The sequence below is a fragment of the Narcine bancroftii genome, chromosome 2, assembly GCF_036971445.1.
Source record: "Narcine bancroftii isolate sNarBan1 chromosome 2, sNarBan1.hap1, whole genome shotgun sequence".
Lineage (NCBI taxonomy): Eukaryota > Metazoa > Chordata > Chondrichthyes > Torpediniformes > Narcinidae > Narcine > Narcine bancroftii.
The window spans coordinates 189,153,154-189,729,869 of NC_091470.1; the positions used below are offsets into that span (position 1 = coordinate 189,153,154).

Below are 576,716 nucleotides of genomic sequence, written 5' to 3' on the forward strand. Positions count from 1 at the left end.
TGGGGGGGGGGGTCCCGCTGGCGGCTAGAGACTGGGAACCAGGTATCGGAGCCGGGATTCGAGAGGGCACCAAGGGCAAGTAGGGCTCCCAATGGGGCCTCAGGCGCTGAAGGGATTTCTGATCACGTCAGAGGTTGGGATCTGGAGCCTCGGGAGACCGACGGATTGAACGGGAGTCCGTACGGCTGCGGAGGCCGCGGGAGCGCTTGAGGCGAATCCACGGATACTCGGTGTCTCTGAAGGGACTCTCTCTGCCTTCTCTTTCTCCTATTGTTGGGGGCACCGGGCAATGCTCACGGCCACTCTTTGTCCACCTCACAGCAGGTAAATGTTGACGTTTATGTATTATTATGTGACAATAAAAAGAACCCTGAACTTTGAATAAATGCTCAAAGTGTCCGCGACAACCAAGCAGAGAAGTTGAAGGGATTGTCACTCACCAAAATCTTCAACCTCGCCCCGCAATCTGTGATCCTCGTCAAATGATCCAGGGTGAAACTTCGGATCCAGACTGAAAGGAGATTTGGTCGATAGCATTTTGCAAGGTCAGACCAGATAGACAACATGCTCTTGAATAACAAAACAGTCCAGGGGTAAGGGTTGGGTGCAAGTCAGTGGGATGAGGCAAAATGGTAGTTCGGCACAGACTAGAAGGGCAGAAGGACCTTTTACTGAGCTGTAGTGTTCTATATCTCTTCGTACCCCTCTCTTTCATGTACCTGTCCAAATATTTATTCAATGTGAAATTTTAGCCTGCATTCATCTCTTCAGCTGGCAGCTCGTTCCACACTCCCACCACACTCTGCGTGAAGAATTCCCCCCAAGGCTCCCCCTAAATGTTTCATCCTTAACCCATGTCCTCTAGATCTTAGTTCTCTAGACAATGTGTCCAACACTATCTCCTTTCAGTTCTGTGTCCCACTCCCACACTCACATGTCTGACCATGGCCTCATGCACTGTCCCACCAATACCGCCTGCAAATTGAGGGAGCGGCATCTGATTTACTTTCTGGGAGCTCTCCAGCCAGACAGATTTAGCGTCGACGTCTCCGGTTTCTGCTAACCTGCTCTCCACTTCCCCCCTCCTTCCTCCCCCTTCCCCTTTCCAGTCTCCTCCCTCCCTTCACCCACCCCTCCTCCCCTTGCTCACAGCAGTCCCCTCCCTCCCTTCTCCATCAATTTGCAACTGCACTCCCCCCCCCACTCTTTTGTTCAGACTCCTGCCGACATTTTGTCCACACCTTGATGAAAGGCTAAAGCCCAAAACATCGGTTCTGTATCTTTACTTCTGCTGTATAAAGGACACTGCTTGACCTGTGTTCCTCTAGTTCTTACCTCACCTCACCTCAGTGGAAAAATCCTGCTCGCATTTACTCTGTCTGTGCCCTTCATAATTTTAAATACCTCCATCAAATCTCTCCTCATTCTTCTTCGCTCTGGGGAATAAAGCCGTAACCTGTTTAACCTTTCCCCGTAACTCAGTTCCTTAAGTCCTGGCACACCAATCACATCCATGCTTCCCTCTGTCCAACTCACTAAATATCTTTTGAACCTTGTAATTGTGCCCGATTTTACAGTTTCCTTTGGTAGCTAGTTCTAGTTATGGACCATTGCCTGGGTGAAGAAGTGCCCCCTCACTCTCCCACCCCCTCAATGTGAAGAGCTTCATTTTGGGAAGAATAATCAAAATAGGACATTTGCAGTGAAGGGGAGGGCGTTGAGGAATGTGAAGGAATAGAGAGATCTTGGAATAACAGTTCAGCGTTCCTTGAAGGTAGATTCCCATGTACCTTCTTTTGGAATGCTGGCCTTTATAAATCAGCATAGAATATAGGAGCTGGGAGGTGATGTTGAGACTATTCAAGGCCTTGGTGAGACCAAGTTTGGAATATTGTATGCAGTGCTGGTCCTCAAATTATAGGAAAGATATCAATAAGGTAGAGAGGGTGCAGAGAAGATTGACTAAGATGTTGCCTGGATTGCAGTATTTAGAATACGGAGAAAGATTAATTAGACTGGGTTTTTATTCATTGGAGCATAGAAGGTTGAGGGGGGATTTGATAGAGGATATGAGGGGGTTGGAGGGTTATGGACAGGGAGCGGGTAGGTGGAACTAGTGGAGTTTCACGTAAATCAGTGCGGACTAGAAGAGCCGATATGGCCTGTTTTTGTACTGTAATTGTTATATGGTTACATGGTTATATCTCTTTCCTTAAACCTCGTCCCTTCTCCTTCTAGAATCATCTACCCTGGGGAAAGAAACGGGAACATTCACTTATCCATAATAATTTTGGGCGGCACGGTTGCCGCCACTCCTTTACAGTGGCAGCGATCGGGACCAGGGTTCGGATCCTACATTGTCTGTTAGGAGTGTGTACGATCTCCCCGTGCCTGCGTGGGTTTTCGCTGGGGGCTCCGGTCTCCTTCAAAATGTACTGGGGGGTGTAGGTTAATGGGGTGTAAATTGGGCGGCATGGACTCGTGGGCAGAAATGGCCTGTAACCGTGTTGTATGTCTAAATTTTAAATTTTATGAAGTACAAACCTGTATGTGATCACCCCTCAGCCACCTACTCGCTCCTGGGATAAAAGACCCAGCCTATCCAATCTTTTCCTCTAACTGATTGGGCAGAGTTTAAGTGGAAACTATCTTCATAAATCCACTCAATTCAATCAAGATGGGCAGCATGGTTAAATGTAACGGTTAGCGCAGGGGTGTCGAACTCAAATTCACAGAGGGCCAAAATTAAAAACTTGGACTAAGTCGTGGGCCAAACTAAATATTTATTGAAAATTTTCAACAACATCTGCGTCTTTTCTCTTCTTTCAACATATGTAATGTTAAACTTTTTCTTATTAAAATAAATGTTTAATAATAGTTTTGGTTAAACTCTTTCCAGAAGAAGCATTAACAAACGAGAAATAAAATATAAAATAAAGTTTGCTGTAAACCAGACTTCTTTTCATCTCCTCCACCTTCTGGAGCTTTTGCTTCTCGTTCAGATCCTTATACCTGTCCTGGTGTTTCGTTTCATAGTGTCGTCGTATGTTATATTCTTTAACTACAGACACGCTGGCTCTACACACAAGACAAGCAGGTTTGTTTTTTTTAAAATGATGAACATATAGTCTCCCTCCCACCTGTCTTGAAAGGTCCTGTTTTCTGTCTTTCGTTTGGCCATTTTTCGTAAGGGGTTTATTACATGTGAGTTTGGCGACAGGTCGCAGATGCTAATAAAAGTAAAGAGAGGAGGTGGGGGCGATTAGCGGGCTGACGGGCCGGCACCAATGCATTTGCAAAGCATTCTGGGATTTGTAGTATTAGGCTGTGCATGCGTTATACTGGTGCGGCGGCCAGCAGGCCAGCTCTAATACATATTTGATATGATCTTTCAGGCCAAATATAATTATATCATGGGCCAAATTTGGCCTGCGGGCCTGAGTTTGACATGTGTGGGTTAGCACAATGCTGTTACAGCACCAGCGACCCAGGTTCGAATCTGCCGCTGTCCGTAAGGAGTTTGTACATTCTCCCTGTGACCTGCATTGGGGATTGCTTCAGTTTCCTCCTACCCTCCGAAACTCATACAGGGGGATTGTAGGTTAATCAGTGGGTGTGTGAAAAAATATGCTTAACAAGGGGTTAATGAATTAGGTGAGAAAATACAGTTGTCACCTTGGAATATGGTGGGAACCTAATTGCCTTCTGACATGACCTTGTCTATGCTGTAGTGAGAGAGTAACTAGAACCACAAGAATGCAAATATGCCTTGAGGAAGGACACCCTGATATTTCCCAGCCATCTGCAGACACCACAGGGGAACGTGTTGTGCAAAAACAGGGAACATCTGCCCAAAAGGTGTATAAAAGTGCAATAAACAGTCTGTATGCTTTGAGTGTGGCACAGTGTAGAGAATGAGTTGCTGAATTCTTTCTTGGTACCTCCCACTAGTCTTGCCAAGGCTGAACACTGTTGTATACTTAATTGGTTCTGCTGTTTGTTTTATCACAGTGAGTGCTGGCTTTCACACATATAACCATATATAAAAATCACAGCACAGAAACAGGCCATCTCGGCCCCTCTACTCCACACCAATTCAAGTGATCTGCTCTAGTCCCACTTACCCGCTCCCTGCCCATAACCCTCCAGTCCCCTTACATCCACATGCCTATCCAACCTTCTCAAATGACAAAATTGACCCTGCTGCAACTACCTCTTCCGGAAGATCATTCCACTCAGCCACCACTCTCTGAGTGAAGAAGCATCCTCTCATGTTACTCCTAAGGTTTTTCCCCCTAACCCTTAACTTATATCCCCTCATTCCAATCTCACCTTCCCTCAAGGGGAAGAGCATATTCACATCTACTCTATCTATCTCCCTCATAATTTTAAACACCTCTATCAAATACCCCCCTCAACCTTCTATGTTCCAACGAATAAAGTCCCAGTCTACTCAGTCATTCTCCGTATTCCCTGCAATCCAGGCAACATTTTAGTCAATCTTCTCTGCACCCTCTCTACTTTATTGATATCCTTCCTATAATTTGGGGACCAGAACTGCACGCAGTATTTCAAACTTGGCCTCACCGATGCCTTGAACAGTCTCAACATCACCTCCCAGCTCCTATATTCTATGCTATGATTTATAAAGCCCAGTGTACCAAAAGCCTTCTTCACCAATGTATGCACGTGAGATTCCACTTTCATAGAATGATGAACCATTAGTCCAAGATCTCTCTGTTCCTCTGCGTTCCTCAATGCCATCCCCTTCACTGCATACGTCCTGTTTTGATCATTCTTTCCAAAATGAAGTACCTCACACTTATCAATATTAAATTCCATCTGCCATCTTTCAGTCCACTCTTCCAAGCAGTCCAAATCCTTCTGCAATCCCCGAAAACCATCCTCACTCTCCACAACTCCCCCTATTGTCGTATCTTCCGCATATTTACCAACCCAGTTTACCACCTCATCATCCAAATCATTCAGGTAAATGACAAACAACAATGGACCCAACACCGATCCCTGAGGCACTCCACTCGTCACTGGTCTCCATCCTGACTGACAGTTCTCCACCATGACTCTCTGGCATCTACCCTCTAGCCACCGTTGAACCCATCTGACTCTCTCCACATTAATCCCCAGTGCCTGAACTTTCCTCACCAACCTTCCATGTGGAACCTTACCGAAGGCCTTACTGAAATCCATATGGACTACATGGACCAAGTTTAATGTCCAAAATAGAGAGAAGGGAAGTGAATGGATATGGGAGGGGGAGTTGAGTCATTGCACCGTCAGTAACTAAACATTAAATTATCGCCGAAGACCTTCCATGGAGCCAGCACGTCGAAACAACCGTGGAGAAGGCGCCCCGACACCTCCACTTTCTAAGAGGTCCAAGGGAGATGCCATCAAACCCAGCCAGGACCCTTATGGGTTCTGACCCCCTTACTCCTTGGCTCGGATGCCTGCCTGCATTTTTTCCACACCTTGATGAAAAGGTTCAAGCCCAAAACGTCAGTGATGAATTTTTACCTTTGCTCTACACTGTTTGACCTGCTGAGTTTCTCCAGCTTTGTGTTTTTACTTAAACCCTGGTGTCTGCATATTTTCACGCCCCCCCCCCCCCCACCCCACAGTCCATTGTGGACACGAGAGAAACACACTCTGCACTGGAGCCTTAGTTGTGTGGGCAACAGGGGACTGATTCGACATCCTCCTACCTGTTTCCCCGGGTCTGTATGTCAGTTTGTCGGTTTCAATAAAGATGAAGAAAGGTTTTGGACGAAGGTGCAGATGGACCAGTCTCCGTCTGGGAAACAGTTCAGGAATCTCGGCCGCAAGCATGATGTGTGATGTCTGCCTGGCTAACTTGCACTCGTCCACCATTTCCGGAAGGATCTGTGATGGTGGAGATCCCAGGGTTTTAACAATAGAGTGAAAAATCACAGGCATCGCCATCTTGGGCCCAGACCCCACCTTTCACAGGATTTCAAAACAAAACGCTGTCGTGCCACGGAGAAGCGCTGTGTTTCCATTTCACCCCCTCTCCCCAGTCCATACAAGCAGGCGTCACTGTTATGTCACGTATGAAACATTTTTATGTATTATTACATGACAGTAAAGGGAACATTGAGAAGCATAGATTTTTTTACATATAAAAAAATGTTATTTTTCCAGTCATTTTTCACACTTTCCTTCCATTGTGGCCATTCACGTAGAACAACCTGTGTACAGATATCGCTGCATGTTTAGACTAAGTACCTGATATGTGGCACTTACGTAGGCTGGGCCAGGGTCAATGACGCCCGTCACATTGTACTCATTAGGCCCATTGTTGTGGACCATCTGTCGTTCAGTTTAGACTGAATAATGTCGCTCATTTCCGTTCCACTCTTTCTAAACGGACTGCATTCTGGGAATTTGGGAATAATTTCCTGGAACGCAGCGGCTGCGTAAAACAACATAATAGATAAAGTGGACAAAAAGCACCTTTTTCCCTAGAGCAGGAAGTCTGAACAAAGTGAAGGGAGGAAAGTTTAGGGGAGACATCCAGTGGGTCTGTTTTTAACATAGACAATAGTGGGTGCCTGTGATGTATGGACAAGGGATGGAGGTGGAGACTGGAACATGAGGGTCATTTAAGAGACTCAAGGCCTTTTTACACCGTGCCGACGTCCTGTACGATGGAGCCTTCCAGCACCGGTATTCTGTGTGATGGAGCCTCCCATCGCCAGCGTCCTATACAATGGAGCCTCCCAGTGCCAGCATCCTGTACGATGGAGCCTCCCAGCATCGGCATCCTGCATGATGGAGCCTCCCAGTGCCGGCGTCCTTTATGATCCAGCCTCCCAGCACCAGCGTTCTGCACGATGGAGGCTCCCAGCGCTGGCATCCTGTGTGATCCATTTTAGACAGAAGCTTTTGCAAAACGCTTCACCTTTGATACTACCTACCTCAGTAGCATCCAACATGGGATGAAAATGAACCCTCTTCCTGTATTTATACAGGTCAGTGAAGTGGTTAAGGGGCAGTTAATTCCTGTGCTTTAATGGCTGTGTAAAAGGAGCTTTAGAAAGATACATGGATGAAAGAAAAATAGAGGGTTATGAGGTAGGAAAGGTTCAATACTTTTTTGGTAGGAGTATATGGGTCAGCACAACATTGAGAGCCGAAGGGCCTGTACTGTGCTGCTGTGTTGTATGTTCTATGAACCTTGAACTGCTGGCGTTCAGATTTAATAATCTGGCAGGGTTATAAACGAAGAGCAAAGCAAAATGAGTTCTCGGCCTCGGGACCACTAACCTGGACCTGGAGGGTTTGTGTGAAGTGGTTGGTGTTGTTCAGCTGCAGCGTGTACCTCTCTGAGCACAGCACCATGCTCAGCTGATCGAGAAAGTAAATGGAGGCCTGAACCTCGCTCTGTGCCTTGAAAACCTGGACTGTGACCGATTCCTTCACGCCCACACGGATCACTTTCGGAGCGGTGATCAAATACCTGAAGGTGTGCAGAGAGAGAGACCATTACTTCCTGCATTCCTACCTTTCCTCAGGAGGTTAGGGAGGGGCAAGTCTATTGGCCCCCATATCAGCAGCCTTTAACAGGAACACCCTTGTGGCTAAAGATCCGCTCACCTGCATGCGGCAGCAGCGCCTCCAAGGCGCCCATGCCAACCCTCCTCCAGGATGGATAATCGGCTGAGCGCGGTGAGCGACACTCCTGAATGTGCGACCGAACTCCCCATTGCCCGACAGCCCCCTGACTGCCCCACTACCTGACAGACCCCCCCGCCCTGCTGCCTGACGGTCCCCCCGCCCTGCTAGCTGACAGCCTCCCGCCACCCCCTACCTGTCAGACCCTGCCCCACTGAGGAGGGGAGATCAGCAAGGACCGTCAGGGCAGGGACAACTGGGGGGGACAGGGGTGGACGGTGGGGCAGGGGCAGCCAGTGGGGGACATCGGGAGGCAGCTGGTGCAGGTTGTCACAGCCCGGTTGGCTCCTCCTGCATCGGGGCCGCTCTCTGCGCCTCAAAACGTGGCATACCAATTGTGGTCTTCTCTACCCATAATCCCCCACACAGCTGGAACTGTTGTGGGAAACACAGAGTGGTTCCACCTGCGTGGGGGATTATGGGTAGGGAAGACGGCCATTGGTATGCTGCATATTTATGACGGATGGCGATGCGGCACCAGTCGCCCCACCTCCATCAGATCCGGAGGCACTACGAGGTGGACCAGGCAACACTGCAGCAGCCTTTTAGGGCCGCCACCTGAAAGGTGATTCTGCAGGTTAAGACCCACTCCTGCCACTGCCCTCAAGGTGGAAGGTCCACCTGAAAGGTCCTTTTGAGAGCATCCTGTCTGGCTGCATCACTCTGTGGGGCAATAGCTGCAAAGCATCGGACCGGACCTCAATATAATGGCTCATCCAAGTGACCAAGGAGATTACTGGGGGCTCCCTTCCCTCTATTGACAACCTTCACTGGGAACGTGGCTTAAATAGGGCTCTATGAATTATTGAGGACCCTTCTCCATCCAGCAACACAGGATCTTTGACCCACTACCATCAGGAAGGAGGTAGAGGAGCATTAAAATCAGGCTGGGAAATCACTTCTTCCCGCAGGCTGTGAGATTAATGAGGAGTATCCTCTAACTAAGTACATCCCCAAAATATTTATATCAATTGATTTGGCTTATGCGATCTTTACACACTTTGTATTGTGTGTGTGTGTGTGTGTGTGTGTGTGTGTGTGTGTGTGTGTGTGTGTGTGTGTGTGTGTGTGTGTGTGTGTGTATGTGAGTATATGTTGAGTGACTGTGTGGTGTGTGTGGGTGTGTGTATGTGTGTGGGAGTATGTGTGTGTGAGTGTGTGTCTGGGTGTATGTGTGTGTGTTTGTGTGTGTGTGTGTGTGTGCACATGTGAGAGTATGTGTATGCGAGTGTGTTAAGTGACTCTGTGTGGGTGTGTGTGTCTGAGTGTGTGTGCGTCTGGGTGTGTGTGTGTCTGAGTGTGTGTGTGCGTCTGGGTGTGTGTGTGCGTCTGGGTGTGTGTGTGTGTGTGTGTGTGTGTGTGTGCACGCGCGAGTGTGTGTCTGGATGTGTGATTATGTGTGTGTGTGTGTGTCTGGGTGTGTGTCTGGGTGTGTGATTTTGTGTGTGTGTGTGTGTGTGTGTGTATGTATGTGAGTATATGTTGAGTGACTGTGTGGTGTGTGTGGGTGTGTGTATGTGTGTGGGAGTATGTGTGTGTGAGTGTGTGTCTGGGTGTATGTGTGTGTGTTTGTGTGTGTGTGTGTGTGCGCACATGTGAGAGTATGTGTATGCGAGTGTGTTAAGTGACTCTGTGTGGGTGTGTGTGTCTGAGTGTGTGTGCGTCTGGGTGTGTGTGTGTCTGAGTGTGTGTGTGTGTGTGTGTGTGTGCGCGCACGAGTGTGTGTCTGGGTGTGTGATTATGTGTGTGTGTGTGTGTGTGTGTGTGTGTGTGTGTGTGTCTGGGTGTGTTTTAGACATATAGCACAGTAACAGGTCCTTCTGCCCAGGTGCCATTTCTGCCCAATTACATACAATTGACCTACAACCCCTGGTACGTTTTGAATGGTGGGAGGAAATCAGACACTGAAAGCCTTACTGATCATGCCGGACGTTTGGATCTGGAGCTTGGGCTGCCGAAGAATCGAACAGGAGTCTGGACGGCTGCAGAGGATGCGGGATCCCTGGAGGTGAATCCACGAACATGCCCAATGTCTCTGAAAGGACTCGCTTTTGCTTCTCTTTCCCTTACAGTAGTAAGGGGTGTCGGGTGACACTAACGACGACTCTTTGACTGCCTTACGACAGGCAGAAAGCAATTTTGTGTAATAGGTACTTGAGAATAAAGGAACCTTTTAATCTTATTACTTAAATGGCAAGCAATTGTCGTCAAATTAATTGTCATCTGATTGTACAATACAACCCGATGAAACAGTGTCCTCAGTGCAATACGTGCAGACACACAACTAGACATAACATATGTGCAGACAAACAGTACATACACAGCGTGCAGCTGTGCAGAAGGACCTGGGAGGGCTTGTGCATGAATCGCAGAAGGTTGGTTTGTGAGTGCAGCAGGTTGTCAGGAAGGGAAACAGAACGTTGGCCATCATTGCCGGAGGGATTGAATTTAGGAGTGAGGGGGTTCTGCTGCATCTGTACAAGGTCCTGGCGAGGCCGCTTCTGGAGAACTGTGTGCGGTTCTGGTCTCCTGACTTGAGGAAGAATGTCCTGGATTTGTAGGTGGTGCGGAGGAGGGTCACCAGGTTGATTCCAGGAGTTGGCCTATGAGGAGAGATTGGATCATCTGGGACTGGAATTCAGAAGAATGAGAGAGGATCTTATAGAAACTATAAAATTATGAAAGGTACAGATAAGATAGAGGGAGGCAAGTTTTTTCCATTGGTGGCGGGGAGACCAGAACTACACGCTTCAATATTCAGGGTAGTAGATTTAGGACAGAGATGTTGTTCCGCTGTTTAAGAAAGGGTCCAAATGTAAGCCTGGAAATTATAGACCTGTGAGTTTGACGTCTGTGGTGGGTAAGTTGATGGAAAGTGTTCTGAGGGATGGCATTTACAAACATTTGGAAGAACAGGGATTGATAGGTAGTAGTCAGCATGGTTTTGTCAGGGGTAGATCATGCTTAACAAACCTTATAGAGTTTTTCGAGGGGGTTACAAAAAAGATTGATGAAGGGAAGGCTGTGAATGTTGTCTATTTAGACTTTAGTAAAGCTTTTGACAAAGTTCCCCACAGGAGGTTAGGAAAAAAGGTGGAGGCATTAGGTATAAATAAGGAGGTAGTGAAATGGATTCAGCAATGGTTGGATGGGAGGTGTCAGAGAGTAGTGGTAGAAAATTGTTTGTCAAATTGGAGGCCGGTGACTAGTGGAGTTCCTCAGGGATCGGTCCTGGGTCCACTATTGTTTGTTATATATATTAACGATCTGGAAGAAGGGGTGGTAAATTGGATAAGTAAGTTTGCAGATGATACAAAGATTGGTGGTATTGTGGACAGTGAGGAAGATTACCGTAGCTTAAAAAGAGATATAGGAAAGCAAGAGGAGTGGGCTGAGAAATGGCTGATGGAATTTAATACGGATAAGTGTGAAGTGTTGCATTTTGGAAAGGCAAATCTAAATAGGTCATATACATTGAATGGTAGACAATTGAGGAGTGCAGAGCAACAAAGGGATTTAGGAGTTATGGTAAATAGCACCCTCAAAGTTGATACTCAGGTAGATAGAATGGTGAGAAGGCATTTGGAATGTTGGCCTTCATAAATTGGAGTATTGAATTCAAGAGTTGGGATGTTATGATGAAATTCTACAAAGCATTGGTGAAGCCAAATTTGGAATACTGTGTGCAGTTTTGGTCATGGAATTATAGGAAGGATATAAACAAAATAGAGAGAGTGCGTAGAAGGTTCAAGAGAATGTTGACAGAATGTCAAGATTTGAGTTACAGAGAAAGGTTGAGCAGCCTGGGGCTTTTTTCTCTGGAGCGTAGAAGATTGAGGGGGTATTTGATGGAGGTGTTCAAGATTTTAAAAGGGACAGAGAGAGTCAACGTGGATAGGCTTTTTCAATTAAGAAAGGGGGAGATTCAAACTAGAGGACATGGTTTGAGATTGAAGGGGGAAAATTATAAGGGGAATGAGGGGAAATTTCTTCACACAAAGGGTGGTTGGGATGTGGAATAAACTTCCGGCGGAGGTGGTTGAAGCAAGGACGTTATTTACATTTAAGGAAAGACTGGATAATTACATGGAGGGGAGAGGATTGGAGGGGTGCTGGTCAGTGGGACTAGGAGGGTGGGGACTTGTTCCGGCATGGACTAGTAGGGCCAAACTGGCCTGTTCTGTGCTGTATATGGTTATATAGTTATATGGTTATATGTGGGATTTGCTGCCCTTTGAAGCAGCGGAGGCGACATCAGTAAATATATTTAGGACAAGTTTGGACAGATTTCTACACCATAAGGGAATTAAGGGATATGGGGAAAAGGCAGGTTGGTGAAGATGAGCCATGATCTCATTGGATGGCAGAGTAGGCTCGACGGGCCAAATGGCCGGCTCCTGCTCCTGTTTCTTATGTTCTTCTGACTCTTGAAAATTATTTATCTCTGACGTCTCCCCTAAACTGTTCTCCTCTCACCTTAAATGGATGTCCTCAGGTATTGCCTCCCTGGGTTAAAGTGTCCACCCTATCCAAGCCTCTCGGAATCTGAATTCTCTGCATCTGTGACTCCACTGTTGGTGCGGATACTTCTTGAGGGTCTTAAACCGGAATGTCTGCAGACGCTGGGATGGTAGGTGAAGCACTGGGGAAACTCAGCAGGTCGGCCAGTGACCACAGGAAGCCAATATATCTTGAGGAAGTGCTCAGGTCCGAGATGTTGGTTACCCTTTACTTCCTGTGGGCATTGCACGACCTTCTGGGTTTCTCCAGCATGTCTGCACCTTGCGCTACTTCCCCAGGGTCTACTTCTCCACCAATCTCTGGGTTAGTCATTTCAGATTCCAGTTGGGTGTGCGGAGGGGAGAAAAGGAAATCCCCCCCCATTCCTACCCCCCCCCCCAGGATCCCCTCTGAAGCTCCATGCTCCTCGTGTAGTGGTTAGTGTAGCACCAACAATCGGGACCTGACCAGAGTTCGAATCCCATGCTGTCTGTAAGGAGTTTGCACATTCTCCCCGTGCCTGAGTGGGTTTTCCCCGGGGGCTCCAGTTTCCCCCCACCATTCAAAATGCACTAGGGGTGTAGGTTAATGGGATATAAATTGGGCGGCTCTGACTCATGGGCCAAAATGGCCTGTTACTGGGCTGTGCGTCTAAATTTAAATTCCCGCAGAGGTTGGGGATACTCACGAAGACTTCTGTTCGCTGACAGACACCCAGAGAGAGGCGAGGAGCAAACCTGCCAGGACACCTAGTACAGAAGGAGCAGCCATTGTCACTGCCAGGGTTGGACAACGTGAATCCCCAACTCGCCGTGTTTCCTCATCAGTGTCGAGAGTTACGTTACTCATTAATCCTGGTCTGCTTGCAACATTTCAGGGCAGTGCTATTAACTATTCTGTTCCCGGGAATTCCTGCTACCAGGCCCATCTTCCCCTCTCCTCGCCTCTCCACCTTCCGCAGGGACTGCTCCCTCCGTCACTCCTCCCTCCCCACTAATCGTTCCCTTGGGACCTACCCCTGCAACCCAGATGCCTCCGGATCTGATGGAGGTGGGGCAACTGGTGCCACAGCGCCACCCATCATAAAATGCGGCATAGCAATGGTCGTCTTCCCTACCCATAATCCCCCACGTAGGTAGAACCATTCTGTGTTTCCCACACCTCCTCTCTCACCATCGTTCGGAGGCCCCGCACAGTCCTTCTAAATGAAGCAACGCTTCCCTTGTGAATCTACAGGGGTTGTCTACTGCAACCAGTTCTCTCGCTGTGGTCTATCAGGGGACTGAGAGATCAACAGTTGAGCACCTCAGCTCTGTCCGCCTCAATAGCGGGGATCACCCATGGCCACTCATTTCAATTTCCCCATCCCATTCCCTTGCTGACATGTCTGTCCACGGACTCGTGCACTGCCAGACTGAGACCACACACAGCACCTCATTTTCCATATGGACACCCTCCAACTAGATGGCTTTTCTGGTTTCTGTTAACCCCCCACACCCCACCCCTCGTCTTTTTCTCTGTCTCCTTTCCTCTAGTTCTGACATTCTCCTGCTCTCTCTCTTTCCCTCTATCACAGAGCCAAAACACTCCCCACTCCCCTATCAATTCTCGCCTTTCCTCTCTCCCATTAATACCTTTTGTGTGTTGGTCTGGACTCCTCTCCCTCTTGTTTCTCCCCCTTCCTTTCTCCAGCCTTTAACACAAGGCCCGTTCATGCCAGACCTCCATCTGGGGGGCATTTGTTAAGTGTGGAGGGAAAACATAAAATTATTTTTAATGGAGCAACCCTCCAGCGTCGCATTCATGTCGAGCACCACTTCGTAGCATTCTCCAGAGCCGATGGGCGAGGCCACTGTTGGCGTGGAGCTGCCCATCATAAATACGCGGCAGAGCAATGGCAGCCTTTCCTACTGTCACAGCCCGCACTGGCCACCCTCTGCCCCAATGGGCCTCGCTGCCCGTCCCTGCCCTGACAGTTCCTGCTGGCCCCTCCCCCTGCCCTTAGAGGGTCATGGAGGGAGAAGAGTGAATGGGTGGGAGAGAGAGGGGAGATGGGTCACGGACTGAAGGAATCATCATGATACCATCAGCCCACCCCCAGTCATCCGCTTGTAGCAGCCGTACATTCATGCTGGGTGTCAGAGCGCAGCACTCCACCGATGATCATTCCCTGAGGGGGATTGCAGTCGGTGCCTTGCAGCCGGTCACGGTGCATTCATGGAGGTAAATCTCCACCTTTACACTGTTATGTGCCCAGAGGACTCCAAAACCCAGCACCAATAGAAACTCACCAAGACAAATGGTTACTTAAACAAAAATCGTTTTTAATTTTCTTTAAATATAATTTTAACTTATTACTATTAACTTAACTTAGCTCCCTTCTAAATCCAAGTGCATGTGTATGTAATGTGTGTATAATTCAGAAAGGTTCTTTGATTCACAGTCCAATCTCACTTCTCACTCCTCCAAGTTCATCGGCATCAGACAATTCTTATTCTGTGCAGAGAATATAACATTTATGAATTTTCACCAAGCTCTGGTGTTTTAAAGTAATTGGTTACCACTCAGCAAGTTTCGCATTGGTTTCAGAGAGAGATTTGTTGCTCGTTGGACACACACAAGCTGATTCCCTCGGATCAGCCACTTCAGTGTCTTGCTGAAGAAACATGTCCCCTTGTGGGCTTTCCAAATGATAACCTCTTCTTCCAGGTCATCACATCATTCCTCTTGTTTCCCTTATTTCAGATGAAACACTCTAGCCAGCCATTTCCTTGTGTATGGACCACAAGGGTTTTCAACAGGTTGAACTCAGAACTCACAACACATCTTCAAAATGGGGTTCAAACAAGCTTCCAAAACCATCTCTCTCTCTCTCTCTACCTTCTTAGAACACCAAACTGTATCCAGGCAGATTGCAACACCGGACCCAAACTTCTGAGCCCATTCATCTGTTGCTTTCAAAACAGTAATCCATTCACACCTTCTTTTGAAATTCTTTAGCAAAGCTGTCTCCTTGTTTTATTGTCTTTTCAAAGGCTCTCAGTGCCTGCATGACTGGCTTCAGCCAAGCTCTTGCATTTTAAATGAGATCCGTTTTGTGAAGTGTTTGGGTGAAGCAACCTACACGCTAAACTCCCCACAATCTATCACCTTTAACAAAAATGTATCTATATACAATACAAAATATTATATATCCATCACAACACTTTGGCTTTTTCACTGCATGAAAGGGCTGTGCCAGAGTATATAGAAATGTTTTTGGGAGATAAATTGGGAAAAATTTGTTAGAGTAGGTCACATGCAAACACTTTAAAATAGTATTTGAAATACTGGAGACATAGTGGCTTCTCACACCTTTTTGCAAGACTTTGAAGAGTGCTCAAGAGACATCACTAATGGATTCTTGTTTACCCAAAAGCAACAGATGAAAGAACAGGATTAAAGGAGAATTTGCTGTTGTAAGAGGATCATGTGGTTTTGTAAGCAGAGTCAAACAGGCTTTCTCTCAGTCTGTGTGTGTGTGTGTGTGTGTGTGTGTGTGTGTGTGTGTGTGTGTGTGTGTGTATGTGAGTGAAGCAGAGATTACTTGACAGTGTCAGCCAGCAGAAGTTGCTAGGACTGGAACAGGACAAGCTAGCAAGCTTTTGTATGAAGGCCTGGTCAAAGCCCATGTGGTTCATGCCAGAGGAGAGGACTGGTTGTCTAATGTTTCACTTGGAATACGTGAAACAGAAAGGAACTCTGTGGTGACCTGAAAGAAAGAGGTTATCATCTGGGGAACCCTGAGGGGGAAAGTTTCGTCAGCAAGACACTGAGGTGACTGATGGAAGTACATCAGTTGTGGATGTCCTGGAACAACAAATCTCTTTCTAAGCCAACAAGAATCTTCCTAAGCAGTAACCATTTACCTTTTGAGCACCAAAGCCTGGTGAACTTTATAAATGTTCAATTCTGTGCACAGTATAAGAATTGCAGGCAACCAGTGAACTTGGAGGAATGAGAAGTGAGATTGGACTGTGAACCAAAGAACTTTTCTGAACTTACACACACACACATATGCACGCAGATGTGCTTAGAATTAGAAGGGGGTTAAATTAGTTAGGTTAAATAAGTAAATAGTGTTAAATTAAAGTGTGATTCTGTTTTCATGTTTAAAGATAATTAAAAGCAACTTTTGTTGAAGAAACCTTGGTGAATATCTATTGCTGCTGGGTTTATGGGTCCTCTGGGCTCGTAACAGGGCCTACAGACAATTGCCTTAAAGGGCTCAGGCCCAAAATGTTATATCTTTACTCCCATGGATGCTGAAAGTCTTGCTGAGTTCCTCTGGTGTCTTATTACAATCAAAGGGGCAGTTTTACACAGAAACTCAAATTATCCTGAGAATAAAGGAGCATACTTACCTCCTGTGTGTCCTGATGTGGTCGTTTACACAGGGGCATTTTCACACAGCCTTCCTGTGTTGTGGAGTTTGTCCAAGGGGGAATGTCTCCGTGGTCAACCTACGCTGCAGCTGCTCCGTAAAAATGTGTAGGGGTTCAAGTGGAACAATTACGGGAATGGAATTTGCGTAATAACCTCCGCCCTGACATTTTTACACTGCTACCAGAACAGAACTTCTCCCTGAAATTTCACTGCTGTTCAGTGGCTGTTCAACCAGTGCCTATAGTGTCTGCAGACTTTCGTGTTTCATTCCCACTTCCCTGCCGCCAAGGCAGGAGGGCATTTGGCCCATCATACCGATGCCAATTTCCTCTCATTTCCCTGAAACCAATACACCCCTGCATCAAGATAGGAAAGAGTGCAGAGGAAATTTACTAGGATGTTGCCCGGACTTGAGGAATTAAGTTATGGGGAAAAGTTAAACAGGTCAGGACTTTATTCCCTGGAGCGTAGAAGAATGAAGGGAGATTTGAAAGAGGTATTTAAAATTATGAGTGGGACAGACAGAGTAAATGTAGATAGGATTTTTCCACTGAGGGTAGGTGAGATACAAACACAGGAGCACTTGAATGACCAAGGAACAGTTGGCTGGAGGCCACGTGCTGCCAAATGGGATTAGAGCCCATCAAGCCTGCCCTGATCCATTTTCCCCACTCAGCCCCACTGCCCAGCCTTCTCCCCATTACCTTTGATTCCCTGGCTCATCAAGATCCTGACAATCTCTGCCTTAAATGCACTCTACGACCTGGCCTTCACGACCGCCCGTGGCAACAGATTCCACCAATTCACCGCCCTCTGGCTGAAAAAATCCGTTCATACCTTAGCACTCACATCTCGCATTCGAGGCAGCATGATGGGTTACCGCAATGTTGTTACAGCGCCGACGATCAGGAGCGGGGTTCGGATCCCACGCTGTCTGTAAGGAGTTTGTATGTTCTCCCCGTGTCTGCATGGATTTTCCCCGGGGGGGGGGCTCAAGTTTCATCCCACTGTTCAAAGGTTTAAAGAGGTGCAAATTGGGTGGAACGGACTCGTGGGCCAAAACGGTCTGTTACGTCCGTGCCCTCTTGTCTGACACTCTCTCACTGTGAGGAACAACCTTTCTACCTGCTCTGTCTGCACCTTTCAACATTCGAAATGTATCACCGAGAATCCCCCAATTCTCCTAAATTCTAATGAGTACAGATCAAACTCTCCTCTCCTTGCCAGAATCACCCTCCTGAACCCTCTCCAACTCCAGAACACCTTTCCTTCAATGAGGAGCCTGAAACTGCTCCTTTCCCACCCCCACCCCACCCCCAACCCCTCCCCCACCACAGTTTTATTCCAGCCTCTATCTGATGGTCAACATTCATAACCTTTCTCCTCTGCCCTCCCACCCACATCCACCTCTGACCTCTAATGTCTGGCCCCATGCTCCTCCCCCGCCCCTTCCTCCCTCCTCTCCTCCTCCCACCCCCCTACCCTTTTTAATTCAGGTGCCTGCCTGCCTTGTGCCCACCCCCTGATGAAGGCCCCAGGCCCAAAATGTCAGCAAAAAGGTCCTTGCTTCCCAGGATCTGCTGAGTTTCTCAAGTGAATAACATGGCCTCGTGAACATTTGTAAGAACCACATCGAGGTACTGGAGGAACTCAGCTGGTCTTTTCAGTGTCCATAAGAGACAAAGGTATATTGGCGACATTTTGGGCCTGAGCCCTTCTTCAAGGTATAAGCAGAATGAGCCTGAGGCAGGATATATCAGAATTCAAAAACTGGGGGAAGGAATCCAGACTAACTAAAGGTGTTAATTGGATGTGATCAGGGACTATGTAAGAATTTATCATGTTTCTGCAAAAGGAGAGATACAGATAGGAGAAGGTGGAGTGGGGCGGGAAGAAGTGGGGAGGGGGGACTTTAATGAAAGCCAGAGAAGTCGATGTAAATGCCATCTGGTTGGAGGGAACTACAATTTGTGGGCGGTCTCAGCCTGGCAGAGACCGTGGACAGATGTGTCAGCCAGGGGAGTGGAGCGGGGCCACTGAGAGATCCACGCTATTGCAGTGGACAGAGCCGAGGTCTGCACCCAGTCTCTCTGACGCAGCAGGTGACCCCTGCAGGTTCACAATGTTGCTTCACTTGGAAGGAACTGTTTGAAGCCCCAAACGGTGGTGAGGGAGGAGGTGCGGGTGCAAGTGGAGCTTCTCTTGCAGGGGTAGTTTTCAAGGGGACACTTGGTGGAGAGGGGGTGAACGGGGGAGCAGTACCTGAAGAAGTCGGAGAGAGGCAATGTGTCTAGTGGTGGGACCTAGTGGCAGAAATCATGATTGGATTTCCCGCCAATCACAGCATCTGCAAACTGAATGTTATTCTCTGGAGACCTGTCTGGCTAACGAGATGACCACGATGGACCCCACATGGCGTGCTAACTGTTTAACCTTGCTCACTGAGTCGCTGGTTTCGATCAGGGGGCTACCAGCCCCCATCATCTTGACAATATTTCACAGGAACGCAGTCCAGGGTGTCCTGTCCCGCTGCAGCATTGTGTGGAGAAGGAGAAGAGAGGATGGGGCAGGGGGAGGAGTACAGGCTAGCGAGTAAGAGGTCGTCACCTCCCCCCCGCCTTTTGATCCGCCTGCCTGCATTTCACTCACACCCGAAACCTTGGTCACCTTTTGCTCCCCCTGGACGCTGCGTGATCTGTTGAGTTTCTCCAGCACGTTTGTGCCCTATGTTTGACCCTTGTACTGCCCTTCTTTCCTGCATGATCAAAATGGTTCCCCCCCCTACTCCCCCACACACACACCCCCTCAGGTGCTCTGGATTCACCCCACATCCCAAAGAGGTGCGGGTCACTCAATTAAATCCCCTTCATGCTGTGGGAAAATGCTGGAATCTGGGGAGGGGTTGGGTGGAATAAAATGAGCAAACCCTAGAGCATTACAACACAGAAACAGGCCCTTCAGCCCATTTAGTTTGTGCCTAGCCCCAATGACCTACACCCAGACCATTTCCTTCCATACCCTTCCCATCCTGTCCAAAATGTCCTTAAATGTTCAAATTGAGCCCGCATTCACCACTTCAGCTGGCAGCTCGTTCCACACCACTGCCACTCTCCGTGTGAAGTTCCCCCTAAACCTTTCCCCTTTCACCCTTAACCCCACCTGCATTTGGTGCATATCCCTCTAACCCAGCCATTCCCAACCTTTCTTTCTGGCTGGGGACTCTAGCCAAAGTTTCTGGGCCCCCTTCCCTGTGAAGCCATCAAGTCTTGGTTTCTTCCGTACCTACTGATCCCTGGAATGTGTTGTGGCTCCTGTGGAGAACGGCTGCTCTCAACCCACCGATCCATGGATCCATCCACATTCTTCTCAAATGTTCCAGTGGCACCTGCCTCACCCACCTCCTCCTCCAGACCCTCACCACCCCTCTGTGTTAAAAAGGGTTACTCCTCAGGTTCCTGTAACATCACTCCCCCCACCCCCCTCACCTTGAACCCATGTCCTATGGTTGGCAATTGAATTTTGCAGGTGGAGGAGACTGATAAATTGGCTGAATGGTGCCCCATTCAATGTCACCAAAACTAAGGAGTTGATTGTTGACTTCAGGAAGGGAAAGCCAGAGGTTTATGATCAAGTGATCATTAGGGGGAATCAGAGGTGAAGAGGAAGAGCAAATTTAAGTTCTTGGGAGTCACTAGCTTGGAAGATCTTTCCTGAACCCAACACACCAATGGCATCGTGAGGAAAACATGTCAGTCACTCGACTTCCTCGGGAGTTTGCGGAGGTTCAGTACGATACTAGAAACCCTGGCAAATTTCTACAGAGGTGTGGTGCAAAGTGTGCTGACCATCTGCGTCATAGCCTGGTGTGGGGACACCAATACCCCTGAGCATACAGCCTTCCAAAAGATAGTGGACATAGCTCCAGGTCATCACAGGCAGAACCCTCCCCACCGTCATGAACATCTATGGGGAACACTGCCATCGGAGAGCAGCAATCATCAAGGATCCACACCACCCAGTGCACGCTCTGTTCTCGCTGCTGCCATCAGGTGAGAGGTATCAGTGCCACAAGACTCGCACCACCAGGTTCAGGAACAGCTGCTGCCCCTCCACCATTAGACTCCTCAACGAAAAATTCAATTAGAGACTTATTTATGGACTCTGACTTGTGTACTTTATTGATTTTCTTTTTGTTCTCTCTGCATTGCAATCAATTTGTTTACACCGTGTACAGTTTATTTTTTGCACTACCAATTAGTGATTATTCTGTCATGCCCGCAGGAAAAAGGAATCTCAGGGCTGTATGTAATGTCATGTATGGACATGGCGTGAAATCCAAAACTGGTTACCGATTCCCCTACTCTGGGCAAAAGACTCTGTGTTCATTTGAACAGTTCCTTTCATGACTTTGTAAAGCATAGAATTGTGATGAACTCTTCAATTCCGATCTTCCTGACCCCACAGAAGGTATGAACCCAGCTCAGACTGCCATACTCCCCACCTCAGAAAACTCTGCCCAGATTTTTCACTGCCTTAGAAAAGCAGGCAACAAGTTAAAACACTTGTCTCAGTCCGGCCACACTCTCTTCACCCAGGAAGGTGCCACACTCCCTGAGAAAGACTGAAGAGGGCAAGGCTATTGGCCACCATCATGTCAACCTTCTACAGAATGTCCTGGCCAGCTGCACCACCATGTGATACGGTTGCTACAGGGAAATGGATCGGAGGTCAATCCACAGGATCATAAGAATGGTGGAGAGGATCTCTGGAGTCTCCTTTGCCCCCCCCCCCCCACCATTGACGTGATTGACCGGGATCATTGTCTGAAGAGGGCGCGCAAAATCATTGAGGACCCCTTCCACCCCACGCATGCGGTATCCTTCAGCTCCTCCCGTTGGGGGAAGAGATACAGGAGTATCAGGGCCAGCACCACCAGGCAGAGGAACAGCTTCTTACCGCGGGCAGTGAGAATGTTGAACGACCAAAGGAACTGCTCACACTGACCATCCGAGACTCTCACATTCACAAAGTAATATTTATTTGTCTATATGAATACTTGTCCTACATGTGTATTGTTTGTCGGTATGTGTGTTATGTCTGGCTGTATGTCCACGTGTTTTGCACCGAGGACCGGAGTACACAGTTTCGTTGGGTTGTACACAATGAGATGACAATAAACTTGACTTCATCCCTCTCTTGTCAAGAAGGAGATCCCATGAGGGGTTTAGACCATGCTCTCCCTGATTCTTTCCTGCTGTTATCAGACTCCTGAGTGAAACCCACGCGAGTTTCACCGGATCTCTCTCTCTCTCTCTCTCTCTGCAACTCATAACCCAGCTCTACTGTGCTGTGTCCAGGTGGCCGAGCAAGACTGCTCAAAGACATTCTCACCATACCTCAGCATGCAAGAGGAAACATGGCCCTGAATTGTGGCAGGGAGGGGTGAGGAAATGGACCGGCTGCAGAGAGACTTGCACAGATGAGGAGACTGGACAGATGAACTACAAAGTGTTGGAAAGTGCATGGTCGAAAAATTTATCCATAGGATGTTAGATGTTACTCAACCTCCTGGTTGGGCCAAAGTTGAATTGGCTTGTATTTCTGTAACACAAGTTCATCAATTTATACTTAAGAGGAATTGTTGTTTGTTACAAGGATACAATATGCCAGTTTTAAAACATTTATTAGCGATTTGGACTAAAAGGAATTTTGTTATAGGCTCTAGGGGTAAGATTATGGCCCAAACCTTGTTATATCAAAATTAAGTTAATCCTTTTTCGATGAACAATCCGTATTTAAAGATTTGGAATTCTAAGGGTATAAAGATGATGGATGATTGTTTTGAAGATGGACAGTTTCTTTCTTTTACTAGATTTATGGAAAAATTTGGGATTCCATTGAATTATTTATTTGTATATTATCAAGTGCGAGCTTTGGTGACAGATCATTTTGGAAGAGAAATTAACTAAGTTTGAGCTTTTGATTTCAGATACATTAAAAAAAAGGGATTTATTTCAGATATCTATGCTCTGCTACAAGATAAGATGAATAAACCAGATTTGTAAATCCAAAATTAAATGGGAAGATTTATCTTTTGATATGTCTCAGGAAGAATGGGAGGTTTTGTGTCAAGCAAATGTGACTAAATTACCAATGTAAGATAGAGTCTGGTTAATTATAATTTTCTACATCAGTTATACTTGACTCCCAAGAAGTTAAAAAGATATGGTTTTAGTGATTCAGATTTATGTTTTTAGATGTGGAGTTCATACTGGAACATTTGTTTGGTCTTGTGATAAAGTTCAACCATTTTGGAAAAAAATTTTAAAAAGTTTGGAAGTATTATTAAAGATTAAATTACCATTGAATCCATTAATTTTTTCTGTTGCAGTATACTTTACCTTTAGTTACTGGTTTAGGATTGGACAAGTTTCAGATGGCGTTTGTTTGTTTGGCATTTGCAGTAGCGCGGAAATGTATTGCGATTACTTGGAAAGATAATGTGGAATTAAATATAGCCCGCTGGCATAATGAGTTAAAACCTTGTATTTATACAGAGAAAATCACATATAATTTGCATGATAATTATTCTTTTTTTGTTCGGATGTGGTCATCTTATTTGAAATTTATAGGTTTGGAAATAACTTACTTTTTTATTGTAAGTTTGACACATCACACAGCATATGTAATTAACTGATATATGGTTTTTTTGCTCCCCTAGAGGGGTCTGTTGTTGGTGGGGGGGGGAGGGTTTGTTTGTTTCTATTTATGTTTTGTTTGTTTATTTAAATATATATATATATATATATATATATATATATAATACATATGTGTGTGTGTGTGTGTGTGTGTGTGTGTGTGTGTGTGTATTTTAAAATTATAAATAAAGTTTTCAAAAAAAAAGAAAGTGCATGGTCGTGCATTTTGGTGGGAAAAAAATAAATGGGCAGACGATTATTGGGACAGGGAGCAAATTCAAAATTTGGAGGTGCAAAGGGATTTGGGGGTCCTCAAGCAGGGTACCCGAAAGGTGGACCTCCAGGTTAAGTCGGTGGTGAAGAAGGCGAATGCAGTGTCGGCATCGAAATCTAGAGGGGCATCTCACAAGAGCAGGGATGGGAATGATGAGGCTTTATAAGGCACTGGTGAGGCCTCACTTGGGGTACAGGGTCGGTTTTGGGCTCCTTATTTCAGGAAACATTAGAGAGTATTCAGAGAAGACTCAGAGAGTGATTCCTGGAATGAAGGGATTAGCATATGAGGAATGTTCGACAGGTCTTGGACTGTTCTTGTTGGAGTTCAGAAGAATGGGGGGGGCCTCATTGAAACATTTAGAATGTTGAAAGGCCTGGACAGAGAGAATGCAGCAAAGTTAATCCCCACGGTGGGGAAGTCTAGGCCAAGACGGCACAACTTCGGGATTGATGGGCACCCGTTTAAAACAGAGATGGGGAAGAATTACTTTAGCAGGGCTGGGTGGGAGAATGGGTCAGCTCGTGATGGAAGGGCAGGCTAGACACAATGTTCCAAATGGCCCATGGCCGACTTCTCCCACATCCTCTTGGTCTTATGGAATTTATTTTTGGAGAGTCCCCAGGGACGTGCTTGCTCCCAACTCCCATTTTGAAGCTAGCGAGGGGAATGCAGTCCCCCCCCCCCCCCCCCACCCCACTGCCGCAGACTGGAGTTCAAATGGATGAGGGGAAGGAGATTCATTGGAACCTACTGAATATTGGAAGGGCTGGACAGAGTGGCCATGGAGAAGGTGTCTCCAGCGGGGAGAGAGTCCAGGCACAACCTCAGGAGTGGGGTGTATCTGAGGAGGCCAGGTCACTGGGTAGAGTGGAGGTTGATGGGCTCTTGATGAGTGAGGGTGTCAGATGTCTCGGGGAGAAGGGGGTTGAAAGGAAAAATACGTCATCCCTGACGGGAATAGGGGTGCAGACGGTGGGCTGAATGGCCTTATGCTGCAGCTACAAACCTGGGGCACGGATCTGGAACACAGAACATGGGATGTGACCCAAGAACACAGACCTGGAACACAAAACACAGGGCGTGACCTAGGGACATGGACCTGGAACACAGAACACAGGATGTGACCCAGAGACACAGTCATGGAACACAGAACAAGGGACATGATCCAAGAACACAGACCTGGAACACTGAACATGGGACGTGACCAAGGGACTCGGACCTTGAACACTAAACATGGGGTGTGACCCAGGGATGTGGACCTGTAACACAAAACATGGGGCGTGACCAAGGGACTCGGACCTAGAACACAGAACACAGGACATGACCCAGGGACACGGACCTAGAACACAGAACACAGGATGTGACCCAGGGACACAGAACTGGAACACAGAACACGGGACGTGTCCCAATAACACAAACCTGGAACACTGAACACGGGACATGATGCCGGGACATGGATCTAGAACAAAGAACACGGCATGTTACTCATTTACACAGATCTGAGACACAGAGCACAGGACATGATCAGAGGACATAGATATGGTACACAGAACATGGGTCAGGGACACAGACCTGGAACACAGAACATGGGACGAGACCTGGGGGCACAGATCTGGAACAAAGAACACATGATGCCACCCAGGGACATGGTCCTGGAACACAGAACATGGGACACGATGCAGGAACACAAACCTGGAAAACAGACATGGGATGTGACCCAAGAACATGGACCTGGAACATTGAACAAGGGACGTGACCCAGGGACATGGACCTGGAACATGATTGGAGGACACAGATATGGTACGCAGAACATGGGTCATGGACCAGGAACACAGACCTGGAACACAGAACATGGGATGTTACATGGGGACATGGATCTCGAACACAGAACATGGGAATGCCATGTTAAAGATGGCTGCCTAGCATTGTGGGACCGGTGTGGTGGTGGGACAAGTGCAGCTGGGAGAATTAATGTGGCGATGGGACCAATGTAATGGGACCGGTGTGGTGTTGGGATCAATGTGGCAGTGGGACTGGTGTGGTGGGGGGGAACGGTGTGGCGGGAGGACTGGAGTGTGGGAGGAACGGTATGGTGGTGGGAGCGGTGTGGCAGTAGGACCGTGTGGCGGGGAGACCGGTGTGGCGGGAGGACCAGTGCAGTGGTGGGACCGGTGTGGTGGTGGACTGGTGTGGTGGGGGGACCAGTGTGATGGGACTGGTGTGGCAGGGGGACTGGTGTGGTAGTGGGACTGGTGTGGCGAAGGAGACTAGTGTGATGGGGGACCGGTGTGGTGGGGGAGACCAGTGTGGTGGGGGGACTAGTGTGATGGGAGGACTGGTGTAGTGGTGGGACCAATTTGATGGGGTAACTAGTGTGATGGGGGGAACCGGTGTGGTGAAGGGACCTGTATGGCAGTGAGAATCATGAACACATTAGCCTGAGCCTGGGTTCAGGGGTCATGTTTGGCATTTATTGGGTGAACATGGTCCGCCTGCTGTCCAGTCAGCCGGCCTTTCCTAAGGAGAGCTGTGCAGGGGGATGGGGAAGGGAGGGGGTGAAGGGGAGGTGGAAGGGGAGCATGAGGGTGAGGTGCAGGTGGAGTATGTGGGAGGAGGGGAAGGGGAGGCAAGGGAATGGGAAAGGGAGGAGGAGAAGGAAGTGTGGGAGGAGGTTGAGGGGGTGGAGGTGAGTGTACCAAGAATTGGAGGATGGAGGGGAGAGGCAGGGAGAGGGTGGGAGGGTCAGAGAAGAGCTGAGAGGACAGGAAGGAGAGGAAGGAGGGGCAAGGGAGTGGGATTAGCAGGACGAGGGAAGGGGGTAGAGGAGAAGGAAGGAGGTCGGGGAGGGGTAAGGGGGAAGGGTAGAAGGCAGGGGAGGAGCAGGGGAGAGGGAAGGGGAGTAGGAGTATGGAGAGAGCATGGGAGATGGGTATTTGCCCTTCATGGAGGTTGTTGGTCCACCAGTCAGCGAGGATGGAGGTCATTTACCTGAGGCAGGAGTCAGAGACCAGGCGTTAACTCACGGGTTGGGACACACCCTTCCCCACACCACCTCTCCTGACTCCCATAGGCCTCCTCTCCTCCCCCTCACTCCCCTCGCCCCCACACCACCTCTCCCGACTCCCATAGGCCTCCTCTCCTCCCCCTCACTCCCCTCGCCCCCACACCACCTTCCCTCCTCATATCCTCCACATTGCCATTATCCTCCCTCACCTTCCCCATTGGCCCCCTCTCCCTTCCCCATTGGCCCCCCAACCTTTCCCCCTCACACACACTACCCTCCCCCTCCCCTCTTGGCCCCCCTCTTCAACCCTCAATCCCCCTTCCATTCCCCCTCAGCTTGGCCATCCCCCTTTGACCATCTCAGCCTCTACCCTCCCCTCTCAGCTCCCTTCCCCTCCTCCCTCAGCCCCAATTCCTCTCCCCCATCCAACCTTCCCATCCCCCCTTACCCCCATCATCATCATCCTCTCTCACCCCACCCCAGCCCTCTTCCCCACCCCTCCTTGGGTCCCTTCCTTCCCCCTTTGCCTCTCCTCCACTCCCCCAGGCTCCTTCCACTCCCCCCTCAGCCAACCTCCCTCCCCCCCTCGGCCTCACTCTCCCCCTCCCCTCCCCACTCTGCATCCCATGTTCTGGCCATGACACCCCTCACTGACCAGTGATGTCCCAACAGAGAAATGAACATTCCCCCCCACCCACCCACTCACTCCACCCTCCATACTGCCTCCAAGAGCGTCCCATAGAGTCATGGGGACAGGCCCTTTGGCCCTCCCTGTCCTTGCTGGAGTGCAGGCGTCTCTTTACCCGCCGTGTCCATTTGGTCATGGCTGCTCCTCTTGTGGTGATGCCCCGGTTCCGCCGTCCATACCCCGTCGGTTTGGATCACCGTACGCTTGGCCACACAGAGCCCTGGTACAGGGACACGCAGCAAGGTGAGTTCAGGGAAGAGCAATGGGACACACATTCAGGCCCTTCGGCCCTTCTAGTCTACGCCAAACTATCATTCCGCAACCCCACGAGGCCGCTGCCACCATCTTGGACACAGACCTCCGTGGTTGCAGGATTTTCCATACAAACACTGTCTAACGTGTATATGGAGCTGTTGCCATGAAGATCAGATGGTTAAATCCTTTGGAGCAGCGTTGTCTCCTCTCCCCACTCTACTGTGTCTGTACCAGCAGCACAACTCCATTTATAAACCCATTTGGTCTCCCTGTATCAGATATATCCCCTCCCCACCCCCACTCACCTTCTTAATGAAAATAACTTTATTTTTGTCTCATTCCCAGATCTGAAGAGCTAACTCTTTCTCCCTTCTGTGTTTGTGTGCATGGGAGAGAGGCTGATTTTTATCTCTGGATCCTGAGACAGAGTATATAGATATGTTTTTGGGAGATAAATTGGGGAAGGTTTGTTGGAGTAGGTCACATACAAACACTTTAAAACAGATCTTATTTGAAATACTAGAGCTCTGCTAATGCTAGCCATAGTGGCTTCTCTCAGCTTTTGCAAGACCTTTGAAGAGTGCTCAAGGGACTTCACTAATGGATTGTTGTTTACCAAAGGCAACAGATGAAAGAGCTTGCTGGAGCCATATATTGTATGGAGGAGAGCTTGCTGTTGTAAGAGGATCATGTGGTTTTGCAAGCAGAGATTGTCAAACAGGCTTTCTCTCTGAGAGAGAGAGAAGCAGAGATCACTTGTACAGTGTTACAACCAGCAGAAGTAGTTGGGACTGGAACAGGACAAGCTGACAAGCCCATTTGGAAGACAGCCTGGTCAAAGCCCTTGTGGTTCATGCTAGAGGAGAGGACTGGCTGTCTAATGTTTCACTTGGAATAAGTGAAACAAAAAGCAACTCTGTGATGACCTGAAAGAAAGAGGTTATCATCTGGAGAACCCTAAGGGGTCAAGTAAGTTTCATCAGCAAGACACTAGAGTGGCTGGTAGAAGTACATCAGTTGTGGATGTCCTGGAACAACAAACCTCTCTCTGAAAACCGACAAGAACTTTCCTGAGCAGTAACCATTTACCTTTCGAGTACCAAAGCCTGGGGAACTTTATAAATGTTCAATTCTGTGCACAGTATAAGAATTGCCTGCAACCAGTGAACTTGGAGGAATGAGAAGTGAGAATGGACTGTGAACCAACGAACTTTTCTGAACTTACACACACATTACACGCACGTGTGCTTAGAATTAGAAGGGGGTTAAGTTAGGTTAGTTAAGTCAATAGTGATAAATTAAAGTGTAATTCTGTTTTCATGTTTAAAGATAATTAAAAGCAACTTTTGTTAAGGTAACCAGAATATCTATTGCTGCTGAGTTCTGGGTTCCTCTGGCCTTGAAACAAAACAAACTCAATTCCCTGGATTTCCCCAAGTGCGGACACTGGGGTGACAGGGAGTCGGAGTCTGCTGTGATTGTCGTAAAAACACAGAGATGCTGGAGAAACTCAGTGTCCACGGAAGGTGAAGGTCTATCACCGAGGCTTTGGGCCCAAGCCTTTCTTCAAGTTGTGAGTAAAGGAGCAGGTGGGCATCTGAATTAAATGGCTGGGGAGAAGGGAAGATGGGGCAGGCGTCCAGACCAACAGGCGAAAGGTGTGGACGCTGTGAGACCGCAGAGTTCCTCTGGCATTCACTGAGTGTTTTTACTACAATCACAGCATCTGAAAACTTTAGAGTTTCTCCCCGTTTAATTCTCACCCTTCCTTTCCTACCCCCCCCCCCCCCCCCCATCCAATTCCAAATAACATCTCTTGTCTGTTGGTTTGTAATTTCAAACACAAAAGTCTGCAGGCACTGTGATTGAAGTAGAAACACAATGCTGGAGAAATTCATACAGCAAAGGTAAAGATGCATAACCAATGTTTCAGGCTTGAGCCCTTCCTCAAAGTATGATCAAATCTTTAATTCAGATGTCTGCTTTTTTTAAAACTCATACCTTGAGAAAGGGTTCAGGCCAAAAACATCGGTAATATGGCTTTACCTGCTGAGTTCCTCCAGCGTTTCTGTGGTTAAATCGGAGAGGATCCGGTTACCCCACAATTAAACCGAGATTACTCACCGTCTTCCTTGGACATACTAAGTGCCTGGATCTCCCAGAATTTGGGAGGTCGGTCAACAGAGGCCAACCTGAAAGTCAGATGGTGGATTATTAAACAGTGAACGGACGCCTGAATTAGTCCACAGCCCCTCAAACCTATCCCGCACGGCACCAAGGCACATGGCAGGATTTGCCAAGTGGTTTCCTCAAAGGAAAATCTTGCTTGACAAACCTCTTGGATTCCTTGAGGAAGCAACAAGCAGGCTGGATTAAAGGAGATGGAGTGGGCACTTAGCAAGAGCCCATGGTATATCACAGGAAACCTACTCGCATGGGGAGACCATTGGCTGATTGGCAGGAAGCAGAGAGTCAGAATGCAGCAATCATTTTCTGGTTGGCTGCCAGCCGGGAGTGGTGCCCCACAGTGGTTGGAGGAATTGGGGTCGTTTCTTTTTAGACGGTATGTTAATGATTTGGATTATGAAATGAATGACTTTGCGGCTAGATTTGCAGATGACACGAAGTTGGGGGGGGTGCGGTGGTGGAGGAGCAGAGTAGTGTTGAGGAGATAGGGAGGTTGCAGAAGGATGTAGACATATGAGGAGGGCAGGCAGAGAAGAGGCAAATGAAATATATGGTCAAAGAGAGTACAGTCGTGGAATCTGGTTGAAGAAATAAACGGGCAGACTATTTTCTAAACAGGGAGAAAATTGAAAATATACCCTTCGTTTGGGGCACCTGAAGGTGAACTTGCCTGAAGGTGGGTGGTGAAGAAGGCGAATGCAATGCTTGCATTTATTTCAAGGGGAATAGAATATAAGAGCAGGGATGCGATGTTATACAGCACCGATGAGACCTCACGTGGAGTATTGTCAGCAGTTTTGGGCTCCTTGTTTAAGAAAGGAGGTGCTGACATCGGAGAGGGTTCAGAGGAGATTTATGAGGATGATTCTGGGAAGGAAAGGATCATCATATGAGGAGCGTTTGACGGCTCTTGCCCTGGACACGTTGGAATTGAGGAGAATGGGGGGGGGGGGATCTCACTGAAACATTATGAGTGTTGAAGGGTGTGGACAGAGTAGATGTGGAAAGGTTGTTTCCCCACGGTGGGAGAGTCCGGGACAAGAGGGCGCAACTTCAGGATCGAAGGGCGTCCACTTAGGACAGAGATGAAGAGGAATTTCTTCAGCCAGAGGGTGGTGAATCTGTGGAATTTGTTGCCACGGGTGGTTGTGGGCCAAAATGGCCTGTTACCAGCTGTAGGTTCAAATTTTAAATTCAATTAAATTAAATTTGTGGGTAGCCTTGGTTTTGTAGTGTATGAGACTGACGACGGACATATCAATGTGGGAATGGGGTGCAGGTCGGTGGATGGTCCACATAATTGCAGCGGGCGGAGCCGAGGTGCTCAATGGAGGCTACATCCAACCTCCCCGATGTAGAGGAGACCACAACGGGAGCACCGAGTGCAGTATGTGATTCTCCCACAGATTCGCTCGGAAGGGCTGCTTGGGCCCCCGAATGGTGGGGAGGGAGGAGGTGTGGGTGTAAGTGGAGCATATCCTGTGGTCACGGGGGTAGGCACCAAGGGGGTGAGTGGACGAGGGAGTCATGGAGGGAGCAGACCCTGTGGAAAAAGGAGAGGGGAATATGTATCTAGTGGTGGGATCACCTTCTGGCGATGCCCAATATACGATAAAACCACGGAAATTAGGCTGAAAATGGGGACCCCACTTATTTGAAGGTTGGCTTGTATGCCAGAATAATAGAGGTGGGCAAGATTATGAGAGGCAAAGGTAAGGTGGCCGGCCAGCTCTGTTTCCCAGGGAGGGAGTAACAAACCCCAGAGGACCTCCATACAAATTGAAGGGAGGAAGGTTTAGGGGAGATTCAGCGGCACGAAAAAGTGTTGGGGTGGAGGCAGGTACATTTGAAGGACCCGTAGACAGCCACGTGGATGCAAGAAAAATAAAGGCTTGTGAGGTGGTGATTGTGTGGAGTTGGTTTACAAAGGGCAGAATAACACGTGGGCAAAAGGGCCTGTACTTTGCTGGAATGTTCAGTGTTTTTTCTCAATTTTAGGAATAGACCATTCCGAGCCGCCACTGCCCAAATTCACCAATTAACCTGACAACCCGGTATGATTTTGGAGGGTGGGAGGAAACTGGAGCCCCCGTAGGAAACCCACGCAGACACGGGGAGAACGTACGAACTCCTTATATGCAGCATGGGATTCGAACCCGGGCCGCTGGTGCAGTGATAGTGTTGCACTACCCACTGCACAAACCAGTAATGATCAATAATAGAGGACGTGTGCTGAAAATGAGGAGAGGAACATTTAGGGGCGCTGTCAGGGTAACTTTTTTTACACTGAGTATAGTGGGTGGGTGGGGTGGTGGGCATCTAAAAGATTCTTAGACAGGGTCATGGATGCAAGTAAAATAGGGGGTTATGGGTGTGAGGGAGGGAAGGGTTAGATTTGGATTGTTGAGGATTAGGTTTACACAAGTCGGAACAACATTGTGGGCTGAAGGGCCTGAACTGTGCTGCAGTGTTCTGAGTTTGCCCTTCATCTGAACCCCTTGACTCTCTGCACTCTCTGCGAGGCAGGAGGATGGAACAAGGCTCTTGTACCTGAAGGTTTTTATCCTTCGAGTCACATCCAACATCCATACTGAGCTGCCTTTGAACGTGGGCTCCACCAGGCCAGCTAGACACAGGAGAGAGAACAGAGAGACATTTACACGAAGGTAGCCAAGGTTTCTCCATCCCTGCTCCCGACTCACACCACTATAAGATTCAAGATTCCTTTATTGTCATGTAATGGTACAGAAAATTGTTTTCTGTCTGCCATAAGGCAAAGAGTCACCTTGAGTTATGCCCCTTACATTAAGAGAGAAAGAGAAGCAAAAGGGAGTCCCTTCACAGTCACTGACTGTCCGTGGATTCACCTCCCACACTCCCGCAGACTCTGCAGCTGTATGGGCTCCTGTTCGATCTGTCAGCCGCCCGGGCTCCTCCCACACGTTCAGGAAGCCCTTCGTCACCTGAGGCCCCTTCGGGAGCCCTCCTTGCCCTCTCGAATCCCGGCTCTGATATCTGATTCCCATGAGATGGAGCCTGAAGCAGGTTTCATGGCCACACGTTGCCTGCAGCCTGCGTGGGTCCCTCAGCCACTGAGCCCCTCGCTTGTCTGCCACCCTGATCACCGTCCTTTAAGGTCATCTCCTTCTCATTGGGGTGTGTGGGTCCCTGTTTCAGTGCTGGTTCGCTGCTCACCCCCAAGTCTGCAACCTCTCGTAGTGCACTGCCCAGCACAGATGCCTCCATCTTGGACACAGATCTCCGCGGCTGCAGGGTTTTACTAACAAACATTGCCAGTCCTTGATCGGGCCGTTTAAAGCCTATAAGGAGCCATCGGCATAAGGACCAGGGTGCTTTAATCCTTCGGTGCAGTGCTGGGCCTCCCCTTCCCGCTCTCCCGCATCCATGGCAGCCCTGCCATCACGGCAGCTCCGGCAGAGCTGCTATTCTTTTAAAAGACCTCCTGCCGAAGGAACTCATCATCACCCACCTGCCTGTTCCCCCGTCATCCTTAATTCTGGCTCATCTAATGAGGCAGCCTCGATTGATACCAGGGATGCCAGGACTTGCACATGATAAGTGTGATGAAATCTGTAGATGTGATCTATTTGGATTTCAGTAAGGCTTTCGATAAGGTTAGCCAGAATCAGACACACACAAGGTAAAGACTGTACAACAGGCTTTAATCCACAAAGACTTCCACAGAGCCAGGCTGGCTGTAGCTGCAGTAACTCTGAGTGAGGCCTCGGGAGGCCAGTGCAGGCTTATATCCCAGAGGGTGATTGACACCCGACCAGGTGGGGCTTGATCCATTCAGGCCGACTAATTGACAGCCGACCAGGTGTTGTCCTGTCCCCTTACACTCATGCAGGTACAGAGATTTTACCCTGCAGTGTGTCAGTGGTGTACCATCACATAAGGTTGGTGAGGAAGGTTCAGTCACTCGGGATAGATGTTGAGGTAGTCAGATGGGTTCAGCAGTGGGTAGAAGATAGGCACCAGAGAGTCGTAGTGGACAACTGTCTGTCAGGATGGAGGCCGGTGACGAGCAGAGGGCCTCAGGGATTGTTGTTGGGTCCTTTGTTGTTCATCATTTACATTAATGATTTGGATGATGGGGTGGTAAATTGGGTGAGTAAATATGAGGATGATACCAAAATAGGGGGAGATGTGGATAGTGAGGAGAGTTTTCATGGACTACAGAAGGATTTGGACTGTTTGGAAAAGTGGGCTGCAAGTTGGCAGATGGAGTTTAATGTAGATAAGTGTAAAGAGCTTCCTTTGGGAAGAATAACCAAAATAGACATATGGAGTGAAGAGGAGGGCATTGAGGAATGCAGAGGAACAGAGATCTTGGACTAATGGTTCATCGTTCTTTGAAAGTGGATTCTCATGTAGACAGGGTGGTGAAGAAGGCTTTTGGTATGCTGGCCTTTATAAATCAGCATAGAATATAGGAGCTGGGAGGTGATGTTGAGACTGTTCAAGGCATTGGTGAGGCCAGGTTTGGAGTATTGTGTGCAGTTCTGGTCTCCAAATTATAACAAGGATATCAATAAGGTGGAGAGGGTGCAGAGAAGATTTACTAAAATGTTGCTTGGATTGTAATATCTTGAATACGGAGAAAGATTGAGTAGACTAGGTCTTTATTCATTGGAGTGTAGAAGGTTGAGGGGGGGATTTGATAGACGTATTTAAAATTATGAAGGGAATAGACAGAGTAGATGTGAATAGGCTCTTCCCCTTGAGGGTAGGGGAGATTGGAATGAGGGGTCATAAGTTAAGGGTTAGGGGGAAAAACTTTAGGAGTAATATAAGAGGATGCTTCTCCACTCAGAGAGTGGTGGCTGAGTGGAATGACCTTCCGGAAGAGGTAGTTGCAGCAGGGTCAATTCTGTAATTTAAGAGAAGATTGGATGAGTGCATGGATGTGAGGGTGTTGGAGGGTTATGGGCAGGGAGCAGGTAGGTGACTAGAGGAGATCACTTAAATCGGCGTGGACTCCAAGGGCCAAGATGTTCTGTTTCCATACTGTCATTGTTATATGGTTATATAAGAAAGACTGGATCGACGAGGCTTAAACTCATTGGAATTTTGAGGATGAGGGGGGATCTTATAGAAATGTATAAATTTCTTAAGGGATTGGACAGGCTGGATGCAGGAAGGTTGTTCCCAATGTTGGGGAAAACCTGAACCAGGGGTCACAGTTTATGGATAAGGGGGAAGTCTTTGAGGCCGGAGATAAGGAAGATGTTTTTCTCTCAGGGAGTGGTAAACCTGTGAAATTCTCTGCCACAGGAAGTGGATGAAGCAGGATCATTATCTATATTTAAGAGAGAGTTAGATTTGGCCCTTGTGGCTAAGGGGATTGGGGGGCATGGGGAGAAGGCAGGTACCGGGTACAGAGTAGATGATCAGCCATGATCAAAATGAATGGCAGGGTAGGCTTGATGGGCCAAATGGTCAACTCCTGCACCTGTTTCTATGAGAATTCCACTCTCTGGGAGAAAAAAATCCTCATCATCTCTGTTCAAAATCTTCTCTCCCCCTCCCCCCCAAAAAAAAGTTGAGGCTGCATCCCCGAATTCTCGTCTCACCTGCCAATGGAAACAACTTTCCAGTTCCTATCCTATCCACAATTTTAAGGTTTCCTCCTCCACACAATCCCCTGTCATTCTCCTGAATTCCGGTGAGCGGAGGAGGTGTGATCAGCTGCAGCCAGAAGGAACTGAAGTGGGAAAGAAGGGAACAAGGGTCCTGGGAATGAGCTGGACTCAACGCTTCCCCTTGCCAATTTGACCTCCGCTCTACTCCAAGAGGGTAGGACTGAACCCGGACTGGAGAGAGGGTGTGATGCTGGTGCGCTGTTCCAGAGAACCGGAGAATGATGCGGTACAGAAACAGGCTCTTCGGCCCATCTCGTCGCTGCTGAATTGTTTCTAGTTCACTGACCTGCCCCCGGACCATATCTCTCCATGCCCCTTCCATCCGTGTAAATGGAAATCTTCCCTTAAATGTCAAAATCGAACTGGCATGCACCACTTCAGCTGGCAACTCGTTCAAGATTCAAGAATTCTCTATTGTCATGTAATAAAAACCATGTGATATTACACCAAATTGCTTTTATCTGCTGTAAGGGGGATAAATTTGCCATCGGCAGAAATTCCCTGAAGCGCCCCTGACAGTCAGAGAAAGAGATTCTCCCCCACAGTCATCGAGTGTCTGTGGATTTGCCTCCAGTGCTCCCGCAGCCTCCGCAGCCGCACAGATTCCTGTTCGATCCGTCAGCTGGCCAAGCTCTTCTGCTGTGATTATGGGAAACCATTGATTGGCTGCTGCCAGCTGAACACGCCTCCTGAAACCAATCCTACCCATAGCCCCTGCATGCTCCCCTTCCCCTTTGCTTCGATCAGTCAATTAGGTTGTTCCAGTCTTTAGTTAATAAAAGCCTGATAGTTTCACATCAGTCTTTTGTGATTAATGATGGCTCATCAATGATAAAGAAACTTGAGTTCCTTTGTATTTTTATCATCAACTCACAACCTCGTGGGACACATCTAATCCGACATGATCAGGAACCCTTCAGTGCCCGTGGCACCCGACCGCCTTGATGTGTTTCTCCAAGCATCACAAGCTGGCCCTTCCTCTTTGCTCCCCACCCACGGCCCACCCCCACCCTGACTGAGAACTAACTGCCCAGCCCAGCTCTAACGAAGGTTCCCAGCTCCGAAACGATCAACGGCTTAACCTCCCCATGGATGCCCCTTTGCCCCTGTGATGCCCCTGTGAAAAAACACAGAAATGCTGGACAAAACTCCTGACTTCATGTCCAATGCACTTCTCCAGTGTCCATTATCCCTCCTCCCCATTTTCCCCTCTCTCTGTCTCTGTCTGTCTGAGTCTCTCTTCCACCCCACCCCCCCCCCCCCCTGGCCTTTCCCCCTCTTTCCCTCTCTCCTTTCTCTCTTTCTCTCTCTCCTCTCTCTCTCTTTCCTCTTTCTCTCCCCCCCCCCTCTCTCTCTGTGGTGATATGTAATTACACCACTAGGTCACCAGGGGTCATCCCGGTGACCTTGTCTATAAACCAGTCCAGAGCTACAATCTAGCCTTCTAGGTTCATCTTGCAGAGAGACAAGACCTCTTAATGTACACATTAGTTTATTAAAGCTGTCTTATACTCGCACTGCTGGTGTGGTTATTGTCAGTACACTTTCCTCTCTCTTTCCCCTCTCTTCTCTCTCCTCTCTCTCTCTCTCTGTCTCTCTCTGTCTCTCTCTCTGCCCTTTTCCCCAGCTCTGCATTTACAGAGTCACCCTCCTCCCCCTCGCAATTAAAAAAATATTAAAATGTGGACATACACCACGGTACCCGTGCCGCCCAATTGTGCCCAATTTATCTACAGTCCCCTGTACATTTTGAAGGGAAGGAGGAAACCCGTGCTGGCCCTGTAATAGCATCATGCTGACTTCTAAGCTAACCCTGCTACCCAGAGTTCTGCGATGCAAAGAGTTCACACAACATTACCATCATGTCGCCGTGGTCCCACGTCCTTCTGTGTGATAGTCACCACCGCAGATCTACGGTCTGTGAAACAGAGACATGAGATGTTACCACGTGGTACCATCCTCACACCAGCCCCATCCTTGTTTGTACCCGATGTACCAGTCCACTTGGCACACTTGTTGGTCTAAAATCCAGGGAGCTGGAGTCATGGGACGGATGGAGTGAGATGGCCCCAGTGACACAGCTTCAATCCTGACCCCCGGTGCTGTCTGTGTGGAGTTTGCATGTTAGGGGGAAAAGTTGGATTACATGGCCCTCATTGTTGTGCATATCAATAAATTTATTCAAAAAACTAAACCTTCTCTATCTCATAACCCTCTGAGTCTATAGTTCTAACCTCCACCACCACCCCTGGCAATGCATTCCAGGCACTCATAACTCTCTGTGTAATAAACGTACCCCCAACCTCTCCCTTAAGCTTTCCTGCCTTCATTTTCTACAGATGTCCTCTGGCGTTTGCTGGCCATCCACCTTATCTATGGCTCTCAGAATCTTGTCGACCTCTCATCCTTTTTCACTCCAAAGAGGAAATTCCGAGCTCTGCTAACCTGGCCTCATAAGTCACACTGGTGTTACTAGGGTGGTGCGGACTACACTGGGTGACACCATCAGAGAGGGTGACATCAAAATGACCATGTACAAATTTTTATGCAGTGTTTCAGCAGAAATGTATTATTTTTAATAAAAATATCCCTGTCATTCATTATAGCAACAAAAACATTTTTCTTAAATCCAGCTTACGTGTATCAATGCACCTATGAGGCTAAAACTCGATGCTCATTTACGTTTTGAACCTTCTAATGGGCCCCAATCAGAGCCATTGTTATTCCCCGATGACAACGACGCTTCAAATCACGTGGTTCCATCTGCCCATGAAAACCAGCACGTGCTGTTGTTTTTGTTGCTCCCCGTGTTTTTGCAGTTGCTGCTTTTGTCAAGTTTTCTGGTTTTTTTGTGGGAATTAGTATTTGTGAACTGATAGCAAGAACTTTTTTTGAGAACGAAGCAGTAATTAAAGGAAAAGAAGGAGAAAAATCAAACAAGGTTCCGCTCAGTTACTGTAAATCAACGTAGAAAGCACTTATGTTGTTGTGGAAAGGTAACTTGTCAAGAGTTTCTATGCAAAAGCTGACGTGTGGTATTCAGTTACCACACTTTCAGAATTGTTAATGTAATTGGATAAAAATTTTGGTAATATTTGGGGAGAATTATTATCAGCACCAGATAATCCCATTTTCTTTGAATAATCCTAATCTGAAAGATTGGGAATCAAAAGGTGTGATACTAGTGGAGAATTGTTTTGAAGCAGGTCTATTTCTTTCTTTTAATAGATTTAGAGAGAAGTTCAGTATATTACCAAACACTTTATTTGTCTATTATCAAGTACAAAATTTATTGTTAGAAAGTTTTGGTAGAGAGTTAGTATTGCCTAGTCAGACGAAATTTGAGAAATTAATTGTTGATAAGGGGTAAAAGGGATTTGTTTCGGAAATGTATATGTTACTACAGGAAAAGATGATGAAGGTTGATGTATATAAAACGAAAGATAAATGAGAGAAGGACCTTGTGATGAATCTCTGCTAAGTTGTCCGTCTTCCCTTCGGTGAGCCTTGCTGTACTAACATTGGCTGTGCATTATCTCGACTGTTAACGACACTCCCCTTGGATATAACAGTATATGCACCCATTGTCTTTCATTATTGTACCATTAGTTTCTGCTAATAAAAGCCATGATTATTGTTTGACCATATCGTCTTTCTCTACTTCATCAACTGGCACTTCACACCTATCTATTTCGTGTATCTGTGGGGGAGTGGTCTAATATGTGTGTTGACAGTTTTATGAAATTAATTCATAAATTCATATAGTTTGGTTAATTACAATTTTTTGCATCAGTTGTATTTACCCCTGAAAAGGTGACAAAATATGGATTATTAAGTTATTGCGAGATTTATTCAAGATAGATCTATATATTGATCCATGGGTATGTGTAACTAGAAAATGTATAGCTGTCACTTGGAAAAACAATGTTGAACTGAGTATACAAAGATGGCGCAATGAAATTTAATTATGTATTTATTTGGAAAAGATAACTTGCAATTTGCAGAATAATTATCCTTTTTTTGTTAAAATGTGGAGTTTGTATTTGGAGTGTATGGGTTTGGATGTTTAAGTAATTTTTTTTGGGAAAAAATATGTAAAAAGATGGCACACCACACAGCAACCTGTTAAAACCCGATATAAGTGTGTTTTTTTCAAAAAAAGCTCTGGGGGTGGTGAGTTGTTGGGGGTGGGTTAGGTGAGAGGGGGAGGAGGGAGGTTAGTAGGAATTTTTTTAGATGAGTATATTGTATATGTTTATTTTGTAAAATTCTTAAATAAAATTTTCTTTAAAAATCATGTTGTTAATATTCATATAATCTAAGAAATATGACATTTAAACAACTTACAACTATATTTATCACATATTATTTTATATTTTTACAACTCTATGGAGGGGGGGTGGTGATAAGACATGTTTTTCAATCTAGGTAGCATCTTGGTGCACCCTCTGCACCCTCTCCACAGCTTCCACATCCTTCCTGTCATGAGTGTGACCTAACCAGAGATTTACAGAGCTGCAACATGACCTCATGTCTCCTGAATTCAATCCCTTGACTAATGAAGCCCAGCATCCCACAGGCCTTCTTAACTATCTTATCAACCTGCACATGCCCTTGAGAGATGTAGGGATCTGGACCCCAGGGTCCTCCTGTTCTTCCACACTGTTAAGTATCCGACCATTAACCATGTACTCAGCCTTCAGGTTTGACCTTGCAAAATGCATTGTTTCACCTCTCTGTGGTCCCATGTCCTTCTGTGCGAGATTCCCCACCACTGGTCCACCGTCTGTGTATTAGTTACCATGTGGTCTAATTTTCAGCTCTGCCCCATCGTTGTTTGAATCTGTTATCCCAATCCACTCAGGTCTTGCTCACTTGTCAGGCCAGCAAGTGAGTGGGGGGTTCAACCTTGACTCCCAGTGCTGACCATGTGGAGTTTGCATGTGAAGGGGAAATCAGAAGGGGAATGGGTTTGCATGGAACTGTCATTCTGAATGGTGTGATAGAGTATATAGAATATATAGATATGTTTTTGGGAGATAAATTGGGAAAAGTTTGTTAGAGTAGGTTACATACAAACACTTTAAAACAGATCTTATTTGAAATGCTAGACATCGTGGCTTCTCACACCATTTTGCAAGAGCTTTGAAGAGTGCTCAAGAGGCTTCACTAATGGATTGTTCTTTATCAAAAGCAATAGATGAAAGAGCTTGTTGAGCTGCTATTGTCTGCAGGAGAGTTTTGCTGTTGTAAGAGGGTCATGTGGTTTTGCAAGCAGAGTGTGGGGGGAGAGAGAGAGAGAGAGAGAGAGAGAGAGAGAGAGAGAGAGAGAGAGAAGCAGAGATCACATGACAGTGTCAGCCAGCAGAGATTGCTGGAACTGAAACAGGACAAGTTGACAAGCTTTTGGAAAACAGCCTGGTCGAAGCCCTTGTAGTTCATGCAAGAGGAGAGGACTGGCTGTCTAATGTTTCACTTGGGATCAGAGAAACAAAAAGGAACTCTGTGGTGACCTGAAAGAAAGAGGTTATCATCTGGAGAACCCTGAAGGGGGCAAGTTTTGTCAGTATAAAAATTGCCTGCAACCAGTGAACTTGGAGGAATGAGAAGTGAGATTGCACTGTGAACCAAAGAACTTTTCTAAACTTAGACACACATTACATACACGTGCACTTAGAATTAGAAGGGAGTTGTTAGGTTAAGTTGTTAACTTATCTATACAAGTTAAAGTGTGATTTTGTTTTCATGTTTAAAGATAATTAAAAGTAACTTTTGTTTAAGTAAACATTTGTCTTGGTGAATATCTATTGCTACTGGGTTTATGGGTTCTCTGGGCTCGTAACACTGTGAAAGACCTTGGTTGGACCCCATGTGGAATGCAGTGTTCCGTTCTGGTCACCTCCCTGCAGGAAGGATGTGCATGCTTTAGAGAGGGGGCAGAGGAGATTCACAAGGATGTTTCCCTGACTGGAGAGCATGCCTGATGAGGGAAGGTTGAGTGAACTTGGTCTTTTCTCCTTGGAGTGATGGAGGTGACCTAATAGAGGTGAGCAAGATGATGAGAGGCATCGATCATGAGGATGGCCCGGAGCTGAAATGGTTAACATAAGGGGGCTGTAGTTTTAAGGTGCTTGGGAGTAATGGAGGGGATGTAAGAGGTAAGTTCTTCACAAAGAGAGGGGCGTGGTAACGGTTGGAGGCAGGAACAATGGAATCTATTAAGAAACTATTACTTAGGTATGTGGAGTTGAGAAAAATGGAGGGTCATGCAAGAGGGAAAATTCTACACAGTCATAGAATAGGTTATGTTTGGCAAAACACTGTGTACCAAAGGATCTGTGCCCAAGGTGGCAGAGCCTGCACTGGGCATCAAACCAGCAGGGTTGCGGACTCCGGGGAGCAGCACACCGGCGCAGGGCACCAGAAATGGGGAGAATGACCCCACCTCCTCTCTATTAAGTCCCCTCTCATCCTTGGCCACTCCAAGAGGGAAAATCCCTGGCTCTGTTGACCGTGCTTCATCATTCGTGGACTCCAAATCCGCGGGCGGCCAGAAGCTTTCTCCCTGGGGCTGAAATGGTGACCATAGTGGGCAGTGGTGGTGGTTGGGGGGGGGGAACCCGTGGGTGGCGGTGGTGTTTGGAAGCAAGAACAGGGAGGGGATGTAAGAGGTAGGTTTTCCACACAGAGAGTGGTGGGTGCATGGCTGCCGGTAACGGTTGGAGGCAGGTAAAATTGGATCTGTTCAGAGACCATTAAATATGTTCATGAAGCTGAGGAAAATGAAGTCAAACACGAAAGTCTTTAGACACGTGGTTGAAGTAAAGACACAAAACTGGAGAAACTCAGTAGATCAGTGTCGTTTATGTAGTAAAGATAAAAATACATCACCAACGTTTCAGGCTTGAGCCTTTCATTAAAGTATGGACCACTCCCCCCTACTCTTTTGTTCATCCTGTTCTTCTCCCTCCCTTCCCTCTCTACTCACCCAACCATCCATCCTCCCCTTCATTGCTCCCCTCCCTCCCTCCTCCAGCCTTTGCAATCGCACCTCCCACATGCTCCTTCCCCCCACTCTTATGTTCATCCATCCAAGACCGCCCATAAACTGGAGGAACTGACACCTGATTTCCCATCTGGGCCCTCTCCCTTAACGCCGACTTCTCCCGGTTTCTGCTGACCTGCTCTCCTCTTCCCACTTTGCTTCCCCCTTTTCAGTCCTCCCTCCCTGCCTTCACCCAGCCGACCCTCCCCCCCCCCCCACCCCGATCACCCCCCGTTTCTCCACCCAACATGCACTCCGACAGTAAATTTGAACTGTGACCCACAGAGTTCTCGTTCCCCAAGCCACGGTCAGGTTCTCCCAAGCCTTCCTCTCCCTTCTTTTGTTCGACCAACCTGCGCAGAGACTTACCGCTTCCCCAAGAAGATTCTCTCTTCCATGTCGACTGGCTGACTGGAGAAAAGGAATGAGCAGTAATGAGCCACGTGGAGGCACAAGAGACTGCAGAGGCTGGACCCTGCAGCCAAACCTCCCGTACCACTGGGGAAACCCCCCCAAGACCTCCCCCACACCCCACAATGGTTGAACTCCTCCAGAATGTTTTTGCATTAATTAGTAACTTGCATCAAACCTATTACCTTGGCAATCTTCTTTAGAACTATTACTTACTAAGGAACATTCAAGTAAATTTATTTTGGAGATGGGTAATAAAATGCCTAAAATTGAATGTTCATAAATCGAGAGTGAAATGGGAATGAGATTTGAATAGAAAGATAGGTGAAGGTGTTGGGAGAAACTTGTGTAAAGACAGTATGACTGTACGATTATGGGCTGGTGCAATATAATTTTTTTGCATCAACTGTACTTAAACTCTTCAGAAATTGGAAAAAATTTCAACTTTGGATTTGGGTTTTAGGGGTGGTCAGGAAATAGGTACTTTTTTTTCCATTTGACTTGGACTTAAGGTTAAAAAATTTTTGGTGACAAATTAAATCATTTTTAGAGCAGGTGTTAAGAGTGATTTTACCTTTTGATCCATTGCGATTTTCATTAGGGGACATAAAACCCTTTGGGTTGAGATTATCAAATTGAATTTTTACGTTTGGGTTCGGCTGTTTCTAAAAATGTTTAGCTTTACATGGAAATCTGATTTGGTTTTAGGTATGAAACGATATGGCATAATGAAATGAAAGCTTGTATTCCTTTAGAAAAGTTAACGTATAACTTGAGAGATATATATTTTTTCTTTGTTAAAATGTGGAGCCTATATTTAAAAACTATTGGTGTTAAAATTTGACCTCTCGGTGCTCTTCAGTGGATATCTCTGCGTCCACAGCTAAAAAAGTTTGAATATGATTGATTTTATTGATGATCCTTTTCTTTGTAGGTGGGTAGGGGAGGAGGGAGGGTATTAGTGGTTGAGGGAGTTTATTTACTCATGTGATGCTTGTATCAATACATTATAATCAATGTTATGTGATTTTAAAATTTTAAATAAAATATTTTTTTAAACTATTGTTGATTTTTAATTGAAGGCTTCCGTCACCACCTCCAAAATTAGTGGTTTTGCTGCTGGCATTGCAGTAAAGGCAGCTCAGGAGTGTGGGGAGCAGAGGGCGGAGACATGGTGCTGCTTCGCAGTGTCCTACTGCCCGGTCCTGACATTGACGGCTCAGAACAGGCTTTCGATGGGCTGTTAGAGGAGGTGGTGGGGCTTCTTTTTAACGTCCTACATTCACGGGGGTCTGGGCCTAAGATGGCACAGCCTGCACTGAGCAGCAAACCAGCAGGGGACGTGGACTCCAGGAGCAGCGGACTGCGCAGGGCACCAGAAATGGGGAGAATGACCCCTCCTTCTCTCTATTAACTCCCCTCTCATCCTTTGCTGCTCCAAGGGGGAAAAGCCCCAGCTCTGTCAACCGTGCTTCATCATTCGTGGACTCCAATCTCGTGGGCGGCCAGAAGCTTTCTCCCTGGGGCTGAAACGACAACCATGGCAGGCAGTGGGTGGGGGGGGGGGGGGGCGGGGGTGCGCAGGAAAATGTTGTTTGGGAGCAAGAACAGGAAGGATATGTAAGAGGTAGGTTCTCCACACAGAGAGGGGAGGGTGCAAGGCTGCTGGTAACGGTTGGAGGCAGGTAAAATCGGATCTGTTCAGAGACCATTAAATATGTTCATGGAACTGAGAAAAATGAAGTAAATCAAGAAAGTCTTTAGACACCGTGGTTGAAGTAAAGACATAAAACTGGAGAAATTCAGTAGGTCAGTGTCGTTTATGTAGTAAAGGTAAAAATACGTCACCAACGTTTTGAGCTTGAGCCCTTCATTAATGTATGGACCCCCCACTCTTTTGTTCGTCCAATTCTCCTCCCTCCCCTCTCTACTCACTCAACCATCCTCCTCCCCTTCATCGCTGCTGTCCCCTTCCTTCCTCCTCCAGCCTTTGCAAAAGCCCCTCCTTCCCCCTCCCACCAAGAATGCCCGTAAATTGGAGGAACTGACACCTGATTTCCCATCTGGGTCCTCTCCGGCCCGGTGGTCTTAACGCTGACTTCTCCCGGTTTCTGCTGACCTGCTCTACTCTTCCCACTTCATTTCCCCCTTTTCAGTCCTCCCTCCCTGCCTTCACCAAGCGGACTCTCCCCCCACTCCGATCACCCCTCTTCTCCCCCCAGCATGCACTCCAACAGCAAATTTGAACTTTGACCCACGGAGTCCTCATTAACCCAAGCCATGGTCAGGATCTCCCAAGCCTTCCTCTCCCTTCTTTTCTCCGACTGTCCTGCGCAGGGACTTACCGCTTCCCCAAGAAGATTCTCTCGTCCATGTCGACTGGCTGACTGGAGGACAGGAATAAGCAGTAATGAGTCACACAGAGGCACAAGAGACTGCAGAGGCCGGACCCTGCAGCCAAACCTCCTGTACCACTGGGGAAACCCCCCCCCCCAAGACCTCCCCCACACCCCACAATAGTTGAACCCCTCCAGAAATTTTTTTGCATTAATTAGTAACTTGCATCAAACCTATTACCTTGGCAATCTTCTTTAGAACTATTACTTACTAAGGAACATTTATTTTGGAGATGGATAATAAAATGCCTAAAATCGGAATTTCATAAATCGAGAGTGAAATGGGAATGAGATTTGAATAGAAAGATAGGTGAAGGTGTTGGGAGAAACTTGTGTAAAGACAGTATGACTGTACGATTCTGGGCTGGTGCAATATATATTTTTTGCATCAACTACTTAAACTCCTCAGAAAATGGAAAAAAATTCAACTTTAGATTTGGGTTTTAGGGGTGGTCAGAAAATAGGTACTTTTTTTTCCATTTGACTTGGACTTAAGGTTAAAAAATTTTTGATGACAAATTAAATCGTTTTTAGAGCAGGTGTTAAGAGTGATTTTACCTTTTGATCCATTGCGATTTTCATTAGGGGATATTAAGCCTTTGGGTTGTGATTGACTATGTATCAAATTGAATTTTTACGTTTGGGTTTGGCTGTTTCTAACAAAATGTTTTAGCTATTACATGGAAATCTGATTCGGTTTTTGGTATGAAAAGATGGCATAATGAAATGAAAGCCCATGCTGCCCAAATACCCTGATTAAGCTACAACCTCCCAGCCCCGTACGTTTTGGAGGGTGGGAGGAAACTAAAGCACCACACAGGTCACAGGGTGAATGTACCAACTCTTTACAGATGATGATAGATTCGAACCCATGTCGCTGATACTGTAATGGCAATTGGTAGAAGTGTCATCCACACTTGATTACTGTGGTCTGAGGCGTTAACAAATTTTGGATGGGGGAAATTCACGACCTGTCGACTGTCGGTGCATCAACCCTGTGACTTACCGACTGGCTCGTGGAACGGTGCCATGAGATTGGAGAGGAAGGTCAGTCCAGAGCCCTTGAACACATCCGCTGCATTCTGCTCACCTCCAGATGACGAACCAATTGTGGTCGAATACAGATCTTCAAACACCTGATCCACACAACAAAAGAAGAACAGAAGCTTATTATCGCCAATCCAGATGGAGTAATATGTGAGTTTTGGACCGTGCAAGTGGTCAGAGGGTAGTGGCCTCTCTCTACCGGGGAGAAAACAACCTGTAGAAAGACACATTTGACAGAACAAAATTTGCGATCCATTTGTGAACATTCTTTGCCAATAAAATTTTATGATCTGTACTCGCCAGTGCCTATAATTTGCTGGGAGATTTGGAATGTCACCAAAGACTCTCGAAAATTTCCAGAGGCGTACCGTGGGGAGCGATCTGACTGGTTGCATCACTGTCTGGTGCGTAGGACAGGACAGGAATGCACAGGACAGGAAGAGGCCACAGAGGGCTGTAAATTCAGCCAGAGCCATCAGGGTCATCAATCTTCACCCCAATGAGGACATCTACAAGAGGTGGTGTCTCAAGAAAGCAGTCTCTATCCTCAAGGTCACACCACTCAGGCCACTCCCACTTCTCACTGCTACTAGCGGGAAGGAGGTTACAGGAGCCTGAAGATAAACACCCAGCGGCACAAAAAGAGCTTCTTCCCCTCCACCATCAGATTTCTGAATGGACAATGAATCACAGACACTGCCTCACTCTTATTTTCCACTAATTATTTATTTTTTTAAACAATATAATCTAAAGCATTTTTAGCAGCTGTAACTCACAACAGATTTCGTGGCAGTCAACCCAATTCTGAAAATTCAAGATTCCTTGATTGTCACAGGCATAAATACACAAAATTTGTGAATACTTAATGTCCCCAAAAACAAGGAGCTGATTGTTGACATCGGGAAGGGAAAACCACCACATCACATACACTTCCAGAATCATTTTCAACACCAGTAATTACCAACAAAGAGATAGAAGTCCATTGAAACCTTCATCATACAGACTTATTCATTTGCCATTACTCAAAATGGTTGAAGATTTTTTTAAATGGATGATTTTACTTATAACATTAGTAGGAAGGGTTAACTGTATTAAGATGAATATATTCCCAAGTATATAATATATTTTTCAAACTTTACCTATATTGTTACCACAAATGTTTTTTCAAGAATTAAACATGTAAGGAAATTTCCTTTGGAAGGGTAAAATGTCAAGAGTTTCTATAGAAAGGTGGGGAGACCTAGAGCTTCCAAACTTTAAGAATTATTACCACGTGGCTTAAATGAGATTCCTTACTTCTTTTTTTTTGATGGAGCAGAAAAACCAGCATATAATTGGATAAAATAGGAGAGAGATTATCAAAGGAATTTATATACAAATGGGATTCAAAATTAATAACTAATGTGGGGGAACAAAAAACCATTGTTGAAACATTTGATGACTGTTTGGAATAAGATAAATGATGAAATTAGAACAAAAGGCTAGTAGTTCACCAGGCTTTCATTTCAAACTATCTTCCACTTTCTTCAAAGGACAGTTGATTTTTAAATATTTGGTTTAGTAAAGATAATAAAAATGGGGAAGATTGTTGTGAACAAGGCCAATTGATGCCATTTAAACAATGAAGGAATAAGTACAGAATAAATAACAATACTCTTTTTTTTGTTATTTTCAACTGAGAGGATATTTGAAGGAAATGTTAGGTCCAGCAATGTGTTACCTACTTGTAGTAAGGTGGAAACTTCTATTAAGAGAGGAAGTACTAAGAAATTTAGTTCTGCAATGTATCTTTTAAATCCAGGAAGAGATTGGAGCTGGATTTGAATATTACAATTAATAAGTAAAAATGGTTGGATCTGTCAAGACTGTATGACAAATACTACTAATGTAAGGTAGAGATTAGTTCAAAATATTTTTTTTACATCAGCTCTATCTTGCACCACAAAAATTCAATAGAATGAAATCAGATTTATCAGATCAATGTTGTACATGTAGTGAAGAGCCAGGAACTTTCTTGCTGGTCACGTCCCAAGGTAAAAGTTACAGGCACTGTATTCCCACAAAATCCAGATTTATTCCTATTGGGGAAAATAGAGGGAACAAAACCGAAGATGAAACTATCAATATCCCAAATGAAATTTCCTAAAATAGCAAGGAAGTGTATTACCGTAACTTGGAAATTGGATTCACATTTGGGTGTGGAAAGATGGGATGCAGAAATTAAAAGCTGTACCCCCCTTGGAGAAAATTACATACAATTTGAGGAATAAATATGGTATAGTTTTGCAAATTTGGAGCCCCTATATGCAAATTTTAGGTATAAATACGTAGAAATGTTCTTCCAGCCTCTTAAGACCTGTGTCAACCTTCTTCCTTAAATTGATCATACAAACTTTGTAGCAGTCCCATGTGTTTGGGGAGGGATTGGCCGAGCAATTCGAGATGCTATCTTGCTTATTTTCTAATACTGTATATATTTCTTTCTTTTATACATATACATGTATATATTTTGGGGGGTGAGGAGTTGGGAGAGGGAGGGAAGGGGATGGGTTATAACCATCATGTAATTGTGACAGGGTACATAGATACGTTTTTGAGAGATAAATTGGGAAAGAGTAGGTCAGATACAAATGCTTTAAAACAGATCTTATTTGAAATATTGGAGCTCTCTAATGCCAGATGTATCAGCTCCACAACTTTTGCAAGAGCTTTGGAGAGTACTCAAGAGACTTCACTAATGGATTGTTGTTTACAAAGGGCAACAGATGAAAGATCTTGTTGGAACCACAGATTGTCTGGAGATATTCTAAGGGGGTCATGTGATTTTTCAAGCAGAGAGAGTCAAATGGGCTTTCTCTCAGTGAGTGAGTGAGAGAGAGAGAGAGGGAGATCACTTCTACAGTGTTACAGTCAGTAACAGTAGCTGGGACACAAAGAGGACAAGCTGGCAAGGTTGTGGAAAGCCCCAATTGGAAGACAGCCTAGTCAAAGCCTTTGTAGTTCATGCAAGAGGAGAGGCCTGACTGTCTAATATTTCACTTGGAATAGGTGAAACTAAAAGGAACTCTGAGGTGACCTGAAAGAAATAATTTATCGACTGGAGAACCCTGATGGGGCAAGTTTCATCAGCAAGGCACTAAAGTGACTAATTAAAAAGGAAACTGTTGTGGGTGTCCATCGTGCAACAAATTTCTCTCTGAAAACTGACAAGAACCTTCCAGAGCGGTAACCATTTACCTTTCAAGCACCAAAGCCTGGTGAACTTTATAAATGATAAATTCTGTGCACAGTATAAGAATTGCTGGAGCCGCAGATTGTCTGGAAGAGAACTTGTTGGTCTAGGAGGATCATGTGGTTTTGCAAGAAGAGAGAGTCAACAGGCTTTCTCTCACAGAGAGAGAGAGAGAGAGAGAGAGAGAGAGATCATTTCTACAGTGTTACAGCCAGCACACCGCAGCTGGGACTGGAAAAGGACAAGCTGGCAAGCTTGTGAAAAGCCTCATTTGGAAGACGGCCTTGTCAAAGCCCTTGTGGTTCATGCAAGAGGAGAGGACTGGGTGTCTAGCATTTCAGTTGGAATAAGTGAAACACAAAGGAACTCTGTGGTGACCTGAAAGAAAGAGGTTATCATCTGGAGAACTCTGAAGGGGAAAGTTTCGTCAGCAAAACACTGGAGTGGTTGATGGAAGTAAGTGTACAACAAATTTCTCTCTGAAAACTGACAAGAACCTTCCTGAGCGATATTCATTTACCTTTCAAGCACCAAAGCCTGGTGAACTTTATAAATGTTCAATTCTGTGCACAGTATAAGAATTGCTGCAACCAGTGAACTTAGAGGAATGAGAAGTGAGATTGGACTGTGAACCAAAGAACTTTTCTGAACTTACACACACATTATAAGGGGGTTAAGTTAGATTAGTTAAGTCAAAGTGTGATTCTGTTTTCATGCTTAAAGATAATTAAAAGCAATGTTTGTTTAAGTAAACATTTGTCTTGGTGAATATCAATTGCTGCTGGGTTTATGGGTCCTCTGGGCTTGTAACATAATGAATGAAATTCTCTTCAATTTAAACATTTATTGTTTTTAAAAATGGTTTATTAATTTCATGCAAAGAATTTTTTTAATAAAATATTCAAAGAAAAAAGGAAGGGGAAGCCAGAGGTCACTGGGGGATCCAGTGATCACTGGGGGATCAGAGATGGAGAGGGTGAGCACATTTAAGTTTTTGGGAGTCACCGTCTCAGAGGATCTTTCCTGAACCCATCTCACTAATGACATCGTGAAGAATGCACGTCAGTGCCTCGACTTCCTTAGGAGTTTGTGAAGGTTCAATATGACATCAGAAACCCTGGCAAATTTCTACAGATGTGTGGTGGAAAGTGTGCTGACTGGCTGAATCACGGTCTGGTATAGGGACACCAATAACCCTGAGCGTAAAGCCCTCCAAAAGGTAGTGGACACAGCCCAGGACATGACAGGCTAAACCCACCCCACTATTGAGTACATCTATAGGGAACACTGTCATCGGAGAGCAGCAGCGATCATCAAAGATCCACACCACCCAGCACATGCTCTGTTCTCACTGCAGCCATCAGGAAAGAGGTCTAGGGGCCACAAGGCTCAACCCACCAGGTTCAGGAACAGCTGCTACCCCTCCACCATCAGACTCCTCAATGACAATCTCAATCAGGGGCTTGTTTAAGGGCTCTGACTTTGCACATGATTTATTACTGAATATTTATTTTCTGTATTGCAGAGAGAGTTTGTTTACATTTCTTTCTTTGTTTATATTTCTTTCGTTTGATATGCATATATATTCTTTAGTATATTTTTTTGGCATCTATATATAAGTAACTGGGAGTGAGGTGGGAACACAGAATTGGGAACACAGAAGTGGGAACAGAAGTGGGAACACAGAAGTGGGAACACAGGTGAGAACACGGAGGCGGGAACATGGAGGCAAAAACACAGAGGCGGGAACACAGCAGTGGAAACATGGAGGCGGGAACACGGAGGCGGGAACACAGAAGTGGGAACAGATATGGAAACACGGAGGCGGGAACACGGAGGCGGGAACACGGAGGCGGGAACACGGAGGCGGGAACACGGAGGCGGGAACACGGAGGCGGGAACACGGATGGGAATATGGAGATGGAAACAGGGAGGCAGGAACACGGTGGCAGGAACACGTAGGCAGGAACACAGAAACAGGAATATGAAGGTGGGAACAGGGAGGCAGGAACATGGTGGTGGGAACACAGTGGTAGGAACACGGTGGCGGGAACATGGAGACGGGAACACAGAGGTGGGAACTCGGATGAAAAAACATGGAGGCTGGAACCCGGGGGTGGGAACCCAAAGGCTGAAACATGAAGCAGGAACACAGAGATGGGAACACGTGGTGGGACGTGGAGGTGGGAACATGGAGGCAGGAACACGGAGACGGGAATGGATGTGGGAACAGAGGCAGAAGTTGATGGTGGAGGAAGATGGTGTGAACACAAAGGCAGATACCTACCCTCCTCGGGGTGATGGAGTTGTGGTCGCACACTGCCCGTAGCCGTGCGTCCGTGGCCTGAACGAAGATCTGGGCAGAGGAGTAGGAGGTCACCTTCAGATGGAATGGTGTGTCTCTGTCCAGGTGGAAGGTAGGCTTCACCTGGAACTAGGAATCAGAACAAAAATGTCAGCCCATCACACACTTCATGTGTCTATGAATAGAATATAAGAGCAGGGATGTGATGTTGAGGATTTATCAGGCACTAGTGAGACTTCATGTGGAGGGTTGTGAGCAGTTTTGGATGTGCTGACGTTGGAGAGGGTTCAGAGGAGGTTCACAAGGATAATTCCAGGAAGGAAAGGAGACTTGACTGCTCTTGGCCTGGACTCAATGGGATTTAGGAAAATGAGGGGGTATCTCATTGAAAGGCGTGGACAGAGTAGATGTAGAAAGATTGTTTCCCACAGTGGGAGAGTCCGGGACAAGAGGGCACAACTTCAGGATTGAAGGGCGTCTGCTCAGAACAGAGATGCAGAGGAATTTCTGCAGCCATAGGGTGGTGAATCGGTGGAATTTGTTGCCTCCACAACCGCCTGGGTCTTTGGGTGTATTTAAGGCAGAGATTGATAGATTCTTGATTAGCCAGGGCATCAAAGGTTATGGGGAGAATGCCAGGCAGTGGGGCTGAGTGGGGAAAATGGATCAACTCATGATTGAATGTCTTGATGTCCTACATTTTATGGTCTTATGGTGTATTAACCTATACTTTTTGGCCACTTGGTCCATCAAGGTCAATCTGTCCCATTCCATTATTGTTGCCTTCTCTTTCTTATCTGATTCCAGCCTTTGGCCTGACCTTCCATTCACCCAGTCCACCCCATGGGATTCACCTTCACCTCCCCTCCTGACCCCTTGTCTTCCCTCTCACCCGTCTCCCCTGTGACTGGCACCTGACAATCAACTGCCTCTGTCTGCCACCCCACTCCTCCCAGAGTTTCCCTTTTCTATGACTCTCTGGCTCTGTTGGTTGATGGTGAAAGAGTGTGATGAAACTGATAGTAGCATGGAGGCAGGAAACATCCAGCCATGAGAGCAGTAGGCCATTCTGTCCCTCACCTCCCTCCCTTCCCGGAACACTGTAAACATGGATGCTGTTCCCCTCCAGCGACTGACTGACAGCCCACATGAGCGAGGTGGTGCAGTGACCCACCTGGATGTTGCAAAGATTCTCCACCCTCAGTCTCACGGAGTCGGCGATAACTTCTTTCGAGTCCAGAACGTAGTAGGCGACCAGGTGGAAGGTGGGAACCATGGCGCGGGTGAGGTGGACTTCAAACGAGGTGTAGGGCCTCCTGACTCTGCCAGCGTTCAACATCTGGTTGTTGCCAAGCACCTGTACAGGGAGAGTCCAGGGTCATTACAGATTAAAATAGGACCCAGGCCCAGGGTCATTACAGATTAAAAGAGGACCCAGGCCCAGAGTCATTACAGATTAAAATGGGGCCCAGCCACAGGGTCATTACAGATTAAAATGGGGCCCAGGCCCATGGTCATTACAGATTAAAACAGGGCCCAAGTCCAGGGACATTACTGATTAAAGTGGGTCCAGGCGCATGGTCATTACAGATTAAAGCACGTTCAAGGGAGCTCAAGTCTCGGGTCATTACAGATTAAAGTAGGTTCCAGGTGCAGGGTCATTAAGATTAAAACAGGGTTCAGTAACCATTAATCATCCCAAAATATTGATATGTGTTTATCTTAAATTATTTATTTATGTTTCTATTTCAAGTTCTAGTTCCAAGTGTGGGCGGCGTGGTTAGCATGACACTATTTCAAATCTGTTGCTGCCTGTAAGGATTTTATACTTCCTGCCCTGTGACCTGCTAAGGTTTCCTCCCTCCCTATGGGATTTGGGTGACTGAACATAAACAACCAGACGAAACAGCGTCTCTCCAGACCACGGTGCACACACAACACAGAGGGCAGAATAATCACATAAATATTTGAGCTTCAAGAAATGGATCGGAGGTCAATCTACAGAAGCTTAAAATCGGCAGAGAGCATCACTTGGATATCCCTTTCCCCTGCCCCCATCGACAGAATCGTTGTCTGAAGAGGGCGTGCAAAATCACTGAGGGCCCATTACACCTCCACACAGAGCATCTGTCAGCTGCTCCCATTGGGGAAATACAGGAGGATCAGAGCCAGCACCTCCAGGCTGAGGTACAGCTTCTTCCCACTAGAATGACCAAAGGATCTGCTCACACTAATTCTCCAAGACTCTCATATTCACAAAACAATATTTATTTGTAGACTTGAATACTTGTCCTGCCCGTGTATTACATCTGGTTGTGTGTCCACGTGTTTTTGCACCGAGGATCGGAGAACGCTATTTTGTCGGGTTGTACTTGTACGATCAGACACTGATAAACTTGATGTGAGTATGTGTATGTGGACCCTGGACTGGAGGAACATTGTTTCGTCTTCTTGTATACAGCATGTCCAATCAGATGATTTTTAAAAACTTGTACATGACTTGCTTCCAAAGTCCTACTTCCCCTCTCTCGGTGCTTTCTCCACCAACCACCTCCCCCCTCCAACACCCCCACCATCCAACGGCCCACCCGAGCACCAAAGGACTTCGGCAAGCATTTGCAAACCGACCATGTAGTAGAAGTTGCGGACGCCGTCGCTCTCGAGCAGCCCCAGAGCTGTCAGGCTCACAGTGATGACGTCTCCGGGATACAGGAGCACCTGGGGCACACTGATGTGGAGGGACCTCCCGCTGTCGGACCGGAGCCTCGTCAGCTCCGCTCGCCGCTTTTCAATCCCGGTCGACTCATTCCCAGCGGTGGCCTGGAAAAGGGGGGAGAGAGAAGGTGAGCGCTGAAGGAATTGGCGAGCTTTACCTCCACAGGGTCCATCACCCCAGGGAGCAGTGCCTCACTCAAGATAGTAGAAACCTCAAAACCTTGCAGCACAATCCAGGCCCTTCGATCCACAACAACTTTGTGCCGAGCATGTCTTTACCGTAAGAATTACTAGGCTTTCCCATAGCCCTAAGCTCCATGCACCTCTCCAAAAGCCCCTAATATATCCACCTCCACTATTGTTGCCAGCAGCCTGTTCCATGCACCCACCACTCTCTGACATCTCCTCTGCACCTATGTCCCAGCACCTTAAACCCGTGTCCTCTTGCAGCCACCATTTCAGCCCTGGGAAAATGACTATCCACACGATCCACGCCTTTCATCATCCTAAACACCTCTAGCAGGTCACCTCTCGGCCCTTAAATTCAATTCCATGACAAATGAAGGGCAAGGCATCAAACACCTTCTTAACCACAGAACATTGAAGGAAAGCACGAAAATGGTTGAGATAAAATGCCGAGATCGCAGGGTTACTTAACTTACAGGAACTGTGCCAATTGGACTGAAAGAGAGCGGAGAAAATTTGCGAGGACGTGGACTAAAAATTGAAGCGAAACCTCAGCAGGTCAAACGGCGAACTTTATGGAGCAAAGGTAAAGACGCACAACCCGACGTTTCAGGCTTGAGCCCTTCATCGAGGTACGGAAAAATGGCGGCAGTACATCTTGACCCCAGAACGTTTGAAAAGATATAAGCTGAGTGTTTTGGATTTGTGTTTTCGATGCAATGATCAAAAAGGTACGTTCTTGTGATAAAGTAAGGGGTTTTTGGTCTAGGGTAAGAGACTGTTTACAAAATATTTTTAAAATAAAGTTTTCTTTAGATCTAAAAATCTTTTTAGTTGCTGATGTTAGTGAAATGGGTTTGTTATATAAATCAGATAAATTTCAAATGGCGTTTTTGACATTAGCTCCAGCAGTGGCGAGGAAATGTATAGCTAGTCCTTGGAAAGATCTTAATTTACCAAGATGGCATTTGGAAATAAGATCGTGTATTCCAATGGAGAAGATAACATAATTTAAGGGATAAATATCATGCATTTAAAAGGATTTGGAGCCCATACTTGGATTATTTTAATTTGAAAGTTTAAGGTCAGTTCTAAGTGCCGCTGGGTCCCCTTATCATATAAGTGAATGAATGGCGTGTGGCATTCTTTTTCTATACTTTTTGTGGGTGGGTAGGAGCTTTAGAGGTTGGATAGAGGGAGGGGGTAGTTCGAGTTTTGGGGTTTTTTGGGTACGATTTTCTGCAGTTCCTTTTTAGTCTATACTTCTGTAACCATGTTTAAATTTTGATATATTGTTATATTTCTCTTATGTAACTGTGGTTATTGCTTTTCTCTTACAAATAAAATATTCATAAAAAAAGGGAAAATGGTGACAGGCGTCCAGGCCAAAGGAGTGGCAAGGGAATGGGGGGAGGAGCGTGGTGCAACCTGCAGGTCTTTATAGGTGGATCAGGGAGGGAGGGCACATCAGCAGGGGAAGGGGGGAATGGTTTTATGAATGGGGAGGGAAAGGGGTGGAGAACAAGACGAGGGGGAAGGGAAGGGAGAGAGAACAGGCAGTGGGCCAGCAGAAACCGGAGAAGTCGGTGTTAATGCCATCCGTCGAGCATTGTTACCCACTCGCGGTGGGACCCGTACACGCAGACCTGGGGATGGGGTGCAGAGTTGAAGCAGTCTGCCGTTGGGAGGTCCCTGTCATGGGTGCGGACGGAGTGAAGGTGGTCAGCAACGCGATCTCCCATTCCGCGCCCAGTCTCTCCAGCGTAGGGAAGGCCACCATAGGGGCAGTGGAGACCTCCCTCCGGACGCGTGAGCAAAGTGTTACTTCACTTGGAAGGCCTGTTTGGGGCCCTGACTGGTGGTGAGATCGGAGGTGTGGGTGCAATATGGTACTTGTTGTGGCCCCAGATGAAGGTGCCAGGAATCGGGGATGGGGGGCGGTGTGATGAGTGGTCAATTAATTGGGCGGCACTGAAGCATGGGCCAGAAGGGCCTTTGACCGTGCTGCACCATTAATTTATTTTTAATGTCCACACATAGGCCCTTCCAGCCCATGCCTCCTCCCACCAAAAGACCTCAATAAACCTTCAACTTTCTTGGAGGGTGGGAGGAAACGGGAGTGCCAGTGACATCACGGGCACCAGACTCCATTCCCATGGAGGATGCCTTCATGAGGCATTGTCTTAAGAAAGCAGCCTCTTTCCTCAAAGACCCCCCACCACCCAGGCCAGGCTCTTCACTCTGCTACCATCGGGGAAGAGGTCCAGGAGCCTGAAGTCGAGCACTCAGTGGCACAAGGACGGCTTCTTCCCCGCCGCCATCAGATTCCCTAACGGACGATGAACCCCAGACATGGCCTCACTTTGTCTTTTTGAACTAATATATTTGTTTTTAATTTAATTAACAGCACTGTGATGCTGTCACAAAGCAGTGAATTTCGTGGCAGGTTCTTAAATTTTCGTTAAAATTTCTTAAAAGTTTTGAATTTTTAAAACATTTGATTTAGACATGTTAACGGGTGAAGGCCGCGCTGCCCACTCTACACTTGGTATGTTTCGAACGGTGGGAGGAAACCGGAGCCCCTGGGGAAAACCCACGCAGACACGGAAAGAATGTACGGACTCCTTACGGACAGCGCGGGATTCGATCCCATGGTCTCTGGTGCTGTGATAGCCTTGTGTTCAAAGCATCGCCGTGCAGAGGGATCGGGGGCCCACCAGTCCAGAGATCCTTGAAAGTAGCCAGGCCAGATGATAAGAAGGGTGCTGATCGCGTGGACAGCTAGAGGCTTTTTTCCCGGGGCTGAAATGGCTGACACGAAGCGGGGGGGGGGGGGTGTGATGTTAAGGTGCTCGGGAGTAAATACGGGGGGGAGGGATGTTAGAGGCAAGTTCTTCACACAGAGAGGGGGTGAGTGCATGGAATGCGCTGCTGGCCACGGTGGTGGAGGCAGGGACAATAGGATTTGGTAAGGGACAATTTTAGATAGTTGCTTGGAACTGAGGAATATTTCAGGTTATGCAGTGGTGAAATTCAGAATCAGAATTTACTGGGATGACTGGACCGGGCCAGTTGGCTTAGCGCCAGCGATCAGGACCAGGTGTTCAAATCCCGCGCTGTCTGTAAGGAGTTTGCATGGTTTAGCCGTGTCTGTGTGGGCTGCGGTTTCCTCCCACCGTTCAAAACGTACCATTAGGCTCATTAGGTGTAATTGGGCGGTGCTGGGCTAGTGGGCTGAATGGCCTGTTACTGTGCTGTAGGACTACATTTTTCTTTAAATGTAAATAACGACATCGATGGAATTCTCCTGCGAAGCTGAAAACTGCCAGCTGCAAAAAGGTTGCTCAACAGCCTCAACCTTCTCTTGGTTTTCAGTTTATAAAATATCACGGTCCCCGAAATGCCCCGTAATCCCGATGAGATTTCCGTACTCGAGGCGGTCCAAAGCACCCCATCTCTGAGAACGGAGGTGACAGCGCATTTAACGGCTGCAGCCTGCGGAGGTGGCCACCAGCATCTCTGCCCCATTCAGCCTGGGGCCCCGGCTGGTGGTAACTTACGGTGATGTTGATGGCCTGTGCCTTTCGGGGTACAATGAACGACAAGCTCATCTCACCAAGCTTGTCGGTAAGGCCTTCGATGGAGTCTTCGACGATCTGGTCCTCGAGAATGGTTATATGGACACGCACTGGAACATTGATCGCCAGGGAACCATTGGGATAGGTCACCGATATCTGAAAAGATCACGGTCCTTGTTACTCACCACCTTAAGGATCACAGAATTGCCATGAGCCTGGAGGGCATAGTACTGTAAAGGATAGCACAGGCCCTTCAGCCCTCAATGTTGTGCCAACCCATATATACCCACCAGGAATAAACAATACCCTTCCAACCTTATAACCCTCTATTTTTATTTCATCTTTATGCCTGCCTAAGAGTCTCTTAAATGCCCCTGTTGTTGCCACATCCATCTCCATCCCTGGCAAGGCACTATATCAGTTATTAACTATCTTGGACGATCTTTCCGAGAAACAACACATTAATATCATTGTGAAGAATGCCCACCAGCGGCTCAACTTCCTCAGGAGCTTGCGGAGGTTTGGTACGACAACTGAAACCCTGGTAAAATTTCTACAGAGGTGCAGTGGGAACTGTGCTGACAGACTGGACGGGGACACCAATATCCCTATGCGTAAAGCCCTCCAAAAGGTAGTGGACACAGCCCAAGACTCCCAGCCATTGAGTACATCTACGGGAAATGCTGTTGCCGGAGGGCAGCAATGATCATCGAGGACCCTCCCCACCCAGCACACGCTCTGTTCTCGCTGCTGCCGTCAGGAAAGAGGTATCGGTGCCACGAGACTCGCACCCATCAGGTTCAGGAACAGCTGCTCCCCCCTCCAACAGACTCCTCAATGATAAGCTCAATCAGGGACTCATTTAAAGACTCTGACCTGTGCACTTTATTGATTTTTGTTTAATCTCTGCATTGCACAGTCTGTTTGCATACATTTCTTTATTTGTTGACATGCGTTTGTTGAGTCGGGTTTAATTTTGCACTGCCAATCAGTGGTAATTCTGCCTCATCCACAGGAAAAGGAATCTTAGGGTTGTATGTGATAGCATGTCTGTACTCTGACAATTAATCTGGAATCTGGACCTTCGCTTCCTGTGGACATTGATCATCTCCAGCAGTTTTTATTCATAGTCCACTCAATGTTTGTCTCTGGTAACTTGTCTGGTTAGCGAGTGACCACGAGGGGAGTTTTCCATTGCACGGCCCTGTGGTGTGTCATCTGGTTAACCTTGACACCATGTCTCTGGTTTAGTCAACCTCCATAAGCTCATGAACTCAGAGTGTATCTGATACAGGCCTTGGGAAAGCATTTTACAGGATACAAGTGGGCTCTCAATGAAGGATCATCAATAACGTTTGATTGGATATAGTATTTAAATCCATTTGTTGGACTTTTTGGTCACTTTTTATCATGATGGATTGGAGGGGCAGACTCAATGATCCTACATCTGATGGCTTTCCTGGCCCATTGCGAAGGCAGCATGCCCAGAGTTTGGCAACAAAGCGACACCCCCCCCCCCCCCACCCCACCTGACAAGGCCACAGATTATTGAGGAGACTTTTCAATACCCGATATTTCTTAATTTTCTCTCATCAATGCCAGGAATGCGGACAGAGAAACGCACAGCAATGCCTGTGCTTGCGTACATATGTGCGCAAACACACATAAATGCATACATACACGCCCTCGCACATGCACACACACATGTGTACACCCCCCCCTCCCCCCCACACACACACACACACATACATGCTTGATGAACATATCTGTACCGGGACATAAAATTGAACTCCTGGTGTGAAGAAGCGTTTCATTGATGTGAAACTGATGCGATAGTGGGAGAGTCGAAATGGTAAGTTGTCCAGAACCTTCCTTTCGCTGCGTTCTGCACAAAAAAAACAAGGGAACTCCATGATGAGGCATCCTCATTCAGTCGCTGACACTCTTGGGCACGGGACGTCGTGTTCGGCAAGATGCTGAGAAGGTGATGGCGAGCTTCGAGTAAAACAGTGAGACGTGATTTGGGAGGGGGTAGCTCTCTGACCGGAGAGGGGAGGGAGGGCGGAGCTGGAGGAAGGGAAACAGTGGAAATTGGAGGGGGATATTAATGCCGACTGGTTGGACAACGGCCAGACGGAGTGTAACTATAAAAGTCTCTTTAGGGAGTCACTTTTTGCACAAATGTTACTCTGGATATTGACAATCTACCCGATGTATTTACTGTCTCTTTGACTTCGTTCAATTAGTTTACTGATCTACTGCATACGGTGCCCCCGTTGTGGCCTTCTCTGTATCGGAGAGACTGGGCGCAGACTGGGAGAGCACCTCCACTGCGACCACATCAGAGGCGGGGACCATTTCAACGGGCGCCACCCTCCCGCGCTGGCACGTCTGTCCGTGGCCTTGCGCGCCGTCCCGCCAAGACGCCCGTAAATCGGAGGAGAGGGACTTGATTTTCCACCGGGCATTAGATCGGCTTTGGCGGTTCCTGCCAGCCCGCTCCCTGTCCCCCCCCCCCCCCCATCCAGCTCTCTACCCCCTTCTCTCTCTATTCACAGACCCATCCCCCCACCACCCTCTTCCTGCTGTGCCCTCCCTCCCTCGTCCACCTGTTACCTCCTGCCTGTGGGACCGCACTCCTCCCCCACCATTTTGTTCGGGCGCCTGCCGACATTTGGTCCGGACCTTGACGAAGGGCTCAAGCCCGAAACATTGGCTATCTATATAAAGAACGCAGTTTGACCTGCTGAGTTTCCCAGCGTTCACTTTTTACCTCAACCACAGTCGGTGTTTCACTAGTTGGACCGTTACAGCTTTTCCTCACAATGGCCTGTTCGGCTGCAGCAGGTACGGAATGTCAGTGCCTGTGGACATTGTACACTGTGTATGACAATAATCTCATCACCGTCAGTGAGATGAGCGGAACTCCACTTTTCGGGTTCTGGGCCCTTCATCAGGGGGTGGGCAGAAACGGTCGGCACCTTAATAGAAAAGTGCGAGAGGGGAAGAGGAAGTGGGTGGTGGTGGTGGAGAAAGGGGCAGGGGGAAGGAGCACAGGCCATTAGGTAAGACGCTGACGGGGGTGTGGGTAGCTCTCTGAATAGAGGAAGAAGGAGCTGGATGAGAGAGTGGGATGGAAAGAGAGAGAGGGAGTGAGAGAGAGAGATCCTTATGAGGGTCAAGAGGACACAGGGGCTGGGAACGGGAACGGCATTGGCCTCTCAGTGCGAGAGGAAGGAGGTGCAAATTTCAAGTGTGGTCGCCAGAGTTAAGTCGGCGACTGAGGGGCCCATACAGGTCGCTCACGAGAACCAGGTATCAGAGCTAGGATTCAAGAGGTGGGGGAGGGGCCTCGAGTGCCGAAGGGCTACCTGGTCGTGGCGGAGGCTGGATCCTGGATCTCCGGCTTACAACAGGAAAACGTTGACGCATACTACATTTTATTAGGCGACAATGAATGAGACCTTTTGTCATATACAGAACTACGACTCACACACTGTCAAAACACCATGCTGGAGAAACTCAGCAGGTCCTTGACGTAGTGAAGGTAAAGATACAGAACCAATGTTTTGGGCTTGATCCCTTCATCGAGCTGTGGGAAAATGTGGGCAGGTGCCCGAACAAAAGAGTTGTGGTTGCAAAGGCAAGAGGGAGGGAGGGAGGGAGGGAGGGACAGCAGCGAGCGAGGGAGGAGGGAGGGCTGGGTGAGTTGAGAGGGAAGAGAGCTGACGGGGGGGGGGGGGGGGGGGGGCGGCTTCTGCCAACCTGCTCTCCCTCTCCAGCTCTCCTTCTCCCCTGTCACATTTGTGGCCCGAAATGTGAAGTTAATAAAACATTAAACACAAGTTATATCAGGTAAAGTTCTCAGTGGCTTTATTCTCCCGTTTCCTTTGTTCTCCTGCTTGTGCTCTTATCTCTCTCATACCACGTGACTGCCGGTACATCTCATACATATTCATTATCATGACATCCCTCCTTTAATCAGAAATAAACTTTACCTTCACTTACCAATGTCCCTCGAAACCTACAAACATCGTAACTAATGGTAATACTATAACTCAACTACATAAAATTTACTTCCTACAGCACTCATACATGCACTTTATGATATAAGATTAAATACTGTCCCAAAGTTCTTATTAAAACTATGGCACAAAGTCTTCGTATCGTTTGGGCACTTTCCGGTTTCGTTTCGGCCTGCCTGCGATATTGTCGTCGCTTCTCGGTTGTTCACTCTCAGCATCGGAAATACTGCTCGCCACGGCTTCGGGTGTTTCTGGCGCTCTAGTCACTTCATCAGGAGTGCTGGTAACTGCCTCTGGAACATTATCAGGTCTCTCAGTTTCAGCATCTTGTATTGGCCTTTCAACCTCTTCGCTCGATGTATCTCTGGACTAGTACCTTTTTACACCTGATACATTTCTCTTATACAGGACTCCAGTCGGAGACTTGACTGTCACCATACTGCCACTTCTGGATACGACAGTATAGGGTTGATGGTAATAAGGTGTGTCTAGCTTACCACCAGTTTCATGCCTCACTAGAACATTATCTCCTGGAATGATGTCTGAGTACTTGGCTCCATGTTTCGAATCTGTGTACAGCTTTGCTGCACCTTTCTTTTCAGCATCGTGGTCCCTCATCTCCTGGTCGTCTCGGATTTCCTTTATTTCTGGCATTTTTGTGCGGATTTTTCTCCCAAAAAATGCTTCTGCAGGACTTTTTCCAGTGGTTGCCTGAGGTGTTGCTCGATAGACAGCCACATAAGATAGCAATGCTTCTCGCCAATTTTGTCCTTCTGCGTGTGCAATCCTCAATCATTTTTCAATGGACTGATTTTGTCTCTCTACTTCTCCGTTGGCTTGCGGCCATTTCGGAGTTACTTTATGATGGTGGATACCTGTGGTCCTCATGTATTCCGCAAATGTCTCTGAAATGAATTGTGGACCATTGTCAGAGTATAATGTAACAGATAATCCATATCTTGCGAATATCTCTGCTAATGCTTGTATTGTTTTTTCAGTGGTTGTGGACTTCAACACCACGTACTCATAGTATCTTCTGTAGTAATCTATCACTACCATAATTGATTCACCCGTCGGTAATTGATTCACCCGTCGGTAAAGGTCCAAGAAAATCAACAGCTACGTCGATCCATGGTCCTGTCGGAAGTTGCGTACTCCGGATCGGTTCTGGCGGATTACTCCTACTTGTGATTTGACATCCGTGACAAGTTTTAACAAATTTCTCGGCGTCATTATCACAACCTGGCCACCATACCTTGGTCCTGAGGTTTTGCTTGGTACCAACAATACCTAGGTGTCCTTCATGCGCTAAGGATACGATCTTCGTCTCAATCTTTGCGGTATCACCAATCTGCAACCTCTTAATACACACTGTCCGATGCAACAAAGTTCGTCACTAATGGGAATGTAAGCCTTGTGAGTACACTTGTCCCATTGTCCACTCTGTATGCATTCTCTTACTTCCATGAGTTCTGGATCACGTTCGGATTCTCTCTCGACTTCCTTCGTAGTCACAGCTTTCGGTGTCGCCTGAATAGCTACGAAGCATACAAAGCTCTCTCTTTCAGTTCCCAATTCTGACTTGGATTGTGGACCTCCATCCTTCACCAATCTGGACAGCGGATCTGCAATGTTTGCTTTCCCTGCAATGTGGATTACTTTATATTTGTAGGGTTGTAGTCTGAGTACCCATCTCTCTATTCTGGCAGATGGTTTGGATCTAGGTGCATAGATCACCTCTAATGGCTTATGATCTCTGATGAGTTCAAATTCAATGCCGTATAAATATGCATGGAACCTCTCACAGGCCCATACAAGTCCGAGTGCTTCTTTCTCTGTCTGAGAGTATCTTCTTTCCACATCTGATAACGATCTGCTGGCATAGGCAATGATTCTTGGTCCTCCATCATGTATCTGGACCAACACGGCTCCTAAACCAACCGGGCTGGCATCCGCTATGACTTTGGTTGATGCCGCCGGATCGTAATATCCAAGAGTTTTTGCATCTGTCAGGCTTTGCTTCAGCGCTGTGAACGCTTTCTTCTGCTCAGATCCAAAATGAAAAGGTACACCTTTCCTGGTTAGTTTCCTTAGTGGTTCTGCCACTGTAGCGAAATTAGGAATGAACTTTGCACAAAAATTGACTAATCCTAGGAAACTCCTCCCCTCTGTTGCGTTCTGAGGTGCACGTGCCTCTGCAATAGCTTTCTCCTTGGCCTCTGCAGGGTTTAGTCCTTCCCGTGTAAGTCTGTGTCCCATGAAGTCCATTTCTGACACACCGAACTGGCACTTGTTTCCATTCACGGTAAGGCCTGCCTCCTGTAGTCTAGAAAGTACACACCTCAACCGTTTGTCATGCTCTTCCTTCATTGGTGCATGGACTATGATGTCGTCAGAAATGTTGGCAACTCCAGGAATGCCTTGAATCACTTGATGGATTTCATACTGGTAGATCTCCGAAGCTGCATTAATTCCAAATGATAGTCTCTTGTAACGATGCAATCCACAGTGAGTCACAAATGTTGTCACTTCTCGGGAACCTGGATCCAGCTCTAATTGATGATAGCCCCATTTCAGATCAATTTTTGAGAATATCTTGCTGGTAGTTAGTTCTTGAAGTATTTCCTCCACTGTTGGTATAGGGTGTCGTTCTCTAATTATAGCTTCATTGGCCATTCTCATGTCAACACATAGTCTTATGTCTCACCTTTGGTTTGGGCACAATCACTACGGGACTGACCCATTGTGTCGAATGTTCCACCGGTTCAATAATGTCTTGTTCGATCAATTCTTTAATTTTGGCTTCGACTTTCCCACGAAGTCCAAACGGAGTTCTGTGCACTGGTTGCGCCTTGGGTTTGACCGTTTCATCTACCGCTAGCTTCAATTGTCGACCTTTCAGCTTTCCTACTCCTTGGAAGACTGCGGGGAATTCTTGCTTCATATCCTCGTATGACTGAATTGAATTGACACAAGCTCCAATATGAAGTATTGCCAGGTCTTGCGCTGTGCTTCTACTCAACAATGGTTCTCCCCTCTCTTCTATAACCATAAACTCTGCTTCGGTGTACTTATCTCCAGCTTCAACAGTTGCAGTAAAACATCCAATGGTCTGCAATGGCTTGGTTGCTGTGTATGGATACAGTTTCTTGGAACACTTCTTTGAGGTACAGATGATCTTTTTCCTTTTCAACTTCTCCCATAAATGTCGATCAATCACATTACTATCACTGCCTGAGTCTACAATGGAACCTGAACTGTCATTCCACCATGATCACTGGGACCTTCTCATGACGTACTTCATTCAATGCAAATTGGTAACAACTCTGTTCCTTCTGGGTATCATCATCGTCACCGTCTATCTGGCGAATGGTATATTTCTTTCCAGGATACTTTCCTTTCCCCCAGGCTTTGCCTTTGGAAGTTGTACTCTTCCTCTTCTGGTCTGCATTGGACTTGCTTTTGCACTTCTTTGCAAAGTGGTCCTTACCTCCACACTTTCTGCAAACTTTGCCTTTGGCCGGGCAATATGGGTCTTTTCCAAAGTGACCTTGGTTTCCACATCGATAACACTCCACGTCCTGTGTCAGCGTATATCTTGGCTGATTATGGCGATGTGAGAGCCTCTTAATTTGCTGGCTTGGTATGAAATTGCCCTTCAACAGCCTCTAATGCAGCAGCAATGGTTAAAGCATCGGTGAGTTCCAACTCACTCCCTCTTTCCAGTAGACGTCTTCTGAGTTTATCTGATCTGCAGTGCTGTATGACTTGATCCAATAATTGGTTGTCCCAAATCAGCTGGCATGTAACTGCATCCAACAGCTAGCTGGCGTAGTCTCGTCATGTACTGAGCAATTGTCTGGCCATCTTCTTGTCTCGTTCTCCGAAACAAATGGCGTTGAAATGTAGCATTCGGTGTCACTACATAGTGTGCATTTAATGCATCTACCGCTTTCTGGTACTCATCCTTTCTTCCAGTATTCAAAAGTGTCTTAAATGTTTCCCGAACTGAGGGTCCAGTCGTGAAAAGAAGTAACGCCCTTCTCTGCGCTTTTTGTTCAATTGTACCGGTATCTAGAAATAGGCCACGACTGTTGGCGTAGGATTCAAATTCTTCCAGCCATGCCTTCCACTTCACACTTACAGTGCTTGCATCACCAGTCGGGTCAAAATGAGCAATTCTACTATGTGTTAGAAAGTCATCGTTTGCACCAGCCATGAGGAAATATTCCAGCCCCAAAAGTACTGAGTCACAGAGAAAATTCTTATCACCTTGAAGTTGTCTGTAATCCTCTGTAATCTTGTTTAGTCTTTAATTTTCTTCAAGCTTCTTTCATCCTCGTCCCCAATGTCACATTTGTGGCCCGAAATGTGAAGTTAATAAAACATTAAACACAAGTTATATCAGGTAAACTTCTCAGTGGCTTTATTCTCCCGTTTCCTTTGTTCTCCTGCTTGTGTTCTTATCTCTCTCTCATACCACGTGACTTCCGGTATATCTCATACATATTCATTATCATGGCATCCCCCATTCCCCCTCCCTTCTCTTTCCTCCTCCCCTCACTTGCTGCATTACCTACCCTCCCTCCTCCACCTCCTGCCTTTGCGATCACTCCTCCCCCTCCCCTTTACTCTTTTGTTCGGACACCTGCCGGCATCTTGTCCGCACCCTGATGAGGGGCTCAAGACCGAAACGTCGTTGATGTGTTTTTACTTCAACCACATAGTCTGCGGAGATCTTACAACACACACATTCATTGAAATTCTAACTTGCTCCAGCCAATAGTATAAATTAAAGAGTTAATGAATGTAAAGTATCAAAAATAAATACTCGTAATTACAGTAATGCAAGAAATAAAGTGGGCTTCAACACTTGGGCCCACACCTCCTTCCTCAGCTCCAGTCAGGGCCCCAAACATTCTTTCCGAGTGAAGCGACTCTTCGTGGGTGAATCTGTGGGGCCGTCTACCTCACCCGGTCCTCTCGCTGTGGTCCCCTCGACATCAGAGAGACTGGGAGACCACTTCGCTGTCTGCCGCAATAGCGTGGAGATCCCAATTCCCTGTCCCATTCCTGACCATGGTCGTACGTCCTGCCGGGCCAAGGCCAGTTGCACGAACAACGCCTAATTTTCAACCAGACAGCACTAAATTTGACTTCCATTTTCCGTGAAATCCCTTCCCTGTGTCCATCTTTCTCCCTTTCCCTTTATCTCCCTTCCTCCACCCCCCCCCCCCCCACACCCTCCCCTCTCCCTCCCCTCTCCGGTCAGAAAGCTACCCCGCCCTCTACCATTTCCCAGCTTTTTATCTCTGCCCTCTCACCAATGACCTTGTCTCCTGCTCCTTCCTCCCTCCTCCCCTGCCCTTCCTCCCTCCTCCCCTGCCCTTCCCCCTCCTCCCCTGCCCTTCCCCCTCCTCCCCTGCCCTTCCCCCTCCTCCCCTGCCCCTTTGCCTCCCTCCCTCCCTCCCCTCCTCTCCTCCCCTGCCCTTCTTCCCTCCCTCCCCTCCTCCCCTTCCTCCACCTCTCCTCCCCTGCCCATTCCTCCTTCCTCTCCTCCCCTTCCTCTCTCCCCTGCCCCTTCCTCCCTTCTCTTCCCCATCCCCTTCATTCCTCCTCTCCACTGCTCCCCTGCCCCTTCCTCCCTCTGCTCCCCTCCTCTCCTGCCCCTCCTTACTCTCCGCTCCCCACCTTTTCATCCAGACTGTTTCTGCTTATCCCCTGATGAAGGGCCCAGTCCCAAATATTGCTTCTCCCTTATTTTCCGATGCTGAGTTTCTCCCGTAACAGGCACCTCTGGGCCCACGAGTCCGGGCCACCCAAATCCACCCATGGGCCTACAATCCCGGTCCGTTTTTGGAAGGTGGGACGAAACTGGAGCACCAGGAGGAAACGCCACGCAGACACGAGGAGGGTGCCTAACAGAGAGCCATAGATTCGAACCCGGGGTTGCCGGCGCTATGCCAGGGTCGCGCCCAACGCCACGTCCACTGGTCTTGCATTGGGCCCCTGCCCACGTGGCGATTGCCAAGGGCCGCAGGGATAGGAGGAGGGAGGCACTTACCTCCGTCCGAGACCTCAGCTTCGATGTAAAAAGTGCTGCCGATGAAGCTGTCCAATTTTCCGGCTTCCTTTAAGTTTTGTAGAAGCCCATTGCTTTGTAAAACCACACGCTCGCTCCCATTCCGCACCTGAGTGGAAATCGGATCTTCGTCAACGTCTGGGCAACTCTTCAAGCCAATAGTTCAAATTCAAGGTCGTTTATTGTCAAACAATGATAGGAAGTCCAGTATAGTACATACGTAAGCCAGTTTAATTGGCATTTAATATGACATCGGTATTCTAGGATATATCTGGACTGTACCATTCTACACCTGCACACGAGCTATGAGACACACGTGTCGTGCGCGGGAAGCCGTTGCGTTTGTTACACCTGGTTACCACTGATACGTCCCATTCTCCGATCAGGATTTCTGAAACCCAGATTCAAGATTCATTTTATTGTCATAAGTAATAAAACCATGTCCTATTACATGAAATTCTTTTTTACCTGCTATGAGACGGACAGATTCGCCAACGGCAGGAATTGCCTGAAGCTCCTTTTACGGTCAGAGAGAGAGAGAAGCAAAAGGGAGTCCCCGAGTGTCCGTGTTTCCGCAGCCCGCTTCAGCCACTGGCAACCCGAGCTCCAGATCCCAACCTCCGACACGGGTTGAGGACGCTTCGGTGCCCTCAATACCCTGGTTCCCATACCTTGTAGCACACCATCCCCCCCTCCCCAACAACCAGTTCGAGCCAGTCTCCAGCAGCCCGGAGCCCGGCGTGAGTCTCCCCGACAGTGGTCTCCAGCAGCCCGCAGCGTCCTTTCTTCGAGCCGCCAGCAGCCCCGCCGCTGGCGCTGGTCTCTCAGCCGCAGAGCCCCCCCCCCGGTCATTGGTCCACCGCCGTTTCCTCCATTTTTCCCTCTCAGATAGGGGGGGGGGGTAATTTTCCAGTCCTCTGGTACCCTTCTCCGGTCCTCCGTTTCCCTGGAGTCTGCAGCCCCTCGAGGCTGCTGCGGTTAATAGGCGCTGCTATCTTGGCTCTATTATAATCTAATGTGGTCAGACATTGCCCAAACGGATGATTATGAGGTGCGTGACTGTACTGTAAATATATATAAAATTAATTTACAGGCTTCTGGGATTGTTCAACAGTCTCACCATCTGCGGGAGAAGTTTTAGTTTATTTATCATCCGATTGTACAAGCACAACCCAATGAAACAGCGTTCTCCAGTCCTCCGTGTAAAAACAAGCGGACACCCAACCAGATATAACACACATACTGTTATATATAGAGAATTTAGGTTAAAATGGCTTAAGTTAAAATGTGATGATTAATCATAAAAAGGGAAGCCAGAATGGACAGGGAGCTTACTAGCAGCCAAGGACAAAAGGTTCAGCTGGATATGTTTTTTTAAAAACATATCTTTTCATGGTCATAGTGAGAGACATGCAGGAGACAAAAGATTGATAAGGAGGGTGAGAAACAGAATTTAGTGTATGTAGAGTTCGCAGCGTACGTAACGAACGTGATAATTAAAAATGCAGTTATACTTAGAATGCTTTTGCAATACTAACCAATTAAAACAGTATTAATAAGAAGGGGAAGGGCAAACAATAAGGGTATAAAAATCAATGCACTGTATGTATCGGGGCTTAACTGGTGAGAAGCCAGTTGAGTCCAACTCTGCAGACTTGTAAATAAAGCTTGTCGTGTCATCAGTTTTAAAGAGACTCATGTGTGAGAAGTTTTATTTCTGACAAATGGGGGCTCGTCCGGGATCTACACTCCGGCCGTGAGGGGAGGCGAGAAGAGGGACATTGGAGGCGGTGCACCCCGCTGAGTTCAGCGGCTCCTAGTCCCTTGCTCGTCGCTTCGGGCGGCTTGAGCGAGTGGTATCCGGACAAGGTGACACGACAAGACGGAGAGGAGAAGGGTGACGGTTCAATCCCCGGGAAGACACCGGTAAGTGACGACTTACGATTGTGGTGTGGGGATTGGGTAACAGGTGTAATGGGATACACCTGTTTGGATAAAAAAACCTAACGTAATAGATCAGGTATAGAGCTTTTGTCGTGGCGTGAGGACTCTGTCGTGGGACTCTAGGATAGACCCCAGGGAAACCTTGGCGGTAACCGAAGGAGGGACAGCACCTCCGACGAAGTGCCGAGAAGAGAGGGGTCAACCCCAGGGAAACCTCAGCGGTAACCGAAGGAGGGACAGTACCTCCGACGAGGCGTCTGAGAAGAAGGGAGTAGGGTCCAGAACGAGAGGGTCCTCAGCAACGATAAACAGATCTAGGTGGGAAAATGGGAGGATCAAAATCTAAGGGCTCGTCTGAAAATTCAGGACAATTCCTGGGAGTTCCCCTTGACAGCCCTTTGGGGAGAATGTTTGAAAATTGGGATAGTAAAAGATATCGAGACAAAAACAAGAAAAAGATGGTCCAATATTGTCTCCTTTGGTCGAAACAACCTATTAAAGGTTCCTCGGTCTGGTGGCCGAAATTTGGATCTGATGAGGATTGGGTTAGACAAGCATTAAACATATATGTAAATTCGAGACCAAAGGTGAATCAAGAAGAGTCAGCATATGCATTTTGTTGGGTTCCCTGGCCAGGATCCTTAACAAAATGTTTTAAATTGAGGGTAGCGGGAGAAAAGAAGTGGGAACCTCTGGACAACCTTCCCCCTCCTTATATTCCCCCGGTGCCTACTGCGCCCGAGGAAAGCTCATTACCGGAGGGGAAAGGTGATGAATCTGATTGCCCCGAAAGTGGCCGGGAAAAAAAGGATGAATTAAGGGAGTCGGACCCTAAACTTCCACCGGTAAACCGACCCTGGACAAGATCCCAGACTGGTCCAGGACCATCAAAGTTTTCAATAAGCCTAAATCCCCTGAGGGAAGTTCCTATGGGAGGACCGGGAGGGGGAACGGGATATGTGAATGTTCCCCTAACTAGTACAGAGGTGCGGGGATTTAAGAAAGAAATGAAAAAGTTATTGGAAGATCCTATAGGACTGGCTGAACAGCTCGACCAATTCCTGGGACCAAACACATATACGTGGGAAGAGATGCAGGCAATAATGGGAACATTATTCTCACCCCAGGAGAGGCAGATGATTCGACGGGCTGCCCTCCTCATGTGGGAATATGAACAACCTGGGGACCCCAGACCCCATGAACAAAAATATCCCTTAAAAGAACCCAGGTGGGACAAACGAACACCCGAGGGATTGGAAAGTATGAGACAATATAGAGAGTGGACAATTAAAGGGATATGGGAGGCTGTGCCAAAGGGTCACAATTTTACCAAGGCATTTGGGAACCACCAGGGGAAAGACGAGTCCCCTACTGATTTTTTGGAGAGGGTGAGAAAGAATGTCCAACAGTATGCTGGCGTGGACCCTAGTACACCAATGGGTGAACAGCTTATTCGAATTGAATTTGTTTCCAAATCATGGCAGGACATTAGAAAGAAACTAGAAAAGGAGGAGGACTGGAGCGAAAAACCCTTAAGCGACCTGTTAAAAAAGGCGCAAAAAGTATATGTGCAGAGAGAAGAAGATCAAAAGAGGGCGACAAAGGTTATGGTACAGACTATCCGACAGATGAATGCCAAATCCAGAGGGGAAAGGAAACAAAACCTTCCTCTAAACAATCCAAGATATCCAAGAGAGGGAAGACCCCGGAGGTTCGTTAAGTGCTATTACTGCAATGAGGAAGGACACTTTAAGAGGGAATGCCCCCGATACAAGAGGGAATTGCGTGCCCTCGAACTTATGGAAGAAGATTAGGGGGGTCAGGGGTTCCAAATGTTAGGGACCAAGTATAAGAGGGAACCCCTGGTAAAACTAAAAATTGGTCCCAAGGGAGAAGAGGTGGTGTTTATGGTGGACACAGGAGCGGAACGAAGTAGTGTAATAACTGTGCCAATCGGAACTGAGCCTGTAAAAAGTAATTTGACAATTTCTGGGATAGAAGGGGCTCCCAGAATGGTATCAATAATTCCCCAAGTAACAGTGAAACTGGAAGAAAGAGAAGGGGTACAAGACCTCTTGTTGTTACCGTCGGCTGGATTTAACCTCCTAGGAAGGGACTTACAGGCTCTCCTAGGTTTGGGTGCTCTCCCTGTGGACGGAGAAGTGCGAGTCCACCTGTGTGCTTTAAAGGAAGAGGATGAACGGCAGATTGACGAGAGAGTCTGGTATAAGGAGGGAAATCGAGGAGGTCTGGACATCCCACCTTTACATGTCACATTAATACCAGGTCATCAGCCGGTAAGGAAACGTCAGTATCCTATTTCTTTGGAAGGGAGAAAAGGGCTACAGCCGGTAATTGAGACTCTAATATGAGACGGACTATTAGAAGAATGCATGTCACCTTATAACACCCCTATACTCCCAGTGAAAAAGTCAGATGGATCCTATCGCCTAGTTCAGGATCTAAGAAGTTTGAATGCTATTGTTCAGACCCGCCACCCAGTGGTGCCTAATCCCTATACTATTATGAGTCGGATTCCCCCAGACCATGAGTGGTTTAGTGTTATCGACTTGAAGGATGCCTTCTGGACGTGTCCATTAGAAGAGGAAAGTAGAGATATGTTTGCGTTTGAATGGGAAAATCCATGGACAGGTAGACGGAGACAGCTTCGGTGGACTGTATTGCCCCAAGGTTTCACTGAATCTCCGAACCTGTTTGGACAAATGCTAGAACAAATCCTGGTGGACTATCCACAATCTGATGATTCCCAACTAATGCAGTATGTGGACGATTTACTATTATCAGGACCCAAGGAACAAGAAATGAGGGGAGATACAATTAGACTCTTGAATTATCTGGGGAAAAAGGGTCTACGGGTGTCCAGGAACAAGTTACAGTTCGTTGAGAGAACTGTGGTATATCTGGGACACCAGATAAGTAAAGGACAGAAACGGATTACCCCTGAACGGATTGCGGGAATCACTAGAATGCCGTTACCCCGTAATAAGAAGGAAATAAGACAATTCCTGGGACTCTTAGGTTACTGTAGGTTATGGATAGAGGACTACTCAGCTTTGGTGAAGTTTATGTATGAAAAGCTGACAAATGAAAATGAATATCCATTGAAATGGACCCAGGAGGAGGAGGGATGGTTTGAGGACTTGAAGCATCGCCTGACACGAGCCCCAGTACTCACTCTGCCCTCTTTAAAACAGCCCTTCCAGCTATTTGTCACTCATAACCAAGGAACAGCTGTGGGAGTTTTAACACAGGAAAAAGGCGGTCAGCGACACCCAGTGGCTTTCCTTTCCAAAATGATGGACCCAGTGTCTCGCGGATGGCCGACATGTATCCAGGGAGTAGCGGCTGCTGCTCTGTTGGTAGAGGAAGCACGTAAACTTACTTTTGGAGGAAAGATGACTGTGTACACCTCCCATTCTGTGAGTGTTTTATTAACACAAACTGCCCATCGATGGCTGACTGATTCTCGCATATTAAAGTATGAAACCATTTTAATGGTCGGAGAAGATCTATAGTTTGCAAAGATTAATAGCTGCAACCCAGCACAATTTTTATACGGCAGTGAAACAGAGAGAGAGGTGGAGCACGACTGTGTCGAGTTGACGGATCTTCAGACCAAGACCCGAGAAGACCTTTGCGATACTCCGCTGGGAGAAGGATATGAATTCTACATTGACGGCTCCGCCAGATGTGTTGACGGAATGAGAAGAAGTGGGTATGCTATAATAGAAGGAAATACTTGGAAAGTAGTAGAATCCACGAGACTACCCGGAAGCTGGTCAGCACAGTCCTGTGAACTATATGCTTTGCAGAGAGCCCTCAGAATACTGGCAAAGAAAATTGGAACGATTTACACTGATTCCAAATACGCATACGGGGTAGTGCATACCTTTGGTAAGATCTGGAAGGAGCGTGGTCTAATTACATCAAGAGGAAAGGAATTGGCACACGAACAGATGATTACTCTGACTTTAGAAGCCTTGACATTACCCCAGGAAATAGCAGTGGTCTACATACCAGGCCATCAGAGGGGAGATACCCCGACAGCAATTGGAAACAGACTGGCTGATGAAGAAGCCAAAAGGGCAGCCATGCAACAAGAAGTCCGTTTGCTGACCTTAATCCCAATAAGACAAGGCATAAAGAAGGCTCCCATTTTCACTGCTAAGGAAGAAAAGGACATGGCTCAGCTGGGCGCAAGCCAGCTGCCTGATGGAACATGGAAGACACCAGATGGAAGAATGGTTCTAAATAAAGAAATAACTCGCAATATTTTAAAACACCTGCATCATCAGAGCCACTGGGGCACCCAAGCCTTATGTGACACAGTGCTTCGAGAATATGTGTGTAAGGGAATCTACACCTTGGCCCAACAGGAGGTGCAGAATTGTCACCTATGCACAAAAATTAATAAGAAGGTAATGAGGACAGGGACCATGGGAGGTCAACCATTAGCCATACGCCCTTTTCAACGTATCCAGATCGACTTCACAGAGTTACCTCAAGTCCAAAGATGGAAGTATCTGTTGGTGATAATAGATCACTTTACCCGATGGGTGGAAGCCTTCCCAACAGTAAATGCTACAGCCTCTACAGTAGCTCGCCTCCTCCTAGAGCAGATAATCCCCAGATATGGTATAATGGATTCTATAGACTCAGACAGGGGTCCACATTTTTCTTCAAAAATCCAACAATTGATTTGTAATGCATTACAGGTCTCTTGGAAATTGCATACCCCTTGGCATCCACAAAGCTCAGGGAGGGTTGAATGTATGAATGGAACCCTAAAAATGCAATTGACAAAATTAATGGTGGAAACTAAAATGCCTTGGATAAAGTGTCTGCCCCTGGCTTTATTGAGAATTCGTACTGCCCCACGAAAAGATGTAGGGTTGTCCCCTTATGAAATGATGTTTGGGCTTCTCTTCTGGAGTACAGTTGAGGGGTGTCCCACCTTGGGGGAAGGGGATATATTTGTTAGGAACTATTTACAGGCACTGTCACGCTCTCTTACAGATTTACGAAAGAGAGGACTATTGGCACAAACACCGCCTCTAGACTTTTCTTTACACAAAGTGGAACCAGGAGACTGAATTCTCATCAAGACCTGGAAAACTGAAAAACTCCAGCCCCAGTGGGAAGGTCCATACCAAGTTCTCTTAACTACAGAGGCTGCAGCACGAACAAGAGAGAAGGGGTGGACGCACGCATCCAGATTTAAGGGACCTGTAGAGGCGCCTCAGGACCCTGATACGAACTCAGATTGGACTTGTGTTCCTGGAGAAAAACCTCTTACTTTACGATTTCGCAGAAAGACTTGATTCACAATGTTATTGCTATGTTCTTTGATTTTTCTTAGTTTGCCTATGTCTTTATCAGGTGTGAAATGTAAGAAATGCAGAGACACAGTGGTCCTGTTTCAGGACCACATTTGGGGAAGAAAGGAGGGTAATTTTATTTCCCATACCTCAGTTCCTGAGAAATGCTGGGCAGAAAATACCACCCAACATCCATATACCCCTTGTGTGGAAAAAGAAGGAAATAATATGGGTCATTATATACAGATTCCTAATACCACTCCTTTCCCTCTTAACGGTTGGAAGGATGACTCAGGCTCACCATGCCCTGATGGACTCTGGTTTTGCATACACCAGCGTACTGTTCCAATGAAAAGTTCCACTCTACACTCGAAAGTGCCTGCCCCTTTAAGACAGCCGGACTTAGTTCGAGTCCATCCAAATAACCATGAAAGTTTCGGTCATGCAGTTGGGGGAGATAACCTTTTTGTAGATCTTGCAACTAAAATTGCAGGAACTTTTAATGTAACAAATTGTTGGGTCTGCAGGGGACCACGGATGTCAGAGCAATAGCCTTGGTGGGGGGAGTCCCTCAATTCATTGACCATGATTTCCCGAATATGGACAACTAACCGAACGAGATCAAGAGAAACTTGGTCTCTCTCTAACGTCCCCTCTGGTTTTTATTGTCTCTCACGAACCGGCAAATACCCAGTAGGAAAAAGTCCCTGCAAGGCTGTATGGATTCGCATTTCGCCTGGTATTTTCACTTGGTTTCCTAAACCCCTGACTTGGTTCTTATCCACTGTTTTTAAAACTAATTGCCTACCCCTGTCTAATAGCAGTATTCAGTTTTGGAATTGTACCAGTTCCACCATCACAGGACCATACCAATCAAACCCCGTTCTTTAAAGAGTTTGGGAAAGCGGGTATGGAGTATCCCCAAATGGATTATTCTGGGTATGTGGTAATAAAGCTTATACTCGTCTCCCCTTACAGTGGAGTGGAACTTGTTTCCTAGGAATAATCCGCCCAGAATTTTTCCTCCTACCCCACGATCACGGTCATAAATTAGGAGTGAAGGTTTTTGATACATTACACCGTCAGCCCCGCTCTAGCACGGTACATTTGGGACAATGGGGAGATGATTGGCCTCCAGAACGCATAATTCAATATTATGGTCCCGCTACATGGGCTCAAGATGGATCCTGGGGTTATTGTACTCCTATTTATATGTTGAATCGCATTATTCGCTTACAAGCAGTCCTTGAAATTGTTACAAATCAAACAGCTCTAGCCCTGCAATTACTTGCATCCCAGCAAGGTCAAATGCGCTCTGCTATATATCAGAACCGTCTGGCCCTAGACTATCTCCTAGCCACGGAAGGAGGTGTATGTGGAAAGCTTAATTTAACTAACTGCTGCTTACAGATTGATGATAATGGCCAAGCCATTCGAAAAATCGCTGATAATATTCGTACTTTGTCCCATGTACCTGTTCAAACCTGGCATCCTTTTGCAAAATTAAATTGGATGGACAAATGGTTTGGAGGAACCTGGTGGCGTACCTTATTGTGGGTCATCGGAGGTATTTTATTCCTCCTACTTATTTTGCCCTGTATTATTCCCTGTCTACGCAGCCTGGTGATTTCCATGGTCCAACAGGCTATGCAACCAGGGGGACTGGGAGACCCCGTTAGAATTTTACTTCAGCACGAGATTAATTTATCATGAAATGTTTCTCTTCCCCGAGTTAAAATCCCCATTCATATATATATAATACACACATTTTAAAGAGAGAAAGGGGTGGATTGTTATATATAGAGAATTTAGGTTAAAATGGCTTAAGTTAAAATGTGATGATTAATCATAAAAAGGGAAGCCAGAATGGACAGGGAGCTTACTAGCAGCCAAGGACAAAAGGTTCAGCTGGATATGTTTTTTTAAAAACATATCTTTTCATGGTCATAGTGAGAGACATGCAGGAGACAAAAGATTGATAAGGAGGGTGAGAAACAGAATTTAGTGTATGTAGAGTTCGCAGCGTACGTAACGAACGTGATAATTAAAAATGCAGTTATACTTAGAATGCTTTTGCAATACTAACCAATTAAAACAGTATTAATAAGAAGGGGAAGGGCAAACAATAAGGGTATAAAAATCAATGCACTGTATGTATCGGGGCTTAACTGGTGAGAAGCCAGTTGAGTCCAACTCTGCAGACTTGTAAATAAAGCTTGTCGTGTCATCAGTTTTAAAGAGACTCATGTGTGAGAAGTTTTATTTCTGACACATACTGACAAACAGTACACGTGCTGGTCAAGTATGTACAAATAAATCAATATTGTTTAATAAAGAGTAGAGTTGCGGAGGGTGAGTGTGAGCAGTTCCTTTGGTCGTTCTCCCTGTCCACGGGGAAGAAGCTGTTCCTCACCCTGGTGGCGCTGGCTCTGATCCTCCTGTATCTCTTCCCCGAAGGGAGAAGGTGTGCACAGGGTGGAAGGGGTCCTTAATTAATCTGAATACCCTCTTCAGGCAATCATCTCTGTAGACCTCATTGATGGAGGGGAGGGAGATGCCGTTGATCCTCTCTGCCACTCTTCAGGTCCTGTCGATTGACCTCCGATCCATTTCTCTGCAGCAACCATACCCGCAGCCGGCCAGGATGCTCTCGATAGAGGCTCCTGCAGGAGGTTGACATGACCGCTGCCGGTGGCCTTGCCCACCTCGGTCTTCTGGGGAAGGGCAGTCGCGCCTTCCTGGCCAGTGAGGAGATGTTGAATGTCCACGATGGGTCACTCGTTAAGTGAACACCAAGGAACCTGGTGCTTTCTCCACGACCAGGCTATTAATGTGCAGTGGAGGGTGGTCACTCCTGGTCCTCCTGAAGGATCAAGATGTCTGTAACTGGATCCTAATCTTCCTGTGCAACCCAACGAAGATGATTTAACCCAATCTCCTCCAGGATCACACTCAGTCCCCAGCTTTACTGCCTCTACATTCACTAGATTCAAAATACTTTTATTGTCATATAGTCAACCTTCAGCTTAAATTGCCCGGTGCCCCTTACAGTCAGAGACAGAGAAGCAAAAGAGAGTCGTTCCCCACACCCCCCCCCCCCCCCACCACAGAGTCGCTGAGTGTCCGTGGATTCGCTCCTTCGGGTGCCGAAGGACACACAGGGTCCATTCCAAACTATAGGCAACTGGCTCCAGATCCAAACCTTTGGCACAATCAGCAAGCCACCCCCCCCCCCCCCCCCACCGGCGCCCTCTCCCATCCCAGCTCCCATACGCGAACCCCTTCAGCCAGTCTCGGGCCAAGTCTCCAGCAGCCCACAGCCGAGTCCCTCGACCGCCGTCGCCAGCATTCTCGCAGCCAGCGTGGGTTCCTCGTCTCATGTCACCCTGGGTCCTCCAGCTGCTGGGCCCCCTCCCTGATCCGTGGTCACCGCCCCGAAGGTCATCCTTCCCAACCAGAATAGGGAGTGGAAGGGGGGTGGGAGTGGTCTACCCATTTTCTGGTCTCCTTGTGCCAGCCTTCACCTTGCCCCGAGTTTATAATCCCTTGTGGCCACATATGCACCATCTTAGGGCCCAGACCCGCGGTCACAGGATCTTAAAATGAACCATGGTCGTGCCCTTTAACATGGCACAGTTGGCGTAGAAGTTAGCGCTACGTCTTTACAGCGCCAGCGATCGGGATCAGGGTTCGGATTCCGCGCTGTCTCTACGGAGTTCTCCCCGTGTCTGCGTGAGTTTCCCCCGCCCCCTTATCTGTGGATAAGGGAGCGTGAGTTTCCCCCGCCCCCTTATCTGTGGATAAGGGAATAGAATCCATGGGGTGTGGGAGTGCAGTTGAATGGCTGATTGTCAAGAGTGCCGAAAGCTTTGTTTTCTGTGCCATCCAGGCAAGTCAGCTGATACTTCATACAGCAGATCACGGTTCAAGATTCTTTTATTGTCATGTAATAGTACAGAACATGTACTATTACATGAAATTGCCTCTGCCTGAGGCAGAGTCGCCATTAGCGTTGCCCCTTACAGTATGAGAGAAAGAGAAGCAAAGGAGAGTCCCACTGACCGTCTGTGGATTTGCCTCCAGCGCTCCCGCAGCCTCCGCAGCTGCTTGGACTCACGCTCGATCTGTCAGCCGCCCAACCTCCAGGTCCCAGCCTCCGATGCAATGAGGAAGACCTTCGGCACTGGAGGCCCCTTCGAGGGTGGCCCTACTCCCCCTCAGCTCCCTCTCGAATCCCAGCTCCGATACCTGCTTCCTGTAAGCCAGTCTCGATGGGCCAACAGCCTGCACGGGTCCTTCCGCCACTGGGCCCCTCGCTGATCCGCCGCCGCAGTCACCATCCCGCAGAGCTGCTACCTCCTCACGGTTTCCAGTGGCCCTGCGCCACCCCACCCACCCCAGAGTCTGCAACCCCTCACGATCCACGGCCGTGCACAGGCGCACAGACCTCCGCGACTGCAGAAAATTTCTTAAAAGCACTGTCACCTCCTTGAACAAGACCATCGGCAGTAGGACCGGGCGGCGGATCAGCACCGCATCTCCACGCCGCTCTCCCCGAGGTCCGCACTAGCTACAGCACTGCTGTTTACATGGGAAAGAACAAAAGTCGCACGTCGCACAACGCAAAGAAGTGCGGGAAGACAGCGAGAGACATCGAATAGGGTGGCCCCTTTACAAGCCCGACTACAGTGGGGAAGAAGTCGTCTCTGACCCTGGAGGTTCAGAGAAGGAGAGATGAGGCATGTTCAAGACGATGAGAGGCACTGATTGTGAGAGGATGGCCTCAGGGTCTCCCCCCGGGGTTAATGCGATGGGGGCACAGTTTTAAGGTGCTTTGGAATAAGGATGGGGGGAATGTTCTTCACAGAGAGAGGATGGGAACACATTGCCAGCCACGTGATGGAGGTACAATAGGGCCTGTTAAGAGACTATTAAGTCGGTGCATAGAATTGAATTTTTTTTTTAATGGTAGACATACAACGCGGTAATGGGCTATTTCGGCCCATGAGCCCGTGCCGCCCAATTACACCCCATGAACCTCCCCTCCCCCCAGGGAAAACCCGCGCAGCCACGGGGAGAATGTGCAAACTCCTGACAGACAGCGCCGGATTCAAAAGCTTGACGTCATAGCAGTGGTGCCAACCGGGCAAAACCGAACGAGCTAAAAATGGAGGCTGAGGCAACGGGGCAATGCTGGGCAATTGTTCGAGTGGGTTGCAGAACGATGGAGGCTGAAGGGCCTGCAGTGCGCTAGAGATTTCTACGTCCGATACAGGAATTTAAGAAACAGAAGTAGGAGTTGGCCATTCGGCCTGTCCATTCAATGAGATCGCTGATGATGGGCTCATCTCCACCGACCTGTCTTTTCCCCATATCCCTTAACTCCCCCACAGTGTAAAAATCTGTCCAACCTTGTCTTAAATATATTTACTGAGGTCGGCTCCACTGTTTTATCGGGCAGCTAATTCCACAGATTCCCCGCCCTCTGGGAAAAGCAGTTCCTCCTCATTGCCATCCTGGATCTACTACCCTGGACCTTGAGGCGATATCCCCTAGTTCTGGTCTTGCCCACCAATGGAAACGACTTACCGACCTCTATCTTATCTGTGTCTTTCATAATTTTATCCATTTCTATAAGATCCCCTCTCATTCTTCTGAATCCCAGCAAGTTCTATTTGGCTGACTGGAGGGGACCGAGGCGGGAGGTGGTGGGACAATAAGGCAGGGTTGGTTGTGAGTGCGTGGTGGCCAACCTTCACTGGGTGGTCTGACAGGGCCATCTTCCTGAGTTTGGTCCTGTCTATGGCAGTGGTTATTCTGTGCTGGGTGGTGGGGGGGAATCTGTCTCAGGGAGGGGAGGGTCTTACACACCTGTAGATGTTGATCCAGCCGTGGTAACGGCACTTTGTGCCCAGAGACCAGGGAAATGCCAAACCTCACAGTCACGTTCAGAATGCTGTGAACGTTGTTCCTGGAAGATAAAGAAATGGAATGGAAGGTGAACACTCAACTCAACACTACCGATCACCAATTCCTCCCCCCGCCCCTTCCTCCCCTGTCCCTTCCTCCCTTCTCTCCTCCCCCTGCCTCCTTGGTCTACAAATCATGTACATAAGACTGCATGGCTTAATGCCGATGGGACAAGTTCAAGTTTATTGTCCAATTGTACAAGTACAACCTGACGAAACAGCATTCTCTGATCCTCGCTGCAAAATACACAGACACACAACCAGACATAACACATGTACAGACCCAACAGAACACGGCAGGTCAAGTATACGAACATAAAAATGTATAAATATTGTTTCATGAATATGAGTCTCGGAGGTTCCTTTGGTCATTCATCTCACTGTCTGTGGGATGAAGTTGTTCCTCAGCCTGGAGGTGCTGGCTCTGATACTCCTGCATCTCTTCACTGACGGGAGCAGCTAGAAGACGCCATGTGCAGGGTGGAAGGGGCCCTCCACAATTTTATGCACCCTCTTTAGACAACGATCCTGGTAGACAACGTTGATGGGGAAGGGGGGGGGGGGGGAGAGGGAGACTCCAGTGATCGTCTCTGTCACTCTTCTGGTCCTGTGGATTGGTCTCTGATCCATTTCTCTGCAGCAAACGTACCCCGCTGTGATGCGTCCAGCCAGGATGCTCTAGATAGAGGCTCCTGTAGAAGGTTGAGAAGATGGTGGCTGGTGGCCTCACGCATTTCGGTCTTCTTGGGAAGGGCAGTCACTGTTGCGCCTTCCTAACAAGTGAAGAGATGTGCGTGCCCGTGACAGGTCACTCGATCAACGCGCTCCGAGACTCAGAAAGTGACTGTTTTGAGATCATGTTGGAGAATTTAAACCCATGTTCGGAGAGCTTCATGATCCTCTAAGGAGGTGACAGGCCAATGTATGAAATAAAAGAACTGGCTGAAATAAAGTCCTCAGGACAGTAAATGGGACCATCAATAACTTCAAAGACTAGGAGTTCTCAGGGTCGGCGCCAAGGTGGGGGCATCTGCAGGCATTGCCCACCAAATGAGGTACTATGCCCCCCACACAATCACAGCCATCCCTGGCTGTCAGACCCGCCCTACTCCATCCCGTGCCTGTAGCGTCTAGATGGACGCACGCTCGCCACTCTCCACCTGCCCCACTCTGTGACTCAGTGTAACACCCCACCTTGCACTCTGTGACCCACTGTAACACCCCACCCTGCACACTGTGACCCACTGTAACACCCCACCCTGCACTCTGTGACCCACTGTAACACCCCACCCTGCACTCTGTGACCCACTGTAACACCCCACCCTGCACTCTGTGACCCACTGTAACACCCCACCCTGCACTATGTGACCCACTGTAACACCCCACCCTGCACTCTGTGACTGCAACACCGCACCCTGCACTCTGTGATTCACTATAACACTGCTCGTTACACTCTGTGTCTCACTGTAACACCCCACCCTACACTCTGTGACCCACTGTAACACCCCACCCTGCACTCTGTGACCCACTGTAACACCCCACCCTGCACTCTGTGACCCACTGTAACACCCCACCCTGCACTCTGTGACCCACTGTAACACCCCACCCTGCACTCTGTGACCCACTGTAACACCCCACCCTGCACTCTGTGATTCACTATAACACTGCTCGTTACACTCTGCGTCTCACTGTAACACCCCACCTTGCACACTGTGACCCACTGTAACACCCCACCCTGCACTCTGTGACCCACTGTAACACCCCACCCTGCACTCAGTGACCCACTGTAACACCCCACCCTGCACTCTGTGACCCACTGTAACACCCCACCCTGCACTCTGTGACCCACTGTAACACCCCACCCTGCACTCAGTGACCCACTGTAACACCCCACCCTGCACTCTGTGACCCACTGTAACACCCCACCCTGCACTCAGTGACCCACTGTAACACCCCACCCTGCACTCAGTGACCCACTGTAACACCCCACCCTGCACTCTGTGATCCACTGTAACACCCCACCCTGCACTCTGTGACCCACTGTAACACCCCACCCTGCACTCTGTGACCCACTGTAACACCCCACCCTGCACTCTGTGACCCACTGTAACACCCCACCCTACACTCTGTGACCCACTGTAACACCCCACCCTGCACTCTGTGACCCACTGTAACTCCCCACCCTGCACTCAGTGACCCACTGTAACACCCCACCCTACACTCTGTGACCCACTGTAACACCCCACCCTACACTCTGTGACCCACTGTAACACCCCACCCTGCACTCATTGACCCACTGTAACACCCCACCCTACACTCTGTGACCCACTGTAATATCCCACCCTGCACTCAGTGACCCACTGTAACACCCCACCCTGCACTCTGATCCGTTGTAACACCCCACCCTGCACTCTGTGACCCACTGTAACACCCCACCCTGCACTCTGTGACCCATTGTAACACCCCACCCTGCACTCTGTGACCCACTGTAACACCCCACCCTGCACTCTGTGACCCACTGTAACACCCCACCCTGCACTCTGTGACCTATTGTAACACCCCACCCTACACTCTAAGACTCTGTTCATATTCGTTAACATGTATATTTGTCCTGTGTGTGTACCACTTGTGTTTGTATGTGTGTTATGTCTGGCTGTTTTGCTCCGATGACCAGAAGGGTGTTTTTTAGGGTTGTACAATCAGTCAACAAATAAATTGCACTTGATCTTGAATGAACTCGACGACAGGGTCTTTGGGGATGGGTACTGGTATGTTCGAGTTGCAAGGATAGGCTAGCTGTGTTCTCCCTGGAGTGTAGGGGGCTGAGAGGGTGGCCTAGGGCAGGAGTATCAAACCATGAGGGGTTCAGTGAACAGTCGTAATATCCCAAGAGCAAAGTATCATGCCATCTTGTTCCAAGTTAAGCACATCAACAGGAGTTTATACACTCCTGTAGATGTTGATCCAGCAGGCCCGGCAGGGTCTACATTTTTACATTTAAATTATTATGTTTTTTAATTAAATTTAAATTTTAAATTTAGACATACAGCACGATATCAGACCATTCTGGCCCATGAGCCCGTGCCACCCAGTTAACACCCTCGATATATTTCGAGGAAACCTGAGGACCCGGGGAACACCCACACAGACACGGGGTCAACATGCAAACTCCTTACAGACAGTGCGGGGTTCGAACCCCAGCCCTGGTCGCTGGTGTAAATGTGCCGCCCCTACCACCATAAAGATATACAACTGGCAGAGCTCTTCGTTGCGGTATGAGTGAGAAACAGGCAGGGCTCTGGATGGAGAGGTAGGGGGAGGAGGGGGGAAGGGGCAGGGGAGGAGCACAGGTCAACAGGCAAAAGGTAAGGATATGGATAGAACAGTAGAGAGCAGAAAGGCAACAACTGATTGGGGAAGAAGATGGCTCTGTGAGTGCAGAGGTGGAGGAGAGGAGAGAGGGATTGGGAAAAGGAGTTAGAGAGAGAGAGACAGTGCAAGAGAGAGCGAGTGCACTGATGAAAAGGAAGCAGAGGGATTGGGAAAGAGAGTGCGAATTGGGGGAAAGGAAGAAAGGGATTGGGAAAGAGAGAGAAAGAGAACTGGAGGTCGGGAGGGATTGGGAAAGAGAGAGTGAGAGAAAGAGAAATGGAGGAAGGAAGACAGAAGGATTGGGAAAGGGAGAGAGAGAGATCTGAAAGAAGGAAGAGAAGGATTGGGAAATAGAGAACTGAAGAGAGGGATTGGGAAAGAGAGAGTGAGAGAGAATTGGAGAAAAGGGGGATTGGAAAAGGGAGAGAGAACTGGAGGAAGGAAGAGAGGGATTTGTAAAGACAGAGAGAATGAGGAAAGGAAAGCAGAGGGATTGGGAAAGGGAGAGGCAGAGCGAGCTGGAGACATGAAGACAGGATAGGGGAAGGGAAGAGATGGGGGGTGGTGATAATAAAACAGGAATGCTATTGCTTTCTGGTTGACGGGTATGCAGACCAAAGACGAGATGTTGTCCCTCCAAAGTGTGGAGACTTTGAGCAGAAGGGCCTGCTTCTGAGCTCCGAGGAGGTGGTAAATGGGACCGAGGGAAGCTGGACGGTCACCAGGGATACGGTGGGGGGACGATGAAGGGGCCTGTTGCTGGGTGATGGGGCTTGGCCACCTAGCCGAATTGTGTCAAGTTCATGGCACAAAGCCAAGCCCTGACCCTCAGCCCCTCAAAAGGCAAGACGTTCTGAAGGTGTCAACTCACGCCACTTGGATTGTGAAGGAAAAGGTGCTGCTGTTGACAACGTAGTAGCAATGGTCTGGGATGATCTGCAGATAAAACCTTGGGGACTCTGGGGAGAAATAAAAATGAAATAAAATGGTATCTGAAGCAATAATGGGATTTTTAAAAATAGTGCAGACCCAGGGGAGCGGCGAGCAGAGACACAGCACTGCTCCTCAGGGTCCTACTGCCTGGTCCTGATGCCAGTAGCTTTGTAAAGCCTTTAAATGACCTATTAAAGGAGCTGTCAGTGTTTGATGTTAAATCCTGTAACCACCCAAGATGGTGGTGCCTACGCTGGCCAGCGGGGTAGCAGACTCCGAGGGAGCAGTAGACCAGCATGGGAAGAATACTTCCCCCACCACCATTGAGAAGGTTGAGAGGGCCCTGAGGACGGTGGCGGAACAGTGAGGGGCCCTGTGGCTGAAAGGCCCACACAGGCAGCTCGCGATCATGGGAGGCGACTGGCTTGTGGGATCCGGGATTTGAGAGGAGGCCGAGGGAAAGAGAAGGGTGCCTGAAGGGGGCCTTGGGTGGCTGAAGGCTTCTCAGATCCGGAGTTTTGGGTTGGACAAGAGTCCGCGCAGCTGCAGAGGCTGCAGGAGGGCTGGAGGATGCGGGGGTGGGGGGGGTGGCTACTGGAGGTGGATGAGATGGCATTGATCATGTAGGCGGCCAGGGCCTTTCTCCAGGAGCTGAAGTGGCCCATGCAGAGGTGGAGGGGGACTTGGGTGTAAGTACAGGGCAATTCTCCACACACAGAGAGTGGTGGGTGCCAACGACGGCGATGGAGGCAGGTACAATGGGATCAGTCACAAGATAAGGGAACACTAGACCCATCGACTCTGTTCCGCGACTCTACTATGCTTACCCCTAGTTCCAACTTCCAGCCTTTTCCCCTTATCCCTTGATACCCTTACTAATTAGATACTTATCAATTTCCTGATTAAATTCCCCCAATGATCTGGCTGCCACCACTGTGTGTGGCAGTGACCCTCTGACTAAAGAAGTTCTTCCTCACCTCCACTTTGAATTTTAAGACTGTGACCCCCCACCTCGTCCTTGATTCACCCACTAAGGGAAACATCTGCTCTGTCAAAACCTTTCAAAATTCCAAATGTCTCCATGAGATCTCCTCATTCTTCTCTCGTCAAGAGAATAGGTGCACGGAACAGAGGGAGGTGGTGGGTTATTCAGTGGGGAATGATGAGGCACTGGTTAGAACAAGTTATTAGGTCTTCACAAGGGCCAAGAGATTGAATTACATTTTGTTAACAGCACGTTAGAAGTCGATTCCAGCCATTTAAACCCGTGCCGCCCATTTAATCCCAAATTAACCTAAAACCATGTGCTATAGATTTTCTGTGTTCGAAGATTTTGAAGATTTTGCTTGCTGAACACTTTTGGGTGTATTTTATGGATTTTGGGCTGCTAATCACGGAAATCGCCTTAAATTTTTTAAGGGGAAACTGGAATCTGTCAGCGCTGCCCGACACTGACACGAGAGGCATGAGATGCTGAGTACAAACGCAAATCAGCGGCAAAGTGTTCTGAGGTCGGATGGACTAACGCAATGTGTCAGTGTCATCATGTGATTAAACATTCAATAAACGTTAAGTTAACTTCTTACGTGATCAAGCAAATCTAAAATGATCTTTGTGTTCAGCTTGTTGATCTTAATCCCCAATTTTATTTTCAGGAAGCAAATCTCTTCTCCAGTGTTTTCAGCAGTGGAAAACACGTGGCCAATGGACTCTACAGGTGCAATAAAACCGTCTGCTGGAGGAAGTGAGCATCAGTGGGAGAAAAAGGATGTTCCCTGCCATCCCCTTCATCGGGAGCAAGAGTGCAAGCAGCATGCAGTGCAGAGTGTGACGGACACTGGCAAGACACGAAAATCTGTGGGCACCGTGGTTGAAGTAGAAACTCAGCAGTGTCCTTTGTGTGGCAAAGGTAAAGATACATCACCGACATTTCGGGCTTGAGCCCTTCATCAAGTTATGGAAAAATGTCCAAATAAAAGAGTGCCGGGTGGGGGGGCGGGGGTGGGTGGTCGCAGAGGGAGGGAGGGATCAGCAGCGATCAAGGGGAGGAGGGACGGCTGGGTGGGTAGAGAGGGAAGAGAGGGAGGAGAGCTGTACGAACAAAAGATTTGGGAGGGCGGTGTCCATACTTTGTTTGACGAGCCGAGCTTCTGCAGCTCTGTGTTTTCACTCGTTTGGACTACAGACCCTGGTGGTCTTGTGGTGTGATGGACCTCGACTGCCTTTTGACTGAGGGCCGGACTGATTTACTGCTGGGGATTTGACAGCTGGGCTACCACTAGAGGACCGTGACAGCAGTCAAAGGGCGGGAACCGGGCGCTGGAGCGAGCCTGCGGCCGCTGACCTCCAGGCCAATGGGAAGAGCTGAAGGCAGCGCTGGGCTGCTTAAAAAAGCGCAGCCCGCTCGTTGTGAGAGAAGTTAGTCGGCAGAGTGTACGGGATTGTCCAGTGCCTCTCCTGCGCGGGATTGACCAGTGCCTCTCCTGTGCGGGATTGACCAGTGCCTCTCCTGTGCCAGACTTGTGAACCCCGAGGAGGGCTGTGGAGGGTCACCGGACAAGGTGTCCGAAGAAGGACTCGCGTGTCAGAAGGGCACTTGCGGACCCTAAAGTAGGCTTTGGAGCCTGAACCTCATATAGTGACCAGGAGGTCATTGTGGAAGTTCCAAGATAAAGGAAGGGGGGTGGTAGCACCATTCAAGCCCCAGCCAGTCCTGTGTTCCCCTGTGACGGACTTGACATGACTGACGTGGGGGGTTTTGGTCTTTATTTTGGGGTCATTTCAGCCTGGACTGTAACAGTCTGGGTTTTTTCCCACATATGTGCTGTTGTTGATACAGATTTGCCATGAGGGCTGGTGTTCAGGTGTTAGGTTTATCGAGTTAATTCTATTTTTTGCTAGTTTGGTTGATGAATTTTGTGTTAAACCTAACTCATTCATTTGTGTGCCTCCAAATTGAGTGTAACAGTGTAACACAATGGCGCAGGAGTATGGTAATAACAAGATCAGGTCTCGCCAGTACTCGACAGAGGGCACATGTGAAGATCAGGGCTGGGTCTTTAGGGAAAGAGTGGGTCACATTCCCATGGTGAGAGAATTGTGGGTGAGAGGGCACTTCGATTCTCTTCCTCCGCCCTCCTCTGCTCTCTCTAGTTCATCACTCAGAGCGCCTTTGATTTTTGCAGACAGTAGAAAGTGGGGGGGGTGGAGGAGCAGGGTAGGGGAGGGTGCCGAAGGGCATAGTCAGATGAGGAGGGTAGGCAGAGAAGAGGCAAGTGATCGGAGAGTGGACTCTGGCAGAAATAAACAGGCAGATTATTTTATATATGGGAGGGAAATTGAAAATACCCAGATGCAAAGTGTCCTGGTGCAGGACGGCCTGAAGGTTGAGTCAGTGGTGAAGAAGATGAATGCGATTGGCGTTTGTTTCAAGAGGAATAGAATATAAGAGCAGGGATGTGATGTTGAGGCTTGATAAGGCACAGGGGAGGAGCATTGTGAGCAGTTTTGAGCTTGTCATTCAGTGAGGGTTCAGCGGAGGTTCACAATAATGAATCTGGGAATGAAAGGTGTGGTTATAAACCACTGTGCACTGTTCTTTGGTCACTGGCTCTGTGGTCCATTATGTGCGGCTGGGCCCGCCTTCCCTTGGTGACTCCGCTCCCTGGAATCCCCTAGTAAAGGCGATTACGCCAAGTCCCTCCTTCAGTACGAATCCAGGGATCAGGCCAGAACGGGAGCACGGTCCAGGTCTTGTGTCGTCCAGCAACTCCATACTTTTGATATCATTGATAGTGAATCAGCAAGGTTTATCATACGGGCTGGTTCTTGGCCTGGACTCGTTGGAATTTAGGGGAATGGGGGTGGGGGGATCTCATTGGAACATTTTGAACATTGAAAGCCCCGGGCAGAGTCGGCATGGAAAGATTGCTCCGCTGGGACAAGAGGGCACAACAGGATTGAAGGGTGTCCGCCCAGAACGGAGATGCGGAAGAATTTCTTCAGCCGGAGGGTGGTGAATCGGTGGAAGTTGTTGCCACGGGTGGTTGTGGAGGCCGGTTGTTGGGTGTATTTAAGGCAGAGATTGGTAGGTTCTCCATTAACCAGGGCGTCAAAACTTATAGGGAGAAAACCGGGCAGTGGGGCTGAGTGGGGATGTGGATCAGCTCCAGATTAAATGGTGGAGAAGACCCAATGGGCTGAATAGCCTCTTCCTGCTTCTGTGTCTTAAAGCAAATTCAGTCTCACGAAAGCCACAAAGGTATCCTGCTCCCTTTGAAAGGAATGAAAAAAATAGCTGATGTATTTTTGCTCCCAATGCCACCCTCCTGCCATCTCCCCGTGACCTTTGACTGATTAACCTCTGCATGAGGCCTTTGTACCCCGCGGGCCTGAGCACTCACCGTACCGCTGGATCTGAAACTTCTTCATGCCGTAGTAATCGAAGTTTTCACTGGCTCTTGCCCGGATTTGGTACATGTCGTCCCTGTGCATCAGGAAATATAAACAGATGTTAAACCGCCCATTCTCCCCAATCTGGCAAAGGAGGATTCGAGCTGAACCACTGAGTTGGAGACAGTCAGTATTTAACTTTTTATTTTTACCATTGATCTACAACCTCCTGATACATTTTGAAGGGTGTGAGAAAACTGTAGCAACCAAGGAAAACCCATGCGGACACGGGGCGGGGGGGGGGGGAGAGAGAACGTGCAAACTCCTTACAGACAGCATGGGATTCGAACCTGAGTTGTTGGCACTGTAACAGTGCCGTGCTGTCCATGGTTCCCATGTTCAAATGTTGAGGCGCTGCACCTGACAGGTGCACAGGGAGATCCCACTGAACAGCGTGGTCGGGTGGGGGAGATCTGGGGAACCCAGTGTCAGATCGACCCTTCAATCTGCCCAGAACGCATCGACCAACATCGATTCCAATGTGTTCTCTCCACCCTCCACCCCTGCCGCCCACCACGTCGCAGCTTGGGATGGGTACGGTGTCAGCACAGCCCAGCCCCGCCTTCCCCTCCCCTCCGTTGACTGTCTTTTCCTTCCTCTGGACACCACGCGGCCTGTGGCAGTTCTCCACCCCCCTCGGCACGCTGCACTCTCGGAGGCCAACCCGCTTCGCGGAGGCTTCCCACGCACAGGTCATCAGTGATGACCCCAATGCCGCAATGTGAGCAACGCTTCGGGCCTTACAGGTGGGAACAGAGGAAAGCCAATGCTTCAGGAAGGACCCCCAGGGCTGCAGAGGGGAGTATAAGGACTACCTTATCCATAATCTCATAATCTTCTGGACCTCTCATCCTTCTACGCTCCAAAGTCCCAGCTCTGCTAACCTTGTCTCATAATTTCTCATCCAGGCAAAAACCTGCTCCCTCTCCACATCCTTCCTTTAATGAGGTGACCAGAACTGAACACAATACTCCACGTGAGGTCTCACCAGAGTTTTGTAGATTTGCCACCTGGACCTCAAAAACTGAATCAACTGAATCAATCCCCAGACTAAAGAAACCCAGCCCATCGGAGCCCTTCTAGATCTAAATCCCCGATGTGGCAGATGCAACGACAGGGAAGCAACCTTGGAAAGTATGTTCTGGTCTTGTTGGGCTCTTAAACTTTACTGGAGGGAGATTTTTTATGTTTTGTCAATAATATTACGTGTTAATCTTGAATATAATCCTTTGATCTAACGGTTGATTAATTTTAGTGATTCTTTCTTAATATCATCTAACTCTCCAAGCCAGTGGTTCCCAACCTTTTTCTTTCCACTCACATCCCACTGTAAGTCATCCCTATGCCATCAGTGCTCTGTGATCAGTAAGGGATGCTTAAAGTGGGAAGAAAAAGTTTGAACGTTTTAATTGTCCCTCAAAGGGAAATGGGCCAACGACAATTTTTCTCAAGTAAAATATTTCAATAACAATTGGGTCTAGAGCAGCGATTCTCAACCTTCCCTTCCCATCCAAATCGCGCCTTAAGCAACCCATTACTAATCACAGAGCACCTATGACATAGGATTGACAAAGTGGATGTTAGTGGAAAGAAAAAGGTTGAGAACCACTGGTTTTGATATTAATGAAAAAAAACACTGAAACTAAAACTCATCTACCCCTGCTTCCCTCCCTCAAATCGAGGCTACAAGAGATATACAAAGATGGATCAGGTTGTGACCTCCAGAAGACGGATGGATCTGCTCTAAAGCACCCTAAAATTGCCAGTCTGACAGTATTTTATAAATGGGCCCCAAACTTTTTCAACCTGGAAAACGATATTATCCCCAATTTTCTCTGCTTAGATATGATGTTACATCATGTTGTGACAGAATATAGATATGTTTATTAGTGATAAATTGGGGCAGGTTTTTAGTGTAGGTCACATATAAACACTTTAAAACAGGTCTCATTTAAAATACTGGAGCTCTGCCAATGCTAGACATGTTGGGGCCAACAGTCTTTGCAGAAGCTTTGGCGAGTGCCCAAGAGACTTCACTAATGATTGTTGTTTACAAAAAGGCAACAGATGAAAGAGCTTGTCAGAGCCGCAGATTGCCTGGAGTGGAACTTGCTGTTCTAGGAGGGTCATTTGGTTTTGCAAGCAGAGAGAGTCGAACAGGCTTTCTCTCAGAGAGAGAGAGATCAGTTCTACAGTGTTACAGTCAGCAATAGCATCTGGGACTGGAACAGGACAAGCTGGCAAGCTTGTGGAAAAGCCCCATTTGGAAGACGGGTTGTGAGTGTTTAGTTCAGCCTGGTCAAATCCCTTGTGGTTCATGCAAGAGGAGAGGGACTGGCTGTCTAATATTTCACTTGGAATAGGTAAAACAAAAAGGCACTCTGTGGTGACCTGAAAGAAAGAGGTTATCATCTGGAGAATCCTGAGGGGGCAAGTTTCTTCAGCAAAACACTGAAGTGGCTGATTAAAAAAAAGAATCAGTTGTGGGTGTCAGCATACAATGAATCTCTCTCTCAAAAAAAGACAAGAACATTCCAGAGCGGTAATCATTTATCCTTTAAGCACCAAAGCTTGGTGAACTTGATAAATGTTCAATTCTGTGCACAGTATAAGAATTGCCTGCAACCAGTGAACTTGGAGGAGTGAGAAGTGAGATTGGACTTTGAACCAGAGAACTTTTCTGAACTTACACACACATATTACGTACACGTGCACTTAGAATTAGAAAGGGGTTAGTGAAGTCAATAGTGATAAGTTAAAGTGTAATTCTATTTTCATGTTTAAAGATAATTAAAAGCAACTTTTGTTTAAGTAGCCATTTGTCTTGGTGAATATATATTGCTGCTGGGTTTTGGGGTCCTCTGGGCTTGTAACACATGTCATGTCTTGCCTTAATCTGGAAAAGATCAGGTGTAGACAGCACTGATTTTCATCAAATTTATGGTCTATTTTCAATAAATCTCTCTGTCTTGGCAGCACTGGTGCTGGTGTGCACCTGCAGGGAGTGAGGGGGGCTGACGGGGGTTCTAGCTGAAATCCTGCAACTGTCCGTGCCCAAGATGGCAGTATTTATTAATCGGCAGTGGCCACGAGGGGTTGCGAAGGGCTGGAGCAGGGGCACTAGAGGACGGGAAGATCGCGCACCGTCGGAGAGAGGTAAGCAGAAGAGACGACCCATGGGGACAGTGGCCATGGTGGCAGACTGGTAAAGGCAGGGGGGGGGGGGGCTCTGTGGCTGAGGGACCAGCGTATGCAGTGGGACTGCTGGCAGCTCGAGGCGGGGATCCTGCGGAAGCTGCGGGGCTGCCAGAGACCGCCATCGGGGAGACTCGCACCGGGCTGTGGGCTACTGGAGATGGGCTTGAAACTGGCTGGAATGGTGTAACAGGTACTGGAACCCAGATGCCAGGGGTCCCTGACCATGTCAGAGGTTCGGATCTGGAGCCAATGTTGGACTGGACTGCAGGAGCTGCAGAAGGGCAGGAGGTGAATCTACGGACACTAGGTGACTCTGCGGGGGAGGGGGACTGCCTTGCTTCTCTCTCTCTGACTGTAAAAGGCACTTCAGGCAATTCCTGCTGGTAGCAAATCTGTCCACCTTGCAGCAGGTAAAAGGGAATTTCATGTAATAGGACCCTGTTTTATTACTGTGACCATGAATTGAATCTTTAAACTCTTAATTTTATGTCTTGAGGAACAGAGGGAATAATGGTTCATCGTTCTTTGAAAGTGGTTTCTCATGTAGATAGGGTGGTGAAGAAGGTACGCTGGCCTTTATAAATCATAGCATAGAATATAGAAGCTGGGAGGTGATGTAGAGACTGTTTAAGGCATTGGTGAGGCCAAGTTTGGAGTATTGTGTGCAGTTCTGGTCTCCATATTATAACAAGGATATCAATAAGGTAGAGAGGGTGCAGAGAAGGTTTACAAAAATGTAGCATGGATTGCAGTATCTAGAATACAGAGAAAGATTGAGCAGACTGGGTCTTTATTCATTAGAGCGTAGAAAGTTGAGGGGGGGTTTGATAAAGGTATTTAAAATTATGAGGGGGATAGATAGAGGAGATGTGAATAGGCCCTTTCCCTTGAGGGTAGGAGAGATTGGAATGAGAGGTCATGAGTTAAGGGTTAGGGGGAAAAAGTTTAGAATTAACATGAGAAGATGCTTCTTCACTCAGAGAGTGGTGGCTAAGTGGAATGACCTTCTGGAAGAAGTGGTTGCAACAGGGTCAATTTTGTCATTTAAGATGAGGTTGGGTGAGTACATGGATGTGAGGGGGTTGGAGGGTTATGGGCAAAGGAGTGGGTAGGTGAAACTAGTGGGGTTTCACGTAAATCGATGTGGACTAGAAGGGCCAAATGGCCTGTTTCCATACTGTAAATTGTTATATGGTTATTTAGTAGGGGGGTTAGAGTTCTTTTTCTGACAAAATTGTATAGGGAAGGGATATATCGCAATTGTTTTATTTTTCAAATGTCCTTATATTCCTCATATTTGGTGACCTTGTGTCCTCTACGTGATGTGTGCTGGCTATATAAAACTCAATGAAAAGAGTGAAAGAGACCATAGGCCTTCTAAGCTGTCCTGTCATCCAGCAGAGAGATGGAGATTTGGAGAGCTGAGAGATTTGGAGGCCATGTTCCATCCCTCTGATCTTCCACACTGTGTCCTACCATGAACCAAGAGGTCGTCAGATAGAGTCTTACAATTCCACTCCAATGTTGATCTCCCCAGTGTGAATCGAGTGGTATTCATTTTGTCTCAAAGTGGACAAGACAGTGCCCTTTGAATCCTGGGAAAAGATGAGAGAATGCTTGGAGTCCGTCGACAACAGATCACTTCTAAGCATTGAAAGGGTCAACGTTCAAACAAGATGAATCGTGAGAGCTAATAGGTCACCGCGATCTGTGTCAAGACTATTGCCTGGCCGTTGGCTCTCTGGGACAGCAGGTAGTGCCACTGTCTGCTGGCGCAGGAGGGCGGCGCTGGTGCGAGGTGATGACGTGTCGGGCCATAGCCCTACAGGGAGATAACAGAAGTAAGGTGGGAAGGGGTGGGCAGGGACCTTGAGGGTCAGGGAACCAGGGAGGGGTGAAGGGTGCTGAACAAGGGAAGCTGACTGGCAGGTGTCAGTTAAAAAAGGATGGAGAGGAGATCATTGTGTGAGTGGGAGATGCCAGTACGATGAGTATTGTGGGAGTGGGGAGTCAGTACAGTGGGCATTGTTGGAGTAGGGGTATCAATATGGTGGGCATTGTGGGAGTGGGAGGTCAGTACGGTGGGCATTGTGGGAATGGGGGAATCAATACGGTGGACATTGTGAGAGTGGGGGGGGTCAGTATGGTGGGCATTGTGGGAGTGGGGGGGTCAGTATGATGAGTATTGTGGGAGTGGGGGTTCAGTAGAGTGGGCATTGTGGGAGTGGGGGATCAATACGGTAGGCATTGTGGGAGTGGGGAGATCAATATGGTAGACATTGTGAGTGGGGCGTCAACACAGTGGGCATTGTGGGTGGGGGAGAGCAGTACGGTGGGCATTTTGGGGGGGGCAGTACGATGAGCATTGTGGGAGGGGGGAATCAATACGGTGGACATTGTGAGAGTGGGAGGTCAGTACAATGGGCATTGAGGGAATGGGGAAGTCAGTACGGTGGGAATTGTGGGAGTGGAGGGTCAGTACAGTGGACATTGTGGGAGTGGTGGGTCAGTATGATGGGCGTTGTGGGAGTGGAGTTCAGTAAAATGGGCATTGTGGGAGTGGGGGAGGTCAGTATGGTGGGCATTGTGGGAGTGGGGGTTTAGTACTGGGCAATTTGGGACATCACCCCATCTCCATCTTCACTTCCTGCTGGTACAGATCAGCAGAATGGAATCTTACATCCCTTTGGCCCATCCATCCCATACTGACCACCCTGTCCCACCACCTCCATGCAATTGACCCCGAGCCCATCCTGTCCATGTCTCCGTCCAGCCCACTAATCCTGCTGGTTTGGAGGAGACTCATGGTCAGTGAGTCGGTAAGCAACTCGACCTCTGAGACCCTGGCAGAAATATTACTAAATAATATTTCTTTTGTCTCAAATAATAACGAGGAAAACTCAGTGGCTCAGCCTTACCAACAGCTCAACTGCAACCTTGGTGCTTTTGGGTCTCATTTCTTGATCGAGGGTGAAGATTTGGTAACCGACTGGGAAAAAAAAAGAACAGAAGCACCTCATAAATCCGTTTCAGACGCACTCAAAGTGATGTTTGGTCCTGAGGAGGTGTTACGGGTTCTGGGGAACCAGGTTGGGTCGGAGGAGCCGCGGCCGGGGGCCCGAATCTGCCATGATCACATTGAATGGTGGACCGGGTTCAACGGGCTGAATAGCCGACTCCCGCCCTGGCCTCAGATGTCCTCATCAGGGTCGGGAGGTGGCCATTCGCCCCCTCTACTTTGCCCTGCCATTCAACGTGATCTGGTCTTGGCGATTACGGGAGCTTTCTGGGCCCCAGCTGGCACCACTTGTTTTGCATTCTCTGGGGACACTATCTGCAAGGGGGATCTGGTCTGTTCTGAATGCAGCTGAGTCGGAACAAGGGCTGCACATCAAGCTCTGTGAATTCATGCTCCTGTTACAGGTCATTTATTAGGTACCCTTTTCCCTCTGCCAGTTCCCCACAGTTAGAACCTGGAAATCAGAACACATAGAACACAGTGCAGACCATTCGGCCCACAGTGCTGTGCCAAGCCTTTCACAAGCTCTTCCCATTTCCCTCTGTCTCCTGTCACAGAAATCCCCATCTTCCTCCTATCTCCTTTCCTCCATCTCTAGCTCTCTCTCTCTTTCTTCCCTTTTCCCTCTCCTTTCACAAAAATCCCCTTCTCCCCATCTCCATTCCTCTCTCTCTCTCTCTCTTTCTCTCTCTCTCCCCATTTCCCTCCATCTCCTGTCACAGAGCCCAAACCAATTTTACATTTAAATGTAGACGTACAGCAGAGTAACAGGGGTTTCAGCCCGCGAGTCCGCGCCACCCAATTTACACCCAATCAATCCACAAACCCATATGTTTTGAACGGTGGGAGGGAACCAGAACCCCCTGAGGAAACACTTGCAGATACAGGGAGAACATGCAAACTCCTTGCAGACAGTGCAGGAATTGAACCCCCGTCGCTGGCAAATGTAACAGCATCTCGCTGACCGCTGTGCGAACCGAGCAGCCCTCCTTGCCTTATATATCTTATAGCCTTTGGTGTGTTGGCCTGGACTCCTCCCTCTCCTGTTCTTCCCCCTTCCTCTCGCCAGCCTTTAATACCAATGCCTGTCTTTTCCTGCTTGTACCTTGAAGAATGGCCCAAAACATCAGTTATGCAGGTAGACCCCAACTTACGATGTTTCGCAGTCACTGTGGTCAGAATCTGTACTTTCGATTTCAAATTCTGATGTTTCCCCACACTTCTGATATGCGTTGCAGTGATGGTCTCCCCGGCTGCCTACACATCTGAGCACCCAGCCTGCCTGCGAGCCCAATGTCCAGCCTCTCCGTGCATCTGATGCCCAGCCTGCCCACCCGCCCAAGCTCCCGATGCCTCGGGCAGTTCCTTTAGTATCTCCATCATTCTCACCATCTAACAATTAATTTTAGTCCAATGTTTCACCGTTTGTACAAAAAGTAAATGACGAAAACCCCGGTGGAGTTTAGCATTGTTTGGACTTGTGATGATTTTGACTTATGATGTGAGTCCCGGAAGCGAACCCCATCTAAAGTTGGGGTCTCTCTGTATACTTTCACCTCCTGTGGATGCTGTGAGACCTGCTGAGTTCTTCCAGCATCTCTGTGCTTTTACTACAATCTCCACCTCTGCAGACTTTCCTGTTTCACTCCAATAACCTAACTGTCTAGAATTTTGCCACTGCATAACCCTCCATTTCCTTCGGTTCCACCTACTTGTCTAATGGTCTCCTGAAAGATCCTGTTGGACCTGCCTCCAGTGCCATTACTGCGCAGTGCATGCGCCCCCATCTCTCTGTGTGAACTTCCCCTCTCACACCCTCCCCTTCCTCCCAAGCACCTTAAGACGATGCTCTCTCCTGTTAGCCAAAGGATTTTCTTCAAACATCGCACAAGCCCCATGATCCAATCTCCACAATCCTCCAGGGAGACAATCCCTGAGATTCACGGCATCTGGGGTTTAAAGATCCACATCAGGTTTAAATAATCACTCCCTAATCCTGTAACTGTGACCCCACATTCTAGTAAAAAGCACAACGCTGGAGAAACTCCGCACGTCTAACAGTGATCTTTATATGGCAAAGATAAAGATACAGACCAAGGCTTTGGGCTTGAGCCCGTCATCAAAATGTAAGCAGAAGCCTGAACAAAATGGTGGGGGGAAGGGCATGGTCCCACAGGCAGGATCAATATTAAATTTTTTTTACTTAATTTCAGTAAGGTTTTCGATAAGGTTCCACATGGAAGGTTGATGAGGAAGGTTCAGGCACTGGGGATTAATGTTGAGATTGTCAGAAGGGTTCAGCGGTGGCTGGAAGATAGACAGCAGAGAGTCATGGTGGACAGCTGTCTGCCAGGATGGAGGCCAGTGACGAGCGGTGTGCCTCAGGGATTGGTGTTGGGTTGTTCGTCATTTGCATTAATGATTTGGATGATGGGGTGGTCAATTGGGTGAGTAAATATGCGGACAATACAAAAATAGGGGGAGTTGTGGATAGTGAGGAGGGTTTTCAGGGACTGCAGAAGGATTTGGACTGTTTGGAAAAGTGGACTGAAAGGTGGCAGATGGAGTTTAATGTAGTGTGAGAGCTTCATTTTGGGAAGAATAATCAAAACAGGACATATGCAGTGAAGGGGAGGGCGTTGAGATATGTGAAGGAACAGAGGGATCTTGGAATAATGGTTCATCATTCTTTGAAAGTGGATTCTCATGTAGACAGGGTGGTGAAGAAGGCTTTTGGTATGCTGGCCTTTATAAATCATAGCATAGAATATAGGAGCTGGGAGGTGATGTTGAAACTGTTTGAGGCTTTGGTGAGGCCAAATTTGGAATATTGTGTGCAGTTCTGGTCTCCAAATTATTGCAAGGGTATCAATAAGGTAGAGAGGGTGCAGAGAAGGTTTACAAAAATGTTGCCTGGATTGCAGTATCTAGAATATGGAGAAAGATTGAGTAGACTGGGTCTTTATTCATTGGAGCGTAGAAGGTTGAGGGGGGATTTGATAAAGGTATTTAAAATTATGAGGGGGATAGATAGAGGAGATGTGAATAGGCCTGTCCCCTTGAGGGTAGGAGAGATTAGAATGAGAGGTCATGAGTTAAGGGTTAGGGGGAAAATGTTTACAATTAACATGCGAGGATGCTTCTTCACTCAGAGAGTGGTAGCTGAGTGGAATGACCTTCCAGAAGAGGTGCTTGCAGCAGGGTCAATTCTGTCATTTAAGAGTAAGTTGGATGAGTGCATGGATGTGAGGGGATTGGAGGGTTATGGACAGAGAGCGGGTAGGTGGGACTAAAGGAAATCATTTAAATTGGTGCGGATTAGAGGGGCCAAGATAGCCTGTTTCCATACTGTAATTGTTATATGGTTATATATATTTAGACATACAGGCAATTTCGACCCACAGGTCCAATTTACACCCCATTAACCAATACCCCAGTACATTTTGAACGGTGGGAAGAAACCGGAGCGTCCCCTCCCTGGAGGAAATCCACGCAGACGCAGGGAGAACGTGCAGGCAGTGTGGGATTCGAACCCCGGTCCCGATCGCTGGCACTGTAAAGGCTTTGCGCTAATTGTGCCATCGTGGCAGACCAGCAAACAGGGGGTAGGGGTGATGGCTCTGTGAATGAAGAGGGAAGGAGAGAAAACTTGGACAGGTACATGGGTGGGTGGGGGATGAAGGGACCAGGCAGAATAGTAGTTCTGTGCAGACCAGAGGGGCTGAAAGATGTTCTGTGGTTCGACAAAACCATTGCAATGAGAATCAACTGCAGTTTTACCCTTAAAAATTGACAAGATAACAAAATTCTCGGTGTTTACCAGTCTCATCCGGAGTATAAATGGACTTATCCGTCATGATGTAGATGAAGATGGGTGGGGGTATCAGGCGGATTGAAGACCTCTTGGTCATGTAGAACGGGCTTACGATCTTGGCGACTACGGTCACAAAATACTCCCTACGGAGAGAGTCCAGGTAGGGCGTCTTTCTGTGAGGGGCCTGCCGGATGCAAAGGTGCAAGGTTTACGACCCAGGCGGCCTGCTTAGAAGAGGCATCGGGGCCATGTCACCTGCCAGCGAACAAGAGGCCCCAAGGGCCCAATCAGGGAGGTGACACCAAGCCCTGTGTGACACAACAGATGGCACGGCTGACCACCCCCCCCTCCCCGGTTCAATTCCAACCTCCACCACCATCCATGCAGGGAGTTGGAACACTCTCCGGCTGAACACGTGGGATTCTAATTTCAAATCAAAATTATATATTATCTGACCGCACACATCCAATGAAATGCCGATTCTCTGGATCACGGCGGACACACGATACACAGGACAGAAAGATCACAGAGATAATCAAAATAAATATACATAAATACTCAGGATGATTTACTTGGTTACAGGACACCGTAAGAAGATAGACCCCAGCCTGGCCATCCTGATTTTAATGTTCCTGTATCAACTTCCAGATGGAAGAGGGTCAAAGAATCTGTGTGATGGATGGAAAGGGTCCTCTAAAATTCCTTGAGCCCTATTTGCACAATGTTCATGGTAAATGTCGTCAATCGAGGAGAGGGAGACCCCACTGATCTTCTTGGCTGTTTTGATGACCCTCTGTATTGACTTCCGGTCCAATGCTTTGCAGCCACTGTCCCGCACAGTGATGCAGCCGGACAAGGTGCCCTCAGTTGTGCTCCTGTAAAAAGTGGTCAAGACAGGGGCCGGTGGGCTTGAACACCTCAAGAAGTGCTCCGGTTGCATCTGGGGCAAAGGGGACAGGGTGGATGAGCAGGGAATAGAGGAGGTCCGGGTGAATCAATAGTGGTGGAGGGGAAGCCATGTTTGTGAAAGAAGGCAGACATTTCAGAAGCTCTGGACTGGAAGACCCTCATGCGATGGAGACAGAGAAACTGAGAGAAGGGGATGGAATCCTTGCAGGGGATGGGGTGTGAGGAGGTGTAGTTCAGGTATTTGTGGGAGTTGGAGGGTTTGTAGCATACACCGGTGGAGAGGTGGTCTCCCGAGATGGAGACGGAGTGATCCAGGAAGGGGAGAGTGTTGTCAGAAGTGGACCAGGTGAGTTTGAGGTCAGGGTGGAAGTTGGCTGCAAGGTGAATGAAGTTGACCGGCTTAGCGTGGGTGCATGAAGCAGCCCCGATGAGGTTGTCGATTTACCGGAGGAAGAGTTGGGGGGGTCTTCCCTGTGTTGGCTTGCAGCATGGATTGCTCCACAAAGCCCACAAACAGGCAGGCAGAGCTGGGACCCATGCGAGGACCCAAGGCTCCTCCGTTAATTGGAGGAAGTGGGATGAGTTGAAGGAGAAGTTATTTAGAGTGAGGACAAGTTCTGCCAGGTGGTGGAGGGTGACTGGTCGGGTCTTTGGTCCAGGATCAGACCTTCTGTGTGGAGGATGAAGGTATAAAGGGATTGGACATCCATCATGAAGATGAGGTGGTCTGCTTCAGGGAATCTGAAGTCATTGAGGAGATGGAGGGGATGTGAGGTGTTGCAGAGGTAGATGGGGAGGGATTGGACCAGGGGAAAAAGGATAGAGTCAAGGTAAGATGAACCTAGTCTGGTGGGACAGGAGCAAACAATGGGTCTTCCCAGATGTGTATCTTGGGTAGAGGGTAGAAATGAGCAGTGCGGGAATGGGAGAGAATGAGGTTGGTGCCCATGGCGGGGAGGTGACCAGAGGTGATGAGGTTGGAGATGGTGGGTTGATGTTTGGTGGTGGGGTGCTGAGGGAGGGGTCAATAAGAGGAGGTGTTTGAGAGCTGTTGACTGGCCTCGGAAAGGTAGAGGTCAGTGTGCCAGACCACAATCCCATCCCCCCCCTGTCTGCCCATTTATTTCTTCAACCTTCTCCAGTCCATAATGCAAACATATGTACAGACATAACACGCATGTAGATAAACAATGCAGATTCACTGTATTTACATACATGTCTTATGTGCATATATTAAAAATAAATATTCATACATTGTTGGGTCACATGGCGTTACCTTAGTCAATTCTGTCATTCAGCATTCACCTTGCCCGTGGGAAGAAGCTGTTCCTCAGCCTCGTGGTGCCGGCTCTGATCCTCCTGTATCTCTCCCCTGATGGGAGCAGCTGGAAGATGTGGCGTGCGGGGTGAAAGGGGTCCTCAATGATTTTGTGGGCTCTCTTTAAACTCAGAAAATTCCTCCCAGCCACACCCACTGCCTCCCCCCCATTCCCCCCTTACCACGCTTGACTAAATTGTCTGCTGTAAGTTCCTCCTGGTGCAGGTGAATTGGAAAGAGCTGGGCGGGTGTTGTGGGGGCTAGAGGGAGACCTCAGTGACGTTGAGAACAGGGCTGAACTGGAAATCGGGTTAAAGTGAGGGGATGGGAGCAGGGTGGGGGAAAGATTTAACAGGATCCTGAAGAACAACAGGCAGAAGTAGGTGGGCATATTGAATGGGCTGCCAGAGGAGGTGGTTGAAGGAAAAACACGATCTGGAGAAACTCAGCAGGTCAAAATTATCCTTTATGTAAGCAAAGATGAAGATACATCACCGATGTTTTGGGCTTCATCAAGGTCTGGAAAAATGTTGGCAGGTGTCTGATCAAAGAGTGAGAAGGGGGTTGGAGGTATGATTGCAAAGGCAGGAGGTGATAGGTGGAGAAGAGAGGGATGGGACAGTAGTGATTGAGGGGAGGAGGGATGGCTGGGTGGATAGGTGATGGTTGAGTCAGGTGCCATTGAAATACTCAATAAAATATTGGATGGATATATGGATGTACATCCAAAGGAGATTGAGGAGAGCCAGGTCTTGACCACATTTGACAGGAGCACAACTGAGAGGGATCTGTCCGGCTGCATTCGTGTGTCAGATGGTCACTGCAAAGCTTTGGTCTGGACATCAATACAGAGGGTCATCAAAATGGCCAAGAAGATCTCTGTGGGGCTCCCTTTCCTCTGTTGATGACATTCGCTGGGAGTTCAGAGGTCCTTCTCCATCCAGCGCGCAGGATCTTTGACCCGCAACCATCAGGAAGGAGGGACAGGAGCATCAAAATCAGGACGGCCAGGCTAGGGAATAGTGTCTTCTCGCCAGCTGTGAGATTGATGAGTGGCGTCCTGTAACCATGAAAAATCATCCCAAAATACTTAGATGATATATTCTTGATGGGGCATCATGTTTAGCACAACGGGGTTCGAATCCAGCACTGTCTGTAAGGAGTTTGGACATTCTCCCCATGCCTACATGGATTCCCTTCCAGGGGCTTCAGTTCCCCCCCCCCCACCAACCCTTCAATCATGTACAGCTTTTGTAGGTTAATTGGGTGGCGCGGGCTCATAGGCCAGAAGGGCCTGTTACTGGGCTGTGCGTCTGAATGTATTTGTTTTAGTAATATGCGATGACTGTGCAGTCTGGACTGGGTGTGCGCGTGGACACCGTGGTCCAGAGAAACGCTGCTTCATCTGGATGGACCTAATGATAATAAACTTGAAACTTTGGACAGGCCAGGCATGGGGAGGTTCGGAACAAATGTGGGCTAGTGGGACTCGCGTCTACGGGCAAAAGTGTCAGCTGTGGCGAGGGTAAAGAGCCTCGGACTCCTGGGTGTCAACATCTTCAAAGACCTATCCTATTTCATTTGTATCAATACATACATATAATTCTTCATTATCAATGTAAAAAAAATCATACAAAATGATATATAATTTTTTTTATTTTTACCCTCCCCCAAAATAATTTATTTATCATTTACTATTCACATATTCCTAACATATTATTCTATCCTGTACATATTAATTGGGAGGAGTGTGTTATGGATAATGTGGACAGACTCTTACTGATAGTTATAGTTTCTAAATCATATAAAAATTTTCAGGTTGATTCCTTAAATTATAAGTAATCGTTTCCAGTGGTATTGTGACAGATTATGTTGTATTTTATATTGTATATAAATATGTTTTAAAGGAGATCAATTCTGGCTGGTTTTTTTTTAGTGTCGGTCACATATAAACATTTCAGAACAGATCTCATTTAAAATGATCTCTGCTCAAGTCAGACAGGGTGGCTTCTGGGGGGCTTTGCAAAAGCTTTGGGGAGTGCCCAAGGGACTTCACTAATGGATTGTTATCTTGGAAAGCAACAGATGAAAGAACTCAGGGGGTTAGGTCTGGAGCCACAGGCCATCTGAGGGCAGTTGGCTGTTCTAAGAGGGTTGTGTGGTTTTGTAAGCAGAGAGAGTCAAACAGGCTTTCCTCAGAGAGAGAGAGAGAAAGAATTGAGTTCTACAGTGCTAAAGTTCAGCAGCAGCAGCTGGGACTGGAACAGGATAGGCTGGCAAGCTTGTGGAAAAACCCCATTTTGAAGACGGGTTGTGAGCTCTTAGTTCAGCCTGGTCAAAGTCCTTGTGGTCCATACAAGAGGAGAGGACTGGATACCTAATGTTTCACTTTAAATAAGTGAAACAAAAAGGAACTCTGTGATGACCTGAAAGAAAGAGGTTATCATCTGGAGAACCCTGATGGGGCAAGTTTGTTCTGCAAAACACTGCAGTGTTAGTTGTGGGTGTCCCATGAGCAACAAATCTCTCTCTTAAAACAATGAAGAACCTTCCTGATTCCTCCCATCCAATCCTCTCAAGAAGGCAACCATTTACCTTTCAAGCACCAAAGCCTGATGAACTTCATAAATGTTAAATTCTGTACCACAGTATAAGAATTGGCTGATACAGGTGAACTTGGAGGAATGAGAAGTGAGATTGGACCGTGAATCAAATAACTTTTCTAAACTTACACGAGCATTACACACACGTTCGCTTAGAATTGGAAGGGGGGTTAAGTTAGGTTAAGTAAGTCAATAGTAATAAGTTAAAGTTTGATTCTATTTTCATGTTTAAAGATGATTAAAAGTAACTTTTGTTGAAGTAAACATTTATCTTGGTGAATATCTCTTGCTGCTGGGTTTTGGGGTCCTCTGGGCTCATAACATGCCTTTTTGCCTGCATGTGTAAGCGCCACAGATGAACAGCGGCAACAAGTGGCCATGCAGTCGCCATTTTGAAACCTGGATGCACTGATGAAGAAACTGTCAAAGCTGACCTGTTCTTCTCTGCTTTACTCCTCCGCAAATTTGAATTTTTAAAAGTTCTACCTGAGAGCCCCAGTCCCCGAGCAGGCAGGATTTTCAGACTTTTGCTGTACTTATGGAGCCCGGACTGATGGCAACTTTTCCTCCCGTCGTGCCCAATACTGCTGTCACAAAATGACAAGGTTCGTGCCGCCCATTCATGACAATAAACCTGATTCGGATTTGGGACCCCATCCATTCAGTACTCCTCCACAACTAGGTATGGAGCTGGGGTAGATGTTCTGCAATCTGTGGAAGGCTTTCAGGGATTATAAAGGACGAAGCTTGGCTGGTTGTCCATCCATGTTCCAATCCACCGAGGGGGCTAACTCAGAATCAGGATTTATTGTCACGAACGAGTCATGAAATTTGGGGTTTTGCGGCAGTGTCATAGAGCAAACATTCATATTATAACCATCTTATGACAATACAGTAAGAAAATAAAATAATAGTGCCCGAAAAGTCTTTGGTTCATTGATTATTCAGGAATCTGATGGCAGCGGGGAATAAGCTGTCCTTGTACCACTGGGCATTCATCTTTAGGCTCCTGGATCTTTTTCCCCGATGGTAGCGGAGTGAAAGAGGGCATGGCCTGGGTGATGGGAGTCTTTGAGGAGAAAGGCTGCTTTTTTTAAGACACCGCCTCTTGTCGACATCCTTGCTGGAGTGAAGTTTGGTGCCTGCAATGTCACAGACCGAGTTAACGACCCTCTGGACCAGTGGTTCTCAACCTTCCTCTTTCCATTTACGTTCCACTTTAAATTTTCCCTGTGCCATCGGTGCTCTGTGATTAGTAAGGGATTGCTTAAGGTGGGATGTGGGTGGGAAGAATAAGTTTGAAAACCACTGGTTTAATAATCCCTCATTGACTGTTTCAGAGCTCCAAAGGAAATGGGCCAATGACCATTGTTCTCAAGGAAAATATTTCAGTAAAAATGGGGTCTAGAGCAGTGATTTTCAACTTCCCTTCCCACCCACATCCCACCTTAAGCAAGCCCTTACTAATCACAGAGCACTGATGACATAGGGATTACTTAAGGTGGGATGTGAGTGGAAAGAAAAAGGTTGAGAACCACAGCCTGGAGTTTATTCTTGTCTTGGGACTTGGTGGCTCCATACCAGGCAGTGATGCAACCAGCCAGAATGCTCTCCATGGTCCACCTGTAGAAGGTTTCGAGAGTCTTCAGTGGCATACTGAATCTCCTCGAGCACCCCACAATGTATAGCCGTTGGCGAGCCTTCTTTGTGATTGTATCAGTGTGGAGGTCCCAAGACAGGTCCTTGGAGATGTTGAATCCCCCAGGAATTTGAAGTTCTTGAGCCTCTCCACTACTGAGCCCTCGATGAGGCCTGGGCCATGTTCCCCGGACTTCCTCCTTACTGTTGCTGACGTTGTCATGGCGCCACTCAACGAACTGATCTATCCCCCTCCTCTAAGCCTCATTGCCATTTGTGATCCTGCCGACAACTGTGGTGTCATCGGCAAACCTGTAGATGGCATGGGAATTGGGCTTGGCCACACAGTCATGGGTGTATAACGAGTAGAGCAGTGGGGTAAGCACATTTCCTTGGGGTGGGCCTGTGTTGATAAGCAGTGAGGAGGAGACATTGTTTCCAATTCGTACTGACAAGTATTCTGGACAGTCGGATTACCTGCATGTGAACAATTTGAGTGAAGTTGTTCCTCTGGCCCAGTTCCACTATGCTCTGCCGAGGTAAGATCAGCATGTTCCGTGTTTGCATCTCAAATTGGATTGTGGCAGAGACCTCGGAAAGGGTCTCACAGACTTGCAGGGTGAGTGTCAGATCCAGGCCAACATAAGCAACACTTGGCACAGTGACGAGAAACCTACGGTAGCAAAACATCACCTCAGGGGAGAGGGGGTGGGGGGGTGGTGAGAGATACCAGCGCCACCTCCTCCCAGCTCAAACGCCACCCCCTCCCCACCACACACCCCTCCAATCCTCTCAAGAAGGCAGCCAACTTCTCCGCGGACCCCCGACAGGACCACTACATCCAGGCAGAAGGAGTAAGGTGAGGGGAGGAAAGTCTAGGGGAGGCGAGGGCGCAGGGGAGATTTACCAGGATGATGTCTGGATTGGAGAATGTGACCAATGGGGCAAGGTTAGCAGGACTGGGGCTTTTCTCGTGCACTGAAGAAGGGTGGGAGGTTTAAAGGGGTCTTAATAGTGTTTGCATAGATAGGAGAAAAGCCAGTATTTTTTTCCCAGGGTGGCAGTGACAACTACTGGAGGCAGTAGGGTTAGTGTGGTGTTCGTGTAATGGTTAGTGTAACAGTTAGTGTAATGCTTGGTGTAGCGGTTAGTGTAGCAGTTAGTGTAGAGATAGTGTAACAGTTAGTATAATGGTTAGTATAGAGATTAGTGTAATGGTTGGTGTTGTGGTTAGTGCAGTGGTTAGTGTAGAGATTAGTGTAATGATTGGTGTAGCAGTTAATGTAGAGATTAGTGTAATGGTGTAGACATTCTTGTAATGGTAATGTAACAGTTTGTGTAGTGGTTAGTGTAGAGATTAGTGTAATGGTTGGTGTAGACATTAGTGTAATGGTAGTGTAATGGTTTGTGTAGAAGTTAATGTAGAGATTAGTGTAATGGTTAGTGTAACAGATGATGTAATGGTTAGGGCCGCAGGGTTAGCGTAGCAGATAGTGTGGTGCTGTTACAATTTCAGAGAGCTGGTGCTGTCGCTGAGGAGCTTGACGTTCTCCCCGGGTCTACGTTTTCTCCCTGTGATCTCCAGTTTCCACCAACTGTTCAAAATGTACCGGAGGTGTAGTTTAAATCTTCGTCTGCGAAGCCAAGCCAAAGAAAGAGAAGAAATTTGGCAGAACAGGCTCGTGCACCGAAAGAGCCTGTTACCATGCTGTTATGTTTTAATTTTTATTTTAATCTGTTTAAAGTGAAGGGAGCAAAGTTTAGAGGAGACGTCAGGGGTAAAATTTCTACACAGAGAGTGGTGGGTACCTGGAATTCATTGCCAGGGGTGGTGGTGAAGGCTGGAACATGAGGGGCATTGAAAAGGAACATGGATGCAAGAAAAATCGAAGGTTATGGGTGGGAGGGAGGGGAGGGTTAGTCTATGGAGCAGGTTTGTATAGGTCAGCACCACATCGTGGGCCAAAGGATGTTCTATGTACCAGTACCTCGAGGTTCAAGAACTGTTTCTTTCAAACAGTTATCAGGCTCTTGAACTGTCCCTTGTCCCACAGATCAGGATGTGCTCCAACACCACAAAAGGTTTATACCATTACAAGTCATGTTTTCTTGCACTATGAATATTTATTTTCGATCTGACCTCTTTATCGTCTCTTTTAACTCAATTAAACTTTTTATTCTGAATTTGAGATACAACGCAGTAACAGGCCTTTCTGGTCCACAAGCCCAAGCCTTTGAACACAGAAAACAGGCCCTTCAGCCCTTCTAGTCTGCACCAGGTCTCACTGGCCTGCGCCTGTCCGCAGCCCTCCATCCTCGTCCCTGTCCAAATATTTTCTTAAATGCTAAAACTGAGCCCGCGTTTGCTACCTCAACTCACTCCCACCGCTCCCTGTGTGAAGACGTTCCACCCTAAACCTTTCCCCTTTCACCCCCAACCCACGCCCTCTGATTTTGTATCTTGCCGACCCTCAGGGGGAAAACCCGACCTACCTTGATCATTTCAAACACCTCGATCAAATCTCGCCTTATTCTTCTACGGTCCAGGGAAGATAGTCCTAACCTGCCCCTGCAACTCAGTCCCTTGGAGTCCTGGCCACTTCCCTGTGAATGATGCCACCCCAATGAACCTGCAAACCCCATAGGTTTTTTGAAGGGTGGATGGAAAGCAGAGGCGACCCATGCAGGTCGCGGGTGAGAGGGCACAAACTCCTGATTGGAACTAGAGTCGCTGGCGCTTGTGACAGCGTTATGCAACCTACTGAAGTTTGTCATTTACTGTAATAGGGGTTTTTTTTTACAAATTTGGCAGCAGCAGGTACATACACAAGTTGCACAATGTGTACGTCAACAAGCACCATTCTCTGAGCTCCCAGCTCCAGGATTTTAAAGGCACAAAAATGCTGGAGGAACTCAGCAGGTCACAAATTGTCCAGAAGGAGATATTTGACTGGCGTTTCAGCCCTGAGCCCTTCAAGGCACGAGCATAAAGCAGACGGGCGCTCAAATGAAATGGTGGGGGGGAGGGGAGGTGGATATGGGTGAGAGGGCAGAAGAGAGCTGAGGGGAGCTGACAGAAAGGAGGAGGGAGAGGGGCCTAATGGAATCCGGAGAAGTTGGAGAGTGCATCCCACCAGCTAACGCATTTCAGCACCTCCAACGCGACCCCCACCACCAGACACGTTTTCTCCTGTAGGGACCGCTCCCTCCATGACTCCCATGCCCTCCTTGACCCCTTCCCCTGGCCACCCTCAAGTACCTCGCCATCGCCCACTGCCCTCCCACTTCACCCGTGCACCCGCAGGGGGTGGGGGGCATCTACTGTAGCCGCTGCCCCCGCTGTGGCCTCCTCGCTGGGGCTCGCTCCGCTGAGCACCTTCACTCTGCCCACACCAGGAACAGGGCATCTCCCCCAGTGGCTGACTGCTTCAAATCTGTGCCCCACAGGGGGGTCATTGGGTGCATTTAAGCCAGAGATGTACAGGTTCTTGATGGGACAGGGCATCAACGTGATGGGAAGAAGGGGCTGTGGAATGTTAAATGGTGGGCCAGACTCGATGGGCTGAATGGCCGATTTCTTCTCTTGTATCTTATAGGCACTTTCAACATCCTATGAGCCCCTCTCCATTCAAGTATGGAGGTGCAGGGAGAAACTTCATTCTGCAAGCATTCTGGCTGGTCAGCACATTCAGGGTACAGTGTGGCTGGGGACAGGGTCTAGGTTTGTTCCTGGTTTAATGTCAGAGTGAGCATACAGATCAGGGCACGAGCCAATGGGACATGTCCCACAGCTCAGCTCCCCCATCCCACGGGCAAAACAACCCAGAACGGGACAAGCCTGTGGTCCAAAGCCCCAGCCCCCCACCCGCCGCCGGGGTACTTACCATTCTTTCTGCTCTGTGACCTGCAGAAGGCAACAGGCGAGGATAAGCACCACCAGACCCATATTTGAACGAGCACCCTCCGTGAACGGCAAGGTGAGGGCAAATGTTGGAAGGGTTAGGGTTAGTTATTAATCTCCGCACTGGTCTGATGTCCCAACGTTTCCTGTTTGTTTAACCCCTCGGAAACCAACTCGCCGGGAGGGGAGGGAGTCGTTGCTTCACCACCCAATCAATAACGCTGCACTACCACTCTGCTGGCCGCACTCCTACCAGCCTCCTGCAGGTAGGCAACCTGGGAGGCTGACCCCACCTACCAGCTGTCCAAACATCGCCCCATATAAAGACTTGAATCGGCCCCTTCGGGGACAGTCAGACACATGGAGCCAGCATGTTACTGAGACTGGTATGTACAAGTTTACACTAATTAAAGCCTGTAATACAGTCTGTGGACTTTGCGTCAGAAATATTCACGCTGCAGTGCACTCAAGTGGCGAGAGGGGAGAGTCTCAAGTTCCTTAGAGTCCACTTAACTGGTGACCTATCATGGACACACATCTCCTCACTGGTCAGGAAGGCGCAACAGCGACTGCACTTCCTGAGAAGACTGAGGTCACCGGCCACCATCATGTCAACCTTCTACAGGAGCTCTAGGTAGAGCGTCCTGGCCGGCTGCATCACCGTGTGGGGATGGTTGTTGCAGCGAAATGGACCGGACGTCAATCCACAGGACCATAAGAGCGGCAGAGAGTCCTCCTCTCCCCACCCACCATCATCGATGTGATCAATTGGGATCTTTGTCTGAAGTGGGCACAAAAGTCATTGAGGGCCCCTTCCGCCCTGCACACACATCATCTTCCAGCTGCTGCTGTCAGGGAAGAGATACAGGAGTATCAGAGCCAGCACCTCCAGGCTGAGGAACACGTGCAGTGAGAACGCTGAACGACCAAAGGAACTGCTCGCACTAACCCCCTGATATTTATTTATTCCACCAGCATTGTCTCCATCCTCAACATTCATTGGAGCGACTTCATCTCCAACATCGAAGTACTCGAGATGGCAGAGGCCGACAACGTCGAATCCACGCTGCTGAAGATCCAACTGCGCTGGGTAGGTCACGTCTCCAGAATGGAGGACCATCGCCTTCCCAAGATTGTGTTCTATGGCGAGCTTTCCACTGGCCACCGAGACAGAGGTGCACCAAAGAAGAGGTACAAGGACTGCCTAAAGAAATCTCTTGGTGCCTGCCACATTGACCACCGCCAGTGGGCTGATCTCGCCTCAAACCATGCATCTTGGCGCCTCACAGTTCGGCGGGCAGCAACCTCCTTTGAAGAAGACTGCAGAGCCCACCTCACTGACAAAAGACAAAGGAGGAAAAACCCAACACCCAACCCCATCCAACCAATTTTCCCCTGTAACCGCTGCAACTGTGTCTGCCTGTCCCGCATCGGACTTGTCAGCTACAAACGAGCCTGCAGCTGATGTGGACATTACCCCTCCATAAATCTTCGTCCGCGAAGCCAAGCCAAAGAAGAGAGTATATATGAATACTCCTCCTGCATGTGTGTCCAGATGTGCATTACGTAACTGATGCTTCAAGACCCTCTTTTAAACAGCAGCCCCTGGGTCACCCTCCTGGGACCCCGGTGAAACGACTGGGGCAAAGGTGTTGGAAGCCATCTTTTAAATTGCCGGTGGGGGGGGAATCCCATCCCCACAATGACACGTCACGCACTCACCAGAAGTACTGCTGGATGCTGGCTGCCCATGACGCGCGCACGCAAGTGCTGGCGTCACCGGAATAAGCAGATTGTCCATTTTCCTGTTCAAACTGCCTGTGGACGCGACCTGGGTACGTTTCACTGGGCTCCCCGACTGCCTCAGGGACCCGGTTGGGTTCCAATAGGGTTGACCAGGTCGGTCCCTTTCTAACTGGGGTGCTAACTGGTTAACCCCATTTTACGCGGCAGTTTGAAAGGCTTTCGATGAAGGGGCTCAGGTCCAAAACGTTGGTTCTGTATCTGCTTATATAAAGGACACTGTTGGGCCTGCTGAGATTCCCCAGCGTTGAGTTTTTACTTGAACCACGGTGTCTGCAGACTTTCGTGTTTTACTTCTGCACGTGTGTTATGTCTGGTTGTGTGTCTGCGTGTTTTTCTTCCCCCGAGGCCGGAGAGCGCTGTTCCGTCGTGTTGACTGGGCTCGACAAAGCTGAAGCACATTTATCACGTTGCCAAGTCTGTCAATGACAACACTTCAAAGGGCATTGGGACAGGTAATGGGGGTGCATTCTTCTCCGTAGCTATCGGGCTGCTGACAGCGCTCAGACGGGGTGAAACACGAACGTCTGCAGGCACTGGGGACAGCAGTAAAAGCACACAGACACCAGGGGAACTCGGCAGGTCTCGCAGCAAAGGTATACCACAGACGTCTCTGGTCTGTCCGGCGCTTTCCCCGCACCAATTGGCCAATTGGCTCCTGTCAGCTGCTCTCTCCTGCATCACACAGCTTACGGCAGTTCGATGTCACACAATCGCATAACATAGCGCATCTTTTTACAAGCAATTAAATAAATATTTTTAAACAGATAGTAGAGTCTCGGAGGGTCAGTGTGAGCAGTTCCTTTGGTCGTCCAGCATTCTCACTGCCCTTGGGAAGAAGCTGTTCCTCAGCTTGGTGGTGCTGGCTCTGATCCTCCTGGATCTCTTCCCTGATGGGAGCAGCTGGAAGATGCCATGTGCTGGGTGGAAGGGGCCCTCAACGATTTTGCGTGCCCTCCCTAGACAACGATCCCGGGCGATCACGTCAACAGGGAGGGTAGGGCTATTATGGTCCTGTGGATTGACCGCCGATCCATTTCTCTGTATCTCACTGTGGCGCAGCCGGCTGGGACGCTCTGAATAGAGGCTCCCGCAGGAGGTTGACGTGACAGTGGCCAGTGGCCTCACCCGCTTCGATCTTCTCGGTAAATGCAGTCACTGTCACGCCTTTCTGACCAGTGAGGAGAGGTTGTGAATCTGGAGAGGAAAGGTGGGAATTGATTCTTCCCCCAAGGGTCTTGTTCTTCCAGTTTGCAGATGGTCTCAGTCTGGCCATGCGTGAGAAAATGGATGGACATGGTGGCAAGGGAAAGGGGTGTGGAATTGAAATGGTGGCCACTGGGAGATCCACATTAATCCAGAGGAGAGAGCCGAGGTGCTCAACGAAGTGACCTCCCAGTCGGTGCCCAGTCTCTCTGATGTAGGTTCAGTCTGGGCACTTTCCAACCAGACGGCGTGAACATCAGCTTCTCCAGTTTCCATTAACCCTCTCCCCTGAGTCTCTCTCTCCCTTTCCCTGTCTCCTCCAACTCCCCACTCCTTCCGTCCATTCATAGATCCATCCGCTCCCCATCACCTCAGATTTTTTTCTCCTACCCTCCCACATGTTCCCACCAATGACTTGCTGACCTGTGCTCCTCCCCCTGCCCCTCCCTCCTCTCTTCCTCTCCTTCGTCCCCTTCCCTCCCCTCCTTTCCACCTGCCTCTCCTCCCCTGCCCCTTCCTCCCTCCTCTCCTCTCCTCCATCCCCCTCCTCTCCACCCCTGCGCCTCCCTCCTCTCCTCTCCTCCCCTGCCCCTCCCTCCCTCCTCCTCCCACCCTTCCTCTTCCCTGCCCCTCCCTCCTCTCCTCCATCCCCCTCCCTCCTCTCCTCTCCTCCCCGCCATTTCACTCAGACGCTTGCCTGCTTTTCCCTCGTCCCTCGATGAAGGGTTCAGGCCCGAGACGTTGGTCGCTGTTTGCTCCCCCTGGACGTGTGTGACCAGCTGAGTATCTCCGGGAAGCTTGCACGCTGCCACCGCCCCCAGCCAGATCGATCGTAGCTTTCCCACTGACCAAGAGTTCCTCCGGTGTCGTGTCACCTGCCCCGTGCAGGGGCTGCGGTTCTGGCCACAGCCAGCAGGTGGCGACCTCGCTTTTTGTTGGTGAGCTCCGCGGTCGTAGAACTTGAGAGTGGCAGGTAGTGTTGATGGGGAATAATGAGAGGCTCGGTGCTCCCACTATGATCTCCTCTACGTCGGGGAGACTGGGAGATCACTTCGTTGAGCACCTCAGCTCTGTCTGCTTCAATGGTGTCGACCCATTGCCAGCGAATCAATGCACTGAAAGACCAACAGGTTTAGGGCAGACCAAAGTGTGTCTTTCACCGAGTCGATGGTCTTCCAGCAGTTCTGGATGTCTGATGTATGTGTGTGTCCCCAGGAATAGCTGCTGGTGGGGATGAACCGTGACAAGGACCCCTGCATCCATCTCCACATAGTGAATCCATATTCAGCAAAGAGGTGGGCGACAGTTTCTGCTCCCCCCCACCACCCAACCGCAGCTGCCCTAAGGACAACATGCTTGGTGGGTGATGTTGTACTCAGACGGGAAGGATCTGACTGGGAAGGCCCCTCTCACCACCCTCTGGGCCAAGTCCTGGTGATGAGGCGGTCTGCCAGATGACCTGGACGTCTGCTCAGGAAGCCATCCCACCAGGTCCATCTTGTCTTTGTCGCTTGGTTTCTGCAGGACATCCCTTGTTGACCACTGCCTGACGGCCTTGCGGTCAAAGATGTTTTAAATTAAATTTATGGTTAAATTTTAAATAATTTAGGCATACAGCACGGTAACAGGCCACTGTGGCCCAATTTACGTCCCGTTTAACCCCGGCACATTTCGAGGAAACCGGAGCCCCCAGGGAAATCCCACAGAGACACAGGGAGAACTGACAAACTCCTTGCAGACAGCATGGGATTCCAATCACTGGCGTTGTAAAGGCATTGCGCTAACTGTAACCCCAACCATGTTGTACTGGATAAACCTTTCCATGGGGGATAAGTGGTGTGGCAAACTTCAGCTGACTGGGACATTGCACGGCATCGGGGCCAGGCCCATCCTTCGCAACACCCGGGACAGGTAGAACCACACCACGTAGCGGCAATTGGTTCCCTCGTACCTTGGTTCCACGTGCAACCTGATGCAGCCATGCACATCAGGACGATTGCCACGTTGGGTACACCCTTGCCCCCTAATGTATGGCGACTTGTGCAAACCCTTCAGTGCCAACAGTGAGACTGGGACTCACAATCAAAGGGCCAGACTCGAGCTGACAGAGTAAACCATCACGGTTAGCCTAGCATTGCCGCTGCGCCAGCCACTCGGGTTCGAATTCGGCACTGCCAGAAAGGAGTTTGTACATTCTCCCCATGTCCGCGTGGGTTTCCTCCCAACGTCTAAGATGAGTACGGGGTCCATGAGCTCATTGGCGCCCGGGCCCGCGAGCTAGGAAGGCATGTTTACCGTGCTGTGTCTCTAAATTTAAATTAAATTTCACCACCAAGCACAGCCCACATACTCTCAAAATGTTACTTTGGAAAGTTCCATCACAAGAAGCAGAGTTTCTGTTCTGCTTAAAGGGGCAAGCCGTGCTAGTCTACGGCTTATGGTTACTGTTAATCCACTTGGGGGTCGTCCCCTTTAAGATTGGATTGACAGGGTTCCTCCCTCTCTGGGCTCTGTCTGCCAGTTAAAACCCCTGCCGTCAAATTCAAACTCGGGGCTCAGGGAGGCTGATACCTTAAAAACTGCGAGGCCCGGGATTTCCCGTTGTCCTGAAGGAACTGCTCTGAGTCATCTATGGAGTGAATGCACTCATTCCTGGCAGGGTAAGAACCATGCAGTTGGCAGCGGTTTCCATTATGTGTGTGGTGCAGGTTGTGAGGACATTTCAGAGCTTGTCATCTGAAGACACTTCATCTAACCCCCCCCTCCCACCCCCACCTTCGAAGGTTTAGAACACAAAACGTTCCAGTACAGTGCAGGCCCTTTGGCCCATGGTGTGGTGCTGGCCCATGTAAACCGGCCCAATGATCTAACGGTTAGATTGTTGAGCTTACATAGGCTAGCACAAGAAGAGGGCTGAGGGCGTGGGGCCGGGAAGGGGTGGGTTCTTATATCTGTTCAGCCCTTCCCGATCCAAATTGCCCATCTGTGGCCTCGCGGGCAGGCAAGCCAAGCAAACTGAAGAGACAATGCCTAATGTTGCAACTGGGCAACTCTCAGCGGACGGCGTTAACAGCGACTTCTTCAGTTTCCATTAACCCCTCCTCCCCTCTCCCTCTTTCCCTGTCCCTCTGTCCACTTTCCTCCAGCTCTCCCCACACCCCACCCCCCCCACTTCCCTCTTCATTCAGAGAGCTGCCCCCTCCCCCTATCTCTTCACAGCTTTGTTCTCTTCTGCCCTCTTCCCAGGCAAAACCCTTCCCACCATCAGGATCTTCAGGGAGGTGGGGGGGGGGGGTTGATAGGTATCTATTTAGTCAGGGCATCATGGGATATGGGGACAAGGCTGGAACTTGGAACTAGATGCGAGAACAGTTTAGCCCTGGGAGGTTTCACGCAGCAGACTTGACGGGCCAAATGGCCTGCTTCTGTTCAAGGTACGAGGAAAAAGCAGGCAGGCGGTTGAATAGAAAGGTGGGGGGGAGGAGAGGAGGGAGGGGCAGGGGAGAAGAGGAGGAAGGGGCAGGGGAGGAGAGGAGGGAGGAAGGGGCAGAAAGAGAGGAAGAGAGGAGAAAGGAAAGGACGGAGAAGCACAGGCCAACAGGCAAGAGGTCACAGGTGGATATGAGATCAGATTCCAGATTTCTTATCAGAGAACATACATGACATCACATACAACCCTGAGATTCCTTTTTCCTTTTTCCGATGATCTTGTGATCAAGAACATCTACGGGGATCGCTGCGATGATCCAAGACCCTCACCACCCAGCACACGCTCTGTTCTCGCTGCTGCCATCAGGAAAGAGGTATCGGCGCCATAAGACTCGCATCCACCAGGTTCAGGAATAGCAGCTCCCCCTCCACCATCAGACCTCTCAATGACAAACTCAATCAGGGACCTATTTAAGGACTTTGACCTGTGCACTGTATTGATTTTCTTTTTTTTCTCTCTGTATTGCACAGTCAATTTGTTTACATTCGTTATCTGTTTACAGTTCATTGTTTGTTTACACGTTTACGCTGTGTACAGTTTATTTTTTGCACTACCAATTAGTGGGATTTCGGAAAAAGGAATCTCAGGGTTGTATGTGATGTCATGTATGTTCTCTGACAAGAAATCTGGAATCTGATCTCATATCCACCTGTGACCTCTTGCCTCTTCGCCTGTGCTTCTCCCTGCTCCTTCCTCCCTCCTCTCTTCCTCTCTTTCTGCCCCTTCCTTCCTCTCCTCCTCCCCTCCCTCTGCCCCTTCCTCCCTCCTCTCCTCCCCTGCCCCTCCCTCCTCTTCTCCCCTGCCACTCCCTCCTCTCCCTCCCACCTTTCTATTCAACCGCCTGCCTGCTTTTTCCTCATACCTTGACGGAGGGCCCGGCCCAAATTGTCAGCCACCATTCCCTTCCTATGGGTGCTGTGTGACCTGCTGAGTTTCTCCAGCAACGTTTGTATGTTGCCCTCGACAAACCCGCCCCCCCACCGACTCTCTTGTGGAACCCTTGCCCTGACATGGTGCGTCTGTCAGCAGGGTCGGACGAGGGAGAAGAGGGACTGCCATGACAGAGCGGACCTTGGCGGAGGGTCTGACCAGTGAGGTGACCTGCCCCGTGTGCTTGGACCTATTCCGGGACCCTGTGCGGCTCGACTGCGAGCACAACTTCTGCCGCCCCTGCATCGGCCGCCTCTGGGACGAGACGGGCACCGCCTTCAGTTGCCCCGAATGCCAGGAGATCTTCCCCCAGCTCCGGCTCACCAGCAACCGGCTGCTGGCCAACATCGCTGAGCGGGTGCGACAGCTGCGGCTGGACGTTGGTTCCCCCAGCACCAGGGGACCCCCGGTCTGCCCCCAGCATGAGGAGAAGATCAAGCTCTACTGTCAGGATGACCAGGAGACCATCTGTGTGGTGTGTGCGGTCTCCAAGAGGCACAAGGACCATCGTATCGTGCCTCTCCACGAGGCTGTGCAGTTCTGCCAGGTCGTAACCCCCAACTCAGTCTCCCCCTCCCTGTCCCGACTTCTGCTCCCCACCCCACCCTCCCCCTCCTTGACCCACCTTCCCCCTCTTTGACCCACCCTCCCCCTCCTCAATCCAACCTCCCCTTCCCACCCTTCCCTTCTCCCTAGACCCCATCTGCCCTTCCCCATCCCAACCTCCTCTTTCCCCTTGGTCCCTCCTCAAACTGCTCCTTGACCACACTGCTCCTTGACCCCACTTCCCCTTGATGCCACTTCCCCTTGACCCCACCTCCTCTTGCCTTAAGTTCATTATCTCATTAACCATCCAATGTACAGTGTTTCTCCACACAAACTAGAAACCATACAAACGTGTAATAGTCAGGTTTTTTGGACCAATTTTTCGGGTCAAATTTGGGGGTCAGGTCGACTTTACACGGGTCAATTTTTTGACCTGCATCGTTCAAGGTGTCAGGAATTCAGATGGCCAGGACTGAGAGGCAAGTCCATGTTCGGGGCATCGGGGGCTTACGAGCCTATGGCGGGATGAGGATCTGTGGTCGGGGCATCAGGAGCTTGGATGGGAGAGCGGATGGGGTGTCAGGAGCTCGGATGGGAGGGCGATCGGGGTGACAGGAGCTCGAAGGGGAGGACGGTCAGGGTGCCAGGAGCTCGGATGGGCAGGACCAGGTGGTAAGTCCATGTTCGGGGCGTTGGGAACTTGGAAGGGTGGGCGACTGAGGCCAAAGATTCAGAGGGTGGGGGTCGATGTTTACATGAGATCCACTATTATCCGAATACTTAGCACATAACAAGTGCACATATACCTAACCTAATTTAAATGTAGACCTACAACACGGTAACAGGCCCTTCAGCCCATAAGTCCATACCGCCCAATTACATCCAATAGTACCCCACAATTCCAGTGTGTTTTGATATCATTTAAAGTAAATATCCTGAAATATGACAAGCATTGAACCATAGAACATAACAGCACAGGAACAGGCTCTTTGGCCCTTCTAGTCTGTCCTGAACCATTATTCTGCCTCGTTCCACTGATCTGCATCTTGACCATACCCCTCCCATCCATGTACCTGTCCAAATTACTCTTAAATGTTAAAATTGAGCCCGAATTCACCACCTCAGCTGGCAGTTTGTTCCACCCTCCCAACCCTCTCTGGGTGAAGAAGTTCCCTCTCATGTTCCCCCTTAACCTTTCACTCTTAACCCACAACTTCTGGGTTGTCCTCCCACCCACTATCAATGGGGAAGCTATTATTCTGGAAGAATTTACCAAGTTTCATTGATAAGAGACCCCGGGTTACAGGACACCGTTCATCAATCTCACCGCCTGTGGGAAGATGTCAATTTCCCAGCCTGGCCGTCCTGATTATAATGCTCCTATATCTCCTTCCTAATGATAGTGGGCAAAGATTTTGATTTAGTTTTGGACCTACAGCAGGGTAACAGGCCCTTTCATCCCAAGAGTCCAGGCCACCCAATTTACACCCAATTTTGAACAGTGGGAGCCCCCGGAGAAACCCCACGCAGACACGGGGAGAACGTACAACTCTGGATTCAAACCCCGGTGCTGGATGAAGAAAGCTCCTCATAGTTCTCCGAGCCTTATTTAAGGAGTGGTCCAGTGACTGTCGTCAATGGGGAGATCCCAGAGATCCTCTCGATTAATTTGATGACCCTCTGCATTGGCGACCGGTCCGATGCTTTGCAGCGACCGCACCCACTCAGTGATACAGCCGGACAGGATGCTCTCCATTGAGCTCCCGTGAAATGTGGTCAACCTGAAGAATGCCAGTCCTCTTTCCTCGTTGACCCACCTCGCCTTCACCCCTCCCTTCTCTCTTCTTCCCCCTCCCTCGACCTCTCCCCCTTGTCCCCCTTTGTCCCCCCTTGCCCCACCCACCCCCTCCCTCCTCTCTTCTTCCCCCTCCCTCGACCTCCCCCCTTGCCCCACCCACCCCCTCCCTCCTCTCTTCTTCCCCCTCCCTCGACCTCCCCCCTTGCCCCACCCAACCCCTCCTTCTCTTCTTCCCCCTCCCTCAACCTCCCCCCCTTTGTCCCCCCTTGCCCCACTCACCCCCTCCCTCCTCTCTTCTCCCTCCCTCGAACTCGCCCCTTGCCCCACCCAACCCCTCCCTCCTCTTCTTCCCCCTCCCTCGACCTTCTCCCTTTGTCCCCCCCTTGCCCTTCCCACCCCTTCTCTCTTCTTCCCCCTCATGACCTCCCCCCCTTTGTCCCCCATGCCCCACCCATCCCCCTTCCTCCTGATCCATCATTTCTTCCCTGCCACCCTGTCCTCCAAACCCCACCTGTCCCCACTCCCACTTCAATCTCAACTCCCTCGCCACATCCAAAACCCCCTCCACCTTCCTCTGCCCCTCCCTCCTTGACTTTTTCCCCCTTGTCTCCCCTCCCTTCCCATTCTACTCCCCTCATCTCTCTCTCTCTCCACCCTGGATCTCACCCCTCCTCTACTCCCTGTGACTCTCCCCATGCCTCAACACCCCCCTCACCCCACCTCCTTCCCTTCTCCTTGTCCCCTCCTCTCCTTTCCCCTTTACCCCTTTTCTGCCACTTAATCCCTTCAACCCAACACCTCCCCTTGCCCCCCTTCCTTCCTCTGCCCCTCTCCCCAGCCCACAACATGACTGCGCTCCATGACGATCTCCGCCTCACTTCGACCCACACTGACGCTGAGTGTTGATGTGTAATCTCGCAGCTTGAACCCCAGTCACATCTGGGCCGGAATCAGTCAGACCACAGGCACCCGTGGGTGCTCTGTGGCCTGCAAAGAGGAACTCAGAAGCAGGCTGACTGCTTCTCCTTCGTCAGAAGTCTGCGGAAACTCAGCACCTGCCTCTCGGAAATGTTTCGACAGGTGTCCCGCTGATAACATCCTGTCAGGGTCCACCCGTAGGCCGGGGCAGTCAGAAACTGCAGAGGGTGGTGATCGTGGCTCAGATCCTCGCACACCCCTGCCCCCCTTCCCCGGTCCGGCACACCCCCTCCCCTCAAATACACCCCTTCACCTCCATCACACCCCTTCCCCACTCCGGCACACCCCCTCCCCTCAAACACACCCCCTCCCCTCAAACACAACCCCTCATCTCCGTCACACCCCTCCCCTTCCCCTGCTCCGGCACACCCCCTCCCCTCAAACACACCCCCTCCCCTCCATCACACCCACTCCCCTCAAACACACAACCCTCCATCACACCCCCACTCCCCTCCATCACGCCCTCCTCCCCTCCATCACACACCTCCCTCCCCAACATCACACACTCTGCTCCCCTCAAACACACCTCCTCACCTCCATCACACACCCCCTCCCCTTCATCACACACATCCCTCCCCTCTATCACACACCCTTCCATCACACACTATCAGGTGTTTGAGATCACAAGACCATCAAACCATAAATAGGCCATTCAGCCCATCGAGTCTGCCTCATCATTCAATCATGAGCTGATCCATTTTCCCACTGTCCGACCTTCTCCTCATAACCGTTGATGCCCTGGTTAATCAAGAACCTATCAATCTCTGCCAAATACACCCAACATCCCGGCCTCCACAACTGCCCATGGCCACCCTCTGACTGAAGAAATTTCTCCACATCTTTATTCTAAATGGACACCCTTCAATCCTGTAGTTGTGCCCAGACTCTCCAACCGTGGGGAACAACCTTTCTACTTCTACTCTGTCCACGCCTTCCAACATTCAAAATGTTTCAAATGTTCAGCACCCCTGGATTTAAGGACAGTCTATCCGGCTGTCATCAGTCTCCTGAGTGAACCCCACATCAGTGAAATGTTGTTAGAGTTGGCTATCAAGTCAGAACAACACTGTGGGCTGAAGGTCCTGTACTGTGCTATAGCTTTCCATGTTCTAAATTGTTCATCCAACAAAGGGTGGTCCCTGCTGATAGATGTTTGTCTTGCAGGAGAAACTGAAAGAATCCTCTGCGTTACTCGCAAAGCAGGTTGAAGCATTGAATGAGGTCGAGGACCAACAGGAAAAGGAAATCCTGCAGCTCAAGGTCAATACTCCATCTTTATTTTCCTCTCATGCATCCGTGATCAAGCCAGCTCTGCTTTCATCTCCCTCTCTCCCTCCCACTTACCTTCTCTCTCTTCCTCTCTCTCTCTCCCCCTCCCACTCTCTCTTACTTCCTCTCTCCTTCTCTCCCCCTCCCACCTACCTTCTCTCTCTTCCTCTCTCCCCCTCTCACTCTCTCCCTCCCCCTCCCTCTGCGCCCTCTCAAAGCTTCCATATCCTTCTCTGCTGAAGTGACCAGAACTGAACACAATGCTCCAAGTGTGGTCTCACCAGAGATTTGTAGAGTTCGCAACATCACCTCTTGACCTCAATCCTGCAAGAGGGAAGGGGTGGAAGGGGGAAAGGAGTGGTGAGGTAGGGGATGGGTGAGTATTGATGAGGGAAGAGAGGGGGAGGTGTGTGGAGGTTGGGGAAGGGTGAGGAGGGTGGAGGGAGATGGGCGAAATGGATGGAGGGGTGAGACAGAGGTGTGGAGGGTGGAAGATATAGTGAGGTGGCTAGAGGGAGGAGGAGTGAGGAGGAGTTTGGCAGATGGAGGGAGGGAGGGTGAGGAGGGTGGTGGAGCAGTGTGGAGGGTGGAAGGAGGAGGGATGAGGGGTGTGGAGGGTGGAAGGAAGAGGGATGAGGGGAGTGAAGGGTGGAGGATGAAGGATGGAGGGGTTTGGTGGTCGCAGAAAACCAACCTCTCTCTCTTCCACCTCCCCCCACCCCCACCCCCCCCCCCCCCCACCCCGGAACAGGAGAGGACAAACACTATGAGAAGCCGCATCATCTCCCAGCTGGATGAACTGGGCCAGTTCCTCCAACAGGAACAGGAGCGACTTCTGGGAGAACTGCAGGAGGAGGAGAGCAGGATCCAGCGGGAGATGGAGAAGATCTGTGGCTGGGCACGGGAAGAGAAGAAGAGCCTGCAATCTGAGGTGGACACCATTCAGCACAGGCTAACTGACGAGGAGGAACCGGCCGCATTACTGCAGGTGGGAAAGGCTCCATGCTTCCGGCTGTTCCCCAGATGAGTGAGTCAGGAGAGGGGGTGCTCCATCTGTGGAGTCGAGATACCAGTAGAAGGGGGAGGCTGTTCCCCACTATAAGGAGACCAGGGTAAGGGTCTGGAGAAGGGGGAGACCCTTCCACACTACTTGGAGACCAGGATATGTGTCAGGAACAGGAGGAGATTCATCTCCGCCAATTGGAGACCAGGAAGTCCTCGTACATTACTTTCAGATGAGGAAAAGGGGAGGTTCATCACTGCCACTTGGAGACCAGGAGAAGGGATAGGTCCATCTCCACTATTGGAGATTTAGACACTGGGTCAGGAGAGAGGTTGGACCTTCTCCACCACTTGGAGACCAGCAGAAGATCTTTCTCCACCACTTGGCGGCCAGGACTTGGGACAGGAGAAGGGGGAGATCTTTCTACACCACTAGGAGACATGGGCATAGGTCTGGAGAAGGGGAGATTCTTCTTCATTATTTGGAGACCAAGGCATGGATGTGGAGAAGGGAAACATCCTTCTATACCACTTGGAGACCAGGTCATGGATCTGGAGAAGGGGAATATCCTTCTCTGTTCATTGGAGACGCAGATCTAGGAGAGGGGAGTTCCATCACCATCTCTTGGAGTCCAGGACAATCACAAAGTGAGGGGAGGTCCTCCCCTACTACTTGGAGACCAGGAGCAGGGATGGATCCTTTACCATTATTGGGTCAGGAGAGAGGATGGGTCCTTCTCCACCACTTGGAGACTGGGGGTAGGGGCAGATCCTTCTCTACCACGGAGACTAGACCGATGTACCAGGAGACCAACCAGACACCCCTCAGAGCAGGACGTCACACTGAGGTCGAAAGCAGGGCACAAGAAGTTGGCCCTTTGGCCCCTCTAACCTGTCCCTTCACAGCACAGCCGTGGCTGATCTACACTAGCTTCAGCTCCTCGTCTGTGAAAGTTCCTCATGGCCTCCCCAAAATTCCCCATGAACTTTCAAAATCCTTCCTACCTCCACCTTAAGTGCCCCCCCCCTCCCACCGAGCGATCCAGACCCCACAACCTCTGACGTCAAGGAGTCCAGAGGACCCAGTCTACTCCTGGAGGTTTCTTCTGGCCAAGAGGGGTCTGAGAAGGAACAGTATGGGGTGATGGGAGGGGGAGGGGTGATGGGAGAGAGAGCCAGAGATTTCTCAGAAGGGCAGGGATGGCGGGGGTGAGGGGGGGGTTGGTAGAGACCATGGGGAAAAGGTGGGTTTTGAGAAAAGGAGAATGGGGGCAGGTAAGGGACAGACAGATCATGGAGCCAAGTCAGGGTTGAAGACAGGAGGCCTGCTTAACATAAGGGCCAGGAGGAAAACAAGATGTTGCTCCTCAGGTTATACACAGTGAACGGTGAACGGTCGGGCACTGAGGTGTGCGGTAGAATAGAGGGATCTGGGAAGGCAGAGACATAATTCCCTGAAAGTAGCGTCACAGGTGGACAGGGTTGTAAAGAGAGCTTTTGGCATATTGGCCTTCAATAAATAAAATATTGAGTACAGGAGTTGGGATGTTATGGTAAAATTGTATAAGACATTGGTGATTTGGAGGATTGTGTGCAGTTTTGGTCACCTGACTACAGGAAAGCTATCAATAAGATTGAAAGAGAGCAGAGATTTATTAGGATGTTGCCGGGACTTCAGGAACTGAGTTACAGGGAAAGGTTAAACAGGTTTGTGACTTTATTCCCCAGAGTGTAGAAGAATGAGGGGAGATTTGATTGAGGTATTTAAAATTATGACAGGGATAGACAGACCAAATGTAGGTAGCGTTCTCCGCTGAGGGTAGGTGAGGTACAAACCAGAGGTCATGGGTTAAGGGTGAAAGGGAAAAAGTTTAGTGGCAACATGAGGGGGAACCTTTTCATACAGAGAGCGGAGGGAGTGTGGAACAAGCTGCCAGGTGAATGCGGGCTCGATTTTTAACATTTAAGAAGCATTTGGGCAGGTACACGGGCGGGAAGGGTATGGAGAGATATGGACTGGGAGCAGGTCAGTGGGACTAGCAAAAAAAATGGTTTGGCACAGACGAGAAGGGCCGAAGGGGCCTGTTTCTGCCCTGTAATGTTCTATGAGCGTGCGTTGGCCCTCACCTTGGTCCCTCAGCTTGGGAGGAAGGTCGGAGGGGAAGCCAAAAGGCGGAGGAAGATCAACGACTCATGGCTGTAGGCCGCAGAAGGAAAGGCGATCACCTTTTAATGAATCAATTTAATTCAGACATATGGTCCATGAGCCCGATTATTCCCCAATTCACCTACATCCCCCAGATACGTTTCGAATGGTGGGAGGAAAACAGCCCCCTGGGGAAAGCGCATGCGGGCATGGGGAGAACATGCAAACTCCTTACAGACAGCGTGGGATTCGAACCCCAGTCACTGGTTGCGATGGGCTAACAGTGTGGAGTGTGCAGGAACATGGGGAGGCGGTTGTCTCGGCGTAACAAGGTAAAATAGGCAGGTTACCGAAGATTCAGATCGATGCAGGAGAAAGAACACTTAAGGGCGCCAACAGGGCAGGAACAGGGGAGGTTGAGAGATGCGATCAGGAATGAGAAAGCACGTGTAACAGTGAATAAACTGTGTTCCTTGTCTTACTGCCCATCGGGGGCTCCAGTCTGTGACGGCAGGTTCAGAGAGTCTTAAACTCCAAGCCACTGATCACCATCTGGTCCAAGGAGAAATTTAATTTAATTTAACACACATCAGGGTACGAGGCCCTTCTGCCCATGAGTCCTTGCTGCCCAAATACAAGGTTTAAAAACTCTATTCACTGTACTTCAATGTTTGGCTGCTGTAAGGGAGAGTCACTGACAGTGTCGCCCAACAGTACAAGGGAAAGGGAAGCAGAAGAGAGTCCCTTCGAGTGAGGCATCAAGTGTCCACGGATTCTCCTCCGGCGCTCCTGCCACTTCTGCCACCGCACAGATGCCCAAACGATCTGCCGGCCGCCCGAACTCCAACTCCACACGGTCAGCCTGAGGGCTCCCTTCAGGAGGGAGCCCTTCTTTTCCCCTCAGCACCCTCTCGAATCCCAGCTCCAACGCCTGGCCCACGCCGCTGGTCACCCGCTGCCTGGCGCGAGTCAAAATGCACCGAATTAAGTAGCAAACCAGAGGGCGGGAGCAAACTGGAGCAGGCAGAGAAAACCCACGCAGATACGGGGAGAGCGTGTCTTACAGACCACGCGGGATTCGAACCCGCATCTCTAGCACTGTTATGGCATCGCGCTAACCACTACACTGCCCTAAGAATTTGCTCACTCATACAATTAAAGGGCCTGCTTTTCTTTCCCCATCTACATACCAGATGGCTCTTAAATCAAACTCAATCTCCCCTGTTGACAGAACAATCTCACTTGTCCCCAGAGACAAGTTTATCTTACCTGGCTGCAGCTTTCAAGGCCTAATGGACCCCTAATGCCACCCACAAATTAGAGGAACAACACCTCACCCTCTGTTGGGGCACCCTCCAACCAGATGGCATTAACCCAGTGCTTCTCAACCTTTCTCTTCCCACTCACATCCCACTTTAAGTCATCCCTCTGCCATCGGTGCTCTGTAAGAGATTGCTTAAGGCGAGATGTGGGTGAAAAGAAAAAGGTTGAGAACCACTGTTTTAATCGTCCCTCATTGACTCGTGATGTGCACGGTTTCAGAACTCCAAAGGAAATGGGCCAATGATAATTTTTCTCAAGCCAAATATTTCAGTTACATATGTGTCTAGAGCAGGGATTCTCAACCTTTCCTTCCCGCTCACATCCTACCTTAAGCGATCCCTTACTAATCACAGAGCACGGATGACAGAAGAATGACTTAAAGTGGGATGTAAATGGAAAGAAAACGGTTGAGGGGGCAGGGAGGAGCACAGGTAGGAGACATGAAAGGAGGAGGGGGTAGCTCTCCGAATGCAGAGGGACGGAGGTGGGGAGCTGGCAGGAAGGAGACGGGGAAAGAGAAAGAGATGGTGAATGGGGTTTAACGGAACCCGGAGAAGTCGACATTGGTGCCATTCGGTTGGAGGGAGCCCAGAAGGAAGACGAGGTGCTGTTCCTCCAATTTGCGGGTGGTCTCGGTCTGGCAGGGTCCAAGGGAGTGGGACAGGGAACTGAAATGGGGCGGCCACTGGGAGATCCACGCTGGTGCAGTGGACGGAGCCGAGGCGCCGCCTCCCAGTCGGCACCCAGTGCAGCGGATGCAGAAGACAACCCCACTCAAAACGAGTGTTATTAACCCTCTGGGTAAGCGTTAACATCGCTTGTCCAGCCAGGGCTGCCATCTGCGGATTGTTTTGCCTTCCTTTGAATGTAATCGGTGAAGCCAAGGTCTTTTTCGATGTGGTTTCGAGATAAGAAAGTCAGTTTTGAATCGTTCTTTCTTTAGAAGCTGGAGAGTGTACAGATGGATCTAAAATTCTACTGATTGCATCAATCACGTGTTTTATTACTTTATCGTGTTTAAAGTTGATAAGTAATAACCCTCATAATGTAGAATAAACCGTTGAAAGACTCTGCTATTGATTATTTAGGAGGAGAGTATCATAAGTAAAGGAATTCCAGACTCTGCAGGTGACAAGCATGGAAGATCGTCGCTCTGCTTGCCCCCTGCCCCTGGGGCTGTGCTACTGGGGTGAGCGCGAGTGCGGCGGGGGCATGTGAGGGCGCGCGTGTGCTCCGGGCATGGCCCCCCTCCGCTCCCTCTCCTGCAGAGCGGGCACGTTCGCCCTCACGCGCCCTGCACTGCGCAGTCCGGGACCTGCTGGGATTATGCGGCACCGATGCCTGAGTGTCTTTGTCTCTTTTCCAGGATGTCCACAAGCTAATGGAGAGGTGAGGACCAGCAGGGAGATCACTTCCAGGTCATCAGATGGGACCCACCTGCAAGACACACACAAAGACACACACACACACAAAGACACACAAAGACACACACAAAGACACACAGACAGACACACAGACACACACAGAGACAGACACACACACAGAGACAGACACACAGACACACACACACTGATGATGTACATACATCCCTACACACACACACACACAGACAGACACACACAGACAGACACACACACACACACACAGACAGACAGACACACACACACACACACAGAGACACACACACACACACTGATGATGTACATGCATCCCTACATACGCATACACACATGCATGTGCGCCCACACATACCCCCACAAGCGCACACGCCTTGATCGGTGTGTCAACATACACGTGTGGAGCATCAGCAGCAGAGGACTGAGGACGGGTGTGTACTGACCCTGCGCCATCTGGTCCTGAACAGGGCGAGGCAGGGGACGGAGGAGAGGAGTGTGGTCCCACACAGCAGCCTGAACATCGGCCGCTTTCAAGGCCCGCTGCAGTACGCCGTGTGGAAGCGGATGAGAGATATCGTCAGTCCAGGTGAGAGACTCTCTAGTGGGCAGGGGGGAGGGGGGGGGAAGTCCATGCATCCCTCCCCTCCCAATCCCTCCCAGCTCGAAACGTAACCCGCTCACCACCCAGCTCAGAACGCACAGGGCGCACAGAACCATACAACAGTGTACCTCAGAAACAGACCCTTCAGCCCATCTAGACTGTGCCAAACGTATTCTGTGCCCCTCCAGTCCACGATCCAGTCCAAATTCTTCTTAAATGTTAAAATCGATCCCACATTGACCACTTCAGCTCATTCCACACTCCTACCCACTCCCTCTGTGTGAAGAGGTTTCCCCTCATGTTTTCCCTAAACCTTTCCCCTTTCACCCTTAACCCACGTCCTCTAGTTCTTGCCTCACCCACCCCCGAGTGGGAAAAGCCGGCCTACATTTACTCTGCCTATCCCCCTTGTCATTTTGTATACCTTTATCAAATCTCCCCTCATTGATCTACACTCCGGGGAATAAAGTCCTCACCTGTTTAACCTTTCTCTGTAAACTCAGTTCCCCTCATGCAGCCAACATTCCCATCTTCCCTGTAGGCTGAAGACCACGCTCAAATTTGGCCTCACCTATGTCCTGAACAATTTTACCACAGCATTCCCAACTCCTGTACTCAGCATTTTGATTGATGAAACTCCTTGCCGCCCTTTTCTACCTGTGGCACCACTTTCTGGTAGTTGTGTGCCTGTATTCCCAGATCCCTCTGTTCTACCGCGCCCTCTTCCTCTGTCGAGCTCCCCGCATTTGCAACCTTGGCTCCCCAACTCACAGGCCAAGTGTGTGGGGGCTGGGTGAGGGGGAGGCGAGAGAATTTCTCCCCTCCCCCCCACCCCCCAGCTGCTGAAAACCCGAAACCAGGTGTCAAAACAAACTGATTGCACTGAAATTCACACTTGCTGTGGAACACTATTGTGACTGAATCAAAAGGCTATAAGAGTAGAAATTGGCCACTCAGCCCATCGAGTCTGTCCCACCACTCAATCATGAGCTGAATTATTTTCCCCGCTCACCCCCACCCCCCCCACCCCCATAACCTTTGGGGCTCATCAAGAGCCCGTCAATCTTTGCCTTAAATACACCCAAAGCCCCGGTCGCCACGGCCGCCCGTGGTAACTAATTCCACCAATTCTCTGCCCTCTGGCTGAAAGAAATCTCTGTTCCAAGCGGACGCCCTCCTCTTGTCCCAGACTCTCCTACCACGGGAAACACATCTACTCTGTCCATGCCTTTCAAAATCTTTCAACAAGATCCCCCTTCAATTAACCAAAATTCTGACGAGTGCAGGCCAAGAGCCCATCAAACGCTCCTCGAATCGTCCTTATGAACTTCTTCCGAACCCTCTCCAACATCAGCACGTCCCTTCCTTCAATTAGGAGCCCAAACCTGCTCCAATAAATGCAGGAGATGGATAATAACCACACACAGTCATCCCAGGGCAGAGTTAAAGTGATCTGCAATAGTGCGGACTACCATTTTGTGCTGTCGTGAACCTTATAAACTTCCCTACTCCACAAAAGTGATTGTCGATATTATATCTGACCCTAGGACAAATTCATCTTGTTCATGACCCCTACCCCCGAGTTTATTAAACCCTTCCTCTCCCCCACCCCCTCCCCTCAGCCTCCTTCGCTGCAGGGAGAGGAGTCAGGTAGCAGACCCACAAATCGATTCAGGGTGTTGTCAGAGAACGGCGCTCTGAACAAGTTGCCGTGTTGAGCTGATCCTCCCCACAGCCCTACTGGCCTCTGAGAAAAATCAGGGGTGGCGGGGGGAAGAAATGGCCCAGCCTGTGGTTAACCACCCCCACGCCCCCTCACTCTCTCCAGTTCCGGCCTCCCCTCCTCAGCGAGCGGCAGCTGCACTCGGCACCTGGCGAGAGCCAGGGCCCTCGCAGGCTGATAGGTAGCGCAGATGAAGCTGCTCCCGCGTCCCCGGCCCCCACCGTGTCCCCACCCTCACGGCCCCAGCGAGCAGCCAAATCCCTTCACCCCTTGGCTGTGTCCCCTCAAAAGCCAGTTAAAAGCCACCACACAAGACTGAACCAAAGCAGGCCTTTCAGCTCTTCTTGTCTGTGCTGAGCTATGATTCTGCCTTGTCCATACCTCTCCCAGCCTGTCCAAATATTTCTTAAATGTCAAATTAAAGCATTCACCACTTCATCAGGCAGCACGTTCCACACTTCCATCACTCTCTGTCTATCTCCCTCATAATTTTAAATACCTCCATCAAATCTCCCCTCAACCTGTTTAACCTGTCCCTGTCGCTCGGTTCCTGAAGTCCGGGCAGCATCCTAGTAAATCTTCTCTGCACTCTTTCAGACTTATTGATCTCTTTCCTGTAGTTGGGTGACCGAAACTGCACACAATACTCCAAATTTGGCCTCACCAATGTCATATACATCTTTTCCATAACATCCCAACGGCCTAATTCAACCTATCTCTATCCCTCTGCGGAATCTGCGCAATTTAGAATTGTCAGTGAACGTAGATGGACCTTCTTCCAGATCGTTAATATATACCGTGAGCAATTTGCGGGGCCAGCACCGACCCCCCGCTCACCACCGATTGCCAATTTGAAAAGCCCCTGTACCCCAACTCTCTGCTCTCTATTGGTTAACTGATCCTCTACCCACGTTAATACATCTCCCCCAATGCCTTATCTTCTGTATAAATCTTTATCCGGCACCTTATCGAATTCCAGTGCATTAGTCAAACAGGACCCGCCTTTGCTGAGTCCACGCTGCGACTGCCTGATGGATCCATGTTACTCCAGATTTTTCTTCTGTAGTGATAGCTTCAGGCACTTTCCCATCCACAGGCGTTAAACTAACTGGCCTCTTGTTCGCAGCCTTCGGCCTACATCCTTTACTGAAAATTGGCCGTCTTCCAATCTGCGGGGACCTGGCCCAGAGCCCAAAGAATTCTGATAAATTATCACCAAAGCCTCAACTTAAACTTCTGTCCTTTTGATCAGTTCACATCATGACCAGGAGACTTGCCTGCCTTTACACCCCCAAATTTTCTGAGTGGGTTTGGGGCTCCTCTTCCCCATCATCTGCGGTCTCCTGCGTCTCTCAGGGTGAGCAGCCACCTCCAGTCATGTGGGGCGGGGTGGAGAAGTGACCTTTGAACCCCCTCTTGGTTTAGGTAGGTGGTGGGAAGGGGCCTGCATCTTTTGACAGTTACAAGCCTCAGAGACCCCGAGGGGGTTCAATTTCCCCCGGCCTCCGGCGCTGACTGCGTGGAGTTGGCACACTTTCCCTGTGACCCCATGGGGCTTGCCACCCGTTCTTCGTCATAGAGCAGAACACTATAGCACAGGCCCTTCAGCCCTCAATGTTGTGCCGGCCTATATACTCCCACCAAAAAAAAAACTTTCCGTATCATGACTTGATTTTTCATTCATCCATGTGCCAGTCGAAGAGTCTTTTCAATGTCTCTACTGTTCCACCCCTTGGCAATGCATTCCAGGCACTCACCACTCTCTGTGTAAAAATAATGACCTCTGACATCTCCCCTAAACTTTCCTCCCTTCACTTTGTACAGATGTCCTCAGGAGTTTGCTTATTCCAGCCCGGGGAAAAGGCGCTGGCCGTCCACCTTATCTACACCTCTCAGAATTTTGTAGACCTCTTTAAAGTCTTCCCTCATCCTTCTTCGCTCCAAAGAGAAAATTCCCAGGTCTGTTAACCTGGCCTCATGAGACATATTTTCCAATCCAGGCAACATCCTGGTAAATCTCCTCTGCACCCTCTCCATAGCGTCCACATCCTTCCTGTAACATCCTCTGCCTGTTCTCTCCCACATCATCAGGACGTGCGGGCTGGTGGGAAAATTAGTGTCTCTAAATAACGAGCGATTGCAGCGCGCTGCCGGGCAGAAGGACCTGGGAGTGCTGGTGCATGAATCGCAAAAGGTTGGTTTGCAGGTGCAGCAGGTGATCACGAACGTTGGCCTTCAATGCTGGAGGGATGGAATGTAGGAGTAGCAAGGTTCTGCTGCCACTGCCTGACAGCCCCCCCCCGCCCCGCTGCCCGACAGCCCCCCCGCCCCGCTGCCCGACAGCCCCCCCGCCCCGCTGCCCGACAGCCCCCCCGCCCCGCTGCCCGACAGCCCCCCCCGCTGCCCGACAGCCCCCCCCGCCCCGCTGTCTGACAGACCCTGTCCTGCTTGGGAGGGGAGGTCGGTGGGACATCGGGGCAGGGGCAGCCGGTGGGGGATGTCAGGCAGCAGGGAGGGGGCTGTCAGGTAGCAGGGAGGGGGACTGTCAGGTCGTGTGGTGGGGGGCTGTCAGGCAGCAGGGAGTTTAGAGTCATCAGCCCATCCCCAGGCAGCTGCTTCCACCGGCTCCACATTAATGTGCCTCAGGGGAGCCCGGCAATCTGCCGATTATCCCTCCCTGAGGAGAGTTGGTGTTGGCACCTCAGAGGAGCATTTGGCGCATTCAGGTGGGTACCTCATCAGCTGCATCGGGGTAGAATATGCGGCTTTACATTGGGGTATTCTGGCCACCTGAAAGTTCCCCCAGCATTTTGTTGTGTTTCCAGCATCTGCCCACCACTGACAGAAGACTCATTGGTCTATAATTCACAGGAAATGACCTTCCATGCACTGCCCATCACTAGTGGAGTACAGACCACACCGGGTGACACCATCGGTGGGGGAGGGGGGGGGTGATACCAAAATGACTGTCTATAAAATTTTTGTGCAGTGTATCTGCAGAAATTTATTATTTTTTATACAAAGATCCCTGCAGTTCGTTATAGATAATAGACAGTAGGGGCAGGAGTAGGCCATTCAGCTCTTTGAGCCAGCACTGCCATTCACTGTGGTCATGGCCGATCATCTTGAAGCAGTGCCCCATTCCTGCCTTCTATCCCTTGACTCTGCTATCATTAAGAGGTCTGTCTAACTCTTTCTTGGAAGCATCCGGAGAATTGGCCTTCACTGCCTTCTAGGGCAGAGCGTTCCACAGATCCACAACTCTACTGGGTGAAAAAGTTCTCCCTCGAATCCATTCTAAATGGCCTACCCCTTATTCTTAAATGGTGGCCTCTGGTTCTGGACTCCTCCCCAACATCAAGAACACGTTTCCTGCCTCTAGCATGTCCACTCCCTTATGTTTCAATTGGATCCCCTTTCACCCTTCTAAATTCCAGTGGGTACAAGTCCAGTTGCTCCAATCTTTCAACATATGACAGTCCCATCATCCCCAGGAATTAACCTCACGAACCTACCCTGCACTCGCTCAATGGCAAGAGTGTCCTTCCTCAAACTTTGGAGACCAAAATTGCACACAATACTCCAGGTGTGGTCTCACTAGGGCCCTGTACAACTGCAGAAGGAACCCTCTGCTCCTCTACTCAACTCCCCTTATTATAACAAAAACATTTTTCGTCAGCCCATGTTATCAATACACCTATGATGCTAAACCTTGATGCTCATTTATGTTTTGAACCTTCTAATGGGCTCCAGTCAGATCTGTCGTTATTATCCAATGACAACGACACTTCGAATCCGTCTGCATGTGGAAATAAGCAAGCGCTGTTGTTTTCGTTGCTGCCAGGGTTTTTACAGTTGCTACTTTTGTCAAATTTTCTGGTGCTTTAGCTACAATCTTGTGGGAATTAGTATTTGTTATGAGTAACATTAGAACAAAAACCGTTACCAAGGATTCTATATGGTCTGGTACGGGAAGAGGTCCACAGGTGGGTGGAGAGGGTGACACCGACCCTTGTGACGCCACTGACTTCCATGTTTGTCCTTCTTGCAGCTCCATCTCTGCTGACCTTTGACCCTGAGACGGCCAACCCTTACCTAATCCTGTCGGAGGACCTCACTGCCGCTAAGTATTCCTACACCTCCCAGCAGCTCTCTGAGACCCCGGAGCGTTTCAGCTTCTGCGCCTGCGTGCTGGGATCAGAGGGCTTCACCTCAGGCCGCCACTACTGGGAGGTGGAGGTGGGCGACCATCCAGACTGGGACGTGGGGATTGCGGCAGAGTCTGCCGACCGGGAGGGCTGGGTCATCCTGGCGCCCGAGCACGGCTTCTGGACCTTCGGTCACACCGAGCCCGCCAGGGTCGGGGTCTACCTGGACCATGAGGGGGGCCAGGTCTCCTTCTACCGGGCCAGCGACATGTCACACCTCCACACCTTCTCCGACACCTTCAGCGAGCGCCTCTTCCCTTTCTTTTATCCTAGCGCCGAGCCCAATGCCCGGTCTCTGAGGATCTTTCACCCACTCAATTGAGGGATGGGGTGAGGGAGAGGCCGGGGATTGGCTGTGGGGGCTCATTGTCATGGAAATGGCCTTCGATGCGCGGAGTGACACAAGGCATGACATCTTGGATCAGAATCAGAATTTATTATCGTGAATGTCTCAAAATTTGTTGTTTTGCGGTTCAATATTGCTGTAATTTACATTTAATAATAAATTTGTACAAAAAGAAGAGAAAGTGAGGTAATATCTGTGGTTCATTGTCTGCTCAAGAATCTGCTGGCGTTGGAGAGGGTTCAGACAGATTTACAAGAAAGACACCAGGGATTAAAGGGTTAGCATATGAGGAGTGGTCTTTGTCTCTTGGACATCCAGAAGGATGAAGGTGGAGGCATTTCAAATGCTGAAAGGCCTGGACAGAGTAGATGTGGCAAGGACATTCCCCATGGTAGGGGATTCTAGGACAAGGTGTCAATTTGAAACAGAGATGTGGAACTATTTCTTTAGCTGGAAGGTCGTGCGTTTTGTTGGAAGCAAGGTTGCTGGGTGTAGTTAAGGCAGAGATTGACAGGTATTTGATCAGTCAGTGTTCCAGGGAGTTGGGCTGAGTGGGAGGATGGAATAGACTCAACGGCTGATTGGCCTACTTCTTCTCCTATATTTGGTGATCCTGTGAAGCTGTCCTTATGCCATTGGGTGTTCATCTTTCTGCACCTCTTTCCCGATGGTAGCAGAGTGAAGAGGGCGTGGCTTGGGTGGTGGGGGTCCTTGAGGATAGAGGCTACTTTCTGAAGACACCGCCTCTTGGAGACATCCTCGATGGAGTGAAGTCTGGTGCCTATGATGTTACAGGCCGAGTTAGCAACCCTCTGGAGTTTCTTCTTCTTCTGAAAAATGGTAGCTCCATACCAGGCAGTGATGCAACCAGCTAGAATGCTCTCCACCTGGAGAAGTTTACGAATCTTTGGTGAGGTACAGAATCTCCTCAAACACCTCACTAAGTATAGTCACTGGCGAGGCTTCTTTGTGATTGCATGACAGGTCCTCGGAGATGTTTACCCCCCCCCCCCCCCCCCCCCCCCAGGCATTTGAAGTTCTTGACCCTCTCCACTACTGAGCCCTTGATGAGGACTGGGTCGTGTTCCCCCGACTTCCTCCTGAAGCCCACAATCGTCTCCTTGGATTTGTTGATGATGAGCGCAGGGTTGTTGTTGTTGCACCACTCAACAAGCCGATCCATCACCCACCTGTCCGCCTCCTCATTGCTGTTTGCAATTCTGCCGACAACTGTGGTGTCATCGGCAAACCTGTAGGTGGCGTTGGAATTGTGCCTGGCCCCACAGTCATGGGTGTAGAGTGAGTAGGGCAGTGGGGTAAGCAGGCATCGTTGGGGCATGTCTGTGTTGATCATCAGCGAGGAGATGTTGAAGACCACAATCAGTATGAATTGGAAACAATGTCTTCTCACATCCAGTCCCAGCTGCTGTCTGCTGGCTGTAACACTGTAAGTTATCTCTGTGTGTGTGTGTGTGTATGTCTCTCTCTCTCTGAGAGAAAGCCTGTTTGACTCTCTCTACTTGCAAAACCACATGACCCTCTTAGAACAAGTTCTCTTCCAGACAATCTGCAGATCTTTCATCTGGTGCCTTTTGTAAACAAAAATCCATTAGTGAAGTCTCTTGAGCACTCTTCAAAGCTCTGATGTATGTCTAGCATTGGGGCAGAGCTCCAGTATTTTAACTAAGATCTGTTTTAAAGTGTTTGTACGTGACCTACTCTAATAAACCCTGCCCCAATTTATCTCCCAAAAACGTATCTACCTTTCTTTGGCTTGGCTTCGCGGATGAAGATTTATGGAGGGGTAATGTCCACGTCAGCTGCAGGCTCGTTTGTGGCTGACAAGTCCGATGCGGGACAGGCAGACACGGTTGCAGCGGTTGCAGGGGAAAATTGGTTGGTTGGGGTTGGGTGTTGGGTTTTTCCTCCTTTGTCTTTTGACAGTGAGGTGGGCTCACGTCATATCTATATACTCTATCACAATACACACATCACACACACATGCACTTAGAATTAGAAGGGGGTTAAGTTAATAGTAATAAGTTAAAGTTTGATCTTGTTTTTATGTTTAAAGAAAATTAAAAGCAACTTTAGTTTCAGAAACCATTTGTCTTGGTGAATATCTATTGCTGCAGCACCCAGCATCTCAGCATCAAGTCAGCATAGCTGTGAACTGTCTATGAGCATCTGTGCTTTCTCTCAATTTAATTTGTGCATCTGTTAGCAAGATTCATCCCAAGGTATCAGAAAATCCGAAGAGAGCTCGCAAGGGCATTACGCTTAGCGTAAATCTGGACGTAATTAAGCGGTGAACGATAAAAAGACATTTTGAACGTTATGCATTATATGGAATGTTTTGGTAGGTTTATTTATTTGGGCTTGGGAAACACTCAAAATTTTTCCATATAAATGGTAATTGTTTCTTCGCTTTACACCATCTCGGTTTCGGACGGCGGGGTAGGACCTATAAGGGTGTTGGAGGCTGAGCTGCAGTCGATGAAGAGTAGCCGTGTGTATGTGTTCCTTTAATCTTGGCGACCCAGAGCTGAGTGGAGAGCCAGTGATGTTGCGTCAGCTGTGGACCATCCCAGCAGAGTCCTGGGGGAGGGGGCTTCTACAGCCGATAAAGCAAGAGAATGGCTGCTCGAAATCCGCTCGATTGTTAACGTCCCAGCCTCTCAGGCGGAACACGTAGCCCCCCCCCCTTCCACAGCAGCTGATGGCCTTCTTCAGTGCTCCCCTCGCACACACCGGCTCATTCAGCGGGCCCATGTGAACTCCACACGGCCACCTCACATTGATTAGACTGAAAAGAGCCTGGGGAAGATGTACAAGGACGTGGCCAGGACTTGAGGAACTGGGGGAAAAAATGCAAAACCTCAATGCTAGAGAAACTCAGCAGGTCAAACAGCAAAGATAAAGATACAGAACTAATATTTTAGGCTTGAGGCCTTCATCAAGGTACAAGATGCCTGCCCACATTTTGTAAATACCTTGATGAAGGGCTCAGGCCTGAAATGTTGCTTCTGTGTCTTTATCTTTGCTACATAAAGTTCGACTTGCCTAGTTTCTCCAGCATCGAGTTTTTACTTCAACCACAGTGTCTGCAGACTTTCATGTTTTACTTCTGGAACTGAATTATAGGGGAAGGTTAAGTAGGTTAGGATTTTATTCCCTGGAGGACAGAAGAGCGAAGAGAGATTTGATAGAGGCATTTAAAATTATGATGGCAAATTTCTACAGAGGTGTGCTGACTGGCTGCATTATGGTCTGTTTTGGGGACAACAACACCCCTGAGTGTAAAGCCCTCCTGGACACAGCCCAGGACATCAGAGGCGGAACCCTCCCCTCTACTGAGTACATCTGTCGTCAGAGAGCAGTAACGATCATCAAGGATCCACACCACCCAGCGCATGCTCTGTTCTCGCTGCTGCCATCGGGAGAGAGGTATCGGTGCTACAAGACTTGCATCCACCAGGTTCAGGAACAGCTGCTCCCCCTCCACCATCAGGCTCCTCAATGACAAACTCAATCAGGGACTCATTTAAGGACTTTATTGATTTTTCTTTTTGTTCTCCCTGTATTGCAGTCAGTATGTTTACATTTGTTATCTGTTTACAGTTCTCTGATTGATTACGTTTTATGCTGTGTCATTTATTTTTTACACTGCCAGTTACAGGGGCCTAACCTTTTATCCAGAATTCCAAAACCTGGTACTTTACTCGGTAGATGACATCTGCTCATCAAAGATGGAGTTTGATGCCAAATATGACCCGGCGCGACCCTCACTCAACTTCTGTCACGTTTCTCACTGCTAGTTAGTGGTATTATAAGTGTCCTACCCATCAAGCATGACACTCCATTGAAATATCCCATGTCCTTTCGCTACTTTATAAGCACCAGTGAATCACCATATGCCGGCTCAACGGCCGTCGTCGCTACCCATAATCCCCCATCCAGCCGAAACCACTGCACCAGTGCAGAGGAACTGAGAAGGGGGCTGTTCCCCTTGGCGGTGGGTTGTAAAAAGAGAGACGGCAGCGCGACTCGGGTAGACAGGCTTAAAGGGAGCACAGTTTCAAAATGATTCCAAAATCCAGAAGATTCCGAACCATGCCAGGTGCCCGTTCCCAGATAAAAAGTTAGGCACCTGTAGTGGTAATTCTGCCGTGTTCTCAGGCTTGTTGTGTATGTACCCTGGAGTGTAGGTGAGATACAAACCAGAGGACCTGGGTTCAGGGTGAGGGGGAATTTCCCCACGCAGTGGTGGGGGGTGTGGAACGAGCAACCGGCTGACATGTTGAATGCGGGCTCAATTTTGACCTCTAAGAAAAATTTGGACAGGTACCTAAAAGGGAGGGATGTGGAATGGGCGCAGGTCAGTGGGACAAGGAAGAGTAATAGTTCAGCAGCACAGAGTAGAAGGGCTGAAGGGCCTGTTCTGTGCTATAGTGTGGGGAGGCAGTGGCCCTTTAGCCAATCTGGGCTGACCTTCTTCCTCGCTGTTTGAGCCTCCCTGCCAACCTCCCCCTGGGATCTTGTCAGCTCCCCCCCCCCATTCCAATCCAGCCTCTCCCTCTAGGGAACGAACTATGTGGATCAGCCAAGGTTCAAGGTTCCATTTATTGTCACATAATAACATAAAAATGTAACATACGTAATATACGTCAACGTTTACCCGCTGTGAAGGAGACGAAGAGTGGCCGTGACCCAAAGAGAGTCCCTTCAGAGGCACTGAGCGTCCGTGGATTCACCTCCAGCTGCGGACGCGCAGACTCTTCTCCGATCTGAGCTCCAGATCCAAACCCCACCCCCCCCCCCCCACCCGACACCACCAGAAAGCCCTTCAATGCCCAAGGCCCCTTCGTGAAAGGGGGGAGGGGGAGAAAGGGGGAAGGGAAAAAGGGGGAAGAGAGGGAGAGGGAGAAAGGGGGAAGAGAGGGAAGGGGAGAAAGGGGGAAGGGAAAAAGGGGGAAGAGAGGGAAGGGGAGAAAGGGGGAAGGGAAAAAGGGGGAAGAGAGGGAGGGGGAGAAAGGGGGAAGAGAGGGAGGGGGAGAAAGGGGGAAGGGAAAAAGGGGGAAGAGAGGGAGGGGGAGAAAGGGGGAAGAGAGGGAGGGGGAGAAAGGGGGAAGGGAAAAAGGGGGAAGAGAGGGAGGGGGAGAAAGGGGGAAGAGAGGGAAGGGGAAAAGGGGGAAGAGAGGGAAGGGGAAAAGGGTGAAGAATGGGAGGGGAGAAAGGGGGAAGAGTGGGAGGGTGGGGTGGGAGGGGGAGAAAGGGGGAAGAGTGGGAGGGGGAGAAAGGGTGAAGAGTGGGAGGGGGAGAAAGGGGAAAGAGAAAGAATGAAGAGTGGGAGGGTGAGAAAGGGGAAGAGTGAGAGGGGGGAAAAGGGGGAAGTGGGAGGGGGTGAAAGAGTGAAAAGTGGGAGGGGAGGTCAAACCAAAAGGTGAGAATTGGATCTGATAAGAGGAGAGATGAGAATTGATTTTTGGCTCTGGGAAAGGAGACAATGGGAAAGGGAAAAAGAGAAAGGGGGTGGAGGGAAAGGGGGGGGAGAGAGGGAGAGACAGAGAGCAGGGGAGGGAGACAGGGGAAAGAAACAGGGGTGGTGGTTTAAAAGAAACCAGAGGTTGATGTCAATGCCATCCGGATGGAGGGAGATGTGTGGGGCAGATATTCCATACAAGGGGGTAGGGGTGCCTGGGACAGGCTGCCAGGTGAAAGCAGATACAATCATAGTGTTTGAGGCTTCTAGGAATGTAAAGAGGATGGAGGCCGCCAGCATCTCCCAGCTACAAGCAGCAGGGTTTTAGTTTGGCGCAGACTTGCGGGCCTGAAGTTCCACACCCATCCCTTCTCCCTGACTGGGATCTCAGCCCTTTGGGGTCATCTCCATCCGATAGGGAAAAGATTCCTGCAGACGTGCTGATCTTGTCTGACAGCGGCGGGGAAGGAACTGTCCTGATGCCTTCGAGCAGGGAAAGGGACCCTTCAAGTCGCTGCTGACCTTCAAGCACCCATCCAAGCTCTTTATTCCTTCCTCCGTTGCCCTCAGGCCACTTCCCTCCCCTACACATGGGTGATTAACCATAGGTCCCAGGAGCAGAAATTGGCAGAGTCTGTCTCGCCATTCAATCATCCAGCCCCCACTACCCGACCTTCTCCCCGTAACCTGGCTCATCAAGAACCTCTGCCTTCAATCCACCCAGTGACCAGACCTCCACAACCGCTTGTGGTGAGCAATTTCAGAACAGAGATGGCCCAGGCCTGTCTCTGTCAGGACGTTCGCTCGAAGGTGCCCTTAAATACACCCAATGACCTCATCTGCACCTCTTTAGGATGTGCCCTCTTCCTGCTAGTGGGGGCGGGAGGGGGGAGAGGGTTTATCATAAACCCTGCCCCAAATGTCTCGATCCCTTGCCACTGTCCCAAGGTTCTTTACAACTCTTTCCCAGGAGCAGAGTGGGGATTTGAACTCACGACCCCTCCCGGGCACATTCTGCCAGTGGATTTCCCTCCTGGGCACACATAAGGGCGAGGGGTACCAGGTGGGATGGCGAGCCCCATATCGATGGCATGCCCTAGGGTGGCCGTTCTCGGCTCTCTCTCGGCGATGACCCCCTGGGTGTCTCAGCTGAAAGTTTCCCTGTGAAGCAGCTGGTTTCTTCCATCCTTCCTACTGACTGCACAAAAAACACAAACAAACCAAGGATTTCACTCCCCACCCCCCCCCCCAATAAATGGCCCTTGGAGTAGGAGAGGCATAAAGCCCGCATTGGGAGGGACAGAATGGCCTTTTGCTCTCCCCCCCACCCCCCCAACATATCGCAGCAGACATATTCTACGCATCCAGCAGAAATTTGGAGAATCAGGGGGAGTCCTCATTGGGGTTTACGAGGATGATTCCAGGAATGAAAGTGTTATCGTAGGAGGATCTTGGCCTGTACTCGTTGGAATTTAGAGCGGGGAGGGGGGATTCTCATTGAAATGTTGGAAGGTGGGAACAGAGTCGATGTAGAAAGCTTGTTCCCCACAGTCAGAGAGTCTGGAACAAGAGGGCACAACTTTAGGGTTGAAGGGCGTTCGCTCAGAACAGAGACGCGGAGGAATTTCTTCAGCACGGTGAATCAGTGGAATTTGTTGCCACAAGCGGTTCTGGAGGCTAGGTGTATTTAAGGCAGAGATTGATAGGTTCTTGATTAGCCAGGACAGCAAAGGTTATGGGGAAAAGGCCGGGCAGTGGGGCTGAGGGGGAAAATGGATCAGCTCATGATTGATTGGAGGGGTAGACTCGATGGGCTCCTATGTCTTATGGGCAGCATAATAAACATCAAAGCCACAAAATCCATGCTACATATGCTCTTGGTTGTGGTCCTCAGATGGAGTGGAGCTTTCATTAGTGTTATACATTGAAAGTTGTTATACACAGGAGATCACTCTGTTCCATACTGCTGTCTTTGATGCACTTGGTGGCTCGCACGTTGGCCTGTTCAAGTCCTCGCACGTTGGCCTGTTCAAGTCCACGGTGAATCAGTGGGTCTCCGTCCCCGTTGTCCATAACAGGACAATGCAGATGGGAACCTGCCTCTGCTCTCTCCCTCCCGTGAGGCTCGTGCACCCGCAAACGGTGACAGGTTCTGGAGTCCGAGATCCCTCTGAGAGGGGGAGCAGGGAACGATGCTCTCCTGGTGTCAGACCGCACAGGCTTCAGAAAGGGGGATGGTGGGGAGCGGAGGCAGGCCCTAGGGTTGGGGGCGGTTGGCATCTATCGGCTCTTGCCACAATCCCCTGAGTGGCCTCAACAAGGCATGAAGATACAGGGAAGGGTGCCCAGGAGCTGCTGGGAGCGGCCGCGGGATCAGGTAGACTGCAGTGAAATGGTTCACTCTTCAGGTTGGGGACCCTTTATGAGTTCTGGCAGAAACATCAATGAATCGTTAACCCTACTTCACTCCCCACATCCACTGCCTATCTATCAATGACCTGAATCATTAACCCTGATCCTCTCCCCACCGATGCTGGCCAACCAGATGAGAGTTTCCATGACCTGAATCATTCCCTCTGCTCCACTCCCCGTGGTCACTTCCTGGCTGAGCTTCCCTCCTCCCCCACCCACCAATGGAATCAGGACCCTACATCCCCACACCTGGGGGAGTGAGGGCTGACCTTTGGCCCTGTGCCCTCTGACCCTGAGGGTCACTACGTGCCCATCACCACCAGTTAGTCTCTGCACGGTCGCAATGCCAGTCCATTTGCATCCAAATTTTAAGGGTGAATCCCATCCTTCCCCCACCTGCCCTGCAAGGTCAAAGGGGCCTTTAAGCAAGGGGTCAGTGAAAAGGGTGAACGGTTCCCCCCCTCTTTGGTTTGGAGCAGGGGAGAGTGCACCAATGAGGGATCTCCTCCCTTGCCTGTCCGTCAATCCAAGTGTCCCGTTCCTAGAGGGCAGTGGAGGGACCTCTCCTCGACACGCTCCCACCTCCCACCCCCCTGCCTAGAACAAGGCCTTGGCGATCCTCATGCCCTTGGACCTGATTTTGGGGAAAGGCGATGCCGGCTCGCCCCTGGGTCTTGAGGAGGGGTGGCCCCGTCTCCGGAGGAGGAACTCCATGCTGGACGGAGTCATGGCGTAGAAGACGTTGGCACTCTGAGGGATGGCAAACTCTGTGAGGGGGGGAGAGAGAGTGGGGAGGGGGAGAGAGGGAGAGGGTGAGAGAGGGGGGGTGAGAGAGCAGGGGGAGGGTGAGAGATGGGAGAGGGGGTGGGTGAGGGGAGAGAGAGAGAGAGAGAGAGGGTGAGAGAGCGGTGGGAGGGTGAGAGAGGGAGGGAGAGAGGGAGGGAGAGAGGGAAGAGAAAGAGGGGTGAGAGAGCAGGGGAGGGTGAGAGAGGGACAGGGAGAGAGGGGAGAGGGGAGAGAGAGAGGGGGTGAAAGAGGTGGATGAGAGTGGGGGAGAGTGAGAGAGGGAAAGAGGGAAGGGGTGGGGAGAGAGGGAGGGGGAGAGATGGGGGGAAGAGAAATGGAACAACAGTGTTAGTCATGGTCAGTCTCCTCTGCACCTTCTCCTGCATCGGAACAGAACACCGAAGCGAAGAAGGCCACTCAGCCCATCAAACCTATCCCATTCATCAAAATGTTCATGGCTGATCTGACCCAAGTTTCAAATCATCTTCTGCATCAATTCCCCAGACCCCCTAATTCTTCAATTTTGATTTTCAATTTCATTTTTTAAATAAAATTGTAAATTTAGACATACAGCATGGTAACAGGCCCTTCCAGCCACAAGCCCACGCTGCCCAATGACACCTACAAGCACCGCAGCCAGAGGAAACCCACCCAGACGTGCATATGGGCCCCTTACAGACAGAAGCCGGTTCCATCTCACCAAGCTCTTTCCCCTCCCACCCATTCCCCACCACCCCCCCCACCCCTTTCACCTTTCTCCTCCGACATGATCTGCACGAGGTCGTAGTTTCCTGCAGTGCTGGGGTCCAGATTGTGCTTCTCCAGTGCCTTGACCACAAGGGCAGGAGTCTTGTCCTGACTCGACACCTGCATGGACGGTGGGGGTGGGGTGGGGGGAGAGTGAGAGACGGTGAGCGGCTGAGCCCGGCCCATAGCTCGGATAAAGCCCAGCAACAATCTGGAGCAAAAGATGCACCTCGCTCAACTCATCAGTGATTCCCATCACCCCAGTTTCCACCCACCACCACCACCCCTTCCCCAGACAACTTTCAATTTATAACATTAACAGAGGCTCCACTCCATCTGAGGACCGCCACCAAGAGCAGGTGTAGCATGAATTTTGTGGCTTTGATGTTTATTACGCCGCCCATACGACATAGGAGCAGAAATAGGCCATTCAGCCCATCGAGTCTGCCCCTCCAATCAATCATGAGCTGCCTGGCCTTCTCCCCATAACCTTTGCTGCCCTGGCTAATCAATCTCTGCCTTAAATAAACCCAACAGCCCGGCCTCCAGAACTGCCGTGGCAACAAATTCCACCAATTCACTGCCCTCCAGCAGAAGAAATTCCTCCGCATCTCCGTTCTGAGTGGACGCCCTTCAATCCTGAAGTTGTGCTCTCTTGTCCCGGTCTCTCCGACCATAGGGGAACAGCCTTTCCACATCTACTCTGTTCCCACCTTCCAATGTTTCAATGAGATTTCCCCTCCCCCCACCTCGTTCTCCTAAATTCCAACCAGTTCAGGCCAAGAGCCATCAAACACTCCTCATATGATACCCCTTTCCTTCCTGGAATCATCCTTGTGAACCTCCTCTGAAACCTCTCCAACGTCAGCACCTCTTCCCTTCAATGAGGAGCCCATAATACTCCATGTGGGTATCCCCAATACCCTCAACACCACATCCCTGCTCTTATATTCTATTTCCCTTGAAATAAATGCCAGCATCGCATTCTCCTTCTTCACCACCCACTCCACCTGCAGGTTTACCTTCAGGCCATCCCGCACGAGAGGTCCCAGGTCCCCTCGCATCTGGGGATTTTCCCCTCTTGTGGACAATAGCTCTTGCCCGGTTATTTCTCCTACCAAAGTTCCCCTTAAAATGCCACTTCCCACCCACCACACATGGACCATTGTGGGAGGGTGAGGGCTCAGCACTGCCTCCTCAAGGGCAGGGAGGGAAGGGCAACATAGACCCTGGTGGGGCCTCACTACTGCCTCCTCAAGGGCAGGGAGAGAAGGGCAACACAGACCCTGGTGGGGGCTCAGCACTGCCCCCCTCAAAGGGATGGAGGGAGGGAAACACAAACACTGGTGGGGGTTCACTACTGCCCCTTCAAAGGGAGAGAGGGAAGGGCAACACAGACCCTGGTAGGTGTTCACTACTGCCCCCTCTAGGGGATGGAAGGAAGGGCAACCAGACACCAGTGGGTGTTCATCACTGCCTCCTTAAGGAGTTGGAGAGAAGGGCGACATCGAACCCGGTGGGAGCTCACCACTGCCCCCTCCAGGTGATAGAAGGAAGGGCGACACAGACCCCAGTGGGTGTTCACCACTGCCCCCTCCAGGGGGTGGAGGGAAGAACTGGCCCTGAGAAGATCCCTCTCTCTGCCCCCACCGATGACAGACTCACCAATATACTTTTGTACACATTGCCATTGGCCACATCCAGGCGCACGCGGATGATGCGGCAGTCAGACTGTGGAGAGCTGGCAGGCGCCGAGGGCGGTGTGCAGGTGGCCCCACAGGAAGCAGACCGCCGATGGCCCTTGACAGCAGGCGAGAGGGCGGAGAGGGGCGGGGGTCTGGGCTCAAGGCCGGCGGTGTCCAAGCAGGAGACCGAAGGGGATTTCGGGTGCTACGAGAGGAGGGAGAGACAGAGACAGAAACGGTTATTTGTCGAGAACACGGTGAGGAGGTAGAAATGGGGAAGGGTGCGACTCGCGGCTCAGAGGGAGGCCGACTTCCCCTCCCCCACCCACCCAGGATTGGCATGGGGTCTCTAGGGGATATAGTGACTCGACATCAGCATCCTGGTGAGGAAAGATGCAGACCATCGCCATCTACGAGCTGGGAGGATTGTGACCCACACGGTCACGTCATCTGCCTTGTGGCATAAACTTCCAACGGTCCAGAAAATCTACCCAGTTACCATGCTGGATAACACTGGACAACAAAGATTTTGCTTCCTCAACACTTTTGGGTGCATTTTATGGATTTTGGGCAGCTGACCATAAAAATCACTTTAAAATTTTCGTATCATATACGGTTGTTTAAAAATAACCTATTTTTGTGATTTCCTGTCATATTTGAAGTTTACTTCAAACATTCAAAACCATGAGGGGCAACGTGTCGCTGAAAATTCATTTTCTGCATTCGCACTTGGACGTCTTCCCCACTGATCTTGGTGCCGTCAATGACGAACACGGTGAAAAGTTTCACCAGGACATTGTGATCACCGGGACATTGCAACCGTGGAAGACGCGGTATCAGGGCAACTGGAATCCATCAGTGCCGCCTGACTATTGTTGGACAGTGACACGGGGAGGCATCAGATGCCGAGTACAAATGAAAATCAGCAGCAAAACACTTATAGGTCAGTTGAACTAACGCGATGTGTCAGCGTCGTGATGCGATTAAAGGCGCCACGTTCAAGAAAAGTTCATTTCTTGTTTCTCCAACTTCCTACGTGATCCAGCAAATCTGAAATTATCTTTGTGTTCAGCTTGAAGTTGTCGATCGTAAATTTGTTTTTAGGAAGCAAACCTTTGGAAAAACTTTGTTGTCCAGTGTAATGGCAGTTTTTTTCTTGCCTCGTCTATATCAATGATCTGGATGATCATGTGGTAAATTGGATCAGCAAGTTTGCAGATGACACCAAGAAGGGAGGCATTGTGGAGAGTGAGGAAGGTTTTCAAAGCTTGCGAAGGGATCTGGACCAGCTGGAAAAATGGCCGATGAAATTTAATGCAGACAAGTGTGAGGTGTTGCATTTTGGAAGGACAAACCAAGAAAGGACATACACGGTAAATGGTTGGGCCCTGAGGAGCGCAGTGAACAGAGGGATCTGGGAATACAGATAAAAAATTCCATGAAAGTGGCATCACAGGTGGATAGGGTCATAAAGAGAACTTATGGCATATTGGCCTTCATAAATCAAAGTAATGAGTACAGGAGTTGGGATGTTATGGTAAAGTTGTATAAGATATTGGTGAGGTCATATTCGGAGGATTGTGTGCAGTTTTGGTCACCGAACTACAGGAAAGAGATCAATAAGATAGAAAGAGTGCAGAGAAGATTTATTAGGTAGTTGCCCGGACTTCAGGAACTGAGTTACGAGAAAAGGTTAAACAGGTCGCTTGTTGTTCGTCATTTACATTAATGATTTGGATGACGGGGTGGTAAATTGGGTGAGTAAATATGCAGACGATACAAAAATAGGGGGAGTTGTGGATAGTGAGGATGGTTTTCAGGGACTACAGAAGGATTTGGACTGCTTGGACAAGTGGGCTGAAAGGTGGCCGATGGAGTTTAACGTAGATAAGTGTGAGGTGCTTCATTTTGGGAAGAATAACCAAAATAGGACATATGGAGTGAAGAGGAGGGCGTTGAGGAATGTAGAGGGATCTTGGAGTAATGGTTCATCGTTCTTTGAAGGTGGATTCCCATGTAGATAGGGTGGTGAAGAAGGCTTTTGGTACGCTGGCCTTTATAAATCAAAGCATAGAATATAGGAGCTGGGAGGTGATGTTGAGACTGTTCAAGGCATTGGTGAAGCCAAGTTTAGAGTATTGTGTGCAGTTCTGGTCCCCAAATTATAGGAAGGATATAAATAAGGTAGAGAGGGTGCAGAGAAGATTTACTAAAATGTTGCCTGGATTGCAGTATCTAGAATACAAAGAAAGATTGAGTAGACAGGGTCTTTATTCTCTGGAGCGTAGAAGAATGAGGGGAGATTTGATTGAGGTATTTAAAATGATGAGGGGATAGACAGAGTAAATGTAGGTCAGCTTTTTCCACTGAGGGTAGGTGAGATACAAACCAGAGGACATCGGTTAAGGGTGGAAGGGGGAAGTTTATGGGGAACATCTTCACACAGAGAGTGGTGATAGTGTGGAACGAGCTGAAGTGGTGAATGCGGGCTCGATTTTAACATTTAATAAGAATTTGGACAGGTACATAGATGGGAGAGGTATGGAGGGAGATGGACTGGGTGCAAGGCAATGGGACAAGGCAGAATAATAGTTCAGCATAGACTAGAAGGGCTGAGGGCCTATTTCTCTGCTGTAATGTTCTATGGTTCAACTCCATCCTGTTACAGTGTCCGTGGGATCTTGTTGTGCTGGACAAGCCAACAGGCTGAGGGTTCCCACGGAGTGGCATTACCATTGGTGGAGGAAGTTACCCGGGAAACTCTGCAGAACAAGGCGTTGAAGGGCTTCAGCGTGTGCTCCTTGGCTACCGGTGTCTCAGAGTCCAACATGGGTGAGCGGGTTGTGCTCCAGTGTGACAGAACTCCCGCCGGGTCCTCCTGGCTGGGTGGAGCTCTGTGGGGGAAACAGAGTGTCTGGTGAGCGGGCGGTTCGGAGAGCCCTAGCATGGGCAAGTGTAGTCGGGGCAGTCCTAAGGATCAGGGAGAAGGTCTGGGGACTGGGGAGATATCCGGGGATTGGGTAGAGATCTGGGGAGTCAGAGAGAGAGATTCAGGAATTGTGGAGAGATCCAGGAATCGGGGAGAGATCCAGGGATTGGGGGAAAGGTTCTGGGGATCGAGGAGAGATCTCAGGGATCAGGGAGAGATCGTGGGGATTGGGGAGTGGTCCCAGGGATCAGCGGAGATCTCAGGGGTCGGGGGAGAGACCCCAGTGGATCGGGGAGCTATATGTGGATCAGGGCGAGGAACCGAGAAATGGGGTGAGATCCTGGGGGATCGGGGAGAAATTCTGGTGGATCGGGGATTATCCCAGGGACTAGGGAAAGGAAGCAGAGAATGGGGAGAGATCCCGGGACTCAGAGTCCAGGAGAAGGGGCGATTCAGGAACGAGGGTCAAAATTGATGGTTGGGAATCTCACACTAGAGATTTAAAATGTTCTTCTGGACTATATCCCCCCAACCCCGCACCATCTTCCAGTGACCACAGCCCGATTTCATCCCACATCCCAAATACATATGGGGTGGGGGAAGAAAGTCGGAGTGAGGTAGAACAGAGAGATCTGGGAATACAGGTGCATAATTCCCTGAAAGTGGTGTCACAAGGGGGTAGGGTTGTAAAGAGCTTCATAAATCAAAGAGTTGGGATGTTATGGAAAAGTTGTGTAAGATATTGGTGAGGCCAAATTTGGAGCATTATGTACAGTTTTGGTCACCGAACTACAGGAAAGAGAACAGAGATTTATTGGGATGTTGCCTGGACTTCAGGAACTGAATTCCCTGGAGCATAGAAGAATGAGGGGAGATTTAATAGAGTTATTTAAAATTATGAGGGGGACTGACAGAGTAAATACGTCGGCTTTTTCCACTGAGGGTGGGTAAGGTACAAACCTGAGGACAAGGGTTAAAGGTGAAAGTGGTTCTCAAACTTTTTCTTTCCACCCACATCCCACCTTAAGCAATCCCTTACTAATCACAGAGCACTAATGGCATAGGGAATGTTTAAAGTGGGATGTGAGTGGAAAGAAAAAAGGTTGAGAACCACTGGTCAGGGGGAACTTCTTCTCACATACGGTGGTGGGGTTGTGGAACAAGCAGCCCGCTGAGGTGGAGAATGCGGGCTCAATGTATACATAAGAAGAATTTGGACAGGTACATAGAGGACTCTGGACTGGGTGCAGGTCAGTGGGACTCGACTAGATGGGCAAAAGGGCCCATTTTCTATGGTTTTGTGGACCTGAGGGGCACCCTCTTCACACAGAGGGAGGAGGGTGTGTGGAACGAGCTGGCAGAGTTCCACGTGGGTGCGCTTGTTAGATCTAAAGGACATTTGGATGGGCCCACGGGTAGGAAAGGCCTACAGGGAATATGGGACGAAAGCAGGCCAATGGCACGTGCTTGGTGAGCATGGCTAAGAGGGGCCAAATGGCCTGTTTATGTTCTTAGCAGTTAGACGGAAACATTGATGGCACCCAGTGCGGTAACTCATGGTGTCACCCCCCCACCCTCCTTCTTTTCCATTAATTACTGCTTTGTTCTCAAAAAATATCTTGATATCAGTTCACAAACACTAATGACCACAAGGTTGTCGCAAAAACAATTTAACAAAAGCAGCGACTGTGAAAACGTCGGCAGCAACAAAAACAACAGAGCTTGCTGGTTTTCGCGCACAGACAGAACCACGTGATTCGAAGTGTCGTTGCAATTGGGGAATAAAGACGTCTCGGACCGGAGCCCATTAGAAGGTTCAAAACATAAATGAGCGTCGAGTTTTAGCCTTGTAGGTGTATTGATACATGGGCCGTACGAAAAAATGTTTTTGTTGTTATAGCGAACGATAGGGATATTTTTATTAAAAATAATAAATTTCTGCCGAAACACTGCTCAAAAATTTTCTAGATGGCCATTTTGGTGTCACCCCCCTCTGATGGCGTTGCCTGGTGTGGTCTGCACCCCCCAGTGACGCATGGAATGGAAAACATGGTCAGGCACACGTGGTTTAATTTGGGAATCACGTATGGCCCGGTCATTGATCCTGCTGCTGTACCCCGGGTCAGACCTCATTTTGACAGATTCTGCCCCCAGCCCCCCACCACAGATCCCACCACCGCCCCCCCCCACCCCTAGCATTGGTCAGAACCTCGGACTTACTCATCACAAGGGGTGATGACCAGAGTGGGCCGAGGCTTCGCGGGGGAGCTGAACATCTCCAGAGGCTCGAGTTCACACGACAACTTGTAGCTGCAACAGATACACACGACGGGCTGTTCAATGCAACCGTTCCTGTGGCAGTGGTGCCTACCAGAGCAGTAACCTGTGGATGCTGCAGATCAGGGACCCAGCAATGGGGGAAAAATCATCCCACCGACAACAATGAGGTTATTGTCATATACAGTGTACTGCAACAAGTATATAGATGTGTTTTGGGAGATAAATTGGGAAAGGTTTGTTAGAGCAGGTCACACACAAACACTAAAACACAAAGTTTTTTGCAGGAGTTTTGCAGAGTGCTCAGAGACTTCAATGATGGACTGTTATTTGCAAAAGGCAACAAATGTAACAACAGGCAGCTGCAGTTTTGTCTGGTAAAGAGAATTTACTGCCTGGAAGGTCATGTGATCTTTGCAGGCAGAGAGAGAAAAAAATAGGCTTTGCTCTCAGAGTCGGAGAGAGTGTGTGTGAGAGAGAGAGAGAGAGAGAGAGAGAGAGAGAGAGAGAGAGAGACAGACTTCGGTTTCAGAGTGTTACAGCCAGCAGACAGTAGCTGGGATTTGGACGGGACAAGCTGGCAAGCTTTTGGAAAACGGCCTGGTCAAAGCCCGTGTGGTTCATGCAGGAGGAGAGGACTGGTGTTTCCCTTGGAATAGGTGAAACAGAAAGGAATTCTGTGGTGACCTGAAAGAAAGAGGTGATCATCTGGAGAACCCTGAAGGGGGCAAGTTCCATCAGCAAGACACTGGAGTGGCTGATTAAAAAAGGAATCAGTTGTGGATGTCCTGGAACAACAAATCTCTTTCTGAAAACCGACAAGAACCTTCCTGAGCAGTAACCATTTATCTGTTAAGCACCAAAGCCTGGTGAACTTATTAATGTTAAATTCTGTGCACAGTATAAGAATTGCCTGCAACCAGTGAGATTGGACTGTGAGTCAAAGAACTTTTCTGAACTTACACACATGTTATACACATGTGCGCTTAGAATTAGAAGGGGATTAAGTAAGTCAATAGAGATAAGTTAAAGTTTGATTCTATTTTCATGTTCAAAGATAATTAAAAGCAACTTTTGTTTAAGTAACCATTTGTCGTGGTGAATATCTATTGCTGCTGGGTTATGGGGTCCTCTGGACTAATAACAGTACGTTGTACACAAGCGTTAGCATTCCAACTTGCTGCGGACGAACAGGAACGTGTGAAGAAATGATCTAACTGTAAACTAATTGAATTAGACAAAAAATACACAAGGAAAGATCTGTGCCAAAGATGGCGGTGGCTGTGCTGGGCAATGAACCACCAGGGGGTTGCAGACTACAGTGGAGAACACAGCCCCCCTCCCCCATTAAGAAGGAGAAGCCCAGGAGATGGCACGATAGGAGGGGCTCAGAGGCTGAGAGACCCACACAGGCTGCAGGCAACTTGCGTTCGGCAGGGTGACGGGGGGGGGGGGGGTTGGGGGGAGAACAACCCGTATGGGCGGCTGATGGATTGAACGGGAGTCTGTGCGGCTGCAGAGGCCTTGGGAGGGCTGGAGCCAAATCCACGGACAATCGGTGAACCTGAAGGGAGCCTTGTTTACTTCTCATTCTCGCGTACTGAAAGGAGCGCCAGGCAACACTGAATGCGACTCTTCGTTTGCCTTATGGCGGGCAAAGTCCATGTATATCATGTATCAGAACATAGAACATCACAGCCCTATACAGGCCCTGCGGCCCACGATCGTGTGCCAGCCTATATACAGGTGTACCCCACTTGTGCTCTATGCAAATTTGCTTTTACAGAAGGATTTTCACTTTTACAAAACAATGTGGAGAAAGCAGCGAGACGTTATCGAGGCTGCGCCTGCATCCTGAGCAGCTCCTTCCTTGGGAATTATGAGGGGACGTCAATAGGCAACCCTCTTCCTCTCTCTCCCATCCATACCAGCCTCCTGCACCTCCCACCACCCCAATCTCCAAAGACTACACTTTATATACATTATTTATACTTTGTAAGCTGTGTATTTAAAGCCCCTTTCACTCTTGTGTCCCACTAAATTGGCTGTTCAGTGTCCTGGCATAGGAATGAGGAGGAGGGTTTGGCTTTTCACACTTGACCACTCCTAACTGGGACACTTAACGCTTTCACACTTGCAAGGAGCCATCTCTGGAGTTAGAACTGTTCCACCTTCTACCAGTAGCATTATGACATATCGAGCGATGGGGGACCTGCCCTAAATTCTGATCTTATATTTGAACAAAGTTAATCATGTCTAATTATAACATAATTAAACTTTATGTACAGCACAGAATGAGCCCTCAGCCCCTGTTGTTGTGCCAACCTATATAACTCTTTATAAGGGACCATGGAAAAGTGCTAGCAATAAATAGTGGACAACTTTTAAACAGTGTGAGAAAGTTGGTCATGCTATTGCGTACAAATTAAACAGGGGGACAGTTGGTCGTGCTATCACACACAATTTAAACGGGGGAAAGTTGGTCGTGTTATCACACAATTTGAACGGGGGGGGAATATGGTCGTAGTATTGTGAACAAGTTAAACAGGGGGGAAAGTTGGTCATACTATTGTGTACAATTTAAACAGTGTGAGAAAGTTGGTCGTGCTATTGTGCACAAGTTAAACAGGGGGGAAAGTTGGTCGTGCTATCGCGCACAATTTAAACGGGGGGGAATTGGTCGTAGTATTGTGCACAAGTTAAACAGGGGGGAAAGTTGGTCGTGCTATCACGCACAATTTAAACAGGGGGGAAAGTTGGTCGTGCTATCGCGCACAATTTAAACAGGGGGGAATTGGTCGTAGTATTGTGCACAAGTTAAACAGGGGACAGTTGATCGTGTTATCACACACAATTTAAACAGGGGGGAAAGTTGGTCGTAGTATTGTGCACAAGTTAAACAGGGGGAAAGTTGGTCATACTATTGTTTACAATTTAAACATTGTGGGAAAGTTGGTAATGCTATCGTGCACAATTTAAAAAGCGGGGGAAAGTTGGTAGCACAATAGCCCACAATTTATAAATACCGTGAGAAAAAGCGATGGTAGACCTGCCCTCCCAGAATTCCATGAGGGAGAGAAAGGGCTATATGCACAGCTGCATGCACGGAGCATTCATAGAGGGGTTTCTCAGCTGCACAGCATTCTGGGAGGTCAAGTCCCCATGGTCTTTATAAATTGTGGGCGATAGCGCTACCAACTTTCCCACGCTGTTTAAAAATTGTCCACTATTGCTATTTGTTTCCTCTCTCTCTCTCTCTCTCTCTCTCTCCCCCACTGTGACTTTCCCACAGCAAAGTTTATACCTTCATTTTAATTTGTTCTTCCTTCGCGTTCCTGCACTCACGCAAAAACTTGGGTCATTTCAATCCCACAATGAGATTGCCCATTTCACACTTGCCTATCTGCAGATGCCAGGGATCGTACTAGGAGTCAAGGCCAGCGATCCCCGACGTGAGATAACATCATCTGACACTGGCATTGAGCAGATTTTGCTTTCACACTTGGCACTTTGAAGGCCGATTGGCAGTTAAGTGTTACTGCCAGCAGAAGGAGGTGGGACTGGAACAGGACAAGCTGGAAAGCTTGTGGGAAGTCTCTTTGGAAGACGGCCTGGTCAAAGCCCTTGTGGTTCATGAAAGAGGAGAGGACTGGCTGTCTAATGTTTCACTTGGAATAAGGAAAACAAAAAGGAACTCTGTGGTGACCTAAAAGAAAGAGGTTATCATCTGGAGAACCCTGAGGGGCAAGTTTCTTCGAACTGATGGAAGTACATCAGTTGTGGGTGTCCTGGAACAGCAAATCTCTCTCTGAAAACCGACAAGAACCTTCCTGAGTGGTAACCATTTACCTTACAAGCACCAAAGCCTGATGAACTTTATTAATGTTCAATTCTGTGCACAGCATAAGAATTGCCTGCAACTAGTGAACTTGGAGGAATGAGAAGTGAGATTGGACTGTGAACCAAAGAACTTTTCTGAACTTACACACACATTACATGCATGTGCGCTTAGAATTAGAAGGGGGTTAATTTAGATTACACAAGTTAAAGTTTGATTCTATTTTCATGTTTAAAGATAATTAAAAGCAACTTTTGTTTAAGTAACTATTTGTCTTGGTGAATACCAATTGGTGCTGAGTTTTGGGGTCCTCTGGGATTGTAACAGTACAGTCACACCAAGTTGCCTTATGCAGAACCGCAGGGGTGGGATTCTACGAGTATAATGGTAGGGTCTCACCTCTCTGCATCACTGATGGTCTTCAGACTGTAGAACCAGTTCAGAAACTCCGGGTCCTTATCAAAGCTATAGTTCTTGCAGGCCTTCTGAAGCAACTTAATCTGCACAATGATTTCAAACTCCTGTGGTTCCCCAGGACCCAAAAGACACAGGCGAAAGGTTAAGGCATCAAGCAGTGAACGTTGTCAGGGTTATCAACCGGCAAAACGCAGGATGGCTTGTGGGTTTAAGGGGAGAGAGGGGAAAGTTTAAGGGGTGAAACAGGAAAGTATGCAGGCATGGTAAATGCACAAAATTTGCTGGAAAGGCAACGTTTTGGGTCCAAGCCCTTCATCTAGGTATGAGGGGCTTGGTTTAAAATTTAGATGCGCAGCATGGTAACAGGTCACTTTGCCCCACGGGTCCACGCCGCCCAATTTAACCGAGAGCGGTGGATGCTTGGAATGGGGGAGGCGGATGCATTTTATGGATGGACGCATTTAATTTAGCCTTGGTTTATAGATTTTAATTTGGAGGAACAGAGCGGTAAACAGGCCAGCGCCGCACAAGTATGCCCACGTGACCCATTAATCTATTAGCCCCGTACACCTTTAGAGGGAGGGAGGGAACCAGAGCGCCGGGAGGAGAACCACGCAAGTGACAGGGAGGGTGGGGGTGAGAACTTTCAGACTCCTCCCAGCCAGCGGGCCCAGGACGACGGCGCTGTAACAGCATTCCGCTGCACGCAGAGGGTGGAGGAAGCGTGGAGGCCAATTTGGAGTCATCACTGCGCTGGGCTGATTGGTGTTCCATGAAAAAAAAGGAGCGCTGACAAGGCAAGCACACGTCCACTCCGGGAGACTTGCCTTTCTCCGCTTCTCGAAGTTAATCAGACCGTTCTGGAAGAGAGAGAAAGGAATCGCTGAAGGAACGAAGGTTTGGATGTATGACACTCCCAACTTCTCAGTGAATCTAAAGCCGGGTAAAGCATTCCTCTTCCAACCAAACATTCCCAGAATGCAAAGGAAAATCCCCCCCCCAACACCACGGGATCGATGGAACCCTGGATGGGTGGACTCAGGATTGGCTTGCTTGCAGAGAACAGAAGGTACTCTGCCTGGCAGGGGGAGGGGGTGGGGGGTCAGTGACTGGTGGCGTTCCTCAGGGATCTGTTCTGGGACCCCTACACTTTGCGATGCTCTTAAATGACTCGGACTAAGAAGTGACAGGTCAGTAAGTTTGCAGTTGACATGAAGGTTGGAGGCGCTGTGGGTGATACAGAAGGTTTTCGCAGCTTATAGGAATACAGGCAGGATGCCAAGTTGGGCGGAGAAGTAGCAGATGGAGTTCAACACGGATCAGTGTGAAGTGAAAGTCAAGCTTGAAGGCGGAGAGCATGGTCAATGGCAGGATTGAGGTGTGGATAGATCCTTGGGCTCATAACCATTAAGGTCGCCATGCAAGTTGATAAGATAGTTAAGAAGGCTGGCCTTCATTAGTTGGGAGAGTGAGTTCAAGGACCTTGAGGTAATGTTGCCACTCTACAAAACTCTGGTCTCCTCGTTAAAGGGAAGATGTCAGTGCTTCACCAACTTGCTTTTCTCTCTTGAGAGGAGTGAAACATGAAAGTTTCACGGTGGAGCAGTCAAGTTTTGGTTCCTTTCGTACTTCTCTCCCACTGACTCCGTTACAGGAGGTGAAAAGAAAACAAAGCTAATGTGTCATGGCCTCTGGGGGGAATGGCTGGTTCTAGTCCAAAAGCAGGCCCTTTATCCCACAGAGTCTGTGCTGACCCATTTACATCGATCTGACACCAATCTCGTTCAATTCTCCCCCACGTTCCACTGCCCCCAGGAGCAATCAGCGTCTTTGGGAGGGAACCGGAATACTGGGGAAGCGGGGGGGAGCCACCCATGCAGTCACAAGCGAGGGCATGCAAACTCCATGCAGGCAGCTCCTGCCTCCGCTGAGGGGCCCGGCACACTCACCTCGTCGTAGTCCTTTACCGCAGTGTCCAACATAACCAGGTCCGTAAGGAAGGTCCCCAGGTATGGCACAGTGCCCTGAACCACGTTCTGCAGAGATCAGATTTCAGATTTATTGTCAGGGTACATACACATACAACCCTGGGTTTCTTTTTCCTGTGGGCACGGCAGAATTACCACTTATTTGTACAGGTATACCCCGCTTTACAAAGAAAGAGTGCTCCTGATGAACCGTTCGTAAACCGAAAATTTGTGAAGCGAAGACCCAATAGCCCCTTTTCCATTGGCCCCCCTCCCCAGGAATTAATGGGGAATTTACTGGGACAGGGTCCAGTGGAAAAGGAACACTGTCCGAATGCCAGGTGATGTGATTTCATGCCAGGGATTAACCACCTCTAACCCCTGCTCATATCCCCGGCGTTTGCTGACAAAACCAGTGGAAAAGGGACAGCAGAAAGTTACCCTTTTCCAGTTGAAGGTTGAACGCTTCGATCCCCAGGGATGAGTTGCGTTAAGTGGAAAAACAATTAGTGTCCCAGTGAAGGGTGGTCCAGTGGAAACTCACAAAGGGCTTCTGATCCAGGCCAGTGGAAAAGGGGTTATTGGAATCAATTTTCATAAAAGTGAAACCGATTATAAAACCCATTACAATTTCTTCGTTGAAGTGAGGACGGATTTCTTCATAAGAGCGAATTCTCGTAATTTGAGTACTCGTAAAGCGGGATTTACCTGTCATGCAAAATAAAACTTCCATGCTGGACATTGATCTCTCAATGTAAGTTTTTTTTTAATGTGGACATACAGCACGGTAACAGCCCCTTCCGGCCCACAAGCCCCCCTATTGCCCAAATACATCCGATTAGTCTGCAAACCTCAGGTATTTTTTGGAGGGTGAGTGGAAACTGGAGCACCCAGTGGGGGGGGTGGGGGACAAGGGACCCACGCAGGTCAAACAGAGGATGTACAAACTCCTAACAGCACCAGCAACTTGGGTTCGAATCTGGCTCTGTCTGTAATAGCTTTGTGCCGATGCACTGTATGTTTTATGCCCCTATTGAACCTAAGTTGTATGTGAGATGACGCCATTATGTTGGCACCTTGCAATAATCAGTCACCTCAAGGATGCTCAGCAAATGGAAGTTATCACTGCACAAACCCCCCCCCACCGCCCCCTCCCCCCACCGCCCCCAAGAATTATGTCTCATGGCACGGCTGGCATAAGGGTTAGTACAGTGCCAGCAACCTGGGTTCCAAATTACCGCTGTCTGTCAGGACCACAAGAGAATGGAACAGATGCAGGCCACTCAGCCCATCAAATCCACACTGAGCTCAACTGTTCTCACATCTAGTTCCAGTTCCGGCCTTTTTCCCCATATCCCTTGATATCCCAGACACCTGCCCATCTCCCCCTTAAACTCCCCCAGAGATCTGGCCTCCACAGCTGCATTTTGCAATGGATTCCACAAATCCGTGACCCTCCGGCTAAAAAAACTACTCTGGAGTTTGTACATTCTCCACCACCCCACCCCCAACCCACATGGATGCTCAGGTTGCTAAAACAGACAGGGGTTGTGGGTTAATTGGGTGTAATTGGGCGGCGTGGGCTTGAAGGGCATGTGACCAAGCTGTATGTCAGAATATTTTTAAAAAAAATGATCCATTAAGAAGCAAACTTACAGGAACTTTAAAATCCTTAGATTTTTTGAGATGCTTCTTATCCAGTGTGGCAAACTTCGATGTTCCTTCCTGGGAAATCAGAATCAGGATCAGGTTTGTTGTCACGAATGTGTGTCACGAAATTCGGCATTTTGGGGCGGGTTATAGGTCTCCACTGGCCACCGTGACAGAGGTGCACCAAAGAAAAGGTACAAGGACTGCCTAAAGAAATCTCTTGGTGCCTGCCACATTGACCACCGCCAGTGGGCTGATAACGCCTCAAACCGTGCATCTTGGCGCCTCACAGTTTGGCGGGCAGCAGCCTCCTTTGAAGAAGACCGCAGAGCCCACCTCACTGACAAAAGGCAAAGGAGGAAAAACCCAACACCCAACCCCAACCAACCAATTTTCCCTTGCAACCGCTGCAGTCGTGTCTGCCTGTCCCGCATCGGACTGGTCAGCCACAAACGAGCCTGCAGCTGACGTGGACTTTTTACCCCCTCCATAAATCTTCGTCCGCGAAGCCAAGCCAAAGATAGGTCAGTAAATACACTATTTAAAAATAAATAAATTATAACAAGCTAGACCACATATAACAATTACAGCACAGAAACAGGCCAGTTTGGCCCTTCTAGTCTATGCCAAGCACCTTCTCCCACCTAGTGCCATTGACCCATAACCTTCCATACCCCTCTCATCCATATGGCTATCCAACTTTTCCTTAAATATTAAAATCAAGCCCACATCTACCACTTTGGCCAGAAGCTCATTCCACACTCCCACCTTGGCCAGAAGCTCATTCCACACTCCCACCTTCTAAGTAAAGAAATTCCCCCTCATGTTTCTCCTATACATTTTTCCCCTTCAATTCTCCCATGAATCCAACATTGGAGTGCAGAGATTAATAGAAACTTGGTGAAATTCCATACCATTTCCACTGGGAGAATTCCTGTGCACCACTCATTGCAATAGAAATGTTATGACTACAAGGAGTAATGACGAAAATAAGTTAAAAGTATTGTAAATGCTGTAATGCTTTTAGTTTTCAAAAAATATTTTAGGGCAACTTGGTTTTATTTTTAACTACTGGTAATAATTTTCAGAAATACAATTTATTTCTTTAAATTTAGTTTTGAATGTTTCCAAATGTAAGGGACTTGGCAGGTGGCAAAGCCAGAAGGACATCTTGTTGTCTGTCAAATACTTCTTCAGGCACCCAGCAAGCAGGGCTTGTTCTGACCGACCCACATGACATCGGTAACACTAACATAGCCCTGATGTTCCCAAACTTTAATGACTTAACTTCCAGAAAATCCAATCAGATTTGATTACAAAAGGGCAAGTGTGTCATTGGCATGGACACACAATAATAAGGTAAGCTGGAATAAGCAAAATCTGAGCTATTGTTTTACCCTGCACACAGCATCTTTCAGTTGCTCCCATCAGGAAAGAGACACAGGTGTGTGTATTGGAGACAGCACCCCCAGACCTAGGAACAGCTTCTTCCCACATGAGCAGTGAGAATGCCAAAGGAACTGCTCACACGAACCATCAGAGTCTCACATATTCATGAAACAAATAGATGAATACTTGTCCTGTATATGCATTGTTTGTCTGTTAAGAGCTTCATGTTTGTGTTTTGCACTGAGGACCAGAGAACGTTGTTTCGTCAAGTGTACTTGTGTAATCAGATGACAATAAACTTGACTTAAACACTAAACTTTTCAGACTCAAAGAAGAGAAACAAATGTGGGGTCGTATCTGGGGATCATCGTCTCATTCAGGAATCTGATGGCGGAGGGGAGGAAGCTGTCCTTGTGTTGCTGGGTGTTCACCTTCAGGTTCCTTTCTGATGGTAGCAGGGTGAAGAGGGCATGGCCTGTGTGGCAAGGCTCCTTGCTGCTTTCCTGGGACACTGCCTATGAAGATGTCCACAACAGAGTGAAGACTTCTACCCGTGATGGCCGAGTTCACAACTCTCGAGAGCCCTTTCCTGCCCTGCACATTGGCACCTCCAGTGATGTAACCAGTTAGAATTTCCCTCTGGGTCCTCCAGCCTCCCATCCACTGGGGACAACACCGCGAGCCGCTGCCAACATCACTGCGGACCACACCCCCCCCGTCACCCTCGGCTCACTGCAATCCACAAGGAGTGCCGGAGAAACGCAGCAGGCCACACAGCATCCACAGGAAGTGAAAGGCTTCACACGTGATCAGCGGATCTCCACGTCCGTCTCTTCTCAGAGCCGCACTCGGAGAGAAGCCACAGGCACCTGGAGATCCGCGCCTCTGAATTCGAGAGCAGTTCGTTTCCGACAGCCATTGGGCTCTTGAAACGCCCCCCTCCTCCCCCTGAACCATCCAATCCTTGCACTACGTCATGGCCACCAACAGATCTATCTGCGCTATTAAACCCTCACTTATCTCGTACGACCGCAACGGCAGAGAGCGGCATTAGCGTGACACTGTTACTGCACCAGCTATCAGGACCGGGGTTTGAATCCTGTGCTGTCTGTGAGGAGTTGGTTCGTTCTCCCCGTGTCTACGTGGGTTTTCCTTGGGGGCTCCAGTTCCCTCCCACCATTCAAAAGCTGCCAGGGTTGTAGGTTGATTGGACAGCACGGCCTCAATACCCCTCTGAGCATAAAGCCCTCCAAAAGGTAATGGACCCCTCTCCCCAGGACATTACAGGCAAAATATACGCAATGTCTGTGAGCAGTTTGCGTGTTCTCCCTTTGTCTGCATGGGCCGAATGGCCTGTTATCATGCTGTAAGTCTGTTTTAAATGTAACTATTCATTTATCAGTCCTTTATATATGTGATTTCTTCTCTTGTCACATCTTGAATCAAATTATGCTCTGTAATCGGGGTAGATTAAGTAAAAACACAACACTAGAGAAACTCAGAAGGTCAAACAGTGCACTTTATATAGCAAAGGTAAAGTAACTGTATCTAACCAACATTTCAGGGTTGAGGCCTTTGTCAAGGAATGGACAAAATGGCGCCCAAACAAAATGGTGGAGGGGAGGGGCAGGGGGAGGAGGATGACCCCACAGGCAGGGTTGGAGCCTGTGATGTACACAGGACTTGAGCTGGATCAGCGAGGGAGGGCACACCAGCAAACAGGGGGAGTGGGGGATGGCTGTGAATGGAGGGGGGGGGTGACCTACACTAACAAACCTTTCCCAATTTATCTCCCCAAAACATATCTATATTCTATCACAATATGAATACTTGTCCTGCATGTGTACTGTTTGTCAGTACGCGTGTTATGTCTGGATGTGTGTCTGCATGTTTTTCACCAAGGATCAGAGAATGGTGTTTCGATGACAATAAGCTTGACTTGAACTTTAGATATTAAAAATTTATTCTCCATTTCACATTAATATCATTGCTCTTACTTTGAAAAGCAGCTCCCGGCTTTGGGAATAATTGTTCTTCTCCGAAAATATCTCAGAAAGGTCCTCATAACTCCGAAGAACTTCCCTGCACGCAAGAAAGAAAAGAAAATCTTTTACTCCTTGGAGAGAGATGGTACAGTCTCCCACTCAACATGGTGAGGACCGATTCGTCCGAGGACGCTTCAATGTTTGCAGGAGATTCTGTGAGGTTGGGAATGTGGAGCACCAATCTCCTACACCAAGAAACGTGGGAAGCCTCAAACCTGATCCAGCCGTACTATTTCTGGGGGCGTTGCTTCAGTAGTGATATGGACAACCTCGTCCTTAACAATTCCTGGGAATCTGAGAATGCTTCAATACAGACTCAGCCACTTAGATTCAGATTTGAGATTCATTCCTGACATCACGTACAACCCTGAGGTTTTTTTTCCCCTGTGGGGCGGAAGAATTACCACTTACTGTAGAGCAAAAAAAACCCTGTACTCAACGTCCACGTAAACAGGTAATGAATGTAAACAAACTGATCGTGCAATATCAAGAGAACAAAGAAAATCAATAAAGTGCACAAGTAAGAGTCCTTAAATGAGTCCCTGATTGAGTTTATCATTGATGAATCTGATGGTGGAGGGGGAGCAGTTGTTCCTGAACCTGGTGGTGCGTGTCTTGTGGCACCAATACCTCTTTCCTGACGGCAGCAGGGAGAACAGAGCGTGTGCTGGGAGGAGTGGGTCCTTGACGATCGCTGCTCCCCTCCGAAGGCAGTGTTGCCCCCACAGATGTACCCGATCATGGGGAAGGTTTTGGCTGCAATGTCCGCTGCCTTTTGGAGAGCTTTAAGCTCATGGGTATTGGTGACCCCGTACCCAGACCGTGGTGTAGCCGGTCGGCGCGCTTCCTACCGCACCTCGACAGAAATTTGTTACGGTCTCTGATGTCATACTAAACCTCCGCAAACTCCTGAAGAAGTGGCTGGGAATCTGGGAATAGTGAACCACCAGCACATAATTTTCAAGGTTCTCGGAATTCCTCAATACTGACATTTCCCCCAAATCATCTGGGAACTCCAGTACAGGCGCTGATTCCCATTCTATTCTTGGAACTCCCAGATAATGAGCACTGGATTAACATGGGACTCCAGCAGAGTACAGGCCCTTCGGCCCACAATGTTGTGCCAGCCCATATAAACCTGCTCAACAATCTGACCCTTTGCTCCCTCACACTCATAACCCTTAATTTTTCTTACATCCGTGTGCCTGTCTAAGAGGCTCTTAAATGTCCCCATTGTACCAGCCTTCACCACCACCTCATGGCAATGCCTTCCAGGCACCCACCGCTCTGTGTTTAAAAAAAAAACTCTCCCCCCTCCCCTTAACAAACATCCTCTGGTGTTTGCTACTCTTGCCCTGGGTTAAATGATGCCTCTCAGAATCTTGTAGGCCTCTGTTAAGTCAACCTCTCATCCTTCTTCGCTCCGAAGAGAAAATCCTTGGCTCTGCTAACCTTGAGACAAGGCAACCCTGGCAAATCTCCTCTGCAACCTCTCCACAGCTTCCACATCCTTCCTGTAATGAGGTGACCAGAACTGAACACACTATTCCCAGTGTGGTCGAACCAGAGAGTTATAGAAGCTGCAACATGACCTCATGGCTCCTGAACCCGATCCCTGATTAATGAAGCCCAGCATCCCATAAGCCTTTTTAACTACTCTCTCAACCTGTGTGGCAACTTTGAGTGATGTATGGATTCAGACCTCCAAGGTCCTTCTGTTCCACACTGTTAAGTATCTGATTGAACTATTAGGAATGGGGAAATATCACTTGTAAATTTAACTGAGCAATTAATATACGCAGCTTCCTTTGTGGCCTTTGGAAGGCCACAACAAGTTGTAAGTTCTGAGTTCAGCCTGTGAAAAACCCTTGTGGTCCTTCCAAGAGGGAATGGCTAGCTAGAGTGTTTCACCTGAAATAAGGGAAACAGAAGGTTTGTGTCCAACGAGCAACAAATTTCTCTCTGAAACCAACAAGAACCTTCCTGAGTGGTAACCAATTACCATCCAGCACTAGAGCCTGGTGAAAATTCATAAATGTTAAATTCTGTGCACACTCTAAGAATTGCTTACAACCAGTGAACTTGGTGGAGTGAGAAATTAATGACTAGACTGTGAATCAAAGAACTTTCCTGAACTTATACACACATTACATACACATGTGCTTAGAATTAGAAGGGGGTTAAATTAAGTTAATAGTAATAAGTTAAAGTTTGATCGTGTTTTTATGTTTAAAAGTAACTTTTGTTGAAGTAATCGTTGATCCATTTTGTCAACTTTTTTTTTGAAGCCTCACTGATTAATATGCTTTGGGAATGTCTTAAATTGGGACGATATTGGTATAATATTTTTCAGTCTTTGTCCACAATTTTTAAAATTGAATTAGATTAAATTAAAATTAAATTAATTTAACTGTCCTGTTTGGTTTCTCACATGAACCTTTTATCGGCACCTCAAGAGAAAGTTTTATCTTTTAGCACGTTGATCGCTAGACGGGCTGGTTTAACGAAATGGAAAGATGAGCTCTCACCGACCTCTGCACAGTGGCCTCACGATGAAACATCATATTTAAGCTTGGAGAAAATTGGGGATAATATTAAACCAGTGGTTCTCAACCTTTCTCTTTCCACTCATATCCCACTTTAAGTAATCCCTCTGCCATCGGTGCTCTGTGATTAGTAAGGGATTAGTTAAGGTGGGATGTGGATGGAAAGAAAAAGTTTGAAAACCACTGTATTAATCGACCCTCATTGACTCATTATGTGCATGGTTTCAGAACTCCAAAGGAAATAGCCAATGACAAATTTTCTCAGGTAAAATATTTCAGTAATAACTGGGTCTCGAGCAGTGATTCTCAACCTTCCCTTCCCACTCTCATCCCACCTTAAGCCATCCCTTACCAATCACAGAGCAGGGATTACTTAAAGTGGGATGTGAGTGGAAAGAAAAAGGTTGAGAACCATTGTATTAAAGTATTCAACCATTCACCATGTTCTCTGCCTTCAGTTTTGACCTTTCAAAATGCATCACTTTGCACTTATCTGGACTGAACTCCATCTGCCACTTCACCACCCGACTCTGCGTCCTGTCCCTGCCCTGTCAAATTTTTAACAAAGACATGCAGCACAGTAACAGGCCCTTCCGGCCCACAAGGCCGTGCCACCCAATTTACACCCAAGTTGACCTACAGCCCTGGTACATTTTGATCCTGTCATAACCTTTCACCAACCTGCTCCACTCTCCACAATACCGCCAACCTTCATGTCATCTGACAACTTATTGATCTGTTCACTTCCTTGTCCAGGTCATGTATAAAAATCGCAACAACCAGATCTCTGCCCACTCTACCCCCAAACTATTCCTGTGAATTTGGGAATTTCCAAAACAGACTCAGACATATTTACCCTCAATATTCTTGGGAATGTTGTTTCAATGCAGGGACAGAACCTTTCCGCCCCTACTGGTGATTTGGATTGCTCCATTCTGGGGGTCATTGATCTCTCTCTCTCGATAAGGAATCTGGGAGCACATCACCACTGGACAAAATACTCCCCTTTCTGACACAAATCCCAGGAATCTGGCAACATTGGTCCGAGACGGAGGCACTGACACCTCCCTCTCCACCCCCCACCCCCAGCGCACAGTACAATCCTGCCACTGTACCTGGGAATCTCCTCCCACGTCTTCTTCAGGCGGTGCACAGAGTTGGACTGGAGGGCGGAGATGATGGCGTGGAGCGAGGAGAAGTTCTTCAGAGCCCGGCATTCCTGTGGAGGAGAATCAAAATCTTTAAGTCCATTGGCCCTCCCCAAGTGGGTCCGAGTGGATGGGAGGCACAAGGAAACACGTTCACTCTGGGGTGGGGGGGGGGTTAGTGAGGTTCACCATCCAGCCCCTACATTCTCTTGAAAAGGCAGCAGAAAACCAAGGAACCAGCAAGTCCAACCACCCAGCAGGTCGTTGAAACATGGCTCGACGAGTTATCGAGGGCCCTTTTGGCTTTTTCCCACTGGGGGTAGGTAAGATACAGACGTGGGTCAAGAGTGAAAGGGGAAAAGTTTAGGGGGAACTTTTTCACACAGAGAGTGGGGTGAGATTGGAACAAGCTGCCAGCTGAGGTAATGATGTCGGGCTCAATTATAATATTTAAGAAAAATTTTGAGAGGTACATGGATGGGAGAGATATGGAGAACTATGGACTGGGTACAGGTCAGTGGGACTAGGGAGAATAATAGTCTGGCATGGACTAGAAGGGCCAAGGGGCCTGTTACTGTGCTGTAGTGTATGGTTCAAAGATTCTATCCTGTAACCTGAATAAATCATTCCAAAATATTTATTTTAAATTAGATCTGAATGTTTATAATTTATTATTACTTGCTGTGTAGTGTGTGTGTGTGTGTGTGTGTGTGTGTGTGTGTGTGTGTGTGTGTGTGTGTGTGTGTGTGTGTGGTGGATGTGTGGGTGTGTTTGTGGGTGCATTTGTGTGTGTGTGCACATGTAAGTGTGCAAATTGTGTGCATTCAAATTATGATTGTGAATGTGTGCATGCACACACTGTGGTCTGGTACAGAGAGACTCTAATTGGTTGGGTTGCGTATGTACAGTGAGAAGATAAGAAATTTGACTGTAACGTCCAGGACCGCGGTCATGAGCGACTCCCAGATTTCCGGACAGTTCAGTGTTGTTTCCCTCACAGATTCCGAATTTATTTCACAAAGATATGACACAGAAACTCTTCAGTTGACCCGGGAAGTTCCATGTGATCAGCAGTGAGGGAACGGGACTCCTGGTGAAGGGGGAGGTTGGAGGGTGGGGAGGGAACCAGGGTCCCGATGAGGAGAGGAAACTGGGGTCTTGGTGGGGAGAATGAACAAGGGTCTTGCTGAGGGGATGGGACCACTTGAGCAGGTTCAGATGAGACGAAGGGTCTGATTTTGTCCTGTACTCTTCCATGCTGCCAAGGGTCACATGGTGGTGCAGTGGATAGAGCCCAGATTCGATTCCCACCTCCAGCGCTGTCTGTGTGGAGTTTGCATGCTATCCCCATGACCCCTATATATTCCCGACCCCTACCCCAGGGTGCTCCAGTTTCCTACAAGACTTGCGGATTAGCTGGATGCTGTAAGTAGACCAGGAGCTGGTGGAAATCCAATATAGAATGCCTCGCTGGGAAGTCTAGATGGGAATGGGGCACTAGGAGAGCTAGCACGGGCCTAAAGAATGGGAATGGTCTCTCCCGTGCCAACGCGGTGCACGAATAGGTCCCCAAGGTGCTTCCCACTGGAGAACTGGGTGTGTGGGCAACAGGAGCAGCCAGGCAACAGGCCGTGTGTCCTCCAGGGTTCCCCGCCACTGGCTCACCCACCTCTGCCACAAACACCCACTTCTCCAGGATGCGCGCCCGCTGCTGGGGCCTCAGCCTGGTGTTGCTCAGGCAGGAGCTGATGACGCAGTTGGTCAGCCTGTTGAACTGGCGGACTGTGGCCCGTACGCTGGGCGCGAGGTCCTCGTTCCCCTTCTTGTCTCTTTGCGACCATATCGATCCCAGGCAGTGGTGGGGCACCACCTTCATGAACAGGTCCTGGGTAAAATGAAAGTGAAAAGCCTTTCAGCCCACAAAAGAAGCCAGCAGGCCATCTGCGGGGAGTCACAGGCCGCGGCGGATTTGGGCTTGACCCCCTTCTTCACCCATGCTAAAAATTCCGGGAGGAGCTCGAACTGGAAGGTGGGATGGGGACGCGGCACAGGAGGAAGAACACGAAAGTCTGCGGACACTGCAGTCAAAAGACAGAGAGGTGCCAGAGGAACTCAGCCGGACTCACAGCATCCAGAGGAGGTAAAGATATGGAACCGATGTTTTGGGCCTGAGGCCTTCCTCAAGACATGAGTAAGAATTAAAAGGCTGGGGGCAGGGAGGAAAGAAGGGCCTTGGGTGGGGGGCAGGGGAGAGCATAGACCAATAGGCCATTGGCCGTAAACGAACCTGGATAGGACAGGAGAAGAAAGGGGAGAATTGATTGGGGGGAGAGCTCTGAGAATGCAGAGCTGGAGGAACGGAGATGGAAGGAAAGGAGAGGGGGGGGAGAGAGAGAGAGAGAGATCTCCCTCCCCTCTGTCACACACACCCCCCCCACCGCTCCGGCACACACCCTTCATCTCATACCTCCCTTTCCTCCATCACACACAAACCCTCCCCTCCATCACATCCCCCTCCCTTCTGTCACACACCCCCTCCCCTCCATCACACACCTCCCTCCCGTCCGTCACACACCCCCCTCCCTTCTATCACACACCCCCTGCCCTCCATCAAATATACCACCCTCCCCTCCATCACACAACCTCCTCCCCTCCATCCACTCTGTCGACAACTCCTGCTGCCTCGGAAACCAGGTAACATCCTAAAAGACCCACCCTACCCGGTGGGGTGGGGGAGGTGCGGGCATGGTGCGGTAAAGGAGAGCACCGGTGGCAGAAAGTACTCAGTGGCCCCCAGGGCATGTCCCATACCCCAGATACATCCCTGTCTCCAATCCAGGCAACATCCTGGTGAATCTCTTTGCACCTTCTCCAAAGCTTCCACATCCTTCCTGCAATGAGGTGACCAGAAATGCGATGTCTAACTGAACAACCTCTCCTGCTTTGCCCCAGAACAGACCAGCACCCAAGAGGCGTGCTTGCTCACCGCGTCGATCATGGTGAGCTGCGCCGCCACCGCATCCGCCATGAAGGTGAGGATGTCCGTTGGTTCGGAGCACTGCCTCTCGTCCTCCTCTGACGGCTCCCCGCCCTTGCCTGCCAATCAGAAATACCGCCCGGGCAATTACCACGCGAGGAAGTGCTTTGAGGAAGATATCCCGTCATTCACACTGGAGGTCATGGAGCTCCCCTTCTTCCCAGCCCCTTTGCGTCGAGTGGTGGGGTAGATGCAGTCGTTGACCTTTGGCCAGGGGGGGTGGGGAGATCGCTGGTGGAGGGAAATGTGTGGGCAACTGGCAGGTAGTGGGAGAGGTAGAAAGGGGGAAAGAAATGGGAATAAAGGAGGTGACAGGAGGAAGAGGGAGAGGCAGATTGGGCAGAACGTGGAGTTCCAGTAAAACCCCTGGTATCCGGAATTCAAGCTACCAGCAGCCTCAAGCAATCGGCACAAAAAAAATCAAGGAAAATAAATTTTAAAAATTAAAACAAATAAGAATAATAAGTTAAAAAAAATAGACAAATTTAAAATTGTCAAAGTAAATATTCTTAGAAGTAACACATAAACCTTTGGTGAAGATGGGAGCCAATGGAGGCGCCAAGAATGAAGAGCTGGTTTATGACTTTCTTAATGTGTTCTCCTTAGCCCTGCTGAGTAAGAGTCGGCCCGGTCAGAGGCTTTAACCTGTAAACTTGGGGCAGGGGGAGTTAATTATCTATCATGTTATTGTTCGTCTATCGGGCGGCTCCGTGGAAGGGGAGGAACCTTCAACGGTTAAATGTTTTCAAAGAATGTGACTGAAAATAAAGTAAAATGCTTTAAGGTGTTTATATATTCGTGCCTGTGAAGTTTGTTCAGTGTAATTACAGTATTTATTCTTAATGCAGGTGTATTAGTCAGTCTCAAGCAACTGGAAGATGCACCAATCCGGCATCTACCAATCCCCATGGTTGCCAGGGGTTTTATTGGACTTGATCATCAAGCACTGGGAACTCTCGAGGGGCAGAATGATCTCCACCAGTCATTGAAAATGAACTGGCGGCTGAGGCTAAACAGTTGAGAGGTGAACGGTCTTCACGGGGAAAAGATTTTAGAGGGGGGGGGGACCTTTAAAAGGGTGCCAAAGGTCAACTTTGCCCACACAAGAGGTTGGGGTGTATGTGCCAATGGACGAGCACATTCGGCGCAGTAAACAGGCCATTTCGGCCCTTGGATCTGTGCTGCCGAAATTACACCCAATTGACTTACAACCCCTAGTATGCTTCAAACGGTGGGAGGAAACTGGAGCCCCTACACAGACACGGGGAGAACGTACAAACTCCTTACAGACAGCCTGGGATTCAAACCCCAGTCCTGATTGCTGGTGCTGTAAAGGCGTTGCGCTAACCGCCATGCCAAACTTGCCACCCAATGATATTTCAAGGATGTTGAGGTCCATGGAAAGGATTTAAGGACGTGGTGCTAGACAGAGCTTTGGTGAGACCACTCGGCGCACTTTTGGTATGTTTATGTGGGATCTGCTTACGAGAGAGGGCACAGAAGGAGCGGGAAAGATTCATGGGAATGTAAAAAACACAGGAACGCAGGAGGAACTCAGCCAGACTCGCAGCGTCCATAGAAGGTGAAGATATATTACCGACGTTTCATCCCTGAGTACTTATTCAAGGTACGAGCAAAAACCTTGGGTGGAATGGTTGATGTAGCGGTTGGCGCGACGCCTTTACGAGTGGGGCCAGGGTTCGAATCCCCGTGCTGTCTGTAAGGAGTTTGCACGTTCTCCCCGTGTCTGCGTGGGTTTTCCCCAGTTACAGGGAGAAGGCAGGGGAATGGATTTGAGAGGCAAAATGCATCAGCATTGATTGGGATGGTGGAGGAGGCGTGATGGGCTGAATGGCCTAATTTTACTCAGGTCTTACAGTACATACTGTTCAGTAGTGTTTGACCTTCAATCCTGGACAATGTCTCGTTTTGCTCCAGGACTTCCTCAGCTCGACGCTCCAGTTCCGCACTCCCGCACTCTTTCTTTATGTAAAGCACCAGACGCTTTAGACAAGCATGTTCCAGGGTCTGGAAATCTTTGGAATACTGTTCCATCCAAATGGAAAACACAGAGGTGGCAGCCCTGAAACAAGGCAGATGGGAACGTTCAGGGAATGCGGGAGAGGTACAAGGTCCAGAGGGCAAAACGAGGAGGGTGGATAAGGGGGAACCAGTAGATGTGGTATATTTAGTGAAAAGGTGGGAAAATTGACCAACAGGCTGATAGAACCCTAGGTTTGATCCCAACCTCTAGTGGTGTCTCTGGAGTTTGAACATTCTTTCTGCCACTCCACAACTAACATGTAGGTTCCATTTCCCTCCCGCATCCCCAAATGCATTCAGGTCAGTGCATTGATTGGCCGTGGTAAATTTACCCCTCCCCGGTGGGGTAAGCGAGGGGTGGAATCTGGTGGAGTCCGAGAGTTCCAAAAGCCCAGAGCCCAGGCCCCAGGGATCAGAACAGGACTGACCAGGAAGACTGGTGTTTGGAGAGGGAAAAGTCTGACCTGCAGGTAGCAGGGCTCAAACATCAATGAACCCTCAGTGTCAGGATGGAATTTGTAACAGAATATAGATATGTTTCTGGAAGATAAATTAGGGCAGGTTTTTTTTTAGTGTAGGGCACATACAAACACTTTAAAACAGATCTTATTTAAAATACTGGAGCTCTGCCAATGCTAGACATGTCGGGGCCAGCAGTCTTTGCAAGAGCTTTGAAGAGTGCCCAAGAGACTTCACTAATGGATTGTTGTTTACAAAAAGGCAACAGATGAAAGAGCTTGTCAGAGCCGCATTCTGTCTGGAGGGGAAATTGCTGTTCTTGGAAGGTCATTTGGTTTTACAAGCAGAAAGAGTCAAAAAGGCTTTCTCTCAGAGAGAGAAAGAGTGACAGAGATCAGTACTACAGTGTTGCAGTCAGCAGCAGCAACTGGGACTGGAACAGGACAATCTGGAAAGCTTGTGTAAACCCCATTTGGAAGATGGGTTGTGAGTGCTTAATTCAGACTGGTCAAAGCCCTTGTGGTTCATGCAAGAGGAGAGGACTGGCTACCTAATGTTTCATTTGAAATAAAAGAAACAAAAAGGCACTCTGTGGTGACCTGAAAGAAAGAGGTCATCATCTGGAGAACCCTGAGGGGCCAAGTTTCATCAGCAAGTGGCTGATTAAAAAGGAATCAATTGTGGATGCCCTGGAACAACAAATCTCTCTATGAAAACCAACAAGAACCTTCCTGAGTGTCCGAAACGTCAGCTGCCGCTTGCTTCCCATTGGATGCTGCCTGACCCACTGAATTCACCCGGGGGCTCCGTTCTTGTTCTCCGGCATTTCTAGATTCCCTGAATCCGCCCACGCACAATCAGGACTCTTGTCCGCAATATCTTGCGAGGTCCCCGCGCTGAGCCTCGGCCGCAGGAGAGCTCGAGTTCGTAGCATCCCGCGCGGTCAATACAGAAGTCCTCCCCTTGTGACCCTCCGCCATCCGCCCCATTGGACGGTGCAAACTGGAGGGGAATCCTGGGGAAAAGACGAGGAGGAAACTTACTGTCGGACGTGGTCCCAATCTTTCATCAAGCAGTTTGATTTGTGCTCTGTGATCTTCTTCGACTTCTCTAACCTATAAGACCACAAGACCATGAGATATTGGAGCAGAAATAGGCCATTCAGCCCAACAAGTCCACCTCACCATTCAATCATGAGCTGATCCATTTTCCCCACTTAGCCCAACTTCCTTGTCTTTTCCCAATAACCTTTGATGCCCTGGGTAATCAAGAACCTACCAATCTCTGCCTTAAATACACCCAATGAATGATCTGGTCTCCACAAGCTCTGGCGACAAAGTCCACTGATTTGCCACCCTCTGGATAAGAAATTCCTCTACATCTCTGTTCTAAGTGGATGCCCTTCAATCCTGATTATGTCCTCTTATCCTGGACTCTCCCACCACGGGGAACATGGTCAAGGTACAAGTGTGGAGATATTTCACCCTGCTTCAGGGCTTGGTTTGGTCATTCGACCAGCAAGGGATTCCTGATGGAACGGAGATGGGAGTCAGACTTTCAGATCCCCAGGAGTCCATGTCTCAGAGAATGGCAAGGTTGGCGTAGCAGTTAGCGCAACACCTTTACAGCGACAGCGATCGGGACAGGGGTACGGATCCCGCTTCTGTCTGTAAAGAGTTTGTACCTTCTCCCTGTGTCTGCGTGGGTTTTACCCGGGGGGGGGGTGGGCTCCCATTTCCTCCCACCGTTCAGAGGTGTAGGTCAATTGGGTGTAAATTGGGCAGCACGAACTTGTGGGACGAAACGGCCTGTTACCGTGCTGTATGGCAATATTTTAAATTTTAAACACCTCCCCTGGAGCCAGAACCTCCACTTCCGGGGGAGTCTGGGGAGATTTGGCATGCCCTCAGATTCTCTGTCGAACTCTCACAGGTGCCCTGTGGAGCGAACACTGGCTGGTTTGGGAAATCGAGCGCCCAGCTTCACAGAAGGGAGGAACTGTAGTCGGGCCCATATCAGGCTTCGGCCTCCCAGCTGCATTAGGCGCTGCCTTAGAAAGGCAGCTAATATCGTAAAGGAGCCCCCACCACCTTCCAGGTTCAAGAGCAGCACCTCTTTTTTCCATCTCCCTCCACGGACTCCTGGCCCGTTGGCCTATGCTCCTTCCCCTGCCCCTTCTTCCCTCTTCCCCCACCCCTCCTTTTTATACAGGTGCCTGCTTGCATTTTGCTCATGTCTTGACGAAAGGCTCAGGCCCAAAATGTCCCGTGGACGCTGCGGGATCTGCTGAGTCTCACCCGTACGTTTGTGTTTTTAATTTTGTTTCTATTTTAAAAGTTTACATTTAGACGTACATCACGGTAACAGGACCTGTCGGCCAATGAGCGAATTGATCTACAGCCCTGGTTTGGTGGGAGGAAACCGTTGGGGACCCCGGGTAAAACCCTCGCAGACATGGGGAGAACATTCAAACTCCCTACCGACGGCATGGATTCGAACCAAGGTCGCTGGTGCTGTAACAGTGTTGCGCACTAACCGCCGCCGCTCTACCTATTAAAACTCTGCTGATTTTACACAATAAATCTCCAGCTCCTTCATGTGACCATCCAGAAGCCTCCGAAACATTCATTGTTTCCGCTTCCACCACTACTCCTGGCAGCCTGTTCCAGCACTAGATGTATGAGTTGACCTGTCTGGATAGCATGCTTTTTGCTGCATCCCAATACTATAGGAGTGGCCAAACCGCTGCTCACCAGCCACATACGGCTCTTTGAAATACGATGTGCGGCTCGTAGAGCTCCTGACTCCCCGACTGTGGACTCACGCCTCTGCCCTGGCCACTCACCCATCCGAGATCCTACTGCTCTGGCCTCCTCACTTCCGAGCTCCTGCCGTCCCAGCCATCTACCCATCAGAGATCCCTCTGCCCCAGTTGCCTCACACCCGAGCTCACGCCGCTCCAGCCACTCCCCCCGTCTGAGCTCCCGATGCTCTGGCCGCCTCACATCCAAGTTCCCGACCCCCCTCCTACCGGTTCCCAACTGCCCTCCCATACAAGCTCCTGACCGCCCTCCCATCCAAGTTCCCGACCACCCTCCCGCCCGTTCCTGACTGCCCTCCCATCTGAGCTCCCGACCACCCTCCCATCTGAGCTCCAGACGTCCCGGCCACTGTCTCTCGCCTAGGAAGCAGCCACCAGCCCATCCGAGCTCCCGTCACCCTGAACAATGCAGATACTTACCATGGTCAAAAGTAATAGTTGACCCCCTACATTTTACCTTAAAAATTGCTCCACAAAATTTGACTATTACACACATTTTGATTATTGAAAATAACAGTTTGCAGTTAAAAACTACATACATGAATAAATATTATTACATACAATCATTTCTTAATATTTATATAAAATTTTTGAACAAAGTGTGCACGCAAGAGTAAAAAGGTGCGTGTAATATTTTTTCATGTCTTGTGGCTCTCAAACGCATGATGTTTATCATACATGGCTGTTTCGTGAAGCAAGTTTGCTCACCCCAAAATAAAACAACCAATTTCAATTCGACATAATCGACTGTGGAAGAGCCCAGACACAGCTCCTGTGCCAACAGGAGATCCAGAGATGTCGGCTTACCTGTCGAGCAGAATCCTGACCACGTCCTGGGTCTTGGCGAAGGCGCGGTACGTGGCGAGAAAGACTGAGACATAGGAGGAGTCGCCGCAGTCAAATGCCTCCAGGAGGTGCTCCACCATTTTCTCAAGTCTCCCAACCTTGATGGAACGGGTCCGCACGGTCTCACAGGTGGTCCCCACCAGCTCATTGTCCAGCTAAGGGGGAGGGGGAGGATCAAAGGTGAAAGTGCAATGGAGGCAGGACAGGCATGGGGATGCAAGGGGGTCAGAGTGACACCCAATGGGACGAAGGGTTTCCAGGGTACCGCCCTGCAGGAAGGCTGGGGCAGCGCTAGAGAGGGTGCAGAGGAGATCCTAGCTGGTACAGTACCAGTAACCAGCCATTTAGTCCATCACACCAATTCTAGCCCACTAATCCCATTTAAGACCATAAGAAATAGGTGCATAATTTGGCCACTCAGCCCATCGAGTCTGCCCCATCATTCCATCACGAACTGACCGATTTTCTCATTCAGCCCCACTGCCCGGCCTTCTCCCCATAACCTTTGATGCCCTGGCTAATCAAGAACTGATTGATCTCTACCTTAAATACACCCCTGATCTCCACTACTGCCTGTGGTGACAAATTCCACAGATTTGGCTAACAAAATTCCTACACGCCTCCTTCCTGAAGTTGTGTCCCTCTTATCCCAGACTCTCCCACCGTGGGGAACAACCTTTCTACATCTACTCTGTCCACGTCTTTCAACATTCGAAATGTTTCAATGAGTTCTTCCTCATTCTCCTAAATTCAAATGAGTCCAGGCCAAGAGTCATCAAATCCTCCTCATATAACAACCCCTTCCTTCCCAGAATCATCCTCGTGAACTTCCTCTGAACCTTCTCCAAAATCAGCGCATTCTTTCTGAAATGAAGAGTCCAAAACTGTCTGCATTATTTAAGAACCTGTCTAAATGCCCCTTAAATGCACGATTCCCCCCACCTCCTCTGGCCACATTCCCTCCACAAACCATTCTCTGAACCTCTGACATACAGAGGGTGACGGAACCAGCTGGCAAAGGCAGTGGAGCCGGCAGGGTCAATTGGAAGTCTTAAAAGACATTGTACCATGGGCGATACGGTTGGTGCAACACCTTGACAGCACCAGCCATAGGGACCAGGGTTCAAATCTCGTGCTGTCTGTAAGGAGTTTGCACGTCCTCTCCGTGTCCGTGTGGATTTTCCCCGGGATGTCGGGTTAACGGGGTGTAAGTTGGTCAGCACAGACTTGTAGGGCTGTTGCCAAATTTGGTCTAAATTTTAAAATTTAGAATGACCTGATCTGGGAACTTGAGGGCCCAGAATGCAGAAGGCTGCAGAAGGTGGCAAACTCGGTCAGGTCCACCATCGGCTCCGACCTCCCATCCCTCCGTGAAGGCAGCCAACATCAAGGACCCACGTTGTCCCAGTCACAACCTCTTCTCACTGCTACCTTCAGCCGGAAGACTAGCACCTAAACTGTTCAAGAATAAGCTCCAGGACTTCCCGATATTATACTGACCAGGGTCCGCCCCAACACCTCAAGAGGCCTGTCTGCAGCCCTAAAACATCATTTTATCTTGCACCATGGAATATTATCCAATAATTGTTATGATGTTTATTGTCACGTCGAGGAAGCAGGGAGGCTGCAGAAGGACGTAGACAGATGAGGAGAGCAGGCAGGAAGAGGTCAAGGCAATACAACGTTGGCAAGTGTGAACTCTGATAGAAAAAAAGGGCAGTCTTTTTTTTTAATGGGGAGAGAATTGAAAATCCCCAGATGCGAAGGGACCTGGGACCCCTTGTGCAGGACGGCCTGAAGGTAAATCTGCAGGTTGGGTGGGTGGTGAAGAAGGCGAATGTGATGCTGGGAATAAAATATAAGAAGAGCAGAGATGTGGTGTGGAGGGTTTATACGGCACTGGGGAGACCTCACTTGAGCTGCTCATTGAAGGGAGGAGGTGCTGACATTGGAGAGGGTCCAGAGGAGGTTCACGAGGATGATTCTGGGAAGGAGGAATGTTTGATGGCTCTTGGCCTGGACTGGTTGGAATTTGGGAGAATAGGGGGGGATCTCACTGAAACATTTTGAATGCTGAAAGGTGTAGATCTGGAAAGGTTGTTTCCCCCGCGGTGGTGTCTTATACATGGTATACCATGTATTTATCCGCCAAAATTCTTACCCACAAGTAAACAAATAACGGATCGTGAACTGATCCTAATACCGTAAAAGAAATGTCTGCACAATTGCAAGATAATGAGATGACTGTGAATATTCATTATCCAGCTTCTGAAATTATTGCTTCTTTTAACTTAATTCAATTAGTTTATGATGAGAGTTTTCCTTTACATGTACCTGTTTTAGCTTCAGGATATAAGGATTTTGATGCATTGCATGGTGTAAATTTTAAAATATTGACATAGAGCACGGTAACAGCCCCTTTCAGTCCACAAACCAGTGCCGCTCAATAACACCCCAATTAACCTACCCCCCCCCCCCAACTCTTGCTGGAGATGGACCTGGCCCACTAGGTTTTCGAATGGTGGAATGAAACCGGAGCCTCCAGGGAAAACCCATGCAGATCCAGGGAGAATGAACAAACTCCTTACAGACAGCGTGGGATTCAAACCCGGACGTGGCGGTGAGCATGTCGCCTTTTACGACAAAAGACCCTCATAAGCAGAGTTGAAGTATATAGATATGTTTTTGGGAAATAAATTGGGAAAGGTTTGTTAGTGTAGGTCATATACAAACACTTTAAAACAGATCTTATTTAAAATACTGGAGTTCTGCCCCATGCAAGTCATATTGGCTCTACAGCTTTTGCAAGACCTTTGGTGAGTGCTCAAGTGACTTCACTAATGGATTGGTGTTAACAAATGGCCCCAGATGAAAGATCTTGCTGGAGCCGCAGATTGTCTAGAAGAGAACTTGTTGGTCTAGGAGGATCATGTGGTTTTGCAAGCAGAGAGAGTCAAACAGGCTTTCTCTCAGAGAGAGAAAGAGAGATCACTTGTACAGTGTTATAGCCAGCAGACAGCAGCTGGAACTGGAAAAGGACAAGCTGGCAAGCTTGTGGAAAGCCTCATTTGGAAGATGGCCTTGTCAAAGCCCTTGTGGTTCATGCAAGAGGAGAGGACTGGCTGTCTAATGTTTCAGTTGGAATAAGTGAAACACAAAGGAACTCTGTGGTGACCTGAAAGAAAGAGGTTATCATCTGGAGAACTCTGAAGGGGCAGGTTTCATCAGCAAGACACTGAAGTGGCTGATCGGAAGTAAGTGTACAACAAATCTCTGTCTGAAAACCGACAAGAACCTTCCTGAGTAGTAATCATTTACCTTTCAAGCACCCAAGCCTGGTGAACTTTATAAATGTTCAATTCTGTGCACAGTATAAGAATTGCTGCAGGATAAAAGGATGGCACAGACTAGATGGGCCTGTTTCTGTCCTGCAGCACCCTATGGCTCTGGCAGTTGGTGTACCGTGTCCAGTTGTGGGGTACAGACTGAACCGGAGAGGGCACAGAGGCTGGGATTGTGTGCCTTGAGGAGCAAAAGGCTCAGTTGGGGAGGGGAGGGAGGCGGAGGAGATTCTGTTGGGGGTGCCCGAGACCATGAGGGAGGGGCTCGTGGAGGGGAGGTGGTGGTAATAAACCACCCCTTCGCGGTGACGTGAATGGAATTGGGACGGTGCGGGTTTACGAGAGGCTGGGAGAGGGCCTGAGGAAGGATCTCCCGCCCTCCTCAGTTCCCCCCCAGAGGGGGCTGTGCTCGCAATCTGGAACGCGCTGCCTCAGGGGCTGGTGGAGGTGGAGACTCCACGATAGTTTATAAGGTTATTGGACAAGACTTTGAACTGACACGGTAGAGAAGGTGATGGACTGGTTGTCATCGGGGTTTGGATGGTAGGCAAGGACAAGGGGAACTGTGCTTGCAGCTAAACATCAGGTTACATTCCCTCAGAGAGGGGGCAATAAAGCATCCTCTCCGCTTCTGGGTGGCCAGCAACTTGCTGTATAATTCTGTAGACAACACTTTGAACAAGGTTGCATAGGATAGTTAACACGGGATGCTGGGCTTCATAATTTGGGGGATTGAGTTCAAGAGTCAAGAGGTCATGTTGCAACTCTACAAATCTCTGGTGAGACCACACGTAGAATATTGTGTTCAGTTCTGGTCACCTCATTACAGGAAGGATGAGAAAGCTGTGGAAAGGGTGCAGAGGAGATTCTCCGGTAAATTGGCTGGATTGGAGAATATGGTTCAGCAGAGCTAAAAGTTTCCTCTTTGCACAGAAGGATGAGAGGTGTCCGAATAGTGGTCGACAAGATTTTAGGAGGCATAGCTAAGGTAGGCAGCCTTAGACCCAGGGCAGGGGTAGCAAACACCAAAGGATATCTTCTGTCTTGTGACAGAATATAGATATATTTTGGGGAGATAAATTGGGAAAGGTTTGTAAGTGTAGGTCACATACAAGCACTTGAAAACAGATTTCATTTAAAATACTGGAGCTCTGCTCATGCTAGACATGTCAGGGCCTCAGAGCCTTTATAAAAAGGCAACAGATGAAAGAGCTTGTCAGAGCCGCATTTTGTCTGGAGGGGAATTTGCTGTTCTAGGAGGGTCATCATGTGGTTTTTTCAAGCAGAGAGACTCAAACAGGTTTTCTCTCTGAGAGAGAGAGAGAGAGAGAGAGAGAGAGAGAGAGAGAGAGAGAGAGAGAGAGAGAGAGAGAGAGAGATCAGTTCTACAGTGTTACAGTCAGCAATAGCAGCTGGGACTGGAACAGGACAAGCTAGCAAGCTTGTGGAAAACCCCATTTGGAAGACGGGTTGTGAGTACTTAGTTCAGCCTGGTCAAAGTCCTTGTGGTTCATGCAAGAGGAGAGGACTGGCTGTCTAGTGTTTCACTTGGAATAAGTGAAACAAAAAGGAACACTGTGGTGACCTGAAAGAAAGAGGTTATCATCTGGAGAACCCTGAAGGGGAAGGTTTCGTCAGCAAGACACTGATGTGGTTGATGGAAGTAAGTGTACAACAAATCTCTGTCTGAAAACCGACAAGAACCTTCCTGAGCAGTAATCATTTACCTTTCAAACACCAAAGCCTTGGGAAATTTATAAATGTTAAAGTCTGTGTACAGTATAAGAATTGCCTGTAACCAGTGAACTTGGAAGAATGAGAAGTGAGATTGGACTGTGAATCAAAGAACTTTTCTGAACTTACACAAACTTAGAATTAGAAAAGGGTTAAGTTAGTTTAAGTTAAATCCTGTTTTCATGTTTAAAGGTAATTAAAAGCAACTTTTGTTTAAGTAACCATGTGCCTTGGTGCATATCCATTGCTGCTGGGCTTTGGGGTCCTCTGGGCTCGTAACAGTTTGTACAAAGTGAAGGGAGGAAAGTTTAGGGGAGATGTCAGGGGTGAGATTTTTTACACAGAGAGCTGTGTGGGGGTCTGGAAAGCCTTGCCAGGGGTGGTGGTTGGGGGGGGGGGGGGGCAAGAATGAAACACTGAAGGCATTTAAGAGACTCTTAGTCAGGCACCTGGATGGAAGGTTAAGGGGTAGGGAGGGTTTAGAATTTTTTTTGGTATATATGTCGGCACAACTTGTGGGCCAAAGGGCCTGTACTGTGCTGTCATGGTTCTATGTTTTATTTTAACCATCTGCAAAGGATACAGAATCAGAGACCACCATGGAACTCCAGAAAACAATTCATCGTCATGAGGCCAGGGACGTGAAATTTGATATTTAAACACAGAAACGGGCAGTTTTAACCAAAAAAAAATCTGCAGCCACCAAAAATCTGAAATAAAATAAAATGCTGGAAACTCTCAATGGATCAGTCAGCGTCCGTGGCGAGGGAAACAGAGTCACCATTTCAGTTCAAAGACCCTCCATTGGAATCAGAGAAGAGCGGAATCATCGAGAGACGAGGCACCGAATCTATTGATTCCATCGAGCACCTGTCTTTATGCTAATCCCATCCATCCGTCCGATAAGAACCTGACAAACTGGAGCAGGAGTTGGCCATGTGGCCTGTCAAGCCTGCTCCACCATCCAATCTGGATGGTGCGGGTTGATCTGATGATCGGCTCATCTCCACCTACCTTCCTTTCTCCAGATCCCTTAATTCCCCTAAGTGGTCAAAATCTATCTTTGTCTTAAATAATGAGGTCACCTCCACTGCTTCAACGGGCAGTGAATTCCACAGATTCCCCACCCTCTAGGAAAAGTAGTTCCTCCTCATCTCCATCCTGAATCTACTCCCCTGGATCTTGAGGCTACGTCCCCTAGTTCTGGTCTCCCCCACCAATTGGAACAACTGACCTGCCTCTATCTTATCTATGCCTTTCAGAATTTTATACGTTTCTATAAGATTCTTACTTAAAATCAGCGAGTCTCTCCTCATGGGCCACTCCCCCTTATCTCTGGAATCACCTGGTGAACCCCTTCTGCACTGCCTCCAAAGCTAGTCTGTCCTTCCTCAAGCCAGGAGACCAGAACTGCAAGCAGTTCTCCAGACACGGCCTCACCAGGACCTTGTACAGATGCAGCAGAACCCTCCTACTCCTAAATTCCATCCCTCCAGCGATGACGGCCATTGTTTCAGTTGCCTTCCTGACAACCTGCTGCCCCTGCAAACCAACCTTTTCCAATTTAAATCCCATCAAGGCTCCCCAGCGCACCCATCCCAATGGCTAGTTTTAAGTTGCGGGTAAGTTTAAATTCCCCAGAAGGAAATCGAAGCGAGACTCTGTTCCACTCTCCGCGGGGGCTAACTAACCTGTTGAGTGTTTCCGCCATTTCTTGCTTTCTCTGCGGAGCAGTGTTTTCTACTCCCACTAGAGCGCAAGACACCCTCCTTGCTGGTGAGGGGGAGGGGGTGGTATGAAAGGAGAGAGGTGGGGGGCACTTCTGCCAGCCTGATATACACCCCCGGACCCCGAGTGCGCGAGGAAGCTCGGTTCTCACCCCCAGCCACTGTTGGGCCTTGCTCGCTGCCTGCTGGAGATGGACCTGCCTCAGCGTCACGGAGTACACAGCCCCATCAACCGTCTCATCGCTCAGCTTCTCTGGGCACTGTGGGGGGGGGTGGGGTGAGAAAGAACAGAAGAGCATCAGAAACAGGAGGAAGAGTCGGCCATTCAGCCCATTGTTTGCTCCACCGTTCAGTAAGAGGCCCTTCAGCCCAAGCTGTAATGTCATCTCACACAACAATCTAACTCTTCCCTCCCTCAAACCCGTAACCATCTATTTTTCCAGTATCCATGAGCCTGTCTTTTAATGTCCCTATTGTACCAGCATCCACCACCACCCCCTGGCAATGCATTCCAGGTACCCACCACTCTCTGTGTTAAAAAGAAACCCTACACCTGATATCTCCCCTAAACTTTCCTCCCCTCACCTTGACCAGATGTCCTCTGGCCATGACACATTGTGTTCAGTTCTGGTCGCCTCATTATAGGAAGGATCTGGAATCTACGGAGAGGGGATTGACCAGGATGTTGCCTGGATTGGGAAAGGTCTTACGAGGCAAAGTTAGCAAAGAGCTGGTGGAGGGGGGGGGGGCCTTTAGAGCGAAGAAGGCTGAGAGAAGACTTGATAGATTATGAGAGGCATGGACAGGGTGGGCAGCCAGCACTTGTTTCCCAGGGCAGGATCAGCAAACACCATAGGACGTCTGTATAAAATGAAGGGAGGGAAGTTTAGGGGAAACATCAGGGGTAAGATTTTTACACCGAGAGTTGTGGGGGCCTGGAATGCCTCGCTGGGGGATGGTGGTGGAGGCTGGAACATTAGGGGCATTTAAGGGTCTCTTCAGACACATGGATGAAAGAGAACTAGAGGGTTACAGGGTAGGGAGGGTTTAGGAAGGGATATATGGATCGGTACAACCTCAAGGGCTGAAGGGCCTGTACTGTGCTGTATTGTTGTACGTTCTATGTTGAACTCAGCTCAACTTACCCACCAATCCTTAATTCCCCAACTCTGCAAAAATCCAATTAGCTGTGTCTTAAATGTAGTTAATGAGGCCAGCAGGTCTGCTTCCACAGATTCACTGCTCCCTGGTAGAAACAGTTCCTCCTCATCTCCGTCCTAAATCTACTCCCCGAAACTCCATTCCCCCCCTCCCCCCCCCCCCCCCCCCCCCACCGTCTCACCTACCAGCGGGAACAACTTCCCTGCCAACTAATCCTAACCTTCCTTACCTCACACCCGTAACCCTCTATTGGGACTGTCTTATAGATGCCCCATCAACCCTGGTCATGCATTCCAGACGCCCATTGCTTTCTGTGTTAAAACACGCATCTCTGACGTCTCCCCTGAACTTTCTGCCCCTCACCTTAAACCGATGTCTTCTGGTGCTTCTGGTACTGTCACCTTGGGGAAAGAGGCGCTGGCTGTCTACCCTATCTCTACCTCTCCCAGACCGCTAATAAGTCCAGCGGTATCACTAGCGTTGATGTTGCCCAGTGCGATAACTCATGGTGTCGCCCCCCTCCAAAATTAGCAATATTTGAAAAAAATATATAGTTGTGATAAATATAGTTGTAAATTGCTTAAATGTGATATTTCTTTGAGTACATGAACACTAACAACATAATTGATTTGTAAAAATTCTTTACAACATTGTTAGTAACTGACCGCAACCTTTTTTTTGTCTTTTTCTTTAATTACTGCTTTGTCCTCAAAAAAAAGTTGTTGATATCGGATCACAAATACTAATTCCCACAATATTGTAGTTAAAACACCAGAAAAGTTGACAAAAGCAGCAAATGTGGACAACCTCGGCAGCAACAAAAACAACAGCCCTTGCAGGTTTTCACGGGCAGACGGAACCACGTGATTCGAAGCGTCGTTGCCATCAGGGAATAACGACGGCTCTGACCGGAGCCCATTAGAAGGTTCAAAATGTAAATGAGCATCGTGTTTTAGCCTCGTAGGTGTATTGATACATGGGGCATACGAAAAAAGTTTTTGTTGTAACAAACAACAGGGATAGTTTTATAAAACGTAATAAGTTTCTGCCGAAACACTGCACAAAAATTTTATAGATGGTCATTTTGGTGTCACCCCCTCTAATGGTTCACCCGGTGCAGTCCGCACCTCCCCCCCTCCCCCCCAGTGACGCCATCCTTCTTAGCTCCAAAGACAAATGTCCCCTAACCTTTGCCTCATAAGACATGTTCTCCAATCCAGGCAACGTTCTGGTCAATCTCCTCTGCACCCCTTCCACACCCTTCTTGTAATGAGGCAACCAGAACTGAACACAGAATCTCAGGTAACTGAGGAGAGTTACATTTAAGAGAGAGGTGCACAGATCGGGGTCAGAGGATTACAGAGCACCCAGGAGCAAACCAGATAAATGTTCCAATGGTACATCAACAGCAGTAGAGGTCGGCATCAAACCGGGGTCTCCAGAGGTAACAGGTCTATCAGCTCTGCTACTCTGTATTCACTCAAACTGTGCCTGTGTTGGTTACTCTCCAGAGACTCTTGCTAGAATGCTAAGTGCACAGTGAAGCGAGCCCCGGGTTGTGAGACACCAGTGTTCTTTGATGCATGCAAGTCGGGGCAGAAGTCGGGCCCTCACTTACCCAGGGGCAGGCGCAGCCCAGCTGTGCCTCCATCCTCAGGGGACAGGGCTTTTAGCCAGCACCCTCTCTCTGTGTCTCCGCTCTCCCCTCCCCCCCCACCTTCCCACCCTAACCCCCTTTCCCGACACACCCCAGCAGTGCACACACAGGCGAGCAATGCTGGGCGAGTCTGAGCAAGCTGGCCATCGCTCTCCTCCCACAGTCCCGCTCGGTTGGGGGGGGGGGGGGCAGGCTCTCAGCAGGCCAGTCGGATAGTCCGCTGGGAATAGGGCAATCCCTCTCCATCCCTCCACTTTCATTTCTCTCTCACAATTATCCTTTCTTCTCTCACTACCCACTTCACTCCTCCTTTTCTAATCTCTCTCCTTCAGTTTTAATTTGATCATCTCTCTCACATTCCCTCTATTTTCCTCCACTCTTTTTATCTATCTTTCCCTCTCTCACACACCCTCTCTCTCAAAGTTCAAATTTATTTTCAGGGCACATATATGCATATACCTACACCCTCCCTCTCATTCCCACCTTTCCATTCCCTTCCTCATTCCCCCTCTCCAACTTCTCATTCCCTCTCCCTTCCCCCTCTCCCTCATTCCCCTCTACCTTTCCCTTCCTCATTTCCCCTCTCTTTTCCTCCCTCTTTTTTCCCCTTTCCTCCCATTCCCCCTCTCCCTCCTGCAATCCCTTCTCCTTCCCCTTACTCTCATTCCTGCCTTCCCATTTCCTTCCTCATTCCCTCTCCCTTTCCCTCCCTTATTCCCCCCTCCTTTTCCCTCCCTCTCTCCCTTTCCCTCCCTCATTCCCTCTCTCCCTTTCCCTCTCATCCCCTCTCTCCCTTTCCCTCCCTCTCATTCCCCCTCTCCCTTTCCCTCCCTCATTCCCTCTCCCTTTCCCTCTCATCCCCTCTCTCCCTTTCCCTCCCTCTCAATCTCCTCCTCCCTTTCCCTCCCTCTCATACTCGCATCACATCCCACCCACCCTCTCATTCCCTCTCCCTCTTTTGGCTCTGCTGGAGTTGATGACCCGGCAGCACCACCAATGACGGTGATCAAAGGCTTAGACGCGAGCCACGCTCTCTTATCAAGGCACCAACGAAGCAATTCAACGTTCCCAATAACTCTCAAACCCCTGGGAAGCCAAGAGTCCCAAACATGATGGTGCCCTGAAATGGGGGGACCATCCATAAAAGGTGCTGTAATTTCTCCATCGTCAGACCAAAATCCATACGGATAACTTGAATAAAATCTGGAATGTGTACTTTAGTCACGAGTGCTTTGTTTGATCACAAATTTAAACTGTGGAGCACAGGGGCCATTAAAGGAAGTGTCTTTGTCCCAAACATTATGGAGGGCATCATGTAGCTTCTCCCCACCGGCGGTGAGATTGATGAAATGTATCCTGTAACCAAGTAAGTCATCACACAATATTGATGTGTATATACATAAAAATATAGTGTAAAGTAAAATATTTCAAATGTAGAAAGGCGTGGACAGAGAAGAAGGAGAAAGGTTGTTTCCTCATGGTGGGAGAGTCCGGGACAAGAGGGCGCAACTTCCGGATTAGAAGGATGTCCACTGAGAATGGAGAGGCAGAGGAATTTCTTCAGCCAGAGGGCAGAGAATCAGTGGAATTTGTGGCCACGGACGGTGGTTGGGTGTATTTAAGGCAGAGATTGATGAGCCAGGGCATCAAAGGTGATGGGGAGAAGGCCGGGCAGCGGGGCTGAGGGGGGAAAATGGATCCGCTTATGATGGAATGGCGGGGCAGACTCAATGGGCTGAATGGCATATTTCTGCTCCCATGTCTTAAGCCAGTAGCTCACTCCCATGGATTCTTTGCAGTAAAAACTCAATGGTGGAGGAAACTCAACAGGTCAAACAGTGTCCTTCATACAGCAAAGATAGAGAACAAACGTTTCAGGCCTGAGCCTTTCGTCATGGACCTTGATGATACCTTGCTGAAGGGCTCAAGCCTGAAACGTTGGTTCTGTATCTTTATCTTTGTTACATGGACAGCACGGTTGGCGCAACACCTTGACAGCGCCAGTGATGGGGATAGGGGTTCGGATCCCACACTGTCTGTAAGGAGCGTGTACATTCTCCCAGTGTCTGCGTGGGTTTTCCCCCAGGGGGTGGGGCCCTGGTTTCCTTCCACCCTTCAAAAACATACTGGGGGGTATAGGTTAATGGGGTGTAAATTTGGCGGCACGGACTCGTGGGCCGAAAGGGCCCGTTACCATGCTGTGTGTATGTCTACGTCTAAATATAAAGGGCACCATTCGACCTGCTGCGTTTCTCCAGTAACTTCCAACCACGGTGTCTACAGACTTTCGAGTTTTTACCCCACGTGCTCTTTATTCTGTAATTTTATATACTAACCCCCTAATCCCCTCAATCATGAGGCAAGCCAGTAACTCCCCCACCTCCCCCGAGGTATTCACTGCCCAGTATTCATGGAATGATGGAGAACTGGGGTGAGCCATGGTCAGGAGTCTGATTCACACCATCGGGCGGGGGGCGGGGAGGGCAGTGACAGGGTTAACCAAGGCTTGGGCTTCCTGCAGCGGCAGGTAAGAAAGCGCCAGTGTTTACAGAGAGCAAGCAATCTGATTGGGCGGAGGTGAACCATTTCCACTGGTGGGAAGGGAGACAGGATTGAAAGGAATTGCTAGTGTATACCCAAGAGCCGTGTCTCCCAGCTCCCACCCCTGAGGCAAGGTTAAATGATCACGGGATGTGTTGAAAACAAAGCAGCCAACTAAAATATGTTAAAACCCAGCTGCTGTACAGTCAGATTCAAGTTCTTTATCAACTCACTGTACATACTGTATACAACCCAGATAAACACTGGACAACAGTACACGTACAAAAACACAGAACATAAATATTTTCAGATGATTTACTTGGTTACAGGAAACCATTCATCAATCTCACATCCTGTGAGAAGAAGCTCCTCCCCAGCCTGGCTGTCCCGATTCTGATTGCTCCCGCCCCTCCTTCCTGATGGCCGTGGGTCGAAGATCACAGTGCGCTGGACGGAAAGGGTCTTCTGCACTTCCTTGAGGTCCGCTGCGATTGTAGTGAAAACCCACAAAGTAAACTCTGGAGGAACTCAGGCCGGTCCGGCAGCGTGAAGGTGTATCACCGCCACTTGTTTCAACTCCCCCGTCCCATTCCTTTGCTGGCATGTTTGTCCGTGCACTGCCGGACTGAGACCACCTGCTGACTGGAGGGACAAACATTTTCCATCCGGGCTCCCTCCAACCGGATGGCATTGACATCGACCTTTGATTTCCATTAGAACCACCCCATCGTTGCCCCCCTGCCTCCTTCCCCTCTCCCTCCTTTCCCCCTCTCCTTTCACAGAGCCAAAATCAATTCTTACCTCTCCTCGAATCAGATCCAAATAACACTTTGTCTGTTAGTCTGGACTCCTCCCCCCTCCCTTTCTCTCTATTCCGAAGTCCGTCTGCTTTTTGCTGAGACCTCAAAGAAGGGCTCAGGCCCAAAAATGTCAGTAAATCATCAGAATCTGGATTTATTGTCATGAACAAGTCATGAAATTTGGGGTTTTGTGGCAGCGTCACAATGCAAATATTCATATAACCATCTTACAACTTTACTATAAAAAAACTAAAAATAACAGTGCACAAAAAGTCAGGCAGTGTCTTTGGTTCATTGATCATTCAGAAATCTGATGGCGGAGGGGAAGAAACCACGCTGAGCGCTCGTCCTCAGGCTCCTGGACCTTTTCCCCGATGGTGGCAGAGCGAAGAGGGTGTGGCCTGGGTGGTGGGAGGTCTTTGAGGATAGAGGCTGCTTTTTTTAAGTCACCACCTCACATAGACGTCCTCAATGGAGTGAAGTCTGGTGCTCTGTGATGTTGCAGGCCAAGTTAACAACCCTCTGGAGTTTATCCTTGCCCTGAGAGTTGATGCCTCCGTATCAGACAGCGATGCAACCGGCCAGAATGCTCCCCACGGTCCACCTGGAGAGGTTTACAAGAGTCTTCGGTGACGTAACGAATCTCCACAGACACCTCACAAAGTACAGCCAGTGGCTGACATGGAGGCTTCAGGAGGAATCTTTACCTCCTGTGGACGCTGCGAGACCAGCCGAGTTCTTCCAGCATTTACGGTATGTTTTTACAATAATTTTTTGGGCCCTATTGAGACAGTGCTCCCAGTAGGTGTCCTCAGGGGGATGGGAGACCCCAGTGATCCCGTTGGCTGTTTTAATGAGCCTCCGCTGAACATCAGAGCATAAGAAAGGCCAATCGGCACTTCTTGTCTGTGCTGAACTACTTTGCTGCCTAGTCCCGCTGACCTGCACCCGGCTCATACCCCCACCATCCATGTTCAGGTCCAAATGATTTTTTAAAAGTTAAAATTGAGCCGACATCCGGCACTTTGCTGGCAGCTCGCTTCACAAACTCACCACTCTCTGTGTGAAGAAGTTCCCCTGAAATCATTAGTATACAAGCGGCCCCAACACCAACCCCCCTAAGGAATGCCACTAGCAACTGGCAGCCAACCAGAATATGTTCTGGTACCTGCTTCAGGGGGAATAGAATATAAGAGCAGGGATGCGATGTTGAGGGTTTATACGGCACTGGTGAGACCTTTCATGGGGTATTGTCAGCAGTTTTGGGTTCCTCGTTTAAGATAGGAGGTGCTGACATTGGAGAGAGTTCAGAGGAGGTTCACGGGGATGATTCGGGAAGGAAGCGTTTGACAATTCTTGGCCTGGACTCGTTGGAATTTAGGAGAATGAAGGGATCATTGAGACATTTTGAATATTGAAAGGCATGAACAGAGCAGATGTAGAAAGGCTGTTCCCCACGGTGGGAGAGTCCGGGACAAGAGGGCACAACTTCAGGATTGACGGACGCCCGCTTAGAACAGAGATGTGGAGGAATTTCTTCAGCCAGAGGGTGGTGAAATTTGTTGCACGGGCGGTTGTGGAGGCCAGGTCAGTGGGAGTATTTAAGGCAGAGGTTGATAAGGTTCTTGATAAACCAGGGCATCAAAAGTTATGGGGAGAAGTGGGGAAATGGATCAGCTCATGATTGGATGGTGGGGCAGATTCGATGGGCTGAATGGCCTATTTTTGCTCCTGGTCTGCTGTAACTTGATCCTGAAGTCTGGATTTGAATCTGTTCTGTTGGTGTGGAATTTGCATGTTCTCTGTGGCCAGGCCCCCAGGGGGCTCTGGTCTCCCTCACCTCCCCTAAGAAGTGGGGGCCAGAAGCTGCCGAGGATTCCTCTCCCTGAGCAAGTGAGAGGCCGGATCCAGGAGGGATAGTGGTGGGGAGAACAGGAAGATTAGTGGGGGAAATGAATGGCTTTGAGCTGGCACAGGATCGATCGGCCAAATGGCATCAGGAAAGGTGAAATGATTTGAACCAGGGCCAACGAGAGCCCTCTGGGGACAGACATTTTGTCTGATCCTGTGAAAACGCCCGTTATTTGGGGCAAAGGAAACATGAGGGTTCGTTGACTTGACTGGACGTGCACACTGCGGATGCAACACATCCAGTCCCTCTCCCACTACCACTATCCCCTCCCTCCGCTGGAGTCAGAGGCAGGGGAAGGACACACACTCCCCCACCTTCCGCTTCCCAGCTCGAAAAAATAAACTATGGAATTTCCAATCGGATGATCCAACTGTTCCACTGCTCCCTTCCCAATCCTCCAACCCCGGAAGATTGTTCTGTGGATTAATCACTGCTCAATGGAATATTCGCTTCCAGAGGAGCTGTTCCCTGGTGTGTATCAAAACATGTGTGTGTGTGTGTGTGTGTGTGTGTGTGTGTGTGTGTGTGTGTGTGTGTGTGTGTGTGTGTGTGTGTGTGTTGGTTTGTGTGTGTGTGCTCGAGAGTGTGCGTGTGTGCAAGAGAAAGTGTGTGCGTGTGTGTGCATGAGAGAACGTGTGTGTCTGAGAGAGTTAGGGTGTGTGTGCGTGCGTGCATGTGTGTGTGCACGTTCACATGCACCTGTGTACAAGTCTGGATGCTCCATAATCCCTTTTTTGCCCAAAGATAATTGTGGATATTTGTTATCCATCTTTTCTATTTATTCTCTCTCATCAATTTGAGGGGCAGAATGGCCAGCATCTGGGCCAAATTACTCCACAAGACCAATTTACTCCCTCGAGTCAATGCTAGCCCACACAGAGCCCACAAAACCCTGAGAGGCAGCGATAAGGTGGGTGGTTAGAACCTCTCCCCCAGGATCGGGATGTCTCAAATCAGTGGGCTTCAGGGGAGAGGGGGAAAACTCCCAAGGGGCACTGCTTCCCACACAGAAGGTGTGGGGTGTGTGGGACATGCTGCCAGCAGAGGCGGGGACCATTACAGCTTTTAAAAAGCACACAGAAAAGTTTTGGAGGGAAAGGGGCAAAATGCAGAAAAACAGATGATTTTCGGTACGCAGCTCAATCAAGGGAATATTCTCACATACATTTCTCCCCCCTGTACAAATGTACCCAAGTTCTTACTTGCTGCAGCCAAACAGATACTTTATATAAAACATGCTACAATCATTCAAATTTTAATTTAAATAATTTAGACTTACAACACGGCAACAGGTCATTTTGGCCCATGAGTCCGTGCCACCCAAGTTACACCCAATTAACCTACACCCTCGGTACAATTCGGATGGTGGAAGGAAACTGGAGCCCCTGGGGAAAATGTACAAACTCCTTACAAACAGTGCGGGATTCGAACCCCAGACCCAATCGCTGGCGCTGTAAAGGCGTTGTGCTAACCGCGCCACCCCAAAAGAGCCAATAAATATACAGCAAAACCCCGGAATTCAAGCAACCATTAAAAAAATCACTTAAAATAAATAGGCAAAAAATACGGACATTTAAAATGTCATGCCTTCACCTATCACGCAACACGTGACCTCAAGCAACTAGAACATTCACTTATCTGCCATCTAACAATCCCCATAGGTGCTGGATACCAAGAGGTTTACTGTATAAAAGTGAAAAACACGGAAGTCTGCAGACGCTGTGATCGGAGTAAAAACACACGGAAACGCTGGAGGAGCTCAGCCAGTCTCGCAGTGTAGGTAAAGATGTATTACCGACGTTTCAGGCCTGAGTCCTTCCTGAAGGGTAGGAGCCAAAGAAAGGCAGGCGCTTGTTAAAAAGGCTGGGGAGTGGGGGAGACTGGAAGGGAGAGGAATCCAGACCAACAGACAAAAAGTATTAATTGGATCTGATAAGAGGAGAGGTGAGAATTGATTTGTGAAAGGAGAAAGGGAGAGAGAGAGAGAGAGAGAGAGAGAGATCGAGAGATAATTAGAAAAGGGGGGGGGTTTAACAGAAACTAGGCAAGTCAATGTTCGTGCCATCCGGTCGGAGGGAGCCCAGATGGAAGATGAGGTGCGTTTCCTCCAATTTGCAGGTAGATCTAAAATCCATGAATGATACAGGATGGTAGGAGGCCCTTTGGTCCATTGAACCCATGCAGCCCAATTTCACATGCGCACTCAACCTCTTTGAAGGGTGGGGGGGGAGAACCGGAGCCCCCAGAGGAAACCCAGGGGTCACAGGAGGGAGAATGTAAAAGCTCCTTACCAGGCAGTGCTGGACTCGAACCCGGCTTGCTGGCGCTGTAACAGCGCTGCGCTAACTGGTAACAGCACTGCACTAACCAATAACAGCGATGCGCTATCTGGTAACAGCGCTGCACTAACTGTGCCACCCAATAGATAAGAAATATTCACAGTAACTCCAAAGTCCAAAACAACTGATGAGGCAAAAGTGCAGATGGCCCTGTTGTGGTGGCAAGAGGGAGGTTTCAAGATCCCGATCGCTGTTGGAAGGGAACAGCATGGTCGGCGTAGCTGTTAGAGCAACGCCTTGACCGTGCCAGCAATCGTGACCGGGCTTCGAATCCCACATAAGGAGTTTGCACGTTCTCCCTGTGTCTGCGTGGGTTTTTTCGCCAGGGGGGCCTCTAGTTTCCTCCCACCTTTCCAAAGGCTGCCACTCGAATCATAGTTTCACCTCTCCCCTGAAGCCCACTAGTTTGAGATATCCCGACCCTGGGGGAGAGGTTCTAACCACCCACCTTATCACACCCTGGTGCCATTTTTCCCGCTTCTTTGCTTGTTCTTATGTCTAGTGTTATGCTATTAAGAAACATCTTGTCCTGGAGAAACACAGTTTCATTTTCATGGCTGTTCTACAGTTTTAAAAATGACGATAAGTTCTTCTGCCTGACTGAAATTTCCCCGTAACCGATTCTCCCCACGTTCCTACCCTCTCCTCTCAGATCCTACCCCTCACTGTGGGGGGGGGGGGGGGTGGGAGTCAAAGGTACGGCCTTCTCTACCTCAGAGAGACTGGGCACAAGTCAGGAGATCCCACTTTGCTGAGCACCTTCGCTCCGTCTGCACCAGTGGCAGAGACCTCCCAGTGGCCAACCCATTTCGTTTCTGCGCCCCACTCCCCCCTCCGTCCGTGACCTTCTGCACCATCCCACCAAGAAGAACAACACCTGATTTTCCGTCTGGGTGCTCTCCAACCGGATGGCGTTAACATCTACTTTTCTGGCTTCTGCTAGCCTGCTCTCCTCTTCCCCCCACCCCACTCCTTCCTTCCCCCGCTTCTCTTCACCCATTCCTCCTCCACCTCGCTCACTGCTGTCCCCTCCCTCCCTTCGCCACCTACCACATCCAGTCTTTGAGATCGCCCCTCCCCCTCCCACTACTCTTGTTCGGATGCCTGCCGACATTTTTACCTTTGCTGAATAAAGGGCAGTGCTTGACCTGCTGAGTTTCTCCAGACCCTGTGTTTTAACTTCAACCATGGTGTCTGAAGTCTTTTGTGTTTTACTACTGCACACTTTGTGACTCTGACTGCATGAGACCACACCGACTAGCGTGTCGGGTCTGGGGGAACCCAAGGAGATCGTTGATCGGGAAAGAGTGCAGAAGAGATTCCCATGAAAATTGCTGGGGCTGAATTATAAGGAGAAGTGGGGACTTTTCTCTCTGGATCGTAGGAAGCTTTACTGAAGCATAAGAGGTTTGCACAAGCAAAATAGTCATGGGCTTCTTACCCAAAGCCAGAGGGCATGGGTTTAAGGGGACTTGAGGGGGCACCTTCTTCGCACAGAGGGGTGCCAGAGGAAGTACTAGAGCCATGGTCAATTGAAGAGACATTCAGGGGGGTAAACGGTTAAGGTCAGAGGGAGACTGATTTAATTTAATTGTTTTTAAATTTAGACATACAGCTTTTTGGCCCACGAGTCCGTGCCGCCCAATTATGCCCAATTAACCTACACTCCACCCCCCCACCCACCCCGGTACAATTTTATGAAGGGTGGGAGGAAACTGGAGCTCCCCCCACCCCACCCCCCGCACCGGGGAAAACCCACACAGACACGGGGAGAACGTACAAACTCCTTACAGACAGCGCAGGATTCTAAGCTCAGTCCCAATCCTGGCACTGTAAACAGCGTGGGACTAACCGCTGTGCCAACCGTGTTGCCCCGACAGTATTGGATTTGGAGGCCGTGCAGAGGAGGGTCCGCCGGGTTGATTCCAGGGTTCTCCCATCACGAGAGATCGAGCTGACTGGATGGGTACTCTCTGGAATTTAGAGCAAATCTTACAGACACATAACATTCCGAAAGGCGTCGATAAGATGGACGTAGGTAAGTTGTTCCTGTTGGTGGGAGAGACCAGAACTGAGGAGATGGCCTTAAGGTCCAGAGGAGTAGATTCAGGTCAGAGATGAGGAGGAACTGTTTTTCCCAGAGGACAGGGAATCCGTGGAATTCGCTGCCTGTTGAAGCAGTGGAGCCGACCTCAGTCAATATATTTGGAGTATTGTGTGCCTTGCGCCCAGAAGGTGACAGGGAAGAAGGGGAGAGTTTAATGGAAACTGGAGGTTGACATTAATGCCTTCTGGTTGGAGGGAGCCCAGATGGAAGATGAGGTGTTGTTCCTCCAATTTGTGGGTGGTCTCAGTCTGGCAGTGCCTGTCGGCAAGTGCATGGGATGGAGAATTGAGATGGGTGGCTGCTGGGTGATGCCGCTATTACAGCAGGCAGAGCCGAGGTGCTTGGCAAAGTGATCTCCCAGTCTGCACCCAGTCTCTCTGATGTAGAGGAGACCATGATGGGAGCGCCAGATACTCATCCCATTTTCCCCTCTGAACTTCACGTCACCTCTTCAGCCTCCCACGCTCCAAGGGAAGACTTCCCAGCCCGTCCGGCTTCTCCTTAAGCTCTGCAGGCCCGGAAACTGTCCCGGGAACTCCTGAAGGCCCAGCTCCGGAACAAGAGAGCGTGGGTGGGTTTCAGGTAAGAAGGGGAGAGATACGAGATTTCCCGAGGGGTAACATTTCCACTCAGGGGAGGGGATCCATCTATCAGAGGAAGATGTAGGGTCAGGTGCATATCTAGGGTATGGCACTTGCCCAGGGAAGGGGGGGTGGCACCACTTGAAGGGGTAAGGCCCTCCCCACCCTGCTCAGTGCTGTCACCACCCCAGACATACAAGGACCACACACCTGTTTTCTTCCACGCTCAGTACACTTATTCCCCCCTCCTTGTACTGGTGTTTATTCTGAATTATACAACACCAAATCCAACATGGCAGCCACAGGTCCCGCGAGACCACCGTGTTGTCATTTATTTTGACGTATCGGCCACCCCTGCCATGGGTGGTATTTTGCACAGATACGCCTCCTTCGTGTAGACCGACAACCACCACGTTCAGGAGACAGGTATGTAGTCTGGAAGGGAATGGACCAAATGCAGGCAAATGGTGTTTGTCCCAGTGCCGCCTTGGACACCATGGAGAGACAATGGACCTGTTTTGTGTTGTATGACTCTAACTCCCTGTACAGTGTGAAAGAACAGAGTGGGACCTTGGGGTCCAAATCCATAGATCTCTCAAGGTTGCCAGGATCATTAAGAAGGGTGGAAGTAAGACATGAAAATCTGCGGACACCGTGGTTGAAATAAAAAGCTGGGGAAAGTCAGCAGGTCAAACTGTGGTCTTTATGTAACAAAGGTTAAATAACCGACATTTCAGGCCAGGGATGGAAAAATGTCGGCAGGCATTGTCCGAACAAAAGAGTAAAGGGGGGGAGGGTGGTTGCAAAAGGCAGGAGGTGGTAGGTGGAGAAGGGAGGGAGGGGGCAGCAGTGATCAAGGGGAGGAGGGGTGAAGGAGAACTGGAAAGGGGAAGGGGGGGGGGAGGTGGGGGGAGAGCAGGTTAGCAGAAACCGGAGACGTCGGGGTTAATGCCATCCGGCTGGAGTGCACCCAGGTGGTAAATCAGACAGTTCCTCCAATTTACGGGTGGTCTGGGTGGGACCAAGCATAAGGGCCACGGACAGGCATGCGAATGTGAGAGTGGGACGCAGATCCAAAAGGTGTCACCACTGGGAGGTCCCTGTCACTGTTGCGGACGGAGTGACAGTGCTCGGTGAAGCGATCTCCTGATCTGCGCCCAGTTTCTCCGACTGGGCCTCGTTAGTCGGGAGATTACGTTCAGGAGCCATGAGGTGATACTGCAGCTCTATAAATCTCTGGTGAGACCCCACTTGGAATATTGCATCCAGTTTTGGATGCCTCATCACAGGAAGGATGTGGAAGGTACGGAGAGGGGGCGCAGAAGAGATTTATCAGTATGTTGGCTGGATAGGAGAACATGTCCTATGGGGCAAGGTTAGCAAAGCGGGGCTTTTCTCATTGGAGTGAAGAAGGACGAGAGGACAAGATTCTGAGGCAAAAATAAGGTGGACAGTCAGCACCTGGTTCCCGCAGACGGGAGTAGCGAACACCTGAGGACGTCTGCACAAAACAAGTGGAGGAAAGTTTAGGGGAGGCATCAGGGGGAAGATTTTTGTTTTACACCGAGAGTTGTGGATGACTGGAATGCCTTGCGTGGGGTGGTAGTAGACACTGGAACAACAGGGGCATTTGAGAGACTCTTAGACAGGCATGTGGATGCAAGGAAAATAGGTTATGGGTGTGAGGGAGGCAAGGGTTAGATGGTTGAGTAGATTTATATGGGTCAGCATGGGTCAATGTTCTTCACATTTAGACCTACAGTACGGTGACAGGCTCTTTCGGCCCACGAGTCCACGCCGCCCAATTAACCTACAACCCCCAGTGTGTTTTGAACAATGGAAGGAAACCAGAGCCCCAAGGAAAACCCACGCAGACACGGGGAGAACGTACAAATTCCTTAAAGACAGCGCGGGATTCAAACCGAGCTGCCAATCGCTGGCACTGTAGAGGCATTGCGCTAACTGCCACGCCAACCGAGCAGCCCTTTTCTATGAATGTTCTCTGAACATCCCTCCCTTAACCTCATCTTTCTTATCCTAGGAACTGCAGTTAGTTAGTATGATGCTGTTACAGCCCAGGTTCAAACCTGGCGCTGTCGATATGTATGTTCTCTCCACGTCTGTGTGGGTTTTCCCCCAGGGGCTCCAGTTTCCTCCCACCTGTTCAAAATGTACCTCAATGGAGTGAACAGACCCTCTCCACTGCTGACCCCTCATTGAGGTCTAGTTCGTGTTCTCCTGACTTCCTCCTGAAGTCCACAATCATCTCCTTGGATTTGCTAACTGGGATTTGCTGGGATTGAGTTATGGAAAGGACTTTATTCCCTGTAGCATGAAGAAGGGAGTCGGGGAACACAGCCCAGTCCTCATCGAGGGCTCGGTAGTGGAGGAGGTCAAGAACTTCAAATTCTGTCCTGGAGCCTCCACCTCGATGCAATCGCAAAGAAGCCTCGCCAGCGGCTGTACTTTGTGAGGTGTTTGAGGAGATTCAGTACTTTGCCGAAGACCCTCGTAAACTTCTACAAGTGTACAGTGGAGAGCATTCTGGCTGGTTGCATCACTGTCTGGTACAGAGGATCCAACACTCAGAATAAACTCCAGAGGGTCGTTAACTCGACCTGCAACATCATGGACACCAGACCTCAGTCCATCGAGGATGCTGACATGAGGCAGTGTCTTAAAAAAGCAGCCTCTATCCTCAAAGACCCTCCCCACCGCTCAGGCAATTCCCTCTTCACTCTGCCACCATCAGGAAGGAGGTACAGGAGCCTGAAGACGAGCGCACAGCAGCTTCCCCCTGCCATCAGATTCATGAATGAACAACAAACTAGACTTATTTTGTAAGGAGGCTTAAATAAATGTCTGCACCGTGATGCTGCCACAAAACAATGATTTTCACTACACGTTCGTGGCAATAAATGCTGATCTTTCAATCTTATCTATATCCTTCCTGTAGTTTGGTGACCAAAACTGCACACAATACTCCAAATTTGGCCTCACCAATGTCTTATACAACTTTACGATAACTTTCCCAACTCCTATACTCAATACTCTGATTTCCGAAGACCAATATGCCAAAAGATCTCACACTTTCAGGGAATTATATGTCTGTATTCCCACATCTCCCTATTCTACTGCACATCGATTAACTCACTGGCCCCCCCCATAGGTTTTTGCAATGTGGGAAGAAACTGGGGCCACTGGGAGTGGGTGCAAACTCCTGGCGGGAAGCACCTGCAGTGGTTGGGATAGAACCCTGGTCTCCCGCACTGTGAGACAGCGGATCTATTGTGACAGAATATAGATATATTTTTGGGAGATAAATTGGGGCAGGGTTTGTTAGTGTAGGTCACATACAAACACTTTAAAACAGATCTTATTTAAAATACTGGAGCTCTGCTAATGCTAGACATGTCGGGGCCAACAGTCTTTGCAAGAGCTTTGGACAGTGCCCAAGAGACATTGATGATGTTTACAAAAGGGCAACAGACGAAAGAGCTTGTCGGCGCCACAGACTGTCTGGAGTGGAACTTGCTGTTGTCAGAGGGTCATGGGGTTTTGCAAGCAGAGAGAGTCAAACACGATTTCTCTCTAAGAGACAGAGAGAGAGAGAGAGAGTGTGAGAGAGAGAGAGAGAGAGAGAGAGAGAGATCAGTTCTACAGTTTTACAGTCAGCAGCAGCAGCTGAGACTGGAACAGGACAAGCTGGCAAGCTTGTGGAAAACCCCTTGTGGAAGATGGGTTGTGAGTGCTTAGTTCAGCCTGGTCAAAGCCCTTATGGTTCATGCAAGAGGTGAGGACTGGCTGTCTAATGCTTCACTTGGAATAAGTAAAACAAGAAGGAACTCTGTGTAAAAAAAAAAAATCGCAAAGGGGGTAATCTCTGGATTACTCCCTGTGCCACGTGACAGTGAGAATAGAAATAGAATGAGGTGGAGGATTAACACGTGGCTGAAGGGGTGGAGTAAGGGGCAGGGTTTCAAGTTCCTGGATCACTGGGACCTTTTTTGGGGAAGATGTGACCTGTACAGTAAGGACGGGTTACACTTAAATCCCAGGGGGACCAGAATCCTGGCAGGGGTATTTGCTAGGGCTACCCAGGATCCTTTAAACTAGAATGGTTGGGGGGAGGGAACAAAATAGTACAGAGCAGTAAGGAGAAGGTTAGAATGCAAACAAAGAAAGTTTGTAGTAAGTATTTGAATATGGATGGGCAGATGATAGAGAAAGGAAATGCTCTGGAAGAAGATGAAGGGCAATTGGCAGGAAAAGGAAATAATGTTGTTATTAAAGATGAGGGAAAACAGGGATTAAGAATTGGGAAATCTCTGAAATTCATATATTTTAATGCCAAGAGTATTGTAAAAAAGGTGGATGAGCTGAAGGCGTGGATTGATACTTAGAAGTATGATGTGGTAGCGATTAGTGAGACATGGTTGCAGGAGGGATGTGATTGGCAGCTGAATATCCCTGGGTTTCGTTGCTTTAGGTGTGATAGAGTCAGGGGGCAAGAGGAGGTGGTGTTGCATTGCTTGTCAGGGAGAATATTACAGCGGTGCTTAGGCAGGATAGAATAGAGGGCTCGTCCACGGAGGCTATTTGGGTGGAACTGAGGAGTGGGAAAGGAGAGGTTACACTTGTAGGGGTGTATTATAGACCACCCGGAGGGGACCAAGACCTAGAGGAGTAAATCTGTAGGGAGATAGTGGATATTTGTGATAAGCACAGGGTTGTAATTATGGGAGAATTTAATTTTCCACATATAGATTGGGAAACACATTCTGTGAAAGGGCTGGATGGGTTAGAGTTTGTGAAATGTGTGCAAGATAGTTTTTTACAACAATATGTAGAGGTGCTGACCAGAGAAGGAGCAGTGTTAGATCTACTGTTGGCAAATGGGATGGGTCAAGTGACGGAGGTTAGTGTTGGCGAGCACTTCGGGTCCAGTGATCATAATGCCATCAGCTTCAATGTCATTATGGAAAGAGATAAGTCAGGGCCAAGGGTTGAGGTTTTTGATTGGGGAAAAGCTAGATTTGAGGAGATGCGAAAGGACTTACAGGGTGTGCATGGGGACAATTTGTTTTATAGGCAGGATGTAGTAGAGAGATGGAAGACTTTTAAAGATCAGATTTTGAGAGTGCAAAAGCTTTATGTTCCTGTTAGGTTAAAAGGAGGGGCAAAAGGTTTGAGAGAGCCGTGGTTTTCAAGGAATATTGGAAACTTGGTTCGAAGAAAAAGGGAGGCGTACATTAGGTATAAACAGCATGGAATTAAGGAGATGTTTGAAAAATACATTGAATGTAAGATTAATCTTAAGAGAGGAGTTAGGAAAGCTAAAAGAAGGTACGAGGAGACTATAGCAAGCAGGGTGAAAATTAATCCAAAAGGGTTCTACAAATATGTTAATGGTAAAAGGAAAGCGAGAGACAAAATTGGTCCCTTAGAGAATCAGAGCGGAAAACTGTGTGTGGAGCCTAGGGAAATGGGGGAGATATTGAACAGTTTATTTTCTTCGGTATTCACCAAGGAGAAGGATATTGGGATATGTGAAATTAAAAAAAGCAAATTGGGTAAATATGGAGAATATAGTGATTACGAAAGTGTAGTGTTAGGGCTTTTGAGGAATATTAAGGTGGATAAGTCTCCGGGACCAGACGGGATCTTCCCCAGGACATTGAGAGAAGTAAAGGAGGAAATAGCAGAGGCTCTGACAGTAATTTTCCAAATGTCATTAGAGATGGGGATAGTGCCAGAGGATTGGCGTATTGCGCATGTGGTTCCGTTATTTAAAAAGGGTTCAAGGAGGAAGCCTGGCAATTATCAGCCTAAAAGTTTGACGTCTGTGGTAGGTAAATTAATGGAGAAAGTTCTTAGAGATAGTACTTATAAATATCTGGATAGACAGGGTCTGATCAGGAGCACTCAACACGGATTTGTGAGCGGAAGGTCCTGTTTGACCAATCTTTTTTTTTTGTCTTTTAAACTGTTTATTCTTAATGCAGGTGTATTAGGCATTGTAAGAGTAAACCTCAAGCCACCGGAAGATACCTATCCGGCATCTACCAATCCCAATAGGTGCCGGATACCAGAGGTTTTACTGTATACTTTTTTTTTTTTAATTTTTTATTTTTCACACCATAAATCACATTAGCCATGATATACACTATTTCTTTTTCACACATATACAGTGATTTTTTCTCCCCCCCCTCCTCCCAAGCCACCCCCCCACCCCCCCCCCTCATCCATTTTAGGTATACAATCTAGGTTGCATTAAGCCAGTCAGACAATGTTGTCATTCAACAAAAATACACCAGAAATTCTACTGAGTCCATTCTTTTCTTTCCTTCTCCTTCCATCAACTTAGGTAATGTTTGTCCCCGGTAGGTTTTCGCTATTGTATTTAATGTAAGGCTCCTATACTTGTTCGAATATTTCAATATTATTTCTTAACCTATATGTTATTTTTTCTAATGGAATACATTTATTCATTTAAATTTAGTAGATTCTTCCTTTTAATTTGGTTATGTATTCCATTAATATTTAGTCATATAGTTCAGCGTAGCCCTTTTATATTTTGTTTATCTTCTCTTTCCATTTTTCCATCATTACCTTTCCTCCTTTTCCATTTCTGTTTTCTTATTTTCAACTCTTTATAAGACAACATTCCTACAACATCCAACATTTTCCTTATTCTCCTATTTCTATCTTATTTATCCCCAATCTCCCCTTCCCCTCCTGAGTTGTCCTTTATCCCTTGTCGGACAACTACATCTCCCCTCTCCATTTGGATTTGCGAATCCACTCGCAAGCGTCAACTGATTTTGCAGTGACCGCTATTTCCCCCCACCCCGCCCCCCCCAGAAAAGATTTCACTTTTCATATGCCACAAAGGTCACTCTTTTAATTCCCTCCTTATTCTCTCTATTCCATTACCTTCCCTTATTAATTCTTGTCTATACTATCTATATTTTCCTCTAAGTACAGATACATTCACGTATGCACATTGTCTCTATTCACTCTTATACCTCTTTACCCGCATACATATCAATCGTGATCATTTTTACTCTCATTACCCGTCTTCCTCCCTCAGTCTATTTTTGTAATTGTTCTGCAAATTTTCGTGCTTCTTCTGGATCCGAGAATAGTCTGTTTTGTTGTCCTGGAATAAATATTTTCAATACCGCGGGATGCTTTAGTATAAATTTATACCCTTTCTTCCATAAAATCGCCTTTGCTGTATTGAACTCTTTTCTCTTCTTTAGGAGTTCAAAACTTATATCTGGATAAATGAAGATTTTTTGCCCTTTATACTCCAGTGGTTTGTTGCCCTCTCTTACTTTTTCCATTGTCTTCTCCAGTACCTTTTCTCTTGTAGTATATCTTAGGAATTTTACTACAATAGATCTTGGTTTTTGTTGTGGTTGTGGTTTAGAGGCCAATACTCTATGTGCCCTTTCTATTTCCATTTCTTGCTGTAGTTCTGGACATCCTAGGGTCTTAGGGATCCACTCTTTTATAAACTCCCTCATATTCTTGCCTTCTTCATCTTCCTTAAGGCCCACTATCTTTATGTTATTTCTTCTGTTATAATTTTCCATTGTATCTATTTTTTGAGCTAGTAGTTCTTGTGTCTCTTTAGTTTTTTTATTAGATTCCTCCAATTTCTTTTTTAAGTCTTCTACCTCCATTTCTGCTGCTACTGCCCGCTCTTCCATCTTGTCCATTTTCTTTCCCATTTCTGTTAAGGTCATCTCTATTTTATTCCTTTTCTCTTCTGTGTTGTTTATTCTTTTTCTTAAATCATTAAATTCCTGTGTTTGCCATTCTTTAAATGACTCCATGTATCCTTTAATAAGAGAAAGTATATCCTTTATCTTGCCTTTCTTTTCTTCTTCTATTTCACTGTACTCTTCCTCTTCCTCTTCCTCTGGGTTGGCCATCTGTTGTTTCTTTGGTGCCCTTTCCTTCTCTTCTTTCTTGTTTTCATTGTCTTCTGTGTTCTCTTCTTGCTGCAGGTGTTCTGCAGCTGTCGTTGCCGGCTGTGGAGATCGACTCCCCAGCTGGTCCCCCCTCCCGTCGGTGTTTTTTTTTAATGCGCATGCGCGGTTGCGCACTTTTACTCGGCTCAGCGAGCCATTTTTGTAGTCCATTATTTACCGACCTGAGGGAGCGGGTTTCTCTCTCCGCAGCGGGCCTCTTCGGACAGGTAAGGCCTTCACCTTTTTCCTCCTTTGTCTTCTCTTCCTCTCTTCTTACCGTTGCTTTCGATTTTTCTTTTTTTGTCGCCATCTTCTTTCCACCTTTATACTCACTTTTCTGTAACTTTTATTTCTGTGCCTTTGTGTTTTCCTTTGTTTTTCCCGACTTTTCTGGAGAGGGCTGGAGTTCACCGTCCGGCCACTACTCCATCACGTGACTCCTCCCTGTTTGACCAATCTGATTGAATTTTTTGAAGAGGTGACTAGGAATGTGGATGAGGTTAGCGCGGTGGATGTTGTCTATATGGACTTCAGTAAGGCCTTCGATAAGGTACCACATGGAAGGTTAGTTAGGAAGGTGCAGTCTTTAGGTATAAATTTTGAGATAATCAAATGGATTGAACATTGGCTGAAAGGGAGAGGCCAGAGAGTGGTAGTGGAAAATTGTCTGTCAGGTTGGAGGCCGGTGACCAGTGGTGTGCCTCAGGGATCTGTATTGGGCCCATTGTTGTTCGTTATATACATTAATGATCTAGATGATGGGGTGGTGAATTGGATTAGTAAATATGCAGACAATACTAAGATAGGTGGAATAGTGGATAATGAAGAAGGTTTTCAAGGATTGCAGAGGGATTTGGGCTGCTTAGAAAAGTGGGCTGAAAAATGGCAGATGGAATTTAATGCTGATAAGTGTGAGGTGCTTCATTTTGGTAAGAAGAATCAGAACAGGACATACGTAGTAAATGGGAGAGCATTGATGAATACAGAAGAGCAGAAGGATTTAGGAGTAACGGTACATCGTTCCCTGAAGGTAGAAACTCACGTGAATAGGGTGGTGAAGAAGGCTTTCAGTATGCTGGCCTTTATCAATCATTGCATGGAATATAGGAGTTGGGAAGTGATGTTGAGATTGTATAAGGCGTTTAGAGTTCTGTGTGCAGTTCTGGTCGCTAATTATAGGAAGGATATAAACAGAGTGGAGAGAGTGCAGAGAAGATTTACCAGAATGTTACCTGGGTTTAAGCATCTAGAGTACAGGGAGAGATTGGGCAGATTAGGTCTTTATTCTTTGGAGCGTAGAAGGTTGAGAGGGGATTTGATAGAGGTATTTAAGATTATGAAAGGGATAGACAGAGTGGATGTGGATAGACTATTTCCATTAAGAGTAGGAGAGATTGAAACAAGAGGACATGAGTTAAGAGTTAAGGGGCAGAGGTTTAGAGGTAACATGAGGGGAAACTTCTTTACTCAGAGAGTGGTAACAGTGTGGAATGAGCTTCCGGGAGAAATAGTGGCGGCAGAGTCAATTTTATTATTTAAGAAAAAGCTGGACAGGTATATGGATGAGAAGAAGGTGGAGGGTTATAGTCATTGTGCAGGTAGGTGGGACTAGAGAGGAGTGTTTGGTTCGGTGCGGACTAGAAGGGCCTAATGGCCTGTTTCCGTGCTGTAATTGTTATGTATGTTATGTATGTGATGACCTGAAAGAAAGAGGTTATCATCTGGAGAACCCTGAGGGGTAAGTTTCTTCGGCAAAATACTGAAGTGGCTGATGGAGGTACATCAGTTGTGGATGTCCTGGAACAACAAGGCTCTCTCTGAAAACTGACAAGAACCTTCATGAGTGGTAACCTTTCAAGCACCAAAGCCTGGTGAACTTTATAAATGTTCAATTCTGTGCACTATATAAGAATTGCCTGCAACCAGTGAACTTGGAGGAGTGAGAAGTGAGATTGGATGTGAACCAAAGAACTTTTCTGAACTTACATACACATTACACACACGTGTGCTTAGAATTAGAAGGGGGTTAAGTTAGGTTAGCTAAGTCAAAAGTTTGATTCTATTTTCATGTTTAAAGGTAATTAAAAACAACTTTTGCTTATGTAACTATTTGTCCTGGTGAATGTCGATTGCTGCTGGGTTTTGGGGTCCTCTGGGCTCGTAACACTATCCGCTGCGCCACCACATCAATTAAAGTTTTTATCGTTATATAAAGCACAAAAGGGTTGGTCCCTTGGAGGATGAGAAGGCCGAATTGATAATTCGGTCGAGAGCAAATGGCCAAGGCTTTGAATTACTACTTTGTGTCGGTCTTCATGGTGGAGGACACATCGGACAGGCCAAGGACAGATGTGATGGGAGGTTAGGCCCCAGAAGGTAATAGCTATCACTAAAGAGGTGGTACTGAAGGTCTAAAGATGAATAAATCCCCCTGGTCCTTATGTGAACTGATTGAAATGGCAGAAGTTCTAGTTGAGGCTTTGGTGATAATTTACCAGAATTCTCTGGGCTCTGGCCCAAGTTCCCACAGATTGGAAGACAGCCACTATTCAATAAAGGATGTAGGCAGAAGGCCGTGAATGAGAGGCCAGTTAGTTTAACATCTGTGGACAGCAGGCACAGCGTGAACTCAGCAAAGGCAGGTCCTGTTTGACCAACATACTGGAGTTCTGTAAGGGCATCACGAGTGTGGTCAATAGAGGGGAACAGATGGACGTTGTTTACTTGGATTTCCAGGAAGCGTTCAATAAGGTGCTACATTAAGATTTATACAGAAGATAAGGAGTTGGGGGGGGGAGATGTATTAACGTGGGTAGAGGATTGGTTAACCAATAGACAGCAGAGAGTTGGGGTACAGGGGTGTTTTACTGGTTGGCAATCGGTGGTGAGTGGGGGTCGGTACTGGGCTGAGGTATATATTAACGATCTGGAAGAGGGTGCATCCACGTTCGCCAACAACACTAAATTGTGGGGGAAAGCAAATTGTGCAGAGTCTGCTGACAGATAGCAATAGGTTAAGTGGGTAGGGTTGGCTGACAATGAGGGTCGTCTGGGATGGTACTCGCTGGAAATTAGAAGAATGGGAGGGGAATCTTAAAAAAAAAGTTCCTTCATTATCATATAATACTACGTTTAGAATGAAACATACACAAAATTCTTTGACTGCCATAAGGAAGACAGAGAGTTGCCACTTTGTCCAGCGCCCCTCACAGAAATGAGGATCAAACTCACGGCCCCTGGTTTACGAGACCATGCTCTAACCACTGAGCTTACAGAAACATGAAATCATGAAAGTCGCAGATAAGCAGTGGTTCTCGACCTTTTTCTTTCCACTCACATCTAATTTTAAGCATTCCCTCTGCCATTGGCGCTCTGTGATTTGTAAGGGATGGGTTAAGGTGGGAAGAAAATGTTCAAAAACTAGGGTTTCATTGCTCCAAAGGAAATGGGCCAATGACCATTTTTCTCAAGCCAGTAACAATTGGGTCTGGAGCAGTGGCTCCCAACCTTCCCTTCCCACTCACATCCCACTTCGGTAAAGGAAAAGGTTGAGAACCAGTGAGATAGAGGTAGATAAGTTGTTTCCATTGGTGGGGCAGGGAGACCAGAACTAGGGGACATACGTTTAAGATCCAGAGTAGTCAATTCAGGAGGGTCGGATTTCCCCGGGGTGGTGGTGGTGGTGGTGGGGGGGGGGGGGTAGCCTGTGGAATTCGCTGAAGCAGTGGAGGGGACCTCAGAAAATGTATTTAAGACAAGGTCGGGAAGATCTCTATATCGTAGGGGAATTACTGGGAAAAGGCAGGATGGCGGAGATGAATTGAAGAGCGGAGCAGGTTTGATGGGCCAGATAGCCAACTCCTGCTCCTATTTCTTGTGTGGGGCCCCTGCATCCTGGACTGATTGTTCAGCATCCTGTTTGTATGCTGAACGGTCGGTCAACTGTTCCCTGCACGACACAAATTCGGAAGCGTTAGATCACAATTGCCAACACTCCCTTTTTGCCTCCAGGGCGATCCAACAGTGCGAGATTTTTATTTCCCTGAGTGGTTGGCCTGGTTCTTAGACACTTCCGGAATCAGATTAATGCCTCGAATGGAGGAGGTTGTTATCGTCCCAATCAATCTGCGGGGAAGTAGTCCGACAAACTCTGTCAGACCACAGCAGAGATTCAAAAGCCCAGAAAAAACCATGCTGGAGTCTCTCGACCAACAGGCAATGACCATCTACCACCAACCCCCTAACTATTCAAAAATCCTTCTCTCTCTTAAATATGTCTAATGGGGCGGCCTCCACCACTTCCTTGAGCATAGAATTCCAGATTCATCTTGGTCTGGTTGAAACAGTTCAAAGGTTGAAAAGGCATGGACAGAGTAGCAGGGTCAGTGTCACGGGAGGAGACATTCACTGGCCCTACCCTCCCATGAGTTATTGTGCCCCCTCCCCCAATTAGATGTGCTCTGACCCGGACCCTGCGGAGAAAGGTTATTCCCCGCGGTGGGAGAGTCTCGGACAAGAGGGTGCAACTTCAGGACTGAAGGGCATCCGCTCAGAACGGATGGATTTCCTCAGCCAGACAGCAGTGAACCTGTGGAATTTGTTGCCACAGGCATTTGTGGAGGCCGGGTCATTTAAGGCAGAAATGGAGAGGTCCCTGGTGAGCCAGGACATCAAAGGTTATGGGGAGAAGTGGGGCTGAGTTGGGAAAATGGGTCAGGTCATGATTCAAGAATAGGATGGACTCGATGGGCTGAATGGCTGGTTTCTGTTCCTAGGTCTTGTGGTCCCTTTTATGGTCACATAATAAGACATTGAAATGATTTACGAAGGGTCACCGTAGGCATTGCCCAACACCCCTAACAGTGGGAGAAAGGGAGTCTCTTCAGAGACACTGAGTGTGCGTGGATTCGCCTCCAGCGCACCACCCCCCCTCCCCCCCAACCGCACCGCACAGACTCCTCATCTCCATCCCTGGACCTGGAGGCTGCGCTCCAAGTTCTAGTCTCATCCGCCCAATGGAGACAGCCGCCTCCCTGCTTCCATCCCTTTCACAACTGTCACGGGAACCAGGGATCGGAGCCGGGATTTGAGAGGGCGCCAAGGGCAAGAGTGGCTCCCGAAGGGGCGTCGGGCGCTGAATGGCTTCCTGGTCGTGTCGGAGGTTTGGGGGACCCAGAGCTCGGGCAGCCGACGGATAGGACGAGAGCTTGGGCGGCCTCGGATTAGCGTGTGAGGCTAATCCACGGACGCTCAGTGAAGGGTATCTGCCTCTCTTTCTCTCTGACTGTAATGGAAGCTGCACAACACTAAAGGTAACTCTGGTCTGCATTTATGTCAGGCAGAAGATGATTTTCTGTAATATTACATGATCTGAACTATTACATGACAATAAAGAAATCATTAATCCAAAGGAATCATGAATTTTCTGTTTCCGTAGTGTGATAGAGTATATAGAAACATTTTTGGGAGATAAATTGGGAAAGGTTTGTTAGAGTAGGTCACATGCAAACACTTTAAATCAGACCCTAGACATAGCGGCTTCTCTCAGCTTTTGCAAGAGCTTTGAAGAGTGCTCAAGAAACTTCACTAATGGATTGTTGTTTACCAAAGGCAACAGATGAAAGAGTTTGTTGATGCTACATACTGTCTGGAAGGAGAACTTGCTGTTGTAAGAGGGTCATGTCATTTTGCATGCAGAGAGAGTCAAACAGTCTTTCTCTCTCAGTGTGTGTGAGAGAGAGAGAGAGAGAGTAGCAGAGATCACTTGTACAATATTGCAACCAGCAGAAGTAGCTGGGACTGGAACAGGACAAGCTGGCAAGAAGCCCCAGTTTGGAAGATGGCCTGGTCAAATCCCTTGTGGTTCATGCAAGAGGAGAGGACTAGCTGTCTAATGTTTCACATGGAATAAGTGAAACAGAAAGAAACTCTGTGGTGACCTGAAAGAAAGAGGTTATCATCTGGAGTACCCTGATGGGGCAAGTTCGTCAGCAAGACACTGAGATGACTAATGGAAGTACGTCAGTTGTGGATGTCCTGGAACAACTAATCTCTCTCTGAAAACCGACAAGAACCTTCCTGAGTGGTAACCATTTACCTTTCAAGCACCAAAGCCTGATGAACTTTATACATGTTAATTCTGTGCACAGTATAAGAATTGCCTGCAACCAGTGAACTTGGAGGAGTGAGAAGTGAGATTGGACTGTGAACCAAAGAACTTTTCTGAACTTACAAACACACATTACATACACGTGCGCTTAGAATTAGAAGGGAATTAAGTTAAAAGATAATTAAAAGCAAGGTTCGTTTAAGTAACCAGTTGTCTTGGTGAATATCTATTGCTGTTGAGTTTTGGAGTCCTCTGGGCTCATAACAATAGAATCCCCTCTCATTCTTCTGTACTACCCAGTCGTCTCAATCTCTCCTCATAGGTCAACCCCTCATCTCTGGAATCAGCCTGGTGACCCTCCTCCACACCGCCTCCAAAGCCAGTGCATCCCTCCTAATATAATGAGGCAGGAACTGCACACAGTTCTCCAAACATGGCTTCACCGGGACCTTGTACGGATGCAGCAGAACTTCCCTGCTCCTAAATTCCATCCCTCCGGCAATGACGGCTAACGTTCCATCTCCCTTCCTCATTACATGTCACACCTGCAAACCAACCTTCTGTGATTCATGCGGAGGCACTCCCAGGTCTGCCCGTCGCTTGGGCCTCTGGAGTCACCGAACGTGACTGGGATTGGTAACGATGGGTGCTCGGCAGCCTCCCCTGAGGAGGCATCGCTCACAACACCATAGGAGGCACCTGCCAACCGCAGCTGAGGAGGGCAAATGCTCCTTGGTCTTTCACATGATCTATTCAACCTCGCGCCTGGTGACCAGAAGATGCAGTGAGGGAAGTTGTTTTGTGAGCAGTCCATCTGGACATCTCACACTTGGTACAAGTGAGACAGAGTGCAGTGAGTTCCAGAGAGAGAGAGAGATCCAATGGTCACATCCCTAAACGCCCTTCTGAAAACTCTCTCCCTCTCCACAGGGCTTGTGTGATGAGCACCTCTCTCCAGAAACATGTCGTTGGCAACATTGCCATTCGAGGTACAGGAAATCTCAACCAAACAAACGCTGTCTACATTTTTTCTTGAAATTCTCTGTGGCAACTGCACCAAAAACAATCACGTTATTAGACCATAAGACTTAGGAGCAGAAATAGGCCATTCAGCCTATCGAGTCTGCCCTGCCATTTAATCATTTCCCCACTCAGCCCCACTGCCCACCCTTTTCCCCATCACCTTTGATGCCCTGGCTCATCAAGAACTGTTCAAGCTCTGCCTTTAAATACTGGTCTCCTCAACCTCCCGTGGCAACAAATTCCACTGATTCACCGCCCTCTGGTTGAAGAAATTCCTCCGCATCTTTGTGCTAACCGGACGCCCTTCAATCCTGAAGTTGTGCCCTCTTGTCCTGGACTCCCTCACCTTTCCACATCTATTCTGTCAACACCTTCCAACATGCATCAGTAAGATGAAGTCTCATTCTTTTAAATTCCAACGAGTCCAGGCCAAGAGCCATCAAACGCTCCTTTCATTCCTGGAATCACCCTCGTGAACCTCCTCTAAACCCTCCCCAACTTCAGCACATCCTTCCTTCAATGAGGAGCCCACAACACCCAAGTGAAGTCTCTCCAGTGCCATATAAACCCTCAACATCACATCCCTTCTCTTATATTCTATTCCCCTTCAAATAAATGCCAGCATCGCATTCGCCTTCTTAACCACCCACCCAATCTGCAAGTACACCTTCAGGCCGTCCCGCTCGAGGGGTCCCAGGTCCCTTTGCATCGGGGATTTTCAATTTTCTCCCCATTTAGAAAATAGTCTGCTCATCTATACTTTCCACCAGATTCCACAACCGTACATGCTCCGACCATGTATTTAATTTGTCTCTTCTCTGCCCGCCCCCCTCATCAGTCTATGTCATCTGCAGTCTCCCTGTCTCCTCAACAACCACCCTGCTCCTCCACCTCTCTTCATATCATCTGCAAACTTGGCCACACTCATTCATTCCATAATCCAAATAATTTATATACAACGTAGAATGAACCGGCTCCAACCGGCTCCACGAGCAACCGGCAGCCAACCAAAATGGGATCCCTGTATTCTGCCACTTTGCTTCCTGCCAATCACTTCCCCACCCAACCCCACCCCCCCACCCCCCCACCACTCTCTCCCACAGAACATCAGTGAAAACGTTTTAAATGACAACAGGCAGAGGTCATGCATTGTCCCAAAATGTTTGACATACAGTATATTCATTGTCTCTTGCCTTTCCCCCATCACTGCCCTGTGGGTGAATCATCCAGGCGTTTCAAGTGCTCGATTCATGTGCCCAGCCGGTGTGCAGAAGGTGAGTGACTGAATTGTTCAGCTCCCCGTCCTGTGTGGCTGAGAACCCTCCTGCCAGTGGATTGTGGGGAAGGAGGCTCAGCACGCCGTGCTGAGCTTGCCACTCTCCTCTTACCTGGCACGGAGGTTCTATATATAGAACACATAAAGGAGGCCGAGGTCAGAGTGGTCAGGTGTTTGACGCAGAGCAAATTCAACACACCCAGGTTATGCAATGCAGAGCATAGCGAACATGAAAGCTCCCCCTTCTGTCATCCTGTCAAATGTTTTAAAGTAGGCCAGATTCCTTTGATGAAGAGTGAAGCTCCCTCTGCACCGTCCCATCTCATTCTCCAGGCGTCAGAACCAAAGTGAAGCTCCCTCTGCACTGTCCCATCTCATTCTCTCAGGGTCAGACACAGAGTGAAACTCCTTCTACAATGTCCCATCACATTCTCCCAGGGTCAGACTCAGAGTGAAGCTCCCTCTGCACTGTCCCATCTCATTCTCCCGGGGTCAGTCACAGAATGAAGCTCTGTCCCGTCACATTCTCCCAGGGTCAGAACCAGAGTGAAACTCCCTCTGCACCGTCCCATCTAATTCTCCCAGGGTCAGACTCAGAGTGAAGCTTCCTCTGCACCATCCCATCTCATTCTCCCAGGGTCAGACTCAGAGTGAAGCTCCCTCTGCAACGTCCCATCACATTCTCCCAGGGTCAGACCCAGAGTGAAGCTCCCTCTGCACCATCCCATCTCATTCTCCCAGGGTCAGACTCAGAGTGAAGCTCCCTCTGCACCATCCCATCTCATTCTCCCAGGGTCAGACTCAGAGTGAAGCTCCCTCTGCAACGTCCCATCACATTCTCCCAGGGTCAGACCCAGAGTGAAGCTTCCTCTGCACCGTCCCATATCATTCTCCCAGGGTCAGACCCAGAGTGAAGCTTCCTCTGCACCATCCCATATCATTCTCCCAGGGTCAGACCCAGAGTGAAGCTTCCTCTGCACCATCCCATTTCATTCTCCCAGGGTCAGACCCAGAGTGAAACTCCCTCTGCACCATCCCATCACCTTCTCCCGGGGTCAGACTCAGATTGAAGCTCCCTCTGCAACGTCCCATCTTATTCTCCCAGGGTCAGACTCAGATTGAAGCTCCCTCTGCAACGTCCCATCACATTCTCCCAGGGTCAGACCCAGAGTGAAGCTTCCTCTGCACCATCCCATCTCATTCTCCCAGAGTCAGACCCAGAGTGAAGCTCCCTCTGCAACGTCCCATCTTATTCTCCCAGGGTCAGACTCAGAGTGAAGCTCCCTCTGCACCATCCCATCTCATTCTCCCAGGGTCAGACTCAGAGTGAAGCTCCCTCTGCAACGTCCCATCACATTCTCCCAGGGTCAGACCCAGAATGAAGCTTCCTCTGCACCGTCCCATCACATTCTCCCAGGGTCAGACCCAGAGTGAAGCTTCCTCTGCACCATCCCATCTCATTCTCCCAGAGTCAGACCCAGAGTGAAGCTCCCTCTGCAACGTCCCATCTTATTCTCCCAGGGTCAGACTCAGATTGAAGCTCCCTCTGCAACGTCCCATCACATTCTCCCAGGGTCAGACCCAGAGTGAAGCTTCCTCTGCACCATCCCATATCATTCTCCCAGGGTCAGACTCAGAGTGAAGCTTCCTCTGCACCATCCCATCTCATTCTCCCAGGGTCAGACTCAGAGTGAAGCTCCCTCTGCAACGTCCCATCTCATTCTCCCAGGGTCAGACTCAGAGTGAAGCTCCCTCTGCACCATCCCATCTCATTCTCCCAGGGTCAGACTCAGAGTGAAGCTCCCTCTGCAACGTCCCATCACATTCTCCCAGGGTCAGACCCAGAATGAAGCTTCCTCTGCACCGTCCCATATCATTCTCCCAGGGTCAGACCCAGAGTGAAGCTTCCTCTGCACCATCCCATTTCATTCTCCCAGGGTCAGACCCAGAGTGAAGCTTCCTCTGCACCATCCCATTTCATTCTCCCAGGGTCAGACCCAGAGTGAAACTCCCTCTGCACCATCCCATCACCTTCTCCCGGGGTCAGACTCAGATTGAAGCTCCCTCTGCAACGTCCCATCTTATTCTCCCAGGGTCAGACTCAGATTGAAGCTCCCTCTGCAACATCCCATCACATTCTCCCAGGGTCAGACCCAGAGTGAAGCTTCCTCTGCACCATCCCATCTCATTCTCCCAGAGTCAGACCCAGAGTGAAGCTCCCTCTGCAACGTCCCATCTTATTCTCCCAGGGTCAGACTCAGATTGAAGCTCCCTCTGCAACGTCCCATCACATTCTCCCAGGGTCAGACCCAGAGTGAAGCTTCCTCTGCACCATCCCATATCATTCTCCCAGGGTCAGACCCAGAGTGAAGCTCCCTCTGCACCATCCCATATCATTCTCCCAGGGTCAGACCCAGAGTGAAGCTCCCTCTGCAACGTCCCATCACATTCTCCCAGGGTCAGACCCAGAGTGAAGCTCCCTCTGCACCATCCCATATCATTCTCCCAGGGTCAGACCCAGAGTGAAGCTTCCTCTGCACCGTCCCATTTCATTCTCCCAGGGTCAGACCCAGAGTGAAACTCCCTCTGCACCATCCCATCACATTCTCCCGGGGTCAGACTCAGATTGAAGCTCCCTCTGCAACGTCCCATCTTATTCTCCCAGGGTCACACCCAGAGTGAAACTCCCTCTGCACCATCCCATCACCTTCTCCCGGGGTCAGACTCAGATTGAAGCTCCCTCTGCAACATCCCATCTTATTCTCCCAGGGTCAGACTCAGATTGAAGCTCCCTCTGCAACGTCCCATCACATTCTCCCAGGGTCAGACCCAGAGTGAAGCTTCCTCTGCACCATCCCATCTCATTCTCCCAGAGTCAGACCCAGAGTGAAGCTTCCTCTGCACCGTCCCATTTCATTCTCCCAGGGTCAGACCCAGAGTGAAACTCCCTCTGCACCATCCCATCACATTCTCCCGGGGTCAGACCCAGAGTGAAGCTCCTTCTGCACCATCCCATCTCATTCTCCTGTGGTTAGACACAGAGCGAAGCTCCCTTTGTACTGTCCCATCTCATTCTTTCAGGGTCAGACACAGAGTGAAACTCTTTCTACAATGTCCCATCATATTCTCCCAGGGTCAGACCCAGAGTGAAACTCCCTCTGCACCGTCCCATCTCATTCTCCCAGGGTCAGACCCAGAGTGACGCTCCCTCTGCACCATCCCATCTTATTCTCCCAGGGTCAGACCTAGAATGAAGCTCCATCTGCATCGTCCTATCTCATTCTCCCAGGGTCAGATCCAGAGTGAAACTCTCTCTGCACCATCCCATTTCATTCTCCTGTGGTTAGACGTAGAGTGAAGCTCCCTCTGCACTGTCCCATCTCATTCTCCCAGGGTCAGACACAGAGTGGCGCTCCCTCTACACTGTCCCATCACAAACTTGCAGGGCAGGGACAGCAGAGTCGAGAGAGAGAGAGAGAGAGAGAGAGAGAGAGAGTGTTGTAAAAGGAACTGACTGAGCAGCAGACAGTCTTCAGTGTCTGGGTCTTGTCCGCGGGGGGTGGGGGGGGGGGTCTGGAACTAGAGCTCTCTGATGGGAAATAGACAAGCTCTCAGAAGGGGAACATCACTACGGCAACAGGGAAACAAAGGCCTCCTCTGTCCTTGCAGGCCCGACACATCGTTTCACTGCTGAGTTGATGGAATCCTACTGGTGATCACGTGACCCTCCCAGTTGCCTGTCCAACGACTACGTGACCGGCGGGACATGATCAGGCAGGGCTCCCCTCGAAGCAGGAAGTGGATCAAGGCTGAACCAAGTACCTCAGAAGCTGGTAAAATGGGCTGCAAAATGGCAGATGGAATTTAATGTAGACAAGTGTGAGGTGCTGCATTTTGGATTGTCTATACACAGTAAACTATAGGGCACAGAGGTGCGATGGAACTGGGGGATCTGGGAATGAAGGTACAGAATTCCCTGGTGTCAGAGACAGATATGGTTGTAAAGAGAACTTCTGGCATATTGGCTTTCAAAAATCAAACTCTTGAGTACAGGAGTTGGGATGTTATGGTAAAGATGTATAAAACATTGGTGAGGCCAAATTTGGAGAATTGTGGGCAGTTTTGGTCACTGAACTACAGGAAAGAGATCAATAAGATTGAAAGAGAGCAGTGATTTACTGGGATATTGCCCGGACTTCAGGAACTGAGTTACAGGGAAAGTTTAAACAGGTTAGGGCTTTATTCCCTGGAGCACAGAAGAATGAGGGGAGATGTGATCAAGGTATTTAAAGTTAAAAGGGATCTAGATAAATACTGGTCGGCTTTTTCCACTGAGGTTGGGTGAGGTATAAACCAGAGGATGTGGGTTAAGGGTGAAGGGGTAAACGTTTAGGGGGAATATGAGGGGGAAATTTCTTCACCCTCAGATTGGTGGGAGTGTGGAACGAGCGGCCAGCTGAGATTATGAACGCGGCCTCACTTTAAACATTTAAGAACTATTTGGGTGGGTACATGGAATGGAGGGGTACGGAGGGGTACGGACTGGGTGCTGGGCGGTGAGACCTGGCGGGAAAAATTGGATCAGCACTGACTAGAAGGGCCAAAGGGCCTGCTTCTGTGCCGTAATGTCCTATGGTTCAATCGTCGCAAAGTCAGCGGGCTGAGGATTACGAGAGGGTGAGAGAGGACCCCCCTCCCTTCCCATCACGCAGGCCATGCCCCCTTCTCACTGCCACTATCGAGAAGGAGGTCCAGGAGCCTGAAGACCAGTGCCCAGCGGCACAAGGTTGGCTTCTTCCCCTCCGTCCTCAAATTCCAGAACGGACAACGACCCACAGACACTACGATTCATTTTTCCACTTTTTAAAAAAAATAGTGTATTTATGGTTTGTAATTTTCCACCTGCAAGGCTCAATACTGCTGCCGCAAAACGACAAATTTCGTGACATCTTCATGACAGTAAACCGGATTCTGACGTCTGTCTCTGACTGAGGCAGCTCCAATATCCCAAGGGGGCAGGAGGGGACAGAATCCTCCCTATCCTCCTCACCAAGACAATCGGTCAGGCTCACGGGGGAAGGTGACGGACTATTGTGGGCCGCAGGGAGTTTGTTGTTTACAAACAGAGGAAGTAACCTACCCAGTGTTTCCTGTTTACAGTCACGCTGCCCCAGGGGGGCAAGGTTACCTCTCTCTCTCCTGCCCTCTCAAACCTTTCAACGCCGCACTTTCATAAGCCTACCTGATTCTTCCCATTTTTTTTAGGTTGGCAGAAGTGGGAAACCCTTGGTGTCTGCGCAGAACACATGCCCTGGTTACAGTGACTTGTGCAAATGTCTGCACAACATACAGGTCTGTGTACAGCAACTGTACGGAGTAGCGTGTGCACCGAATGTATGCACAATGTTGACTCGAAGGGCTGCGGTCTCCTCCCACAACCAATGCTGTGGAGCTACACAGGCCATCCAGCGACCGTCCTCAGGTCTGCACACAATGCAGGTCTGCATTTAGTGATTCTCCTACATTAAAGTCTGCGCAATACAGGTCTGCATTTAGACACTGTCCGATATTAAAGCCCGCGCAATACAGGTCTGCATTTAGACACTGTTCTAAGAAAGTCTGCACAATACAGGTCTGCATTTACTGACTGGGTTGTATTAAAGTCTGCACAATACAGTTCTGTGTTTACTGACTGCACTGTGTTAAAGTCTGCAGAATACAGGTGTGCATTTAGTGACTGTGCTGTATTAAAGTCTGCGCATTATAGGTCTGCATTTCATGTAGAACCATAAAACATGACAGCACAAAACAAGGCCCTTTGGCCCTTCTAGCCTGGGCCAAATTCTGCCCAGTCCAACTGACCTGAACTCAGCCTCCACACCCCTCCCATCCGTGTGCTTGTCCAAATTTTTCTTAAATGTCAAAAATCAAGCCCGCCTTCACCGCTTCTCAGCTTTTTCCAACCCTGAGGGCCCCTCCCCTCCAACATTCTCTGTGGGTGCCTGCCTGATGTTAGCTGATACCTTGGCGAAGACCTCAGGCCCGGAACATTGATCATAAATCTTTACCCTCCCAATTTCAAGAGTGTTCGTGTGACCTGCTGAGTGTCTTCAGCATTTTAGTGTAAATGGACAAAATGAAGACTCTTAGATACGATCAAATGATATAAAATCATTCAGATTTCCTCTGCTTGGGACTCTCGTACTGAATCACTTGACGATTATGCCAACTTTGATGTTGGTTGGGAAGACATCCTGACCCAAGAGGTCAAGGTCATTGGGGAAACCAAATGAGTTTGGAGCTGAGGTCCAGGGTGCGCAAAGTGGCAGGGGAGGTTAAGCGCGTTCCTACAACAAGGCTGGTGGGACAGCACCAAGGATTGGGACCAGGGGTTCGAATCCCGTGCTATCTGTAAGGAGACTGTGCGTTCTCCCCGTGTCTGGGTGGAGGCTCCGGTTTCCTCCCACTGATCGAAACATACCGGGGATGTAGGTTAATGGGGTGGAAATTGAGCAGCATGGGCTCGTGGGCCGGAATGGCTCGTTACCATGCTCTATGTGTTTAAAATAAAAAATGTCGCATGGTCCCGACACCGAGCTGAGGGTCCCGGTTGCAGGGAGCTGACTGGACCAAAGTGGGCACAAGGAACAGGAGGCAGAACCAGCCTGTCAATGAGAATGCAGTTGCTCCACCTACCCGCCTGCTGACCCCCTCCCACCCCACAACCATTGAGAGATGGAGAAACCCGAGAGAGGGCTTCCCGATGGTAGCAGTGAGAAGGGGGCACGGCCTGGGTGATGGGAAGGGAGGGGGGTCCTCTCTCACCCTCTCGTAATCCTCAGCCCACTGACTTTGCGACGATTGAACTATAGGACATCACAGCACAGAAGCAGGCCCTTTGGCCCTTCTAGTCTGTGCTGATCCATTTTTTACCACCAGGTCCCACTGCCCAGCACCCAGTCCATAGCCCTCCGTTCTCCCCCCACCCACTCCCTTCTCAACCCCCCTCCACGGGGTGGGAGACCACGGCAGCAAGCAGCTTGCAAGATGAAGGACCTGCTCCAGGACTGCGAGCTGCTGGAAACCGGCCCGTGGAGACCCGGGTCTGTGATGGTGCCAAGGAGAGCAGGACTTCCTGATCACATTGGGGGTAGACTCAAAGTGTTTCCGGAGAAGCTCGGCAGGTCACACAGCAGAGGGCAAGCGACAGAACCAATGGGTTGGGCCCCAGCCCTTCAGGCCAAAAGCAGGCAGTGGTCAGAATAAGGTGGTGGGAGAAGGGGAAGTGTAACAGTGTATATAGATGTTTTTGGGAGATAAATTGGGAAAAGTTTGTTAGAGTAGGTTACATACAAACACTTTAAAACAGATCTTATTTAAAATACTGTAGCTCTGCCCCATGCTAGACTTACTGGCTCTACAGCTTTTGCAAGAGCTTTGAAGAGTGCTCAAGAGACTTCATTAATGGATTGTTGTTAAAAAAGGCAACAGATGAAAGAGCTTGTTGGAGCCACAGATTATCTGGAGGTGTTCTAAGAGGGTCATGTGGTTTTGCAAGCAGAGCGGGTCAAACGGGCTTTCTCTCAGAGAGAGAGAGAGAGAGAGAGAGAGAGAGAGAGAGAGAGAGAGAGAGAGAGAGACCCAGAGATCAGTTCTACAATGTTACAGCCAGTAACAGTAGCTGGGACTGGAACAGGACAAGCTGGCAAGCTTGTGGAAAACCCCATTTGGAAGACGGCCTGGTCAAAGCCCTTCTGGCTCATGCAAGAGAAGAGGACTGGCAGTATAATGTTTCATTTGGAATAAGTGAAACAAAAAGGTACTCTGTGGTGTCCTAAAAGAAAGAGATTATTAGCTGGAGAACCCTGAGGGGGCAAGTTTCATCAGCAAGACACCGAAGTGGCTGATGGAAATAAAATCAGTTGTGGGTGTCAGTGAATGATGAATCTCTCTCTGAAAACCAACAAGAACCTTCATGAGCAGAAACCATTTACCTTTCAAGCACCAAAGCCTGGTGAACTTTATAAATGTTCAATTCTGTGCACAGTATAAGAATTGCCTGCAACCAGTGAACTTGAAGGAATGAGAAGTGGGATTGGACTGTGAATCAAGGAACTTTTCTGAACTTACACACACATTACACACATGTGTGCTTAGAATTAGAAGGGGGTTAAGTTAGGTTAGTTAAGTTAAAGCGTGATCCTGTTTTCATGTTTAAAGGTAACTAAAAGCAACTTTTGTTTAAGTAATCATTTGTCTTGGTGAATATCGATTGCTGCTGGGTTTTGGGGTCCTCTGGGCTTGTAACAGAGGGGCACAGGCAGGAGATTGGGGGTGGTACGGGTGGAAGAGCAGAAAAGAACAAAGCTGAGAAGTGGTGAAGAGGTGGGGATAGCTCTCTGAATGGAGAGCCCGAGGGAAAGACGCAGAGAGACAGGGAAAGTGAGGGAGGGGCTTCATTGAATTAGGAGAAATCGAAGCAACATCCTGGAAAACTCTGTCCTCGGCCATCTCTGGCTTGGTCGCGGCGAACAGGAATTCTGCTGCCTCTGTCCATTGCACCTGTGTGAATGACAGTCAACCCTCATCCCAAAGTGGGACAGAAAACTAGCACAATCTGCCAAAATCACGGTGGGTGTCTGTATCGGGACCGGGGTTCGAATCTCACACTGCCCGTATGGAGTTGGTACGATCTCTTTGCATCTGCATGGGTTTTCCCCGGGGAAAACATACCGGGAGTGGAGGTTAATAAAGTGTACATTGGGCGGCACGGGCTCGTGGGACAAAGTGGCCTGTAACCCCGTTGGAGGTTCTACATTTTAAAAATTCAAATCAGATAAAGGAATATTACACAAAACCGCCATGATTCTGAAGTAAGGAAAGTCTCTCCGTCAGCGCAAGTTGCCCCCTTCCCGCCCCCCCTTGTGGTCAGAGAAGAAGCACAGTCCCTGGCTGTTCCCGGATTTGCAACCAACAGTCCAGCAGCCACATAGACTTCAGTCCCAGGGCATCAGCAGCACGAGCTCTGGATCGAAACCTCCAACACGGTCAGGAAGCCTTCAGTTCACGAACCCTCTCGCATCCCAGTTCCGATATCTGGTGCTGTTCAGCTGCTCTTCGGCCAGTCTCACTGTAACACCCCGTCCCACACTCTGTGACCCACTGGAACACCCTGCCCGCGCTCTATGTCTCACTGTAACACCCTGCCCCGCGCTCTGTGACCCACTGTAACACCCCGCCCCGCACTCTGTGACTCACTGTAACACCCCGCCCCGCGCTCTGTGACTCACTGTAACACCCTGCCCCACGCTCTGTGACCCACTGGAACAGCCTGCCCCGCGCTCTATGTCTCACTGTAACACCCTGCCCCGCGCTCTGTGACCCACTGTAACACCCCGGCCCGCGCTGTGACCCACTGTAACACCCTGCCCCGCACTCTGTGACTCACTGTAACATCCCGGCCCGCACTCTGTGACCCACTGTAACACCCCGGCCCGCGCTCTGTGACCCACTGGAACACCCCGCCCCGCACTCTGTGTCTCACTGTAACACCCCGCCCCGCACTCTGTGTCTCACTGTAACACCCCGCCCCACAGTCTGTGACCCACTGTAACACCCCGCCCCGCACTCTGTGTCTCACTGTAACACCCCGCCCCACAGTCTGTGACCCACTGTAACACCCTGGCCCGCGCTCTGTGACCCACTGGAACACCCCGCCCCGCACTCTGTGTCTCACTGTAACACCCCGCCCCGCACTCTGTGTCTCACTGTAACACCCCGCCCCACAGTCTGTGACCCACTGTAACACCCCGCCCCGCACTCTGTGTCTCACTGTAACACCCCGCCCCACAGTCTGTGACCCACTGTAACACCCCGCCCCGCGCTCTGTGACCCACTGTAACACCCCGGCCCGCGCTCTGTGACCCACTGGAACACCCCGCCCCGCACTCTGTGTCTCACTGTAACACCCCGCCCCACAGTCTGTGACCCACTGTAACACCCCGCCCTGCACTCTATCCATCTCTATCTCTACCTATTGTTATTTTATATCTTTTTATACTTACATGGGGTCATTACACCCTGCACTTTACGTGCATGCACCATGGTCCAAAAATAAATAGTTTCATCTGGTTGTGCACGCACAGTCAGATAATAAGTCTGAACTTCAACTTGAGAAAGTTTGTTTCTAAGCCAGTCTCAATTCACCAGTCATCTTGGTCTACAAGGAACTGCATTCGATGAGGAAGTGAGAACAAGGGAGAGTCTGTGGTCAAGGAGTGTTGGCAAACTGCTGCTGGTGCGCCCCATTCTCTGCACTGTCTGCAACAGAGCTGCTCAAATGGACTTCCTTGCAACGGCGGCCAATTAGGAGGCAGTAACAAGTCACCTGACATGAAGCAGAAGGTCAAAAAGATACAAGAACAAACAACGCAAGGAGACTCTTGTTTCTAAACTTCCCTGTGTCAGCTCGGAACAGTTGCACTGTTTGCAAAGAATTCGTACCAAGTGCATTCTGTCCTGGTTTAACCCTTTGGTTCAAGCCACGGGCTTGACTGTGTTTCGAGACATGTACACTAGATGCTGGGATCTATGCAGTGGCCAAGGTGCAGGCAAAGTTGGCTGCAGGTTCAGCATCTGTCTGCATTCACCACTGTGTTCGTGGGAGCGCGCTGTGTTCGTGAGAGTGCGCTGTGTTCGTGGGAGCGCGCTGTGTTCGTGGGAGCGCGCTGTGTTCGTGGGAGCGCGCTGTGTTCGTGGGAGCGCGCTGTGTTCGTGAGGCTGTGCTATGCATTGTTGCATCTGTAAATGAGTAGGAACTGCTTTTCCCAGAGGGCGGGAAATCTGTGGAATTTGCTGCCCGTTGAAGCTGTGGAGCCGACCTTAGTAAATATATTTAAGACAAGGTTGGACAGATTTTTACACCGTAGGGGAATGAAGGGGGAATGAAAAAGGCAGGAAGATGGAGATGAGCCCTTCATCAGATCAGCCATGATCTCATTAGCCTCTTTTCCACTGGCATCCCAATGAACTGGTCATGCGTGTCCCGGGATTGGAAGCCCTTTGTGCCGTTTCCATTGGGCCACCCTTCACTAGGACACTAATTGCTTTTCCACTGAACACACTCATCCCCGAGGATCGGAGTGTGCAACCTTCGACTGGAAACGGGCAACTTTCTGCTGTCCCTTTTCCACTGGCTTTGTCAGCGACCGCCGGGGATGTGAGCAGAGGGTAGAGGCGGTTAATCCCTAACGTGATATCACATCATCCGATGCTGGCGTTCAGTCGGTGTTCCTTTTCCACTGGGCCCTGTCCCAGTAAATTCCCCGCTAATTCCTGGGACAGGGGGCCAGTGGAAAAGTGGGTAAGGAATGGCAGGGCAGTTCCTGCTTCTATTCTTCTTTCTTTTTCAATCTTTTTATTAATGATATTATAGGTAAACAACACACGAGGAGAATAGGAGAACATCATCAAGAAGGGGGCAAATATCACTATATGATATAACATATTGTTTACACCACAATTAATGAACGTGTTCTCAAACTGAAAGCTTCACAAAAAAATTATTATATAAAACCCCACCTAATCTAAAAAAAAAGCAAAAGACCGGGCAGCCTTTCCTGAGAATTTATTAATAAAATGTAATTGTCGGGTCTTCACCAACAAAGAGAAAAGATTTAGTCCAGAAGGGAAAATAGTTCTATTAACTAAGTCATGTGGAAATAATTTATAAAAGGTCGCCAAGTCTCTTGGCGACATACCAAGTGTACAATCCCCAACTTCCTCTAAACTTAAACATGACGTAATTTGAGAGAGACACCGAGTCAAAAGTCAGTGGATGAGAATCTTTCCATTTAAATCAGATTGCTCTTCTAGCCGACAGTGCAGGAAAGGACACAGCCCGATGTGTGGAAGTGGGAACCCGTCCCAGTTCTGGAAATTTAATTCCAAAAAAGAGCGGTCAATGGGTTAGGTTGCAAACGGATGTCCAGTATTGCTGACAAAGTCTTACAAATATCTATCCCATCCACTTCTGTTTTTTATGATTACTTATTTGCATGAGAATGCAAATAATTAAGAAGGAAAAGAATATTTGTATTTTGTTGATAACCACAGGTTGAGGGGTGATCTCATAGAGGCGCACAAAATCCAGAGAGGAATAGTTCGGCTGAACGCAGTCTTTTGTCCTCAGGATAGAGTTTAAGGTGGGGGGGAGGGGGTTGGGGAAGATTTAACTACAGAGGGTGGTTGGTGTATGGAACAAGGGGAGGTGGTGATGCATTTTTGGAAGGGCAAACCAAGATGGGATGTCAACGGTGAATGGTCGGGCACTGAGGAGTGTGGTAGAACACAGGGATCTGGGAAAACAGTTACAAAATTCCCTGAAAGTGGCATCACGGGAGGGTAGAGAGCTTTTGGCATCTTGGCCTTCATAAATCAAAGTATTGAGTCCAGGAGTTGGGACGTTATGGTGAAGTTGTACATTGGTGAGGACAAATTTGGAGTATTGTGTGCAGTTTTGGTCACCGAACTGCAGGAAAGATACCAATAAGGTGGAAAGAGAGCAGAGATTTACTAGGATGTTGCCTGATTTACAGGGAAAGGTTAAACAGATTAGGACTTTATACCCTGGAACGTAGAAGGTTTAATCGAGATATTTAAAATTATGAGGGGGGGTAGACAGAGCAAATGTAGATCAGTTTTTTCGACTGAGGATAGGTGAGATACAAACCAGAGGACATGGGTGAAAGGGGAAAGGTTTAAGGGGAACCTCTTCACACAAAGAGTGGTGGGGGTATGGAACAACCTGCCAGCTGAAGTGGTGAATGCAGGCTCAATTTTTAATATTTAAGAGGAATTTGGACAGGTACACAGATGGGAGGGGTATGGACTGGGTGCAGGTCAGTAGGACGAGGCTGTAAAAATATGGTTGGGCACAGACTAGAAGGGCCAAAGGGGCCTGTTTCTGTGCTGTAATGTCGAGGCAGGTACTATTGCAACACTCAAGGAGCATTTGGATGGATAGGGGTTTGAGGTATGTGGGCCAAGCACAGGCAGGTGGGAGCAGTGTGAGTGGGGAATTTGGGGTGAAGGGCCTGTTTCCACGCTGTGTGACTCAGTGACATGGAGAAGATGAAGCCTCGACGTAGATGAACGGGAAAACCCACTGAGATTGTTGCGCGATGTGCAGACGTGCTGGCGGGACTCAGCAAGTCATGTAGCGTCCAGAGGTAAAGAGGCATAATCAGCATTTTAGGGGCCTGGGTCCTTGGTCAAGGGCAAATAAAAACCAGGCAGGTACTTGAAATAAAATGGTGGGGCAGGGGGGGAGGAAGGGGCAGGGGGAGGAGCACAGGCCAACATGTCATAGGTGGATGTGGGTGGGTGGGTAGAAGAGGAAAGAGCTGAGGTGATGAGGGGAGAGGGAGGTAGCTCTCTGAATAGAGATGGAAGGGAGTGGGGAGCCAGAGGAAGGGAGGCAGGAGAAGTAGATGTTAACACCGTCTGGTTGGAGAGTGTCCAGACAGACTAGAAGGCATTGTTCCTCTAATGTGCAGGTCACCGGGGTTTAGTAGAGCACGAAGCTGTGGACAGATGTGTCGGTGTAGGACTGGGTTGCAGAATCGAAACGTTTGGCCTCTGTTATTGCGGCGGACAGAGCTGAGGTGCTCAACGGAACGAACACCAGTCTGCATCCAGTCCCTTCGAAGTAGAGGAGATCATCATGGGAAGCACTGGGTGACCAGTCCTGGAGTGACCTGCTCACAGCTGTGATCTCCTGATCCAAGGTGGCAATGCGGCAACATGCCTCTGAATTGGTTGAGAGACTGGAAAAAAAATGGGGCCAAGCTCTCCTGACCTTAGAGAAATGGGCTGTTGGATTCATTCGGTTGGGTGGGGGGGAGGTGGGGGGGGGGGGGGGGGGCTGCTCGAACAGGGAGATACTGAGGTTCCCCTGAACCTCAGGGTAGGAGGCTGGCCACCTGAGCCTGACATGACCAGGCCATCAGACCCCAGGTCTCTCTCAGCTCCATAGAACCAAGGATTCCCACTGACAAGAGTGTGCAGGGTGACTGGGAGACAAGGGAAGCCGGGGTGATGCAAATTGGTCAGACCGAACCTGACTCCACCAAGAGCAGGGCTTAAACAGAGTGCAAGGAATCGTAGAGGACCCTTTGCATTCAGCGCACGGTACCTTTGACCCTCAACCACAAGGAAGGAGGTAGTGGAGCATCAAATTCAGGAGCGTCAGGCTGGGGAATGGGGTCATTCTGCACACTGTGAGATTGATGAACAGTGTCCTATAACCAAGCAAATCTTTCCTATGTACTGTATCTCTCTCTCTCTCTCTCTCTGTTATAGAGAGATCTATATAGAGAGAGAGAGAGATGTGCATATACATATATAGATATATACAGATTTTACAGAAATGTGCAGATATATGTATGTGTATATATACACACGTACAAATCAGGTCACTTGTCTGAGTGCCACTGGTACCCTGTAACCCAGTACTACCTGCTAAACCAACTCCCCCCACCTGCCTGGTGCAGAGGGTGGATAGACACCCAGCAGGATGATAAACTAGACCTGTCAAAGGCCAGGCGAACCCTCTCGTAGGGTCAGCGGCCATAAAGCAAACACCTGCTGTGAAGCACAGAAAGGGCATCCCTTGCATCGAAGTTTGGTCTGGCCCTTCACCACAACACAACCTCTCCCACCGGGCTGTCTTGGACCTCACCGTGCCGCTGGATCCAGGAGGGGATGTCGAGAGGGTGGGTCTGGACCTGTGCAACACCAGTCTCACCTTAAATCCATTCACGCACACTGTTCCTTTCTGAGGAGTGGGGGATCCTCATATCAAACCCCACAAACTGACTGAAAGGAACCATCATCCCATGGGATGGATACCCAGATGTGTGCATGCATGCGTGTGTGTATCTGTGTGCGTAGATAAGGTAAGATACAAAGGTAGAGATATAGAGATAGAGAGTGTTAGAGTGAGAGATATAGATGCATATCTACACACACATTTATATATATATATATATATATATATATATATATATATAAATATAGATGTGCATATCACTACTCACTGGGTGAAGCAGTTTCCTCCTCATCTCCATCCTAAATCTCCCTGCTCTTACATCCAATCCCTCTGCCAATGAAGGCCAACATCCCATTTGCTTTCCTGATGACCTCCAAACCAACCTTTTGCGATTCATGCACAAGCACTCCCAGGTCTCCCTGCATCACATGCTGATTTTCCTTTTCCATTTAAATACCTGCCTGAATTACTATTTTTCCTTCCAAAGTCCTATTTACCAACATCGTACTCCATCTGCCAGGCCCTGGCCCACGTATACAGACCCTGTATACAGCTACAAGATGTGCGTTTCCACTCAACTGTATTAAACAGTCAAAATTGAGTCTGGCACAGTGTGCGGGGGTTGTAAAATTCAACAGGGTGGAGAGGGTTTGAGTAGAAAGGAGTGGGGGTGCCAGGGAAAAATGGGTGATAGAGAGAGAGGAAAAGAGCAAGAGAAAGAGAGCTAATATGAGAGCGAGAGAAGGTGAGAGGGAGAAAAAGAGAGACCGAGAAAGTGAAAAAGTGAGAGCAGAGGGAGAGAAAGGGAGAGAGCGAGCGGGGGAGAGATAGAGAGAGGGGGAGAGATGGATAGAGAGAGAGAGAGTGAGAGGGGGAGAGGGGAAAGATAGAGAAGGGAGAGATAGGGGAGAGAGAGAAAGAGAGAGTGAGAGGGGAGAGATAGAGAGAGAAAGAGAGAGCAAGGGGGAGAGATAGAGAGAGGGGGAGAGATAGAGAGAAAGAGCGAGGGGGGAGAGATAGAGGGGGGAGAGAGGGGGAGAGATAAAGAGAGCGAGAGGGGGAGAGATAGAGAGGGGGGAGAGAGAGAGCGAGAGAGAAAGAGAGAGCGAGAGGGGGAGAGATAGAGTGAGAGGGAGAGAGAGAGAGAGTCTCGGGGTCCGTCTCGGGCACCGGGGAAACTTTCCAGAAGTGCAACGAAGCGGGGATGGTAGGTGGGGAGAGACCGGCCATGGTGGTCTGGCCGGCGCTGAGCGGGGAGAGGGGGTAGGAAAGGGGAGAGGGGCCGAACCGCCTGCTGACCCCTCTGCAAGGCCGGGGAGAGGGACTTACCAGCAGCGCCTCGGCGTCGGGGTCCCTGGCTCTGTAACTGCTGAGAACCACATTGTCCTGCCCTGAAAGTTCCACCTTCACTCCGTCCAGAATGTGGCGGACGGTCCTGGCGAGCATCCGCGTCCTCGGGGGACAATTCCTGGGCTCGCACGGCTGGAGAAGGCACCCTGTCCCCGGGAGGGATGGGGTGGACTCTCTCCCCCCACCTTGATCCGGAGCCCCAAGTCAACCCTGCCCGGGTCCCAGAGTCTCCATCGCGGCTATGGTCCGGCGAGGCATCAGCGCCGCTGCCCTCCGCGAAGTGGCTCCCAGGCCGCTGACAGGTCAAGTTCAAGGGGCATCCGCTCCGAGATACTGCTCGGTTCCGTCTCCGGGCTCGGCCGCCCCGCTCTCCGCTCGCCCGGGCGGCGCTGTACACAAGCGCTGCCTTTCGTAGGTTGAACGCATTGGCAGCAATGACTGGGGAGGAAACGCGGTTTATGCAAAGAGGAAGATAGAGGAGGAGGAGGGGGGGGGGGGGGGGTTGGAGGAGGGGGGGGGGTTGGAGGGGGGAGAGAGAGGAGAGGGAGAGAGTGAGAGGGAAAGAAAGGGGGAGAGAGAGATGGAGAGGGGAGGGGAGAGAGAGGGGGAGGGGAGAGAGAGGGGAGGGAGAGAGAGGGAGGGGAGAGAGGGGAGGGGAGAGAGAGGGGAGGGGAGAGAGAGGGGAGGGGAGAGAGAGGGGAGGGAGAGAGAGGGGAGGGGAGAGAGAGGGGAGGGGAGAGAGAGGGAGGGGGAGAGAGAGGGGAGGGGGAGAGAGAGGGGAGGGGAGAGAGAGGGGAGGGGAGAGAGAGGGGAGGGGAGAGAGAGGGGAGGGGAGAGAGAGGGGAGGGGAGAGAGAGGGGAGGGGAGAGAGAGGAGGAGAGGGGGGAGAGAGAGAGGGGAGGGGAGAGAGAGGGGAGGGGAGAGAGAGGGGAGGGGAGAGAGAGGGGAGGGGAGAGAGAGGGGAGGGGAGAGAGAGGGGAGGGGAGGGAGAGAGAGGGGAGGGGAGAGAGAGGGGAGAGGAGGGGAGAGAGAGGGGAGGGGAGAGAGGGGAGGGGAGAGAGGGGAGGGGAGAGAGGGGAGGGGAGAGAGAGGGGAGGGGAAGAGAGGGGAGGGGGAGAGAGGGGAGGGGGAGAGAGAGGGGAGGGGAAGAGGGGTGGGGGAAAAGAGGGGAGGGAAAGATGCTAGGGGGGAGAAAGAGGGGGGGAAAGAGGGGGGGGAAAGAGGGGAAGAGGGAAAGAGGGGGGGGAAAGAGGGAAGAGGGGAAGAGGGAAAGAGGGGAAGAGGGAAAGAGGGGGGGGAGAAAGAGGGGGGGGGAGAAAGAGGGGGGGGAGAGAGGGGAGGGGAAAGAGGGGAAGAGGAAAGAGAAGGGGAGAGAGATGAGAGGGAGTGGGAGAAGTGGGGGGGAGAGAGAGGGGGAACAAAGAGAGAGAAGTGAGGGGGAGGGGGGAGGGAGGGAGGGGAAAAAGAGAGAGAGGGGAAAAAGAGAGAGAGAGGGGGGAGGGAGGGGAAAAGAGAGAGAGGGGGGAGGAGGGAGGGGAAAAGAGAGAGAGGGAGGAGGGAGGGGAAAAAGAGAGAGAGGGGGGAGGGAGGGGAAAAAGAAGAGAGAGGGGGGAGGAGGGAGGGGAAAAAGAGAGAGAGGGAGGAGGGAGGGGAAAAAGAGAGAGAGGGGGGAGGGAGGGGAAAAAGAGAGAGAGGGGGGGAGGGAGGGAAAGAGAGAGAGAGGGGGAGGGGAAAGAGAGGGGGAGGGAAAGAGAGGGGGAGGGGAAAGAGAGGGGGAGGGGAAAGAGGGGGAGGGGAAAGAGAGGGGGAGGGGAAAGAGAGGGGGAGGGGAAAGAGAGGGGGAGGGGAAAGAGAGGGGGAGGGGAAAGAGAGGGGGGAGAGAGAGTGAGGAGGGGAAAGAGAGTGAGGGAGGGGAAAGAGAATGAGGGAGGGGAAGAGAGTGTGGGAGGGGAAAGAGAGTTGTGGGAGGGGAAGAGAGTGTGGGAGGGGAAAGAGAGTGTGGGAGGGGAAAGAGAGTGTGGGAGGGGAAAGAGAGTGTGGGAGGGGAAAGAGAGTGTGGGGAGGGGAGAGTGTTGGGGGAAGTGAGGGGGAAGTGGGGGGAAGTGAGGGGAAAGTGAGGGGGGAAGTGAGGGGAAAGTGAGGGGGAAGTGAGGGAGGGGAGAGAGTGTGGGGAAGTGAGGGAGGGGAGAGAGTGTGGGGAAGTGGGGGGGGAAGTGAGGGAGGGGGAAGTGAGGGAGGGGGGTGGGAAGTGAGGGAGGGGGGGGAAGTGAGGGAGGGGGGAAGTGAGGGAGGGGGAAGTGAGGAGGGGGGAAGTGAGGGAGGGGGGAAGTGAGGAGGGGGAAGTGAGGGAGGGGGGAAGTGAAGGGAGGGGGGAAGTGAGGGAGGGGGGAAGTGAGGGAGGGGGGAAGTGAGGGAGGGGGGGAAGTGAGGGAGGGGGGAAGTGAGGGAGGGGGGAAGTGAGGGAGGGGGGAAGTGAGGGAGGGCGGGAAGTGAGGGAGGGGGGGCAAAGTGAGGGAGGGGGAAGTGAGGGAGGGGGGGAAGTGAGGGAGGGGAGGGGAGAGAGTGTGGGGAAGTGAGGGAGGGGAGAGAGTGTGGGGGAAGTGAGGGAGGGGAGAGAGTGTGGGGGAAGTGAGGGAGGGGAGAGAGTGTGGGGGAAGTGAGGGAGGTGAGAGGGGAAATGAGAGGGGCGAGAGAGGGGGAACGAGAGGGAGGGGGACGAGAGGGAGGAGTGGGAAGAGAGAGTGAGGGGGAGTTGGGAGGAGAGGGTGTAAAGGGGTGGGAGGAAAAGGAGAGAGAGTATGGAGTGGGGTAAGAGAGAATGGAGAAGGGATAGAGAAGGGCTGAGAGATTGAGGAGAGATGAGGGGTGAGAGAGCGGTGGGGGGTGGGAAGAAGAGAGAGGGGTGACATTGGTTGTTTCTTAAAGGGCTCCGAGAATTATTCTGGACCCTTTTCAATAGGTGCCCAACTGTCAAGAGGGAGGTGTGGGAGCAAGGTTAGCGGAGCAGTTAGTACTACACCAGCGAGCTGGATTCGGATCCTCGTTGGCTGGAAGGAGTGTGTGCCTTCCCCCCCTCCCCCCCCCCCCCCCTCCCCCCCCTCCCCCCCCCCTCCCCCCCCTCCCCCCCCCCCCATCCCCCCCCCCCCTCCCCCCCCCTCCCCCCCCCCCCCTCCCCCCCCCTCCCCCCCCCCGGTATATTCTCCCCGCTTTTCCTCCCTCCCTCCGAAACGTACAGGGTTGTAGGTTAATTTGGGTGTAAGTGGCCAGAATTAATTTCTACCGAGCTGGAAATAATATTTTACATTAAAAAAAGGCTGGCAAATAATTTCTTCCTGTATCGAGTAAATTATTCCAAAATATTTATATGGTTACCTATGTCTACGTACGATCATTATGTCAAAACAATGGTGGAGAATCTCAGCAGGTCAAACCGTGTACAAAGGTAACGATACATAACCGATGAATCGGCCTTGAGTCCTCTGTCAAGGTGTGATGGGAAAATGTGGGAAGGCGCCCGAAGAAAGTAGTGGTGGGGAGGGGCAGGAGCAGAGCCCCTTAGCCAGGATGTAATAGATGGAGAAGGGAGGGAGGGAACACCGGCCACCGTAAATTGGAGGGGCAACACCGTCCGGCTTACTCTCCATCCAGGTGGCATTAACGTGGACCTCTCCGGTTTCTGCTGACCTGCTCTCCGTTCTTCCTCTCCATTCACAATCCATTTCCCCCGCCCACCCTTACCCACCTATTCCCGCCTGCCTGTAGGACCGCGCTCCTCCCTCTGGCCCTTCCCGCCCCCACCCTTTTGTCTGGGCGCCTGCCTACAGTTTGGTGATACAGGCAGCAGTGGTCCGCACAGCCCGTCTTCACCTGGCGCACAACACAGGACTGCTGGGGAAACTCAGCCGGTCACTTGGAAGTAAAGGGTCACCGACGTTTCGGACCCAGGGATCCTCGTCAGGTAGAGCAGGCAGACAGGAATAAAGTAAAAGGTAATGGGGTGAGAAGGAAGGAAGGGGCAGTGGGGGGGGGGGGTGGGGGGGGTGGGAGGAGCGCAGGTAGAAGTGGGTCGGGAGGGTCGGAGAAAAAGCTGAGACGTGATGGGACAAGAGGTGAATGGAGGGGGGCGAGAGAAGTGCACGGATGTCGGGCATCGAATCCGAGAAGCTGAAGGGCTTCCTGGTCGTGTCGTTGGTTCAGATCTGGAGGTGAATCCACGGACATTCGTTGCTTCTGAAGGGACTCTGCTTCTCTTTCTCTCGTACTCTAATGGGGCACCCGGCGACTCTTTACTTGCATTGGGGCGCCATGCAACTCTTTATTTGCATTGGGGCTCCAGACGACTCTTTACTTGGCATTGGGGCACCGGGCAACTCTTTATTTGCATTGGGGCGCCGGGCAACTCTTTATTTGCATTGGGGCTCTGGGCGACTCTTTACTTGCATTGGGGCAGGCAGCAGTTGAAATACGCCATGCATAAATTTTAATTTATTTAAACAGGGGTTCACGAGCCAGTGCTGCCCAATTTACACCCAATTGACCTACACCCCTTGGTACATTTTAAACGGTGGGAGGAAACCAGAGGCCTCCCCCCTCAGGGAAAACCCACGCAGATACGGGGAGATGTACAAACTCCTTACAGACAGTGCAGGATTCAAACCTTGGTCCCAATCGCTGGCGCTGTAACAGTATTGCGCCAACCATGCTGCCCCACGTTCCATTATTAATGCATTTTTACTAGGCGGTTAAGGGATGGCAACTACACGACCAGTAGTGCAGACAGAAAAAGAGACAGTATATATTCGAATAAACTCAGCAAGTCACGCAGCGTCCAGAGGAGGTAGCCAACATTTCGGGGGGCCTGGGGCCTTCATCAAAAGCAGGCAGAGACCTGAATAGAAAAGTGGGGGGCATGGGAAAGAGGAGGGAAGAAGGGCCGGGGGAGGAGCTCAGGCCAACAGGTAAGATGTCGCATTTGGGAGAGTAGAAGCTGATAGGGGAAGAAGGCAACTCAAGCACGGTGTCTGCAAACCTTCGTGTTTAACGGAGTTTGTGGGTTAATTGGGCAGCACGGGCTCGAGGGCCAGAAGGGCCTGTCACTGCATTGTGTCTCTGTAAACAAGACCAAGTTACAAGAGACCGTTCCCTGGACATAATCACCCCTCGACAGTGGTGGGAACATCTCCACGCTCAGAATCAGAATTTATTGTCTTGAACGTGTCACAAAATTCATTGTTTTGTGGCATCACAGGTGCAAAAATTGCTATAAATTACATTTTAAAAATAAATTAGTGCAAAAGAAAAGTGAGGTAGTGTCTGTGGTTCATCATCCATTCAGAAATCTGATGGCGGAGGGGAAGATGATTCTGTACCGTTGAGTGCTCGCCTTCAGGATCCTGTAACCGCCTTCCTGATGGGGTCAGTGTGAAGAGGGCACGGCCTGGGTGGTGAGGTGTCCTTGAGTAAAGAGGCACCGCCTCTTGTCGATGTCCTGAATGGAATTCCGGCCGAGTTCACAGCTCACTGTCGTCTTTTCCTGTGCATTGGCACCTCCGCACCAGACAGTGATGCAACTGGTTAGGACACTCTCCACGGTAGATCTATGGAAATTTGCCAGAGTCTTTAGCGGCCTATCAAACTCCCCATGAAGTAAAGCTGCTGGCAGACCTTCTTCAAGACTGCATCGACGTGGAGGCCCCAGGACAGATCTTCAGAGAACCTTGACGTTCTTTACCCTTTCCGCTGCTGGCCCCTCGATCAGGGCTGGTTCGTGTTCTCCCAATTTCCCCCTCCTGAAGTCCACCATCAGTTCCTTAGTTTTGCTCATGCTATGTGCAAGGACCACTCAACCTGCTGATCTATCTCACTCCTGCACGATTCCTCACTGCTGGCGACCACGGTGCCATCTGCAAATTTGATACGCGGCATTTGAATTGTGTCCAGTCATGGGCATAGAGAGAGTTGAGCAGTGGTCTTATCACATATCCTTGGGGTGCGCTTGTGTCGATATTCAGTGAGGGCCAGATGTTGCTCCCGAAAGGTTTTGAAGCTTGCTGACCAGTACCGAGGGGATGAAGGTGTTGAAAGCTGAGCTGTAGTCGACGAGAAGCAGCTTGGTCATGTCAAGATCGAACGATCCATCACGGATCAAAAATCATACACCAAATGAACAACCAAATGATGACTGAAGATTGTTTCCTCGCACATTAAATTCTCCAGAAAAATACAGATCGCACCTTCAGGTATATTATAGAGATGTATAAAAATAAATAATCCACTGCCCAGCATTGTGTCCCAATGGAAGTTCATCTGCCCTGTGTTGGGCATGGGGCATCGGAGGAAGGTGAGGGAGGGGCTCTGCTTCCCATGGGCTTCGCCATCCTCACCCAGGACCTGTAACAAAACAGCCAGAGTTCAGAAGGTCCTGCACAGTGCGGGGTCCCGACCGCCACCCCACAGGGAAGGATTTGGCGGCAACAGAGAGAGGGAAGAGGAGATTCACAGGGACGTTGGCTGGAACGGAGGGGTGCAGTGGTAAGATTGGTGAAACATGGAAGTCTGCAGATGCAGTGACTGTAGTAAAAACACAGTAAACGCTTGAGGAACTCAGCTGGTCTTGCAGCGTCCTCTGGATGTAAAGGTATTTGACCGATGGTTCGAGCCTGAGCCCTTCTTCGAGGTACAAGCAAAAATCAGGCAGGCGTCTGACACCTGTCCATGGTCTCATGCACTACCGCAAAATGGAGGTGGTCTTCCGCCTGGGCACCCCTCAACAGGACAGCATTAATGTAGACTTCTCTGGTTTCCGCTAGAGACCCACCCTCCATCTTCATTCCCCTGTCTCTCTCTTTCCTTTCCCCTGTGTCTCCTTTCACAGATCAATTGTCACCTCTCCTCTTATCACATCCAATTAACAACTTTTGTCTGTTGGTCTGGACTCCTCCCCATCCCATCCTTACCCTTTTTTCTTCTCTCTCCAGTCTTTATACAGATGCCTGCCTATATACCTTGAAGTTCCTCCAGCACCTACAGCATGATTTTACTTGTAATATAGGGTACAGCAGGATAACAGACCCTTCCAGCCCACACCATCCATATACACCCATGTGACCCATTTGCCTATTGACCCCCTGAATGTCTTTGGAAAGTGGGAGGAAACTGGCAGCACCCAGAGGAAATCCGCATAGGTCCCAGGGAAAACGCACAAAGTTCTGCAGGTAAAATCGAAGGTGGGCATCCGGTACGGCACACGATCATGTCTTGAAGAAACCCAGCAAGTCCCACCACATCTACGGGATTGTACCCTTGCTGAACATCAGGCAGAGGCCCGAATAAAAAGATGGGGCTGTTGGGGAGGGGAAGTGAAAGAGGAGGAGGGGAAGGGAACGATCGGTGGGGGGGGGGAGGGGCCAGAGGGCAGAGGATGGCTCGCAAGGAAGGGGGTAGGGAGTTGAGTTGAAGAAAGGGAGACAGAGGGATGAGGGAATGAAAGACTGGGGAAAGGGGAAGGGGGAGGGGTTAACGGACCTGCTATCTGGTTGGAGAGTACCCTGACAGGAAACAAGGAGTAACTGTGAGCTTGTAGATATCGACAAACCTACGCGGGGCAAAGAGAGGATCGAGCCCATCTTCCCACAGTCTAGAAATGCACGGCACATGTTTCAGGGGAGAAAATGAAAAGGGTTAGGTTTTCCACACCGAGGTGATGAATTAGCACATACCGACCGATAAGTGGTAATTCTGCCTCCCACGCAGGAAAATGTGATGTTATGTATGAATTTTTTTTAATTGAGGCATACAGCCCAGTAAAAGACCCTTTCGGCCTATAAGCCCATGCCACCCAATCTCTGGTACATTTTGGAAGGTGGGAGGAAACTAGAGCCCCCAGGGAGAGCATACAAACTCATGACAGGGAGCGTGGGATTCGAACCCAGGTCGCTGAGCATTGCAACAACGCTGCGCTAACTGTGTTAATCCGAATGCATGGAAAGGAGCTGCCAATTGAGGTGGCGGAATCACGTGCAGAGGCGAGGTTTAATCAACAGATGCTTGACTAGGAAAGGAGAAGTGAGGTTTGGGAGGGAACTGTACGATCCAAAGCTCTACAAAGCAGTACCTGCCTGTGTGCAGACCTCCAGCTCGGACCTGGGGACAGCCATGCGCAGACGCCTCCTTGTTCACGGCTGTTGGCTGGACCAACCTCTCGAAGGTTCGAACACCTGGCTGTTCAGACTGAAAGGGTAGAGGCAGTTTAGATTAACCCTGCAGGCTGTCACGGATGTACTCGGACACTAAATCCGAAAAAAAAATCTAATTCCATGGTTCTCCCCTTTATCCACGGTTTTCTGAAACCATGGTCCGTGTTCAGATCGACTGAGGCGATATCTCAGTGCCTGGGGTCAAGTAACCCTTTTGTTAAAAAATAATGTTATAATTGTTCTATTTTATTAATTTTACAATAATATTTTATCAAATATGACTGAAGAAAGTACTTTTTGGTCTTGTTCTTCACGTTCCTCTTTTTTGGGAGGATATCTTTAGTTCTCAGTGTGAATCTGATACCTCATCCTAGAATTGCCCTTTTTTTGGATCAACTGATTTGAATTTGGGTCACAACCCCACGTGGTTTCTGTTGCCTCCCTTATTGCTAGACGTTCAATACTGATGAGGTGGAAAAATGCTGGACCTCCTTCACAGAGTCAATGGCTCTCTGATACGGTGGCATGCCTAACTACAGGGGGGGAGGGGGGGGGAAAATCAGATGTTCTTCCACTCTTAACGATTTACATTTTCTGAGCTTATGGGGGTCCTTTTATTAACTAGTTTTGTAATTTGTAAGATCACTACCAATGCCCCCCTATCAGAGTTTGTGGTATCTTGTAATAGTAATAAAATTATATGTACTTGGACCAGATAACTTCAGGGGGAAGGGTGTATTGTATAACAGTTACTTTTTTTATAAATCTTTTTCAGTTAGCCATATGTAAGTGTTTACTACCATTCTGTTTGACTGCTATATTATTGAATTCATATATATAAGTTTTATTTTTTTAATATAATGGTCTTTTTGTTCTGCACAATTCCTTTTTATATACAGGTACACAATCCTTTATCTGGACATCTAAAATCTGGAAAGCTCCAAAAACCGGCAGTTTTTCCTGGTGCTGGTACAGCGGAGGGAGAGAGAGAGAGAGAGAGAGACAGCATCGTGACTAGGTTGGGTGGGGGGGGGGGGAGAGAGAGATGGCAGCGTGACTCGGGTTGGTGAGGGGGGAAAGAGATGCAGCGCGACTCGGGTGGGTGAGGGGGGAAGAGACACCAGCGCGACTCGGGTAGGTGGGGGAGAGAGAGAGACAGCAGCGCAACTCAGGCGGGGGGAGGAGAGAGAGACGGCAGCGCGACTCAGGCGGGCGGGGGAAGAGTGAAGGCAGCGCGACTCGGGAGGGGGGGGAGAAAGATGGCAGCGCAACTCAGGTGGATGGGGGGGGTGGAGAGACAGCGCGACTTGGGTGAGCGGGGGGAGAGAGACGGCAGCGTGACTCAGGCAGGGGGAGGAGAGAGATAGAGGGACGGCAGCGCGACTTGGGTGGGCGGTGGAGGGAGAGTGACGGCAGAGTGACTCAGGTGGGGGGGAATAGAGACGACAGCGTGACTCAGGCGGGGGGGAGGGGGAGAGAGAGGCGACAGCGCAACTCCGGCGGGCAGGGTGGAGAGAGATGGCAGCGCGACTGGAAAGGGGTGGATTCGGCAGCACAATTCGGGTGGCTTAAAACTGGGACAGCTGGGTATTGTCCTGAAATCCAGAAAAATCCCAAATTTGGAATACACTGTCCCCCAAGGGTTCCGGATAAGGGATTGTGTACCTGTATTACTTTTGATTAATGGCTTTTACCTTGGTACGATTTCTGTAAAATCCAATCAAAATATTGTAAAACAAAAGTTTTTTGTTGTTATTCTCTTTTTGGGCCTAATTTTTAAATTAAACTTTATCACGGGTGCGTACGTACAGGAACAAAAACATCGTATACATCAGCTTCATACTCTCCACGGTCTCAGTGGGTCTTGAAACATATCGCCCAGGGATGTGGGGGGTGGGGACTGCTGTATCTCCCAAACTCATCCCAATCATAACACTACAGCAAGAACAATCACACTGCTACATTACCAGCAAAAACCTCTGTCTCCCCCACTTCTGGCTATCCAACTGCAACTATCAAAAACTTGCAGCACAATCCAGGCCATTTGGCCGACAGAGTTGTGCTGAACATGTCCCTATCTGAGAAATGTCTGGGCTTTCCCATAGCCCTCTATTTTACTAAGCTACATATACCTCTCCAAAAGGCCCTATTGTATCCGCCCCCACTACCATTACCAGCAGCCCATTCCATGCCCCCACCACTCTCTGCATAAAAAGCTTGCCCCTGACATCTCCCCTGCACCTTAAACCCGTGTCCTCTGTGGCCACCATTTCAGCCCTGGGAAAAAGCCTTTAACTATCCACACGATCAATGCCTCTCATCATCGTAAACACCTCTCACCCTCCAAGGAGATAAGGCCAAGTTCATTCAACCCGAAGCCAGCTCCCTAATCCAGGCAACATCCTTGTAAACCTCTGCTGCACCCTTTCAACGGCTTCCACATCCTTCTGGTACTGAGGTGACCAGAACTGAGCACAAGACTCCAAGTGAGGTCTGACCAGGGTCCACATATCCACTTGGCTGGATTTTATCTTTCCATATTTAGTTTTTTTTTCAGTTGGCATCTTAATTTTAGTTAATTTGCGTAAATTAGACATATCTGAATAATAGGATAAATATAATTGTAATAGGGAATCTGAGCATATTCAGAATCAGAATTTGTTGTCATGAACAAGTCATGAAATTCGGTGTTAAAGTACAAAGCTGATTATCCAAAAATCAGATTCTCCGAAATCCTCAGATATCTGAAAAAAATCTAAAATTTCGGATAAACGAGGATATTCAAAATCCTCATTTATCCGAAAGTTTTTTGGAGCTGAATTGACCGGGGATCTCAGGCTCCCGGTGGCAGCGGGACCCTCAGGCCCCCGGGCAGGAGTGGGACCCTCGGGCAGAAGTGGGACCCTCGGGCAGAAGTGGGACCCTCGGGCAGAAGTGGGACCCTCGGGCAGAAGTGGGACCCTCAGGCCCCCGGGCAGGAGCAGGACCCTTGGGCTCCCAGGCAGATGGGACCTCGGTGGGCAGGTGTCGATGATCGGCAGTGACCAGCATACTTTAATGCTTAAAAAGCCTTCCCTTGTTGTTTGCTGTTATTTAAACACTGCCACAAGTGATTTGGTGTTGTTCTTTTCTCCTTGGAGTGACGGAAGATGAGGGGGTGACCTGCTAAAGGTGTACAAAGGCATTGATCGGAGGCTCCGCCTCCCCCCCCCCAACTGGGGCTGAAATGGCTAAGATGTGGGGGGCTTTTAAGGAGCTTGCAAGTGCGGGGGCGAGGAGGGGGAATACAAGAGGTTTTCACGCGGAGAGGGGTGGGTGCACGGAACACGGACAACGGTGGTGGAAGCAGGTACAATACAGTGTAAGTCCAAAATTCCGGACGCCATAAATCTGGACCACTTGAGAATCTGGACATTTTAAATACTCTCACACTTTTTAAATGTAGCAGGCTTTTGTGTAAGTGCCACAGAGACAACCAGTGACCACATTATTTTTTCCTTAAAACTGCTCCTTTTGATCAACGAAGCCTGCTGTATTTGCTCGTGAACATTTATCCTGTTCATTTCTTCTTTATTCCTCCTCAAATTTGAATTTTAAAAGTTCTGCCCGAGAATACAGACCGACCCAATGCACAAGCGATCCGGATTTTTGGACTTCCACTGGAGGATCTTTTAAGAGAGAGTTAGATTGGTATGTGGAGCTGTGAAAAATGCAGTGGGGAAATTCTACGGGAAAGTCCGCAGACGCTGGGATGGTAACGGAACACACAAGTGCTGGAGCAACCCAGCAGGTCACGCAGCGTCTCGAGGAAGTTTCAGTCCCGAGCCCTTGGTCAAGGTAAATTCGAGGCAGTTGCTATAATTTTTTTTTGGTTAAATTTAAAACGTTTAAACTTGGATGTACAAGCCTGTGCCGTCCAAATGCGCCAATTAACCTACGCACTCCGTCCGTTTATGGGGAGTGATGGTAGACCGAGGAAATTCACGCAGGTCACGGGGGGGGGGGGGGGGGGGGGATATATAAACTCCTTACGACAACAGGGGATATGAGCCCAGATTGCTGACACTGCAATCACCACACTGGGGTTCTTAGGGAAGATCGGCACAACACTGTGGGCTGAAAGGCCTGTACTGTGCTCCATATCAGCCATTCTCAACGGGGGCCGCAGCACTTCAAATATTTTCTATGTAGCCAGTAGAAGTACAGATGAAACAGGGTCAGGAGGGTTTAGTACATTTTTTTTTAAAAAAAAAAGGAATATATGTGTCGGCACAACATCGAGGGCCGAAGGGCCTGCAGTGCGCTGTAGTGTTCTATGAAACCAAAACTTGATGCTTCACAGGGAAGGGAGCCCATAAATGTGGGGCAGGGTCCTAAGGAGGCCGCAGCCAAATAAAAATAGGTTGAGAATGGCTGCTGGAGATTTCTATGTTCAATTAAACTCTCATTCTCATCTTCTGAAGGTGTAAGAAGAAGGGTTGGTTTACAAAGCTCCTAAAGTTAAACCCCAATAAAGGAATAATGTATTTAGCTAAATGTACCAGGAGAATCACACTCTCCCATGCTGCATTTTCCATTGGACAGAGGGGAGTGGGGAGAGAATGGGTCAGAGGCCAGGAACGCTGCGCCAACCACTTCAGGGTCAGCCTGCGGAGAAGGAGTTGACAGCAGAGGAGGGAAGAGAGTCACCGGAACTGACCCGACTGTCGGGAGGTGAGTGAAGCACCTCACTGCTTCTTCCCAAACGCAGGGAGCAGCACCAGCGGACTGGACTGAGTCTTCGTGTACCTGCGGATAGGGAGAACACCAAGTGCGGTCACACAGCATGGAAGCAGGCGGATTCTACGCTGATTTCCCTCCCCCTCCCCCACCCCCCCCCCCCCACCCCATTAACATTCAGCCCATGTTATTTTGCTCAGATTCCCATCAACTCCTCACTGAGTCAGGGCCACAAGATAATGTGACATTCAAACTTTGAAACCAAGGTTTCAAACTCTCAAACTCAGCTGCAAACAGCCACGCTCCATTGCAAACTGCCAAAGCAGGATTCAACTTTCAAATTTATTGTCAAAGTCCATATATGACATAACACGCAAGCCGAAGATTCTTTTTACTGTGGACCAGGCATTTCTATACTGGTAATTGTAAACTGCATTAAAAAGAAGAACTGTAAACAAACTGTGCAAATACGGATGTAGGATCTGTATAAACATAATGAGGAGTAATGAGACCTTAATGAATCTCTGAATGAACATGTTGTTGGAGTCTGATGGTGGAGGGGTAGTAGCTGTTTCTGATCCGATGCGAGTCTTGTAGCACCGACACCTCTTTCCTGATGGCAGCATCGAGAACAGATCATGTGCTGGGTGGTGTAGATCCTGATGTGGCTCTCCAATGGAAGCGTTCCATGTAGATTTTTACGACGACGGGGAAGGGTTTGCCTGCGATGTTCTGGGCTGTGTCCACTACCTTTTGCAGGGACACCAATACCTCTGAGTGAAAAGCTCTGCAAAAGGTGGTGGACACACAGCCCAGGACATCGCAGGCAAAGTCTTCCCCGCCACAGAGAACGCTGCCGTCGGAGAGCAGCAGCAATCATCAAAGACCCACACCACCTAGCCACACACTCGGTTCTCGCTGCTGACATCAGGAAAGGTATCGGTGCTACAATATTTGCTCCCCCTCCACCATCAGACGCCCCAACAACAAACTCCGGGTCATTTAAGGGCTCTTACTTTGCAGATTATTGAGTAGATTTTTTTTCTGTATTTGGACAGTGTGCTTACATCTTTCTTTAAATTTACATTTTTAATTTAAACATACAGCACGGTAACAGGCCATTTCGGCCCAATTTACACCCCATTAACCTACACCAGTACATTTCATTCGGTGGGAGGAAACCTGAGGCCCCAGGGAAAATCCACGCAGACATGGGGAGAACGTACAAACTCCTTGCAGACCGCGCGGGATCCGAACCCACATTCGGTCCCAATCACTGGTGCTGTAAAGGCGTTGCGCTAACCGCCAACCTGCTGCTCATCTGTATACATTTTTCTTCTAGAGCTGCTATTCTCTAAAACTTGTTTTGGTGATGGCCCCCTGCTCAAAGTTTATGAGAATCAGTCAAGTTTAGCTGGTTTCTTCTGTACTTCTCTCCTACCGATGACAGATTTCAGTCCACGTCCTCTTAAATATGCCGTGGCTCCTCCATGGACACCATTCAGAATGGCTGTTCTGTAGGGACAGTTTATAGTTACCAACAAGTAAATATTCTGCCTGGGGCACAGGAAAAAGAATCTCAGGGTTGTATGTGATGTCATGTATGTATTCTGACAATAAGTCTGAACTTTGCAACTTTTGGAAACTTTGCCAGCTTACACCCCACCCCTCACCAGCCTTTGACGCCCACCTCTGAGACACGATAACAGCCAGTCATGAACCCATAGAATTACAACACAGAACAGCAGGACATTCAGCACCTCTAGTCCGTGCCGACCATTTTCCCCCTCGTCCCATTGTCCATAACCTTCCAGCCCTCTCCCATCCACGTATCTAGCCAATTTATTCTTAAAATTCAAGATTGAACCCACATTCACACCAGGTGGCAGCCTGTTCCACCACTCTCTGTGTGAAGAACATTCCCCCTCATGTTTCCCCTAAACCTCTCCCCCTTCAATTTAAAACTATGACCTCTCGTATTTATCTCCCCCAATCTCAGTGGAAAAAGCAGCTCGCATCCACTCTGTCTATACCGCTTATAATCATGTATCAAATCTTCCCCTCATTTTTCTTCGCTCCAAGGAATAAAGTCCTAACCTGTTTAATCTTTCCCTGTAACTCAACTCCTGAAGACCCGGCAACATGCTAGTAAATCTTCTCTGCCCTCTTTCAATCTTAATGATATCCTGCCTGTACTCCAATGCGCAAAGCACAAGGGAACATGAAAGATCCCATGGAAGATTCCCTGCCCCTGTGGACGGATTGAAAACAGACAGACTGGATGTTGTTTGATGTTCATAAAGACAGTATTTGCAGTTTGGTTTGATATTTTCTGTTCACCCATGGAGCCTGGATGTTTCCTTTGTATGTTTCCAGGCATTCCACACCACTTAACCTCTCAGTGACACCACTTAACATCCCCTCAGAGCCGCCACCAACCCCCTCCCAGCGCTGCCGCTAACCCCCCTCAGTGCCACCACCAATACCCCCCCCCACTCAGCGCCGCCAGTGACAGCCCGACGACTCAGTCACACCACTGCCACAGAGCCACGTTCCTGCACCCCGGGGCCTCTCTGCTCTGCAGCACCTTCCATTTACTGCGTAAAGGAGGAGCAAGTTCTTACAAGTCCAGTAAAGCTCCAGCCATCTCCTCGTCGGTCCTGAGCCTCAAGCAGCCCTTCACAGAGTTCCAGCGGTTGATCTCCACTCCAATGTCCAGCAGCCCGGGCCAGTCACATTGGACGCTGCCGCCTCCTTTGGGGTCGTCGCCCGGAAGGGCGTGCCTCTTCAGCCCCCGCGTCTCCGCACCCTCCGCCTCACTCTCCCGCAGCATGGCTGCTTCGAGGCTGACGTCACTGGGAGAGGAGAGAGGATGGCGTCAGAGATGGGGGGTGGGGGCAAGGGCGGCAGAATCAAGGAGGCCCTGGCATTGATGAGGCCACCCAGCAAGGCAGCGCGATTCAACGAGAAAGTTGGCAGCATTTCGGGGATCAAGAGCAACACGCAAACCTGGTGGAGGAACCTGGCAGGTCACACAGTAGTTCTCAACCTTTTACGTTCCACCGTCCCAGTGGCATGCTTACCTTCGTCGGGAACAGTGCTGGCTGCCCTGATGTTAGCAATGCGATGTGCGGGGGGGGGGGGTAATATAGTGCGCATGCATGGGCGTATCGAGCGTCAGTGTACGGGCGATGGATTTTTTGTAAGCTGTGGTGAATCAGTGCTGTGGCACTACTAACAAACCATCTTTAAGTAATCCCTTACTCACCATTTGCCATGTGGTTAGTGGGGAGCTACGTGAGTGGGAAAGACATCGAGAACTACTGGTCTAGACAGGAAGTAAAGAGAATCAACATTTCGGGCCTGGGCCTGGTCTGATCAAGGACCCAGCTCGAACTGTGAGTTACCCTTCATTTCCTATGGACGGTGTGTGACCTGCTGAGTTTCTCAGTGAATTTGGTACAGATCAGATACCATTTATTGTCATGCAATAAAACAGAAAGGCAATATTACCCAAAACTGCCTTTAGTCTGCAGGCACCATGAGCATTGCCCCTTACATTCAAAGAGAAGCCAAAGAGAGTCCCTTCAGAGTCACTGAGCATCCGTGGATTCGACTCCCGCAGCCACAAGGACTCCCGTTCGAATCATTGTCAACTGACACCCAGGTCCAAACCCCACCTCCCCCCACCTCCCCCGACGTGATCGGGAAGCTTTCCTTGCCCACTGTGCCCTCTCCAATCCTGGTTCTGATGCCTGGTTCCCACGAGCCTGTCTCCAGCAGTCCGCAGCCTGCGTGGGTTCCTCGACTGCAAGTCCCCAATAGCCCACGGCTGTTGTGGGTCCCTTAGGTCCTGAGCCCTTCGCAGGACCACGGCCACCGTCCAGTAGTGGTGTCTCCTCTGCTTCTTTTTATCAACAGGAGGGGGTTAGGGGTGGGGGTGAGGAGTGTTCTCCTTGTTACTGGTGCCCTGCTTCCCCAGAGTCCGCGACCCCTCGTGTTCTTTGCCGAACGTAGGTACCGCCATCTTGGGCGCAGACCCTGTGGTCGCAGGATTTTAAATGAAAGATCATCGGCTCCTTTCACGGGCCGTTTAAACCTGTGAGGGCCAGTCAGACCAGTGGGTGGTGGGTTGCGTCTTGTCTCCGCTCCCCACTCCCCCCGCCCCCAGGTCCGCACCTGCGGCAACGCTGCAGTTACAGCTGGTCCGGCATTGAAAAGCAGGGAGATATCAGGACTTTATGAGATTGACAGTGCAGAATCAGACCCTTCAGCCCATCCTGCCTCTGCTGACCATTCTGTCTACTCAAGCCTCACCTTGCCTCTCCACTGAACAATGGAACCATACCTGCTGATTTAAACCAATCAAAATCATCCCCAACAGGACGATACCATTTCAAGGAGTGGAAGTAGATGGTGTAAACGGCAACAAATAAAATTAGTAGGATTAGTTAAATTCCCCCTTTCTGGGAACCACCACACATTGATGGCCCAAAAGGCCTCTTCCCAAGCTGTACCATGTGCTGCTGAGATTTCACCCATGACAGGACGGTGACCGGACCAGTGAAGGGCTCAGCGGCTGAGGAACCCACGCGAGCAGAGGGTGACCTGTACGGGCTGATGGAACCAGGTACCCGAGCCTTGGGCGCCGATCGTGTCGGAGGTTGGGATCTGGAGTCTGGGCTCAAGCAGGAGTTCGCACGACTATAGAGGCGGAACCGGCGATGCTCATGGCCACTCTGTTTGCCCTACGATAGACAGAAGTCGAAGCACATCATCCAATGCAGTTAGCGCAACGCTGTTATAGCGCCAGGGACCCAGGTCCAAATGTGGACCTTGTATATTTTCCCTGCGTCTGCATGGGTTTCCTCTGGTTCTCTCCCACCCTCCACAACATTGCTGGCGGGGGGGGGGGTTGTGTTGTAGGTTAATTGGTAGCATGGGTTCGTGGGCTGGTTACTGAGCTGTAAGTCTAAAATTTATGGAACATTTTTCATGTATTCTTATGTGACAATAAAAGGAATTTTGACCACCTGGGCTGTGGGATCACTCATTGACCCATAAACCATGGGAATAGGCCATTCAGCCCATCATCTTATGCTGACCAGCGAGTATCCATCCAGCACAAGGCTATGAGGTGTAGAACTCGGATCTGGCCTTTTGAGGCTGTTCAGCCATTCAAATCATGGCTGAGGGTTTTCCTCCCTCCCTGAGACCTTTGACACCCGCGGTGTGCAAGAAATTGTCAACCTCTGCTTTGTCCACCCAATCACCTGACCCTCCACAGCTATCTGTAGCAACGAATCCCACAGATCCACCCACCTCCCGCCTTAGCTGAAGAAATTTACAGGGCAGTGCCTGGCCATCTAGGCCTCAAGGTTCTTCCCCACACTGCTTCCACCGCGCTCTCCAGCTGGCACTCGCCACTCGATGGGTGAGAAAGATCGCCCTCAGAGCCCCTCTCAGGATATCTAATCCTCCAACCAATCGTTCCCATCCTGTAGGATGGAGCGTACAGATGGGGAGCAGTTTCTCTCGTTTCTGCAGACAGTATTAACATCGACGTCTCAGGTTTCCGCCAGGCCACTCCCCGCTCTCTCTCTCTATTCCCTATCCCTCCAGCTCTCCACCCCTTCCCTTTCCATTCAGAGCTATCCCCCCTCCCCCTGTATGTTGGTGTACCCTCCCTCTCTTAGCCACCTATTAACTCCTGCCTATGGGACTGTGCTCCTCCACTGGCCCTTCACCACTCCATTTTATTTGGATGCTTGCCCACATTTGGTCCATACCTCGATGATGGGCTCAAACCCAAAATGCTGGTTATGTACCTTTATCTTTGCTACATAAAGTGCACTGTTTGGCATGCGGAGTTTCTCCAGCATTGTATTTCGACTTTATCTACGGCCTGTAGTTTTTTCTGCCTCCGTTATGGGCAATTTCCTGCCATCCACTGTTTCTATGAGGCTCATAGCTTTACACACACTGGCGTCACTAGGGGGGCTGCGGACCACATCAGGTGACACCATCGGGGGGGAGGGGGGGGTGACACCCAAATGACTGTCTATAAAATTTTTGAGCTGTGTTTCAGCAGAAATTTATTATTTTTTATAAATTATCCATCGTTAGTTAGAACAACAAATACATTTTTCATCAGCCCCATGTATCAATACACCTACGAGGCTAAAATCTATACTCATTTATGTTTTGAACCTTCTAATGGGCTCCGGTCAAGGCCGTCGTTATTCCCCAATGGCAACGACGCTTTGAATCACGTGGTTCTGTCTGCGTGGAAAAACAAGCAAGCTCTGTTGTTTTTGTTGCTGCCAGGGTGTTTTTACAGTTGCTGCTTTTGTCAAATTTTCTGGGGTTTTAGCTACAACCTTGTGGGAATTAGTATTCGTGAACCGATATCAGTAATTTTTTTTAAAGAATGAAGTCATACAGGAAAGGAGAAAATCAAACAAGGTTCCGCTCCATTACTAATAATGTAATTCAAATGTAGAAAGATTTTGCAAAATAATTTTGTTGTTCGTATTCATATAATCTAAGAAACATTACATTTAAGCAATTTCTAACCATATTTATCACATATTATTCTATATTTTTACAGCTATATGTTTTTTAAATATTGCCCGAGACTGGAAGAAGCTGCAGAAGGTGGTGACCGCCGTTCAGAACAGCACGCAAACTTCCCTCCCCACACCACGGACTCTGTCCACATCGCCCGCTGGCCTGGGGCAGAGGGGGCCCGACACATTGAAGGACCCTTCACACCCCCGCCCATAAACGTTCTGTAAAACGCGAGAGTCCGCCGACACCACGATTGAACTAAAAACACAATGCTGAAGAAACTCAGCAGGTCAAACAGTGTTCAGTAAGTCCCCGAGTTAATAAAGTCTGATCTACTATTTTTTTTTTTAAGTTACGACAGTTCCAATCCACACTTTCAATTTCGAATTCCGACCTGCGGTACACTACTCTCTCGCAATGCTGGGTGAAGGCAGCGATTCGCTTACTCAACCACACTCGCATTCTCTGTAGTGATCTCGCGAACAAGTCCACTGTAAACAACCCATCTTGTCTACTAAACGCCCAAGTGTGTCTCCTCACCGTCCAGCAATTAATTTTAGTTGAATGCTTTAAACATTCTGCTCGCCCAGTGTGATTTCAGCTGTGGACATTAATGGGTTTTTTCAATGAAGAATTAAGCTATTCAACACTTAATTACAGAAAATGGTACGGTTTTCTTTTTCGAATTACATTGGTTTACCAGAACGTAACCCCCATTGTAAGTTGAGAAGCACCTGTAAATCATACAGCAAAAACAATGATATATAACCAATGTTTCGGGTTTGAACCCTTCATGAATAAGATGTAGGCAGGGGCCTGAACAAAATGGTGGGTGGGGTGGAGCGGCACAGTCCCATAGGCAGGAGGGAGGGAACAGCAGCAAACAGGGGAAGAGGAGATGGCTCTGTGAATGGAGGGAAGGAGGGTGGGAGAGCCGAAGGAAAGACAGAGAGATGGGGAAGGGAGGGAGAACGGAGAAGTCGATGTCATTGCCATTCAGACGGAATATTATGGGCTGCTCCTCCAATTTACGGGTAGCCTTGGTTTGGCAGTGCATTAGGCTGTGGGCAGGCACGTCAGCACGGGAGTGGGGCGCAGAATGGAAATGGCTGGCCACTGGGAAATCCCCGTCACTGATGCGGACAGAGCGAAGGGGCCCAGCGAATCGATCTCCCAGTCTGTGTCCAGTCTCTCCGATGTGGAAAAGTCTGCGGCATCAGATAACTCCCGCAGATTCCCAAGTGCGGCTTCACTTGGAAGGAGCGTTTGGGGCCCCGAAGATAATTCTGTTCGTATCCCCCCCCCATCGGGGAGACGGCGAGTACGAAAGCACCCACCAGTAGGCTTAAAGACAGTTTTTTCCCTGCAGGCATCAGGCTCCTGAATGAACCCCACCAGTGCTCTCAGGCTGCCCAGGCTGGGTGCTAACAGATCCTTTTCAATGCAATCCAACACTCTTTAAACTGTGCTCTTTACCCCACTGTATGAATGCTAGAGATGATAGGTTAGACTGCTTTCAGAAGAACCTTTCTCTCTGTACTAGGTATAATGTGACAAATCTGTTACACTACTGCCTGCATTTAGTTGTACAGTAATTACTGCACCAACAGCTGACCTAGTTGGCTTGCCTGGATAGCATGGAAAATAAAGGTTCTCACTGTATTCCAACAAATAAGCAATTCAATTGTCCTCCTCATATCTTCCGATGTCAATTGCTTTCAAAACACAGAAATGCTGGAGGAACTCCGCCGGTCTCACAGCATCCATGGGAGGTAGGACATTTTGGGCCTGAGGCCTTCCTCAAGGGACAAGAGAGAATTAAAGGCTGGGGAGAAAATTGGAGGGGGGAGGAGTCCAGACCAGCTGACAAAAGGTGTTAATTGGACATGATGAGAAAAGGTGAGAATTGGTTTGGGCTCTGAAAGGAGACAGGGAGAAAAGATGGAGAGATGTACATCGGGCACATATAACCGTACAACAATTACAGCATAGAAACAAGCCAATTTGGTCCTTCTAGTCCATGCCGAACACTTTCTCCCATCTATACTCAACCCATAACCCTCCATTTCTTTCCCGTCCACGTACATATCCAACTTCTCCTTAAATGCTAATATCGAGCCTGCCACTTCGCCTGGAAGCTCGTTCCACACACCCACCACTCTCCGAGTAAAGAAGGCCCCCCCCACCTCCCTTTTCCTCTCAACTTTTGCCCCCTAACTTTCAGCTCATGTTTGAATCTCCCCCTTTCTTAAAGGAAAAAGCCTCTCCACGTCCACTCTATACCCCTAATAATTTTAAATACCCTCAATCAAATCCCCTCTCGACCTTCTACGCTCCAAAGAATAAAGACCTAACCTTTTCCTATAACCTGGACCCTGTAACCCTGGCAACATTCTGATAAATCTTCTCCGCCCTCTCTCCAATTTGTTGATATCTTTCCTATACTTTGGCAACCAAAACTATGCACAATTCTCCAAGTTTGGCCTCACCTTACTTGATAAAGCGACCTCACATCTCCCCTTAGCCTTTCTAATTTCCTTAAGATTCTTTTTACATTCTTTATGTTCCTCTAACACCTCATTTACTTCATGCTGTTCTATACTTTTCATACACCTCTCTTTTTCTGAACCTTTTCAATAACCCTTGAAAACCAAGGCTCCCTAAAACTTTTCACCTTTCCTTTCATCCTAACAGGAACATACTGTCTCTGTACACTTAAAATTTCACCTTTGAAGGATCTCCATTTTCCTTCTACATCCTTCCCATAAAACAATTTATCCCAGCCCATACCTTCCAAATTCATTCTCATCTCCTCAAAATCTCAACTCTGGCTCCAGACCTGTCTTTCTCCACAATTATTTTGAAACCAGTAGTACCCAGAGTGCCCCCCAACACACACCTCCATAACCTGACCTATCTCATTTCTTAATGGCAGATCCAACACTGCCCCTTCTCTCGTCAGTACCTCTAAATACTGATGTAGAAAACAATCCTTCCCACATTTAACAGACTCCAAACCACTCAGCCCACTTCCAGTATGGGCGTCCCAGTCAATGTGTGGAAAGATAAAACCTCCCACAATCACAACCCGGTCGGTGGCGCTTGCAACAAATATCTGCTATTTCCTTACAAATGTGTTCCTCCATTTCCTTCTCCACATCAGGTGGTCTATAATATACCCCCATAAGTGTTACCATTTCTTTCACACTCCTCAATTCCACCCATAGTGCTTCTCCAGACGAGCCCTCTAATTTATCCTTCCAAAGCACCCCTGTAATACCCCCTCTAACAAGCAGTGGAAAACCTCCCCCTCTTGTTCCCCCTATTCTATCACACCTGAAGGAACAAAATCCTGGTATGCTTAGTTGCCTCCTGCAGCCACATTTCACTAATGGCTACCATATCATAATTCCAAGTACATACCCACACTTGCTCATCTACTTTTCCTACAATGCTCCTATCAGTGAAATAAATACATTTAAGAAAATCTCCTTCCTCTTGGTCTCCATTGATGACTAATGGTGCATGCAACGTCTGTCTTCAGTTTTATCCTTCTCCCCACATCTATTCTTTCACTCTGGTTCCCCTCCCCCTTCACACCCACCGGAGCCACACTAGCAAACCTACCTGAAAGAATATTTGTCCCTTTCCAGTTAAGATGTAAACTGTCCTGTCAGAACCATTCCCACCTTCCCTGGAATGCTGCCCAATTATACACAAATCTAAGGCCCTCCTTCCTGCACTGTGTTTTCAGCCACATGTTTAGCTGCATGTTTAGCTGCACGATCTTTCTATTTCTTACCTCACCTGCGCATGGAACTGCTAGCAATCCTGAGATTGCTATCCTGGAGGTCCTGTCCTTTGACCTCTCTCCCTAAGCTCACACTGCATGACCTCAACACCCTGCCTCCCCAAGTCATTGGTCCCACATGGACCCCGACATCTGGCTGTTCTCCCTCTCCTTTCCCCCCCCCCTCCTCAGTATACCATGGACCCTATCTGCACCAGGGAGGCAACATACCATACAAGATATTCAATCTCCTCCACAGAACCTTCTATCTGTACCCCTAACTATAGAATCCTCTATCATAATCCTGTGTTTCCACTTATCCCTTCCCTCATAAGGCTAGACAAAGGGCCATAGACCTGATCACTACAACTCGTCCCCAGTGTGTTGACCGACTTTTCCGGAATCCATTTGAAATCCCTCGCCCCATCTTCTCCCCCTGCCTCCTTTCCTCTTGCTGTCTCTCTCCCGCTTTTTCCCTCCATCTTTCAGAAATCCCATCCCTCTTGTCTCCTTTCACAGAGCCAAAAATCAATTCTCAGCTTTCCCCTTATCAGGTCCAATTAACACCTTTTGCCTGGTGGGCTGGACGACTCCCCCTCTCTCCCCCCAGCCTTTAAATCAGACGTCATTATGTCGGAGCACTCTCCAAGCCCGATGGCATTAACATCAACTTTTCCGGTTTATGCTAATCTGCTCTCCTCTTCCCCCTCCCCCCTTCCCTTCCCAGTTCTCCTCTCTATTCACCCATCATTCCTCCCCTTACTTGCTGCTGTTCCTTCCCTCTCTCGTCCACCTATCACCTCCTGCCTTTGTAACCACACCACCCCCCCCCCCCACCCCCACTCCTTAGTTCGGACACCTGCTAACATTTTTCCATACCTTGCTCTGGCCCGAAACATTGGTTATGTGTTTTGACCTTTGCTTGACCTGCTAAGTTTCTCCAGCTTTGTGTTTTTAATTCAGATGCTCATCTTTCTTCACTCGCCCCTCGAGGAAGGGCTCAGTCCCGAAACATCTTTACCTCCCATGGATACTGCAAGACCTGCAGGGGTTCTTCCAGCGTTTCGACGCCAATCACAGTGCACGCAGACTCTTGTGCTTCACGCTATGACGTTTGCCTGCCTGCCCTGGCCACCCACTGACGCTTTTGAGCCCTGCTACTAGCTGGACCTACCTACTCGGATGTGACAGGGTCACCGTGGTCCCAGAGAACACCGACTCTGTGGGTGATGGCAGACTGGACATCTCCTCCTGCTCTGTAAAAAAGATCAGGGCATCAAGAACATTTGGCTGTCCACAAGTTTAAGATCATGGGTTAATTGTCCGAAAGAGTGCAATGAATATATGTGCCAAAATTCTGACCTGCTGCAAACATACAGGTACTTCGTTGGAAGATTTTTTTTAAAAATCAAGACGTCCTCCTAGGAAAAACAATGGTGGCAGTGTCAGAGCTGCTGTTGGTGTGGACCCAGGAGAGCCGGGAGCAGAGACACTGCGCTGCTCTGCAGGGTTCAACTGCCCGGTATAAATGTCAGGAGCTCTGTACAGAAATTAAACAGCCAGTTGAAGGAGCTGATGGTGTTTTTAATTAAACTCTCTCAACCTTGAGGACTGTGTCCAGGATGGCAGCGGCCTTGAGGGGTTGCAGACTCTGGGGAGCAGGACACCAGAACAGGGGGAGAATAACACCCACATCGTTGAAGGAGGAGCAGAGGAGATGGCTCTACCGGACGGAGGCCACAGCGGCGGCCCAGCGAGGGGCTCATTGGCTGAAGGACCCACGCAGGCTGCAGGCAGTCAGCGACTTGTGGTCGAGGGACTCACAGAACCGGGATTCAAGAGGGCGCTGAGGGCTCCTGAAGGGGCCTTGCGCTGATCGTGTCAGAGGTTTGGATCTGGCGCTCAGATCGAATGGGAGCCAGTGCAGATGCAGAGACTGCCGGACCACGGACGGTCAGTGCCTCTGAATGGACCCTCTTTTGCTTCCCTTCCTCTCTTATTGTAAGGGACGCCAGGAAAAACTCATGGCACCAGAGGAAATTGTGTGTAATATTACACGACAATAAAAGAATTTTAAATTCTCCAAAAGATGTGGCATCATAAAGTTCAAAATTATTGTCAGAATACATACATGATGCACAACACCAAGATACCTTTTACTGTGCTCCAGGCAGAATTTCTAATTACCAGTAGCTGAAAACTGTACTCAAAGAAAGAATGAACTGTAAACAAACTGATTGTGAATGCAGATGTGTAAATACTCAGTAATAAATAATGTGCAAAACTAAGTTTCTGATTTAATCTGTTGTTTATTTAGGTCTAGAAAATATGAAACAGGAAGAGGGAATGATCTGTTCCTTTTATTGTCAAATTAAAAATGTGATCTACATGATCCACTTCAACTTCTGCCCACCGCAAGGCAAACAGAGAGTGGCCATGTCAGCTTCGCCTGGTGCCCCCGACCAATAGGAGAAAGAGAAACAAAAGGGAGTCCCTTCAGAGTCACTGAGTGTCTGTGGATTCACCTCCAGCACTCCCGCAGCCGCACGGACTCCCATTCGGTCCGAGCTCCAGATCCGGACCTTCGATACAATCAGCGCACAAGGCCCCTTTGCGAGCCTTCCTTGCTCTCAGCGCCATCTCGGCTCCCGGCTCCGATACCTGGTTCCCATGAGCCAGTCTCCAGCCACCTGCAGGACCCCCTCCCCCTACCGACCGCAAGTCGCCTACAGCCTGCGTGGGTCCCTCAGCCGCTGAGCCCCTCGCTAGTTCCCTTCTAGGTTCAGGAACAGTTTCTTTCCAACAGCTGTCAGGCTCTTGAATTCCCCCTCATTATACTGATCAGGGACTGCTCTAACACCTCAAAAGGACAGCCGACTATTTATTTTGCACTCGGATAACTGAAATTTTATTATCCATATATTTGTTCACTTTTAAATTTGATTTTTGGAGTCTTTTCTTTCAAGAAGAACCTGTTTATCTGCAGCAAGTAAGAATTTTGGTGCATACATATCTTGTACAATGTACGGTGGAAGTCCAAAAATCCTGCTGACCCGAGAATGCGGATTTTTTGAAAACTCTCAAGCGTTTTAAATTTAGTGGGCTTTGTGTGCGAGCAGCGTCGTCAGAGGAGCGGGAACAAATGACCGCAGTAGTCGTATCACAAGGAAATTCACTATTTTTCTTTTACAATACTCATCTTTAAACATAATTTCAAGCATTCCCGCTTCTTTTTTGCAGTGAAAATAATTGCTTACATTCTTGTCAAGTGTTGACTTAATTATTCTTCCACACTGCTCGTTTTAAAAAGTGAAGCGTATTTTATTTACTCGTACAAATGATCAAAATTGACCTGTTCATCTTTATGTCTCCTTTAATTAGAATTTTAAAAGTACTGCCCGAAAATACAGACTGTCCCAATTCCCGAGCAGTCCGGATTTTCGGACTTTTACTGTCTACGAGAATAAACATTACAATGAATGCATGGTACATGGAACATTACAGCACAGTACAAGCCCTTCAGCCCACGATGTTGTGCTGGTCTGTAATCCTATTCCACAACAATCTTACCCTTCCCTCCCTCACACCCATAACCCTCCATTTTTCTGACATCCTGTGCCTTTCTAAGAGTCTGTTGAATGGCCCTATTATTCCAGCCTCCACCACCCTGGCAGTCCATTCCAGGCACCCACCACTCTCAGTGTAAAATAAAACTTACCTCTGATGTCTTCTCTAAACTTTGCTCCCCTCACCTTGTACAAATGTCCTCTGGTGTTTGCTAGAGTCACCCTGGGAAAAAGGTGCTGGTAGCCTCTCATAATCTTGTAGACCTCAGATCTCATGATATTGTGCACCACTGTGAGATCTCCCCTCATCTTCCTGCATTCCAAGCCTGCTCAATCTCTCCCAAAAGTTCAGGCCCTCTAGCAACATCCATCTTCTCTGCACCCCCTCCAACTTGACGGCATCTTTCCTGTGGCACGGTGACCCAAACTGAACACAATACTCCAATCAGGGCCTCATCAGCGTCCTTAGCTGCAGCATGACGTCTCCCCGAAATTTTCTTCCCTTCACCTTGTATAGATGTCCTCTGGGGTTTGCTACTGTTGCCCCTGTCCACCCTATTTGAGGCCCTCACAATCTTACGTGTCTCTATTAAGCCCCCACTCTTTGTTCGTCCATCTCCATTCCCACACCAACTTGTCTATCCTCCGCTCTCAGGGCAAGGCCAAACACAAAGTATGAAACTTTGTTGTCTCCGTTCACTCAAACTTTAGGGCCACATGGTTGGCAATAGTGGTTAGCTTCATCCCTTTACAATGCCAGCGATCGGGACTGGGGTTGGAATCCTGTGCCATCTGTAAGGAATTTGTACGTTCTTCCCGTGTCTGCATGGAGGCTTTGGTTTCCTCCCACCGTTCAAAGCGTTCCAGGGGTGTAAATTGGGCGGCATGGACTCGTTGGCCGAAATGGCCTGTTACTGTGCTATATATCGAAATTGAAATGCCTGCGTCTGCCGGGAACGTGGTCCGACTGCTCAGACTCTTCTCCCTGTCCCAGGTGAGACAGCTCTGAGTGCATCAGCAGGCTAGAGCAGTCGTTTTTTTAGGCCAGGAAGGTTCAAACTAAACAGACGGGAAATAATATACAGTGGAATGAAAGGGTTATCAGACAATGAGCACTTGACGGCTCTTGGCCTGGATTTGATGGAATTTCAGAGAATGAGGGGGAATCTCATTGAAACATTTTGATTGTTGAAAGGCGCGAACAGAGTAGACGTAGAAAGATTTGTTTTCCCCGGTGGGAGAGTCTCAGACAAGAGGCCAACTTCAAGAATGAAGGGCATCCATTGATAACAGAAATGTGAAGGAATTTCTTTAGCCAGAGGGTGGTGAATCTGGAATTTGTTGCCACAAACGGTTGTGGAGGCCAGGTCATTGGGTGTATTTCTTTTTAAAAATTTTAATGTAGATATACAGCACGGTAACAATCGATTTCGGCCTTGAGTTCGTACCGCCCAATTACATCCAATTGACCTACAACCCCCCCCACCCCACATTTCGAACAGTGGGAGGAAACTGGACCCCCCCCCCCCCCGGGGAGAACGTACAAGTTCCTTACAGACAGCACGGGATTCAAACCCCAGTCCTGGTCACTGGCGCAGCAAAAGCGTTTCGCTAACCGTCACACAAACCATGCCGCCCCTTTAAAGCAAGGTTCTTGATTAGCCAGTGCATCAAGGGTGACAGGGAGAAGGCCAGACAGTGGGGAAAATGGATCAGCTCATGGCGGGGCAGACTCAATGGAACGAATGGCTTCTTCCTGCTCCCATGTCTAATGGTCTTATGATTAATTGCTCATCTCTTTTAAGGAACAGAGATACAGAGATAGATTCGAGGAGCTGATTGGCCACTCAGATTATTATACCTGCCCCAGCTAGTTAAACACATTCCAAGTCTGGATAATTCCACCACATTTGATTCATTTCGTTGGTCCAAATTCAACTCCTACCTTGTTTGATTGCATGACATGTTGAGACAACCCCTTCTCCGATACAAACTGCCACAATATCTCTGTTGGAAAAGCACCCTTTCTCCAGCCCTTTGGGAAGTCTAGAAAATACAAACCAGGGAGAGAGAATTTTCCGTTTCTTTTGTTGTCAAATTAAAAACGTAAAATGCATGATACTCTTCAACTTTTCCCCATCTTAAGGCAAAGTCGCCGTAGGCACTGCCTGGTGCCCCTAACAATAGGAGAAAAGAGAATCAAGAGAGTCCCTTCAGAATTCATCGATTCACCTCCAGCACTCCCGTGGCTGCACAGATTCCTGTTCAGATCATCTGCAACCTGAGTTCCAGATACAAACCTCCAACATGATCAGGAAGCCCTCAGCGTCCTCTTGAATCCCGGCTCTGATACCTGGTCCTCACGAGCCAGTCTCGCGTGGGTCCTTCGACTGCAAGTCGCCCACAGCCTGCATGGGTCCCTCAGCCCCGAGTCCCTCACTGGTTCGCCACTGTGGTCACCGTCCCTGTAGGGTCGTCCCCTCTGGTTTTCCTTTGCCACAGCAGGTGGGGGGGGGGGTGGTTGGTGGGGGTGTTCTTCCTGTTTCAGGTGCCTGCCACTCCCCCAGAGTTTGTAACCCCTCAGTGTCCACTGCCCAGTACAGGCACAGACCTCAATTGCAGGATTTAAAATGAAAACACCTTTGGCTCCTTTAACAGGCCGCTTAAAGCCTGTCTGGAGCCCGAGACGTCAAGACCAAACAGTAGGACCCTGCGGAGCAGTGCTGTGTCTCCGCTCACCCGGATCTGCACCAGTGGCAATTTTTTTGGCGTAGAATTAATGTCACAGCCCTTTTCCCACAGATGGCGTTCTCCATCACCTTACAGACTGAGATCTAGGCCCGTAACATGGGGATAGAGCAGTCATCTCTGGCAAGTATCACACCCATTTTAAATAAAAGATAACCATATATAATCATATAACAATTTACAGTACGGAAACAGGCCATATCGGCACTTAGAGTCCACACCGATTTACTCCACTAGTTCCACCTACCTACTCCTATGCCCATAACTCTCCAACCCCCTCACATCCATGTACTCATCCAACCTCCTCTTAAATGACAGAATTGACCCTGCCGCAACCACCTCTTCTGGAAGGTCATTCCACTCAGCCACCACTCTCTGATTGAAGAAGCATCCTCTTATATTACTCCTAAAGTTTTGCCCCCTAACTCTTAACTTATGACCCCTTGTACCAATCTCCCCTACCCTCAAGGGAAAGAGCCTATTCACATCTACTCTGTCCATTCCCTTCATAATTTTAAATACCTCTATCAAAGCCCCTCTCAACTTTCTGCGCTCCAATCTTTCTTTGTATTCTAGATACTGCAATCCAGGCAACATTTTAGTAAATCTTCTCTACACCCTCCCTACCTTATTGATATCCTTGCTATAATTTGGAGACCAGAACTGCACACAATATTCCAAACTTGGTCTCACCAATGCCTTGAACAGTCTCAACATCACCTCCCAGCTCCTATATTCTATGCTGATTTATAAAGGCCAGCATACCAAAAGGCTTCTTCACCACCCTCTCTACATGGGAATCTACCTTCAAGGAACACTGAACCGTTATTCCAATATCTCTCTCTGTTCCTCAGCATTCCTCAACGTCCTTCCCTTCACTGCATATGTCCTATTTTGGTTATTCTTCCCAAAATGAAGCTCTTCACACTTATCTACATTAAACTCCACCTGCCACCTTTCAGAATTCATCGATTTTCCAAACAGTCCAAATCCTTCTGTAGTCCATGTAAACCCTCCTCATTATCCACAACTCCCCCTATTTTTGTATGGTCCCCATATTTACTCACCCAATTTACCACCCCATCATTCAAATCATTAATATAAATGATGAACAACAAAGGACCCAACACCGATCCCTGAGGAATACTGCTCGTCACCGGCCTCCATCCTGACAGACAGTTCTCCACCATGACTCTCTGGTGCCTATCTTCCAGCCACCTCTGAACCCATCTGACTATCTCTATATTAATCCCTAGAGATTGAACCTTCTTCACTAACCTTCCATGCAGAACCTTATCAAAAGCCTTACTAAAATTCAAATAGACCACCATCAACTGCTCTACCTTTATCAACTTCTCTGGTCACCTCTTCAAAATAATTCAACAAGATTCATCAAGCATGACTTTCCCCTCACAAACCTTGGTTAAATATATTTTATATCAGAGTCTTTTCCCCGGGGGAGTGGAATCTAAGCCAACAAGTGCAATGCACAAGCATGCTGGGAAACTAAAGCAGGTCACACAGCATCCGGAGGAAGTAAAAGGAGGCCAACACGACAGGCCTGGGCCCTTTGTTGGGTATCCATGGCTTCTGTGAGACCTGCTGTGTTTTTCCACCACATTTACATATTGCACTCGACCCCGGATTCTTCAGGCCTTCTTGTTTAACACAAGAGGTTTAAGGTGAAAGATTTAAAAAGGGACCCGAGGGGAATATTTTTCCCCCTCGCACACCAAGGGGTGTGCAATGAGCTGCTGGAGGTGGGGGGGGGGGGGGGGAAAGAGGGGGAATTGTAATGTTCAAAAGGCATTGAGACTTGAGACAGGTTTGTGGAATGGAAAGGTTTTGAGGGAGATGGGTCAAAAGCAGGCATACAGGAGACCAGCTTGCGTGGGCCAATGGGCCTATTTCCACACTGTAACACTCCATCTTGGTGTGACGAAATGCTTTGAGAGGCTGGTCAAGGCCAGAATTAACACGTACCTCAGTAAAGATCTGGACACACTGCAATTAACTCGCCTATCGTCACAATCGCTCCACAGGAGATCCAATATTGCTGGCTCTCAGAAACAGCAATTCATACATATGGCTGCTTTTCAACGACTACAACTTGACCTTCAGTGCCATTGTTCCCTCAATGCTGTTCAAGAAGCTACAAACTCTAGGCCCCTGTACCACCCCACCCCCAGTCCTCAACCCCCCACCCCCACCCTCCCCACAACTGGATCCTTGACTTTCTCATCGATAAAGTCAATACGGATTGGAAACAACATCTCCTCCTCACTGATTATCAACACTGGCGCACCCCAAGGATACTTGTTTAGCCCACTGCTCTACTCATTATGCACCCACAATTGTGTGGCCAGGCTCCTTTCCCATGCCATCTACAAGTTTGCCAATGACACCACAGTTGTCTGCAGAATCACAAATGGCAATGAGGAGGTGTAGAGGAGGGACATAGTTCAGCTCGTTGAATGGGGTGACAACAATCCTGCATTCAACGTCACCAAAACCAAGGAGATCATTGCGAGCCTCAGGAGGAAGTCAGGAAAACACGATCCAGTCCTCATCAAAGGCTCAGTAGAGGGTCAAGATCTTCAAATTCCTGGGTGTGAACATCTCCATGGATCTGTTCTGGAGCCTCTATGTTGATGCAATCACAAAGAAGTCTCGCCAGTGGCTATTCTTTGTGAGGTAATTGAGGAGATTCGGTCTGTCACTGAAGACTCTTGAAAACCTCTACAGGTGGACCGTGGATAGCATTCTGGCTGGTTGTATTACTGCCTGGTGTGGAGGCGCCAAATCTCAGGACAAGAATAAACTCCAAAGGGCTTAACAGCCTGCGACATCACAGGCACCAGACTTCACTCCATTGAGGACGTCTACACGAGGTGAGTTGGCACCTTAAAAAAAGCAGCCTCGATCCTCAAAGACACCCACCACCCAGGCCACTATCAGGGAAAAGGTCCAGGAGCCTGAAGACGAGCACTCAGCGGCACAAGGACAGCTTCTTCCCCTCTGCCATCAGATTCCTGAATAAGCAGTGAACCAAAGACACTGCCTTACATTTCGTGCATAACTATTTTTAATTTTTATAGTAATGTTGTAAAATGGTTATAATACTAATGTTTGCACTGTGATGCTGCTACAAAACATTGAATTTCGTGACTTATCCATGACGATAAATTCTGATTCCTGGGACCTGGACGTTGTTAGTAAAGATTCCAGTTTTTCCAAAGAAAGTGTGAGAGTGGGGGAACAGGTCAGGTCACCGGCTCATCGTTGAGGGAGTCAATGGTGGTTTTTATTTGAGATCCCGCGACCGCGGGGCCTGCGCCCAAGATGGGGGCGCCTATTAATTGGCAGCAGTCACAAGAAGACTCCAGGGAACTGGAACAAGGACACCAAAAAATGGGTAGACCAACCCCCGCCTGAGAAGGAGAAGCAGAAGAGACAGCCCATGGGACTGTGACCATGGAGGTGGACCGGTGGCGACTCAAGGCTAGGAGCCCATGGAAGCAGCGGGCTGCTGTCGGGAGACTCGCGACGGCAGTGGATTGCTGGCGACTGGCTCGAACAAACCGGAGGGGAACCAGGTATGGGAATCGGGATGCGAGGAGGTACCGAGGGGTTCCTGACCGCGTCGGAGTATCGGATCTGGTGCTTGGGTCGCCGATAATTTGGACTGGACTCCGTGTAGCTACAGAGGATGCAGAAGGGCTGGAGGCAAAACTGTGGACACTCAGTGACTCTGGGGGTGGGGGGAACACTCTCTGACTGCAAGAGGCAACTAGGCAATTTCTGCTGGTGGCAAAGGCAGGCAAAAGAGAATTTCATGTTATAGGACCCTGAGGCAATCGATTGAATCTTGAATGTTTTTGGCACAGCTGATCCCTCATGGCTAATAAACCGTATTGGCATGTTTTAATACATATGATTGCATTCTACGAAGTAATGTACTTAGTTAAGATTTTATTCTATATTTTGAACTAGGTCACTAACCTTTTGTGCACTCATCAATTTCCTTTGTGCGCTGATTGCAAAAGGTGTGCGCGGGCACAGCTTAGAGGGGACAGGGGCAGCAGGATATGGAGGGAAGTTGGGGAGACCCCCTTCGGTTCGGAAAGTCCTGCCAAAGGTAGTGGACGCAGACCAGGACATCACAGGCAAAACCCTTCCCACCTTCGGGAACGTCTACAGTGAATGCTGCCATCGGAGAGCAGCAGTGATCATCAAGGGTCCACACCACCCAGCACCTGCTCTGTTCTTCCTGCTGCCGTCAGGAAAGGGGTAGAGGTGCCACAAGACCCACACCACCGGGTTTAAGGATGGCTGCTATCCCTCCACCATCAGACGCCTCAGCGACAAACTCAGAGGACTTTTACTTGGTATTGAATATTTATTTTCTGTCTTTCAGTTTGTTTAAATTTCTCTCTTTTGTTTTTGCATCTCTTTCTTGAGTAGTTTTTTTTTTGCCCTATCGATAAATAGAAATTCTGCCTGGCTTGCGAGAGAATCTGATGGCTATATGTGATGCCATGTCCTCACACAATAAATTTGAAACTTTGACCCAAGGATGAGGGGAAGAAATGTAAGGGACATCCAAGGGGAAGGTTTATCACACACAAGATGATGGTTCAGTTTAATTTTAACAGAAGGCTTTTCCAATCCATGACGCCCGTACCACGTCCACTCATCCCTTTCCACCAATCTCTTCCCTCACCACCCGATGGGGTCCCAGTCCTTCCAAGTGAAGCAACACATCTCTTGTGTGTCGGCAGGGGTCATCCGGTGCTCCCATTGTGGCTTTCTCTACATTAGAGGGACTGGGAAATACGCTTCACTGAGCACCTCGGCTCTGTCCGCATTTCCCAGTGGCCAGCCACTTCCACTCCCCATTCCCCATTACCATGGTGGCGTCTGTCTGTGGCCTCATGTACTGACACACTAAACCACACCCCCCCCCCCACGTAAATTGGAGGAGCAACACTTGATTTCCCGTTGGGTAACTCTTCAACCGGATGACATTGACGTCAACTTCCCCGATTTATGCTAGTTCTTCTTCCCCTCCCTTTGCCTTCTTTCCTCTAGCTCTCCACCCCTTCCCTTTCCATTCACAGAGCCATCCCTCCTCCCCCCGTTTGCTGGCGTTCCTCCCCTCTCTTATCCACCCATGGCCCAAGGGACCGGCCTCCTCCCCCTCTCCTTCACCATTTTGTTCTGGCGACATTTTGCTCATATCTTGATGAGGGGCTTCAGCCCGAAATGTTGGTTATGTATCTCTATCTTGGCACGGGCAGCACAGTTAGCACAACGCCTTTACAGCACCAGCGATCGGGACCGGGCCTGGGTTTGAATCTCACATTGGAAGGGGTTTGTGCGTTCTCCCCATGTCTGCGTGGACTTTCTCCGGGGGCTCCGATTCCTCCCACCCTTCAAAATTACTGAGGTGGATGTTAATGGGATGTAAATTGGACAGCACCAACTCGTGGGCCGAAATGGCCATTAATTAATTACGCTGTTTGACCTACTGAGTTTCTCCAGCATTGATTTTACTTCAAACGGAGTGTTTGCACACTTTCGTATTTTACTTCACCCAATATTTTTGAAGGGTGGGAGGAAACTGGAGCACCCAGAGGAAGCCCACGCAGGTCACGGGGAGAATGTACAAACTCCTTACAGATGGCACGGGATTCAAATCTGGTGCTGTGAAAGCCCATGATTTTACATGATGTTCTGCACTGCGTTTATCGCCTCCTACAGATTCTCCTGATCATGAGTAGAGCAGCTCCCGTCCCTTGCTGGGATGCACCCGGCGAATCTGCTCTTAATGGTGCCCCTGTCAAAGCTGTTTAAGGATCTGTGTGGGGGGGAAGCGGGGGGGAGACATGAAAAAGTCAGGCAATGCTACTCACCTCTTTGATCGGCCAATGGAGTCCGCCCCTTTGATCCTTGGAAGAGCTTCTTTGTCTCTCCAACCATCGCGCTCCAACCTGCGCTCTGCGCCCCCCGGCTCCCACTCCTCCTCCTCCTCCTGGCTGACAGACACCGGCACCCTTGACCTCCTGACCACGTCAACTGGAAACCTCGCCAGGCTCCCGGGCAGAGAGTCGGTGCCGCTGAAGAGCTCGCCATCTGTGTCCTCGAAGCTGCCGGCACTGTGACGGGAGAGGGCGGTCAGGCTTGGGAACGTGCGCCAAACACGTGCTTTGTGTGTACGGGAGAGAGACTGGAGAGAAAGCAGGAGGTGGACGGGGATGGGGTGATGGGGGGTGGATATTCAAGGGTACTCCTATCTCACTATGATTAGTGGTTGGTATGACACTACCAGCGACCCAGGTTCGAATCTGGCACTGTCTGTAAGGAGTTTGTACATTCTCCTCATGGCTGCGTGGGTTTCCACCAGGTTCTCAGGTTTCCCCCCACCCTTCAAAACGACTGAGGGTTGTAGATTAATTGGTCTATTTGGACTCGTAGGCCAGAAGTGTCTGTTACTGTGCTGTATGTCTAATTTTTTAAAAATCTATTGGAATACATTAATAATGATGAGCTAATGGCCTTACACATTGTACATTACATGTACGTACCAGAATTCTAATTTGCTGCAGTCGACAGGTTCTGCATTAAAAAAACACACCTACAATAGCACAGAACCACTGAACATTACAGCACAGAAACAAGCTCTTCAGCCCTTCTAGACTGTGCCGAACTATTATTCTGCCTTGGCCCACTGACCTGCACCCATACCTCTCCCATCCAAATTTTTCTTAAGTGTCCAAATTGAGCCCACATTCAGGTCATTCCACACTCCCACCACTCTCTGAGTGAAGACGTTCTCCCAAATGTTCCCCTTAAACCTTTCCCCTTTCACCCTTGGCCCATGTCCTCTGGTTTGTATTTCACCTACCCCCCCCCCACCCCGAAGTGGAAAAGCCTGCCTACATTTACTCTGTCTATCCTCCGCATAATTTTGTCCATCTATACACAGGTGATACATACAAAGTTAAGTACCAAATATTCAGCTTAACACAGAGTCTTCTACCCGGAGTCAGGGAATCGGTAAACAGAGGACACAAGTTTCAGATGAGGCAGGGAGAGATTTAACAGGAACCCGATGGCATAATTTTTTAAAAATTACAGAGGGTGATGGGTGTATGGAACGGGCTACTGGAGAAAGTGGTTGAGGCAGGTACTATTGCAATGTTTGAGAAAAAAATTGGACGGGTCCGTGGATAAGATGGGTTTAGAGGGATGTGGGGCCAGGGTGGGTGGGACATTTGGACTGGTCCGTGGATAGGATAGGTTTAGAGGATTGTGGGGCTAGGGTGAGTGGGACATTTAGATGGGTCCATGGATAGGATGGGTTTAGAGGGATGTGGGACCAAGGTGGGTGGGACATTTGGACGGGTCCGTGGATAAGATGGGTTTAGAAGGGATGTGAGGCCAGGGTGGGTGGGACATTTTGACAGGTCCGTGGATAGGTTGGGTTTAGAGGGATGTGGGGCCAGGGTGGGTGGGACATTTGGACTGGTCCGTGGATAGGATGGGTTTAGAGGATTGTGGGGCTAGGGTGAGTGGGACATTTAGATGGGTCCATGGATAGGATGGGTTTAGAGGGATGTGGGACCAAGGTGGGTGGGACATTTGGACTGGTCCGTGGATAGGATGGGTTTAGAGGGATGTGGGGCCAGTGTGGGTGGGACATTTGATCGGGTCCATGGATAGGTGGGGTTTAGAAGGATGTGGAGCCAGGGTGGGTGGGACATTTGGACGGGTCCGTGGATAGGATGGGTTTAGAGAGATGTGGGGCCAGTGTGGGTGGGACATTTGGATGGGTCCATGCATAGGATGGGTTTAGAAGGGATGTGGAGCCAGGGTGGGTGGGACATTTGGACTGGTCCGTGGATAGGATGGGTTTAGAGGGATGTGGGGCCAGTGTTGTTGGGACATTTGATCGGGTCCATGGATAGTTGGGGTTTAGAAGGATGTGGGGTCTGGGTGGGTGGGACATTTGGACGGGTCCGTGGATAGAATGGGTTTAGAGGGATGTGGGGCCAGTGTGGGTGGGACATTTTGACAGGTCCGTGGATAGGTTGGGTTTAGAGGGATGTGGGGCCAGGGTGGGTGGGACATTTGGACTGGTCCGTGGATAAGTTGGGTTTACAGGGATGTGGGGCTAGGGTGGGTGGGACATTTGGACTGGTCCTTGGATAGGATGGGTTTAGAGGGATGTGGGGCCAGTGTGGGTGGGATATTTGATCGGGTCCATGGATAGTTGGGGTTTAGAAGGATGTGGGGTCTGGGTGGGTGGGACATTTGGATGGGATAGGCTAGGGAAATGAGCCAAACGCAGGCAGGTGGGAGTAGCATGGGTGGGGCATTTTGGCCGGCGTGACGCAGGAGATTGTAAATGCTGGAACGGCCGGAGGAACTCAGCGGCCAGTGTGACACGGCTGCAGAACATGGACCACTGCAGCGGTGCCACCAGTGCAAAGTCAGCGAGGTAAGCGAGAGGAGCCTGCCAGGGAACTAGGGCAAAGCACAAGCATGCAGGAAGAACTCAGGCAGCATCCAGGGCTGCAGGAGGCAGTCGACGAATCTGGCTCACAGCTTGAAGGGTGCCGAAAATCGGGCAGGTGCCCTAATAAGGAGGTGGCGGGGGGGGGGGGGGAGAGGAAGGAGCACAGTTGATAGGCGGATATGGGTGTGAGGGGGAAGAAAAGGGAGCCCAGAGGTAATAGGGAGAATGGGGCAGAGGACGATGTTGCAGAGAACTTTCCAACACAGTACAGGCCCTTCAGCCCACAATGTGGAACTGACCAATGTAAAACTACTCCACAACAATCTAAAACCTCTTGCGTGTGTGAATGTGTTCCTCCCCCTATCCTAACCCCCTACCATTTCATTCAGGTGCTGTCCTACCTTGATGAAGGCCTCAAGTCCGAAACGTTGGTTCTGTATCTTTATCTTTGCTACATAAAGGACATTGTTTGACCTGCTGAGTTCAACCACACTGTCTGCAGATATTCATGTCTGACTCCACAACGGGGCTGCACGGTTAGCACCACACTGTTACAGCGACAGTGACCAGAGTTCGAATCCGATGCTGTCTGTAAGGAGTTTGTATGTTCTCCCCGTGTCTGCGTGGGTTTCCTCCTTGTAGGTTAATTGGGTGGCATGGGCTCATGGGTCGAAAGGGCCTGTTACCATGCTGTATGTCTAAAATTTAATGCAATAAAAACACAATCTAACCCGGCCCTTCGTCACACCCATAAACCCTTACATCCACGTGCCTGTCTAAGGGTCTCTTGTACCAGCCTCCACCACCACCCCTGACAATGCATTCCAGGCACCCACTACTCTCTGCTTAAAAATTTTCTCTCTGGCGTCTCCCCTAAACTTTCCTCCTCTCACCTTAAACCAATGTCTGCTGGTATTTGCGTCTCTCGCCCCAGGAAAAAGTCCTCCTTATCTCAGCCCCTCGCAATCTTATACACCTCTATTAAGTCACCTCTCATCTTTCATTGCTCCAAAGGGAAGCGCCCCCAGCTCTGCCAACCTTGCTTCATTTGTTCTCTGACAGGAGAAAGGAAGGGAAGGGGCTGCAGGATGGGATGATTTCTCCCCTGGATGTGTTGGTTGGATGGGTCTAAATCCTGGAAATCCCGCACTGTAGGGAAGGGACTCCCCTCGACTCAGAGGTGGCTCAGCTCCCCCCCCCCACCCCACAACTCCCCCACCAACCTTCTTGGGAAACCTCAGGAGTTTGCAGAGGCTTGGCATGACTTTGGAAACCCTGGCACATTTCTACAGCACAGAAAACATGCCATTCGGCCCCTCTAGTCTGTGCTGACCACTATTTCGCTAGTCCCGCTGACCTGCTCCCACTCCATAACCCTCCAGACCTCTCCCATCCATGTATCTATCCAATCTATTTTTAAAACTCAAGATCGAGCCTACATTCACATCATCAGGCAGCAGCTCATTCCACCCTCCCACCGCCCTCTGAGTGAAGAACTTCCCCCTAATGTTCCCCCTAGTCCTTTCTCCCTTCAACTTAAAACTATGTCCTTGTATTTATCTCCCACAATCACAAATTGTTTACTGTTCTTTATTCGTTTACATGTGTACATTGAGTACAGTTTTGTTTGTACTACCAATAATTGATAAAGGAATCTCAGGAGTGTAGGCGATGTCAAGTACGTACTCTGGCAATAAATCTGGAAAAAAAAAATGTGCAATACCTGCTGGGGTGCGACAGAGTCACAGTTGACTCGGAGTCTGCAGATGGAGAGACTGAGGGGAAGCTGTCCAAGTCAACTTGTTCTGGGAAGAACAGAGAACATAGAAATCAAGTCAAGTTTATTGTAATCTGATTGTACAGGTACAACCTGACAAAACTGTGTTCTCCAGTCCTCGGTGCAAAACACGCAGACGCACACCCAGACATAACACACATTCAGACAAACAGTACATGTGCAGAACAAGTATTTCATCTGTACAAATAAATAAATATTGCTTCATGAATTTGAGAGTCTCCTATGGTCAGTGTGAGCTGATCCTTTGGGTTTTCAACATACTCACTGCTCGTGAGAAGAAGCAGTTCCTCAGCCTGGTGGTGCTGGCTCTGATCCTCCTGGACCTCTTCCCCCAGAGGGAGCAGCTGGAAGACGCTGTGTGCTGGGTGGAAGGGGTCCACAATGATTTTGCCCGTTCTCTTCAGACAACGATCCCGGTAGATCACGTCGAAGAGTGGGGGTGAAGAAAACTCCAGAGATCTTCTCTGCCACTCATAATGACCTTTGGATTGATCGCTGATCTATTGCTCTGCAGCAACCGTACTGCACCGTGATGTGGCCAGCCGGGAAGTTCTCAATGGAGCTCGTGTGGAAGGTTGACGTGATAGTGCCCAGTGGCCTCGCCCGCTTCAGTCTTCCCAGGAAGTGCAGTCACTGTTGTGCCTTCCTGACAAGTGAAGCGATGTTCAGTGTCCACGATAGGCCACCAGATAAGTGAAGTCCAAGGAACTTTGTGCTCTCCCCCCTCTCCATTACCGATTTGTTGTTGTGCAGCAGATATTGGTTGTTCCCGATCCTCTCCTTCATCTTATCCACATTGAGACCCAGATCGAGAGATTTTCCACCTCGCCCTTGTGGTGCGACACATCGTTGTTATTGACTTGATGACGCTGTTGGATGCAGTCGTGGATCAGTAGCGTGAACAGGAGTGGGCTGAGCACATAGCCCGAAGGAAATCTACTGCACAGATGTGGCCCTTGGACCCACAGCATTGTGCTGACCCAACAACCTTCCCTAACAATTGTAGCATTGCGGTTGGTGCAATGGTGTCACAGCGCCAGCAACCCAGGTTTGAACCCGGCGCTGTCTGAAAGGAGTCTGTACGGGTTTCCTCCGGGTGCTCTAGTTTCCACCCTCATTCCAAAGGCAAACAGGGTGAGTAGGTTCATCGGTGTAATTGGGCGGCACGGGCTCATGGGCCAGAAGGGCCCGTTACTGCACTGCGTGTCTAAATTTTAAAAAATGTCTAGAATTTTCCTTGACTGAGGGCTCAGGCCTGAAACATTCTATCCTTTTGCTTCCGAGAGACGCTGTGTGACCTGCTGAGTTTCTCCATTACTTTCGTGTGATGCACGACAATCCCAGCTTCTGCAGACTTTCCCTTTCGACTGCCGACAATTTCCTCACTGCATCACCCCCCCTCCCCCCATTCTTCTCAGTTCCAAGCGCCCATCTAAGAGACCCTTGCAAGATCCTGCCTCCGCCACATTCTGGCCAAACAATGAGCAGACTGGGAGCAGAAACAGCACTTGCAGTGCCGAACTTCTCCATAGACGATTAGAGCAGAGACCATCCTGCCCTTGTAAGCCTGCTCCGGTGATTTCAGTACAAACCGCCCGAGCCACCACAAGCAAATAGTAGCAAGTTCACAGAACTTAAAACATTACAGGCCTTTTGACCCAATAATGCTGTGCCGACCATATATATTCCTGCCAAAAAAACTGAAGACTCCTAACCTCATCACCCTCGATTTGTCTTTCATCCACATGCCCAAGAGTCACCACCGGCATTCCAGACACCCACAATTCTCTGTGTAAAAACGCTTACCCCCCGATGTCTCCCCTAAACTTCCTCCCTTCACTTTCTACGCACATCCCTGGGTCTTTGCTACTCCCACTCTGGGAAAAGGGTGCTGTAGACCTCTGTTGAGTCACCTCTCATCCTTCTTCGTTCCACAGAGAAATGCCTTCGCTCTGCTAACCTTGCCTCACAAGACACATTTTCCAATCTAGGAAACATCCTGGTAAATCTCCTCTGCACCCTCTCCATAATCCTTCCTGTAACTGAAGGCAATATTCCGAGTTCAAACGGAAGGCCGCACATTTCCACGTCCCCGTTTTCTCAGATGTATTGTCTGAGTACGCCTGTAGAAATCTGCAAGTCTTAAGATTTGGCCCTTGTGGCCAAGAGGATTAGGGGGTATGGGGAGAAAGCAGAAACCGGGTACTGATCAGCCATGATCATAATGAATGGTGGTGTAGGCTTGAAGGGCCAAATGGCCTCCTCCTACACCTATTTTCTATGTTTCTATGTGGTGTACCGAATTTTCTCAAACTCCTCACACTGTAGCCACTGGCGAGCCTTGTTCAGGACTGCATCGCGATGAAAGCCCCAGGGCTGATCTTCAGAGATGTTGACACCCAGGAATGCATATTGGGCAAGACATCAAAGAGAACATCAAAGACATCTACCATCCTCACATCTAGCTCCTGGCTTCAATCCCCAACTCCAATGCTTCCTGAATGGAATTCTAGCCACGGGTGTGGGGCTAGAGGGTAGCTCATGTTCTGTTTAAAAAAGGCTCCAAAAATAATCCTGGAAATTATAGGCTTGTGAACCTGTCTAATTATTGTTCTTGGGGATCAGGTATTCAAGCGTTTGGAGAGGCAGAAACTGACATGGCTTTCTGTGTTTAGCCAGTTTTTGAGGTTTCCAGGAAAGTTGACAAAGGCAAGGCTGTGGATATTGTCTATGCTGACTTTAGTAAGGCCTTTGACAAGGTCCCACTTGGGAAGTTGGTCAGGAAGCTGTCCGTAAGGGGTTTGTGGGTGCTCCCCATGTCTGCGTGGGTTTTCTCCGGGGGCTCTGGTTTCCTCCCACCATTCAAAAAGGTACCAGAGGTTGTAGGTTAATGGGGTGTAATTTGGGCGGCATGGACACGTGGCCTGAAATGGACTGTTACCACAATATATGCCTAAATATAGAGAAATCCCCCATGGGTAATAAAAGCTGTAGTTTACAAATGCCACGTGCCCGGGACTTATTGCTTCTTGAATCCTTCGTCTGCCTCAAACATCCACCTCATAGATCTCCAGTCATTTTTTTGAATTCCAGCCAGTGGTCCCAAGCCACTCAATCTCTCCTGATACTAACTAACCCCCTCATCTCTGGTATTAACCTGGTGATCCTCCTCTGCACCGCCTCCAAACCCAGTCCCTCCTTTCTCAAGGAATAAAACACAAAAAGCACAAACGTCTTCAGACATTGTGATTGAAGTAAAAACCCGATGCTGGAGACTCAGCAGGTCAAATAGCGAACTTTATGGAGCAAAGATAAATATACATTACCATCATTTTGGGCTTCAGCCCTTCATTGACGTAGAATGTAGGCAGGCGCCCGAACAAAATGGTGGGAAGGCCAGGGGGAAGAGCACGGTCCCACAGATAATAGGTGGATAAGGGAGGGAGGGCACAGATTGGCTCTGTGAATGGAGAGGGAAGGGGGTGGGGAGCTGGAGAAAGGCAGGCAGAGGGATGAAATGTGGTCAGGTAATAGATGGATAGTCCATAGAATTCGTCGAGACAAGTGGAGAGAGCACCACTCAGTGCCATGCAGCTACCTCAGATCCTTGTGTGGGGGGCCAAACCGGCAAGGCAGGTACCAGAGCCGGAAGCCACGAGGCACAAGATGACAGCAGAGGCAAGGCAACATGGATATGGAGGGGAGTCTGAGTAAGTACATGGACGTAGAGCTTGAAAGCAGCAGGGATTTCAGATGAGATCCCTCCCTTGTCCACCTGTTACCTCCTGCCTGTGGGACAGTGCTCCTCTCACCCACCATTTTGTTCGGACGCCTGCCGACATTTTGCTCACACCTTGATGAAGGGCTCAAGTCCAAACATTGGTTATGCATCTTTATCTTTGCCTCGTAAAGTACATTCTTTGAACTGCTGAGCTTCTCCAGCACCAGTCTTTCTCAAATTATGTCAATACAAACCTGTGATGGCCTCGCAAGTGTTAGTTCCTCTATAATTACGACTGGTCCTCAGGAAAGCAAAGCTTGAACCAGGCTGAATCTTTTGATTTTCTACAAACCTACAGAATTCAAGAGAGCACGGTTAGTATGAGGCTATTACTGTCACCCATGACCCTGGTTCAGATCTGGCGCTGTCTGTAATGGGGCTTGTACATTCTCCCCATGTCTGTGTGGGTTTTCTCTGGGTGCTCCTGTTCCCTCCCCCATTCCAAAGACGTGCGGGCATCAGTATAGTGGTCACGCAGGTGGGCTGTGCTCGTTGGAATTTAGGAGAATTGGGGGGCGGGGATCTCAATGAAACATTTTGAATGTTGAAAGGCGTGAACAGAGTAGATGTAGAAAAGTTGTTTCTACATCTACATGGTGGGAGAGTCTCGGACAAGAGGCCACAACTTCAGGATCGAAGGGCATCCGCTTGTGGAGGGATTTCTTCAGCCAAAGGATGGTGAATCTGTGGACTTTGTTGCCATGGGCGGTTGGGGAGGCCGAGTCATTGGGTGTATTTAAGGCAGAGATTCTTGATTAGAGGAGGCCGGGTGATGGGGCTGAATTGGAAAATGGGTCAGCTCATGACTGAATGGTGGGGAAGACTCAATGGGCTGAATGGCCTATTTCTGCTCATATGTCTTATGGGTGTATTTGGGTGGCCCAGGCTCGTGGGTCAGAATGGCCTGTTACTGCACTGTCTCTAAATTACAAAACTTTAATAAAATCTGGGTTCTTAAAAACAGGTTTGAAAAAAAAAATTAGCAAGTAAAATAGAAAAAGTGCAAAGAAGTTCAAATGCTCAAAATAAAGGAAGAAAAAAGAGGGACTGAACTGACCAGAGAACTTGTTGCAATTATTATTGGTTAGAAATACCTTCAAGTTACATCATTAGTGGGGGCTTTCCTCCGGGGGCTCGTTTCCTCCCACCCTCCAAAATGTAGGGGGGGTGGGGTTATAGGTTAATTGGCGCATTTGTACAGCATGGGCTTGTGGACGGGAAGGGCCTGTTACCGTGATGTATTAAATAAATTAAGCTCAAGATTCCAGATTCCTTTATTGTCATGTAATGGTTCAGAACAAGTAATATTACACAAAATTGCCTTCTGCCTGCCATACGGCGGACAAACAGTCGCCCAGCGCCAGTAAGAGAAAAAGAGAAGCCAAGGAGAGTCCCTTCAGAGGCTCTGGGTGTCCATGGATTCGCCTCCAGCTCTCCCGCAGCCTCTCAGAACGCTGTTCGATCCGTCAGCGACCTGAGCTCTAGATCTTAGTCTCCACCATGGTCAGGAAGCCTTCAGCACCAGAGGCCATTCTTGCCCTCAGCGCCCCCTCGCATCCTGGTCTCCAGCTGCCCATGCGGGTCCCCCGACCGCAAACGTACCTTCCCCACTGAACTGATGTGTTCAAGCAACAGCTGGAGATCGGGTCAAAGGGAGCGCAGAAGGTAGGGCTTTCATCTGGCACCTTCTTCCCTGTACAATCACCAACCTCAAAGTAATAAATCTACCCCACTGCTCCCCTCTAAATTTCTCCCCTCCCAGTTTAAAACTGCGCATGCTCTCATTCTGGACTTGGAAGAGGGAATGCCTGTCCTATCTTCTCAAGCCCAAAACTTTGGTTATATATTAAATTTTAAGTTTAGACGCACAGCATGGTAACAGGACCTTCCGGTCCATGGGCCCGTGCCGCCCAATTACCCACAGCCCCTCATGTTTCTGACAGGTGGGAGGAAATCGATGCCCCCAGAAATCCACGCAGACACAGGGAGAGCGTACGAATTCCTTACAGGTAGCGCCGGGTTGCTGGCGCTGTAATAGCATTACGCTGTCTGCTACACTAACTGCCAACAGCTGCCCCCGTGAAGAGTTGAGGAGATTCAGTACGTTAACAAAAGCTTTAGCAAATTTTGACAGGTGGACCGTGGGGAGCATTCTGAATGGTTGCATCACTGTCTGGTATGGAGTGGCCAATGCTCAGGACAGGAAGAGGCTAGATGGGGTTGTGAACTCAGCCAGCACCATCACAGGCACCAATCTTCACTCCACCAAGAGGCAGTGTCTAAAGAACCCTCAAGGACCCTCACCACCCATGCCATGTGTGACGGATAATATCATATTTTATACTGTATATAGATGTGTTTTTGAAGGAGTTAGATTGTGGGACTAGTGTAGGTTACAAACACTTCACAAAACAGATCTCATTTAAAATGCCAGAGCTCTGCTCAAGCCAGACAGTCCAGGCTCCAGGTGCCTTGGCAAAAACTTTGAAGAGTGCCTATAGAGACTTCACAAGTCAGTGTTAATTGGACATGCGGTGGAGTAATGGATTATTGTTTTGGAAAGCAACAGATGAATGTCAGAAGGTCGGGACCGGTGCCGCAGTCTATTGAGTGCAGTTTGCTGTTCTAAGAAGGTCATGTGGTTTTGCAAGCAGAGAGAGGGACAAAACAGGCTTTCTCTAAGAGAGAGAGAACTGGTTTCTGCAGTCATGGCAAGCTGGCAGCTTGTATAAAACCCCATTTTGAAGGTGTGTTGTGGGTTCTGAGTTCAGCCTGTTGAAAACCCTTGGAAAACACTAGTAAATGGCCAGCTAGAGTGTTTCACCTGAAATAAGGGAAACTGAAAAGGAACTCTGTGATGACCTGCAGAAGAGGTTATCATTTGGAAGTCCCTGATGGGGCAAGTTTCTTTGGCAAGACACGGAAGTGGCTGATCGGAGGGAATCAGTTTGTGTGTGTCCAACGAGCCACGAATCTCTCTCTGAAACCCACGTGAACCTTCCTGAGCAGTGACCAATTACTTTTAAACACCAGAGCTTTGCTGAAAGTTAATTCTGTGCATAGTATAAGAATTGCCTGAAAAGGACTGTGAATCAAAGAACTTTTCTGAACTTATATACACATGATGTACACGTGTGCTTAGATTTACAAGGGGGTTAAATTAAGTTCATAGTAATAAGTTAAAGTTTGATCCTGTTTTTATGTTTAAATTAAAAACTACCTTTGTTTAAGTAACCATTTGTCTTGGTGAATTTCTATTGCTGCTGGGTTTTGGGGTCCTCTGGGCCCGTTACATGTGCTCTCTTCACTCTGCTACCATCAGGAAGGAGGTTACAGGACCCTAAAGACGAACACCCAAATGGTACAGAAACAGCTTCTTCCCCTCCACCATCAGATTTCTAAATGGACAATCAACCACAGACACTACCTCACTTTTGCACTAATTTATTTTTTAATTGTAATTTGCAGCAATATTTGCACTTGTGGCGCTGCCACAAACAAACGAATTTCATGACACGTTTATGACAATAAATTCTGATTCTGAGGCGTGGAGATCTTCCCACTGCTGGGGGAGTCTCGATCAAGGGGTGATCGTGTCAGGCAACAGTTTCTTGGAGTTTTTGGAGACAGAACACAGTGACAAGCCCTTCTGGCTCTCGAGCCCTTGGTGCCCAATTAAGACAATTAAAACCCAATTAAAATCCCAAGTAAGACATTAAAAGTCTGCAGACACCGTGGTTGAAGTAACAACACAAAGATGAAGAAAATGTCCTTTATATACCAAAGAGAAAGATATATAACCAACATTTCAGGCTCAAACTCTGCATCAAAGTATGGAAAAATGCCGGCAGGTGCCCAAACTAAATGGTACAGGGGAGGGGTAGGGGAGGAGCAAGGTCCTACAAGAGGTGGACAAGAGGCTGTGTCTTATGAAAGCAGCCCCCCTCTATCCTCAAGGGCCCCCACCACCCAGGCCATGCCCTCTTCACTCTGCTACCATCGGGAAGGAGGTTACAGGAGCCTGAAGACAAGCGCCCAGTGGGCCAGAATCAGCTTCTTCCCCTCCGCCATCAGGATTTCTGAAAGGACGATGAACCACAGACACCACATCCCTTTTCTCTTATTTTGCACTAACTTATTTATTTTAAAATTTAATTTATAGCAATATTTGCACCTGTAACACGTACACAAAACAACAAATTTCGTGGCACGTCCATGACAAGAAATTCTGAATCTGATCTTTGCCACCTACTGGACTCTGCAGGACCTGCAGAGCTTTTCTACAATTCTACATGTAGATACTCCCCGACTTATAACTGTAATTTGGACCAAAAGATCAGTCATATCCCAGAATGCACGCAAGTCGGAATTGCGTACATTTGTCAGAAAATATAAAGAAAAGATAAAATACGCGATTTACATTGTATTTGACAAACTATAACAGGGATTCAGGGCATGGAAGAGCCAAAATATGCATATTTACCTTGTTAGTCGGAGTCCTGGGGTCTGTAGGCTGGGTGCGGCCTCTTGATTCCCAGGTGTGCGCATAAGCGGTGGGTTGGCCTACTGGAGTTTGTTTGGCGCATGTGCACGAGTTATGCGCCCTAGCGATATTGAATTTGCGCCCTCAACTCACGCGCATGCGCCAACCGAATTCCAGTAGGCCAACCCACCGCGCATGAGCCAAGCAAAGACTCGTGCATTCGCACAGGAATCAAGTTGGCCGTGCCCAGCCCATAGACCCCAGGACACCAACTAACAAGGTAAATGTGCACATTTTGGCTCTTCCATGCCCTATAGCTTGGTTATCATTTGTCAAATACAACATCAACCATGTAAATTTTAGATTTTTCTTTTTATTAAGAAAACAATTTGCAGTCTTTATGTGTATAGGTCATAAGTCGCGGAGTGCCTGTACGGGCAGTCCTGGGTTACAAATGTCCGACACCAGTACTTAAGAATAAATTGTTCCCCAATTCACGCATGATGTTACCTTACAAATGCCCCTTCCAGTATGCAGGACATCGATGGAACGAGAGTAAGTGTTAACTTTTAATCATGATTTTTTTGTATATATTTTACTTTTCTATGCAATGAGTAACTGATGCTAAATAAGAACCATTCCAACTAACCTATGAACTTGGCTTAAAGACAGACTTAGGGACAGAACTTGTTCGTAACTTGGGGACTGCCTATATTTGCAACAACAATGTCTGCAGACTTTCTGGTTTCAGTCAATCTTTTCTGTCCTGAATTTAATTTGGAGATACAGAGGGAGATCAGGCCCACGGGCCCAAAAGGCCCAAGTAGCAAAAATATACATTGTACAACGTGGCAGACAATAAACCCATCTTCAACCCTGGGTGTCTTTGGAGGGTGGGAGGAAATCTGTGAAGGTCACCAGTTTGGGGGGGGGGGGGGGGGGGGCGGGGGAGAACGTACAAACTGCTTACAGACAGCGGCGGATTCGAATCGGGGCTGACGGCGGTGTAAAGGACGTGGCGCTAACCATGTTGAATGATTTTTCATGCCCCCTCACAGTTTCCTAAACCGTCAGAAGGTTCCTTCCTCAATCCCATCAGCTCCATCACCCCATCCTTCATCCTGGAGGAGTGCCAAGGCCCAGCTGCCAATTGGCTCACACATTGTCGGGACGGGCTAAATGCACATGGAGAGCATGCGGACTCTGCACGGGAATCAGGGGCCGGGATCAATCCAGGTGTCACGCTGCCCTGCCGTTCCCATGAAGGAACAGGGAGTTGTGGAGGAGGGCGACACAGGTCGTGGCGAGTCGAGCTCGCTAATTTCCGGTGGAGAATACCCGCCCCGCAGCCTCAGCCCACCCCTGCCCTTGGCAACAGACCATCCCCAGTGGTACCCAACCGCACACAAGCCCCTTTACGCCACACTATCGCTAAACACTATGCTGAGCTAACACTCTCTTACGCCGCTCTAATGCCTCCCCACTGCGCCGCACTAATGCTGAACCCCCACCCCCACCCCCCAGCGCTTATGACGCATTTTTCCCAAATTGTCATTGCACAACCTGCCTTACGTGCTGACCTGCCTGGACAGCACACACAACAGAGCCTCCCGCTGTATCTGTAGCGCAGGCGACAACACAACCCGATGACAGTGAACAGTACCTGCCTGAGCGTGACCTCCTGCCCTTGGGCCTCGATTCCTCGGGGCGTGCCTTCTTCCAAGCAGTCCGAGCGGCAAGTTTCCTGGCCTTGGCAATGGCTGCTGACGGGCAGCAGGGACCAGCGCAGTGGACAGCATCACCTGGGGGGGGGGGGGGGGGGGCGGGAACAAGGACAGGCAAACGGGAACCCGTCAACCCCCGTCTCGGAGTCGGGACGCTGCATCTCAATGGGAACTTCTTCCTAACCCTTGGTCAAGCCCTGGGGTTCTCCCTCCTGAGGGATGCGGCGGCTTGGGTCACGGGATGGGGGGTGGGGAGGGGTGGTGTTTAGAAAGAACCGCATCCCTGAAAGAGCAGGGAATGGAGGGCCATGGGGAACCGATGCAGGAGCTCGCATCCACTGCTGGCAGCCGACCTCAAGAAGGCAGCCGACCTCAAGAAGGCAGCCGACCTCAAGAAGGCAGCCGACCTCAAGAAGGCAGCCGACCTCAAGAAGGCAGCCGACCTCAAGAAGGCAGCCAACCTCAAGAAGGCAGCCGACCTCAAGAAGGACCCCCATCACCCAGTCACAACCTCTTCTCACTGCTACCTTCCAGCTGAAAGTGGCGTCACAGATAAACTAAATTTGAATTTAGATTTTTTAAAAACTTTTTAAAATTTCAACCTACAGCACAGTATCAGGCCCTTCCGGCCATCGACCCCGTGCCACTGAATTACGCCCAAGTGACCTAGAAGGTGGCATGGTTGGCATAGCAGTTAGCACAATGCCTTTAAGCGCCAGCGATCAGGACCGGGGTTCAAATCCCACTGTCTGTAAGGAGTTTGTAGGTTCTCCAGTTTCCTCCTACCGTACGAAATGTACCGAGGGTGTAGGTCAATTGGGCGGCACGAGCTCGTGGGCCAAAATGGCCTGTTACCATGCTGTATGACTAAATTTAAAATTTATAAATTAAACCCCGGTGCGTTTTAAACGGTGGGAGAAAACTGGAGCACTTGGAAGAAACCCACGCAACCAAGGGGAAAACGTACAAACTCCTCACAGACAGCAACAAATTCGTACCCTGGTCACTGGTGCTGTAACAGTGTTGCACTAATCACTGCACTAACCATTCTGCCCGGAAAACAGATAAGATTTTAAAGAGAGCTTTTGTCCTATTGACTTTCATGAATCGAAGTACTGAGCGCTGGTGTTGGGATGTTACGGTGATGTGATACCGTGAGCTGAAAGGGCTTATTACCATGATGTACATCTCAATCTCAAAATACTGAAGACCAGCACCTTCAGTTTCCTTCCACAGCTACAGGCTCTTGAACCTTTCCTTGTTACCCTGACAATGGACAACGAAGGTTTTTTTTGCTTCCTGGACACTTTTAGGTGTATTTTATGGACTTTGAGCTGCTGATCATGAATATCACCTTAAAATTTTCCAATCACGTACCGTTGTTTAGATATAACCCATTTTTGTGATTTCCTGTCATATTGTAAGTCTACTTCAAACAAAACCATATCGTTGAAAAATCATTTTCTGTGTTCGCACGTGAACTTCTTCCCCGCTGATCTTGGTGCTGTCAGAAACTGACATGCTGAAAGGATTCACCGGCACATTGCGACCGTGGAAAAGTGGTATCAGGGCAACTGGAATCCATCAGCGCCGGCCAACTATTATTGGACACTGACATGGGAGGCATCAGATGCCGAGTACAAACGAAAATAAGCAGCAACACGTTCTGAGGCCAGTTGAACTAACACAATGTGTCGGCGTCGTGATGCAATTAAACGCGCTAAATTCAATTAAGGTTAATTTAATGTTTCTCCAACTTCCTACGTGATCCAGCAAATCTGAAATTATCTTTGTGTTCAGTGTAAAATTGTCTCTCAAAATCCACAATTTTTTTTTGTCAGGAAGCAAACCTTCTGAAAAATTTTGTGTCCAGCGTAATCAGGGACTGCTCCAATACCGCAGAAAAACTCTGTGCAATTACAAAGTCACACACTGTTCTGTTCCAAGACAACGGTGAATATGTATTGTCTAGCTTTTGCATTTTTTAGTTTTTAAATTCCATTCTGTGTACCACTGTGGTAGAATTTTAAAGACGGAGCCCCTCTGTGGCTCATCATCGCAAGTAACTTCATTGTCAGGAGATGCTCGAGCCTTCCCTTGTACCAGACCTTGGTGAGGCCAAGTTTGCAGCAATGCGTGCAATTTTGGTCTCCTAACTATAGGAAAGATATCTGTAAGATTCAGAGTGTAGAGAGAAGATGGTGCCTGAGGAACTGAGTTACAGGGAAAAAAAGTTAAGCAGGTTTGGAGTTTATTCCCTGGGGTATAGAAGAGAGGCGATTTGATGAAGGTATTTAAAATTATGGGGGGTATGGACAGAGCAGTGGTCTTCAAACATTTTCTTTTCACTCACATACCACCTTAAGTAATCCCCATGCCATAGGTGCTGTGTGATTAGTAGGGGATTGCTTAAGGCGCTATGTGAATGGAAAGAAAAAGTTTGAAAACCACTGTTTTAATCGTCCCTCATTGACTCATGATATGCACGGTTTCAGATCGCCAAAGGAAACGGGGCAATGATAATTTTTCTCAAGCAAAATATTTCAGTAACAATTGGGTCCAGAGCAGGCTAAAGCAGTCTCTATCCTCAAGGACCTCCCCCCCCCCCCTCACCACCCAGGCCATGCCCTCATCATTCTGCTACCATCAGGAAGGAGGTTACAGGAGCCTGAAGATGAGTGCCTAGTGGTACAAAAAAACAGCTTCTTCCCCTCCGCCATCAGATTTCTGAACGGACAATAAACCCATGGATACTACCTCACTTTTTTTTTCCTCGATTTTGAACCATATTTATAAATATTGGACTTACGGAACTGAATTTTAAGCAATTTTGCATTTGCACTGTAGAATATGGCAGCACAGTTCGAGTACTGGCAACCCAGGTTCAAATCCCGTGCTGTCTGCACATCCTCTCCGTGTCTGCGTGGGTTTCCTCCGGGGGCTCCAGTTTCCTCCCACCCTCCAAATAGTCCAGGGTTTTAGTTTAATTTGGGTGGAATTAGGCAGCACTAAAATCGGCTTCTCCCATGCTGTGAATCTTTTTTAATTCAACGCGGCCGTAAAAGAACCGATATTGTGACGCACACTCATGACGATAAACCCAACTCTGATTCTGTGGGAGAATGGGGTTGAGAGGACAAAGTCATCGGCTGCGATTTGGGAGCAAACTCAAAGGGTTGGATGGATGGGCAACACTGAAAACTCAAAGAAATTCCAAACATTTTTCAGCCTGTGATGTCAGTTGGGCTCTGGAAAATTTTTTGGATAATTGGGGATTCCTGATATTTTCCGATATCCTCATTTATCCAAATTTATTTTTTTTGGAGGCAGTGACAGCATTTCGGCTTCAACATTTTTTGGATAAATGAGGATTTCGGATTTTTTTCCCCCTGGAATCCTCAATCATCCAGAAAAAAATTTTTTGGAGCCGAAAGGGTCACTTCTGGGTCCAAAAAAAATTTGGATAACTGAGGATTTTGGATAATCCCATTTCGGGTCATCGGAGTTCTACTGTATGCACCTGTGCCCCTGGGCCTCTCCGCGGCCCTACCATTCACCGTCCTACCGCCAAGCTCACCTTTCCTGCAGCCGGCATGCGTCTCCACTCCACCTTCAAACTCAGTCTGCCTCGGGCTGACCTGGCTCCTGTGGATCTTTACAAACCTGGAACGAAACGGCTCCAGTTAATTTATATTTCACACCTCAGAGTTCAGATTTATTGTCAGAGGACATAGACCACGTCACAGACAACAGCAGGATTCATTTTTCCTGAGGGTGCGTAAGAATCACTCTTATGGATATACGGTTAAAAGCCCTGGTATCCGGAATTCAAGCAATTGGAAACCTCAAGCAACCAGGAAAAAAAGGGGGAAAATAAATAAATAATAATCAATTAAAATAAATCAGATTTAAGTAAAAGTTTTAAATAGTAAATGCTCTCTGAAGTAACACAGAAACCTTTGAAGGTGGGAGCAAATATTCAGCCAGCAGAGTGCCTTGGTCGTGGTTTGCTCGCAGCAGCTGTTTGAATAAAGTTGCATTTTAATTAAATGGCATTGCCCAGGATGAAGACCTGGTTGATGTTGCTCGCCATTGGGGTGAGTCTCCTTATCCCTGCTTAGTAAAAATATTTATCAGTATATTATTAAGTATATTAATAAGGCATTATCTGAAAATTTGGGGGGGATTATGATGGTGGCATGGTTAGCACAACACTGTTATAGTGCCAGCGACCAGAGATTGAACATGTATTTAAAGTTGTAAGTTACGGGAATTATCTGATTAAAGTGCTTTACATAATTAAGGACGACAATACTGATTTTTTTTTAAGTGACTTTACATTTTGCACTGAATTTTGCCTTTTAAACAGGTTATTCTAAATGCAGGTGTATTAGTTAGGCATTGCAAGAGTGAGTCTCAAGCATCTGGAAAATACACTTATCCAGCATCCACAAATCCCCGAAGGTTTTACTGTATGGGATCATTCTGTGCTGTGAATGACATGCGCACACAGTGGACCGGAGAACTGCTGCTTCGTCATGTTGTACAAGTCCACGTTTATTAGCACCTGTACAACCCGACGAAAAAATACGCAAGGATAAAATTGTAAAAGTAAACCTTTGGTGAGGCTGGGAGCCAATATTCAGCCAGTGGAGGGACTTGGCCGGGCTTTCCTCGAAGCAGCTGTTTGAATAAAGTTGTGTGAAACAGCAAATGGCGTCACCCAGGATGAAGAGCTGGTTGATGCCGCTCGCTGTTGGGGTGACTTAAAGTTTTCAATGTTGTGTATTTTTTTTAACCTGTTCTTATTTATTTTAATTTTTTTCAACATTAAAAATATGGTCATATGGGCAGTGTAATGTTACACGAAATTTGTTTTTGCTTGCCCTAAGGCGGGGAGATTCACACTCAGCAGAAATTGCCTGAAGGGCCTCTCGTAGAGGGTCCCCTCAGTCACCGAGCGTCCGTGGACTTGACTCCAGTGGCCCTGCAGCCACACAGAGTCCAGTCCAAACCATCAGCAGCCCGAGCTCCAGATCCGAACCTCCAACGCGGTCATGAAGCTTTTAGCCCACTTCAACCAGTCTCCAGCAGGCCGCAGCCGACTGCAGCATCCAGCAGCCACGTGGGACCCTCGAGTCACCAACAGCCTCGCCGCCTGTGTGCTCTTCAGCCTCACTTCTCCGCTGCCATGGTCACCGCCCTGTGGGTCATCCCCATGTTTCACCTCTAAAGGGGGGGAAGGGGGGGGTTGGTCTCCCTGTTTTCTAGTGCCCTGCGCCAGTCCTCCACTCTCTCAGAGTCTGCAACCCCCTTGTGGCCACTGCTGACCATAGGCCATCTTAGGCCGAGACCCCAGGGTATTTTTAAAATAAACCACTATCAGCTTCTTTGACAGGCCGTTGCAAAGCCTCTACAAAGATTACAAGAGTCGGACTGAGAAATTAGACTCAGCGAGACTGCTGTCTCCCTGCTCATCATGGGTCCGCACCAATGCTGCCATTCTCCCCCATTTATTTATTTCCCAAATTATTTTGCCGGGTGCTTGAGGCTACCAACAGCTTGAATTCCAGATACTCAGGGTTTTTACTGTAATTACGTTGTTGGAAATTTGATAGAAGCTGTAATCAATACAAGCCCCTTTGTTACACAGAAAGTTAGAGCACTGGAGGGGGCAACCGTTCCCAGAACATGGCCAGTCACCTCAGACAAAGCGTGTTCCCGCTCGAATGCTTGACGGATCAAGACACAACCCGAAAGAAGGGCTACCAGCTCGCCCCACACACTCAACCGCCTGCCTCCTCAACCCGCGAATATCCAGTTTCACCAGGCCCAGCGACATCCCCACAAGGAGATCGCCCTAATTCCTGACCACCCCCACCACTCCGTGCAAGGCAGCCATAGATCAGGAGGGTGGGGGCTGAAGTGCAGCCAGAACATGAGGGACCAGCTCCTTCGGGTGGGCGAAGAAGGGCTGCACTCTCTCGCCCTCCACGCACAGGTTGGATGTTGCCTCCTCCCGGCCAAGGAAAGGATGGGCGACCGGCGTGTTGGTGAACCCATCTCAGAATGCTGTGGCAGGGGCACAGCTCAGTGTATTACTCTCCACCCCAGTTTCCCGATGGAAAGGGGGAGAACTCCTGTGGCACAGCACACTCCCACCCACTCACGTTCCCCTCCCCCACCTCCACTCTCACCCTCCCCCTCTGTCCACCTCTCCCATCCTCATCCACTCTCTCCACCTTTCCACCACCCCACCCCCAACCACTCTCCCCACCCCCTCCACCCCTCGCCATCCCTTCCGCTCCCCACCTCCCATCTACTTTCCCAATCCCTCCACAATGCACTCTCCCCACTTCCTCCACCCCTCGCTACCCCTTCTGCTCCCCACCTCCCATCTACTTTCCAACCCCCTCCACCATCCACTCACCCCATCTCCTCCACCCATCCCCATCGTCCACTCTCCGCAACCCGACCAATCCACTCCACACCTCTCCCCTTCACCCACCCCCATCCACTCTCCATCTCCTCCAACCCATCCCCAAACCACTCTCCCCATCCCTAACATCCACTCCACCCCATCCACTCTCCCCATTCTGCCTCCCCAACATCCTCCCCACCCCATCCCCAAACACCCATCTACTCTCCCCATTCCCCCTCCCAACATCCACTCCACCGCATCCCCAAACCCCCATCCACTTTGCCCATTCCCCCTCCCCAACATCCTCTCCACCCCATCCCCAAACCCTCTCAACCCCATCCCCAAATCCTCTCCACCCCCTCGCCAACATCCTCTCCATTCCATCCCCAAACCCCCATCCACTCTCCCCATTCACCCTCCCCAAACCCCCATCCACTCTCCCCATTCCCCCTCCCCAAACCCCCATCCACTCTCCCCATTCCCCCTCCCCAAACGCCATCCACTCTCCCCATTCCCCCTCCCCAACATCCTGTCCACCCCATCCCCAAACCCCAACCACTCTCCCCATTCCCCCTCCCCAACATCCTCTCCACCGCATTCCAAACCCCCATCCACTCTCCCCATTCCCCCTCCCCAAATCCCCATCCACTCTCCCCAAACCCCCATCCACTCTCCCCATTCCCCCTCCCCAAACCCCATCCACTCTCCCCATTCCCCCTCCCCAACATCCTATCCACCCCATTCAAAACCCCCATCCACTCTCCCCATTCCCCCTCCCCAAACCCCCATCCACTCGCCCCATTTCCCCTCCCCAAACCCCCATCCACTCTCCCCATTCCACCTCCCCAACAACCTCTTCACCCCATCCATAAACACCTATCCCACCTCCCCATTCCCTCTCCCAAACACGCTCCCCACGCCATTCCCAAACCCCCATCTACTTACCCCATTCCCCCTCCCAACATCCTCTCAATCCCATCCCCAAACCCCCATCCACACTCCCCATTCCCCCTCACCAACATCCTCTCCACCCCATCCCCAACATCCTCTCCACCCATCCCCAACATCCTCTCCACCCCATCCCCAAACCCCTCCACCCACCACCCCAAACCCACTCCCACCCCATCCACCAAACCCTCCACCCATCCCCAAAGCCAACCACTCTCCCCATTCCCCCTCCCAACATCCCTCCACCCCACCCCAAACCCCCTCCACTCTCCCCATTCCCCCAACCAACCACCTCCACTCTCCTGATTCCCCTCCCCAACCCACACTCCACCCATTCCCCTCCCCAACATCCTCTCCACCCCATCCCCAAACCCGCATCCACTCTCCCCATTCCCCCCTGCCCAACATCCTCTCCACTCCATCCCCAACATCCTCTCCACCCCATCCCCAAACCCTCTCCACCCTATCCCCAAACCCTCTCCACCCCATCCCAAAACCCTCTCCACCCCATCCCAAAACCCTCCCCATCCCATTCCCAAACCCTCTCCAACCCCTCCCCAAACCCCCATCCAACCTCCCCATTCCCCCTCCTAAACATCCTCCCCACCCCATCCACAAACCCCCATCTACTCTCCCCATTCCCCCTCCCAACATCCTCTCCATCCCATCCCCAAACCCCCATCCACTCTCCCCATTCCCCCTCCCCAACATCCTCTCCACCCCATCCCCAAACCCGCATCCACTCTCCCCATTCCCCCCTGCCCAACATCCTCTCCACTCCATCCCAAAACCCTCTCCACCCCATCCCAAAACCCTCCCCATCCCATTCCCAAACCCTCTCCAACCCCTCCCCAAACCCCCATCCAACCTCCCCATTCCCCCTCCTAAACATCCTCCCCACCCCATCCACAAACCCCCATCCACTCTCCCCATTCCCCGTCCCCAACATGCTATCCACCCCATCCCCAAACCCCATCCATTCTCCCCTTTCCCCCTCCCCAACATCCTGTCCACCCCATCCCCAAACCCCAACCACTCTCCCCATTCCCCCTCCCCAACATCCTCTCCACCCCATTCCAAACCCGCATCCACTCTCCCCATTCCTCCTCCCCAAACCCCCATCCTCTCTCCCCATTTCCAATACCCAAACCCTCTCCACCCCATCCCCAAACCCTCTCCACCCCATTCCCAAACCCTCTCCAGCCCCTCCCCAAACCCCCATCCACTCTCCCCATTCCCCCTCCCCAAACCCTCATCCACTCTTGCTATTCCCCCTCCCCAAACTCCCATTCACTCTTCCCATTCCCCCTCCCCAAACCCCCATCCACTCTCCACATTCCCCCTCCCCAAACCCCCATCCACTCTCCCCATTCTCACCTCCCCAAGCCCCCATCCACTCTCCCCATTCCCCTACCCAATCCCCATCCAATCTCTCCATTCCCCCTCCCCAAACCCCCAACCACTCTCCCCAATCCCACTAGCCAAACCACCATCCACTCTCCACCTGCCCCCTCCCCAAACCCCCATCCACTCTCCCCTTTCTCCCTCCCCAAATCCACATCCACCCTCCCCATGCCCCCTCCCCAAACCCACATCCACCCTCCCCATGCCCCCTCCCCAAACCCCCATCCTCTCTCCCCATTCCCCCTCCCCAACATCCTCTCCACCCCATCCCCAAACCCACATCCACTCTCCCCATTCCCCCTCCCCAACATCCTTTCCACCCCATCCCCAACATCCTCTCCACCCCATCCCCAAACCCTCTCCACCCCATCCCCAAACCCTCTCCACCCCATCCTCAAACCCTCTCCACCCCATCCCCAAACCCTCTCCACCCCATCCCCAAACCCTCTCCACACCATCCCCAACCCCATCCACTCTCCCCATTCATCGCCAACATCCTCTAGACCCCATCCCCAAACCCCAACCAATCTACCCATTCCCCCTCACCAACATCCTCACCACCCCACCCCAAACCCCCACCTACTCTACACATTCCCCCTCCCCAAACACCCATCCTCTCCCCATTCCCCCTCCCCAAACCCCCATCCACTCTCCCCATTCCCCCTCCCCAAACCCCCATCCACTCTCCCCACTCCCCCATCACCACCCCATATCTACTCTCTCCAATCACCACCCCATATCCACTCTCCCACCCCATATCCACTCTCCCACCCCATATCCACTCTCCCACCCCATATCCACTCTCCCACCCCATATCCACTCTCCCACTCTTCCCTTCCCCTCTCCCCCTCTCCTCCCTCTTCGCCATCCCCACCCCATTCACTCTCCCCTTCTCCACCCACTCTCCCCTCCTCATCCACTCTCCCACTCCCCCATTACCACCCCATATCCACTGTTCCCCATCCCCCCTCCCCTCCCCCTCCTCTCCCCTCTCCCCCAACCCCACCCCCATTCACTCTCCCCTTCCCACCCACTCTCCCACTCCCCCATTCACCATCTCCCATCTCCCATCCCCAGCCCATATCCACTCTTCCCCATCCCCATCCATTCTGCCACTCCCCAACCCTACCCCCATCTCCCCATCCCCACCCCATATCCACTCTTCCACATCCCTATATCCATTCTCCCACTCCCAACCCCACCCCCATCTCCCTCCTCCCCACACCATATCCACTCTTCCCCATCCTCATATCCATTCTCCCACTCCCCAACCTACCCCCATCTCCACCCTCCCCATCCCCATATCCATTCTCCCACTCCCCAACCCTACCCCCATCTCCCCCCCTCCCCATATCCTCTCTTCTCCATCGCCATATCCATTCTCCCACTCCCCAACCCCCATCTCCCTCCTCCCTCCCCATCCCCATATCCACTCTTCCCCATCCCCATATCCATTTTCCCACTCCCCAACCCTACCATCTCCTCCCTCCCCATCCCCATATCCACTCTTCCCCATCCCCATATCCATTCACCCCCTACCCCCATCTCCCCCCTTCCCATCCCCATATCCATTCTCCCACTCCCCAACCCTACCCCCATCTCCTCCCTCCCCATCCCCATATCCACTCTTCCCCATCCCCATATCCATTCTCCCACTCCCCAACCCTACCCCCATCTCCCCCTTCCCCACGCCATATCCTCTCCCCATCCCCACATCCATTCTCCCACTCCCAAACCCTACCCCCATCTCTCCCCTCCCCACCCCATATACACTCTTCCCCATCCCCATATCCATTCTCCCACTCCCCAACCTTACCCCCATCTCCCCCCCTCCCCACCCCATATCCACTCTTCCCCATCCCCATATCCATTCTCCCACTCCCCAATCCTACCCCCATCTCCTCCCTCCCCATCACCATATCCACTCTCCCCCTCCCCGCCCCTATCCACTCTCCCCCTCCCCGCCCCCATCCACTCTCCCCCTCCCCGCCCCCCTATCCACTCTCCTCCTCCCCTCCCCTCCTATCCCCACTCCCCCATCCCCACTCCCCCATCCCCACTCCCCCATCCCCACTCCCCCATCCCCACTCCCCCATCCCCACTCCCCCATCCCCACTCCCCCATCCCCACTCCCCCATCCCCACTCCCCCATCCCCACTCCCCCATCCCCACTCCCCCATCCCCACTCCCCCATCCCCACTCCCCCATCCCCACTCCCCCATCCCCACTCCCCCATCCCCACTCCCCCATCCCCACTCCCCCATCCCCACTCCCCCATCCCCACTCCCCCATCCCCACTCCCCCATCCCCACTCCCCCATCCCCACTCCCCCTCCCCATCCCCACCTCTTATCCACTCTTCCCTCCATCCCCACCTACCCATTCACTCTCCCCCTCCCCCCACTCTCCCTCTCCCCCTCCTCCTCCTCCTCCAGTCTCCCCCATCCCCAAGCTCACGCATCCAGGAGGGTCCGGGCCATCGCCTCGTCGTCCTGCAGCTTCAGCCGATTCTTCACGCGATTCCAGCGGTGGATCTGACCACCGACGTTCACCAGGCCGCCGCCCTCACCCCATTCCCAGTCCAAACCGTCCTCCGGCCCAGCAGACGCCATGCTTGTGACTGGCTGCTGCTGCCTCTGCCCGCATGGCCGCCGCCCTCAGGCCTCGGGGTTTTTTAAAAAAAAGCATCAACACAGGTTTGACGCCGTTGCCAGCACTAAACATGGATCAAATGGTCACATCCTGCGAAAACTGATGGCTCGCCTGCTTCAAAGATGGTGCAGCTGGGCAGTGCATTGCATTTGACTGAAATGAGGTTAACTTTTGGTCAAGTCCAAAGGGGACAAAGACAGAACATGGTAGGTGGAATATTGTGACAGATTATGTTATATTTTATATGATGAAGAGATATGTTTTTGGAAGACTATGGGGTTTTGGTTAGGTTACAAACACTTCAAGACACATCTCATGCAAGAGTTATGCCGACAAGTCTGCAAAGACAATAGATTCCTGTGCTGGAGATTTTCACAACGAGGTGCCAATGGAAGGGCCCATCTCAGGAAACTGACAAGGTCTCTCATGCATTGATTTTGGGAAGCAGCAGGCTGTTTTGGTGGAGTGTGCTATTGGAGGATCATGTGGTTTTGCAAGCAGAGAGGTTTTTCTCTAAAGCCCTTTCACAATCCCAGGAATCGAATGCCAATCGGCCTTTAAAGTGGCAAGCGTGAAAGCAAAGTCTGCTCAACGCCAACGTCAGATGGCGTCATCTCACGCCGGGGATTGACAGCCTCGACACCTAGTACAATCCCCGGCATCTGCAGAGTCCGACGTTGAGATCAGGCAAGCGTGAAATGGGCAATTGCATTGCAGGCCCTTCCCACTAAAGGCAAAACAGATCAAACGCCAGGGGTAAACCCTTATAAGTGTGAAAGCTCAGTGTCCCGGTTAGGAGTGGTTTAGTTTGAAAGGCCAAGCCTTTATTCATCATACCTGGTACACTGGTACACTGAACGGCCAATTTAATGGGATGCAAGTGTGAAAGGGGTTTAAGTGTGACTCAGAGAGAGAGAGAGAGAGTGCTGGTTTTCTGCAGTGGCTTTTGGAAGCTTGTTTGAAACCCCATTTTGAAGACAGGTTGTGAGTTCTGAGTTCAGCCTGTTCAAAGGCCTTGTGGTCTAAACAGGAGGAGAGAGGGCTGGCTGCATCATGTTTCACCTGATAAGGGAAGCAGTAAAGGAACTCTGAGGTGACCTGAAGGAAAGAGGTTATCATCTGGAAAACCCTGATGGGGCAAGTTTCTTCGGCAAGACACTGACGTATCTGATTGGAAGGAATCAGTTTGTGGGTATCCAACGAGCAATGTATCTCTGATAACCTTTCAGCTCTAGAGCCTGGTGAACTTTACAAATGTTAAATTCTGTGCACGATATAAGAATTGCCTGCAACTAGTGAACTTGGAGGAGTGAGAAGTGAGATTGGACTGTGAGCCAAAGAACTTTTCTGAACTTACACACACATGCGCTTAGAATTAGAAGGGGGAATAAGTTAAGTTGATAGTAATAATTTAAAGTTATAGAGCTCATCAAAAGAATCAAAGACTTGTTGATCCAAACCAAGGCTTTTATTAGCAAAAGACAGGAGCACTTCACAGGTGGCCGACCAGTCTGGAATGATCTGACCTGGCTAGGGACACAACCCTTTAAGGCCCAGACAGTAGGCGTGGCTAAGCTCTCAGCCAATCGCTGTAAGCACAGTCTAGATACTGTAACTATATACACTATATACATTGGTGATAGATCTGTACTATCACAAAAGTTTGATCCAGTTTTTATGTTTAAAGAAAATTAAAAGTAACTTTTGTTGAAGTAACCATTTGTCTTGGTGAATTTCTATTGCTGCTGGGTTTTGGGATCCTCTGGGCTTGTAACATGCCTTTTTCCTGTGTGTGTTGGAAGGTTGAGAATCTATGCTCCAGACCCAATTGTTACTGAAATATTTGGCTTGAGAAAAATGGTAATTGGCCCATTTCTCTTTGGAGCTCTGAAACATAACGAGTCAATGAGGGACATTTAAAACAGTGATTTTCAACCTTTTTCTTCCCATCCACATCCCACCTTAAGCAATCCCTTACTAATCGCAGAGCACCGATGACATAGGGAATATTTGAAGTGGGATGTGAATGGAAAGAAAAAGGTTAAGAACCACTGATTTAAGGACTCTTACGTTTGCATTTCACTGATTTTTTTCTCTCTCATTTCACCGTTTGTTTACATTTATTTACGTGTATGTTGAGTACATCTTTGTTGCACAACCAACAAGTGGGAATTCTGCCATTCCCGGGGCAAAAGAATCTCAGGGTTGTCTGTGATGTCATGTATGTACAATGACAATAAATCTGAAATCTATTTAAGAAAAAGTTGGACAGGCACATGGATAGGAGGGGTTTGGAGGTATATGAACTGGGTGCAGGTCAGTGGGATGGCAGAAAAATAGACTGGATGTGTAGTGGAGAGCGAGGAAGGCTTTTACAAAACTTGCAGAGGGATCTGGACCAGCTGCAAACATGTGCTGCAAAAAGATGAATGGAATTTAATGCAGACAAGTGTGAGGTGGTGCATTTTGAAAGGACAACCTTTGGTAGGACATACACGGTTAACGGTCGGGCACTGAGGAGTGCGATAGAACAGCGGAATCCGGGAATACAGACATATAACTCTCTGAAAGTGGCATAACAGGTGGGCAGGATTGTAAGGAGAGCGTTTGGCATATTGGCCTACATAAATCAAAGTACAGGAGTTGGGATGTTACGATGAAGTTGCATAAGAAATTGGTGAGGCTAAATTTGGTGTAGTATGTGCAGTTTTGTCTCCTAACTACAGGAAGGATATCAGTTAAGGGTCTATCTCATTGGCCTGGAGACTAGGTGGTGACCTGGTGGCAACTCAAGCCTCCGCGACGTCTCCTGGAGACTAACTGGGTCTCCGAAGAATCGTGGGAAATTCAAATGTTCAATTTTTTGGGAGACTTTTTCCGTGACGTCTCCATCAGTTATGGCAAAGTCCTGGAGACTAGTTTTGTCCACGACTGGGGAGATGTCTCTGCGACACGTCACCGCGACGTCTCCTCAATGTCGCCAAGACCTGCTGGAGACCAAGGAGACCGAGGAGACGTTGCGGCGACGTCTCCCCAGTTGTGGACAAAATTACGTGGATGGGAGGGGGGTGAGGAACTTGGACAGGTACATGGATGGGAGCGGGATTTGGAATTTGGACAGGTATGTGGATGGGAGGGGATGAGAAATTTGGACAGGTACGTGGAAGGGAGGGGATGAGGAATTTGGACAGGTATGTGGATGGGATGGGTATGAGGAATTTGGACAGGTACATGGATGGAGGGAGATGTGGAATTTGGATAAGTACGTGGATGGAAGGGGGGGTGAGGAACTTGGACAGGTACATGGATGGGAGTGGGATTTGGAATTTGGACAGGTATGTGGATGGGAGGGGATGAGGAATTTGGACAGGTACGTGGAAGGGGGAGATGTGGAATTTGTACAGATATGTGAATGGGAGGGGGATGGGGAATTTGGTCAGGTACATGCATGGGATGAGGAATCTTGTCAGGAATGAGGATGGGAGGGGATGAGAAATCTAGAGAGGTACGTGGATGGGAGGGAAATGAGGAATTTGGACAGGTACGTGGATGGGGGGGTGGTGGGGTACGGAGGTCAGTGGGACCCAGCAGAAACAAATGGATCAGCACAGACTAGAAGGGCAGAAGGGCCTGTTTTTGATCTGTAATGTTCAATGGTTTCTGATTGATGCACAGTATTTCATGTCTGTTGGAGGATGCACAAACTCAAGGGTGTTTTTCATGTTAAAGATTTGCTGGTGAAGGGTTTTTTTTAATGGTTGGCAGGTTGTTAAACTACAGGCGTTGCCCTGGAGACTACGGCTTCCGGTGTGGGTGTCTCTGCTTCCGGCCCCGCGGCTACGACGGCCGCAGCCTGTGGTTCCGGTGCGAGATGATCGCGGGCCGGGTCGTGCCGCGGGCCGGCCGCTCCTCTGCTGGATGAGGGCGGCGCTGGAACCGGAGGGTGCGGGCCGCGAGGCATCGGAGTCCCGCTCCCGACGCGGCCGCTGGAGGAAGGTCCTGTACGAGCGGCAGCCTTTCCCCGACAACTACGTGGACGGCAGCTTCCTGGAGGCGCTGCGGAAGAACAGTGGGTGGGGGAGGTGTGAAGGGGAGGGGGAGGTGAGGGGAGTGGGGGAGAGGTGAGGGGAGAATGGAGGAAGGGGAAGGAGGGTTGGGGAGTGGGTGGGATAGGGAAGGGGAGAGTGGAGGGACGGGAGGAAGGGACATGGGAGGGGAGGACGTGGAGGGTGGAGAAGGAAGGGTTGGTGAAAGGGGAACGGGTGGGAGGGTGTTGGGAGGGGGATGGAGATAGGGTGGGGAAGGGAGAGCAGGGAAGAGGTGGTGGGATGGAGGAAGGGAGGGGATGGGGTGGGGAAGTTGAAGTGGGGCAAGGTAGGGTGTGGGAGGGGGACGGGGTAAGCGGTGGGGGATGGGAAGGAGCAGAAGGGTGGGGAAGGACGTGTGGGGCAATGGAGGGGGAGTGGAAAGGGAGGGGGATGGGGTCAGCGGTGGGGGGAAGGGAAGGAACAGAATAGGGTGGCCAAGCAGGGGGAAGGGTAAGAGGGGATGGGAGGGGTGGGTGAAGATACAGAGGGGAAAGAATGGGATGGTGAGAGGGGATAGGAGGGGGTGGTGGGGTGTAGTGGAATGATTGGGGAGGGCGGTAGCTGGGATGGGGATGGAGGGATAATGGTACACGGAGGAGGAGGATGTGGGGAAGAGGTGAAGGGGGTCTGTCACGTGTGCCAAGATGCACAGAGTACATGATGTGAGGATGGGAGGGTCAAAAGATGGGATGGGGGTAGGGAGAGGGTGTGCAGGTGGGGAAGGGGGTTTGATGAGAGTGGGGGAGTGAGGAGCTGGGTGGAGAGGGAGATTGAGGAGGGGGAAGATTGGTATGTAATGATTGGGGAGCTGGGGAAGGAGGGTGAGGATAGGTGGTGGGGGTGAGGAGGGGAGAGGAGTGAGTAGAGGGGAGGGAATGAGGGTAAGGAGGGGGAGTGAACGGCCCAGCTATTCTGTGCCAAACTACACTGACCTGCAACCATTCCATAGCCCTCCATACCTCCTCCCATCCATGAACCTGTCCAAATTCTCATTCACATCTCTGTGTGAAGCAGCTCCCCTGCCCCCCCAAAACATCTCACCTTTCACCCTTTAACCCACACCCTCTAGTTCTTGACTAGAGGCCTCAGTGAGAATGCACTGACAGACTTCGGGAATCCAAGCTGTGCCCTTGAGCAGGAAGGCAGCAAAACGGCAAACCTGCCTTTTGAGGAACAAGAAGAGAGAGAGGGGACATTGGTGTGAGGAGAGAGGCCCAGAATCACCCTGCCCACCTGTTCCTGCATTCTGTGGCAGGAGAATCAATCTCCACCGCTACCCAGGGGATATGTTCCCGAAGCCACAAGTGAAACAAAAAGACAAGGGTAGTGCCAAGTGAGGCATTTTGAAATTTTCAGCGCAGCAAAGTCTGGAGAAATTCTGCAGGTCACATGTAGGGAGGTGACGATATAGAACCGATGTTCTGGGCCTGAGCCTTTCGTCAAGGGATGAGCAAATAAAAAGGTCGGGGGAAGGAGGAGACGAAGGGGCAGGAGGGGGAGCACCATTGGGCAAGAGGTCAGAGGGAGATGTGAGTGGGAGGAGAGAAGAGGAAAGAGCTGGGAAGTGATGGGGGAGGGTGGGGAGCTGAAGGGATATGTAAGAGAGAAAGACTCAAGGGAGGGAGCTAACGGAAACGAGGCAAGTCAATGTTAATGGCATCCGGCTGGAGGGGGCCCAGACAGAAGATGAGGTGGTGTTCCTCCGATTTGCGATCTGGCAGTACAAGACCGTAGACATGGCAGCGATGGAGAATTGAAATGGGTGGCCACTGGTTGATCCAGACTATTGTGGCGGGCAGAGCCAAGGTGCTGAATGAAGTGATCTCCCAGTCTGCGCTCAGTCTCCCCAAAGTAGAGGAGATCCCATAATGGGAGCTCCGGATGCTGTAGATGACCCCAGCAGTTTCACTTAGATATAATTTATATAATAAAATATTCACATGACAAGGTGCCACAGCAGTGGTGTTGGTGTAAATAGAAATGATTGTAACCACGTACAGTGATGGAAATGTATGAATTCAAAACTAAGGGTTGGTATACAGCTATTCCCTGACATAGAGTCCGAGTTCCATTCTGACCAACCGATCATATCTTGAAATGGACGTAAGTCGGATGTATGTTAGCATGGCATGTAATCCTCTCGCTCTCAGCCCCCACTCTGATCGCGCTCTACCAACAGCCTGCTCTCAGTCCCCACATTGATTTCACCGCTCTGCGTTCTACTGACACATTGCTATCAGTCCTTACACTGATCCCACTGGCCTGCGCTCTCCAGACAGCCCACTATCAGTCCTTACACTGATCCCACTGCCCTGCACTCTACCAACACCTTGCCCTCAGTCCTTACATTGATCCCACTGCTCTCCGCTGTACTGAAACCCTGCCCTCAGTCCCCATGCTGCCCCGCACTCTCATTTCTGTTCAAGTCCCCACATTGATCCCACTGGTTGTAACTCGGTGAGAGGCTGTATATACAGACATACTATATACATATACAAACACACATACATACAGTCTCTTATCCAGAATTCAAGTAACCGGCAGCCTCGAGCAACCAGAAAAAAAAATTATGGAAAATAAGCAGGTTTAAAAAAAAGGAAGTTTAAAATTGGCACGCCTCGCTGTTAGTTTGCCAATCATGTAACATGCAATCTAAAGCAACTGGAAATTCACTTATCCGGCATCTGTCAATCCCGAGAGGCACCAGATACCAGGGGTTTTACTGTACATTTTGACGCGCATCCATACAGGCTGACACAGACATACATTATATTTTGAGATTGGGCCTGACACAGGACCTGCTCTTGAAAGGAATTGACCATGTCTGGGCTTCGGAGATTGAAACTCAGATCGCAGGCCACGTGCTGACCAGACGCTGTGCTCTCTTGCAGGTTATGTGCGGCAGTACCGCTACTGGTCAGTCGTGCTTGAATCCAGTGTTGTCATCCAGCAGCTCTCCAGGTGAGCACACACTGGAGTGGGGGGGTGTGGTGGGGGAGAGCGGAATGGCAGGTGTGACTGGTGTGTGTGGGTGGCAGGGAGGATCACTCGGATATCGCTTCTCCACACCCCCACCCCATTGACAGAGCAGTAGATGGAGAAATGCCCACTGTAATATGTAAGCACATCAATAATGTAATCTCAACTGTTCAGGAATGGCGTAATTATTTTGATAGAAAATTAATTTTCAATGGCACTGTTTTTCTGGTTTAAAAACACCGTTTTTCTTGCACTCTAACTGGTTGCAAATGGCCGGGCTTAATATTGTTCGGCCAGTCACTCCCTCTGAATGTGCCCCACAACAAAGAGCCAGCCCCACTCTTCCCCTGCCGATTATCTCCCCTGTGCTTTCTCACAGTGTGTGTGTCTTTGTTGTGATCTGGTGGCACATGGACCAGACCCACCTCTCTCCTCACCAGCTCTTTGCTTGGGGACTCGCCCTCAACCTGCTCGGATACCTCCTGTTTGACCTCATCGACCTCGGGGAGCTGCGAACACTCAGCGGCCGCACACGTGAGTTGCCCCCAGAGATGCGGGCGGATTTCCGATGAACTGTTCCCTGCCACGTGTGCTGAGATGCAGTAAAACGGTTCTACTGTGGGCCCCGCACTCGAGCCCAGGCGATGTTTCAGTACTGCAGGGTGTAGTATAACAGTAAGTCACAGAGCGCAGTTAGCGCCCTGCTCACAAGGCAGCTTGAAAGGGTCGGACCCGGTCAGCGTCGTCCAACGTCAACCAGGTTCCTGCCCCAGCTCAGAGGTAGTCAGGGAACCCAGTTAAACTTACGCAAGATGCGCCCACTGGTGGCTTGAACAGCAAAATGGCTGACCCAGTTACTCTTGTGACGTCAGCACTTACACGCTGGGGTCACAAAGTAACCCCAGCTGAAAAATGTTTGTGGTGATTGGGGGTCGATGCCAGGACCTGGGGTGAATAAGGGTGGGGTGGGATGAGAGGTTGCTGCCACAAGGGAAGAAACGGGGAACACAATGGGGGGGGGAGAGGTTGGTGGGGTGGGTGGGTTTGCTATGATCAGCGGGGAGGGATTGCTGCCACGGAGGAGAGGGGTCGCTACCACGGGGAGAGAGAGTAGAGGGGTCGCTTGCCATAGGGTCAGAGGGGTTGGCTGCTGCGGGGGTGGGTGAGGGGGAAACGTGATTGACGGTGGGAGGGAGACTTTACAGCTGGTGGGGGGGACAACAAAGGAAACTAGTTTGCGTGACGCGTTATTTACCCGGGGGCGGGATCCCCCTTAAATTTTTATTTAAACAAGAAATAGACAAATATCTCATTAGTGAGAGCAACAAGGGATATAGGGGAAAGGCCAGCAACTGGAACTAGTGTAGAGCAGCTTATTGTAGATTTATGGAACAGAATCAATGGGCCTAATGGCCTGGTTCTGTTCCTTTGTCTTGTTGTGAAATCGCCGGGTTGGTGATTGACTGGGGCTATCCTCCCCTCAGCTTAAAATGTGCTGGAGGCACATTTGCCCCACTAATCACACGGGGTGGGGTGTTACGGGTGGTCACAAAGCGCGGGGTGGGGTGTTACGGGGGTCACAGAGCGCAGGGCGGGGTGTTATGGGGGGGTCACAGAGTGCGGAGCGGGGTGTTACGGGGGGAGTCACAGTGCGGGGTGGGGTATTACGGGGGACACAGAGCGTGGGGTGGGAGGGAGAGGGGAGATGGGTTGCGGGTTGACAGTGTCATCAGCTCGTCCCTAACCGGCCAGATGGAGCGGCCGTACATTCGTATGAGGCAGTGGAGCGCAGTGCTCCATCGACGATCCTTCCCCGAAAGGGATCGCAGTCGCTGCCTCGGAGCCGGCCACAGCTCATTCGTAGATTCAGTCTCCTGATGAGAATCTCTGCTCCACTCGGGCTTTTTCACTGGATGATAGGGCCTGCAGAGTCCAGGGTGCTCCTATTTCTTCCTTCTTTTGTTTTCACTGTTCACCAATCCCTGACTGGCCCATGTTTCACCCCCAATTCCGCCCCTCCTTGCAGTCAGTCTTGACAGGGCTTCGAACTGGAAAGTTAACTCTTCCCCCGCTGCTCCATTCATATAGCAGCCCTGTTCCTTGCTCCAGGCAAGGGGGGGGGGGGCAGTTGGAGAGGATGTGAGAGGGAGAATTGCAGGGTGCTCTGAAGATGAACCGAGTGACAAGGCGATCGGTCTGAGACGGGCGGCAAGGCTGGATTTGAGGTTTTGGTGAGGAGGTTGCAAGGAGCTGTGTGGGCAGCAGGAAACTCACACTCGCCGGTTCTCTGTCCTCAGGGTGGGCTGACCTGAAGAGCACAGTTGTCTTTGTCACATTCACCTACGGATTTTCACCGGTGCTCAAAACCCTGACGGAATCCATCAGCACCGACACCATCTACGCCATGTCTGTGAGTGACCAGTTCAGTGTAACTGACCCAGATGCAGATACTGCTGTATCTCTCTCGCTCCCCCCACCCCCCTCACCTACGCGCTACCCCAGTACCCGGTCCCCTCCCTGCTCTCCATCTCTGTTCATCAGACTCACAGCCTGTGGGAAGAAGCTGTTCCCCAGCCTGGCCGTCCTGATTTTGATGCTCCTGTTACCCTTGGATCCATGGCACAGAAAAGGCATTTCGGCCTTTCTAGTCTGTGCTGAACTCTTATTCTGCCTCTTCACCCTGACATATCCCCCAGACCATAACCTTCCATACTCCTCCCATCCATGGACCTGCCCAAATTTTTCTTAAATGTTAAATTTGAGCCCGCATTCACCACTCCAGCTTGTTCCACACCCCCACCCCTCACTGCGTGAAGAAGTTTCCCCCTTGTGTTCCTTTTAAATATTTTCCCTTTACTCATGTCCACTAGCTTTTTTCTTGCCTAACTTCTGAGATACTGTGTGCTTAAATGAGAGTCTCCTGTAATTCTTTGAGCCCTATTTGAGCACCCCTCCCAGTAAATGTGGTCAGTTGAGGAAAGGGAAACACCAGTGATCTTCCAGGCTGTTTTGGTGATCTTCTGTCTTGATGCTTTGCAGCAATCGTCCCACACAATGATGCAACCTTTTGCGGTTCGTCTGGACGTTCCCCCACCCCTCCCACCAATCCTGACCTTCCCTTGGTCCCTAACCTGCCCCCCCTCCATCGAGATGTTTACCTCTTTGATCTAGACGTTCCCTTGGCCCCTGCATGCCTAGACTCCTCGTACTCTTGCCCTCTGCCACAACATTCCCTTGGCCCGTTCCTGTCCAGAGGTTCCCTCACGCCTATCCCTTGGCCTAGATCAGTGTTTTTAAACATTTTCTTTCCATTTACATGCCACCTTAAGTAATCCCTTTGCTATCAGTGCTCTGTGATTAGTAAGGGATTACTTAAGGTGGGAAGAAAACATTTGAAGACCCCTGCTCTAGATGTTCTCTGTTCCATTTCCCCCCACCAAAAAAAATCTAGAAGTTCCCTTGACCTATTTCTCTCTATTTAGACGTTCCCTCAGTCCCTTCCCCGCACTCCCTTTGAGAGTTCAAGGTTCTTTTAATTGTCAAAGAGTGGCTGTGAGTAGTGCCCGGCGCCCTAACAATAGGAGAAAGAGAAACAAAAGCGAGACCCTTCAAAGTCCGTGGATTAATTTCACTGAAATTGTACAACTCCTCAGAAAATGAACGAGTCAAACGTTTATGAGGTTAGAAGTGGGACAGATAGTCTGGAAAAATCCAGCGCAAAAAAAGGTCCCAGGAATGCCGGATTTCTGGAGGTGGATATGGTTGAGTCTGACGAGTGTGTGCGTGTGCTCATTGAAGGGGTAATGACCAGCTCCCTTGTTCTCCAGGTCTTCATGTTGTTGGGACACCTAATATTCTTCGATTATGGAGCCCACGCAGCCATGTAAGTGCAGTAGGTCTGGACGGAGCGTCCGCGAAAGATTCCCACCGTTGATGAAGGTGGTATGGGATGAGCTTATTGTTATCGACTGTTCAGATCAGCCGTAACCTCCAGACGTTATCGAACAGATAGTGGGACAGATCGTGTTGTCGGATGACACTTTTTTAAAAAAAGTTTTTTATTTTTCACACTATAAACCACATTGATCAAGATACATACATTTTTCTTTTCAAATATATACAGTGTCGTTTTCCCCCCCATCTTCCCATCCCACCCTCCCTACCTCCCCTCCCATTCATTTAAAGTTCAGAATCTAAGATACATTAAACCCGTCAAACAATGTTGTCACTCAATAAAAATAAACAAGAAGTTCCACTGAGTCAATTCTTTTAATTTCCTTCTCCTTCTGTCATTTTAGGTGGTAGATGTCCCCGGTAGGTTTTCTCTATTGTGTTTCATGTATGGCTCCCATATTTGTTCAAATATTGTAATATTATTTCTTAAATTATATGTTATTTTTTTTAGTGGAATACATTTATTAATTTCTATATACCATTGTTGTATTCTCAAGTTATCTTCTAATTTCCAGGCTGACATAATACATTTTTTTGCTACAGCTAGGGCTATCCTAACAAATCTTTTTTGTGCACCATCCAAATCAAGTCCAAATTCTTTGTTTTTTATATTAATTAGGAGGAAGATCTCTGGGTTTTTTGGTATATTGCTTTTTGTGATTTTATTTAATATCTGGTTCAGATCTTCCCAAAATTTTTTCACTTTCTCACATGTCCAGATTGCATGAATTGTTGTTCCCATTTCCTTTTTACAGCAAAAACATCTGTCAGATACTGTTGGGTCCCATTTATTTAACTTTTGAGGTGTAATGTATAGCCTGTGTATCCAGTTATATTGTATCATAACGTAACCTCGTGTTTATTGTATTTCTCATAGTTCCAGAGCATAACTTCTCCCATGTTTCCTTCTTTATCTTTGTTTAAATCTTGTTCCCATTTTTGTTTAGTTTTACCATTTGTTTCCTCATTCTCCTTTTATTGCAGTTTAATATACATATTTGTTATAAATTTTTTGATTATCATTGTGTCTGTAATCACATATTCAAAATTACTTCCCTCTGGTAACCTCAGACTGCTTCCCAATATGTCCTTCAAGTAGGATTTCAGTTGGTAGTATGCCAACACTGTATCGTGAGTTATATTTATCCTTCATTTGTTCAAAGGATAATAATTTATTTCCCGAAAAGCAATTTTCTATTCTTCTGATCCCTTTTTTCTCCCATTCTCTGAAGGAAAGGTTATCTATTGTAAAAGGGATTAGCTGATTTTGCGTCAGTATTAGTTTTGGTAATTGGTAATTTGTTTTATTCCTTTCTACATGAATCTTCTTCCAAATATTGAGCAGATGATGTAATACTGGAGAATTCCTACGTTGTACCAATTTTTCATCCCATTTATATAATATATGTTCAGGTATCTTCTCCCCTATTTTATCTAGTTCTAATCTAGTCCACTCTGGCTTTTCCCTTGTTTGATAAAAATCTGATAGGTATCTTAATTGTGCGGCTCTATAATAATTTTTAAAGTTTGGCAGTTGTAAGCCTCCTTGTTTATACCATTCTGTTAATTTATCCAGTGCTATCCTCGGTTTCCCCTCTTTCCATAAAAATTTCCTTATTATTTTCTTTAACTCCTTGAAGAATTTCTCCGTCAAGTGTATTGGCAATGCCTGAAATAGGTGTTGTATCCTTGGGAAAATGCTCATTTTAATACAGTTTATCCTTCCTATTAGTGTTAGTGGTAAGTCTTTCCAATGCTCTAAGTCGTCCTGTAATTTTTTCATTAGTGGATAATAATTGAGTTTATATTGATGGCCAAGGTTTTTATTTATTTGTATACCTAGGTATTGTATTGCTTGCATTTGCCATCTGAATGGTGATTCTTTCTTAAATTTTGAGAGATCTGCATTATTCATTGGCATTGCTTCACTTTTATTTGCGTTGCTCTTGTAACCCGACACTTCTCCATATTCCTTCAATTTCTTATGTAATTCTCTTATTGATATTTATGGTTCTGTTAAGTATACTATAACGTCATCTGCAAATAAACTGATTTTATATTCCTTGTCTTTTATTTTTATCCCTTTTATTTTATTTTCTGTTCTTATCAATTCTGCTAGTGGTTCTATAGCTAACGCGAACAATAAGGGTGATGGTGGACATCCCTGCCTTGTTGGTCTGCTTAAGTTAAATTGCTTTGATATATATCCATTTACTGTCACTTTCGCCAATGGCCCCTTATATAATGCTTTAATCCAATTAATATATTTCTCTGGTAAACTGAATTTTTGTAATACTTTGAATAAATAATTCCATTCTACTCTGTCAAAGGCCTTCTCTGCTTCTAAAGCAACTGCTACTGTTGGAGCTTTATTCCCTTCTACTGCATGAATTAAGTTAATAAATTTACAAATATTGTCTGTTGTTCGACTTTTTTTAATAAATCCAGTTTGGTCTAGATTTACTATTTTTGGTACATAGTCGGCTAATCTGTTTGCTAATAGTTTAGCTATTATCTTATAATCTGTGTTAAGTAAAGATATTGGTCTATATGACGCTGGTGCGAGTGGATCTTTCCCTGTCTTTGGTATTACTGTAATTATTGCTGTTTTGCATGAATCTGGTAAGCTTTGTATTTTATCAATCTGGTTGATTACTTCCAGGAGGGGAGGAATTAATAAATCTTTAAATGTTTTATAGAATTCTATTGGGAATCCATCCTCTCCTGGTGTTTTATTATTTGGTTGTTTTTTTTTTATTATCTCTTGTATTTCTACTATTTCAAATGGTTCTGTTAATTTATTTTGTTCCTCTATTTGTAATTTTGGTAGTTCAGTTTTAGTTAAAAATTCGTCTATTTTGTCTTCTTTCCCTTCGTTTTCAGTTTGGTATAATTGTTCATAGAATTCTTTGAAGTTTTCATTAATCTCCGTTGGATTTTATGTGATTTGTTTGTCTTTTTTCCTTGATGCCAAAACCATTCTCTTAGTTTGTTCTGTCTTAAGCTGCCATGCTAGAATTTTGTGCGTTTTTTCTCCTAGTTCATAATATTTCTGTTTTGTCTTCATTATGTTCTTCTCCACCTTATATGTTTGTAATGTTTCATATTTTATTTTTTTATCTGCCAATTCTATTCTTTTAGTTGTGTCTTCCTTCATTGCTAATTCTTTCTCTATATTTGCTATTTCCCTTTCCAACTGCTCTGTTTCCTGATTGTAGTCCTTCTTCATCTTGGTTACATAACGTATTATTTGCCCTCTGATGAACGCTTTCATTGCGTCCCATAGTATAAACTTATCTTTCACTGATTCCGTATTTATTTCAAAGTACATTTTAATTTGTCTTTCAATGAATTCTCTAAAATCCTGCTTTTTAAGTAGCATGGAGTTTAATCTCCATCTATACATTCTTGGAGGGTTGGATGACACTTGAGGGATTCTTTAACAGCGCTGTGAGTGTGTGATGGGGCAGTGTAGAGGGAACTTCAGTGTGTATCTAACCATTGTCCCTGCCCTGGGAGTGTGTAATGGGACAGTGTAGAGGGAGTTTCACCCAGTATCTAATCATTGTCCCTGCCCTGGGAGTGTGTGACGGGACAGTGTGGAGGGAGCTTCACTCAACATCTAACCCACCCTGGGATTGCAGAAAGCTGGACCATCCTCTGTCTGGAGTCAGGGGAGGGAGCACAGCTGCTCCCCCTGCAGTCACAGAGGCACCCCGCTGGGTGGGTGTCAAAGTTCCATCTCTGTTCACCCAGAAGCCGAAACTACTGCCCGGTGAAGTCTTTGAGAAGACACTTGTGTAGGATAGGAAAGGTTCGGAGGGACATGGGCTGAATACCAGTATATGGGAGTAACGTGGTCAGCATGGGCAGGCGGTTCGGACAAAGTCCCGATCGGGCTGCAGAAACCTGACTGATTCTATTCTGTTTTGTCTTTGTCTGCTCTTTGTTCCACCCCGGTTCCTCTCGCTCCCTCCCCCCATTTTTCCTCCTTGACCCACTCCCCTTTCCCCTTCCTCTCTCTCTATCTCCTGTTCACTCGCTTGCATTCTCCCTCGTGTGTGCTCTCTCTCTCTCTCTCTCTCTCTCTCCCTCTCTCTCTCCCTCTCTCTCTCTCGTTGCCCCCTCCTCCCCATCCCCCACCATCACAGTGTGTCCAGCACCCTCTCACTGAACATGGCTATCTTTGCCTCAGTGTGCCTGGCCTCCCGGCTGCCCAGCTCCCTCCATGCCTTTGCCACGGTCACCCTGGCCATCCAGATCTTCGCCCTGTGGCCCATGTTCCAGAAGAAGCTCAAGGTACGACGGCTCTTTCCCCTCTCGGCCCAAGGTCTTTCCCTGTCAGGCCCCCCACCGCACTCCCTGGGGGAGAGGAGATGCGGTCATGGGGGGGGGGGGCGAGGAGGAGGGAGCCAATGGGGTCAGGAGAGAGGGGCTGGGGGAGGGATTGTGGGGCGGAGAGGGGAGAGAGGGAGGGGAGAAAGGGTCAAGGGGAGGGAGGGAGGGTGGTGAGGGGGATGGGGATAGGAAGGGGGGAGGGGAGGGTGGCGCAGGGATGGGTAGCATGGGGCTGGGCCAGCGGGGAGGTGGGGGTGGCTCAGGGATGTAGTGTGGGGTTGGGCCAAGGGGGCGAACTGGGGTCCATGCCCATCTACTGACCCCCACTCCCCATGTTCCAGGCCCACGCCCCCAGCTGCTCGCTGGCCGTGACTGTCCTGTCATCCGTCGCTGCCGCCCTGGGACTGCTCAGCGTCTCCCCTACGGCCACCGTGCTCTTCATTCTCCTGCTGCTCCTCGTCGCCTTCCTCTGCCCTCACTGCCTCGTCACCCTGCAGGCCTCCAAAGAGTAAGTCTGGTGGTGGGGGGTAGCACAAGGGCTCACGGAGGGAGGGAAGGTGGGTGGGGTGGGGGGGGTTTGCAGGGGGGAGGGGAGATCCTGGGAAAACACAGAAATGATGGAGGAAAACAGCTAGTCTCACATTGCCAACCAGAGGTAAAGGTATACACTATATATTCTTGCTTAATGGTTGAGTATTTTGGATCAATTTTCCGTGTGAAATGTGGAGGGGGTGGACTTTTACACGGGTCATACTTTTTAACCGCAGTAAGTGCTTGCATCATTCAAGGTATCAGGAGCTCAGATGGTCAGGACTGGGTGGTAAATCCAGGGTGTCAGGAGGTCTGGTGGGTGAGCAGACGAGGCGAGGGTCCGCGGTCGGTAGATTGGGAGCTCGATGGGAGGGGTCTGAAGCTCGATGGGCAGGCGACCAGAGCCAAAAGTGGGCGGTCAACTTTTACGCATCCGGAAAATTATCTTTGGACCAAAATAAGGGGTGGGTCGTCTATTTAATGGGATCAACTATTACATGAATATTTACAGTATAACAGAAGATTTAGGCTTGAATCTATCTTCAGGGTACATTGTGGACACTGTGAGACATGCTGAGTTCTTCCAGCATTTATGTCTTAACACTGCCATCACAGTGTCTGCAGACGTTGATGTTTTCCCAAGATCGGGGTGGCGGGGGGACAACTTACAGAAATTTCTACAAATGTAAGAGATGTGAAAAATGCATATGGTCTTATCCCCGGACAAGATTTAAGGCAAACGGGGCCTTGAAACATTACAGCACAGAAAACAGGCCATTCTGTCCTGTGCTGAATTACTATTCTGCCGAGTCCCACTGACCTGCCCCCAGTCCACCACCCTCCGAACCCCTCCCATTCATGTACCTATCCAAACTATTCTTAAATGTTAAAATTGAGCTCAAATTCACCACTTCAGCTGGCAGCTCGTTCCACACTCCCACCGCTCCCTTTGTGAAGAAGTTGCCTCTCATGTTCCCCCTAAACTTTTCCCCTTTCACCTGAACCCATGTCCTCTGGTTTGTATCTCACTTCCCCCCAGTGCAAAAATTCGATCTACATTTACTATCTCTCCCCCTCATAATGTTAAATACTTCCATCAAACCTCCCCTCATTCTTCTCCGCTCCAGGGAATAAAGTCTCAACCTGTTCAACCAGTTCTTGAAGTCACAACAACATCCTAGTAAATCTACTCTGCACTTTTTCTATCTTATTGATCTCTTTCCTGTAGTTCGGTGACCAAAACTGCACACAATGCTCCAAATTTGTCCTCACTAATGTCTTTTACAACTTTACCATAACATCCCAACTCCTGGACTCAATAATTTGATTTATGAAGGCCAATGTGACAAAAGCTCTTTACAACCCTGTCCACATGTGACGCCACTTTCTGGGAATGATATATCTGTATTCCCAGGTCCTTCTGTTCTACAACACTGCTCAGTGCCTGACTGTTCACCATGTACGTCCTTTCTTGGTTTGTCCTTCCAAACTTCACCACCTCATTCTCGACTGCATTAAATTAAAAAGGATCTGAGGGGCCATGTTGTGCGCACGATGGGTGGTGGCATGGAATGGGGATGTTGGAGATGGCATTTGGATAGGATTATGGATGGGAAAGGTTTGTAGGGATATCAGCCAAGCACAGGCAACTGGTACTAGCTCAGTCTGGATGAGTGGGGCTGAAGGGCTTGATGTTGGGCTGCAGAACTTCCCACTGCCCTTCCCTGTCCTGGAACCCCAGGCTACTCTGGGCTAAGAGCTGAAGTTCACAGCAGATACTCACTCTCTCTCTCCCTCCACCCCCCGCCTCCCCCCTCTCCCTCCACCCCCCTGCCTCCCCCTCCCACCTCTCCCTCCACCCCCCCGCCTCCCCCTCTCCCTCCACCCCCGCCTCCCCTCTCTCCCCCCGCCTCCCCCTCTCTCCCCCCGCCTCCCCCTCTCTCCCCCCGCCTCCCCCTCTCTCCCCCCGCCTCCCCCTCTCTCCCCCCGCCTCCCCCTCTCTCCCCCCGCCACCCCCTCTCTCCCCCCGCCACCCCCTCTCTCCCCCCGCCTCCCCCTCTCTCCCCCCGCCTCCCCCTCTCTCCCCCCGCCTCCCCCTCTCTCCCCCCGCCACCCCCTCTCTCCCCCCGCCTCCCCCTCTCTCCCCCCGCCTCCCCCTCTCTCCCCCGCCACCCCCTCTCTCCCCGCCTCTCCCCCGCCTCCCCTCTCACCTCCTTCCCACCCCCCTCTCTCTCCCTTTCTCTTCCTTTCCCAGCAACATCCATGGTCCTTGGGACGAGGCAGAAATCAAGGAAGATCTGTCCAGATTCCTGGGGTGATGGTGGATTGATGGGGGAGGAGGTGGGGGTGAACCAGGAAACTTGTTCCTCACTACCGCCGGGAGTACTGGGAGGTGGGCGGAGTAGGCGAGCGATGAATCGGACCCCACCCTCCCTCTCCCTCGTGAAGGAGCCCAGCACAGTCTCCTCTCCCCTCTGCCCCCCTCTCTTCCCACCCCACCCCAACCTCCTCCCAATACTCCACTCTCTGCCTCGCGCACTCCTGGTGCGTTGCGGAAGACGGGAGCAGCCAGCTCTCTGGGCACCATGAGTAACACCCTGTCTGTCTCCACCTCAACCACCCTTCCTCAGTGGGGAGTGAGCCCCTTCTCTCATCACTGGGAGCCGAGTTGGGCCTGTCCCTGCTACTCATGTCACTCAACCTTCCTGTCTTCCCAACCCTGGGTGGACACCAGAGACCCTCTTGAAGATGGCTGCACACTCACAGCGTAATGTAATAGTCACCCGTTTGCCCTCTCCTCCCACCCCCACACCCCCCTCCCATGGGAGTTCACACCTTGTGTGTACACAAACTCCCCTCCCGCAGACGCTGAAAGTTAAAACAGGCAGTGGTGGAAACACTCAGCAGGTCCATAAGCCTCCGCAGAGGCAGAGGGCAAGGTGCCATTTAAAATGGGGCGTTTAACCCGGCGTCTCTCCCACCAACCCCCCTCCCCCCCGCCCTAGCCCGACCTCCTGAGGATTCCCCGTTCCAGCACAGTGCAGAGGGGAGAGGTTGGGGGTGGGGGAATAAAAGGGCTAGCACAGACACGGCAGGATGAACGGCCAATGTGGACGCTCAGCGCCAGGCACCAGACAAGGAGCCAGTAGTCCCGCAATCAGTTCCAGGTGAACCCTCGGGGAATGTGTTGCTATTCATCGGACCCCTCCCTGGGGTAACTGAGGCCGCAGGAGTAAGGGGGTCAGAGTCCAAGGACCCCAAGAAAGCACTTTTTTAAAAAAAAAGGTTTTATAATTGTATCTGTAAATGTTTATTTTAAATTAATAATTTATAAAGTTTAATACTGCATTTAATATTTTTATCTCTATTTTTACTGAAATTCCACATCAAAAAAACTGCATAGGGATGCATTTAAAAGGGAAAAATGGAGAAGTACAGAATGTTCTCCACTCGGATCGTCCATGGTACCCACGTTCTTCATCCAGCATCGTTTATGGTAGCAGGGTTGAGGGATATGGGGAGAAGGAAGGAACGGGGAACTGACTGTGGATAATCAGCCATGATTACTGAATGGCGGTGCTGGCTCGAAGGGCCAAATATCTATTGTCTAATAGCAAAGCAGGTTCCACTGACCTGCTCCTATTTCTTGCGTTCATCTGACGGTCCAGGTCATAACCCGCTTTTTCGCGGCAGATCCTGGTCCCTCTGGCTCTCAGCCAATGAGGTGTTCCACGTCCCTCTGGCTCTCAGCCGATGAGGTGTTCCCTGTCCCTCCGGCTCTCAGCCGATGAGGTGGAGGGGGAGCAGCAGGCAGCTTGCCGCTCACACCAGATGAATGACAGCAGAGAGGTTCAGCCGGAGGAGCAGATATTCTTCCCGGGGATCGCTCCCTCGTCAATGAACTGGGTCAACATTGGGGCCATGTGCTAACTGGGAATGACATCCACGGTGTGGAGAGAACCATGATTTAGCTTGGAGTCTGGCTGTTCTCACCACATGAGGACAGTGTGAACTGGGAGAAGCCGAAAGCCTCAGCAAAGAAACACATAAATGGCAGCAGCCATTTAAAAAAAGGCTCCAAAAGTAACCCTGGAAATTAATGGTGAGTCTGACGTCAGTAGGAGGTAAATTATTGGAAGGTATTCTTGGGTATACAATTATTTGGATAGCCAGGGACTGATTAGGAAGTCAACGTGGCTTTGTGCGTGGTACATCATGTTTAACCAATCTTAGAGTATTTTGAGGCGGTTACCAGGAAAGTTGAAAAAAAGGCTGTGGATGTTGTCTACATGGATGTTAGTCGAGAAGGTTTAGATTAGTTCAAACTCTCTTTCCACTCACATCCCACTTTAAGTATTCCCTGTGCCATCGGTGCTCTGTGATTAGTAAGGGATTGCTTAAGGTGGGATGTGAGTGGGAAGTTTGATAACCACTTTTAATTGTCCCTCATTGACTCGTTATGTGCACGGTTTCAGGACTCCAAAGGAAATGGGCCAATGACAATTTTTCTCCAGCAAAATATTTCAGTAACAATTGGGTCTAGAGCAGTGGTTCTCAACCTGTTCCTCCCCACACACACACCACATTAAGGGATTTCTTAAGTGGTATGTGAGTGGAAAGAAGTTTGGAAACCACAGGTTCAGATGGTGATGTGGTGAACTGGATTTGATAATGGCTGGATGGGAGAAGCCAGAGAGTAGTGATGATTGCTTCTCAGACTGGAGGCCTGATGTGGTGGGCCTCAGGGATCAGCTCTGGGACCATTGTGGTATGTCATTTATATCAATGATTTGGTCAATTGGATCAGCAAGTTTGCAGATGGCACTATGATTGGAGGTGTTATGGACAGTAAAGGTTTTCAGTTTGCAGAGGGATTTGGACCAGCTGGAAAATGGCAGATGGTGATTAACGCAGACAAGTGTGCAGTTTTGCAATTTGGAAGGACAAACCAAGAGAGGACGTACACGGTAAATGGTCGGGCACTGAGGAGTGCGGTAGAACAGAGGGATCTGGGAATACAGATACATAATTCTCTGAAAGTGTCATCACATGTAGATAAGGCTGTAAAGAGCATATTGGACTTCATAAATCAAGGAATTGAGAACAAGAGTTGGGATGTTACGGTGAAGTTGTATAAGACATCAGTGAGGCCAAATCTGGAGCATTGTGTGCAGTTTTGGTCACCGAACGACAGGAAAGAGATCAGTAAGATAAAGAGTGCAGAGAGATTTACTAAGACGTTTCCCAGACTTCAGGACTGGTTAACCAGGTTGGGACTTTATTCCTTTGAACATAGAATCATGGATTTGATGGAGGAATTTAACATTATAAGGGGGAATAAACAGAATAAATGTAGATAAACTTTTTCCACTGAGGGTAGGTGAGATACAAACCAGAGGGTGAAAAGGGAAAGGTTTAGGGAGAACTTCTTCACACAGAGAGTGGTGGAAACGTGGAAGGAGCCACCAGCTGAAGCAGTGAATGCAGGCTCAATTTTAATTTTTAATAAGGAACATGGATTGGTGGGGTATTCAGATCAGGGGGAGGTCAGTGGGATTAGGGAGAATAATCGTTCAGTATGGACTAGAAGGGTCAAAGGGACCAGTTTCTGTGCTTTATTGTTCGATGAGGTCTCACCAGAGCCTTATAAAGACTCAACATCACATCCCTGCTCTTGTATTCTATTCCTCTTAAAATGAAAAGGATGGAGACACAAAGCCAAGGTGTTTTATGCTTGTTTATTGAGGTTATTTTGCACGGCTGCCGTCAGAACAATTACACGTGTGACAGCAAAATGGAAACCTCAGCCACTTGTAACCATGATTCAACTGCAGCTCCTGCTGTCGGTGCAAAGTTCACGACAAACCTCAAATACAAGGGGCAGGGCGAAGGGGTTGGTGGGGCTGCCGGCGTCTCAAGGTTAAATGTCCAGGGGCTTTGTCAGTGTTCCCTGGGTCGAGGACAGGAGGACCACCAGGGATAAAACCCCCACCCCGACCTTCTGGTCCACGCCCAAGTCTCCACAAACAGCTCGCTGTAATTGGTCCGCACCTCTCCGCCCACTCCTGCACTGGCGCTCAGCCAGTGCCTTGCTCCCCTCTCGTTACACCCACCCCCCCCCCCCACCCCAGGAAGTCCCGAGAGAAATCTCATTCCACTGATTAACGTGCCAGCAAAATTCTTTCTTAGCCCACCACATGCCACAAACCTCGTACGGAAACACCCCGATCTGTGCAGTCCTCCTCCGATCTCTTCCCCCCCCCCCAGATCAACAGGGCTCCAGAGGACTTGCCCACTTCTCCCTGCTTAGAACCCCCCCCCCGCCCCATCATCTTGACCTGCAAGATTCCCACTTCAATGTGGAAATGATTTGGTGTGGGTGAGGACAGGACCAGTTTCGTTCAGAGCTGGGAACTCAGATTGGAATAAAACGCAAAGTTTTTTTAAAAAAACGGTGGAGAGACTCGGCAGGTCAAACAGTGAGCTTTCTTCAGCAATGTTACAGAACCTACGTTTCGGGCCAGAGCCCTTCATTGACGTGTGAGCAAAACATAAGCAGCCTGAATGAAATGGAGGAGGTGGGGGCAAGGGGAGGAGCAGCTCTCACTTCTGGCTCATACCTTGAAGGCCTCATATGGGCCCTGATCTGTGCTGTATAGAGTTCGCTGTTTGACCTGCTGAGCATCCCCGCTGTTCGTTAATACATCGGATTGGACGAGAAGCTGCCAGGTTGCATTCAGCGAATGGTGCGCTGCCTGCAGGAAACCCGGGATTTCTGGATCTCACCAAGACTGGCAGTCTGTGCTCTCGGATGCCATCCAAAGGTTGGGCGGGGTGGGGGGGGGTGGATTCGGAGCTGCCGGGAAAACACAGGTGCCAGGGTCGGAGGGAGTGCGGATTGAACTTTCACCAAAGCCTGCGGTGAAAATTAAATCCCTTGGCCCACTGCGACTCAACACTTCACTGGGGTGAACTGTGAAGAAATAGGAACTCAACCCTCTTGTAGCTTTGCTTAGTGATAGTACTGCTTCAGGAATAAACCCACTCCGTTGTCAGTCAGGGTGGGGCGCAGGGAGATGGGGGAGAGACTGTTTGTGGAGTCACCACTGGACTTGTGACCTCGGCTCCACACCAACAACAGGGCGCTGACAGGTCTGCAGTCGGGAGCGGGGGCTCAGGGCGACATCCACCTCCCCACCCAGAATGCAGGCTGGCCTGACACTGGAGCCCAGGGCTCCTCAGCTGAGAGGAGGGTGGGGATGGGAGAATCAAAGTGTTTTTTGACATGGTCCTTATATTTGGCCTGGTCTTTCTCACGCATATGTAAGCATAATATAAAAACGCGCCCTCACACACAAAACAGGCATACACACAGCCAGAAAGATGCACTCGTAATATGGACAGGTGTGCGCACACACGCACAGAAAATGCACGTAGGCATACAGAGGTGATATGCAAACAGGCAGAGATGTAAATACGCATGTAGACAGATTGATGCATGTGTGCACAATTAAATAGAAGTGAACATTTGGAAACACACATGTACGTACACACGTCCATAAACGCGCAAAGCGTGAATACACAAAAACGCACACTCCCACAAACAGATAAACGCAGGCACGTCCATAAATGTGCGCAAGCGCATGATCAAGCAGGCGCACACAAACACATGGACATGCACAAGCGTGCCCGTTCACAAAGACTCAGGAAGATGTGAATTTCAGAACTCATTCCCTAGCCACCCCACCTCTCACTCGTCCAGCCCCATCAACCAGCAACCCCAACACATTCTGTCTTTAAACGGAAGCCTTCTGGATGCTCACCCCCCCACCTCCTATCCGTGGCCAGACGCAGCTTGCAGAGGGGAGGGGAGGGGGGGGGGGGGTTCTACTCATACTCGGCGATGAGGACCATCATGAGGACCCCGACCAAGAGAGCGGCCACCTCGAGCAGCGACTGGCCTGGCTTGGAGTCATGGAGTAGCTCAGGGATGACAGACACGGTGGCGATGTAGATGAAGCCGCCGGCGGTAAAGGGCAGGATCCAGGATGTGGCCACTTCGCCAACCCCCTCAGCAAGCAGCGAGCAGGCCGTGCCAGCGAGCGCACCCAGTGCCGTCACCAGCTGCAGCAGCATTGCCTGTTGGCACCAGAGAGAGATGGTAAGGAGGAGAGGCTGAGGACAGCCCTGTGACCCTTCGCCCCCCCTCAAATACCCCACATACCAGTCCCACCATACAGGCCTCTGGAAGGCAGGGGATAATGCTCCCCAACACCCCCAAATCTGGAAGGCAATGGGGGGAGGGGGGGTCAGTGGAGGAGGGATGAACTGGAGGGGGTGACAAGGAGGGGGGCCAGTGGGGGAAAGGTGAACGGAAGGGATGTCAGTGGGGGAGGGGTGAATGGGGGGTGAGAAGGTTGTCCCATCCCCTTTCCCACGTACCTTGCGCTTGGTGCAGCCAGACTGCACAAGGATGGCGAAATCTCCCACCTCGTGGGGCACCTCGTGCAGGAGGATGGTGATGGTGGTGACGGCCCCTACCCCAGGGCCCAGCAGGAAGGAGGCCCCAATCGCCAGCCCATCGGTGAAGTTGTGGGTGAAGTCAGCTGCTAGATTCAGGTAGCCTGACACCTTGATGTCTGTGAGAAGGGAAAGAGAGAGAGGTGGGGCAGGGGGGGGGGGGGGAGAGGGGAGCGAGAAAGGGGGAGAGAGGAAGGGGGAGTGAGGGGAAGGGTGGAGGGGGAATGAGGGGAAGGGTGGAGGAAGGACGGGGTGGGGAGGAAAGGGGATTAGGGGTTTGAAGAGGGGCATGGGGAGGAGGGGGAAGGACAGGATGGGGAGTCAGGGGGAGGAGAAGGGGATGGAGAGGTTAGAAGGGGTTGAAGAGTGGCATGGGGAAGAGGAGGTGGAATGGGAGAGTAGGGGAGGTGGGAGGAAGGTAGAGGTTAGCGGACAGAGGCGTTGTGTCCAGGGTTGAGGGTGCGGGTGTTACCCCAGTGCCTTGGGTAGTATGCCCCGGAGCAGGGCACCTCTCCCCAGGTTCTGGGCTTTCCATCCCACCCACCCCTGCCTGTCCGTCCAGCACTGAAGCCCCATGAGTGGCCACAGGTCCCTCCTGGGGGATGCTGACCCAGAAAGTGGGATCGACTCTCCCCATGGGTGCAGGGGATGGTGAGGGACGACCATCGTCCCACAGGGATGGGTCCTTGGGATGGCTTTACCATCTGCTGGGGGGGAGGGGCACGCGAAGAAAAACATCTCTTCCCCACCCTCACTCACCACTGCTCTGTGTCCCTGTCTTGACGGTGGGGGGCTCAGGTTTCCTTCGCCGTGTGCTCCCTCTCGGCTCCCCATGCTTGTGATCTTTCTCCTCCTCCTCCTCCGATGAACTCTCTTTCTTCTTAACGGGTCCTGAGGGGGCGGACACGCACACACCTCAGTTGGGTTGGAAACTCCATGGGGGTTAGGGTCCTACTGGGAGACGCTGTAGAGAGAGCTTCACTCTGTGTCTGACCCTGTGGAGTGTGTGATGGGTCAGCACGGAGGGAACTTCACTCAGAGTCTGACCCCGTGGAATGTGTGACAGGACATTGTGGAGGGAGCTTCAATTTGTGTTTGTGCCTGATGGGTTGGGGCAGAGGGAACTTCCCTCTCTGTCTAACCCCAAGAGTGTGTATTGGGATAGCGTTGAGCTTCCTCCACACCATTCCATATTACACACACCTGGGGTTAGACACAGAGTGAAGCTCCCTCCACACTGTCCCATTACACACAACTGGGGTTATACCCAGGGTGAAGCCCCCATCGATGCCTCAACCTCCCCTCGATTACACTCCTCATTCCATCTGTGCTCCTCCTGAAATTAGAGTCTCAGTGGGAGATGAGCCACAACCAGCCCTTCTGCAGTCAGGGTGATTGGGGGGAGGTCAACGTTTATCGGAGTCTCAGCAAATTCCAGGCCCATCGAGGAGAAGGGTGTGGAAGTCCAGCAGATCAGGCAGCATCCATGGAGAAAAACGGTCAGCATTGGTCGAAGATACACAACCAACGTTTGGGGTCTGAGCAAAAAGCAGACAGGTGCCAGAATAAAACAGTGGGAAGTGGATCAGGGCAAGGAACACAGGGTCACAGGCAAGAGGTCTCAGGGGGATAAGGGCAGGAGAGATGGACAGTGAGAGAGGGAAGGGATATAAACCTGAATGAAGAGGGTTGCAGAGCTTGTGGGGGCAGAAAGAAAGGGGACAGAGGAATAGGAGAGGGGGAGAAAGAGAGAAACACACACACACACACTAGGGATAGGGAGGGAGAGAGACCAAGAGCAGAGGGATAGGGAGAGAGAGAGACAGAGGGATGGGGTGGAGAGAGAGGGAGAGGGAGAAAATGAGTGAGACCGAGGGATAGGGAATGAGAGAAATAGAGGGAGAGGGAAAGAGAGAGGCAGGGGTGGGACCTAATAGAAACCGGAGAAATCAATGTTAATGTCATCCGGTTGGAGGGTGCCCAGATAGAACATCAGGTGTTCCTCCTCCAATTTATAGGGTCTACGAGAGGCATAGACAGGGTGGACAGCCAGCGCCTGTTTCCCAGGGCAGAAGTAGCAAACACCAGAGGACGTCTGTACAAAGTGAAGGGAGGGAAATTGAGACTGGTTAAGTTTTGTTTTACACGCAGAGACTTGCGGGGTCTTGGAATGCCTCACAAGGGATGGTGGTGGAGGCTGGAACATTATGGGACTCGGAGACAGGCACATGGATGGAAGAAAAATCGAGGTGTGGAGGGTTGAGTCATTTTTTCCTGTCGGAATATATAGGTTGGTACAAACTGTGCTGTAGAGTTCTGTTTCAGGTACCGGATCTTGAAATCAGTCCACACTTTCTTCACCCGCCCATCGCTGCTGGTCACCGAAGGTTGTTCCACCCCTCCCCTTCTCCACAGATGCTTCCCGATGACCCCACCCCCCCACCCCAGAGTATCCCTGACGTTTATTTCAGGACTGCAGTGGCTGCAGGATTTTGCTTTCCAATCACCCTCCATGTGGTAATGGTGCGGCACCCCGGCCTCCTCCCTCCCTCCACCCTCCCCTCTGCCCTTCACTCCTCCCTTCCATACCTCACCCTCCACTTGTTAGTGAGGCTGAAATGTTCTAACACACCATGACTGTGGCTGTGGCTGCCCTTCATATGCCGGACAAACTTCTCCACGACCAGGAAGGCAACGATTCCGGTAAGGACCCAGAGGCCCACGGACATCACGTGGGAGTGGTGGTGGCCTGTGATTGAGCAGCAAACGGGTGAGGGGGGGAGGGTCAAAGTGAACATTTGAGTGATAGGTGGCACTAGCAGAAGTTGAAACGCTCGACATTTAATGGCGGGGAGGGAGGGACGTGGCTGGGGAAGAAAGAGGGAAGGGGCTGTGAGGAAGAGGGGGGTAGCGGGAAGGGAGGGAAAGGGGCAATGGGGGAAGGAGAGGGGGGAGGGTGGGGGTTGGGAATGGAGTCAGCAGGAGAAGAAGAGGAGGTCCGGGGTAGGGATGGGGCCAAGGAGGGAGTGGGGGAGGGAGGGAAGGAGCGTGTCGGAGGAGGGGGAAGCGGAGGGAGAGGAAGAGGGGGAGGGAGGCAGGGTGGTCCATAGAACACATGCATCGGGATAGCATCCCCCCCAGCCCACCCCTGCACTACCTCCATGCGAATGTCCGTGTCCGGTGACCAGCTCCTCAGGGTTTGTGTGAGTGGCATCGAGGCCCGAGGGGTGAGAATGAGGCTCTGTCAGCAGACAAGGCCACCAGTAAATCGGTTATCTGCCCCCTCCCCTCTCCTCTGAACCTACCTCCCCATCTTCCCTCTGAACTCCTCTTCCCCTCCCTCCAAACCCCTCACCCCTCTGAACTCCCCTTTCCCTTCCTCCAAACCTCTCTCCCCGTTTGAATCACTCGCCCCTTTGAACCCCTCCAAATCCCTAACCCTCCAAACCTCTCTCCCCCCTCTGAACTTCTCCCTGCTCCGAACCCCTCCTCTCTGAACCCTTATCCCCTCCGAACCCCTCTCCCGCACCTTCCACATTTCAACACCCCTCACTTTTCTTCCCCTCCCATCCCTCCCCACTCAGCCCTCACTCCCCATTCCCACTTCCCACTCACCCCTCCCAACCCAGTGCTTCCCATTCTCACCCCTACCCTCACCTCCGCCTCTCCTCCCACCCCTCACCTCACCCCATTCCTCCCTCCACCTCCCACCCTTACCCCCTCACCGCTCACCCATCTCGCCCCCCCTTCCTCAGGGAGGGGATGTGCCTCACCCAGTGCATGCGGAATGAGATGGAGAAAGGCATCGCCCAGTAGCCCTCCGGAGGCGAAGCTCAGCAGCACCTTGAGGAGGCTCTTGTGTTGGGAGGTGTTTGACTCGACGGGGATGAAAAGCAGGATGAGGAAGGGCACTGCACTGATCAGAAGGGTAGCTCCCACGGCCTGAGGGGGGTGGAGAGAGAGAAAGAAAACACCATCACTGCTAGTCTTACAGTCCCACCATTCACAGCCCCCGCCCTGCAGATCATTGGGTAGAGGCCTGGGACACGGGGCAGAGTGGACCTGGATAAGGCAGGGAGCAAAGACATAGGAGGGGTCAAGGGGAGGGGACGTGACATGGGAGGGGTCACGGGGAGGGAGAGGTGCACAGGAGGGGTCACGGGGAGGGGGAGGTGTCCAGAAGGGGTCACAGGGAGGGGGAGGTGTCCAGAAGGGGTCACAGGGAGGAGTTGGTGTTGGAGGGGGTAGGGTCCTGGAGGGGACACGGGGAGGGGTGGTGTCCAGGAGGGGTCCTGTTAGGGGTCGAAGCCCAGTGGGGAGAGCGGAACACTATTGTTCAGTGATACCCAGGAGCAAGGGCCTTTCTCTGGGGAAGTGGGGGGCACTCATTCTGGTGAGAACTCCCAAGGTCTGTCACCCCTTTTATACCTCACCAACAGTGCCTCTGGTAATGACATTGACCTCAATCATGGCAGCCCCAGGAGCCAGAGAGGTCCCCATGAGTTCCACAGGAATCGAGGAACGTGCTGGCCCTGTGAGGTCACTGGACACAGTGATGACACTGAACACGATGATGTCATGGAGAGGCTGTATTGTGATGTCACAGAGCATGGCAATATAAGGGGGGGGGGCGAGGCAGGCTGCTCTGTGAGGTCACGGATCCTTGTGATATTATAGGCAGGCAGTCTTGTGATGTCAGAGCACAGTGATGTCTCAGGGCACAGAGCCTGCTCTGTGATGTCACAGAGCACGGTGATGTAACAGGGAGACTGCTCTGTGATGTCAAAGGGATATTATAGCGTGTCTGGGGATAAAGGATGTTTAAATTGATGAACAAGGCAGGCGATGTTGCCAGAAATTAAAGTGCAGCTTGCCGGTTCTGCTTTCTCCAGGTAAGCAAACAATATTCTATCATTAATGGGATACCCATCTGGCTCAGAAGGCGAGTAGAGGCTGGGAGGAGGAAAGAGACCTGAGGGGGTACCTTCACGCAGAGTGAAGGGTGTGTGGAATGAACTGCCAGGGGGCAGGGACATGGATGGGTGAGGTTGGGAGGGATACGGGCTGAATGCATGCAAGTGGCAGATGGCTGGAGTTGCCAGGAGAATGGAGGCACAGCACTGCTGCGCAGGGTCCTACTGCCCAGTCCTGATAACAATGGCTGTGTACAGGCTTCAAACGCCCGGTTAAAGAAGCCAACAGTGTGTTTTTTTTTTAAATCCTATCTGTGCCCAAGGTTTCGGCACCTGTGTTGGGTTGGGCAGCAGAGCACGAGTAGCAGGCAGCTGGGGAGCAACGGACCAGTGCAGTGCAGTGCACCACCCCATTTAGAAGGAGAAACAGAGAAGACGACCATGCAGGACGCTGATCACAGCAGCGGTTGAAAGACCCACACAGGCTGCTGGTGACTGGCTCATGGGAGCCGGGCGTCGTAATTCGAGAGGGTGCTGAGGGCACGAATGGCCCTCAGGCGCTGAAGGCTTCCTGATCACGTTGGAGATTTGGATCTGGAGCTCGGGCGACCGATGGATTGTCTCCGTGCGGGTGCGGAGGCCACGGGAGCGCTGGAGGCTTCTATTTCTCCTATTGTTAGGGGCACAGGGCTATTCTTTACTTGCCTTACTGCAGACAAACAAAGTACATCAGGGTGCAATTGGTGATGAACGGGGTGTCACAGGGGTCAGTGCTGGACCTGCAACTGTTCACGATACACATAAATGATCTGGAAGAGGGGACGGGGACCATGCAGAAGGACTTGGGAGTGCTTGTGCATGAATCGCAAAAGGTTGGTTTGCAGGTGATCAGGAAGGGAAATGGAGCATTGGCCTTCATTGCTGGAGGGATTGAATTTAGGAGCAGGGAGCTCTTGCTGCAACTGTCCAAGGTCCTGGTGAGGCCACATCTGGAGTAAGACATACAATCTAGTCTCCTTACTTGAGGAAGGCCATACTGGCTTTGGAGACGGTGCAGAGGAGGTTCACCAGGTTGATTTCACCAGGTTGATTCCAGGCATGAGGGGGTTGGCCTATGAGGAGAGATTAATTTGTCTGGGACTGTACTCGCTGGAATAGAAGAATGAGAATCCCTTCTCATTTAGAAGAATGAGAAGGGATCTTGCAGAAACATCTAAAGTTATGAAAGGCGTAGATAGGATAGAGGTGGCATAGATAGGATTGGTGGGGGGTGGGGGGGTGGTGGACAGACCTGAACTAGGGGGATGTGGTCTCAAGATCCAGGGGAGTAGATTCAGGATGGAGATGAGGAGGAACTGCTTTTCTTGGGGTTGGGGGGAGGCTGTGGAATTCACTGCCCATTGAAGCAGTGGAGGGAACCTCAGTAACTATATTTAAGATAAGGTTGGGTAGATTTTTACACTGTAGGGGAGTTAAGGGATATGGGGAAAAGGCAGGTGGGTGGAGATGAGCCCATCATCAGATCAGCCATGATCACACTGAATGGCTGAGCAGGGCTCTACAGGCCAGGTGTTCTTGTGTTCTTACATCACATTTTTATGTACAGGTTGTACCTCTCATATCCAGCAACTCACGTGGACCGGCACGTTTGAATCTGCTGCTATTAGACAGCACAGGACTCGAACCCCAGTCCTGATTGCGGTAGATTTGACCTTTGCAGCGCCAGCAATCGGGACTGGGGTTCGAGTCCTGTGCTGTCTCTCAGGAGTTCTCGCGTTCCAATCGCTGGTGCTGTAAAGGCGTGGCGCTAACAGGTACACTGACCGCACTGCCCCAAGGTATTATTTCCTGTTTTAAGCTTTGTTCTACGTTTGATGTTTACATAGGGGATTCCCTTAGGGGCCAATTTCTGGCATTTTCTGAGGTACGGCAATGGCCAGGTCCCATCGTTGCCAGAGGTACAACATGACAAATAAAAGGAACCTTGACCCTAGAGAACTGGCAGCAATCTCAACTGGATAGGGTTGGAACAGCACCCTGAGCTGAGACAGATGGCACCAACCCTGTCTGAACCGGTGGGTGCCAGATGAGACGGGCATACAAAACACTGACCTGCGTCCACAGCTCCACTGGGTCGCTGGCGGCCTTCCTGCGAGTTGCCTCACCTGAGGCAGAGTCTGCCTTCCACCGGCTCTTGCCTTGCGAGTTCTCGAGGTGATCACTGGGATAAGAGTGGCCAGTAAGATCGTCTCCGTGGGAGTGCCCATGGTGATCGTGGGAGTGCCCATGGTGATCGTGGGAGTGCCCATGGGAGTGGCCATGACTCTCCACCACACGCAGGACCAGCCCACAGCACAACAGGCAGGAGAGGAAGAAGGCCAAGCCTCCATGCCGTTGCGCCATCAGGGGCACAGGCATCGTGCGGGTGAGAACAACACTGCAAGTGGAAAGAAACATTAGACACAGATAAACTGGAGGAATTCAGTACATCCCTGCAGGAGACAGAGATATGTCATGGATGTTCGAGCCTGAGCCATTCTTAAAGGGATGAGCAGAAGGCAGGCAGTGAAATGAGACAGGGAGGGGATAGCTCTCTGAATGAAGAGGGGAAGGGGTGTGAAGCTGGAGAGGGTTGGAGGGGAAGGGGAGGGGGGAAGGCCCTCATCACCCCCCTACCCTCATCCCCATTCCTTCAGTCCCATCCCCCCCCTACTCCCTGCCCTCCCCTCCCTCAGCCCACACACATACTGTGACAAGAGTAATGATTTGGGGAGATAAATTGGGGCAGAGTTTGTTAGTGTGGGTCACATACAAACCCTTGAAAACCGATCTTATTTGAAATACTGGAGCTCTGCTAATGCTCGACATATCAGCCTCACAGCCTCTGCAAGAGCTTTGGGGAGTGCCCAAGAGACTTCACTAATGGGCTGTCGTTTACAAAAAGACAACGGAGGAAAGAGCTTGTCGGAGCCACAGATTGTCTGGAGGTGTTGTAAGAGGGTCATGTGGTTTTGCAAGCAGAGAGAGTAAAACAGGCTTTCCGAGAGAGAGAGAGAGACACACACACACAGATCACTTCTTCAGTGTTACAGCCAGCAACAGCAGCTGGGACTGGAACAGGAGAAGCTGGAAAGCTTGTGGAAAACCCCATGTGGAAGACGGGTTGTGAGTTCTTCGTTCAGCCTGGTCAAAGCCTTGTGGATCATTGCATTAGACTGGCTGTCTAATGTTTCACTTGGAAGAAATGAAACAAGAAGGAACTTTGTGGTGAATTTCGTCAGCAAGATACTGAAGTAGCTGATTAAAAAGGAATCAGTTGTGGATGTCCAGCAAACAACAAATCTCTCCTTGAAAACCAACAAGAACCTTCCTAAGCGGTAACCATTTACCTTTCAAGCATCAAAGCCTGGTTAACTTTATAAACGTTCAATTGCCTGCAACCAGTGAACTTGGAGGAATGAGAAGTGAGATTGGATTGTGAACCAAAGAACTTTAATGAACATAGAATTAGAAGGGGATTAAGTTAGGTTAAGTAAGTCAATAGTCATGAGTTAAAATGTGATTCTATTTTCATATTTAAAAATAATTAAAAGCAACTTTTGTTTAAGTACCATTTGTCTCGGTGAATATCTAATGCTGCTAAGTTTTGGGGTCCTCTGGGCCCGTCACAATACACTCCCCCCCACAGCCCCACACCCTCTGCCTCCCTCAGCCACACATGCACACACCACTCCCTTCCTCGGCCCCCCCACCTCACCCTACCCTCTCCCCCTTCCTCGTCCCCCATCAGCTCCTCAAGCCCCCTCCCCTCACTCGGCCCCCATCAGCTCCTCAAGCCCCCTGCCACCATCAGCTCCTCAAGCCCCGGCCCCCAACAGCTCCTCAAGCCCCGGCCCCCAACAGCTCCTCAAGCCCCGGCCCCCAACAGCTCCTCAAGCCCCGGCCCCCAACAGCTCATCAAGCCCCCTCACCCCATCAGCTGCTCAGCCCCCTCCCCCCATCAGCTGCTCAGCCCCCTCCCCCCATCAGCTGCTCAGCCCCCTCCCCCCATCAGCTGCTCAGCCCCCTCCCCCCATCAGCTGCTCAGCCCCCTCCCCCCATCAGCTGCTCAGCCCCCTCCCCCCATCAGCTGCTCAGCCCCCTCCCCCCATCAGCTGCTCAGCCACCTCCCACCATCAGCTCCTCAAGCCCCCTCCCCATCAGCTCCTCAAGCCCCCTCCCCATCAGCTCAAGCCCCTCCCCCTCCCTCAGCCCCCAAGCCCCATCCCCCTCCCTCAGCCCCCAAGCCCCATCCCTCAGCCCCCATCAGCTCCCCAAGCCCCCTCCCCCTTGGCCCCCATCAGCTCCTCAAGCCCCCTTCCCCTCGGCCCCCATCAGCTCCTCAAGCCCCCTTCCCCTCGGCCCCCATCAGCTCCTCAAGCCCCCTTCCCCTCGGCCCCCATCAGCTCCTCAAGCCCCCTTCCCCTCGGCCCCCATCAGCTCCTCAAGCCCCCTTCCCCTCGGCCCCCATCAGCTCCTCAAGCCCCTTCCCCTCGGCCCCCATCAGCTCCTCAAGCCCCCTTCCCCTCCCTCAGCCCCTATCAGCTCAAACCCCCTTCCCCTCCCTCAGCCCCTATCAGCTCAAACCCCCTTCCCCTCCTTCGGCCCCCATCAGCTCCTCAAGCCCCCTTCCCCTCGGCTCCCATCAGCTCCTCAAGCCCCCTTCCCCTCCCTCGGCTCCCATGAGCTCCTCAAGCCCCCTTCCCCTCCCTCAGCCCCCATCAGCTCCTCAAGCCCCCTCCCTCGGCCCCCATCAGCTCCTCAAGCCCCCTCCCTTGGCCCCCATCAGCTCCACAAGCCCCCTCCCTCGGCCCCTATCAGCTCCTCAAGCCCCCTCCCCCTCCTTGGCCCCCATCAGCTCCTCAAGCCCCCTCCCCCTCCTTGGCCTCCATCAGCTCCTCAAGCCCCCTGCCCCCTTCCACAGCCCCTCCCTCTCCATCCTCAAGCCCCTCCCCCACTCCTTCCTCGGCCCCCATCAGCTCCTCAAGCCCCTCCCCCTCCTTCCTCGGCCTCCATCAGCTCCAAGCCCCCTCCCCCTCCCCCTCCTTCCTCGGCCCCCATCAGCTCAAGCCCCCTCCCCGCATCAGCTCCTCAAGCCCCCTCCCCGCATCAGCTCCTCAAGCCCCCTCCCCCTCCTTCCTCGGCCCCCATCAGCTCAAGCCCCCTCCCCCTCCTTCCTCGGCCCCCATCAGCTCCTCAAGCCCCCTCCCCCCATCAGCTCCTCAAGCCCCCTCCCCCTCCTTCCTCGGCCCCCATCAGCTCCTCAAGCCCCCTCCCCCTCCTTCCTCGGCCCCCATCAGCTCCTCAAGCCCCCTCCCCCTCCTTCCTCGGCCCCCATCAGCTCCTCAAGCCCCCTCCCCCTCCTTCCTCGGCCCCCATCAGCTCCTCAAGCCCCCTCCCCCTCCTTCCTCGGCCCCCATCAGCTCCTCAAGCCCCCTCCCCGCATCAGCTCCTCAAGCCCCCTCCCCGCATCAGCTCCTCAAGCCCCCTCCCCGGCCCCCATTAGCTCCTCAAGCCCCTCCCCCTCCTTCCTCGGCCCCCATCAGCTCCTCAAGCCCCCTCCCCCTCCTTCCTCGGCCCCCATCAGCTCCTCAAGCCCCCTCCCCCTCCTTCCTCGGCCCCCATCAGCTCCTCAAGCCCCCTCCCCCTCCTTCCTCGGCCCCCATCAGCTCCTCAAGCCCCCTCCCCCTCCTTCCTCGGCCCCCATCAGCTCCTCAAGCCCCCTCCCCCTCCTTCCTCGGCCCCCATCAGCTCCTCAAGCCCCCTCCCCGCATCAGCTCCTCAAGCCCCCTCCCCGCATCAGCTCCTCAAGCCCCCTCCCCGCATCAGCTCCTCAAGCCCCCTCCCCGGCCCCCATTAGCTCCTCAAGCCCCTTCCCCACCCTACTCACTCTCGGCCCTCATCAGTTTTTTAAGCCCCCTCCCCTCCACTCCCCACCCCACCCTACCCTACTCCTCCCTCTCCAACCCACCACCTCACCTGAGACAAACGTGGCACTGCAATCGCGGAGAGATGCCCGGGTGAGCCCAGATCTCACGAGATTCCGGCCCGGCGTGATGTAATATGGGCGGAACTCTGTTCTCCGTGACCTGCTGCCCCGCACCAAGATGGCCGCCACCGCAGATCCCGCAGGTAAAAGTGCGGCGCGGCCGGCCGCCCCGCATCAGCATGGCCGCCGACTAGAACCCGCCTCCTCAGCCCCTCGCAGCTCTTGCTCCGCACCAACGTGGACGCGCACCAGAAATTACCACAACAACATAGCCACCCTCCGTACACCGCCATTTCCGCCCCGCATTGGGCCTGCCTCGCAGCAAGGAGACTGCCATGACAGTGGAATGTCTTTACCCCTCAAAGACACCACTGACCTTCCCCTCTCCCCCCCCACACCTGGATCGTCCTGGCACCAAGAGCTCGGAGAAGGTGCGTGAAGGCCCAAAAAAGAAAACTCCCCACCAATCGTTCCCTACGTTCCCACCCCCGTGACCGCAGGAGACTGCCCACCTGCACCACACCTCCTCCCTCAGCTCCTTTTGGGGCCCCAAATGGTCCTACCAAGCGAAGAACCTCTTCACGTGAATCTGCAAAGGTCGTCTGCTGCATCCGCTGCTCCCGCTGTGGTCTCTTCTCCATTGGAGAGATGGGCGCGTGCTGGGAGATGGCTTCGTTGAGCACCTTGGCTCTGTCCGCTGCAGTGGGGCGGATCTCTCAGTGGCCGCCCACTTCAGTTCTCCATCCCATTCCTTTGCTGACCATCTGTCCATCGTCTCATGCACTGCCAGGCTGAGATACCCTGTAAATTGGGGGAACAACTCCTCATCTTCCAACTGCGCACCCTCCATTCGTTAAAATGAACTCCACCCACCCCTCCATCCCCTGTCTCCTTTCGCACAGGCTTGATACATTCCACCTAGACCCTTATATCCAATTAGCACCTTTTTGTTGGTCTGGATTCCTCCCCCATTGCTTGAATTCTGCAACTTTCTGATACATCCTGCTTCTGCCTTCTCTGACTCTTCCTTGAAGGCGGGCGCAGGCCCGAAACATCTGCAATATGCTGAAAAGCCCAGCCGAGCTCCTCCAGTGTGTTCACCAGCTGAAAAATGTCCCCAATTCCACAGGAGCAGAAATAGGCTGTTCACCCCATTGAGCCTGGCCCGTCATTTAAACATGAGTTCCCCTCCATCCCATAATCTTTGATGCCCCAGCTAATCAAGAACCTATCAGTAGTTCTTCATTAGCACTGATCGGCAAACGCCAAGACCTGGGACTCAACACCCCACTGTGTAATTGGATCCTGATTTCCTCACCTCCAGACCACAATCAGTGAGGATCGATGAGAACATCTCCACAATCTCCATCAGAACAGGAGTGCTGTGGGGCTGCTCTATTCGCTATAAACCTATGACTGTGTGACACCATCTATAAATTCGCTGATGATACCACATTCCTGGGTTGAATAAAGGAAGGGAGTGAGTCAACTTACAGGAGGGAGATTGAAAACTTGGCTGAATGGTGCACCAACAACAAACTTGTACTAAATGTCACTAACACCAAGGAACTTCAGGAAGGGAAGGTGTTACAATCCCACGATCATTGGGGGATCAGAGGTGGAGAAGGTGAGCAAATTTAAGTTCTTGGGAACCACTATCTTGGAGGATCACTAATGGCATCGTGAAGAATGCACGTTGGCACCTCAACTTCCTCAGGAGTTTGCGGGGGTTCAGTATGACACCAGAAACAATGGTAAATTTCTACAGAGGTGAGGTGGAAAGTGTGCTGGCCGGCTGTGTCATGGTCTGGTCCCTCCAAAAGCCCAGGACATCACAGGCAAAAACCTTCCCAGTATCGATAACATCTATGGGGAATGCTGCCATCGGAGAGCAAAAGCAATCATCAAGGACCCACATCACCCAGCACACACTCTGTTCTCGCTGCTGCCATCAGGAAAGAGGTATCGGTGCCACAAGACTCACACCCACCAGGTTCAGGAACAGCTGCTACCCCTCCACCATCAGACTCCTCAACAACAAACTCAATCAGGGACTCGTTTAAGGGCTCTTACACTTTTACACTTTATTGACTTTTGTTTATGTCTGTATTGAAGTCAGTTTACATTTCATTATTTGTTTACGTGAGTACATTGTGCACAGTCTTTTTTGCACTACTAAGAAGTGGTAATTCTGCCTCACTCACAGGAAAAAGAATCTCAGAGTTGTAAGTGTACTCTGGCAATAGATCTGAAATCTGAGTCAATCTCTGTCTTAAATAATCCCACTAACGTGGCCAATAAACCGACCTTGGTGCCTTGTCTTAAGAGGACTTAGATGTGAGATGGAAAAGTGGATCAGAGGGAAAGGAGGGAAGAGAGCCTCACGATTCGAGGAAGCTGGTTTTGGAGAGAGATGAGGAGGAACTGCTTCTCCCAGAGAGGAAAGTGGGTTTAGGACGGGGATGACAGACAGTGGAATCTGTGGAATTCTCTTAAGTTCAAGTTTTTTTTTGGCCTCCAGTTGCACGAGTACTATGCGACAGCGCTCTCCAGTCCTCGACATGAAACATACAGGCACACAACCAGTTGTAACGTACATACAGACAAACAATACACCTGCAGGACAAGTATTCATACATACAGATAAATACATTAATATTGTTTTGTTAAAAACAGTAAAACCCCTGTTATCCAGCATCTCTGGGGATTGGCAGATGCCCAAAAAGTGAATTGAAAACAAAGTCTCCTCCCCACTGATCATCAACACAAGTGCACCCCAACGATGCCTGCTTACCCCTCTGCCCTACTCACTCTACACCCATGACTGTGGGGCCAGGCACAATTCCAACGCCACCTACAGGTTTGCCGATGACACTACAGTCGTCGGCAGAATCACAAACAGAAATGAGGAAGTGTACAGGAGTGAGATAGATCAGCTCGATGAATGGTGCAATGACAACAACCTTGCGCTCAATGTTAGCAAAACCAAGGAGATGATTGTGGACTTCAGGAGGAAGTCAGGGGAACATGACCCAGTCCTCATCGAGGGCTTAGAAGTGGAGAGGGTCAAGAACTTCAAATTCCTGGGGGGGGGGGGGGTGTCAACATCTCCGAGGATCTGTCCTGGATCCTCCTTGTTGATGGAATCACGAAAAAGATTCACCAGTGGCTATACACTGTTAGGTGCTTGAAGAGATTCATTCTTTCTTTGGCTTGGCTTCGCGGATGAAGATTTATGGAGGGGTAATGTCTACGTCAGCTGCAGGCTCGTTTGTGGCTGACAAGTCTGATGCGGGACAGGCAGACACGGTTACAGCGGTTGCAAGGGAAAATTGGTTGGTTGGGGTTGGGTGTTGCATTTTTCCTCCTTTGTCTTTTGGCAGTGAGGTGAGCTCTGCGGTCTTCTTCAAAGGAGGTTGCCGCCCAGAGGAGTCACGTGATGGAGTAGTGGCCGGTCGGGGAACTCCAGCCCTCTCCATAAAAGTTTTTAAAAAAACAGAGAAAAAAACAAAGGCACAAACACAAAAACTAAAATAAAGTGAAAATAAAGGTGTGGAGAAAATGGCAGCGAAGAAAGAAAATCCAAAAGCAACAGGAAGAAGAAAAAAAGAAAAGACGGTGGAAGAAGAAGGTGAAGGCCTTACCTGTCCAAGGAGTTCCACTGTGGAGAGAGAAGCCCGCTCCCGCAGGTCAGTTGAAGCCCCGAGCTCGGGACTACAAAAATGGCTCACAGAGCCAAACAAAAGTGCGCAACTGCGCATGACAAAAAGAACACTGACGGGAGGAGGGACCAGCTGAGGAGTTGATCTCCACAGCTGAAATTGACAACCACAACAAAGCAGCAAGAGGAGAACATAGAAAATAATGAGAACAAAAAAGAAGAGAGTAAAAAGAAATCAAAGAAACAACAGATGACCAACCCAGAGGAAGAAGACCAACACCAAGACACTTCTAATAAAAATAAGAAGACCAAAAATACCCAACAAAATAAAACAAACAACCCAACAAGAAAACCAGAAGAGACAGAGGTAAAGGACACAGATCCTGGAGTGGACTCAGAAGAAGAAGAGGAAGAACACAGAGAAATGGAAGAAGAAGGGAAGGGCAAGTACATGGATATATTTTTTTTAAAGAATATATGGAATCAATAAAAGAATGGCAATCACAAGAATTCAGTGAAATAAAAAGAAGAGTAAAAAATACAGAAGAAAAAATGAATAGATTAGAGATGATCATGTCAGATATAGGAAAAAGAGTGGACAAGGTGGAAGAATGAGAAACAGCCGTAGAAATGGAAATAGAGGACAAAAAAGAAATTAGAAGAATCTGATAAAAAAAGTTAAAGAGGCACAAGAGCTGTTTGCTCAGAAGATAGATATAATGGAAAATTATAATAGAAGAAACAATATAAAGATAGTGGGCCTTAAGGAAGATGAAGAAGGCAAGAATATGAGAAAATTTATAAAAGAATGGATCTCCAGGGTCCTAGGAAGACCAGAATTACAGGAAGAAATGGAGATAGAAAGGGCACATAGAATATTAGCCCCTAAACCACAACCACAACAAAAACCAAGATCCATTCTAGTAAAATTCCTAAGATATACAACAAGAGAAAATATATTGGAGAAAGCAATGAGGAAAATAAGAGAAGACAAAAAAACCACTGGTATACAAAGGTCAAAAAAAATTTTTCTATCCAGATATAAGTTTTGAACTCCTGAAGAAGAGGAAGGAGTTTAATACAGCAAAAACGATCCTATGGAAAAAAGGTTATAAATTTATGCTAAAGTGCCCAGCGGTACTTAAAATAGTTATTCCAAGGCAGCAAAACAGACTATTCTTGGATCTGGAGGAAGCACGAAAATTTGCAGAACAACTACAAAACAGACAGAGAGATGAAGACGTAACGAGAACAACAATGACCACAAACTATATGTATGTATGTGTGTGTATATGTGCGTATGTATATTTAAAAAAATAGAGTATAGATAAGAACTAAGAAGGGAAAGTAAGGGAAGAAAGAAAGTAAGGAGGGAATTAAGAGAGTGACCTTTGTAATATATGAAGATTAAAATCTTTTCTGGGGGGGCTGGGTGGGGAAAAATTACAGTCACTGCGAAATCAGTTGACGCTTGTGAGTGATTTCACAAATCCAAATGGAGAGGGGAGATGTGGTTGCCCAACAAGGGACAAAGGGCAAGTCAGGAAGGGGAGGGGATAGTGGGGTTAAATGAATTTTAGATAGGAAAATAATGGAAATATATTATGTTTTAGAAATGTTGTCTTATAATGTGTTCAAAAAAAGAAAGCAGAAATGGATAAGGAAAGGTGATGATGAGAAAACGAAAAGGAAAGATAAACAAAGGATGAAATGGCTATGTTGAACTATATGACTTTAAATATTAATGGAATACATAACCAAATCAAAAGGAATAAACTGTTAAATTTACTGAAAAAAGAAAAAATTGATATAGCATTCATACAAGAGACACACTTAACTGAAGTGGAACACAAGAAATTAAAGAGAGATTGGATAGGACATGTAACAGCAGAATCATATAATTCAAAAGCTAGAGGAGTAGCTATATTAATCAGTAAAAATGTACCAATCAAAATAGAAGAGAAAATAATAGATCCAGCAGGGAGATATGTAATGATAAAATGTCAGATATATTCGGAGTTTTGGAATTTACTCAATGTATATTGACCTAATGAAGAAGATCAAAAATTTATGCAAGATATCTTTTTGAAGATAGCAGACACGCAAGGGAACATACTAATAGGAGGGGATTTCAATCTTAATTTGGTTTCAAACATGGATAAAACTGGAAAAAAAATTAATAGAAAGAACAAAGTAACCAAATTTATAATTAAATCGATGCAAGAAATGCAACTTTTGGATATATGGAAGAAACAACACCCAAAGGAAAAGGAATATTCATATTATTCGAGCAGACATAAATCATACTCAAGAATAGACCTATTCCTGTTATCAGCTCACATGCAAGAGAGAATTAGGAATACGGAATATAAAGCTAGACTATTATTGGACCACTCACCCCTGTTATTGACAATAGAGTTAGAGGACATCCCACCAAGAATGTATAGATGGAGATTAAACTCCATGCTACTTAAAAGGCAGGATTTTAGAGAATTCATTGAATGACAAATTAAAATGTACTTTGAAATAAATACGGAATCAGTGAAAGATAAGTTTATACTATGGGACGCAATGAAAGTTATGTAACTAAGATGAAGAAGGACTACAACCAGGAAACAGAACAGTTGGAAAGGGAAATAGTAAATATAGAAAAAGAATTAGCAATGAAGGAAGACACAACTAAAAGAAGAGAATTGGCAGATAAAAAAATAAAATATGAAACACTACAAACATATAAGGTGAAGAAGAACATAATGAAGACAAAACAGAAATATTATGAACTAGGGGAAAAAAACGCACAAAATTCTAGCGTGGCAGCTTAAGACAGAACAAACTAAGAGAATGGTATTGGCATTAAGGGAAAAAGACAAGCAAATCACATATAATCCAACAGAGATTAATGAAAACTTCAGAGAATTCTATGAACAACTATATCAAACTGAAAACGAAGGGAAAGAAGATAAAATAGATGAATTTTTAACTAAAATTGAACTACTGAAATTACAAACAGAGGAACAAAATAAATTAACAAAATCATTTGAAATAGAAGAAATACAGGAGATAATAAAAAAAACTACCAAACAATAAAACAACAGGAGAGGATGTATTCCCAATAGAATTCTATAAAACATTTAAAGATTTATTAATTCCTCCCCTTCTGGAAGTAATCAACCAGATTGATAAAACACAAAGCTTACCAGAGTCATGTTTTCTTTGGCTTGGCTTCGCGGACGAAGATTTATGGAGGGGGTAAAAGTCCACGTCAGCTGCAGGCTCGTTTGTGGCTGACAAGTCCGATGCGGGACAGGCAGACACGGTTGCAGCGGCTGCAGGGGAAAATTGGTTGGTTGGGGTTGGGTGTTGGGTTTTTCCTCCTTTGCCTTTTGTCAGTGAGGTGGGCTCTGCGGTCTTCTTCAAAGGAGGTTGCTGCCCGCCAAACTGTGAGGCGCCAAGATGCACGGTTTGAGGCGATATCAGCCCACTGGCGGTGGTCAATGTGGCAGGCACCAAGAGATTTCTTTAGGCAGTCCTTGTACCTTTTCTTTGGTGCACCTCTGTCACGGTGGCCAGTGGAGAGCCCGCCATATAACACGATCTTGGGAAGGCGATGGTCCTCCATTCTGGAGACGTGACCCATCCAGCGCAGCTGGATCTTCAGCAGCGTGGACTCAATGCTGTCGACCTCTGCCATCTCGAGTACTTCGACGTTAGGGATGAAAGCGCTCCAATGGATGTTGAGGATGGAGCGGAGACAATGCTGGTGGAAGCGTTCTAGGAGCCGTAGGTGATGCCGGTAGAGGACCCATGATTCGGAGGCGAACAGGAGTGTGGGTATGACAACGGCTCTGTATACCCTTATCTTTGTGAGGTTTTTCAGTTGGTTGTTTTTCCAGACTCTTTTGTGTAGTCTTCCAAAGGCGCTATTTGCCTTGGCGAGTCTGTTGTCTATCTCATTGTCGATCCTTGCATCTGATGAAATGGTGCAGCCGAGATAGGTAAACTGGTTGACCGTTTTGAGTTTTGTGTGCCCGATGGAGATGTGGGGGGGCTGGTAGTCATGGTGGGGAGCTGGCTGATGGAGGACCTCAGTTTTCTTCAGGCTGACTTCCAGGCCAAACATTTTGGCAGTTTCCGCAAAGCAGGACGTCAAGCGCTGAAGAGCTGGCTCTGAATGGGCAACTAAAGCGCATCGTCTGCAAAGAGTAGTTCACGGACAAGTTTCTCTTGTGTCTTGGTGTGAGCTTGCAGGCGCCTCAGATTGAAGAGACTGCCATCCGTGCGGTACCGGATGTAAACAGCGTCTTCATTGTTGGGGTCTTTCATGGCTTGGTTCAGCATCATGCTGAAGAAGATTGAAAAGAGGGTTGGTGCGAGAACACAGCCTTGCTTCACGCCATTGTTAATGGAGAAGGGTTCAGAGAGCTCATTGCTGTATCTGACCCGACCTTGTTGGTTTTCGTGCAGTTGGATAATCATGTTGAGGAACTTTGGGGGACATCCGATGCGCTCTAGTATTTGCCAAAGCCCTTTCCTGCTCACGGTGTCGAAGGCTTTGGTGAGGTCAACAAAGGTGATGTAGAGTCCTTTGTTTTGTTCTCTGCACTTTTTTTGGAGCTGTCTGAGGGCAAAGACCATGTCAGTAGTTCCTCTGTTTGCGCGAAAGCCGCACTGTGATTCTGGGAGAATATTCTCGGCGACACTAGGTATTATTCTATTTAGTAGAATCCTAGCGAAGATTTTGCCTGCAATGGAGAGCAACGTGATTCCCCTGTAGTTTGAGCAGTCTGATTTCTCGCCTTTGTTTTTGTACAGGGTGATGATGGTGGCATCACGAAGATCCTGAGGCAGTTTTCCTTGGTCCCAACAAAGCTTGAAAAACTCATGCAGTTTGGCATGCAGGGTTTTGCCGCCAGCCTTCCAGACCTCTGGGGGGATTCCATCCATACCTGCTGCTTTGCCACTTTTCAGTTGTTCGATTGCCTTATATGTCTCATCCAGGGTGAGAACCTCATCCAGCTCTAGCCTTAGGGGCTGTTGAGGGAGCTGGACCAGGGCGGAATCTTGGACTGAGCGGTTGGCACTGAAAAGAGATTGGAAGTGTTCTGACCATCGGTTGAGGATGGAAATCTTGTCGCTGAGGAGGACTTTGCCGTCTGAGCTGCGCAGCGGGCTTTGGACTTGGGGTGAGGGGCCGTACACAGCCTTTAGAGCCTCGTAGAAACCCCTGAAGTCGCCAATGTCCGCGCTGAGCTGGGTTCATTTGGCGAGGCTAGTCCACCACTCATTTTGGATCTCCCGGAGTTTGCGTTGAAGATGGCTGCATGGTTTCTTCTCTGGACAGGACGGCTTTGTAAGGTGGACCTGCCCCTCCACGTCCTCCCCCTCCACGTTCTCCCCCTCAAAAGATGCTCACAAACTCAAGCTAGCATGCTGGAACATCAGAACCATGCTAGACAAGGCTGACAGCCACCGACCTGAACGTCGGTCTGCCCTCATCGCACATGAACTCCTCAGACTTGACATCGACATAGCCGCTCTCAGTGAAGTCCGCCTGGCAGATGTAGGCAGCCTCCAAGAACGCGCCGCGGGCTACACACTCTACTGGTCTGGCAAGCCTTCGGATGAACGACGCCTATCTGGTGTAGGCTTCATGGTCAAGAGCTTCATTGCCTCCAAACTCGAAAACCTTCCGACAGGCCTCTCGGACCGAATCATGTCCATGCGACTCCCCCTTCAAAACAAGCGTCACATCACCCTCATCAGTGTCTATGCTCCAACCCTCCAGGCGGAACTAGCAGAAAAGGACAAGTTCTACACCGACCTGCGCAACCTCATCCAACGCACCCCTACAGCCGACAAGGTTGTCATCCTTGGCGACTTCAACGCTCGTGTTGGCAAAGACTCAGAAACCTGGCCAGGAATCCTGGGCAAGCATGGCGTCGGCAAGTGCAACGACAATGGGCACCTCCTGTTGAAGCTATGCGCAGAACAGCGGCTTGTCATTACAAACACCCTTTTTCAGCAGAGGGACAGCCTTAAGACCACCTGGATGCATCCCCGATCCAAACACTGGCACCTCCTGGACTACATCCTGGTGCGAGAAAGTGACAAACGAGATGTGCTCCACACCAGGGTCATGCCTAGCGCGGAATGCCACACTGACCACCGGCTGGTTCGCTGCAAGCTCAACCTTCACTTCAAGCCAAAGCCCAGGAACAATAAAGCCCCCAGAAAGAGGTTCAATGTTGGAAACCTGCAGTCAGACGAAGCGAGAGGAAACTTCCAGGCAAACCTCAAAGCAAAGCTCGACGATGCAACCCGCCTCACGGACCCGTCCCCTGAAACCCTCTGGGATCAGTTGAAGACTACCATGCTGCAATCCACTGAAGAGGTACTGGGCTTCTCCTCCAGGAAAAACAAGGACTGGTTTGACGAAAACAGCCAGGAAATCCAGGAGCTGCTGGCAAAGAAGCGAGCTGCCCACCAGAGTCATGTAAAACAGCAATAATTACAGTAATACCAAAGACAGGGAAAGATCCACTTACACCAGTGTCATATAGACCAATATCTTTACTTAACACAGATTATAAGTTAATATCTAAACTATTAGCAAACAGATTAGCCGACTATCTACCAAAAATAGTTAATCTAGACCAAACTGGATTTATTAAAAAAAGACGAACGAGACAATATCTGTAAATTTATTAACTTAATTCATGCAGTAGAAGGGAATAAAGCTCCAACAGTAGCAGTTGCTTTAGAAGCAGAGAAGGCCTTTGACAGAGTAGAATGGAATTATTTATTCAAAGTACTACAAAAAATTCAGCTTACAAGAGAAATATATTAATTGGATTAAAGCATTATATAAGGGGCCATTGGCGAAAGTGACGGTAAATGGATATATATCAAAACAATTTAACTTAAGCAGATCAACAAGGCAGGGATGCCCACTATCTCCTTTATTGTTCGCATTAGCCATAGAACCACTGGCAGAACTGATAAGAACAGAAAATAAAATAAAAGGGATAAAAATAAAAGACAAGGAATATAAAATCAGTCTATTTGCAGATGACGCTATAATATACTTAGCAGAATCAGAAATATCAATAAAAGAATTACATATGAAATTGAAGGAACATGCAGAAGTGTTGGGGTACAAGATTAACAGAAATAAAAGTGAAGCAATGCCAATGAATAATGCGGATTTCTCAAAATTTAAGAAAGAATCACCATTCAGATGGCAAACGCAAGCAATGCGATATCTAGGTATACAAATAAATAAAAACCTCGGCCATCTATATAAACTCAATTATTATCCACTTATGAAAAAATTACAGGACGACTTAGAGCATTGGAAAGATTTACCACTAACACTGATAGGAAGGATAAACTGTATTAAAATGAACATTTTCCCAAGGATACAATACCTATTTCAGACATTACCAATACGCTTAACAGAGAAATTTTTCAAGGATTTAGAGAAAATAATAAGGAAATTTTTATGGAAAGGGGGGAAACCAAGGATAGCACTAGATAAATTAACAGAATGGTATAAACAAGGAGGCTTACAACTACCAAACTTTAAAAATTATTATAGAGCCGCACAATTAAGATACCTATCAGATTTTTATCAAACAAGGTAAAAGCCGGATTGGACTAGATTAGAACTAGATAAAATAGGGGAGAAGATACCTGAACATATATTATATAAATGGAATGAAAAATTGGTACAACGTAGGAATTCTCTGGTATTGCATCATCTGCTCAACATTTGGAAGAAGATTCATGTAGAAAGGAATAAAACAAATTACCAACTACCAAAACTAATACTGACGCAAAATCAGCTAATCCCTTTTACAATAGATAACCTTTCATTTAGAGAATGGTAGAAAAAAGGGATCAAAAGAATAGAAAATTGTTTTTCGGGAAATAAACTATTATCCTTTGAACAATTGAAGGATAAATATAATATAACTTATGATACAATGTTGGCATACTACCAACTGAAATCCTACTTGAAGGACAAATTGGGAAACAGTCTGAGGTTACCAGAAGGAAGTAATTTTGAATATGTGATTACAGACACAATTATAATCAAAAAATTTATAACAAACATATATATTAAACTACAAGAAAAGGAGAATGAGGAAACAAATGGTAAAACCAAACAAAAATGGGAACAAGATCTAAGCATAAAGATAAAGAATGAAACATGGGAGAAGCTATGCTCCAGAACTATGAGAAATACAATAAACACGAGGTTACATATGATACAATATAACTGGATACACAGGCTATACATTACACCTCAAAAGTTAAATAAATGGGACCCAACAGTATCAGACAGATGTTTTTGCTGTAAAAAGGAAACGGGAACAACAATTCATGCAATTTTGACATGTGAGAAAGTGAAACATTTTTGGGAAGATCTAAACCAGATACTAAATAAAATCACAAAAAGCAATATACCAAAAAACCCAGAGATCTTCCTCCTAAGTAATATAAAAAACAAAGAATTTGGACTCGATTTGGATGGAGCACAAAGAAGATTTGTTAGGATAGCCCTAGCTGTAGCAAAAAAATGTATTATGTCAGCCTGGAAATTAGAAGATAACTTGAGAATACAACAATGGTATATAGAAATGAATAAATGTATTCGATTAGAAAAAATAACATATAATTTAAGAAATAACATTACAATATTTGAACAAATATGGGAGCCATACATGAAACACAATAGAGAAAACCTACTGTGGACATCTACCACCTAAAATGACAGAAGGAGAAGAGAATGAAAAGAATTGACTCAGTGGAATTTCTTGTTTATTTTTATTGAGTGACAACATTGTTTAACAGGTTTAATGTATCTTATATTCTGAACTTTAAATAAATGGGAGGGGAAGTGAGGGAGGGAGGGAGGGGAGGAGGGAAGGGGGGGAGAAAATGACACTGTATATATTTAAGAAGGAAAATGTATGTATCTTGATCAATACGGTTTATAGCGTGAAAAATTTTAAAAAAATTTTAAAAAGAGGTTGCTGCCCACCAAACTGTGAGGCGCCAAGATGCACAGTTTGAGGAGATATCAGCCCACTGGCAATGGTCAATGTGGCAGGCACCAAGAGCTTTCTTTAGGCAGTCCTTGTACCTCTTCTTTGGTGCACCTCTGTCTCGGTGGCCAGTGGAGAGCTCGCCATATAACACAATCTTGGGAAGGCGATGGTCCTCCATTCTGGAGACGTGACCTACCCAGCGCAGTTTGATCTTCATCAGCGTGGATTCAATGCTGTCGGCCTCTGCCATCTCAAGTACTTCGACGTTGGAGACTCCCGTAAACTTCTACAGGAGGACCGTGGAGAGCATTCTGCCTGGTTGCATCACTGCCTGGTATGGAGGCACCAACTCTCGGCAAGAATAAACTCCAGAGGGTCGTTAACTTGGCCTGCGACATCACAGGCACCAGATTTCACACCATCGAGGCGGTGTCTTAAAAAAGCAGCCTCTATCCTCAAAGACTCCCACCACCCAGGCCATGCCCTCTTCACTCTGCTGCCATCGGGGGAAAGGTTCAGGAGCCTGAAGACTAGCACTCAGCGGGACAAGAACGGCTTCTTCCCCGCAGCCATCAGATTCCCGAATGATCAATGAACCAAAGACACTGCCTAAATTTTCGTGTACTGTTATTTTTATTTATTTAAAGTAATGTAGTGAGATGGTTATAATATGAATGTTTGCTCTATGACACTACTGCAAAACCCCAAATTTCATGATTTGTTCAATAAATCCTGATTTAGATTCTGAGTTTGCACTTAAGAAGCAGCCAGCTTTATTCAGAGCTCGAACTTCCTTGCTGTCAGCTCCATAACTGGCTGCCAGTGCTGCAGCTAAAACTGTCCCCTGGGGCTTCTGACAGTGAGGAGTTCATTGTCCTGTCGCCCTGCAGGGGAAGCTGTACAATCTTCCTCGTCTCTCCGCACACAGCTGTTCGTTCAGTCAGCATAAATACGCACCACACTGACCCTGTGTTCGGGGAATGAGAGGACAGTGGAGAGGACTCCGATTATCTCCACAAGGTACCACCACCAATGCCTGGTCTTGTTGTCTCATCCTGCTTACAACACAGCGCAGAAGCAGGCCCATCGGCCCATCAGACCTGTGCCCACCTGTTTGCCTGCCTATCCCTCCAAACCTTTCCTATCCTGCCTCGAAACCTCTTGAATGTAACAATTCTCCCCCTTCTTCCATTTTCTTTGGCACATATACCCACCGCCCTGGGTGGGGGGGGGTGTGTGGACCACACCGGGTGACACCATCAGAAGGGGGGGGTGACACTAAAATATCAGTTTGCAGTGTTTCAGCAGAAATTTAAAAAATTTTATTTAAAAATATCCCTGTCATTACTTTTAACATTAGAAACATTTTTCAGAAGCCCAGTTTATATGTATCAATACACCTGCAAGGCTAAAACTCGATGCTCATTTACTTTTTGAACCTTCTAATGGGCTCTGGTCAGAGCCCCAATGACAGCGATGCTTCGAATCACGAGGTTTCGTCTGCCCGCAAAAACAAGCGCTGTTGTTTTTGTTGCTGCCGGGGATTTCACAGTCGCTGCTTTTGTCTAATTTTTTGGTGTTTTAGTGACGATCGTGTGGGAATTAGTACAGTATTTGTGAATATATTCAGGCCGTGTGTGTATATTGTAATTTAAAGGTGTAATTTTAATTTTGCTGGTTGTTTTTCCTGTCACCGTTATGTTCAGTGATCTACGGGAATACGATTTATGAGTCTTTCTTTGGCTTGGCTTCGCGGACGAAGATTTATGGAGGGGGTAAAAAGTCCACGTCAGCTGCAGGCTCGTTTGTGGCTGACCAGTCCGATGTGGGACAGGCAGACACGATTGCCTGATTTATGAGTATCGTTAGGACAAAAACCATTACTAAGGATTCTGTGTGGTCTGGGATGGGAGGAGGTCTATGTAGGGGGTGGGGAGACGCCATGAAATACTGCATTGGGTGACACCAACCCTCATGACGCCGTTGCACCCTCACATTCCAAATTTGTTGTCAGAATGACATCACATGTAACTCTCAGATTCCTTTATCCTGCTGGCATGGCAGAAAAAAAACTGACTCAATGTATACATGATATCCTTTGGCACCTGACACACATCATCACACTCCCCCTCCCCTCCAACACACACCCCTCCCCTCCATCAGACCCTCCCCTCCATCGGCCCCTCCCCTCCATCGGCCCCTCCCCTCCATTGGCCCCTCCCCTCCATCATCCCCTCTCTCCATCACACTCCTCTCCCCTCCAGCACACATCCCTCCCCACCATCACACACCCCCTCCCCTCCATCACACACCCCCTCCCCTCCAGCACACATCCCTCCCCACCATCACACACCCCCTCCCCTCCATCACATACCCCACCCTCAATCACATACCCCTCCCCTCCATCACACATCCCCTCCATCACACACCCCCTCCCCTCCCTCCATCACACACATCCTCCCCTCCATCACGCACCCCCTCTCCTCCATCGCACACCCCCACCCCCATCACACACCCCCACCCCATCACACACCCCCTCTCTTCCATCACACACCCCTCCCCTCCATTGACCCCTCCCCTCCATCACCCCCTCTCTCCATCACACTCCTCTCCCCTCCAGCACTCATCCCTCCCCACCATCACACACTCCCTCCCCACCATCACACACCCCCTCCTCTCCAGCACACATCCCTCCCCTCCAGCACACACCCCCTCCCCTCCATCACACACCCCGTCCTCAATCACACATCCCTCCCCTCCATCACACATCCCCTCCATCACACACCCCTCCCCTCCCTCCATCACACACATCCTCCCCTCCATCACCCACTCCCCTCCATTACACATCCCCCTCCCCTCCATCACACCCCATTGCCCATCCCCTCCCCTCTGTCACACACCCCCTCTCCTCCATCAAACACCTCCTCCCCTCCATGATAATCCCCCTCACCTCCTTCACCCCCCCTCACCTCCTTCACACCCCCTCCCCTCCATCACATACTCCCTCCCCTCCATCACACATCCCCACTCCCCTCTATCACACTCCCCTCCATCGAGTTTTGACTACACTTCCTGCTCCCTCAGAAATCCAGCCAAACCCCCTACCCTGGCCACTCTCCCTCCCTCCCCCCTCCTGTCGGGAAGAAGAATCACGAGTGTGAGATCATCCACACCAAGATTCAAGGACAGTTCCTTTCCCGCTGTTATCAGGCCCCTGAATGAGCCCCACACCCGTAAAATGATGTCAGAACCACAGAACACTACAGCATGGAAACAGGCCCTTTTGGCCCTTCTAGTCTGAGCCAAGCCTAGTCCTGCTGCCTAGTCCCACTGCCCTGCACCCATACCCCTCCCATCCATGTACCTGTCCAAATTCTTCCCAAATGTCAAATTTGAGCCCGTACTCACCAGCTCAGCTGGCAGCTCATTCCACGCTCCCACCACTTTCTGAATGAAGAAGTTCCCCCTAAACCTTTCCCCTTTCACCCTTAACCCATGTCCTCCAGTTTGTATCTCACCAACATTTACTCTAATGGATCCCTCATAATTTTAAATACCTCGACCAAATCTCCTCTCGTTCTTCTACGCTCCAGGCAATAAAGCCCTAACCGGTTTAACCTGTCCCTGTAACTCCCTTCCTGAGCTCCCATTATTCCTCTCCCACTGAGATCTCTGTATCTCTTCTGTCCTCCAATGTGCCTTGACTTGTGCAGTGTCTGAGAAAGGTCTCGAATGTCTGCTCGCTCATCACCCTCCATCTTTGGGATGTGCAAAAATTAGCATGAACTCCAATGGACGGGAGAATAACATCAGAGAACTGTAACTGGTGGGGGGGGGGGGGGGAAGGCTAGCAAGACGCCATCACAGCCAGTTTTTTCTCCCCGTGTCCGTGTGGGATTTCCTCCAGGTGCTCTGGTTTCCTCCATTTGGGTGCAATTGGGCAACATGGCTTTAAAGGGCCGGTGTCACCTTCTACCGTGTAGTCAATAATTGGTTGAAGGCTAGCATTGATGTGGTGGGCCGAACAGCCTGTTTCTCCACGGCTATTTTACACAGTGTCTCCCTGCTGCCTGCTCCTGAATTCTCGCCCTCCCTCCCCCCTGTTGTCACAGTCCTGGGTACACTTGGTACTGGGTACAGACATTATTTACCACTTCACACAAGTACCATTTAAACTGATCTTCAAGAGTCTGTGTGCACTGAACAAAGTATTTTCTCTTTTCTTCTTCTATTTTCTGATTCAGGGGAATGTGAAGGTCACTAACAGTGCCGGCCTTTGTAAGTGAGTTCCAGGGATTCTGGTTTGGCCACTATCAAGTCGTACCACGATATGAAACAGTTTTAACCCACCAAACTCATTTAATTATTCATGCAGTGGTACTGGTGGGGTTTCAGCTCAGGAATTTAAAAAAATATTATTTTCCACACGGTAGAAGCCAATTCCGGCCGTTGAAGTCTGTGCCATCCAATTGGGGGCTTGAATTACGGGGAGAACGTACAAACTCCTTACCCACAGCGATGGATTCGAACCCGGGCTGTCGAGGTGACGCATTGACTGTTTATAACGCAGTGGTCCCATAACTTTGACAGCTCTCGGCCTGTACCCGTTGGAATTTAGAAGAATTGGTGGGGGGGGGGGGGGGGTGGGAGGAATCTCATTGAAACATGTCGAATGTAAAAGGAGGAGTCACGTGATGGAGTAGTGGCCGGTCGGGGAACTCCAGCCCTCTCCAGAAAAGTAAAATAAAGACAGTGAAAAAACGAAGGCATAAACACAAAAACCAAAATAAAGTGAAAATAAAGGTGTGGAGAAAATGGCAGCGAAAAAAGAAAAGCCAAAAGCAACGGGAAGAAGAGAAGAAGAAAGGATGTCGGAAGAAGAAGGGGAAGGCCTTACCTGTCTGAGGAGGCCCGCCGCGGAGAGAGAAGCCCGCTCCCGCAGGTCAGTTGAAGCCCCGAACTCGGGACTACAAAAATGGCTCACGGAGCCAAGCAAAAGTACGCAACTGCGCATGCGCGACTCCTCGCGCATGCGCGATGCGCAAGACAAAAATAACACTGACGGGAGGGGGGACCAGCTGAGGAGTCGATCTCCACTGCCACAACAAAGCAGCAAGAGGAAAACACAGAAAATAACGAGAGCAAGAAAGAAGAGAGTGAAAAGAAATCAAAGAAACAACAGATGACCAACCCAGAGGAAGAAGACCAGCAGCAAGACACTTCTAGTAAAAATAAGAAGACCAAAAATACCCAACAAAATAAAACAAACAAACCAACAAGAAAACCAAAAGAGACAGAGGTAAAGGACACAGATCCTGGAGTGGACTCAGAAGAAGAGGAAGAACACAGAGAAATGGAAGATGAAGGGAAGGGCAAGACAATGGATATTTTTTTTTAAAGAATATATGGAATCAGTAAAAGAATGGCAGTCACAAGAATTCAGTGAAATAAAAAGAAGAGTAAAAAGTACAGAAGAAAAAATGAATAGATTAGAGATGATCATGTCAGATATAGGAAAAAGAGTGGACAAGGTGGAAGAACGAGAAACAGCCGTAGAAATGGAAGTAGAGGACTTAAAAAAGAAATTAGAAGAATCTGATAAAAAAGTTAAAGAGATACAAGAGCTGTTAGCTCAGAAGATAGATATAATGGAAAATTATAATAGAAGAAACAATATAAAGATAGTGGGCCTTAAGGAAGATGAAGAAGGTAAGAATATGAGAGAATTTATAAAAGAATGGATCCCCAGGGTCCTAGGAAGAACAGAACTACAGGAAGAAATGGAAATAGAAAGGGCACACAGAACATTAGCCCCTAAACCACAACTACAACAAAAACCAAGATCCATTCTAGTAAAATTCTTAAGATATACAACAAGAGAAAATATATTGGAGAAAGCAATGAGGAAAATAAGAGAAGACAAAAAACCACTGGAATACAAAGGTCAAAAAAAATTTTTATATCCAGATATAAGTTTTGAACTCCTGAAGAAGAGGAAGGAGTTTAATGCAGCAAAAACGATCCTATGGAAAAAAGGATATAAATTTATGCTAAAGTATCCAGCGGTACTTAAAATAGTTATTCCAGGGCAGCAAAACAGACTATTCTTGGATCCAGAGGACGCAAGAAAATTTGCAGAACAACTACAAAACAGACAGAGAGAGGAAGATATGTAACGAGAACAAAAATGACCACAAACTATATGTGTGTATGTATATATAAAAAAAATAGAATATAGGTAAGAACTAAGAAGGGAAAGAAAGGGAAGAAAGGAAGTTTGGGAGGAATTAAGAGAGTGACCTTTGTTGTATATGAAAAATTAAAATCTTTTCTGGGGGGGCTGGGTGGGGAAGAGTTACGGTCACTGCGAAATCAGTTCATGCTTGCGAGTGAATTTGCAAATCCAAATGGAGAGGGGAGATGTGGTTGCCCGACAAGGGATAAAGGGCAACTCAGGAAGGGGAGGGGATAGTGGGGTTAAAGAAATTTTAGATAGGAGAATAAGGGAAATATTTTCTGTTTTAGAAATGTCTTATAAAGTATTTAAAAAAAGAAAGCAGAAATGGATAAGAAGGAAAGGTGATGATGAGGAAATGGAAAGGAAAGATAAACAAAGTATGAAATGGCTATGTTGAACTATATCACTTTAAATATTAATGGAATACATAACCAAATCAAAAGGAAGAATCTGCTAAATTTACTGAAAAAAGAAAAAAATGATACAGCATTCGTACAAGAAACACACTTAACTGAAGTGGAGCACAAGAAATTAAAGAGAGATTGGATAGGACATGTAACAGCAGCGTCATATAATTCAAAAGCTAAAGGAGTAGCTATATTAATCAGTAAAAATGTACCAATTAAAATAGAAGAGGAAATAATAGATCCAGCAGGGAGATATGTAATGATAAAATGTCAGATATATTCGGAGTTTTGGAATTTACTCAATGTATATTCACCTAACGAAGAAGATCAAAAATTTATGCAAGATATTTTTTTGAAGATAGCAGATACGCAAGGGAACATACTAATAGGAGGGGATTTCAACCTTAATTTGGATTCAAACATGGATAAAACTGGGAAAAAAATTAACAGAAAGAACAAAGTAACCAAATTTATAATTAAATCGATGCAAGAAATGCAACTTTTGGATATATGGAGGAAACAACACCCAAAGGAAAAGGAATATTCATATTATTCGGGTAGACATAAAACATACTGTGATAGTACAGATCTATCACCAATGTACATAGTGTATATAGTTACTGTATCTAGACTGTGCTTACAGCGATTGGCTGAGAGCTAAGCCACACCTATTGTTTGGGCCTTAAAGGGTTGTGTCCCTAGCCAGGTTGGATCATTCCGGACTGGTCGGCCACCTGTGAAGAGCTCCGGTCTTTTGCTAATAAAAGCCTTGGTTTGGATCAACAAGTCTTTGGTTCTTTCGACGAGCTCTACAATTTTATTAGCAAAAAGAATTTTTTTTGAAAGGGATGGAGCGTTTAACTCGGCCAGAAAAACTTGATATCGACCCACAGTCAGCTACAGCCTTCAAAGCCTTTAAGTTCTGGCTGCTGAACTTTGAAAACTTCCTGAGATTCATTCAGGTAGAGGAGGATAACCAGCGTCTAACAGCATTGCTGTCTATGGTGTCCTTGAGAGTCTACGAGAACATCCAGGATGAGACCACTTACACCGCAGCCATAAAGGTACTGAAGGAACTGTATGATCAACCGGTGAACAGAGTTCATGCCCGGCTCATGCTTGCGTCGAGGAAGCAACAGCCCGGCGAGTCCAGCAGGGCATATTTACAAGTTTTAAAGGCATTGGGCAAGGACTGTAACTGTGTGGACAAAACTGCTGCCGAGATCACTAGCGACCTCGTCCGGGATGCCTATGTGGCCGGGCTCCGGTCGAACGAAGTGAGGCTGCGTTTGCTCGAGCAAGGGGTAGAAAAACTAGAGGACGTGGCCCGGATTGCAATCACAATGGAGGATGCAGCCTTAAAGTCCACCGAGCTCTCTAGGGACTGGACCCCTCGTTCTGATGTGAGTAGAGTGCCCTTCTACCCTACCCCTGACGGCCTGTCGGCTGCTGCTACCCTGCCCCGTGCGAACCCGAAATGTTATTTCTGCGGGAGGGACAAGCACAGCAGGTCCCAGTGCCCAGCAAGAAAAGCCAGGTGCCAGAAGTGCCTTAAAAACGGCCACTTTGCTGCAGTCTGTAGGTCTAAAATGGCCGCCGGCAAACACAGTGCCTCGTGTGAAGCTCAACCGCCACTATCCCATTCAAACTCTTCTTCCCCAGAGCTCTCGTCCAATGAGAGCGAGGGCTCCCCTGCACGGCAACGCCTGACGTCACGGAGACGCCGAACCCGGAAGGGGCAACCCACCGTCGCAACCATGGTGATGGCCTGCCTCTCGCCCCCGTGCGGAACACTTGACGCTACCGCCGCTGCTGCCGCCGCCACAGCCACCCCCGGGGCCGACGCTACCGCCTCTCGGTCTGCCATCGCCCCACTCCCGAAGCACCCGATCAACCCGCCCCCGTGCCCCGGGGCCAATCCTGCGGCCTTTCCACACTCCGGATTGCCCCGCCAGCACTCTTCGCAAACCTCACCCCTGGCTGGAAGCCTGTGGCCACCAAAAGTCGGCAATATAGTTACGACAACAGGCAATTCATTAGGAGTGAGGTGCGTAGATTGCTGGATGAGGGCATCATCGAACCCAGTTCAAGCCCCTGGAGAGCCCAGGTGGTGGTTGTCAAGAATGGGGAAAAACTACGGATGGTGGTCGACTATAGCCAGACCATTAACCGCTTCACACTCCTGGATGCGTACCCCCTGCCACGCATCACGGATGTGGTGAACCAGATCGCCCAGTACCACATTTTCTCCACTATTGACCTACGTTCGGCCTACCACCAGCTCCCGATCCGCTGCGAGGACCGACCATTCACGGCCTTTGAAGCGAATGGGCGGCTATATCAATTTCTCAGGGTACCATTCGGGGTCACAAATGGTGTCGCGGTCTTCCAGCGGGAAATGGACAGGATGGTGGACCAGAACGGGCTAACCGCTACCTTCCCGTATCTGGACAATATCACCATCTGCGGCCACGACATGCAGGACCATGACGCCAACCTAGACAAATTTCTTCAAACTGCCCGTCAGCTAAACCTGACTTACAATTTAGACAAGTGTGTTTTCCGGACCACACGACTCGCTATTCTAGGTTGTGTGGTGGAAAACGGGATAGTCATGCCAGATCCTGACCGCATGCGTCCCTTAATGGACTTACCCCCCCCACATACCCAGAAAGCTCTCAAACGCTGCCTGGGCCTTTTCTCGTATTACGCCCAATGGGTTCCAAACTACGCCGACAAGGCACGTCCTCTTATCAAGACCACCTCTTTTCCCCTCTCGACCGAAGCCACAGCGGCTTTCGATCGAATCAAATCTGACATCGCTGCTGCGACGCTGCACGCGATCGATGAGTCTGTCCCGTTTCAAGCCGAGAGCGATGCATCTGACTTCGCTCTGGCAGCCACCTTGAACCAGGCCGGTCGGCCTGTAGCCTTCTTCTCCAGAACCCTCCAGGGTCCGGAGAGTAGACACTCCTCGATCGAGAAGGAGGCCCAGGCCATAGTTGAAGCGGTACGTCGTTGGAGACATTACCTCGCTGGGAGGCGCTTTACACTGTTGACTGATCAACGCGCGGTCTCCTTCATGTTCAGCAACACCCAGCATGGTAAGATAAAAAACGACAAAATCGCCAGATGGAGAATCGAACTCTCCACCTTTAACTATGACATCCTGTACCGGCCTGGTAAGCTCAATGACCCGCCTGACGCGCTCTCCAGGGGGACGTGCGCCAGCATACAGATGGACAGACTACGGAAACTCCATGAGGCGCTCTGTCATCCAGGGGTCACTAGGTTTGCTCACTTTGTCAAGGCGCGCAACTTACCCTACACGGTTGAGGAGATCCGCTCCATGACCCGAGCCTGTTCGGTGTGCGCCGAATGCAAGCCCCACTTCTTCCGTCCGGATAACTCCCACGTTATCAAAGCCACCCGCCCCTTCGAGCGTCTTAGCGTAGACTTTAAGGGACCCCTACCGTCGACCAACCGTAATACCTACATCCTTACGGCTATCGACGAATACTCCCGCTTCCCATTCGCTGTGGCCTGCCCAGACACCACTGCTACCTCAGTGATACAGGCCCTTCACAGTATTTTCACCATCTTCGGGTACCCCAATTCCATCCACAGTGATAGGGGGTCCTCATTCATGAGTGCAGAGCTGCAACAGTACCTTCTGGAGTGTGGTATTGCTTCAAGCAGGACCACGAGCTATAACCCACGCGGTAATGGCCAGGTCGAGAGGGAGAATGCCACCATATGGAGAGCGGTTACACTGGCTCTCCGGTCTAAAGGTCTCCCCACCTCTCACTGGCAGGAGGTTCTCACTAGTGCCTTACACTCCATCCGCTCCCTCCTATGTACTGCAACAAATGCCACCCCCCACGAAAGGATGTTCCTTTTCCCGAGGAAATCCGAATCGGGAACCACTGTACCGGCATGGCTCACCGTCCCTGGCCCCGTCCTTTTGCGACGCCACGTCCGGCACTCAAAGAACGACCCCTTGGTCGACCGAGTGACTCTACTCCACGCGAACCCACATTACGCATACGTGGAGTTCCCAGACGGGCGGGAGGACACTGTTTCGGTGCGGGACCTAGCTCAGGACGCGGTAGACCCAGCAAACCCCCCAACTCCTTATGCTCCAGGCCCCGTGCCGCAACAGAAGGACCAACAGCACCCCAATGACTCGGGCCACCCTGCCGACAAAACGACTGGGGAATTGAGCGACGGAGCAGTCGCACCCGATGAGCCCGCTGGCGACACCACTCCAGCGACCCCAATCCCGGCACCACGGCGGTCACGCCGGATGGTCAGACCCCCTGACTGCTACAGTCCTTGACCTACCCCTTCCTTTTCATTCTCTCCCTCGTTTTTGTTTTTTTTTTCCCAGGGTCAATTCTCCAAGAAGGGGTGAATGTGATAGTACAGATCTATCACCAATGTACATAGTGTATATAGTTACTGTATCTAGACTGTGCTTACAGCGATTGGCTGAGAGCTAAGCCACACCTATTGTTTGGGCCTTAAAGGGTTGTGTCCCTAGCCAGGTCGGATCATTCCGGACTGGTCGGCCACCTGTGAAGAGCTCCGGTCTTTTGCTAATAAAAGCCTTGGTTTGGATCAACAAGTCTTTGGTTCTTTCGACGAGCTCTACACATACTCAAGAATAGACCTATTCCTGTTATCAGCTCGCATGCAAGACAGAGTTAGGAAAACAGAATATAAAGCTAGAATATTATCGGACCACTCACCCCTGATATTGACAATAGAGTTAGAGGACATCCCACCAAGAATGTATAGATGGAGATTAAACTCCATGCTACTTAAACGGCAGGATTTTAGAGAATTCATTGAATGACAAATTAAAATGTACTTTGAAATAAATACGGAATCAGTGAAAGATAAGTTTATACTATGGGACGCAATGAAAGCGTTCATCAGAGGGCAAATAATAAGTTATGTAACCAAGATGAAGAAGGACTACAATCAGGAAACAGAACAGTTGGAAAGGGAAATAGCAAATATAGAAAAAGAATTAGCAATGAAGGAAGACACAACTAAAAGAAGAGAATTGGCAGATAAAAAAAATAAAATATGAAACATTACAAACATATAAGGTGGAGAAGAACATAATGAAGACAAAACAGAAATATTATGAACTAGTAGAAAAAAACGCACAAAATTCTAGCGTGGCAGCTTAAGACAGAACAAACTAAGAGAATGGTATTGGCACTAAGGAAAAAAGACAAGCAAATCACATATAATCCAACAGAGATTAATGAAAACTTCAGAGAATTCTACGAACAATTATATCAAACTGAAAATGAAGGGAAAGAAGACAAAATAGATGAATTTTTAACTAAAATTGAACTACTGAAATTACAAACAGAGGAACAAAATAAATTAACAGAACCATTTGAAATAGTAGAAATACAAGAGATAATAAAAAAAACTACCAAATAATAAAACACCAGGAGAGGATGGATTCCCAATAGAATTCTGTAAAATATTTAAAGATTTATTAATTCCTCCCCTCCTGGAAGTAATCAACCAGATTGATAAAACACAAAGCTTACTAGATTCATGCAAAACAGCAATAATTACAGTAATACCAAAGACAGGGAAAGATCCACTCGCACCAGCGTCATATAGACCAATATCTTTACTTAACACAGATTATAAGATTATAAGATCTCCATCGGGCACACAAAACTCAAAACGGTCAACCAGTTTACCTATCTCGGCTGCACCATTTCATCAGATGCAAGGATCGACAATGAGATAGACAACAGACTCGCCAAGGCAAATAGCGCCTTTGGAAGACTACACAAAAGAGTCTGGAAAAACAACCAACTGAAAAACCTCACAAAGATAAGCGTATACAGAGCCGTTGTCATACCCACACTCCTGTTCAGCTCCGAATCATGGGTCCTCTACCGGCACCACCTACGGCTCCTAGAACGCTTCCACCAGCGTTGTCTCCGCTCCATCCTCAACATCCATTGGAGCGCTTACATCCCTAACGTCGAAGTACTCGAGATGGCAGAGGTCGACAGCATCGAGTCCACGCTGCTGAAGATCCAGCTGCGCTGGATGGGTCACGTCTCCAGAATGGAGGACCATCGCCTTCCCAAGATCGTGTTATATGGCGAGCTCTCCACTGGCCACCGTGACAGAGGTGCACCAAAGAAAAGGTACAAGGACTGCCTAAAGAAATCTGTTGGTGCCTGCCACATTGACCACCGCCAGTGGGCTGATATCGCCTCAAACCGTGCATCTTGGCGCCTCACAGTTTGGCGGGCAGCAACCTCCTTTGAAGAAGACCGCAGAGCCTACCTCACTGACAAAAGGCAAAGGAGGAAAAACCCAACACCCATCCCCAACCCACCAATTTTCCCCTGCAACCGCTGCAATCGTGTCTGCCTGTCCCGCATCGGACTTGTCAGCCACAAACGAGCCTGCAGCTGACGTGGACTTTTTACCCCCTCCATAAATCTTCGTCCGCGAAGCCAAGCCAAAGATAAGATAATAGCTAAACTATTAGCAAACAGATTAGCCGACTATATACCAAAAATAGTAAATCTAGACCAAACTGGATTTATTAAAAAAAGACGAACAACAGACAATATTTGTAAATATATTAACTTAATTCATGCAGTAGAAGGAAATAAAGCTCCAACAGTAGCGGTTGCTTTAGAAGCAGAGAAGGCCTTTGACAGAGTAGAATGGAATTATTTATTCAAAGTACTACAAAAATTCAGCTTACCAGAGAAATATATTAATTGGATCAAAGCATTATATAAGGGGCCATTGGCAAAAGTGACAGTAAATGGATATATATCAAAACAATTTAACTTAAGCAGATCAACAAGGCAGTGATACCCACTATCGCCCTTATTGTTCGCGTTAGCCATAGAACCACTGGCAGAACTGATAAGAACAGAAAATAAAATAAAAGGAATAAAAATAAAAGACAAGGAATATAAAATCAGTTTATTTGCAGATGACGTTATAGTATACTTAACAGAACCAGAAATATCAATAAAAGAATTACATAAGAAATTAAAGGAATATGGAGAAGTGTCGAGGTACAAGATTAACGCAAATAAAAGTGAAGCAATGCCAATGAATAATGCGGATTTCTCAAAATTTAAGAAAGAATCACCATTCAGATGACAAACGCAAGCAATGCGATATCTAGGTATACAAATAAATAAAAACCTCGGCCATCTATATAAACTCAATTATTATCCACTAATGAAAAAATTACAGGATGACTTAGAGCATTGGAAAGATTTACCACTAACACTGATTGGAAGGATAAACTGTATTAAAATGAACATTTTCCCAAGGATACAATACCTATTTCAGGCATTGCCAATACACTTGATGGAGAAATTCTTCAAGGAGTTGAAGAAAATAATAAGGAAATTTTTATGGAAAGGGGGGAAACCGAGGATAGCACTAGATAAATTAACAGAATGGTATAAACAAGGAGGCTTACAACTGCCAAACTTAAAAAATTATTATAGAGCCGCACAATTAAGATACCTATCAGATTTTTATCAAACAAGGGAAAAGCCAGATTGGTCTAGATTAGAACTAGATAAAATAGGGGAGAAGATACCTGAACATATATTATATAAATGGGATGAAAAATTGGTACAACGTAGGAATTCTCCAGTATTACATCATCTGCTCAATATTTGGAAGAAGATTCATGTAGAAAGGAATAAAACAAATTACCAACTACCAAAACTAATACTGACGCAAAATCAGCTAATCCCTTTTACAATAGATAACCTTTCCTTTAGAGAATGGGAGAAAAAAGGGATCAAAAGAACAGAAAATTGCTTTTCGGGAAATAAATTATTATCCTTTGAACAAATGAAGGATGAATATAACTCACGATACAGTGTTGGCATACTACCAACTGAAATCCTACTTGAAGGACAAATTGGGAAGCAGTCTGAGGTTACCAGAGGGAAGTAATTTTGAATATGTGATTACAGACTCAATGATAATCAAAAAATTTATAACAAACATGTATATTAAACTACAAGAAAAGGAGATTGAGGAAACAAATGGTAAAACTAAACAAAAATGGGAACAAGATCTAAACATAAAGATAAAGAAGGAAACATGGGAGAAGTTATGCTCAGGAACTATGTGAAATACAATAAATATGAGGTTACGTATGATACAATATAACTGGATACGCAGGCTATATATTACACCTCAAAAGTTAAATAAATGGGACCCAACAGTAACTGAGTGACAACATTGTTTGAGGGGTTTAATGTATCTTATTTTCTGAACTTTAAATAAATGGGAGGGGAGGTAGGGAGGGAGGGAGGGAGGGGAGGAGGGAAGTGGGGGGAGGAGAAAACGATACTGTATATATTCAAGAAGGAAAATGTATGTATCTTGATCAATATGGTTTATAGTGTGAAAAATAAAAAATTTAAAAAAAAAGAAACATGTCGAATGTAGACAGAGTAGATGTGGAACGGTTGCTCCCCCCGTGGTGGGAGAGGGTGTGACTTCAGGATTGAAAGGCATCCACTCAGAATGGAGAAGCGGAGGAATTTCTTCAGCCGGAGGGCAGTGAACCAGTGGAATTTGTGGCCATGGGCGGTCGTGGAAGCTGGGCCGTTGGGTGTATTTAAGGGAGGGTTTGATTAGCCAGGGCATCAAAGGTGATGGGGAGAAGGCTGGGGGGTGGAGCTGAGTGGGGAAATGGATCCCCTTTTGGACAACTCCACACCAAAATGTTTTCCCTTTCCACCACCAGTCTCCCTTTAACATTTTGTTTAAATCAGACGTACAGCACACTAAACAGGGCTTTCCGGTCCACGAGCCCGTGTGGCCCAACTATGCCCAGTTAACCAATGAGCCCCCTGTACATTTTTGGAGGGTGGGAGGAAACCAGGGCACCCGGAGGAAACCCACACAGACATGGGAGGACATACAAACTGCTTACAGACCACATGGGCTTCAGACCCCGGTCGCTGACCGTAACGATTGAACAGGAAAGCCTGCAGACGCTGTGATTGCACAATGTTCTGGACGAACTGAGCAGGACAATGGGAAGGGAAGGATGACCAACGTTTCGGGCCTGGGGCCTGGGCCTGGTGAGATACAAACCAGAGGTCATGGATTAAGGGTGAAAGGGGAAAGGTTTAGGGGGAACTTTAAGGGATGAGCATTAAGCCTGAATATAAAGACGGGGGGCAGGAGGGGAGATGGCTTCTTACCTGTTAGCCTGTAATCTCTCCCTTTCTCCTCTCCTTATTCTCCACACAATGGCGGAGCAGGACAGGAACCCCCGCCCCCCACCCCCCCAGCCCTGGATTGTGCACCTGTGAAATGTCAAGATGGGGTCCAGAAGCGCTGATTGAAATGGATTAAATCTGCTTTTTTGTCTGGTCAGCATCTGTGAGGAAAGGGAAGCAGTTATCGTTTCGGTGTTCAAACCCAGCAGGCCACACAATATTCATAGGAAGCAAAGGGAAACTAACGTTTCAGGCCTGGGCCCTTCGTCAAGGGATGGGGCAGGGGCCTGAATAAAAAGGGGGGGGAAGGATATATTTAAAATCATGAGAGGTCTAGACCAGGGGTCTCAACCTTTCTCTTTCTACTCACATTCTTGCACCATCGGTGCTCTGTGAAGGGTATGGGATTGCTTAAGTTGGGATGTGAGTGGGAAGAAAAAGTTTGATTGTACCCGATTGACTCGGTTTCAGAGCTCCAAAGAAAATGGACCAATGACGATTTTTCTCAAGCAAAATATTTCAGTAACGATTGGGTCTGGAGCAGTGATTCTCAACCTTCCCTTCCCACTCACATCCTACCTTAAGCAATCCCTTACTAATCACAGAGCACCGATGGCATAGGGATTGCTTAAAGTGGGATGTGAGTGGAAAGAAAAAGGTTGAGAACCATTGAATAGGCAGTGAGGTCTTAAAAAAGCAACAATCCTCAAAGACCCCCCCACCAGCACCCAGGCCGCAGCCTCTTCACTCTCCTACCACCGGAGAAAAAGGTCCAGGAGCCAAAAGACGAGCACTCAGCGGCACAAGGATAGCTTCTTCCCCGCCACCATCAGATTCCTGAATGATCAGTGAACTTTTCATGCACTGTTATTTACATTTTTTTATAGTAATGTTGTGAGCTGGTTATAATATGAATGTTTGCACGGTAACACTGCTGCAAAACAACAAATTTCATGACTTGTTCGTGATAATAAATCATGATTCTGAATAGATGTAGGTCAGTTTTATCCTCTGAGGGTCAGTAAGATACAAACCGGAGGACCTGGGTTAAAGATGAAAGGGGAAAGGTTTAGGGGAAACCCCCTCCTCTTCACACAGAGTGATAGGAGCGTGGAGCAAGCTGCCAGCTGAGGTGGTGAGTGCAGGCTCAATTTGGACTTTTAAGAAGAATTTGGACAGGTAGATGGATGGGAAGGTTGTGGAAGGCTATGGTCAGAGTGCAGACCAGTGGGACTGTGGTGCGCTGAGGTAGCAGCAAGCACCAACTTGAAAGACTGTCCAACAGGCTTTATTCCACCAGTTCAAGCCTTGGTGGCTCCCCGTCTGACTGGCTCAGGAGGGGCCGGCTCAGGTCTATATTTGGGTCGGCTGTGTACTGACCTGACAATAACCACATCTGCAGTGCAATACTCTATGAGGTATTGTCTCTGCAAGACGAACCTGGAAGGCTAGACTGTAGCTCTGGACTGCTTTATATACAAGGTCACCGGGATGACCCCTGGTGGCCTAGTAGTGTAATTACATAATCACCACAGGCTGATTGACAGCCAGCCAGGTGTAGTTAGCCCCTCAGGTGGTCTTCCTGGAGGTGCAGAGATTGCCCCCCCCTGCAATCGGCTGGGGGTCGTATCACCACAGGAATGAGGTATTATGATTCAGCACGGACTGGAAGGGCCGAGGGGCCTGTTTCTGAGCTGTATTCTTCTGTGGTTCTAAGTGGGGGGGGGGAGAGGGAGAGGAACACAGGCTAACAGGTAAGAGGTCATATGAGTGAGAGGGGAGAAGAGAAAAATGCTGAGGTGGTGGGGGAAGGAGGTAGCTCTGTGAATGGAGAAAGGGGTGGGGTGCTGGGGGAGAGAGAAGAACAGGGAATAAGAGTGAGGTGGGCGAGGGGGGTGTTTAATGGAAACTGGAGAAGTCGCTGTTTACACCGTCCAGTTGGAGGGAGGTCAGACAGACGACAAGGTGCTGTTCCTCCAATGTGCAGCTGGTCTCAGTCTGGCAGGGCATGGGACCACGGAAGGGAAGGAGTGGGACGGGGAATTGAAATGCCTCATCAGTGTAAATTGAAGACAAAAACTGTTGAACAATAAAGTCTAGCAGATGCTGGTGTCATGCAACACACAACAGCTCTGGAGAAACTCAGCAGGCCACGCAGCTTCCACAGGAAGAAACAAGCAACCAGTGTTTGGGGCCAGGCCCTCTGTACATTGTAGGTAAAACGGGGACGCCCGAGTGAAAAGGTGGGGGGGGAAGAGGCAGGAGGAGAGGAGGGAGGAAGGGGTAGGGGGAGGAGCACAGGCCAACAGGTACGAGGAGGATGCAGGTGGGAGGGTAGAAGTGACGGGGAGGGGGAGAAGGTAGCTCTCTAGTAGGAGAAGAAGGTAGCTCTCTAGTAGGAGAAGGGGGCGAGGAGAGAGAAAGAGACCCTGGGGAGGAGTTTCACGGAAAATGGAGATGGTGTCTGGTTGGAGGGCGCCCAGACGGAAAATAAGGTGTTTCTCTAACTTGCGGGTGGCCTCGGTTTGGCAGGGCCTGGAAGGACATGTTGGTGTGGGAATGGGAAGGGGAATTGAGATGGTTGGCCACTGGGACATCCCCATCAGAAGGTTCCCTTCCCTCCTCCCCACACCCACCGTGATTATAGTTGGATAGATTTTTACATGTGGTGGGAGTGAATCTGTGGATTTTGCTGCCCTTTGAAGCAGAGGAGGTGACCTCAGTAAAATGATTTAAGACCAGGTTGGGTAGATTTCTACATCGTGGAGGACTGAAGGGCTATGGGAAAAAGGCAGGTGGGTGGAGATGAGCCCATTGTCGGATCAGCCATGATCTCATTGATTGACGGAGCAGGCTCGATGGGCAGGACGGTTGAATCCTGCTCCTATTTTCTTATGTTCCAATCAGGTGACCCCCCCCCCCCCTTTCCCTTGCTGTGGACGGTATACCTTCCAACCAAGACCACCACAGTTGAGCGAGATCCTTCACCGAAGAGCAGAGGGTTGGTGCATCCGTCCGAGAGACATTGGGGAGGAAGGCGAATGGAATGATGTCAATAATTTCGAGAAGAGCAGGGATGTGATGTTGAGTCTTTATGAGGCACTGGACAGACCTCACTTGGAGCATTGTGAGCAGTTTGGGGCTCCATCTCTAAGGGCAGATGTTTTGGTACAGGGGAGGGTCCGGAGGAGGTTTACAAGGATGATACTGTGGAGTGAACGGGTTTTCATATGAGGAACATTTGGAGGCCAGGGGATCGCACTCACTGGAGTTTAGAAGAACGAGGGAGGGGGCCTCATCAAAACCCATCAAACACTGAAAGGCCCGGGTGGAGCAGATGCGGGGAGGACGTTTCCCGTGGTGGGATGTAATCTGGGACCAGAGGGGACAGAATATAAAAATGTCCCGTCAGAACGGAGACAAGGAGAAACATCTTTACTCAGACGGTGGTGAAATCGGTGGAATTTGTTGCCGCCGACGGCTGTGGAGGCCAAGTCGTTGGGGATATTTAAGGCAGAGAGAGATCTGTTCTGTTTTTGAATATTTTATTTAAATTCCACACATATTAATCCAAATACAGAATATACCATGTAATTTTAATACATCTTTTATAAGTATAATCCCATGTCCCTCCTACCCCTTCCCCCAAATAATAAGCCCCAAAAAGAAAGAAAAGAAACAAAAAGGTAGAAAAGTAAGAAATAAATGCTGTCCACACCAAGCAAGTAAACCAGTAGCTGCCGTTTATTCAAACCGTGCGCGTTCCTTCTTGGGGCGGGGTGACAGGCTCACAGGAGTGATGTCATAATGCTGCTGGGAGGCCTGGCCATTCCCCTGGCAACGCGCTCCTGCAGCCTAGAACTTCTGCGCGGTGGGGGGTGAATGAAGACCCTGTGCCCTGCCGCGCTGGCCATTCGCTACGGTGATTCGGCCCGTTGTGTGTGGGGTTGACCCGTCCCGCTACAAAAATAGTAAAAAGAAAAGTAGGAAAATAAAGATAGAATACACCTGGTTATTAAAATTTCCATAATTTCATAAACTTTGACATTTTAATCATATATAAATTAATTAACCCCCAAGTAGCTGATAAGGTTCTAGGGAATAGCTTTTATAAATTAATATCTATAATTTGTAAGTATGGACATCAAATTTTCAAGAGGAATCATATGTTTCTTAAACTATATGTTGCAGCGGCCCGCGATCCGAGTCGTGACCCAGTCACGAGATGGCCGGTGATCGCAGGGATCAATGGCTGTCACCCTGCAAAGCGGAAACCAGCGGGCAACGGCGGGAACACAGGAGCCTGACGCTGCAATGACGTCACTCCCATCATCAGCTGCAGGGATTGAGTATAAACGAACCGGGGAGTGCAATAAATCAAGTCTTTGAACTTAACTCAAGTGTGTGTGTTTTGCGCACGCTACAATGTAATCTTAAAAATAGAAATAAAAATCTCCCTCCCTCCCTCCCCTAAAGTATCAAGAAGAGAGGAGTAAAAAAACAGTTTGGAGAATCCCAAAAAGAAAATATAAATCTCAACACAAATAATAATGCAGTTAAGGGTGACCAACAGGACGGCCTTTCAGAGAGTCTCTCACACCTTCAAACCAACAAACTGTCAATAAGGCTCCATATTTTCAAGAAAAATATGATGTTTATTATGTTATTTTCTCAAGTGGAATATATGAACGCAATTCAGCGTGCCACTTCTCCATCCCCAAATCCATATCCGATTTCCAAGTAATGGCTGTGCACTTCTTAGAAACAGCTAAAGCCAGTCGTAAAAATTCAATTTGATACATGGTTAATTGTAATTTTGGACTAGCCACTTTAATATTGCTCAACAACAGTGGCGTCACATTCTGAGGGAGTTTAACCTGTTACAGGCCCAGAGGACCCCAAAACCCAGCAACAATAGATATTCACCAAGACAAATGGTTACTTCAACAAAAGTTGCTTCTAATTATCTTTAAACATGAAAACAGAATCACACTTTAACATGACTATTGACTTAACCCCCTTCTAATTCTAAGCGCACGTGCGTGTAATGTATGTGTAAGTTCAGAAAAGTTCTTTGATTCACAGTCCAATCTTACTTCTTATTCCTCCAAGTTCACTGGTTGCAGGTGCCTCAGATCATCCAACGCACCCCTACAGCCGACAAGGTTGTCATCCTTGGCAACTTCAACGCTCGCGTCGGCAAAGACTCAGAAACCTGGCCAGGAATCCTTGGCAAGCATGGTGTCGGCAAGTGCAATGACAAAGGGCGCCTTCTGTTGGAACTCTGCGCAGAACAGCAGTTTGTCATTACTAACACCCTTTTTCAGCAGAGAGACAGCCTAAAGACTACCTGGATGCATCCCCGATCCAAACACTGGCACCTCCTGGACTACGCTCTGGTGCAAGGAAGAGACAAATGAGATGTGCTCCCCACTAGGGTCATGCCCAGCGCGGAATGCCACACTGACCACCGGCTTGTTCGCTGCAAGCTCAACCTTCATTTCAAGCCAAAGATCAAGAAAAGTGGAGCCCCCAGAAAGAGGTTCAATGTTGGAAACTTGCAGTCAGATGAAGTGAGAGGAAGCTTCCAGGCAAACCTCCAAGCAAAGCTCGAGATGCAAACTGCCTCACGGACACTTCTCCTGAAACCCTCTGGGATCAGCTGAAAACGGCCATACTGCAATCCACTGAAGAGGTACTGGGCTTCTCCTCCAGGAAAAACAAGTACTGGTTTGACAAAAACAACCAGGAAATCCAGGAGCTGCTGGCAAAGAAGCGATCTGCCCACCAGGCTCACCTTGCAAAGTCTTCCTGGCCAGAGAAAAAATTAGCCTTCCATCTCGCATGCAGCCATCTTCAGCGCAAACTCCGGGAGATCCAAAATGAGTGGTGGACTAGCCTCGCCAAACGAACCCAGCTTAGCGCCGACATTGGCGACTTCAGGGGTTTTAATGAGACATTAAAGGCTGTGTACGGCCCCTCACCCCAAGTCCAAAGCCCTCTGTGCAGCTCAGACGGCAAAGTCCTCCTCAGCGACAAGATCTCCATCCTCAATCAATGGTCAGAACACTTCCAATCTCTTTTCAGTGCCAACCACTCAGTCCAAGAATCCGCCCTGCTCCAGCTCCCTCAATAGCCCTTGAGTCTAGAGCTGGATGAGGTCCTTACCCGGGAAGAGACAGATAAGGCAATTGAACAACTGAAAAGTGGAAAAGCAGCAGCTATGGATGGAATCCCCCCCCCCCCCCCCCAGAGGTCTGGAAGGCTGGCGGCAAAACTTTGCATGCCAAACTGCATGAGTTTTTCATGCTCTGCTGGGACCAAGGAAAGCTGCCTCAGGACCTTTGTGATGCCATCATCATCATCACCCTGTACAAAAACAAAGGCGAGAAATCAGACTGCTCAAACTACAGGGGAATCACGCTGCTCTCCATTGCAGGCAAAATCTTCGCTAGGATTCTCCTTAATAGACTAATACCTAGTGTCGCCGAAAATGTCCTCCCAGAATCATAGTGCGGCTTTTGCGCAAACAGAGGAACTACTGACATGGTCTTTGCCCTCAGACAGCTCCAAGAAAAGTGCAGAGAACAAAACAAAGGACTCTACATCACCTTTGTTGACCTCACCAAAGCCTTCGACACCGTGAGCAGGAAAGGTCTTTGGCAAATACTAGAGCGCCTCGGATGCCCCCCCCCCAAAGTTCCTCAACATGGTTATCCAACTGCACGAAAACCAACAAGGTCGGGTCAGATACAGCAATGAGCTCTCCGAACCCTTCTCCATTGACAATGGCGTGAAGCAAGTCTGCATCCTCGCACCAACCCTCTTTACTATCTTCTTCAGCATGATGCTGAAACAAGCCATGAAAGACCTCAACAATGAAGACGCTGTTTACATCCGGTACCGCACGGATGGCAGTCTCTTCAATCTGAGGCACCTGCAAGCTCACACCAAGACACAAGAGCCACTTGTCCGTGAACTACTCTTTGCAGATGATGCCGCTTTAGTTGCCCATTCAGAGCCAGCTCTCCAGTTCATGACGTCTTGTTTTGCGGAAACTGCCAAAATGTTTGGCCTGGAAGTCAGCCTGAAGAAAACTGAGGTCCTCCATCAGCCAGCTCCCCACCTTGACTACCAGCCACCCCCTCCCCCCCCCACATCTCCATCGGGCACACAGAACTCAAAACGGTCAACCAGTTTAGCTACCTCGGCTGCACCATTTAATCTGATGCAAGGATCGACAACGAGATAGACAACAGACTCACCAAAGCAAATTGCGCCTTTGGAAGACTACACAAAAGAGTCTGGAAAAACAACCACTTGAAGAAACACACAAAGATCAGCGTGTACAGAACCGTTGTCATACCCACGCTCCTGTTCAGCTCCGAATCATGGGTCCTCTACCGGCATCACCTACGGCTCCTAGAACGCTTCCATCAGTGCTGTCTCCACTCCATCCTCAACATTCATTGGAATGACTTCATCACCAACATCGAAGTACTCGAGCTGGCAGAGTCCGCAAGCATCGAATCCACGCTGCTGAAGACCCAACTGTGCTGGGTGGGTCACGTCTCCAGAATGGAGGACCATCGCCTTCCCAAGATCGTGTTATATGGGGAGCTTTCTACTGGCCACCGAGACAGAGGTGCACCAAAAAGAGGTACAAGGACTGCTTAAAGAAATCTCTTGGTGCCTGCCACATTGACCACCTCCAGTGGGCTAATATCGTCTCCAACCATGCATCTTGGCACCTCACAGTTTGGTGGGCAGCAACCTCCTTTGAAGAAGACCGCAGAGCCCACCTCACTGACAAAAGACAAAGGAGGAAAAACCCAACACCCAACCCCAACCAACCAATTTTCCCTTGCAACCGCTGCAACTGTGCCTGCCTGTCCCGCATTGGACTTGTCAGTCACCAACGAGCCTGCAGCAGACGTGGACATACCCCTCCATAAATCTTTGTCCACGAAGCCAAGCAAAAGAAGTTCAGAAAAGTTCTTTGATTCACAGTCCAATCTCACTTCTCATTCCTCCAAGTTCACTGGTTGCAGGCAATTCTTAAACTGTGCACAGAATTTAACATTTATGAATCTTCACCAGGCTTTGGTGCTTGAAAGGTAAATGGTTACTGCTTAGGAAGGTTCCTGTCGGTTTTCAGAGAGAGATTTGTTGCTCGCTGGACACCAACAACTGATTCCTTCTGATCAGCCACTTCAGTGTCTTGCTGAAGAAACTTGCCCCATCAGGGTTTTCCAGTTGATAACCTCTTTCTTTCAGATCACCACAAAGTTCCTTTTTGTTTTCCTTATTTCAAGTGAAACATTATGCAGCCAGACATCTCCTCATGTATGGACCACAAGAGTATTGACCGAGATGAACTAAGAACTCACAACCATTTTCAAAATGGGGTTTCCACAAGCTTTCCAGCTTGTCCTGTTCCAGTCCTAGCTGCTGCTGCTGAACTGTAGAACTGAATTCTCTCTCTCTCTCTCTCTCTCTCTCTCTCTCTCTCTCACACACACACACACACACACACACACACACACACACACACACACACACACACACACACACACACACACACACACACACACAGAGAAAACCACATGGCCCTCTTAGAACAGCCAACTGCACTCAGACAGACTGCGGTTCCAGACCTTATCTTCCAAGTTCGTTCATCTGTTGCTTTCCAAAGCAGTAATCCATTACTCCACTCCAATTAATGCCTACTTGTGAAGTCCTTATAGGCATCCTTCAAAGTTTTTGCAAAGAAACCTGGAGCCTGGACTGTCTGGCTTGAGCAGAGCTCTGGCATTTTAAATGAGATCTGTTTTGAAGTGTTTGTATCTGTTTGTGTCCTAAACTAAAAGCCCCACACAATTTATCTCCTTTAAACATATTTAAACAATATAAAATATAATATAATCTGTCACAAACCCTTAATATTTTCTCCAAAACATTTTTTAAAATCTCTAAACAAAAGGTTTTACCCAGGAACACTGCCAAGTAGAATGGAAACAATGACCAACTTCCTGATCATATCTAAAACATAAATCTGATAATGCTGGGTTCCATTTTTCTAATTTTTGAGGAGTTAAATATAATTATTGTAGAAAATTATATTGAACCAGTCTATACCTAACATTAAAAAAGCATAGGATCTTGAGGGAGTTTAACTCCCGTAACCCGTTCTAAAAATGTTCCTCGTTCCATTCAGAATGGTCGTAATTTTGAGCATGACCATGTGGAGTATAAAAAAAGTACCTGCCTCTGGAAACACGGATCTGATAAATCTGATCTCCGTCTATGCAGTTTCTGTGAGGTGAGATACAGCAGATATAAGAAATTATACTGTAGTAATCTGCATCTTACATGTATTGTAACATGTTCCAGATCAGGAAGAGAATCAAGGGTTATGGGGAGAAGGCAGGAGAATGGGGTTCAAAAGGAGGGTAAACCAGCCATGATGGGATAGCAGAGTGTATTAGATGGGTCAAATGGCCTAATTCTGGTCTTATGGTCTTATTTGATATTGAATTCATGACTGAATTCACTCTTAGATTCACTCCTGCATTCACATCGGAATTCACAATTACGTTCACTTTTCAGTTCACTATTGTCCTCACAATTGGATTCACACTTGCATTCAATATCGAATTTACTATTGGGTTCACTTTTGTATTCACTGTTGGATTCGTCATTGAGTTCACAATCACGTCACGACTGATTTCAATTGCATTTGCTATTGGAATCAGTATGGGGTTCACTGATTCACCATTGAATCCACATTTGGATTCACCACTGAATTCACCATCACATTGACTGTTAAAATCACTATTGGATTCAGAATTGAATTCACGGACGGATTCACTACTGAGTTCACAATTGCAGATTCACAATCAATGACTCCCATACATTTTCGTTCTGAGCTGCACATAGCCACGTTCACTCCAGCTTCTGCCTCTGTCAGGTCACCGCTTCCCCCCCCCCCACCTACCCCTCCACCCCTCGACACTCTCCCCACCCCCTTTACCCAACCTAGCATTTTGCAAGAGGATAAAAATCCACCCTCAGCTCCACTTCTCTCTGTCTGCGCACTCCCTAGTGTCACACACACACAGACTCTCTCTCTCTCTCTCACCCCTCCTTTTTTTTTGCTGAAGCAATTTCTTCAGTTGAGGTGATTTGCTCTTTCCTTAGACAGCCTGCTTGTGTAGAGGCCTCCAGAGGAACAATACTCCTGCAATCCGTAGCCCCAATCCCACACTGGCCACTGAGAGCTGAAAGGAAACCTCTTCAAGGCTCTCCTGCTGTGACAGGAGGCTCAAAGCCCTTTCCCTTTGTCCCCTTGTCGCTTCATCCTTGAGATTCAAAAAAGGGAAGGTGGATCGCGGGGAGGGGTGAGCTGAGCCTGCCCTATCAGCCAACGGTCTGAGCAATGAGCTCCTCACCAACTAAACTTTCCCCTTCCCATTAAAAAAAACCCCTAAAAATTCCCGCAGACAAAAGTTCCTGTTTACCAACATCCAATTAACAGAATAAAAGGGAGGGGTGATTCTGCGGCATTGTCCCATCCTTAAACTCTTTCAGTTTTATTATTTCTTAATATACACCTCTTATAGATCTTACTTTTGCACTTTATTGATTTTTTTCGCTCTCTCTGTATTGCACAGATGGTTTGTTTACATGTCTTTATTTGTTTCTATCTGTATGTTGAGTACAGGCAGATTATGAACGTAATCCTTTCCTAGGCCTGTCTTTAAATCAAATTTGTATTTAAATCAGAACAGGGACACATGGTTCTATGTATCGTCTGTTAGTTAAATGTCTGTCTTAGTGTATCGTAGATATTTTACCTTTCTATGCATGTGGAGGCAATTTCTTGAAGTCAGCTTCAAGGACGTTTGTACAGGACTTTTCTTCTTCCTGTCATAAAGGGGCCTTGTAGCAGCTGAGGCCCTCGGAAACTGTGCGGTAAACTTTGGTGAACTTCTCTGTACTGGGATGGGGGCAGGGTCTTTCACCTGCTCCCTTTAAAATTGTTCCGATCGTTGGCCGACTAGCCCAACGCTTTCCCAAAATCCAGCGGCGTTTGGCCTTCTTCTGATCACTTTATTGGTTCCACTTTATTTTCAACCACGATCACTTCCCTTTCATTCGCTGCAACACCAGTCCTTGCATTGGATTCTCGGTTACAAGGGTAAATAAAATTTAAGCCAAATATGAAGTCGCACACTCAACGCCACATAAGCGGCAACGTGATCCAACGTCAAATGGTGGGTGGCGCTCTCCTTCCGTGAGCCGTCACACCGCTGAAGCCATGCGTAGCCCCTTTGTAAGTGCAAGTTGTCTGTAAGTTGGATGTTCGTAACCCTGGGGACTGGCGTAAGGCGTGGGAAAACGGGGAGAAAGCCAAGTCACCTTTATTTATTGTACATGGTAAAGACGAGACAGCGTTTTGAGAAGGAGAAGCAGAGGGGACGACCCATGGGGTGGTGATCACTGCGGTGGACCGGAGAGGGGCTCGGCGGCCAAAGAACTCACAGGCTGTGGCTTATTTGAGGCGAGGAACCCTCGTCGGGTGACTCACGCTGGGCTGCAGGCGGGCTGCTGGGGACTGACTCGAGGCTGGTGGAAGGGGGTACCAGGCGTTGGAACCGGGTCGTGAGAGGGTGCTGAGGGCTGCCTGGTCATAACGGAGGTTTGGATGTGGAGCTCGGGTCAGTGGTGGGTTTGGACTGAAGTGTGCGTGGCCGCAGAGGCAAATGCACGGACACAGGGACCCTGCAGGGGGTGGGAGGGGGAACGACATACACTCACTTTTACTTTTCTGTAAGGGGCGCCGGGCAATATTTGCTGATAGTGAATGTTCATCTGCCTTACAGTAGACTAAAGGAAATTTCATGTAATGCCACATTTTCTGTTTTATTACATGACAATAAAATCATCTTAAATCTTGAAAATGGGAAGTTGGTCTTAAATGCCAGAGGGATTTAGGAGTAGGGGGATTCTGCTGCAACTGTAAAAGGTCCCGGTGAGGCCACACCTGGAGAACTGCCTGCAGATCTGGTCTCCCTACTGGAACCAGTGCAGAGGAGGTTCATCAGGGTGATTCTAGAAATGGAGGTCATCTATGAGGTGAGAGTAAGTAGGTTCAGGGTAGTAGATCTAAGGCAGAGATAAGACCACTAGACATAGGAGTAGAAATAGGCCATTCGGCCCATTGACTTCCCCATTCAATCATGACCTGATCTGTTTTCTGACTCAGCCCCACTGCCTGGCCTTCTCACCATGACCTTTGCCGCCCTGGCTCATCGAGATCCTACCGATCTCTGCCTTAAATACACCCAAAGACCCGGCCTCCACGACCGCCTGTGTCAACACATTCCACCGGTTCACCGCCCTCTGGCTGAAGAAGAAATTCTTCCACTGTGAAGGGGAGGGCATTGAGGAATGCTGAGGAACAAGGGATCTTGGAATAACGGTTTAGCCTTCCTTGAAGGTGGATTCCCATGTAGATAGGGTGGTGAAGAAGGCTTTTGGTATGCTGGCCTTTATAAATCATAGCATAGAATATAGAAGCTAAGAGGTGATATTAAGACCGTTCAAGGCATTGGTGAGGCCAAGTTTGAAATATTGTGTGCAGTTCTGGTCCCCAAATTATAGGAAGGATATAAATAAGTTTGAGAGGCTGCAAAAAAGGTTTACAAAAATGTTGCTTGGATTGCAGTATCTTGAATACAGAGAAAGATTGAGTACACTTGGTCTTTATTCATTGGAATGTAGAAGGTTGAGAGGGGATTTGATAGAGGTATTTAAAATTATGAAGGGAATAGATAGAGTAGATGGGAATAGGCTCTTTCCCGAGGATAGGTGAGATTGGAACGAGGGGTCATAAGTTAAGGGTTAGGGGGCAAAACTTTAGGAGTAATATAAGAGGATGCTTCTTCACTCAGAGAGTGGTGGTTGAGTGGAATGACCTTCCGGAAGAGGTAGTTGCGGCAGGGTCAATTCTGTCATTTAAGAGCAGGTTAGATGAGTTCATGGATGTGAGGTTGGCGGGTTATGGGCAAGGGAGTGGGTAGGTGGAACTAGTGGAGTTTCACATAAATCGGTGCGGACTAGAAGGGCCGATATGGCCTGTTTCTACTCTGTAAATTGTGATATGGTTATATCTCTGTTCTAAGCAGGCACCCATCAATCCTGAAGTTGTGCCCTCTTGTCCAAGACTCTTCCACCGTGGGGAAACAACTATCTACTCTGTTCACGCCTTTCAACATTCAAAATGTTTCAGTGAGATTCCCACACCTCATTCTCCTATGTGAGCGCAGACCGAAGGTCGTCAAACGCTCCTCATAAGATAATCCTTTCATCCTTGTGAACCTCCTCTGAACTCTCTCTAATATCAGCACATCCTTTCTTCAGACAAATCCAGAACTGCTCACAGTACCACACATGGGTTCACCAGTACCTTATAAAGCCTCAGCAATGCACCCCTGCTCCTGTATTCTATTCCTCTTGAAATGAACTAGGAACTGCTTCTCACACAGACAAGTGCAATTAGTACACAGTATATTAAATATATTTAAGACAGATTTTTGCATCGTCAGGGAATTAAGGAGATGGGGAAAAGTGGGGCTGGGTTGATGGTCAGATAAGCCATGCCCTTGTTGAATGGCTCGGTGTGCTGGATAGACCACTCCTGCTCCTGGTTCTTTATTCATTTCTCTCCACGGATGCTGTCTGGCCTGCTGACTCTCTCCAGCTCATCATTGTTCAACGGGGGCGAGAGCCAATGAAAGGTGTTAGATCGGGAAGGTTAACCATTTCTCTCTCCCCACCACCACCCCGCAGCCGTTGCCCGGCCTACTCAGTGTTCGCGGCATTTTCTGACGGTGAACTTTGCTGCCTCGCTCTCCGTCTCGATGCTTCTGCTCTGCAGGGAAGGAGTTTCTGACACCATGAATTCTTGTGCAATTCACTAAAACGGACATGGTCAATCATTTAAAAACACAAGTGGTCGAAAATCATACCGATTTATTAAGTTCAGTGCTAGAATGAGCTCTCTCTCTCTCTCTCTCTCTCTCTCCCTCTCTCTCCCTCTCTCTCCCTCTCTCTCCCTCTCTCTCTCCCTCTCTCTCTCCCTCTCTCTCTCCCTCTCTCTCTCCCTCTCTCTCTCCCTCTCTCTCTCCCTCTCTCTCTCTCCTTCTCTCTCTCCCTTTCTCTCTTCCCTTTTTCCCTCTATCTCCTTTCACAGAGCCAAAATCAATTCTCACCTTTCCTCTCTCCTGTATCGGTTTTCAGCTGCTCCCATCGAGGAAGAGATACAGGAGTATCAGAGCCAGCACTGCCAGGCTGGGGTCTGCTTCTTCCCGTGGGCAGTGAGAGCACTGAACGACCAAAGGAACTGCTCACACTGACCGTCCGAGATTCCCATATTCGTGAAGCAATATTCATGAAACAATATTTATTTATTTGTGTGTGTGTGTGTGTGTGTGTGTGTGTGTGTGTGTGTGTGTGTGTGTGTGTATTATGCACATGCACCGTTTCTCTGTATGTGTGTTATGTCTGGCTATGTGTCTGTGTGTCTTGCACCGAGGACCGGAGAATGCTGTTTCGTCAGTACAATCAGATGAACTTGACTTAACATATTCAATGAACACCCTTTGTCTGTTGGTCTGCCTCCCTCTCCCATCCTTGCCTTTTTTCCCCCCCACCCTTTAACATAGCCGTCTATCTCTTTTATTTGCTTGTACCTTGAAGAAGGGCTCAGGTCTGAAACGTCAATTATATATCTTCACCTCCCATGGACGCTGTGAGACCGGCTGCGTGTTTTGGCTACAATCACAGTATCTGCAGACTTCTGTGTTTCCCTCTTCAGATGAAGGTTCACCTTTTGAAAGAAAATGTACTTTAGAGGGATGCAGTGGTTGAGACAAAGGGGGTGGTCACAGTTGCTTTGGGTGGGGGAAGAGGCACTGGGAGCAAAGGTGATGTTATTGCGGAGCTGTTGAAAGCCCGCACTCTGCCTTAGGCCATGCTTGGAATATTGCATTCAGTTCTGGTTGCCTCATTACAGGAAGGATGTGGAAGCTCTAGAGAGAGGGCAGAGGAGATTCACCAGGATGTCGCATGGATCGGAGGAAGGTGTCTTATGAGGCAAGGTTAGCAGCACTGGGACCTTTCTCTTTGGAGTGAAGAAGAATCAAAGGTGACATAACAGAGGTCTGTAAGATTATGAGAGGCTTGGAGAGAATGTAGAACAGTACAGGCCCTTTGGCCCTCGATGTTGTGCTGACCCATATATTGTTACGAGTCCAGAGGACCCCAAATCCCAGCAGAAATAGATATGCACCATGGCAGTAAATTCTGTTTTCCAGTCAAAGCTGCTACTGTGTGTTATTACATTTGTTGCCTTTTGCAAATAACACTCCATCGTGAGTCTGAGTTCTCCTGCAAAAATTCTGTTTTAAAGTGTTTGTGTGTGACCTGCTCCAACAAACCTTTCCCAATTTTTCTCCCAAACACCTCTATATACTCTGTCACAATTTTCCTTAAAAAAGTACTAAATCCTTCCTACCCCGTAACCCACTATTTTTTCTTTCATCCATGGGCCCTATGAGTTCTGAAATGCCCCCTGATGTTTCAGCCTCCACCACCAGGCCCTGACAAGGCATTTCAGGCCCCCGCAACTCTCTGTGTAAAAAATCTATCCCTGACATCTCCCTTAAACCTTCCTGCCTTCACTTTGTTTGGTGTTTGCTATTCCTTCCTCGGGAAAAAGGCACTGGCTGCCCACCCTTCTATGCCTTGCATAATCTTGTCGACCTCTATTGAGTCACCTCTCATCCTTCTACGCTCCAAAGTGAAAAGGGCCAGCTCTGCTAACCTTGCCTCACAAGACTTATTTTCCAATTCAGTTAACATCCTAGTAAATCTCCTCTGCCCCCTCTCGATAGCTTTCACATCCTTCCTATAATGAGGTGTCCAGAACTGGACACAATACTCCGTGTAGTCTTTCCAGAGATTTATAGAATTGCAATGTGACTCCTGAACTCAATCCCCCATTAATGAATCCCAGCATCCCACAGCCTTAACTATCCTATCAACCTGTGCAGTGACCTTGAGGGATGTCTGGATTTGTACCCCAAGGTCCCTCTGTTCATCCACACTGTTGAGTAACAGACCATTAACCCAGAACTCAGTCTTCTGGTTTGATCTTCCAAAATGCAGCACTTCACACTTATCCAGATTGAACGTCATTCTGCCGCTTTTCTGTATCTGCACCCTGTTCTCTTGTAACCTTTGCCAACCTTCAGCTCCATCCACAACTCCTCCAACCTTCATGTCATCTGCAAACTCACTGACCCGCTTCTTCATCGAGGTCATTTTGTAAGGATTACAAAAAGCCAGGGTTCCAGAACAGATCCCTATGGAACTCCACTAGTCACTGACCTCCAGGCTGAATACTACTCCCTGCTATCTACATGCAAGCTAATTCTTTTTTATCCACACACCCAAGGTTCTGTGGATCCCGTGACTCACGACTTTCTGGATGAGTCTCTTGTCAAATGCCTTACTAAAATCCATGTGGTCCATATCCACTGCCCGACCCTCATCAATTTCTTTTGTTACCGCCTCAAAAAACTCAATTAGGCTCGTGAGGCATGACTACCCTTCACAAAGCCATGCTGGCTCTCCTCAAGTCGACTTTTTTTTCTCCAAATTCTCATAGATTCTATCCTTAAGAATCCTCTCCAATAGTTTCCACATCACTGATGTAAGACTCACTATAATTTCCAGGATTCTCCTGATTACCTTTTTTTAAATAGGGGGACCACATTTGCCGTTCTTCAATCCTCCGGCACCTCCCCTGTGGCTAAAGAGGATTCAAACATCATGGCCCCTTCACTTCCTACAGCAGCCTGGGGTACATCGCAAATGGCCCAGGAGATTTATGTTTTTAAGAAGATCCGTCACTTCCTCTTCCTTTATCTCAAACATTGTCCAGCACACAAGCCTGTTCTATTCTGCCCTCAACCTGATCCAGGTCCTTTTGTCTTGTGAATACTAAAGCAAAGTATTCATTTAGGACCTCCCCAACCTCCTCCACCTCCAGGCACATGTTGCCTCCTTTATCCTTTAGCAACCTCACCTTCATTCTGGTCATCAACGGGTAGACAGCCAGCACCTATTTTCTGGGGCCAGAGTAGCAAATAAAGTTAAAGTTCAGCTTTATCATCAGAGGACATTTGAAACATCACTTACAACCTTGAGATTCCTTTCCCTGTGGGCCAGGCAGAATTACCACTTATTGGTAGTGCAAACAACTGTACTCAATGTACACATGGAAACAAATAAAGAAATGTAAACAAACTGACTGCAATTCAGAGAGAAAAATATCAATAAAGTGTAAAAGTGAGAGCCCTTAAATGGGTCCCTGATTGAGTTTGTTGTTGAGGGGTCTGATGATGGAGGGGGAGCAGCTGTTCCTGAACCTGATGGGTGTGGTTCTCAGGGCACCTTGGCCTCTTCCATGATGGCAGCAGCGAGAATAGAGCGTGTGCTGGGTGACGTGGGTCCTTGATGATCACTGCTGCTCTCCAATGGCAGCGTTCCCTGTAGATGTTCTCGGTGATGAAACCCCAAAGGTCATTGTATAAAGTGAAGGGAGGAAAGTGTAGGGGAGATGTCAGCGGTGTTTGTTTTTTAAACATAGAGAGTTGTGGGTGCCTGGAATGCCTTGATAGGGGTGGTGGTGGTGGAGGCAGGTACAATGGGGACATTTAAAAGGCTATTAGACAGGCACAAAGATGGAAGGAAAAGTAGAGGGCTATGGGTGTGAGTGAAGGAAGTGTTAGATTGTTGAGCAGGTTTAAATGGGTCGGCCCATCATCATGGGCTGAAGGGCCTGTTCTGCATGGCAATGTTCAATGGTCTGCGACCACCTTCCTGGACCATCTTTGCCACCAAGAATGAATCAACCTGCAAGTATCAAAGTACTCTCTCCCCCTCTCTATCTCCCCTCTCTCACTCTCTCTCTCTCTCCCCTCTCTTTCTTCCCCTCCCCTTTCCTCTCTCCCCTCTCTCTTTTTCTCTCTCCTCTCTCTCACTCCCTTCTTTCTCTCTCCTCTCTCTCTCTCCCCCCCCTTTCTTATTCTCTCTCACCCTCTTTCCTTTCCCTCTCTCATTCCCTTTCTCCTCCCCCTCTCTCTCTCCCCTCTCTCCTTCCCCCCCCCCCTCTCTCTCCCCCTCTCTCCTTCCCCCTCCCCCCCCTCTCTCTCTCCCCCTCTCTCCTTCCCCCCCTCTCTCCCCCTCTCTCCTTCCCCCTCCCCCCCCTCTCTCTCTCCCCCTCTCTCCTTCCCCCCCCCTCTCTCCCCCTCTCCCTCTCTCACTTCAGACTGGCTGGCCCATTTCTCCTCCTTTGTATTTCGGTTGCCAGGAGACATTGAAGTCTTGCTGCAACTATTTCCCCGATAAATTAATGGGAAGGGAGGGTGGGGGGTTGGGGAGCGGGACGGTGTAAGGACAAGAGCGACAGGCGGAGCCGAAGGAGAGAGTCGGATATTGTCCCGGGCTGCCGTGGGAAGGGAGGGGGGCTTTCTCTCTCCTCTGGACTCCAGGAGAGGTTCTACCTTGTGTCAGGATCTGCCCGTGAGTTGAAGCGCACTCGCCGGGTCACCCTTTTCAATCCACAAAGCGGTCTTTGCTGCTGGGACACAACGAGATTCTTGTTGATGCTCCTGCCTTCGCCAAGCCCCTTGTACCAAGCGTTCGGGGCACAAGCGTTATCAGAGATCCCTTTCAGAAGGTGTTTCCGTCGGAGGGGCCGCAGTGGGAGGAAGGTTTAAATAGTGAGGTCGCCCCCTCCTCCTCCCCTCACAGGTCAGCGAGCGGGGGCGCCGGACTCCTTCACCCCCTCCCTCCGTCCATCAGCCCACGGTTGAAGTGGCCCGGAGAGGATGGAGGGGGAGAGGGTGCGCACGGAACAGCAGCGCGGGGTCGGGCGGCCGGGGAACAGCAGGGCGGGTCGGGCGGGCGGGGACGGGCGGGGAACAGCAGCGCGGAGGAGGTGACAGTTCGAGAATAACCCGCAGTCGCGGCTCATATCGGCGTCGCGTCTCTCCTTCTCTCGGCCCGAACCGCGTCGCCACCGAGTTCCTGAAGTTGGATTTTTTTTCTCTTCGCTGAGTTACATTTACTTTCTCTCGAATTTGTGTTCTTTTGTGTGCGTGAGAGAGAAAGTGTCGAGAAAGCGAGAGTGTGTGAGTGTGGGCGCGCGTGTGTGTGTGTGTGTGGGTGAGTGTGGGTGTGAGTGAGTGTGGGTGTGAGTGAGTGTGGGTGTGAGGGGGTGTGTGAGTGAGGGGGTGTGTGAGTGAGGGGGTGTGTGTGGGTGTGTGTGAGTGGGTGGGTGTGAGTGGGTGTGTGTGTGAGTGTGTGTCTGTATGCGTGTGAGTGGGTGTGTGTGGGTCTGTGTGTATGTGTGTGAGAGGGTGTGTGCGAGAGAGAGAGAGAGTGTGTGTGTGTGTATATATAATCTCTGAGATTCCCTGATCCTCTTTCCGGGATCCTAGCTCCTGATTGTCCAAACGCAATTCTTGTGTCAGTTCTGAAACATCCCAAGAATTGTGTCTGAACATCGGGAGTTGGGGCTCCAAATCTTCGCCAGGAGAAGCACGAAAGTCTGCGGACACCGTGGTTGAAGTGAAAAACACCAGGCGGGAGCAGGTAATGCATACACACCCCGTTTCGGCCTTTATGGCCGGGACGGGCCGGTTAACTCACACGAGACCCACTCAGAGCCCTGCAGGGTGCAGGAACCGCTTCTGTCCAAACCAACCCCGTGACACAACTCAGGGACTGTCCCAACATCACAAAAGGACCGTCTGCACCGCTCGTCGCTTGTGCGAGGCTAACGGGGAACATGTAAGATCTTTTCCAATGATCATCTCTTGTTAAATTTAATTTCATGTACACTATTTTTTTTGTAAATACCTGTTGGCTGCAGCAAGTGAGAATCTCGGTGGATGTGCCCTGTACCATGTATATGACAATAAACGTTACCAGTAGCATTGGTAATATACAAGGTGGATTTCATCTCTTTAAATTAATTTATATTTTGAATGTAACAGGCTAATCGGCCCACGAGCCCTCGCTGGGATGAAACCCAAGCCAACCCGCGCAGACACGGGGGGAGAGCGTGCGAACTCCTCACGGACAGCGCCGGATTCCCACCTACAACTGCCCTCTTTGACTTTGGACGGCTCGGGTACTTCTCAAAAGACACCCTATTCTCACCTATTATTTGAAATCGTACACCCGCTCCCCCCTCCACAGATTGTCCTCTCTCTCCACCACTTGCTAAACTCCTTCCCCCCCACCCCTGCCTCTTTCCCACCTCCCTCGCCCCCCATTCTGACCCATTCAAATAGACCCCTTTCCCAACACACCCGTCATTAATTTTCAAACCTGCCGGAGGCTTTCAACGACCGCAGAACTATCACCCCGATCGGCAGGGTCCAGAACCGGAACCATAATAAACATTGCAGGACTTCTGCCTGAACACAGATATTAGCCCCGCTTTCTGCGTCCCATGTGCTCTCCTTCCCCTCTCTCTGACGCCGGGCTGAGGACTCGCTTTGCCAGTTTTGTTTAACACTGGCTATCCCGAGCCAACTTGCAGGTTCCCCGACGATGCGCCGCTCCCGCCACCCCAGGAATGATAATAGTGGAGGGCAGGGAGGACTGCAGGCAGCATCCCATAGTGGCCCATGTTCTCTCCAGTCACTCCCTCCTCTCCCGCACGGAAGATACAAGTTCGAGATAACCGGATTCATAGACAGTTAACAGTCTCCTGAACGAACTTTACGTCAGTAAACGTTATCAGTCTCTTGAACCAGCTCCACACCAGTAAACATTATCAGTCTCCTGACTGAACCTCACTCCAGTAAATGTTATCAGTCTTGGAACGGTCAAGGCGCGATGTACCGCATCCGGCACCACCACCCCAGAGGGCATAGCGGACTGCAGGCAGCATCCTACACTGGCCCTCTCCAGCCACCCTCCTCTCCCACACGAAAGATACAATGAGATTCCTCTGTTATCCGTCTCTTGAATGAACCTCACCAGTAAACGATAACAGTCAGTAAACGTTAACCGTCTCTTGAATGAACCTCACCAAGAAATGATAACAGTCAGTAAACTTTATCCATCTCTTGAATGAATCTCACTGGTAAACGATAACAGTCAGTAAACATTATTCTCTCTTGACTGAACCTCACATCAGCAAACGTTATCAGTCACTTTAGCCAACTCCACACCAGTAAACGTTATTAGTCTCTTGAAGGAACCTCACATTAGTGAATGTGATTGGTCTCCTGAGGGATCATCATTACAGTAAGTGTTGTTAGATTCCTAAACTCCCTTCTCTTTCTTCACCTATGGGAGAGCTACCCTCTCTCCTTATCACTTCTCAGCGTCATTCTGTACACGTTAAACAGAAAAGTCTGCGGATGCTGGGCTCAAGTCTTACACACAAATCGGTTGGAGCAACCATGGGAAGTGAAATGTAGCCAATGGTTCAGGCCCGGGCCCAGAACACCGTCTGCCCTTTAGTCCCTATGGAAGCTGTGTGACCTGCTGACTTTCTCCAGCAGCTTTATCGATTCTTCCTCTCCTCCCACCTGTATGCACCGACGACCTCATCCTCTTCTCCTCACCCCCCCCCCCACCATTTATCTTTTTATTCGGGCGTCTGCTTGATTTTCCATGTCCCAAACGACGGGTGCTGGGTCAAAATGTCGACAACCCTTTCTTGCCTATGGATGCCGCGTGACCTGCTGACTTTCTACAACACGTTTGTGCTCTACACTCAACCCCAGCATCTGCAGACATTTTTGTTTACTCTAAAGAAGTTTGGCACGTCCCCCCAGCCCTCAATTTTTTCAACGTGGGGGGGGGGGGTGGGGGGAGACTCTCGAGAGCAGGTTCATTGGATGCATCCCAGCGCGGAATGGGAGCTGCTCTGTTCAGAATCAGAAAATGCCGCAGGAGGGAGTGAACGCAGCTCAGAGCATCTCACCAACATCCATCCGTAGGCTTACTACCCCTTTGGCTCTCTCTGAAAGGCAGCCAACATAATGAAGCACTTAACATCGGAAAAGCTAAGGAATGGGTGGTGGACTTCAGGAGGGGGACACTAGAAGGCGAACCAGTCCTCATCAAGTGGTCAGCAGTGGAGAGGGTAAGAAACTTCAAATCCCTGGGTGTCAACATCACTGAAGACCCATCCTGGGGAGTCTTCATGTCGAAGCAGTCAGGAAGAAGGCTCACCAGCGGCTATACTTTGTGAGGAGTTTGAGGAGATTTGGTCTGTTGCCGAAGACTCTCGCAAATTTCGACAGGTGAACCTCGGAGAGGATTCTGACAGGTTGCATTACTGTCCGGTACGGAGGTGTCAATGCACAGAAATGAAACTCGAAACTGTGATTGCAGTAAAAACACACAGGAACACTGGAGGAACTCAGCCGGTGTCTCAGCGGCTGTAAGAAGTGGAGATATATTACTGACGTTTTGGGTCTGAGCCCTTCCTCAAGGTGTAAGTAAAAAAATGGGCAGGCTGTGGGGGGGGGGGGGGGGGGGGGGGGGGGGGAGAGGAAGAGGGGAAGAATGGGGGGAGGGGGAAGTCCAGACCAAAAGCCAAAAGGTGTTAATTGGATCTGATAAGAGGAGAGGTGAGAATTTTGGCTCTGTGAAAGGAGACAGATGGAAAAGGGGAGAGAGAGAGACCCAGATAAAGAAGACGAGGGAAAGAAGGGGGAGGGGGGTTAATGGAAACTGGTGAAGTCGAGGTTAGTATCATCTGGTTGAAAGGTGCCCAGATGAGGGTGTTGTCCTCCAAGGTCATGAAAAGACTACAGAGTGTTGTGAACTCGGCCAGAGCCATCACGGACACCAGTCTTCACTCCAGTGGGGTCGTCCATGAGAGGTGGTGTCCAAAGAAAGCGGCCTCTATCCTCAAGGACCCCCACCACCCAGGCCGTGCCCTCTTCACTCTGCTACCATCGGGAAGGAGGTGCAGGAGCCTGAAGACGAGCACCCAGCGGCACAAGGACGGCTTTTCCCCCTCGGCCACCAGATTCCTGAATGGACAATGGACACTACATCACTAGTTATTTACAGTTTTAAATCTTGTTTTTACAGAATTGTAATTTTGCACCTTATTCTTACTGCTGCTGCAAAGCAACACATTTATGACAATAAAACTGATTTCGATCCGACCCCTGACTCACTCTCTTCACCCTCCTCCTGTTGGGGAGGTGGTTCAAGAGCATGCATCAGGCACCCGAGTGAACCCCACACAGCTGTCCCATTGCTTGATACCAATTGATCTTTACACGCTGACGCGCACAAGTTGTGCTTTAAAATTAAAATGTCAGTTTCAAACTTAGACGTACAGCACGGTAACAGGCCATCTCAGCCCGCGAGTCCGTGACACCCGATTGCCCCCTATTACCCCGGAACCCCCATTAGGTTTTGAAGGGCGAGAGGAAACTGGAGCACCCGGGGAAAATGCATGCAGACACGGGGAGAACGTGTACACTCCTGACTGGCACTGTAATAGCGTTGATCTGACCGTGTTTACAGGGGCCTAAGGACGAGCACTCAGCAGCACAAGGACGGCTTCTTCCCCACTGCCATCAGATTCCCGAATAATGAATGAATCAGACACTGCCTGACTTTTCATGTACTGTTATTGGTTTTTTAAAAATATATAGTAATGTTGTAAGATGGTTATAATATGTATGTTTGCTCTATGAGGCTGCGTCAAAACACCAAATTTTGTGACTTGTTCTGATTCTGTCCTGCTGCATGGTTGCTGGAGTTCAATCGATGAACTGCTGGCAACATAACTCTTCTCACTGCACCAGGTATATTGTGATAATCATGAAGAAGGCTCGCCAGCGACTACACGAGTTTGAGGAGATGTGGTTGATCAGCAAAGAGAAAATTCTACAGGTGTACCGTGCTTTATGAACAATATAGACCAGTCTTTCCCTTTTACGGAGCTCTTTGTATCGAGTCCTTCCCCTTCTTCCCTCCACAAACACACCCGCCATCCTCCCTCCCATCCCAAATTAACAAATACATTAAAACAACAAAACAGAAAAGATTGGGGGGGGGGGGGGGGTTGGTTTAACGACTGGGCTTCAAAGTTATTTCCTCAATCTTGGCGTTTCAGGACTCGTGTGTTCCTTTTGTAGAAAGGCGTTGGGAAGGTTAATCACACTCGCGTTCCAATGCACCACAGGTCTGGCTCCCATGGCTCGACGAACGTAGCATGCTTCCTCCTCAGATTGGAGATGATTTTCTCCAGGGAAATGCAGCTCTGCATCTCTGTGCACCATCGGGCGGTGTTCAGCTGGGAGCCAGATTTCCAGGTAACCGCTGTTCATCTCTAGGCCAGCGCCAGGGCAACTTTTATAAATTGAATTTGGTATTTGGACAGTTTCAGACTCGTGCCCATGATATCCCCCAAAAGCACCAACACTGGGGGTCCTGTGGATATTCCACCCCTGTAATTTTCTCCCTAGTTCCACCCAAAAGGGTTTCACCTTGGTGGAGAGCCAGGTTGAATCGACAAAGGTTCCTGTCTCCACGCCACATCTCAAGCACAATTCTCTCAGACTTTAAAGGTAAAGGTTCCATTATTGTCATGTAATACTACATTTAGAATGTAAAATACATGAAATTCTACCATAAAGAAGGCAGAAAGTTACTACTTTATCCAATAACCCCTCATAGGAATGAGACCCCAGCGAGGATTGAACTCACAACCCCTGGTTTACAAGACCAGTGCCCTGAGGCATAGCTGGTGCAGTAAATTAAATTGCACCAGCCTCTATCTAGCATTAATGACTGCTGTCACAAATCGGACCAGTGCCACTCCTGGATGGTCGTTCCCAAATCTGACACCCCACTTTTGGCTCGATTTATGGAGGCCCATATTCGGGGTCTCATATTTTAAACAGGAGGTACGTAGCAGAAATGAATCTGCGTGTGATCCCCTTTCGAATTATAGCCTCCATATCCCTGCACTTCGGCAGGGCCACAGATGGGTCTCAACTGCCCCTCAAAAAAGATATTAATCGAAGCTAGCCAAAGAAGATCCTATTGGACAGGTCAAATTTATTTTTTAAGTTGCTCGAATGCCTCCAGCTGTCCCCTCTCATAACAGTCCCTGATACACCTGATCTCTTTCTGGTGCCAGGTCATAGGTGACTTATTCTGGGTTAGGGGTGTTTTGGGGGGAATTAACCCAATAATCTGGTTTATCTTTTGCCATGTTTGAAATGATATCATTTAATATGGAGTTGCATGGTCATTAGTCTTCACTCCATTAAGGACAAGAATGCAGCCTCTATCCTCAAGGACCCCCACCACCCAGGCTCTGCTACCATCAGGGAAGGAGGTTCAGGAACCTGAAGACAAGAACCCAGCGGCACGAGGACCAGCTTCTTCCCCTTTGCACATCGGAATGGACAATGAACCACAGACGTCGCCTCATTTTCCCCACATTCATGGTGAAACACAGTTTATAAAAATATTTGCCAAAGAACTCCAATGAATTTGGTGCCATGTTTTCATGACGATAAATCTAATTCTGTAATTGATGGCATATTTGGAACGACGTTTGCTGCCATAGACTCATGTTCAGAAACAGAACTTATCGTTGAGAGCATGCCATGAATTTCGTTGTTTTGTGGCCACGTCACAGTGCAAGCTTTTCTATAAACCACATTTCAAAATAAAAAAGAAATAGTGCAAGGAAGAGACCCCAAATGAGGCAGCGTCTGTGTCCATTCCGGAATCTGATGGCAGCGGCGAAGAAGCTGCTCTTGTGCTGCTGGGTGCTTGTCCTCAGGCTCCTGGATCTTTTTTTTGATGGTGGCATGGCCGGGTGGTGGGGGTCCTTGAGGATAGAGGCTGCTTTCTTAAGACCCCGCTTCTTGTAGACGTCCTGAATGGTATGAAGTTGCAGGCCAAGTGAACACCTCTCGGAAGTTTTTTCCCCCGTCCTGAGCACTGGCACCTCTGAACTAGTCAATATGTCAATAAATGTGGATTCAGGTAATACATTTGAACGAGGACTGGAGTTTTTAATTGAATGGCTGAATGCCAATCAACCATATTCCTGAAACTCACATGTGCATTAATCGCTTGAACTCTGGAAGTTGATCCGAGATGGAACAGGGAGAATTCCTTGTGACTGCCATAGTAACGTGTCCAAACTGAGGCTGTGGGGAAGTGCATTCATTGGAATTGTCTAAGGCTTCTTAAGCAGTTCTTCGGGGTTGAGGATGATGTATTCATTCAGGGAGAGCAAGACCTGGTCTCATTTCCATGACAAAGCCCCTCTGGGGTTTAAACTGCTTTCCGCTGTCTGTGAAGTCGGTGGGGGGGGGGGGGGGGGGTGGGGGGGGGTGGGAGAGAGATTCCAATGAAAATGAGGTGAGAGTCTACAGGAAAAGTCCCTTAACTAGAGCTTTCTAACTTTTGGAAGAACATTGGAGCCACTCAGAGTGGGAAATAGGCCTTTCAGCCCATCATGAATGTGCCATTCAACCACATATTTACACTGATTCCATTTCAATCTCTTTCCACTTGCATGAACCCCCACCTCCCCACCCCCTGATTCTACCTCGAGGTGGGGTGGCAACTTAGAGCAGGCAATTAACACCGGACAACAAAGATTTTGCTTCCTGAACAATTTTGGGTATATTTTATGGATTTGGGGCGATCCTTCGGTCCCAATTATGGACACAAGTCGGGGACTACCTGTTCTTTCAACAGCATCACAAGGCCCCCAAATTATCCAGGAGCCATGAGATTAGATTGGGTTTCATTTCACCTGTCATTGAGGCGTTGAGGTTTGCAACATAGGTATAGGCCCATGCTCACTTGTCCATGCTCTCCCAATGCAGGCAGGTGGGATGTAACAATGGAGAATTTTTCCAACAGGTCGGACAGGACAAAGGTCGGTCTCCAGGTCTGGAGGGTCCCCTGACCACCCACACAGTTTTGTTCAGCTTCATTGTCAGAGAACACACACAACATCACTTATAACCCCGAGATCTATTTTAAATTTCTACTGATTGATAACTGTGCACTGTACTTGAGAGATATACACAAGAGAGAAAATGAAGAAATTTAAACAAACTGACTGCATAATGCATTATTCAGTCATAAATAATGTGCAAATTAAGAGCCCTTAAATGAGTCTCCGATTGAGTTTGTTGTTCAGGGGTCTGATGGTGGAAGCAGGTCAAAAGTCAGCACCCCCTGTCAGTCAATGTCAGATCCACTCACAGGTAAAGACGCCTTCCGATTGGTCCTCCTCTCCACCTAAAGTCACATGGGCCTACCTGGGCCGTTCCACTAGGCGGCTGCAGGATTAAAAAAAACCAGCACACATTTCAAGTCAAGTTGATTGTCATTTGATTGCACAAGTACAACCCGGACCTCGGTGCAAAACACGCCGTCACACAAACAGACACCACACACATGCAGATGAACAATACATATGCTGGACACCGTGTGAATAAATAAATAAATATTGTTTCGTAAATATGAGAGTCCATGCAGTCGAAGGACATTGTGAAGGACTCCACACCACCCCCCCCCCCCTCAGGCAAACTGTTCTCCAGTCCAGATTGGGCAACAGTTTTTGTCCGTCCCCACACCCCCCCCCCCCCACCCCCCCAGCCCCCCAGCCACCAAGGCCTTCAGACTCCTGAATTCCATGAACAGGTATGAATAGTGAACCGTGGACTGTTACTGTTCACGTCTTAATATTTCAATGTGTTTAATTTCTATTCTAACTTATTTATGTAAATATGCTCCGTGGTCCTGGAGAAACACTATCTCGTCTTTACTGCTGTGCGGGCAGGGTATGAACGATAAGTGAAGGTCACTTGACTTAACTCGTCTCGGATGGTCAGTGTGAGCAGTTCCTTTGGTCGTTCAGCATTCTCACTGCCCGTGGGAGAAGCGGTTCCTCAGCCTGGTGCTGCCGGCAGGCGGGGCCAGCCTTCCAGGTTGCCCACCTGCAGGTACAGTGGTTGCCCACTGCAGGAGGCTGGTAAGAGTGCGTCCAGTGTAGGGGTTGCATCACTCCATCCATGGCACCTCAGTGTGGTATGGCAACTGCCTCATATCAGACTGTGGAGCACTTCAGCAGGTGGTGAAAACTGCCCAATGGATTATCGGCATCCAATTGCCCACCATCGAGAGCATCGATCAGGAGTGCTGTCTGGGTCAGGCGAAGGGCATCATCATCTTACCCTAACGATGGACATTTTATTCTTCTTCCTCTGCTCTCAAACCAGCAGGGTGAAGAGCTTTACTCCCCCCAAGACTGTGACCCTGCTGAACCTTGAATCCCAGCGCTGAGCTCACACTGTACTTATAGAATTGGTTTCTTGCTGAATGCGCTTGATTTTATTGGCACCTAGTTATTTGTATACAGCGCCCGTGTTTTAACTTCTGGTTAGATGCTCATTGTATTTCATTGGCTTCGTATTTTACTGGCACAATTACAATTAAATTAAATCTAATCTAAAAACAAATGTGGGATGAGAGGTGGAGAGGGTGAGCAAATTTAAATGGGTCCTTTCCTGGACCCAACACATTAATATCATTGTAAAGAATGCATGCCAGTACCTTGACTTCCTCAGGAGTTTGCGGAGGTTTGATAATGATGTCGGAAACCTTGGAAAACATCTACAGGTGTGTAGATGACCGGTTGCATCACAGTCAGCCACCTCCCCACCCCACCCCTCCCCACCCCTCCCCACTGCTCAGCCTTCTCCCCAAGACCTGGCTAATCAAGAACCTACCAATCTCTGCCTTAAATATACCCAATGACTTGGCCTCTGGCAACAAATTCCACAGATTCACCACCCTCTGGCTAAAGAAATTCCTTCCACATCTCTGTTCTAAGTGGACGCCCTTTAATCTTGAAATTGTGCCGTCTTGACAGGAGGGAAATAGATCAGCTGGTTGAGCGGTGTCACAACACCGACCTTGCACTCAACGTTAGCAAAACCAAGGAGCTGATTGCGGACTTCAGGAGGAAGTCAGGAGAATACGGGCCAGTCCTTATCGAGGGGGTCAAACCAACCTTTTTGAGATCCATGCACAGGCACATCCAAATCCTTCGCACGGCCACATGCTCCAATCGCTTGCCATTTAAATAATAATCACATCTTCCAAAGTGGATAACCTCACATTTACCAAATTGTATTCCATCTGCCAGACCAGTGGCTTTCAAATTGCCCCCTAGATTCACATTCCACCTTAAGCCACAGGTGCTTGGTGATTGGAAAGGTGGAATGTGAGCCTGGGGGGCCAGTTTGAAAACCACTGCTCTGGACCCAATAGTTACTGAAATATTTTGCTTGAAAAAAATTGTCATTGCCCCATATCCTTTGGAGTTATTAAACCATGAACATAACAAGTCAATTAGATACGATTAAAATAGTGGGTTTCATACTTTTTCTTTCCACCCACATCCCACTTTAAGCAATCCCTTACTAATCGCAGAGAACTAATATCCTAAATATGTCTGATGTCGGAAGCTAAGCAGGCTCAGGCCTGGTCAGTACTGGGAAGGGAGATCGCCAGTGCTGTTGGGCATTGGATGAAGTGGTGAATCTCTGTCTGCCTCACAGTAGACAAAAGTCAAGGAATTTCATGTATGCTGTGACAGAGTATACAGATATGTTTTTGGGAGATAAATTGGGAAAAGTTTGTTGGAGTAGGTCACATACAAGTGCTTTAAAACAGATCATTTGAAATACTGGAGTATTTCAATGCTAGACATGTTGGGGCCTCAGAGTCTTTGCAAGAGCTTTGGAGAGTGCCCAAGAGACTTCACTAATGGATTGTTGTTTACAAAAAGGTAACAGATGAAAGAACTTGTTGGAGCCGCATATTGCCTGGAGCTGTTCTAAGAGAGTCATATGGTTTGGCAAGCAGAGAGAGTCAAACACGCTTTATCTCTCAGAGAGAGAGAGACACACACACACACACTCAGAGAGATAACTTCTTCAGTGTTACAGCCAGCAACAGCAGCTGGGACTGGAACAGGACAAGCTGGAAAGCTTATGGAAAACCCCATTTGGAAGATGGGTTGTGAGTGCTTAGTTCAGCCTGGTCAAAGCCTTGTGGATCATACAAGAGGAAAGGACTGGCTGTCTAATGTTTCACGGAATAAGGAAAACAAAAAGGCACTCTGTGGTGACTTGAAAGAAAGAGGTTATAATCTGGAAAACCCTGAGGGGGCAAGTTCCATCAGCAAGGTACTGGAGTGGCTGATTAAAAAGGACTCAGTTGTGGATGTCCTGGAACAACAAATCTCTCTCTGAAAACTGGCATGAACTTTCCTGAGAGGTAACCATTTACCTTTCCAGCACCAAAGCCTGGTGAACTTTATATGTGTTAAATTCTGTGCACAGTATATGAATTGCCTGCAACCAGTGAACTTGGAGGAATGAGAAGTGACTGTGAACCAAATAACTTTTCTGAACTTACACACACATTACACGCATGTGCACTTAGAATTAGAAGGGGATTAAGTTAGGGTAAGTAAGTCAATAGTGATAAGTTAAAGTGTAATTCTGTTTTCATGTTTAAAGATAATTAAAAATAACTTCTGTTTAAGTCACCATTTGTCGTGGTGAATATCTATTGCTGCTGGGTTTTGGGGTCCTCTGGGCTTGTAACAATGTTACCTTCTAAATGTAATATTATATGACAATAATGGAACTTTTACCTTTACTTATTGCGTTAAGGAGGAATGTGAGTTGGGGGGGGGCAGTTTGTAAACCACTGTGCCCACTCACTTAACCTATCTATATCTCTCTGAAGACTCTCCACAGTTTGCTTTTCTGCTCGATTTAGTGTCATCAGCAAACTTGGTTACTCTACACACAATTCCCTCTTCCAGATCGTTAATATACAACGTGAACAGTTGCAGGCCCAGCGCCGACCTCTGCAGGACCCCACTCACCACCAAATGCCAACCAGAAAAAGCACCCCTGTATCCCAACTCTTTACTTTCTATTGATTAACCAATTCCTCTATCCATGCTCATACATCACCCCCAGCTCCATGCATCCTTATCTTATATATAAGCCTTTTATGTGGCACCTTATCAAACGCCTTCTGGAAATCTAAGTAAACAATGTCAACCTGCTCCCCTCTATCTACTGCACTCGATTTCTCCTCAGAGAATTCCAGTAAGTTTGTCAAACAAGGCCTACCTCTGCCAAATCCATGGTATATCTGCCCAATGGCTCCAAGTCATTCCAGATGCCTCACTATTTCGTCTTTAATGAAAGCTTCAGGCATTTCCCCGACTACAGATATTAAACCAACTGACCAATAGCAGCTTAATGTAAAAGGTGTTAAGCATTGTTACCAAATCCAGTTTCTGTATCTTTGAATGCAGAAGGTCGTGCAGTCAAATGGGACAGAAACAGGCCATTCAGCCCACCTTCTCCCTGCTGACCCCGAAGCACCACCCGCACTAAGCCTACTTTACCATCAGTTTGGTCTGTAGCCTTCTAAGCATGGGCTATTCTGTTCAGTTTCTATGGAAACAAAAAGGTTAGGCAGGAGGAAAATTCTCGAAAATCTCTTTGGAGTCAGGGTAAAAATAGTAAAGAATGGAAGAAGGTTTATTTTAAAATCCTGCGCCTGTAGGACCAAGATGGCTGTGCCTATGTATGGCACCAGAAAGCGGGGAGACCACCCCGTGTTTGAGAAGCAGAGGATGGTGACTATGGCAGCAGACCAGCAAGTGGCTCTGAGGTTGAAGAACGTACGGACTGACGGAGACCCAAGGTGTGGAACCCACGCAGACCTGCAGGCTACTGGCGCCAGCAGTCAAAGGACCCGCACCCAGCTAACTGCTGGAGAGTGGTACCAGGTATAGGAACGGGAATGCAAGAGAGTGGCGGGGGCACCGAAGGCTCCCCGACCGCGCCAGAGGTTTGGATCTGCAGCTGGGTGATTGCTGGACTCAAGGTCATGTGGCTGCTTGAGTGCTAGAGTTGAATCCATGTGACACTTGAGGGGGGTGGGGGATGGAATCTCATTTGCTTTTCTTTCTGTAAGGGGCACTGGGCATTTTGTCCTGGTGGTGAATCTTTATCTGCCTTACAGTAGACTGAAGGAAATTTCATGTAAAATCACATTTTGTTTTATTACCTGAAAATAAAATAATCTTGAAGATCAGAGTAAGAGGAGTTCATAAAATCCGGGCTGGAAGTAAAGCGAGAAGAGACAACAAATTGGGAGTTTAACCTAATCTCAGAACATCAGCCTAGATGTTGTGCCAACCTACATAAACCTACTCCATGACATTCCAAAATTTCTCTCCCTCCCACCCATACCCCTCTGTTTTTCTGGCATCCACGTGCCCATCCCAGAGTCTTTTAAATGTCCTGACTGTTCCAGCTTCTACCACCACCCATGGCAATGGATTCCAGGCACCCACCACTCTTTGTGTAAAAATACTTAGCCCTGACGTCACCCCTCCCTTCACTTTAAACAGATGTCCTCTGGCATTTGCTACTGTTGCCTGAAGGAAAAGGTGCTGTTGAAACCCTCATAATTGCATACCCCTTCATTAGGCCACCTCTCAACCTTCATGGCTCCAAAGAGAAAAGTCAAATTTGATGATAGGACATGGGATCATCTTGAGGATGTATTTTAAATCTGGATTGGGAGAGGAATTCTTTCACAGGTTGGACTTGCTGAAGGATCTATGGTTTTCCTTCATGGTTTAGTCTTCAGGACATACCATGCCCTCCATAATGTTTGGGACAAAGACACTTTGCCCCTGTGGCTCCACAGTTTTAAATTTGTAATCAAACAGAGAACAAGGGTATTTAAGGCCAGCGATTGAGATCTTTACAAGAAGTCCAGGTACGACCTGGGGAAGGCCATCTCCGAAGCAAAGTGGTAATACCGGAGGAAGCTAGAGACAGAGACGGAGATGTGCCAGCTATGGCAGGGAGTGCAGGTCATTACAGTGAAGGCGGACACTCTAGATGGCTGTGATGCTTCACTACCCAATGACCTGAACACCTTCTATGCGCACTTTGAGAAGAACCAAACAGTGTCGACTAGAATCCATGAAAAGGCTGAGGACCCTGTGATACCTGTCAATGAGGACAGTGTCAGAACATCCTCTAAGAGGGTGAACCCTCGCAATGCCCTAGTGGCGTTCCTGGCAGGGTACTGAAAATCTGCACCAACCAACTAGCCGGAGTGTTCACGGATATTTTCAACCTCTCATTGTGGCAGTCAGAGGTCCCCACCTCCTTCAAAAGAGCATTAATCATCCTGGTGCCCAAGGAGAGTCGTGTGGGCTGCCTAAACGACCCCCCAGTAACACTAACTTCTACTGTGTTGAGATGCTTTGAGAGGATGGTCATGGCCAGAATTAACACATACCTCAGTAAAATCTGGACCTGCTGCAATTTGCCTATCGTCACAATCGCCCCACAGAAGATGCAGCATCGCTGGATCTCCACTCAGCTCTGGATCACCTCGAAAACGGTCATTCATACTTATGGCTGCTCTTCATCGACTACAGCTCGGCCTTCAATACCATTATTTCCTCAGTGCTGTTCAAGAAGCTACAAACTCCAGGCCTCTGTACCCTCCTCTGCAACTAGATCCTTAACTTTCTCAATGGAAGACCACAGACAGTATGAATTGGAAACAATGTCTCCCCCTCACTGATTATCAACACAGACGCACCCCAAGGATGCATGCTTAGCCCACTGTTCTACTCATTATACACCCATGACTGTGTGGCCAGGCACAAGCTGATGACACTACAGTCGTCGGCAGAATCACAAGCAGAAATGAGGAAGTGTACAGGAGGGAGATAGATCAGCTTGATGAATGGTGCAATGACAACAACCTTGGGCTCAATGTCAGCAAAACCAAAGAGATGATTGTGGGCTTCAGGAGGAAGTCATGGGAACATGACCCAGTCCTCATCGAGGGCTTAGAAGTGGAGAGGGTCAAGAACATCCAATTCCTGGATGTCAACATCCGTCCTGGAGCCTCCATGTCGATGGAATCATGAAGGCTCACCAGCGGCTATATTTTGTGAGGTGCGTGAGGAGATTCGGTTTGTCACCGAAAAATTTCATTAACTTCTACAGCATTCTGGCCAGTTGCATCACTGCCTAAGATGGAGGCGCCAACTCTCAGGTCAAGAGAGTTAACGCGGCCTGCGACATCACAGGGCACCAGACTTCACTCCATTGAGGACGTCGACATGAGGCGGTGTCTTAAAAAAGCCGCCTCTATCCTCAGAGACCCCACCACCGCCCAGGCCATCCTTTTCACTCTGCCACCATCAGGAAGGAGGTACAGGAACCTGAAGATGAGTGCTCAGCGGCGCAAGGACAGCTTCTTCCCCTCTGCCGTCAGATTCCCGAATGATGAATGAACCAAAGACACTGCCTGGCTTTTCGTGCACGATTATTTATATTTTATTTTTCATAGTAATGTTGTAAGATAGTTAGAATATGAATGTTTGCTCTAAGATTCTGCTGCAAAACACCAAATTTCATGACTTGTTCATAACAGTAAATCCTGATTCTGAAACAATTCATACGTGATAAAAGTGAACATTCCAGATTTTATTCAAGGTTATTTGTAAACATTTTGGGTTGACCATGTAGGAATTACAGCACTTTTATACATAGTCCCCTCTTTTCAGGGCATCATAATGTCGGGACATTTGCCTTCACAGGTGTTTGTGAGTACTCAGGTATGTTTAATTGCTTCATTGCTGCAGGTATAAGAGAGCTGGGCTTGCTTCTAAGTTCTGATCACCTTTGAAGTCTGCAGTTTGCATTTTCAACAGAGTTGCTCCAATGTTAGTCAAAGAAGTCACTATGAGGCCAAAAAACAGGAATAAGATAGAAAGAGACATCGCCCAAACCTTAGGATGACAAAATCAAGTGATCTGAACATCATTAGGAAGAAAAGGTGAGCTCAGTAATCGCAAAGGGACGGTAGGCAAAGGAAGGCCTCCACTGCTGACAGAAGAATTCTCATTGGAATGAAGAAAATCCCCAAATGTATGTCTGACAGATCAGAAACACTCTTTAGGAGGCAGGTGTGGTCCTGTCAATGACCACAGTTGTGACAGAGTATACAGATATGTTGGGAGTTAAATTGGGAAAGGTTTGTTGGAGTAGGTCACATACAAGTGCTTTAAAACAGATCTTATTTGAAATACTGGAGCTCTGCTAATGCTAGAAATGTCAGGGCCTCAGAGTCTTTGCAAGAGCTTTGAAGAGTGCTCAAAAGACTTCACTAATGGATTGTTGTCTACAAAGGCAACAGATGAAAGATCTTGCTGGAGCCGCAGATTGTCTGGAAGAGAACTTGCTGTTCTAAGAGTGTCACGAGGTTTTGCAAGCAGAGAGAGGGAAACAGGTTTTCTCTCAGAGAGAGAGAGAGAGAGAGAGAGAGAGAGAGAGAGAGAGAGAGAGAGAGAGAGAGAGAGAGAGAGGGGGATTACTTGTACAGCCAGCAGGAGTGGCTGGGACTGGAACAAGACAAGCTGGCAAACTTGTGGAAAGCCTTTTGGAAGACAGCCTGGACAAAGCAGGTTCATGCAAAAGGAGAGGACTGGCTGTCTAATGTTTCACTTGGAATAAGGAAATCAAAAAGGAACTCCGTGATGACCTGAAAGAAAGAGGTTATCATCTGGAGAACCTTGAAGGGGGAAAGTTTCATCAGCAAGACACTGAAGTGGCTGATGGAAGTACATCAGTTTGATGCCCTGAAACAACAAAAATCTCTCTCAAAACCAACAAGAACCTTCCTGAGTGGTAACCATTTACCCTTCAAGCACCAAAGACTGGTGAACTTCATAAATGTTCAATTCTGTGCACAGTATAAGAATTGTCTGCAACCAGTGAACTTGGAGGAATGAAAAGTGAAATTGGACTGTGAACCAAAGAACTTTTTTTGAACTTACACACACATTACACACATGTGCGCTTAGAATTAGAAGGGGGTTGAGTTAAGTTAAGTAAGTCAATAGTGATAAGTTAAAATTTGATTCTATTTTCATATTTAAAGATAATTAAAAGCAACTTTTGTTTAAGTAACCATTTGTCTTTGTGAATATCTATCTATTGCTGCTGGGTTTTGGGGTCCTCTGGGCTCATAACACAGTCCACAGAAGACTTCATGAACAGAAATACAGAGGCTACACTGCAAGATGCCAACCACTAGTTCACCACAGAAACAGGATGGCCAGATCACAGTTTGCCAAGAAGTATTTAAAAGAGCCTGCAGAATTCTGGAAGAAGGACTTGTGGACAGATGAGACCAGAGTGATGGTAAGAGCAAAGTGTGGAGGTGTAAAGGAACTACCAAGATCCAAAGTTTACCACCTCATCTGTGGCGGTGAGAGGGTAGTGTGAATAAAAACGCTCATGACTGGAAGGAGAACACACACTTTTATTAGCTTATAATTGAGGGTAGGGTCTCACTGTGGTCTTCAGAAGGGCTCAGGGTTTAGGCAGGAAACCAGGGTTATATATGGGTAGATGGGGGCAGAGCCAGCCATCAGTATAACCCACCACCAGAGAATCTCAGTGCGGAGAGTTATGGTGAACCACTGCTGCATATATAATTGTCGGTCAGGCCAATTGTATCACAAGCTCCTGTATAAAAGTGACTGTACCCCAGCCCCTTCTCAGTGCTGGACAGTCGAACTGTATGGATGTACTTTTGTTCTTAAGAGAATAAAAGCCTATTGGTTTCTCAACAACAGTCTTTCGAGTAATTGATGGGGCATCTATTTTATTCACTTAAAGTTTTTTTTTATACAAAGGAGCAGATCCTAAAGCCAGAAAAGCTGGAGATCCACCGTCAATCTCGTTTAAAGCATTCCTGCAGGCTTCTTCCACCATCGTGCAAACAGAGGATGATAAACTGCAAGTACTGAACTCTCTGGTGTACTCCATGATCAGGGATGCCACACCGTACCATGAAGCCATGGACATACTTAAAAAACAGCATCTGCATAAGATCCATGTTGTCCATTTGCTCATGACTCGCAAACAACGGCCCAGTGAGTCCAACTCTGGATATCTTCGAGCCCTGCGAGCTCTTGGCAGGGCCTGTGGATGCAAGGCCGTGTCCACAGCAGAGAATACAGAGAACCTGATCCAGAACATCTACATCACGGGGATCAGGTTGAACTACATCCAACAAAGACTCTTGGAGCAAGGGGAACTCAGTCTGTGGAGAGCAGGTAAGCAGGAGGTGGCTCTCTTGAATGTGGTGGCCTACTCGACCAACAACGCGGCCGCCTCGTGGTTGCCCCGGGCGCCACCATCTGCCTCCCCCTTGCTCCACTAACAACTCAACCACGGCAGCAGTGCTCCATGACTAGGTCCGTCTCTCTCAGCCGGCTCCGGTAATGACCTGACCACAGCCGGGAGCACCCAAAATGCTACTTCTGTGGCCTGGGCAAGCATCAGAGGAAATGCTGCCCAGAAAAGGATCCAACATGCTCCAGCTGTGGGAAGAAGGGCCCCTACGCCAAGGTGCTCAAGTCAAAATCTCTTCCCAGCAGGGCCGCTTCCTGGGACACTGCCGTCGCCCGGGGCCAGCCGAGCCATGCGTGATCTGTGGGGGCCGCCATCTTCGGGATCCAGCACCGCGTGCAGGCCCTGGGAGCCGCCATCTTGGACACCGCCATCTTCCACAACAGCGATGTGCAGTGACCCAAAACTGGTCTCCAGCAGACTCGACCAGGACATCCCACATCAACTCGCCAGATTGATGGTGGATATCCAGGTAAACAGCCATGTGACCAGTTTTAAGACAGCGCCTCACTGTGTTTCAAATCACTCACCAAGCACGAACTGTGGGCTCTCCACACTTAAAATTACCCCCCCCCCCACATTGTTATTTGCCAACCTCACCCCCGACTGTAAACCTGTTGGCACTAAAAGTAGACGGTACAGTGCTGAGGTCAGGGCCTCAACTGGGCAGAGATACAGCGTTTACTCAAGGAGGGGATTATTTAGCCCAGCACCATCCCTTGGTAGTGCGGAATGGGGTAAAGAACAGGATGGTCTTCGACTACAGTCAGACCATCAACAGATTTGCCCAATTGGATGCATCGCTGACATTGTCAACCAAATTGCCCAGAATCAGGTTTTTTCAACTATTAACCTGAAGTTGACATATCACCAGCTTCCTATCCGCCCAGGGAACCGCCAGTATATGGCGTTCGATGCAGATGGCTGCCTCTACCACTTCCTGCGGATCCCCTTTGATGTCACGAACGGCCACTCAGTCTTCCAGTGGGACACAGACAGCATGGCGGATCAGTACATGTTGTGGGCCACTTTCCCGTTCCTTGATAATGTCATCATCTGCAGCCACGACCTGTAGGACCATGATGCCAAACTCCAGAAATTGCTTGAAAGAGCCGAGCTCCTTAACCTGACGTATAATAAGGCCAACTGTGTGTTCTGCACAACCCATCTGGCCATCCTTGGCTGTATCGTGGAGAATGGCGTCATTGGCCCGGACCAAGACCGTATGCGGCTGCTCCTTGAGCTTCCCCTTCCGCACAGCCTCAAGGCCCTGAAGAGGTGCCTTGGTTATTTTCCTATTATGCTCATTCGGTCCCCAATTATGTGGACAAGGCCTGCCCCCTCATCAAATTTACATCCTTCCCCCTGGTGGCAGTGGCTCGTGCAGCTTTCAATCGCATTAAGATAGATGCGTGCTGTGGACGAATCTACCCAATTCCAGATGGAAAGCAGTGTGTCAGACTTTGCTCTGGCAGCCACTCTTAACCAGGCAGGCATTTTTTTCATGTACCCCGCAGGGGTCAGAGATTGAACATTGTGAGGAGCCCTAAGTCTGACCCACTGTCGGAAGGGTCCACCTCCTCCATGCCGCCCCCAACATGCCAACGTGACAAACCACAACAGACACAAAGACACCGTTTCTGTCGGGGGATCCCTCAGGGGCCCTAGAGACCACTGTTGAACACCCCATACACCTGTGCACCTGACCCCCTGGTACCCTGCCTCTACCTCAAGGGAGGACAAACCGGGCTCATCCCACGAGATGAGGAAGTACAGGCACCTGAGAGTGTTCAGGGACCCACTGCAGCCACAACTGGTGCTAGAGCTGGTACCAGACCACCTAAAAACACTGAATTTGTGACTCTTTTTAAAAATAAGAGGTGAATGTGGCAAACCACTGTTGTTGTATACAATCGTCTGGTCAGGTACACCTATTGGCAGATTGCACCACCCCCCCCCACCCCCCCCCACCCCCCCCACCCCCCCCCACCACCCCCACAGGCTCCTGTATAAAGGTGACTGTTCCACAACCCCCTCCTCAGTGCAGTACAGTCGAGCAGTACGGATGTGCCTTTGTTCTTAAGTGAATAAAAGCCTTTTAGTTTCTCAGCAACAGTCTTTCGAGTCTTTCAGGGGTGTTGCGGCCCGGGCACGTGCGGCCCGGGCACGTGCGGCCCGGGCACGTGCGGCCCGGGCACGTGCGGCCCGGGCACGTGCGGCCCGGGCACGTGCGGCCCGGGCACGTGCGGCCCGGGCACGTGCGGCCCGGGCACGTGCGGCCCGGGCACGTGCGGCCCGGGCACGTGCGGCCCGGGCACGTGCGGCCCGGGCACGTGCGGCCCGGGCACGTGCGGCCCGGGCACGTGCGGCCCGGGCACGTGCGGCCCGGGCACGTGCGGCCCGGGCACGTGCGGCCCGGGCACGTGCGGCCCGGGCACGTGCGGCCCGGGCACGTGCGGCCCGGGCACGTGCGGCCCGGGCATGTGCGGCCCGGGCATGTGCGGCCCGGGCATGTGCGGCCCGGGCATGTGCGGCCCGGGCATGTGCGGCCCGGGCATGTGCGGCCCGGGCATGTGCGGCCCGGGCATGTGCGGCCCGGGCATGTGCGGCCCGGGCATGTGCGGCCCGGGCATGTGCGGCCCGGGCATGTGCGGCCCGGGCATGTGCGGCCCGGGCATGTGCGGCCCGGGCATGTGCGGCCCGGGCATGTGCGGCCCGGGCATGTGCGGCCCGGGCATGTGCGGCCCGGGCATGTGCGGCCCGGGCATGTGCGGCCCGGGCATGTGCGGCCCGGGCATGTGCGGCCCGGGCATGTGCGGCCCGGGCATGTGCGGCCCCCACAGGTACTGCCACACTTATTTTCATTGATAATGCTACTGATGACAGTTGCAAAATGAATTCTGATGTGGATAGAAACATCTTATCTACTCAAGTTCAGGCAAATGCCTCCAAACTCATTGGTCAGCACTTCGTCCTACTGCAAGACAACAAACCCAAACACACTGCTAAAGCAACAAAGAAGTTTTTCAAAGCTCAAAACTGGAAAATTCTTGACTGGCCTAAGTCAGTCACCCGACCCAAATCCAATTGAACATGCCTCCGTAAGCTGAAGAGGAAACTTAAGGGGACAAGCAGGAGGTGAAGGAGGCTGCAGCAGAGGCCTGGCAAGAGCATCACCAGAGGAGCTACTCATCACCTGGTGATGTCGATGAATCACAGACGGCAAGCTGTCATTGCATGCAAGGGCTTGGATCTGAGCTCCGGTTGCTGAGGAATCGGGCAGGAGCTTATTCGGCAGCAGACCCTGGAGGCGATTCCACAGACACTCGGTGTCTCTGAGGGGGCTCTCTTTTCCTTCCCTTTCTCTTGTGAGGGGCGCCAGGAAACACTTCGACTCTTTGCTTTACGGCAGGCAATTTTGTGTAATATTACATGATCTGTACTATTACATGACCATAAAGGAATCTTGAATATGCATCAAAGTGTACTACACATGACTAATATACATACCATTGCAATGTCCCAAATATTACGATGCCCTGAAATGAGGGGACCAAAGTGCTATAATTTCTACATGGTCAAACTAAAATATTTACAAATAACCTTGAATAAAATCAGGAATGTTCAGTTTAATACATTTGATTACAAATTTAACTTACAGGGGCACATAAAGGAAAAAAAAGTGTCTTTGTCCCAAACATTATGGAGGGCAGTGTAGACATAGGGACATAAACCAGGCAGGTGCTTCGAAAGGAACAAAGCGATTGGAAGTGTTTCACCCTCCTTAGTGTCCTGAAAGGAACTTTGGTCGGGCAAAGTCAAATAAGTGTGAAGCAGAAGGCGTTGAGAGTGTCCAAATAAAAGACATGGACACTCGCCTTAAGAGCTTTTCCCCTGTGAAAATTTCTATCTATTAAAGCATGGCCATTTTGATGCACAATGCGAATGAGGGAGCAGCAAGGAGCTGGTAAATGTTTTTGCTTTTGGTCAGTGACCTTTCCCTCTCTGAGCCACAATGAAACAGCTGCTGCCTTTTGGACTTCAGACTGAGTAGGTGGCTGCCCTGATTCCACGCCCAGCCGCCACTCTACCTCTTGCCCTGCCTGTCTCTGAGCGATTAATCAAGCTGATCGATCGCGCCACTGGGAAGTTCGCCTCGCAGCTTCTGAAGCAAGCGGCAGGGTGGCGGGACTTTGGAGGGGTGCAGGGATCATGCAACACCTCAGGCTGTGAACAACTCCCTTTGGGGGATTATCCTGGGAGTCGTACTTTCGTCCCGACTTGCCCAGGCTGTCCAAAATGACCCATTGGCCTGCCTTTGGCCCATACCAGAATTTATTATCATGAGCACGTCACAAAGATCGTTGTCTTGTGGCAGCAGCACAGGTTCAAAATTGCTGGAAACTACATTTTGTTTTGAAATTTTAATTTTAATTTTTCAAAACATAGTATCACTTTTGAAAACACAGTAATTTTTAACGTTTGCCCATTCTTAGTGCAAATCGCTTCTGAATTTCAGATAGAATGTCAATCCCCTCCCATGCCCCCAAACATCAAAACAACTAAAGAGGTAGAAAATAGTAAAGAAAAATCCAGCGTCCTGCCAGCCTTTCTGATTGACTTCCACTCTTTGACGTGCTTCACTGCTGCTGTCTCTACATGTTTTATCAGATTTTTCGACCTGTGAGCTGTCATTATAACTGGGCATTAAGGTGCTCCAGATAAGGTTGCCATATTTTGGCATATCTCTTAAATGATATGTCATCTTCTCCATGGGCACGCAGTTGTGCATCTCTGTGGACCATCGAGTGATGAGTGGGGGGAGGGGGTGATTGCAGTGCATTTGAGACTGACAGGTCAATATCTACAAACTTAATTTGGAATTTTGTTAATTTTCTGCCCACGTCCTCCAAGTTTCCCAATCAGTGCAACTCCGGGTCCAACGGTGTAAATCACATTTTTAAATATTAAATAAATTGGTGCTAAAGAAGAGAGAAAGTGAGGCAGCGTCTGTGGGTCGTTGTCCGTCTGGAAATCTGAAGGTGGAGGGGGAAGAAGCTGTTTTGATGCCGCTGGGTGTTTGTCTTCAGGCTCCTGTACCCAGGGCCGGTGCCAGACTATTTTGCGCCCCAGGTGAGGCCCCCCTCCAAAAGTTGGCAACTTTGATTTTGAAAAATCTATTTTGTCGAAAAAAATGAGAAGTGCAGAACTTAAAACTGCTGAATTTATTTTAAATTGTAAGAATAAGTCAAACATCGACCTTTGATTATCTCTCTCAAATGCGTCAGAAAATATTTTGGCGCACAGATCATTTTGTGCACCCCGCCAAAGGGCACTTGGTAGAATGCACACGCCCGCCAAGGGCAAAACATTAAAACCTTTTACTTCACATGCCTTTAAGTCGATAACCTTCCAGTGTCCATTTTGTTCAACAAGAATGATGCAGTTTGAAAATACCCCTTTGGTCCTTCAAGTTTGCTCTGACTTTCCTGTAACCGTTTTTTTTTTAATATAAACACATCTATGCTATTCCCCTGCCCCCCCCCCCCCCCAGATTCTACAACTCACTTACACACGACAGCAATGGCCAGTAATCTACCTCCCCACATATTTGACATTCGACAGGAAATTGAAGTACCCAGAGGAAACTTGCATGGTGACAGGGAGAAGGGGCAAATTGCACTCAGATAGGGCCAGGGTTCAGGGCAGAAGCCCGATCGCTGGAGTGGTGAGGTAGTTGCTCTATTCATGACACCACGGTGAGACAACATCAACTCTACCAATAATAAAGTTGATCAGATGTCTCTTTAAGAATTGCCTGGAAGGAGAGTATCTCCATATTATACACCAACTGTGAGAACTTGCAATATATTGATAGAGAACCTTGAGCAAAATGTAACTATTTACATGGCTTTACACACAGAAATTCAGGAATACTTTTCTGTCTTTTGAAGTTCTCATGTTTTATGAAACTTTGACAACCAGGATAAACAAAATCATTAATATAACAACAAAAAAAAATAGCATGGAGTAATTGCTGAGTTGATTTCTTTTAAGAATTTGCAGATTTTTATTTCTCATCGAGGAATATTGATAATTGCTTTTAGAAACCAACTAGTACCTGTCCTGAGCTCCTGACGCCCGACTCCGAACCCTCCCCATGGCAGTGGGCCTACAGTAACACACTGGAGCTCCCGATGTTGACACCGAACCCTCCCCTCACCGGAGGTCTAGATGCTGACTCTGAACCCTCTCCTTGGCCTACCCACTGTTCAGGGCAACTGGAATCCATCGATGCTGGCCGACATTTTGTTGGGACACTGAGACGAGGGGCATTAGATGCTGAGTACAAACGAAAATCACCGGCAAAACACTTTGAGGTCAGTTGAACTAACACAATATGTCAGCATCATTATGCACTTAAACATGCTACATTCAATAAAAGTTACTACATGATACAGCAAATCTGAAATTATCTTTTTGCTCACCTTGAATTTGTTGATCATAATTCCCAATTGTTTTTCAGGAAGCAAACCTTTTGAAAAAATTTGATGCCCAGTTTAATTAGAGCAAAGCTGTGTTATGAGCATTAGTGCAGAATTTATTGCCATATACGTAACTACAATGTTGAAAATGGGGTGGCATGGTCAGTTGTTATGCTTGGGAAGACAATTTTGATGGGTCCAAAGAGCAATGAATCGGAAGACAGGCTGATTATAACAGTAATCAGAGGGAAATTGCAACAGGAATAATACATATACACGTCCAGGATTGCATTGAACACAACTACCCAATGCTCACAACCTCTTGTGGAAAATTAGCTTTACAGGCAAGGAATACAATACCTGCCACCCTTTGATGGAGTGTAGGCATGCCTCTTAACTAAATTAAGAAAGGTAATCGGTACGTATGGAACACTACAGCTCTCCACCTTTTGTCAGGGCATGCCTTACCAATGGTTCTCCAGTGTTGCCCACGGTTTGCCACCTGGAGTGGAGCTGGGCTTGGTGTCTCGGGAAGAAGAGGCAGACGGCCTACACATGGTGGGCTTTATAATGCCATCGGCTGGAGAGTCCAGCCCAGGTGATTGAAGGGACCAATGGTCGGGTGTGCACTAATCTGTGGGCGGAGCCTGACCTTGATTGACAGGTGAGGTGAATTTTGACTGAGTAGCAGCCAGTTGAGTATTACATTAGTGCAATGCAATTACAGGGCCAGGGACCTGGCTTTGAATCTGCTACTACTTGTAATGAGTTTGTACATTCTCCCCATGACCTGTGGGTTTCCTCTGGGTGCTCTGAATTCCTCCTATGTTCCAAAAACACATTGGGTTAATTGGTCACATTGGTGTGTTTGGGCGGCACAGGCTTATGGGTCAGATGGGCCTGTTACCGCACTGGATCTCTTAATTAAAATTGAAACGCTTTGGAATCTTTACCTACTCATGTACACAAGATACACCGAAAACAGTGTGCATTAACTGACCACAATGATCCGTGGGTCAGGAAATGAGATATTAACTGGCACAATTGGCGTAGCGGTCAGCGCAATGCTGTTACAACGCCAGCGATCGGGACCACTGTCTGTAAGGAGTTTGTACATTCTCCTTGTGTCTGTGTGGGTTTTCCCCAGGGGCATCGGTTTCCTCCCACCATCCAAAATGTACCAGGGGTTGTGGTTAATTGGGCGGCGCAGACTCGTGGGCCGAAATGGCCTGTTACCGTGCTATATGTCTAATTAAATAAAATTTATTTTTTATTAAAAAAGGATGGACAAACAAGAACGCCTGCAGACGTAAAACACAAAACTCTACAAGGGGCAGTTAATGCACCCTGTTTTCGGTGTATCATGTTTACATGAGTAGATAAAGATTCCAAAGCGTTTCAATTTTAATTTAGAGATCCAATGACTCAAGAAAGCAGCCTCCCCCCTTAAGGGTTAAAACACGAAAGTCTGCAGACACAGTGATTGAAATAAAAACACACCGCTGGAGAAACTCAGCAGGTCAAACAGCGTACTTTATAAGGCAAAGATTAAGATACAAAACCAATGTTTCGGGCCTGGGCCCTTCATCAAGGCTTCATGAAGGGCTTGGCGAACCAAGTCTTAATGAAGAGCTCAAGCCCAAAACGTTGGTTCTGTATCTTTATCTTTGCCACATAAAGTGGCTGTTTGACCTGCTAAATTTCTCCAGCGGTGTGTCTTCACTCAGAACATTTGCAGATGCTGGTGTCTAAAAGCAGTGGAGAAACTCAGCAGGTCATGCAGCACCCATAGGAAGTAAAAGGCAGTCGGCGTTTTGGGTCCGAGCTCTTCCTCACAGCCTGCACAAAGTGTGCACTCTTGCGGAAGGGTTAGATGCTTGATTGACTCCTCTGCCCTTTCAGATGGGAGTTCCTGGGAGTGGATGGGAGGTCAGTTTTACATCTCTGCTGTCAAGTGACCCGTGTAAAGCCCTGGATACAACCCTGGCCTATGGATTTTTTGTTTTTGATCTTCGCTCTTGCTCCTGGATGCAAGGATTGAGGATGATGAATGATCATTCTGGCCCCTGCACATCTGCCATGGACACACTGTGTTTGATCTGCCCCTTCCACCACACCGCAGTTTTGTTTGGGCACCTTGAACCCTTAAAATACGGTGATTTCAAGGCATACGAGCCCCTTGTGGACATGCGCCAAGTTCAAGTCTACATCGATTGTCATGTGTGTTGATGTACAGTGAAAAGGTTTGTTTTGTGGGTTATCCAGCAAGCAGTAAAATCCCCGGTGTCCAGAATTCAAGCAACTGGCATAACTAAAATCAAGAAATAAATACATAAAGTTAAATGAAGTTGTAGCAGTTGTTACTGCTGGAGAGATTACGCTCATAGAAGAGACACACACTACGGTAGGGAATTCAACACTGGTTTATTGTGCTGGCAGCTTATAAAGGGCTCAGGAGCCTATCTCTGATGTTATAATGCCGCCCGACTGATGGCATTACAATCCGCTTCCTGGGATTGGTTGTTTTGTGCCATCCAGGAAGTGGCCAATCAATGAGCCCCTCTCATCCCCGGGTGCGGCTACTTCCCTAGCTCCACCCGATTGGTTGCCGCTGGCCAGCCCAAGGGAGTGGGGTGCTACACCCTTGCGCTGCTGAGTCGGGCACCGACTTCGAAGAGCTGTAGCCCGTCTCGGCCGGGGGTGTAGGCCGCCGGCTCCCCGTGTTGGGTTGCCGCCTCAGGCATGGCGCGTTCGGCAGCCCGCTACAAAGTTTTACATTGTAAGAGTAAACACACAACCCCATGGTGAAGATGGGAGCAAACATTCAGCCAGCGGAGTGCCCAATAGCTACCTGCAGCTATTGTGGAAAACTCGGCCACTTTGCTAAAACGTGTAAGGTGAAAAGTTGCCAAGCTGCCTGTCTCCCCTCTGGTGAGCCTTGCTGTACTAACATTGGCTGTACATTATCTCTACTGTTAAGGACACTCCCCTTGGATATAACTGTATTTGCATCTATTGTTTTTCATTATCGTACAATGAGTTTCTGCCAATAAAAGCCATGATTATTGTTTGACCACATCGTCTTTGTCTACTTCATCAACTGGCACTTCACAGCCCCCCTCCCCGCTGTCCCTGCCCTAACGTCCCGTGCTGACAGGAGCCAGAGTGCGCTCTGAGGAGCCTCTCCTGCAGCTGTCCCTTTCAGGTGGGCAGCGCAGCACTTTCAGGGCTGCCACCTGAATGGCCATTCCACAGGTCTGTATCAGCTTCTGCAGGCCCATTCTTGGCGGAGAATGCACCTGAAAGCGGCTTATAAAAGCAGAGCTGGGGTATAGGTGACATAGGAATAAGGCGGGGGGGGGGGTGGGGGTGGAGAGAGAGAGAGAGAGAGAGAGAGGGTGCTAGAGGAAAGGAGACTAAGGTGGGGGGATAGTGTCTAATGGAAACCAGAGAAGACGATGTAATGCCGTCCAATTGGAGGGGGCCCAGACGGAAGATTGAGGTGTTGCTCTTCCAATTTATTGGGGATCTCAGTCTGGTGGTGCATGAGACAGACACATCGGCAAGGGAATGGGACAGGGAATTGAAAGGAGTGGCCTCTGGGAGATCCATGCTATTGCAGCAGACAGAGGTGCTCAATGAAGTGATCTCCCAGACTGCAGCCAGTTTCTCTGATGTAGAGAAGACCATAGTGGGAGCCCCGGATCCAGTAGATGACCCCTGCTGATTCACATGAATTCACTTGGAAGGACTGTTTGAGGCCCCAAATGGTGGTGAGGACACGTGGAGCATCTCCTGCGGTCACAGGGGTAGGTGCCGATGGTAGAATTGGTGGAGAGGGAGGAATGAATGAGGGTGTGATGGAGGGGAATATGTGTTTGACATTGGGATCATGTAGTAGGTAGTGAAAATGGCGGAGGATCATATGTTGGACGCGGAGACTTGTGGGGTGGTAGATGACAAAATCAGATATATTGTTCATACATGAACATACAAGCCTGAGATTCCTTTTTCCTGCAGGCACGGCAGAATTATCACTAATTGGTAGTGCATAAAATAAACTGTACATAGCATAAACATGTAAACAAACAACAAACTGTAAACAGATAACAAATGTAAACACACTGACTATGCAATACAGAGAGAACAAAATCAATAAATGCACAAGTCAGAGCCCTTAATGAGTCTCTGATTGAGTTTGTCGTTGAGAAGTCTGATGGTGAAGGGGGAGCAGCTGTTCCTGAACCTGGTGGGTGCAAGTCTTGTGGCACTGATACCTCTTTCCTGATGGATGCTGTGAGAACAGAGCGTGTGCTGGGGTGGTGTGGGTCTTATGATCGCTGCTGCTCTCCCACAGCAGCATTCTCTGCAGATGTGCTCAATAGAGGGGAGGGTTTTGCCTGTGATGTCCTGGATTGCATCCACTACCTTTTGGAGGGTTTTACACTGAGGGGTATTGGTGTCCCTGTACCAGACCGTGATGTAGCTGGTCAGCACACTTTCACCACACATCTGTAGAAATTTGCCAGGGTTTCTGATGTTATGCCAAATGTCCACAAACTCCTGAGGAAGTAAAGGCAGTGACATACTTTTTTTAATGATGCCATTGGTGTGTTGGGTCAAGGAGAAATCATTTGAGATAGTGACTCCCGAGAACTTAAATTTGCTCACCCTCTCCACCTCTGATCCCCCAATGATCACTGGATTGAAAACCTCTGGCTTTCCTTTCCCGACAAGTCAACAATCAGCTCCTTAGTTTTGGTGATATTGTGTGCAAGGTGCATCATTCAGCCAAGTTTTTAATCTCCATCCTGTACGCTGACTCATCCCCTTCCTTTATACAACCCACTGCCGAGGTATCGTCGGCAAATTTGAAGATGGAGTTATTGTAGGACCGAACCACACAGTCATAGGTGTAAGGTGAGTAGAGCAGGGGGCTAAGAATGCAGCCCTGTGGTCCTCCAGTACTGATGGAGATTGTGGAGGTGTTCTTACCAATCTTCACTGATTGTGGTCTGGAGGTGAGGAAATCCAATTACATAGCAGGGTGTTAATTCCCAGGTCTTGGAGTCTGCTGATCAGTTTTGAGGGGATGATGCTGTTAAATGCCGAACTATAGTTGATAAAGAGTATCTTTATGCATCTTTGCTGACCAGGTGTTCCAGGGCTTTGTGTAGAGCCAGTGCGATGGCATCTGTTACTACAATAGGCGAAATGGAATGTATCCATGTCACCGCTCAGACAGGAGCTGATCTGCTTCAACACCAGCATTTCAAAACACTTCATCACTGTTGATGTAAGTGGTACTGGTTGATAGTCATTAAGGCAGGTCACTACCCTCTTCTTGGGCACGTGGAGCATCTCCTGCGGTCACGGGGGTATGTGCCGATGGTAGAATTGGTGGGAAGGGAGGAATGAATGAATGATTGACGCCTTGATTGAGGTTAAGGGGAATCCTGCTTTTTTTTAACCTGTGGGGGTGGAGAGGATGGGTGAGGGCAGATGTGCAGGTGATGGAGGATATGTGGGTGAGGGTGGAGTTGATGGTGGTTGAAGGGAAGCCACTGTATTTGAAGAAGGAGGCTATCTCTGATGATCTGGCTTGGAAGGGCTCGTCCTGGGAGTAGATGCGATGAGACGGAGGAATTGAGAGAAGGGAATGGAATCCTTACAGGGGACGGGGTGGGAAGAGATGTGGTCAAGGTCGCTGTGGGAGTGGGTGGGCTTGAAGTAGATGTCTGTCTAGAGTTTGTCTCCCAAGATCGAGGAAAGGGAGGGTGTTGCTCGAGAAAGACCGTGAATTTGAGGTCAGGGTGGAAGTGAATAAAGATAACGAGCTCATCATTGGTGCCTGAGGCAGTCCCAAAGTAGTGATCGATATAGAGAGGCTGCAGAGGAGAGGACACAGGCCCCTTAACTCTTCCTCTGCGGCCTCTCCAAAGCTTTCACATCCTTCCTGTAATGACGAACCGGAACTGAACACAATATTCAAGTTCAAGTTTAATATCATCCGAATGCACAACCCGATGAAACCGTGTTCTCCGGTCTTCGGTGCAAAATACGCAGACGCACAATGAGAAACCATATACATACAGACAAGCAATACATATGCAGGACAAATATGCATTTCTGAAAATAAATGAATAAATATTGTTTAGTAAATATTAGTGTCCCAGGTGGTCAGTATGAGCAGTTCCTCTGGTCGTTCAGCATTCTCACTGCCTGCAGGAAGATGCTTTTCCTCACCCTGGCAGTTCAAGCTCTGATGCTCCTGTATCTCCTTCCCAGTGGAAGCAGCTGAAAGATGCTGTGTGCAGGGTGGAAGGGGTCCTCATCAAATTTTGCACGCCCTTATCAGACAATGATCCCAGTTGATCACACTGATTGAGTGGGGGGGAGGGAGAGGGAGACTCCAGTGATCCTCTCCGCCACTCTTATGGCCCTGTGGATTGACCTCCATTCCGATGCTGTACAGCAGGGGTGCCCATTTTTACATGGCCCAGGGTGAATTTTACAAGTGGTTATGGCCCATTAGAACATTGTCTCTAACTATAAATTGCACTGCACTTCTTAGTTTCACCACTAGATTCTGCTGCCATTTTGAACAACTACTAGACCAACTGATGCAACGTTTTTCATCGATGAATACGTCTACTTCAGTTTAAAAAAAAGGCATTTACCTCAGTTTAAAAAAAAACTTACATCAGTTGATTAAACATGGGCGGAACCGAAAAGATAGAAACTAGCAAGGGAGTGCTGAAAATTTCAGACAGTGGGAAAATGAATATTTTTCACAGAAGTCAAAGGGAAGGGTGCTTGTTTGATTTGCAAGGAATCTGTTAACTTTAATAGCCTATCTACAAATTTACTCATTGCTTCATAATCATTAAAGGTGGGCATTTGGGCCATGAACTGTATTCACTGAGGAATTTTGGAGACGGCCTTGCCCCTTTCTTGATCTTTTCTCCTGTTCTTATTTTGCACCCAGATTTTTAAAAATTTTGTACTGCCTTTTAACTCTATAACCATTTATAGCACAGAGACAGGCCAGTTCGGCCCTACTAGTCCATGCTGAACATCTTCTCCCACCTAGTCCCACTGACTCCCATTTGTCCCATAAACCTCCACACCTCTCCCGTCTATATACCTATCCAACTTTTCCTTGAATATTAACATCGATCTTGCTCCTACTTCCTCTGCTGGAAGTTCATTCCACACCCCCACCACCCTCTGCGTGAAAAAAATTCCCCCTTACGTTTCCCCTAAAGTTCTCCCCTTTTACTCTCAATCCATGCCCTCTTGTTTGAATCTCCCCAACTCTCAATGGAAAAAAAGTCCATCCATATTGACTCTCACTTTTCCCCTTATAATTTCTATCAAATCACCCCTCAATCTTCGACACTCCAGGGAATAAAGTCCCAGCCTGCTCAAATGGAAGTTTTAAAGAGTTTTATTGCATTAAATTAAATTTAAGAGCAGCAGGTACAGAAATGTCCACTGTAACATGTGAGCATATTAATAAACTACTGTAATGTCAACACTTAAACCATTCAGTAGTTAATTTGATAGAAAATTAATTTTTGATGGCACAGGGGATTTCTGGTCTAAAAACAATTTTTCTTACAGTGTAACTGGTTGAAAACTGCCAGGCTTAATATTGCTTGGACTGTGACTCCTTATATTTTTCTCTATGTGGCCCACAATCAAAAAAGCCTGGGTGGTGGGGGTCCTTGAGGATAGAGGCTGCTCTCTTAAAGCACTGCCTCCTGTAGATATCCTTAATGCTGCTGTCCATAAAGGCGCTGGACTAGTTCACACATATCTGTAGTCTTTTCCTGCCCTGTGCATTGGCATCTCCTTGCCAGGCACTGATGCAACCAGTCCCAATGTTCTCCACATTACAATTGTATCACACTGTGATGCAGTAGGGCAAGTGTGGCTTTAGCAGAGTTTTACAGAGATGCACATTATCTCATGGCTAAGGTGTACCTGTGTAGTTGTGGGAATACTACTGCCTCTGCAGCATGTAACGGCAGCGTTGCCGCTGGTGCGGACCCATGGAGAGCAGGGAGCGGAGACATAGGACTCCCGTGGGGTCCAACTGCTGCCAGTTCTGTGCAGGCTTTAAATGGCCTGTTAAAGGAAATGATGGTGATTTTATTGAAAATCCCACAACTGCGGAATCTGTGCCCAAGATGGCAGCATGTACAATTGGCAGCAGACTCTGGAGAAGCAGGTGACTGGCACAGGACTGCAGAAAATGGTAAGACCACTACCCCATTTGAGAAGAAGCAGAGGAGATGACCCACCAGACGGTGACATGGTGGCGGACCAGCGGGAGAGGGGAGCTCTGCGCCTGAGGAACACACGGGTGGTGGGTTGTTGGCGACTTGAGGCAAGGAACCCACGCAGGCTGTGGCTGCTCAAGTCCGTAGTGGCGGGACCCAGGCTGCTGGAGACTGCAGTCAAGAGACTTACGCCAGGCTGCAGGAGACTGGCCGAAGGGGGTACCAGGTGTCGAAACCGGGAACGCGAGAGGGTGCCGGGGATGGGGGGCGCAATGAGGGCTTCCTGGTTGCATCAGAGGTTCCGATCTGGAGCTTAGACTGCTGATAGTTTTGACTGGACTCTGCGTGGCAGCCGGAGGTGAGTCCACGGACCCTCTTTGGCATCTCTTTCCCTGACTGTGAAGGACGCTGGGCAATTTCTGCCGACAGCGGCATGGTTGGCGCAGTCGGGACCAGGGTTCGAACCCTGCGCTGTCTGTAAGGAGTTTGCATGCTCTCCCTGTGTCTGTGTGGGTTGTCTCCGGGGGTTCCCACCGTCCAAAATGTACCGGGGGGGGGGGGGGTGTAGACTAATTGGGTGTAAATGGGTGGCGTGGACTCATGGGCCGAAATGGCCTGTTCCTGCACTGTATGTCTAAATTTAAATTGGTGAACCTGTCTGCCTTATGGCAGACTAAAGGGGAATTGGTGTAATATTGCATTGTTTTTATTGCAGGATAACAAATTGAATCTTGAATACTTTTCTGTTAGTTTTAAGTTGCCAGTGAATAGTTAATAAACCTTTTTTCCCCAACAGTGAACGTTATTTCCCAAAGATGGACAGACCAATATAGGTCACTGCACAAGAAAGGATACCTGTCAATGAAGGCTCTACGGTCACGTGACACCAGGGACCGGAAACGGAAGTGACGTTGGTGAGGCGAATGGTTTGTGGTTGTGGCTGTGCTGGATGCGAGGTAAAAAAATGTAATGGCGAAATAAAGGCGATAAGGAGAGCGAGGTGAGGAGAGTCTGGGGGTTGCGGGGTGACGGGGGGAGTTGGGGCGGCGAGCGGCGGAGTTAGCAGCCGGTCGAGGCCCTGGGGGCAAGCGAACCGCTGGGCGACGAGCGGCTGCCGGCCGTTGGGGGGAGGGCGCCTGCGCAATGCGGCCGGCTGCCGGGCAGAACGCCTGCGCAGTGCGGGCGTCGGTGCCGGCAACGGGGAGGCGGCCGACACAGCGCGTGCGCGGACCCAGTGGCCGGGTCTCTGGGTCCGGGGTGGAGGTGAAGGGAAGGGGAATAACAGCGGGGAGTGGAGGGGGAAAAGGGCCGGGGCATCAGAGGGAACGAACACTGCAGGAGGGGAATTAATTCGCCATCCATCTACCTTGCCACAATGTTGTAGTTCCACTTCCAAACCTGGGCAAACGGCACTTTAGCATCTTGTATATTTCAATTAAATAAACTCTCATTTATCAAAACACCAGTGAGATTGGGCTTATTTGCAACTCTGGTAAGATCACACTTAGAGTATTGTGTTCAGTTCTGGTCACCTCATTGTAGGAAGGATGTGGAAGCTCTGGTGAGGGTGCAGAGGAGATTTACCGGGATGTTGCCTAGTTTGGAAGACAAGTCTTGTGAGGCAAGGTTAGCAGAGGTGGGACTTTTCTCTTTGGAGCATAGAAGGATGAGAGGAGAGTTGATAGAGGTCCACAAGATTATGAGAGGCATAGATAGGGTGGACGGCCAGTGTCTGTTTCCCAGGGTAGGAATAGCAAACACCAGAGATCATCTGTACAAAGTGAAAGGAGGAAAGTTGAGGGGAGTATCAGGGGTAGGCTTTTTTTCTACACAGAGGGTTGTGCGTTCCTGGAATGTATTGCCAGGGATGGTGGTGGAGGCTGAAACATTTAGGAGATTCTTTGACAGGCACATGAATGAAAGACAAATAGAGGTTTATGAGGTATGGAGGGTTTAGTACTTCCTTTTGGTAGGAATATATAGGTTAGAAGGGTGTGTACTGTGTTCTAATTTAATCCCCTGCCCCATTCTCATGCCAACATTTCTGTCCATGGTTCTCATACATTGCAAAACTGCAACGTAACTTGGAGGAACACCTAATATTCTGTATGGGCGCTTTCCCACCGGATGGCATTAACCTCGATTTCTCCAGGTTTCGTTAGCCTTCCTCTCTCTGGTCTCCCTCTCTCCCTGTCCTGATGTCAGAATCAGAATTTATTGTCAAGAACATGTCACAAAATTCATTGATTTGTGGCAGCATCATAGGGTAAACATTTGTATCAACCATCTTGCCAGATAAATAATTATAAAGGTGGTAAAAGTTCCATTATTGTCACATAATACTACGTAACATACATAAAATTCTTTAACTTACCACAACCTCAGCATCTGCAGCCAAAATCAATTCTCATCTTTCCTCTTAACGTATCCAATTAACGCTTTTTGGCTGTTGGTCTGGACTCCTCCCCCACCCCTCCCATTCTTACCCCTTAATCCAGTGGTTTTCAAATTTTCTCTTTCCACTCACCTTAAGTATTCCCTATGTCAAAGGTGCTCTGTGATTAGTAAGGGATTATTTTAAGTGGTATGTGAGTGGAAAGAAAAGGTTTGAAAACCACTGTTTCATTGCCCCTCATTGACTCGTTATGTGCACAGTTTCACAACTCCAAAGGAGATGGGCCAATGACAATATTTCTCAAACAAAATATTTCAATAACAGTTGGGTCGAGAGCAGTGATTCGCAACCTTCCCTTCCCACCTTAAGTAATCCCTTACTAATCACGCCTGCGTGCTTTTTGCCCGCACCTTGAAGAAGGGCTCAAGCCTGAAACGTCCTTACTTCTCATAGACGCTGCGAGACCGGCTGAGTTCCTCCAGCATTTACTGTGTGTTTTTATCATGATTACTGCATCCCCACAGGGTAAAGCAAAAGTATTTGCTAATATTTTTATCTGTTTATGTCCATGTCAGTGTGCAGGTTCAATAACAAGAATGGAGTGAAAGCTCTCCATAATATATGTTAAAGTCACTGGTCTGTTAGTTATACAACTGGATGTGAACATACATTGAATAAAAGGGATGGGGGAGGCAAAGCTGAAGCATTTTTACTATCAGAATTTAAGCCACAAAATTTGTTGTTTTGCAGCAGTGTTACAGGTGCAAAATTGCTATAAATTACATTTTAATAATAAATTAGTGCAAAAGAAGAGAGAGAGAGGTAGTGTCTGTGGGCCATTGAAAATTCAGAAATCTGATGGCGGAAGGGAAGAAGCTGTTTTTGTATCATTGCTTGTACACCTTAAGGCTCCTGTACTTCCTTCCTGATGTGTGAGGAAGGCATGGCCTGAGTCCTTGAGGAGAGAGGCTGCTCTCTTGAGACACCACCTCTTGTAGTGCCTTTGATGGCACTGGCCAGGTTCACAACTCTCTGTCGCCTTTCCCTGTCCTGTACATTGGCATCTCCATGCCAGACAGTGATGCAACCCAGTCAGGGAACTCTCCATGGTAAGCCTGTAGAAATTGGCAAGAGTCCTTGCCAATCTCCTCAAGTCGATGCAATCATGATGGAGGCCTCAGGACAGATCTCTGGAGACGTTGGCACGCAGGATTTTGAAGTTCGTAACCCTCTCCACTGCTGACCCCTCAATGGGGACTGGTTTGTGTTTTCCTGATTTCCCCCTCTCGAAGTCCACCATCAGTTCCTTAGTTTTGCTGACGTTGAGTACAAGGTTGTTGTTGTGACACCACTCAACCAGCTGATCCATCTCCCTCCTGTATGTTTCCTCACTGCTCTCTGATTCTGCCAACAATCGTTAGCAACTACGTAGATGGTGTTTGAATTGTGCCGAGGTGTGGAGCGAGTAGAGCAGTGGCCTAAGTACACATCTGTGAGGTGCATTGGTATTGAGTGTCAGTGAGGAGGAGGTGGTTAAATAATGTTGGTGTATTATACTTAGTAACTGTCATAGGATTAAAAAAAAGTCACTAAAGGTACACAGTCCTTTATCCGGAACCCTTGGGGGACAGTGTGTTCTGAATTTTGGATCAGCTGCCCCAGATTTAAGCCCACCTGAATTGTGCCGCCGTATCCACCCCCTCCCAAGTCACGCTGCCGACTCTCTCCCCCCGCCCGCCCGAGTGGCGCTGCCATCTCCCTCTCTCCTCACCCCGCACACCCAAGTCGCGCTGCCATCTCTCTCCCTCCCCACCCACCCGAGTCGTGCTGCTATCTCTCTCTCTCTCTCTCTCTCTCTCTCTCTCTCTCCCCTCTGCTGTACCAGCACCAGGAAAAAAGATGCCGGAATTTGGAACTTTCCAGATTTTAGATGTCCGATAAAGGATTGTGTACCTGAACAAGAGTAAGGATTGGTAGTTAGAATCCAGCCAGCATAGATGAAATGAAGTGTTGTGACTGGGCTGAATTTGCAAACTGGTAATTCCTAACATTTTTGGTCAAAATTGGCCACTATCATGTCAACCAGGAACTCTGTTGCAAGCGTACTGGCTGACTGTATCACAGCGTGATATGGCTGCTGCAGAGAAATAGATCGCAGGTCAATCCACAGGACCATAAGAGCAGCAGAGAGTCCTCCTCTCCCCACCCACCATCATCGATGTGATCAATTGGGATCTTTGTCTGAAGTGCGCACAAAAGTCATTGAGGGCCCCTTCCACCCTGCACACGGCATCTTCCAGATGCTCCTGTCGGGGAAGAGATCCAGGAGGATCAGAGCCAGCGCCACCAGGCTGAGGAATGGCTTCTTCCCCCAGGCAGTGAGAGCGCTGAATGACCAAAGGAACTGCTCACACTGACCATCTGACTTTCTCATGTTTGTGAAACAATATTTATTTGTATTTGTATATACTAGTCCACATTATGTATTGTTTGTCTGGATGTTTTGAACCGAGGACTGGAGAACACTGTTTTGTCGAGTTGTACTTGTATAATTGGATGATTATAAATTTGACTTGGCAATGTTTGCTGTTGCCACTGATAAATCCGGAATCACCAATCTTTTATGGTGGTTTTGTTCCTATTTATAGGATGACGTGGACTTTGTCCAATTTCTGTCATTTTAAGCATAAAGATTTACATTTTTAAAAGCTATTTAGATGTACAGCTCAGTAACAGGCCCTTCTGGCCCACGAGCCCATGCTGCCCAATTATCCTACAACTCTTGTATGCTTTGAACGGTGGGAGGAACCCACGCATAACTCGGGGAGAAAATGCAAACACCTCACAGGCAGCGCAGGATTTGAAATCAGGCCACTAACACTGAAACAGCATTGCAATAACCACTATGCTTAACCGTGCTGCCCTAATGTGTCAAGAGTTTACTTGCACTTTTCTCCTTGTGATAATGTGTTTAAAGTGCCCGCCTTTTTTGGGAGAGATTGTGTTTTATTACCCATAAAATGTTAGTAATGGCAGCTGAGGGGAGCAAAACTCTGCGCTTACCCATGGGGTCCAGTTGCCCAGTCTGACTGCTGTTGGCTCCATACATGCTTTAAACGGCCTGTTGAAGGAGCTGAAGGTGGTTTATTTTAAAATTCCACAACCGCGGGGTCAGGCCCAAGATGGCGCCATCTATGATCGGCAGTGGCTGCGAGGGGTTACGGACTGGGGAAGCGGAGGACCGGCGCCGGGCATCAGAAAACAGGGAGACCACCCCCCCCCCCCCCACCCCCCCGCGTTTGGGAAGGAGAAGCAGAGGAGATTGACCCTACAGGAAAATAACCTTGGTGGCTGACCAGTGAGGGGATCTGAGGATGAAGAACTTACAAGAGGCAGGCTGTTGGTTTGTTTGAGGCGAGGTACCCACGAAGGGTGCAGGCAACGTGGGTCAAAGGACTCATAGCCAACTGTGGACTGCAGGAGTCTGGCTTGAGACTGGCGGAAGGGGTACCAGTTATCAGAACTGGGATGTGGGAGTGTGCTGGAGACTTTCAGATCGTGTCTGAAGTTTGCATCTGGAGCTCGGGTTGGAATGAAGGCTGTGTTAGTGCTGGAGGGGACTCTTTTGCTTTTTAATTTGTCATTAAGGAGCACTGGGCAATTTTTGCTGATAGAACATGGAACAAAACAGTACTCTCTGGGTGTTATATAAAAAAAAAAATCTGATGTCTCCCCTAAACTTCCCTCCCTTCACCTTGCACAGATCTCCTGTGGTGTTTGCTGATCCTCTCTAGGAAACAGGTGCTGGCTGTCCACCCTATCTATGCCTCTCATAATCTTGTAAACCTCTATCAAGTCTCCTCTCATCCTTCTACACTCCCAAGAGAAAAGTCCCAGCTCTGCTAACCTTCCCCTCATAAGACTTGTTTCCCAGTCTAGACAACATCCTGGTCAATCTCTTCTGTACCTTCTCCATAATGAACTTTTGTCCGCCTTATGGTGGACTAAAGGAAATTTTGTATAATATCATATTTTCTGTTTTTTTTACATGACAATAAAATAATCTTGAATAGTGCACTTAGAATTTTGGTGCAAAAACAGGGGTGTGGAGCTGAGTTGCAGCTGATCTGGGAGGAATATCGATTAAGTAACTTGGCAGGAGTGGGGGATTTGGGGGACAGGGAGGAAAAAGTGTAAGGATACAGGTAAGGAAACATATTTCACTCCAGATTGTTGGAAAGGGTATTGTCAGTTGGAAGTAAAGGCCTTGAATGAAATAATATGTGTGCTTAAAATGCTCTTGGTTGAGGATCTGGCCATGGGTGCAGCTTCTGGTATTGATGAGCAATAAATATTACTGAGATTCAGTCGCAGGTGCAGAGAGATGGGAATTTAGAATGGACTTTAAGGAAATCACAGTGGGAAAGGCATTTCAAAAGGTAGAATAATACAGTAAAAGCCCTGGTATCCGAAATTCAAGCAACTGGTTAAAAAAAACTAATAAGAATAAAATAGTTTCAAATTGTAAAAGTAAATGTTCTCGTGAGCAATAGAAACCTTTGGTGAAGATGGGGAGCAAATATTCGGCCAGCGGAGTGACTTGGGTCGCGCTTTGCTCGTAGCAGCTGTTTGAATAAAGTTGTGTGAAACAGCAAATGGTGTCGCCCAAGGATGAAGAGCTGGTTGATGCTGCTCGCTTAAAGTGACTCCTTATCCCTGCTTAGCAAGAGTTGCCCTGTTCAGAGGCTTGGGTTGGGGGGGGGGGGGAGTTAATTATCTATAATGTTATTGTTCATCTTTAGGGCGACTCAGTGGAGGGGGAGGAATCTGCGGTGATTAACTGTTTTCAAAGAATGTGATGAAAATAAAGTAAAATGTTTTTAGGTTGAGATATTTATGTGTGAAGTTTGTTCAGTGTATGTACAGTATAGAAGTTCTGAGTTTTGTCTTTTAAACTGTTTACTCTTAATGTGAGTGCATTAAACATTGGAAGTGTAACTCTCAAGCAACCAGAAAATACACTTATCCGGCATCTAGCAATCCTATTGATACTGAATTCCGGGCGTTTTACTATATTGAGATGTTACAATCTTCAGGGTCATTGGAAAGATGGAACTGCCATAGTCAACAATATGAGAGTTCAAGGTTCCATTTATTTTCACATAATAATATATAAAAATGTAATATACATGATATACTTCAATGTTTACCTGCTATAAGGCAAAGAGTCGCTGTGACCATTGTCTGGAGCCACCTACACTAGGAGAAAGAAAAGCAAAAGAGAGTCCCTTCAGAGACACTGAGTGTCCGTGGATTCACCTCCTGCAGCCTCTGCAGCCGCACAGACTCCTGTTCAATCCATCATCCACTCGAGCTCCAGATCCAAACCTCCAATACAATCAGCGCCCCAGACCCTAAGGGAGCCCTTCTTACCCTCAGCACAGTCTCGAATCCTGGTTCTGATGCATAGTTCCTGCAGCCTATCTGGGACCATCAGCTGCAGAGCCCCTTGCCGGTCCACTGCCCGTGGTCACCTTCCCTGCAAGGTTGTCTCCCATGCTTCTTCTCAATGGGCGGGGGGGGGGGGCGTGTGTTCTCCCCATTTCAGATTCAGATTTATTGTCAATGTACATACATGACATCACATACAACACTGAGATTCTTTTTCCTGTGGGCTGCTTATTGGTAATGCAAAAATCTGCACTCGGGGAAAGATACATTTACAGAAGAAAGAAATGCAAACAAACTGACTGCAACACAGAAAATAAATACTCAATAATAAATAACGTGCAAAGTAAGAGTCCTGGAATGAGCCTCTTGATGGAGTCTGATGTTTAGGAGTCTGACAGTGGAGAGCTAGCAACTGTTCCACTGCCTGGTGGTATGGTGCCCTCGCCAGTCCGCTTCTCCCCCAGAGTCTGCAGTTCCGCATGGTCTTGCTGCTTAGCAGTCATCTTGGCCACGGACCTCTGTGGCTGCAGGATGTTTTTTTAAAAAAAGCACCCGCTTGTTGGTCTCTTTGCTTCCCTCTGTCTGTATTTAATGCAGTGACCAATCGGTGTTTAACTGTTTGCCAATAAAATGAGTGCATCTGAAAATGATTAAAAAGGCGCAAAGGGAATAAGCAACATTATTGGATTTTTGTGAGATAGGGCGGCATAATAACGCTGTTACAGCGCCAGCAATTGGGACTGGGATTTGAATCCCACTCTGGCTGTAAGGAGTTTGTACATTCTCCCTGTGTCTGCGTGAGTTTACTCCCACCCTTCAAAAGGACCATATTGGGGGTTGTAGGTCAATTGGGCATAATTGGGAGGCACTAGCTCATGGGCTGAAAAGTCCTGTTACTGTGTTGCATGTCTAAATTTAAAATTTAATTTGAGAGATGTATAAAAGCTGAAAGCAGAATTAGTGCAAGGATTGCCGTTGGATCCTGCATTTTCAATTGAACCTATTATTGTCATCGTTCATCACTGGTTCTCAAGCAAGACCATGGGCATCTGTTTGTTGACTGGCTTGAAAGAAACATTTTAAGTAGGGAATACAAAAGCAGAAAGGAGGAACAGAATGAGCGGTGCCTTTGCAGGGGCAAGCAGAAGGAAACACATTTTGTGTACGTGTCAATAAATCCTGAATCTTAGTGTGAAGAGAAAGTAGACAAAAAATACCCTAATTTTAAAAGAGCCTCTTCAGTCATTAAAGTAGAGAGGTACAAATATTCTGGCGTTAATGAATCTGGGCATTGTGTAAAGTGGGGGTGGGGGGGGGTGTTGATAAAGAAAAGTCATTTTTGTAGGAAGCATCCTGAAATCAGGAAGAATAATTGATTTGAACACACATGCAGAGGACAATTAGTTACAACCTGATCTGTGCAAGGGAGGGTGGAGTGGGGGGGGGGGGGAAGAAAATGAGAAGGACTGAGATGTGTGTCTTGCAGTCCAATTAAAAGCAGGGTCCTGGAGATTTCACATTGTGACAGCTACTGCAGTATTACATGTGGTCTTGGCCTGTCTGAAGCAAGATCACCACCATTCAAGTTGCGGTGCAGAGCTTAAGCCTGGTAAATGTTTAATAACTTCTGCTGCATGTCCTAAGAACCTTTACAATTAAATTTTTGGGTACACAAGATCATCTCGTCACTCTTTTGTGTGCTGTTACATGTGCTTAAAAGCTCAGCAGTTTCTCATGACGAATTTCAATAGACTTTAGTCTGCATCTTTCAGAAAGGCTGAATTTTTGTCTTGAAGCGTTTTCTCAAAGTGATAGCTTCACTTTGATCTTCAGAGAAAGTGTCGACACACAGGAGACGACAGATGCTGGAATCTGAAGCTCAACACAATCGCCTTCGATAAAGGGTTTCGGCTTGAAGCGTCGCCCGCGCTCTTTCTCCCACTGACGCTGCTTGACCCGCTGGGTTCCTCCAGCGAATTGTATTTGGCTTCAAAGGAAGTGTATTGGTCAACTGTTGCAGAACAGCATGATGCTTGTGGGTGCCAAGGGGCGATATGGAGAAAGTGATGGGACACTGTGATCTGATGAGGTCAGGGGGAAAAAAATCAAGGTGGATGTGCAAAAATTTTGAACTGAAGCTATTTCTGAGCATTACAAAGATGTGCTTGTGGTGACATAAAGGAGCTCCTTGTAAATTAAACTGTTAGAAGATTTATATTCTTTTATCCTTATAAATTCCTGTAGGAACACTTCCGCCATGTCATTTTAATATACTTCTCATTTCCAAGAGTAGACTTTAATGCGTGCCTATTTACAGAATTATCCTCAATGGGACAGCACAATTTGTGTAAAGGTTAACACAACAATATTTCTGCACAAACGACCAGGGTTCAAATCCTGCGCTGTCTAAAAGTAGTTGGTGCATTCTCCCATGTCTGCGTGGGTTTCCTCTGGGTGCTGTGATTTAAATTTAGACATAACATGCCATTTTGGCCCATGGATCCGTCCCACCCAATTTACATCCAATTAACCTACACCCACCCCCCCACCCCCCCCATACGTTTTGAACAGTGGGAGGAAACTGGAACCCCTGGGGAAAACCCATGCAGACACAGGAAGAATGTACAAACTCCTTGCAGACAGCGTGGGATTTGAACTCCGGTCCCAATCGCTGGCACTGTAAAGGCATTGCGCTAACCACTACGCCATGCGTTTCCCCATCTGTATGGGATTGTAGGTTAATTGGGCGAGATGAGCTTGTGGGTAGAGAGGGCCTGTCATTGTGCTGTATGTCTAAATTTAAAACATTTTAAATTTGTATATTGATGCTTGAATAATACCAATATTGTTCACATTACCTTTAATTTTAAGAAAATTGCTACTCAGAATTTCAAAATCCAATGTTAAATATCAAACTTGGTTCCTTTCAGTTTATTTTCCCCCTCCCACCCCTCCACCATCCTAACTCTGGTTTCCTAAGGGCCAGACAGAATCAGTGGAATTGTGTTGGAAGTGACCAAGAGCGAGAGATGGATCCAGTTTAGCTAGCTACACTCATCCAAGCATCTACTTCCATGGCAGGGATCAGAATTGACAGAGACTGGGGAACTGAAAGATCTCTGCATCTTTGTCCAGAATCAAGAAAATGCCCTTATTTGCACATTGTCAGTAAGAGAAGGGATTTTCGTATCTCCCTTGTGTTCCCGGATAATTTTTATATCCCATATGATGATGTGCTTTTGTTCAAAATAAATGGCAGCGGTGCAGGTGTGGACACGCAGAGAGCAAGGAGAGAAGATGCAGCGCTTCTCCGCAGGGTTCTACTGCCCAGTCCAATTCCTGATAGCTCTGCATAGGCTTTAAACAGCCTGTTAAAAGAGTCAGCTGTGGTTTATTTTAAAATCCTACTACCAAGTTGTCTGCATCTGTGTTCGGCAGTGGCCTCAAGATGTTGCAGACTGTGGAAGCAAAGGCCACCATAAAACAGGGAGACCACCCCCCTCCCCACCATTTGAGGAGAAGCAGTGGTGACGAACCTACAGGACAATGATCACAGCAGCGGACTAGCGAGGGGCTCTGCGGCTGAATAACATGCAGGCAACGAGCTGCTGGTGACTTGCATTTGGGGCAACCACACAGGGCGTGGGCTGCTGGGATTTGAGAGGGTGCTGAGGGCAAGAAAGGCTCCTGAATGGCCTTGGGTGCTGAAGGTTTCTTGATTGCGTCGGATGTTCGGTTCTGGAGCTCAGGTGGCCAATGGATTGAACAGGTTGCAGAGGCTGTGGGAGCGCTGGAGGTGAATCTTTGGACATTGTCTTTTGCTGCTCTTTCACTCGTACTGTGAGGGGTGCTGGGCAACTTCTGCTGGTGGCGAACCTTTTTCTGTCTTGAAGCAAACTAGTTGGAATTTTTGTGTTCTGTCCACCTGTCAAAAAAGTTTCTGCTCTATTGCAGGCTATTTAATTCATAAGATTTGTGTTCCTGAGGGCTGTCCATAAACCAGTTTATTTTTGAGAATCTGAATCAGAATTTATTGACATGAACAGGTGACCAAAATTCGTTGATTTGCAACATCATTACAGGTCCAAAAATTGCTATAAATTATATTTTAAAAAAGTTAGTGAAAAAGTGAGACAGATACTGTGGTTCATTGTCCGTGGAAAAATCTGATGGCAGGGGGGAAGAAGTTGTTTGTGTACTGTTGGGTGTATGTTTTCAGGCTCCTATCCAAACCAGTCCTCATCAAGGGGTAAGTAGTGGATCATTTCTGAAGATCTGTCCTGGGGCCTCCATGACATAAAGGCTCGCCGGTGGCTACACTTCATGAGGAGTTTGACGAGATTCGGTATGTCACCAAAGACTCTTGCAACTTTCGACAGGTGTACCCCGTGGAGAGTGTTCTGACTGGTTGCATCGCTGTCTGGTATGGAGGTGCCAATGTCCACAGGACAAGAAAAAAAATACAGAGTTGAGAACTCACCCAGCACTATCATGGGCACAAGTCTCCACTCCACCAAGGACATCTACAAGAGGCGGTGTCTTAAGAAAGCAGCCTCTATCACCAAGGGCCCCCACCACTCTGCTACCATCAGAAAGGAGGTACAGCACAAAAACAGCTGCTTCCCCTCCACCATCAGATTTCTGAATGGACAATGAAGCACAGGCACTAATTTGTTTTCTCTTTTGCACTAATTTATTTTTAATATTATTAAAAACAACCAACTGAAAAACTTCACAAGGATTAGCGTATACAGAGCCGTTGTCATACCCACACTCCTGTTCGGCTCCGAATCATGGGTCCTCTACCGGCATCACCTACGGCTCCTAGAACGCTTCCACCAGCGTTGTCTCCGCTCCATCCTCAACATTCATTGGAGCGACTTCATCCCTAACATCGAAGTACTCGAGATGGTAGAGGCGGACAGCATCGAATCCACGCTGCTGAAGATCCAACTGCGCTGGGTAGGTCACTTCTCCAGAATGGAGGACCATCGCCTTCCCAAGATCATGTTATATGGAGAACTCTCCACTGGCCACCGTGACAGAGGTGCACCAAAGAAGAGGTACAAGGACTGCCTAAAGAAATCTCTTGGTGCCTGCCACATTGACCACCGCCAGTGGGCTGATATCGCCTCAAACTGTGCATCTTGGCGCCTCACAGTTCGGCGGGCAGCAACCTCCTTTGAAGAAGACCACAGAGCCCACCTCACTGACAAAAGACAAAGGAGGAAAAACCCAACACCCAACCCCAACCAACCAATTTTCCCCTGCAATCGCTGCAACCGTGTCTGCCTGTCCTGCATCGGACTTGTCAGCCACAAACGAGCCTGCAACTGACGTGGACATTTACCCCTCCATAAATCTTCGTCCGCGAAGCCAAGCCAAAGAAGATATATATATTCACTATAATGTTGCCACAAAACAACAAATTTTGTGACATACATGTCCATGACAATAAATTCTGATTCCTGTATGGTAGCAGTGAGAAGAGGGCATGGCCTGGGTGGTGAAGATCCTTGATGAGTTGTAGATGTCATGGATGGAGTGAAGACTAATGCCCGTCTTGGCACTGGCCGAGTTCACAGGGCCTTTTCCTTACTGTGCATTGGCAGAAATGAAGAATTACTCTATTGTAGAAAATAAGGGAGCAACCAAAGTAACAAGAGAGGTTCATCACTTGCAGTCACCAGATAAAGTCATGAACGAGCTCGGGAAGAGGCCATGAAATTCCTACATTCCTTTTCAATCAAGCTGCAGTTTTAACACTGGGGTGTTTGCCTGAACAAACTTTTTGGCATAAATTATTCAATGCTATTTTGATAAATCGACAACAAATATTCATGATCAAATAGGATTGATAGGTTGGTTTTCACAGAGATATTTGTTTCTACATATTTTGTGTTCCATAGCGACGTAGGAATGTAATGTTGAGACTCTATAGGGCATTGGTGAGTCCTCACTTGGCCCCCGTTGAGGATGGCTGTTTTGGAGCACAAAATGAAAATGGCTGTCCGGACAATGACTGGGGCCAGGGTCCTAAACTGCGGGCCACATCCAGTCTGCATTGTGATAGTACGGAACAGGCCCTTCAACCCATATCATCCATGCTGGTCAAGTTGGCATTCTGGGTTAGACTCATTTGCCTGTATTTGATCTATGCTCTTTTTTTTAAAAAAAATGAAAAAATTTTGATATACAGCGTGGCTACAGGCCATTCTCGCTAGGCAAACCATCCTATTAAACTCTTCCTGTCCATATCTCTGTCCAAATGGCTCTGGACGCTGTAATAGTAAAAGATAAAGTATTTCTGCAGAAATTAACTGCTAACATAGGCGACCCACGAGTTACTGGGTGGGGGGGGGTGGGTGGTGGTGGTGGGCGTTGATTGTGTCCCTAGAGGAAAGACTGTGTCAAGATACCTACCCATACATAAAGGAACATGTTGAAAAAATTAATTTTGGCTTTATTTATGTACATTTGTTCATGCAAATTCTGTGAGAGTGAAACATCCCATATCTCAAGTTTTTGGGCAGGGATTTGAGAATTTTGTAAAAGCGAATTTCCTTTACCTTAACGTCTGTATTGTGGGGATCCTTTGTATTTTATTCATAGTTTGCAGTTTTTTTTTAAGTGCTTCTCACTTATTCTGTTTATTTTTGCTAACAAGGTCAGAACGGCATGCAGAAGTCCTCGTTTCTTCAACTAAAATAAAACCTACCCACATTCATGATGGTAACACCAGTGAATACTCAGAATCCCAGTAAGACCTGGGAGCTCAGCCTCTATGAGCTACACCGGACTCCACAGGTGAGTAAAACCACGCAGCTCAGCCTCTACGAACTGCACAGGACCCCCCAGGTACGTGTGGAAAGAACAGAATATCCCTCTTGAGAATATCTTGCATGGTTGCATGAAAAATGTTCGAGTTCATTTATTTAATGCGTGTACAATCTGAAATTTTAAATTGAATACTACTGCATTTATATATATATATGTGTAAAAAAAAAAGTGAAGAATGTTACCAAAAACAGCTGATCAGTGATGCTCAATTCATTTGGAATTTTGTTTTTTGCAAACATGAATCATTTTTATGGTATGGTTACTGTAGCAGTTAGCACGACGCAATTACAGTGCCGGAGACCCGATTCGAATCCAGCACTGCCCGTTAGGAGTTTGAACGTTCTCCCCATGTCTTCGTGGGTTTCCTCCAGATGCCCTGATTTCTTCCCACCCTTCAAAATGTACAGGAGTTAGAACCATAGAAAACAGTTCCTTTGGACTTCTAGTCTTTGCCCAACTATTATTCTGTCTCATCCCACTGGCCCGCATCCAGTCCATAGCCCTCCATGGGGTGGCATGGTTGGCGTAGCATTTAGCACAACGCCTTTATAGCGCCAGTGATCGGGACCGGGGTTCAAATCCTGTGCTGTCTGTAAGGAGTTCGCCCCAAGTCTGTGTGGCTTTTCCCTGGGGCCTCCGGTTTCCTCCCACTGTTTTGAAATGTACTGGGGGTGGTGGTTAATTGGGCAGCACGGGCTCATGGTCCAAAATGGACTGTTACCCTGATGTATGTCTAAATTTAAAATACCCCTCCCATCCATGTACCTGTCCAAATTCTTCTTCAATGTTCAAATTAAGCCCACGTTCACTACTTTAGCTGGCAGCTCATTCCACACTCCTACCGCTCTGTGTGAATAATTTCCCCCTATACTTTTACCCTTAACCTTTGTCCTTTGATTTGTTTAAGTTTAAAAACTAACACCCTTAACCATGCCCTCTAGTTCTCGTCTCACCCAGCCTCAGTGGAAAAGCCTATTTTCATTTACTCTACATCCCTCATCTTTTTGTACATTGATTTGATCCATCCTAACCTCGGTGGAAAAAGCTGACTTGCATTGACTCTCTACACCAGAGGTGGCCAACCTTTTAATTTTACATTTTTAATTTAGATATACAGCACAGTTACAGGCCATTTTGGCCTATGAGTCCGTGGCGCCCAATTAACCTGCACTCCTGGTACGTACACGTGGCCTGAAATGGCCTGTTACTGTGCTGAATGTCTAAATTCAAGATTAAAAATTAAAAGGTTGGCTACCCCTGCTCTACACTCATCATAATTTTGTATACCTCATTCAAAACTTCCCTCATTCTTCCATGCTCCAGGGAATAAAATCTGTAATTGTTATGTTATGTTACATGTTGTAGGTTAACTGGGCTATTTGGATGGCATGGGCTCATGGGTCAGCAGGGCCTGTTACCGTGTTGTACGTCTAAAATTTTTTTAAAAATTGAAAATGTTTCTTTTCAATTTTCACTTTTTTGTTTCACCCTATTTTGTTTTTCCTGATTGGCTCCATGCTGTTATTTGAGAAAAAGAGTTAAGGCAGTTCTAATCTTTTTAGCTGCAGTTGGCTGGACTGCAAGGTGTGCCAGAGTATCCAGACTTGACTTAGCCTCTAGTCCCAGCTAGCCAAACAACTTGGTTGAGAGTATGTATTTCGCAGCTGAATCACCATTCTGAATTGTGTCCCATGGAACACAGCAGCACAGAACCAGGCCTTTCAGCCCATCTAGTCTGTGCTGACCTATTATTCTGCCTCATTCCAATGACTTGCACCCAGGCCAAAGCCATCCCTACCCCTCCCATCCATGTACGAATCTAAAAATTTTTTCTTGAATGTCAAAATTGAGCCTGTGTTCGTCTTCAGCTGGCAGCTCATCCCACTCTCTCGCCACCCTTTCCGTAAAGCAGTTGCCCCTAATGTTCCCTTTCAACGACTCATGTACCCCAGTGCGGCGAGGTTAGTGCAAGACTGTTAACAGCACCAGCAATCGGGGGTGTCTGTAAGAAGGTTGTACGTTCTCCCTGTGTCTGCGTGGGTTTTCAAACCATTTATTATTTTGAGATTAAAGTGTAATGCAGTTAATTTTGTACATCATTATTTCAGCACCTGTTAATGAGAAATTGTAATTTGAGGAATGAAAGCTGTGCAGCTGATATTTGAATGTACTCATGCTCTGAAACTTAGCTCATTAGAATGTTGCACAAAAATAAACCGGCGTATCTGATTATGCTTGTGACGACAGTGGAAGGTAGCAGTTGGCATGACCTTACGGTAGCATCAGTGACCCGGCGCTGTCTGTAAGGAGTTTGGAGGTTACTTAGGGTGACCTGGTTTCTTCCCACCCTTCAAAATGTACGGGAGTTGTAGATTAACTGTTGTGAAGTCAGATGTTTTAACAGAGTCTTGATAGGCGCTGGTGACCAGGTCCGGACCTGGCGCTGTCCGTAATGAGTTTCTACTTTCTTCCTGTGCCTGTGTGGGTTTCCCCCGGCTGCTCCGGTTTCCTCCAGCCCTCCAAAAACAGATGGGCTCAGAAGGTTAATTTGGGTGGAATTGGGCAGCTCGTGTTTAAATGGCTTCGATTGTGCTGTGAATGAAATTTAAAAATAAAATTAAGGCTGGAGGCAGCCAGGCTTTTGATCTGGCAATTGCTTCCAAAAGAATCATAGAATTATACAGCGCTGGTCCATCAGCTATGATTAGCTCTCTAAAACAGCTGAACAATCAGCTAACCTGCCTCTCTCCCCGTGCCCCTGTAAATTTCAAGTTGGAATTTCCCTTTGAAAAGTTAAGATGAATCTACAATCACACCATGATTTTCTAGCAGTGAAAACCCAGTCGTTTTTTTTTTTCACCTTGTCAAAAATAAATCTGTCCTACACGAAGCTGGACACCCCCACTCTCTAATCTAATGTCACCACGTTATCGCATTAATACTTTTCTGTTGTACCTGCCAAGTTTACTCAAAGTCTGGTGCATAGTTTAACTGAGCTCTGATCGGTGATTTATGAAGCCATCACTTCTTGCTTTGGTACTTCACAAGCATCTTTTTTTAAATTTTATCCAAGTTGTGTGACTGAGGGCTTCACCAGAAGAGAACTTTTATTCACATCCATGCAGGCCAGTAGGGCTGCGCTCTATAGACACTCTTTGTTAATCTTGTTTTTGTTCTGTGATCCTTATAAAATTTGGGTCAGATCAAATTCTTGACCAGAAATGATCTGTAACATTTAAATTGTTACTTGAAGAATCAAAGTGTGCATGCTTCATGCAAAGAGGTGCTAATTATTTTACAGATAAAGATGATATTAACTTCATTCAAAAGCGTTAATGATTTGCTCCAGGTATCTTTTGAGATACAGTAAAACCCCTGGTATCCGGCACTACGGGGATTGATAGATATCGGATAAGTGGGTTTTCCGATTGCTTGAGGCTCATTCTTACAATGCCTAACTAATACACCTGCATTAATAATAAAGTTTAAAAGACATGATTACATAAAAAGAATTTTACTTAATTTTCAGTCACAATCTTTGAAAACATTTAACCATCAGTACATCTCTATAGAGCTGCCCGAAAGACGAACAATATTATTATAGATAATTAACCTACCCCCACCCCCAAAAGTTTACAGATAAAGCCTCAAGCAACTCTTGCTAAGCCAGGGTAAAGGAGACACTTTAAGAGAGTCACCCCACCGGCGAGCGGCATCAACCAGCTCTTCATCCTGGGTGATGCCATTGCTGTTTCACACAAAGAGCAAAGTCGCTGAATATTTGCTCTCATCTTCACCAAAAATTTGTGTTACTACAGAACATTTACTTTTAGAATTTTAAACTTTTATTTCAATTTTCATTTTTAAAAATGTATTTATTTTCCTTTTATTTTTGCCGGTTCCTTGAGATTGGCGGTTGCTTGAATTCCGGATAACAGGGGTTTTACTGTACACTTTTGTCGTATCTAGGGATGGAAGTGTGATTTCCACTGTGGATCTGTGGACAATCATTAAATGTGACCTGTGAGTTTATTTGCAGGGCGTTCCATGTCAAGATTTTTCTTGCTCCCTACCTCTTTAGTAAACTGGGCGGTGCAGGGCCACGCTATTACCCGGGTTTGAATATGATGCTGTCTGGAAGGAGCTTATACATTCTCACTGTGTTTTGTGTGTTCCTATCCTCTAAAAACGTACAGGATTTGGTAGGTTAATTGGGTGACACTGGTTTCAATGGCCGGAATCCAGTGGTGTAGTGCTAATTTTTTACGTACAAGACCTCACCAAAAATGGCAACAAGGAGGTGCCTGGAGCGGTGCTCCTGTAGCACTCCACCCCTGCCAGAATCGGCTTCTACCGTGTTGTTAATAAATTTAAATTTAAAGCATAAGCAGCAGGTCAAACTGGGAATTTATCCAGGATGAGAAAGTGTTCGTAATGTGCAAGAGGGGTTCAGTTCACCTGGCAGTTGGGGAGTGGCTGAACAAGAATGAAGGAGGGGCAAGAACAAAACGGAATTGGGTAAAAGAGCACATAACAGTCAGGGCAACCCGGTTCCCCATGACCCCTGTTCAAATCCAGCGGTGTCTGTAAGAAGTCTGCACTTTTTCCCCGTGTCTGCATGGGTTTCCTCGGGGCGCTCCAGTGTCCTCCCACTCTTCAAAAACTTACAGGGGCTGTAGGTTAATTGGGGTATTTGGGAGGCATGGCCCATGTGCCAAAAGGGTTTGTTCCTGTGCTATGTGTCTAAAATTTAAACAAAAACATGCAATAAGTGCATCCTAAACAAAATTAACGAGAAAGCACCATGAATTGTCACATTTAGAACAGAACAGGCCCTTCGGCCCACGATGTTATATAAACCTCCTCAACAATCTAATCCTTCCTTACCTCACACCCATTAACCTTTTATTTTTTCTCTTTCATCCATGTGCGTGTCCAAGAGTCTTGTAAATATCCCTCTTGTACCAGCCTCCACCAGCACCCCTGGCAATGCCAGGCACCCACAACTCTCTGTTTAGAAAAAAAACTTATCCCTGACATCTTCCCTAAACTTTCCTCCCCTCACCTTGTACATATTTGCATTGTTGTCCTAGGAAAAAGGCACTGGCTGTCTACCTTATCTATGTCTCTTTTAATCTTGTAATCCTCTATTAAGTCACCTCTCATCCTTCTTTGTTTCAAAGAGAAAAGCCCTAGTTCTGTCAACATTGCCTTATAAGATCCAGGCAACATCCTGGCCAATCTCTTCTGCACCCACTCCAAAGCTTCCACATCCTTCCTGTAATGAGTTGACCAGAACTGAACACAATACTCCAAGTCAAGGTCGATTATTTTTATTGTCATGTAATAAAACAATAAATGGGAAAGTGCGCGAAATTACCTTCAGTTTATCGTAAGGCAGACAAAGATTCACTATTAGCAAAAATTGCCCAGTGCCCCTTGCAGACAGAGAAAGAGAAGCAAAGGAGAATCCCCCAGCGTCACCAAGTATTCATGGTTTCACCTCCGGCACTCCTACAGCCACACATCCTTCAGTCCAAAACCATCAGCCACCCGAGCTCTAGATGCGCACCTCTGACACAATCAAGAAATCTCCAGCACCCTCTCACATCCCACTCTTCCCGATACTTGGGGTACCCCTTCAGCTAATCTCGAGCTAGTCCTCAGCAGTCCGCAGCCTCCTTGGGTTCCTTGCCTCGAGTCACCCACAGCCTGTGTGTTCTTCAGCCCCAGAACCCCTCACTGGCCTGCTGCCACGGTCACCGTCCCATGGGCCGTCTCCTGTGCTGCTCCTTCTCAAATGGGGGGTGTTCTATCATGCCCTGTGCCAGTCCTCTGCTTACCCAGTCTGCAACCCCTCATGGCCGCTGCTGATCACAGACATGTCATCTTGGGCACAGACCCCAAGCTCCCCGCTGTCCCCAGGTTCCCACCAGTATCAGCACCCCCTTTTTTTGCATGTGGTCCAACCAGAGTTTTATAGTTGCTGCAAAGTGAGTTAGAATAAGTGACATGAAGGAAGTGCAGTAGAATCTCCATTATTTGGCACCTACGTGGATCGTAGATGCTGTGCATGCAAATTTACCAGTTGCCTGAGACACACTGTTATAATGCCTAACTAATACACCTGCATGAAGAATACACAGTTTAAAAAATTAAAAGACAATGTGAAGCAATTTTAAATTTGTACCCTGGTCACGGGCGCTGTAACAGCGTTGCACTAACTGCGCCGCCAAATTTATCGATTTAGTCGTGGCTATCCTTCGAGGTCGAGATGATGGACTTCATTCCATTAATCTATTTATAGACTCTCAAGTGGCTTATGAGTCCAATCTTGGTTTTAAAAGTTCTTCCGCATTCAAAACAGGTGGTTCCAGATGGCAGATCGGGCCTTGGTTGTTGCTGCCTCTCTTTCCATTGACTTCTCTTTTCTTCTCGTTGGTTGGCTTTGAGAGTAGCTGTTCCTTCTCGGATAATAGTTTGGTCGAGTTTCCTGTCTTTGGCTTTGGTTTCCCAGTTATTGATGTGGATGTTACATTTCTTCATGTTGGATTTGAAGCCGTCTTTGAATCTTTTCTGTTGTTCACCTCTTTTACATATGCCTTCTTTCGGGTGGGAGTAGAAGATTTATTTTGGCAGACGTTGGTCTTCCATCCGAACAACACGACCGCTCCATCTTAGTTGTTTCTTAATGACATAGGCTCCAATGCTCTTTGTTTTTTGTTTCTGTTTGTTTTATGCTTACGTTAGTTCTTCTATCTTCGCAGCTGATATTTAACCTTTCGAAGACAGCGTTGATGGAACTTTTCAAGTGCCTTCAGATATAAATATGTAAATACTAATATACCTGTCATGAATATAGATAAAGACTCTTACTAGGCAGGGATAGGGAGACACTTTGGGAGAGGCCCCAGCAGCGAGTGGCATTGGCCGGCTCTTCATTTTGGGCGCTGCCATTTTATTCAAACACAACTTTATTCAAACCGCTGCCGTGCGGGGAGTGGGGCACCACTGGCTGAATGTTTGCTCTACTAAGGGGTTGTGTGTTGCTTCGGAGAGCATTTACTTTTAGAACTTTATTTTTTAAAAATAGTTATTAAATTTTATTTATTTCAAATTGTATTTACTCTTATTTATTTAAACATTTATTTATTTTATTTCCACAAAAAAAAATTGCCGGTTGTTTGGGTTTCCAGTTGATTGAATTCCATATAATGGGGATTATACTGTACAGTCCAAATAAAATTAATGAGCAAAAATATCATGAACTGTCACAGTTGAAGGACCCCAGATAAACTTTGATTCAAGGTACAGCTCAATACATCTGGCTGCGTTGCATTTGATGGAGAAAAAGGATAGGATTATTAGTTGGATTTTATTACAGCCCAAATTGCAGATCCCACAAACGAAAAGTTGCTGCTTTCCGTAACCATGACCTGAATGGAGACAGAAAAGATAACTACAGAAAAAAATGTTTTGCTGAATCATTTCACCGAGGCACAGAAGGTGCCCTTGCAACCCAGGAGGTCTGTGTCAGTGTTAAGCACAGCTATTCCTTCTGTCCCGTTTTTCCCCCCCCCCCCCCTTCTCCACAGGGAAACCACAGCCCTGCAAATTGTTCTCTCTCAAGTGGCTTTCTCGCTCCCTCTTGAAAGCCCCGATTAATTCTGCTTTCACTGGCCCTGCAGTTGAGTTCCAGGTCACAGCCACTGCTGTTTAACTCAAAAAGTGGAACGAGGACTGGGGCCTGGTGACATGTAGCGCGGAATGTGAAGGGGCTCTGTGCATTATCGTTCAAACAGCCTTGAACGGGGAAGAGGTGCATTAGGGCAGGATATTTGCCGATGCAGAACTGTGTTCAAAAAGGGAGGAAGGGTAGGTAGGTAATTGGATTCTAACATCAATAATGTTGATAAAACTAGAGAGCTCAGCTAAAAGGGATTTAGGAAGTGCGAGTCATGTCTGGAATTAGCTGAGTGTAGTGAGAAAGGTATTACAGGTGTAACATCTTGAATAGATAGATATCTGTTAACATCATGAGATTCAAGCATGGCACGGTGAGAGTAGTGGTTAGCACAACACATTGCAGTGCCAGCGGCCCGGGTTTGAACCCGATGTTGTCTGTAATGAGTTTGTACATTCTCCCCGTGACTGCGTGGATTTTCCCCGGGTGCTCCGGTTTCCTCCCACCCTCCAAATTGTATCGGGGGGGGGGGGGATTGTAGGTTAATTGGGTGCAATTGAGTGGCATGGGCTAATGGGTTGGAAGGGCCTGTTACCTTGTTGTATGTCTAAATTTAAATTTTAAACATTGATTAAAGAAGTGGTGGAGAGCAGACTACCAAGCCCCTCATAGGCTCCAAGTGTATTCTTCTTACTTTGGACTGGAAGCCCAAAACTGACTTTTCTATAAAACCCATAACTAAAGCTAAAACCTACAACTAAAACTTTTCTCCAGGCGTTCATGTCAGAACCTCCAGAATAATCAACGATTGGTTGAGGAAAGAAAGTGCAATGCTCACAGTTGCCAAAAAAAAGAGGGACGATGGTTAACCATGGAATCGAAAAAGCTTCAGGAGGCTGCGGAAAAGGTTTCTGGACTTTACTGCCAATGCATGAAAGCTAATATGTTGAAAATTCGATGCATTGTGGACCCAAGTATAATAACATTGAAAGAGTGCCGAGAAGATGTACAAGGATGTTGCTGGGACTTGAGGGAACTGAGTTACAAAAAAAAGGTTAAAGAAGTTAGGATTTTGTTCCCTGGGTTGTCAGAGATTTGATAGAGGTATAGAAAATTATGAGAGGTTTATTCTTTTCCACTGAGGTTGGGTGAGACAAGAACTGGAGGACATGGATTCAGGGTGGAAGGTGAAATGCTTTTTAAAAAATATATATTTATTAGTTGAAAACCACATAATTAAAGATAATTCAAAACAATACAAATACGTGGTATAAAAGAAAAGATAAGAACCCTCCCCCTCCCATATACCACCCCCTCCCCCTCTATCCCCCTACAAAAAGGAAGAAGAAAAAAGAATAAGAAAGGGACAAGTGGTGCCTGTTACTTTAAAGTTTCTTATGGTATGTTAGAGCTTCATTTAAATGTTTGCCTCCATATTTTGTAAATAAGGGCTCCATATTTTCCAAAATATATTTGATTCTTTAATTATAAGTAATTTTCTCAACTGGTATACAATTCTGAACTTCAGGATTCCATCTTTCTATACCCAAATTTGTATCAGATTTCCAAGTAACAGCAATACATTTTCTTGTTATTGCCAAAGTAATTTGAGCAAACTTCTTTTGATGCATATTCAATTTCAACTTGGGTTCAATATTTTTAATATCACCCAATAAAAATAACATTGGATCCTGTGGGAATTTAATCCCCATTATCCGTTCCAATAATTTACCCATTTCTAACCAAAAAGGTTTAACTTTAAGACACTGCCAAGTAGAATGCAAAAATGTACCAATTTCCTGTCCACAGACATTTCCTGTCTGATTCAATTTTTAAAAATTTGTACGGTGTTAAAGGGTGAAATGGTTAAGGGGAATCTTCTCCACTCGGAGAGTGTTGAGAGTTGTGGAGCTGAAGTGGTGAATGCAGACTCTATTTTGCCATTGAAGAAAAATTTGATCATGGACATCGATGGGAAGGGTATTGAGGGCTATGGTCCGAGTGCATGTCATTGGAACTAGGCAGGATATTAGTTTGGCATGGACTAGATGGGCAAAAGGGCCTGTTTCTGATCTGTGGTTTCCCATGGTTCAAACTACCTCGTTCTTGATGGAAGAGCAGGTGGAGGAAGGGATCCTGGATGCAGAAATAAATCAATAAAATTTGAAAGATGGGATCTTAGATTTTATTAGAAAAAGCATAAAAGTATATTTTTATTAAAAAAGTACTAACAATAGCTAATTAGAATGGATTAACACTGAAGAGATTTAAGCACTAGATTAGATGATATTTCACTGGACAACAAAGATTTTGCTTCCTGAAAATTTTTGTGAGTATTTTATGGATTTTGGGTCCCGGTCACAAAAATCACCTTAAAATCTTCCTAACAAATAATTTTTTAGATAGAATTTATTTTTGTGTTTATTGTCATATTTCAAGTCTACTAATATATTGCCTACAAAACAAGCTCTTTTGGTCAGTCCATGCATGCCTGTGCACACAGTACAAATGCTATTGTTATAGGCTCAGAGGACCCCAAAGCCCAGCAGCAATAGAAATTCACCAAGACAAATAGTTACTTCAACAAAAGTTGATTTTAATTATCTTTAACTTAACCCCTTTCTAATTCTAAGCTTACGTGTATGTAATTTCAGAAAAGATCTTTGATTCACAGTCTAATTTCAATTCTCATCCTCCAAGTTTACTGGTTGCAGGCAATTCTTATACTGTGGACAGAATTTAACATTTACGAATCTTCACCAGGCTTTGGTGCTTGAAAGGTAAATGGTTACCGCTCAGGAAGGTTCTTGTCAGTTTTCACAGAGAGATTTGTTGCTCGTTGGGCACAAAGATTCCTTCCGATCAGCCACGTCAGTGTCTTGCCGAAGAAACCTGCCCCCTCAGGGTTTTCCAGATGATAACTTCTTTCTTTCAGGTCACCACAGAGTTCCTTTTTCGTTTTCCTAATTTCAAATGAAACATTATACAGCCAGACATCTCTTCTTGTATGGACCACAAGGGCTTTGACCAGGCTGAATTAAGAACTCACAACCCATCTTTAAAATGGGGTTTTCCACAAGCTTTCCAGCTTGTCCTGTTCTAGTCCCACCTGCTGCTGCTGCTGAACTGTAGAACTGAATTCTCTCTCTCTCTCTCTCTCTCTCTCTCTCTCTCTCTCTCTCTCACACATACTCAGAGAAAACAACCACATGACCCTCTTAAAACAGCAAACTGCACTCAGACTGCAGCACTGGACCCAATCTTCTGAATCCATTCATCTGTTGCTTTCCAAAACAATAATCCATTACTCCTCAGCATGTCCAATTAACACCTACTTGTGAAGTCCTTATAGGCATTCTTCAAAGTTTTTGCAAAGGCACAAGGAGCCTGGACTGTCTGGCTTGAGCTCAAGCATTTTAAATGAGATCTGTTTTGTGAAGGGCTTGTATCTATGTGCGACCTAACTAAAAACCCCACAATTTATCTTCAAAAAGCATATCTATATACAATATAAAATATAACATAATCTGTCACACTATGCAAATGTGGTCTTGGCGGCTTTCCCATTATATATGTGATGTCTGAGAAAGGAATCGTTCAAGTCGGGTCTCACAATGGTAGTTTTAATGGATGTGGCGCGATTGAAAATATTTTGTATGTATACAGAATATACATGTGTCAAAGTCGACCTCACTCCCCCCCCACCCTCAAAATTTTTGGCACTAGCTGCCCATTCATCCAAGGTCCCAATGCACCAAAGCCACAGCTGCCTGCCCTACATGCTCCTGTTGCCCCAACCAGGGACTCTCACCAAGGCCAAGGCCACCCACTCGCCAGAGCTCCTGACACCCTGGCCACTCTCCCATCTGAGCCAACCACATCTCAACCGGGGCCTCTTGCCTAGGCCCTGGCTGCCCTCCCATCCGAGCTCTCGATGCCCTAGCTGCCCTCCCACCCAAGCTCCTGATGCCCCGGCAACGATGCAGGTACTTCCAGTGGGAAAAAGTAGTATGCATGTAATAATCGACCCCCTAAATTTGACCCTAAAAATTGGTCCACAAAATTTGACTATTCCACATGTATGGTATGTGTGCTTTTTGATTATTGAAACTAATACAGTTTTTACAACTGCAAACATGAATAAATATTTTATTACATACATGCATTTTCTAATATTTATTTAAAATGTTGTAATAAAATGCACATGTAAGAGTAAAAATGTGTCTAATATTTTTTAGTCTAGTGGCTCTCAAACATCTGAAGTTTACTGCGTTAAGCAAATTTGACCACCCCTGGCCCATGAGCTCAACTATGGTTGTAAAATTGGTGACCAAGACAAACTCTGGGCTCCTCACATTTGTTGTGCAACCTGTGCAGTCAATCTGAGAGCTTGGCTCAGAGGGACTTGGAAATCAATTCAATAAAAGTTAATGGTTCTCCAACTTCCCACATGATTCATGATATCTGAAAGTATCTTTCTGTTCAGCTTGAAGTTGTCTATCATAATCCCCACTTTTTTTTACAGGAAGCAAATCTTTTGGAAAAAATTTGCTGTCTAGTGTTATCAGCAGAACCGGAAAGCTATTTCTGTTCGTCCAGTCGTCAGTGACATGGGTCTAAATCAGCCATTCTCATCCCTTTTTTCGGCTATGCCCCCCCCCCCCCCTTTAGGGTTCTCAAAGTTTATGGGCCCCCTTGACTGTGAAGGTCAAGTTTTCAGTTGGCTCCCTGTTTTCTCTTGTGCCCTCCCTTATCCATAGGTGCTCTGTGGAAAGTGAGTGGAAAGAAAAGAAGTTGAGAACCGTTGTGCCTTTTAAATGTCTCTAACGTATCAACCTCCACCACTGGCAAGGCCATCCAGACACCCACTATACTCTGTATATATAATCCTTAACGTCTCCCGTAAACTTTCTTCCCCTCAACCCTCCCCCCCCCGGGAAAAAGGCACTGGCTGTCCACCCTATCAATGCCTTGTAGACCTCTATTAAGTCACTTCTCATCCTTCGCTCCAAAGAGAAAAGCCCTGCTCTTTCTCGTCAGACACATTCTCCAATCCAGGCAGCAACCTGGTAAATCTCTTCTGCCTCCTCTCTGAAGCCTCCATGTCCTCCCTGTACTGAGGCGGCCACAACTGAACACAGTGTTCCAAGTGTGGTCTAACCAGAGTTTTACAGAGCTGCAGCATTACCTCTCAACTCATGAACTAAATCCCCCGACTGATGAATGCTGTTTGCCAGGTTCGATAGTTGACTTCTGTGCTGTAAAATTATTTGATTCTAAAGCAAAATTTAATGCAGTCTGTCCATTGTCAGTGCAAAGCCTCTGTGAATGCAGGAAAAGTGAGGTGAAAACTAATCTGATTTTGCAAGTGAGTTTTGCAAGGTTAGGAGTAGAACACAAAACTTTAGGGCAGTGTGGTTCACGAGGTTGTAAACGCAAAGCTATTCCAGCGCCGGTGACCGGGAGTCGAATCTGGCGCTGTGTGTGCAAGAAGTTTGTATATTTGCCCCATGTCTACGTGGATTTCCTTCCACTCTTCAAAAAACAAACAGGGGGGTTGGTTAATTGGGATATTTGGGCAGCATGAGCTCAGGAAACTGGAAGGGCCTGTTCCCACGCTGTATGTCTAATTTTAAATTGGAGTGTTAAGCTGCCGTTTTGGGTGCCAACCTTTAATCCAGGTTCCAGAGCATGAATATTTTGCTTTTGAGCTGCTAGCTGACTTATCTATCACCTTGTAACGTTGTCACTAGAAATCCTGCTAACGCCTCTCTCCCCAAAATGATACATTTTCATTGCTTCTCAAAGCTGCAACTTCAGGATTCCAAAATAAGGGCTGTAAAATTGTTTTCGTGGAAGAAACAAGATTCATTTGATTGGCATGCACAGAAAATGTTTCTGAGTGACAAAATTAAAATTACAATCGTGACTTTTGTGGCACCTGTACATCTTCAGTAGACGATGTGATTTGGTAAATTTAGCAGTTCGCCCTCCTCTTGCAGTGAACTTTGATTAGACGGCGGCTTAATTCTATGGACAAAGTTACACTGCGTGAACCAAAATTACAGTTATTTATCTGATCTGCCTTTGCTCTCTTTGTTTGGAGATATAATGGTCACAGAAGCTTTGCCTCCTGTTACTGTGATTTGCTCTTCTTTCAGGAGGCAATTATGGATGGGACGGAGATTGCAGTGTCTCCCCGGAGCTTGCACAGTGAGCTGATGTGCCCCATCTGCCTGGATATGTTGAAGAACACCATGACGACGAAGGAGTGCTTGCACCGCTTCTGCTCGGACTGCATTGTCACCGCTCTGCGCAGTGGGTAGGAAACTGGGTGCTGTTGTGGCAGCTTGCCAGGGATATTGTCCATGCACATATGTGATGAAGGACATTAATGTAAATGAGCACTTTGGCTTATTGTTCAAATGCAGCTTTGGCAGATGTTACAAGGCCATAATTCCAGTTTGACAACCACTCAGGCCACATAGGGGGTTAGTGAGCCTTTAGCTTTAGGACATAGAACAGTACAGCACAGGGACAAGCCCTTCAGCCCGCAGTCTGCGTCAAACACAGAGCCTCATTAAACAAGATTTCTTCTCACTCTCCCTCCATTCCCTTTTCACCATCCAACTCTGTATGCATTTGAAGGGTCAGAGGAAACCGGAACAGGTGGAGGAAACCCCACGAAGAGGCACAGGGAAAATATGCAAGCTCCTTGCAGACAGCGCTGGATTCAAGAAACCATGTAGAAGTTTCTGGGACACGAGTGTCATAGCTTCTTCCATCATTTTCTCTGGCAGCACATTCGAGCATCTGCCACCCTGTGTGTAGGAAAGTAAAGCCTAAACACCCGCACGTCTCTCTCTTTTGAGTTAGGGGCACTAGGCAATGGCGACTCTTTGTTTGCCGTACGGCAGACAAAAATTGAAGGTTTTCATGTACAGTGAAATCTCCATCATCCGGCACCTACGGGGATTGTGAATGCTGGAAATGATAATTTTCCGGTTGACTGAGACTCACTCTTCCCAACCAAGACACCTGCGTGAAGAATACACCACTTAAAAGACAAAAATAGTGCAACATGTAATTTGAAAAAAAAAAAAAAAAATCAGTACTGGTAGTCTTTAATTAAGTAGTTCCCATAATTTTTTTAAATTAAATTCGAACCCCGGTCACTGGTGCTGTAACATCATTGCTAACCATGCCACCGTCATAATTAACTCACCCTCCCCAATGTTTACAGATAAAGCCTTACTAATATACTTAACATTAATAAAAATACAGACTCTCACTTGGCAGGAATCGGGTGACCCTTTGGGATGGTCACCACAACGGCGAGTGGCATCGGCTGGCTCTTCATTCCAGGGGGGGCCACCATTTTTTTCAAACACAACTTTATTGAAACTTTATTCAAACAGCTGCTTCAACCGGGGCGCTCCGCTGGCTGAATGTTTAGTCCCATCTTCACCAGGGCAACCCGATTCACTTCCACGCAAGTGTCCCAGTCAGGCCCTCAGGTGCGCCTTCCACAGGCTGACAACCCGACTCTCCTCCATGCAAGTGGCAACAGCAAAAGGAATGCACATGCATTGAGGGCATTGCTAATTCAGCGGGGCAAATCTGTACTCGTCCAATGAAGTCTAAGTTCTCCCTCTCGGGGTCCTTCTGCCTGGTCTTATTCATCCAAATTATTTATTTCCTCTTTTTTTTATTGCTGGTTGTTGAGTTTCCAGCTGATTGAATTCCAGATACTGTATGTGACATTTTTAATGTGACAATAAAACTCCCGCTCTGTAACGCAGTGCCCTCTAACATCTTACACATTCCCTAGCTTAAAAAAGTTTCTGACTTTCTACCTTGATGAAGGAAGGGCTCAACTCAAGCCTGAAACGTTGGTTATGTATCTTTACCTTTGCTATATACATTTCGCTGTTTGCTCTACTGTGGCCATGTTGGTGGGTGGGGGGGGAGAGGGGGGGATAGCAAAAAAAAGGGTTGAGTGGCTGATTTAGACCCATGTCACCAACTTACGTTTTTTAAATATAACATTATTTTTCTGTCATCAATTTTCACACAGAACGACCTGTGTACATATAGCGCCGCATGTTTAGGCTGGATATGCATCAGCGTTGCCCATTACATCATATTCATTAGCCCATTGTTGTGAAATGCCTGCAGGTCAGTTTATACAGCAGGCAGTCCACAGTCATGTCCAGGGGTGCCGCCGGTAAAATTTTGGAATGGGAATGAGTCACGTCACGCGTTTCTATTCCGTGTGTTGTTTTTTTTTTAATATAAGACTGCGTTCCAAGAATTTGGGAATAACTTCCCGGAATGCAGCGGCTGTGTAAAACAACATAAATGACTGGACTAGCAGACTTGCTTTCCAGTTTTGCTGATAACACTGGAGATTTTACTTCAACCATGGTGTTTATTTTAGTTTTACTCTCTACCCTTCTATGCCCTACATTGGGTAGCATGGTTAGTGCTATACTATTCCATCAACCCTTGTTTGAATCCGGCACTGTCTATGTTTTTCCTTAGATTTCCCCAGAGCGCTCTGGTTTCCTCCAGCCCTTCAAAAATGTAGGGATCGGAGGGTTAATTTGGCGGCACAGGTTTCAGTGGTTGGAATAGGCTTCTATCATGTTACTTAAACAAATACATTGAAAATATTTCCCATTGTGCTAGTTTGCCATTATCTCCAACCCAATAGCAGAGCAGGTTAGAGGAACACAAAAATGTCTGAATCCCGAGACTAGAAGAGAAGCTGAAGGGACTCTGGGTCAGGCGGCATCCACAGAGGGAAATTGATGGAAAACGCTTGGATGTGGAGTCTTTATCGAGATGCGGATGGGAAAGGGAAGTAACAAGCATAAAAGAAGTGAAAATGAAAGTCTGCAGATGCTGCGATTGTAGTTAAAAATGTGCGGAAATACTGGAGGAACTCGGCGGTCTCGAGCGTCAGTAGGAGGTAAAGATACATAACCAACGTTTTAGGCCTTCTTCATAAGCAAAAAGCAGGAAGGCATTTGAATAAGGATTGGTGGAGGAGTCCAAACCAACAGTTAGTTAAAAGGCGTTAATTGGATATGATAAGAGGAAAGGTGAGAAAGGAGAGGGGCAGCCTTCCACAGGGACCATCGCCTCCATGACTCTCTTGTACACTTCTCCCTCCCCACCAATAGTCCCCTTAGCACCTAATCCTGTGACGCAGGAGATGCTCCACTTGCGCCCACGTCTCCTTCCTCACCACCACTGGAGCCCCAAACAGTCCTTCCAAGTGAAGCAACATTTCACTTGTGAATCTGCAGGGGTCATCTACTGCATCCAGTGCACCCACTGTGGTCTTCTCTACTTCGGAAAGTCTACTCCGCAGACTGGGAAATCACTTCATTGAGCACCTCGGGTCTGTCTGTCGTGATAGCGTGGATCTCCCAGTGGCCACCCATTTCAATTCCCTGTCCCATTCTCTTGCTAACCATGGACTCATGCACTACGAGACAGACCACCTGAAAATTGGAGAAACAACACCTCATCTTCCATCTGGGCTCCCTCTAACCAGATGCCATTAACGTGGACCTTTCCGTTTCCATTAAGCATTCCCCCCACTGTTGCCTTTCCCCTAGCTCACACTCTCACTCTCTCATTCTCTCGCTTTCTCTCGTGCGCTCTCTGTCGCACTCTCTCACCTTCTCTCCCTCCCCCCTTTTCCCTCTGTCTCCTTTCACAGAGCTAAAGTCAATTCTCAACTTTCTCCTATCATATCCAATTAAGACCTTTTGACTATCAGTCTGGACTCCTCCCCCTAACATTCTCCAGTCTTTATTCAGATGCCTTTGTGTTTTTCATTCTACCTCGAAGAAGGGCTCAGACATGAAACACTGTTAATTTGCCTCAAATAGTCGCTGTGAGGCCGGCTGAGTTCCTCCAGCATTTCGGTGTGTTTTTAAGTATAACATTTGGAGAAGAGCCACGAGGTAATAGGATTCTAGTAAATGAAGGTGGGAGAGATGGAAGGGAAAGGTTGTGGTGGGGTGGGGGGGGAATGGAAGGATGGTTGTATTGAGAGGAAAGTGAGTAGAGAAACAGATAGAAATAGTAGAACCAGATGAGGGGGGATACTTGAGACTGGACAATCAATGCTCATGCCCTTTTGGGTTTTAGGATACCTAGGTGAAATGTGATATTAAATTGAATGTCTAAATTTATAGACAGTAACAGGCCCTTCTGGGCCACAAGCCCGTGCTGCCCAGTCACATCCAATTGACCTACAAACTAGTACGTTTTGAAGGGTGGGAGGAAACCAGAGCCCCCAGAGGGAGCCCACGCAGACACGGGGACAAGTTTGGGCCTTTCAGGTGAAGGCCCATATCCAGTGTTGAATTAAAATTTGAGGAAGATTGTGTGGAATTATAGGAGACCAAGAATTTGCCTGATGAAATAAACCAGCTTTGGCTAAAACAAAACTACTGACGTCGGGGTGGAGTGGACAGCATAAACACGCTGGAGAAACCCTGCGGGTCAAGTAGCGTCCATAGGAAATGAAGAATAACGAGCATTTCAGGCCTTTTGTCAGGTGGGAGGAAGGAGAAAAAGGCTGAAAGTGATAGGGGGACATACAGTATGGTAAACAGGCCATCGTGGCCCATGAGTCTGTGCCACCCAATTAACCTACAAACCCGTTATGTTTCGAACAGTGGGAGGAAACTGGAGGCCCCGGGGAAAACCCACGCAGACACGGGAAGAACGTACAAACTCCTTACAGACAGCATGGGATTTGAACCCCAATCCCAATCGTGGTGCTGTGAAGGGCTTGCGATAACCGTGCCGTTCAAGACTCTCTGAGTGGAGATGGAAGGGGTTGGGGGGGCTGGAAGGAAGGAGACAGAAGGATAAGGGGAGAGAGACTTGGGTGAAGAGGGTTAACAGAAAGCGAAGAGGTCGATGTTGGAGAGTGCACAGACGGAATACAAGGTGGTGTTCCTCCATTTCGCGGGTAGCCTCAGTTTGGCAGTGTATGAGGACATGCTTTTTATCTTCCCCAAAATCAGGAACAAAGAATGCCCCACATGTCGAAAGAAGCTAGTTTCGAAGCGATCGCTGCGACCGGATCCAAATTTCGATGCGCTGATCTGCAAGATCTATCCGAGCAGGGACGAGTATGAGGCGCACCAGGACCGAGTGCTGGCCCGGTTAAGCAAACTCCACAACCAGCAGGCCTTGAGCAGCAGCATCGAGGAGGGATTGAAAATGCAGGCCATGCACAGGTGAGAGGGGCTCAAACAGGTTGGTGGTGCTGTCCTTTCATAGCACAGACTAGAAGGGCTGAAGGGCCTATTTCTGTGCTGTAATTTTCTATGGTTTGGGTAGATTCTTGGTAGCAACATAGTCTTGCAAATGAGATCCTTTGTGGTTGATCAAATTCAATTTATTATCATCTGATTGCATAAGAACAACCTGACGAAACAGCGATCTCTGGTCCACGGTGCAAAACATGCAGGCATGAACCAGACATAACACACCTAGTGACATACAAACAATACATACACAGGACAAATATCACATACATACAAATAAATAAATATTGTTTCGTAAATATTAGAGTCTCAGATGGTTAGTTCAAGCAGTTGCTTTGGTCATTCAGCACTCTCGCTGCCTGTGGGAAGAAGCTGGCTCTGATCCTCCTGTATTTTTTTCCAGACGGGAGTAGTTGAATGATGCTGTGTGCAGGTTGGTAGGGGTCCTCAGTGACTTTGCAAGCACTCTTCAGACAATGATCCTGGTAGATCATGTTGATGGTGGTTGCGGGGTTGATGGGGAATCCAATGATCTTCCCTACCGCTCTTATGGTCCTGGGCATTGACCTTCGATCCATTTCTCTGCAGCAACTGTACCACACTGAGATGCAGCCGGCCAGGACACTCTTGATAGAGCTCCTGTAGAAAGGTGACATGATGGCGGCCGGTAGCTTTGCTCCTTCCTGACAAGTGACCATGATAGGTCCCTAGTTATGTGAACTCCAAGGAACTTGGTCCTCTACACTACACAGTAGTTGATGTGTGGTGGACGTCAGACATTTCTGGTCCTCGTGAAGACCTCAAACCTCAATCTTCTCCTTTGCCTTGTAAGATGATGGGAAGTGGTGGGGGGGGAGGGGGTTGGGGTTTAACCTTTTCCACACAGAAGGTGATAGGTATTTGGAGCTACCAAAGGAAACTTACTTTTTTAGACATGCAGCACGGAGGCAGGCCCTTCTGGTCCATGAGCGCTCGCTGCCTAATTAACCATAAACCCTGTACATTTTCTGGAAGGTGGGAGGAAATCAGAGGAGACCCTCGCAGGTCACAGTGGGGGGGGGGGGGTGGGGTGGGCAGTAGGAGAGAATGTACAATCTCCTTACAGATAGTCTTGGATTTGAACTTGGGTGGCTGGAGCTGTAATAGCCTTGCACTAACCACTACGCTAACTGTACCACTCAAAGGACAATAATTATGAGATTCACAAGATCACAAGACAAAGGGACAGTAAGCTGGCCACTCGGCCCGTCGAATCTGTTCCGTAAATCTACACTAAGCTACTCTACACTAGTTCCAATTTCCGGCCTTCTCCCCATATCCCTTGATGCCCTCACTAATGACATACTTGTCTATTTCTTGTTTAAAAATTCCCAGGGATGAGGCTTCCGCTGCTGTGTGTGGCAGTGAGTTCCACAGATCCACGATTCTCTGGCTAAAGAAGTTCTGTTTTATATGGATAACCTCTAATTTTCAGATTATGACCCCTTGTCCTCGATTCACCCACCAAGGGAAACATCTTGCCCGCATCCACCCTACCTAAACCTTTCAAAATATGAAAAGCCTCTGTGAGATCTCCTCTCATTCTCCTATACTCCAATGAATGCAACCCAAGAGTTGCCAAACGCTCCTCGTACGTTAGCCCTTGCATTCCGGGAATCATCCTAGTAAATCTCCTCTCCAACAACATCACATCCTTTCTAAGATAGAGGGCCCAAAACTGCACACAGTTCTCCAAATGGGGCCTCACCAGTGCCCCATAGAGCTTCATCAACGCCTCTTTACTTTTATACACTATTCCCCTTGAAGTGAACGCCAACATAGAATTCGGTTTCTTCACGACCAATTCCACCTGGTCATTAACTTTTAGGTTTCCCTGCACGAGGACACCCAGGTCCCTTAGGTCTGAATTTTCACCCCATCCAAATAGTATTCTGCCGGTTTATATCCACTGCTAAAATGTACAACTATACATTTCTCTATGTTAAATCTCATCTGCCATAATTTTGCCCAGTCTCCTAATCTGGCAGTTTGACAGATTTATGGACAAGAAGGTTTTAGTAAATCAAACACTGCAGGATAGTACAGGCCCTTCATCCAACAATGTTGTGCCAATGTATATAAACCTACTTCGAAAAACAAAATCTCTACCTCCTAAACTTCTTGCATCCATGAGCCTGTCCAAGAATCTTATAAAAGTTCCAATTGTACCATCCTCCCTTGCCAATGCATTCCAGGCACCACTACTCTTTATATATTTTTAAAAAAAAACTTTACCGCTCGATTTGTACAGATGTCCTCTGGTTTCGAAGGACCCAGCAATGAAAGGGTTACGTGAGGAGCATTTGACAGTCCTTGGCCTGTCCTTGTTGGAATTTAGGAGAATGAGGGGGGAGCTCATTGCAACATTTTGAACATTGAAGGGTGTGGACAGAGTAGATGTAGAGAGGTTGTTCCCCATAGTGGGAGAGTCAAGGACAAGAGGGCACAACTTCAGGATTAAAGGGCATCCACTTAGAACGAGGAAGCAGAGGAATTTCTTCAGCCGAGGGAGGTGAACCTGTGGAATTTGTTGCCGAGACCAGGTTATTGGGTGTATTTAAGGCAGAGATTGATAGGTTTTTGATTATCCAGGCTATGGGGAGGAGGCCAGGCAGTGGAGCTGTGGGAAAATGGATCAGCTCATGATTAAAACAGTGGGACAGACTCGATGGATGAACAGCCTATTGCTGCTTCTATGTCTGATGGGCAACTGGAGGGAAATGGGCAACTGGAGGGAAATGGGCAACTGGAGGGAAATGGGCAACTGGAGGGAAATGGGCAACTGGAGGGAAATGGGCAACTGGAGGGAAATGGGCAACTGGAGGGAAATGGGCAACTGGAGGGAAATGGGCAACTGGAGGGAAATGGGCAACTGGAGGGAAATGGGCAACTGGAGGGAAATGGGCAACTGGAGGGAAATGGGCAACTGGAGGGAAATGGGCAACTGGAGGGAAATGGGCAACTGGAGGGAAATGGGCAACTGGAGGGAAATGGGCAACTGGAGGGAAATGGGCAACTGGAGGGAAATGGGCAACTGGAGGGAAATGGGACTAGCCCAGAAAGACCAATTTGGTTGGCATGGACGATTTGGGACGAAGGACATGTTTATAGGCCTGTGTTGACCTATATACACTGCTCTGCTGGGCATCATGGATGAGCTCGTGGTGTAGGTGCTGGCAGGCTTTTGATCCTCTCCCATTGCCTCCATGCAGGGCCCAACGGGTGAGAAAGCCTCCGCACGAGTCCGACAACACCACCTTCAGCGGAGGGGAGGACAACTGTGACAGCCGCTCCCACGTCAGCAACATGTCGACGCACAGCAACCAGGAGGCCGGCCCGAGCCGCAAACGCTCCAAGGCCTCGGACGATTCCTGTCCCGACCTGGACAACTCGCGGGAGGGGGCTGGTAGCCCCGATGTGGCGGGGGACTCATGCAGTGAAATTGAGCTCGTCTTCAGACCGCATCCGGTGCTGGTCGAGAAGGATGAATACTCCCAAACAAGGTATGGGGGGTGGGGGCATGTCTGCCGCAGAGAAGGTGCGGAGGGTCATTCAGAGGAGCCAATTGGCCCAACTCATCCGTGCTGACTTTCTGGGCCAGTCCCATTTGCTTGGATACCCTTCGAAATCCTTCCTATCCACACATTAGTCCAAATATCTGCTCAGCATTGTAACCGCTCCTTCAGCTTCCTCTGAACTGGATCCATGCTCTGAATGGAAAAAGCTGCCCCTTGGGTTCCTCTTCAATCTCCCTTCCCCCGGCAAAGTCTCACCTTAAACCTGAAAGGCGCAGGAAAGGTTAACACTGGTAGAGCAACAAGAAAGTTTGCAGGAGACGTACTGGAGAAACTCAGCAGTTCACACAGCACCCATAGGAAGCAGAGGGCAACCGATGTTTTGGGCCTGGGCCCTCCATCAAGGTGAGATTAGTAGGCTTAAGTTATATCACGTTCTTCCAAGCATCTAAGAGAACCTGATAGAGGCTTATAAGACCATAGGAGCAGAACTGGTCTATTCAGCCATCGTCTGCCTCGTCCTTTAATTGTGAGCTGATCCATTTTCCCACTCAGCCCCACTGCCCGTAGCCTTCAGGGTTATGTAGGGGTGAGCTGTCAGCTCTGTACTGGCTTTAAACGGCCTGTTAAAGGAGCCAACGGTGGCTGAAAACCGCTGGCCTTAATATTATTTGGCCCTTTTTCTATTTGGCCACCCTGGTGGAACCATTCCTCTCTCACACGCCAACAACAATTCCCTCCCACCTCACCTCTTCTTTCTCCTGCCACCATCTTCACTGAAGGGCAGTGCACAGCTGCAGACTAGCCCCATCTACCCACCTTTGGGAGGAAGAAAGTCGAGGTAAAATGTGAAAGTCAATGTTAACGTCGACTTTGCCAGTTTCCATTCTCCCTCCCTCCCCTGTTTCTCTCTCTTTCCCTCTCTGTCTCCTTCTCTCTAGCTCCCCACCACCTTCCCTCTCCATTCGCAGAGATACCCTCTCACCCCCCCATCAGCTTTTTCTCTCTCCTCTTCCCTCCCACCTGTTAGCCTGTGCTCCTTCCCTCCCTCCTCACCCCACCTTTATATAGGAACTGCTTATACCTTAACAAAGGATCCAGGCCTGAAACGCTGGTCGCCCTTCACTTTCTGTGGACGCTGCATGACCTGCTGAGTTTCTCGACTGGGTTTGTGCACTGTGTCTTCAGAAGGCAACTGGAGGAACCAGGGAGGGACACTTTGATGCAGGTGATTTTCTCCTGCCACCCCCCCCTCCCCCAACAGCACAATGATCTGGATCAAACATGGGGGTATTGGAGGCAGAGTCCCTGAGCCACTTCACATCTAACTCTCGTTTCAACTGCTGAATTTTTTTTTAGTCCAGGATCAGGCTTATGGTCATGAACGTGTCACAAAATTTGTTTTGCAGCAACAGTTTTTGTACATTACAGGTGCTAAAATTACAGTTCCTTAAACACAATTCTTTAAAAATAATTATTTCAAAAGAAGAGGAAAAAGTGAGGCAGTGTCTGTGGCTCGGTGACCGTTCAGAAATCTGATGGCGGAGGGGAAGGAGGTGTTTTTGTGCTGCTGGGTGTTCGTCTTCGGCTCCTGAACCTCCTTCCTGATGGTAGCAGTGAGAAGGGGCCATGGCCTGGGTGGTGGGGGTCCTTGAGGATAGAGGCTGCTTTCTTGAGACACCACCTATTAAAGATGTCTTTAGTGGAGTGAAAACTGATGTCCATGATGGCGCTGGCCGAGTTCACTAGCCTTTCTAGCCTGTTCCTGACCTGTACGTTGGCACTTCCGTACCAGACAGTGATGCAACCAAGCAGAATGCAATCCTGTTGAACTTTGCAAGAGTTCTTGGTGACATACCAAATCTCCCCATAGTGATCTCTCCCTTCCCACTATGTTTTGAAACTGTAGAGCATGTGTCGTGTCCGCAGGCCCATGTGGGCTTTATGTAGGGCCAGACGCCGCTGGTGATGCACCGGAGGCGACACTCGAATGTGCGGACGCGCATGCACGGGCTGACAATGGGAGCAAGCAGAGGGTCACGGTCACCTGCAGGGAAGGAGTGAATTGGGCTGCGTGGGGGCATGGGTCAGAAGGGCAGGCCAGGAGTTTTGATAATAAAACACAATGCTGGAGTAACTCAGCAGGCCAAACAGTGTACTTTATGTTGCAAAATAAAGACACATAACCAATGTTTCAGGCTTCAAGTCAAGTTTATTGTTAACCTGACAAAACCGTGTTTTGATGCAATATGTGCAGACACACAACCATACATACAATCAGTACACATGCAAGACAAATAATGATATATACAAATAAATATTGTTTTGTGAATATGAGAGTCTCGGAGGGTCAGAGTGAGCAGTTCCTTCAGCATTCTCACTGCCCATGGGAAGAAGCTGTTCCTCAGCCTGGTGGTGCTGGCTCTGATCTTCCTGTATCTCTCTCTTTCTCCTGCATCTTGGGCCTGTATTTTTATCTTTGCTATATAAAGGACACGGTTTGACCTGCTGAGTTTCTTCAGCTTTGTGTTTTTACTTCAATCACGGAGTCTGCAGACTTTTGTGTTTGACTCCCGGGAGTTTTGTTAAGGGTGGAAATGGTGAATAAATGACGTGAGGTTGTTTGCTGAACCAAATAGTGTGACTCCTCTTTGTTTGTGCGGCGAGACTTCAGCAGTTCCTACGTGTGCTTGTGACAGGTATGTGAAGACTACTGCCAACGCCACCGTGGACCATTTGTCCAAGTACCTGGCGCTGAGAATTGCCCTGGAGGAGCAGCAGAAGACCACGGGAAGCAGCGCTGTCAGTCTGGAAGACATCAGCGAGAAGCAGTACACAATCTATATCACCACCCCAGGTGGTCAGTTCACGGTAGGTACCACCTTTCCCCTCAGAGTTGCCGGAGGAGGTCAGCGGGTCAGACAGCATCCCTGAAGGGAGGGGGAGTGGATGGGATCTGGACCTTCCTTTTCCTCCTCCCCGCCAGCTGGGGTTCCTCCGGTGGGTTTGCGTTGTCCTCTCACTCCCAGGTCTCAGCGTGCGTCCCGTCGAGACCCCCTCGGGGCACCAAACGTACGCCCCGGCCCCTGGCTGCCCTTTCCAAGATGTCGAATGGGGCTGAAGGGCTGGCTTCTCAGCCTGGTCTCTGCACTTCCAAACACCATGAAGAGGCCAAGACATGGAGTGCATCCCAGTCACATTCTACCTGGTACAGGGACCTTCTGCAAGCGGTCCAACAAGTTAGCTCCGACCTTCATGCAAAGCAGCAGTCCCTCTACCCAGCCGTCCATCTCCGTCCTGTCAAGTTCCTCCAGTGACTCATTTCTCTCGATCCAGGTTCCAGCGCCTCCGGTTCTTTCCCCTATTTCTGTTCCTTTTGAACTCCCAGCTTTAGCAGTGGAGCGGCACAGCTCAACGCTGTTACAGTGCCAGCGGCCGGGGTTCGAATCCGGCGCTGCCTGTAAGGAGTTTGTACGTTCTCCCCGTTTCTGCGTGGGTTTTCCCTGGGGGCTCCTGTTTCTTCCCACCCTTCGAAACATTTTGTAGGTCAAATGGGTAAAATTGGGCAGCACGGACTTGTGGGATGAAATGGCGTGTACCGTGCTGTATGTCTAAATTTAAAATTTACTTTTCCACCCTCCTCATAACTCCATTCTGCCATCCAGCATCCCTCCCGAGTTTGTTGTTTGTTTTCCCCTCCAAACTCCCAATTGCATCGTGTTCAAATACTGGTTCTGTTTTGCCATGTCCATATTCTGCACCACAGCCTTCCTGCTTCCTAATACAATAGTACAAGTGGAACTTGCTACAAGAGCAGGGGCAAACAGAATTGGCCCACCCAGGGAAGGGATTACTCGACACGGGTTAGTTACAATGTGGTGAATGTATCACACAGGACATGGTCGTGGGGGTGAAATAAGGTTCAGATTCAGATTTATTGTCAGAGTACGTACATGAAATCGCACACTACTCTGAGATTCTCTTTACTGAGGGTGAAGTAGAATTACTACTTATTGACAGGGCAGAAAAGAAACTGACAACACACGCATGTAAACAAAGAAAGAAATGTAAACAAACTGACTGCAGCACAGAAAAAAAATCAATAAAGTACACAAGTAAACGTCCTTAAATGAGTCCCTGATTGAGTTTGTGGTTGGGGAGTCTGATGGTGGAGGGGTAACAGCTGTTTCTGATCCTGGTGGTGCAAGTCTCGGGTCATCGACACCTCTTTCTTGATGGCAGCGGCGAGAACAGAGCGTGCGCTGGGTGGTGTGGGTCTTTGATGATCGCTGCTGCTCTCTTGACGGCAAGCGTTCCCTGTAGGTGTTCTCGATGGTGGGGAGGGTTTTTGCCTGTGATGTCCTGGGCTGTGTCCACTACCTTTCGCAGGGGTTTACACCCAGGGGTAGTGGTGTCCCTGTACCAGACCATGAGGCAGCCGGTCAGCACACTTTCCACCGCACCTCTGTCAAAATTTGCCAGGGTTTCTGGTGTCACGCCAAATGTCCACAAACTTCCGAGGAGGTTGAGGCGCTGACGTGCTTTCTTCACGATGCTTTTAGTGTGTTGGGCCCAGGAAAGATCCTCTGAGACGGTGACTCCCAAGAAATTAAATTTGCTCACCCTCTCCACCTCTGATCCCCCCCAATGATCACCATATCATACACCTCTGGTTTTCCCCTCTGGAAGACAACAATGAGGAGACATTGAGTGTGTTGCTGCATGGTGAACGTTTGATGGCTCCTGGACTGTACTCTTTGGAGTTCAGAAGAGGGGAGATCTCATAGAGGCATTTTAAACATTAAAAGGCCTGGACAGAGTAAACGAGGCAAAGTTGTTTCCCATGATAGGGGAGCGGACACAAGTTCAGGATGAAAGAGTAACCATTAAAAACAGGAATTTCTTTAGCCAGAGAGTGGTGAACCTCTGGAATTTGCTGCAATAAACTGCTGTGAAGGCCAGGTCATTGGGTGTGTTTAAGGCAGAGAATGATAGCTATCTGAACAGTCAGGGTATCAAGGGTTATGGGGAAAAGACCAGGAGAAGGGCTGAGTGGGAGTTTGGGTCAGCTCACGATTATGGAATAGTGGAGCGAACTCGAATGGCTGACCTCTGCTCCTATGTCTTGACGGATCATATCCTCTGTCACTGCTCCCTCTCTAAAGCATGCTGATCTCCCTGTGTCCGCAAATGGGGAGGCATTTGGGCTGGTTTTGGAGCCCCACCCTGCCGTGCAAAACCTGTGACTTCACCCGTGCCTCCGCCGCAGCTTTCCGCATCGACAGCCTTTAAGGTCCGAGTTTCACTCCTTGTGCGTCCCCGATGGCCATCACTCAGTCATTGGCCAGCTGCTGCTTCAGCCCCAAGGCCTGGAAAACCCTCCCTCAACCTCTGAATGCTTCCTTCCTTCGCCAGTCTTCCCAAGACTTGCCTCTTGTTGCCATACAGTTGCTCCCACTGAAATTTGAGGAGGGACGCCCCTCCCCTCCCTCGCCCCGCCCCTCAACCCTCCTCCCCCTCCTTTTCTCACTCTCTTCACCTTTATTTTTCCCTCCCTTTCCGTTCTCCCCCCTCCCTTTCCGTTCCCCCCATTCTCTCTCCCCTTACCCCCCCTCCCCTTCCCTGGTTGGCCACTGGGAGATCCAGCACAGGTTAATTCAATGCAGAACCCAAGCTCCTGCTCCAGTGATTTGACACAAGATTCAAAATTATTTCTATTGTCAGTTAATAAAACAGATGTAATCTTACACAAAATTGCCTTTATTCTGCTGTAAGGCAGACCAGGAATCAGCAGAAATTTCCCGGCGCCCTCTACAGTCAGAGAAAGAGAAGAAAAAGAGAGTCGCTTCAGAGATACCGAGTGTCCAGGGATTCGCCTCCAGCCATCCCGCAGCCGCAGAGACTCCCGTTCGATCCGTTGGCCGCCCGAGTCCCAGGTCCAAACTTTTGATGTGATCAGGAAGCCTTCAGCTCCTTTGGCATCCTCTCGCATCCAGTTCCAATGCCTGGTTACCCCTTCAGCCAGTCTTGAAACAGTCTTCAGTCCGCAGCCCAGCGTGGGTCCTTTGGGTTGCAGTCCGCAAGCGGCCCACAGCTTGCAGAGGCTCTTCATCTTGAGTCACACTGCCTGTGTCTTCTTCAGCCACCGTAGACGTCTCCTCTGCTTCATCTCAAACGGGGAGGTGATCTCCCCGTTTCTTGGTGCCCCAGAAAGTTCTCTGCTTCCCCAGAGTTTGCAATCACTCGGCCACTGCCGAACACAGGCGCCGACATCTTTGGCCGTCTATCATTGGATTGGGCAGTAGGACCCTGTGGGCAGTGCTGTGTCTCCACTCCCTGCAGCAGCTCCCTGTTACAGCAGCTCTGGCAGCAGGCAGACTGCCTAAAACAAATCCTCACATTATTCTCTTATTTGTCTCATTCTATCTCTCTTATCTTGCAGACACTGAATGGGTCTCTGACACTAGAATTAGTAAATGAGAAGTACTGGAAGATCAGCAAGCCTCTCGAATTGTATTATGCACCCACCAAAGAGCAAAAGTAAAGAGGACGAAGACTAAAACCAATTGCTATCTGCTTGCTTATTCCTCCCATCTATTCACCACCAAAACAAAAGACTGCCACAGCTTTTTTTGGCCCTGAGGAGTGCAAAAGGGACTGTTCGATCCTGGTCGAGAAGGGGGCTGGACGTTGGCCCACCAGAGGTCCGTATCTCGGCTTGGGTCAAGAGGTGGAATAAGGAAGAGCAGCGGGAGTCGGCCGTTCAGCCCGTCGAGCCTGCTCCACCATTCAATGAGGTCATGGCTGATCTGATGATCGGCTCATCTCCACCGACCTGCCTTTTCCCCCTGTAACCTGTCGAGTTCCCCGACTATGTTCCAGTCTTGTCTTCAATATATTTACTGAGGTCACCTTCCATTGCTTCAGTTCCATAGATTCACCACCCTCTGGGAAAAGCAGTTCCCCCTCATCTCTACCCTAAATCTATTACCCTGAATCTAGTTCTAGTCTCATCCACCAGTAGAAACAGCTTACCTACCTCTAAATCTATGCCTTTCAGAATGTTACACATTTCTATAAGATCCCCTCTCATTCCTTGAGCACAGACCCAAAGGCTAAAACCTGTGACCAATGCCGCGCCATTGCTTCACGCCTTCTGGTGCTCTGTGCGGTTGCATTTGTGAGCTTGACATCGCTCTGTCAGACTGCACCTTGTATTCCCAAACCCCCCCCCTCCCTGTGATCAGCTGGCATGTGGCCCAACAGGCTAGCGACGGTTGGCGTACATGCAGCATTCCCCACAGACAGCACAAAGGGATCTAATCCCGCGATCCTATCTGAGAAACTCTGGGGAGGGGAGAGTGGGTAACGCAAGCCACCTGACTGGCCACACAGACTTCAACATCTCGTGTTACTTTTTTCCCCTCCCCCTTCATTTTGTATTCAGCCTGGTTATTACAGTGTCAGTGAGCCCAGGTTCGAACCTGGCGCTCTCTGTAAGGAGTTTGTACATTCTCCCCGCCTGGGTTTCCTCCGGGCGCTTAGGTTTCCTCCCACCCCTCCAAAAACATATGGATTTGATAGGTTAATGGGGCAACATGGTTTTATTATGGGCCAGGAGGGCCTTCTCCTGTGCTGTTTTATAAAAAAAAAAAATCCCATTCATGGCAATAAAGGTAGCCTAATGGGTTTCAATAAAGTGCCTTAGCCGCTTGGCCTGTCTAGTTGATTCTTGTGATCCACCTGTTCCCGTTTTTATTTCATGGTGGTGCTTTAGGGAAAAGGACAGTATGCCGAGGATCAAGAAAGTTTATGTATTGGAGAATTGGTGGGGTAAAGTTTCAGGCGCCGTACGCTGATAGAACGGCAGAATTTTTTGCTACGGTTGCCTCAGTCAATGCATTCTTGCTTAGCCCCGTAATTTTGCAATAGAATATGTACTTAAAGCATGCTCTCTTGCCTATCACTTTCGGGGTGTCTTTAATATTGCTGTTATAAACTAGTTATCTGTTGCACAAGTTTTGTATAGTGTTGAGATGAATTTTTAAATCCAGAGGACAAAAGATGTTGGGTGATTTTTTGTTTTAATTAGAAAAAGTACACTTGCAGTGTTCATTCTCCAACTAAATATATATATATTGAATATATACCTCTCTCTCTGAATCATGCTGTCCAGGGTGAGATTGTGTCGGGATTTGTAGATGCCGGATGAGGGAGTTTTCCGATTGCTTGAGACTCACTCTTGCAATGTCCAACTAACACACAAACAGTTTAAAAGTCAAAAATACTACTGAACACTTGTATGAAGGTATTTAAACCTTAAAGCATTTTACTTTATTTTCAGTCACATTCTTTGAAAACATTTAACTGTAGCTGCATCTGCAGGTTTCTCCCCTTCCACAGAGATGCCCAAAGGATGAACAATAACATTATAGATAATTAATGCCCCCCCCACCAGATAAAACTTTATTACTACTTAATAATATACCAATAAAGATAACAACTCTTACAGATAACAACTCTTACTCAGCAGGGATATGAGAGTCACCCCGATGGCGAGCAGCATCCACCAGGTCTTCATCCTGCACAACACCATTGCTGTTTCACACAACTTGATTCAAACAGCTGTTATGAGCAAAGCCTAGTAGTCAGGGCACTCCACTGGCTGAATATTTAATCCCATCTTCACCAAAGGCTTATGTGTTACTTCTGAGAACCCTTAGTTTGAAAATTTTAAACTTTTATTTTTATTTATTTTAAAAAATTGTTAATTTATTTTCTTCGATTTGTATGGTTGCTTGAATTCCAGTTAACAGGTTTTACAGTGTAACTTTTGAACTTTGAACCTAAGCTCGCATCAATCCCTGCAGCAGCGAACACTCACCGAAAGTGGAGTCCCTGGTGAACAACCCCTTCTCCCAACCCACAGCCTATCATAGATCCATAACGGCCGCCCTGGCAAAGATTCAATGTAGCAGTTAATTTACCACAAAGATCAAGACTGCTTTGCTTCTGCTGAACGGTTGTGATCATTGCATTTTGCATGATGAGATTTGTTAGCCTTGTAAGTCATGGTGAACTGTTGTAAGAGGCAACACTTTGTTATGAGCCCAGAGGACCCCAAAACCCAGCAGCAATAGAAACTCACCAAGACAAATGGTTGCTTAAACAAAGGATGCTTTTAATTTCCTTAAAACATAAAAACGGGATCAAACTTTAACTTGTTACTATTAACTTAACCCTCTTCTAATTCTAAGCACATGCATGTAATGTGTCCATGATCAGGAAAGTTCTTTGCTTTAATAGTCCAGTCATTCACTTCTCACTTCAAGTTCATCAATATCAGGCAGTTCTTACACTGTGCACAGAATTCAACATTCATGAATCTTAACCAGACTCTGGTGCTTGCTCAGGAAGGTTTCAGAGAGTTATTTGTTGCTCGTTGGACACACACAAACTAATTTCCTCCCATAGTCACTTCAGTGTCTTGCTGAAGAAACTTGCCACATCAGGGTTTTCCAAATGATAACCTCTTCTTCCAGGTCACCACACAATTCCTCTTGTTTCCCTTATTTCAGGAGAAACACTCTAGCCAGCCATTTCCTCTTGTAAGGACCACAAGGGTTTTGAACAGGCTGAACTCAGAACTCACAACCCGTCTTCAAAATAGGGTTTTCAACAAGCCTGCCAGCTCACCAGATTGCAGCCTCCAAAAGCTACCGCAGAACTGACTTCTCTCTCCCTCTAAGAGAAATCCTGTTTTTTTCTTTCCTCTCTCTGCGCTTGTAAAAAAAAACTTCTCCCAAGGCTCCAAACCCAATCCTTGAAAGATCTTTATCAGCCCTCAAGCCCTGCATTCTCCATTTGCACCTGCTTTGGAAATTCTTAAGCAGTTCCATTGTCTCTACAAAGTCACAGAGCCTGAATGCAAAGCTCTTGCATTTTAAATGAGATGTGAAGTGCAAGTATTTGTTTGTGGTGACCTACACTAAACCCCCACAATCTATCTCTTTTAAAAACATATTTATTATATATATGTTATATTTTATATATCATATATAAAATATAACAAGTGAGTTTGAACACAGAACATTACAGCATAGGCCCTTCGGCCCAAGAAGTTGAGCTGACCCATATATACCTACCAAAAAAACAACCCTACCTCATAACACTTGATTTTCCTTCCATCCATGTGCCTGTCTAAGAGTCTCTTAAATGCCCCTCATGTCCCAGCCTCCACCACCACCCCTGGCAAGGTATTCCAGGCCCCCACAACTCTGAGACTAAAATTTACTCCTGATGTCTCCTCTAAACTGTCCTCCCTTCACTTTGTACAGATGCCCTCTGGTGTTTGCTACTGTCACCCCGGGAAAAACGCACTGACCGTCCACCCTATCGATGCCTCTCATAACCGGGTCTATTAAGTTTCCTCTCATTTTTCTTTGCCCCACAGAGAAATCTTCCATCTCTTGCCTCATGTGACATATTTTCCAATCCAGGCAACATCCTGGTAAATCTCCTCTGCTCCCTCTCCGCAGCTCCCACCTCCTTCCTGTAATATTTGGGTAAAAAGTACAGCTTGCCACTGAATTGAGGTCTTGCCCCTTCATACAGTGAAATCTCGTTAGAACGTGGTAGTTGGGGCCCAAGATTTAATACCGCGGTTACAGCCGACTCGCGGAACAGATGCATATATGTCAGAGTGCCCTGCACCAGCCGCCTCTGCCCCGACGTCTTGTGCTGGGGGGCAAGGGCAGGAGGGAAAGGGTTTGTCAGGTAGCGGGGAGGGGGCTGTCACGCATGGGGAGTTGGGTCGCTGGCTGATGGTCATCAGCCTGCCCCTTAGCAGCTTGGGATCCAGAGACACCCGCACTGTAAGCGATTCCACAGATTAACGAATTGCATTATGAGGTTTCAGTGTACGTTTAGCAAGTATCTGGAACTGGGAGTCGCTTGGTAACCTTTCCTATCCTGGCTCGTTTGTGGAGTAACCACAGAGCAGGCAAAGGCACAAAGCGGTTTCATAAAAGTTAGAATTAATATCTTGCTGTTCTAGATCTGGCCCTCAGCAGGCAACATGCTCCAATGTACATTCCACTGTCAGAAATAATGTACAGTAAAACCCCTATTACCCGGCATCTGCAGGGATCTCGGATGCTGGAAATGCAAACTTTCTGGTTGATTGATACTCAATTTTACAAGGCCTAACTAAATGCACCATTTTAAAGACAAAAGGCAGTGCAAAATCTAATGTAATTTGAAAAAAAAAATAGCATTGTAGTCTTTAATTATGTAAAATGCCTGTAACTTACAAATATTAAATTTAATTTGAACCCCGGTTGCTGGCTGCTCTAACCGTACCACCCTCATAATTAACCTGCCCTACCCTGAGTTGGCAGATAAAGCCGTACTAATATACCTGATTCTAATAAAGACTCTTACTAGGGAGACACTTTGAGAGAGTCGCCCCGGCCGGCTCTTCATCCGGGGCACCGCCATTGTATTCAAACAGCCACTGCGGGCAGGGCACGCCCGGGGCATTGGCTGGACGATGCTCCCGTCTTCCCCACAGGTTTCAGAGAACATTTACTTCTAGCATTTTCAAACTTTAAACCTTTATTTAAAACCTTATTTATTTTTTCGTTTTTTTCTTTTGCCGGTTGTTCAAGTTTACGATTGCTGGATGATGGATCAAAAAGAACGCACCATTACAGGCAGCGTAAAGTGCGTGACCCACATCTCCAGACATTTGGAAAAGCTGAGAGTTAAACCAGAAAGTTTGTAGACGCTCGAGTGCAACATGCTGGAGAAACTCAGCATCCATAGGTGGTCACTTCTCTTCCAAAAATAAGCTTTATTCACAATAGAATTCTTTTATATTAAAAAGAAACCTATTCAGGCATGGGTAACCAACGTTTCGGCCCTTTGACAGATGTATGTAAAAAGAGATGGGTGAATAAAAGGGTGGAGGAGGGTCAGGGGGAGGAGGAGAGAGGAGGGAGGAAGAAGGAGGGGTGGGGAAGAAGGGGCAGGGGAGGTGGAGCAGAAGGGGGGCAAGGAGAAGATGGTGGAAGGGGAGGGGATGTAGAGGGATGAAGGGAAGAGAGGATGGAGAGGGGAGGTGGAGGGATGATGGGAGAAGGAGGAAGGGACAGAGGGAGGGGAGGAAAGGGCAAGAGGTGGAGAGGAGGGCGGAAGGGGCAAGGAGAGGAGGGAGGGGCCCAGACTAACAGGTGGGAGGGCAGAAGAGATACAAGCTGGGAAGTCATGTGGCAGAGAAACACTGATAGGACTGGGAAGGGTGGGAGGAGCTGGAGGAATTCCTTCCCCCCCCCCCCTCCTGATGACCATCAGCTGGATCCCATCTTCCACCAAGGATTGTCACCCACTGCTCAACTTGCTGCTTTCTGCAGTCAGCTACCAGTCTCCAAGCAGCGACTGTTCCATGGCAGCCGCGGACGTGAATCCAAAACCTGGTGCCCAAGCACAGTGGGCCCCGCCGTGTGACCTGCTGAGTTTCCCCTCACCTCCTCCCACCTGCCTCTCTCTCTCTCTGCTCGCTCCTGCTGCATGCAATCTGCCAATGTAACCCAAACCTAGCGGTGTTGCTCAGGCCCGATGTCCCTCACCCCCCCCATCTCGCCCGCTGTTCCAATGACAAAATCGGTGGCTTCACCTTCAGGGCATCGCCACACTGAGAGAGTGTAGGAGCTTGGACACGATTCAGATGGGGGGGGGGGGGAGTGAAATAAAGAAAAACTACATGATTACGGTGAAAGTTGGGCCTATCTGTGGAAAATAGCTCCTCTTGAGAGACATTGGCAGCAGTAGCCACCATGTTGTATTTGACAAACTGTAATGGGGATAGAGGGCAATTCCGACATACGTCCAGTCTGAGATTTGGCCGGTCGGCCAGCACAGACCATGGACACATGTTGGGGAGTACCTGTATTGCATTTGCCCCTTTTCTGCCCATTCTCCTAATTGGCCCAAGTCCTTCTGCAGCCTCCGCATGTTCTCTTCGCTACCCTGCTCCTCCCCCCTCCATTCGTACCACCTGCAAACTTGGCCACAGAGCCATTCACTCCGTAATCCAAATCACTGATATCCAACATCAAAAGAAGAGGCCACGACTTTTGTGTGTTGGGTCCGGGAAAGATCCTCCGAGATCGTGACTCACCTGCTCCACCTCTGATCCCCCGATGATCGTAAACCTCTGGCTTTCCCCTCCCGAAGTTAACAATCAGCTCCTTAGTTTTGGTGTCATTGAGCGCAAAGTTGTTGTTGGTGTCTTCAATCTCCATCCTGTACGCTGACTCATCCCCTTCCTTTATACAACCCACTACCGTGGTATCATTGGTGAATTTGTAGATGGAGTTACTGTGTTACCGAGCCACACAGTTGTAGGTGTGAAGTGAGTAGAGCAGGGGGCTAAGAACACAGACCTATTGTGGTCCAGTACTGATGGAGATTGTGAGGGACAAGTTCTTACCAATTATTCATCGATTGGTGAAGAAATCCAGGATCCAATTACACGGTGGAGCGTTGAGACCCAGGTTCTGGCGTTTACTTATGTCCCCGCCATTATGTTTGGGACAAAGACACTTTTTCCCCTTTATTTGCTCCTGTGCTCCACGGTTTTAAATTTGTCATCAAACAATTCACATCTGATTAAAGTGCACATTCCAGATTTTGTTCAGGGTTAGTTGTATACATTTTGGATTGACCTTGTAGAAATGACAGCACTTTTCATAGATAGTCCCCTCATTGTTTGGGACATTTGGCTTCCCAGGTTTGTGATTAGCCTGCAGAATTTTGGAAAAAGGTATCAGAGTAAGGGCAAGGGGTGGCAAGAGCGGCATGAGTCCATGGACAGACATATCGGCAAGGGAACGGGACGGGGAACTGAAACGGGGTGCCACTGTAGCATGTGGTGATCTGCAGGGCAACAGTTCCCACTGCTGGACGCTGAGAGAGTTGCAAACCAGAGACATGGGCAGACAGATCAGGGCAGCTGAATGATTCCCGAGATAAACAGGAAAGTCTGTCAACACTGTGGTTGCCCTGAAGGCACAAAGGTGCTGGAACTCAAGAGACGAAACTCAGCCAGTCACACAGCATCTAATCCTATTACGAGCTCCTGTTTTGGTAAAATGGGATTATCACTGTGAGGGATAGTATAGACAAGAGGGACTGAGTGTTCGCAGTTACCATTTTAACATTTCACACAAGCACAAGTCACAGCCCAGCGACAATTCAAAACATTGGAGGAACTGAGGGAAGGTTTGTCACCGTCTGTTCCAGATTCAATAGGTTCGCTGGAGAGAAAACAGCCTGTTGAAGCTGCTCTTGTGACCAGCCATTTTTTGTGGAATTCAGAGCAAAGTGTGCTCTGTGGATGACTGGGCCTTTTCAGGGGATTGACCCTGTGCCAGGAGGATTTTTTTGGGAAGCAAAAGGCTTCATTTTGATTGTGACTGACAGTGGAGGTCACTTGGAGAGACGGCTTCATTCTAAGGGTGACTCGCAGTGAAGTTACTTGGAGAGACCGGGGCCAGGGTCTTGGCAGCTTCGTGGAGGCCGCCCAGTTCGAGTCTTGCCTACAAAAGGACCGGGAGTGTTGTGACCACAGCTCGTGTGGATGGACATTTCTTCGAAGGCAACGCAAGGAGAATTCGTGAGTCTGTAGTAGCCACAACTTCCCATCAGTTCAACATTAATTCTGGGCACCAAATCCCAAGGGGCTGCGCTTCATCACTGAGTTTCAAAGACTGAAATTTGAAGTAACTTTCCAGATTTCGGCCTGGACTGTAGTCGCACGCACGCACGCACATACATATCCACGCTGACTGTCCTTAATCAGCTGATGACGGTCCAAATATCTATATATCCTCTCAGAAATCCTTCAAATTGTCTCGGTAATTTTAAACTATGGCCTAATTTTTCCAATAACAAAGTTTTAACCTGATAATAACAAAAAATTAGGAACTTGAAACTTCTCCTTCATTTGATTAAAAGATTAAAAACTTCCCTGCTTCAAAACAATCTTCAGCTTTTTAAATCCCCAATTGATTCTACATCTTTAAAAACAGATTATTTACAATAATAGGAAAAAGTTTATTTTGATATAGAGGCATTTTCACTGAGAATTTTCCCTTTCCACCTATCTGCTAATCAATTTTATTCCATATTTCAATTAAATATGTCAAAATTGGTGGACCTGGTCTATAATTGCCTGGTTTACTCTTGGAGCCCTTTCTTAAACAGCAGGACCACATAACCCACCTCCCCTGTGACTAAGGACATTTTGTATCTTGAAATGTTAGTTTTGTAATAATTTCAATGAAGATGTCATCAGTAACCACTGTTAGTGCCCTTGACTACAACTTAGCTTCTGAATAATGCGTCTCGCTGAACAAGTGCTGTATTAAAATGGGCTGTTTGCCAACTACGTTCGTGCCAATCTCTGGAAGAACTTTCTTACATGTGGCCCTCATCTACTGCCCCGCCAAGACCATCCATAAAATGGAGGAGCAAAGCCTAAATTTTGTATTTATTTACCTCGACGATATACGGATCACCAGCCGCTCTCATCAATTGCACAATCATCACATACGTCAACTATGGCAACGACTAAGTGATTATGGCCTGACTAATGATCCAGCTAAATGACAGTTTGGCCTGTCCTCCATTGATTTCCTTGGCCATCGGATCGATCGGCATGGTGCCGTGCCGCTCCCTGCCAAGGTGGAGGCCGTCAGAAAGTTCTCCAGGCTAGACACGGTGAAAAGACTGCAAGAGTTTGTTGGCACAGTAAATTTTAATATTGGTTCTTGCTTTTGGCGGCCCAGATAATGTGACCCCTTTTCCGACCTTTCCGGGCAACCCAAAGACTTGAACTGGGATGAGGAAATGACAGTTGCTTTTGACAAAGTCAAGGAAGTGCTGGCCAACATGACCATGTTGGGGCCCCCTTAACCCAAGGCAGCTTGTTTAAAACCCCCATTTTGAAGGTGGGTTATTGTGTTCTGAGTTCAGCCTGTTAAAAACCCTTGTGGTCCTTACAAGAAGAAATGACTGGCTCGAGTGTTTCTCCTGAAGTAAGGGAAACGAAAGGAACTCTGTGCTGACCTGCAGAAGAAGGGGTTATCATTTGAAAAACCTTGATGGGGCAAATTTCTTTGGCAAGACACTGAAGTGTCTGATCAGAGGGAATCGGTTTGTGTGTGTCCAACGAGCAACAAATCTCTCTCTGAAACCAACGAGAACCTTCCTAAGTGGAAACCGGTTACTTTTAAAGACCAGAGCATGGTGAAAATTCATAAATGTTACATTTTGTGCACAGTATAACAATTGCCTGATACCAGAGAACTTGGAGGAGGGCGAGGTGAGACTGGACTGTGAATCAAAGAACTTTTCTGAACTTGTACACACATTACATACTGGCGCGCTTATATTTGGAAGGGAGTTAATAGTGATAAGTTAAAGCTTGATCCTGTTTTCATGTTTAAAGAAAATTAAAAATGACTTTTGTTTAAGTAACCATTTGTCTTGGTGAATTTCTATTGCTGCTGGGTTTTGGGGTAGTCACAAAATTAACAAAAAACACAAGGTTTTAACCTTTACAATGTCAATGAAATAATTCACAGAGGAATTATCAACGTTTATAGGAAAAATCATCGAATCTTGTGATGACCTTATGGGTGGATGCATTAGAGTTTTGCAAGAACTGCTATTCAGTCTTGAAACAATATGCAGGATGAAAAGAAGACTGGGCTGTCATCACAGAGGATGAGATTCCGCTGGGATCTCTGGGCGACTTTTGGTGCAGCTGGGTCGAGCTGTGCAGACAGACAGAGAGAGAGAGAGAGAGAGAGAGAAAGGAACGCTCAGAACGACGGTCGGAGCGGCGGAGTCCGACCAGGAGAGCTCGTAAGTAGATGAAGGGTTAAAAACCACAATTTGAGAATGGAGGGAAGTCATCTAAGGAGACGCAAGCTTAAGGGAACTCAACATCAACCGATGTTCAATACGACGCCCTTTCGTTATTCGGTTGGGGGGAGTGAATTTGGACATTGGGCTTTGGGGTCGAGTTCTGTGGACGGTGTTTTCGGACCAACTTACATGGGGATTTTTGAGTTTTGGGCACAGGTTGGAATGGTCCAATGTGTTATGATTTTCTGAATGAACCTCCTTTGGGGAACCTTGTCTCATGCCTCAGTGAAATCCATGTATGCCCCACCTCGCACCAGGTTCAGGAACAGCCATCGGTCTCCTTAACAACAAACTCATTCAGCCACATTTGAGGACTCTTGCCCTCTATTGATTCTCTCTTCATTGCACAGTCAGTTTGTTCACATTGGATATCTGTTTACAGATTTTTTTTCCCCCACGACCAATAAGCGGTCATTCTGCCGCTCCTGCGGGGAAAAAGAATCTCAGGCTTGTATGGGGATGTCTGTTGATAAATCTGAACTTTGAGTTGGAGTTCTGAATTGGAGGGTTGCCTCAGACCTGTCGGTGTGGGAGATCCCCGCCACTGACGAGGACTGAACCGAAGGTGCCCGGCTACCCGATCCTCTCAGTTCTGCGTTCTGGTCTCTCCGACATGGAGGAAACCTGGATCTGAAGCTACCGTCGCCGTCATTTTCTTCTTTGTTACCTCCTCAAGAATTGGGCTCAAGAGGCGTGACCTTCCCCTCACAAAGTCGGGGGGGGGGGCGGCGGGAAGCCGTGTGGGGGTCATTTTCAGGACTCTTTCACACGTCACCTGTCCTCGAACAGAGTGTGCCAGCCAGAAAGCAAATCAATGTTGAGCCAGTCACACTTGAGAGGACCTGTGTTTGAATGACCACCTGCACCACGGAACAAATGTTCTCCGCCCTTGAGTGGAAAGCAAACATCTTGGGACATTCGCACATGATAACAATTGTTTTTTGTGGTGAAATGTCCCAAGGTGTTTTGAAGAAATGATTCTCAAACCAAGTTTGCCCCCCCCCCCCCATCTCATTCCTCTGCTCCAATCCTAAACGTTGAGATAAATGGAACCATGCTGGGTGTCGGTCTAAAATCTACTGGTTGCACTGTGTCGCCTGCTTGTCGGATTTCAGAATCCGAATCCGAATTTACGGTTGCGAGCATGCCACGGAATTCGTTGCTTTGCGGCAAACATTTATATAAACCACCTTACAAAAGAAATAAAGATTCAGGTGTTCCCCCAACTTATGATTGTCTTACTTGCGATTTTTCAAACTTACACTGGTTCTAAGCCTCACTTTCCATTTCGGTCCATTCCCGCACTTGCGATATGCGGTGCAATCCTCTCCCGCGCGATGGCAATTCATTTTAGTCAACGCTTCAATCAATTCTTCACCCCCAGCGATCTTTCAGCTGTGCACATTCACAGGGGTTTTTCCCCAGTGTGGAATTAAGGTATTCGACATTTAACTATGAAAAAATGGCAAGAGCGGTGTTCTTTTTCAAATTACGATGGGTGTGGCGGGACACAATCTCATCATAAGTCGAGGGGCATCTGTAGTGCAAGAGGAAGCCAAAGTAGGGGCAGTGGTCCTTGGTTCATTCAGGAATCTGATGGCAGAGGGGAAGACCCTGTCCTTGTGCTCGTCTTCAGGCTGCTGTATCTTTGCCCCCGATGGTGGCAGAGTGAAGAGGGCCTGGCCTGGTCTTTGAGGGTGGAGGCTGCTTTTTAAAGACACCGCCTCATGTCAGTGTCCTCGATAGAGCGAAGTCTGGTGCCCTGATGTCACAGGCTGAGTTCACAGCCCTCTGGAGTTTTTTTTCTGTCCTGTACATTGGCACCTCCATACCAGACAGTGGTGCAACCGGCCAGAATGCTCTTCACTGTACCCCTGTATAAATTTACAAGAGTCTTTGGTGACTACACCATATCTCCTCAAACTCCTCATGAAGCTTAGCTTCTGGCGAGCCTTCTGCATTATTGTGTGAACATGGAGGCTCCAGGACAGATCCTCTGAGAATTTGAAGTTCTTGTCCCTCTCCATCACTGAGCCCTCGATGAGGACTGGGTCATGTTCCCCTGGCTTCCTCCTGAAGTCCACAATCAGTTCCTTAGCTTTGCTAACATTGAGCGCAAGGTTGTTGGCGTGACACCACTCAGCCAGCTGACCTATCTCCCTCCTCCACGCTTCCTCGTTGCCATTTGTGATTCTGCCGATTTGATAACTATGATTCCCAGAATGAAGGGATTAACATAAGAGGAAGGTTTGACAGCTCTTGTACCGTACTCCTTGGAGTTCTGAAGAATGAGGGGGGAACCTCTTAGAATGTCAGAAGGCCTGGACAGATTAGGTGGGGCAAAGTTGTTTCCCATGGTAGGGGGAATGTCGCGCACCAGGCTCTTCATGGGAAGGAGAGTCTCGGACATGGGAAGAAGGTGGGCCTCTCCGCAGGGCGTTGCAAGTTAAGAGGGGCCATGAAATGTGACTGAAGTTTTCAAGGTTCCTTTCTTGCCATGTAATTATATAGAAAATGTGATATTACACATTTATTCCTCTGCCTTCCACAAGGCAGAGTCACCGAGCATTACACGATAGGTCACTCATTAAGTGAACTCCAGGGAACTTGGTCTCTCCACTACAGTCTTGTTGATGTGTGTGGTCCTCCTGAAGTCCATGATCACCTCCTTCATCTTGTTGAGGCTCAGGTTGTTACTCTCGCACCATTTCATGAGATTCTACACCTCTACTCTGTAGCGTGACTCGTCGGGTGAACACAGAGAGTCCTAGCTCCACTTTCCACGCACTCTTCAAAGCATACAGGTACTTGGGTGGCATGAGCTTATGGGCTGGAAGGGCCTGTTACCATGTTGTATGTCTAAATTTAAAATTTAAATTTAAATCTCCTCTGCCCATTACATTAAATGACCACAATATGCCAAGACTAAAATAGAGATATTAAATTAATATTTGCAGTTAGTGCAACAGATAAAGCAATGTTTCACCAGTGAAGGCAAATCTTTGGTTGGTCCCAGACTATTTATGATGAGGATAACATGGAGAGGTTCAAGAACATGGAAAGGAACACTCCGCTGGCCATGGACGGCTCGACCGTTGAGGTCGTCAAGAGGATTAATTTCCTTGGAGGGCACTGGGTGGAGAATCTCACCTGGTCCCTTAACACCAGCTCCATGGCCAAGAAAGCCCAGCAGCGCCTCTACTTCCTGCGAAGGGTGAGGAAAGTCCATCTCCCACCCCCATCCTCACTACATCCCATAGAGGATGTATCAAGAGCCTCTAACTGTGTCAATGCCTGGTTTGGAAGCCACACCACCTCAGGCTGCGAGACCCTGCAGAGGATGGTGAAGTCAGCGGGAAAGATCATTGTAGAGATCTACAACACTCGACGCAGGGGAAAGGCAATGAACATTGCAAAGGACTCCAGGCCCCACTCAGGTAAACTGTTCTCCCTTCTGCCATCTGGTAGGAGGTACCACAGCAATCGGGCCCTGACGTCCAGAGTGGGCAACAGTTTTTCTGCCCAGGCCTTCAGACTCCTGAACTCCCAGGGTACTGTGGCCTATTACTGAACTCGTCTTAATATTTTAACAGGTTTAACTTCTATCTGTTGTTGGAACCAAGGGGTTAAGTAATTATGGAAAATATGCCTATGCACTATTCATTATGTATTCATTAATCCATTGCGATGTAACAATTTACTATGTACTTCAATTATACTGTTTAGGGGAAATATTAATGCAATTAAGTAACTGAGATGAGTTTTATTCTACTTAAGCAAGCTCTTACAACAGCCATAGATTTGGCGATTCCAAATTATGGAGACCCTTTCTTTTTGGATGTTTCTGAAAAAGCATACACAATTAATGGTGTCCTTTTTCAGAAAAAAGGGGGTGGAAGATGTGTGCTCATGTACATGAGTATCACACTGGATCCGATTGAAGACAGACACCCACCATGTACAAGACATGCGGCGGGGGTAGCAAAAATTTTACAAAAGGTGGCACACATAGTGATGGGACATGCCCTGACGGTATTAACAACACACAATATTGTGGCATGTGTGAACTCGACGGCGTTTACAATGACGTCACTGTGGCAGACAAGACTGGAGAAGATCTTGAATGCTCCAAATATTACGTTTACCCATGAAGGCATTAACATGGCAGACAATATGGGAGAGGGAGAACCACACTGTTGTGAAAAGAGGGAACAAAGGGATATTAACAGGCTGAGAGAACCTTATTTACAGATGGTTGTTGTGACAGACACCCCACGGACGGATTAAAAGCCGCCTATACGGTAGTACAGAAAACTACAGAAGGATTTGAAGAAAGTATTACAGGGACAGTGAGAGAAAAGGAGTCAACACAACTGGCCGAACTACAGGGAATGATAGCAGCATTAGAATGGGCAGAAGGAAAGGAGGTAAATATATATACAGATTCGGCATATGTGGTAGGGACAATACAGGTTGAGCTTAGTTTTTAACAGCAGCGAGAACCCCAATTAAACATGAGAAGGATGTTAGGAAATTGGTTGAGGCCCTCCTGAAACCAAGGGTAGTAGCAGTTATTAAATGTAAGGGCCATGATAAAACGGATACGATGGTAGCTCGGGGAAATCAGGAAGCGGATACGGCTGCAAAAAGGGCAGCAGGGTAAGGCCCTCAGTTTATTATAATGCAGGCAGAGAGAACGGCACATGATTTGTGAGGTAGGAGTAGTAATTCAGGAACAAGCGAAGGCCTCACCCCAGGAAATGATGGTATGGAAAGAAAGGGGGGCAACCAAAGATCAAGGACTGTGGAGATCCATGGACGGTAGGCCAGTATTACCATCTGGACTCATGAACCCCCTCCTGGAAGAGGCGCATAGGTTAACCCACTGTGGGAAGAAACAGATGAGAAGGTATTTGATACATTGGTGGCACCCCTTCCTGCCGGCGATGGTGGAGAATCATATTAGAGAGTGTAAGGTATGTACATCATATAATGTCAGAGCGACTGTGAAACCTCACGAGGGACAGTTTCCGTTGCCTAGATTACCAGGGCAGGAAATTATAATTGATTACACGGACATGATTCAGAGGGTAAGGGGATATCGATACCTCTTAGTAGCAGTAGATATGTATACAGGTTGGCCGGAGGCAATCCCTGCCAAAAGAGAAGATGCAAAGACTGTAATTAAGTTCCTACTCAACCAGTATATTCCTATACACGGATTTCCTAGGAAGATTAGGTCGGATAATGGGAGTCATTTTAAGAGTAAAGATTTACAGGAGGTAGAAGCGGGGTTGGGATTAAAACACACCTTTGGAACGGTGTACCATCCACAATCGCAAGGGAAAGTGGAGAAGATGACCAAACAATAAAAGATCAGGAAAGTGCAGGCACGGACCAAATTAAATTGGGTGGATGCGTTGCCCCTGGCATTGATGTGTGGTAAGTTCTGTGACAGGATTTACTCCGTATGAACTACAAACAGGGCACCAGTTTCCGGGACCTGGAGTAGGGATTCAGACCACAAAGGAAAAGGTAAGCCCCATGAGATGTAAGCTTTATTAAGATAAACTAACGGCTCTGGTATCAGCTTTTTCACAACAGGTGCAAGTACCGAACGAAAAGGTGAAACCCCGATACCATCCATTGCTGAGTGAGTAATGCTGAAGGTGATCAAAAGAAAGTGGTCGGAGCCCAGGTGGACCGGGCCCTACAGAGTGGTGGAAAGAACGTCCCACGCAGTTCGACTACAAGGAAAAGTAGAGACTTGGTATCACTGGAGTGAGTGTGCAGCAATGGACCCACCGACACAGACACTGGAACAGATTCGAACGGAGATGACTGAGACCCTGTGAAGAAACTATGGACTAAGAATTTTTCCGGGTCCCTTGAAAGAGACTATTGGATTACGGTGATATATCTATATGTATTCATTAATCCATTACTATGTAGCAATTTACTATGTACTTCAATTATACTGTTTAAGGGAAATATTAATGCAATTAATTAACAGCCACAGTATGTAGAAAAGTTGGCTGATTATAGTATGTGTAGAATTTGCTGCCTCCAAATACAAAGAGAGAAAATACTTTAATCCCCAAGGTTACACTAAACTGCTAATTGTAAAGCACAAGTCCAGAGAGAAAGCATCAAAGGCACACATGGGAGTAACAGGATAGCAGATAGGAGAAGTTAGACAGGATGAGGTTGGAGGAACCAAAGGGACAGTGATTTATTCTGAAACAGGCCAGTGACAGGAAGATGATTGTATTGCAAGGATAAGTGCTAAGAGTACCATGACTGAGAATGTCAGAGTAAAACAAAATAAACAAACCACTTGTGTTGGAATGAGGAGTCATAAGGGTACACGGGAGGTGTTGATTAGAACAGAAGACTATGGCCAGACGAGAACAAAGAAATAATTAGAAATATCTGGAGTATGAATTGACTTCTGATCAAAACATGTTCTGGCCTTGGGGATTAAGATAGGAGGTCTACACCATAGATAATTACAGAGCAGGAAATTGCCTGAGATAAATCTTAGGCAAGGAGACTATCAAAGAAAACCAACTCTTGGTCAATGCAACAATGTTGATCAATATAAACAAAAGAGACTGGACGGTAAGGGTCAGTCTTGGGGAATAGCTCACCGAGCAGGTGACCTATGAACTAACGACTGAACCAGAGCTCTGTTGAGCTTCATTCTTGTGCTATGTAATAAACTGATTGTGAAACCGAATACCTTCTCCTATCACTTCATTCTACGAGCACGCTGGACTCAGACGACACATAGACCAAATTGAGGGTAGGGTAAAGTCAGAGTCCGACACTATGTAAATATGTCCCATGATCCTAGAGAAACGCCATCTCGTCATTCCCGAGCGAGCAGGGTATGAACGATAAATGAAGGTGACTCGACTTCATGAACCGAGAGGAGCTGGAGTGCCGGCTTTGGATCTTCTGCCTGAATGTAGCAGTTATGCGTGACGCCATCACATCACCGCGTTCGAATCCTCCCCCGTCTGCGAGGAGCCCGAACGATCGCCCACATCTTCGTGGGGGCTTTCCCCGGGCGCGAATATACACAGGGGTTAATTGGTCACAGGGGTGTAAACTGGGCGGTGTGGGCTGGAAGGGTCTGTCCGTCTCAATTAAAACCATGAATCTAAAAAGGGAGCTGAAAGTTTGAGATTAGCAACTAAAATCAAAGAAAGAGTAAAGATTTAATTTAACTTTCAAAATTAAATGTATTCATACAGCCCGATAACAGGGCTTTTCAGCCCACAAGCCCGTGCAGCCCAATTTACCTCTCACCTGTACGTTTCAAACGGTGGAAGGAAACCGGAGCCCCCCACCCCGGCGGGAAGAATGCAGACACGGGGAGAACGTGCAAACTCCTTACGGACAGCACGGGATTCGGACCCCAGTCCCAATCGCCGGCGCTGTAAAGGCATGGTGCTAACCGTGCAATCCAAAAGATATTCAAATGTGCAAAAGAAAACATCAGGGATCAAAAGGGCCTTCTTGACCGGATGATAATAGAATATTAGTTAGACAGTGCCTTCATTAATTAGCCTCTGCAGCGCAGTACGTGCAACGCTGTAACAGATTGAGACCAGGGTTTGAATCCTGCACTGTCTGTAAGGACTGTCTCTGCGTGTCTGTGTGGGTTTTCCCCGGGGGTTCCGGTTTCCACCCACTGCTCACAACGTAGGTTAAAGGGGGGGAGGGGCGTGGACCCGTGATCTGTTATCGTGCTGTGAGATGAGTAAAACTAATATGAAAATATGAAAGATGAGGAAACTAGTATGGATATATGTGTAATGAATAAAGCCAGTATGAATAGGATAAGGATAGATAATAGAATGTAGGAAGTAGAGTTAGTCTGAATAAGATAAGGGTCTTCTAGCCTTTTACACAGATTTAGCAAGTTCTGCATATAAGAAGTTAGTAACCCCTGCCCTGAGAGTTGGGAAGGTGTGAATATAAGGACAATGACATGATGGGACACCGACAGGATAACCCCTGGTCCTCCAAGTTCACAGAAACAGCACGTAGGCAGACAGGATTGCCTAATGCCAAACTCATCCAGGAGGCAGAAGAATGTAAGGGGGAGGGTATTTCTATACTGAAATCAACTGTATAAAAAGTTGGGTGAGCCCCAGTGTGTGTGTGTGTATTCCCAGGGTAAGGGGAAGCACCCAACTTTGCATTGTTGTACAATAAATGTTCTCAATTTTTGTCTCGAGCAAATTCTGTGAAGGTACTTCTGTTTCTCACAGTGCTGTATGGCTAAATTTAAATTTTAAAAAGTTTAAAGTTAAATGGGAGAGTCCACGCTACTGCTGGGGATGAACAATGACAAGGACCACCCCCCCCCACACACACACCCACCACCGCATCCTTCTCCAATGTACCACACTGTCAACCAGATCGTTGACATCGAGGACTATTAGCAGTGGAATGGACTCCGATCCCTGAGGGCACAGTCGCAGGCCTCCAGTCTGAGCAGCTGCCCACCACTCTGGCTTCTGCAAAGCCACTATTCAACCCAACGAGGTCTGTACACACCCGCCCGGGGGCGGGGGGGGGGGGGCGCACGGTGCATTGGGAGGGGGGGAACAGACTGAAATATTTTTTTTTGTGGTTTACGTCTTCAGTGGGAGAGATATGGAACAAACAAACTAAACCAGTGGTTCACGGGGTGGGGGAGGGGATCAAATTCGAGGTCTGCAGACGCCGTGATTGTCGTTTAAAAACCCGCAGGAACGCTGAAGGAACTCAGCTGGTCTCGCAGCGTCCAGAGGAGGTGAAGATACTCAACTTCCTTAACGCATGTGTCATGATAATGAATATGTATGAGATGTACCGGAAGTCACGTGGTATGAGAGAGAGATAAGAACACAAGCAGGAGAACAAAGGAAACGGGAGAATAAAAGACAACAGAGAAGTTTACCTGATAAAACTTGTGTTTAATGTTTTATTAACTTCACATTTCGGGCCACAAATGTGACATTGGCGACGAGGATGAAAGAAGTTTGAAGAAAATGAAAGACTAAACAAGATTACAAAGGATTACAGACAACTTCAAGGTTATAAGAATTTTCTCTGTGTCTCAGTACTTTTGGGGCTGGAATATTTCCTCATGGCTGGGGCAAACGGTGACTTTCTAACACATAGTGGAATTGCTCATTTTGACCCAACGGGTGATGCAAGCACTGTAAGTGTGAAGTGGAAGGCATGGCTGGAAGAATTTGAATCCTACACCGACAGTCGTGGCCTATTTCTAGATACCGGTACAGTTGAAAAAAAAGCGCAGAGAAGGGCGTTACTTCTTTTCACTGCTGGACCTGCAGTTCGGGAAACATTTAAGACACTTTTGAATACTGGAAGAAAGGATGAGTACCGGAAAGCGGTAGATGCATTAAATGCACACTATGTAGTGACACCGAATGCTACATTTCAACGCCATTTGTTTCGGAGAACGAGACAAGAAGATGGCCAGACAATTGCTCAGTACGTGACGAGACTACGCCAGCTCGCTGTTGGATGCAATTACATGCCAGCTGATTTGGACAACCAATTATTGGATCAAGTCGTACAGCACTGCAGATCAGATAAACTCAGAAGACGTCTACTGGAAAGAGGGAGTGAGTTGGAACTCACCGATGCTTTAACCATTGCTGCTGCATTAGAGGCTGTTGAAGGGCAATTTCATACCATGACCCTGAAAGACAACTCAAGCCAGCAAATTAAGAGGCTCTCACATCGCCATAATCAGCCAAGATATACGTCGACACAGGACGTGGAGTGTTATCGATGTGAAAAGACCCATATTGCCCGGCCAAAGGCAAAGTTTGCAGAAAGTGTGGAGGTAAGGACCACTTTGCAAAGAAGTACAAAAGCAAGTCCAATGCAGACCAGAAGAGGAAGAGTACAACTTCCAAAGGCAAAGCCTGGGGGAAAGGAAAGTATCCTGGAAAGAAAGATACCATTCGCCAGATAGGCGGTGACGATGATGATACCCAGGAGGAACAACGTTGAATGAAGTACATCATGAGAAGGTCCCAGTGATCATTGGTGGAGTGACAGTGCAGGTCATTGTAGACTCAGGCAGTGACAGTAATGTGATTGATCGACATTTATGGGAGAAGTTGAAAAGGAAAAAGATCATCTGTACCTCAAAGAAGTGTTCCAAGAAACTGTATCCATACACAGCAACCAAGCCATTGCAGACCATTGGATGTTTTACTGCAACTGTTGAAGCTGGAGATAAGTACACCGAAGCAGAGTTTATGGTCATAGAAGAGAGGGGAGAACCATTGCTGAGTAGAAGCACAGCGCAAGACCTGGCAATACTTCATATTGGAGCTTGTGTCAATTCAATTCAGTCATACGAGGATATGAAGCAAGAATTCCCCGCAGTCTTCCAAGGAGTAGGAAAGCTGAAAGGTCGACAATTGAAGCTAGCGGTAGATGAAACGGTCAAACCCAAGGCACAACCAATGCGCCGAACTCCGTTTGATCTTCGAGGGAAAGTCGAAGCCAAAATTAAAGAATTGATCGAACAAGACATTATAGAACCGGTGGAACATTCGACACAATGGGTCAGTCCAGTAGTGATTGTGCCCAAACCAAAGGGTGACATAAGACTATGTGTTGACATGAGAATGGCCAATGAAGCTATAATTAGAGAACGACACCCTATACCAACAATGGAGGAAATACTTCAAGAACTAACTACCAGCAAGGTATTCTCAAAAATTGATCTGAAATGGGGCTATCATCAATTAGAGCTGGATCCAGGTTCCCGAGATGTAACTACATTTGTGACTCACTGTGGATTGTATCGTTACAAGAGACTATCATTTGGAATTAATGCAGCTTCGGAGATCTACCAGTATGAAATCCATCAAGTGATTCAAGGCATTCCTGGAGTTGCCAACATTTCTGATGACATCATAGTCCATGCACCAATGAAGGAAGAGCATGACAAACGGTTGAGGCGTGTACTTTCTAGACTACAGGAGGCAGGCCTTACCGTGAATGGAAACAAGTGCCAGTTCGGTGTGTCAGAAATGGACTTCATGGGACACAGACTTACACGGGAAGGACTAAACCCTGCAGAGGCCAAGGTGAAAGCTATTGCAGAGGCGCGTGCACCTCAGAACGCAACAGAGGTGAGGAGTTTCCTGGGATTAGTCAATTTTTGTGCAAAGTTCATTCCTAATTTCACTACAGTGGCAGAACCACTAAGGAAGCTAACCAGGAAAGGTGTACCATTTCATTTTGGATCTGAGCAGAAGAAAGCGTTCACAGCGCTGAAGCAAAGCCTGACAGATGCAAAATCTCTTGGATATTACGATCCGGCGGCATCAACCAAAGTCATAGCGGATGCCAGCCCGGTTGGTTTAGGAGCCGTGTTGGTCCAGATGCATGATGGAGGACCAAGAATCATTGCCTATGCCAGCAGATCGTTATCAGATGTGGAAAGAAGATACTCTCAGACAGAGAAAGAAGCGCTCGGACTTGTATGGGCCTGTGAGAGGTTCCATGCATATTTATACGGCATTGAATTTGAACTCATCACAGATCATAAGCCATTAGAGGTGATCTATGCACCTAGATCCAAACCATGTGCCAGAATAGAGAGATGGGTACTCAGACTACAACCCTACAAATATAAAGTAATCCACATAGCAGGGAAAGCAAACATTGCAGATCCGCTGTCCAGATTGGTGAAGGATGGTGGTCCACAATCCAAGTCAGAATTGGGAACAGAAACAGAGCTTTGTAAGCTTCGTAGCTATTCAGGTGACACCGAAAGCTGTGACTACGAAGGAGGTCGAGAGAGAATCCGAACGTGATCCAGAACTCATGGAAGTAAGAGAATGCATACAGAGTGGACAATGGGACAAGTGTACTCACAAGACTTACATTCCCATTAGAGATGAACTTTGTTGCATCGGACAGTGTGTATTGAGAGGTTGCAGATTGGTGATACCGCAAAGATTGAGACCGAAGATCGTATCCTTAGCGCATGAAGGACACCTAGGTATTGTTGGTACCAAGCAAAACCTCAGGACCAAGGTTTGGTGGCAAGGTTGTGATAAAGACGCAGAGAAATTTGTTAAAACTTGTCATGGATGTCAAATCACAAGTAGGAGTAATCCGCCAGAACCGATCCGGAGTACGCAACTTCCGACAGGACCATGGATTGACGTAGCTGTTGATTTTCTTGGACCTTTACCGACGGGTGAATCAATTATGGTAGTGATAGATTACTACAGCAGATACTATGAGTACGTGGTGTTGAAGTCCACAACCACTGAATAAACAATACAAGCATTAGCAGAGATATTCGCAAGATATGGATTACCTGTTACATTATACTCTGACAATGGTCCACAATTAATTTCAGAGACATTTACGGATTACATGAGGACCACAGGTATCCACCATCATAAAATAACTCCGAAATGGCCGCAAGCCAATGGAGAAGTAGAGAGACAAATTCAATCCGTTGAAAAACGATTGAGGATTGCACACGCTGAAGGCCAAAATTGGCGAGAAGCATTGCTATCTTATGTGGCTGTCTATCGAGCAATGCCTCATGCAACCACTGGAAAAAGTCCTGCAGAAGCATTTTTTGGGAGAAAAATCCACACAAAAATGCCAGAAATAAAGGAAATCCGAGACGACCAGGAGATGAGGGACCATGATGCTGAAAAGAAAGGTGCAGCAAAGCTGTACACAGATTCGAAACGTGGAGCCAAGTACTCAGACATCATTCCAGGAGATAATGTTCTAGTGAGGCATGAAACTGGTGGTAAGCTAGACACACCTTATTACCATCAACCCTATACTGTCGTATCCAGAAGTGGCAGTATGGTGACAGTCAAGTCTCCGACTGGAGTCCTGTATAAGAGAAATGTATCAGGTGTAAAAAGGTACCAGTCCAGAGATACATCGAGCGAAGAGGTGGAAAGGCCAATACGAGATGCTGAAACTGAGAGACCTGATGATGTTCCAGAGGCAGTTACCAGCACTCCTGATGAAGTGACTAGAGCGCCAGAAACACCCAAAGCCATGGCGAGCAGTATTTCCGACGCCGAGAGTGAACAACCGAGAAGCGACGACAATATCGCAGGCAGGCTGAAACGAAACCGGAAAGTGCCCAAACGATACGAAGACTTTGTGCCATAATTTTAATAAGAACTTTGGGACAGTATTTAATCTTATATCATAAAGTGCATGTATGAGTGCTGTAGGAAGTAAACTTTATGTAGTTGAGTTATAGTATTACCATTAGTTACGATGTTTGTATGTTTCCGAGGGATATTGATAAGTGAAGGTAAAGTTTATTTCTGATTAAAGGAGGGATGTCATGATAATGAATATGTATGAGATGTACCGGAAGTCACGTGGTATGAGAGAGAGATAAGAACACAAGCAGGAGAACAAAGGAAACGGGAGAATAAAAAGACAACAGAGAAGTTTACCTGAAAAAACTTGTGTTTAATGTTTTATTAACTTCACATTTCGGGCCACAAATGTGACAGCATGGTTTTGTTTTCTGAGACTGAGAGATCAAGAAAGGGGAGAGCGTTGGCGCAGCATATCCTCCCGTTCCCACACGACGTCCACGCCGACCCTCCTCGCCCCCACGGGCATCAGGGACAGGACTCCTGCTTGTTCAAGCCTCCACCCCACCAGCCTCCTTCCTCCTCTTCCGCCAACTACTGTGCGATCCCCTCTCCGCCGTCTTCCATGACTCCCTCGCCCAATCCTCCCTCCCCACCAATCGACCAACCCCCCCTCCCCCCATGACCGCAGGAGATGCTCCACGCCTCCTCCCTCCCCACCATTCGGGACCCCCCTCCCCTCCATTCCGGACCCCCTCCCTCCCCACCATTCGGGAACCCCTCCCTCGGGACACCCCCTCCCAACCATTCGGGACCCCCTCCCTCCCTCCCCATTTGGGATCCCCCTCCCTCCCTCCCCACCATTCTGGACCCCCCCCTGCCTCCCCACCATTCGGGACACCCCCTCCCTCCCTCCCCACCATTCGGGACACCCCCTCCCTCCCCACCATTTGGGACCCCCCTCCCTCCCTCCCCACCATTCGGGACACCCCCTCCCTCCCTCCCCACCATTCAGGACACCCCTCCCTCCCTCCCCACCATTCGGGACCCCCCTCCCTCCCCACCATTTGGGACCCCCATCCCTCCCCACCATTCGAGACCCCTCTATCATCTCCCTCCTTTCCCCAGCCTTTAGTCCCAACACCTATCCCCACCCCCCGCCCTCGTACCTTAAGGCCGAAATGTCATTTATATATATCTTTCCGTCCCGTTGTCGCTCCACGACGGGCTGAGCTCCTCCAGCATCTCCGTGTGCTGGCTGTAGCACATGTGAGAATGCTGAACGACACTCACACGAACCACCCGAGCCTCTCATCACATCCATGGAGCAGTATCTACTTGTCTGTGGTGGTTGGGATGTGGAATAGGCTTCTGGCAGAGGTGGTTGAAGCAAGGACGTTATTTACATTTAAGAAAAGACTGGATAATTACATGGAGGGAAGAGGATTGGAGGGGTGTGGACCAGGTGCTGGTCAGTGGGACTAGGAGGGTGGGGATTTGTTCCAGCATGGACTAGTGGAGCCAAACTGGCCTGTTCTGTGCTGTTTATGGTTATATTGTCCTGCGTGTTGTGTCTGGGCATTTTGCACCGAGGGCCGGATGGCGCTGTCTCGTCGGGTTGTACTTGGTGATTCGGAGTAGGGGTTGGGGGGGGGGAACGCGACTCCCTTTCTCGGACTGGAAGAGGGCGACTACAAGCATTGACCTCTCTCCAAGACGTGACAATCAGTTGAATCTTGAATGCGATGAAACAGCCCCTCCACCCCCCCCAATGAGTTCAAACTAAAACATTATGGTCACTTGTTAAAGTTTGCACATTTTGATCGTTGGGCCAGGCAGGGGGTTGCCACCACGTTGCCTTTGGCGATGGAACTTGCCTTAATCTCTGCCACAGATGGTTGAATGATTGCTTCAGGTGAAAACGGAAACCAATCCCCCGTTTCCGTACAATCTACTGATCTCATTGGCACTGTCCAGCATCGGAGCTGTGGACACACACTGTTCTTCGGGGCTGCAGTCCACAAGTTCTGTACGTTCCACCACAGGGAACATGACCCCCATTAACGAGAACAAGGCGTGACATTGGTGGGTAAATCTTTTACAAATAGGTGCTGCTTCCACTTGCAGGCACTTTCATCTGCCTCCGAATTCCATTCCCCGGCTGCTTGATCCAAGGAGGGAAGACATCGGATCCCCTTCACCAGCCGACCGTGACCTCCCACCGGTTTCTCTGCTAGTCCCTCGTCAATTGCTTGGTCGCAATATTAAGCTGTGAATGTGTACACCTGAAGGTAAGTTCCATTCCAAGCTTGTCCAAGGGCGCCTTCCAATAACTCTTACAGCGCCAGCTGTCAGGAGTTTGTACGGCCTCCCCGTGTCTGCGTGGGTTTTCCCCGGGGGCTCAAGTTTCCTCCCACCGTTTGAAAACGCACGGGGGTTGGAGGTTAATTGGTGAATTTGTAGGGGATGGGCTCATGATCCAAAAGAGCCTGTTATCGTTCTGTAAACTTAGAAAAATAAAAATTGAAATGAAATTATGGATATATAATGTTTGTGTGTATGTACATACCTGCACACACATATATGCATATAATTATACATATACACACACACAGATATATCTGTGGACACACACAAACACGTAATGAAATTTGGTGTTTTGTGGCAGCGTCACTGTGCAAAAATTCATATTACAGCCATCCTAAGACAAAAAAAATAGTACAGGAAAAGTTCATGGATCATTCAGGAATCTGATGGCAGCAGGAAGAAGCCGCCCTTGAGTGCTCCTCTTTAGGCTCCTGGACCTTTTCCCCACTGGTAGCAGAGTGAAGAGGGCGTGGCCTGGGTGGTGGTGGGAGGGGGGGGGTCCTTGAGGAGAGAGGCTCCTTTCTTAAGTCACCGCTTTGTGTCGAAGTCCTTGATGGAGTAATGTCTGATGCCCCGTGATGTTGCAGGCCGCATTAACGACCCTCTGGAGGTTATTCTTGTCCTGAGAGTTGGCGCCTCCGTACCAGGCAGGGATGCAACCGGTCAGAATGCGCTCCACGCGTCACCTGTAGAAGTTTACGAGAGTTTTTGACGACGTACCGAATCTCCTCAGACACCTCACCAAGTCTAGCCACTGGCGAGCCTTCTTTGTGATTGCATCGACGTGGAGGCTCCAGGACAGATCCTCGGAGATGTTGACACCTAGGAATTTGAAGTTATGGACCTACACTACAACCAAGCCCTCGATGAGGACTGGGTCGTGTTCCTTTTATATAAACTGTAATTAAAACTGTAATTAGGTGATATTTCTTGGATAAGTGACTAATGCAACATTTGGACAAATTAATGATATTTGTTGGATACCATTAACATACTATTTCTTGGATAAATTGGGAACAATAGTTTGGTTTCAGTTTGCTATGTTCATTTGTCACATCCCTGCCAGGAACAGCAAGGAGGGTTCTTCTGCAAGCAGGTCAACAGATGATCTCAAACTTTCAGTTGTTTAAAGAGCATAATTTTCAGAGAGTAGGATTTCAAGGACAATCTATTAGCAACAAGCCAGGGCAGCGGGAGAGCGCTGAGGTGGGGTTCAATCAGGAGCCTGATGGCTGCGGAGAGGAAAAGTGATTTTGAATTCTGTCAGTGAGGCCTCTCACTTTTCTCCCCGATGGGCAGAGAGAGGTGAGAGTGTGGACGGGGTGCGATGGGTCCTTCAATGTGTTGGTTGCCTTTCGTAGGGGATGTCCAGGAGGGGAGAATGTTCTGAGCTGCATTTACCACCATCTGCAGCTTCTCTCGATTGTGAACTCCCATCCATCGAGGTGAGACATGCACCCAGTCTGTTCTCAGTGGTGCCCGTGTAGAACTATTGGGTGACAAGGGGACAGCAGAACTTCCTTCATCTTCTGAAGGCTTTAAAAAAAAATTTTGTTAGAATAATATTTCTTGGATAAGTTATCAATTGTGGATTACACAAAGATTGGAGGTTAGTGGACAGGGAGGAAGGCTTTCAAAGCTTGCAGAGGGATCTGGGCCAACTGGAAAAACAGGCTGCAAAATGGCAGGTGGAATTTAATGGAGACATGTGTTAGGTGGAAGGACAAACAAAGCCAGGACGAATGCAATAAACAGTTGGGCACTGAGGAGTGTGGTAGAACAGAGGGATCTGGGAATCCAGACATAAGTAGACCCCAACTTGTGACCATAATGGGGAACCGAAGGATTGGTTGGTCATAAGTCGGATTCACTCCACCTTCACCTCCCCAAGGTCAAGCAACGTTCAACAAATGAACTTTTAATGGGGACCGAGGGCTGCTGCGGGGAATGGGGACCACGGGATGCTGGGGAAATGGGAATGTTGAGCTGCTGTGGAGAACGGGGACCACGGGCTGCTGGGGGGAACGGGATACATGGGCTGCTGCAGGGAACGGGGACCACAGGCTGACGGAGGAGCGGGGACCATGGGATGCTGCAGGGAATGGGGTCCATGGGCTGCTGGGGTAATGAGGACCTCAAGCTGCCACGGGGGAATGGTGACCTTGGGATACCATGGGGAATGGGGACCACGGGTTGCTAGGGGGAATGGGGACGTAGAGCTGCCATGGGAAACAGGGAGTAGGGACTTCAGGCTGCTGCAAGGAGCGGAGACCACTGTATACCGTTTTCTTTGGCTTGGCTTTGCGGACAAAGATTTATGGAGGGGTAATGTCCACGTCAGCTGCAGGCTCGTTTGTGACTGACATGTCCGATGCAGGACAGGCAGACGCGGTTGCAAGGGAAAATTGGTTGGTTGGGGTTGGGTGTTGGGTTTTTCCTCCTTTGTCTTTTGTCAGTGAGGTGGGCTCTGCGGTCTTCTTCAAAGGAGGTTGCTGCCTGCCGAACTGTGAGGCGCCAAGATGTACGGTTTGAGGCAATATCAGCCCACTGGCAGTGGTCAATGTGGCAGGCACCAAGAGATTTCTTTAGGCAGTCCTTGTACCTCTTCTTTGGTGCACCTCTGTCTCGGTGGCCAGTGGAGAGCTCGCCATATAACACGATCTTGGGAAGGCGATGGTCCTCCATTCTGGAGACGTGACCTACCCAGCGCAGTTGGATCTTCAGCAGCGTGGATTCGATGCTGTCGGTCTCTGCCATCTCGAGTACTTCGATGTTGGAGATTAAGTCACTCCAATGAATGTATACCGTACTTTTAATATAAAATATGTACGTGTACAGTAGTTTTAATAAAGATTCTTTTTAAAATTTGGTCGTATGTGCGGGTGGACGTATCTTGTGCAGGTCGGAAGTTGAGGACTGCCTGTACATAATTCCCTGAAAGTGGCGGCATAGGTGAATAGGGTTATAAAGAGAGCTTCTGGCATATTGGCCTTCATAAATCAAAGTATTGAGACCAGGAGTTGGGATGTTCTGGTAAAACTGGTGAGGCCAAACTTTGGTCAACTAACAACAAGATTGAAAGAGTGCAGATAAAATTTACTAGGATGTTGCCAGGACTTAGTGAACTGAGCTACATTAGGGTCAGGGTTTTATTCCCTGGAGCGTAGAAAAATGAGGGGAGATTTGATCGAGGTGTTTAAAATTATGAGGGGAATAGACAGAGTAAATGTAGGTCAGCTTTTTCCACTGAGGGTAGGTGAGATACAAACCAGAGGACACAGGTTAACGGTGAAAGGGGAACAGTTTAGGGGGAACACGAGTGGGAACTTCTTCCCACAGAGAATGGTGGGAGTGTGCAATGAGTTGCCAGCTGAAGTGGTAAATTAGGGTCAATTTCAATGTTTAAGAAAAATTTGGACAGGTACATGGATGGGAGGGGTAAGGAGGGTTATGGACTGGGTGCTGGCCAATGGGACTGGGCAGAATAATAATTTGGCACAGACCAGAAGGGCCAAAAAGCCTGTTTTCTGTACTGTAATGTTCTATAGTAATTATATGTCTTAGATAATATTTCTTGGCTGAGTTAGTCACATTTTTTCTTACCTGTTATTTACAATGATCAGAGTCATTGAGTCACACAGCATGGAAATAGGCCATTCAGCCCATCTTGCTCAATCATAATATCCCAAGCACACTTGTCCCGTCTGCCTTCACTCGGCCCATATCCCTCTAAACCCATCCTATCCATATTTCAGTCTGATTTTTTTCTTTCTTAAACATTGCAATAGTACCTGCCTCAGCCCCCTCCTTTGGCAGGCCATTCCATACTCCCACCACCCTCTTGGGCTTATAATAAGTTATTATCCCTCAGGTTCCTGTCAATCCCTCTCCATTAAACCCGTGTCCTCTGGTTACCGATTCCCTTACGTTGGGAAAAGTTTGCACTACAAAGAAGGGGTGGAAAAGCTCGTGATCTGGCGCGAGAGTAACAATCTGAGTCTCAACGGGGACAAGACGAAGGAGATGATCATGAACTTCAGGAGGACCAGGAAGGACCACCCTCCCCTACACATCAACAACTCTATAGTGGAGAGAGGGGAGAGCACCAAGTTCCCTGGAGTCCACTTAACGAGTGACCTGTCATGGACACTCAACATCTCCTCACTTGTTAGGAAGGTGCAACAGTGACTGAGAAGACTGATGTTACAAGGCCAGAGGACCCCATAACCCAGCAGCAATAGATATTCACCAAGATAAATGGTTACTTCAACAAAAGTTGCTTTTAATTATCTTTAAACCTGAAAATAGAATTACACTTTAACTTATCACTATTAACTTATTTAACCTCCTTCTAATTCTAAGTGCATATGTGTGTAAGTTCAGAAAAGTTCTTTGGTTCACAGTCCAATCTCATTTCTCATATACTGTGCCCAGAATTGAACATTTATAAAGTTCACAAGGCTTTGGCGCTTGAGAGGTAAATGGTTACCTCATATGGTTCTTGTCGGTTTTCAGAGAGAGATTTGTTGTTCCAGGACACCCACAACTGATGTACTTCTATCAGCCACTTTAGTGTCTTGCTGACAAAATTTGCCCCTTCAGAATTCTCCAGATGATAACCTCTTTCTTTCAGGTCACCACAGAGTTCCTTCTTGTTTCACTTATTCTAAGTGAAACATTAGACACCCAGTCCTCTCCTCTTGCATGAATTACAAGGGCTGTGACCAGGCTGTCTTCCACACTGGGGCTTCTTGCTAGCTGGTCCTGTTTCAGTTCCAGCTATTCTTGCTGGCTGAAACACAGACAAGACATCTCTGCTTCTCTCCCTCTTTCTCTCTCTCACACACACAATGAGACTGAGAGAAAGCCTGTTTGACTTTCTCTGCTTACAAAACCACATGACCCCCTTACAATAGCAAATCTCTCCTTCCAGACAATATGTGGCTCCAACAATCTGTTGCTTTGGTAAACCACAATCCATTAGTGAAGACTCTTGAGCACTCTTCAAAGCTCTTGCAAAAAGGTGTGAGAAGCCACGATTTCTAGCATTGCTCCAGCATTTCTAATAAGATCTGTCTTAAAGTGTTTGTATGTGACCTACTCTAACAAACCTTTCCCAATTTATCTCACAAAAACATATCTATATACTCTGTCACACTGAGGCTACCAGCCACCATTATGCCAACCTTCCATGAGAGCATTATGGAGAGTGTCCTGGCCAGATGCATCACCGTGTGTGGTACGGTTGCCACAGAGAAATGGATTGGAGGTCAATCCACAGGGCCGCAAGTCAGCGGAGAGGATCACTGGATTCCCCATTCGCCCAGCAACATGATCTACCTGGATTGGTAGAGAGTGCGAAAAATCACTGAGGGCCCCTTCCACCCCCACACACAGCGTCTTCCAGCTGCTCCCATCGGGGAAGAGATACAGGAGGATCAGAGCCAGCACCACCAGGCTAAGGAACGGCTTCCTCCCGTGGGCAGTGAGCACGCTGATCGACCAAAGGAACTACTCACCCTGGCCGGCCGAGATTCTCATATTCATGAAACAATGTTTACGTATTTATTTCTATTCATTATTACATGTCCTGCATATGTATTGTTTGTCTGCATGTGTGTTATATCTCATAATAAACGACCTATTCCTCTCACGATTTTGTACATCTCTGTAAGTATGCCCCTCAACCTCCTGCGCCCCCAGACTGCTCAACCTCTCCCTATAACATAACCCCTGAATCCACATGCAGAAGACACAGGAGCAGAAATAGGCCATTCAGCCCATCAAGTCTGCCCCAGCATGCCATCATGAGCTGATACATTTCCCCACTCAGCCCCATTGCTCTCCCTTCTCCCCATCACCTTTGATCCCCTTGCTCATCAAGAACCGATCAATCTCTACCTTAAGTGCACCCAATGACCTGGCCTCCACGACCACCCATGGCAACAAATTCCACCGATTCACCCGTCCTCTGGCTGAAGAAATTCCTCCGCAACCCTGTTCTAAGCGGATGCCCTTCAATCTTGAAGTTGTGCCCTCTTGTCCCGGACTCTCCTACCGTGGGGGGAAATCAACCTTTCTCCATCTACTCTGTCCAAGCCTTTCAACATTCAACATTCATCTAAGCAGACGCCCTTCAATCCTATGCCCTCTTGTCCGAGACATTCCCACCGTGGGGAAAACTTTTCTACATCTTCTCTCTCCGTTCCTTTCAATGTTCAAAATGTTTCAGTGAGATTCATCTCATTCTCCAAAATTCTAATGAGTCCAGGCCAAGAGCTGTCAAACGTTCCTCATATGATACCCCTTTCTTTCCCAGAATCATCCTCGTGAACCTACTCTGAAACCTCTCCAATGTCAGCACCTCCTTTTTTAAACGAGGAGCCAAAAATTGCTCTCAGTACTCCACGTGAGGTCTCACCAGTGCCTTACAAACCCTCGACACAACATCCCTGCTCTTATAATCTATTCCCCTTGAAATGAACGCTAGCATCACACTTGCCTTCTTTACCACCCACCCAACCTTCAGGCCATCCTGGATGAGGGGTTCCAGGTCCCTTCGCATCTGGGGATTTTCAACGTTCTCCCCAGCTCCTCAGCACCTGTGGGCAGCTGGAGACCAGCTCGTGCGAGCCAGGTATGGGAGCTGGGATTTGGAAGGGTGCTGAGGGCAAGAAGGGCTCCTGAAGGGATCTTGGGCGCTGATCGTGTTGGGGGGTTTGGATCTGGGGCCCGGGCAGCCGACGGGTCAAGCAGGAGTCCGTGTGTCTGCGGAGGCCACGGGAGCGCTGGAGGCGAATCCGCAGGCACTCGGCATCTCTGAAGGGACTCTCTTTTGGTTCTCTTTCTCTCGTACTGTAACAGGGCAATAGGAGCAGGAGTAGGCCATTTGGCCCTTCGAGCCAGCACCACCATTCACAGTGGTCAGGGCAAATCATCCACAATCAGTGCCCCATTCCTGCCTTCTCCCCCATCCCTTGACTCTGCTATCATTAAGAGGTCCATCTAACTTTTTTCTTGGAAGCTTCCAGAGAATTGGCCTCTACTGCCTTCTGGGGAAGAGCGTTCCACAGATCCACAACTCTCTGGGTGAAAAAGTTCTCCCTCAAATCCATTCTAAATGGCCTACCCCTTATTCTTAAACTGTGGCCTCTGGTTCTGGACTCTTCCCCCCCCCCCCCCCCCCCCCCCCCCGCCCACCCCCAACATCGGGAACATGATTCCTGCCTCCAGCATCTCCAATCCCTTACATGTTTCAATCAGATCCCCTCTCACCCTTCTAAATTTCATTGGGTACTGTTACGCACCCAGAGGACCCCCAAAACCCAGCAGCAATAGATATTCACCAAGACAAATGGTTACTTAAACAAAAGTTGCTTTTAATTATCTTTAAACATGAAAACAGAATCACACTTTAACTTAACTAACCTAACGCAACCCCCTGCTAATTCTAAGCACACGTGTATGTAATATATGTGTAAGTTCAGAAAAGTTATTTGGTTCACAGACCAATCTCACTTCTCATTCCTCCAAGTTCACTGGTTGCAGGCAATTCTTATACTGTGCACAGAATTGAACATTTATAAAATTCACCAGGCTTTGGTGCTTGAAAAGTAAATGTTTACCACTCAGGAAGGTTCTTGTCAGTTTTCAGAGAGAGATGTGTTGTTCCAGGACACCCACAACTGATTTACTTCCATCAGCCACTCCAGTGTCTTGCTAATGAAACTTACCCCCTCAGGGTTCTCCAGATGATAACCTCTTTCTTTCAGGTCACCACAGAGTTCCTTCTTGTTTCACTTATTCCAAGTGAAACATTAGACAGCCAGTCCTCTCCTCTTGCATGAACCTCAAGGGCTTCGACCAGGCTGAAATAAGAACCCGTCTTCCAAATGGTGTTTTCCACAAGGTTTCCAGCTTGTTCGTTTCCAGTCCCAGCTGCTGTTACTGGCTGTAACACTGTAGAAGTGATCTCTCTATGTGTGTGTGTCTCTCTCTTTATGAGAGAAACCCTGTTTGACTCTCTCTGCTTGCAAAACCACAACCCTCTTAGAACAGCAAGTTCTCTTCCAGACAGAATGCGGCTCCGACAAGATCTTTCACCTGTTGCCTTTTTTGCAAACAACAATCCATTAGTGAAGTCTCTTGGGCACTCACCAAATCTCTTGCACAGACTGTTGGCCCTGACATGTCTAGCATTGGGCAGAGCTCCAGTATTTTAAATAAGATCTGTTTTTAAGTGTTTGTATGTGACCTACTCTAACAAACCTTTCCCAATTTATCTCCCAAAAACATATCGGTCACAGTGCAAACCCAGTCACTCCAATCTTTCAACAAATGAGAGTCCCGCCATCCCTGGGAATTAATCTCGTCAACCTATGCTGCACTCCCTCAATGGCAAGAATGTCCCTCCACAAACTTTGGAGACCAAAACTGCACACAATACTCCAGGTGTGGCCTCACCAGGGCCCTGTACAACTGCAAAAGGACCCCTCTGCTCCTCTACTCAACTCCCCTTAAACCAACATGCCATTTACTTTCTTAACAGCCTACTCTGACACTAACATTGACTCTTGGTCTGCCTTACGGCAAGCAGAAGGCAATTTTGTGTGATACTGCATTATTTCTTCTGTACCTTACATGACAGTAGAGGAATCTTTTTTAAATTTTTTTTATTTTTTTACACAATAAACCATATTGACCAAAATACATACAGACATTTTTCTCTTGAATATATACAGTGTCATTTTCTCCCCTTTTCCCCCTCCCTTCCCTCCCTCCCTCTCCCCCTTCCCATTTATTCAAAGTTCAATCTATAAGATACATTAAATCCATTAAACAATGTCGTCACTTAATAAAATAAACAAGGAATTTTTATCTTTTACTTTTATATACTGAGTCAGTTCATTTTGTTGTCTTCTCCTTCTGTCATTTTAGGTGGTGGAGGTTCATGGTAGGATTTCTCTATTGTGTTTCATGTATGGTTCCCATATTTGTTTGAATATTGTGATGTTATTTCTTAAATTATATGTTATTTTTTTCTAATGGAATACATTTATTAATTTCTATATACCATTGTTGTATTCTCAAGTTGTCTTCTAATTTCCAGGTTGACATAATACATTTTTTTGCTACAGCTAGGGCTTGCATAATAAATCTTTTCTGTGCTCCATCCAAATCGAGTCCAAATTCTTTATTTCTTATATTACTTAGGAGGAAGATCTCTGGGTTTTTTGGTATATTGCTTTTTGTGATTTTATTTAATATCTGGTTTAGATCTTCCCAACATTTTTCCACTTTCTCACATGTCCATATTGCATGAATTGTTGTTCCCGTTTCCTTTTTACAGCGAAAACATCTGTCAGATACTGTTGGGTCCCATTTATTTAACTTTTGGGGTGTGATGTATATGTAACCAATTGTATTGTATCATGCGTAACCTCATGTTTATTGTATTTCTCATGGTTCCGGAGCATAGCTTTTCCCATGTTTCATTCCTTATCTTTATGTTTAGATCTTGTTCCCATTTTTGTTTAGGTTTACAGTTTGTTTCCTCGTTCTCCTTTTCTTGCAGTTTGATGTACATGTTTGTTATAAATTTTTAAATTATCATTGTGTCTGTAATCACATATTCAAAATTACTTCCTTCTGGTAACCTCAGACTGTTTCCCAATTTGTCCTTCAAGTAGGTTTTCAGTTGGTGGTATGCAAACCTTGTATCATGAGTTATATTATATTTGTCCTTCATTTGTTCAAAAGATAATAATTTATTTCCCGAAAAACAATTTTCTATTCTTTTGATCCCTTTTCTCTCCCATTCTCTGAAGGAAAGGTTATTTATTGTGAAAGGGATTAGTTGATTTTGTGTCAATATTAATTTTGGTAGTTGATAATTTATTTTATTCCTTTCTACATGAATCTTCTTCCAAATATTGAGCAGATGGTGTAATACTGGTGAATTCCTACGTTGCACTAATTTTTCATCCCACTTATAGAGTATATGCTCAGGTATCTTCTCCCCTATTTTATCTAGTTCTAATCTGGTCCAATCTGGTTTTTCCCTTGTTTGATAAAAATCTGATAGGTTTCTTAATTGTGCTGCTCTATAATAATTCTTAAAGTTTGGTAGCTGTAAGCCCACTTGTTTGTACCATTCTGTTAATTTATTTAGTGCTATCCTCGGTTTCCCCCCTTTCCATAAGAATTTCCTTATTATTTTCTTTAGCTCCTTGAAGAATTTCTCTGTTAGGTGAATTGGTAATGATTGAAGTAGGTATTGTATCCTTGGGAAGATGTTCATTTTAATACAGTTTATCCTTCCTATCAGTGTTAGTAGGAATCTTGAGTCTGGAAAATAGTCTGCCCATTTATTCCAAGCTCCAACTGGATCGACTTCTCTGGCTTTCATTAAACCCCCTTCCCCACCCCCTTCTTCTCCCCCCTCATCTCTCCTATCCCTGTCTCCTTTCGGACAGTCACGATAAATTCCACCTGGACCCTTATCGCATCCAATTAACACCTTCTGTTGGCTTGGTTTCCTTCCCCATTGTTTCAGTTCCGAGACATCCTGCTCAGAAGGGATCAGGCCCGAAATGTCGACAATATATCTTTGTCTCCTATGGACGCGGAAAAGGCCAACTGAGTTCCTTCAGCTTTTCAGAGGGTTTCCCGTTTATTTCTGAGGACCGTACACTTTCCAATAATGTATTTCATTTGTCACCTGTTCCACCCATTCTCTTAATCTGTCTACACCCTTCTGCAACCTCCCTAAATCCTGGCTGAGTCATTCAGAATTTTTCTTGAATAGTTTATTTACGATACTTATTCGTTAGGTTATCATCATTTTTGTAGTAAAAACACGGAAAAGCTGGAGGAACTCAGCACGTCTCACAGCATCCATAAAGATATATTTTGGAAGGTTAAACTTGAAGGCAAAGTCCAGGGTTAATGGTCGAATACTTAACAGTGGGGAATAACAGAGGGACCTGGAGGTCCAAGTCAAGCTTGGGCACAGGTTGCTAGGACAGTTAAGAAAGATTTGTTGGGCTTCATTTGTCAGGGAATTGAGTTTAGGAGTCGCGAGGTGATGTTGTAGCTCTATAAATCTCTCGTGAGTCCACACTTAGTATATAGTGCCCAGTTCTGGTCACCTCATTACAGGAAGGAGGTGGAGGCTGTGGAGAGGCAGCAGAGGAGATCTACCAGGTGTGACCTGGATTGGAAAACATGTCTAATTAAGCAAGATGAGCAGAGCTGGGACTTTTCTCTTGGGAGCAAAGAAGGACGAGAGGAGACTTGAGAGAGGTCGACAAGATTCTGAGAGGCATAGATAAGGTGGACGGCCAGCGGCTGTTTCCCGGGACGGGAGTAGCAAACACCAGAGGACGTCTGTACAAAGTGAAGGGAGGGAAGTTTAGAGGAGACCCAGGGGTAGGTTTATTACACAGAGAGGTGTGGGTGCCTGGAATGCCTTGCCAGGGGTGGTGGTGGAGGTTGGAACATGAGGGGCATTTAAGAGATTCTTAGATAGGCCAGTGGATGAAAGAACAATCGAGGGTTATGAGGTTTAGTATTTTTGGGGGTAGGTTGATGCATCGTAGGCTGCGCTGTAACGCTCTAAGTAGCCAATGTTTTGGGGCAGGAGAAGAAGGTTTTTGTTCTTGGATGTTATTAAACGGAATTCGACCTTTCGTTCCCAGTGCTGAAACCTGTTTTACAAACACTGCAAACAAGTGCATCACCACCCCCCCCACCCCAGAATCAGCAGTCAGACGGGGGTGGGGGTGGGGGGGATGAAGCAGCTTCGCTTACGCTGGAGAGATATGACCACTTCCAGGAGCAGACTTTGCTGGCTTTGGCTCGTGCTCTACATGCTGATGGCTAATGATGGTGAGTGGAAATTGAATATTGTCGCATCCTCTCCCCGCCCTGGTGACCGATTAATCCTGTCCTCTGTTTCCCTTGCAGAAGACAGGAGGGGTGACTGCTTGGCTGTTGGCAACCTAAACACTGGTAAGATTTGGATTCAGTTTCCATGGCGCAGGATTTCCGCCCCTCCCCCCCCACCTCAACAACAACTCTTACACTCACCTTTACAGCAATAATATATTTCCCAAGTTTATAGCAAACTTAACCCCTGTGGTTGCTACTGCAAATCAACGAATTTCGTGACCCCATGTTCACGACAATAAATGCTGATTTTGACCTTGAGGCTATTTTTGAAGAATTGCATCTCTCCCAGAATACAGTAAAAACCCTTGCTCTCCAGCTCCTATGGCCGGGTAAGTGAATTTTACAGTTCCCTGAGAAGGATTTAGAATTCAGGCCTACAGCACGGTAACAGGCCATTTTGGCCCATGAGCCTGTGCCGACCAATTTACAACCTACAACCCCCGACACATTTTCGAACAGCGGGAGGAAACTGGAGCCCCTGGGGAAACCCACGCGGACACGGGGAGAATGTACGAACCCCTTACAGACAGCGCGGGATTCGAACCCTGGTCCCTATCGCTTGCGCTGTAAAGACATTCCGCTCACCGCTATGCCAACCCTGCTGCCTTTTTTTACTTATATATTTTCTATGATTTTTTTTAAAATTCCGGAAAACAGATATTTTACTGTATTTGTACTTTTCATGTTGCTTTTCAAGGTTCAAGGTTCCTTTTATTGTCATGTAGAAATTCATAAATATGTAATATACATGATATACTTTATTTCTGTCTGTTGTAAGGCAAAGAGTGGCCATGAGCATTACCCAGCACCCCTAACAGTAGGTCCAAGCAAAAGAGAGTCCTTTCAGAGCCACTGATCATCTGTGGATTCGTCCCCGCAGCCTCTGCACAGGCTCCTGTTCGATCTGTCGGCCGCCTGAGCTAGAGATCTCAACCTCCGACACTATCAGGAAACCCTTCAATGCCCGAGGCCCCTTCTGGAGCCCTTCTTGCCCTCACAGCACCCTCTCAAATCCCAGCTCCGGTACCTGGTTCCCATGAGCCAGTCTCCCAGCAGTCCACACAGGTTCCCCGACCACAATTCACCCACAGCCTGTGTGGTTCCATCAGCCGCCGAGCCCCTCGCCAGTCCGCCGCCTTGCTCCCCGTCCTGTAGGGCCATCTCTGCTTCTCCTTCTCAAACGGTGGTGGGGGGTGTTCTCTGTGGCAGTTCACTGCTCCTCCGGTGTCTGCGTCCCCTCATTGTCCGCTGCCCAGCACAGTTGTTGCCACCTTGGCCACAGACGTTGCGGATGCCATTGACTCCTTTAGAAGAATAGGTTTCGATCACAGACCAACTCAGTTTGGCAACCTTGCCCGTAGAGATGAGATGGGCTGAAGGGCCAGCTTGCCGGCTGTAAAGCTCCAGGACTCAAATAAATTTCCTGTTTGCAAGTAGGATTTGAAATTTATCACTGCTGAACAAAGCAACATTCCTTGGTGTAGACAATAGGGAATAATCTTTCAACATTACCAGCTCAAAGACCAGGGTAGCAAAGTGTCTCAGTTGTCCCAGGATCTCCAGGGAACAGGGTTCGATCCTGACCGAGTTTGCACATGTTCTCCCTGTGAGTTTCCACTCCCTTCCTGCCCCCCACCGGACTCCTCACCTGGATTCCTCGCTCTTCCCTGAGCTTAATTGGCCACTGTATGTGGTGGTGAGATAGAACTGGAGGGTGGGGGGAGGAAATGCAAGGCGAGGGGAGGAGGAGAGGAAGGAGATAGGGGGAAGGAGGAAGAGCAAGGGCTAACAGGTAAGAGGTGGGCCCAGGCGGGAGGGCAGGAACAGGGTGTGGGAGGGGATGAGTTACTGAGAATGTGGAGAGATGGGACGGTGCGGTTCCACCGTTACAGCAACATGGGCTCGAATATGGCGTTGACTGTAAGGAGTTTGTACGTCCTCCCCGTGCCTGCATTGGTTTCCTCTCGGTGCTCTGATTTCTTCCCACCTTTCATAATGTATCGGGAGTTGAAGGTCATTAAAGTGTAATTGGGCAGACGGGCTCATGAGGCGTAAGGGCCTGTTACTGAGCTGTGTGACTAAATGCTAAAATTTAAAAAATGGGATTAGTTAAGTTTTGGTGGAAATGAGCTAACATGAACTTGATGGGCTGAAGGTTCTGTGTCTGTAATATTTGACTGAACGAGAAAAAGGACATTGATGCAAACTCAACGTGTTAATCTTTAGTGTAACTTGGAGCGATTCAAATTTCTCGGATGTCAATTAACACAAACTAATGAGTGCCGGGAGATCGTTGCTGGGTCACAGTGACACTGGACAACAAACTGATTTTCAAAAGGTTTGCTTCATAAAAATAAATTGGGGATTATGATCGATCATTTCAGATTTGCTGGATCACGTAGGAAGTTGGAGAAACATTAAACTGACTTCTTTGCATTTAATTGCATCACGACGCTGGAACTTCGCGCTAGTTCATCTGACCTAAAAATGTTTTGTTTCTGATTTTCGTTCATGTCAGTATTAGTGTCCAACAATATAGTTGGTTGGCGTTGATGGATTCCAGTTGCCCTGATGCCGCCTTTCCATGGGCGCAATGTCCTGGCGAAACCTTTCACCGTGTCCATCACTGACGGCAACAAGATCAGTGAGAAGATGTCCAAGTGCGAACGCAGGAAATGAATTTTCAATGACAGGTTTTGTGTGCTTGAAGTAGACTTAAAATATGACAAGTAATCACAAATATCTGAAAAACAGAAAATGATAGGAAAATTTTCAGGTGATTGTTGTGATCAGCGGCCCAACAATGCCATCTTTCTCATTGGACATTGTTGGGCCGCGGGGAAGTAAGATGCAAAACTTTGGTTCTCATTAGTTCCACACAACAGGTTGCGCAAAGACATGATGGCTAAATTGTCCAAACTATCTCATAGTTATCTCCATGAGTTAATCTGGAATCATTGGGCCAGAGAGCAGTGATGCTGGTGAGTGAGAGGCACTGCCTCTCGGAGCTGGAGTCCTCGGTTCCATCCCAACCTCCAGTGCTCTCTGTGTGGAGTTTGCACATTCTCCCTGTGACAGCATGTATTTATCTCCCCCCTCTCCCACTCAGTCCCCCCCACATCCCAAACATGCATGCATAGAATGCTATAGCACAGAAAACAGGCCACTTGGCCCTTCAAGTCTGTGCCAACCATCATTTCACTAGTTCCACTGACCTGCTCCCACTTCATAACCCTCCAGACCTTTCCCGTCCATGTATTTATCCAATCTATTCTTAAAACACAAGATCGAGCCCGCATTCACCACATCAGATGGCAGCTCATTCCACACTCCCACCAACTTCCCCCCAAAGCTTTTTCCTTTCAGCTTAAAACTGTGACCTCTCTTATTTATCTCCCCAATCTAAGCCTATTCACATCCCCTCTGTCTGTACCTCTCATAATCTTGTAAACCTCTATCAAATCTCCCCCCATTCTTCTTCGTTCCAAGGAATAAAGCCCTAACCTGTTTAATCTTTCCCTGTAACTCAATATCCTAGTAAATCTTCTCTCCACTCCCTCAATCTTACTGATATCCTTCCTGTAGTTAGGTGACCAGAACTGCACACAATATTCCAAATTTGGCCTCACTAATGTCTTAAACAACATCAACGTAACATCCCAACTACTCATTACTTTGATTTATAAAGGCTAAGATTCCAAAAGCTTTCTTTACAACCCTGTGACACCACCTTCAGGGAACAATGTCTCTGTATTCCCAGATCTCTCTGCTCCCCAGTGCCCCACCATTTACTGTGTATGTCTGACCTTGGTTTGCCCTTCTAAAATGCACCACCTCACACTTGTCTGTGTTAAACTCCATCTGCCATTTTTTGGCCCATTCTCCAAGTTGGTTCAGATCCCTCTGCAAGGGTTGAAAATCTTCCTCATTGTCAACAACACCTCCTATCTTTGTAAACCTGATGATCCAATTTACCACATTAATATTGCATTGCAATAAATTGTCCTCTTTCCTTTTGTTGGTGGTAGAATTGAAGGGGCACATAGAACACAGAAATCTCCAGCACAGTGCAGGCCCTTTGGCCCACAGTGTAATGACCACCTAATAACCTGTCCAGAATTTCCTCTTAACAGATTCTATTGTCCCTCCCTCCACCACGTTGGCTGGCAGCACATTCGATGCACCCACCCCTCTCTGTGTGAAGGATTTCCATCTTATATCTCCCTCAAACGTGTTAAAACTATGCCCCCTCGTGTTAGCCATTTCAGGCCCAGGGGATAAAGCCTCTGGGTGTCCACACAATCAAGGCCCCTCATCGTCTTGCCCACCTCTACCAGGACACCCTTCATCTTCCATCGCTGCAAGGAGAGAAGTCCAAGTTCACTCAACCTATTATGATGAGGCAGGCCCTCCAATCCAGGCAGCATCCTTGTGAATCTCCTCTGCACTCTCTCTACAGCCTCCACATCCTTCCTGCAGTGAAGGGACTTGAAGTAAACACAATATTCCACATGGGGTCCAACCAAGTTCTCATACAATTATAACCATATAACAATTACAGTACAGTCCGCACTGATTTATGTGAAACCCACTAGTTCCACCTACCTGCTCCCTGCCCATAACCCTCCAACCTCCTCATATCCATGTACTCATCCAACCTCCTCTTAAATGACAAAATTGACCCTGCTGCAACCACCTCTTCCAGAAGGTCATTCCACTCAGCCACCACTCTCTGAGTGAAGAAGCAACCTCTCGCGTTACTTCTAAAGTTTTGCCTCCTAACCCTTAACTTATGACTCCTCATTCCAATCTCTCCTACCCTCAAGGGGAAGAGCCTATTGACATCTCCTCTATCTATCCCCCTCATATTTTTAAATACCTCTATCAAATCCCCCCTCAACCTTCTATGCTCCAATGAACAAAAACCCAATCTACTCAATCATTCTCCGTATTCTAGATATTGCAATCCAGGCAACATTTTTGTAAATCTTCTCTGCACCCTCTCCACCTTATTGATATCCTTCCTATAATTTAGAGACCAGAACTGCACACAATATTCTAAACTTTGCCTCACCGATGCTTTGAACAATCTCAACATCACCTCCCAGCTCCTATATTCTATGCTATGATTTAAAAAGGCCAGCGTACCAAAAGCCTTCTTCACTACATGGGAATCCAAACATTATCTAACATTATCGCACGGCTCTTGAACTCAATCCCACGGTTACTGAAGGCAACATACCATACACCTTCTTAACAACACCATCAACCTGTACAGCGATGCTGAGTGTCCAAGGTCTCTCAGTTCATTAATGGAAAAGTTGAGGGAAAGGACAAATATAAGGTAGACAGGAACATTCGTGGTATTGTGCGATAACACAAAAGTCTTGGGGAAACTCGCAGGTCACGTGACATCCAGAGGAAGTAGAAGATAACCAATGATTTATCAGGAATCTGGAAAATTGTGTGGATCCCTGAATGAAATGGTGGGAGGAGAGGAGAAGGAGAAGGGGGAGAGGCTAACAGGTAAGGGGGATACAGGTTCGAGGGTAGCTGAGAAGGATGGCCCAGTGGGCATAGCGGTTAGCGCGATGCCTTCACAGCGCCAGTGATTGGGACCTGAGTTCAAATCCTGCATTGTCTGTAAGGTGTTGGTACGTTCTCCTCATGTCTGCGTGGGTTTTCCGCGGGGTGGGGGGCTCTGGTTTCCTCCCTCTGTTTGGGTTGTAGGTGAATGGGGTGTAAATTGGGCAGCACAGATGCTTGGGCCTGTTACCGTGCAGTATGTTTAAATGTAAGTTTCAAGGGCCAGGAGGAGAGGTTGGCTCTCTGGTAGGAGATGGAAGGAGAGGGCGTGAGAGCCAGAGGCAAGGGGGCAGAGGGACAGGGAAAGAGTGAGATGGGTTCATGAAATTTGGAGGCCGATGTTTCTTCAGGACGTGTATTGCATTTCACTCTCTCTCTCTCTCTCTCTCTCTCTCTCTCTCTCTCACGATTTTTTCCTTTACTGCGATGCTGGCATTCATTTGAAGAGGAATAGAATATTAGAGCAGGGATGTGGTGTTGAGGGTTTATACGGCACTGGGGAGACCTCACGTGGAGTATTGTGAGCTCCTCATTGAAGGAAGGATGTGTTGACATTGGAGAGGGTTTAGAGGAGGTTCACGAGGATGATTCCAGGAAGGAAAGGGGTATCATACAAGGGGCATTTGACGGCTCTTGGCCTGGACTTGTTGGAATTTGGGAGAATAAAAGGGAGAGTCTCATTTTTTTTTAAATTTTTTATTTTTCACACCATAAATCACATTAACCATGGTACACACTTTTACCTTTTCACACATATACAGTGCCATTTTCTCCCCCCCCCTCCCTCCTCCCATCCCACCCTCCCTACCACCCCCCTCCCGTCCATTTAAGGTATAAAATCTAGGATACATTAAACCAGTCAGACAATGTTGTCATTCAACAAAAATACACCAGAAATTCTACTGAGTCCATTCTTTTCATCTCCTTTTCCTTCCGTTAACTTAGGTAATGATTGTCCCCGGTAGGTTTTCGCTATTGTATTTAATGTAAGGCTCCCATATTTGTTCGAATATTTCAATATTATTTCTTAAACTATATGTTATTTTTTCTAATGGAATACATTTATTCATTTCTATATACCATTGTTGTATTTTCAAATTATCTTCCAATTTCCAGGTTGACATAATACATTTTTTTGCTGCGGCTAGAGCTATCTTAACAAATCTTTTTTGTGCATCCTCCAAATCAATTCAAAATTCTTTGTTTTTTATGTTACTTAGGAGGAAGATCTCTGGATTCTTTGGTATATTGTTTTCTGTTATTTTATTTAATATCTGATTTAGATCTTCCCAAAATTTTTCTACTTTCTCACATGTCCAGATTGCATGAATTGTTGTTCCCATTTCTTTTTTATATCGAAAACATCTATCAGATACTGTTGGGTCCCATTTATTTAACTTTTCAGGTGTAATGTATAGCCTGTGTATCCAGTTATATTGTATCATACGTAACCTCGTATTTATTGTATTTCTCATCGTTCCGGAGCATAACTTCTCCCATGTTTCCTTTTTTATCTTTATATTTAAATCTTGTTCCCATTTTTGTTTAGTTTTACCATTTGTTTCCTCATTCTCCTTTTCTTGCAGTTTAATATACATATTTGTTATAAATCTTTTGATTAACATTGTATCTGTAATCACATATTCAAGGTTACTTCCCTCTGGCAAACTCAAACTGCTTCCTAATTTATCCTTCAAGTAGGATCTCAATTGGTAATATGCCAGCGCTGTATCTCCAGTTATATTGTACTTATCTTTCATTTGTTCAAAGGATAAGAATCTATTTCCTGAAAAACAATTTTCTATTCTTTTAATCCCTTTTTTTCCCCATTCTCTAAAGGAAAGGTTATCTATTGTAAAAGGGAGTAACTTGTATTGCGTCAATATTAGTTTTGGTAATTGATAATTTGTTTTATTTCTTTCTACATGAATCTTCTTCCAAATATTGAGGAGATGATGTAATACTGGAGAACTTCTATGTTGTACCAATTTTTCATCCCATTTATATAATATGTGTTCAGGTATCTTTTCCCCTATTTTATCTAATTCTAATCTCGTCCAATCTGGCTTTTCCCTTGTTTGATAAAAATCTGATAGGTATCTTAATTGTGCGGCTCTATAATAATTTTTAAAGTTTGGCAGTTGTAAGCCTCCTTGTTTATACCATTCTGTTAATTTATCTAGTGCTATCCTCGGTTTCCCCCCTCTCCATAAAAATTTCCTTATTATTTTCTTTAACGCCTTGAAGAATTTCTCTGTCAGTTGTATTGGCAATGCCTGAAATAAGTATAATATCCTTGGAAAAATGTTCATTTTAATACAGTTTATCCTTCCTATTAGTGTTAGTGGTAAATCTTTCCAATGCTCTAAATCGTCCTGTAATTTTTTCATTAGTGGATAATAATTGAGTTTATATAGTTGGCCGAGATTTTTGTTTATTTGTACACCTAGGTATCTTATTGCTTGCATTTGCCATCTAAATGGTGATTCCTTCTTAAATTTTGAGAAATCCGCATTATTCATAGGCATTGCTTCACTTTTATTTACGTTGATCTTGTAACCCGACACTTCTCCATATTCCTTCAATTTCTTATATAATTCTTTTATTGATAGTTCTGGTTCTGTTAAGTACACTATAACATCATCCGCAAATAAACTGATTTTATATTCCTTGTCTTTTATTTTTATTCCTTTTATATTATTTTCTATTCTTATCAATTCTGCTAGTGGTTCTATAGCTAATGCAAACAATAAAGGTGATAGTGGGCATCCCTGCCGTGTTGACCTGCTTAAGTTAAATTGCTTTGATACATGTCCATTTACTGTCACTTTCGCTAACGGTCCCTTATATAATGCTTTAATCCAATTAATATACATCTCTGGTAAACTGAATTTTTGCAATACTTTGAACAAATAATTCCATTCTACTCTGTCAAAGGCCTTCTCTGCATCTAAAGCAACTGCTACTGTAGGTGCTTTATTCCCTTCTACTGCATGAATTAAGTTAATAAATTTACAAATATTGTCTGTGGTGCGTCTTTTTTTGATAAATCCAGTTTGGTCTAAATTTACCATTTTCGGTACATACTCTGCTAATCTGTTTGCTAATAGTTTAGCTATTATCTTATAATCTGTGTCAAGTAATGATATTGGTCTATATGACGCTGGTGAGAGTGGATCTTTCCCTTGCTTTAGTATTACTGTAATTATTGCTGTTTTACATGAATCTGGTAAGCTTTGTGTTTTATCAATCTGGTTGATTACTTCCAGGAGGGGCGGAATTAATAAGTCTTTAAATGTTTTGTAGAATTCTATTGGGAATCCATTCTCTCCTGGTGTCTTATTATTTGGTAATTTTTTTATTATCTCTTGTATTTCTACTATTCCAAATGGCTCTGTTAATTTATTTTGTTCCTCTATTTGTAGTTTTGGTAGTTCAATTTTAGTCAGAAATTCATCTATTTTCCCTTCTTTCCCTTTGTTTTCAGTTCGGTATAATTGTTCATAGAATTCTCTAAAGTTTTCCTTAATTTCTTTTGGATTATATGTAATTTGTTTGTCTTTTTTCCTTGATGCCAATACCATTTTCTCAGCTTGTTCTGTCTTAAGCTGCCATGCTAGGATTTTGTGCGTTTTTTCACCTAGTTCATAATATTTCTGTTTTGTCTTCATTATATTCTTCTCCACCTTATATGTTTGTAGTGTTTCATATTTTATTTTTTTATCCGCCAATTCTCTTCTTTTAGTTGTATCTTCCTTTATTGCTAATTCTTTTTCTATATTTACTATTTCCCTTTCCAACTGCTCTGTTTCCTGATTATAGTCCTTCTTCATCTTGGTTACATAACTTATTATTTGCCCTCAAATGAATGCTTTCATTGCATCCCATAGTATAAACTTATCAGCCTCAGCCAATCAGAGGCGAGCCCATGGCAGGCCTGGTTGAGGGCACAGAGTGGAGCTGCCCCATTATACGTGGTCCAGATTCAATTTATGGTCATGTAATATTACAGGGAATTCGCCTTCGTTGGTCATAAGGCGGGCAGATTCGTCATTGGCAGAAATCGTGGAAGGAAAAGCAAAAGAGAGTCCCTCGCAGTCACGGAATGTCCGTGGATTCACCTCCCGCGGCCCCACAGAGTCCAGTCCAATCCAAACTATTGGCCGCCCGAGCTCCAGATCTGAACCTCCGACACAGTCAGGAATCTCTCTTGCACCCTGCTTCAGATACCTAGTACAGGTGTACCCCGCTTTACGAAACTAGAGCGTTCCTGTGGAACCTTTCACAAGCCAAAATGGCATAAAGTGAAAGTGATTACTATTGATTCCTATGGGGAAATGTTTTGAGGGTTCCCAGATCCAAAAAAAAACCATCAAATAATGCATAAAGCCAAAAATATCACTAACATATTAAAAGCTGAAACGAGAGTGGTAGTGGATAATTGTCTGTCAGGTTGGAGGCTGGTGACCAGTGGTGTGCCTCAAGGGTCTGTATTGGGCCCATTGTTGTTCGTTATATACATTAATGATCTAGATGATGGGGTGGTAAATTGGATTAGTAAATATGCAGACGATACTAAGATAGGTGGAATAGTGGATAATGAAGAAGGTTTTCAAGGATTGCAGAGGAATTTGGGCTGCTTAGAAAAGTGGGCTGAAAAATGGCAGATGGAATTTAATGCTGATAAGTGTGAGGTGCTTCATTTTGGTAAGAAGAATCAGAACAGGACATACGTGGTAAATGGGAGAGCATTGATGAATACAGAAGAGCAGAAAGATTTAGGAGTAACGGTACATCGTTCCCTGAAGGTAGAAACTCACGTGAATAGGGTGGTGAAGAAGGCTTTTAGTATGCTGGCCTTTATCAATCATTGCATGGAATATAGGAGTTGGGAGGTGATGTTGAGACTGTATAAGACGTTGGTGCGGCCTAATTTGGAGTTCTGTGTGCAGTTCTGGTCGCCTAATTATAGGAAGGATATAAACAGAGTGGAGAGAGTGCAGAGAAGGTTTACCAGAATGTTACCTGGGTTTAAGCATCTAGAGTATAGGGAGAGATTGGACAGATTAGGTCTTTATTCTTTGGAGCGTAGAAGGTTGAGAGGGGATTTGATAGAAGTATTTAAGATTATGAAAGGGATAGACAGAGTGGATGTGGATAGACTATTTCCGTTAAGAGGAGGAAAGATTAAAACAAGAGGACATGAGTTAAGAATTAAGGGGCAGAGGTTTAGAGGTAACATGAGGGGGAACTTCTTTACTCAGAGAGTGGTAGCTGTGTGGAATGAGCTTCCGGGTGAAATAGTGGCGGCGGAGTCAATTGTATTATTTAAGAAAAGGTTGGACAGGTATATGGATGAGAAGAAGATGGAGGGTTATGGGCATTGTGCAGGGAGGTGGGACTAGAGAGGGGTGTTTGGTTCGGTGCGGACTAGAAGGGCCTAATGGCCTGTTTCCGTGCTGTAAATTGTTATGTTATGTTATGTTATGTTATCTTCCACTGATTCCGTATTTATTTCAAAATACATTTTAATTTGTTTTTCAATAAATTCTCTAAAATCCTGCCTTTTAAGTAACATGGGGTTTAAACTCCATCTATACATTCTTGGAGGGATGTCCTCTAACTTTACTGTCAATATTAAGGGTGAATGGTCCGATAGTATTCTAGCTTTATATTCTGTTTTTCTTACTCTATCTTGCATACTAGCTGATAACAAAAATAGGTCTATTCTTGAGTATGTTTTATGTCTAGCCGAGTAATATGAATATTCCTTTTCCTTTGGGTGTTGTTTCCTCCATATATCCAAAAGTTGCATTTCTTCCATCGATTTAATTATAAATTTGGTTACTTTGTTCTTTCAGTTAATTTTTTTCCCAGTTTTGTCCATATTTGAATCCAAATTCAGGTTGAAATCCCCTCCTATTAATATGTTCAAAGGGAGAGTCTCATTGAAACATTTTGAATGTTGGAAGGCATGGACAGGGTAGATATGGAAAGGTTGTTTCTCCCACGGTGGGAGAGTCTGGGACAAAAGGCCACAACTCCAGGATTGAAGAGCGTCCGCTTAGAACGGAGATGTAGAAGAATTTCTTCAGCCAGAGGGTGGTGAATCTGTGATTTGCCAGGGCGTCAAAGATTATGGGGAGAAGACCAGGCAGTGGGGTTGAGTGGGGAAATGGATCAGCTCATAATTAAATAGTGGGGCAGACTCGAGGGGCTAAATGGCCTATTTCTGCTTCGATGGACCTGTTCAGTTTCGTTATGTCTAGGTGAGTCTTTTAGTGGATTATTGTTTCATTTGTTCCAAGGAGCAGCTGGGACTTCCCAGGGGCCAACATGCCACACCGACATGTCTGTCCATGGCCTCATGCACTGTCAAACCTAGGCCACCCACAAATTGAGGAAGAACACCTTATACAGTAAAACCCCAGGTATCTGGCATCTTTGTAGATGCCGGATAAGTGTATTTTCTGGTTGCTTGAGACAGACTCTTACAATGCCCAACTAATACACCTGCATTAAGAATAAACAGTTTAAAAGACAAAAATACTAGACTGTACTTACACTGAACAAACTTCACAGGCACGAATATATAAACCTTAAAGCATTTTACTTTATTTTCAGTCACATTCTTTGAAAACATTTAACCGTTGCAGGTTCCTCCCTCTCCACGGAGCCACCCGATAGACGAACAATAACCTTATGGATAATTAACTCCCCCCTCCCCACCAAGTTTACAGATAAAACCTCTGACCGGGGTGACTCTTACTAACCAGGGATAAGGAAAAACTTTAAGAGAGTCACCCCAATGGCGAGTGGCATCAACCAGCTCTTCATCCCAAGTGACATCATTTACATTTAGCCATACAGCACAGTGACAGGCCATTTCAGCCCACGAGTCCATGCCGTTCATTTTACACTCTATTAACACAATCCCCAGTATGTTTCAAACAGTGGGATGAAAACGGATCCCCCGGGGAAAACCCACGCAGACATGGAGAGAACGTACAAACGCCTTACAGACAGTGTGGGATTTGAACCCCGGTCCGGATCGCTGCTTTGCGCTAACCGCCACCCCAGCCGGGCCACCAAGCAGCTTCTACGAGCAAATCACAACCAAGGCAGAATATTTGCTCCCTTCTTCACCAAAGGTTTATGTGTTACTTCGGAGAATATTTACTTTCACAATTTTAAAACTTACATATTTTTTACTTATTATTTTTATTCTTATTTATTTACATTTTTTTAATGTATTTTTCTCAATTTTTTTCCCGGTTGCTTGAGGTTGCCGTTGCTTGAATTCTGGATACCAGGGGTTTTACTGTATTCTACTCTCCAACCAGATGGCATTAACATTGACCTTCAACTTCCATTACCCACCCACCCCCAGCGAGCCCTTCTCTTTCCTTACCTCTCCAGCTCCCCACCTCCTTCCCTTTATTATCAGAAAGCTACCCCCCCTCCTGTCACTTCCCAGTCTACCCTCCCATCCATCTCCTCTTCCACTGCCCCTTCCTCCTTCCTCTCCCCTCCCGCTGCCTTTTCGTTCGGGCTGTGCTCATACTTTGACCAAGGGCCCAGGCCTGAAACATTGCGTGATCATTACTTCACATGGATGCTGCGGGACCTGCTGCGTTTTTTTCCCCGGCACCTCTGTGTTAGAGTTCCAGATTCCGGAATCAGCAGTCTCCTCTCTCCAGGAAGAAATCTACTCGCATTTCTGCCGCGGCCGTTCAAGGTTGCAGTCCACTCCACGTGCGCGCGCGTTGCACAAAAACTCTCCGTTCTTGCTTTCCTCGTCCTTACCTGTCACGACTTCAATCCCTAGAGTGCAGAAGAATGAGGGGAGATTGGACAGAAGTGTACAAAGTGAGGAGGGGGATACACAGAGTAAATGGAGTCAGTTCTTACCCGCATCTCCTCCGGTTCTCGCTAGCACTGCTGTCGGGTGAGACATGAAAAGGGAAATATTTAAAATGAACATGATTCCAGATTCCAGAATTATTGTCAGACTACATACCTGACATCACATACAACCCTGAGATTCCTTTCTCCCACGGGCACGACAGAATTTCCACTAATTGGTAGAGCAACTAATAAATTGTACACAGTGTAAACATGTAAACAAACAACAAACTGTAAACAGATAACAAATGTAAACAAACTGACTGTGGAATACAGAGAGAACAATAAGAAAATCAATAAAGTGCACAGGTCAGAGTCCTTAAATGGGTCCCTGATTGAGTTTGTCATTGAGGATATGATGGTGGAGGGGGAGCAGCTGTTATTGAACCTGGTGGGTGTGAGTCTTATGGCACCGAGACCTCTCTCCTGATGGCAGAGGTGAGAACAGAGTGTATGCTGGGTGATGTGGGTCTTTGATGATCGCTGCTGTTCTCCGATGGCAGCGTTCCCTGTGGATATGCTCGATGGTGGGGAGGGTTTTGCCTGTGATGTCCTGGGCTGTGTCTCCTACCTTTTCACACGCTTTTACGTGCTGGTGTCCCCAGCACACTTTCCGCCACACATCTGTAGAAATTTGCCAGGGTTTCTGACGTCGACCTCCGAAACTCCTGAGGCACTGACGTGCTTTCTTCACGATGTCATTGGTGTGTTGGGTCCAGGAAAGATCCTCCGTGATAGTGACTCCCAAGAACCTAAATGTGCTCTCCCTCTCCTCCTCTGATGCCCAATGATCACTGGATTGTCTACCTTTGGTTTTTCTTTCCTGAAAGTCAACAATCAGCTCCTTAGTTTTGGTGACATTGAGTGTGAGGTTGTTGTTGTTGGACCATTCAGCCAGGTTTTCAATCTCCATCCTGTACGCTGACTCATCCCCTTCCTTTATACAACCCACTACCGTGGTATCATTAGCGAATTTGTAGATGGTGTTATTGTTGTACGGCACTTCACAGTCGGAGGTGTAAAGTGAGTAGAGCAGGGGGCTAAGAACACAGCCCTGTGGGGCTCCGGTACTGATGGAGATTGTGAAGGAGAAGTTCTTCAGGCAGTGAGTGGGTGGGAGTGTAGAACGAACTGCCAGCTGAACTGGTGCATGTGGGCTCAATGTTGACATTTCAGAAAAATTTGGACAGGTACTTTATGCCCTTCATGGAGATACCTTGATGAAGGGCTCAAGCCCTAAACATTGGTTCAGTATCTTTACTTTGCTGTTTAAGGTACGCTGTTTACCCTGCCAAATTTCTAGGTTTTACTAGAAATATGAAGTGCCTGTTTCTGTGCTCTAATATGGTACCGTTCTCTGGTTCTAGGGTCCCCGGGGGTAATTATCTCAGGAAGAAAATTCCTGGCGATCTTTCTGGAAAACCACTCCAGTGCAGCCATCCTAGCCTTGAACATCATCACTTACGAGAAAGCGGCCAACGTGAATGTGTCTGTGTCCTCGCCGCCATTCCATCAGGCACAGACCATCAGAGCTAGCAGTAGCACTGTGGTCAACCTGGAGCCCATCTACATGCTGAAAGGCAACGAGATGTCAGAGAAGACGATCAGCATCACGGCAGACGAGGACATCTCGGTGGTTGTCCTGAACAGCCGCTACAACACCCAGGATGCCTACCTGAGCCTGCCCACTGTCAACCTAGGCACCACTTATTTTGTGGTCACCTACAACGGGTTCAGGTCCAACCATCGGCAGTTTGCAATCGCCAATGGCCAGGCACAGGCGTGGGTGACTGTCACAGTGAGGGGGACGTTGGAGCATAATGGCACCGTGTACACACACCAGCAGCAGTTCACCTTCACCATGGAGCCCCTCCAGAGTGTCCAGTTCCAGAGTGACGTCGATCTGACCGGCACCAAAGTGGTGGCTTCCAGGCCGGTGGCCGTCTTCAGTGGAAACCGCTGCATTATGATCTCTTCTGCCGACTGTGACCATGTCGCTGAGCAGCTGTACCCCGTGGATAAATGGTCGTACTCCTTTGCCATCTTCCCCCTGACGGACAAGGAGGCGCCTGACCTGGTCACCGTGATCTCGGCCGAGAACGACACGGCAGTAAGCGTCTACACTGAGGAAAGCAATGTCAACTTCTTGCTGCAGGAAGCGTCCCACGTCAACCTCACCATCAATGGGGCCATGGTGGTCAACTCGGCCAAAGCGGTGATGGTGACCTACCTCTCAACGGGAGGGAGCACTGAGCTAGTGCCCACCTTCGACCCCTTCCTTCTGAACATCCTGCCGTCCGCCTTCTTTAGCACCTTCTATGCCTTTGTAACCTTCGCCAATTTCTACAACTACGTCCTGGTAGTCTCCTCCACGCCCAACTGGGGCCGGATCATCCTGGATGGCAAGCCCCTGTCTAGCTACACATCAGAGAACATCACCTTCTGGGACTTCACCGCTACTCGGGTCTACCTGGGCAAGACTGCCGGTCGCTACGTGGTCAAGCATGTCGATGCTCTGTTTGGCATCTACGTCTATGGCATTGCCCGAGGGGAGTCGTATGGGTACTCTGTGGGTGGCAAACGGAACAGCAGCGGTGAGTGTCGCCTGTCTGCAGGGCATCAAGGTGAACGTGGCCAACTGTCCGCCACAGGGAGATCTGGCCATGGGCTCAGCTCTGTTCCCCAGGACACCTCCCCTCCCCACCTCCTCTCCTCCTTTTTCCCCTCCCTCCCCCTCCTCCTTCTCCTCTCCCCTCCTCTACTCCTATCCCTTCCTCCTCTCCTCCTCCCCTCCTCTCCCCTCCCCTCCTCCTCTCCTCCCTCCTCTCCCTCCTCTCCTCCTCCCCTCTCCCTCCCTCCTCTCCTCCTCCCCTCCCTCCTCTCCTCCTCCCCTCCCTCCTCTCCTCCTCCCCTCCCCACCTCCTCTCCTCCTTTCTCCCCTCCCTCCCCCTCTCCTCCTCCTTCTTCTCTCCCCTCTGCTCCCATCCCTTCCTCCCCTCCTCTTCCCTCCTCTCCTCCTCCTCTCTCCTTCCTCCCTCCTCCTCCCCCACCCTTCCTTCTTTCCTGCTCCCCTCCTCCCTGCCCCTCTACTTCCTCTGTTCTCCCCCTCCCCTTCCACACCCCCAGCATTTCAAAATCCACTCTGCCTGTGCCTTGGATATGGGTCGGGAATCCTGCTTATTTGCTGCTCTCTGGGAGATCCAGTTCCTCCTCGACCCCAACCTTCTCTCGGTGATCAAGGGGCTGCCTTTCTCCCATCACCTCACCTTCTTTCTTTCCTTTAAAATTATTTTTATTGAGCTTTATTGTGAAACAAATACATCGTAAGTCCATATAAATTAAATATATAATACATTTAGATTGGTATCGGTTCGAAGAAGACACATTATTATGCAGGTCATTTGTGGACACGATCCAGTCCTGGTCTGGAAGTGTAGACGCCAGCACAATGGGGGCACTGAAAGCCGCTGTAATAACTGGCTGCTGCTCTGTGACACCGTCCACGGTTTTCCATCAGCTCCTGTCTTCAAAACTGGTGTAGGCTTCTTTGCACAGGGCTCACCAATGGGAACTGTCAGCAGCCACAACTTCTAGTTCTCTTGGCCGGATGCCACGGTAGTGTAGGGTTTCCTTCACAGCGTCTTTATAGGACTTGTGTGGATGACCTTGGTGTCTCCAGCTTGCCATAGAGCAGCTGGTGAGGCCTACGGTAATCATCCATTTTGACGTCCCACCCACCGCATCTGGGCTCTGACTGTCAGGGTCTCAATGCTGCTGGATTTGGCGAGACTTGAGACCTCCAGGTTGGAGACCACAGCCTTGCCAACAGAGGCCAAGGATGGGATGGAGGGTCCGTATGTGGAATTTCTCTAGTTGTTCGATGTGACGTCAGTACAGAGACCAGGTCTCACATCAATATCGGAGAGGAAGTAATTACCACAGCTCTGTAGACTTCCAGCTTTGTGACAGATTAGAGATATGTTTTTGGGAGATCAATTGGGGCATGGTTTGATTGTGTAGGTCACATACAAACACTTTAAAACAGATCTTATTTAAAATTCTGGAGCTCTGCCAATGCTAGATATGTCAGGGCCTCAGAGCCTTTGAAAAAGCTTTAGTGAGTGCCCAAGAGTCTTCACTAATGGATTATTGTTTACAAAAAGGCAACAGATGAAAGAGCTTGTCAGAGCCACATTCTGTCTGGAAGGGAACTTGCTGTTCTTGGAAGGATATATGGTTTTACAAGCAGAGAGAGTCAAACAGGCTTTTTTTCTCTCTCTCTCTCTCTCACACACACACACACGCACGCACACACACACACACACACACACACACACACAAACACACACACACACAGAGAAAGAGAGAGAGAGAGATCAGTTCTACAGTTTTACAGTCAGCAGCAGCAACTGGAACTGGAACAGGACAAGCTGGCAAGCTTGTGGAAAACCCTATTTGGAATACGGGTTGTGAGTGCTTAGTTCAGCCTGGTGGAAGCCCTTGTGGTTCATACAAGAGGAGGGGACTGGCAGTCTAATGATTCACTTGGAATAAGAGAAACAAGAAGAAACTCTGTAGTGACCTGAAAGAACCTTCCTGAGCAGTAACCATTTACCTTTCAAGCACCAAAGCCTGGTGAACTTTATACATGTTCAATTCTGTGCACAGTATAAGAATTGCCTGTAACCAGTGAACTTGGAGGAATGAGAAGTGAGATTGGACTGTGAACCAAAGAACTTTTCTGAACTTACACACACATTACACACACCTGTGCTTAGAATTAGAAGGAGGTTAAGTTAGGTTAGTCAATAGTGATAAGTTAAAGTATGATTCTGTTTTCATATTTAAAGATAATTAAAAGCAACTTTTGTTTAAGAAACCATTTGTCTTGGTGAATATTTATTGCTGCTGGCTTTTGGAGTCCTCCGGGCTCATAACAGAAGAAAAAGAAAAACTAAGGATTGATTCTAAAGTTTGAACCCCATCCCGTCCACTAGCCAATTGGTTTTTAAATTGAGATCCAACAAAACCTGCCCATTTACCACCTCCCTGCAACTTGATCATTCCAATTGTGAAACTAAACCATAAATGGATCCCATATCTTATCAAAGGAGATCTTAATCTTTCTAATATTATGTCTGATTTTTTTACCAAACTTAGAAAGGACATAATATCTAGTGACCATGGTCTATGGGTGGGCGGAAAGTCCTCTCTCCATTTCAGCAATATTCTTCCGCCACCCAATAATGTAGAAAATGCAGAGACCTGTTTTTGGTTGGACGCTAAATATACGTTTACATCTCTGCAGAAGCCAAACATTGCAATCAACAGACATTGTTCTAGGTCATTCCCTTGAAAGGTTCTGAAAATATCAGTCCAATATTCTTCCAAATTGGAACAAAACCAAAACATACATTTCAAGGAGCTTCAAAACTTTCACATTTGTCACACATAGAGTTGAAATCTGGGACCTCAACTTCTACGTGTCCATCTGAATATATAGTCATGGCCTCGCACCTGTTAGCTGGTACTCCCTCTTCCTCTCTCCTCCCCTCCCTCCTCCTCCTCCTCCCCATCCTTCTCCTTCCCCCATTCTCACCTCCCCTGTTAGCCTGTACTCCTCCTCCTGTTTCTTCCTTCCTCCACTCCTCCCCTCCCCCTCCTTCTGTCCACCCCTTCTTCCTTCCTCCTCCTCCTCCTCCTCCCCTCCCCTTCCTCTCTCCTCGCTTCCCCATCCTTCCTCATTTCATCTCCATCCTCCTACCTCCCTCCACTCCTCTTCCCCTTCCTTCTTTCCTCCCCTCCACCCTCCCTCCTCTCCTTCCCTTCTTCCCTCCTCCCCCTCATTCACCCCCTTCCTCCTCCCTCTGCTCCTTCATCCTGCTCCTCCCTCCTTCTCTCTCCCCATCCCCTTTCTCCCTCCTCCTTCCTCCCTCTTCCCTTCCCCTTCCTCCCTCCTTGCCTTCTCTCTCCCCATCCTTCCTCCTGCTTTAATTCCCCTCCCCTTCTTCTTGAGAAAGGATAGATTGGCCCTTGGAGGCAGTCCAGAGGAGGTTCACCAAGTTGATCCCGGAAGATGAGGGAGTTGACCAATGAAGAGAGACTAAATCGCCTGGGATTATACTCTCTTGAATTCAGAAGAATGAAAGGAGATCTTATAGAAGTGTAAAAAATTATGAAAGGGAGAGATATGATAGAGGCAGGAAAATTGTTTTTACTGGTAGGTTAGTCCAGAACTAGGAGAAATAGCCTCAAAATTCAGGGGAGTCGATTTAAGATGGAGATGAAGAAAAACTGTTTTTCCCCCGAGAGTAGTGAATCTGTGGAATTCTCTGCCCAGGGAAGCAGTTGAGGCGAATATATTTAAGTTTCAGTTAGATAGGTTTTTACATCAAAATGAATTAAGGGATATGGAGAAAAGGCAGGTGGGTGGAGCTGAATCAATGATCAGATCAGCCCTGATCTTATTGAATGGCGGAGCAGGTTCAATGGGTCGAATGACCGACTCCTGCTTCTAGTTCTTATGTTCTCTCCTCTTCCTCCTCTCCTCCCCCTTACTTCATCCTCTCCTCCTCCTTCTCCCTCCATCCTCCACTCCTCCCCTACCCCTTCACCCCTGCCGTCCTCTCCTCATCCCACCTTTTTTATTCAGGCGCCTGCCTGCTTCTTGCTCGTACCTTGACGAAGGGCCCAGGCCTGAAATGTCAGTTCCCCTTTAGTTCCTGTTGAGGCGTCACAGTCCTGCTGAGTTTCTCCGGTACGTTTGTGCGTTGCACTCGACCTGCAGACTTTCTAGTTGTAGCCAAAGGTTTTCCCAGTGGTTCTCAATTTTTCTCTTTCCACTCACATCCCACGTTATATAATTCCTACGCCATCGGTGCTCTGTGATTAGTAAGGGATTGCTTAAGATGGGATGTGAGTGGGAAGAGGAAGTTTGAAAACCCCTGCCTTATATGTTTTCATTGGACATCTTAACCTGAATTAAGATTGTGAGTCTCCTGCAAATCCATACAATCATCTCCAAATTTTCAATGAACATTGGCGTACCTGCAAGGCCCAAAGTTTTGATAATCCTCCCTCTGTCCCTTCTTCCTCCTCCCCTCACCCCATCTTTTAATTCAATTATCTGCCTGTTTTTTTTTGTACATTCCAGACAAAGGGCACAGGCCCGAAACATTAATGGGCAAAGGAAGTGGGCAGATTGTTTTGTTGACCACTCGGCTCCGTCTGCCGCGATAGCGTGGATCTCCCAGTGGCCGCCCATTTCAATTTCCCCGTCCCATTCCCTTGCTGACATGTCTGTCCGTGGACTCAGGCACCACCAGACTGAGACCACCCACACTTTGGAGGCATTAACATCAACATAATTTTAATTTTTTAAAATTTAGACATACCTCTACAACACAGTAACAGGCCCTTCTGGCCCACGACACCCCACCTCACAAATACCCCAATTAAACTACAACCCCCATACATTTTGAAGAGTGGGAAGAAACTGGACCATCCGGAGGAAACCCCTATGCTGACATGGGGGACAAAATGTACAGGCAGTGCAGGATTCGAACCCTGGTCACTGACGCTCTAATCGTGTTGCACTAACTGCTACACTAACTGGGCTGCCCTTGCCGTGCCGCTAACGGAAACCAGACTTTTCCCTAGGATCCATTCCCCCAACCCCGTTTCTCCCCTATCCCTCTGTCTCCTTCGCCCCCCAGCTCTGCAACTCCCTCCCCCGATCAATTCTCACCTTTCCTCCCTCTGCCTCCTATCCATGTCCAATTACGGCCTCTTTCCAGTGCTCCTTCTTCCCACCTCCCCCCATCTTTTAATTCAGGCACCTGCCTACTTATTACTCATACCTTGAAGAAGGGCTCAAGTCCAGGATGCTGGAGGTTTTTCTTTGCCCCCCGATGGACACTGCAAGACTGGCTGAGTTCCACCACCTCTTTTGTGCCTTTGCTACACGTGTGCAGACTTTCTTGTTTCACGTCCAACCTAAAAGGCGTTTCGGTTTTCTTTTTCTTTTGTAGAAATTAGGAAGTCGGCTTCATTTCTATGCTTGACACATGCAGCCAAGTACACCTTCCCGTTCAGCGATCTCACCAGCGCCGGGGTGGGGGTATCCGATGTCCACCTCGTCGACCCGACCTGCAAGGCGCGTCAGCAGGACAAGGATTGGGTGGTGATCACCGCGCCCTTTGATTCCTGCGGGACCGTCATCAGCGTAAGTGCCAGGGTAAATGTGCCAGTCCGCGCTTACGACCGTTGACACTCCTCCCAATCAGATCTTCTAGCAGTCCCATCCACCTTCCCCCAAGTGTAACTGCAATAATGACAACTTGCTGCACATGAGGCTGCTTTACAAGGTAAGAGACCATGGTGTGGGGAGAGCATCAGCTCGGTGGCAGGCATCAGTCTGCGTCACGGTCTGTTGCGGGGACCCCTGCAAAAGGTAGTGGGCGCAGCCCAGGACATCACAGGTAAAACCCTCCCCCACCATCGGGAACATCTACAGGGAATGCTGCCGTCGGAGAGCAGCAGTGATCATCAAGGGTCCACACCACCCAGCACCTGCTCTGTTCTCCCTGCTGCTGTCAGTAATGGAGTCTCGGTGCCACAAGACTCGTATCCCCTGGTTCAGGAACAGCTGCTCTCCCTCCACCATCAGACTCCTCAATGACAAACTCCATCAGGGATTCTGACTTGTGCACTTTATTGCACAGTCAGTTGTTTTCATTTGTTTATTTGTTTACATGTGTACGTTGTATACAGTTTACCAATAAGTGGTAATTCTACCGCGGCCATGGGATAAATGATCTCCGGGTTGTATGTGATGTCATGTACGCTCTCTGACAATAAATCTGAATCTGAAATATTCTGGTTGGCTTGTGGAGCCCCACAGGAGTCAGTGTTGGGCGTTGTATATAAATTATTTGGATTATGGAGTGAATGACTTTGTGGCCAGGTTTGCAGATGATACGAAGGGGGGTGAAGGAGCAGGGTAATGTTGAGGAGATGGGAGGCTGCAGATGGATGTCGGCAGATGAGGAGGGTGTCATAGAATCTGGTGGAAAATATAAACGGGCAGACTATTTTCTAAACGGGGAGAAAATTGAAAATTCCCCAGATGCAAAGGGACCTGGGACCCCTCGTGCAGGATGGCCTGAAGGTCATCTTGGAGGTGGGGTGGGTGGTGAAGAAGGTGAATGCGATGCTGGCATTTATTTCAAGAGGAATAGAATATAAGAGCAGAGATGTGATGTTGAGGGTTTATATGGCACTGGGAAGACCCCATGTGGTGTATTGTGAGCTCCTCGTTGAAGGAAGGATGTGTTGGTATTAGAGAGGGTCTAGAGGAGGTTCACAAGGATGATTCTAAGAAGGAAAGGGGTATCATATGAGGATCATTTGGGGCCTGGACTCGTGGGAATTTAGGAGAATGAGGCTGGATCCTAGTGAAACATGTTGGAAGGTGCGGACAGAGTAGATGTGGAAAGGTTGTTCCCCACGGTGGGAGAGTCTGGGACAAGAGGGCTCAACTTCAGGATTGAAGGGCGCTTAGAACTGAAACACGGAAGAATTTCTTCAGCCAGCGGGCGGTGAATCTGCGGAATTTGTTCCCACGGGCAGTTGTGGAGGCCGGGTCATTGGGTGTATTTAAGGCAGAGATTGATAGGTTCTTGATTCGCCAGGGGAGAAGGCCGGGCAGTGGGACTGAGTATGGAAAAATGGATCAGCTCATGGTGGGGCAGACTCGATGGGATGAATGGTCTATTTCTGCTCCTATGTCCTTTGAAAGCTTGGACAGAGCACCTGGAAACTCAAGGTTAAAGACAGGAAATAATTTATAAAGTATCATTCATACATGATGACTTGAAGTATCGATTTGTATCTCTGTGAGAAGATTGTGGTATAAAAACGAACTTTGGAGAATCAGTGGTATTCAAGGTAACTCTTCCTGACTGTGAGGGTGGGATGTGTAATGATAATGGGGTTGGGAGTGAGGAACCCATTGTCTTTCGCCCTCTGATTAAACCTCAGTGATGCAATGGACTTCGTCCTCTTCAAAGTTCAAAATTCAGATTTGTTGTCAGGGTTTCTCAGAAGAACGAAAGCAAAATGTACATTACTTCAAAAGAATCAGAAAACATCAATCAAAATTCTTTGGATGCATCATTCGAAGAGGTACATTAGGAGCAGTGGTTCTCAACCTTTTTCTTTCCAAAAGGTTGAGAACCACTGGCCTAGTCCCACTGACTTGCAACCAGCCCATAGCCCTCCATACCTCTCCCATCCATGTACCTGTCCAAATTCCTCTTAAATGTTAAAATTGAACCTGCATTCACAACATCAGCAGGTAGCTCGTTCCACACTCCCGCCACTCGCTGAGTGAAGAAGGTCCCCCTAAGCCAGTGGTTCTCAACCTTTTTCTTTCCACTCACATCCCACCTTAATTCATCCCTATGCCATCGGTGCTCTGCGATTAGGAAAGGATTGCTTAAGGTGGGATATGATTGGGAAGGGGAGGTTGAGAAACCCTGCTCCAGACCCAATTGCTATTGAAATATTTGGTTTGAGAAAAATGGTAATTGGCTCATTTCCCTTCGGAGCTCTGAAACCATGTACATGATGAGTCAATGAGGGACGATTAAAACAGTGGTTTTCAAATTTTTTCTTTTCACCCACATCCCACCTTAAGCAATCCCTTATTGATCACAGAGCACCTATGGCATCAGGAATACTTAAGGTGGGATGTGAGTGGAAAGAAAAAGTTTGAGAACCATTTCGTTACCACTGGAAAGCCGGAAGGAAAAAGGAGCAGGGGCTGACAGAGAATGAAAATGAGAGATGGATTAACATTGTAGTCATAAACAGGGGAGGCAACCACTACAATTCGGAGGGTCAGAGACCGTGATGGATGGAGGGACAGGATCGACCATGCCGAATGGCAAGGCATCTGAACTGAACACACATAACATCACATACATCCCTGAGGTTCTGTTTCCTGCAGGCCAGGCAAAATTTCTACCAACTAGCATCTTGTGGAGCTCCTATATACTGTGAAGTGTTAACTGGAGCCATGGTGCTCCGAATCAGGCCCTTTGGCCCATCAAGTCTGCACCTATCTTCAACCAACTTTCAAGTTCAATGTTATCATATCAGTTGTAAAGTATTCAGCTCTTCAGTCCTCTGTATAAAAACATGTAAATGTATATCTAGCACACATATTTACAAGTGATTTATATGCAGTAAATATTTTAAAATAGCTAAATATTGTTAAATATTAGTAGAGTCCCAGAGGGTCAATGTGAGCAGTTCATCAGTCATTCAGTAGTCCCTCTACCCGTAGGAAGAAGATGTTCCTCAGCCTGGTGGTGCTGGCTTTGATCCTCCTGGATCTCTTCCCCTGACGGGAGCAGTTGGAAGATGCCATGTGTGAGGTGGAAGGGGCCCTCAGTGCTTTTCCGCCACCCTCTTCAGACAACGGTCCCGGTCGATGGGGGAGGGGAGGGAGACTCTAGTGATCCTCTCTGCTGCTCTTATGGTCTGGTGAATTGATCCAATTCTCTGCAAAACTGTGCCACACGGTGATGCAGCTGGCCAGGACACTCTCGATAGAGGCTCCTGCAGAAAGTCGGCGGGATAGTGGCCAATGGCCTCACCCACTTCAGTCTTCTCGGGAAGTGCAAGTGCCACTGAGCCTTCCTGACAAGTGAGGAGATGTTTAGAATTTTTTTTAGATTTAGACATACAGGGCGGTAACAGGCTGTTTCAGCCCACAAGTCCATGCTGTCCAATTAACACCCAATTAACCTACAACCCTGGTACATTTCAAACAGTGGGAGGAAATCGGAGCCCCTGGGGAAAACCCATGCAGACACAGGGGAGAACATCCAAGCTCCTTACAGACAGCGTGGGATTCAAACCCTGGTCCCCATTGCCTGCACTGTAAAGGTATTGCGCTAAAAATGTGCTGCCCCATAAACTTAGGCAGAGAGGACGATATAGGGTCTGGAAGGCCTTCAAGCCCATGTCCCTCACATACCCCCATTTAGGAAGATGGAAGGAAGAAACCCACGCAGGCACAGGGAGAACGTGCAAACTCCTTAAAGACCGCACCAGATTCAAACCCGGGTCACTGGCACTGTGATGGCGTTGCATTAACCGCAGTTGTGGACATGTTGTGTGTCCATGATAGGTCACTAGTTAAGTTGTTTCGAAGGAACTTCGTGCTCTCGCCATGACAGAGTTATTGATGTAGTGGAGGGAGTAGTTTCTCACACTCATCCTGTTCAAATCACCCATCGGTTCCCATCAAACCACCCCCAAATTCTGCCACTTAGTGGCACACTATAAATCAGCCTATCCACATGTCTTTGGGATGTGGAAGGGGACTGGGGGCTGAAGGGGTTAGTGGGGAGAAAGCACACTGTTACAGAAAGAACATCTACAACCTGATAGAAGAATCAGAATCAGTATCTATTGTCATGAACAAGTTATGACATTTTGGGTTTTGCAGAAGCAAAGACCAAACATTCATATTTTAACCATCTTACGACATTAAATAAATAACAATAATCGAGCATGAAAAGTCAGGCAGCGTCATTCAGGAATCTGATGGTGGAGGGGAAGAAGCCGTCCTTGTGCCACTGAGTGCTCGTCTTTAGACACCTGGACCTTTTTCCCAATGGTAGCAGAGTGAAGAGGGAATAGACTGGGTGGTGGGGGGCTTTGAGGATTGGTTTCCTCCCACCCTCCAAGATGATTGGGGTACTTGAGCGGTACATGCTCGTGCTGCCTGTCTAAAATTTAAAACCTTAAATTAAAACGTGGGTGACTGATGGAATCTCGAGGGAGCTAAATGGGAATGTGGGGACAATTACAAATGGGGTTACGGAGAGATCAGTGCAAATGTGGTGGTCAGCACAGACCCATTGGGCTGAATGGCCTACATACATCCACCCCCCCCCCTCACCCCCCAGCAGGGCATTTGATTCCAATCCTTTTACTGGCCAAGGAGTGTTTTGTGTGCTCATAATGCTTTACCTCCTCGCTGCAGAATGAAACAGGGAAAATCATTTACATCAATACCGTGTATGGGAACGTCCCTCGCACCCCGATTCACCGCCTGGAAATTGAACTGAAGTGCGAAATGTCAGTGAACGAGAGTGTCAGGATGGGATTCATGCTGCATGCCGATCACCTGGTCCGCCTCGGACACTATAATGTATCCTTTAAGTTGTTCCACTCGGCCAATTATAACAACCTGGTGTCACAGTTCCCTTACCAAATGGAACTGAATGGGACCCTATACATTCAGATGGAAGCTGAGACCACTGATGCGGGAGTACAAGTCTTCACGGATACCTGTGTGTCTGTACCCTCGATGAATTCAAACAAGGCACCCTACACCATAATTCAGCACGGGTAATTGTTCAATGCTGTTAACCCAGAAATCCCATGGGAATCGGAGGAACTGTTGTGTAAAGGCAAGGGGGACAGGTTCTCGAAGGATCGGAGGATGTGGAGCACAAGAGATAAGGCCTGGGGTGGACTACCCCACCGAAGCAGGCCCTTCAGCCATGCCGAACTATTATTCTGCCCAGTCCCACTGACCCGCACCCAGTCCAGACCCCTCCTGCCCATGCACCTCGCCAACTTATGAAATTTAAATGGTCTGATAAAATTAAATATTTCGGTGTAATAGTGGATAAATTTATATAATTTAAATTACCTGCCATTATTAAATAATATTAAATTTGATTTAAATAGATGGAAGGAGTTACCTTTAACACTGATTGGATGAGTAAATTGTATTAAAATGAATATATATATCCTCGTATTCAGTATTTATTTCAATGCATTCAGAGTGCTGTACCAGGAAAAAAATTTAAGGAATTAAATAAAGCAATTTGTTTGTTTTTATGAAAAGGCAAGTTGTCTAGAGTCTCCATGCAGAAGTTGACATGGAGGTATGACTTAGGAGGCCTTCAATTACCACATTTACAGAATTATTATTGAGCAGCACAATTAACATTTATTAATAGACTGTTTGATATTGACAAACCTTCAGTGTGGGCGAAGGTGGGGATAGATCAAATTCAGGAAAGAACAATACATTAATTTATATATAAATGGAATCCTTTGCTTTTACAGCAGTATAAATTGCCAGTGTTGAAACATTTGATGGGGGTGTGGTATAAATGGAACCAACTCATAGGATTGAAAGGTAAAATTTCAATTAAGACACCAATAGATCAGAATCAGATAATTCCATTTTCTATGAATAATCCCTATTTGAAAGATTGGAAATTAAAAGGACTGATATCAATGGAGGATTGTTTTGAAGTAGGTTCATTTCTTTCTTTTTATAGACTAAGAGAAAAGTTTGCTGTATCACAAAATACTTTATTTGCTTATTATCAACTACAAGATTTATTCTTAGAATGTTTTGGTAGAGAGTTAGTATTACCTGCTCAAATGAAATTTGAGAGATTAATTGTTGATAAGAGGAAAAAGGGATTTATTTCAGAAATGTATATGCCAAATTTTTCTCAAATGTCGAAATTGAGCCCACTCCAGCTGGCAGCTCATTCCACACCCCCTGTGTGAAGAAGTTCCCCTCCCCTCATGTTCCCCCTAAACTTTTCCCCTTTCACCCTTAACCAATGGCCTCTAGTTCTCATCACCCCCCCCCCCCCCCGCACCCTCAGTGGGAAAAGCCTTCCTGCATTTACTCTATCTCTACCCCTCAAAATTGTGGAAACCTCCATCAAATCTCCCCTCATTCTTCTACTCTCCAGGGTATAAAAGTCCTGATCTGTTTAACCTTTCCCTGTCACTCAGTTTGGTTACATAGAACACAACACCCCAGTACAGGCCCTTCAGCCCATGATGTTGTGCCAACCTAACCCCCCCAAAATGAAACCCTCCCTACTCATCGCCCTCTATTTTCCTTTCATTCACGTGCCTCTCCCTTAAATACCCACAACGTTTCGGCCTCCACCGCTGTCCCTGCCGAGGCATTCCAGGTACCCACTCCTCCCTGTGTAAAAAAAAAAGTACCTCTGACGCCTCCCCTAAATTTCCCTCCATTCACTTTGTACAGACGTACTCTGGTGTCTGCTGCTCCTGCCCCGGGGAAACAGCTGCTTTGTTCTCTTTATCTCTGCCTCTCAGAATCTTGTCGACCTCTGTTAAGTCACCCCTCGTCCTTCTTTGCTCCCAAGAGAAAAATCCCAGCTCTACCACCTTGCCTCATTAGACATATTTTCCAATCTAGACAACATCCAGGTAAATCTCCTCTGCCCCCTCTCAATTGTGTCCGCATCCCTCCTGTAATGAGGTGACCAGAACAATATTTCTGAGCAAAACTCTGACGACTCCTGGACTCACTGCCCTGACTACTGAAGCCCAGCATCCCATAGGCCTACTGAATCACCCTGTCGACCTGCGCAGCAGTCTTGAGAGATGTATGGATTTTGACACCCCCCCAAGGACCCCCTCTTCTTCCACACTGTTAGGTATCCTACCATTAACCTTCACCTCACGCTCACTCGGATTGAACCCCATCCTCCCAAATCTGCATGCTGTCCACATCCTGTTGGAATCCATGACAACTTTCAACGCTACCGTCAACCATCGCGCCATCTGCAAACTTCCTGGCCCATCTTGGTGAACGCCCTCTGCGCTAGAGGGCCCAGGGCCTTCGCCAGGTTACAAGAAACAACCTAGAACGGTTCTTCCTTCCTTCAGGCTGTGCCTCTCCAGAGAAAACCCCACAGACTTGTCCAAATTCTCCCAACAGCACCTACTCTCTCGAGACCGCCGCCTGGCAAATGAGACGCAATCTGCTAGAGCTGGGGTGACCAAATTGCAGCACCTAAAAAATAAAATGGAATATACCCTGTTAGGTCATCACCTCAAAACAATAAGTTGGACTGCATGCACGTCGCGCTTCTTGTTTCAACTCTAGATGTCGCTGCTTTTTTGACCAGGCCTGAGGCCCCTTCAGGACCCCTCAGCACCCTCGCGAAACCCGGTTCCCATGAGCCAGTTCCCCGCGGCCCTTCAGCTGCTGGGCCCCTGCCACGATCACCTTCCCTGATGTCTCATCTCCTCTGCTCTTTCTCAATGGTGTGGGGGGGGGGCTTCTACTGTTGTGCTGTGACTTGGTGACTGCCTCCTGAGTCCAATCCTTCCCATCACTCCATGATCAGTCAATGGAGCTGGCCGCTGCTCCTGTCAATAAAAGCCGATCAGCTCCACAGCCTTGTGTGGTAATCAATCCATTTCTAGTCCACTGCTTTCCCGGAGTCTGAAATCCCTCCTAGTACGTGGCCCAGCTCGGGCCCCGCCATCTTGGGGACTGACCACTGTGCTGGCAAAGTGCTACCATCTGCCAACTCCTCTATCAGGCTGTCGGGAACCATCGGAATCAGGGCTGCAAAGCGCCCGCGGGGCTGGGGAGCCGAATTCTCTGCCTGATGGATCTAACTGTGAGCTCTTGTGTTCCAGTTGCATTAACGACCTGACCTTCAAGAGGTACAAAAGCAACGACACCAGGCGGCAGCGCTTCAGTTTTCACGTGTTCAAGTTCGAGGACTTCCCGCAGGTCTACATCTTCTGCGACCTGGTCCTCTGTCACTCCGGTTCGACACCCAACCGCTGCGAGAGAGGCTGCATCCCCTCCAGGAGGAAGAGGGAGCTCCACGCCAGAGGGCAGGACACCAAGGCTGCTCATCTCTCCGTGGGTCCTGTGGTCTTCCACGCCGGTTTGTTCCAATTCCCGCTCTCTGCCCCGACGTTGAGGCTCCCTTGCGTTACACGTGGTTGAACAGGAACCCCTCCCACCTGCCACTTCCCTTGCAGCTCTAATACTTTCCCTGACTGAGGCCTAGAAATTCGGGCAAGGCCGTGTTTGGGCGCGCAAGGGGAGCAGGCTGCGAGCTCCGCGCCGCAGAGTTGGGGGGGGGTCCCCCTCAAGGCTCCTCAAGAGGATGGAAGACCATGCTAGGTGAGTGAGCAGGGGTGGGCTGGTTTGGGGCTGTGAGAAGTTCTGGATCGTGAGCCACGCGGCGGTTCGACAGCAACACCACTGAAAATCCACCAACCATCCCACCCGCGTAGGCTGGGTAGAAATAGGGGGATGAGCCAAAGCTTGCAGGAGGGAAACTGAAATGTGCTGGTGACACGGCAGTCGTCGGCAGAATCAGTCGGCAATGAGGAAGAACGCAGGAGGGAGATAGACCGACTCATTGAGTGGTGCCACCACCACAACCTCGCCCTCAACGTGAGCAAAACCAAGCAGGTGGACGTCAGGAGAGAGGAATCAGGAGGACATGAACCAGTGGGGGGGTCAGCAGTGGAGAGGGAGGAGAACTTCAGATTCCTGGGTGTCAACGTGTCCCGGAGCCTCCACGTCGATGCAATCACAAAGAAGGCTAGCCAGCGGCCGCACTTCTGAGGAATTTGAGGAGCTTTGGTACGCCACCAAATTCTTTTGCTCTGATCTATCTATCTATTTAAAAACTCTGCCATTCTATCAGGAGCTCACTGGCATCACTAGGAGGTTGCTGGGGGGAGGGTGGGGACCGGACTGGGTGACCCCATCAGAGGGGGTGACACCCAAATGACCGTCTATAAAATTGTTGTTCAGGGTTTCAGCAGAAATTTATTATTTTTTATAAAAACTATCCCTGTTGTTCGTTTGAAAGACAAACAAAAACACTTTTCGTAGGGACTGGTGGGGGTGTGGAACGAGCTGCTGGCTGATGTAGTGAATGTGGGCTTGATTTACGAAGGGATATATTCCAGACTCAGGCCAATGAGAAGAGGGAGGATAATAGTTTGTCTTAGACTGGATGGGCTGAAAGGCCTGTTTACTTGGAGCACTGTGCTCAGTTCTGGTGGCCTCGCTAGCTGAAGGATGTGGAAGCCATAGAAAGGGCACAGAGGAGATTTACAAGGACGTTGCCTGGTTTACGGAGCAGGCCTCGTGAAAACAGGTGGAGTGAACTCAGCCTTTTCTCCTTGGAGAGGCAGAGGGTGGGAGGGGACCTGATAGAGGTGGATAAGATAAGAGACATTGATCGTGTAGATAGAGGATTTTTCCCAGGTGGCCACAAGGACACGGGTTTAAGGTGCTGGGGACTAGGTACAGAGGAGATGTCAGGGGTACTTTTTGTTATGCAGAGAGTGGTGGGCGCGTGGAATGGGCTACTGGCAACGGTAGTGGAAGCGGATATGTTATAGGTCCTTTAAGAGGCTTTTGGAGAGGTCCACAGAGGTTAGAAAAATAAAGGGCGATGGGAAAGCCAAGTAATTTCTACGGATGGCACAACTCTGTGGGCCGAAGGGCCTGTATTGCACAGCAAGGTTTTGATGTTTTCTATGTTTATCTGCTGCACTGTTCTATGGTTCTAAGACAAGTATCCATTATCTGACACCTATGGGGATTGGTAGATGCCGGATGTGCCTTTTCCGGTTGCTTGGGATTGTGGGTTGTGTGATTGGCGAACTAACAGCGAGGCATGCCAATTTTAAATATTTTACATATATTTTTAACCAATTTATTTTCCTTGATTTTTTTTTCGCCAGTTTCTTGAATTCTGGATCCCAGAGGTTTTACTGTACATGGATTGGAAAAGGTTTAGCGATGTTCAAGGTTTAAGGTTCCTTTATTGTCACAAAATTAAACATTAAAATTTAAAATACATGATGTACTTTAACATTCGCTTGCCGTAAGGCGAAGAGTCATCGTGAGCATTGCCCGGTGCCCCTAACAATGGGAGAAAGAAATATATAAAATTTAAAAATTTAGACATACCACATGGTAACACAAGCCCGTGACACCTAATTACTCCCAATTATCCTGTAACCTCTGATACATTAAGAAGGGTGGGAGGAAAGTGAAGCCCCCCCCCGGGGAAAACCCACGCAGACACGTGCAAACTCCTTACAGACAGCGCGGGATTGGAATCCTGGTCCCGCTCACTGGGGCTGTAACAGCATTGTGCTAACCAGGAAGCAAAAGGGAGTCCTGTTGGAGTCAATGAGTGTCCGTGGATTCGCTTCCAGCGATCCCACATCTGCACAGACTCCCGTTCGATCCAGATCCAAGCCTCCGACGCCACTGGGAAGCCTTTCAGCGCCTGAGGCACCTTCTTCCCCTCAGCACCCTCTCACCATGGGCAAACTGTGGTCAAGTGGGACTGGCAGGTAGTCAGCTTGGCAGGCAAGGGCAATTGGGCCAAATGGCCAGTTTCCTTGCTTTGGAACTTGTAACTAACTGTGGGCCATTGTTCCTGGAATAAGTAGACCAGGAATGGTTGATTGTAATCGGGGAACGATAGGCAGTGAAAAATGATCCTGGAAATGGTTAGCGTGGGAGCAGCGGACAATTGTGAGAGGAAGTCAATGGGTCAGGCAGCCTTGAGTATCAGAATCAGAGTTTATTATCAGAAGCACAGTGCAAAGTTCATTGTTTAGCAGCAGATATTGCTAGGAAATCACGTCAAAATGAATAAATTAGTGCAATAGAAGCGAAAGTGTCTGTGGTTCATCGTCCATTCAGAAATTCAGGGCGGTACGCTATTACAGTGCCAGCAACCTAGATTTGAATCTGGCGCTGTTGGTAAGGAGTTTGCACACTCTGCCCGTGTCTGCGTGGGATTCCTCCGGGGGCTCCCACTTTATCCCACCCTTCATAATCTGCTGGGGTTGTAGCTCATTTGGGTGTAAATAGGAGGCAGGGACTCATGGTCCAAAGGGTCTGTTATCGTCCTGTACGCTGGATTGAAAGCCCCCTCGATAATTCTTTGAGCCATCTTTAAGCTCCCTGTGAGTGTCGCCATTTTGGGAAAGGGATCATGTGACAGAGTAGATAGATGTGTTTTGGGAGATAAATTGGGACAGGTTTGTTAGAGCAGGTCACACACAAACACTTTAAAACACAGAGTATTTACATCACGGACACTCAGTGACTCCAACAGGACTCCCTTTTGCTTCCTGGTTAGCACAATGCTGTTACAGCCCCAGTGACCGGGACCAGGGTTCCAATACTGTGCTGTCTGTAAGGAGTTTGCACATGTCTGCATGGGTTTTCCCCGGGGGGGTCTTCACTTTCCTCCCACCCTTCTTAATGTATCAGAGGTTACAGGATAATCGGGAGTAATTAGGTGTCACGGGCTTGTGTTACCGTGTGGTATGTTTAAATTTACAGTACAGAAACAGGCCATATCGGCCCTTCTCGTCCGCACTGATTTACGTGAAACTCCACTAGTTCCACCTACCCACTCCCCACACCCATAACCGTCCAACCCCCTCACATCCATGTACTCATCCAACCTCCTCTTAAATTACAGAATTGACCCTGCTGCAACTACCTCTTCCGGAAGGTCATTCCACTCAGCCACCACTCTCTGAGTGAAGAAGCATCCTCTGAGATTACTCCTAAAGTTTTGACCCCTAACCCTTAACTTATGACCCCTTGTTCCAATCTCCCCTACCTTCAGGGGAAAGAGCCTATTCAAAACCACTCTGTCTATTCCCTTCATAATTTTAAACACCTCTGTCAAATCCCCCCCTCAACCTTCTACACTCCAATAAATAAAGTCCCAATCCACTCAATCTTTCTCCGTATTCAAGATACTGCAATCCAGGCAACATTTTTGTAAACCTTCTCTGCATCCTCTCTACCTTATTGATATCCTTCCTATAATTTGGAGACCAGAACTGCACACAATACTCCAAACTGGGCCTCACCAAAGTCTTAAACAGTCTCAACATCACCTCCTAGCTCCCTATTCTATCTTAGCAACAGTGGCAGTTTTGTCTGGAAAACATAATTTCGCGTCTGGAAGGTCATGTGATCTTTGCTGGTAGAGAGGAGAAAAAAACTGGCTTTGCTCTCAGAGTCGGAGGGAGTGAGTGAGTGAGAGAGAGAGAGAGAGAGAGACATAGACATCAGTTCCAGAGTGTTACACCCAGCAGACAGTAGCTGGGATTTGGACCGGACAAGCTGGCAAGCTTTTGGAAGACGGCCTGGTCAAAGCCCATATGGTTCATGCAGGAGGAGAGGAACCCTGTGATGACCTGAAAGAAAGAGGTTATCACCTGGAGAACCTTGAAGGGGACAAGTTTATTCAACAAGACTCTGGAGTGGCTGATTAAAAAGAAATCAGTTGTGGATGTCCTGGAATGAGAAAACTCTGAAAACCAACAAGAACCTTCCTGATTGGTAACCATTTACCTGCTAAGCACAAAAGCCTGGTGAACTTAATTCATGTTAAATTCTGTGCACAGTATAAGAATTGCCTGCAACCAGTGAGATTGGGCTGTGAACCAAAGAACTTTGCTGAACTTACACACACATTACACACACCTGCACTTAGAATTAGAAGGGGGTTTGATCCTGTTTTCATGTTCAAAGATAATTAAAAGCAACTTCAGGTGGCCATTTGTCATGGTGAATATCTATTTCTGCTGGGTTTTGGGGTCCCCTGGGCTCGTAACACTCATTTATCTTCAAACCGGTTGGAGAGGTTCCACATCTAAAAGTTGATCATTATCTCTCATTATAGAAAGCATTCTTGGCCTCGAGACATCTCTTGAACGAGGGCTGGTACTCAGAGCCAATCTCGGCGCCCAGGAGTAGGCCTGAAATGGCCTCATAATTTCTGTTCTTTTTAAATGCAGGAGATGGTGAGCCTCACCTCAGATCAAGGAAAGAAGCCGGCTACAATATTTACCTATTTGGAGCTCTCTCTGCATTAAGTATGAGCCTGCTCACTGCATTACTCCTTCAGAGAAAAGACAACCTGCCATGACTGAATGATTATCGTGCCGACAAAGTGCAAAATTTTCCTCCAGCTGTGGACTTTCTCCAACCAGATGGTATTCACATGGCGCGTGCTGGGAGATGGCTTCGCTGACCACCTCAGCTCCATCCATTGCAATAGCGTGGATCTCCCAGAGCCAACCCAGTTCAATTACCCATCCCATTCCCCTGCCGACATGTCTGTCAGGCCCCTGCCAGACTAAGACCACCCTCACCTCATCTTCCATCTGGGCCCCCTCCCCTCCCCCCACCAACTGGATGGCATTAACATCGACTTCTCCAGTTTCCTTTCCCTTCACTCCCCTCCCCATCTTCTCCTCACATCTCCTCCCCCTATCTTTCTCTCTCTCCTTTCACAGAGCCATAAACCACACCCCTGATGCCATATAAGCCCCTGTCTTCCTTTCTCCCTCCTGTCCCCTTCTCATAACCAATTAACACTTTTGTCTACTGGTCTGCATTCCCCCCCTCCCACCTTCCCCTCTTTCCAGCCTTTTAATACAAGCCCCTGGCAACTTTTTGCTCAGATTGTTTCAGGCCCAAGAGGTCGGTGACATATCTTTACCTCCTCTGGACCCTACTGGACTGGCTGAGCTCCTCCAGCATCTCTGTGCTTTTCCAACAATCACAGCAGATCTTCACGGATTTAACGCCGACTTCTGTTGGACTGCTGCCTGCTCTCCCCCACTTCCCCTGTCCCTCCGCCCTCCAGCTCCCCACCCCCTTCTCTTTCCATTCATGGAGCCAACCCCCCCGCCCCCCCATTCGCTGCTGGGCCCTCCCTCCTTATCCACCTATTACCTCCTGCCTGTGGTTACTGGGCTCCTCCTCTGCCCCCCTTCCATTTCATTTGGGCGCCTGCTCCTACCCTGACGAAGGGCCCAAGCCCGAATCATTGGTTAAGTATCTTTATCTTTGCTGTGTAGAGTTCGCTATGAGAGCTCTTGAGTTTCTCCAGCATCATGTCCTTACTTCGACCGCGGCATCAGCAGATGTTCGTGTTTTGCTGCCCGCCACGAGATGGGTGTAATATCTATTCAGAAGTCCAGCAGCGTTTTGTCCCTCAGCTTCCTCTCTGGGGGACGAACCTAAGCAGGGGTGAAGCGAATTTGAGTTTATGTAATATGATTCCAATCCTTGGGGGAGGGGGTCGTCTGCTAAATTTTTTGTGGCTTTGATTTTGTTTTTCAGTTGACAAATGGTGCTTAACCTCGAAGAAGACATGAATAAGTAATTTTTTTAAAGAGGTGCTTTCATATTGGCAATAATAATTTTATAAAATCATTTAAATTTACAGTGAAATTGTAACCAGGTGAAATACTGGCTGCTTCAATCTTGAAATTAATTCCATGCGTATTCTATTAAATTGAATTCCAGTGATTATTGCAAAATGTTCCCTGTTGTTTTTGAGCATTTGCATTGTTCAGTACAAGTTCATTTCATCTTCCTTTCTCTGCCGTCTTTCATGGTTGAAGATCTGTGTGCAGCAAGGCTGGGCTGAGTGGGAAAGGGGATCAGCTCATGGGCTGAATGGCGGGGCATACTCGATGGGCTGAATGGCCTATTTCTGCTTCAACAACTTATGGCACTATGGTAACACAGCACAGGATCGGGGCCCCTCTGCCAGTGAGTTCCAGTGAGTGTGGGGAATGGGGTTCCAGTGAGTGTTGGGAATGGGGTTCCAGTGAGTGTGGGGAACAGGTTTCCAGTGAGTGTGGGGAATAGGGTTCCAGTGAGTACACAGTGAGTGTGGGGAACAAGGTTCCAGTGAGTGTGGAGAACCCCAGGTTTCTGTAGTCACTGCTGCGTTCGCGTTTACGGGGGATGCTCCGAGCCGAAGAATATACCTACCCAAGGAGGGTTTGGTAAGTGCTCCGTGGGGCCGGGTTCTCCACTTTCAGCCGCATTGGGGTAGAATAGGCAACTTTATAGCCGGGTATTCCGGTCACCTGAAAGCGGCTACAGACATCAGTTCCAGAGGGACAAGCTGGCAAGCTCTAGAAGACAGCCTGATCAATGGAGAGGACTGGCTGTCCAGTGTTTCCCTTTGAATAGGAGAAACAGAAAGGAACTCTATGGTGACCTGAAAGAAAGAGGTGATCATCTGGAGAACCCTGAAGGGGGCAAGTTTCATCAGCAAGACACTGGAGTGGCTGATTAAGAAGGAATCAGTTGTGGATGTCCTGGAACAACAAATTTCTCTCAAAACCGACAAGAACCTTCCTGAGTGGTAACCATTTACCTGTTAAGCACCAAAGTCTGGTGAACTTTATTAATGTTAAATTCTGTGCACAGTATAAGGATTGCCTGCAACCAGTAGGATTGGGCTGTGAACCAAAGAACTTTTCTAAACTTACACACACCTGCGTTTAGAATTAGAGGGGGGTTAAGTCAATAGAGACAAGTTAAAGTTTGATTCAATTTTCATGTTCAAAGGTAATTAAAAGCAACATTTTTTTAATGTAATCCTTTGTCGTGGTGAATATCTATTGCTGCTGGGTTTTGGGGACCTCTGGACTCATAACAACTCCAGTAGTTTTATACATACGGAAATGCTTACTGTATACGAAGATCTGACTAACTGATGGTAAATAAGAACCTGTTCCAACTTAAATACAAACCTACTTAGGAACAGATCTTGTTTGTAACCTGGGGACTGCCCGAATGACATTTAAAGGGCTCTTAGGCAACCTTTACTTTATCCACTGCCGAACTGGACAAAGATTTAACCATGCCCGCAACTCGTTGGGTGTCAAAGCTATCCCCTGAGGTCAAGGGTGACAGATTTTGTTCCGCTGATCTATTTATGGGCTCTCAGGTGGCTTACGAGTCTAGTCTTGGATGGCCTTCCGCATTCAGGACAGGTGATTCAGATTGGGCGCGGGTCGTCGCCGCCTCTCCTTCCATCAACCTCTTTCCTTCTTGCTCTGTTGGCTTTGAAAGTAGCCGCTCCTTCTTGGACGATGGCTTCCTACCCTGGACGTTGGCTTTCCAATTATTGATGTCCACAACTAGCGATGTATTGAATGACTCTAAACCCACACCTGGAGATTAGGGATCAACACTTTAATGCAGGAAGGTCAAGACTTCAGAATCAGGAAACAAAAGTCCAGAATACTCAGGTAATGAACAGCTTTTTAAAAAAAGAATATGAAACTCCAATAATCCAGCCCTACCACGGATTTAGTGGAAGATCTTCTTCACCGTTCCTATGAGCCCCCCCAGCGTAGATTTTTCACCTGTTTAAGGTGATACATCTGAACTGGAGGGGGACTTTGCAGGATGGTTTGGTTGGTGCTGCTGCAGAGGGCGGGGTGGGGGGGGGGGGGGGTGAGTGGTTAAATTGGATTGGCAGGGGGATGAAAACCAGAGTGCCAGAGGGAGATAGGTGGGTAAAGCAGGGAAATTATGATGGAGAAGATTCAGAGATCTGTCACGAAAAAGTCAGGAAATTCGTTGTTTTGTGGCAGCGTCACAGTGCAGGTAAAGCCAGAATTCACAGGGTTGGACATGGTAGAGATTTTTACAGGTGCATCTATTTGAGTGCAAGGAGTGTGGTAGGACAAGCAGGAGAGCTTAGAGCGTGGATTGGCACGTGGAATTATGACATTATGGCCACTAGGGACTCTGAGTTTCAGGTGGGGGAAGACTAGCAGCTGTAGACATGATAGAACAATGGGGATGAGATGGGAAGTTGCTCGAGTGTGGGGAACAGGTTTCCAGTATGTGTGGGGAACAGGGTTCCAGTGAGTGTGGGGAACAGGGTTCCAGTGAATGTGGGGAACGGGGTTCCAGTGAGTGTGGGGAACAGGTTTCCAGTGAGTGTGGGGAATAGGGTTCCAGTGAGTACACAGTGAGTGTGGGGAACAAGGTTCCAGTGAGTGTGGAGAACAGGGTTCCAGTGAGTGTGGGGAACGGGGTTCCAGTGATTACACAGTGAGTTTGGGGAACGGGATTCCATTGAGTACACAGTGAGTGTGGGGAACGGGGTTCCAGTGAATACACGCTGCGAGATTTGCTGGGTTTCTCCAGCAATTCTATGTTTTTACAACAATCACAGCATCTGCGGACTTTCGCGTTTCATCCCAGAGAGTTTGTTGGGCTGCCACTCAATTCACCATCTGGATGTTGAACAACTAAAACATCAGATTATTGAACTTTCATGTTATCATCAGAATAAATGTATTTTTCTAAAACTACATTTGATGTTTGCAGTTTCTGTTGTGAATTTAATCAGAACTGGAAGGAGGGAAGCAACAACAAGGCTTCTAGCTACTTAGGAGCAGAGTGTCCCTGAGACAGGTGTAAATAATATTTCCGTTGCAGTATCACAGCGAGGACGGACATCACACATCCCACTGACAGCAGCGCGACTGCAGGGACATAATAATTTCTTACACCCTTCTCCGAGTTCATCGTCAGCCGAAGACCTGGTTGAATGCAAAGACATAATGCGTTATTCAAATGATTCTAAAATTGCATCCTCTCATTTATCTGCCAACTAAAACCTCCTATTGAAAGTTTTATTGATGCTTTAAAATAGGTCAAAAACTCAGTGCCCAGAGGAGGCAGAATATACAAGGCCTGAGCCCTTCGTCAAGGCTTGAGAAAAAAGTTGGCAGGTGCCTGATTAAAAAGGTGGGGGGAAGGGGTGGGCGAGGGGGAGGAGCACAGGACAACAGGTAAGTGGTGGACATAGTTGGGAGGACAGGAGAGGATAAAAGACACTAATTGATCATGGGACTGTGAATGAAGAGCTGGAGGAAAGGAGAGAGGGATAGGGAGCGAGATTCATGGGGAGGGGGGGTTCTAACAGAATCAGGAGAAGTCGCTGTTGAAACCATCTGCTTGGAGGGAGCCCAGATGGACGATGAGGTGCTGTTCCTCCAATGTGTGGGCGGTCTCAATCTGGCAGGGCATGGGTCCACGGACAGACATGTCGGGCAAGGGAGTGGGACGGGGGGAATTGAAATGCCTCATCAGTGTTGACTGAAGACAAAAGCCGTTGAGCAAGAAAGTCTAGCGGATGCTGGGGTCGAGCAACACATAACAGCTCTGGAGAAACTCAGCAGGTCACGCAGCTTCCACAGGAATAAACGGGTGCCCTGTGTATGGGGCCGGGCCCTCCGTACATTGTAGGTAAAACAGGGGGACGCCTGAGTGAAAAGGTGGGGGTGGAGGAGGCAGGGGGAGAGGAGGGAGGAAGGGGCAGGGGGAGGAGCACAGGCCAACAGGTACGAGGTGGATGCAGGTGGGAGGGGAGAAGTGATGGGGTGGGAGAAGGTAGCTCTCTAGTAGGAGAAGAGGGCAAGGAGAGAGAGAGAGCCCTGGGGAGGGGTTTCATGGAAAATGGAGATGGTGCCCGATTGGAGGGCGCCCAGACTAAAGATGAGGTGTTGTTTCTTCAACTTGCGGGTGACCTTGGTTTGGCAGGGCCTGGACAGACATATCAATGTGGGAGTGGGAAAGGGAATTAGGACAATATTGGATATGATGAATCTTCTAATTCTTTCCAGATGTAATTCATCCAAATCTTCAATAGGCCAATGGATTAGCAACTGGATAACCCATGAGATGTCTCCCTGTGAACTTTCTGGGCGCCACTCCAACACTCCTTTTAAACATTTAAATTTAGCCATACGGCACGGTAACAGGCCCTTTTGGCCCATGAGTCCTTGCTGCCCAATTGTGCCCCATTGACCAACACCCCTGGTACGTTTTGAACAGTGGGAGGAAACTGGAGCCCTCGGGGAAAACCCACACAGACATTGAGAGAACAAACAAACTCCTTACAGGCTGCGCGAGATTCGAACTCAGGTCCCAATCGCTGGCACTGTGGCAGTATTGCGCTAACCGCTATGCAAATTGAGCGTTGTGGACAAACTGAGAGATCTTGGGCTACATGTCCATAGGAACATTTAAAAACCTGCTGCTCAGCTAGATAGTGTTGCTGAAGCATAATCTGTGGTGGCCTTCATTAACCGTGCGATCAGAGTCAAGAGCCGCGAGGTAATGTTACAGCTACATTGGTTTTTACCAAAGGGTCTGTGTCCAAGATGACAGAGCCTGTGCTGGGCAGCGAACCAGGAGTGGAGCAGCAAACTGGCGCAGGGTACCAAAACTGGGGAGAACAACTCCTCCCCTAACCCCGCCACGCTTGAAAAGGAGAAGCAGAGGAGACAACTCCACAGGACGGTGACTGTGGGACCAGCAAGGGGCTCAGCACTGAAGGGTTAGGGTTAGGGCTGTTAGAGACTGGATTATGGCAACCGGGTATCAGAACTGGGATTCTATAGAGTTCTGGGGGCAAGAAGGGCTCAGGAAAGGCCTCGGGTGCTGAAGGCTTCTTGATCAGAGGTTGGGAGCTGGAGCTCAGGTGGCCAATGGATCAAACAGGGGTCCGTGCGGCAGCGGAGGCCGCGGGAGGCGAATCCGCGGACACTCAATGTTTCTGAGGGGGACTCTCGTTTGCTTCTCTTTCTCTGACTGTAATTTCTGCTGAGGGCGAATCTTTATCTGCCTTATGGAAGACTAAATACTATTCTGTGTCATGTTACGTCTGCAGCCAGGTTACAGCGCCAGCAACCCAGGTTCGAATCTGGCGCCATCTATAAGGTATCTGTACGTATCTGTGTGGGTTTCCTCTGGGGGCTCCAGCTTCCTCCCTCCTTTCAAAACGTACCGGGATGCACACGCTCGCGATCTCACCGTAACTTGAAACAGGTGGTGATAAACTCGATCTTGAGTGAAAGGAGACGCAAGAGGACCCACCTTCCAGGTTGCTGGGGAAAACCAGAGGGCCCTGTGCGAGACGGGATGGCTCGCCTCTGGGGACCCATGTGTTGAGGCCCCGCCTGCTCCGCGAAGGGAGACAACCCTGGGTACACCGGTTCGGAGACGACGTCCTGTGGCAGATCACCACCTCGCAGACGATGAAAACCTGGGAGTGGCCCTCAAACTTGAACACATGGAAGCTGAACCGCTCCTTCCTTGGGTCATGTGACAGGAAATATTTGAAGGTCGAGTCTTTGGGACAACTGGGGAAAAAATGAAGAACAAAATGGCAACGTAAATGTCATTACAGCATTTCATAGAACATTACAGAACAGTACAGACCTTTCGGCCCACGATGTGCTGAGTCATATATACTTTAAACAAACTAAACCCTCCTACTTCATAACCTCTAATTTTCATTCATCCACAACCCTCTGCGTAAAAAACTTATTCCTGACATCTCCCTGAAATCTCCTCCCCTTCAATTTGTACAGATATCCTCTGGTGTTTGCTATACCTGCCCTGGGAAACAGGAGCTGGTTGTCCACCTTATCCATGCCTTTCATAATCTTGTTGACCTCTATTGTCACCTCTCGTCCTTCAATGCTTCAAAGAGAAAAGTCCCGGCTTTGCTCATCTGGCTTCATAAGACTTGTTTCCTAATCCAGGCAACATCCTGGTCAGTCTCCTCTGCCCCCTCTCCATCGCTTCCACATCCTTCCTGTAATGAGGTGACCAGAACTGAACAGAATACTCCTAAGTGGGGTCTCACCAGAGATTAATAGAGCTGCAACATCACCTCACGGCTCCTGAATTCAATCCCCCGACTAATGAAGCCCAGCATCCCAGAAGCCTTCTTAACTACGCTATCCACCTGCACAGCAAGATTTCCACCCCAAGGTCCCTCTGTTACTCCACACTGGCCCATTAACCCTGCACTCAGGCTTCTGGTTTGACCTTCCAAAATGCATCACCTCACGCTTATCCGGATTGAACTCCATCCGCCACTTTTCCAACTCTGCATCCTGTCTCTATCCCATTGTACCCTACGATAGCCTTCAACATTATTCACAAATGCATTTAGATGGGTTCACGAGTAGGGAGGTGCATTGCAGACAATAGATAATCAGATGATATATCACAGAGCATAGGCAGGACTTTCCACTGCTCATATGAAGTCTACTTCTTCACGGATATTGATACAGAGGGACAAACAGAAGATGGGATTACATCCTTGAAATCTACATCTAGACCTGTATTACAATAGTTGCATATTAGGATGTTAGTTTGTTCTAATTTGAAAAAGAATGCGTCAATAACCAATATCCTTGATTATGGACAAGGCCATAGGACCCTAGACCATTACAGCACAGAAAACAGGCCCTTGACCCTTCTAGTCTGTGCCGAACTGTTACTCTGTCTCATCCCAATGACCTACACCCAGCGCATATCCCTCCATACCCCTCCCATCCATGAACCTGTTCAGACTTTTCGGAAATGTGAAAATTGAGCCCGTGTTCACCGCTCCAGCTGCCAGATCCCACCACTTTCTGTGCAAGGATCGACCTGATGTTGCCCCTAAACCTTCCCCCTGTTACTGTGCTGCAACTCCAAACGCTGTCTCCCCTCCCCCCCCCCACCAGTGATCAAGGGGCTGAGCGGTTAGTGTGGTGGTCAGCCCAGCACCATTGCAGCACCAGCGGCTGGAGTTCGAATCCGGCGCTGTCCATAAGGAGTTTTTGGCCATTCTTTCCATGTCCGCCTGGGTTCCCTCCAGACGCTCCGGTTTCCTCCTACTGGGGTTGTAGGCTGATTGGGTGACATGGGCTTGTGAGCCGAATGGGCCTGTCACCGTGCTGTATGTCTAAAATCAACTCACTAGCCCAATTCTATTTCAATGCGTCATTGAAAGCATCCTGTCTGGGTGTTGGACCAAGGTGCCAAATTATGAGGGGGTATTGTGACAGAGTATTTGGAGGTGGTTTGGGAGGATTGTTACAGCTTGCACACCAAACATTTTAAAAACACAAAATTTTTGCAGAGTGCTATTTTGCAAAAGGCAACATGTGATCTTTACAGGCAGAAGCAGAACAGCTTGGCTCTCAGAGAGGGAGAGAGGAGAGAGACAGAGGGACAAGTTGGCAAACTTTGGAAGACTGCATGGTCAAAGGAGAAGGCGAGCTGTCTGAAAGGTGACCTGAAAGAAAGAGGTTATCATCTGGAGAACCCTGAAGGGGTCAAGTTTCATCAGCAAGACTGATTAAGAAGGAATCAGGTGCGGATGTCCTGGAACAAAAGGAATCTCTCTCTGAAGACCGACAAGAACCCAACTGAGTGGTAACCATTTGCCTGTTAAGCACCAAAGCCTGGTGAAGTTTGTTAATGCTAACTTTTGTGCACAGTACGAGAATTACCTGCAACCAGTGACACTGGACTGTGAACCAAAGAACTTTTCTACACTTATATACACATTACACACATGTGCGCTTAGAATTAGAGGGGGGTTAAGTAGGTTAAGTAAGTTGATAGTAATAAGTTAAATTTTGGTTCTGTTTTCATGTTCAAAAATAATTAAAAGCAACTTTTGTTTAAGTAACCCTTTGTCATGTTGCTGCTGGGTTTTGGGGTCCTCTGGACTCCATAACAGTAGGTGTTTTTTTCTCACTGAGGTTGGGAGGGACACAGTTAGGGGTGAAAGGTAAGATGTTCAAAGGGAGGATCTTCTTCACACAGAGAGTGGTGGGGGTGTGGAACGAGCCGCCAGCTGAAGTGGCACATGTGAACTCCATTTTGACATTTAAGAAACGTTTGGACAGGTACATGGAGGGGAGGGGTATGGACTGGGTGCAGGACAGTGGGACTAGGAATTATAATAGTTCAGCACAGACTAGAAGGGCCGAAGGGCCTGTTTCTCTGCTGTAATGTTCTATGGCTCCAGCTGTAACTGCTGAAAAAAAGGTTAATTTCAGCCATAAAATGCAGAGGATTTCTCTGTTTGATCTTCTCCAATAACACTGGACAATAAAGATTTTGCTTCCTGAACACTTTTGGGAGTATTTTATGGATTTTGGGCCGCTGATCTTGAAGATCCCATCACCTACCATTTTTTAGATATAAACTATTTTTCTGATTTCCTGTTATATTTGAAGTCTACGTCAAGCAGACAAAACCACGATGTGCAACGCGTCATTGAAAATTCATTTCCAGCATTCGCACTTGGACGCCTTCCCAGCTGATTTTGGTGCCATCAGTGACGGACACAGTGAAAGGTTTCACCAGGACATTGTGACCATGGAAAAGCGGTATCAGGGCAACTGGAATCTATCAACGCTGGCCGACTATTGTTGGACACTGACAAAAGAGGCATCAGATGCTGAGTACAAACGAAAATCAGTGGCAAAAGATTTTGAGGTCCGTTGATCTCTCAGTGTCGTTATACATGCTACATTCAATAAAAGTTAATTTAATGTTTCTCCAACATCCTACATGATCCAAACATCAGTTTGAAGTCATCTATCATGGTCCCCATTTTTTTTGTCAGGAAGCAAGCCTTTTGAAAAACGTAGTTGTCCAGTGTAATTCATGCTAATTTTGATGTCGTGTACAGTATATGCAAATACAATTGAGAGTGTATAATCATGGCTTAGTCTCTAACCACAAATAAAAATTGCTTTGAGCCTGAATCAAAGGCTCCATTTGTAATATTTAATAGAACTGCTACTAATGCCATTGTACCTCTTTAATCCAGCAACGTTTGGAGCTGGCCAGACCACAGAAAATGCTGAAAATCAGAAAGTGACCACGAAGGGAACCCCCGATGTAAGCATATCAAAGGTAGAACAAAGCTTAAAACAAGAGATAATACTGTGGGGCAGCACAGTTAGTCTTGCAGTGAGCACCACACCTTTACAGCGCCGGAGATCGGGATGTAAGTACAAACTCCTGACAGACAGTGTGACACTTGAACTCCCAGCCCCGATCACTGGCACTGTAAAGGTCGAATCTACCGCCATTAATACAAACTCCTGACAGACATCGTGGATCTCGAACCCCCAGTCCCAAGCAACCCTCAACCTTTACAGCACCAGCAATCGGGACGGGGTTCAAGTCCCACACTGTCTGTCAGGAGTTTGTACAAACGGCAGCAGATTCAAAACGTGCCAGACCACAGGTGTTGCCAGACCACAGAGTGCTGGATAATTGAGGTTCAACCTGTAAATCTATACCGCTATTAATGGACAGGCATACCCCTTGATAATATTTACAGCAATTACCCATTTTCTATGATGGTGTACCGCAAGTGATTCTGGCTCAGGGCTGGCACTGAGATGCAATTCTCGGTAAAAATTTGCACTCCGCTATCGTTGGTGTCCGCCTCCATCTCCAGGTACAGGGTTCGGTTCAGCGCGGTTTTGTAAGGGAAGTCAAAGACTGGGCTGTCGAAGGATGGCGAGTTGTGCAAGGTAAAAGATATATTGTAGTGTCCCTGATGCAACACGTAATTGGAATGAGGCACAAACCCCAAAGTGATGTTCTCAGTTGTCGACATCTCGCACATTAACTTGATTTTCAGGCGGTGAATCGGAGTGCGAGGGGCGGTTCCATAAATCGTATTCACATACACTATCTTCCCGGTCTCATTCTGGAAACAAATAAGGCAGTACAGTAAAATTCCTGCTATCAAGCACCTATGGGAATTGATAGATGCCGGATGAGTAAATTTTCCGGTTGCTTGAGGCCCAGCTTTACTGTATTATGATAAAATCATCAGAATTAATAGATTGGGTGAACGCAGAGACTCTTTTGCCCAGAGTAGGGGAATCAGTAACCAGAGGTCATAGGTTGCAAGTGGGGGGTGAAGGGGGAGAGATACAACAGCAACCTGAAGGGTAACCATTTTCCACAGAGGGTGGTGAGTGTATGGAATGGGCTGCCAGAGGTGGTGGTTCAGGGAGGTGCACAAGGAGAACATTTGGATGGTTATGTTGGATATGATAATTTTAGATGGAGGGAAATGGGCCAAATGCAGACAGGTGGGAACAGTGTGTGTGTGTGTGTGTGTGTGTGTGTGTGTGTGTGTGTGTGTGTGTGTGTGTGTGTGTGTGTGTGTGTGTGTGTGTGTGTGTGTGTGTGTGTGTGTGTGTGTGATCAGTGCAGGCGAGATGGGTCGAAGGTCCAATTTCCAATGCTCTAGCCCTCTGCCATACTTTTACCCACAACAGTACAGCACAACCACAGGCCCTTCACCCCACATGGTAGAGGTGTCAAGGACGAGGCCATAACTTCAGGATTGAAGGGCGCCCAATTAGAAAAGAGATGTCGGGTGAATTGTTTTAGCCAGAGACTGGTCGACATCTGGAATTTGCTACCGTGGGCAGCTGTGGATGCCAGGTCAATGGGTGAATTTAGGAGAGACTGGTAGGTATCTGAATAGTCAGGGTATCTTAATGCAGGGGAGTGGGGCTGAGTGGGAGAATGGATCAGCTCATAGAACATTACAGGCCCTTCAGCCCACAATGTCATACCAACCTATATAGGCCCGAATATAAACTAAACCCTCCCTAATGAATAACCATCTATTTTTCTTCCATCCACCTGTCTGTCCAAGAGTTTCTTAAATGCCCCTGTTGTTCCAGCCTCCACCACCATCCCTGGCAATACATTCCAGTCCCCCACAACTCTCTGTGTAATAAACCTTCTGCTGACTTCTTCCCTAAACTTTCCTCCCTTCAACAGATGTCCTCTGGGGTTTGCTTCTCCTGCCTTGGGAAACAGGTCCTGGCTTCCCACCTTATCATAATCTTGTGGACCTCTGTCAAGTCTTCTCTCATCCTTCTACACTCCAAAGTGAAAACTCCCAGCTCTGCTCACTCATTAGACATAGGGCAGCATACTCTCTTGCACAGTGAACATAGACGCTGAGGTCAACAACTGGATTGCCAAAGCTAGTGCCGCCTTTGGGAGACTCTGTGAGAACGTCTGGGAGCGGAGAGGACTCAGCCTAACCTCCAAGCTGAAGGTCTACTGTGCAGTGGTCCTTACCACCCTCCTTTATGCCAGCGAGACCTGGACTGTCTACAGCAGATACGCCAAACAGCTCAACTCGTTTCACCTGAGCTGTCTCCGCAGACTCCTCCACATCAGGAGGCAGGACAAAGTCCCCGACACGGAAATCCTGGAACGTGCTGGGCTCTGCAGCATCTACACCCTCCTGCTGAAAGCCCAAGCCAGGTGGGCTGGACATGTGGTCAGAATGCCAGATAGCCGATTGCCTAAGAAGCTGCTGTACGGAGAACTCAGTCGGGGAGTGGGGGGAAGAAGAAATGTTACAAAGACTGCCTCATAGCATCCCTCAAAGACCTGGGGCATTGACATCAACATGTGGGAGATGCTTGCTCTCGACCATCCAGCTTGGTGCAGCAAGATTACCGCAGGATCCCGTGCAGCTGAAGTCAGGCGTATCATTGAGGTGCAACAAAAGTGTGCTGTGCCCCAGCAGCATCCACTGCCACGACGGCACCCACCCACTTGTGTCCCACATGTGAGTGAGCCATCAGGGCCTAGATTGTCCTCACCAGTCATTTCCGGACCCACAGCCACCAATCTCCCGCTTGATTTTGAAGTCGACTGCACAGGACGAACAACACCACACAAACAACAGCACAACATTGTTTCCAATCCAGGCAACATCCTGGTCAATCTCCTCTGCACCCTCCCAATAACTTCCACATCCTTCCTGTAATGAGGTGATCAGAACTGAACACAATATTCAAAGTGTGGTCTCACCAGAGATTTGTAGAGCTGCAACATGACCTCATGCCTTCTGAATTCAATCCCCCAACTACTGAAGCCCAGCATCCCATAGGCCTTCTTAATGATCCTATCAACCTGTGCAGCGACCTGGAGAGATATCTGGATTTTCACCCCAAGGTCCCTTTGTTCTTCCATGCTGTAAAGTATCCTACCATTAATCAGAGGACATATGTACCAGATGAAGGAGGAAAGTTTAGGGGAGACACCAGGGGTAGGTTATTACACGAGACTTGGTGGAGGCTGGAACAATAGATGCACTTAAGACACTCTTAGGAACGTGGATGAAAAAAAATGAGAGGGTTATGAGGTAGGGTGGGGGGGGTTTAGTATTATTTTGTAGGTATTTACAGGTTGGCACAACATTGTGAGATGAGTGGTCTGTACTGTGATCTAATGTTCTAAGTACTCTGTTTGGCATTTCTGGCCGCTACCCTCCATCAAGTCTTGAAATGTTCAACCATTCTTTTTGTCCCACTGACGCTGCTTGTCCCCCACTGGGTTCCTCCAGTAGATCAGGTTTCGCTTTCACTGCAGGTTCCAGCATCTACCTTTCTCATGCACCTCCCCTCTGTCCGCATTGTCCAATTCCTGATCTGGTCTGATTTCCTTCCCACCACCCACCCCCCCAACCCGCTGGACCTTTCAGTCCAGAGTCAGTGGGTGTGGTGGAAGGGGGTGGGTGGGGGGGGAGTTCGAGATATACGTACAACAATCGTTGTCCCACAGCCATCAAACGGGGCTCGGATGAAGACCCAGTCCTCGTCTTTCGGTTCTGCATGGCAGGTTGGGTCGACGAGATGAACGTCGGACGTGGACAGAGCTGCCCTTGTGAGAGCCCAGGTTGGTAAGGTGAAGATCGCGGCTTGGGTCAGACAAGTCAAGGCACCCCAATCCCCCTCATCTGGAAACAAAGTCATCAGTTTATTTTTTAACAGCATGTTCCAGAGGGGAAGTCTAAGATTTGTAAAGTGCGGAAACGACCCCTTTACTCGGAGGAGGTAACCGTGGCAGGAGAGGAATCTTCCTAATCTCACAAAGAACTCTGGGATAAAGATGGACATCATGGTCGATTCTAGTTGTGAAGTGGCAGATCTATTTCTGTTGTGGACAAATAAAAATGCAAATCCCATTCCAGACATAATTTTTGTGGATGGCTGAACTATTGCCTCACAGTGCCGGTGACTCAAGTTCGATGCCGACCTTGGCTGCTGTCTGTGTGGTGTTCGCCCGTCCTCCAGCTCCCCACTCCTTTCCCTTTCTTCTCTTATCCAAGAGCCACCCCTCTATGATCTCTTACCAGTGCTCCTCCCCTTGCCCCCTCCCTCCCTCCTCTCCTTCCTCCCCCAACCACAGATGGCTCCAGTTTCCTACCATGTCTCCTGGCCAGGACGAGGGGGCTGGGGGATCTTTACTCTTTGGAGCAAATGATGAGGGAGGAATGGGAGATTATGAAGGGCTTAAATAGGGCAGACAGCAGCAAAACAGCAAATACAGCAGGACACCTGTATGAGGTGAGTGGAGGTGAGCTGAGGGGAGATGTCAGAGGTGTGTTTTTTATACAGAGAGTGGTGGGGGCCTGGAATGCATTTCCAGGGGTGGTGGTGGAGGCTGGTGTAACAGGGGCATTCAAAAGACTCTTAGACAGGTACACAGATGCAAGTTAAATAGAGGTGTGAGGTTGGAAGGATTAGGTTGTTGAGGGGTAGGTTTACAAAGATCAGCACAACATTGTGGGCTGAAGGGCCTGTACTGTATTGTAATGTTCTGTTTACAGAAGAGCGAGATCTAATCTCCTTATACAAACAATTCTCATCCAAGGAGAAAGTCAATATAAAAAAATAACAATTTACAGTACGGAAACAGGCCATATTGGCCCTTCTAGTCGGCACCAATTTACGTGAAACTCCACTAGTTCCACCTACCCACTCCCATGCCCATAACCCTTCAAACCCCTCACATCCCTGTACTCATCCAACCTCCTCTTAAATGACAGAATTGACCCTGCCGCAACTACCTCTTCCGGAAGGTCATTCCACTCAGCCACCACTCTCTGAGTGAAGAAGCTTCCTCTGAGATTACTCCTAAAGTTTTGCCCCCTAACCCTTAACTTATGACCCCTTGTTCCTATCTCCCCTACCCTCAGGGGAAAGAGCCTATTCACATCTACTTTATCTATTCCCTTCATAATTTTAAATACCTTTATCAAATCCCACCCCCCTCAACCTTCTACGCTCCAATAAATAAAGGCCCAGTCTACTCAATCTTTCTCCGTATTCAAGATACTGTAATTCAGGCAACATTTTTGTAAACCTTCTTTGCACCCTCTCTACCTTATTGATATCCTTCCTATAATTTGGAGACCAGAACTGCACACAATACTCCAAACTTGGCCTCACCAATGCCTTAAACAGTCTCAATATCACCTCCCAGCTTCTATATTCTATGCTATGATTTATAAAGGCCAGCATACCAAAAGCCTTCTTCACCACCCAATCTACATGGGAATCCACCTTCAAGGAACGCTGAACCATTATTCCAAGATCCCTATGTTCCTCTGCATTCCTCAATACCCTCCCCTTCACTGCATATGCCCCAGTTTGGTTATTCTTCCCAAAATGAAGCACCTCATACTTATCTACATTAAATTCCATCTGCCACCTTTCAGCCCACTTTTCCAAACAGTCCAAATCCTTCTATAGTCCATGTAAACCCTGTCAAAGGCACTCAAAGGGTCAATATAAGGGATAAATTCCTTGTGAGGATTTGGCGTTGAAGTGTTTATAATCCTCATTTAATAATTAAGAGTTTATTGTCATATACATAAGTACAATCTACACATGGTCTGGAATTCCTGCTTGCAAAATGAACGGACAAGCAAGAAGTACAAATGATATTTCTGCACGAGTGCAAAAAGGGTAATACATACAAAAGGAGAAATGTATCTCTATCAGAGAAATTTTCCTCCATCCAACACTATTGGCATAATGAAGAAGCACGTCAGCACCTAAAGGAGTTTGTGGAGGTTTGGCGTGACATCAAAAACTCTGGAAAATTGGAGGAGGAGTCACGTGATGGAGTAGTGGCCGGACGGTGAACTCCAGCCCTCTCCAGAAAAGTCAGAAAAAACAAAGCAAAACACAAAGGCACAGAAATAAAAATCAAAGTAAAGTGAATATAAAGGTGGAAAGAAGATGGTGACGAAAAAAGAAAAGTCGAAACCAACGGTAAGAAGAGAGGAAGAGAAGACAACGGAAGATGAAGGAAAAGGCCTTACCTGTTCGAAGAGGCCCGCAGTGGAGAGAGAAACCCGCTCCTTCAGGTCGGTAGAATATTGACTACAAAAATGGCTCGCTGAGCCGAGTAAAAGTGCGCAACTGCGCATGAAAAAAAACACACCGACGGGAGGGGTGACCAGCTGGGGAGTCGATCTCCACAGCCGGCAACGACAGCTGCAGAACACCTGCAGCAAGAGGAGAACATAGAAGACAACGAAAACAAGAAAGAAGAGAAGAAAAGGGCAACAAAGAAACAACAGATGGCCAACCCAGAGGAAGAAGAAGAGGAAGAGGAAGAGTACAGTGAAATAGAAGAAGAAGGGAAAGGCAAGATAAAGGATATACTTTCTCTTATTAAAGAATACATGGAGTCATTTAAAGAATGGCAAACACAGGAATTTAATGATTTAAGAAGAAGAATAAACAACACAGAAGAGAAAATGAATAAAATAGATATGACCTTAACAGAAATGGGAAAGAAAATGGACAAGATGGAAGAGCGGGAAGCAGCAGTAGAAATGGAGGTAGAGGACTTAAAAAAGAAATTAGAGGAATCTAATAAAAAAGTTATAGAGACACAAGAACTGTTAGCTCAGAAAATAGATATAATGGAAAATTATAACAGAAGAAATAACATAAAGATAGTGGGCCTTAAGGAAGATGAAGAAGACAAGAATATGAGAGAGTTTATAAAAGATTGGATCCCTAGGATCCTAGGATGTCCAGAACTACAGCAAGAAATGGAAATAGAAAGGGCACATAGAGCATTGGCCTTTAAACCACAACCACAACAAAAGCCAAGATCTGTTTTAGTAAAATTCCTAAGATATACTACAAGAGAAAAGGCACTGGAGAAAACAATGGAAAAAGTAAGAGAGGACAATAAGCCACTGGAGTACAAAGGGCAAAAAATCTTCATTTATCCAGATATAAGTTTTGAACTCCTGAAGAAGAGAAAGGAGTTCAATACAGCAAAGGCGATTTTATGAAAGAAAGGGTATAAATTTATACTGAAGCATCCTGCGGTATTGAAAATATTTATTCCAGGACAACAAAACAAACTATTCTCGGATCCAGAGGAAGCACGAAAATTTGCAGAACAATTACAAAATAGACTGAGAGATGAAGACGTGTAACGAGAGTACAAAAGACTGCAAACTAAAAAGACATAAGTTTTGAACTCCTGAAGAGGAGGAAGGAGTTCAAAACATCGTAAACGATCCTATGGAAAAAAAAACTATTCTCGGATCCAGAGGAAGCAAGGAAATTTGCAGAACAACTACAAAACAAACAGAGAGATGAAGACATGTAATAAGAGTAAAAATTACTACGATTTATATGTATGTGGGTAAAGAGGTAGATGTGTGTATATGTATAATGTGCAGACATGAATGTATCCGTATTTAGAAGAAAATATAGATAGTATAGACAAGAATTAATAAGGGAAGGAAAAGGAATAGAGGGAATAAGGAGGGAATTAAAAGAGTGACCTTTGTCACATATGAAAAGTGAAATCTTTTCTGAGGGGGCTGGGTGGGGGGGTGTTACGGTCACTGCAAAATCAGCTGACGCTTGCGAGTGAATTCGCAAATCCAAATGGAGAGGGGAGATGTGGTTGTCCGACAAGAGATAAAGGACAACTCAGGAGGGGAAGGGGGGATTGGGGCTAAAGAAGTTTTAAATAGGAGAATAAGGAAAATGTTTGATGTTTTAGGAATGTTGTCTTATAAAGGATTCAAAACAAGAAAACAGAAATGGATAAGAAGGAAAGGTAATGATGGAGAAACGGAAAGGGAAGATAAACAAAGTATAAAATGGCTACGTTGAATTATATGACTTTAAATATTAATGGAATACATAACCAAATTAAAAGGAAGAAACTGCTAAATTTATTGAAAGAAGAAAAACTTGATATAGCATTTGTGCAAGAAACACATTTAACTGAATTGGAGCATAAGAAATTAAAGAGAGATTGGGTAGGACACGTAACAGCAGCATCGTATAATTCAAAAGCTAGAGGAGTAGCTATATTAATTAGTAAAAATGTGCCATTTAAAATAGAAGAGGAAATAATAGATCCAGCAGGGAGATATGTAATGATAAAATGTCAGATATATTCGGAGTTTTGGAATCTTTGGCTTGGCTTCGCGGACGAAGATTTATGGAGGGGGGTAAAAAGTCCACGTCAGCTGCAGGCTCGTTTGTGGCTGACAAGTCCTATGCGGGACAGGCAGACACGATTGCAGCGGTTGCAAGGGAAAATTGGTTGGTTGGGGTTGGGTGTTGGGTTTTTCCTCCTTTGCCTTTTGTCAGTGAGGTGGGCTCTGCGGTCTTCTTCAAAGGAGGTTGCTGCCCGCCAAACTGTGAGGCGCCAAGATACACGGTTTGAGGCGTTATCAGCCCACTGGCGGTGGTCAATGTGGCAGACACCAAGAGATTTCTTTAGGCAGTCCTTGTACCTTTTCTTTGGTGCACCTCTGTCACGGTGGCCGGTGGAGAGCTCGCCATATAACATGATCTTGGGAAGGCGATGGTCCTCCATTCTGGAGACGTGACCCATCCAGCGCAGCTGGATCTTCAGCAGCGTGGACTCGATGCTGTCGACCTCTGCCATCTCGAGTACTTCGACGTTAGGGGTGTAAGCGCTCCAATGGATGTTGAGGATGGAGCGGAGACAACGCTGGTGGAAGCGTTCTAGGAGCCGTAGGTGGTGCCGGTAGAGGACCCATGATTCGGAGCCGAACAGGAGTGTGGGTATGACAACGGCTCTGTATACGCTTATCTTTGTGAGGTTTTTCAGTTGGTTGTTTTTCCAGACTCTTTTGTGTAGTCTTCCAAAGGCACTATTTGCCTTGGCGAGTCTGTTGTCTATCTCATTGTCGATCCTTGCATCTGATGAAATGGTGCAGCCGAGATAGGTAAACTGGTTGACCGTTTTGAGTTTTGTGTGCCCGATGGAGATGTGGGGGGGCTGGTAGTCATGGTGGGGAGCTGGCTGATGGAGGACCTCAGTTTTCTTCATGCTGACTTCCACGCCAAATATTTTGGCAGTTTCCGCAAAGCAGGACGTCAAGCGCTGAAGAGCTGGCTCTGAATGGGCAACTAAAGCGGCATCATCTGCAAAGAGTAGTTCTCGGACAAGTTTCTCTTGTGTCTTGGTGTGAGCTTGCAGGCGCCTCAGATTGAAGAGACTGCCATCCGTGCGGTACCGGATGTAAACAGCATCTTCATTGTTGGGGTCTTTCATGGCTTGGTTCAGCATCATGCTGAAGAAGATTGAAAAGAGGGTTGGTGCGAGAACACAGCCCTGCTTCACGCCATTGTTAATGGAGAAGGGTTCAGAGAGCTCATTGCTGTATCTGACCTGACCTTGTTGGTTTTCGTGCAGTTGGATAATCATGTTGAGGAACTTTGGGGGACATCCGATGCGCTCTAGTATTTGCCAAAGCCCTTTGTAGATTTTTGGAATCTACTCAATGTATATTCACCTAATGAAGAAGATCAAAAGTTTATGCAAGATATCTTTTTGAAGATAGCAGATACGCAAGGGAACATATTAATAGGAGGGGATTTCTACCTGAATTTGGATTCAAATATGGACAAAACTGGGGAAAAAAATTAACAGAAAGAACAAAGTAACCAAATTTATAATTAAATCGATGGAAGAAATGCAACTTTTGGATATATGGAGGAAACAACACCCAAAGGAAAAGGAATATTCATATTACTCGGCTAGACATAAAACATACTCAAGAATAGATCTATTTTTGTTATCAGCTAGTATGCAAGATAGAGTAAGAAAAACAGAATATAAAGCTAGAATACTATCGGACCATTCACCCTTAATATTGACAGTAAAGCTAGAGGACATCCCTCCAAGAATGTATAGATGGAGATTAAACCCCATGTTACTTAAAGGGCAGGATTTTAGAGAATTTATTGAAAAACAAATAAAAATGTATTTTGAAATAAATACGGAATCAGTGGAAGATAAGTTTATACTATGGGATGCAATGAAAGCGTTCATTAGAGGGCAAATAATAAGTTATGTAACCAAGATGAAGAAGGACTATAATCAGGAAACAGAGCAGTTGGAAAGGGAAATAGTAAATATAGAAAAAAAATTAACAATGAAGGAAGATACAACTAAAAGAAGAGAATTGGCGGATAAAAAAATAAAATATGAAACACTACAAACATATAAGGTGGAGAAGAATATAATGAAGACAAAACAGAAATATTATGAACTGGGTGAAAAAATGCACAAAATCCTAGCATGGCAGCTTAAGACAGAACAAACTAAGAAAATGGTATTGGCATCATTGAAAAAAGACAAACAAATTACATATAATCCAAAAGAAATTAAGGAAAACTTTAGAGAATTCTATGAACAATTATACCGAACTGAAAACGAAGGGAAAGAAGGGAAAATAGATGAATTTCTGACTAAAATTGAACTACCAAAACTACAAATAGAGGAACAAAATAAATTAACAGAGCCATTTGGAATAGTAGAAATACAAGAGATAATAAAAAATTTACCAAATAATAAGACACCAGGAGAGGATGGATTCCCAATAGAATTCTACAAAACATTTAAAGACTTATTAATTCCGCCCCTCCTGGAAGTAATCAACCAGATTGATAAAACGCAAAGCTTACCAGATTCATGTAAAACAGCAATAATTACAGTAACACTAAAGCAAGGGAAAGATCCACTCACACCAGCGTCATATAGACCAATATCTTTACTTAACACAGATTATAAGATAATAGCTAAATTATTAGCAAACAGATTAGCAGAGTATGTACCGAAAATGGTAAATCTAGACCAAACTGGATTTATCAAAAAAAGACGCACAACAGACAATATTTGTAAATTTATTAACTTAATTCATGCAGTAGAAGGGAATAAAGCACCAACAGTAGCAGTTGCTTTAGACGCAGAGAAGGCCTTTGACAGAGTAGAATGGAATTATTTGTTCAAAGTATTGCAAAAATTCAGTTTACCGGAGAAGTATATTAATTGGATTAAAGCATTATATAAGGGACCATTAGCGAAAGTGACAGTAAATGGACGTATCAAAACAATTTAACTTAAGCAGGTCAACACGTCAGGGATGCCCACTATCAACTTTATTGTTTGCAGAATTGATAAGAACAGATAATAATATAAAAGGAATAAAAATAAAAGACAAGGAATATAAAATCAGTTTATTTGCGGATGATGTTATAGTGTACTTAACAGAACCAGAACTATCAATAAAAGAATTATATAAGAAATTGAAGGAATATGGAGAAGTGTCGGGTTACAAGATAAACGTAAATAAATGTGAAGTAATGCCTATGAATAATGCGGATTTCTCAAAATTTAAGAAGGAATCACCATTTAGATGGCAAATGCAAGCAATAAGATACCTAGGTGTACAAATAAACAAAAATCTCGGCCAACTATGTAAACTCAATTATTATCCACTAATGAAAAAAATTACAGGACGATTTAGAGCATTGGAAAGATTTACCACTAACACTAATAGGAAGGATAAACTGTATTAAAATGAACATTTTTCCAAGGATATTATACTTATTTCAGGCATTGCCAATACAACTGACAGAGAAATTCTTCAAGGCGTTAAAGAAAATAATAAGGAAATTTTTATGGAGAGGGGGGAAACCGAGGATAGCACTAGATAAATTAACAGAATGGTATAAACAAGGAGGCTTACAACTGCCAAACTTTAAAAATTATTATAGAGCCGCACAATTAAGATACCTATCAGATTTTTATCAAACAAGGGAAAAGCCAGATTGGACGAGATTAGAATTAGATAAAATAGGGGAAAAGATACCTGAACACATATTATATAAATGGGATGAAAAATTGGTACAACATAGAAGTTCTCCAGTATTACATCATCTCCTCAATATTTGGAAGAAGATTCATGTAGAAAGAAATAAAACAAATTATCAATTACCAAAACTAATATTGACGCAAAACAAGTTACTCCCTTTTACAATAGATAACCTTTCCTTTAGAGAATGGGGAAAAAAAGGGATTAAAAGAATAGAAAATTGTTTTTCAGGAAATAGATTCTTATCCTTTGAACAAATGAAAGATAAGTACAATATAACTGGAGATACAGCACTGGCATATTACCAATTGAGATCCTACTTGAAGGATAAATTAGGAAGCAGTTTGAGTTTGCCAGAGGGAAGTAACCTTGAATATGTGATTACAGATACAATGTTAATCAAAAGATTTATAACAAATATGTATATTAAACTGCAAGAAAAGGAGAATGAGGAAACAAATGGTAAAACTAAACAAAAATGGGAACAAGATTTAAATATAAAGATAAAAAAGGAAACATGGGAGAAGTTATGCTCCGGAACGATGAGAAATACAATAAATACGAGGTTACGTATGATACAATATAACTGGATACACAGGCTATACATTACACATCAAAAGTTAAATAAATGGGACCCAACAGTATCTGATAGATGTTTTCGATGTAAAAAAGAAATGGGAACAACAATTCATGCAATCTGGACATTTGAGAAAGTAGAAAAATTATGGGAAGATCTAAATCAGATATTAAATAAAATAACAGAAAACAATATACCAAAGAATCCAGAGATCTTCCTCCTAAGTAACATAAAAAATAAAGAATTTGGAATTGATTTGGAGGATGCACAAAAAAGATTTGTTAAGATAGCTCTAGCCGTAGCAAAAAAAATGTATTATGTCAACCTGGAAATTGGAAGATAATTTGAAAATACAACAATGGTATATAGAAATGAATAAATGTATTCCATTAGAAAAAATAACATATAGTTTAAGAAATAATATTGAAATATTCGAACAAATATGGGAGCCTTACATTAAATATAATAGCGAAAACCTACCGGGGACAATCATTACCTAAGTTAATGGAAGGAAAAGGAAATGAAAAGAATGGACTCAGTAGAAATTCTGGTGTATTTTTATTGAATGACAACATTGTCTGACTGGTTTAATGTATCCTAGATTGTATACCTTAAATGGACAAGAGGGGGGAGGTAGGGAGGGTGGGATGGGAGGAGGGAGGGGGGGGAGAAAATGGCACTGTATATGTGTGAAAAGGAAAAAGTGTGTACCATGGTTAATGTGATTTATGGTGTGAAAAATAAAAAATTTAAAAAAAAAACTCTGGAAAATTTCTACAGAGGTGTAGTGGGAAGTGTGCATCACGGTCTGGTATGGGGACACTAATACCCCTGAGTGTAAAGCCCTGAAAAAGGTAGTGGGCATAGCCTAGAGTGTCATAGACAAAACCCTCCCCATTGTCAAGAACATCTACAGGGAACTCTGCCTTCGGAGAGCAGCAGCGATCGACAAGGACCCACACCTCCCAGCCACATGTTCCATTCTCACTGCTGCCGGCAGGGAAAAGGTCTAGGTATAAGACTTCCCCCACCAGGTTCAAGAACAGCTACTACCCCTCCACCATCAAACCCCTCCACCATCAAACCCCTCAATGACAAACTCAATCAGGGACTCATTTAAGGACTCAAACTTTGGACATTATTTATTACTGGCATTTTACTGTTTTGCAGTTTGTTCCTTTTTTTAAATTTGTTTCAATGTGTACATTCAGTCATTTTTTTTCTTCACTGCCAGTAAGTAGTAATTGTGTCTCGTCCGCAGGAAAAAGAATCTCAGGGTTGTATTCAATTTCAAGTATGTACTCTGACAATAAATTTATAAATTTTAAATTTAGATATACAACACGATTACAGGCCCTTTTGGCCCATGACCCCATGCTGCCCAATTACACACAATTGACCTACTACCACAGCACGTTTTGAAGTGAGGGAAGAAACCGGAGCCCCCGGGAAAAACCCACACAGTCACGGAGAGAACGTACAAACTCCTTACAGACAGCACAGGATTTGAACCCCAGTTTCAATTGCTGGTGCTGTAATGGTGTTGCGCTAACCGCTACACTAAAATATTCACAGTTGCTTTCGATGTATGAATGTTACAGTAGTGCAGATGGATATTTGGTGGTCATGGAGAAGCCTTTTGGTTAGGATGGTAGGGGGAGGTTCAAGAGCCTGATAGCTGCTGGGGCAAAAATAACTGGTCTTTAGGCTTGAACTCCTTCTGCCTGAGAGAAGCTGTAGTGTCGCAGGTGGACAGGGTTGTAAAGAGAGCTTTTGGAATCTTAGCCTTTTTAAATCAAAGTATTGAGTACAGGAGTTGGGATGTTACATTGAAGTTGTTTAAGAGATTGGTGAGGCCACATTTGGAGCATTTTGTGCAGTTCCGGTCGCTTAACTATGGTAAGGTATCAATAAAATTGAGAGAGTGCAGTGAAACTTTACCAGGATGTTGCCAGGTCTTCAGGAGTTGAGTTACAGATAAAGATTAAACAGGTTAGGACTTTATTTCTTGGAGCAAAGAAGAATGAGGGGAGATTTGATCAAGGTTTACAAGATTATGAGAGGTAGAAACAGAGGGGATGCTGCGGCAGAGTATATAGATATGTTTTTGGGAGATAAATTGGGAAAGTTTGTTAGAGTAGGTCACATACAAACACTTTAAAACAGATCTTATTTGAAATACTGGAGCTCTGCCCCATGCTAGACATACTGGGGCCTCAAAGCTTTCACAAGAGCTTTGAAGAGTGCTCAAGTGACTTCACTAATGTATTGTTGTTTACCAAAGGAAACAGTTGAAATATCTTGTTGGAGCCGCCAAGTTTCTGGAAGAGAACTTGCTGTTCTAAGAGGGTCATGTGGTTTTGCAAGCAGAGAGAGTCAAACGGGTTTTCTCTCAGAGAGATAGAGATCACTTGTACAGTGTTACAGCCAGCAGACAGCAGCTGGCACTGGAACAGAACAAGCTGGCAAGTTTGTAGAATGCCCCATTTTGGGAGACAACCTGGTTGAAGCCCTTGTGGTTAATGCAAGAGGAGAGGACTGGCTGTCTAATGTTTCACTTAGATTAAGGAAAACAAAAAAGAACTCTGTGGTGACCTGAAAGAAAGAGGTTATCATCTGGAGAACCCTGAAGGGGGCAAGACATTGAAGTGGCTGATTAAAAAGGAATCAGTTGTGGATGTCCTGGGTCAAGAAAACTCTCTCTGAAAACCAACAAGAATCTTCCTGAGCGGTAACCATTTACTTACAAGTACCAAAGCCTGGTGAACTTTATAAATGTTAAATTCTGTGCACAGTATATGAGAAGTGAGATTGGACTGTGAACCAATGAACTTTTCTGAACTTACACACACATTACATACACGTACGCTTAGAATTAGAAGGGAGTTAAGTTAGGTTATGCAAGTCAATAGAGATAAGTTAAAGTTTGATTCTATTTTCATGTTTAAAGATAATTAAAAGCAACTTTTGTTTAAGTAACCATTTGTCGGTGAATATCTATTGTTGCTGGGTTTTGGGGTCCTCTGGGCTCATAACAATGCGAGTAGACTTTTTTCACTTAGATTGGGGGAGATAAATATGAGAGGTCATAGTTTTAAGCTGAAGGGGGAAAGGTTTAGGGGGAACATTAGGGAGAAGTTCTTCACTCAGAGAGTGGTGGGAGTGTGGAATGGGCTGCCATCCCATGTGGTGAATGCGGACTCGATCTTAGGCTTTAAGAATAGATGGGATAGATACCTGGAAGTGAGAGGTCTGGAGGGTCAATGGTGCAGGTCAATGGGACTAGCGGAATAATGGTTGGCACAGATGAGAAGGGCCGAAAGGTCTGTTTCTGTGCAGTTCTACAGTTCTATATTGTGACCAGGGCAATGGGAGTCCTTTATGATATTAGCTGCCTTTGTGAAAATGATATAACACTCTTAAAAAAACACAGGGTCAAGGAGTTCACAGGGAAGCCTGCAGATCCCATGAATGAAGTGCAATAGAACAAAGTGCTGACGAAACCCAGCGTCTGTTGGAAGGAAAGGGGGATGAACATTTCAGGGCTGAGCCCCTCATCGAGGTATGAGCAGAAAGCAGGCAGGCACCTGAATGATGAGGGGGGCAGAGGAGAGGAGGGAGGAAAGGGCAAGGGGAGGAGCACAGGCCAACAGGTAAGATAGAGGGTGGGAACGTAGAAGAGAAAAAAAATGCTGAGAAGTGATGGGGAGAAGGAGGAAGCCCTCCGAATGGAGAGGGAAAGGGGGTGGGGAGCTGGGATAGGGAAAAAGAGAGAGAGATTTGGGGGAGGGGTTTAATGGTAACTGAAAATGATGTTCATGTCATTGGGTCGGATAGAACATTAGTTCCCTTCCTGAGACGTTGAGTTTCTCTTGCATTTTTCTGTTCTGCATGGGGTTAACGCGTTTTCTAACCTGTCTCGTGCGACAGATTCGCCTAAGACTTCATATAAATTTACATGCTGCTACTGTGCACTAACACCTGAAGTTAATTTAGAACTTAGGCCCTTCAGCCCTTCTAGTCTCTGCCAAACTATTATTCTGCCTAGTCCCACTGACCTACACCTGAAACAGATCCCTCCAAGCACCTCCCAGCTATGTACCTGTCCAAACATTTCTTAAATGTTAAATTTGACCCCATATTCACCACTCCCACACTCCCACCACTCTCTGGCTGAAGAAATCCCTCCGCATCACACTGTTCTAAGCAGACGGCCTTCAATCCCGAAGTTGTGCCCTCTTGTCCTCGACTCTCCCACTGTGGGGGAAAATCTACTATGTCCTACATCTTATGGTCTCCAGTTCCCTTCCCACCTCAAATAAAATCCATAGGTAAATTGGACGTAAGAGCAGCATGGATTTCATGGGGGGGGGGGGAGGGTAAGGGCCTTCTACCGCGCTGTCTTGTTAAATTTGCTGAATGCAATCCGCTGAAGGAACATCATTGGGGTGAGCCGCATCTCTGGGAGAAAAGGAGCAGCTGACCTTGGGACCCTGATTGAAGAGATCTCACCAGAAACCGGTTGAGTCAGGACACAGAAATGCTGGAGGAGCTGGGCTGGTCTTGCAGCATCCATCAGAGATAAAGATCTATTGCCGACGTTTTAGGCCTGAGCCCTTCCTCAAATGTAAGGGAATTAAAGGGTGGGGAAGGAAAGAGGGAAGAACAGGAGAGCGAGGATCTCCCAGCATTGGCATCACTGAGGAGGTGTGGACCGCACCGGGTGACACCATCAGAGGGGGTTACACCAAAATCACCACCTATAAAATTTTTGTGCAGTGTTTCAGCAGAAATTTATTACATTTTATAAAACTATCCCTGTCATTTGTTATAATAACAAAAATATTTTTCATCAGTCGAGCTTACATGTTTCAATACACCTATGAGGCTAATACTCGACATTCATTTACTTTTTGAACCATCTAATGGGCTCCAGTCAGAGCCGTCATTATTCCCCAATGACAGCGATGCTTTGAACCAGCAAGCGCTGTTGTTATAGTTGCTGCTTTTGTCATATTTTCTGGTGTTTTAGCTACAATCTTGTGGGAATTAGTATTTGTGAACCGATATCAGTAACCTTTTTGAGATTGAAGTTGTAATTAAAGGAAAAGAAGGAGAAAAATCAAACAAGGTTCCGCTCAGTTACTAATAATATTGTAAGTTTGAATTAGGTTTTCTTACCGAATTTTCACTTTAACCCCATGAAATGATGTAAATACGTTTCAGCCGTATGTATGATATTGTAATTTAAAGGTGTAATTCTAATTTTGCTTGTTGTTTATCTTACTACTGTCGCCCTTACATTCAGTGATCCACGGGAATTACGATTTACGAGTAACATTTTAGTACAAAATCATTACTAAAGATTCTGTATGATCTGGGACAGGAGGAGGTCCATGGGTGGGGGGGTGGCCAGGAGGGGTGACACCATAAGTTACCTCACTGGGTGACACCAACCCTCATGATGCCACTATCTATCCTTTTCAATTCCCCATCCCATTCCCTTGCCGACATGTCTGTCCATGGTCTCATGCACAGTCAGACTGAGACCTCCTGTAAACCAAGTCAAGTTTATCATCATCTGATTGTACAAGTACAACCTGACAAAGCAGCATTCTCTGGTCCTCAGTGCAAAACACATAGACACACAACCAGACATCACACACGTACAGACGAACAATACAAACGCAGGACAAGTATTCATCTGTACAAATAAATAAATAAATATTCTTTCCTCAATATGAGAGTCACGGAGGGTCAGAGAAAACTGTTCCTTTGGTCATTCAGTGTACTCACTGCCCGTGGGAAGAAGCTGCTCTTCAGCCTGATGGTGCTGGCTCTGATCCTCCTATACCTCTTCCCTGACGGGAGCAACTGGAACACACTGTGTGTGGGGTAGAAGGGGTCCTCAATGAATTTACACAACCTCTTCAGACAATGATCCCGGTATATCACGTTGATAATGGTGTTGGGGGGGAGGAGGCCATTCTTATGGTCCTATGATTTGACCTCTGATCCATTTCTCTGCAGCAACCACACAGCATGGTGATGCAGCCGGTTGGGACGCTCTCAATAAAGGCTCCTGTAGAAGGTTGAAGCCTCAATAAAGGCTCCTGTAGAAGCCTTGCCCGCTTCAGTCTTCTCAGTTTAATTGGAGGAACAACACTTCATCTTCTGACTGGGCACCCTCCATCCTGATGGCATTGATATCAATTTCTCTGGTTTAACCCCTCCCCCTCCACCCCCATCTTCTTTCCCACTGTCTCCTTTCCTCCCCTCTCTTTTTCTCTTTCCCCTTTTCCCACTGTCTTCTTTCACAGAGCCAAAATCAATTCTCACCCCTCCTCTTATCACATCCAATTAACACCTTTTGTCTGTGGGCCTGGACTCCACCTTCTCCCATTCTTCCCCCTTTCTCTTCCCCCAGCCTTTAATCTAGATGCCTGTCTTTTCTCATTCACACGTTGAGGAAGGGCTCAGGCCCGAAACGTCGGTGATATATCTTTACCTCCTCTGGACGCTGCCAGACTGGCTGAGTTCCTCCAGCATCTCAGTGTTTTGACTACAATCCCAGGGTCTGCAGACCTTCACTTACGTCGGGAAATTGAGGCAGCTCTGCCTGTTGAGCTTGAAGCTGGACTATATTTCCTAAACAATATGCATTTATTTATTTGAATGTATATTTGCTGTGCAGGTGTATTGTTTCTCTGTTCATGTGTTGTGTCTGGTTGTGTGTCTGCATGTTTTGCACCGAGGACCGGAGAACACTGTTTCGTCGGGTTGTACTTATACAATCAGATGACAATAAACTTGACTTGAACTGAATTCCTCCTGCAGTGTCTGATGGGAATGGGGATTCGGGTCCCGATGGGGAAGAATGGCAAGGACCAGGCAACACTACAGCACAGAAACAGGCCCCTTCAGCCCTTCTAGTCTGTGCCAAACCAATTTTTTTATGCCCAGTCTCACTACCCTGCACCCAGTCCATTGCCCTCCGTATCCCTCCCATCCATGTACCCATCCAAATTCTTAAATGTTAAATCTGAGCTCGCGTTCGCAACTTCAGCCGGCACCTCATTCCACACTCCCTCCACTCTCTGTGTGAAGATGTTCCTTCTCATGTTCCCCCAAAACTTTTTCCCCTCTGGTTTGTAACCCACCTACCCTCAGTGGAAAAAGCTTATCGACATTTACTCTGTCTATTTTAAATATCTTGATCAAATCTCCCCTCATTCTTCTACGCTCCAGGGAATAAAGTCCTAACCTGTTTAACCTTTCCCTGTAACTCAGATGCTGAACTATTTGGGATTTCCGAATGGGAGAGCACATTATTGGAATGCCATGCCCTGCTAAATTTATATGAAGAATGCAGTGAACCTCACTGGTGAAAAACTGTTTGTTACCCATGGGGTATCCGTATGATTCAGCCCGTCCAATCCCATAGATGTAGATCGCAAAATGCGTTGAGGGATGATGAACCACATGTCGGCTGCCCGTCTCTCCCAGGTAGATCCTGGTTGCAGTGTAGTGAGAGAAGGTAGAATTTTCTGAGCGGTAGTCAGACAAGGGTCTCCCGTCCAAAATAATGCCAGATGGGCTGGTCCCGGGTGAGACAAGCAGGATGTAATTGTGCATGTTCTCAATTGTCACGAAGACGTAATGGCTGCTGAAGTACGCACGAGGGATCACGTTCACCAGGAAGGGGTCAAAGGAGGAAACCATCGGCATGCTGCCTCCAGTGCTCAGGTAAGTCACCATGATGGGTTGGGTTGAGTTGACGTAGGTCCCACCAGACACATTGAAATTCATATGCGAGCCTTCTCCCAGGAGGCGGGACCAACTCCCTTTGCTGGTGCGGATGCTCACGGCGGTCCCGTTGTAGGCCGACACGATGGTGATGAGGTCCTCCTTCACCTTCATCATCAAAGGGAAGACAATGAACCTATCCGACCACATGTCCACGGGATAAAGCTGTTCGGCAATATGGTCGCAGTTGCTGGGAGGCACCGTGATGCACTGGTCCCCGCTGAAGACCGCCACGGGGCCCGTGGACTTGACCTTTGTCCCAGTCAAGTCTTGATTGCTTTGGAACTGTATGGCTTGGTTGGGCTCCATTCTGAAGGAGAACTCTTCCTTGTCAAAGTACTGAGTCCCGTTGAATATCAGTGAGCCAGCAACTCGTAGTGTGACCACCACGCGCTCATTGCCATTGGCGATAGCAAATTGTTTAATGTTGTAGGGGCTGTCCACTGTGTAAGTGACCACATAATATTTGGTGCCCAAGATATGAAAGGGAAGACTGAGGAATGAATCATAGGTCTTAGATCTCCCATTTAATATAATGAGAGAAATGTTTTCATTTGAGACGACTCTTATCGCTTTTTTTGAGATCTCATTTCCTGACAACATAAAAGAGGAATCGAGGGTCAAGACGGCAGTGCTGTTGGCGTTGACAAACACCGACCGAGAAAACTCTGGCATGGAAACAGAGACACTCACAGTGGCTGGCCTCTGGTAAGAAATGATGTGGAGGCTGAGAGCAGCAGAGGTGTCGTAGTTCTGCAGGAAGACCGTGATGAATTTTACTCCTGAGCTCAGCGAGCCAGAGGAAGCTGGGGGAATAACATTGGAGGGGCTGTTAGAAAATCAGCGGCACAAAGGCGAATACAACCACACAAAAAAAAGTAAAATCACAAAACTTCGATTTCAATCTTATCCGGGAAGTATATAATTTTAGACCTAATCAGAAAGGATTTATGAACTACTTTTAAGATCTGGCAATAGTTCTTTCTCTAACAAGAAGAAAGTTTCCAGAAGATACATGGGACTCCATTTTGAAAAGTGTCCACTCTGTGCTTGACGTTCCTTATTACAATTTAAAGGGCCCTCTACTCCAAGGTTCAATGAGCTCAGTTTTACCCCATTGTATCTTCAACATGCGATGTGGACAACTCAGGAAAGCCCTTTATATCATCTGTTCTGGCGACGCCCCCTCCCTTTGCGGTAGTAGACATAGTCCGTAGTTTATTTATATAGTGCATTAAACCCATGTTGATCCATACCGCTGAACATACAAGTAGGAATAAATAGGTTATGATCTAAATGACGAATGGCAGCCATTAGGCACCGGCGCGGTCATCTTTTTACAGAGACTGTCCCATTGAGAACACATTTTGGTGAAGGGCTCATGCCCGAAATGTTGGTGGTGCATCTTCACCTTTGCTGAAAAAAGGACACTGTTTGACTTGCTGAACATCTCCAGCATCTCATGTTTTTACCACTTAGAGCATTAACAATTTAAACCCTAACCCATTCGCCCGATCGCAGCCACGAATGACTTCCCAACTTCAAACGAACAGCAGTGCTCCAAACACCGGACTTCAAGGAGTGGTGAACATAAATGAGCCCGGTCCGTTTGGATATTACAGCAAGTCCAGCCGCAGCCATCTTGGGACCGGTTTTACCAGTGTTGACAGGACTTGGACGTTACCGTCTGCCAGCTTCAAAGGGGAAACCACCAATCCAGTCACTGATACTCGAGGTGGCAGAGCAACGGTCCCCTACTGGAAAGAGGTAACTTTAATTCTTGAGCTAAATTTCCCTCCGAGCCCTTTCATTGCTCTTTTTTTGGAACGAGGGGCACCAACGAACTTAATTTTGACTCCACCTCAATCCCATGTGGTTGGCCTTTGCTTCATTGATTGCTGGAGGCTCATTCCCTGCTCAACTACCAAAACAAGTAAAAAAAATCTCTTTGGGGTTCTTTTGTTAATTATTTTCAAAATTTATAGATCAGTCACTTTTGCTCTTTATTAAACATCTTTTCTTATTTTCATTTTTTGAACTATTAGTATTGAAATTAATAGTTGACACCCAGCTTTGATTGTAATCGTTGGGGTTAGACTCTACATTGGTATAGGTTTTTTTTTTTCTTTTCCTTTTTCACCAACAGATTTATCATCTGAATACATCACATGCAACCCTGAAGCCCCTTTCACATTTGCATCCCACTAACTTGGCCATTCAGCGTCCCGGGATAGGAATGGGGGGGGGGAGGTTTGGCTTTTCACACTTGACCATTCCTAACTGGGACACTGAATGCTTTCACACTTGCAAGGAGTCATCCCCGGGGTTAGGACTGTTCCTCCTCCGACTGATGCAATTACCACACTTGCCTGGTTGCAACGCTGGTGTCTGCAGACGCCGGGGATTGTACTAGGGGTGGAGGCCGTCGATTCCCGGCCTGAGGTGGTGTCAACTGACGCCAGCATTGAGCTGATTTTCCTTTCGCACTTGGCACTTTAAAGGCCAATCTGCGTTTGATTCCTGGGATCACTGGCAAGTGTGAAAGGGGCTTGAGATTCCTTTTACCTGTGGGCATGGCAGAATTACCACTAATTGGTAGTGCAAAGAAATAAACTGTACACTGCGTAAACATGTAAACAAACAACAAACTGTAAACAGATTATGAATGTAAACAAACTGACTGCAATACAGGGAGGACAAAAAGAAAATCAATAAAGTGCACAAGTCAAATTCCTTAAATGAGTCCCTGATTGAGTTTGTTGTTGAGGGGTCTGATGGTGGAGGGGGAGCAGTTGTTCCTGAACCTGGTGGGTGTGAGTCTTGTGGCCCCGACACCTCTTTCCTGATGGCAGCAGTGAGAACAGAGCGTGTGGCTGGGTGGTGAGGGACTTTGACAATCGCTGCTGCTCTCCGACAGCAGCGTTCCCTGTAGATGTTCTTGACAGTGGGGAGGGTTTTGCCCATGATGCCCTGGGCTGTATCCACTACCTTTTGCAGGTCTTTCTGCTTGGGGGTTTTGGTGCCTCTGTACCAGGCCGTGATGCAGCCGGTCAGCACACTTTCCACCTCTGTGAAAATTTGCCAGGGTTTCTATGTTGAACCGAACCTCCGCAAACTCCTGAGGAAGTAGAGGTGCTGACGTGCTTTCTTCATGTATTTGATATCATTATTTTCTCAAAATAAAAATAAAAAGATTGAAAAAGAAAACACAGTACTAGAGAAACTCAGCAGGTCAAACACTAGGCTCTTTCAAACTGCCATGTAAAATGGGGTTCACAGGGCAATTTGCCCAGTTAGCGCTCCAGTTAAGTGGCAGTTTGAAAGGGTCCAATGCTGTCACCCAACCAGGTCCCTGACCTACCTCAGGCGTAGTCAGGGAACCCAGTTAAACTTACCTCGGTCTCGCCCAGAGCCAATTTGGAAAGGAAAATGCCTTATTCCGGTGTCTCCAGCACTTGCGTGCGTGCGTTACCACGGCAGCCAGCACCTGATCATCCGGCGGTACTTCCGGTGAGTGCGTGATGCGTCATTGTGGGTGCCGGGATCCCCCTGCGATTTACCCCAGTAATCGCACCCGGGGCCCAAGAGGGCTGTCCAGGTGCTACAGTTTAAAAGGGGCTAGTGTCCTTTATATAGGTGAGCATACAGATGGGGAGCAGTGGAAGAGAATCCCACAGAACTCCCTTAGAACAAAGGAGAACTTCATCAGGGTAGGCCCCACTTCAGGATTGAAGGGCGTTCGCTTAGGACAGAGATGCAGAGGAATTTCTTCAGCCAGGGGGTGGTGGAATTTGTTGCCACAGGCAGTTGTGGAGGCCAGGTCTTTGGGTGTATTTAAGGCAGAGATTGATAGGTTCTTGATTAGCCAGGACACCAAAGGTTATGGGGAAAATGTTGGGCAATGGGGCTAAGTGGGGAAAATGGATCAACTCATGGCAGGGTAGACTCAATGGGCTGAATAGTCTATATCTGCTCCTCTGTCTTCAGGTCTTAGATCAGGGCTTTGTGACGGTAGACGCACGATTAACGCAGATGAATGCAGTGGCAAAATGGACAAGTGAGGGAAACGGACTCAGATCGATTGCGGTTATTAACACGCAACAGAGAGAGAAGCTGAGGTCCTCGTCTCACCATAGCAGCCGATCACTGAAGACAACAGGAGGAAGTACAAATACTCTGTGGCGCCACGACCAGCCATTTCCACCGCTGCCTTGAGTCTTCTGAACTCCAATTAAATGTTCAGGTGCACACAAAGACACACAAAGAGGTGGATTTGTTCCTAGTGTGTTGGAAGGGGGAAAAAAAAACAATTAACACGTGGTTGTACTTAGTTATTTCAGCTGAGAGACAATTGAATAAGATTCCAACACAAGATAGAGTAAACCCTCCAGTATACGGTGCTGATGGGGATTGATAGATGCCAGATAAGTGAATTTTCCAGTTGTTTGAGATTGCATGGTTCGTGGATTGGCAAACTAACCACTGATTTTAACTTTTGTATTTTTTGACTGATTCATTTTCCACATTTTTTGGTTTTTACTGGTCGATTGAGGCTGCCGGTTGCTTGAATTCTGGATCACGGGGATTTTACTGTCAGAGCAAAGAGTTTAGGACCGAGGTGTAAAGAACATTCTTGCCACGGGCAGCAGTGAATCTTTGGAATTATTTACCCCAGAGGGGTTGTGGAGGATCGGTTATGGAGTTCACGCCAAACAGAGGTTTATGCTTGTTAGAAGGGAATCAAGGGGTAGAAAGGGAAATGGAGCTACCAGAATGATTGGTATTGATGGGGCGAATGGTGGAATCTAGATCTAAATTCTTATATTCCTATCTGCAGATGACCTATGATGGTTTGGACATAATTCCATTGCGTGGTACTCATCTAGATACCTCTTCAATAATACCTGAGTTTATCTCCGCCATTCCCTCAGACAGTGCTTTACAGACTCTCACTTCCCTTGGGGTGAAACAAAAACCCTCCTCATATCTCCTCGAAACCTCCTGGTGTTGCCCTTGAAGCACAGAACACTATAGTGCAGACAGGTATCAAGCCCTTTGCTAATGTCATCTGTGCTGTGCTATTCTTTGGCCTTTAGTTCCACTGGCCTGCACCTAGTCCATAGCCCCCTCCATATCTCCCATCCATGTACCTGACCAAATTAAGCCTGCATTCACTACTTCAGCTGGCAGCTTGTTCCACACATCAACCACTCTCTGCAAGAAGAAATACCCCTAATGTTCCTTTTGAACATTTCCCCTAGCTTGTCTCACCTTACGTCAGTGGGAAAAAAAGCCTGCTTGCAATGATCCTATCTACAGCCCTTATAATCCTTAGAGTTCCAAGAATCGGTGGCACGGTTGGTGTAGCAGTTGGCATAGCAGTCGGCGCTGTGCCTTTACAGTGCCAGTGATTGGGACCAGGGTTCGAATCCTGCAAGGACTTTGTACGTTCTTCTCATGTCTGCGTGGTGGGGGGGGGGGGGGGGCTCAAAAAGTATCAGGGGTGTAGGCTAATTGGGTGTAAATTGGGCGGCCCAGGGTTGTGGGCCAAAATAGCCTGTTACCGTGCTGTATGTAAGTCTAAATTCCCTTAACTTGCGACCTATCGTGGACACGCAACCTCTCTTCACTTGTCAGGAAGGCGCAACAGCAACTGCACTTCCTGAGAAGACTGAAGCGAGCGAGACCACCGGCCACCGTCACGCCAACCCTCGAAAGGAGCCTCAATCAAGAGCATCCCGGCCGGCTGCATCACAGTGTAGTACGGTTGCTGCAGAGAAATAGATTGGAGGTCAATCCACAGGACCCTAGCAGTGGCAGAGACGATCACTGGCGTCTCCCTCCCTTCCATCGACGTGGTCTATCGGGATTGTTGTTGGAAGAGGAGGCGGAAAGTCATTGAACCACTTCCACAGCTGCTCCCGTCAGGGAAGAGATACAGGAGTATTACATCCAGCACCACCAGGGTGAGGAACAGCTTTTTCCCATGGGCAGGGAGAATGTTAAGTAGCTAAAAGAACTGCTTAGGATCAGAATTTATTGTCATGAACGAGTCATTAAATTTGGTGTTTTGTGGCAGCGTCACAGTAGAAATGTTCATATTATAACCATCTTACTATAAATAATAATCGTGCACAAAAATAAGGCCGTGTCTGTGGTTCATTGATCATTCAGGAATCTGATGGCGGAGGGGAAGAAGCTGTCTTCAGGCTCCTGTACTTTTTCCCCGATGGTAGCAGAGTGAAGAGGCCTGGGTGGTGGGGGGGTCTTTGAGGATAGAGGCTGCTTTTTTAAGACACCACCTCATGTCGACGCCCTCAATGGAGTGAAGTCTGGTGCCTATGATGTCGCAGGCCGAGTTAACGACCTTCTGGAGTTTATTCTGGTCCTGAGTGTTGTTGCCTCCGCACCAGGCAGTGATGCAACCAGCTAGAGTGCTCTCCACCTGTAGAAATTCACGAGAGTTTCGGTAGCGTACTGAACCTCCTCAGACACCTCACAAAGTATGGTCGCTGGCGAGCTTTCTGCATGATTGCATCGACGTGAAGGCTCCAGGACAGATTCCCAGTGATTCTCATAATCATCTGAGATTCTCATGTTCATGAAACAATTTTTTTTTTGTACAGATGAAATACTTGTCCTGCATGTCTATTGCTTGTCTGCATGAGTATAATGTTTACCATGTGTCTGCATGTTTTGCACCGTGGACCGGAGAACACTGTTTCATCTGGTGATACAATCAGATGATAATAAACTTGACTTGATTTTGTATACCTCTATAAAACCTCCCCTCATTCTTCTAAGTTTCTCTCTTAAATCTATACCCTTGTCGCTTTGGATTCCTCTGACATAGGGATACGTGTCCTACTGTCCAACTTCACAATATTACATACAAGTAGAAACCAGGGATAACATTGGGCATTTAGTTTTGTTTTACAATTTCCAGAAATTAATTCATTTTCCCCCCAATTTCTTCTCTATCTGAATTAGTACCATGAATGACGTGAGCATCGCGAGCCTCTGTCTCTATTTTAAGGAGTTTCCCATCGACCACAGCTCAGCCTTCAACATCATTCCCTCAGTGTTGGTCAACCCTGGGTCTCTGCACCACCCCAACCCCCCCACCCCTACCTCTGCAACTGGATCCTTGACTTCCTCACCGGAAGACCACAGTCAGCACAAATCGGAAACAATGCCTCCTCCTCACTATCAACACCGGCGCACCTCAAGGATGCGTGCTTAGCCCGCTGCTCTACTCACTGTACACCCACGAATGCGTGGCCAGGCACCATCCCAATGCTCAGTTGTCAGCAGAATCACGGAGGGCAATGAGGAAGCGTGCAGGATGGAAATAGATCATTGAATGGTGTCGCAGCAACAACGTTGTACTCATGCTATCAAAACCAAGGAGCTGATTGTGGACCTCAGGAGGGGAAAATCAGATGAACACGACCCAGTCAAGAACTTCAAATTCTGAGGATCTGTCCTGGGGCCTCGCTGTCGATGCGGTCATGAAGAAGGCTCGCCAGTGGCTATAAGTTGTGAGGAGTCTGCAGAGATTTGGAATGTCACCAAAGGTCCTTGCAGATTTCTGCAGGAGTACCGTGGAGAGCGTTCTAACCGGTTGCATCACTCCCTGGTACGGAGGTGCTAATTCACAGGACGTGTGAACTCGGCCGGTACCATCACAGGCGTCATCACGGGAAAAGTCTCCACTCCGTTGAGGACATTTACAAGAGCCTCGATCCTTAAGGAATCCCCCCCCACCCCCCACCACCACCTCCCAGGTTGTGCCCTCTTCACACTGCTACCATCAGGAAGGAGGTGTAGGAAGGAGCCAGAAGACAACACCCAGCGGCACAAGGACGGCTTCTTCCCCGCCGCCCTCAGAATCTCTGAACGGACAATAAACCACAGACATTGCCTCACTTTCTCTTCCTTTGCACCCGTGGCGCTCCAACAAAATGAAGTTTGTGATAATAAGTTCTGATTCGGATATTCCCCTTCTTGCTGCACCTCACGCTTGTTTTGACTCTGTATAAATGCCGTACTGAGGTTGGGCTGTGCTGATATTTCAGCTATACGCTTTAAGCAAATGAAAGCACAAATAGAACTGGCTACTCACTGACTTATGATGCATTCTGTTCCCCCCCACCCCCCGCAGACTTTTCTGAATCTAGCAGTCTTCCCTTCTTGTAGGTTAGAGGCACGGCCACATACAAAGCTTCCCTATGCCCTCACTGAGTGGCCATCCAGCCCCCAGACCTTTTATACACAACCTTGTCTTTGATCTGTCCGTGGCGAACACCCATCCGGACACGCGGGGGGGGGGGGGGGGATAAGTAATTGGACTGCGCTCATCCGCAACTCTGGAGGTGATTAATTGAGCGTGAGTCACTTTGAACAAATGTTCTTCACACCTCGGTGGACGGGAACCCTCCTTCTGCCAGGATGTCAAACCTCAGGTCATGAGCAAATGCGTCCAAGCATTGCCTGGCTCTTCCTCACCTTGTTAGGATCCCCGATACATGGCGAGGCGTGCTCTCCAATTTTAGAACACCTGTATGTATTGGAGTCTGCAATCAAGGGACTCACACCAGGCTACAGACTGCTGGACACAGGCTCAAGCTTGACTGAATGGCCACCAGGTAACAGAACCAGGATGCAAGAAGGGGTTGAGGGTGCTGAAGGTTTGTGTCAGGGGTCGGATCTGGAGTTTGGGTGCTGACTTTGGACTGGACGCTGTGGGGCTGCAGAGGCTGCGACTGCGTTGGGGGTGAATCCAGGGACACCTGTGACTGGGCAAACTTTCTCTTGCTTCTCTTTCTCTAATTCATAAGAGGCGCTTCAGGCAATTCCTATCAATGGTGAATCTGTCTGTCTGACAGCAGGCAAACGACAATTTCATGTGATATGACACTATTTTTATTACATGACAATAAAGTGAATCTTGGATGTTACATTCCCACGAACTTATGCGTAATCAACGATATCAAAACCAAGGAGCAGATTTTTGGACTTGAGGAGGAGATCAGGAGAATATGAATCAGTTGTTACCGTAAACACGCCGCGCTCCCCCAAATGTGCTGTGCTCCCGGAGAACATAGCATGCTCCCCCAAAATGCACAGCTCTCCTCAAAATGTGGTGCACTTCCCAAAACGCAGTGCGATCCCCCAAAAGGCGCCGTGCTCCCCAAAACACGCAGCACTCTCCCAAAACACACCACACTCCCCAAAACACACCACACTCCCTAAAACATGCTGCACTCCACTAAACATGCTGCACTCCCCAAAACATGACGCACTCCCCAAAATGCACCGCATTCCCCGAAAACACGGCGTGCTCCGCCAAAAGGCAGCACGCACCTCCAAAATGCAGCGCTGTGACAGAATATATAGAAATATTTTTGGGAGATAAACTGGGAAAAGTTAGAGTAGGTTACGTACACATACTTTGAAACAGATCTTATTTGAAAATACTGTCCACAGTTACTTAACAGAAACTTTGAAGAAATGTCTCTGGAGACTTCACAAGTAGGTGTTAATTGAACTAATGATGTGGAAAGATGCAGAGGTATGGTGTCTGCTCATATCTTGTTACAAGGCTTTTGACAAGAGTGCTCAGAGAGGTTACTGATGGGTCTTGTTTACCTAAAAACAACAGATGAACCAGAAGACCGACTCCTATTGTTTGCTGGAGAAGGTCATGTTGCTTTGCAAGCACAGAGAGTCTCGAGTGAGTCTCAGAGAAAGAGAGAGAGAGAGTGTGTGTGTGTGTGAGAGAGAGAGAGAGAGAAGCTGTGTCAAGCAGCAAGATTGTTGGAACTGAAACAGAAGCTCAAGAGTGGTGGATGGCTGGAAGTACTGGCTGTCTGGTGGTTCTCTTGGAATAAGGGAGGCAGAAAGGAACTCTGAGGTAACCTGAAAGAAAGAGGTCATAATCTGGAGAACCCTGATGGGGCAAGTTTCATCAGCATGTCACTGAGGTGACTGAGGGAAGTACCTCAGTTGTGGAAATCCTGGAACAACACATCTCTCTCTACAAAACCTACAAGAACCTTCCTGAGTGATAACCATTTACCTTTTGAGCACCAAAGCCTGCTGAACTTTATAAATGTTAAATTCTATGCACAGTATAAGAATTGCCGCAACCAGTGAACTTGGAAAAATGAGAAATGAGATTGGACTGTGAACCAAATAACTTTTTTAAACTTACCACACATTATACACATGTGCGCTTAGAATTGGAAGATAATGTTAAGTAAGATAATAATAATAATAATAATATGTAATTTAAAGTTTGATTCTGTTTTCATGTTTAAAGATAATTAAAAGCACTTTTCTTAAGTAGTCATTTGTCAGGTGAATATCTATTGCTGCTGGACTTTGGGGCCTTAACATTTTATGGGGACTCGTCTAGTCAATTGAAAATTCGAGTTTTTGTGGGTAATTAGTTAATTGTGTTTTTTTTCCAAACTAATTTAGAGCTTGTGTGTGGAAAAACAGCAGCAATGGATGTTAGTAAATTTTTATCATAACCATCACCTGCAACTAATGGTTATTTCTAAGGCATTAAAACTGGCTGAAGTTAAGCATTGGATGAGGAAAATACAAATACAGAGGATTAGAGTGAAATATTATATAGGTGAGGGTAAATTTGTTCAGAAAGGCTTAGAAGATTTTCCAGAGGATAATCTGGTGAGTTGCAATTGGAATTGGAAACATTGAGGGTGCAAGAGGAACGAGAGAAACGTGATTTTGAGTTGCAGAGACAACAGTATGAGGCAGACCAATCTGAAAGGCAAAGAGAAGAGGCTGAAAATGGAGGAAATTTGAGTTAGAGGAAGTTGAAGAACAGAGGGAAGATGACGAAAGACAAAGAAAATACGACTTAGGAAAGATTGAAAGAGACAGATGGTTTCAATTAGAGAGGGTCAAAATTGAGATGGAGGGAGGTATGAGAATTGAGGTTGTAACTCCTGGGGAGAGGTTTTTGGCTAGTAGAGAGGTAAACCTAGATCCTCCTTTTGATAGACAATAGGAGCTGGAGTAGGCCCTTCGGCCCGTCGAGCCAGCACCACCATTTTACAGATCATGGCTGATCACTACCATCAGTACCCCTTTCCAGCCTTATCCCCATAACCCTAACTCCTTTGCCCACTAGAGTCTTATCTAACTCTCTTTTGAACATAATCAGCGAATCTGCCTCTACCACCCTCTGTGGCAGAGCATTCCACAGATTCACACTTCTCTGGGTAAAAAAATGTTTTCTCATCTCCGTCCTAAAGGGCCTACCCTGTATTCTTAAACTATGCCCTCTAGTCCTCATCTCCCCCATCATTGGGAACAAGTAATCCGACTTCACCCTGTCTATCCCCCTGATAATTTTGTATACCTCAATCATGTCCCCCCTCATCCTTCTAAACTCCATCGGATACAAGTCCAGTTTTTCTAGCCTTTCAGCATATGTCAACCCCGCCATCCCTGGAACTAACTTTGTAAATCTGCGCTGCACACCCTCTATAGCTAGTATGTCCTTCCTCAAAATTGGAGACCAGAACTGGACGCAATACTTCAGGTGGGGTCTCACCAGGGCCCTGTGCAACTGCAGAAGGGCGTCTCTGTTCCTATACTCCAATCCCCTTTTAATGAAAGCCAACATGCCATTTGCCTTCTGTTTTTTTTTTAAATTTTTTATTTTTCACACCATAAATCACATTAGTCATGATACACACTTTTTCCTTTTCACACATATACAGTGACATTTTCCCCCCCTCCCTCCTCCCAACCCACCCCCCCACCCCCCCTCCCATCCATTTAAGGTATACAATCTAGGATACATTAAACCAGTTAGACAATGTTGTCACTCAACAAAAATACACCAGAAATTCTACTGAGTCCATTCTTTTCTTTCCTTCTCCTTCCATCAACTTAGGTAATGATTGTCCCCGGTAGGTTTTCGCTATTGTATTTAATGTAAGGCTCCCATATTTGTTTGAATATTTCAGTATTATTTCTTAAACTATATGTTATTTTTTCTAATGGAATACATTTATTCATTTCTATATACCATTGTTGTATTTTCAAATTATCTTCCAATTTCCAGGTTGACATAATACATTTTTTTGCTACGGCTAGAGCTATCTTAACAAATCTTCTTTGTGCATCCTCCAAATCAATTCCAAATTCTTTATTTTTTATGTTACTTAGGAGGAAGATCTCTGGATTCTTTGGTATATTGTTTTCTGTTATTTTATTTAATATCTGATTTAGATCTTCCCAAAATTTTTTTACATTCTCACATGTCCAGATTGCATGAATTGTTGTTCCCATTTCATTTTTACATCGAAAACATCTATCAGATACTGTTGGGTCCCATTTATTTAACTTTTGAGGTGTAATGTATAGCCTGTGTATCCAGTTATATTGTATCATACGTAACCTCGTATTTATTGTATTTCTCATCGTTCCGGAGCATAACTTCTCCCATGTTTCCTTTTTTATCTTTATATTTAAATCTTGTTCCCATTTCTGTTTAGTTTTACCATTTGTTTCCTCATTCTCCTTTTCTTGCAGTTTAATATACATATTTGTTATAAATCTTTTGATTAACATTGTATCTGTAATCACATATTCAAGGTTACTTCCCTCTGGCAAACTCAAACTGCTTCCTAATTTATCCTTCAAGTAGGATCTCAATTGGTAATATGCCAGCGCTGTATCTCCAGTTATATTGTACTTATCTTTCATTTGTTCAAAGGATAAGAATCTATTTCCTGAAAAACAATTTTCTATTCTTTTAATCCCTTTTTTTCCCCATTCTCTAAAGGAAAGGTTATCTATTGTAAAAGGGAGTAACTTGTTTTGCGTCAATATTAGTTTTGGTAATTGATAATTTGTTTTATTTCTTTCTACATGAATCTTCTTCCAAATATTGAGGAGATGATGTAATACTGGAGAACTTCTATGTTGTACCAATTTTTCATCCCATTTATATAATATGTGTTCAGGTATCTTTTCCCCTATTTTATCTAATTCTAATCTCGTCCAATCTGGCTTTTCCCTTCTTTGATAAAAATCTGATAGGTATCTTAATTGTGCGGCTCTATAATAATTTTTAAAGTTTGGCAGTTGTAAGCCTCCTTGTTTATACCATTCTGTTAATTTATCTAGTGCTATCCTCGGTTTCCCCCCTCTCCATAAAAATTTCCTTATTATTTTCTTTAACGCCTTGAAGAATTTCTCTGTCAGTTGTATTGGCAATGCCTGAAATAAGTATAATATCCTTGGAAAAATGTTCATTTTAATACAGTTTATCCTTCCTATTAGTGTTAGTGGTAAATCTTTCCAATGCTCTAAATCGTCCTGTAATTTTTTCATTAGTGGATAATAATTGAGTTTATATAGTTGGCCGAGATTTTTGTTTATTTGTACACCTAGGTATCTTATTGCTTGCATTTGCCATCTAAATGGTGATTCCTTCTTAAATTTTGAGAAATCCGCATTATTCATAGGCATTGCTTCACTTTTATTTACATTGATCTTGTAACCCGACACTTCTCCATATTCCTTCAATTTCTTATATAATTCTTTTATTGATAGTTCTGGTTCTGTTAAGTACACTATAACATCATCCGCAAATAAACTGATTTTATATTCCTTGTCTTTTATTTTTATTCCTTTTATATTATTATCTGTTCTTATCAATTCTGCAAACAATAAAGTTGATAGTGGGCATCCCTGTCGTGTTGACCTGCTTAAGTTAAATTGTTTTGATACGTCCATTTACTGTCACTTTCGCTAATGGTCCCTTATATAATGCTTTAATCCAATTAATATACTTCTCCGGTAAACTGAATTTTTGCAATACTTTGAACAAATAATTCCATTCTACTCTGTCAAAGGCCTTCTCTGCATCTAAAGCAACTGCTACAGTTGGTGCTTTATTCCCTTCTACTGCATGAATTAAGTTAATAAATTTACAAATATTGTCTGTTTTGCGTCTTTTTTTGATAAATCCAGTTTGGTCTAGATTTACCATTTTCGGTACATACTCTGCTAATCTGTTTGCTAATAATTTAGCTATTATCTTATAATCTGTGTTAAGTAAAGATATTGGTCTATATGATGCTGGTGTGAGTGGATCTTTCCCTTGCTTTAGTATTACTATAATTATTGCTGTTTTACATGAATCTGGTAAGCTTTGTGTTTTATCAATCTGGTTGATTACATCCAGGAGGGGCGGAATTAATAAGTCTTTAAATGTTTTGTAGAATTCTATTGGGAATCCATCCTCTCCTGGTGTCTTATTATTTGGTAATTTTTTTATTATCTCTTGTATTTCTACTATTCCAAATGGCTCTGTTAATTTATTTTGTTCCTCTATTTGTAGTTTTGGTAGTTCAATTTTAGTCAGAAATTCATCTATTTTCCCTTCTTTCCCTTCGTTTTCAGTTCGGTATAATTGTTCATAGAATTCTCTAAAGTTTTCCTTAATTTCTTTTGGATTATATGTAATTTGTTTGTCTTTTTTCCTTGATGCCAATACCATTTTCTTAGTTTGTTCTGTCTTAAGCTGCCATGCTAGGATTTTGTGCATTTTTTCACCCAGTTCATAATATTTCTGTTTTGTCTTCATTATATTCTTCTCCACCTTATATGTTTGTAGTGTTTCATATTTTATTTTTTTATCCGCCAATTCTCTTCTTTTAGTTGTATCTTCCTTCATTGTTAATTTTTTTTCTATATTTACTATTTCCCTTTCCAACTGCTCTGTTTCCTGATTATAGTCCTTCTTCATCTTGGTTACATAACTTATTATTTGCCCTCTAATGAACGCTTTCATTGCATCCCATAGTATAAACTTATCTTCCACTGATTCCGTATTTATTTCAAAATACATTTTTATTTGTTTTTCAATAAATTCTCTAAAATCCTGCCCTTTAAGTAACATGGGGTTTAATCTCCATCTATACATTCTTGGAGGGATGTCCTCTAGCTTTACTGTCAATATTAAGGGTGAATGGTCCGATAGTATTCTAGCTTTATATTCTGTTTTTCTTACTCTATCTTGCATACTAGCTGATAACAAAAATAGGTCTATTCTTGAGTATGTTTTATGTCTAGCCGAGTAATATGAATATTCCTTTTCCTTTGGGTGTTGTTTCCTCCATATATCCAAAAGTTGCATTTCTTGCATTGATTTAATTATAAATTTGGTTACTTTGTTCTTTCTGTTAATTTTTTTCCCAGTTTTATCCATATTTGAATCCAAATTCAGGTTGAAATCCCGTCCTATTAATATGTTCCCTTGCGTATTTGCTACGTTCAAAAAGATATCTTGCATAAACTTTTGATCTTCTTCGTTAGGTGAATAAACATTGAGTAGATTCCAAAACTCCGAATATATCTGACATTTTATCATTACATATCTCCCTGCTGGATCTATTATTTCCTCTTCTATTTTAAATGGCACATTTTTACTAATTAATATAGCTACTCCTCTTGCTTTTGAATTATACGATGCTGCTGTTACATGTCCTACCCAATCTCTCTTTAATTTCTTGTGCTCCAATTCAGTTAAGTGTGTTTCTTGCACAAATGCTATATCAATTTTTTCTTTTTTCAGTAAATTTAGCAGTTTCTTCCTTTTAATTTGGTTATGTATTCCATTAATATTTAAAGTCATATAGTTCAACGTAGCCATTTTATACTTTGTTTATCTTCCCTTTCCGTTTTTCCATCATTACCTTTCCTCCTTTTCCATTTCTGTTTTCTTATTTTAAACCCATTATAAGACAACATTCCTAAAACCCATTTGCCTTCTTCACAGCTTTCTGAACCTGCATGCTAGTCTTCAGTGACCGGTGAACAAGTACTCGCAGATCCATTTGCTCCTCCCCACTCCCTAGCTTTTCTCCATTTAAATAATACTCAGCTTTCCTATTATTGCCCCCAAAATGGATAACCTCACATTTGCTCAATTGAACGTTATCTTCCATTCAGCAGCCCACTCCCCCAACCTGTCCAAGTCCCTCTGCATTTTCCTGACATCCTCCTCACACCCCACACCGCCACCCAGTTTAATGTCATCTGCAAATTTGCTCATGTTATTAATAATCCCCTCATCCAAATCATTTACATAAATTACAAACAACTGAGGACCCAATACCGATCCCTGCGGCACTCCACTCATCACATCTTGCCATCCTGAAAAAGACCCGCTTACCCCAACCCTTTGTTTCCTATTTCTTAACCAATTTCCTATCCATGTCAGCACCTTACCTCCAATACCATGCTCCCTGATCTTGCCCACTAGTCTCCCGTGCGGTACCTTATCAAAGGCCTTCTGGAAGTCCAAATACACCACATCCACTGGCTCTCCCAAGTCCACCCTCTTTGTCACATCCTCGAAAAATTCCAGAAGGTTAGTCAAGCATGACTTACCCTTAAGGAATCCATGCTGACTAGCCCTTATACTATTATTTCTGCCTAAGTGTTCTGCTATTACTCCTTTTATGATAGACTCCAATATCTTCCCCACCACCGACGTCAGGCTGACTGGTCTATAATTTCCCGTTTTATCCTTCCCTCCCTACTTAAAAATCGGCACCACATCAGCCACTCTCCAATCCTCAGGGACCTCCCCCGAATCTATGGAACTTTGGAAAATGTGGACCAGTGCTTCCACAATTTCCATAGCAACTTCTTTAAGCACCCTGGGATGCAGCCCATCAGGCCCTGGGGATTTATCAGCCCTCAGTCCCAATAATTTACTCACAACCTCCTGTTTCTGGATCCGGATATCCATTAGATCCCCTACTTCCCCAGGAAAGTTCCCCAAGTCTCTTGATACCGCATGACCACTACCCCCTAACTGACCATAACCTATATCCTCCTTGGTGAAGACAGTTGCAAAGTATTTGTTAAATTCCTCAGCCATCTCCTTGTTTCCGGTAATAATTTCACCCTTTTCCATTCTTAATGGACCAATTTTAGACCGAACAAATTTCTTCCTCTTCACATAGGTCCTCCATCAGCCAGCTCCCCACCATGACTACCAGCCCCCCCACATCTCCATCGGGCACACAAAACTCAAAACGGTCAACCAGTTTACCTATCTCGGCTGCACCATTTCATCAGATGCAAGGATCGACAACAAGATAGACAACAGACTCGCTAAGGCAAATAGCGCCTTTGGAAGACTACACAAAAGAGTCTGGAAAAACAACCAACTGAAAAACCTCACAAAGATTAGCGTATGCAGAGCCATTGTCATACCCACACTCCTGTTCGGCTCCGAATCATGGGTCCTCTACCGGCATCACCTCGACTCCTAGAACGCTTCCATCAGTGTTGTCTCCACTCCATCCTCACCATTCATTGGAGTGACTTCATCACCAACATCGAAGTATTCGAGATGGCAGAGGCCGACAGCATCGAATCCACGCTGCTGACGATCCACCTGCGTTGGGTAGGTCACGTCTCCAGAATGGAGGACCATCGCCTTCCCAAGATCGTGTTATATGGCGAGCTCTCCACTGGCCACTGAGACAAAGGTGCACCAAAGAAGAGGTACAAGGACTGCCTAAAGAAATCTCTTGGTGCCTGCCACATTGACCACGGCCAGTGGGTTGATATCGCCTCAAACCGCGCATCTTGGCGCCTCACAGTTCAGCGGGCAGCAACCTCCTTTGAAGAAGACCGCAGAGCCCACCTCACTGACAAAAGACAAAGGAGGAAAAACCCAACACCCAACCCCAACCAACCAATTTTCCCTTGCAACCACTGCATCCGTGTCTACCCGTCCCGCATCGGACTTGTCAGCCACAAATGAGCCTGCAGCTGACGTGGACATTACCCCTCCATTAATCTTCGTCCGCGAAGCCAAGCCAAAGATAGATACCTATTTTCAGCTTTCTGAAAAGGTTGCTGAGAGCTCAAGATGGCCAACTGAAGAGTGGTCTCTAATTCTCCAAAGTGTATTGAAAGGAAAAACACAAATTCTTGACTGCACAGCAAGTGGCAAATTATGATACTGTTAAACAAGCTGTATTGAAAACTTATGAGTTGGTTAAAGAAGGATATAGATAAAAATTTAGGAGTTTGGTGAAAACATGCAATCAATTTTATATAGCTTTTGTTCTGAAGAAATCTGTATGTTTTGACCATTGGTGCACCTCAAAAGGAATAAACATTGATTTTGACAGATTGAGAGAATAGAGGAAATGAAAAGGTGTGTCCCAAAGGAGATTGAATTATACCTGGATGAGAGAGACGTTGGGATGTGGCAACAAATGGTAGATTAACGGACAAATTCATTCCAATTCACAAAAATACATTTCAGATAGAAGACATTTTCAGAGAATTTATGTGGAACAGATTAATAAACCTGTTCATAAGGTTAATATGGAGCAGGATAGTCGGCCTGAAGTTAAGTCTGGAGAAAATGATAAGAGAAAAAAATGAAGGTAAGGTGGGAAAGGACAGAACTTCTGGATTTGTATGTCATTTTTGTAAGAAATCTGGTCACGTGATTGCGAATTGTCTGGTGTTGAAAAAGAAATGAGAAAAGGAGGTTTTACCAGAAGCATGTATACAATGGAATTTAAGGAGAGCAGAGGTGCCAAACCTGGTAAGGAGGTCATGGATGTTTTCAAGGCTTTTGTGTCAGAAGGGCTTTGTCTCAATAAAGGAGGGACAACCATAGGTTCCAGTTAAAATTCTTAGAGTCACTGTTGTTGGAAATTATTTTAACTGTGGATCAAAGGACTGACACAGGGGAGAAAACTTGGATTAAAGATTTTGGAGGTGAGGTAGGGTCAATATCGCTTCACAATATTATGCTAAATTCAGAATTAGTAAAAGGATCTGTCATCATAGGAGTAATTTCAAAGTTATCCATGCAGAGTATCTCGTTTTTATTAGGGAATGATTTGGCAGAAGTTGGGTCAGTTTTGAGATTAACAATTCAGCCTTGTAAGGATAGGGTTAGAGAGGATGGTGAGATATATCCTGTATGTGCGGTAACAAGGTCTGTGACTAAGAAAATGATGAGAGCTGAAGAAGATCCAGTTGATAGAGATCTGCCCAGTACTTTTGAAAGAGCAGGGTCATTGTGAGAGTGAGGATTTCTCTTTGTCAAGGAAACAGTTAATTCAGCAACAAAAAAATAGATGCAGATCTTGTAAACTGAAGGGAGAAAGCAGAAACTGAACAGACGAGTAAAGAAATGGCTTGTGGATATTTCTTAAAAGGTGAAGTGCTGATGAGAAAATGGAGACCTCTTGATATTCCTGCTAATGAAGATTGGGGAGTGATTGTAGAAATTACCGGAAGGAAATATTAGATCTAGCCCACAGTACACCTTTGGGTGGTCATCTTGGAGTTAAGAAAACTATGAATAAGATTTTTGAGACAATTGTTTTGGCCTGGTTGGATGTTGTAAATTGGTGCCAGACATGTCATTTTTGTTAGGTTGTGGGGAAACCTAACCAGGGTCCTCCAGTGGCTCCATTACAATCTATTCCTTTTGTTGGGGAACCTTTCACTAGGGTTACTGTAGATTGTGTAGGTCCCCTGCAAAAAACTAAGTCTGGTAATCAGTACTTATTAACAATTATGTGCACAATGTTGAGATTTCCAGAGGCTATACCACTGAGAAATATTAAAGCCAAAATGGTGGTAAAGGCTCAAGAAAGATTTTTCACAGTTTTTGGATTACCTAAAAAGATTCAGAGTGATCAAGGATCTAACTTTATGTCTGGGTTGTTTCAGCAGTTGGTTTATGAGTTGGGAATAAAACAGATCACTTCATCTGCGTACCATCCTGATACTCGGGGAGCTTTGGAAAGATTTCATTCTACTCTTAAAAACATGATGAGGATTTATTGTCTGGAGAATGGAAAAGATTGGGATGAAGGTATTCATTTATTGTTATTTGCAGCAATGGATGCTGTGCAGGAGTATTAGGTTTCAGCCCTTTTGAAATTGTGTTTGGACAACAGGTTAGAGAACAGTGGGTTTAATGACGATGTGCAGTAGAATTTGCTGGATTATGTTTCTAAATTTAAGGGTAAGTTACAAACAGTGTGGACTTTGGCTCAAGAGAATTTGGAAATGGCTCAGGGTAAAATAAGCCATTTATTGACAGGAAAGCTCAGGTGAGGAATTTGAAGGTAGGAAGTAAAGTTTTGATTTTGTTTCCAACACGTGACAATCCTTTGAGAGCTAGATTTTCTGGACCGTACATAGTTAAACCAAAACTGAATTATGTTAACTATGTTGTTAACACTCTAGACTGAAGATTTGTCACATAAATATGTTGAAACCTTATTATGAGAACAAAGGTAGTGGAGAACAATCTGTATCAGACGTGTTAGTTTTTAACAGGGTTGATGAAGTTATGGATCATAAGATTATGGAAACAAAATCTTGTGAGGGTAACCTTAAAGAAACCATGGTTCCTGTGCGTCTGTCTAACTCAACAATTTTGGAAAATTTAGAAGAAAAATTAGGCCTTCTTAAGTTACAAGAGAAAATAGAGTTGAAAGGATTTCTTTTGAAATACACAAATTTGTTCTCTGATGTTCCAAAAAGGACATCAGTGATTTACCATGATGTAGATGTGGGGGAAGCAAATCCCATAAAACAGCACCCATAAAGAATAAACATTCAGAAGAGTTAAATCATGGATCAGAAGGTGGAATATATGTGGGGAATTGATATTATTAGATCTTCAAAATCGGATTGGAGTTCTCCTTGTCTTTGGCTTGGCTTCGTGGAAGAGGATTTATGGAGGGGTAATGTCCACGTCAGCTGAAGGCTCATTTGTGGCTGACAAGTCCGATGTGGGACAGGCAGACACGGTTGCAGCGGTTGCAAAGGAAAATTGGTTGGTTGGGGTTGGGTGTTGGGTTTTTCCTCCTTTGTCTTTTGTCAGTGAGGTGGGCTCTACGGTCTTCTTCAAAGAAGGTTGCTGCCCGCTGAACTGTGAGGTGTCAAGATGCACGGTTTGAGGCGATATCAGCCCACTGGCGGTGGTCAATGTGGCAGGCACCAAGAGATTTCTTTAGGCAGTCCTTGTACCTCTTCTTTGGTGCACCTCTGTCTCGGTGGCCAGTGGAGAGCTCGCCATATAACACGATCTTGGGAAAGCGATGGTCCTCCATTCTGGAGACGTGACCTACCCAGCACAGTTGGATCTTCAGCAACGTGGATTCGATGCTGTCGGCCTCTGCCATCTCGAGTACTTCGATGTTGGTGATGAAGTCACTCCAATGCATGTTGAGGATGGAGCGGAGTCAACGCTGGTGGAAGCGTTCTAGGAGTCGTAGGTGATGCCGGTAGAGGACCCATGATTCGGAGCCGAACAGGAGTGTGGGTATGACAACGGCTCTGTATACGCTAATCTTTGTGAGGTTTTTCAGTTGGTTGTTTTTCCAGACTCTTTTGTGTCGTCTTCCAAAGGCACTATTTGCCTTGGCGAGTCTGTTGTCTATCTCGTTGTCGATCCTTGCATCCGATTAAATGGTGCAGCCGAGATAGGTAAACTGGTTGACCGTTTTGAGTTCAGTGTGCCCGATAGAGATGTGGGGGGGCTGGTAGTCATGTTGGGAAGCTGGCTGATGGAGGACTTCAGTTTTCTTCAGGCTGACTTCCAGGCCAAACATTTTGGCAGTTTCCGCAAAACAGGACGTCAAGCGCTGGAGAACTGGCTCTGAATGGGCAACTAAAGCGGCATCGTCTGCAAAGAGTAGTTCACAGACAAGTTGCTCTTGTGTCTTGGTGTGAGCTTGGAGGCGCCTCAGATTGAAGAGACTCCCATCCGTGCGGTACCGGATGTAAACACCGTCTTCATTGTTGAGATCTTTCATGGCTTGTTTCAGCATCATGCTGAAGAAGATTGAAAAGAGGGTTGGTGCGAGAACGCAGCCTTGCTTCACGCCATTGTTAATGGAGAAGGGTTCAGAGAGCTCATTGCTGTATCTGACCCGACCTTGTTGGTTTTCGTGCAGTTGGATAACCATGTTGAGGAACTTTGGGGGGCATCCGAGGCACTCTAGTATTTGCCAAAGCCCTTTCCTGCTCACGGTGTCGAAGGCTTTGGTGAGGTCAACAAAGGTGATGTAGAGTCTTTTGTTTTGTTATCTGCACTTTTCTTGGAGCTGTCTGAGGGCAAAGACCATGTCAGTAGTTCCTCTGTTTGCGCGAAGCCGCACTGTGATTCTGGGAGAACATTTTCGGCGACACTAGGTATTATTCTATTTAGGAGAATCCTAGCGAAGATTTTGGCTGCAATTGAGAGCAGCGTGATTCCCTGTAGTTTGTGCAGTCTGATTTCTCACCTTTGTTTTTGTACAGGGTGATGATGATGGCATCACAAAGGTCCTGAGGCAGTTTTCCTTGGTCCCAGCAGAGCTTGAAAAACTCATGTAGTTTGGCATGCAGAGTTTTGCCGCCAGCCTTCCAGACCTCTG

General features: G+C 47.8%; 9 protein-coding genes and 2 long non-coding RNA genes across 31 annotated transcripts in view; 5 read left to right on the forward strand and 6 right to left on the reverse strand.

Moving 5' to 3' along the window:
* Window positions 1-13,129, reverse strand: part of LOC138754812 (complement C3-like) — a 54,765-nt gene extending 41,636 nt beyond the window's left edge. Inside the window, exons 1-4 of the mRNA XM_069919656.1 lie at window positions 12,902-13,129; window positions 7,306-7,498; window positions 5,724-5,901; window positions 441-511 (exon numbers count right to left, since the gene is read on the reverse strand). Coding sequence (XP_069775757.1) covers window positions 441-511; window positions 5,724-5,901; window positions 7,306-7,498; window positions 12,902-13,062 — 603 coding nt within the window. The 5' untranslated portion in view covers window positions 13,063-13,129. The remainder of the gene's footprint in view (window positions 1-440; window positions 512-5,723; window positions 5,902-7,305; window positions 7,499-12,901) is intronic.
* Window positions 13,130-26,062: 12,933 nt separating this feature from the next.
* LOC138753027 (complement C3-like) lies at window positions 26,063-115,116 on the reverse strand. Its single transcript, XM_069915621.1, has 23 exons — window positions 115,014-115,116; window positions 114,551-114,878; window positions 107,421-107,616; window positions 100,482-100,659; window positions 96,561-96,631; window positions 95,152-95,237; window positions 90,396-90,478; window positions 85,931-86,018; window positions 81,590-81,689; window positions 68,418-68,544; window positions 60,101-60,213; window positions 58,311-58,484; window positions 54,478-54,669; window positions 53,024-53,206; window positions 51,832-51,978; window positions 46,272-46,401; window positions 45,215-45,256; window positions 42,828-42,869; window positions 37,272-37,331; window positions 32,298-32,373; window positions 29,685-29,752; window positions 27,421-27,525; window positions 26,063-26,601 (listed from the first exon to the last, which is right to left on the reverse strand). Exons 1-23 carry the CDS (start codon window positions 115,114-115,116, stop codon window positions 26,594-26,596), a joined length of 2,700 nt encoding a protein of 899 aa, XP_069771722.1. The 3' UTR covers window positions 26,063-26,593.
* LOC138754814 (zinc-binding protein A33-like) lies at window positions 111,099-135,791 on the forward strand. Of its 5 annotated transcripts, none has more exons than XM_069919669.1 (7): window positions 111,099-111,230; window positions 118,373-118,820; window positions 122,760-122,855; window positions 123,616-123,852; window positions 128,702-128,724; window positions 129,200-129,318; window positions 135,108-135,791. In XM_069919669.1, exons 2-7 carry the CDS (start codon window positions 118,401-118,403, stop codon window positions 135,584-135,586), a joined length of 1,374 nt encoding a protein of 457 aa, XP_069775770.1. In that variant the 5' UTR covers window positions 111,099-111,230; window positions 118,373-118,400; the 3' UTR covers window positions 135,587-135,791. The 5 variants fall into 5 exon arrangements, with proteins under 5 accessions (XP_069775770.1, XP_069775768.1, XP_069775767.1 ...); XM_069919667.1 differs by lacking the exon at window positions 111,099-111,230 and adding an exon at window positions 114,362-114,791 and having other exon boundaries at window positions 118,370-118,820; XM_069919666.1 differs by lacking the exon at window positions 111,099-111,230 and adding an exon at window positions 114,362-114,791.
* Window positions 135,792-140,214: 4,423 nt separating this feature from the next.
* On the reverse strand, window positions 140,215-229,100 carry LOC138754813 (ral guanine nucleotide dissociation stimulator-like). 7 transcript variants are annotated; one of them, XM_069919659.1, is made up of 18 exons: window positions 228,584-229,100; window positions 183,089-183,196; window positions 176,096-176,289; window positions 173,511-173,582; window positions 171,870-172,048; window positions 169,915-170,024; window positions 168,598-168,813; window positions 166,896-166,999; window positions 163,187-163,271; window positions 159,807-159,875; window positions 158,133-158,219; window positions 157,011-157,043; window positions 156,166-156,287; window positions 151,872-151,961; window positions 149,475-149,616; window positions 146,703-146,927; window positions 145,043-145,157; window positions 140,215-144,271 (listed from the first exon to the last, which is right to left on the reverse strand). In XM_069919659.1, exons 1-18 carry the CDS (start codon window positions 228,698-228,700, stop codon window positions 144,102-144,104), a joined length of 2,238 nt encoding a protein of 745 aa, XP_069775760.1. In that variant the 5' UTR covers window positions 228,701-229,100; the 3' UTR covers window positions 140,215-144,101. The 7 variants fall into 7 exon arrangements, with proteins under 7 accessions (XP_069775760.1, XP_069775759.1, XP_069775765.1 ...); XM_069919658.1 differs by having other exon boundaries at window positions 171,852-172,048; XM_069919664.1 differs by lacking the exon at window positions 228,584-229,100 and adding an exon at window positions 222,489-222,666 and having other exon boundaries at window positions 171,852-172,048.
* A 2,986-nt stretch (window positions 229,101-232,086) lies between these two features.
* On the forward strand, window positions 232,087-254,447 carry LOC138754817 (uncharacterized). Its single transcript, XR_011351935.1, has 3 exons — window positions 232,087-232,593; window positions 248,129-248,392; window positions 252,842-254,447. It is a non-coding gene; the product is annotated as an uncharacterized lncRNA (long non-coding RNA).
* LOC138754815 (uncharacterized) lies at window positions 234,642-289,957 on the reverse strand. 4 transcript variants are annotated; one of them, XM_069919671.1, is made up of 14 exons: window positions 289,729-289,957; window positions 282,077-282,162; window positions 278,439-278,577; window positions 272,487-272,584; window positions 268,437-268,518; window positions 264,108-264,350; window positions 257,390-257,490; window positions 253,053-253,134; window positions 244,143-244,373; window positions 242,960-243,033; window positions 241,499-241,587; window positions 236,718-236,833; window positions 236,129-236,240; window positions 234,920-234,994 (listed from the first exon to the last, which is right to left on the reverse strand). In XM_069919671.1, the coding sequence occupies exons 1-13, from the start codon at window positions 289,881-289,883 to the stop codon at window positions 236,132-236,134; spliced, it is 1,605 nt and encodes a 534-aa protein (XP_069775772.1). In that variant the 5' UTR covers window positions 289,884-289,957; the 3' UTR covers window positions 234,920-234,994; window positions 236,129-236,131. The 4 variants fall into 4 exon arrangements, with proteins under 4 accessions (XP_069775773.1, XP_069775774.1, XP_069775772.1 ...); XM_069919672.1 differs by lacking the exon at window positions 236,129-236,240 and having other exon boundaries at window positions 234,642-234,994; window positions 289,729-289,956; XM_069919673.1 differs by lacking the exon at window positions 236,129-236,240 and having other exon boundaries at window positions 234,902-234,994; window positions 236,722-236,833; window positions 289,729-289,956.
* A 73-nt stretch (window positions 289,958-290,030) lies between these two features.
* On the forward strand, window positions 290,031-309,166 carry pigc (phosphatidylinositol glycan anchor biosynthesis, class C). Of its 2 annotated transcripts, none has more exons than XM_069919676.1 (9): window positions 290,031-290,129; window positions 293,689-293,992; window positions 296,903-296,972; window positions 297,370-297,524; window positions 299,288-299,400; window positions 300,818-300,873; window positions 305,096-305,243; window positions 305,624-305,790; window positions 308,068-309,166. In XM_069919676.1, exons 1-9 carry the CDS (start codon window positions 290,046-290,048, stop codon window positions 308,129-308,131), a joined length of 1,161 nt encoding a protein of 386 aa, XP_069775777.1. In that variant the 5' UTR covers window positions 290,031-290,045; the 3' UTR covers window positions 308,132-309,166. The 2 variants fall into 2 exon arrangements, with proteins under 2 accessions (XP_069775777.1, XP_069775778.1); XM_069919677.1 differs by having other exon boundaries at window positions 305,140-305,243.
* A 2,966-nt stretch (window positions 309,167-312,132) lies between these two features.
* slc39a7 (solute carrier family 39 member 7) lies at window positions 312,133-326,070 on the reverse strand. Of its 3 annotated transcripts, none has more exons than XM_069919678.1 (8): window positions 325,838-326,070; window positions 321,359-321,683; window positions 318,107-318,275; window positions 317,491-317,574; window positions 316,966-317,082; window positions 315,093-315,224; window positions 314,256-314,452; window positions 312,133-313,952 (listed from the first exon to the last, which is right to left on the reverse strand). In XM_069919678.1, the coding sequence occupies exons 1-8, from the start codon at window positions 326,044-326,046 to the stop codon at window positions 313,701-313,703; spliced, it is 1,485 nt and encodes a 494-aa protein (XP_069775779.1). In that variant the 5' UTR covers window positions 326,047-326,070; the 3' UTR covers window positions 312,133-313,700. The 3 variants fall into 3 exon arrangements, with proteins under 3 accessions (XP_069775779.1, XP_069775780.1, XP_069775781.1); XM_069919679.1 differs by lacking the exon at window positions 325,838-326,070 and adding an exon at window positions 325,265-325,659; XM_069919680.1 differs by lacking the exon at window positions 315,093-315,224.
* On the forward strand, window positions 318,991-358,303 carry LOC138754819 (uncharacterized). The gene is made up of 2 exons (XR_011351936.1): window positions 318,991-319,225; window positions 358,100-358,303. It is a non-coding gene; the product is annotated as an uncharacterized lncRNA (long non-coding RNA).
* A 48,723-nt stretch (window positions 358,304-407,026) lies between these two features.
* Window positions 407,027-451,497, forward strand: LOC138754820 (E3 ubiquitin-protein ligase RING2-A-like). 3 transcript variants are annotated; one of them, XM_069919681.1, is made up of 7 exons: window positions 407,027-407,126; window positions 420,640-420,830; window positions 434,658-434,818; window positions 439,551-439,766; window positions 443,048-443,338; window positions 446,050-446,221; window positions 449,793-451,497. In XM_069919681.1, exons 2-7 carry the CDS (start codon window positions 420,699-420,701, stop codon window positions 449,892-449,894), a joined length of 1,074 nt encoding a protein of 357 aa, XP_069775782.1. In that variant the 5' UTR covers window positions 407,027-407,126; window positions 420,640-420,698; the 3' UTR covers window positions 449,895-451,497. The 3 variants fall into 3 exon arrangements, with proteins under 3 accessions (XP_069775782.1, XP_069775785.1, XP_069775783.1); XM_069919684.1 differs by having other exon boundaries at window positions 420,640-420,779; XM_069919682.1 differs by having other exon boundaries at window positions 407,040-407,082.
* Window positions 451,498-526,192: 74,695 nt separating this feature from the next.
* Window positions 526,193-558,513, reverse strand: LOC138754826 (IgGFc-binding protein-like). 3 transcript variants are annotated; one of them, XM_069919707.1, is made up of 6 exons: window positions 558,370-558,513; window positions 553,836-555,044; window positions 537,436-537,629; window positions 534,190-534,557; window positions 529,913-530,178; window positions 526,193-527,571 (listed from the first exon to the last, which is right to left on the reverse strand). In XM_069919707.1, exons 1-6 carry the CDS (start codon window positions 558,434-558,436, stop codon window positions 527,414-527,416), a joined length of 2,262 nt encoding a protein of 753 aa, XP_069775808.1. In that variant the 5' UTR covers window positions 558,437-558,513; the 3' UTR covers window positions 526,193-527,413. The 3 variants fall into 3 exon arrangements, with proteins under 3 accessions (XP_069775808.1, XP_069775809.1, XP_069775807.1); XM_069919708.1 differs by having other exon boundaries at window positions 534,436-534,557; window positions 553,815-555,044; XM_069919706.1 differs by having other exon boundaries at window positions 553,815-555,044.
* Between the last annotated feature and the right edge of the window lie 18,203 nt (window positions 558,514-576,716).

What these genes read in the sequence shown, in the direction of transcription:
- LOC138753027 (XM_069915621.1), bottom strand. Translation starts at nt 115,116, where the DNA reads ATGGATGCAGGGGTCCTTGTCACGGTTCATCCCCACCAGCAGCTATTC. An exon ending in CTCAAATTGTTCACATGCAG is followed by an intron (nt 100,660 to 107,420) that starts GTAATCCGACTG and finishes TGCATCCGGCAG; the next exon opens with GCCCCTCACAGAAAGACGCC. An exon ending in AGAATCTTCTTGGGGAAGCG is followed by an intron (nt 37,332 to 42,827) that starts GTAAGTCTCTGC and finishes TCTGTTTCACAG; the next exon opens with ACCGTAGATCTGCGGTGGTG.
- LOC138754815 (XM_069919671.1), bottom strand. Translation starts at nt 289,883, where the DNA reads ATGGCGTCTGCTGGGCCGGAGGACGGTTTGGACTGGGAATGGGGTGAG. An exon ending in GCATGCCGGCTGCAGGAAAG is followed by an intron (nt 278,578 to 282,076) that starts GTGAGCTTGGCG and finishes CCCCCCCCCCAG; the next exon opens with GTGATGCTGTCCACTGCGCT. An exon ending in ATGTCATGCAATCAAACAAG is followed by an intron (nt 253,135 to 257,389) that starts GTAGGAGTTGAA and finishes TCTTTTTTACAG; the next exon opens with AGCAGGAGGAGATGTCCAGT.
- LOC138754814 (XM_069919665.1), top strand. Translation starts at nt 116,494, where the DNA reads ATGCACTCATTCCTGGCAGG. An exon ending in ATGCACTCATTCCTGGCAGG is followed by an intron (nt 116,514 to 118,372) that starts GTAAGAACCATG and finishes GTCTGTCAGCAG; the next exon opens with GGTCGGACGAGGGAGAAGAG. An exon ending in AACCGGCCGCATTACTGCAG is followed by an intron (nt 123,853 to 128,701) that starts GTGGGAAAGGCT and finishes TCTCTTTTCCAG; the next exon opens with GATGTCCACAAGCTAATGGA.
- LOC138754826 (XM_069919706.1), bottom strand. Translation starts at nt 558,436, where the DNA reads ATGGCTGGTCGTGGCGCCACAGAGTATTTGTACTTCCTCCTGTTGTCT. An exon ending in TTCAGTGATCGGCTGCTATG is followed by an intron (nt 555,045 to 558,369) that starts GTGAGACGAGGA and finishes TTATTCCCCCAG; the next exon opens with CTTCCTCTGGCTCGCTGAGC. An exon ending in TAACAAACAGTTTTTCACCA is followed by an intron (nt 537,630 to 553,814) that starts GTGAGGTTCACT and finishes CTTTGTTTCCAG; the next exon opens with ATGAGGGGGATTGGGGTGCC.
- slc39a7 (XM_069919678.1), bottom strand. Translation starts at nt 326,046, where the DNA reads ATGGACAGATGGTCAGCAAAGGAATGGGATGGAGAACTGAAGTGGGCG. An exon ending in GTGAAGAGGTTCTTCGCTTG is followed by an intron (nt 321,684 to 325,837) that starts GTAGGACCATTT and finishes TTCCACTTGCAG; the next exon opens with TGTTGTTCTCACCCGCACGA. An exon ending in TCTCATTCCGCATGCACTGG is followed by an intron (nt 317,575 to 318,106) that starts GTGAGGCACATC and finishes GTCTGCTGACAG; the next exon opens with AGCCTCATTCTCACCCCTCG.
- LOC138754813 (XM_069919658.1), bottom strand. Translation starts at nt 228,700, where the DNA reads ATGCTCGCCAGGACCGTCCGCCACATTCTGGACGGAGTGAAGGTGGAA. An exon ending in CGGTAAAGGACTACGACGAG is followed by an intron (nt 157,044 to 158,132) that starts GTGAGTGTGCCG and finishes TCTCTCTTCCAG; the next exon opens with AACGGTCTGATTAACTTCGA. An exon ending in ACCATCAGTGATGCAGAGAG is followed by an intron (nt 151,962 to 156,165) that starts GTGAGACCCTAC and finishes TATCTGTTGCAG; the next exon opens with CTACAAGTTGTCGTGTGAAC.
- pigc (XM_069919676.1), top strand. Translation starts at nt 290,046, where the DNA reads ATGGTGCAGCTGGGCAGTGCATTGCATTTGACTGAAATGAGGTTAACT. An exon ending in ACACCATCTACGCCATGTCT is followed by an intron (nt 299,401 to 300,817) that starts GTGAGTGACCAG and finishes CTTGTTCTCCAG; the next exon opens with GTCTTCATGTTGTTGGGACA. An exon ending in TGTTCCAGAAGAAGCTCAAG is followed by an intron (nt 305,244 to 305,623) that starts GTACGACGGCTC and finishes CCCATGTTCCAG; the next exon opens with GCCCACGCCCCCAGCTGCTC.
- LOC138754820 (XM_069919681.1), top strand. Translation starts at nt 420,699, where the DNA reads ATGATGGTAACACCAGTGAATACTCAGAATCCCAGTAAGACCTGGGAG. An exon ending in GTCACCGCTCTGCGCAGTGG is followed by an intron (nt 434,819 to 439,550) that starts GTAGGAAACTGG and finishes CCCCAAAATCAG; the next exon opens with GAACAAAGAATGCCCCACAT. An exon ending in GATGAATACTCCCAAACAAG is followed by an intron (nt 443,339 to 446,049) that starts GTATGGGGGGTG and finishes TGCTTGTGACAG; the next exon opens with GTATGTGAAGACTACTGCCA.